Source organism: Prunus avium, chromosome 6 (genome assembly GCF_965620075.1).
Source record: "Prunus avium chromosome 6, drPruAviu1.hap1.1, whole genome shotgun sequence".
Classification (NCBI taxonomy): Eukaryota; Viridiplantae; Streptophyta; class Magnoliopsida; order Rosales; family Rosaceae; genus Prunus; species Prunus avium.
This window is the reverse complement of record NC_142289.1, coordinates 6,730,396-7,227,703: the sequence shown is the minus strand read 5'-3', so window position 1 is coordinate 7,227,703 and position 497,308 is coordinate 6,730,396. Positions and strand designations below refer to the sequence as shown.

Here is a 497,308-nt window from a genome sequence, read left to right as displayed (position 1 = left end):
ATTCTAGTTTTAAGACTGAGTGGGTGGTGGTGAGGTGAGATGACAACATAACTTACTCTGTAAGATGTTATAAGTCATAGATAGCTCATAATCCACAATCATGGCAATGACATCTATCTAACTCTTAACACATGTTCTGCTACAATACAAGGCTTTCAAGTCTTCATCACCCCGCATTAAACAAACAATGGAAAGAAAGAAAAAAAATACACTACTTGCACAAATAAATACTTGAAAATAATTCTTTGACAAAAGTGACAACTAAAGTAACATAGTTTTAATACATTGTTGACTGTACCATCCTTTGTGTATTTGTTTCTTGCTGCTCAACTAGTCGATTTTTTATTTATTTTTAAGTATAAGCGATAGTCTAAATTAGAAGGGATGAGGGATTTCGCATTCACACACAACTAAGATACCATAGGGGTTCGAACCTGATACCTCTGATCTGCAAGTCAAAGCCTTTTTCCACTGGGCTAGACCCCGTTGACAACTGATGGATTCTTATTACTTAATATGATGATAAACAAATTCCTTCAAGGGTACAAGCTCGTTTGGGACTGCTTCTCTAGGAAGCACTTCTACTTATAAGCACTTTTATCAAAAGCGCTTTTATTATAAAGACGTTGAAATTTTCATAAGAAATTGAAGTGCTTCTTGGAAAAGCACTTGGGAGTGCTTCTTGAAGAACCCATGGCAGGTGCTTTTCTAGAAAGCATTTTTATGACCCAAAAACGTTTCTAAACTTTTCTGCCAAACGCTATCAGAAGCGTTTTTGATTGTAAGAAAGGGCTTTTAATTGTTCCAGAAGCACTCTCAAACGGGCCCTTAAGTTGACTCTAGGTACTGCCTGGCTGAGGTTTTCAACTTGGATTATGGATTTACAAATTAATTTCTGCTATGGAAGTGAGAAAGAAGCAAACAAAGTTCAGTTTCTGGAACCAAACATAAATCAAGAATGGTTTAGCATGTATATTTAAATCAAGAATAGTGAGAGTCAAAGCTAACCAGATGCATAGATTAGTAGCAAAAACTGCAAAGACAAATGTGAGAAGCACATTCTTTTTCCTTCATAAAATACACAGAACGGTACAAAGTTAGTAGAACAATGAAGCAGCAACCATGACAATAACCCTTACATAAACTCTATAAAATGCCTATCTCAAGTCAACATAAGATCATTGCCTCCAAGGTGAGGGCGGAGGCAAACACGAACCTCATGTTCTTCTGGTCCAACGCGGAGTTTTGGAACCATAATCTCTAGCACAGAACCTGGCCCGTCGTAATAAGCTTCTATGTTAGCGTCTTCAGGAATGCGGGTGGACAGTGGGATTTCTCTGACAAACTCTCCTGGAGGACAATGCTCAGAGGATGGATCTGTAAGCCTGAAAGTCCGATCATGTCTCTTAATGAATGGCATTCGAGATGTGCTCATACAAGACACCTTAATGATACCATGAGTAAGAGTATTCCTCCAAGAGACTTTCACCCTTTGGAGATCCACAAAGGGTAAGCTGATAATGATCAAATAACCTGCATCATCCTCGTAGATTGTTTTTGCAGCAGTAACAGGTCCATGAACATTCTTCATTACACCACTAAAGTGATTTAGCCATTGCGACCCATTTGCGTGGATTTCCATATCTGGGATTCGATCAGATGGAGGATTAACAGCCAGGAAGCAATCGTCATCGTTCCCATGGGGAAAAAATTCCTTCCTCCGCTTGCTGACAGGAGACAGGTCCATTCCATCAGAATTGTTGTTGTTAGATGGTTGCGTAGACAAATTCAGCCCGGATCCATTCAGAAGTTTCTTTGAGTGGGAATTTGGCACATTCTTTAGTGGAGCCGGTGGCCTCTCAAGCTCAAAATCTGTATTTGGAAGGTTCCTCCATGAACTAAAGTCACCTGCTTCCATAGGGATTGTGAAGTTCACATCCCGCCCAGTCAGTTCCATCCACCTCTTACGCTCGTCCTCATCAAGGCCAATGAGATTAGGTGCCCGAACAAGTTCAATCCCGTGCACACACTGGGGGTTTGAAAGACCCCTATAATGCTTCCGCTGCATCCTGTGAGATCGAACAAAACCCTTGTCAACACTAAATGGAAATGGACGCTCCCCTTGGCGGGAATGTCCATTCATGTAACTCCTTAGCTGCATCTTACCCAATGCATTCTCAGGCCTCTCTTTGAAAACCCACATGTACATATTCTCCATGTCATGCTGAACCATGAAAACATCAAGCTTGAGATCAGACTTCTCAAACCCATTAACCCCATTGCTGTCCCTGATAATTTTGGCCTTTGATTTCTCACTCAATGCAGGCTTGAAGTAGAAACTGAAGAAAAACCAAGCACCCCATATGCTGTCTACCCGCTTGGCGCATTTCCGTCCAACCACCTTGGGGATGGTAAGTAAACTCTCGGTCTCGTAAACCTGTGGACCAAGCCCAACATCTAGAATATCACAAGGGTCCGAATTCCATGACGGTGGAGGTGGGCTGCGCTCAGCTGACAGGGGTAAATTGATATCAGGAGGACGGGAAAGTATGATTTGCCGATTCATCTCCAAATCCAATTCGTCGTGAGAGGAAGCACTGGAATCCATGGACAAAAGCGTGGAAGGATGATGATTCTCCATTGACAAGGCTGTGAGCAGAGAATCTCCCATTTCAGCTGAACAACTCCTGGGTGGGTATTGTTGCTGGTGGATTGAATATTGCCATTTCCCAAAAACAATTCAAAGAAATAACCTTATAAAGACCTTCATCATATCAATCCCCACTATATCTCCCCTCCATCAAAACCCTAGATTTATCAAATCAAATAACAAATTCCTCACACACCCAAATCAAGAATTCAACAAAATAAAACAAGATTCAATAACCCAATAAACAAAACATAAAAAGAAATAAACTTTCTATGTAAAAAGAAAGAGAGAGTGAGACCGTGAGAGAAAGATCTATAAGAAAAAAAATGATGGTATATGGTTTATAAAATCTGTGTAAAAATCTCTTCAATCTCAACCAATGGAGAGAGAGAGAGATTTCTAAAACGCTATAGAAAAACTATATCCAACCCTAGCCCAAGAATCTCCTGAATTCCTCCAAACCCAGGTGGGAGACACTGAATCAGAACCATCAAATCCATAAAATAAAATTTTAAAAAATATCTAAAAAAGCAAACCCCAACCAAAAAAGAACAAAATTTTATCCAAAAAGACCCAGAAGAAGAAAATCGAAGGGGATCTTCAAAGAGAGTACCTTTTGGGATAAGCATCGGGGAACCGGAAGCAAGAGGGACCTCCAGAGGCGACCATGATGCTCATCTCCAGCGTATCATCAACTACCATATTCGCTTTTCCCTATTCCAGTTTTTATTTTCTATTTTTATTTCTAATTTTAATCTTAAGTTTAATTAATTTTTTGGCCTATTTTGCCGTCCAAAAATACAGAGGCATCGGAGAGAGAGAGAGTGAAAGAGGGCTAAATTGGATTTAGGTTTTTTGGGGTGAGAAATGAGATTGAGAGTAGGAAGAGAAAACAGAGTCGTGTCGTGTGGGAGCATCTGGTTATAAAGAGAGAGGTGGTGGGTTAAAGCCCGCACTAGATGTCACCCATTTGGCCTACCGTTACCCGTCGGGACGGTGTTTGAAGTTGTTTATAAAAATATATATATATATATTTTCTTCTTATTATGTAAATAGGAGCTCTTACATTCCTGCCAATAACAATATTATATGTATGTAAAGGTTTTTCTTTTTGTGTTTTGATCTTTTTTGCCTATGCATCAAATTGTTCTTCGCATGAAAGAGGAGTATCTCCTTACAAAGAAAGAGGCAAGTAATATCCTCTTTTTTGTCACATACGATATTGAGAGAGTAGCAAATCGAACCTCGAGATTTCACGTGCAGAATAAATGCTTTTAAGTACTATAGTGATAAGCCTCTTGTTCTAAGAGTTATTCTTTTTATTTATCACGTATATAAGCAGTGTGTCTATAAATTAGAATAATTTAAAATATCGTTTTGTCAAAAGAAAAGACGGACAAAACAAACTAAAAATGATAAGTTCTCTGGGACGGAAAATTCCAATTAGGTCATCCAATACGACATAAATAATTGAAAATGAAACCAAATGCAGCCAAACTCCGAGGTGAGACTTGAATTTGCTATTTTGCCCTACAAGTTTTTTAGATAACAAGTAATTGTTTGTAAACACGCATGTTGACTTCCTATTCTCCCTCAACTTATCATTCAACCCTTATCTCTCCCTTTGTCATTTCAGTTTGGCAGTTTGTTCTATTTACAATAACAATAGTCACCCATTTTGTTTTTGACACTTATTTTCATTTTGTTCTGGTAATAATTCTGCATCCCTTTTGACCACTTTGTCACGCACATATTTTCGTATTTTTGACACTTTGTTCTAAAGTTTAAATATGCTCTTTCGTCAGTCAATTCTCATTCACCACATCATCAAGATCTTTTTACAACAAATCTAAATCCGTTACTAAAACCATTTTCCGCTGCGAAAGACCTTCGGCACAAAAACTTTCACCGTCGAAAAAACCATGTTCAAATTCATTACACATTACTGAAGCACCATCCGTATCAACTTTGATAATTTTGAATGCAATGAAGGAAACATAAAAGAAACTTTCTAATTGATTGAATGAACTTTAAAGATTCTCGATGCAGTTTTTTTTTCCTTCCATTTCAACTTTACCTGTTTCTGAAGAGATGGAAATGATGTAGAAGATGAGGAAAACTGTAGCTATAGCTCCTTGTAAGTTGTATTATTAAAGCTCAAAGAAGAAAGTGTGTCGTCCACTCTTGATTTTTACTCTTTTAATGGTGGGTGTGGCTATCAATCCTCTCATCTCAGAGGGTCCTCCCCGCACTCTCTGAACACCCAAAGATTCATCCATCCCACCAATCAGAAAGTGTGACTTCTTTTTTATTTTCATCCTTTTTGATACATATATATCATAATGTTGTGGTTTGTGTCGCCTATCAATTGGTTTCTCAGATATCTCTCTCTCTCTCTTGCAGTTTTGGGATCAATGGCTAAGTTAATTGTTTATCCTTAATCTTGTTATAATAACAATGTCCCGATGAACCTTTCCTAGTTAGCCTTAATCCCACCTTATTTTATAAAACTAATCATATTATTACATAATTGCCTTTGTCTTTCTTGTCCCACATGTGCAATAATGGCTTCATGGCCCATTAAGTGTGTAAAGCCATATATAATTATAGTTTAATTACACCCTATCCTACATTTTTTTCATGTGTGCAAAGTTATGATAGTTGCACCCAATTATCATACAACAACCCATCATCTTTTTGTTTCTCTTCTTTTGGGGGCTTCTGTGTTGAGTCCAAAACAGAGACGCAAGCCAATACATCAGTGCAATATTGGAAATTGGAAATAAATGCATCGTATGTAGTCACCCCCTACCTATATTAACTAGTAATATAGAACTGAATTATCGTACATGCGTTATTCATGCGCTTACGAGACTTCTTATTTATACGTAGAAATGTTCTCTTGCTACGCGATATAACATGTGAAATGAGCATAGTACTAGCAAGGGAGGAAAATGAAGTGCACTCTCATTAGGATAAACACTTTCCAGGCACTTAGTCAAATTTTAAATGGGAAAACAGAGCATAATTCAGTAGAAATTGTTTTAATATGAACAAGGGGAATCTTCAGTTTTTTTTTTTCTTCCACTTATACAAAAAAAAGGTTAAAAAAATGAGTTTCTTTAATCATTAAAGTGTAGATTAAATGAACTCACATATAGATATATAGATATGCCTCAGATATCACCGTATATATGCAGAGGCCATCCATGGTCATTGGTCAGGTCTGTTCTGTTTCTGAAACAGAGGAACTTTGCCTTTACTAGGACTAGTTCCTTCCTTCAGGTCACGTACGAGTAAAATGTGGGAGCTGGGCCCACGTGGCACTTTAATTAATTAATTACTTATTTTACAATTTACAGGCAGGCCTCTTGCTTATTATAATTGAAAAAAATTGTGTTTCAGAGATTTACCTGAACCGGTGTTTACTGCTGCAACTACCCCAACTCTGCCCTGGAAACATCATCCTATTCCTATGACTAAACCTAGGTAGGTTTGGCCCATAAGAATGGTTGGGCTGAATGGGCCTTAGTTTTGATTGACCTATGGGCCTAGTAATCTTCATTCTTCGGGCCCATATAATCGGTTGTATACAACCAGTGATACGAAAGAAGATAAAAACTAATATGTGGGAAAACGAGCGAAAAATATTGGATAGATCATATCATGTAAATTTCGTGTGAATTTACAGGATAACGACTTATCCACACAAAGTTAAAAAGGAAAACGAAAGTTCAAATGGATTATGATGATGTTTGTTGGTAGAAAAGTTTTTATTTATGGAGCAATTAAGTTGCAACATCAGCTATGTCGGCAGCCAGCCTATTGTATGATTTCGTAATCGGTGGCAATCACAAATTCACTGAAAGAAGCACATCCAGTATCCAGATCAAGGCCATTGACATGGCAATTGGACACGTGTTGCAAGATCCAAATGAGAAATTTTTAAATTTAAAACAAATGAAGAAGAAAATCAATACTTGATATCTAGTAGCATCTTTGAAAAAGCAAATTTAAATAAATAAATAAAATTTGTGTAATGATTAAAATATCTCAATAATTGAGGCAACTCGGACAGACGATGGAGATGTTGAAAACGAGATGGTTGAGATATTGGGAGAGGGGATTGGTGGAATTTGGGATCCTAGTCGACTCACAGATACAAAAGTGCAAACATTTTTTTTTAAAAACTTTTTGTTTTATTTATTTTTACATGGAAAAGCAACATCTTGTTGCTAAATAAGTTGAACCATCAAAGTTCTTGAGTTGGTTGGAATCAAATCTCATCAGCATCATGCATGATGCATTTGATTAGAAAGTTATTTGGGAGTTTACAAAAAGAGATTAGTTGGACTAACAATAATTTGCCATGTTGTCACTTAATTTTGATGCTCAAAGTGGCAAACACTTTTTTTTTTTTTCTTTCTCTTTTTCAATGTGCTTCCAAAAGATTCACATGTGAGGGAATAGTAGGTGCTCGCTTAGCTAACAATGCATAAGCAATAGAAGTTTGTAATTATGTTCATAATACTGTTAATCGATTCGATGTATTTAAGTCAAACTAAGAATACGTGGATACTCGACTTGGATCCACTCAGCTTTCATCCTTAGAAAGCTAGATAGGTGAGATTGTTAAAGAGCAACATTAGCAGTTCCTTTGAGTATATGTCTAGAATTGCTTCCATTTTGCACCATATGTTTTACCCTTCGCATATTCCACTCTCCAACATAGTAGCATATAGTAGCAACTCATGAACATGCATCTAGTGTGGACCCGAGCGAATATTTAAGAGAGCTAGGGAGTGCCCCAAAATCAAAAGGAATCTCCATGGGTCCACATAGATAATATTTTATTTAAAATCAATTTTTGCAAGCCTTGCAATTTCTTATATTTGCTACACAATATATATTTTTTATTTTAATAAAAGTTCATCACTCTTTTTAGAGCACTTCCACCCATTTGCCATGACAAAGGGCTGGGGCAAGATAAGGGCTGTTACTATTCACATGAATAGTGTCAACCCTTGCAAAAGGCTTGTGGTGTTTCCACCCATTGCCATGGCAACCACTATTCACATGAGATATGAGGAGAAGAATTTGTATAGATTTTTGGTGTGGGAAGTAAAGAATATGACTAAGTATTTATTTAAAAAAATTCTAAAATTTGTAGTATTTTTTTTTATAAAAATTTCATTGTTGATGTTATTGCTGACGTCAGCAAACCCAGTCAACATCCCAGACTATTCTTGCCTTCGAGCCTGCCCAGGCTTGTGGAGCTCACCAACTGCCCAAGCTGCAGAAGCCCGCTGGAACATCAAACTGGGGCTTGGGCCCCCTGTTGCCCGGTCTGGGAGGCACCGTTGGAAGTGCTCTTACAACCCTAGGTTACTAAATGAATTGGGATTGGATTGGCCGGATTAGTGTAATTTGTCAATCTAGATTCAACTAATACTTCTTTTAACGAGAGAATCTTAAGTATAACTAGTTGTATAGAATTATATACTTATCTCTTTCTCACAGCGTGATAAGAAATATGAAAACATGATCGTATACAACCGATAATAAGAAAGTTTTTCTCCTTTCTAACCTATCCATACATGCATAATTTCAATGTCAAAGTTTGGGTAATCCTTTCCATGTTGCACTCCTATTTCTAAATTCAAATATTACACTTTGATAAAAAATTTGGGCTGGATCAACTAACTTATTTGGTTTGAATTGGACTAAGTTAATATGATTGGGCTTCTTCACTAGAATACCCATATGATCATGTTGAGACCAACGTTGACTTTAATTTCCACTCTGTTGACTACTACCTTGGTGATATTCATTTGATCAAATCAAATTTGAGCATAAACACCAGTTCATGTGGATACGCAACCTGACCTCTAACAAAGTCATTTTCATCTGCTCCGTGCAGCTACGTCTAAAAATCCTAGTCATCAAGAAGCCTTTGTTTTGTCACCATTGCACAAGACAGCATACCTCAACCTCATAAGTCTCCTAGTAATGAACCCCAATTTAGCATGCCCAAAATACCTCTCCTTCATCTCCCAACATCACCTCCCCCCATTATGGACGGCGGAGGACCACCACACCGGAGATTCGAGTTCGGGCCGGAAATCATCGGTCTAATGGGTGTTTTCGCTGGAGTCATAATTGTTGCCACATACCAATGCCTTGTCAACAACTGTTGTTGCAGCCAAAGGCGCATACAAAACGCCAGCACACAACAACAACAACAACAACAAAATGAACAACACAGGCAAGGGATTCAAATCAACCCAAATATTCATAGGCCTCCTACAAGCAATAATCCTCCACCTGCCCATTTGATCCCAATTTTCAAATACACCAAAGAATGCAAGGAGGGAATTTGTGCTGTGTGCTTGTGTGAGTTCAGAGATGGTGAGACAATTCGTGTGCTGCCTGAATGCATGCACTTGTTTCATGCGGGTTGTATTGACCTGTGGTTGAACTCCCACTCTAATTGCCCACTTTGTCGTACGGATATTGTGCCTCCGCGACATGTCGTTTTGTCGATGCCGCCCCCTCAACATGTCGTTTTGTCGATGCCACATTTTAGTGGGGGAGACATTTAGGAGGAGCACTTGTATTGCGAGTCATGGATGGATGGCCTCACTTTTGAGTTAATTAATCAACTTTTGCTTAAAAGAATGTACATTACTCAAGTTAGTGGGTTTTGTTTTGTGAGTTAAAAAAAGAAAACTGTAACTATCTTATGAATTATTTACTTTTTAAAAATTTATATAAACGAGATATCTATAAAAAGGAGAATTTGAATTTTAATGCAAAGGAGCGGGCTCATTATCCTAACCAACTAGCTTTTTGGGTTGAGACAGTTGCTTGCACCAAATCCGGTTAGGGTTTTTTAAGGGGTCATATTTTAACATAATAAATAACAGTTGCTGTCATAGGCAAGCTTACCTCTAGCTGTACCAAAGTTCTAGTTATATGTAACTAAGTAATTTTCTTTTTCTTTTTCTCCGTAACCCCTTACGTCTAAAACAACATAATGAAGTCCTTGTTTTGTCACAATTTGCTCAAGACAGCATCTCAAACCTCCAACTCACCTAGCAACCAACGCCAATTTAACCCGTGCCCAAGACACCTCCTCCTTCATCTGCTACATTATCTCTAACCCCTTCTCATCTCTCTCCATCATGAATTCAGGGACGGAGGAGAGCCATGCCAGCAACGATAGGGGATTCGATTCATTTCTCATAGACCTCTTGTTTTGCCTTGCAATCGGAACCATCGTCGCTGTAACATATCAGTGCCTTGCCTACCAAAGGCGCATGCGAAGCAACAACAACACACAGCAACAACAAAATGAACAACAACCTCAGGGGCTTCAAATCAACCGATGTTGTCAGTTGATCCCAGTTGTCGAATACAGCAAAGAAAGCAAAGATGGGATTTGTGCTGTGTGCTTGTGTGAGTTGAAAGATGGCGAGGCAATTCGTGTGTTGCCTGAATGCATGCACTTGTTTCATGCTAGCTGCATTGACATGTGGTTGAGCTCTCACTCTAATTGCCCACTTTGTCGTACTGATATTGAGCCTCTGTGACATGTCGTTTTATCGATGCCACATTTCAGTGGCGGAAACCTTAGCATTTGAGCTTGCAACACGTGAATGGATGGATGGTAGTTAGTGGGTTTTGTTGCAAGGGGTTTGTAGATTACACATGCACTCGAAGTTGTGTCTACGCCTCTCCAGCTTTTATATATATATATATATATATATATAAAAGTGGGTTTTGTTTGGTGAGTTAAAAAAAAATTACTCTTGCTTATGAATTCTTTGCTAGCATTTTTTCACACCTCTAGGTCCTTATTATTGCTGTTGGCATCAGCTCAATTTTTTAGAATTGAATTAGGCTTCTTGAGGGATCAGACCCATCTGGTCACGTTGACCAACGTTGACTGCTACTTGGATGAAATATTATATATATATCTAACCTGCATCATATATTTTAAAATGATAAATAACAGTTGCTGTCATAGGCAAGCTGAGCTCTAGCTGTATCAAAGTTCTAATTATATGTAACTTATAACAAGGTGATGTTATTTTTCTCCGTAACCCCCTACATGTAAAACAGCATAGTGAAAGTCTTTGTTTTGTCACAAATGCTCAAGACACAGCATCTCGAACCTCCAAGCCACCTAGCAATCAACGCCATTTTAACTTGTGCACCAAGACGCCTCCTCCTTCATCTAAAAACCCCTGATCATCTCTCTCTCTCCATCATGGACGGATGGGGAGACCCGCCCTGCGATAAGATGATATTTTATTTCAAGATAGTTCTCATCTGCATTTTGGCCCTTGCAGTTGGAATGATCGTTGTTGTAACACATGAATGCCTTGCCGATGATGAACACGAGGTTCAAAACAACCGATATCGCAACAGGCCCCGGAGAACAAGAACAACAACAGAAACTAGAGCAACCACAACTACAAGAAATAGTTCTTCATCATCTGCACATCATCAGTTGATCCCAATTGTCAAAGAAAGCAAAGATGGGATTTGTGCTGTGTGCTTGTGCGAGTTCAAAGATGGTGAGGCAATTCGTGTGCTGCCCGCATGCATGCACTTGTTTCATGCCGAGTGCATCGACATGTGGTTGAGCTCTCACTCTAATTGCCCACTTTGTCGCACAGATATTGAGCCTCCTCCTCAACATGTCGTTCTGTCGATGCCAAGTTTCAGTGAGGGAGGCCTTGGGAGCACCTGATATTATAGCTAAACTTGCTTATGAATGATTTGGGTTGCATTTTTCCTTGTCACAATTTTTCATATTTTTATTTCAATCCAACCCAAATAAAGTCAATAAAAATGTCATAATATTCCAAATTCTAAGAAGAGGATGATATGTGTAGTAAAAAATATATATATATTACTCCCTAAGATTATTATATTTTACATAGAAGTAATTGCCAATCGCCCAATTGCACATAATGTTTTGTTCCTTGTTCATTTATATTGCAAGATGGGTCGGTGAGGGTCCAGACAGAAATTCATGTTCTAGGGCCTGTACAAAATCTGTACTACAACTTGGGCATGGTTAGTGGAGCTCTGGCCCGGCTTGAGCCTGGGCTGGTTTAATCCAGTCTGGCCTATACCCATCACTGAGGACCCAAAACCACAGACAAGATCCCTCATGGGTAGGACCTAAACAAACCTTCAGTAAAATATGTACATAATCCTATACCTATAGTCAGTCTCTCACATGCCAGAATCTATTCGAGTCATGAGCACCACATGTTTTAGTTGTTCAAAATTGTAGCCAACAAGGTTTAGCATAATAGAAAAGAGCATTGATTTGCCGACTAGTAGTCTTAAGTTTGAACCTCTGTAACATCGTATCAGTATACTAGTTTGTGCGAAAAATCTCTCTACTTGTAATTTAAACTGTCATTTATATTAAATGAAAAATTGCAAAATTGTAAACGCACGACTGACATTAACACAAGTTGTTCACTTGTTATAATATAATTGAATATTTATTAATATTATACTCTGAAAGTGGAAAAGTGGAAAAATGAATTATATCGTCTATCCATGTTATACCAAGGAAACGAATTGTACTAGGTGATTCTATTTAAGTCCATAAAATATTTGTTCGTAAAAGTATACAAGTGATGTATCATGTACTTGATACTAACTGCAGTAAAATATGTAGCTGTCATGATATTACTTGAGAGTTTCCCTGAAAACCCCACATATTCCCATCAATAATTGCTCTTCACAAACCCAAAGAAAACTCCACCACAACACACACAAACACAAAAACACATTGTTTTTTTTCCAACCTCACCAAACTCAAAAAGAAAAACTCCAAAACCCCACCCACTGTCTCTCTCTCTCTCTCTCTCTCACTTATCATGGAGAGCGCACCCACCGTCCTAAACAAGCCACCCCCACCTTTCCCAGCACCGCCCAGAAGCGTAGACTTCTCTGCCCTCGGATTCATCCTCGGCCTCGTCGCCGTCATCACCATCCCTGCTCTCGTCTACGCTTTCTTCTTCTCCATCAAGTGCCCTCCCAACCCTTTCCGCCGCCGGCATCACCGGAGCTCCACCACCGCATCGGGACCCATCCGACCCGAACCCAACACCCTCAACCGGAACGACGTCATTTCGGACGTCAAGTACCAGAAACAGACCCATGTGAAGGAAATTGGAACAGAGTGCCCTGTTTGCTTGTCTGTGTTTGCTGATGGCGAAGAGGTCAGGCAGCTGAGCGTCTGCAAGCACTCTTTTCACGCTCTCTGTATAAACATGTGGCTTAAAGACCACTCCAATTGCCCCATTTGTCGAGCTTATATTGCCGTCGATCGTAGTAGTGGTAACAATCGAACGGCGTCTGGTGCAGCTAGAGATAGAGATGATCAGCAACAAGGTTTGCCAGATGCTTCGTCTATGGTTTGACACTAAATTAATTTTGGTTTTTTCCTTTTGTTCTTGGAGAGGGTCTTGTGGTGATGGGTTTTGGTGGAAGATTATGATGACAACATGTGGCAGCTGGGATATTGGGTTAATTCTTTTGCTTTCTTTTGAAGTTTTCGGAAACTCACCGACAAAGTTGTAAACTTGCAGCTATAGTTCAATTTCTTTAGCTTTTTACTGGAGAGAGAGAGAGAGAGAGAGAGAGAGAGAGAGAGAAATGCTAGAAAGTAGTTGATTTAATCAGGGCTTCTTCTATAATTTGAAGGTTGAAAGTTGAAAGTTGAAACTTTGAGCTGAATTTCAAACCAGATGATGTTTGTTTTAATCACCTTTACCATATGGCATGCCTAATCATTTCTCAACTGTAGCCATGTGAGAATTAGGAGAAGAAATCCTAGCAGGGTTGAGTGAAAGGGATATTGTATTATAATTAAGTGTATATGCAGGTAGCAGATTGATTTGTAAGAACTTTCATTTCAGCATGAAAAAATGGAAAGAAAACAAATTAAATAGGGTTTTTGCTTCTTCATGAAAAAAAAAAAAGAAAAAAAAAAAGAAGAAGATGAGAGAGGAAATAAGTGAATGTGCTTGTTATTTTTAAGGTTCTTTTTATATTTTTGCTCAGTGAGTCTCTAATGAACACTACAGAAGTGGAGTGGGTGGGTGAGTCATGAAAGTTTCTTTACAAACAGTCTGAGTTCATACGACACGTAAATTGTAATGATGTTTGTTGTTTGCAGACTTAATTAAAAAGGAAACAAATAAGAAGTACCTAAACATTTGCTTGTCAACAACCCCATTTGGTGTTTGATCATTTATAAGATGACACGTCCCTTCAATGGGTTATGTAATAAGCACTTGATCCATCAGTCCAACTAATAATATGATTAAAATGGGCAGAGCACCAACTTGTATGATTAAGGGCTTATTTGGACCACTCCATGCCTAATTAACCTACTTTAAATTTTGTTTTTATACATACGATATCACACTACAGAGGAGGATTCGAGTTCGGGTGCATTGAACTATTTGAAAATTATTACATAAAAAGAAAAGAGTTCGTATGCAATTTGGGAGGAAATTTCGTTCGTCAACAATCACCGTGAGTCGTTAGTTCTGGCCCATTTGGTGCCAAAAGTTTTTTTGTTTTATTTTCCTTTTCCATTGTCTTATTTGTGTCCCCAAGCAAAAAAGGGACTTGGCCCTAGATGGCTCATAAGGCCACCTCTTATATATTTTTTACTTCTTTCCATCGACTCATAACCCTTTTCAAATTGAAATGTTGGCAATGTTTAGTATTCAATGCTCCTGCTCAATCACGTTTTCTTCTTCTTAGATTCAAAGGAGAAAATGATAAAGAGAATGGAGCTCTGGTCCTCAGTCTAGAGAGTTCTATGTGCTGTTGCTGTTCAAGTTAAAATTGGAAATTTGGACAAAAGGCATTCCTACAATATACGTTACAGAATAACTGCTCTTAACCGGTTGAGATAGATCCCTAGCAACGTCGATTCGATTGTATTAAACAAAAGGAAGTTAAGGTGTACCACAAACACAAACGATCAAGCGGTAGCAGATCACAACAGACATTTCAAATTAAATACTAACGGGTATGCTTTCCCTCTCCCACTGAACCCATTTTCCCACCCGTAAATTATAAACAAAAGAGAAGAAAAAGCTTCACGCCGACACCACCTCCTACCTTCTCACTCCCTCCAAACCCAACCCACATCACCAAATCTCTCATCTTTTTTGTCATTTTCCAATTTCCTCTTGATCCCCAAAAGTAAAGAACTTTTTTTTTTTTACCTCCATGAAAAGAGCTCACGCTCAATGGCTGATGATTTTAACCGCCACTTCCCTCCTCTTCCTCATCGTTCTCCTTACCGTAACCCTAACCGGCCACGGTAAATACTCCTCCGGCGCCTCCGATTTTTACTACGAGCAGCGCCAGTTCACCACTCTGGACCGAAATTTTGGAGACACTGCCGAAAACAACGACGGCGACAGCAACCGGTTAGGGCTTCCGAAACTCCCGAGATTCGCTTACCTCATATCGGGCTCCAGGGGCGATGGCCCGCAGCTGCGGCGGTTGCTTCAGGCGCTTTATCACCCGAGAAATTACTATTTGCTGCACCTCGATCTCGAAGCTTCGGACGCCGAGAGGCTCGAGCTGGCGAAATTCGTGAAATCGGAGGCTGTGATTCGGGAGTTTCGGAATGCCATGGTGATCGGAAACGCCGATTTGGTCACCGCCAAGGGCCCCACTATGATTGCCTCCACGCTTCACGCCATTGCGATTTTGCTCAAGCGGGCTAAGGATTGGGATTGGTTTATTAATCTCAGCGCCTCAGATTATCCTCTTATGTCCCAAGATGGTAACTTTACTAATTTTAGTTCTATTTTGTTAATTCCAGATTCATTAAAGTTTCTAAATTGTTGCTGTTATAGAGCTTTTGCATATTTTTTCTTTCTTGCCGAGGGAGCTCAACTTCTTGGAGCACACTAGCAATATTGGGTGGAAAGAGTAAGCATCCAATTTTTTTATAACGCAATTCAACAACTGGTTTCTTTCTAGTGTTGGGCTTGATATTCATAATTTGCATATGTGTTTGTGGGAATGTTACAGAAATCAAAGGGCAAGGCCTATTATTGTTGATCCGGGCTTGTACCACTCTAAGAAATCCGGTGTGTTTTGGGCTAAAGAGAGAAGGTCAATGCCTGCTTCCTTCAAGTTATTCATGGGTACTTCTCCTTCTCTACATTTAAGCATATTTTGTTTATTTTGTCATGGCGAACAGGTATAGTAGTCTTTCTATGTGGTTTTCAGTTGAGATTATGAAATGGAGGATAAATTGAATTAGAACGAATTTAGAAATGGCTTCAAAATCCAAAACGAATTTGGTATTTCTTCATTTTTTAGCTTTCTATACAACCTCCTGATTCTGATTTGCAATTACACATTTACCATGAGAAGAAAACTATAATAAGCTGGGATTTCCTAGAACTTTGTTTAGATTTAGTTTCTTGACATAATCAATGCAACTGCCTTCAGCACAGTGTGGTTTCTCAGTTCCTTAAAGCCGGAGAATTATAATATCATTATCTAATCTTTCATAATGATAAGCTCATAATCAATGATACTATAATGATAAGCTGATAACCAGTGTGATGCTGCAATAGTCTGGTGGAAGACTTCAATCTTGCCATTTTGATCATAGCCTACAGTTTTTACATCCACAAGAGTGGAACCCATGAATTTTCATATGTATTCTGTGGTTCCTCAACCTTGATTTGGAACCTGAAAATGCCATTTAACATGATGCAAATTGAGAGTATTTATTGTACTTGTTGAATGGTTTATCTTGCTTACTATATGTGGCTGATGGATTGTAGAAGCATTTTATTTTGCATATCTCAAACATAAATCTGTCTACTTTCAGGGTCCACATGGGTGGTGCTGACCAAATCGTTTCTTGAGTTCTGTGTTTTGGGGTGGGACAATCTTCCCCGCACTCTTCTCATGTATTACACCAATTTCTTGTCATCCCCAGAGGGCTACTTCCACACCCTTGCGTGCAACCACAAGGACTACCAGAACACGACCGTGAATCATAACTTGCATTACATAAGGTGGGATAGCCCTCCAAAGGCAAATCCAATTAACCTAACGCTGGAACATTACAACGACATGGTCCAAAGTGGAGCTCCTTTTGCTGGTTCATTTGCCAGGGACGATCTGGTTCTCGACATAATTGACAAGGAGCTCTTGAAGAGACCAAGAGGCCAGTTTACACCGGGTGGTTGGTGTTTAGGGAAGTTAGGTAAAGATCCGTGTTTAGCTTATGGCAACCCAAATGCTGTAAAACCAACTGTAGTTTCAAAGAGGCTAGAGAAACTCATTGTGAAACTTCTTGATTCTGAAAATTTCCGGCCTAAGCAATGTAAATAGTCTTGTCTATGCTTGATTTTCCCTCCCTCCCACATTTACATTTTTTCTTTTCAGTCTAATAAAAAAGAAGATAAAACGAACTTGGGAGAGAAACCCTTTAAGAAAACCAAAACTGGTTAAGTGATTAAGCAGCTAACCGTGCATTATATGCTTCTTGAGAATAATAAAAAGAAACATTGGCGTCGCACGGACTCGAACCGCAGACCTTCAGTGTGTTAGACTGACGTGATAACCAGCTACACCACGACACCTTTGTGCCCTGAGTTTCCCTTTAGGAGCAATAAGTACAAAGACATGGAAATAAAATATGAATTTGGGTTTGGGCTACTCCAATCCAATGTGGGCAAAACCGCGGGCCTGGTGGCACAAAAATCAAACTTCAGGGGTGGGCCCATTATGTGGCAGTTTAATTTTAGCACGCTCTGCCTTTTATTTCATCTGTTCCTACTTCGTCGTCTTCATATTCGAGAAAAGCGGGAACTGCAAATTTATATATACATATTTTCAATCTTATAATAATATGCTGGAAAAATCCCCCTATTTTTAGGGTTTGCGCTTCTCCTTCAAGAGACACCTAGATCTTCAGGTTCGCGCTCCTCTTTCATTTGAATGCCTCCATTTTTCTTAAACGCAAAAATTTACATCTCTCTATTTCTTTTTCTTTAATTTTATTTAATTTACTGTATTTTTGTTTTCTTTACTTTTGTGATGGATGAGCAGTATAGTGATTCTCGTTGTTCTAGTAATTCTTGTAAATTCTGTAGCGTCATTTGTATGTGTTTGGAAGCTCATCAATTTGATCATTCTGTGGTGTTTGTCGATTCAATTGCTTTCGGTTTGAGAAAGCTTGAGCCAGTAATTTGGAAAATTGGCAATGACTCATTTAAGAAAATGTTATGGTGGAGATGGCTGATTTCATTGGATCCTCCTGACACTAAAATCACTTGATTAATTGAATTTAAATGGTGCTATGTTTCTTTTATGAATTGAATTGTAGTTTCTTTCCTTTTAAGATACAGGAGAAATTACAAAGAAGTGTGTTTTTATTACTCACCGGAAACGCCTAGAATTATCTTTGTTTGATTTGCAGAGTGTAGCTAGTTGAACGTTATGGATGATAACTACTCGGGGGATTCATTTGGTGGATTCTTTCAGAATGGGAGTGCACGGAGATCTATCACTTTCGATCATGACAATACTAGTACTGCCGATGTTGAGATGTGAGTAAAGTGGTTTATGCATCATATCATATTATTCCTTTTTCATCTACATATGTTATCAGTTCAACCAGAACCACTGAAGCACTATGTTTGCGATAGAATCATTTTAAGAACTTGTTTGATGGCCACTTTAAGTGGTATCTAAGGGTATTCCTTCTGAAATATATATATTTTTTCTTTTTGTTCCTGCTAAAAGAAATGCTCCAAAGAAGAAAAGGGTTTCAAGAACGACGGGTGGAGGGCTGCGCCAGTTCAGTGCCATAGGTCAGTAATTGATATACACAAGTCAAAATTTTGTTCAGTGATAATATAGTTTGTGCATGTGTTTGTGAAATTAAACCTGTTGTTAATGAATATCATCTCTCAAGGTGGGGTTAGTGAACATATAGATCTCGTTTTCTTTTTCAGTTTGTGACTTGTTGGAGAGCAAGGGAAGAACAACCTATGCTGAGGTATATTTTTCTAAAGTAACTATGAAGTTTATTTGGTGAAGAATCATTATGGAAAAGAATTAATTAAGAGATCCTTTATGTAGTAATTTTTTCTAGGATAGTGTTACATATGGTTTTTCTTTGCGGATAATGGATAGCTTCAATTTCCAGTGTCACATAATCTTCAGATTTTTGTAATATATTTTTCCTTCTTTGATCAGTGAATGTTTAAGTGCGAGTAATTATAGTGATGGTGTTCAGCTTGCAGATTACATAATGTCAGAGTTAGCTGGAAATGACAGTGAAAAAGCAACATCTTTGAGCGAGGTTCAATTCAGACCGATAAATATAACTATCTACATTATGCTTCTTTTAATGACTATCATTATTGTCACAGTTGTTTTGCCATTATGGAAATTACTGAAGTATGTTGTGAAAATGATTTATCAACTTCTCAGTTTAATGACAAAAATATACCACGGCGGGTATATGATGCATTAAATGTTCTTGAGGCATTGGATATCATCACAAGAGTTAAAAAAGAAATCAAGTGGAATGGGATTCCAGACAGAAAGATGGATTTGGAAGGAATGAAGGTTAGTGAATGTCATTATTTTGATCGTGTGATACATAACACGTGCTATAAAATTTGGGGATTGAATAATTTGACAATGTTGATTTTGTCTTTGATTCTTTCAGGCAGAGTGTGTCAAAATGATGAATAGGATTGGAAGGAAAACGGCTTACTTGAAAGACTTAGAAGAGCAAGTAATGATATCTGACATACTTGTAGTCTGATAAGTTTTGTAAATCCCTGTAGTATATCTTGTGGTTTTAGTCTTATTCAGTCCCTGTGGGAATGGTTTGCTAGTAGGACTTGTATTGGAACACTAATTGTTAAATCGCAATAACCTATGACAGTTGGCGTGATTGGTAGTAGATTTTTATTTTATAAAGAACAGAAAATATAGGCTTTAACATTTTTCAGTTTGCTCTACCAAATGGAATTACTCTACCAGCTTATGTTCTAATAGTCTTTGTTATTTCTCTGGAAAAATATGATATAGTTTGCAGATCTCCAAAATTTGATGTATTGCAATAAAGAGTTGCTTAAGAGTGGAAACTCTCGTCCTGGGGGATTTTCTTTGCCATTTATACTGGTCCAGGTATATTACTTTGTTATCTTTTGTTTGTTTGCATGACTAGGACTTGTTTACAGTTGAAAAAATTCTAATTTGAATTGTAACAATCTTACAGTTGAAGCCTGTAGTTAGCATTTCTTCGAGTTATGACATAAATTTATCTTCTAATTATTAGGACAGAATGGGCACTAGTTTGGTTGACATTTCAGTTGATGCAGACTTGGTACTTTGTCATCATTGATATGTTGATCAGCTAGTGCACACTGGTGTGAACTTAATTCCTGCATGAAAATGAAATTGTTGAAAATTTATCTGCAGTACTCACTTGCCAGCTAGGCATCTGTTGATTGTTAATTTCAGCCAAATCTTTAGGCTTTTTTCTTAGGTGGAATGTGTAGGGAAGTATGCTTGAAACAAAGGCATACCCTGTTCCTAAATGGCAGAATCATCAATCTACCATCTATACGAAGAGTTTAGTTTCCTGCAAGATTTAGAGATTATAAATACATAGCGGATGCATATATGTGTATATGTGTGACAGTGCATAATCTTATTTTCCAATCTTTTTACTTCTCTAGACAAGCCGTGATGCTACCGTCGAGATTGAGATTTCTGAAGACAAGCACATGGTGCACTTCGATTTCAATAGGTATCAGTACTTTGTGTCGCTACCGGGACTTTGGTGTAGTTGTGACTTGTATCATTTTCTAACTAACTTGTCTCTCTGGCAGTGCGCCCTTCTTCTTGCACGATGATACTTACATTCTGAAGCTATTGCGGCGTCACCAACCGCCGGAAAGAACAAATCTATCCCAAAATTCTTCACCTTCTCCATGTCCCAGCATTGTATCTGGAGGCGCCAGACCCTTTTATTGGAGCTCTGGCACAGAAACTCCGAACTCCAAACTGAACAAATGTTGAGATGCTTTTACTAGGTTTATGAAACTTTGTATAAAAATCGTTATAGGCTTTTCCCTTATTCTTCTAAATGGCTTTAAGGTAATTTTGTTTCAGTTTTATTGTTTAAGGATTTAGATTTATAGCTTAAATCACAATTGTTTTTCTGATTATCTCGTTTTTCTATAATTCTGTTTTTGCTGATACATATTTAATTACAAGAAAGAAATTAAACCAAAAAAGTGCAGTCAAGGAGATTGCATTCAACTTTATTATCTGGTTCCCGAAAAAAAATAATAAGCAAGTATGAGAACGGCTGTAAAGGGCGCGTGGGTAGAAGTGAGGAATGATGGTGTGATTTAATAATATAATATTCCCATGCAAAAAAAAAAGCAAAGTGGGGAAGGGAAGGGAACAGAGCGGACCGGGGTAAAGGGGTTCACTGGGGCGGACACTTCTTCGACTGTGAGGCCACACCCACCAAAGCACAAGAACTACCTTTTCTTTTTTATTATAATAATTCCTTTAACAATTTCTTTTCCTTAATTTATCATGCACTATTTCATTATTTTAATCCATATAAATATCAAAATTGGGAGTTGCCCATGTACAGGATCTGCACCACATTAAACTAACATATAAATAATATAATAATTAAGTTGCTCTCCACATACACATAAACGACATCAACTTTTTCCATGCAAGATGAGAACCACTAATCTTTTAATATTTCCCAAGTAAGAGAGAGGCATCAGAAAAAACCTTATGGATTAAGAAACTGAGAGGGAAAACATAGTTCTCAAAACCCTAAAAAGTAATAAAACAAAAAGAGTAGTCTTAGCCTAGTGAGAAGGAACAACTACAAACAAGTAACAACAAGAAGTAAATTATTAGTATATAAATACACAAAAGGCCCCTCCTTTATTTTTGCTCCTCATCACTCCCTCCCACCCCTCTCCCTTGTTTTCCTTTCTTTCTTTCTGTCTTCCTTTCTCTTTTCTCTCTCTCTCTCTCTCTGCAACTCTCTCTCCCTCTCTCTCTAGCTTCTCTCTTTGTTGTTGATGTGATTCTCCACTATTATCTCCAAAAACCCATCAACCTTTACAAAAGATAGAAAGAAAGGCCACCACAAGAGAGAGCCATGGTTTTTTCCTCCATTCCAGCTTATCTTGATCCATCCAACTGGCAACAGGTAACCTCTAGCCCCTCCTTCAATTTTGTTCTCATGAGGAATTTCTCTCCCCCAAAAGAAAGTGAAAACATTTCAAAAGCCAAATATTCTATTTACTTTTGTTTTTCATGATCTTCTTGAATATACCAGATATTTGATTTCTGCTTTTTAATCTGATTTTTCTCCTTTCATTTTGCAGCAACCAAATCATCATCACTTAACAGGAAGCACCAGCAACAACAGCAACATAAACAACAGCAACAACAATTCTCACCTCCTTCCACCTCCGCCACCACCTTCAAACCCTCATGGTGGCGGCAGTGGCCCAGGTGGTGTGGGCTCGATCAGGCCAGGCTCCATGGCAGATCGAGCCCGCATGGCCAACATACCGCTCCCGGAACCGGCACTAAAATGCCCCAGGTGCGATTCCACCAACACCAAATTCTGCTACTTCAACAACTACAGTCTCTCCCAGCCCCGCCACTTCTGCAAGACCTGCCGAAGGTACTGGACACGCGGCGGCGCGCTGAGAAACGTTCCCGTGGGAGGCGGCTGCAGGAGGAACAAAAGAAGCAAAGGAAGCAGCAGCAGCGCCTCCAAGTCCCCGGTCAGCAGCTCGGACCGGCCAACCGGTTCCCCCGGTTCATCAGGTCAAGCAAATATTGGCTTAAACAACACCGCAAGCACAGCAGATAATAATACTATGATGAGCCCACAAATCCCACCGCTGCGTTTCATGTCGCCTTTTGCCACCGACATGGCCTTAAATTATGGCATGAACGTTAACAATTATGGTGGCGGCGGGGGAGTAGGAGACTTGACCAGTTTTCATCAGATGGGGAGCGGCCTAGGGAGTATCGGTGGGTCGCTCTTTAATTTCCAGCAGCAAACGCCGTCGTTTCCCTTCTTGACAGCTGGCGGCGGGCTGGACCCTTCGCCGGCAGGTGCGGGGATGATGTTCGAGAGCAGTGGAGTTGAGGTGACGGGTTACAATCAGGTGAGGCACAGAGCACCGTCTGGTCACGGTGTTGCGGGGATGAACTCTCAGATGGCTGCGGTCAAGATGGAACTAGAAAGTCAACAACATCATCAAAATCAAAATCAAAGTCAAAATCCGGAGTTAAATTTGTCTAGGCAGTTGATGGGGATGAGCTCGGGAAATGATCAGTATTGGGGTAATGGAGGTGGAGGCGGTGGCGGCACTAGTAATACTGCATGGACTGATCTTTCTGGTTTTAGCTCTACAACTTCCACACCTAGCAACAATATTAATAATCCCCTATAACAATTCAATTTCTATTATCTTATGATCTTTTGTGGTATATTGGTCTCATCAGATCTAATATACTTAGCTGTGAAGCTGGCTTTGGGTTTTAATTTCTTAGTGTAGCTTCAATTAATTCTATTCTATAGAAAGTTAACTTGGAAAAGATACCGATCCATTGGATGAAGCTATAGATCTGCCCCGTGAATGAGATGAAGGAAGATTGGGAGAGGTGGCTGATGGGCTTTGTTCGTCGTGAATCGTGATGAAGTAGTGGAAACCCTAGAAATGGTAGGTTTTTCATTTTTAGTTTACGTTTTCTTTTTGTTTTTCCAGCTTCATCTGGGAGCTGAGGGTTTTTTTCTTTTTCTTTTTTGAATTTAGTTTTAGGATGGCAATATTGTATGAGCTAGATAGGATGTTTGCAATACTAGTAGTGAGTGTATGAGTAGTTCATGGAGTTTTGAAATCCGAATTGAACATGTACTTCATGGATTTTCTTTCATGGAATTTGATGTTCTTCTATATATGCTAGCTGCTGCTGTCATGAACTTTTTTGTGCTGTGTATGTAGCAATTGTTACATATATAATTAACTATGATATTTATCCAATTCTCAGTTGAACTTTCCGCCATTTTGATATTTGCCCGCAGCAATGATTCCGTCTCATTTGTTCCACTAATCTCTGAAATGGTATAACGTTGTTAGAGATGGACCTTTTAATTGTTAAAAGCTTCTTTTCGTTTTAATCTTTTGAAATCAACTTTCATTTATGCTGAAGAGTGGCGGAGGATATGTCAGAATGTTCACCGGTTTGAACAACGTCGCTTGCCAGTAGGCAAATTGTGCAACTTTGATGCAGTACTTCCAAAATGATTTTTTTATTTTTGGGTTACATTGGGAGGAAAGAAATCCTGGGGTTTTGATCGTGGGTGCCAAGCATGGGGGAAGGGGGAGGGCCACAACCATTGTGTTTGTGGTAACCGACTAAAAAATGAAATTTGAAGATTAGGGCAAAGGTTCAAAATACTTCAATGGAGTCTTTCTTTTCTTGACTTTAATTGATTCCCGGCCCCCATTTAATACATGAAAAGTTGATAATTTGTTATGGATTTAGGTTGCACAAGCATGTTATTATATTGACAAATTTTATAATAAAAGTCTAAAGTCCACATTTGTTCTACAGATATTACTAAAAGGACTAAGCTTCCAGTCTAAGCAAGCTTATGACTGTATGCGTTTCAAGTGTCGGCCCTCTGACTAACAAGGTCGTCGTCCATGATCATTTATCAAATCAGAAAGACTGTTAATTAGTACAATTTCAAATGGCTTTTCTAATCAATTTATTTCATAGTCTTTTCTCAAGAATATGCTGATCCTATTTCAACAACCAACACGGTTACGTATTTGCTCTAGATTATTACTTCACTAATTAATTTACCAGGTCAGGCAAAATACGCTAATTAAGGTTGATTACTTCAATTAACATCCCATAGTTGCTAAATAATTATTTCGTGGTTGGGCTTGGGGGACAAAAAAAGAATAAACCTAGCTTAGCTGGAGAGTGATCTTTAAAAAGCCATAGATTTTGGCAAAATCAGCGTCTCCATCTCCATCCATTGATTTGTGGGGACAAAGCGCCATAAATTTCAGTTCTAAAATATTTATTCTATCTATTGGTTCCATTACATTTGCTGCATGGAAGATACAGAGAAATCAGCTGCCCACTTTCTCCTTGATCTAACCAATAACATATATGTATGTATACATCCACATTCCACATTCCACCCTGAGAGAGAGAGAGAGAGAGAGAGAGAGAGAGAGAGAGAGAGAGAGAGAGAGAGAGAGAGAGAGAGAGAGAGAGAGAGTTGAGTGACATCCAACTCTCCAACAAAACCAATTGTTTACTTAACATGCATGGCTAAGTTCTGTTTTATTATAGATTAATACTATTGTTATGCGCATGATTTTAAATGATTGATATATATATATTCCAATAATTGGAATGACACATAGCAGTGATTGGTTTGGAGAGAGAGAGAGAGAGAGAGAGAGAGAGAGAGAGAGAGTGAGATTTTGGACCGACAGAGAGCAAAAAAATGATTTTGTAATAATTTTATGTGTCCTTGTAAGGAGATGATGATGATGATGATGATGATGAGGCTGCGTTAATTTCGTGAAATTGGTTTTTGGTATGTAGGACAAGTCTCTCAAAAGACGCCAAAATCACCCCTCAATTCCACACAACCAAAATTCCACATTCCAAAATCTTAGACAACGAGAGACATAGATTTTTGGTCTTCTACTTTCATACCCACCCACCACCACAACATAAGACTTTGTGTTTTTGTTTTTGTTTTCATTTTTGTTTGTGTTTGTTTTTATTCTCGAACTTTGTGTGCTGCTGAAAGAATATAACGTAAGTGAAAGATTTTCAAGTTTTGATCTCATGCTCATTGGAACACGGAAGAGAGAATGTCTGACCAGGTCTCGCCCGCTACCAGACAAACTACTGATTTGTCAAGTTTCGTGGACCTGACAGTCTGACATGGCAGGGGTCCCAGTGATTCGATAGAACGTTGGCACTCGCTTCAGAGCTGCGTGCTAGCTAGCTAACTTTGCTCTCTCATTTGCCACCATTTCTGATCTGACTGACTGACACACACACTCTGACTGTGCGCGGTCCAACTTGTCATTTTTATTTCAAACTAAACTATTCATCTCTCATTTTTATGCTTGAAGAAAGTGAGAGAGATCCCATTGATCGATCCTTCCAATCCATTTCTTTATCTGTGAACAACCGATAATTAAGTTTCTAATCCCACTCAATCATTTAAAGGAATGCAATGATAATAATCCACTTTTAATTCTACAAACTTGTCTTTAATCAATTTAATTATAGTAATCTAATCTATAATTAAAGTTGTGAGTGAAATTTCACGTTAACTTTATAAGGAGTCATCGATTGGTATATAAAGAACCAGACGAGACACATAATTTCAAAACATATATTTTTGGCTAGTTAGTGGCTAAATTGAAAAGAATATTGTATAATTGTGTGTGAGTTCGTGAAAATTCGTGGTCAGACTATCTTTTATTTATTTATAAAGAATGGATAATATATCAAATGTTGTTTGAAGTGTGGAATACATGTGTTCAATCTTTCAATTATTAAGTCATCCTTGGTCACGAAGACATAAACAAAAAAAGAAAAGAAAAAAAGAGGGCTAAGTAAAGTGACTCTTGTGGGAAGATGGATATTGGATAACGAGATTTATTGTCCACCTACTTGTTTGGCCTTTGTTAGGAAATGATTTCCAACTTGGTTCCTATAGGTTTTTTGTTGTTGCAATAATTGGAAACCAATCAAAGCTCTAGATTTAGCTCTTTGGTTTCTCATCTCTCTCTTAATTACTACCATTGAAAACCAAGCACTAAACCTCTATCAATCTGAAAACTCGATCTAGATTAGGTTGGTTCGATCAACATTATTGTTTTGTTGTCCCCTTTAACTTAAATTAAAGGTCATTCAATTGACTTAAATTGGTAGTTTGATTGGTATGAAGTAATCAACTGGGATCTCGAGTTTCTGCAATATAACTAAACTGTAGTATAGTACTAGTATGCCACCACAATTGAACTAAAAACGAATCCTTTCTAGTACAAATAGAAAGCATATTTGGCAAAGCTAGTTTGGGACGAATTTTGATCAAACAACAAAACAGCGCCTTGCAGCCTTGCAGCCTTGCAGCCTTGCAGGTTAAGTATTCAAGGCGCCAGCCTAGACATATAATTGTAGTTGTCTTTCTAATAATTGTTTCTCCTAAAGATTTCTCAAGAGATCTGCTGCTGCTATATAATATTATAATGTTTTGGTATAAATCGGGTACCAAGAAAGACTGCAGGTACGTACAATATTATAGTTGGACCAGACGTCAAATTGATAACAAATCTCGCTTTCAGTATAGTTGAGAAACTTCCCCCTACATGTTCCTAGGCCTAGCTGTTACTAACCAATATATTAATTCCAAGTTGGAATGGTCGTGTTGAAAGAAAGGAATCTATGTAGGGTGTTTGGATTTGCTTTTTGCAAGAACCAAGGCTGGCCGGCCTTGCCAAGAAGGAATAAAGCATATTCAAAATCAAAACCCTCAAATATATGGTCATGGGTTTTGGTCAGCTTAATTGGAATTTGGGTTGTGTGTGTGGAAATCAGAGGAATTTGAAGGATCCCAAAAGTATTGGCATCTTCTTCTGATCATAATCTGCAGTACTTGTAAATTAAAAGTCACAACCCCCAACCAATTAAAGAAGATGAAGCTGTTAGTGTTTTTCTACTTGTACGAACAAGATAGAGGGCAGGAGAAGGAATTTTGGAGGCTCGGAAATCCAAGCCAGTATATATTCTAACTTCATATAACATCGATCCTCATCATGTTGATGATGGCCACATGGGTTTGTGTGAATAGTAGTGACATGCGCTCTTCTCTCTTCCGCACACACACACACACAGACCATATAGCAGCAGCAGCTTTCACTTTTAACATGTTGTCCTTGTTATATATGACGCATAATCTCTCTCTCTCTCTCTCTCTCTCTCTCTCTCTCTGTGTATGGATATATATAATACTCATCATCATCAACAGGTGGAGACACATAGAAAGAGATTGAGATTCTAAGCTCTTCTGAGATATAGACCTCACGTTCTCCCACATGTTTTGATCTCAAGTATACATGCATATACAAAAATATACCCCTCTTTTAGATTCTTTGTGGTATTCTACCTAGAGGAATGTGTGACTTGTTGATGCATGTATATTCTACATAAATTAATAGGTCACAATCATTTATATATATATATATATAACAGGTAAGCTGGAAATAAAATCCAAGTAGTTTTGAGGAGCTTCCCTTTACAACATTAAAGATTACATTTGGCAGTAAATGAGTGTAGCTCACAGACAGTAGTCAAATATAGGATATAAATTATAATTCCCAAGGTCCCCTACATACCATATCTGTTTAGGTGAGAATAGCATCCTATGAAGTCACTTTCCCAACATTTCAAAATAGCCATGCATTTCCTAATTGACTTTATACATGTTGATTTCAGATTAGCAAAACCACTTGGTAAAGTTAATTATTCCCAACTTGGTCCAGCAGCAGCTAATTAACAAAGCTATACAAAACGTGTGTAGAGGAGATCATGATCTAATGCAAATTCATGGTTTTTTTTTTTAGTACAAGCGATAGTCTAAACTACAAGAGGAGAGGATTTCTCACACACATGCACACAACTAAGATGTCATGGAGTTCGAACTTGAAACCTCTTGTTTGTAAGTCAATGCCCTTTTCCACTGGGCTAGATCTGTTGGCACAAATTCATAGTTATTAAGTAAGTCCTTTGGAATTTTTTAGTTGGAAAGTTCAAATCAAGTGTACAATTCATTTGGGTTTTTATATATGAAACGCGTGAATTAATATTCTTGCTTTACCAAGTATAGAATATAAGAATCAGATTGGATCAAGACCTTAATAATAATAATGTAACATGGCATATATATTTGGTCAGATCATCTTTGTTCTACAGCATATGGACTAATTTTTTGATTATATTCTTATTCTTATTAAAAGATAATGGGAATAAACTAGGTATAATTGAATTTTGTATAGGCTTTTTCCCTTTTGCAAAGTGCGTTGTCGTACATGCCTAACAATTTTGTCCTTGGATAAGTATATAATATTATATATAATGGGGTACGTGGGAAGGTTCAAGGTTGCTAGCAATTTATAATTTACGTTGCCATTGCATACAATACATTTTGTTGTTGACATGACTAAATACACATTCATAATTTATAATTCATAATTAATTATATTTTATATACATATATGCATGGAATGGATGCTTACGAGAGAAAGCACTCAGATATTGATTGTGAATTTTAAATATATGAAGAAGAAATAATGTAAATTTAATTGAGCAAGTGATTGTGTTATTTTATTTGATTGGAACGCAACATATATAATACAAAGCTAAAAGCAAAAGGAAAAATTCTTTGTATCAATGTTGGTCCAAGCAGGGCGCGGAGAAAACGCTCTGTCATGTCACGAAGTGGACCCCAATATCCATATTCTTGCTTGCTTTGCTATGACCTCACTCATCTCACCGCACATGATATGGAATAGTAGATCATCACAAATCAAACGAAATCAAACACTACTCTACACACTTTTTGTTTGGATTGAATGTTAGGTTGACAGTGTGCTCGTTCCCTTGCATTCGAGCTCGACCCTCTTTCCCAAACCGCACATTAGAATAGCTTTGGCTATGGCCTTGTCTCACTCACACACAAAAAAGGAAGCTTAGATGTTTTTCTTGACAACAAAAATTACTTGGTGATCATAAACTTGTGTTTTAGATTAGATGGGTTGTTTTGTTCCTTTCCGCTAGGGCTGTTGCTTTTTCTCATAGTTTCTTTGGGCCCAACCCAAAAGGACAGAGGACGGAAAGATAGTTGTAAAAAGAAAAAAGTTGTATCGGCCACATCATTTTTTAGCCCATAGTGGCATATAACCATCCCATGGACTTGTCGATCTTCTCCTCCAATCCCCAACTCTTGAAAAAAGTAGAGAGATATCTTTACAAATCACAATCGCCAAACGGATCCTGGAGGCACCTCTGATTTTGGATCAAGCATTTCAATTATTTTTCATGCAAAGAAAAGCAAGCACGTAACTCTCAGAAGACAGAAGAAAAGAACATTTAGTTTGATAGATGATGGTGGCTACTGGAGGACGGCTTCAAGCTTGCAATTACGTCCGAGAGATGAGCACTTAAATGGAGTTGGATTGATCTGATGATGATTGAGACAGACCCACAGATTCCTCAGTCGCTTTTGTGCCTAACTGCCAATATTGAATATCTCTTTCTATTCCATTCGATGTTCAGCATTGCCTATGTTGATTGGTGGATGTCATCGTGCTGTCTTTATATATGCTTTCGAATTCTCAAGATGGCTTCATGTTCATGAGATTGTAAGTAAAGAAATGTAATGTGTTTCTTTCACCTTTCAATTATAAAGTTGTGTTTCGTTTCGCCTGCCTATTAGATTTGAAAAGCGTGTAGATTAAAGTCCAATAAAATTAGATACTAAAAAGATTATGTAACTTTCTACTTAGAAGCCAAACTAAACGAATTAAGCCGCCGCGCCGCCTAAAAGTCATTTGATTTGGCTTCTCCCCCTAATTTAAGTTCGAACTTTAAACTGAATCAAATGGAATTTCCCACGCATAATTGATTTGCTCGCTAAATTGCATTTTGGGTCATAAGTAGACTATCACACTTTCACTTCCATCATAGTGTATAGTAACACAATTATAAATAAATCTAAAGAAATCAATAACCTGAAAGAGAAATAGCTGAATAACACAAATTGAAGAATATCTGCTGCATAGAAGATATCACAAAATGGTCTGAAAACATTCAAAATTAGAGAGTTTGTAAAATTCTCATAAGAAAACGCATAACCAAAACTATTAGAGTAACTGAACTACAACCATTAACACAACACTTCAAGTTCTCACTTCTTCTTCTCAGTAACACCACCAGACCTGCACATGAACAATTCCACAATCAACATACAAAGAATATAAATCGTGTAACATAATCAAACCACCAAAGACAATGTGAAAATGAAAGGTTGAGCTCCCCAAAAACTATCTACTCTCATCATTACAATATGTTAGTCCAATTAAATAGCTGAAAAAAGAATCAGAAACAGATTTCCATTCACCGAACGAGCAAACTAACTCAAATGTTACAAACATGGCACACAAAAACAGAGTTGACACCAAAAACCACACTCTATTACAAACAAATTTTGATATTGATTGCAAAGGTACCAAAACTAATTCGTAACATTGAGTTTGATAATATTCAAGCGCACTTACGCAATCCAAATTGGAACACGAAGTTCTTTAACTCAAGCTGGTTTAACTCCATTTTCACACATTTGTCTTAACATATTCAAAAAAATACTTCAATCCAGTCCTCCACCACTTATGAAATAAAGGGCAAAGAAAATAACAACCAAATAAATTGACTATACACAAACAATCTCATAAATTGACTATAACACAAAAATGAAAAAGCCATATGAAAACATATCAAACACACAGCAAGGGCAAAGAGAAAAATCTCACCTCATCTTGCGGAGGACGTTGGACATCTCCTCTCTCTTCTTCTTAGCTCTCTTGTGGGTACCCAACTTCCTCTTGGCCACCTTAAGAGCACGCTTGTCCTTACCAACCTTCAAAAGCTCAGTGATCCTCTTCTCATATGGAGCAAAACCAGCAACTTCCCTGATCAGGTTCCTCACGAAATGCACCCTCTTGCTTGTTTTCTTCAATATCAAAACCAAAAAAGCATAGAAATTTTAGTATTTTTCACACTATTTCATCACAAAATCAAGACACAAACAACAAAAGAATTAAAGACAATCCCAGAAATCAAATAAACTTGTATGAACAATCAGTGACCAAACAAAAACGTACCCCTTTGCGGTCAGATGGGCGAGGAGCCAATTCACGCTTGGTGACGATGTGGCCTTTGTTCAGACCAACGAAGATCCCGCTCTTGGGCGCAGCAGGAGCCATTTCCTGTACGAAAAAGCTTCAGTATTCAACAGAACCATCTAACACACACAATAAAAGGATGCTTAGTAAGTGATACTGGGAAATTTGAGCGAGATTGGTACCTCCGATTCAGCTCGAAACAAACCCTAGATCTTGGCGGTTGAGAGAGGCGCGGCCACCTAGTGTGTGAGAAACTAAAACCCTAATGCCCCTGCCTCTTAAATACTGCGTGGGTATCGCAATTTTTTATTCAGGACGACGACGTGGGTTCCAAAACCTTCTCGGCCCATATCCGTCAGGCTTTGCTTTATGGGTTCAACCAATCATTTGGGCTTTTTTGTATTTTGAATTTTTATTTCTCTGAGCTATTCATCAGCCCAATAGCTATGGATCAATTGGTCAAGATAATTGATGGTTGCAAGTTTTGGGTTTTTTGACGTTTTTGGAGCTTTAAACTGCACCCAGAAAAAGAAAAAAACTTTCAAATGTTTGACTGCTCCATTGAATGAGTAGCTTGCCTCTAGCTTGTTTGAGATTTTTTAGATAAAAGCGATAGTCTAAACACCTTTAAATTAATCTAATCTACAAAGAGGAGGACTCGAACTTGGATGCAAAGAGACCGTCTTACTGCTCTGACCAACTAACCTAACATGTTAAACATTTAAACCTTCACATTTGAGACTTTTTAACATCTCATATTTATTTAATTTCTTTGGGCCAAATTCGACAGAATGATCAGGGTTATTTTGCCGGCTCATGCAAGAGCTGAGTGATCACTTGGCCAATTTTAGGCCCAAAAGGCCTGTTATTTGCCAACCTTTTAAGGAAAAGACACAAAGCAAATTGGCGGGACATTGACAAAACAGGAGTGCAAATATTTGAGCATCTAGCCGTACAAATTAAGCCAACACAATATTCGAGTAAATATCGAATCTTTGGTGGAATTATAGCAAACAAATTCTCATGTCCCAAAATCCTCCTCCACAGTAAGCAACTTTTAGGCTTTCGGCTAAAAGCAAATCCCCCAATTACTTGGTTTAGACTGTAGAGAGAGAGCTCTCTGTCTATACATAATATATTCATAAATTATGAAACTTTTTTCAAAGGGAAAATTTTCCCTCCCTCCCTCCCTCCCTCCTTTTCTTTTTTCTTTTCTGGGTTTTTGTTAAAAGTTTTAAAAATGTATATACATGTCCTCATTTCATTGTTGGTCTTTTCAGAGCTGTATATAATTGACCAAAGCAGGGAAAGATAAAAAGCAAACAAGCAAAGCAGAGGGTTGGCGACCAGAATGGACACGACAAGTACGAAGAGGTCCAAAAGAAGAAAAGCTGTTGTCATCCAACACCAATACAAAAGCAAACAACCAAAACAATAACAACAACAACAAAAACAAAGTTGATCATTCAACTTCTATTGTATATATAATTTCCAACTACTTATGTGTAAAATTCTTCTGTATTTATTTTGTGTCTGCTTTCTTTCTGGTTTCTCATTTTCCTGCTCTCATTCATTTTTGTACCAAACTTTCTTTTCCAAAACGCAACGCGGCTGCAGAAGAGAATAATATATTACCATAAAAATACTAAAGAAACACACATGTAGAACAGTTTTAATATAAAGTATTGAAGAAAATAAATTGATCGGACGGATAAGATAAAGAAGGGTTGATATTCAACGGTGCTGATTCAGAAACCGCGTTGAAAAATGCATGTTAAAGTCAAATAAATTAATGTAGGTGATTAATTTAATTATATAAAAAAAATCATGTGTGAAACAAAGACTTATTTAGGACGAAGCCTACAAATACATGTCAAAGCAATTGATAGATAAGAAAACATATAAAATCTAAAATTACCCCGTAAATTTCTGACAGCTGCCCGAACTCTAGAAATTATTCATAAGAAAGGAGCAAGGGGCTGCGCGGTGAAGCTGCCCGAAATCTCCGCGGGCAGGTCCGAAGTCCGAGGCCCATTAGTCCCAGTGCCTGCCTCTACTTAGATTGCCAATGCACATCAACACATTCATTGTAGCCTAAGCCACTGCTGGTTCTCTGCTCACCACCACCATAGCCATCGCCATTGGAAGGTGGCGCTGGAGGAAGTGATCTCATGCCACCTTTCAATGCGATAAGTATAGAGTGAGTTTGGGAGATGGGTCAGGGACTGAGTTGCAGAGAGACCCCTCAAAGTGGACTCTTTGGACCTCTCAAGGATGGGGAATTGGAGCTCGTTGAGGCTATGCTGGAAGCAGACCCAAGTGTTTTTCAGCAGAGGAAAGGTCGTGCGAGGTTGTCTGCGCTGCATGTAGCTGCTGTCGAGGGTCAGATCGAGGTGGGTTTTGTTTCTTATTGATTGGTTTTTGGTGGATTCTTTCTGGGATTTAGTTTTTTTTTTCTTTCTCTTAATTAATGGTGTTGATGGGTTTAGATTATGAGATTTGTTTGTGGTGCTTGGTCTGATGATAAGTTCAGGTTCTTTCTCTGCTTTTGGATCGGTCTGTTATCAATCCGGATGTGGTAGATCGACATAAACTGGTAATGGGATTTTGTTTTTTATGCTTTTTGTCAATCAAGATCAGTTCTTTTGCATGCTTTTGAATTTCCATTTTTTTTTCTTATGTGGTTTTGAACTGTTTGTCTATGTGATCGGTTTTAGACCCCGTTGATGTTGGCTGCAATAAACGGGAGGATCGCTTGCGTCCAAAAGCTTATCCAAGCAGGAGCAAATGTATGTTCTTTTCTTTTTGTGTACAGTTTCTACTTGAACTACTAATTAGATATGCTGATCATGGGGTTTGTGTGTGTGTAATTGTTAGATATTAATGTTTGATTCCCTGAATGGAAGAACCTGCCTGCATTATGCTGCCTACTATGGTCATGCAGACTGCCTCCAAGCCATTCTTTCTGCTGCCCATTCCTCCCCTGTAGCAAGTTCTTGGTTGCTCTCTCTCTCTCTCTCTCTCTCTCTCTCTCTCTCTCTCTCATGATTGGTGTTTTTTTTTTGGGGTCAAAATCTCATGATTGGTGTTTAATTTACGTTGGATGGCATTGACAGGGGATTTTCAAGATTTGTGAACATAAGAGATGCAGGTGGTGCAACCCCATTGCATTTAGCAGCCCGCCAAAGTCGGCCAGAGTGCGTTCATGCTCTTTTAGACAATGGGGCTCTTGTTTGTGCTTCAACTGGTGGATATGGGTAATTATCTATAGTCGTGACCTGGTATGATAGCTCAATAGTAGTAATTTGCCAATGTGATTGATGCAACTACCATCTATATGCAGCTACCCTGGAAGCACACCGCTTCACTTAGCTGCACGTGGTGGATCTTTAGATTGTGTCCGAGAGTTACTTGCTTGGGGAGCAGATCGGCTTCAATTAGATGCATCTGGGTAACCTTCCTTAAATGGATAGTGTGAATATTTGATTCTACAATAAATTATGCATATTGACATGTTTGAAATACTATGCAGTCCATATTAGTCAAAAAAGATGAGTATCATTTGCTTGTCATGAAGTTTAACGAACCGTTGCATTTTAAAGAACAAGTAGATACCTAATTAGGAATGGCTCATTTCTTTTATTCCTAAGTCCTTATCGCTGCTAGCTATGTGCACACCAGTAAAAATGTGAGTTTACTATTAGTGTTTAGAGTTGATCCTATTTTGTAGGTTGAAATACTGCAAAATCATTGGCATCACAAAACGAATGGAGCCTCTAATTCCACAAGTCTTCCATCCTTAAGTTATAAATGCTCCGCTTTAGGTAAAAGTAGGACTCAATAGTTTGTTGGTATGTTGTCATGATATTATAAAATTGTTCTCTGCAGGAGAATACCGTACACAGTTGCTCTGAGGCGCAAGCATCGAGCTTGCGCAGCTGTGCTGAACCCTTCATCAGCGGAGCCTCTTGTTTGGCCATCACCTTTGAAGTTCATCAGTGAGCTTAATCCAGAGGCTAAAGCTTTGTTAGAAAGGGCGTTAACAGAAGCAAACATGGAGAGAGAGAAAGCTATCTTGAAGGAGGCAGTAAACTCACATCCATCTCCTTTGCATTCAGATGCTGAGACTGATGATAATGTCTCTGAGGTAAATGTGCCTTCTCTTCTTGTTTAGTTTTTCATATTTGTTGTGATTGGTCAATAGAAAGGATTTAAAATCTATTTGTTTATCTTGGAATTATTGCCAGAATTTCAGGATTGCATGTATATGACTCTTCAAAAGAACTTATGAAATTTTCCATTTTATGCCAAACACATTCGTGTGACGAATTTGTTGGTTGTGATGATCTTATGTCTTTTTCTAGTATAATATGTCTTGGGCAATGCATGTAGCTTTCTTATTCACTGGTGAATTCAATTCAAACAGGCTAGCGATGTGGATCTATGCTGCATATGCTTTGACCAGTTATGCACAATTGAGGTTGGACCGTGCGGTCATCAAATGTGCGCACATTGTACCCTTGCCCTATGCTGCCACAAGAAGCCCGATCCTTCAACTACTTGTCCTACAGTCCCAGTTTGCCCCTTTTGCCGAACCACCATTACCCAACTGGTTGTGGCCAATATTAAGGCCAATAATGATGTGGAGCTGGAAATGAGTCCATCAAAGCCGAGGAGATCAAGAAAGTCTAATGTCAGTGAAGGTAGCAGTAGCTTCAAGGGGTTGTCTCCTATGAGCTCATTTGGAAGGATGGGCGGTCGTAGCTCAGGAAAGATAGCTGCTGAAACCAATGAGGAGATCCATAAGCCTTGACAAATGAATTTGTGGACTTGTTCTCTTTGAACCAGTTGGTAGTCCAGCAGATGGAGGAGCTAAGCTGTCTAGAGTGATCCTCACTGGTATGTTTTCCGATTCATCTGGAGGGTCTTAAATGCCTAATCACGCATGAGAATATAGATGTCCTTCAGTACCCTGGATCTGAAGGTTTTGTTTCTTTGAGTCATGTTGAGTCTGTTTTTCTTTCAATTAAAGAAGCAGCAAAACATTCAAGGGTTTCTCCCCAATTATAAATATAATTATATTTTAAATAAATAAAACTTCATTTACCATCCCTTCCCCTGTCATGGAAGGAGATAGTGGGTTCTTTTGTTCTCTCACCTACCATGGTACTGTGTTTTTGGTTCTAAGCCATCTGTGCCGATGAATCAACAGAGCCCTTTTGACATCTCTCTGCATCTGCAAAGAGTTCTTATGTGAAAATAGGCGTTTCCATGGGTTTAAGCTGCAATTTCCAGGTTGCATATAGAACTTAGTTACCCCTTGGATCTCTCCTTAACCTAAGAGCATGTGAAAGTTTGAAACTGGCGGACGATTACCACAAATGTGGAATTGTGCAGCATTTAGTAATTAAGAATGATTTGGTCGACAACCCTTTGTTAAAGAATAATTTGAGATTTTAATAATATAGTTGACCTCAAAAGACTATATTAACTGACATGACTTAAAACTCCAAAGGCAAAGTTGTATAAAAAACCTCCTTCCCTTAGGCTCCATTAATGAGTTACATACCACTAGCCTGACACTCTTCTCTTGAAACAATTTGCAAGCTGAATTTTTAATATTATGAACAATAAATCCAGAGCTCACTAAATATAAATTCCAATGAGGGGTCAATCATTTCACGAGTTGTCCACACAAACATGAAGACACTAATGGAGTTCCAAATCCATTGCCATATTCTAATAGCTCCCTGTTGGATCTTGCTCCACCATCTGCTCTCTCTGAAGAACTTGGCTGTCCAGCTGCTACTAGGCTGTCTACGAATAGCCTGTTGGGGTCCGAAACCGGCACAGCCGGTGAGAAATTGTCAGTCCCGTATTCATTTGGTCCACCGTGATTTCTTCTGTTAATGTTGTTATTACTTGCTCTCCTTTCTGCTTCAAGAAAGTGACCTAAGGATGGAGTGTTATTACTCTCATTCACAGAGTCGCTGGTTAGCTTGGAGCAGAGTGAAAACAACCAAGTTTTGGATTTGTGGTTCTTTTTGCCTTTGAAGGTTTCAACTGCCCCTCTCCTTGTTGATCTTCGTGAGAGGCCTATAATGCCAGAAACACCAATGAGGCGCCCTAGAGTGATGCTCTTGTCATGGAAGAAAGACCCAGTTGACTGAAACAAGTTTCATGAAAGAATCACTAAGATCAGAACTTTCTTGATTTACATGAAAGACTAGATTTGAACACAAAATCTATGATGATATATGCGGATTACCAAGGGGTTTAAGGGCAAAATATATATATATATATATATCAATGGAAGGTAGGCTGGTGTGATTCCATTTCTAAAATTAACAGATTGAAAACAAAGACATCTTTCATGAAAAAGAAGAAACAGAGACGTCAGAGAAATCATGGAGGATGATGATGACCCAACAAGCATGGTGGTGTATGGAATGGAAGTAGAATATAGAGTGGCATGATGATGATGGGTTTCTTTTTATATATGAAAATATATTTGGCAATGCCATTCCAATGTTTTTAATACAGAAAAATACTGACCTCTGTATCAAGATCTGAGGAAGAAGAAGAAGAAGAAGCGGCAATGGAAAAGGTGGGAGAGCCACTGACCAAAGTGCTGAATGAAACCGACCCAGCAGAGAAATCCCGGCTTCTGATCAACCCAACTCTTGCATTCAGTGGTCGCAATCCCAAAGGCCACCCTTCATCCTACATTCAAAACCACACAAATGGGCATTTTCCACTTCACTCAAAACAGAGCTTCACACTTTATTCTCCATCCAAATGAATGGCTTTCTGAGATTAAAAGCCAAAAACAGAATAAGAAAAGAGAGAAGAGAAGGGTACCTGATGAACCATTATTGTCTTCCACCCTAGTATCTGGGAAGCTGGGTGGTTGTCACTTCACAGAAACAAAACAACTGTCATTTCCATTCCATCAACATGCTCTGTTCTAACTTCTAATTTCTGAAAATAAAGAGACGATGAATTGATTGAGAATTTAATTAAACAAGACAAGAAAACAAATCACAACGTGACAGTTTGACACACATATTGAGAATCTGAGACGGAGATGGAGACGGAGTGTGAAAGTGACGTCTTACCGTTTGGTGAAAGCATACACTGGTTTTTGGCAGACACAAAAGAAGAAGTGGGGGAGAGAGAGAACAATTTTTGTACGAGAGTCACAGAAAAGGGAACAAAACCACAACACCAAGGGACAGATTAAAAAGAAGACCTCTTTTTTTCTTTTTTTTTTTCTTTTTCCAAATGACCATTTTAGCCTCCATCTTTAAGTGTTTCGTTGCTTCCCATTTCATGGCTCTCTTGTTAAGACAGTCTGCTAAAAAATTGTCTTCTTTTCATATAGATATTTCTGTTACACATGCATCACAAGCATCATGTTGATTTATAAGATAATTTAGGAGCGTAAAGCTTTTTGCACATCTAAACCATAAAGGTAACGTTTGGAATTGATTCATATTAAAGAATTTACATTGATCATAAGTATTTTTTTATTTAAAAAAAACAAAACAAAATACAATGTATTTGAAATGGCTATATGCAATGTAGTATTATGTATTTATTTTTCTATTGAGTAAATCAACGGATTTGGATTGTTAGCAAGTTTAGCTAAATAGGAGATTTCAAATCCAAAAGATTTTGGGTAATGTGTATAGTTTTTGCTTTTTATGGGAGCCAATGTTTTGTAGATTAAAATGCTTTAACCTAATCCTTAACTCTGCAGTGCTCAAGAATTAGGAAGTAATAGAAGAAATATATGCATTGTATTTAGTGTTTTTATAAGTCTTTTACCAATTTAAATTAATTTTTAAAACCAAAATCCACTCGAAATTTCTCTATCCAAATTAATGAATTTATATGTTATTATATGATCATGCTTTTTGTCACAAAAGGTAAAATCAATTTAAATGGTTTACTATTTTGAAATAAATAGATTCACTTCCTACAGATTTGAAGAAAACAAAGAAAGAAAAAAGAAAAGAAAAAGGGAGTTAAGGGCGGTGGATAGATTGGCCTCACAGATTGAGTTGTTATATTATTATTAATCATGAGGAGAGAAGAAGATATCAGTGATCGACTCTTTTTTGGTGCAGCATATCAACTGTTTCATCCTATCTTTCGAGGACGCTTTTGCTTTTTGGTCCACACAAATCAGTCACAAGCTCTGTTCAGTTCAGTCCAGTCCAAGATGCTTTTTTAAAATTATTTTACGCTTCTTTTTCTCATGAAAATTATTTTAAAAAAATATAGTACGAACAGAACAACTTTTATAATTTTACAACAGCACCTTACATTCATCCTTTCGTCTGTTTTATGAATATCACAAACATCAGTATGCAGTAAAATCTAACTACAGTTGCATGATTTGCATCGGTGCCCGCCGTGGCGGAAGATAGGACCTGAACACTGTTCTCATCCCTGGATGAGTTTCTAGTTTGAAGGACATTGTAGCCACAACAAATCTCTTAAGAAAATGCATGAACCACTTGGATTCTACTGCCTCTCTAAAGCTTAGGTTAATTGGTAAAAGACAACAAGAGCATTTTTCGATATGTAATTCCGAGAATATACCATAAAAGCACTCCATGAATAAATTGTTGATGATGGTTAATGGTGGAATTGGCTTGCACCTGGTCGGTACTCTCCAATTCCTAGCAGGTCCTGCAAATGTGAAGGTACATTTTATTGGGAAAAAAGTAATAATGGACCATTTCTCTGATTGTTGATTAGCGTAAGGAGCAAAAAGAAAAGAACATGGGTTTAAATCTATTCGGCAAGAGACCATAACCTTCCCCTATGATAATTTATTCAAATTATCAAGCTTTTTTATGTATGGGTTAGCAAACAAAGCCTGTAATGTAAGCACGTAAACAGATAGCACATGCATGATTCTGACACTTTAAACTAGATTATCTAATCCTGATGGTATGTGTCTTGAACTTTACTCCAAACCCGACAAGAAATCTGTGTGTTTGGTGATCTTCCCAATGGAAGCTCTCGTTTTTCCCTCACCATTTATCAATTCAAAACAAAAAGAACTTCATATCCTCACTCTGTGTACAATTACAACATTTGCCCTCCATGGAAAGCAAGCTTCAAGAGAATATGAGAACCAATTCTATAAAAGCACAAATTAAGTCGCATACTTTAGCAAGGTTGTCAAACTCATAAAGTATACACTTGGAGACCAACCTTATGGGGTTTAGAAAAACTATTAGTTCTGTGTTCTAGACTATAAATCATGGAACTCGGGGATAAAACCAATGACAATCAACAAATTTGGGCAGTAGTTAGGTACACTTTAAAGTGATTGGGGTTGATAGCTTTTTCCATCTTGTCCTAAAGTTCACAGTGAGATCAACAAGAAAAGACAAAGAATGGAACTGGAGCTGCTAACATAATCATTTCAATACGATAAGGATCTAAATGTGGTAAGGTGATAGAAGCTACTTCCTAGATGAGATGACCATCAAGTTAGGCTAAGCTCTACTTGAACAAAGCATACAATGTATAGCAGGGACATGTAAATGAAGCAGCCAAAATGTGACAAAGGAATATAGAGAAGAAGGAAGAGACAGTTTTACCTGGGATGCTTTGCTTTTGGCCCTGGTCTCTGCTGTGCTCGGAATATCATGATTTGGCTTATTGAATTTCTTCTCACGCCGGTCACACGCGCCCCATCCATCTGAGAACCTCCCGCCCCTAGCGACAAGGGGAAGGGGGCAAAACAGCAAAAACAGCAACCATATTCATAAGAGTGTGACATATGATTAGAAATTACATTACTATTTTCATGCTTAAGTTCCCAAAATCCAAAATTCATACTGCATATGTGCCCGAACCACAAATTCAGCGCGCAGAACATTCCGGTTCTCATCAAACTCAATGGTCTTGTCTTTGATCTCAAAGGAGAGATTGAAGTAAAATGATATCTTTCTCCAACCTATACAACACAGCACATACATGATACACACCACATGTTACTCACTCCCAGCATTCTACCTTGAAACAAAGAACATCCCCACAACCTTCTTTACCTGACTTTTTGATGAAAGGATGCCCAGAAATCATAGTGTAATCTGTTTTCTCCAAAATCTATCAATTGAGATCACACAAACATAGCAACTAATTAGGTCAACGGAACTGACTACTGATTTAATATTTCCTAAATTTCTTGACTTAATAATCATATAACAAATTAACAAACTTTAAGAAAGTAAATTCAATTGAATTGAAAACTCAATCATATAAGAACGCTTACCGCCATTGCCGCATTCTGATACTCCTTGAACAAAGAAACTGAAGGAAACCTCCCGGTCAAGCTATGCACAGAGCCAGAGCTATTATCCCTCTCATCTCTCTGGGCATAGCTCACAGGGCTAGCAAAATTCCCGATGCCAGGCGACACGTGCGTCTCCGGGGACGAGTAAAACGGCGTCGTAGGAGTGGTCGGTGTCGTTCGCTGCACATTTCGGACTACGACAAGAGGACTGGTGTCGTTTACTCCAGAAGAAGAGGTTCTGGCGATTTTCCTCGGTGGATGGAAAGCCGAGGAGTCCTCGACGACCTCGCCCTCCGTCGACGACGACTTTGGGCCTGAGTCGTCGGAGAAGGGGAGCCGCGGGGTCTTGAAGAGCTTCGGTGGAGGCGAAGGGTAATTTGGATATTTGATTGCGAGGGGCTTGCGGGATTGGGGCTTGTACTTGGAGGAGGAGTGTGAGGCGGCGGCGGAGTCGATGACGGCCCACAAAGCGGCGTCGTCTAGGTCCTTGTCGTCGACGATGGGGTAGAGGTTGGGCGAGGCCATGGGAGAGTGGAGGACCTTGGATTTTTGATCTGGCGCGCGAGTACCGAGAATTCAATTTTGGGGAGGAAGACAAAGGCTGGGTTAAGGCCCAACTGCATGGGCCAATTAATACCACGGTCCACTGCTTTATAGGACAACAACTTTGTGGACGGGCCCGCCTCTCATAGAGAAATGTGTGGGACCATTGTTGTTTTTGGACCCCACACCACAATTTTCTTTTTCTTCTAGTGATGGACCTTATAAACCCACAACCCAAAAAAAAATAAAAAATAAAAATCAGATCATGGTCTCTCCCACTAATAGAATTTGGATGATTTTATTCATACTTATAAAACTATTCCCACAGTCTAGGGGTGCTTGGAGTAAATTTATTTTATGAGTCTTTTAGTGAACAATTCACATAGCTCATATGCTTCTATATATGCTTTCTATTTAGTGGTGTTCAAAGTATTTTGCATTCGAGTTTGAATCTCTATGTCTGCAAACTCATTTCTCTTTCATTTCATCTCATATACCTATCATAATTCTAACTCATTATCTCATTCTCCCTCGCCACTTGAACTAATCTAAAGACTTAATTTATCATGCTTTCTTTAACTTGACATCTTCATAAAAATATAGAATTAAAAATATGGAGGTGGATAAAAAAAGTAATTAATTCCCTTAAACAATAAAATTTTAGAGGACTAAAGGAGTACAATTTTGAATTATCATAGCCTTTCCTAATCTTCACTCAAAATATTCATTTTTAAAACGAAAGAGAGAAACAGAGTAGCCGTTTCCATTCTCTACACAAAGTACGCGTGTCATCACCTTGCATGCGATTCTCTAACAAACTATTTGAAATTTCGAACACTCCATCGTTTGCGATCCTCACCCTTTGAAACGCCGCGCGGTAATTTGCTCGAAACGGCGAAACGGAGTGCAAGATTCAACATCGCGGTCTCCAAATTCCTCAATCAGATCCAAATCTTCCTTGAGATTCACATGATCCTTGTCCGAATCGGCCAACACCTTCAATTCGTCGATCGGCCACTCAAAATCCTTCACCTCTCTCTTCTGCAACTTCGTCTCTGGAACCTTCTTCGCGCGACTCAGCTTGGACGAGATCTGAGAGAGCAGGACCGAATCCAAGTAATCTTCGAGCTTCTTCGTCGTCGTTCTCAACTTGAATTGCGAAGAGTCAGGGGCCTTGTGGCAGCTTTGAACATAGTCCCTGCAAGAAACTCTGGAGTCAACGATTGAAATAGAAATTACTGAAGAATTTCGAAGCGGTGTGTGCGTACGTCGATGAGAATGTTGAGGTCGGTGGAGGAGAGATGGAGGTGGAGGAAGGTCGAACGAGGCGTCTCTGAATCTCTTCAACGGTGGCCAGAGGGCTGCAAGTTGAAGTAGTTTTGGCTCTCTTCCTCTCTGCCATGTTTCGCGCGCGATTTGGAGTTCAAAGCAAGTCGAACCACCCTCGTCTTATATAACCTCCAGCTCAACCGAGAGTCCCACATGCATGCTTGAACCCACTTTCTGGTTTAATAGAGCAGAATTGGGGCTTGACAGTTGATTAACCAAAATAATAATTAAGGGTGCCATTTGAAAATCACAGCCATTTACAAGCATTCATTATGTGGAAAAATAATAATTAAGGGTGCATATCGAACACAATTAAATGAATTGTGATTAATCTATACTTAAAGAATAATGAATTCACGGATCGAACTCGGAATGAATTTCCCACTGTAGAAAATTTAGAATAGGTAGTAATTTACAAAAAATCTGAATTTACAACGAAAATAGCATTCTCTTCTTCTCTTTTGCCTGATACAACAAAAATAATAGGCTTTTACAAGCATCCATTACATGGAAATGGATGGGGGTGTAATTTACAAAAATTTCTGATGATGAGCAGCTTTGACATTTACAACCAAAAAAAAAAACCCAGGGCTCTGACTCCTTGTAGTGTACAATCTATGTATGTATATATCCATGACAGGTGATGTTTGATTCTAAGATAAAATTTGTCTCCATGTAAAAGAGAGAATTGTGACCAACATAAAAACCAATTATTACTATTATGTCGGGCCTCCAAAGATATTGTTCTGCATCTTCCTAGGTAGCCCAAAATTTTGATATGCTCTGATCTCACCTTCTAGAGTGGCGGTGACAATGACCAAGCCCCAAGCTGTTGCTTGCGTTGTTTGGTTCGCATTGCTGTTGTTGCCAATATTGTCAAGCCATGACCAAGAGGAAGACCAAGAGGACGTGGATGCACTGCCAGCAGACATAGAAGAATCACCACCACCATACCTAATAGAGGAAGGGTCTGAATTGAATGACTCTCCGATCCCTGATTCTGTCCGGGAAATTTGAGCAGGATCTTGATCTTCGAGGGGCGGTGTTGAAGGTCTTTGATCCAATGCATCTCCCTTGTTGTTGGTGTTGTTTTTCTTAGGAAGAGGCGGCAAAAGTCTCTTGCTCAAGCCTGCTGCGTCTTCTTGAGTAGGAGATGCATTTCCTGAAGGGGGCTGTTGTTGTTGTTGTTGTTGTGTGGAGCGTTTTGACTGCCTCTTAGAATGCTGCACAGGAACTGGGGGAGGGTCGCCTTTTATGGTGCCGGGCCATGGGATTGCTACTGAGACATCTTTACACTGGAAATGTTCATGAGAATTTGAACTGATGATACTTTTTTTTCCGGCCCCCGAGGTTCGGGGCTCTTCTCGCTTCCAAACATATACCTGAGAATCTTCACTGGCGCATATGACATACTTCCCATTTGGACTGAATGAAGCTCCAATTTGGCTGCTGGTATTTCGAAAACCTGTTTGTAGTCAAATTGCATAAGCATTATTGACCAGAAGATATGTAAACAGGAAGTGAATGGTTCTGACGATTGGAGGAGATGCATACCTCTAAACTTGTGAGTCATATTTGTACCATCCACAATTCGAATCCGGGAATCGGCAGAGGTGACAAGCATTTCAGATGGATTCATTGGCGAAAACTGTTTGAATGAAAAGAAGGGCCGAGTAAGAAGCAGTTCAGATGGATTTATCATTTATGGGTCGGTGGGGGGAGCTGTTCGATTAGAGAGTGGAATGTTACATTACCTGGAAACCTGTAATTTTCTTTGCTTGATTCTTCTTCTTGTTTTGAATATCAATCTGGCTATGCTGACTTAATTTACAATCTGGAATACCAAACAAGATGAGCTTTATCATAGACTGTTTGTATGAATAATTTTAAAACTAGAGTAAGGTTTTGTGCAGGGGTTTATGACCAAAATTTTGCAATGTGTATGAAAAATAAACCAGAAGACCAAACTCACACCTTCTGTGCTGTACATGCGACAGTTTCCTTTGTGGGAACCAATGAGGCAAGCCTACATTTATGAAAAGGTAAAAGCAAGATCAGTCCAAATCATTATGAATTTTTCTAAGTTGATTCAACTTGACAAGTGAAAGTTTTTTCTTTTCTTCTGAAAACCATAAGCATGTTCAAGAGTTCATAAAACCATAACATTCTGATAAAAGCAATATACAAGGGAGCTGTACCAGGCCATCTGGAGTGAAGGAAGAAGCAGTGACCATTTCATGAAGATCAGTCCAGTCCACAACTTGCCGAACCGGTATATTCCACAATCGAATCTTTGCATCAAGTGAGCCGCTAATAAAATAATTGTCATCCAAAGGATTGAACTGTATGCAAGTCACTGCCGGACCAGAAACCAAGTCAAAACTCAAGAACCTAATATGCACAACAGCTAAACAAACATTGGCCATTTATGCATGGATATCTTACCATAATCATTGTGGGCAAACAACTTTAAACAAGTCTTGGTCTCCAAATCCCATAACCTAACAGTTTTGTCCATTGAAGATGAAAGCAGTAGCTGCAAATTGATCAAATTATATCAGCGTGGCTCCTAGTCATACCAAATTAAATTAGCCTTAACTCCTACTTCTATCAAAACTGAATTTATCATAAGGCCAAACTAACAGACAGCTGAACTTGAGCTATAATTTAAGAAACAGAACAATTAACAGAGAACTTACCTGATTTCTGGACCATGACAAGTCCAGAACAGCATCCAAATGACCTTCAAAAGAGCAAAAAGGTTTCTCCGAAAATGAGAACACAGTTTCGGGCACATGTACATACTCCGGGATGGGATTGGTTTTTCTAGCAGAGCTTCCCTTTCCCTTCTTCTTCTTCTCATATGGCACAAGTGCAGCCTGATCAGAAATCGACGGAGATCGATCAGGAGTGGAGGAGCCAAACGAGTGATGAAGTGGGGTTGAATTTCCATCCAACGACATAATCTCACACTCCTGAACTTCCCACACATGAATAATCCGATCCTCTCCCGCGCTCGCAAGAAACCTCGCGTCCAAACTAAACTTAATAGTCCAAATTGAGCCCTCATGAGCCTGAATTTCTTGACACAAATGCAATGCCGATAGCTCCTTGTAATGCTTCCCGGTCTGCCTAACTTTTATCCACTCCGACGAAGACGACGTCGTGTTCTTCCCGGACTTGGGGTCCGGCGGTGTCAGTGGCGGCGTTGGCGTTGGCGTAGCCGCTTCCCTGTCTTTCTCCCCAATTAACACACTCACGGCGGATCCCATCCCTTTTATGCTGTTCTTCAACATCGCAACCCCTCTTCTCTTGCTCATTCTCAGGCTCTTTGAAACAAACGAATTGGCGTTACCTACCTTCCTATCTCCCCCGCCTTCGCTCGAAACGTTTTGTCTTCTCATCACCTCTTTCACCACAGGCGAGTATCCAACGCATTTCTCAAACTCGTCCATGTTCAATTGCTTCCCTGTCTGGAGATCACTGAACCGGTTCCAGCACCCGTCTTGGTCGGACTCGTTGACAATGAACTCAGTTCCTGTATCCAGATTCTTGATCAAGAAGAAAGCCCCTATCCTATTGTTCGAAAACAACGACGACAATCCGCCGCTTGTTCGAACCGGGCGGCTGGAAGCGGGGGTGGCCCCGCCGACTTCGCTCGGCGAAGCTCTCACCGATTCGGTGTACGGACATATTGTCGAGCGAGCCCCGGCTATGGTGGAGCAAGTCCTTGTGAGCCGTTGCTTCGAGATTGTTCCGATTATCTCCTCTTTCCTCTGTTTGTCCACAGAGAAAGCTTCGATGTCGCCCTCGGACCTCGATCGGACAAGCACCAGCGGCAACGTTTCAGTCTCCGGCTCCGGCTCCTGCTCCGACTCCGGCTCAGGCTCCGGCTCCGGCTGTGCTGTCGATTTTTCTACGTGTTCTTTAGAGCGAGTAAAGGACCGGGGGACGGAAACGGCGCCGTTTGGGATTTTGCTCGAAATGAGGCGCTTAATGCTGGTCAGCTGTTTGAAGCTGGTGAGGTCTTTGCCGAGTCCGTTGGCCAACCCCATGCCCTGTAACAACCGTTTCCGTCGTTCGGTGATGGAGCCCGGCGCCGCCATCCAGATATTGTAATCCGGGGACATCGGAGCCACGGACGCCGGAGTCATCTCGTCGGGCGTCTGGTATGGAGGCGTGGTGGAGGGCGGCGTGGTTTGGGGAGTGGCGAAGGGGCGAAAATCGAAGTCCCTTCGGACGGAGGAGACGCAGGAGGCGAAGGACATACGACTGTCGTCGAAGTCCTCATCTTCGGAGGAGGAAGCCTCGAGGTCGAGAGGAAAGGCGGAGGAGACGCGGTCGTTTGACTCGAAGAAGCGGTCGTCGTCTTCGTCATCCCGGAGGCCGTCCCAGTTCATCGTGAGCGTTTTCTTCCGCTCCATGGTCATGGTGCATCAGGCAAGACGAGCGAGCTTAGCTTAGCTGTTGCGTGCGTTTCAATGGAGGAAAAATGACAATGGTGGTGGCGATCGTAGAGAGAGAAGAGTTTTGGTATGTTTTGATTGTGTTTGTGTTTTTGCGCGAGAGAACGAAAGGGAGAAAGCGGAAGAGAGAAAAAGGAGGGAGAGTGTTTGGTGGTTAATTACCGTTATTGAGGAAACTAGAAATAGTCAAGAGGAAAGGAACGCTTTATTTTTATAATTAATAATTAATTAGTGGGATGCGTTATTAGTAGTAGTGCATTACATTCCTTCACGTCTTTTGATTCGTTATTAGTTTAGTATCATGATGATAATAATAATTAATAATTGGATATTATTACAATTTTCCAAATTTCCATTCCATGCATGTCGTGCGGCATCTATAGCCTCGAAGGATTTGCGTTTGCCACTCACAGACTTCTTGCCACGTCACTACTGATTTAGTTATACGGCGTCGCTTCTGAACCGCAGCTTAAGAAGCCCAAACAGACCGGGCTCCCTTGAAAATGAAGATGTAATAAGGTCCAATCTTTCCTTTTTTGGGTATCAAGGTCCTATATGTGTTGAAAAATCATCACTTTTGAATTTTCCCACCACCTATGACTCCTACTATCTTTATGTTATATGTGGTGTTTAACCTACTTGTTAATTAACATGTCACAACTTATCATCATTTGGTTAAGTGGCACGGTCGGGGTTTCATTTGAGGAGTTCCTCCGATGAACGAAAGTTGTTGAGTAAAACAAATTAGTATGTCACGTATGTAAGTGAATTACAAAGATAAATTTAAGCACTTTTGTACTAAGATGAAACCGAATTACAAGATTCATTTTAGCATTAAAAAATAATCAAAAATTTCATTTGAAGCGTAATTCCAACAATTGAGTACTTATTTCACACTTCTTTTTATCAACGTTGAAGAGAGAGTATTCGAATTTAGGACATCTTCTATCATCGAAAAGAAAAATATTATTAAACTAATAAGAGCCAGCTAGTTACTTACATACTCCATTCTTAAGAGCTGGACTATCTTGTATTTGCTCATAATCTTTATCAGTGGCGGAGCCACCTAAGGACCAGTGTGGGCCCATGCCCTCTCTCATATTTTTTATTTTATCATATTTTTACTTATATGTGTTGCTATATAATATATATGTTGGCTTCCTGGAGTAAAAACTGTAAAAATTCATGTTTTTTCTCTTTCTCTTCCTCTTTTGATTAACTTAAGCTTTGTGAATTCCCCTTTCCCCCATTTTACATGTCTAAGTAGGGCATTTTAATATTGGGATTTATAAACATTTTGTATATTTCTTATCTATGTTGAAGTATAAATTATTAAATTTTGAGTCTTTAATAGTGTAGATGATGAGATTAATATTCAACCATGTTAAAATATGAAATTCATGACAATTATGATTGTAATAAATGGATAAATTATTAATCAGTATGAAATGATATTATTAACTTATTAACTCGGATAACGCTTGAGGGCTCCTATTCGAATTATTTGAATTTTTTTTTTTAAGGGCCCCCTCTAATGTGAAATCCTGGCTCCGCCGCTGATCTTTATATATTATACCTTAAAGATTGGTTTGAATGTTGATAATTTGATATAATTCATGTGAGTTGGGACTGATCAGGGTACGATGATTGGTGAGGATGATTAATTAGTTTCCAACGTCAAGAGATATACTTAATCACAAGATTAACAACTAATAAGGCAAGTGGTGGTGCAAACTGAGAGAAATCAAATCTATATATCCCGCGTGCCTTCACGGATTTAAAGTTCCCATAATTGTAGAGACTGAAGTTCAGGTTGATTGGTGCGCTACAAATCAACCAATGCTTTAAAAATGAGATTGGCAAATCGAGAGGAGTAAAAATTTCGAGGACCATACATATATACGAGAATGTTCTCTTTTTAATCTTATATTATATCCCTCTGTCTTCTTCGATTCATCCGTATCAATAATAAAATAAACCAATATATATAATGCTCGATAAATTATGAGAAGATATAAAAAGTATATTCCTTTTGAAAAAAGAGTACATATATATTTATCAACGACTCATGGCTTTTCATGAGAAAACAATAGAGTAGTAGATCCCACGTTCTTTTTTGTATTTTTTACCAAAGTTATAGGAATGGCATGGAGTTTTTTTCGACACACACTGCTAAGGTGTCATGAAGGTTTGAACATAATATATGCAAATCAATACCGTTTTTCACTGAGCTAGATCCAATTGGCCTATTTGCTTTAGATTCATCAACTATTCATTTTGCTATTATAGTTTTTTTTTCCTTGTTTTATTTTGTATGTGAGGAAGCTCATCATGGAAATGGAGCATGTTTGCCTTTCTTGGAAAGCTAATTAGCCTGAAAATATTATACATATTTAGTTTAAGAGAGATTCTATCAACAGATGGGCAAGCAAGCTAGGGATTTGAGGCCTCCCACATATCCCTAGTCCACTTCCCCTTCTCTAAATGAAGGCATCTTTATAATTAATTAACCCTTAAGAATGTCAAAGTGAGCTTTATGCCATAAACAACTTATAACTCATCACATTGTAAAATGATAATTTAAACCAATTAAAATACTATACCATATATTATGATAATAATAAAAAAGCGTAAGTTTATATAGTATTTTTGTTTTTTAAACAAAAAGGAAAGAGAAGAGAGATGTGAGAAAAAAAAGTATATGTAGAAATTTCTACCTAATTAAAAGATGAATATATATATGCCATATAGTCCACTCTTGGAAACTTTCTCATACTGATATCTCCCATTTTCCTCATCAAGTAATAATAAGAACCAGAAATATCTCTCCAATTAGTCCATGGTTGGCAAGTGTCACTTATTCTTTTTTTTAGTTGAAGGAAGTTTTGAATTCAAATTCTATTAACAGTTATTAACAAAAAAAAAAGGTTATAAATAATGACAATAATAATATTAACAAATAAAGAGAGATTTGTCAATATAATGGTGTTAAATATAAGACCACATTGGTGAACACATCACAATATATTGCTGTCTACATATAATCACCTAGCTAACAATTAAGAAAAAACCTTGTTTTATTGGGACTTTATGTCTCATAATAAATATAATATTTCTTAAAATAACCCATAAGGAAGAAAAAAAAAACATTTAAAAAATAAACCAAAATATATTAATTTATTGAAATATAATGTGGTTAACTACAGTGCAGATTGCTCCCATAAAAAAATGAAAAAGAATTATAGTGAATTTGTATTAGAACAATGAATAATAAGTGCATCCAGGTTTGATTCACGTAGGAGACAATTTTGAGAGACAATTTTGAGGAAACCCAATATAATTAAATTTTCATACCAAAAAGATATATATATAATATTGATATTGTCCTTTTTTCCCGACTCGAGCAACCACCCAAACAGTGCCATCGGAAAATCTTACAACTAGTGAAAGAAGAAAGAAAGAATCTCTTAAAAAAGAAAAGAAAATTAAAAGAATATTAAACTTTAATTTTTATTAAACGAGAATAACACCTCGAGCACAAAAGAGCATATCTATCTATCTTTCAATGCGTCTCTTTTCTTGGTCGTCTGTACTTCTTCTTTCATCTTTTTCCAACTTTACAACGTCATCTGAGCTTTAACCAAGATCTCACCCAACAACAAAATTAAAATCTTAATTATGAATTATGGATTAACTTTGTTACCATGAACATGATGATGAACAAAATTAACAATAATGATACAATTAATCGACTAATTAATCACCGGGTTTCGTCGCGATGAGCTTGTTTGGCTTTCTTGATCTTGGCGCGCAAATCCTGGAGAAGAAAATTTGACGCAAAGAATGCCTCCAGTTCTTTTGTGTCCAGATGCTCGAATTGGAATTGGATCCTTCTGCGACTGGGAGACGATGACGTCACCACCTTTCTCTTCCGCAGCGGTTTTCTTGGCGCAGGCGGGCATTTTGTCATCGGCGGGATTCTGTGCTCCAGCGACGTCGGCGTTTTGAACCCGTCGTCATCGTCGTCTACGCCAACCGACTCCGTCGTTCGGCTTTCTTTCTTTGCGGAAGTGTTAATGTGATCCGCACCGTTCTTGGGTTGTTCTTGTTGTGGGTGATCATGGAGCGCATGATCGTGATCCGAAGGCTGTTTGGGATTTTCCAACGTGGGTTTCTGGGTTTGATCATCGTGATCATGATGGAAACAAGGATCTGAATTGGAGACTTTTAAACCGGAGATCCGGTTGACCAGTTTTGACTCCATGAAAGATGATTGAGATGATGAGGATATGGAAATCAATGATGGGAAGAGATGGCTGATGATTTAGAGTGGGAATTATAGAGAATTAAAACACATATATATATATATATATATATATATGTATATATAATGATCAAATTCACCTTCTTTTCCTAATCCTAATATGTTTGGGATTTCTTTGAGCTTATTTGGAGAGAAACAAAGGAAAAAGAGAGAGAGAGAGGCATTGGATCCTACACCAAGAGGGTTTCAAAGAAAGAAAGGGAAGCCTCCACTAAAACCGATAGAAACTCTCTCTCTCTCTCTCTCTAGCTGATTTGGTACAACATAACGTGTTTGTTTGAGCACACTACGCTCTTCTTTTTTCTGATCTCTTACGAACTTTTTATGCATCTACCCACGTGGCTTGTTACATGGGGACCACATATATGTAACGTCATCTATCTTCTCGTGATATTATCAAGGTGCTTTGTTTATCTAGCAAGCAAAGCACCCAAAACAAATCGTCTTTCTTGGTTTCTAAAGTTTGTTCTAGTTTTGATGTGATTTTAATAGCACGAGGCCAGCTATGAACTTCAAAGTCCTAAGTCTAAAACATTCTAAGTTTAAGTTATACAAGATTTCAAGTCTAATAAATTTCGAGTTTAAGTTATACAAAGTCTAAAATATTCGAATTTAAGTTATAAAGGGTTTTCAATTTGTAAACTTAAACCTGATAGAAGCTCTATGTAGGTTTCCATCTTGATGTTCATATATCACCTTCAATGTGTGACCCCCAAAAATATGAGTTTTTCTTTTTTTTGCAAATTAATGCATATATTGAGCCCTTGAAGCGGCTTGCATTTTTCTCCCACATAATTTGAGGTAGTTGGAACCACCCACTTACAAAGTGGGTAAGAATTAATAAACTTTACCAAATCGACTCTACCCCTATCCTACATACTATATAGTTCTACACTATTTCTACCACCTTCATTTATAATGCGACCACCCACATGATGAAATTTCTACTCAATATCACCATTATGTTTATTTATATATATATGTATGGGCACTAGGTCACATTTACCAGTATGGTCTGCATCATGATCAAGTTTGGAAATTTATAAGTATATATTGACTCTTGATTCTTAATTAACATAGTTGAGTAAAATTTTCAGTGTGATGGTGATACAATTATGTAATATTATTAATCTACTCGTATTATGACACGTGTATTAAGTCCATGACATATTCATTATATAATTCGAAAACCTAATATAGTGTGTGATGATGTTACCTTAGAATTTCTCCATGCTATGGTTCTATGCTCAAATTTACCAATTTTGCATGCAACACCAGAAACTACAACCAACCTATCTGGTGAATGACTTGTGTGGAAGATTCACTGGCTGAATAAATAAATAGGGGAGTGGGTCACCTCCAAATCAACCTAACCGAATAAATCTCAACTAATTAAGTCCTTTGACTTAATGACCAATATTTAATTACTTTAATAAAAAGCTAAGAATTGGTTATTCTTATTAATCACCCCTCAGCTAAAAGGATGCTGTTTGTCAATACGCCTGGTGCTTTGTAGCTTAGGATTCTCCCAACTCATGAAAATAGAGGGGGTTAGGATTTGGTAACCTTCCAAATCCAGAGCCGTTCGTTCTGTTGACGATAAGTTACAATGAAGATTTCGTCCACGATATGATGAATGAACGAGAAAAACGAGAATCGCGGGTTGAGTGTATAAAGCGGGGACCGGGTCCGTTGGTGGAGTGCATGGTTTTCATCATCAAATAGTTTTGAAGCTTTTGGAATTGAAATTCCACTCCATGTTCTTTTGGTAACGTGAAGATAACAGTCCAATGATTTGGCCTCAAATTAAAATTTTAGTTAAAATATTATTCCCACTTGTCAATGGGATCTAGCTCTGTGAAAAAATGCATTCATTTGTAGTTAGTGATCTTTAGTAGGTCCGAGCACTTTGATAATGTATGTATGAGAAACTCTATTCTCCTTATAATTTAGAGTATCATTTTGTAGTAATATATACATATTATTATTTCCGCCCTCCTTTATTATTTGAGAGCATATATAGACGTTTGAGATCATTATAATACAATGAATGACTTTTACGTCATGTGGTAAAGCACTTTACGTCTACACCTATGATAAAAATTGGGTTGAAAAAATAAGAAGCAAGGTGAAATGCTTCCATCGAAAGTGTAGCAAACTCCAGTATTTGATCAACTAATTATCTTGAGGCACGAGAATCATAAGTGTCATTAGCACTTTTGGATTTAATTAAGTAAATGTTAGAGAACATGTAAGAATAAAGATCATTTTGCTTAGCAATTAATAATAGAGTAAGGTACAAAACAAAAATATAAAGAAATAGTGTTACACAGGACACAAAACTCGCATGGGGAATATTGTAAAGGCTTTTGCATCTGCTTCATGATTTTGCCCCCATTGCCAACCATCATGTCTCATGTCACACAATCCATCTCTCCTCCTCCAAATTCAACACCAACCTTCTCTCAACCACACGAATCTTCATTGGACTTCGCTTAATTATTAATACAAATAAATATCCCCTATTAACAAGGCTGCCAATCAGAACCATACCCAGAATATTCCTCCCTAGCTATAACACCCAATTTTTCATGTTTCTATTGTTTGTTCTATACTCTATTTTTCCCTTCTCGGATTAGCTAATTAAAGAGTTGTGTTCGCTACGACCGCTTGCACTCGAAAAGCTATTATATCGCTAACATCCATTTACATCAACTTAAATCGACCATAATGTAGTATTGTTAACAACGCTACAATTTCGAAGTCATCAAACAATTCTCTAGATTAGCCAGCTCTAAATTGACCCTCTTTATTATATGTAATTAATCAATTAATCATGATCCTCACTACTTATCAACAACTCCATGAAAATCTTGTAGCCAGCTCTCCTTGCAATTTGCCTATTTTGTCAACCATATGAATATGAGGCATGCACGTGCCTATGTGTCCTATGGAGATTTGGGACCATAGCTACACACTACACCCCGAATCGATACATGATTCGCCAACTTTTGGAAGGTGCCTTGTTCTGCTGCGTGCAAAAGAAAACTTTATATTTTTAGAGTGAAAAGGCCGTTGCCCATTGCCCACTACTATTATGTTTTGTGTCGCTTGTTCAGTGAAGTCTACTGTCTATGTCAGGGATGGGATCTAAGCCAGCCCAACACAACTTTCGTAATGATGATTTTATGTACCTGGAATAAATAGCTAGAGCAAAACCTTCTCTGCTAGATGTAGTTTTCTTCAAGAATTTTGAATTAGTAGTACTTATAAGTTATATGAACAAAATGAGGTTCAACAAGGAGCTTCTTAATTAATTTTATTTGAGGGATATCGTTGTGGATTTATTGTTTGTATTTCAATATAACAAAACTAATAACAAGCAAACTATTCTAAAAATTATTGAATTTGATTTATGTACTGTGTTGAAGAATGAAGAACATCGCGTTGAATTTGATTTATAACTTCGCCCAAACCTCGAATCCAACAACTCAGCTAAAGTCTCTGGCCCAAATCTCCTCCCCAAATTGTCTATTTTGCCATTTTAGCTTTGATACAATGTTATTGTATGTGATTGTAACATCATGTGACACATTGAATTGTTAATATAACTTCGCTAGACATTGATAAATTACTCCTTTAATTATATACTAGTCCCTTGGCACATGCTCATGTGTGCACCAATTAGTTTTTAAATTTTTTTTTATTTTATTTTAGAATTAAAAAAACTAATGGGTAGTTGTGTACCATAACAAAATGACCTATTATCTGATTTTGTTTTTAATATGAAAAAGTATGAATTCATCATATTATCCTCATTTAATTAATAATTTTAATTCTTAATGTTTGTATTAACCAATGACATTTTCTGGTATTTTGAATGTGTTACCATTCTCTGTATTTTGCTATATATAAAGATATAGATCGTGAGAGCGCATATATATATATATATATGGGTACTTCTGCATAAAGATTAGGGGTAAAATAGTCACTTTAGGCGGGAAGAATAGAGGCCGAAGGACACCAACGGATTTGCTAAAGGACAACTGGATCCACTAGAGAGTAGAGGCCCAGATAAAAGTGACGCGTCGCGTAGACCGTAGATCCAGTACTCATGCAAAGGACGAATGGTGGGGATTAGAGCGAGACCGAATTGCACTGCATTTAAGGCGCATTTCATTTCGGGCCGAGTTCCATTTTCATTTCATCCGCAATTTGGCATCCCATTTTTTTGGCTCGCTTGGTTTTTCGTGTCCGTTTTTGTTTTTGTTTCCATTTTGAACCAACACCAAGGTCCTCAAGGCGGGCAGCTCATCCGAACCTCAAAGGGAAACGAATATTCTAGGGTTTCACAAAGGTGAATCTCTCTCCGTTTCGATCCGATTATAATCGCATAATGTGCTCAGAATTTCCATGGTTTTGTTAGATTTTGGGTTTTCTCTGTTCGGATTTTGTTGTGTGGTGGATGATTTTTGCTACATTTGGTTTGCATTGTAATATTTGATCGGACTGTGAGACTGTTGTTCGTTGTTACAAAATTCAGTGTAATTTTTTTCGTTTTATTTATGGTAGATTTGTCCCTTGATCTGTTTGTTTGTAGGCGATGATGGATTTGCATTGCTGATTAATTTTTTTTCTTTTACAGAAAAAAAAAATCCATTTTCTTGTTTATGTCCTTTTTCTTTTTGATTTCTCTTTGGGAATTCAATTTTCTTGTATGGGCACCAATGCTGATCGATGTTGATTAATGTGCATGAGACAAGTGATCATTCCATTCATTCCATTGATATGTGATGCATGATTGTTTAAACCTGTGTAACTTGGCTAATTTTTAATTTTTGGGTTGTTTCATACAATGCTGGTTATTTGCTTGCAGGAAATAGAAGATGGCGGACGCCGAGGACATTCAGCCTCTTGTCTGTGATAATGGGACAGGAATGGTGAAGGTATGCAAAACAGAATTCAGTCACTGTCTGTGACGATGTGTGATAGATTATTAATCTATCTTTCTGAATGTTTTAGCTGGTATAGCTCTTAGATGCTAAAAAGTGGACATAGTCTGATAAAAAATGTTGTGTAGGCTGGATTTGCTGGAGATGATGCTCCAAGAGCTGTTTTTCCTAGCATTGTTGGCCGCCCACGTCACACTGGCGTTATGGTTGGCATGGGCCAGAAAGATGCGTACGTTGGGGATGAGGCTCAGTCCAAGCGTGGTATCTTAACTCTGAAATACCCCATTGAGCATGGAATTGTGAGCAACTGGGACGACATGGAGAAGATTTGGCATCATACCTTCTACAATGAACTTCGTGTTGCTCCTGAAGAGCACCCAATTCTTCTCACTGAAGCACCTCTCAACCCTAAGGCAAACCGTGAGAAAATGACCCAGATCATGTTTGAGACCTTCAATGCTCCAGCTATGTATGTAGCCATCCAGGCTGTTCTTTCTCTCTATGCCAGCGGTCGTACTACGGGTAAGCTATTCAATCAGCTTATATAGTGACCACTCTTCCTTTCCGTTAAAAGAAATTTGGTAACTAAATTAAGACTAGAACTACTGGTATACTTGTAATAGCCACCAACTATCACAGGCACCGTTTCTGGTTGAGATGGTTATTGAAATTGTTTTACTTGGCATAAATTGGGTTGACAAACAAGCATTGTGAAGGTTCAGCCTAAAATTCTCAAAAAGGTTTGGTGGTAGGTAAAACATCCCTCTGAATGGGGTCACCAGTAGATAAGATGGGCATATGCAGTTTATTTGGAAGATATTATAAATGAATATGGAAACTCAGGATAAAATTATCTATGAGAATGTTATTGGGTAAAAAGTCACTTTGGATTTGCTTAGATCAGCAAGTAAATTTCCACAGGTAAAATTATGAATGATGTAGGTTTGACATTTTGAATAAAATTCAAACTTGCTAATGCTGAAGCTATATCTATGATGATTTTTAAACAAGGATTCATGTTTTTCTATGTGCTTGTGTGCAGGTATTGTTCTCGACTCTGGAGATGGTGTCAGCCACACAGTCCCCATTTATGAGGGTTATGCTCTTCCACACGCCATCTTGCGGCTTGACCTTGCAGGTCGTGACCTGACTGATGCCCTGATGAAAATCTTGACTGAGCGTGGCTATTCATTCACCACCACAGCCGAACGGGAAATTGTGAGGGACATGAAGGAAAAGTTGTCTTACATTGCTCTTGACTATGAACAAGAATTGGAAACTGCTAAAACCAGCTCTTCTGTTGAGAAGAGCTATGAGCTACCTGATGGTCAGGTGATCACCATTGGGGCTGAGCGTTTCCGATGCCCAGAGGTCCTCTTCCAACCATCCATGATTGGAATGGAGGCTGCTGGTATTCACGAGACCACATACAATTCCATAATGAAATGCGATGTTGATATTAGGAAGGATTTGTACGGGAACATCGTTCTTAGTGGTGGTTCCACCATGTTCCCTGGAATTGCTGATAGAATGAGCAAGGAAATTACTGCATTAGCACCCAGCAGCATGAAGATCAAGGTTGTTGCCCCACCAGAAAGAAAGTACAGTGTCTGGATCGGAGGCTCCATCCTAGCTTCCCTCAGTACCTTCCAGCAGGTTGGTTTCGTAATATAAATACTTAGTTTCCTTCAACAAATTGCCCCTAAAGAGATTGTTGTTAATAATCCGATTTCATTTGAGTGCAGATGTGGATTGCCAAAGCCGAGTATGATGAATCTGGCCCGTCAATTGTGCACAGGAAATGCTTCTGATTACAATCAAGGATAGGGAGACTCAAGTATCACTACTTGGAAAGAAAATGCTACTTGCATTCTTGTTATCTGGTTTTGTTGTCCAATTTTTATTTGCTTTCTATTATTTTACTGGCCTGAACTATAACGTTGTAGGTTTATCGCTGGATAATTTGTAATTTTTCCTAAGATGTTTTTTATATTCTCAGTGGTCATTGACTAATCCCTCTGCAAGCCTCGTGGTAGCATGTTTAATCTGTTTCGTGTAACTTTTTGTTCTGTAATTTTTTTTTGGGTTACTTATATGCTTTGGCATTTGAATCAATTGGTGGTTTCTTTGACATGAAATTGTGCAGTTTAATATCTAAAAACAGTCCCGTTCTCTTGGACTCCTGTAGTCCAAGGTGTTTGTGGTCACCTACCATTGGATCTAATCTAAGGGTGGAGAAAAAACTTATTTTAAAATTCATATTTATTACTCTATTAGTTAAAAAACACATTTTCTGGAAATAAATAAATAAAGAAAGAAAAGAAACACGTTCTGAAAACTTGGAGTGCCACCGCTGTAGAATTCGACCCCTTTATCACCTTCTGATTCTTCTGACATTGGGGCAGCGGATTCCTCTGATTTTTTTGCTCTGTTTTTTTGGTTTAGTTTTTTCAGCTTTTGTGGATGTATTGTAAAAGAAAGAAGAGCCAATTTGGTTGTTATCACTTTTCTCGTTCTTCTTCGCCACTTTGATTCAATTTTTCTGATTTGAAATCCTAGATCTGAATGATTGAGGAACCCAGATTTGAAATCATAACTTTTCTTGCTCTTCTTCACCTATGATTCAACACATCATTGATTTATCAACCAACCAATATCAATTTCTCAACAAAAAATATTTTTCGTTTTTATATAAAGATTACTCTCTTCTTAATTAGAAAACAGAAGAAAAAGCAATAGGAGAAACCCAAAAAAGTAAAAGAGCCCATAATTTAAAAAACAGTTTTCCCAATATCTTGTTTCATTGAGAGTCCATATGAGATTAAAAAACTAATTAGTAAAAATAGAGCAAGTTTCCAGACTAAGCTAAAGAGTCGACCTCTACCATGGGGTCGGAGGAGGCTGGGCAGCGACTCTGCAAGTTCCCAGAAACGTGTTTTGTTTTTGGTTTTTTAATTAATATATTGTTCAGTAAAAGAAAATAAAATAACCTTTTATGTGTATTAAAATAAATGTTTTCTCCACCTTTAAATTAGATCCAAGGTGGGCGACCACAAACTCCTTGGACTACAAGGGTCCAGGAGAACGGGACTGTATCTAAAAAATAGGCAAAAATGATAATTATGCCAAATTTGGACTATCAAGTCTCAACCCTAAACGTGTACTTTGATTTTCATCGTTTTTGTATATTGATATCAACAATATTTTCGTAGATTTTTTTAAATATACCACCATGTTTCTAAAAACTAAAATGCAATCCAATAATAATATACTGAAAATACAATATTCATTTCCCAATTGCATTTTAGTTTGAGTGCTGCTATTTCCACCCCCAGTCCTATTTCCTCACCCACCTTATCTTCCCACCCACTATGTAAATTTGAAAAAACATAATCCTATTGTTACACCCACCATTATTCCTAAAATACCCTTTAATTATTAATTCAAGTAAATTCTCCTTACTTTCATTCTAGGCATGCTTCAAACCTTCAACCCCTGTCAATCAACACATGGGATCCTCTGTAAAAGTATTATTAAAAATTAAAAAAAATAAAGAAAATCGCTCTCAATGTTCATCGTCTCTCCACCGAACGAAAACAATAACGGAGAGAAATGCCAGAATTAGAAAGAAGACGAAGAGCAAACTGAGCAAATGGAATAGAAAGCGGGTGCCCTTGGGTTCAGAAACTAAGGAGAAATATGATGGAATTGGATTGGACCCAGCTGGAAATTTTGAAGCTTTATTGGAATTTTGATTTGGGTTCGGGATGAGGGAGGGAGGGTTTGGGGTTTGACAAGGATAAAGGAGAATATAGGTGTTTTTTTTTAATCTAAAGTCCTTAAAAGTCATTTTACAAATGGATAATTTTGTTTTTAAATTTTGAAGATAAGGTGAGTTGGAAAATAAGACAGGTAGGTGGAAATAGCAGCACTCTCTAGTTTTTGTTACAAGCGTTTGCTACACAAAATGGGAAATCTAAAAATTTATCAAATAATGTAACAGTATGTGATTTATTAACTTATTTCTAATAAGAAAAGCAAATCAACCAAAATGGGATATCTAAAAATTTTCATGACAACCAACCAAAATTTTTTTTTTTTTTTTTTCTTTTCAAGAAAAAATAAGCCCAAAATTTAGGGATTTTGCAGGGGGGAAATTGGAATTGGACTATCAGGAGTCATAACCGGATTTGGAGGGACGACTCTCGCCCAACAAGATTTGGTTCAGACAATCAGCTAAAAGAAATTCGGAGTTCAAAATCCCTAGTCTCAGCTGAAACCTCAGCTCGTGATGTTGGCGCGCATTTTCCATTGCCGAATCCGTAGAAGCAAACAGAGCCTTGGGATTTGACTCTGCAATTACAGAGAAAAATGGGTAGGATAGCTGTGGCAGCGATTGTGAGCTTGTGGGTAGTTCCCGTTTCCATCCTTGTGAATCACATTGTTCCCGAGCCTTACATGGTAAGCCCAACCCACCAAAGATCGCAACTTTCATTGGTTCGATGTGACTGCTATCTATTTTAGATTCTTGGGTTTGTGTAAATTTTTGTTTTTGACAAGTTCATGCACTTATGATCTGTAGGATGAGATTTTCCATGTGCCTCAGGCTCAACAGTACTGCAAAGGCAATTTCAGGAGCTGGGATCCCATGATCACCACTCCTCCTGGCCTGTATGTTCTCTACGAGTTCTTAATTCTACTTTTGTTGTTACTTTGTATTGAATTTTGTATGCAACCAGCTGATTTCTGTTTGGGAAGTAAAGGGTCTTACTAACTTTTAGCAAATTTGTTGGCTTTGCTATGTTTTGATGGAGAAACTTAAGGATCATGTTGTATTAGCAAAGAACTTAGTATATGCTATTTAAAACTTTTGCAGGTACTATCTTTCACTAGCCCATGTTGCTTATTTGTTTCCAGGCATGTCCTTCATAAAAGCAGCCACATCATTTTCTGAAGTCTGCTCCACATCGATTCTTCGCTCCTTCAATGGTGTTTTGGCCGTACTTTGCAGTGTTCTAGTATATGAGATAATCACCCACTTGAGACCAGCTCTTGATGAAAGAAAAGCAACACTTTATGCAGTGGTCCTGGCCCTGTACCCTCTCCATTGGTTCTTCACTTTTCTCTATTATACGGATGTTGCATCACTTGGTGCGGTGCTTGCTATGTATCTTGCGTGTTTGAAGAAGAAGTACTGGTTTAGTGCATTGGTAAAGGCTCAAGTCTCTTCCATAAGTCATTTTATAAGTTTTGAACATAAGGATGTGATTCTGATGCAAATACACACTTGTACAGACATGTTGTACCTATATGTTTGTCCATTCAAGTGGTAACTTAGTTTGATCTTGTTAATGCAGCTTGGCGTCTTGGCAGTTGTTATTCGGCAAACAAATATTGTATGGATGCTTTCTGTTTGCTGCTGCGAGGTTATAAATATTACTTTGGGTGGTCAAAGAGATAAAATGGATGTAGACGACACTGATTTCTCAATTAGGAAAAATGTTGAACTAACTCCTGCAAACAGTATTACATTAGGCTCAAACCTGAGAAAGCGGAAGCTTAGAAGTTCAGTGGATAACAGAATACATTTCATGTCAACTAGAAGTGTTTCTTCGCAAAAGTTAACGCCAGGTTTGTCTTCATGTAGCTTTCCAAGTTGATTGGTCATGTCCTGCGGGGGATATTTATTGTTCTCAAGGCATATAAACACATCTTGGTGGCATTGTTTTGCAGGTTTTCTTGATGAAATTAAGGCCATCTATTTAAGATTATGGCAAATGAAGTTGGAAGCTTTGGTTTCTTTTAGCCCTTTTATTCTAGTATTAGTAGCCTTTATTGCTTTTGTTTGTTGGAATGGGAGTATAGTTCTAGGTATGACTCATCGTTTTCTTTTCTCGTTTTTCTTTTTGCTTTTACATGTTGCGGCATATAAAAAGCGGCCTTTATTACTGTTATCTCTTACTATGTCCAAATGTTGTAGGTGCGAAAGAAGCTCATGCAGTTTCTCCACATTTTGCACAGATCATGTATTTTGGTCTGTTTTCTGCTCTTATGGCTCCTATGCATTGTAGTTTGAGTCCAGCTGTAGATTTATTCCGGTCAGTGTGGAGGAATAAGTTTCTTACTTTGTTTCAACTGTCTGTAGCACTGGGTGCTGGCTTCATCTCTATTCATTTTTTCAGGTTAGGCCTATTTAACTTTTTTAGCTTAATGTTTTTAGAAGAATAGTTGCACTGAATTTGTTGAAGAGGAAATTTTTTTCACAGATTTTGTTACTACTAGCCATTCATTTGGCCTGCTGGCATGCCCTTGTATGAAGCTCTACTTCTTAAATAATGTTTGAGAAAGCAATTTTCGTCTGTTTCTTTTCTGGCTTTTTTCGGCTATGAAATTGTACATTTTCTCCAATTTCAAGAATGATGAAAGTTTCCTTTGCTGTTTTCACATCCAATGCATTATGAATACTCATTTAAAAGTTTTATGTCACAATTTTATAACGTAGTTCGTTGACTCTTGCAGCTTAGCGCATCCCTATCTTCTTGCTGATAATCGGCATTATCCCTTTTATCTTTGGCGGAAGGTCATCAAAGCTCACTGGTCAATGAAGTACCTACTAATCCCACTATATGTTTATTCATGGCTTTCCATCATCACTAGATTGGGTTGGTAATCAGATCTCTTAGCCATTCTATCTGATCAGGCTTCCTTATCTCTCTTCACTAAATACTTGTTTTTATTTCACATGGCAGGGAAGTTTCAGAGGAAGATCTGGGTGCTGGCATTCTTCTTGGCAACTGCTGCAGTTTTGGTTCCAGCGCCACTAATCGAGTTCAGATATTATACCATTCCCTTCTTTTTCTTGATGCTACATTCGCATACCGACGATTATCGAAGTTTGCTCTTCACAGGATTTCTATATATAACCATCAACGTACTCACCATGATGATGTTCTTGTATCGACCATTCCATTGGTCCCATGAGCCAGGGACCCAGAGGTTTATATGGTAGCTTGATTCACAAGAGATGCTAAAAGCTTCTCCAACAATTAGCCGTATGAATTTTTGTTTTCTTGGTGTTCATTGTAATGAATATTTGTTGTAGCTTTGTACAAGTTGAATTCATTTATAAAGAAAAGAATGATAAAGTTTTGGTTTTCTTTACCTGCATGAATTTCTGAATTTTATTTTATCATTGTGCCATCTCTAAATAATCCGAAAAATCTGGGTTTTATGCTCAATGGTTTTAAATATTCCGAAACCCAATTTGATAGTAAATTTGATATTGATTTTCGATTCAAGGGGCTTGTACGTGCAATCGAGGTGTTAGGTTCGATTCAAGGGGCTTTGGTCCTTGTATGAAATTCGATTGAAAATGAGGGTGTTATGTGTTTGGTTGACAGTGGTCAACAGTGATCCTCCGTAGTTTACGAGGCACATGAGTTGCATGGTCACAAGTTATAAGCCATAGAAGTCGGAGGTTGCTTGAATTACAAGCCATGGAACTCGGCCCTGTCTCGCACCTCGAACCTCAAACACTCATGAGCCATGGCGGTGGAGAATTTGGCTTCAAATTCAATGGCGAATATTTCTTGGCTTCACGGCCTGCTATGGTGGAGAAACTGGGGCAAAAGAGACTGGGCAATATCAGCCATCGGATTTGCCGTCTTTGTCTTCGCTCTCGCTTTCGTCTCCTACTCTTGGAACTCTGATCCAGACTCCAACCTCAGCTCCACATTCCATCGAATCACCGCCACCGATTTGGTCGACTTGACCTTGTTGCACAACGCCACACGTAGAGGCGCAGGTACTCAATCTTAACCCTGCTAGCCAAATTTCAAAATTTCTTGTGTCTTCATTTCCTAATTCAATTCTCTTCTTGTTTACATTTAAATTTATGGTTTTGCAGTTTGCTTAGATGGGAGTTTGCCTGGCTACCATTTTCAAAGGGGCTTTGGTTCTGGCGCCAATAGTTGGGTGCTTTACATTGAGGTCCTAATAACTCAAATCTTATGTTTTTCTTTTTCTTTCATTCCATTTACTTTTTCTATTAGAGATTTTGATTAAGAAAGCAAAAATGGGTAATGGGTTTGGGTTGAAAATTGAAATGCAGGGTGGAGGTTGGTGCAATACAATAGAATCGTGTTTTTGGCGTAAAGAGATCCATTTAGGGTCTTCCAAACATATGGGACATCGAGTTCACTTTACTGGGATTTTAAGCCCTCACCAAACACAAAATCCTGGTACTCCAATTTGACTCACCTGCTTTGTTGTTGTACCATCACCATAACGCATAAGTTTGTAGCTTTTAACCAGCTAATTGATGTGATTCAATTCCATTTTTGGAGCATGCTCTAGAATTCTTTAACTGGAACAGAGTCAAAGTGCAGTATTGTGATGGTGCATCTCTAGCCGGCCACCCGGATAATGAGTTGAGGGTAAGTTTTTATTTGGATATTTTAACCAGTTGTAATTTTAATAATGGAAGTTTTTGTTTTTGTTTTTGTTTTTCGAGTGATTAACATTGTGTGTTCTTCAATGGCATAGAATGGAGCACGCCTTTTCTTTAGGGGCCAGCTCATCTGGGAAGCACTTATGGATAAGTTCTTCTCACTTGGCCTGTCGGAAGCGAAACAGGTATCTCTGTGGTTACTTGGATTAAGCTCTAATTGTTCTATACATGTACAGTACATGGTTAGATGATTACGATTCTCACTCTTATTCAGAGAGCTAATTTCATTGATGTTTTAATGATATAATTTGTTGATTCTCACTCGCATAAATTCACTTTCCTGTCCAAAATAGGTCTGTTTCTGCTAATATGTATAAGTGACAATCTTACAGGCCCTTCTTGCGGGATGCTCCGCTGGTGGATTGGCGGCTCTTATACATTGTGATGAATTTCGTGGTCTTCTGCCTAAGAATGTAACTGTCAAATGTCTTGCTGATGCAGGTTTTTTTCTTGATGAGTATGTTTTATGTGTACCAGTGCGTTCTGCACCAACATCTTTAAGCTAATCTGTTCAGTATGAAGTCTTTCTAGAATCATGTTTTCTTATATGAACTCTTCTTAGGATCATACTTTCTCGCTTCACTTATATCTCCTAAATATAAAATTTCATGTGATAACGTGCAGTTTTGTGATCCTACTATTTCTAGTTCATACATCAGGAATTGAAAGCCTATCATAATTAAACACCTACATACCAATCTATTTTCTAGAAACTTTGAAATTCTTCGTATCAAGCTACACCAGGAATGTTGAATTTCTTGCATGCTTTTACTAACTGCTTGTATGTGCATAATGCTTTATTATTATTATTATTATTTTTAATGCATCCTCTGTGCTCCGAATAGTAATCACACAGAGAAAAGAAAGATGTTTTTATAGCAACTTTCTGTTTCCTGCATTTCAGGAAAGATGTTATCGAAAATCCCACCATGAGATATTTCTTTCACGATGTTTTCATCCTTCACGTAATGCTCTGATCTTTACTGATACTATCTTATGTAATCTTTAGCTTGGTGATACTTACCCTTGTTTTCTCTGTACAAATTTGATTACTAACAATGGTGATACTGTTGGGTTCTTGAGATCTCGGGTTTGACAGATGGTGTGAATATGGGGTGTACACACTAGTCAATATAAAATTGAATCTTTAATATGGTGCATCTGCTAATGCTTATTTTAGTATCTTAGACTTCATACATGAGACAGGGTTACATCCATTTTGATTTTATAACCATTATACAGTACTTTCATTGACACTAAGGTCTAGCTGAAAGCTACGGGTTTAACACAAGAGTCATTATTGATATCTCTTGCTAATTTTTCTGATCAGGGTTTAAGAAAAAGTTTACACAAGGATTGTATTGCAAGAAAGGAACCAGCTGAGGTAGGTTTTCTTTAACTCTTACACAGTATCTCTATCAAATTTGAGATGTTCTTAATTCTTCTGCTCAGTTGTTGATTCATAACACAAAGCCCCTATTATCTGTTGTGATTTTTCGCAGTGTCTCTTTCCTAAAGAAATTATTAAAAACATTGCCACCCCAGTGTTCCTCCTCCACTCAGCTTATGATTTTTGGCAGGTAAGTTTCCTCAGAACCCAAGTTTCATTTGCACGTCACCAGAATTTGATTTCACATTCATTGTTTTTATTTTCGTAATTGGATGATCATTAGATACAAAATATCTTGATACCTGAAGGATCAGATCCGTATCACTACTGGCAAAAGTGCAGACTGGACATTCATAATTGCAATGCTACCCAGGTTGAAATACTGCAAGGTAATTGGGTATGATTCTCATGACACAATACGTATTGCCTGACAGTTCAGTAAATGACTTACAGCTAAAATTGGCCTGAGTCTATGTAGCAAGGGATTATATGGCCCACTCTTCAAGGAATACCATCTCAATGGTCTTATAATTGTTACCTAAAGTACATTGCTGATTGCCACCAGCCATTTGTAGACTTATGTGGACTATAAACCAGCATATTTCCATCCAGCCCGCCAGAGGAAGTTTACGGTATTATGTTACATTTAAACTAGAATTCTTAGGGTCACTGAACCAGAGAAAATTTCGGTGAAGATAACCCAGTTATAGAGTTTTTGGACCATAAACCAGCATTTTAAACAGCTTCCAGTTGCATTCAGGGGGCACTACTGGGGTCCTCTTTTTAGTTTTTTTTTTTTTTTTTTAGCAAGGAAATATATCGGGGAACTGATTGCTATTCCCAAACCCATGTAGCACGCATGTGTTTTGCACATACAATGATCCACCATTGGTTCATCTTATGTGTACTTGTATTAACTGGTTTGAGACCTCGTCATTTGGAAAATAAGATTCATGCATTGGATCCTAAGTTTACTTCTAAACATAATATTGTGGCAAATTACCTTGGCAACTTTTTTTCGTACAGGTTACCGCAGATCTCTTTTGAAGGCGCTAAAAGAATTCCAGAAAAATAAGGAAGGAGGAATGTTTATAAGTTCATGCTTTATTCATTGCCAGGCATGGATGACTGAGACATGGCATGCTCCTACTTCTCCACGAATAAACAATAAGGTGAGGAGTTTCTTATCATCGTATTTGAATGCTGAGATAAGATAAGGGTTTCTTGTTAACTAGAATATTATTTCAGAAAGTATTTCATCCCTGCAGTACGTTTCTATGTGATTTCTAGAGGGAGAGAGCCTCAGTCATCTCTCTCCCCTCTCCCCAACCCCTGCCCCCTACGTGGGCGTCCTTGTGCTAAATCATGTTATACAATCTACGTGTTTGTCATGTGATTTTACCTACTAAAGCTGAGTGCCGTAAGCCCAGCATCATGGCATCAAATGTGTGTAATTAATTTATTTATCGGGTTTCTGTAATTTTCGTAACTAGACTCGATATCTAACTGTTTGTCTTTGTTGTTCCTGATAGACAATTGCAGAGTCCGTTGGCGATTGGTACTTTAATCGAAATGCATCAAAGAAAATTGACTGCCCGTTTCTATGCAATCCTACCTGCTATCATGTAAATTTCACACACGGTTGATTGAACTCAAGAACACAAGTTTTTAGCGGGTTATTCCCAACTGTAGATCCTTACTTCCTCAGTATCCCCTGGTGGAAATACTCTCCTTGTCCAGTGCATGATCCTATTTTTGTAGATATCGAGAATGAAGGTGTTTTTAGAAGAAAACAGTTTATATTGTTGTCACTTCTTTACATATAGGAGACAGTCATTGTTAAATTTTGTATATTACATTGCAGAGTACAAATTAACCAAATGAAAGGCCTTTGCTTGCAATGTAGCGATCATTTTGAAACAGCTCAATGCTCAAGGATGTGTGTGTATGCTAATTGCTATGATTATCTTCTGTACACCGTACCAGAAACCAATTATAAATACTGCACCCCCCAATTATAAACCCAATTTAGTGCTTGAAACTTGCAAATCATGAGATAATTATAGATACGTGATTTCAAGATCTCCTCTCACCACTCTACAAATCTCATGTCACTTGAGTTAAGGCTTATGAGCCATATATTTTCGATCACAGTATATCATACATGTTACATGTAGATGGTTGTAGATACCAAGCCATAACATTTCTTCTGTAAAAATAATGCTAACTTGTGAAACATGAAGCATGCAATGACTTTCATATAGATCTTTTTTTTTTTGGGTCAAGACTTTCATAGAGATCAATGGTTAAAAGTTATCTCGTGTGGTACACTTCAATTATGTTTGATGACTCTGATTAAATTGGATTATGAAGTAGAATTTCATTGCATTGGATTGGAAATGATTACACTAATACAATGATGTGTTTGGAAATGTGTTATTGCATGGCTTAGTAGGATTAGACATAATCCAATCCAACTTAACCCGACTTTTTAGTAGGATTAATCCTACTACATTTGGCCTTTGTAGAATTAAACATAATCCAATTCATGTTGTTTACGAGTGGAAGTCAACTTGCCAAGTGGGTCATTTTTCTTTTATTGCATAAAACAAATTTTTTTAATCAAAATAATGCTACCCTTTTTTGTTTTTGTTTTCTTAATAGCAATGCTACCTTATTCTATAAACAATGCGGCTGATTTTTTCCGGGAAAAAAAAAAAAGAAAAAAAAAAATTGTTGTCTTGTTGAAGATTGGGAATTGGTGTTTTTAAGTGTCTCCAGTAGACTGCGTGAGCACTGAGCCTATGAGCCAATTGATGTTGGGGTCAATGGCAAATCCTAGGCTTCGCAGCCTGCTATGGTGGAGACGGTGGGCCAGAAAGGACGGGGCAATCGCGGCCGTCGGATTTACCGTTATTGCCTTCGCTCTCACTCTCCTCTCCAACTCTTGGCGCGATGAACCAGACTCCGAAATCACCCGCCCATTTAATCCCATCACCGCCTCCGATTTGGTCAATTAATCCTGTTGCAAAACGCTAAAGCTAGAGGCGCCCGTACTCAATCTCATCCCCTCAACTTGCCACCTAAATTTCGATTCATTTCTGGTTTAAATTCATTGGTTTGCAGTATGTTTTGATGGAAGTGCGCCTGGCTACCATTTCAATAAGGGCTTTGGATCTGGAGCTAACAATTGGCTGCTTCACATTGATGTCTTATAGTTTCATTCAATTTCAGTGCATTTACATGTTCTAGTTGATATGTTTGCTAAGAAAGCAAAAATAGGTAATGAGTTTTGGGTTTTGGGTTGAAAATTGAAATGCAGGGTGGAGGTTGGTGCAATACAATAGAATCTTGTTCATGGCGTAAAGGGACCCCATTAGGGCTTCCAAATACATGGACCGTCGAGTTCCCTTTTCTGGGTACTTCAATTTGCCTCAGCTAATATGTCAAAATCCAATTTTTAACCAGCTGATTGATGAATTTCAAATCAATTTTTGGAGCATTATCTAGGATTCTTTAACTGGAACAAAGTCAAAATCCGGTACTGTGATGGCGCGTCCTTAGCTGGCCAACCAGAAATGAGTTGAAGGTAAATTTATGTTTGGAGATTTTCTGCCTTGTTTCGGAACCGGTTATAATAATTTTACAAATGGAAGAATATTATTGTTGAGGAATTATATGGAAGAAAGTTGCGTGTTATTCACATTGTCTGTTCCTCCATTTCCTAGAATGGATCAGCAATTTTCTTTATTGGCCAGCTCATTTGGAAGCAGTTATGGATGAACTCTTGTCAGCTGGCTTGTGAACAGCGAAACAGGTATCTCTGTGGTTACTCCAATTAAGCTCTGCTGTTTATAATCATGATCTGTAAGTTTACAGATGTTAAACATCAAGAAAATTTTATGCATGTACGTGGTTTGATGGTTATGATTTATGACTACACAAGTTGTGGTTTCGTTAATTCTATAAGGATATGATTTGTCCAATATTCGTAATAAACTTCTGCAGAGCAAGACTTTGTTTCCTGCATGCACATCTTTTTAATGCTCTCTCATAAATCTATTTTCCTGCATCCAGATTTTATCAAAGAGTGGTCCATTTCTGCTAATATGTATGAGTGACAATCTTACAGGCCCTTCTTTCGGGGTGCTTTGCTGGTGGGTTAGCGACTCTTATACATTGTGATGACTTTCGAGGCCTTTTGCCTGAGGATGCAACTGTCAAATGTCTTGCTGATGCAGGTTTTTTTCTTGATGAGTATGTTTTATGTGTACTAGTGCCTTCTGTACCAACATTTGTTTTAGCTAATCTATTCAGTGTGGAGTCTTTGATCATATTTCTCAGGTGTACTCTTCAAGGACAATGTTTTCTATTTTTATCTAATATCTCGTAAATCTTAAATTTCATGAATGATACTGAAGTTTCCTGATTCTACTATCTCAAATTCTTACATCAGGAAATAAGACCTGTCAAAATGGAATACCTATCATACTGTTCCCTTTTCAAGCTACAGTAGGAACGTTGAAAAGTCTGGCATGCGTTTAGTAACTAGTTTCTGTACATGTATGATGTTTTTCCATTTGTTTTCACATAAGGCATCCTATGTGCTCTAGATAGTGCATAAACAAGGAGGAAAAGAAATTTTTGAGCCACTTCTTGTTTCCTACTTTTCAGGAAAGATGTTCTCCAACAACGGACCATGAGATCTTTCTATCATGATGTTGTCATCCTTCAGGTTATACTATGATCTTACCGGTACTAGTTTATGTAATCTTTAGCTAGGTTATATTCATCCTTTTTTTTTTCTGTATAAAATAATTCTACCAAATAGTGATACTGTAAAGTCCAGCATATGATTATGGGATTTAGAAAACTAGTGCATGTGTATTTATATTTTTGATAGGTGCATCTGCTAGTTCTTATTTGAGGGTCTGATACATCATATTTGAGACATGATATTATCCATCTTCAGTTTATCTATATCACCTATATGAAAACAATATGTTTGGCATGCAAGGCTATATGAATCGTTAAACAGTACCTTTATTGACACTAAGGTCTAGCTGAAAGCTGTACGTTTAGCCCAATAACCATTATTGATATCTCTTGCTTATTTTTGGATCATGCTGCCAGGGTTTAGCAAAGAGTTTGCACAAGGATTGTGCTACAAGAATGGAACCCTCTAAGGTAGGTGCTCTTTTCCTATTCTGTATAGGGTACCACTGAGCAAATTTGATAGGTTTCTTCGTATTTCCTATTGTTTGTTGTGAACTTCTACGACAGTGTCTCTTTCCTGAGGAAATCATTAAAAACATTAACACCCCAGTGTTCCTAGTCAACCCCGCCTACGATTTTTGGCATGTAATTTTCCTCAGAGCTTCATTTGCTTAATTGATTGCACATTCCTTTTCTCATTTTCTAATTGGATATTATTAGATACAATTGATACCTGAATCATCAGATCCACATGGCTATTGGAAAAGGTGCAAATTGAACATTTTCAATTGCAATCCTAGCCAGGTTGAAATACTACAAGGTAATTGGATATGCATCTTGTGACCCAATATGTATTGCCTGACAGTCTAGGAAAATCACATACACCTAATGCTGGTTTGAGTCTATATATATTTTTTAAGACTATAAACCAGCGTTTTTGCAGCCTGCAAGTCAGCAGGAAGTTTGGGTCTTCTCATCATGTCACATTTAAACTACTCTATAAAATTCTCACTTAAAATAGGATTCTCAAGGAAATTGTTTTATGAAACAGCTCACTGGAACAATCTGGTCATAGATTTTGTGGACCATTACAGTTGCAAGTTGGAAACAGTGGGCATTGGTAATGTAATCTTATTAGGTCATCTTTTAGCAAGGAAATATCTTGTGGGGCTTACAGGCATTTCCGAACCCATGTAGCACACACATGTATTTCGACAGACAAAAATGATATCTTACATGTAGTTTTAGCTTCACTAGCTTGAGGCTTCTTGGGAAATGAAAAACAGGATTCAATGTATTGGTCCCTGTAATTGACTGTATAATAAATTGTAATTGTAAAAAGAATATTGTGGTAATTAACTTACCAACTTATTTCATACAGGTTTCTGAGGTTCGATGTTGAAGGCGCTGAATGAATTCCAAAAAAATAAGGAGGGAGGAATGTTTATAAATTCATGTTTTATTTTTTGCCAGACATGGATAACTGAGACATGGCATTCACCCAATTCTCCACGAATAAACAATAAGGTGAGGAAAGTTTCATGATCTTATTTGAATGTGGAGAGACCCTCAGTGATCTCTAAATCCCTCTCCCTCCCCCTGTGGGTAGTGTTCAGTGTTTAGCTCTGTTCATAAGCTTAATGCTCATGCTTCATACTTGCATATGATTACGATATACATATCGGAGTTCTAGTCAGCGACTTTAGCGCCAGCATTGAAACTCTTCAATGGTGCACGCAAAAAATTGGATGTTTAGGGAAGCAATATTTTATTTCATCCTGTAAGATAAATAATGTTATACATCTTTCTGTCATGTAATGTTGCTGTTCATGTATTTTAGGCGTTCACAGTAGCAACTGAAAGCCTAAGACTGTTATCTGACTAATTTGAACTTTGATAGAAAATCGCAGATTCTGTGGGGGATTGGTACTTTAGTCGGAATGTCGTAAAGCAAATTGACTGCCCATTTCCATGCAATCCCACTATCATATGAATTTCACTGTTTTCTCAGGAGGCTGATTGAACTCAAGGAGGCATCCAACTTTTTAGTGGGTTATTCATTGTAGACATTGAGAATGAAACAGGGGAAACACATTGCAACAAATTGGAAAGATCGGGGTATCTAATTGTAAAAATTGAGAGGATATGGGCAAACACGCCTTACGAGTGAAACCACATAATACCAAACTGGAATTGACCCTATATTATATAACATGATCCCATCTTTACCTAGAGGAGTAACACTATTAACCAGATGAAGGGTCTCTTCCTTTCAATGTAGGGATAGATTTTTATTTATTTTCGGGTCAATACTGTACTTTTTTAATTGTATGATTTTTTTTCCTTTTTATTTATTTTGTCTTAGTTTTTGGTTTTTATATTTCATTGTGGGTAGGGTACAAAAGGTTTAATTCTTTTAAGACATTGACATTACAAAGATTATGGGGGAAAAAATTGTATAAATGAAAGAACGAATGGCAAAATCAGCCAACCCTTGTGTGAATGTATTTTCTATTTGCAGTTTTTTAATTTATTTTTCCCCAAATGAAGTTGTTTGAGACAAAAAACAAAGAGGTCTGATTGACTTGCAAATGCGTCAACATTATGAAGCTATATTCAGATGTCAATTTGCATGCATGTTACACATGTTTTGCAACACGACAAAACTTTTAAGATTTTGATTTTTCTTCTCATATATATTGCAAAACATGTGGTTTACATAGACGCGCTTGGACAACGAAATTTAATAACGGGGTCCCCGTATGCCCCAATTATTGGAAGGACCAATTGATGTATTGGCTTGGCTGGTTGCTCAATTTCCATGTTGTAGAAAGAAAGAAGCTCCAACACAAAGATAACCTTCTCGTGATATATACAGAGGAACTTTCTTGCCTGCCAACTAACACATTAAAGAACTCTACACTTTCCAAGGTTACAACAACATTGCAACAAATTGGAAAGATCGGGGTATTTAATTGTAAAAATTGAGAGGATATGAGCAAACATGTCTTACGAGTGAAACCACAGGATACCAAACTAGAATTCACCCTATATTATATAACACGATCACTTCTTTACCTAGAGGAGAAACACTATTAACCAGATGAAGGGTCTCTTCCTTTCAATGTAGGGATGGATTTTTATTTATTTTTGGGTCAATACTGTACTTTTTTAATTCTATGATTCTTTTTCCTTTTTATTTATTTTGTCTTAGTTTTTTGTTTTTATATTTCATTGTGGGTAGGGTACAAAAGGTTTAAACCTGCATTGTCTTCACAGTTTCCTTTAATTCTTTTAAGACATTGACATTACAAATCAGCTGTCTCCAGTGGAGCCTAATGGGTATGTTTACAAAAATTATGGGGGAAATTTTTTGTAGAAATGAAAGAATGAATGGCAAAATCAGCCAACCCTTGTGTGAATGTATTTTCTAATGAAGGTTTTTAATTTATTTTTCCCCTAATGAAGTTATTTCAGACCAAACACAAAGAGGTCTGATTGACTTGCTAATGAACACGACAAAACTTTTAAGATTTTGATTTTTCTTTTACAAAGAGCGCACTTTTTTTTTGTCAATGTAATTCTATTCAAATAAATTGAAAATGATTACAAAAGGTGGAGAACCACGAGCTAAAGAAAAACAGAACACTAGCAAAACAAACAAACAAAGAGCCAAAACAGTAAAGTACATAACAGACAAAGTGAAGGCCCAAAAACAAAAGCCCAAACTGAAAAAAAACAGAAAACCCTAGATCTGAGCATAAACCACAGCCGCGCCACCCAAAGACCACCTACCAAAGTTAATCACGTGGGTCCCCATATGCCCAATTATTGGACCAATTGATTTATTGGCGGATTGCCCCATTTCCATGCTGTAGAGAGAAAGCAGCTCCAACTCCTTGTTGAGCAATAATCTCAGAGGATAAACAAGTAACCTAAACAAGCTTCAGTTATGGAGAGCTCTGATCAAAAGCCATCTGACTCTCAAAAGTAAGTTGTTTTAACTCTAAAATAATCAAATGCAATTGAGCATCTATCTCTGTTTGTCTCGCAATGAACATTAATTAATTACCATATATTAATATATATCTGCATGAATAATTATTGTTCAGAACGCCAGAAAAACAGATCGCAGAGATTGCATCTTGGAAACCTGCCATGAAATGGGATACGAAATTTGTAATATGCTATATTTTATCAGTGTCACTGGATCCTTTGTTACTCTACAGTCTTATCCTCAACGACGATAGGAAGTGTGTCGTAGTGGACACAAAATTGAAAATAATAGCTATTGTTTTGCGATCATTGGCAGATCTCTCCTACATAGGGCCCATTATTTGTGAGATTCCTGATATAACAAAACGACTGAGACTGAGACTGAGTTTTATGAGATTGAGACTAGCATTCAGACGTCTTAATGGGGAGGAAGTTGACAATTGTTATGCCTGGAAGGTAGAGACGTTTGAGATTGTGAAAATTCTGACGATAGCTTTCTGGAGGCGGTTAAGCATCCCAATGGCCATTTTAGCTGCTCTTCCTGTTCCGCAAGTAAGAAACCATTTCCTAATTATGTATAATTTAATCAATGCTTTCCTCTCCTCCTAATAATAATATCTATAAGTTGAGCTTGAGACTAGAAACTTATGAATACTATATATGTATATGTGGCTGTGTGAGGGTGGAATGATTTTTTCTTGTCAAATACGACCCTTTTAGATATATACATCAGTCTTTCCAATAAATTGTCCAAGAATTTCCACTCCTATACCAACATACCACTCCCCATCCTATAATCCTATTCCATTACAATTCCAGAGCAACCTTTGTCCAAAAAATAAAATAAATTAATCCAGAGCAATACCGCACCCCACCCAAACCGATTGCACAACCCCTTCCTTACTCCTCATGATTTATTCACATAATAATAAATAAAACACACAATATAAAACATAAATTGATCTCATTTCCCCAATGAACTCTTCTGCGCCTCAAGCTCGAGAGCAGACTGAGCCAAGCACCAAACTCTTCGTCTCTGGTATATCCCCTTTTTTCCATTTTTTACCTTTTATTTTCTTTCATAGTTCCTCCATTTCTTTAGTGGGTCATTGTCAGGGCCAGCTTTGAGAATTTGAGAGCCTTGTGTGAAACTTAAACTCAGGGCCCTCACATTATTTAACACGAAAATACTATAAAAAATCGACATTTTGGTTTATTTTGCTATATGTTGTAAAAAGCTGGTACTTTGTGAGGTAATTCAATGATTTTGGAATTTTCGAGTTTGTGGTTGCCGAGAAGATGAAGAAATTGGGATATGAAATCATACTTCTTTTTCTTTTTTAATGACTTGGGCAAACTAGAAACCGAAGAACCGCTCAATTGATTGGTTTTGTTACTCCTGTTATAATTATTTTTCCTTTTTAATGACTTAGGTTCTCACATTGCAATGTACATGTGTGCAGATAGCAATTTTAGTTTTCTTTCCAAAGCTGAGGGCCTCGAGAGCTTTGAACAGAATGAGGATTATGAATTCACTTATTCTGTTGCAATATGTGCCACGAATTTATCCAATATACAGAGACTGCATAAATCTTAACAAGAAGAAACTCGACAATTATATTTCTGACATAAAGCGTAAAGCATGGGTCCCATGGCTTCTCAATTTCATCCTATATATCCTTGCTAGTCATGTAAGTTTCTATTTGATGTCAATTTAAAATTTAATTGTCATCTTTAAATAAAATAATTTTTTTTTCTTCATTATTGTCCGGGTTAGATTGAATTTTGATTTTAGTTCTCTAATTAGATACATTTTTTTTTTATAAATATAGACGCGAATACAAAAGTGTAAGTACATTAATATACCTATAAATATGAATTTAAATTTACTTATAATTTTGTACCTATATAAAATATATATTATATATACCTAATTAAATTACTAAAATAAAAATTCAAAGTGAAAGGGAAAATGAAATCTAAAGTGGACGGAGGGTTTCATTTTTCCCTTATTTTTCCATGAGCCATAAAATATTTTCACTAGCATGAACATAACAAACATGGAAGAAATAAAAAAGATTTTTCATTCCCAAATCAATTTTCATGCGAACACCCAATCTTAGTGCATATGCATATTTCTTTGATATATTTGCTTGAAATATCTCTAAGTAGACTAAAGTGCTTCTTGATCTTTTAGGTATTCGGAGCATTTTGGTATTTCTTTTCTATTCAACGACAGATAGAATGTTGGGGATATGGTTGCCAAAGTGGAAATGGATGTGAGTTCCGTATTTTTGATTGTGATGATGGTACACTCAGAAATGTCACGCTTCTAAATGATTTATGCCCCGTAAATCCATCAAATGCAAAAGTATTCGATTTTGGTATATATCTTGATGCTCTCCAGTCTGGCATGTTGGGGTCAACAGATTTTTCGCGAAAGGGTCTTGCAGTGTTTCTCCTGGGGCATACGAAATCTAAGGTTTGGCCAACGATAAGTTCTGCTTGCATATTGCACATTTTACAATAAAAAATACACTGGTTGAAAGTAAACATGTAAGTAATAGCAAAAATGATGTGAGATTTCAATTTAGAATAGTTTCCAATAACCTGCCTGGCTTGGGGTAGTCCTAAGGTCGAGCATGTGTATTTAAGCAACCTTTATGTGTTGCCATTTTATTACTTTTGTTTTAATATAATTAAAAAAAAAACTACTTTTCCGATTTCTCTCATTTTCCTAGTGGATTCCAGTCCCTTGTTCCTTCTAGGCTTACACTTGTAAGCTTTGTTTGCTTGTGCTGCGTCAGATACTGTTGTATTTATATATAGCTTGCTCCTCTAATTGATTTTGCAGTTCTTTTGGTTCGAACCTCAAGACCAGTATGAATGCATGGGAAACCCTCTTTGTGGTTTTTATTTCTATAAGTGGCCTGCTACTGTTTATATATCTCCTTGGACATTTGCAGGTTGGTGATGATGCACTACTCTTTATGTAAAAATATATTCTTCTTGATCTAATAAAGGCTCTTCCTTATATCACTTTTCTTGTTTTGAGTAGTTTCTATATATGTAAAGGGGTCATGTTGAAAACCTATATATATCTATTATATAACGCCCATGTACATAATACATAGAAACTTGAGGACTGAACTAGCTTTTGTTGAATAAACATTTATGCAGGCGACTAACAAGGAATATTGGATTTTGCTGAAGATGTGGAAGATGCGTTCAGAAATAGAACTAATGTCAAATGCATATGGCCTCTCTAACGCAGACTGGGCGATCTGGTATATAGTACGAAGACAATTTCGACGAGATGAAGATCTTGCTGTGGAGAATATATTCTCTATTCTACCCATCACAGTTCAGGATATTATCAAGCGCCATAAGGAAGTATGTTCCCAACTTCCCATGTCTACCAAAAAAAGTAATGAAAAATCAACGCCACCTTTCTCAGTAGACTAAAAGATGGACTATATTAACTGATTTGAGAGTTTCGAGTTGAGGACTTAATAATCAAAATTTTAAAAAAGTTTTAAAACGCCTTGTAATATATAAACTTGTGGTTACAAGCAACAGATTCACACTAGTGTGAGAATGGAAAAGTATAAGTTATCATTAGCTCAAATACAAAAGAGAAGAAGGGCGTACAAGTTTTTCTCACACATCTTGTTTGCTAGCTCTGTATCGATCTCTTAATGTTTCTCAATTACATGTATGTACTTAATCTCAGGTGCCAAGGCTTCAACGTATGGACCAAAAGGTGTTGGATGCAATCTTGAAGGACATTGAGCAAGTAATCTATGATGGAGGCAACTATATTATTCGAGAGGGGGAGCCGCTTGATATGATGATCTTCATCTCACGGGGCAGTGTTCTTACCTACAACACTACTAGTACTGGCCATGGTGGAGGAGGATGTTGACTATTGTCTCAAAAGCAATGTTGCTTTCGGTGACTTTGTTTATTTGAAAACCTGTTGCTGCCTTATTGTATTGTTAATATTGGAGCACTAATGTTAGACAAAGTGAATTGGCAGAAGGAGGAAAGCAAAGTGCAAATATAGTATTTGGCATTGGCAGACAAAGTGAAATGGGAAGGATTTGCATGTGGGAGACAATCGTTCATGGTTGGACTTTGGCCTTTGGCCTTTGGTTTGTTTGAAGAGCCAACTTCCTTGGCTATAAATGAGAAGCATGCAGCCAGCATTTGATATAGAGAAGAGCAGAGCTGCAAAGAGAGAAGTTAGCAGAGAAAAGGAAAAATAACCAATGACAACAACAAATGTTTGCTGCCCAAATCTTTTATTTTTCTTTCTCTCTGCTAACTTCTCTCTCTGCAGCTCTGCTCTTCTCTATATCAAATGCTGGCTGCATGCTTCTCATTTATAGCCAAGGAAGTTGGCTCTTCAAACAAACCAAAGGCCAAAGGCCAAAGTCCAACCATGAACGATTGTCTCCCACATGCAAATCCTTCCCATTTCACTTTGTCTGCCAATGCCAAATACTATATTTGCACTTTGCTTTCCTCCTTCTGCCAATTCACTTTGTCTAACATTAGTGCTCCAATATTAACAATACAATAAGGCAGCAACAGGTTTTCAAATAAACAAAGTCACCGAAAGCAACATTGCTTTTGAGACAATAGTCAACAATCTCCACCTTGGCTCAAAACCATCGAAGTAGAACTCCCAATAGTCGTCTCCCAATCCCTCACGGGGCAATCAACAAATTTTACAAATGCCAATCAAGTCTAAGCAGTGCTTAAACTTGAATAACGAAACTGGCTTCGTCAACATATCTGCAGGATTATTGGTGGTTCCAATCTTCTCAAGAAGAATATCTCCCTCTTCAATAATCTCACGAACAAAATGGAACCTCACGTCAATGTGTTTTGTACGTGCATGATGAACTTGATTCTTTGCTAAATAAATAGCACTCTGACTGTCGCAATAAACATCCACATGGTCCTGTTGAACCCCTAAGTCATCAAGCAACCCTTGAAGCCAGATAGCTTCCTTTATAGCTTCTGTTATCGCCATGTATTCAGCCTCAGTTGTCGACAAAGCAACTGTAGATTGCAAAATCGACCTCCAACTCACTGGGCCTCCAGCGATAGTGAACACAAAACCTGTAGTGGACCTAAGCTTGTCCAAATCACCTGCGTAATCAGAATCTACGTATCCAACAACACATTGACCATTAACTTTATCCTGCTGAAACAATAAACCAACATCCACAGTACCCAGAATATACCGTAGAATCCATTTCACAGCTTGCCAATGCCCTTTTCCTGGATTATGCATATATCTACTGACAATACTAACAGCTTGTGAAATATCAGGCCTAGTACACACCATAGCATACATCAAACTACCAACAGCACTTGCATATGGAATTTGAGCCATGTAATGACTCTCCTCATCAGTATTAGGAGACATAGAAGCACTAAGTTTGAAATGAGGGGCAAGAGGTGTACTAACCGGTTTTGAATTTTCATTCATCCCGAAACGTTGTAGTACCTTCTTCAAATACTGCTTCTGACACAGACTAATCTTGCCCTTCGCTCTATCTCTTTCAATTTCCATACCTAGTATCTTCCGAGCTTCTCCCAAGTCCTTCATCTCAAATTCATTACTGAGTTGAGTCTTCAACCTTTCAATCTCCACTTTGCTTTTACATGCTATAAGCATATCATCAACATATAAAAGCAGATAAATGAAGGTTCCATCTTGTAGTTTGCGAAAGTATACACAATGGTCATAATGACTTCTTGTGTACTCATGCCCGATCATAAACCTATCAAATCGCTTGTACCATTGTCTTGGAGACTGCTTCAAGCCATACAATGATTTTTGCAATTTGCAAACCCAATTTTCCTTGCCAGCAAACTTAAAACCTTCCGGCTGAGACATATAAATTTCTTCCTCCAAATCACCGTGTAAGAACGCCGTCTTGACATCAAGTTGAGCTAACTCGAGGTCAAACTGCACAACCAAAGCCAACAAAATACGAATAGAAGAATGTTTTACTACAGGAGAAAATACCTCGTTGTAGTCAATGCCTTCCTTTTGAGCATAGCCTTTAGCTACCAATCTGGCTTTGAATCTTACATTGTCTTTTCCCAAAGATTCCATCTTCTTGGCATAAACCCATTTGCAACCAATTGCTTTCTTCCCGTTTGGTAACTGAACCAGCTTCCAAGTCTCATTTTTATGAAGAGATTTCATCTCCTCATCCATAGATTTCTTCCACTCCACGCTCTCTGAACTTCTGACAGCTTCTTTGAAGGCGGATGAAATATCATCTTCAATAACGGGAAGTGCATATGCCACAATATCAGTAAACCGAGCAGGCTTCTGAATTTCCCTTCTCTGTCTTCTGATTGCAATAAAATCCTGTTGCTGTGGAGGCTCTTGGGTTGGTGCCTCCTCTTCATCGTCCTCATTATCAGAATCAACTGTAGGACTAGTGTCTGTAACATCAGACCTTACTGGAACAACTGGAGTCTTCAGTAACTCCACCTGCTTTGAACTACTCATAGTCTTAGTCGCTTCAATTTCACCTTCATGCTTATTCTGATTAACCATAGCAGCCTCATCAAAGGTCACATCTCTGCTTACAACAAATTTCTTCTCATTTGGACACCAGAGTCGGTATCCCTTCACGCCAGTGCTAAAGCCCATAAATAGAGCTTTCTTTGCTCTCGGATCCAACTTGCTTTCCCTGACATGATAGTAAGCAGGACAACCAAATATGTGTAAATGCTTGTAATCAGTACAAGGTTTACCAGACCATACCTCCATGGGCGTTTTGCCCTCGTTCGCAGCAGCCGGCAACCGATTAATAAGGTGGCCTGCATAAGCAATCGCCTCAGCCCAAAACGCCTTGCCTAAACCAGCATTAGACAACATACACCGGACTTTCTCAAGCAAAGTACGGTTCATGCGCTCTGTCACCCCATTATGTTGCGGTGTCTCCCTAACCGTGAAGTGCCTCACAATACCCTCATCTTGACAAACTTTCAAGAAAGGATCAGACTTATATTCACCTCCATTGTCTGATCTGAGAGTCTTGATCTTTCGACCGCTTTGCGTTTCAATCATCTTTTTCCACTTCAGGAATATCTTCAAGACTTCATCTTTACGCTTCATGGTGTACACCCATATTCTTCTAGAGAAGTCATCAACAAAGGAGACAAAATAATGGCTACCTCCCCAAGATGCATTCTTGGAAGGTCCCCAAACATCAGTGTGAACATAATCAAGAATGCCTTTAGTGTTGTGAATAGCAGTGCCAAATTTTACTCTAGTTTGCTTACCCAACACACAATGCTCACAGAATTCCAATTTGCATGCCTTTGCACCTTTCAATAAGCCTTGCTTCACCAATCCTTGCAACGCTTTTTCACCAGCATGCCCAAGACGCATATGCCATAACCTCGTAGTGTCTGTGCTATCTGCGTCAGCAGCTTCGGTGACAGCTGCTCCACCAATAACTGTACTCCCCTGCAAGAAATACAAGTTATTTCGTCTTGTACCTTTCATCACCACCAGTGCCCCATGCACAGCTTTAAGAACTCCACCCTCCATGGTGATCTTAAGACCCTTGGATTCCAAAGCGCCCAACGAGATAAGATTCTTTTTCATATCTGGTACATACCGAACATCACTCAATTCTCTGACTGTTCCATCATGCATCTTCAAACAGATTTTGCCTATCCCTTGTGTTTTGCAAGCATTATTATTGCCCATCAAAAAAACTCCACCATCCAGCTCCTCGAAGCTAGAAACCCATTCCCGAATGGGACACATATGATAGGTGCAACCTGAATCCAAAATCCACTCCTTGGAGTGACCATCAGCAGATGAACTAGTCAAAGCAAATTCAAAATCATCATCTCCTGATTTTGCAACATTTGCTTCAGAACCCGCTTTCTCCTTCTCTTTGTTCTTCAATTTGGGGCAGTCTTTCTTCCAATGACCCTTTTGGCGACAAAAGGCACATTCGTCTTTAGCAGGAAACTTCCCTCGCGACTTTGAACGAGATTTTCCCCGCTTCCTAGATTTTCTTTCCTCTGTTCGACCCCTTGCAACAAGTGCCTCAGTTTGTGAATTTTGAGTCTTCAATTCCTTCTTACGACACTCATGATTCACCAACGTCGCAGACACCTCCTCAAGTTTCACCTCGGATTTTCCATACAACAAAGTAGTTGTCAAATGATCATAATCATCAGGCAATGAATTTAACAAACATAGTGCCTTATCCTCGTCAGGAATTTTCACATTAAGGTTTGCTAAATCAGCAAGTATTTTATTATAATCATTGAGGTGTTCGTGCATAGAAATACCTGAACGATATTGAAATCGGAAGAGTCGCTTCTTCAAGAAGAGCCGATTTTCTGCACTCTTGGTCATATACTTCTCCTCCAATTTCGTCCAAAACTCCTTAGCAGAAGTTTCCTTCATATATGGGTATTTCAACTCCTTATCAAGGAACGATCGAATAGTGGCACAAGCATGAAGATTAATTCGCGTCCACTGCTTGTTATCAATATCTTCTGGTTTATCCTCCAGAACCATATCCAACTCTTGTTGATACAACACATCCATAACTTCACATTGCCACATACCAAAACTATTAGAGCCATTGAATTTATCAACCTCTAACCTTGTAGTAGCGATCGGATGTCTATTGGATGTAGGTGCCGACGAAGATGATGCCGACTCCTTCTCCTTCCCAGATTCATGTTTTTCTCCAACCATCTACTCGGCACTATTCACAAATACGGACTGTTCACAGGTACAATACTGTTCATAGGAACTGTAGCACCAGCACTATTCACCACTGTAGCACATCACTATTCACGCCACTGTAGCTCCAGCAAATTTTTCACTCCTACGAACCCCAGTCGAAAACTGGAGCTCTGATACCACTTGTTGTGCGGAAGCGTCAACCAATTTCGAGTGAAAAATTAACAACTGGCAGGAGATAAAATATTGAACACAAAAACAACACCAACAAGAACACCAAGATTTATACTGGTTCGGCAATGCCTACATCCAGTTTGGAGACGACGGAGTATTCCACTATAATCAATGAGAGAATACAATAGTGTTTAACACTCAGAAACCCAAGCCCCAAATATACCCAAGCTCACACACTCAAGAATATAAGGAGAATACAAATTGAGTACAATTTTAGAGAAAAGGAAAAATAACCAATGACAACAACAAATGTTTGCTGCCCAAATCTTTTGTTGTTGTCATTGATTATAGTGGAATACTCCGTCGTCTCCAAACTGGATGTAGGCATTGCCGAACCAGTATAAATCTTGGTGTTCTTGTTGGTGTTGTTTTTGTGTTCATTATTTTATCTCCTGCCAGTTGTTAATTTTTCACTCGAAATTGGTTGACGCTTCCGCACAACAGAGGAAGTGGCTTGTCAAACACTATAGGTCGGCTTACTGGGGGTGATTTCTATGGACAAGAACTTATAAGTTGGGCAGCGACATCAACCTCCTTTTCCGACTTGCCCATCTCCAACAAAACTCTCAAGTCTCATAATAAAAAAGTTGAAGTCTTTGCCATACGAGCTTCTGATTTACTGCTTATTGTCTCTGAACACAAGGAGTATTTCAAGACAGAGACACAGCTCCCCCACCCAACGGATAACACTCGTATTGAGATAACTGAACATGGCAATTCTTAAGTTATTACATGCAATATTGTGCAAAGCCAGGTACCCACTTGTTAGCTAGCTAGCTATAAGGCCTTTGTTAATTATCTATAACCAAATTTTTGTGAAACCAGTTATATAAAGTTTGCATAATTATGAGTATCCTTAAGCTTAGATTTTAGAGGCTATTAGGACGGACACGGCCCTCCGATTGTATAATTCTTACATGTAGCTAGCACACATGTATTTTCGAAAGAAAATAATTATAGCGTCGGTTCATCTTACGTGTAGCTTCACTAGCTTGAGGCTTGCATATGAAAAATTCGATTCAATGTATCGGTCCCTTTAATTGGTTGTATAACGAATAGTAGTTGTAAACAGAACAATGCGGCAAGCTTACCAACTTATTTCATATGAATTTAACTGTTTTTTTTCCTTTCTGTCATGTCCAAAAACAAGTTCGTAACAGCCTTGCGTATCCTAAGATAGGGGTGGCTTTGAGGATGTGCAAGTGGTGTCACCGCACAGGGCCCCCGATTTTTAAGTGTCCCGAATTTTTTTTTAAGTGTATATATTATATATATACACACACTTAATCGTGCAGGATAATAATAGAAGCGTGTATTTGGTTGAGTTGGAATTCACCACCTTGATTTCAAGTCAGGTTCGAGTCTGTATTGTTTAGTTCAATTCTTGTATTTTTACATTTCTACTCTTCTTTTAATTGTTAAGAGCAAAAACCAAAAAAAAATAAAGAAGAGGTATTTAGTTATATATTCATTCTTAGCACTAGTGATATAGATAAATTCTACACTATTTAATTTCTATAAAAAAAAACCCCAAAAAAGGACATTTCATATAGAGTTTTTTTTAATATAATTTGGGGCTTATATTGGGCATAATAGTGAAACTCCCAAAAAAAAAAACATAGTATAATCAAATGTTTTATAATTTGAGGCCTTTGCTTGCAATGTAGCGATCATTTTGAAACAGCTCAAGGATGTGTGTGTGTGCTAATTGCTATGATTATCTTCTGTACACCTTACTTAACATATAAACCAATTGTAAATACTGCACCCCCTAATTATATATAAACCCAATTCATGAGATAATTGTAGATACGTGATTTCGAGATCTCCGTTCTCACCACTCTACAAATCTCATATCACTCTAGTTAAGGCTTATGAGCCATATTTTCGATCACAATAAATCATACATGTTACATGTAGATGGTTGTAGATACCAAGCCATAACATTTTCTTCTCTAAACATAATGCTACCTTGTGAAACATGAAGCATGCGATGCGGTGGGTTTTATATACATTAATGGTTAAGAGTAATTACGCGTAGTATACTTCGATTATGTTTGGTGATTGTGATTAAATTGGATTATGAGGTAGAATTGAATTGCATTAGATTGAAAATGATAATACAAATCCAATGGTGTGTTTAGTACTCCGCAATAGGCTCTCTAAACCACCTCCTTAAACAAAGTTTATGGAAGAATTGAAAAAATATAACTTTAACCAGGCTCTCTATCCACCTCATAAAATAGGGAGACTTCTAAGAGTTGCTAAATCTGAGGAGAGAGAAAGGACTCCTAGTAGCTTCATATAATTTAATGATGTTTTGTTTTATGTATATTTTAAACTTTTAATTAATACTAGCTATTATTTAATATTTTTTTTAATAGAGATGAACCAATTATATTGAATTAAAAATAATTATAGTATTTATGACACCCTATTTAGGGAAGTATGATTGGAGTTCAAATTTTTATAGAGCTACTAATAAAACTTTTGAGTGTTTTTAGCTAAATTTTAACAAAAAAATTAAGGAGAATGATTGCTGATGCTCTAAGCATAATTAATAGATTGGATTAATTGAAATGTGCTACCTTATTCTATAAACAATGCGGCTGATTTTTGCCTGGAAAAAAAGAAAATGTTGTTGGCTTGTTGAAGATTGGGAATTGGTGTTCTAAGTGTCCAGTTGACTCCGTGAGCACTGAGCCTGTGAGCCAATTAATGGTGGGGTCAATGGCAAATCCTAGGCTTCGCAGCCTGCTATGGTGGAGACGGTGGGCCAAAAAGGACTGGGCAATCGCAGCCGTCGGATTTACCGCTGTTGCCTTCGCTCTCACTCTCCTCGCCAACTCTTGGCGTGATGAACCAGACTCCGAAATCACCCGCCCATTTCATCCCATCACCGCCTCCGATTTGGTCGAATTAACCTTGTTGCAAAACGCTAAAGCTAGAGGCGCCCGTACTCAATCTCATCTCCTCAACTTGCCACCTAAATTTCGATTCTTTGTCTGTGTTTTCAGCGCCTAATTCATTTCTGGTTTTAATTCATGGGTTTGCAGTATGTTTAGATGGAAGTGCGCCTGGCTACCATTTCAAAAAGGGCTTTGGATCTGGAGCTAACAATTGGCTGCTTCACATTGAGGTCTTAATTCAAATTTTATGCTTTTTGGCATGTCTACAATATGATAGACAGTGCATTTACATATTCTAGTTGATATGTTTGTTAAGAAAGCAAAGCTGGGTAATGGGTTTTGGGTGGAAATTTGAAATGCAGGGTGGAGGTTGGTGCAATACAATAGAATCTTGTTCATGGCGTAAAGGGACCTCATTAGGATCTTCCAAATACATGGACCGTAAAGTTCCCTTTTCTGGGATTTTAAGCTCCCAACCGTCACAAAATCCTGGTACTTCATTTTGCTTCAGCTGCTATCTTATCACCATAATGCTTCATTTTGTAATATTAACTCAGTGTTAGTTGTTAACCAGCTGATTGATGAATTTCAATTCCATTTTTGGAGCATTGTGTAGAGTTCTTTAACTGGAACAAAGTCAAAATCCGGTACTGTGATGGCGCGTCCTTAGCTGGCCACCCAGAAAACGAGCTGAAGGTAAATTTATGTTTGAAGATTTTCTGTCCTGTTTCGGAACCTGTTATAATAATTTTATTAATGGAAGTTTATTGTCTTTAAGGAATTATATGAAGAAAGTTGCTCGTTGGTTCTAATATTGTCTGTTCCTCCATTTCCTAGAATGGATCAGCACTTTTCTTTAGGGGCCAGCTCATCTGGGAAGTAGTTATGGATGAACTCTTGTCAGTTGGCTTGTCAAAAGCCAAACAGGTATAACTGTGGTTACTCCAATTAAGCTCTGCTTTATAATAATGATCTGTAAACTTACAGATCTTAAACATCAATAAAAATTTATGCATGCACATGGTTTGATGGTTATGAGTTACGACTACACAAGTTGTGGTTTGGTTAATTCTACAAGGATATGATTGGTCCACAATTTGTAATAAACTTCTGCAGAAAAACACTTTGTTTCCTGCACTGCATGAACATCTTTTTAATGCCTCACATAAATTCTATTTTCCCGCATCCAAATTTTATCAGATTGGTCCATTTCTGTTAATATGTATGAGTGACAATCTAACAGGCCCTTCTTTCGGGATGCTCTGCTGGTGGGTTGGCGACTCTTATACATTGTGATGACTTTCGACGCCTTTTGCCTACGGATGCAACTGTCAAATGTCTTGCTGATGCAGGTTTTTTTCTTGATGAGTACGTTTTATGTGTACTAGTGCCTTCTGTACCAACATTTTTTAGCTAATCTGTTCAGTATGGAGTCATTTCTAGGATCATATTTCTTACATGTACTCTTCAAGGACAATGTTTCCTATCAAAATGGAATACGTATCATACTGTTCCCTTTTCTAAAAGATTTTAAATTCTTCCTATCAAGATACAGTAGGAATGTTGAAGAGTCTTGCATGCTTTTAGTAACTAGTTTCTGTACATGGATTATGTTTTTCCCATTGTTTTCCCCTAAGGCATCCTATGTGCTCTAGATAGTGCATAAAAAGGAGGGAGAGAGATTTTTGAGCCATTCTTTGTTTCCTACTTTTCAGGAAAGATGTTCTCCAACATTGGACCATGAGAGCTTTCTATCATGATGTTGTCATCCTTCAGGTTATACTATGATCTTTACTGGTACCAGAATGTAATCTTTAGCTAAGTGATATCTTTTTTTTTCCTGTATAAATTTAAGTGCTACCAAATGGTGATAATGTAAAGTTTGCAAGGCCCAGCATATGATTATGGGATGTAAAAACTAGTCAATGTGCATTTGAATGTTTAATAGGTGCATCTGCTAGTTCTTATTTGGGAGTCTGACACATCATATTTGAGACATGATTTCATCCATCTTCAGTTTATCTATATTACCTATATGAAAATAAAATGTTTTGTCATGCAAGGCTATATGAATCATTAAACAGTACCGTTATTGACACTAAGATCTAGCTGAAAGCTGTAGGTTTAGCCCATTAATCATTATTGGTATCTCTGGCTTATTTTTGGGTCATGCTGCCAGGGTTTAGCAAAAAGTTTGCACAAGGATTGTGTTACAAGAATGGGACCCTCTAAGGTAGGTTTTCTTTTCCATTTCTGTTTATGACTGACATTATTTGAGATGTTTCTTCTTATTTCCTGTTATTTGTTGTGAATTTTTATGACAGTGTCTCTTTCCTGAAGAAATTATTAAAAACATTAACACCCCAGTGTTCCTAGTCAACCCAGCTTACGATTTTTGGCAGGTAGTTTTCCTCAGAACCCAAGCTTCATTTTCTTGTCATCAGAATTGATTTCACATTCATTTTCTCATTTCCTAATTGGATATCATTAGATACAACATATCTTGATACCTGAAGCATCAGATCCACATGGCTATTGGCAAAAGTGCAAATTGAACATTCACAATTGCAATCCTAGCCAGCTTGAAATACTACAAGGTAATTGGATATGCATCTTGTGACCCAATATGTATTTCCTGACAGTCTAGGAAAGTCACATACACCTAATGCTTGCAGCCTGCAAGTTGTGATCAACAAGAAGTTTGGTTCTTCTCATCATGCCACATTTAAACTATCCTATAAAATTCTTACACTATGGTAATTGTTCTATTAAAAATCTCACTGGGACAATCTGGTTATATATTTTGTGGACCATAAACCAGCATCTTATACAGTTGCAAGTTGCAAACAGTGGGCATTACTAACGTCATCTTATTTGGTTAATCTTTTACCAAGGAAATATCTTGTGGGACTTACTAGTGTTCCTGAACCCTTTCAACAGACAAAAATTATCACACCTGTTCATCTTATATGCGCTTTAAGCTTCACTAGCTCAAGGCTTCTTGGGAGATGAAAAACATGATTCAATGTATCGGTCCCTGTAATTGGTTGTAGAACGAATACTAATTGTAAACAGAATATTGTGGCAATTAACTTATGAAATTATTTCACAGGGTTCCGCGGTTCGATGCTGAAGGCACTGAATGAATTCCAAAAAAATAAGGAGGGAGGAATGTTTATAAATTCATGTTTTATTCATTGCCAGACGTGGATAACTGAGACTTGGCATTCACCCAGTTCTCCACGAATAAACAAGAAGGTGAGGAAAGTTTTATGATCTTATTTGAATGTGGAGATAAGATGAAGGTTTCTTGTTAACTAGAATAATAATTCAGAAAGTATTAGATAGAGAGAGAAACGCTCAGTGATCGATCTCTCTCTCTCTCTCTCTCTCTCTCTCTCTCCCTCTCCCGCCCTTGCTTGTTTGCTCACTCCCACTGTGGTTAGTGTTCTTCATACTTGAATGTGATTATGATATATCATATGCATATATCTGGGTTCTATTCAGCGACTTTAGCACCAGCAATGTAGCACTAAAAAAATTGGATGTTTACAGGGCAGCTATAGCTTATTCCATCAGTAAGATAAATCACGTTATACATCTCTCTGTCATGTGGTTTTACAAAATGTGTATATGCTGTATACTTGTAAATGTTGCTGTTCATTTATTTTAGGCCTTCACAGTAGCAACTGAAAGCCTAAGATACGACAAATTTGGCATTATGGCATCACATCTGTAAAAATAAAAAAATTCTGTCATTTTTTGGAACTAAACTTGTTATCTGACTGATTTGAACTTTGATAGACAATTGCAGAGTCTGTGGGCGATTGGTACTTTAGTCGGAATGTCGTAAAGCAAATCGACTGCCCATTTCCATGCAATCCCACCTGCTATAATATGAATTTCACTGTTTTCTCACGAGGTTGATTGAACTCAGAAATTCAGAATGCCTCCAACGTTTTAGTGGGTTATTCCTTGTAGACATTGAGAATGAAGATGTGTAGAAGAAGAAGAAGAAGAAGAAAAAAAACTGTTTTATATTATATAGCATGCTCACTTCTTTACCTAGAGGAGAAACACATTCTGTAATTTTCTTTTTTAAAATCTTGGAGTCCATATTAACCAGTTCAAAGGCCTTTTCCTTTCAATGTAGGGATTGATATGAAACAGCTTTGTGATGTAATTAAGTGCGCCGTGGTTATCTTTTGTAACTTAGAGCCTCTGCATTTATCATCGATGCATTTACACGCATTTAAATGAATGTTAACTATTAGATTAATCTAATGAATTTTAACCAGTCCTCGTTGCATAGCGAGATTGGTCGGGGATAACAAACCAGTGTTATCCATGTTGCACACAAGTGTTTCTCCTAAATTACGGGGATTTCTCACACACACACACAACTATGATGTCGTAGGGATTCGAATTTGAGAGATCTAGTTTGTAAGTTAAAGTCATTTTTCATTGGGTTACACCCCGTTGGCGATGCGGACTTATTAAAACTCATTAGATTAATCTAATGATTAACATTTCTTTAAATGCGTATAAATGCACCGATGCTAAATGCAGAGGCTTGGGATCCGGTGTTTTGGTTTCCGTTTTTGTTTTTCTTATTTTAATTCAACGATTTAGCATTTATAATATTTTTGGATAACGTGGCATGATTTAGTCCGCATGGAGCTAATGTGGTCTCCAAGTCTGCAAAAGTGTTGGGTCTGTTTTTGCCATGTCATCAGTTAACGTAATATATATTTGACGCTCTGAACCAGTTTTTTCACATGGAGTGGGCAAGTGAGCAAAAGCAAACATTTTGTTGATTGTTGATTCTACATATTTTAGTTCACTTGTTTTTGTGTGATTTGAGGCCCTGATCAACCACGTGTACGGGCAATAAGTTATAAAGAATTGTTGTGTATATATTCTAATGGCTTTTTATCACAAAACGTCCCTGACGTTTGCGAAACTATCAGATTGCATCCTTAAAGTTTTTTTATATCACTTATGGTCCCTAACGTTAATATAGGTGCTCTTATATAGTCCCTATGTCAAAAAAACTGTTAAATCTAGGGATATAATTGTCATATCAATCCAAAATTATAAAATATTTATATATATTTTTATTTCTTTCCCTTCTCTCTTTCTTTCTTCTTCTTCTTTCTCCCTTTCTTTTCTTCTTCTTCTCTCTTCGCTAGATTCTTCTTCTTTAAGCCTGGTGAGCGCATTGCCCTTGCGCCTTTGGTGGGAATTGGAGAAATGTATGGAGGTGATTGAGGAAGAATCAGCTGCAACAAAAAGTGGGTCGTCGATTGCTGACCCATCAACCGTATTGAACTCAGAGAGCATGCTCTGAACCCAGCCAGAGAGATCAGATGGGTTGTAGTGGACTGCATCAGAAAGCTGAGAAATCCCATCTTCCTGAGCAGAGCCCATGACCATCTCCAGCTGCTCGAGCTATTCCGCCACCTCTGCCATGTCTGAGGCCCGAACCTTGTAACCCAAAACGGCAAGCAACTCATCAATGCCGCCGCCGCCATCTTGGTCTTGTTCCCAAATTTTGGCCTTGCCATTCAGCACTGAGGATGTGGACGACGAGTATTCGCCCTTGGAACTATTTTGATCCGTGCAGGTATCGCGGTGATCTCTCTTCATTTTTATTTTTATTTTAGTTTGATTGTTGTGAGGAAGAAGAAACAAAGAAAGAAGAAGCACTGAGAGATATAAACCAAACCACAACCACTAGGGTCTGAACATGCTATCAGGCAGAGAGCAAGAAGAATATTGAGAGATATAAACCAAACCACAACCACGGATATGTTTTTTCTCATATATATAACCTATCAGGCGGAGAGAAAGAATAAGAAGAAAGAAGAAGAATCTGGCGGTGGCGGAGAGAAAGAAGAAGAAGAAAAGAAAGGGAGAAAGAAGAAGAAGAAGAAAGAAAGAGAGAAGGGAAAGAAATAAAAAAAAAATATTTTTTATAATTTTGGATTGATTTGACGATTATATCCCTAGATTTAACAATTTTTTTGACAGATGGACTATTTAAGAACACCTATATTAACGTTAGGGACCATAAGTGAGACAAAAAAAACTTTAAGGATGCAATCTGATAGTTTCGCAAACGTCAGGGATGTTTTGTGATAAAAAGCCTATTCTAATTGTCAACCATATTTTCAGGAAAAACATTTAAACCTGAACAAGCTTTTAAGTTAAGGACCTTCACCAAAAAATTCCTTAAAATATCATTGCTGTTCTTCCTCTCAACCATTCATTCAAATATTTGTCCTTGCCCGAACAGAAATGAAGATACAGAGAGACAGAGAGGGAAAGAAACATAAGGACGAGAGAGAAATAGAGAAGTTGGGTGGGGTGAGGGGGGGATTCAATTATGTTCAATAAGGGTTGGATTTTCGACTGTAAATAATGGAGGGAGCTTGGGGATTGCAATGGAAAGGGGTCCAAGTGCGTACAAGTACCACACTGTTCTCGAGATAAGAAGGATGTGCCCCTCACGTGACTTTTTTCACGAAACTGCCTCGAATAGGTGCAAGAATGACTATTTATGAGTGCTAAATCAAGATCCTTATTATTAAACATCTAAGAGCATCTACAATGGGCTCCCTAAATCACATTCTTAGACAAATTTTAGGGAGGCATTGTAAAAATACAACTTCAACCATGCTCCCTATCCACTTAAATATGAGGAGAGAGAAAGAACTCCTAGTGGCTCCCTATAATTTAACGCTGTCTTATTTAATGAGTATTTCAAACCTTTATTTAATGCTAACTATTTTTTATTTTATTTATTAATAGAGATGGACCAATCAAAAAAGAGCTATCAAATTTCTTGAAACCCAAATCCCTCGTATCGAATTCCTTGAAACCTGAACCCGTATCCTTGTATCCTGAATCCCGAAACCCTAAACACAACCCCGAAACCCTAAACACAAATCTGAAACCCTAACCATTTTTCCTCGTATTCTTCAATCCTTCCGCTGCCATGGATGTTGTTTCCAAAACCATCGACTCCACTTCCTCATCCCCCCAAATTGTTACTATTCAGAGTGACAATGCTCCGTTTCCTTCTGGCATCACCTTGACAAAGACCAATTATGCCTTATGGTTTCAGGTCATGGAGTTACGTATTGCTAGCCGCGAAAAATTGGGGTACCTCACCGGCGACACTCCCCGGCCCTCTAAGCTCTCCTCCACTTACAGCCAATGGTGTACGGAGAACTTTCGGGTCAAAGGGTGGCTCATCGACTCCATGTCTCCAGACTTGATGGGTCGGTGTATCCGTTTTAGTACCGCTAAAGAAATCTGGGATGCCGTGAAGAAAGCCTACTTTGATTGGGGGGGGGGGGGGGATGAAACTTTCCTATTTGATCTCAACAAACGGGCGTTCACCATTAAATAGAATGGTGCTCCTGTCCACAAATACTACAGCCAGCTGCAGACCATCTTTCAGGAGATTGATCATTGCACTCTGAATCGCATGCACTGTGACGCCGACGTCACTGAGCGCCAGACTGAACTGGATCGTCTTTGTGTTCACCTTTTCCTTTTCCATGTTGACATGAGTCTCCTAATTAATCAAGGAAATTTATTTCCTTGATTAATTAAGGGATTTACTTTCCCATTCCATTTAGTTGACAAATCTGTGTATAATTAGGAGATACTTTCCTAATTTCTTATTGTATCTCATTCCTTGTAAAACACTCTGTAAACTCATATTTATACCTCCTTATGGGGAAGAATAAACAATCTGAACATATTCAAACCCGTATTCATATTTTAGCATGGTATCAGAGCAATCGATCCTAGGTTGTCTCTAAATCCTCGTATCGAATTTCTTGAAACCCAAATCCCTCGTATATAATTCCTTGAAACCCGAACCCATATCCTTGTATCCTGAATCCCGAAACCCTAAACACAACCCCGAAACCCTAAACACAAATTCGAAACCCTAACCATTTTTCCTCGTATTCTTCAATCCTTCTGCTGCCATGGATGTTGTTTCCAAAACCACCGACTCCACTTCCTCATCCCCCCAAATTATTACTATTCGGAGTGACAACGCTCCGTTTCCTACCGGCATCACCTTGACATAGACCAATTATGCCTTATGGTCTCAGGTCATGGAGTTACGTATTGCTAGCCGCGAAAAATTGGGGTACCTCACCGGCGACACTCCCCTGCCCTCTAAGCTCTCCTCCACTTACAGCCAATGGTGTACAGAGAACTTTCGGGTCAAAGGATGGCTCATTGACTCCATGTCTCCAGACTTGATGGATCGGTGTATCCGTTTTAGTACCGCTAAAGAAATCTGGGATGCCGTGAAGAAAACCTACTTTGATGGGGGGGGATGAAACTTTCCTGTTTGATCTCAACAAACGGGCGTTCACCATTAAACAGAATGGTGCTCCTGTCCACAAATACTACAGCCAGCTGCAGACCATCTTTCAAGAGATTGATCATCGCACTCCGAGTCGCATGCACTGTGACGCCGATGTCACTGAGCGCCAGACTGAACTGGATCGTCTTCGTGTTCACCTTTTCCTTTTCCATGTTGACGTGAGTCTCCTAATTAATCTAGGAGATTTATTTCCTTGATTAATTAAGGGATTTACTTTCCCATTCCATTTAGTTGACAAATATGTGTATAATTAGGAGATACTTTCCTAATTTCTTATTGTATCTCATTCCTTGTAAAGCACTCTGTAAACTCATATTTATACCTCCTTATGGAGAAGAATAAACAATCTGAATATATTCAAACCCGTACTCATATTTTAGCATGGTATCAGAGCAATCGATCCTAGGTTGTCTCTAAATCCTCGTATCGAATTTCTTGAAACCCAAATCCCTCGTATCGAATTCCTTGAAACCAAAATCCGTATCCTTGTATCCTGAATCCTGAAACCCTAAACACAACCCCGAAACCCTAACCATTTTTCCTCGTATTCTTCAATCCTTTCGCTGCCATGGATGTTGTTTCCAAAACCACCGACACCACTTCCTCATCCCCTCAAATTGTTACTATTCAGAGTGACAATGCTCCGTTTCCTACCGGCATCACCTTGACAGAGACCAATTATGCCTTATGGTCTCAGGTCATGAAGTTACGTATTGCTAGCCGCGAAAAATTGGGGTACCTCACCGGCGACACTCCCCTCCCTCTAAGCTCTCCTCCACTTACAGCCAATGGTGTACGGAGAACTTTCGGGTCAAAAGGTGGCTCATCGACTCCATGTCTCCAGACTTGATGAGTCGGTTCATCCGTTTTAGTACCGCCAAAGAAATCTTGGATGCCGTGAAGAAAACCTACTTTGATGGGGAGGGGGATGAAACATTCCTGTTTGATCTCAACAAACGGGTGTTCACCATTAAACAGAATGGTGCTCCTGTCCACAAATACTACAGCCAGCTGCAGACCATTTTTCAGGAGATTGATCATCGCACTCCGTATCGCATGCACTGTGATGCCGACGTCATTGAGCGCTAGACTGAACTGGATCATCTTTGTGTTCACCTTTTCCTTGCCGGGCTCAATCCTCAGTGTTATCAAGTCCGGGGGGAGATCCTGCGCAAAGATCCCAAATTAGACCTTGACCAAAGTTTTGCATATGTACGTCGTGAAGCTTAACAACGACTGACCATGACCAGTACTCCAGACATTGCAGTTCTGGCCACTCAACGTCCGAGGGGCCCTCCCCCTTCTACTAGTGGCGCTTCTCAGACTCAGACCACAAGCTCTCGTCCGGAGACCAAATGCACTCATTGTGGTGGAAGCAAACATACTCGTGCTCGCTGTTATGAACTAATTGGGTACCCGGATTGGTGGGACCACTCCAAAGCTCCTCGCAGGAATAAGAGCAATTCCCTCCACACATCTTCCGTCACGGATCCTGTAAGTCCTGCTGCTCCACCTGCACCGGCTCCTGCCTCTGCCTCTGTAGCCACATCAGGTACCCAAGGTTATATTTTGCATAGTTCCTCAAAGAAACACACATGGGTCATTGACACCGGAGCCACTGATCACATGACCTTTGATCAGGGACAAATTATCTCTCATACACCGCCTTCTCAATCGGTGGTGTCTAATGCCAATGGTACCCCCTCCCCAATGATTAGGAAGGGTTCCCTCTCTCTCTCTGACTCCCTCACTTTGGATTCTGTGTTGATTGTTCTATCCTTACATCATAATCTCTTGTCTGTTGCCCAAATTACTACGGCTTTGAATTGCACTGTAACCTTTTGGCCTACTCATTGTGTTTTTCAGGACATTCTCAGCAGGAAGACGATTGGTTGTGGTACTAGGAGGGGCAAACTCTATTATTTGGACCTGGCATCTGACAGTGAAGCCAGCCTCAGTCAAGCTTACAAAATTGGGGGGATGAGTGTTGAGAAGCAAACTTCCGAAGTATGGTTATGGTATCGCCGTCTTGGACATGCTTCGTTTGGATATTTACAGAAGCTATTTCCTTCCTTATTTTCCAATTTAGAGAGTTCTAGTTTTAAGTGTGACATTTGTGAACTGGCCAAGAGCCATCGTGTTCCTTTTCCCTTAAGTTCCAATAAAAGTTTAATTCCTTTTTCCCTTGTTCATTCTGATGTTTGGGGCCCTGCTAAAATTACCACAACTGGGGGAGCTAGATGGTTTTTTCACGTTTAATGATGATTGCACACGCATGACCTGGGTTTCCCTTCTCAAAACAAAAGGGGAAGTCAGTTCCAAGTTTCAACAGTTTTATCACATGGTGGAGACACAATTTCATACCCGAATTCAGGTTTTTCGGTCTGACAATGGCGGGGAATTTCTCAACCATGATCTTAATGAGTTCTTCCAAGATCACGGTATCATCCATCAACGCTCATGCCCTTCCACTCCTCAACAGAATGGTGTGGATGAACGAAAGAATAGACACTTACTGGAAGTAGTTCGTGCCTCCCTCTTTGGTGCAAATATGCCTCGTTCTTTTTGGGGTGAGGCCGTACTCTCTGCAGCATATCTTATCAATCGGATTCCCTCTAGTATCCTCCAATTCCGAGCCCCCCTTCAAACACTCAAACACCATAGCCAAATACCTCCCACCCAAAACCTGGAACACCGCATATTTGGTTGTGTGGTCTTTGTCCACTTACATGATCACCAACGCAGCAAATTAGATCCCCGTGCCGACAAGTGTGTGTTCATTGGTTATGCACCTCATCAAAAAGGTTACCGGTGTTATCATCCTCCAAGTCAGAAAGTCTATACTTCTATGGATGTTGCATTCCGGGAACAAGAGAGCTATTTTTCAGATGCACAGGAGAACCCTTCTCACATTTCCGAATTTTTCCCTTCAGCAGTTTTTCCAGATTCGTTCCAGACTTAGAACGACCGGTCGCAGACCTCTAGCGATCGGTCGCCGGACGAAAACGACTGGTCGCCCGATGCAAACGACCGGTTGCCAACGACTTTGCCTGAAAGCGACCGGTCGCCCCGCACGCCAACGACTCTGCCTGAAAGCGACCGGTCGCCTGACCCTAACGACCGGTCGCTCCCCCTATTTTTTTCTGAAATTGTTCCGCTTCAGTCCGATCCTAGCCATCACACTCAAGAGGAGAGAATTGAAGAGTTTGTGCCTGCTTAGGAGAATTCTTCAGCTCCAGTACCACACTAATCACCTGCTGAGGACGTCATTCAGGTAACTTCTCTACCTGAAACTGATAACATTAATGAAATAACTTATTGCATTTCAGAAGGCGCAGAGCCTACATATCAGATTCCAAAAAGGAAGAATCGTGGTAAACCTCCAGTTCACTACGAAGCAGATCTTAATGCAAAGGGGAAATATCCCATCAACAATTATGTATCCCTCACCAGATTATCTGAGTCACGGGTACACTTTGTGAAGCAGTTAGCCGACATACCTGTTCCCAACAGTGTAACTGAAGCACTAGAAGACCCAAAATGGAAAGAAGCATGAATGAAGAAATGCGAGCTCTCCAGAAGAATGGCACATGGGAACTAGTGCCATTATCTCATGGAAAGAAGACAGTGGGATGCAGGTGGATCTATACTGTGAAACTCAAGGCAGATGGATCCATTGAAAGATATAAAACTAGATTGGTGGCAAAGGGATACACACAAAGATATGGGATAGACTACCAAGAAACCTTTGCCCCAGTAGCCAAGATCAAAACTATCAGAGTCCTCATGTCTCTAGCAGCAAATCTCGATTGGCCATTACATCAGTTTGATGTAAAGAATGCATTCTTACATGGAGATCTGGAAGAAGAAGTATATATGGACTTACCACCAGGATGTAACTTCACTCGTGACAAGGAGAATCAAGTTTGCAAGCTCAAAAAGTCATTGTATGGGTTAAAGCAGTCTCCCAGGGCATGATTTGGTAGATTCACTAAATCCATGAAGAATTTTGGATATACATAGAGTAATTCGGATCACACTTTGTTCTTGAAGCGTGATGGAAAAAAGCTTACCGCACTGATTGTTTATGTTGATGACATAGTTGTGACTGGAAACGACACATGAAAGCAATTGAAACTGCAGAAGTATTTGTCTCAGGAATTTGAGATGAAGGATTTAGGTGATCTGAAGTACTTTCTTGGAATTGAAGTAGCAAGGTCCGCAAATGGTATATTTCTGTCACAGAGGAAGTATGTATTGGATCTACTCGCTGAAATAGGATTGCTTGGATGTAAGCATGCTTACACACCAATCGAGATGAATCACAAGTTGTGTGAAGGTATGGATCAAGAACCAACCAATAAGGAACAGTACCAACGCCTTGTTGGAAGGTTAATATATTTAGCCCACACAAGACCAGATATTGCATATGTTGTGAGTGTGGTTAGTCAGTTTATGCATTCACCCAGTGTGTCTCATAGGAATGCAGTTGATCGAATCTTAAGGTACTTAAAGTTAGCCCCTGGAAAATGATTAATGTTCTCAAAGAATAGAGATCTTGAAGTTGTGGGATATACAGATACTAATTGGGCTGGATCCATTACTAACAGACGCTCTACTTCAGGTTACTTTACCTTCGTGGGAGGTAATCTAGTCACTTGGCGGAGTAAAAAACAAAATGTGGTTTCTCGGTCTAGTGCAGAAGCAGAGTATCGAGGAATGGCTCATGGAGTTTGTGAATTGCTATGGATTAGAAGACTCTTGACAGAATTGGGTTTCAAGCCAGAAAAGCCAATGGAGTTGCATTGTGACAACAAGTCAGCTATTGATATTGCCCATAATCCAGTTCAACATGATCGAACCAAACATGTTGAGATGGATAGACATTTAATCAAAGAAAAAATTGAGAAGAAGATCATCCGCCTACCATTTGTAAAATCAGAAGATCAACTAGCTGATATCTTAACCAAAACTGTTTGTAGCAGAGTGTTTTATGACTCACTTACCAAGTTGGGCATTGGTGACGTATATACACCAACTTGAGGAGGAATGTTGACGTGAGTCTCCTAATTAATCAAGGAGATTTATTTCCTTGATTAATTAAGGGATTTACTTTCCCATTCCATTTAGTTGACAAATCTGTGTATAATTAGGAGATACTTTCCTAATTTCTTATTGTATCTCATTCTTTGTAAAGCACTCTGTAAACTCATATTTATACCTCCTTATGGAGAAGAATAAACAATCTGAACATATTCAAACCCGTATTCATATTTTAGCAGTTTGATCATTTTTATTTTTATAAGTATAGTTATTTATTAGATTTTTGAACAGAACTTAACGGCATGGGGCCTACGACATCTAAGGTTTGGCCTAAGAAATATTTCGCTTGCATATTAGTCATTTTACAATAAGTAACCAAAACAATTTTACAATCAATTACACACTTGGTTGAAAATAAACATATAGGTAATAGGATTATACTAGCCAAAAACATTTGATGGATCGAATCGCAATCCTCTATTAATTAGCTCTTGTGCTAGTGGTAGTTCTCTATCCAATGTTAGAAGAGTTCTCAAGTTCTTCCTTCCCCTCCCTCAATAGTAAATAGAAAATGAAAAAATATTATATAAAAAATCGTCCTCATTCACAACCTAAAAGGAGGACTGAATTATCTTCAATGTTTTCCCTATCATTTAAGTTTTTAAGAGAATCCTTCATTTTCCTCAATCTAATATATTGATAACCTAAGTTATTTATCATCTTCAAATCAAACAAAAGTGGGTTAAGAAAAAAGTATTTTCCAAGTTCATACATCATTTATCGATTATTTATAAATTCATATATAAACACCTAAAAACCCTACATATTACCTTCACCGTTAGCCAAACTTTTATTTATTTTTCTGACATTGACTCCACATAAGCGAAAAATTAATAAAACAAATCAAAGAATAAAATTAATACAAAAATTCAAAAAGCCAAAAGAAAAAAGAAAAAATAACAAAAAACAAAACAAAATAAAAGACTAGTACTTACCGTCCTTTTCTGGATTTTGTTGTTTTTATATAGTGCTCTATTAATTTATTTTGCAGTTCTTATGCTTCGAACCTCAAGCCCACCAGTAGCGCATAGGAAACCCTTTTTGTGGTTTTTATTTCTTTAAGTGGCCTGGTACTGTTTTTATATCTCCTTGGACATTTGCAGGTTGGTGTTTATGTAAAATTATTTCTTAAGCTTAAAGTTCCTCCTTCCATTTCCATATATCATTGTTCATGTTTTGAGTACGTAGTTTCTATGTGAAAAGGCCTTGAGGATTTAATCAAGTACTTCTTGTTGAATAGACATTTATGCAGGAGACTAACAGGGAATATTGGATCTGATGAAGATGTGGAACATACATTTAGAAATAATATTTATGTTAAATGAATATCGCCTCTCTAATGCATACTTGGATATCTCGAAAATAGTACGAAGACAACTTCGACGAGATGAAGATCTTGCTGTGGAGAATATAGTCTCTATTCTTCCCTTAGAAGTTCAAGACATTATCAAGCGCCATCTCTTCTTGGCTAAACTAAAGACAGTACGTTTCTTTGTCTACCAAAAAAAGTACTGAAAAATCAACACCACCTCTCTCTCTCTCTCTCTCTCTCTCTCTCTCTCTCTCTCTCACAATAAATTATCATCCATCTTAGTAAAACGATTTTGTAGCTTATTGGATATTGTATCGATGTCTTTATGTTTCTTACATGTACTTCATCTTAGGTGCCAATGCTTCAAGATGTAGACCAAAAAGTGTTGGATGCAATCTTGCGGCATCTTGGGGCAGCTATATTATTCGAGAGGGGGAGCCACTTGATATGATGATCTTCGTCACACGGGGCAATCTACTTACCTACAACAACACTAATACAGTCCATGGTGGAGGAGGAAGTGGCTTGTCAAACACTATAGGCCGTCTTGCCAGTGGTGATGTCTATGGAGAAGAAGTTATAACTTGGGCGGCCACATCAACCTCCTTTTTCGACCTGCCCATCTCCACCAAAACTCTCAAGTCCCACAATAAAGTCGAAGTCTTCACTATAATGGCCTCCGATTTGCAGCTTATTGTCTCTGAATTCTCTCAGTTTTTTCTGCACAGAACTCCCCTACCCAACTGATAGTACTCTTGCCTGAGATACCCGATGGCAACTTGTAGGTTACATGTGCAATGGGGGACCGCCGTAGGTACCACTTGCTAGGCCTTTGTTAATTATCTTTAACCAGATTTTTAAGTGAAACCGGTTATTATTGTTTGCATAATTAAGTTGAGTAGTCTGATCCTTAATTTTAGGCTATATTTGGTAACTAGGATTTGATTGAATTAGAAAGTAAAATTGGATTGCATTGGACTGGACGATAAGTATCCTTCATTAGCTCTAGTGCTCTGGATTTGTGTCGTGGGCGTGGCTCCCGGGTCTTGAGTCTTGGGTCTAAAATTAAAGGGTTGGAATAGTGGGATTATAAATTCCACCTTTTTGGTAGACTAAATAATCCTACAAAAATGCACATAATGAGATTATAATGGAATTATCTTTTATCATATCTACATTCATTTTTAACACCAAAATGACATTGGATTAAGTTAATCCAATACTACTACATCACCTACTCACCAAACGAGGCCTGAAGGTTTATTAGGACGGACACGGTCCTCCGACGATTGTATGAACTTATCCTTTGTTTATGTCATACACTCAATTTATTTTCATTCTATTTCGTTAGCCTAAGGCCCACAACAGACACAATTAGGCTCGGGACAGCAAATGAAAGCCACATCAAGGCCGACACTTAAAAACAGTAGCCACCATCAAGGCCCAAAAACATAAAACAAAACCCAAAAATTGCCAAGCTTTAAAAAGTTTTTTTTATTTTCTTATTTTTTATAACGACCTTTCCTATTGAGAGGAACTATTATATACTAAACTCACAAACACACACAACACGGAAACTAGGACATGAACCCAAGACCTTATCTGGGGGAGCAATTGCTCTACACTAGTGGGTTCCTTGCAGCTTTACAAAGTTTTAATGGTTAAAAACTGACCTGGTAATTAAGTGATTTAGGAGGGTGTATTCAATTCAGATTTTAAATGATTTTAAAAGAGTTATAAAGTTGATGGAGTTTAATTGAATTTAATTAAGTTTGACTGAATTCTACAAACTCCACATAGATTTTGATTGAAATTGTGTATAGATTTTAACTGAGTTTGTTAGAAATTTATTATTGATTTTAATTGAGTTTATAGCGATGGCGGTGATGATGATGGCAATGGCGGTGGCGATGGTGGTTTGTAAGGGAGGTAGTGGGGGTGGTGGGGGGAGTGAGGTGGTGGAGGAGGTGGGGGTGATAGTGATGGTGGTGGTGGGAGTGAGGTGGTGGAGGTGGAACTGGTTGTGGTGGTGGAACTGGTTGTGGTGGTAGTGACGGTAGGGCTGATAGTGGGGGTGGTAGTGGTGGTGGAGATGGGGGGTAAGGGTGGTGGCGGTGGTGGTGGTGACGGTGGGGGTGATGGTGGGGGCGACGGTGGGTGGTGGTGGTGCTAGGGGTGGCGGAGATGGCGGCAACGACGATGACTACGGTGGTGGTGATGGTGGTGGCAACGACTATGGTGATAGTCATAATAAGATGGTGGTAGTAGAAGTGGTGAAAAATCATATTTTGAGAATAAAAATAATATATCCATCAAAATCTCTAGGGGGAAGCAAAGATTTGTCATGACCTAAAATTAGTCTATTATCAAACGAAATCCACCACTTTTTGTGTTTCCTTTAAAATCAATGAGTTTTTGAATACACCCAAACTTTTATGAAGTCTTTTAAAGTCGTGATTGAATACATCCAAATTTGAATGGAGTTTAAAAAGTTTGAATTGAATACACCCATAATTGAATAGACTTCTATAAAATCGTGATTGAATACACCTAAACTGTTAAACTTCTTTAAAATCTTTTAAAATCTAAATTGAATACACCCCCCTTAGTTGATTTAACACAATAAAGTTTTAAATACATTGCCCACTCCAAAAAGGAATTAATTTAAGTCAATTATGTGATTGTCAACTAGCAATCCGTTTGGATGAGGGAAAACAACTCGGAATTTAGCTCAAAGTCGGGAATTTAAGAGGAGAAATTAACAATTCCCTTGTTTGGCAAGTTAAGCGCGGAATTGATTAAATGACGCACGGAAAAATCGTGAAAATTGGAACATCAGAGTTTAATTTCCATCAAAATAGGCATCATTTCACAATTTTCATAGTGCCATTTACAAAATTCGACATACATAAATCCAAACACAGAAATCTTCAATCGCCAAAAATTGAAATGATGGAAATCAAAATTCCGTCATTTTAAAATTCTATTTAATTTTCAATTTCTTCATCCAAACGGAGAGTGTTTGGAGTGTTTGCTGATTGAAATGAAAGTTTTGAGCTGACTTTCAACTTTCAAGCACTTGTATGTGAAATGTACATATAGTTTGAATTTCTTTGATCACCTGGAGAACTTTGGCACGTCTCATTGTGGAGGCTAGACTGGTGCCCCAACTCGCACGCAGGACCCTAAACTCAAACATTTCATTTTCTTATCTACTCTTCTGTTCCAGCTATTTTATTTGAGCTTGAGAAGGACAACGTTGTTTTTCCATTGAAAGTCAACCCAAAAGTTCAACTTTTCAAGTCCTTTCCCCAAATCATGAGAACTAAGCAGATGTTCAGAGTTTCCACACAAACAATAAGTCACCTGAGTTTACTTGGATATGTCAGATTTGTGAGTAATTTTATTATTATTATTATACAATCAATCTTGACCAAAGGGACAATCGAATACAAAATTTCGAATGTATAAGTAAATACTCTTAACCCCTTGAATTCCATACATACCCCTTACAATTAAAAAGTGCGTGTGTGGTACATTTATCTCTGACTTTTGTTCTCTAACTTCAAATTTCATTTCTCAAAAATTTTGGTCAATTATTGCAATGCCGTAATATGAACGTGACCTCTAGTATTTGAAAAAGGAACAATTTAGAATTTTGAAAATAGGCAAAGTCATGATGCATGAAAACGTGTCAAGGATTAAAACAAAGGATGATATGGATTGACCATCGTAATCATCTCCAACTGCGCTGCCCTTTTCATGCAGTTCATATATACAAAATCGTCAACCCCTCCTTGGAAGAATTTTAATTTTATGACAAGACAAATGTTGAAACTCATAGCTTACATATTTATTTAATATATTGACATTGCCCCACAACGAATTTTCAATTTTGAAATTGTTGATTATAATTTTATTATCAACTGCATCATAAGTGTATCTCTAAATCTAACAAAATTTTGAATCTCATGATGTAACAGCATCTCTAATGGACTCTCAAATGATCTTTTACATTAAAATTTGGAGAGAAGTTGGAAATTCAATCTCAACCATACTTTATATCTGTCTCCAGAAATATTTTGAATTTCAATTTCAACCATGCTTGTTTAATGAGCTCCTAAAAAATTTCTAGTCTTTTTAGCTAAGATTTAACTTGAAAATAAGGAGTATCATTTGAAAGAGTTCAATTTTCATGTGCCAATCCTGTTTGGTAACAGGAACTCCAATTGAAATGCTTTGAGGGAAAAGAAAAAAAACCACTTAAAATAGTAAAAACCTTCTACTTTTACACCTAAGTTCTAACCATAAACGGCGCAATATGGAGGGGAGTCATATTCAGCTAATACCTAAACCAATATGCTTTTCCAGGTCTTTGGAATGGCTCAGAAAAAGGTGTTGATTATGATGTATGTAGAAGTTCAAACCCATGAAATGTAGGGATAGAAAAAGCTAGGCGGTTTCTATTTTCCAGATTTGGTAAAGAGAAGCAGGGCTGAGGGTGACTTCATGCTTCAAATCGAGAACCCTTTAGGTTGAAATTGAACTAAACATTATGTTATGCATCAACAACTCCATTTCCTAAAATACTAAAGATTCTAAGGTTTCATTTTTCTGTCGCAGTGTGACTGTGTATGATGTTGACTTACATCATAAAGCGAAAGTGAAGAAGACAGAACCTGGGGTGGGTTTGGCCCCATGAGGATCAACATATTTATTCAACTTCAGGACAAGAATCACAGACTCTTTGTCCCAACAACTCTGTTTTCTTTCCTTTGTCAGAGAATCATGACAACAGAGGTTGAAGAAATCTAAGTTGCTTTTGTTGGCTACAACAAAGACTTGTGATACATGCAATCACATGAAAATTGCGCGTTTAGGTAAAATCAGGTATTTTTTTGGTCTACGAGGGTTCGAACATAGCAATTGAGTTTGCAGTTCGCTTCATGATGACTCTTTTCATTCGAGTTGAAATCTCAATTCTTAGTTTCACACAATGCTCTTAGAACTTGGAAGAAGCAAAAGGGTTACTATTTTGTAATTACATATGTGCCAAAACAAGAACTCCAAACTTTGACATGGAAATCAGCTGTCTCTGGTGGAGCCTAATGGGTATGCTTACAAAGGTTAAGGGGGAAAATGGTAGAAATGAAACAATGTATGGCAAAGTTATCCAACCCTTCTGTGAATTACTTTTTCTATTTGCAGTTTTAATGTTTATTTACACGGATGATCGCCATATTCTTCCCTCCAACGATATAACAATGATCGAAACGTCATCATGGTACCGCCGGCGTTCCCCTTGCGGAATGTCAAGCAACTCATGGAAGGCCATTCCTGCAAAACCGCAATATACACATTAAGCTTTATAGTTTCATAAAATAGTCACATCTTTAGAACTTGTTCACCGAGACAAAAAGGCTTACCAGCTTTCTTTGCTGCTCGAAACAACACTTCTTCAATGAGATGTTGTGCAGGATCTCCTTCAGGAAACGAAGAGATGAACAACTCAACTTCAGAGACAGCTTCTTCATTGGTGAAGTATTGGTAGAGTCCATCAGAAGACAATATTAAGAGTCTGTCTCTGCGGCTGAGTTTGTGGTGGTAGACTGATGGTATACAAGTGAGGTAGGGAGCAGTTCCAACATAGTTGAGCCTAAACATCTCTAGCAAAGCATCATTCCATTTTGGCTGCAACAAAACCAAACCAGATGTTAATGGTTATTCAAAAATGGGCAACAATATGCACAAACAATTGAAATTATAATATCACAGCTGACAAATATATCACATTTTGTGAACAAGAGCAATTCTCATTCATGTGACATTTATCAAGTAAAGAACTTGTTGAGGTTCCTCATACCTGTTTGAGAAAGCCAGCTCCGAAGGCCCGAGTGACCTTCAAATAACCTTTCACTCTGTCATTCATTATTGCAGAAGCATCATCAGGATGTTCATTCTTTATTCTTTGAACTTCCTGAGATTTGAAGAACTTGGGTTTAGTCTCAAAATAAACCATCAAAACAGAGAATATGAGCACAAAAAAGCACTCTTCTTTACAGAGAGGGGTTTGAGACAAGAAATATTACCTCTTTCACATATGTGCTGTGATCCATTGTGAGCTGAAGTGCAGTCAAATTATTCAAACTGTAACTTTCATCAGCATTTGATGAATCAAGATCATCTGAAGGCTCTTCACTAATCCTTTCCAAGTTCCGCCGCATGTTGGGTTCGGCTTTCCGAGCTAAAACCGCCCTACTATCCCCAACATTCATCAAGTAAACATCATCTCCCTTCATCAACATCACCAAAACACAAGAACCCATCAGAGCCAACTCAGGATTCTCTGTCACCATCTTATCTGCAATATCCAAAAATGCATCCTCTGTTTTTTTAAGGGCCTCTGAAAGAGCTTTAAGAACATCTTTAGGATCAGCAGACGCCACACCATTTGACACTGGACGTTTCAAATTCTCCTTTAGCTTCCTGTCAAGCTCTGGCCTTTCTCTATCCCATTCACACTTCCACCGCCTCTGAGTCTCCTCAAGCTTATTTCCCAACCCATTGCTCTGTTTTCTCTTTGAATTAGCCTCTGCATTAATATCCCCATTTTCTAATGCATAATTCTCCCCATGAACCATCCGGTTACTCATCTGGGGCCGATCAATTTCCTTTAAGGAACCCGAATCCAGGTACGAATTCGATGATTTTGCTGCCGATGATTCGGTTTCCATTTCCATTTCGAACTTGTCATTCCAGAGCAACCCTTTGAGTTCCTTGTGCACAGCAGAGTAAAGATTAGAAAGTAAATAATCAGGGGCATCAGGGCCATTAAACCCATCATAAATTCCCACAAAAACCCAGCCATGCTCCTCTGAAACCACAACATGAACTCGATCCTCACCCGCTTTCCCTTGCGCCCAATGAAGATTTTGGCTCCCCATTGAGTAATCTCCACTGCAATCTTCATTCTCATTGCTCAAACTCACATGGCTGCTCAAATTAGTGCTACTCGGAGTCGCATTCCCACCACCCATCTTCTCCGAATCCGATTCTTTGACCGATACCCCTCCTTTTACCGGCGCAACACTCGATTTCTGCCCACGACTCACAACACTTGAAATCGCTCTTCTTATAATCTTCATCAAGCCCCTTCTTTTGGGTTTGGTTTCAATCCCAAATGAGAGACTTCTCTCTAATCTCTCGCACTCTTTCTCAATCGGACCGGAATACAACCCACGATCAATCGGACCCGATAAGTACCCTCGCTCTATGGGGCCCGATAAGAACCCTCTCTCGATCGGACCCGAACTCGCAACTCCCTGATACGACTTCCGGGGCACCGGCTGCAGAGGTATGGAAGCGAACGAGGTCGAGCTCTCGAACCTCGCCGCTCGGTCGCAGCCGGCGCTGTACGGATAGAGATCGCAGAGAGAAGTGGAGAGAGGGGTGAATGTGTTGGCGCTGACTGAGGCTCCAGAGATTGATCGGAATGTCGTCGTCGGCGGGTTCGGGTCCTCCGACGAAACCTTCGAGGACGACGTTTCGGAGTCCGGCCGGAAGTAGCAAAACGAATGGCCAAAACCCTCGTCGAGTGGGTCCGGTACGCCGACGGAGTTGTCGTGTCGCTGGGATATTTCTCCGGCGGTGCAGAAACAGCGACCAGCTTTTGCGACGCGGTTTCCCATTCGAAATGAGAAAACGAAAAAAAAATAAATGAAGGAAAGAATTGGGTTTTGTTGATTGGAGTGTTTGAAGGTGTTAAATTTGGCTCTCGGCGCAATTAGCAACTCAAACGGAGGAGGGAATGAGGGAAGTCACAAATAAATGGTTTTTGTTCTGTGAAGAGAGAGAGAGGAGGAGGGAGAGAGAGAAAGAGTTGACTTTTTGAATGTGGGATTTCAGTTTCTTTGTTTACTTATTTATTACTTTTCTAAAATGGTGTTTAATTTAATATAAAATGGGTTTGAATTTATTTTAATCATTTTTAGAGGGGGTTGACCTTGAGTTGGGGGTGTGGCTTGAGTAAAAGCGTGTGGGGTTTGAGTAGAAACTTGTGATTAATTAATGGGTTTTTCCAAAAAGTCAACAACCCAAACAATGGTAATTCATGCAGCTGCTTGTGAGCTTCCGTCACTCTGCATCACAATCCGCTAAACATCATGCATTGGCTGGCATGGAGGGAATGACTTTGTGGTTTAATTTTTTTTAAAAAAAATTTATTTGTAATTCTTTTTTCATTTCGCGACTTAACGTGCAATTTCTCACTTATATTTTTATAATGAAAAAGTACATGATGACATTTTTTGAAATACCAATAACATCTGATTTGTTATTTGTGTCATTAATTTTCATCCTTGTTAAAGAAGGATTCGACTCCAAATTTGTAATGGTTATTTGTTGATTTGGTAAGATTCAAACTAAGAAAGGGTAAAAAAGGATCTTTAACAAGATAATATTAGGAAGAAGATTAATATGAACATTAAAAAGATGAATAGAGAATGTGATTCCCTGAAAAAAGTAAGATTTTAAATCAAAAAAAATTCGAAGCAGTCATTCGAATTCTTATGTAGCAAGTACAGCCCCATGTTTCCATTCATCATTCATGCTAAAGTCATACGTTTTTATTTTTGAAGTTCTTATAATGAAGCGATGGAGTTGACTTTGTTGCAAGTGGGAATTTGACATTTGGGTACTTTTTGTTGGAGATGAGATTAATTAGCATGGATCTTGTATCCCAAAATCTGACAACCAAACAAAAAGAATAAAGCAAGTGACAAGCTTTACCACAAGCATATTAGAATTTAGAATATTATTATTTATATAAATGTAAGGATTTTGCCATTTGGTGCTTTTATCCCTGTCCATATGCATCCCATTCCCATGGTTTCCTTGTTCTTATCGAAATTGGTCGTGCATATTTTTTTTTAGTGTTTAAAATTAAATGTCAATCAATTAAATATTCGAATATCCAAATTAACATGCGTGCCATTTTCTTTAGAAATGTATAATCTGAAGCTATTAACAATTAATTTGGAATGGAAAATCTACTCTCTCATTGTTTGTGCAAATAACAAGCATCACATAGGCTTCTGAATAATTATGCATGGTGCCATTTTAGGGAATTAGTTAGTTTTATAAAGTTAAATTACTAACTAGGCTATTCCAAATATGCGTCTTTTATGAGAAGAAAAATCCCAAAACATTAATTTCAAATGATTCATCTTGTTTCTTTTCAAATTCGTTTCGGATATATGATATCTTGTTATTTCAAATGCATTATATCTAAACTTTTTATTGTGGCATTAACGCATATATTAGCTTTTCACTTTATAATTTACCGGTAGGATATAGGCTTTTCACTCTATAACTTATTACCGGTAGGAGTAGATTAGTTAAAGCCACAATTCAGAGTCAAACATTTTTTTGATCATGCAATCTAAATGGATTCTTACAACTTGTTCACTTTGAAATCCAGATATTGCTTATGGGAATCCATTTGTTTTGTTTCTTTTTTATCCTTTGAAAGCCAAAAAGAAGCCTAAATGGGCTGAACTGATCACTGGATCAGAAAACAAATTTATGGGCAGCCCATGATGATCCTGCAACATAAATATCAAAATTTTATATTATTGCTAGAGAGACGAGAAAATTAGCCCAAAAACTTGCATGCAAATAAGACCAATCAAATGCATTCAAGCCCTTTTAAGGGAAGCACACATCAATTAAGAAAACATTACATCACAAAAATTGGGAAGCACATACCACAAACACCTTGGCTGACTATTATTAATTCTTCTTGTTTTCCTATCTTAGCACATTTTGCCTAATCAGTCATAAAAATTGAGGAATGATCCTTCAAATTTTATAACAAGTTACATATCTTTCGGTCATTCTAACAAAAACGCGTTCGTCCTTCACTAGTCACAAAAATAAAAATTTAGGAATGATTTTAGGTATTCGTTTGTAGTAACCAAATCATTAGCTAGAATGGAGCGTCCGCCCCCTTATATCCAAGGTCGAACAACCCCTCTCATAGATTCAAGTAGTTTAGCTTTGTAAAATTAAAAATAAATAATAAATAAAAAATCTTCGAATGCATTTGAAAATGTTAATTGGTACTACTAGAGAAAGAGTTGGCGGGTAAAGTGGGAAGAAGAGTAACTAATTAAGGAATGAACGTTTACCAGACAAGCAAAATGAGACCCCAACCCGAAAACAGAGGTGGGTGGGGGGCTGAGTTTCCCAATACTTTAGGGGGTCTTCAATTTTTACTTGATTCTCTCATCTAATCTGCTTTTCAACCTACGGACAAACAAACACGAAAGCTTCTCCAGTTCTTGTCCTAAACGTTCATATGGGTGGCTGCTGCGATGAGGCTGGGGGACTCTGTTTTAGCTCACGGTTTTGAATTATTCATTCAATGGTATGAAATATGATTAATAATGATAATTACTGCTTACCCTTTTGTTTTTTCTCTTTATTCTATATGATTTTTGTTGTGGGATCAATTTTAAAGGGCTGAGAAGTTGAATATGTATTTTTTCATTCCTGAATTCCATGTATTTCAAACTTAAAATCATCTGGGAAATATTGAATTTTTCTGAAAACTAATTTAGAATCTAGATGCATCTTTAGTTTCCCGTAATCAAGTACCCTCTATGAGCATCAACCAGACCGAGATTAGGGGAATGCCTTATGAAAACAATTGAAAGGAATTTTGCTGCTTTAATTTGTTGTTTGGCGTATAGAATAGATTACATGTTGTTATTTGGGCCCTGACCTCTTTGATGGCTAAATATATGCACCATTGCACTCAGTGTTGAGGAATTGTTAATACATTGAACTGAAACTCTCTCTCTCTCTCTCTCTCTCTCTCTCTCTCTCTAGATGCCAAGCATTTTGTATTTGATACATAGTGTTCACTATTATTGTGTCCAATTCAAAATATACAATGGAATTCCTTCTGCTTGTAACTTGGATCAGGTTTGAAGCTTGAAGCTGAAGCTATTGGTCTCAGTCCGAGAGTAGGTTTGGGAGGTGAATTTAATCGACCATGGGGAAGAATTTGCGAGACAAAAACTCTAACAATCCATCAGGGAATGAGCATTCAGCAGGTTGCGTGTGGGGCCTACTTCATATCATGAAGTATCACCACTGGCATTATGTCAAGAAAAGACTTGTGCACAAGAGGCATCGCTGGAACAAGCATGCTGCGGGTAAGTAAAGTGGTTCTGTATGCATATTTAGCGTGTGAAAACTTGGTGCTGGAAGTTATGACCGTGCCATGGGAGGTGAAAACTTTGGTCTGCTTTACTGCAGGAGTTGGAGATCCCGGAAACGATGCAACTGCCTCTACGCAAGATGCCTCTATGGAAGAAGAAAATGATGCTAAGATTGACAAATCTACTGTAAGTTTGAGCAAAATCACTTTTGGTAGCATGCATTTAGTTGCATTTGAATAAGTGAATAAACGAAAGCATCCTTTGCTTCGAAATTTATCAGGATGAAGGAAAGATGAGGCAGTCCATTCCTACAGTCAAGAATGTCAAGGCCCGAATAAAAGCACGGATTGCTGGAGAGATATCGAAGAAGAAGGGACGACATAACCGGAGTTCAAGCTGTCCTGCAAGATCACAATTGAAGCGAACTGAATCGATGCATCATTTGGAACCACCGTCTCACCTGGATCCAATTGCTGACATGATATTGAATGAGGGTAGTCCTAGAATTGTTCACCAAAACAATAAAAACTCTGCTGCTGCAAGCAAACCAGAATCACTGCCCACGACATCCTACGAAGAACCAACTAGTGGCAACAACAATTGTGGAGAGAGTTGCCCAATAGTTCTTGGAGATCACGAAGTGCATGACCAGGTTGATGAGAATCAACAGGATCACACACTTATTCAAGATAAGCTAGACGATAACACGATGCAAGATATGCTAGAGCAGAAGTTGATACATGTAAAAGAACTCGACGCAGATGCTTCCCTACACCATCTAAAGGAGTATCTGGAGGCTTTGGATATAATCAATGTAAACAAGGAGTTATTAGTAAAAATCTTACATGATCCAGGCTCTCCTTTGGCCCAGCACTTCCATAATCAGCAAGCAGCAGTCAGTGCAAAAACGAGTTTAAGTAAGTCAGAGTCATTCCCTGTACCTGGCCCTTCAGACAGAAGAGGTTCTGAGCCTATCAAGCTCAAGCACAAGCATGAGTTGATAAGGTCTCCTGCAAAAGAAGAAAGTAAGTCGAAAATTGGTAGTCAAGCACAAAAGTTAGCAGGGTCTACTTCTTTGAAATATGTTGGTGAACGGTCAATGCCATTGATCAATGAGTACAGTGAAGATGGAATTCTAAAGCTAAACCAAGCAATTGCTGATAATTCTTATTCTGGTTCTGCCGTTAATGAAATGGCAATTAAGCGTTTTAAGGATCTTAGACATAAAATAAAGCATGTAATCAAGGAGAGCAGAAAAGAGAGACATATGATTACTATGGATGCCCTCCTTCACAAGATTCCTCATGGCCAAAAGCTTACTAAAGAATTGGAGCAGGAGATCGATGACCATTCGAAGGACCTTGCAATGAGTGTAGAAGGTAAAGACAGTCCAGGAAGCAGTTATGAAAGCGATCATTCGGTTTCTTCCCTCAAGAAAAAGAAACAGCGCCACATGAGAAGAGCATCTTCCCTCAATACATCACTTGACAGGTACTGTCAGTTGTATGAGACTAGTTGCAGCAGAGAAGCCAAAGGCCATACATCTGAGAGATTGAAATTAAGAAAAGAAAGGGTAGACTCACCTTTGCAGCCTGTTCCGAAAACGCTCGGGAGGATTTTTTCCTTACCTGAAATTAAATCATACAAGTATCAGAGTGAGGAATCTTCTGATGTTTTTTCTTCTGGAGCTCCAACCAGGTTTGCTGTGGATGGCAGGGCAAGCAGAAGAAGTAGCTTTGATGAACAAAATAGTCTAGACATCCCTATAGGTTCAGAAAATCATTTGCAGCTAGATGCTCCTGTAGAAAGTAAGACAGAAAACTTGGCCGAAGTTGGTGAGTTAAAGGTGCCATCAACATCAGTTGCAAACAATGAGGCAAGTGCTCCGGTGGATTCGATTTTTGATGATATTGGAAACCTAACAGCAGGGAACAGTGTTTCTTATGAGGAACAAAATATTGGGCCTAGAAGTGAGTCCATTATTAATCATGCAGATCCCTTTCCAATCTCTGTGCCTGACTTCACTGTTTCCCTATCTGAAGGTTTGTGTTTTCAATTTTCATCAATAGCTTTTACTTCAATGTTTACATCATCTCAAACCAAGTGCATGCATTCTTCAAAACTTTAAATTTTTGTTTGCTCTAACAACCAGTATGTTTTAAGAATCTGTAAGCGTCTGTTTGGATTGAAGGATTTGGATTTGACAACAAGGCTGAATTTGCTACAAAAACAAGAACTGGATTAGATTGAATGTATTTTGAAAGAAGTAGACGTAGTACATTTGAAATGGATTTGAAATGACTGCATATAAGGAATCATTTGAAATCTATTCGCTTTTTTTCCTTTCTTTCTTGTCCAAATCTTGGCATACATGGATTGTAATAGTCTATGCAAACAATTTTACCTTATAATGTCATCTAAATCCATAGATTTGGAATCCCTCAATCCAAATGGGGGAATTATCAGATTATTAGTCTTTAAATCTTGGCACTTAATGATCAAACAAGCATTTTGCAGTGTAGAAATGTTATTTGCATTTAATTATATTTCCCATTTAAACTATTCTCATATTTTCTTGCATCGATCAAAAACTTGTGACCTTTGGGGCTGAAATGGATCATGCTTTGGATATTGGTTTTATAGGAGCAGAAATGAAATTAAAGCTTAGAGATGGACTAGAGAACTTGGCCAAGCAAAGGGAAGAGCCTGTTCTTGATACCCCTAAGGTGGTTCACAGTGGACTGGATACAGAGAAAACACAGAGTCACAGCAGGCATTTGAGTTATGACATGTCTCATCTTCAAGTTGATGCAAGAGACATGGCTGAATTTAACTATGTGAGAGATGTGTTGGAGCAATCAGGGTTCAATGGGAATGAGTCCCTCGGGACTTGGCATTCAGATGACCAGCCGGTCGATCCTTTAGCGTATGAAGGCGTAGAAGGCTGCTTGGTCCATGATCCTGATTGTTCAGGAAATGAAGAAGGTGGCAAATGTGATCACTTTCTGTTGTTTGATCTGATCAATGAGGTACTGATGGAGATATATGGGAGGTCATATACTTACTGTCCCATGACCTTGTCTTCTCTATGTAACATCCCTCTAATGCCAGCAGGGCACCACGTTCTCAAGCAAGTATGGGCCCTTGTAAGTTGGTACTTGAGCTTGAGTCCAGAGTTTGATCAATCATTGGATTATGTTGTGAGCAGAGATTTGGCAAAGAACGATGGGTGGATGAACCTCCAATTTGATTCTGAGTGCATAGGAATTGAGCTTGAGGACCTGATTTTTGATGATCTTTTAGAGGAAGTTAGCTTGAGCTTGTGGATGGATCAGGTTCCTTCCTAAGGTGCCCTCACCTTGCTTTGCATATTATAGTTCATGAGAAGAGTATAGGGACAAAGATTAGCAAGAAAATTAATTCTTTTTGTTTATATTCATACATTCTGTACATTTAGTAAAATAGTAAATTGTTGTGTATATTTGCTGCTTAACTAATCAATCAAAATAAACTTCAATCACTTGGGCAAATTTGTTGATCAGCCTTCATTCAAACTCCTAAGGTGATATATCTATCTGATGTTGGTATCTTCTATCTTCTTGGCTAGCTTTTGTTCTTAGGAATTTGGTTTCAGTGCAATTACCCACCATCATTTTGGTGGAAGGTGAAAGCTTAATTACTAGTAAAATCATACAAAGTAATATTGGGAAACACAATTTATTCTTAATTACTTAAGTTACAAATTTTTGGGACCGAGACTGCAATCTTACGAGAATGCCATATATATAATCATAGAAGCAAAGGGTTACTTGAGCTATAAATTCTTGAGACTTGAGACTGCACTCTTACGAGAGTGCCATATATGTAATCATAGAAGCAAAGACTACCGCCCTTTATTATATCAAACTGATTGATGGAATCCTTGAATTGGTTCTTTTCCCGGTCTCTTAGACAAACTTATAGTAATGGTGATTTTACACAAGATACTTGTTCCTCTAATTGTTTAATTGTTTAATATGCAATGTTTCAAAAGTGATGATGAATAAAAGTCCAAAGAAAACAAAACTAAAACGAATAAAAGGTGCTCAAACAACTTCAAATCCCGAATCATTAACATTAATTATCACCTCCAGTCAATATAATTCCTTTTTTCTCCTTTTGGTATTATAGAGGCCAAAGCTCAAACCCCAATTCAATTCCTCGATTGGACATGACCAACAGTAAACGGGATAAACCTCTCATTCAAACGACTGGATTCGGATCGTTCCTTGCTCGGTTTTTGACTGCCTTCAATACAACTTATAGTAAATTACCTTCAATACCATAATCCTAGAAGCAAGTGCAAAGAGCACTTTTGAAGCATCCTCATCCATGGAGCCAAGGAGCAGTGGCTGGTTATGGGTATCTAGGAAATAGAAATTGTAGGGACCCATATTGTATCCTATATCCAATAGCACGGATCAGCCTCCCATATACCACCATCCAATATATCAGCATACTGTATATCAGCATCCCATATATGTTCTGCAAGTATACAAGCAAAACCAAATGACCAAAAATTATCAAAGAGAGAGCCCTTTCGTTTTTCTTTTCTTTTTTTTACCAGAAGAGATGTAAATACATGGTTGCTATAATTTAGAGAGAGTAGGCATGCCTGGCTCCAAGATTGTTTCATCAGGTGCATTACCTTCGACATGGTATGGGCCAGGGTTTGGAACTTGGTCCGCAGAAAGGTTGGGAACTTGGTGCGCAGCAGGGTCCGGCACTTCAACTTGATAAGGAAGTTGATCGTGACCTCCATCTTGTTGCTGCACACATTGTGTTGTTATACATATCTGGTTGGTACTAGAAATGTCCTACCAGAACTGTCCTACCAGAAATAGCCCACCAAGAATGGCTTACCAGATATTGCCTAGCCAATATGGCCTACCTGAAATGTCTTACCCATTTCAATATTGCCTAGCCAATATGGCTTACCCGAAATGTCCTACCCGTTTCAATATTGCCTAAACCAAGATGGCCTAGCCGAAATGTCATACCCGAACAATATGTCATACCCGAGCAATATGTGCTAGCCAACTCCTACTGCCTCAGCCATGTGCAGACCACCACGCACACCTTTGATAACAGATCACCACGTGCGTCCTGACATTTCACCAGGCCACTATCCCCTGTCTCCTGACAGCCCATGCCTTCCCCACGTGCTCAGCCCATACTCCACTTAGGATGACCCATACCTTCCCCACGTGCCCAGCTCATTCTCCATTGAGGCTGACCTATGCCTTTGCCACTTGCCCATTAAACAACGGCAAGTGGCCCTCCTCTCCTGCCTATATAAAGGAAGAGACCCCTCTCCAGCAAGGGCTCCAATTCTCCTCTCCATGCGCATATCCGGAGACACCCAAGCTCTCCATCTTCCTCTTGTATTCAGGCTCTCAAGCCTCTCTCTATGTATAATGTAATACTCATTTATAATAAATACCAAGCTCTATAGTGGACGTAGCCCTATTCATGGGTGAACCACTCTAAATCTGTGTAATGTGTGTGATTGACCATATACCCTCTAGGGCCGTGCTAAATCACCCGTTAACACATTGAAATAAACAATTTTTTGGGGAAAAAGAGACAGAGAAAGAGCTGAAATAATATATATTAGCAAGAATGAAAGAAAATCATAAATTTCTGGTTTATATGTACCTGAGAAGGAGGTTGATAGTTATCCTGCTCATACGGGAAAAAATCATCGGGCATCATGAAGATATCAGGGTCCCTGGCCGATTCTTGTTCATGAGAAATATTGTTGTTGTTGATCAAGGTAGGAGTAGCAACTACAGTACTAGTATTATCCATGAAACCTCTATTGGAATTTTCAACATTTCCTCCTCCAACATTGATATTTGGCAGACGACACTGGTCATTAAAATTCCCTTCTTGGGGTGGCAACACTGGAACATTTTGTTGCTGATCAAGATCACCATTTTTGTCAGGCAAATTTGGAGGGAATTGGTATGCAGAACTAGCACCAGTCTCAATACCAGCAGAACACGACAACAGCCAATAAACTCGGAATTGATTCACATCGTTAAAATGAGACCCCAAGTTATCAAAGCTCGAAGACATTGGAGTAAAATTCGAACCGTTCTGATTTACTGATGTAGCAATGTTGTAGCTGAATGGGTTATTGGTCCTTGGCTGGCTTTGTGGTGGGTATATTTGCATCAGATTATTTGTCCCAATATTATTGTAGGTAAGTCCAAGATTATTCATTGGGCCACATGACATACCTCCCTTTTCAAAATTGTTACTCAGTTGTTGCATTCCAAAAGGTGCCAGGCTGCGGTTTTGTTGACAAAACAGCTGATCCCCATTACCATTACCAAGCATTGGCTGCTGGCGCAGAAAGTTAGCTGGATTATTGTTCAATAGGCTCGACTGCCCCGAACCAATAAGTTGAGGGATGGATCTGCTGCTGTTGCTAGTTGAAGATTGCTGATAATTAGGGAATTGGATGGAGCTGTGGTTGTTGGAAGCAGCAGCAGTAAGGGGTAGGGTGCATCCAATTCCAGCTGACGGTTGAAATGTAGAGCCAATTGATGTTCCCATTTGCTGTTGCTTCAGGAGCTGTGAGTGATGTTGGTCTCGTTCGTTATTGTTGAAGAATAGTTCTGGGTGGCCAAGTGCAAAGCTTGACCTGCGCAACCTCTCACGCATGTCTTCGTCCCCCGCAACCGCAACGTTCAATTGTTTCATCAAGAAGATACGATATTTCTGGAAATCCATATATATGCGCAAACCATCATTAACTAACAAACATCCATACACGATGTATTTTTCAATAAACACTAAAATGATCATTAATAAACCTATATATTTCGTGTCCCATATTATCTAATTCCGTCAATTTTCTCAATAAAACCGTTATCTAGCTAATATGACATGGACATTTTAGTAATTAAAATACTTAAAATATAATAAAATCCAGTTATAAATAATTTTTATTTTTAAAAAATCCAAACAATTCTTAGTTTTATAAATTAGTTAAAAATCAATAAATAAAATATATGTGTATATGTATATCCTTGCTGGTTTCTTTTTCTTTTTGTAAGTTTTTATTTTTATATAAGTTTTTAAACAATTGCACCTTGCAAAATTACGAAATCTTTTTACTCCTAATATATGAAAGGAAATAACATAAAATTAGGTAGTAATTCCATTAGTCTAATTGAATATTAACGAACCTGCAAATGACTAGCCACATTTTTTATAGTTAAGTCTGGCTCATTCATGAACTCGAGAATTCTCTTTGGCGTAGCGTCTGCAAGAACCCAAAAGGAAAAGAAAAACAAGAGGATGCAAATATTATTTAGATTGAAACACATATGATTAGAAAGGAAAAGAGATTTGAGATGATTGGAAATAGGAAATTTCACGTACTGTCCAACCCAATGTGTGTGATTGCCAGCATAAACTTTTCTCCAAGTGATTTTTTCCACTCGCATCTCTTCTTCCTTGGGGCAGCCGTACTTTCTTCATCATCGCCTTCCCTGGACCTCTTGCGTCCCCTTTTGGCCCGTTTCTCCTGTTTTTCTACGTCACCAGTGAGGCACCATTTGGGGCAACTAGCACATTTCAACCCATAACAAGACCCATTGCTAAAGCCATACCCTTGGCTGTCCCAATTTCCATTTCCGAAGCCACCTCCTGCAATAATGGAAGAAAGTAGTAAGAGACTCACAAGTGAAGAAAAACAGAGAGAAAAAAGAAAAAACAAATGTGGCTTGGAAATTTACCAATTGCGTCAGAGGCAGGGGCATCACCCCCACCATAAAATCTGGCATGGCCACCTTCCCATCCTTCTATACGGTCAGCATAAGTGCCTTGAAGGCAGAGAATGAGAACAGAGAACAGAAGAGCAACGATTAAGACTGACTTGGAAGCCATTGTTGTTGTGTATACTATTACTGTTATGTTTGAGTTTTCTGAGGAAGGTCTTGATTATTTGCCCATAGGGGTGGAAGTGCTCTAAGTGAAGCTGATATCTTAAAACCTGACCAAAGAAAAGCGCGTCTTAAATAGTAGTAACTTTCCTTTTCAAAAATCTCCATAGATTATATATCCTACCACAACAGCATCACATGTACTTGATATTTTTCAAGAAGGAGGAAGCTTCCAAGTTCCAAGTTGACTAACCGCTGGTTTGAAATCAATGTGCTTTTGAAGAAACTGATTCTGGTGTGCTACGACATTGCCACATGGTGAAATAAGTACTGTAGGGCTGATATTTTAAGGAGGAAGCTTCCAACAGATCAGGTACTGTAGGTCTGATTCCCGAATTTGCGGGCTGGGAATTATTGGTTACAAAACAATGCCACGGGGTGAAATAAGTGAGCTAGTGTTGACCAATAAAAAAAACAAAAAAAACAACTAAAGATCTAATGTATAAGAGCATTTCCAAGAGAGTCTTCAAATTTTAGCCACATTCTAACTAAAATAGCTAGAAAGTCATTTTAGCAAACTACTTAAAATGTGCAATGTTCTCTATTTTGACTAATCTCAAATATTTTATTATTTTGTTCTCTTTCTCTTTCTCTTTCTCTTTCTCTTTCTCTTTCTCTCTCTTGCAAATGAAATATATTAAAAGGAAAAGGTTGGTTTACCAACCTTCCAAATGTCTCTATCTCTCTCCCCCTGTTTCTCTCTCTCTTTCTCCCCCCCTCTCTCTTGCACGGCTTCTGCTTGGCGAGGCTCACTTTCTCTCTTCTCCTTGCTAGATGTAGTGAGCCAAAAGTTGGTTCTCCAGAATAGAGAGCCAAGAAGGGAGTTTGCTACAGCTAAGATTTTCCTTCTTTTTAGCCAAAAATAGCTATGGATGAGAGGATAGCAACTCTCTTGGAGATGCTCTAACTACGATTCGAGCAAAGTAAATTTGGTGAGTGCAATGCAGTGTGTATAAAAAATTATTAACTACTTAAATTTTTTTTCTTATTAAAATAAACAAAACATATACCTTACTATATATTTTCTCTAGGGAACTTTGGTTTAAACTTAATAGATACTTCAAAATTTACAAGTCTCTTTGCACAAGCGCCAATTGACCTTTTCTTTTCTTATATTATCTTTTATATTTTATTTTATTTAAAAAAAATGAATTTTTACAAGCCTAAAATTACACATTGTATTGCAGTGTCTATTCTATAAGCCTAAAATATACCAATAGGAGAGTAAAAAAAAATATACAGATTGTGTTGTAGTTTCTATACTATAAGCCTAAAACTACAAATATAAGAATAACATAAACATACACACTGCTTTGCAGTTGAGTCTGTATTCAAGAAATATGGATGATAGTGTCTGTTTTTGGAGTTCTGCTTTAAGATTGTAATCCTTTGGGTCTTACTCTCAGGGCATGTTTGGTGGGCTGGATTGAACCAAACTTCTCCAATTAAAAGGGACTAAAATCCTATCCGTCGTTTAGTGGGCCTAAATGCACTTTGGGACCGGTTGGGCCTGATATTTCGCTTGGGATACCAATCCAGCAAATGGGGGTATAAGCAAAGGCAAGGTAAGGTTTGTCACTATTCATGTGAATAGTTGCAGCCCTTACCTTTTTTGTTTCCACCCCAAAAGGTAAGGGCAATTACTATTCACTTTAATTTATTTTCTATTTTTTTTTATACTTAAACCATTAATTTTGGTGTGGGAAGTGAAGAATATGACTAGGTTTTTTTTTAAAAAATTTAAAAATTCTGAAAATTTTGGTTTTTTTGTTTTTTTTAAGATTTTTTTTCAATTTTTTCAATTTTTTTTTCGTTGCTGACGTCAGCAAGTCCAGGCAAGATTTGCCTTTGGGCTTGCCCACGCTTGTGGATGCCACAAGCTGCCCAATCTTCCGTTGCGCACTAGAGACCAAGCCATGGCACTAGGCCCCCTCCTGCCCGGGCAAAATGGGAGCGCTAGAGGTGCTCTTAGAGCAGCTTTTGCTCTTCTCTTCTTCCCATAGCTCTTTTTCAGTTTTTCATTCTCCCCTGTGACCTCAACACTGTCATTTTGAACGTAGATTTCTTTAATCTATGCATCTTCTTTCTTCTATGAAGCTATGATTCTCTCTTCTATCATCTCTTCTCTCTCCTCTCCTCTCAACTCTCATCTATGATTTCAGATTTCTCTCTTAATTTTATTAATTTAATTGTTAAATATTGAGATGACTGCCATCTTTTTTTCTTTTTTCTTTATTTTTTTTGGATTAGAGCTCGAGTGCTATGGTTTTTTTTTTGGGTTGGGGGGGGGCTTTGATTGTTTGTTGATGGTTCATTTAAAAATAAAAATAAAAAAATCTTTCTTTTCGTTCCTTGGGTAGATGCTTGTTTTAACTTTCATTTTTACTTTTCGGACTGCAATTTTGTTTTTCTCTCATAATTATCTTAAAAGAATTTTTTTGTTTATTATTAATTGTGAATTTTTGGACTATTTTTATGGTATCTTCATGTGATTTCTTATTTTTAATTTTTTTTTTAAATTCTTATTTTTAATTATGTGTACATTTTTTTTAAATACAAATTTAATTATTTCTGATATTAAATGATCTAATAAACATTGAAATTAATTTTAAAATAAAAAATTTTGAGGTCCAATTCCATCCAGTCCATACTTGTACCAAACAACGAACTGGACTTAAGTCTAGTGCAGTCTAGCCCAACTTAATGTAGTAAATAATTTATTAAAATCCAACCTAATCCAAGTTAAACCAGTCCAACACTCCAAACTCAATCCTAACCAATCCAAAGCCCACCAAACAGGGCCTCATGTTGATGTTGCGTGGAGGACAGAGCCTCTTGAATACTAATATTATTTTGGGGGATCTATGGGTAACGGGTTCAGGACAGAGCCTCCAGTAATCCTTATTGATGCTTTAATATTTTTTTTAAAATTTATCTGGTTGGCTGTATTCAAAAAGTCAAATACTCTAAGTAGGACGGTCTGTGCAATAAGAAAACGAGGATCACATAATAAAAACCTTTAACCCTAGTTGGTGGGCTCATAACGGGTTTGGTGAAGGAAGCGCATTCTGAAAATTTCTCATTGTGTTCTAATTATGTACATTCTAAGAAGAACAAATGAAAATTAGAACAAAATAAAATTGATGTAGTAATAAACTTGTTTGAAAAATATCAAATTTTCTATACAATTAAAAGCTTTCCAAAAACCAATCTGACTATCTTGCAGAATTGGAACATTACTGTTGCTGGTTTTCGTGGGAGACGGTATTGTTTTCTCGAAAATTCTGTGGTAGATTGGTGGTACCGGTGCAGCCATTCTCGATATTGCATTTTAAAAATTAAGGGCTGAGATTGAATAACCTGAAGACCTGGCTCAACCCTTTCTTATTAAACCTCACGTGACTGAGAAAGGAACAAAAAATTTCGACGGAAGCGACGCGTGCACTGGGCAAGTCGGCAGACGAAGGGTTGCGGCAAGGCAGAAGACGGGTCAGACTTGTTCAGCCCACCACTCTTGACTGTCTTCATCTCTTCTTCTTTCTTCAAACTCCTTCTCCTCCCTCCTTTTGCATTCTATATCTTATTCTGAACCAGTTTTTCCAATACCATGTAAGTTGTCATCAGTGCAAATTGTTTCGTGTATCTGATGACAACTTGCATTTGAATTTGAAAAACGCTTTTTAAGTTTTCATGTTGGCTTTGAGGATTAATCTTCCTCTTAAATCTGAAAAATGATGTCTGCCATATTTAATTTTAGCTTAAATTTAGTTTATCAATCATGAATAGTGTCATGTGCCCATTGCCGTAGTCCATAGCTTTTCCTAATTGTGAAATATTTTAGAAATTTTCATCAAAGCACCAGACACCCCACTGTGATCCTTTTCTCCCTCAAGTGAATTTAATCTCAATCTGTATGTGCCCATCTACTTAATTACTTGATCTATTGACCCAAACAAATATGTGTTTGCAGATAAAATTGGAGTATCCTCACGAAGTGCTGACTTGTATATCTGGGTGTTATGGTTGCATTTCTAGAGATGAGCGGCCTCGAGTTATAAAGTCTTTGACATTTTATTTGTTGAAGTTCCTTTGTGAAATAGTATATGCAATTGTACATAGGCTATGCAAGAATTCACTCGTATACAATCACATGAAGGTTCACAATATGATACTTCAGTTTATGCTCAATTGCATATATACAATTTATGCAATTTTTTGACACCATATACGAAATTGCATATTGTAAACTAGAATTGTACATAAATTAATGCTACGAAATTACATACAAGTATATTCAATTGCATATTGTAAAGTGAGAATTGCATACATGCGCTATCAAATTACATAAGTATACGCACTTGCATGACACTGCAAAAAATAACTACAACTGCAAGTTCAGCAATGTTTTAGGCTTTCGTCCATGCTACAAAAGATGAAATACGTGATATATGCCCATAAACACCATTCAACATGAGATTATCAATTGGATTGGATATAAAGAGACCTTTCATATTTCCACATGATTTCCTAAACGTTCTTAATCATAAGATTATCAATTGGGCATTGATCATCTGCAAAAACTGGTACACACTATATTTACATGATTGTGAGGATAATTAGTCTCAAGTCATTGAGTGTAGAGACACTAAGATTAGTGTGTAGATGCTTAAAGAGATAAATACACTGACCAAGAAACTTTATTTACTAATCAAACGATGCCTTTTACACTACGAACGACAAAGAGTCGTTCGTGATGTAAATTGACTTGTTCGTTAGGTTAATTACTCGACGAACGCGGTAGTTTACTTCGAGAATGTAAGGTGTTCGTTTGTTGAGTAAAAGTTGTCGTTCCTCGTGTAAATTGACCAAAAGACCTTATTTACCAATCCAACAATACATTTTACACTACGAACGACAACAAGTCGTTCGTGAGGTAAATAGCCTTGTTCGTTAGGTAAATTACTCAACGAATTTACCTCAGGAACGTAACGTGTTCGTTTGTTGAGTAAAATTAGTCGTTCCTCGTGTAAATTGATCAAAAGACCTCATTTACCAATCCAACAACACCTTCTTTACTAGCTTTTGTTCATGTTGCAGGCTTTTGTTCTTGGTTCATTGCAATTCCCCACCATCATTTCGGTGGAAGGCAGGGCAGACCCTGGCCCAAGGCGACAACCCAGGGCCCAATTATATAAGAGCAGTTCCAGTCATGAGCCTAGCCCAAGGCTGGGGGAGAAAACCAAAAAAAGGAGTTTCCAGCGGTGAGCCCAAGCCCGGGCAAGGTGCAGGTCCCAGCAAGTCGGGCTGGCCCGAAGGCCAGTTCAGCCCGAGGTCCAACTCGCGGGTTGGATGACGTCATACGCGATGTTAGCGCTATAGTACGCGCTACAGTGCTCCACGTGCTACAATGCTGCTAAAGTCCACATGTCGCGCTCTGGGCTCTCCGATCAAATTTTTTTCTCCAATCCAACGGCAGCCAATTTTTGTGCAATAAAAAAATGAAAAAAAATCGAATTTTTTTTAAAAAAAAATTACTGATTTTTTTTCTTCTATAAATACCAAAATTTTATCCGATTGAGATAACAAAAAAAATTGAAAATAATCTACAAAAAAAATGTGAAAAAAATTCGAATAATTATTTAAAAATTCACCAAAAAGTTATGAACTGTTTTTCTATAAATACCTACCATTCTTCTTCATTTTCAACACAAAATCCTCTTATAATTTCTTTTCCTTCTATTATTTTTCATTTTCTACACAAAATTTTCAACACATTCAATACATCAAACAAAATATAATTAAAAGAAATCTTATCCGAAATATTCTCAAAATTAATTCTTTAGGTTTTAAAAATAAAATATTACCCGAAAATATTATCCGAATTAATTATTGAGATAAAAAAATTTGTGAAAAAAACAAAAAAATGAATAGTAATTGCCCTTAGCCATGGCAACGGGTGGAAACACAAAATATACTATTTGCAAGGGCAACCACTATTCACGTGAATAGTTGCTGCCCTAGCTCCCCCCTTGCCATGGCTAAGGGCAAATGGGTGGAGTTGCTCTAAGGGACACAACATTTTCTCCTTAGACCATATGTATTTGCGTTTGAATTTGATTTTAATGTTTTCACCAAAAGCAAGATCAGATTTGCTTTGCATCAAAAATATTGCTCAGCCAAATACCAAACTCTCATAAGTCGCAGCCGTCATGTCCTTGGCCTTTCTGTATCAAAAGTTATAGGTAACTAAAGAATAGTTTTTAAATAATTTATTCAGATGAACAAGATATATCATTCTTATTATCTCTCTTTTTCTTTCTTCATCCATCATCATCTATTCTTCTCCCAATTTTCTCTCTTCTTCTTGCCCAAATCATCATCTAATCAATCGTTTTTATTTGATTGTGTTGATATAAATTAATAATTAGTTACATTAATTATATAGGGACACTAACTTAAATTTTCGCCTGGGGCCTTTTAAAACTCACGACCGGCTCTGGTTGAAGGTGAAAGCTGCAGAACAAAGCCATGCTTGTATTGGAGAAGCATCAAGCAATCATCATGCATGTGCCTGAAAAAGCGATAAAGAAAAACTGATGGACTTTATGAGGCGCACCTACATCGAAAGTGATATTCCACAACCCACGGCAAACGGACGAACGGGCTTTGGGGCCCACCACAGTAAACTTAGCATCACTGAGAAAGGACGTGGGCCCAACTGTTGCATAATCCTGTTTGAAGGAGCTTCCCAATGTTACAAAAAGAGAAGAGTATGGGAGAGAAACTCTCATGTAACACGGGAATAACATTTTTTGCTATCTCTAGTCAATAATGCCGTCGCATATAGGATAAGTTTTCCATGTATCATTGTGTTATAGGTCGGGTATAGGAAAACAGTTTTATCCCCGTTATAGGTAAGTTTTTCTCGAAGTTATGGAGCTCTAACACTGATTGGTGTTTTAGCCCATGTGCTGTACCCTCTAGGTTGTAAATAAATACCATGACTGGATACAAGTAATATTGGGAAAACACGATTTATTCTTAATTACTTAAGTTATAAATTTTTTGGACCCAGACAGTCATAGAAGCAAGAGGTTACTTGAGCTACAAATTCTTTGGACTGAGACCGCAATCTCACGAGAGTAGCATATATTTAATCATAGAAGCAAAGACTACCACCCTTTATTATATCATAGTGATTGATGGAATCCTTGAGTTGGTTCTTTTCCTGGTCTCTTAGATAAACTTAAAGTAATACACAAGATACTTGTTCCACTAATTGTTTAATTGTTTAACATGCAATTTTTCAAAAGTGATAATGTGAGCGGCTAATAATCGAGCCTTGTACAATAATTTCAAATGTCCCATTTGATAAAGTACAAAAATCATCAATACCCACTTCCAAATTAGATGCTGTGTTGAAGAACCCACCACAACATATCATTGTTATAATTTATAATATCAGACAATAAGGGACTGTTCATTTAAATTGAAGAGCCGTGTTATCATCAAACATCTATGCGCACGTGAACAATTTCTCCGGTTAACTTACAAAATGATTATGATCAAATCACAACCTCTAGTGACGAGCATAATTGCAACTGAATCCTACCACATCATAACTTATAAGGTGGTAACAAAAATTGGTTACAATGTGTGGTTTCAAGGACTGAGACTTGAGTTTAGGGTTAGGTAGCAAGTCATTCTCAGTGAACATATTGAGGGGGCCTAAAGAGTCAACACACAATGTCACACGTAGGCTTCAATTAAGTTGACTACTATTGCTTCTTTAACATCATAATCCAAATGCAACAGATTGGCATCGCCCAGCGTGTGCCTTTCGATGCGTTTCTTTATCATCTTTAACCCTCTCTTTTTTCACCTTTCTTCACATGGAGCTCGTCTTAATGAAAAACATAATCCTACTAATTAGGCATGCCTAAAATCCAAGCAAACCCTTCATGGAAGTCAAGCCAAGCTTGGCCATTAGTTCTTGACGTCAATTATTGCTAGCATCAAAGCATAAATGATATAGTTTGGGTTGGCACAAACCTAAACTACCAAGGATTTTTTACCAAAATAATCTACCAAGTGATTTGGGATCATTTGGTATTGCTTCTCCAAGAAACACTTATGCTTATAAGCGTTTTTATTAGAATAACGTAGAGATTTTCATAAGAAATCCAAATGCTTCTCCAAAAAATGCTTCTATGACCCATAAGAACTTCTAAAATTTTTTACCAAGCGCTGTCAAAAGCGCTTTTGGTTATCAGAGAACACTTTTAATCCTTGTAGAAGTACTCCCAAATGTGCCATTTTCTTCACCTTGTTGTGTAATTTTCGAAACTTCAATTCATACTACTTAAGTAATAAGTTATGCTACGTGCATCAACTATTAACTCAATGGTTCACTGAAAATAGAGATAAAAGTTAGTGCTTAGAGTTATTGGTACTGAATATGTGACGATGATTTTATTTCGTTCATCATCGTAATTTTATTTTGGGAGTTTCACTAAAACACCCAAAATAGGGGCTGAAATTATAAAAAAACCAAACACCCAAAACACTTTATAAACACACCCAAAACCCATCATTATACACACTCAAAACCCATTTATAAACACACCCAAAAAATATACAATTGTTGATTTTGGGGTTGATTTTGGGTGTGTTTCTATGTTTAAATAGTGTGTGAATTTTTTTATAAATACATGTCTAGGATTGAGTTTATTTATAATAATCTATTTTATTTTTTCTGTGCTACAATATCTGTGATATTTTACCGCCACATTAGCTATTTTATTTTCTATAATCATGCTGGACAATATAGAATTCCAGCCGTTGTTATAGGTTAAAAAAAGCAAAGATATTTTCAAAGATTTATAATTTACTATATTTTCCATATACTCAAATACTAATGGGCAGATAGGATCACACGTATATGATTGATCATTGAGGAGGTAAGCCATGATGGCACGTAACAGGCGTGCACATCATCTCCATCAGAACCGTTGATCACAATTTGATCTTACCCATCAGCAATCTGACGGTGGAGAGACTTAAAGGAAGAGGTTACAGTTCCAGAAGACACCAGAAACACCCACCCTAATATATGTAGGCCATAAAGACAAGTGGGAAAACCGACACATACGTGGAAGAAAATAGGCATAAAGGGATTGGACCTATATGCATGGATAGACATGACGTATGATCATGCCACGTGTACGGTGCACATAACCCCATCTCTCTCCTCCCTGCATTATAAATTGAGGGTCGTGGTCTTCTATAAAACTCGTTCAACACAGAGTTAGTGTTTATCTGGTTTATATCAACTTGATCATAAATTTCAGTTGTGATTTTTTATCTCATTCCAAAAATGTCGTCGTGCTGTGGAGGCAAATGTGGTTGTGGGGCCGGCTGCAAGTGCGGCAGCGGCTGTGGAGGGTAAGTTTCTGTTTGTTTTCCTGGAAACAAGAAAACTTTTCCAGAAATTTTTTGTGCTCTGTTTTCCTCTTTCTTTTTTCGTTGTCTTTAAATCAGGCCCTGATCAAATTGTTATCATTTTTCATTATGTGGGTGTTTATGAATCTTCATGCAGGTGCGGGATGTACCCAGATATTTCCATGGAACAGAGCACCACAACTGAGACCCTTATAATGGGGGTTGCACCTCAAACCTCGTATGTATTTCGTCACATCCATGAAATCCCATATGATATTTTTTTACACTTTCCTCATTTGAAGATTTCGTGGTAATTTTTTTGCTAATTAATTTGTAATTGGGTTTTGAATCTGCAGTCATTTTGAGGCTTCTGAGATGGGTGTTGTTGCTGAGAATGGATGCAAGTGTGGAGACAACTGCACCTGCAACCCCTGCAAGTGTGGAAAGTGAAAGAAAAATGACAGCGTTTGAAGCAGAGGATGATGGACTTGTAATATTGTAGCAAATAATCTATGCGTGTGTGGTTTTTATGATCCGAAATACCAAGTTTGTGTGTTTTAGGAACCGAGTTAGGAACTGGGTTTTAGAATAAAGTGGTCATGGCCCGTCTCTTTGCAGATCCTTCTAGGCTAGGATCTGATAAGGGTGATCCCAGGCATGCCTGCTTGTGTCTGTTTTCATTGTACAATTGTAGTAATCTATATATGTATGTGGGCTTGTGAGGTGTTTGTTGACTTGGTGGATCATATTTTATGTAATTGTGAGAGGAAAGAGAGAGAGTATTAGATGTTTTGAATGATAACTAGCTCCTTTCTTTTACTTTAATTTGTGGGATTAATTATGGTTTTGGTGATAATGGTGACATCTTTGTGCATTATTTAAGGATTTGCAAAAACAACACGGCAGGTCTACAAGATATTATACTTAATCTGGAAGAGATTTCAATGTACATGCGCTAACAAGACCTTAAACTTATCTAGAAGAAATTTCAATTAAGCTTTAAGTATGTCATTAATCAAAAAAATTATTTAAGGATTTGTAACCCAACAAAATAATGTGAAAGTAGTGGAGAACCATCAACTTTTTCTTGAGAAAGTGGAATGCTACTCTCATGTTTTTTTTTTTTTCTGTAATCGATAGATTATTGAGAATAGCCTCAATGGTATAAGAGCACTTTCACCTGTTTGTAATGGCAAAATCAAATAAGATTTCAACATCAAATAAGATTTCAACATGGCAAAACCATGGCAAAACCAAATAAGATTGCAACATGGCAAAACAAGATAAGATTGCAAGCAAGATGTAGACTTGGGCCTAACTAAGTTGGTTAGAGCGGATAGGTGTAGTAACCAACTTAGGCCTAACTAAGTTGGTTAGAGCGGATAGGGGTAGTTGGCAAGAGCGGATGTGTTCTAAAAATATCGCTTGTCTATAAAAAATAAAAATAAAAGATTGCATGGCTGAAATTAATCTGTAGTACATTGCAAGGCTACACAAATCCAACAGAGAGGGTTAGTCTTACAAGGACACATGTGATTCACATCAGTATGGAATCTGATGAGCTAATTGTACAGACTCTGCTTCATAATGCTTACTACTTGACCTGTGAAATCTCTGAGCAACTGGGAGTTGCTTTTGTTTGCTTATCAAATACTCCTACCGCAGCTTTATTAAACAGGTTAACAATCTGTTAAACAAAATTTAAAAGTAGATTAGCATCTAATACATCATTTAATGGAAAAAGTTCTGACTCGAATGTAAAACTATCTTTTGGGTTCACCTGCTTAGATGAGAGGCCTATTTTCTCCAAATCGCTCAGCTGAAACATGACATATTCAACTTCAGAATTACTCTGTTAAATGTAATTCGAAGTTCATTTCATTGAGTTTTGCTTACCGATTTTAAAGGGCTTGTTTCTCCGAGCTCAACTATGTATTCAGCCATTTTGACACCTATTCCCTGAATGATGCACAAAAGAGAGAGAATTTCAGAAGGCAGCAAATCAGTTTTAAGAACACAAATATGTGCTGTTTGTTTGACATGAACCTTCAACTCCAGTAGCTCCTCCCTGCAATTAACAAAAAAAAAAAACAGTTAAATTTCATTTGTACAATTGAGTGTTAAAAAAAATGAAAGAAATGAAAATGAGGATATTTTGAAAAGACTATGAACCGTTACCTGTTGGCTGTATTCAAGAAGTCAATATACTCTTTAAGCAGGACGTTCTGTGAAATAAGAAACAGAGAGATGAGGATCGCATATTCAACAGCTTAAACTTATGGAGTTACAAGTAACAATTGTACCTTTAAGTTTGACCCACAAGCAGTGAATTTATGAAGTGGGGTGCGTGTTTTTTGACTTCTATTGTTCCTCTCCGGAGGAGGAGTTTTTGGAGTCTCTGGCTCAAAGAGGAGGGTGCAATCTCCATTTGTGAATAAGGGTTCATTGAGGGGCTTTTGCTTTATATTGGTGTTGAGAGGAGAGAGAGCTTTTCTTAAGGAACTTCGTAGTGTGCTTTTCCTCTCACACTGACAGGTGATGAGTCGAAATTTCTGGCAGAGCTTTCCTCCTGGTTTGATGCCTCACCTATGCAGATATCAATATAGAAGCTATTAATATTTCAAATAACTAAACATGCAAAAATAAGACAGTCATTCAATTTGTTCAGGGTGTTTGAAGCAGCATAGCAAGTAAACAATTCATGCATAGCAGAAAAATACCAGGTAAACTTGTATTTGATTCCAATACAGATTCACCAGCTCCAGCATTGCCCTCTTCTTTATCACCAGCTAATTGCAGACTCTGAAAAGCAATTCGGACTCATAAATACACAATGACATATAATATGATAACTAACTTGGAATGCATTTAGTAGCATTTCATTCCCATGTGGAGCTACTAAACTTGTTGACGCCAAAAAGTGGTTCTCTGACTTTGAGGGTCAACTTAGTAATTTAATGCCTTCGGAATCCTTAAGGCCTCGGTAGGGAGTGTGATCTGCAAAAATGAGAGAACGCTCGGTAAGACCCAAGGCACTGGTGTGGTACCGGCCGAAGGCTCTCCGATGCTTAAGTAAGTTCGGGAATAGAAAGTTCAACTGACAGATCAATAGGCTTATATGCCGTTAGTTCTTATTACCTCTATTTTGGGATAGTTGGCCTCTTTTATAGGTCTTGGGAGGTGTGCATTTTGTTGATAATTTCGATGTGGGACTGTGGACGTCGCTTGGGAGCATGCCACGTGTCCCAGGGGGGGTTGCCCTAAACGGAGCGATCGGTAGGTAGGATGCCTAGGGCTTTCCTGACCATGCTTGATTTCCTCCACGTGTCTTGTTCTCATTGGCTGTTTATTTTGGGTGTAAACAAAACTAGAACTTTGTTCTAAAGTTGTTAACCAATTATCATTCCCAATAATGTGAAAACCAGAGTTACACAATGCACGATAGAATGAGAATGTTAATCAATGGGAGTTTCATTATTAAATAGTAATTACCTCAAAATTAGAATCAACGGTGCTTTTATTATAGAAAATGTTCCTGAAAGGCACAGTGATTGTCCTGCAAAAAATGTTAACCAATCAGGCTACATAGCATAAGGATGTACCATTCAACTAGTCACTCGTACCTTTCTTTGGCATTACAGGCGCTTCTGTTAGTCATAACCTTGGCTTTCACAGAGCTGAGGTTGATGGTGGGTTTCTTGACATTGGCAAAAGAACTTGGAGTTTTCTGCAACAAGGGAGAATTGAATGCTTGAATTCTTTGTGCACTCTTTGTCTTTCCTCTTGATTCAAGCCAAGCACGAAGTTTGGCTTCCATGTCAACTTTAACCTTTGGAGTCTCTTGCTTCTGAGCTGAAGGAACAAAATTGGTGCTTGGAGTTATGCTACGTGCAACTATTAACTCAATGGTTCACTGAAAATAGTGATAAAAGTTAGTGCTTGGAGTTATTGTTACTGAATATGTGACGATGATTTTGTTTCATTTATCATCGTAATTTTCTTTTCTGTGCTATATTATCTGTGATTACTATTTTATTTTCTATAATCATGCTGGATAATATAGAATTCCAGCTGTTATGGGTAAAAAAAGGCAAAGATATTTTCATAATTTACTATGTTTTCCATATACTCAAATACTAATTGGCAGATAGGATCACACGAATATGATTGATCATTGAGGAGGTAAGCCATGCACATCATCTCCATCAGATCCATTGATCACAATTTGATCTTACGCATCAGTAATCCAACGGTGGAGAAACTTAAAGGAAGAGGTACAGTTTCAGAAGACACCAGAAACACCCACCCTAACAATGTAGGCCATAAAGACGCGAGGGAAAACGGACAGATACGTGGAAGAAAATAGGCAAAAAGGGATTGGACCGATATGCATGGATGGACATGAAGTATGATCATGACTCGTGTACGGTGCACATAACCCCACTCCCTCCTCCCCTGCACTACAAATTGAGGGTCATGGCCTTCCGTAAAACTCGTTCGTATGAGAGTTAGTGTTTATCTGGTTTATATCAATTTGATCATAAATTTCCGTTGTGATTTTTTATCTCATTCCAAAAATGTCGTCGTGCTGTGAAGGCAAATGTGGTTGTGGGCCTGGATGCAAGTGCGGCAGCGGATGTGGAGGGTAAGTTTCTGTTTGTTTTCCTGGAAACCAGAAAAGAAAACTTCCCCAGAAAAATTTTCTGCTCTGTTTTTTCTCTTTCTTTTTTTGTTGTCTTTAAATCAAGCCCTGGTCAAATTGATATCATTTTTCATTATGTGGGTGTTTATGAATCTTCATGCAGGTCCGAGATGTGCCCAGATATTTCCATGGAACAGAGCACCACAACTGAGACCCTTAAAATGGGGGTTGCACCTCAAACCTCGTATGTATTTGGTCACATCCACGAAATCCCATATGATATTTTTTTACACTTTTCTTATTTGAAGATTTTGTGCTAATTTTTTTGCTAATTAATTTGTAATTGGGTTTTTTATTTGCAGTCATTTTGAGGCTTCTGAGATGGGTGTTGCTGCTGCGAGTGGATGCAAGTGTGGAGACAACTGCACCTGCAACCCCTGTAAGTGTGGAAAGTGAAAGAAAGATGACAGCTTTTGAAGCAGAGGATGATGGACTTGTAATATTGTAGCAAGTAATCTATGCGTCGTGTGTGGTTTTTATGATCCAAAATACCAAGTTTGTGTGTTTTAGGAACCGAGTTAGGAACTGAGTTTTAGAATAAAGTGGTCATGGGCGTCTCTTTGCAGATCCTTCTAGGCTAAGATTTGATAAGGGTGATCCCAGGCATGCCTGCTTGTGTCTGTTTTCATTGTACAAAAGTAGTATCTATATATGTATGTGGGCTTCTGAGGTGTTTGTTTGACTTGGTGGATCATATTTTATGTAATTGTGAGGAGAAAGAGAGGGAGTTTTTGATGTTATGAATGAAAACTAGCTCCTTTCTTTTACTTTAATTTGTGGGATTAATTACGGTTTTGGAGATAATGGTGACGTCTTTGTGCATTATTTAAGGATTGGCGAAAAAGAACACAACAGGTCAACAAGATTTATACTTATCTGGAAGAGATTTTAATGTACATGTGTTAACAAGACTTTAAACTTATCTAAAAGAAATTTCAATTAAGTTTTAAATATGCCATTAACCAAACAAATTATTTAAGGATTTGTAACCCAACAAAATAATGTGAAAGTAGTGGAGAAAAGTGGAATTCTACTCTCTTGTCTTTTTCTGTAATTGAAAGATTATTGAAAACAGCCTCAATGCCATAACCAGATAAGATTGCAAATAAAGATTGCATGTTGTAGACTTGGGCCTGGGGAAGTTGGCTAGAGTGGATGGGTCTAGTTGGCTAGAGCGAATGTGTAGTTGGTTAGAGTGGATGGGTCTAATTGGCTAGGGAAGTTGGCCAGAGAAGATGTGTAACTTATATATAAAAAAGGACAATGCTTAGCTCGTGATATAGCCATTTCTTCTCCATACAAAATGTGGCCTCTTACAAAATGACACCTGTTTTTTTCTTTCTTATCTTTTTTTTCTTTCACAACTCTCTCTCTCCCTCACCCACTCGCCTCTCCTCGCCTCCCGTGCTCTCTCTTCCACCATTCCCAAAATTTCCAAAACTCCCCAATAAATAACTCAATAAAATTAAAAATTATAAAGGAGAGAAATCAATACGTAGTGTTTGGGTGATGATGATGGAGTAGTGATGGGAAGAGAAAGGGGCTGAAAATTTCTTCTAAATAGTTGCAGGGGAAGAGACAGATGGGGAGAAGAGAGAAGAGAGAGCTGGGGGAGGAGAGGAGAGTGGGTGAGAAGAGAGAGAGGGAGAGTCGGTGAAAAAAAAAACAAGGGAAGAGACAGAGATGGGGAGATGAGAGAAGAGAGAGCTGGGGAGAGTGGGTGAGAAGAGAGAGAGGGAGAGTCAGTGAAACAAAAAAAAAAAGGAAACAAAAAAAGAAATATGGGAAGAGACAGAGATGGGGAGATGAGAGAAGAGAGAGCTGGGGGAGGAGAGGAGAGTGGGTGAGAAGAGAGAGGGAGAGTCAGTGAAACCAAAAAAAAACAAAACAAAACAAAACAACATGTGGCGAGCCAAGCATTGTCCTGTAAAAAATAAATAAAAAAGATTGCAAGAAAAAATAAATAAAAAAGATTGCAAGGCTAAAATTAATCTGTAGTACATTGCAAGGCTACACAAATCCAACAGAGAAGGTCTTTTTTAGTTTTACAAGGACACATGTAATTCACATCAGCATGGAATCTGATGAGCTAATTGTACAGACTCTGCTTCATAATGCTTACTACTCGACCTGTGAAATCTCTGAGCAACTGGGAGTTGCTTTTGTTTGCTTGTCAAATACTCCCACCGCAGCTTTATTAAACAGGTTAACAATCTGTTAAACAAAATTTAGAAGTAGATTAGCATCTAATACATCATCTAATGGAAAAAGTTTTGACTCGAATGTAAAACTATCTTTTAAGTTCACCTGCTTAGATGAGAGGCCTATTTTCTCCAAATCACTCAGCTGAAACATGACATATTCAACTTCAGAATTATCTGTTAAATGTAATTCAAAGTTCATTTCATTGAGTTTTGCTTACCGATTTTAAAGGGCTTGTTTCTCTGAGCTCAACTATGTATTCAGCCATTTTGACACCTATTCCCTGAATGATACACAAAAGAGGGAGAAATTCAGAAGGCAGCAAATCAGTTTTAAGAACACAAATATGTGCTGTTTGTTTGACATGAACCTTCAACTCCAGTAGCTCCTCCCTGCAATTAACAAAGAACAGTTAAATTTCATTTGTACAATTGAGTGTAAAAAAATGAAAGAAAAGAAAATGAGGATGTTTTGAAAAGACAATGAACCGTTACCTGTTGGCTGTATTCAAGAAGTCAATATACTCTTTAAGCAGGACGTTCTGTGAAATAAGAAACAGAGAGATGAGGATCGCATATTCAACAGCTTAAACTTATGGAGTTACAAGTAACAATTGTACCTTTAAGTTTGACCCACAAGCAGTGAATTTATGAAGTGGGGTGCGTGTTTTTTGACTTCTATTGTTCCTCTCCGGAGGAGGAGTTTTTGGAGTCTCTGGCTCAAAGAGGAGGGTGCAATCTCCATTTGTGAATAAGGGTTCATTGAGGGGCTTTTGCTTTATATTGGTGTTGAGAGGAGAGAGAGCTTTTCTTAAGGAACGTCGTAGTGTGCTTTTCCTCTCACTGACAGGTGATGAGTCGAAATTTCTGGCAGAGCTTTCCTCCTGGTTTGATGCCTCACCTATGCAGATATCAATATAGAAGCTATTAATATTTCAAATAACTAAACATGCAAAAATAAGACAGTCATTCAATTTGTTCAGGGTGTTTGAAGCAGCATAGCAAGTAAACAATTCATGCATAGCAGAAAAATACCAGGTAAACTTGTATTTGATTCCAATACAGATTCACCAGCTCCAGCATTGCCCTCTTCTTTATCACCAGCTAATTGCAGACTCTGAAAAGCAATTCAGACTCATAAATACACAATGACATATAATATGATAACTAACTTGGAATGCATTTAGTAGCGTTTCATTCCCATGTGGAGCTACTAAACTAGAACTTTTTTCTAAAGTTGTTAGCCAATAATCATTCCCAATAATGTGAAAACCAGAGTTACACAATACACGATAGAATGATAATGTTAATCAATGGGAGTTTCATTATTAAATAGTAATTACCTCAAAATTAGAATCAACGGTGCTTTTATTATAGAAAATGTTCCTGAAAGGCACAGTGATTGTCCTGCAAAAAATGTTAACAAATCAGGCAAGAGTGAGTAGTACATAGCATAAGGATGTACCATTCAACTAGTTACTTGTACCTTTCTTTGGCATTACAGGCGCTTCTGTTAGTCATAACCTTGGCTTTCACAGAGCTGAGGTTGATGGTGGGTTTCTTGACATTGGCAAAAGAACTTGGAGTTTTCCCCAACAAGGGAGAATTGAATGCTTGAATTCTTTGTGCACTCTTTGTCTTTCCTCTTGATTCAAGCCAAGCACGAAGTTTGGCTTCCATGTCAACTTTAACCTTTGGAGTCTCTTGCTTCTGAGCTGAAGGAACAAAATTGGTGATGTGGCGTGACCGAGCTGCCAAGCTGACAGTATGAACAGACTCCGGGTACCCTCCTGGATTCTATTATCAAAGAAAAATGGATTACAAAATAAATCACCGAAAAAAAATACAAGTGACAGGCCAGACCAAAGCATTGCTAACTCAAACTCCATACCAAGCAAGCAACCATCAAAGCCTGACTCATCCCACCTAGCGAGTCTTGCAATATACGAGTCAATTTACTCTCCCTGTAGGGAACTCGGGATAAGTTGTTGTTCAATGCATAAATGACATTAGACAAGGCAAACAAGGACTGGTTGATCTTTGCACTCTCTTGTAGACGAATCCCTTCGTTGCAAGTTCTTCTATTATCTTCATTGCCTGTTTGAAGTACACATGTAGATTAAATATGAGAAGACAAAAACCATAAACTCAATTCCCTAGTGAATTTCACCTTACTTAAGCTACTGGAAAAAGGTTAGGAATACGAAAAAGACCTGCTAAGTCTATGAGATTCAACTTCCCAGTAACAACAGCCGCAGAACCATCATCACAAGGAGTGGAAACGGCAATCACAAGGACCCCATGGCTCCTACTAGAAACATCATTCAGACCTGTATGTGCGACTTTCCGCCTCTGAATCCCACAAGAAAAAGCCTCATAAAACTCAGGCATGGACTTTACAGGGACCCGAGAGAGTCCCCTAAGATGAATCTGCCCATCTTTGTCATCCAAAACCGCAATTTCCTTGGCTTTGATCTCTAACAGGTCATAACACCTCTCCATATAGACCTCGTAGTATGAAATTTCAACTGTGCTTCCTGTGCACTGGCACATAGACATGATTGTGGACATGGCCAGCGGCATTAGACCCGGCATCTCATCTGTGCCCTGGCACATCAATCACATGCTGAATTAAATACTGCAGAAGAAAATTCTTCAAAGCGAACACTTGAAGCTGCATTTAGTTACTTGGGCAACACAAAATTTTTTGTAGACAACACTACCATATAATTCAGAATTTTCATTTTCTTAAGGGAAAAGTAGAGATGAAGTTCAGTACTTCATTGATCCTAATACAAAGTTTTTTGGGGCCAATCAATGCATTGAACTTTCCACATTCATAGAAATGTCCATGATTAACCAAATTAATGCCTTCATCAAACTTAAATGCCTTACTAATGAGGGAAAAAACACTGAACCCAACAAAACTTTCATCTTTTTGGATAAATCAAATTCAAACCTGCATAGTGTAAGTCTTTCCACTTCCGGTAGCTCCATAGGCAAACACCGTAGCATTGCAGCCATGAAAGAGTCCTGGAATCAAAGGGCTCACTTCTCTGTAGAAGATCCGACCAACATTGTTGTCCTCTTGGGCAAAGAAAGAGTCTAACCGGTAACACTCGTTTCGGCTACATCCAGAAAACCAAAAATCATCCATAATTCAAAACCCAGCTTCCAAAAAAGATAAAACCCAATAAATTTCTTCGAATTATCTGACAGAAAACTAAGAAAATCCCTCACCTTGATTCTTTATCTTTGAGATAAACAGCCACTTCCTCAGTAGAAGACTCACATTCTTGTTCAATTACTGAAACACACGGCATCTGATCTCCGTTATTGTCAGCGATCTCGTGGGAAAGAAAAGGACGAACCCTCACAATGACCCTGACCTTAGAACTTGAATTGGGGTTGGCTTTTGCTGGAGTTGCAGAACTATCTAGAACTAGACCACCCTCCATTAGAGAAGAAAAATCTAGCTTGCGCTTGAAGAGAAAGAGAGAGGTTGGGGAGTTGAATTTGCAGAGAGAGAGATAGAGAGGAGGGAATTGTAACTGAAAGCAGTAGATTAGAGGGAAGAAGAAGGTGGTTTTGAAACTAATTGACAATACCGTTGGTAGATACAGAACACAAAAGTTTGGGCCTCGCTTTTCTAGTTTGAATTTGGATTTGGGGAGCAAACTTGCCGTTGGGCCTGTGGGGCCCCACTATTTTCTATATTATTAAGTGGGCCCCTATGGTCAAAATTTGAATTACCAAAAACTTGGAGGATCTGCCAGCAGCCGGCCTAAATGCGTTAAAGGGTTTAAGACAGAGGCTCTAAACCCTAAAACCCTAAAATTGTTGGAATCAAAGACGAAGATGGACAAGGGCATGCTGGCAGCGGACTTGGAGGGTCTTCCTGAAGAAGATAAGCATAGAATGGCCACCTTGATCGACCAGCTTCAGATTCGTGACAGGTTTGTGTGTCTTTTTATGTATAAAATATTTGTAAATATATGTTTGTGCTGTGTGAAAATGGAGTGTCTGTGTCTATTTCTTGTTCTTGAAATATATATCTAGTGAGACATTTTCTGATATGGTGCATGGTAGATTGAAATCTTAGAGAAATACAAATCATGAAGAACCCACAAGACGATTTTTGTGTGTGCATAATTGTGTATTGAAAATACGGAATTAGGATGTAATTTCAGTGTAAAAAAGTACAGGTTTGTATACGCAGATGATGATTATCATGAGTTATAATTATTAAGTCTCCGATTTCTGATATGTTTGTCCAAAATTGCAGCCTGAGGATGTATAATTCATTGGTGGAGAGATGCTTTACTGACTGTGTAGACACCTTTCAGCGCAAAGCCCTGACCAAGCAGGAGGATTCTTGTGTTCGTAGGTGCGCAGAAAAGTTCCTTAAGCATTCAATGCGCGTTGGCATGAGATTTGCAGAGCTTAACCAAGGAGCAGCAACTCAAGATTAAGCTAAGCTCCATATGAATCATCTTTGGCATGGAAATCTTATAAACCTTTTGAATTGGTTTATGACAGGTGCAATTGGTTTACCCTTGGTTTTAGAATTATGCTTCTTACATTGTTTGGATTTGTACCTTTAGAAAGAAGAAACTTGTTGTCAGGTTTTACATTTTAGCTGGATATGAATCAGTTGCTAACTTATTATATATAAATTTTGTTCCATTTCCATATGTTCTTGGAAAGGCATGAACAAAAACTTTTGCCCCTTTCTAATCTGTATCAGATTGTGTGACTTTACAATAAGAGAAGCTGGTTTCTAAGGTCTGTGTTATTAGCTTGATTAGCTTTCTCTTTTGTTTCCCTTAAATTATACTTTATTTGGGACAGTGATCTTGACAGTGAACCAACCAAGTGCTGCTTATTGTTCACATTAGTTTAGAGTACGTACAATTGGTTGGTAAAAAGATTTGACTTCTGAGCTTTGGCCCTTCGTGCCAAAGATGACAAAGGCCAAAATATGATTGAGAATTGTCCTGAGGTGCAGAGCTTGAATTGAATATGCTATGATATATAGTCAATTCTGTGCTTGCATATGGTTGTTGCTGTGATACATTGTCAATTCTGTGCTTGCATACTTTTACTTAGTTTTTCAACCATGTAAGATTGTTCCAAATCAGATTTTTCATCCATTTTTATTCATGGAACACGTTACATAAGGCATCAATTTTAACCGTCCAAATTATATCTTTCATTCAATGTGGTTCATGAGGTTTAAACTTATGATATTTTTTCAACAAAATGAAAAATGAGTGTCTCAAATGATGGTTGGCAATCTTGCCGTCAGTTTAGTTCCTATTATTTGATTATATTCTCTCTCTTTTTTTCAAGTATTATTTGATTATATTCACCAAGCTCAAAAGTGCAGCGAAACTAACGAGCCCAAGAAAACAAAACTAAAACGAACAAAAGTCGCTCAACCATTTTACAATCAAACTCCTGAAAACAATTCATAAGCTTAAATGAGCACTACTACCATCACTTGAAGCAACACTACCATCAAAGATGGTCTCAAGCAGGTTGCAGCAAACTCTGTCAAATGTAGTATATAACTAGACTAAATGTTTGAATTAGAGCATTTTGATATGGTTAGGAAATTAAAATGCAGGTCTGGTAGTATTATATTATGGGAATCAAACTACAATTTAGACAAAAAATACTATACAGTTCGGATTTGATTGTCGATGAAGTATGAAAAAGAAGAAAAAACAAGGTCAAGTTGAGGGTTTTCCCGCCAACCAACGGTCCAGATCAATGAGAATAGATACATTCACAGCACAGAAAGACCAAGACCATCAGACACCGTACACTCAGCCATGATCTGACGTTCCAGCGAACTTTAATACCCTAAACCGCGATTCATTATAGTTAAACGTTTCTTTCCAAACAAAACCCACTTAAACCACGAGCTAGTTATGTCCAATCCAAAGGTCCGAAAATGCCCGCGAAGCAAGCCGCCCATCTAACGGCTCCAAACACGTTCGATATTTAACAAAGAGCCTAGAGTGCCGTTTGAGGTTCAAACTTTTGGTTTTGGTCCCCTAACGTTCTGGATGAACCGTCAATCGCCGTTTAGGGTTTTCTAAAGCTCATAAAAACTCAAAGCCCTTTCGATAACGGTAATTAACGGAGACGTCGGTGCATATATATTCGTTATAAATTTATAATAGTTTTTTTATTATTTCCTTTTAACCTCTGTTTCTTTCTTTCTCTCTCTTCGTTTCAACGGGCGAGGATTTTTCGAAACCAAAAAAGCTCCCTTTCATGTTTCAGAGAAGAGGCTTCTGAAATCTGTCCGCCCAATCGATGAGCTCGAATTCGATTCCCGCCACTTCTTCACAAGCAGAGGTACTCTTACTTTCAGAAAATGGTTTTTGTTTCTTGAAAGAAAAAACTTTTCTTCTTCCTATTTTGTTGATTTGCTTTCATGTTTTTTCACTAGTCTCGATCAAGTTTCCACGTTTTCTTGGACTTCAAGTTGCTCCGATTTGTGCTGGATTTATTGGGTTTTGGATATAAGTCTTGTAATTCTCTTTAATTTGCGTTTTGGTAACAGTTTTTGATCTGGAAACTCTTTTTAAGATCTGGGTCTTGCTTGTCTGGGTTATGGCGGTGAGGTTTTGAAGATTTTGGAGTAAATTTAGGGTCTGTTTTAGGGTTTTTAGTGTTTATGATTCGTTTGAGGGGTTATTTTTGAAGGGTTTTGTTTTATATTTGTGTGTTATGTATCTATTTATTGATTAGGATTTTGAATTTTGGAGATTATTTATAGGAGGAGATGGAGGAGGTAAAATTAGAAGAGTGTTGCCTTGAGAATAAGCAATCAACGGCTGCTTCCAGCTCGTCTGTGTCCGAAGGCAGTGGCAGTGCTATTCTCAAGTCCCCAGGGGTTTGCAGCCCAGCATCAACTTCTCCGACTCACCGGTACTCTCCCTTACTTCCTAACAGCTTTAATTTAGTTACAACTATAGTGATGTTCTCTGTTTAAAAATCATTCTCTTCATAACCGGGATTAAATTATGAATGTGATGTTTATTTTAGGTTTCAGGCATTTGCTTTTAGACCTTTTATGATTCTCAATGAGTGTTTGGATCCTCACCTACTGGAAAATGGATATGCTGATCGATTTTTGTTGTGATCATTTTCCATTGTTTATAATTATCATCAACAGTGTTGTGGTTAGTGAACTGAAATATGTGAATTTGATCTTTCAGGAGAACTAGTGGTCCTATTAGGCGAGCCAAAGGCGGTTGGACTCCACAGGAGGTCAGCATTTCATTCTGTACTTGTGTTCACGTCTTTGTAATATCAGCTAGAAGCATGAACATTTTTGTGTTTGTTACTAGCATATTGAAGGGAGAGGTTCATCATTGTCAATCATCAAATCATCTAATTTGGAAGGGCTTGAAACTGTCATTTCTTTTAGACTTTCTGGTTTTATTACTTCTGTTTTCAATAATGTACACCGTCTCTATCTCACCCATTTTCACCCATTTTCACATGATGTTGCTCAGATACATGCTCGTATGTTTTCTTAGCCATAACTCTTTTTGGTGCATGATTTTAATTTGCAATAACATGTTGATTGGTCACAGGATGAGACATTAAGGAACGCGGTTGCAGCTTTTAAGGGGAAGAGTTGGAAGAAAATAGGTTTGTCTCTGTCCTGATTTATGTTTTGTAGTTGCAAAATTTCAGTTGTTATGGTGCTTTTAGGTAGCAGTGAGTCTGCTCAAGCAATGTGCTCCCATAACTTAATGAGTTCTTTTAAATGGTAGAGATTTTGATAAACTAAAAGAAATCTTATTTTGGCTGAACAATAAGAATATATTCAGAGCTCTAAAAATTCAAAGCAAACCAATCATATGACATAGATGTCCCAGTAGACTGGGTGTGTTACTGTTCGTTCAATCCACTAATTCTGTTCTACCTATGTTGTAAATTACCAAAAGGGGGTAGAACAGTATATAAATTACACACACGACTAGAAACCTAGTCTTGGCTGTATTACCGAGTATTTTATTTGTTGTCATATTATGCTTAAATTCAGGCAACTAATCTAATATTTGGAACAATGTGTATGCAGCTGAATTTTTTCCTGATAGATCGGAAGTGCAATGTCTGCATCGGTGGCAGAAGGTTCTTAATCCAGATCTTGTTAAAGGACCGTGGACTCAAGAGGTTGGAACCTGATACCATCCTTACTTTTTGTGATCCTTTCTTGTAGCTTTACATTGAACTTTCTTTAACTTGTTTGTTTTGTAGGAGGATGATAAAATCATTGAACTGGTAGCAAAGTATGGACCTACAAAATGGTCATTAATAGCGAAGTCTTTGCCTGGCCGTATAGGGAAACAATGCCGGGAGAGGTAACCTTCATAAGTTTAAGTCCTTATGTTGTTGTCATATGTGACCCTGGAACTCTTGAGCACTATAATGCTGACCTGATCTGTTTCATGTTCCTCTTAAAATGATCTTTTTCTTTCTTTCTGGTATTAAGATGTATTCTTTTTATTACCTTTAGTTTTGTATGACTCTGATGCTTTATGCATCAATGTATTCCTTCCATTGGCTTGGATCTTCCAATTGATTTCTTCATGAAAAGCAAATAAATGGTTTGGGCAGTGTATACACGTGTAAAAACAATGGAACAAATTTTTTTATTTTTTTTATACAGGTGGCACAATCATTTGAATCCAGACATAAAGAAGGATGCTTGGACGTTGGAGGAGGAATTAGCACTTATGAAAGCCCATCGGATACATGGGAACAAATGGGCTGAAATAGCTAAGGTTTTACCTGGAAGGTATCTTTCTTGATTGATTTTTTATTTATGAATGGCATTGAGGTGCTAAATTAGGGCAACATTGGGGTACATGTATTTTGAAAATCAAGTTCTTTGGTATTATTGTGCGTATGTACTGTTTACTAAGTCAAATTTTGTATAACTTTGTGTTTGTAGGACTGATAATGCAATAAAGAATCATTGGAATAGTTCCTTGAAGAAAAAATTAGATTTCTATTTGGCTACTGGGAAACTTCCACCAGCTGCAAAGAATAGTTCCCAGAATGGTGCCAAAGAGACAAGTAAATCCACTGCAACTAAAAGATTACTTGTTTGTTCAACTAAAGGATCAGATTCAACTGCTCAGACATCATCTGGAAATGCAGATGTATGTAAGCTAGATGAAGATGGCAAGGATCAGCTTGAGTCCTCCGCCCCACATCAGGATTTGGGTGCTTCATCAAGTGTTCTTCCAAATGAGCCTGCTGATTCTGAAGGTGTAGAATGTCAGCTGAGATCATCCTTTAGAGATCTTAGTTGCTGCAACTCAGAGTCAGGGTCAAAGTTTGAGAATTTTGCAGTAAACAGCGAGCCCCAGATTGAGAGTATCATTAACAGCCAGGCAGAGTCTGAGAATTGTGGATTTAACAACCTAATAGATGAAGACAGAGTTAAGAGAACACCTGTGCCAGTTGAAACTCCAGGCTACGGCCCTTTGTACTACGAACCACCGTTAGAAAGTTGTGGTCGATTTGATTCAGGTTTTTCAAGCATGCGTTGCTTTCAACATGATTATGCTTCTAGTCCAAATGTATCACCTGTAAGTTTCTACACTCCGCCTTGTGTGAAGGGCAGTGGTTTATGCAATCGAAGTCCTGAATCAATTTTGAAAATGGCTGCCAAGACCTTCCCCAATACTCCTTCCATCTTGCGAAAGAGAAAGAATACTTCCCAAGGACATTTGCCTCCTAATAAAATTGGGTTGGTGGATTGTGAATCAGTCAGGGAAGTGCTTAATGTTTCTGATGAACAGGAAAGACACAAAAACAGTGCGGAAATGTCTGGGTCTCAAGAAGAAAGTTTGAGTGAGAGTCCAACCAGTCAAGGTATCAACACTATTGGGCCTAATGGTAAGGCTTTTAATGCATCTCCTCCATACCGGTTAAGAGCCAGGAGGAATGCCGTTTTCAAGTCTGTGGAGAAACAACTTGAGTTTACATGTGACAAAGAGTATGATGGTAATTCTAAATCTGTGGAGTTGTCTGCAAATGGAGGCTCTGGTGTTATCAAAGATTGTTCACATGCAACAAAGATGGAAGTGACCTAGGGCATGCACTGTAAGTTACAGTTTTGCTTATCATTGTTCTTGAAATCTTTTTCTAGAACTGATATAGGTTCATGCTTGGTAAAGCTGTCTTTTATATTTTACTTGAGGATGGAAACTGGATCTGATCATGTTTCTGCATGGATGATCTATGTATGACATATAATTGTTTGGTCAAGTGGTGAATTAGTTATGATTATAGCTTATCCAGTTGTTGAATTTTGTCCTACCATTAGATTTTTAATAACACACCTGACATGATACTTAAGTAGGTGCATGCACAGATGACAAGCTTGCTGAGGATAGTGCATAGATGTTTAAGTTTTCTGATAAAGGAATCAAAGTTGTCATTCTTTGCATCATGGATATTAAGAGTTGGATCTATTTCCTTCCTCATTCTTTTCATTTTGTAGCCTTTGTTGCCAAAGTTAGAAAAGAGCCAAACAATCTTGCCGCCTTTGTTAGAGTAAATTTACCATTAGAAAAGATTTGTGAAGATCCTAAGTCTCTTCAATATTGGTGGTACAGAATCCGAAGTGATAGAGAAGTCAATTACAACTGCCTTTTAGGAAAGATATGTGGAAATGTGAAACTTTCTTTTGTTTATATGAACTGATGAAGTAAACTGTCTCCTAGAGTCCTAGTGGTGAAGGAATTTGTGTACTTGAATTCGTTTTTATTTTCCTGGTTAGTGATGAAAGAAATAGTGTTTGCATATTTTCTCACTGTATCTGCTCGAAATATTCACTTTCTTTAAGCCTTTTTATTTCGGCATGCTATTGGGTCATCATTGAAATAGCGATGGAATGAAGCAAGAGGCAATGTTAAATAAGTTTCTGATTTGGTTTCCTCTGTTATTATTCAGGTACAAAGGAGGGTGATTCTATTGAAGTTGGCTGACACTTTTGAATTGGTGATATTTCCAAGTCTACAGAGCTCTTTTGAAAAGCGATTTATCGATTTATCAGACCACTCTCTGGTCTTACATCTTGGATGCCTTACAATTCATTAACTTGCAAATACACCACCTGTTCGTTACATTGGACGGTTTTTCAACACAGCAACTTGACAAAATACAGTGGCAGTGGGCTTCTGTTTTGTGTAGAATAAAAATGATAGGCCCCATTACTTGTGAAAATATATTGATTGTACAGAAAACCCATCAGCAAAGGAGCAATGATGCTTTATGCTTGAAAATTCCCTTAATGAAAGCGTAGCTCCAGTCATCTATTCGGTTCTTTACCCATTTTAACTTTACTACCTGACCTTCACACACACATGTACTCTTTTAGAAATCTAGGTATTGTTCTTTATGGCGCCAACTCTTCTTGTCTCCCATTTTCCTTGGGCAGTGGATGCGAGAATTTTCATTCATCTGATAAGTGTGTTTTGTGCATAGAAGGAAAGCCAAATTGTTAATGTCCAATTTTTATTTTTTTATACAAGCAATATTTTACTTAATCTAATCTAAATTATGGGAAAGGGAATTCGAACTCAGTTGCAGTGTGGGGAGCACATTCGTTCTAACCAACTTGACTTAGTCCATGTCTGCTGTCAATGAACATTTAATCCAATGGCACTGAGTCCCCCCTCTATTGAAGGACAGCATTTAATCCAATGGCACTGAGTCTCCCCTCTATTGAAGGATCTCTCATGCACAATTATGTTAGATTTTTTATATATAAAAAAGCCCTGAAAAAGAAGGAAATTGGGTTGTGAAATTAGCTTAATAGGATGTACAAAATATTTCAAAAGAAGCGACTTTCTGCGTCCGATGAAAAGCCCAAAATCGAAGCTGAATCGCGCAACAGTTCTCAGGCTAGAAGACGCACAGGACATGATTGTGCCAAAGAAAGTATGCAATTAAAGGTGCAAAGTTTTCTTTTTAGTCTTTATTTATTTATTTATTTTTGTAATATTTATATTACCAGATAGGTGTCAGATGCTTATATTATTGGTAGACTGAATTTGTCTATCATCAGAACGACAATATTTGTCCATCAGACTGAAAAGTCACTAGTTACTGATTATGTTGTATAAGCACTCAAAAAAATATAAAAATGAAAATAAACTTTGAACATGAACATTGAAGAAAAGTTGACTACCAGTTTTTAGGCCTTTTTAAGGGACATTTGTAATGCAATTACTAGCCTAAACTTGAAGGCAATTCTTTTTCTTTTCAAACTATTAGCTTTGGCAACTTCAAGGGACATCAAAGGATTTATCACCAAGCCCAGCCAAAACAGTATGAAATCTCTCGTAACAGCTCCAGAAGTCACACCCCCTCTTTCCCCTCCCCCCCTCAGCTCACTGATAATTAAAAAGAATGTAATAACAAAACAATAAATAACTCCACAAAGTGAAGGAGAGAGCAAGAGGGATAGACTGAGTTCCTCTCCATGCAAGTGCCACTCTAACCTTAACCAGTGGCTCGTGACTGATGTTATAAAATATCTATGTACAACTGTTTCGCAATGACTCCACAACCCTGTATGCTGCCAGGCTTCAGCCTGAGGCATCATATTGAACTGTACAACCATAAAAAAAACAAACGGAACAACCTGCCGACAGATGGTCTTCCCTTGGAACCAAATTTTCAACATGCGGAGAGGAAAATCCAACCATCTGCCATTGTAGGTGACAAGATATTTAGAAACAGTAGGAAAATAATCTATAACAAGCAAACCAAAAAAGTAAGGTCACAGGCAAAGAGGAAAAAAGTTGTCGGAAATTTTATGGCGTTCCATATTGTTCAGAACTTACGTTAGTTTAAAACATAGCCACTAACCTCAATGTGCGGTAAACTGAACCATTAATGCAAGGTGCAGATTTATTGTCAGAACTGGATATTCTCTGTTACTATCAAGAATCCTTTGTCATCCCCCGGCATAAATCTGTCACGAAATATACCGCCTGAGATGCCAAACTAGAATATTCAGCAACTTGAATAAAATGAACTAACACTCATGACTTTCATGATTGCCTTTACCTTCAAATCCAAACTAAACAATGAACAAAGAACCAATAGTAGTTTGCCCAAGAACCTTGGAACTTCGATCAAGACCATGAGAAGCAACCTGCCACGCAAAACAACATAAACTATTTACCATAAAACTAAACACTACAAGAATATTTTTCAATTGGAACGTATAAATTAGGTATGCTTCTTTATGAAAACACAGAACAGAACTGCTCAACACGTCGCCTTCACTCAAAAAGTTTCAACATAACACCATTGTCAGGTTTGGCCACGACAATGTCATGGATGGTGGGGGTGGGCAAAGGGCTGCAGGTGGAAGGGAGTGGGCGTGAGAGGGAGGGCCAAAGTTTTTATTCAACTTTTAAATGAGTGATAAGTAAGTTGTTTGGAAGAAAGAATTTACCTATAAATTACCATAAGCAACTGTTAAGTGGCAACGAATTTCAACATTTATTGCATTAGGTAAAATATGATGCAGACTTAAAATGTAGCAAAAGATTCTCACCAAATAAGTTAAAGCTGCATAGCGTTCGTCGTTCAAGTACAGCGGCTTTCCTCTTTGCATTTCAACATCCTGCAATCATTTTTTTTACAATAATACAGAAACATAAAGACCCCTATAAATCAATTAATGCAAATAGGAACAAAAACAAGAACAGGAGCATCCACAGTTACTTCTTCCAACTTCTTCATTTTTTCGTAGGCCTTTTTGCATTTTATTCAGAGAAAGAAAAACATAATAACCGTATGCAATAAAGAAAGGGGGAAATGTCTAAACATCCAGAAAGGAGCTCAATTAACAAAGGAATTATGTCCTCTTAAATGCGTAATCAATTTAACCTTCTTTTGCTTCTTTCTATCCATGCGAAACTCTAAAGTTCTGACCATAAATTACACCATCCATATTATTTTGTCATTGCAAATCGTTTACGAGGGAAGATGATGAAAGAAACAGAGGAACAGAATTTCTGTGTGATTTACTGTAGTATGAACTAGTTACCTCTTCCCCAAAAGCATCCAAGTACGGTGATGGCCAGGGAGCTTGCCGCGCACATCTTTGCAGCAGAATTGTTGTCCTCTAATAGAAAAGAAAATTAACCATCTCCATAAACAAGAAAAGAGGTAAAAAACTTACAAGATTTAAGAGACAGCTGTGAAACATAACTTTAAAAAATAAAAATAAAAAACGAACTGCAATGCATACCCTGATCAACAGAAATACCCCAGTACCAGAACCACAGGCCAATGCATGAGTTTGGCATCCACTTTCCCTAAAGATACAATGTCAAATTTAGCAATAATGGGCAGAGCAATGGCCCAACAGGGCATAAACATGTATGCACCTAGAGGGACACTTTTCTTAAAAATAATGACAAACATTGGTGAAAATATATATACCGGCAGCACGACTTCCAGCTTGGAGAGCATAATCTCCCACAAAGCAGGCACAATGCGGGATCCTCAAGGATGGATTTGCAATCAGGACAACGCTGTTTAATATACCTGAAAAAACACAATCTTTCTGAATGAGTTTAAATTCTCGAACGATTTTTTTAAATTTTTTTCAAAGAACAAGTACTCCAGCAACAAAATGAGAAGCAATTTAACCAACCTCTGCAATAGGTCCTGGTAAACTCGGGGCAGACGCATCAACTGGAAGGGAACTGCAGGATTACAGTGTATGCTTCCTCTAAATCTTTGGACTTCAAACTCCTTGTAAAAATGACGGAACCATTTCTGAACCATTGAACGCACGACTTTATCCTTAAGAATAACATCAAGTGTAGGAATCTTGAACATTCTTTCTATCTCCTGAACTTCATTGAGCTCTACCAGCGCCACATAAGTGGTATCCATCATGTCACCAATGGCATGAGATCTATCTAACACATTATACCTTTCAAAGAATGGTGCTTGGGCATTATAGTTTAGTAAATTCAACAACAATGCACACCTCCGCAAATAAGGGAAACTCAAGCTACGAACTATGTTCTTAATATTACTGTTACAAGAAGAGCCAATATAGTTTGAAACAAAATATTGCTGCGGGCATCCAGATTCTCCCATGAGTTTAGAGACATCAGTAACCAGACAATCATCAACACCTAATTTACTCATATCGCATTGATTTTTCCCAAGATAAGCAATTATACCCTGCATTCGCCATAATGGATTAGGCCACTAGATGATTATAATGGAACTCAAGCATCAACCAAATAATAAAAGTAGATAATTACAGATAACGTACCTGAACTACAGACACAACATAGAATAAGTGCACCAGGGATAACAAGGAATCTTCACATGATAAAAACCGGTATGGAAGACAAAAAAGAACCCACATCAATGATGAAAAAGGATCATGAGCAAGGACAGGATCAGATGCTCTATTCCAGAACTGAATATCAGGATATGATACAGCCATATCAACATGTTCCAAGATACGCAACATAGCCCCTGTAAAACATAGCATGGATGAGGATTTAATGACTGGTAAGAGTGGAATAAATCAGGAACCAAGATGACTTGTGATATACAAATGCCTGAACTTATATTGTTTTTGGCAAGCATAACACGTAAAATTTTGCACACATGAAACTGTAACAAGTATTAGTCCCTTCGGTAGCTTTGAATATGATCCAAGATATCAATTAGCCACAACATTATAATAAGAAAGGATGGTGCTACTTATCCCAAATTTTCACAACTTCTTTCCAACCTATGTAGCACTTGATATATACATGGCATCAGTGCATTAATAAAACAACAATGTTGTAGAACCCAACGTGAGAATGCCATGTAGGTTGGATAGAAAGAGTTCGGTTCCATAGCATTACCGATCATCTCAAACTATTATGTTTTAAATTCATGTTTTAATAAATAAATAAATAAGGAAGTAGACAATAACTCATTAAATTTAACTCTAACTGCATGCGATTAGTGAATCAGAAAGCAAGAAAGAAAAAAACTCCACAGAAAGCCACAAGCAAATAGCCACAAGAAACACATGAAATAAATGGCACTCACTGGTAGCAATAACATTACCTTGTCCACATGTTTCGCTACCATGGTCTATGGAAACTCCAAAGCAAATAGATTCTGCAAAGCTCTGAATTCCTATAAATCTCTGAAGCATATGAAGAGAATTCTTACTTTTGCTTTGGACTACTTTCAGCAACAAAGACAATACAAATCTACTCGAGGATTCAAGTTCCTTATACAATGCATTAAGGTCATAGCTTGGTGTTGCATATTTCCCGCCAGAACGTGCAGCAATTTCAATTGATAATAGGGAGTACTTAATTGTGTCCCACATGAGCATTGGGTGGCTGACCCTGGCAGATCCTGATAACTTATCCTGTTTAGTCGGAAAATACATCTTACAGAGCAAACGAGAAATTTCAAGGTTTGAGGTCATTCTTCCACATCTCTGCAGGGGAAAACCTTTAAGATTTCCAACCTTCCCAGATGCCTTTGCTGCAGATTGCACAAGAGCCAAGCCTTGCTGAAGCTGAAGAGAATTAATTTCTCCACCTGATTTGACCAATGGACCAGTAGCATGTGATGAACTAACACCTGAATGACGAGACTCCTTCGAGACCTTCTCGAACAACCCTGGCAATGCAGGCAACACAGAATTTGCAAGTCGACGGCATACAGGGCAGAGAAACTCCCCCTAAGGAGAAAAAGAACAAACATGCAAAAGATCAGTAACAGAACCCTCCTCCCTTCACAAGCAAGAATGAAAAATGGAAAAATATGTAGGCCTTGTACCTTATCTGGATCTACAATATGTCCTCCTTCAAAAACAATTCTTCTGAGATACCTGCACGAACAGATACGAAGATGGGGGAAGTTAAGCCCTTTTCACTAGCACGTCAACATTCTTCCAGAGCGACATATATGATATATGTATATCTGACTTTTTTTCTCTTTGGTTGTTGCATCATAAGTACATAACCATTTAAGCATGAAATTCAATTTTACTAGCAACAATTTGATCTGGCAAACTATAACATAGCCCTTTCGCTAGAACTTGTCAAATAAAGAAATTAAAAATAAAAAAAATAAACAGAATCATCAGAAAGGCAAACTTGATAGTTCACAGACTCTTCCCAAAGAACAAGGCAATTGCAAATTGTCAACACTGTTTCCTTGATATTCAATTGCAATGGAAGTCCAACTTAATCAGCCTTTTTTCTCCAATTCGTTTACATCTAAATGTGATTGTCTCTTAACAAAATATCTTAATACAGTTGTTTCATTTTTTAAAATTAAAACTTCTACCTTTCTTGCAAAATAAATCAAAAATTAGATAAAAGAGTGATAAAGAAATCCTAAATTACTAAGTAAGGATTGAAAACTTCTGCTCTTGATAGGCTTACCTTTCCTTCAGTGAAGATAAATAGCGATCAAGGCATCCCTGATGCACAGCATGCCCACAGGAAGAAAGATAAATTCCATCACAATCTATCGGGCCAAATCCATCATATGCTGAAAACCGAGAAGAATCTATTGGCACCTTCTCATTGGGACTTTCAGAGGATGAAGAATTTTCTGTCGTCTCTCTAGAAAGAGCAGCTGTATATTTGCCAAGCAACATAAATTCAGCATGCTCAGTTTTTTCTTGATCCCCTTCAGGAGTTGAAAATCCCTTATCCTCTGTAAGCTTAGAATGCAGCATCTTATCATGCAATTCTTTTTGGATGGAGAGGTACATAGTGTCTTCCATTGTCTCAAATGTACATAAAGTCTTTTCACTTTCATCATTTGATTCACGTGGCACTTGGATATTCTTTAATTCATGGAACCGGCCCTTGAAAAAATCTAGAAGAGCCTCAACATCCCTAGGTTGCCCATGACAGGCAAATTCAGTGACTGCATCCTGAACCAACTGTTTTAAAGGGTAAGATGGTACCACCCCTGAACCACCTGACGAAGAGCTTGTTTCAGATTGATCAGTCACCACACCTTTGATAGTAGAGATGTGCTCCTTGTCTATCCAGCGAGGTTGTTCCCATGAAAGGGGACCTCTGTCCATGAAATTCAAAAGCCTAGATTTCTGAAGAAGAACTAAGTAGGATATGGGATTTCTGGAATTGGGATCATGGCAAAGTGAGCAAACAACTTCTGCAGACTCTTCTGAATCATCTTCAATGTCAGGGTTACAAACCTCTTGCTCAGATTTTGAGCCATCATCCACAGTGGAATTAACGCTTGCCATAAATTTTGATTGCTCGGCTCTCATTTTTTCCAAAATGGCAGCCTGTCTCTCTCTGGCTTTTGCCTTGCGCTTCTCAGAGTCAGAAATTGAACCTGAGGTATATGTGTCACCATTTGGAGAAGATTGTAATACATGACCAATTACTTCAGGTGCAAGTAGTTGCAGTTTGGTCATACATCCTGAATCGATCTCTGCAAACTTCTTCAATAAGCTTCCAATTAAAGAAGAGAGGTCACTCCCAGCTTCCAAACAATTGTCTAAATTCTCTTTCTTATGCATCCTCATCAAGATCACAAGAAGTGACAACAAGCTTTGTTGGCCAGCGCCTAAATGTGGTCCTTCATAAATTTCTTCACCAGCAAAAGCTAGTATGGGAATTGCATCTCCGTCATAACAAGACTGATCACCAGATTCCTTATGTTGAAAACAAATGTCTAATGCTAATGAGAGTAAGTGCAATGCAGTTAAAAGAACACCATCAGGAGCTCGGGAATCAATTGATTTATCAGAAAAAATAGCATAAAACAGCACTGCACGGATAATTTGAAGGACTGCTTTAGAAGTGGCTATTCTAGCAACCCCCTTGAAAGGAGGATAAATCTCAGTCCACCTCGGTAGCTGAGTGGTCAACGCAGAAACGCTACGGAAACGCAAGTATCTTTCTTCTGCAGCTTGCAGATCCCTTGAGTTCCAACGAGGGTAGAACAAATCCATGTCTTTCCAAAATGTCCATCGTAGTGAATATGTCCCCTGATTAAAGCCAGAGGGATTGGAATATGCTGCAACAGTATCCAAAATTTCAGGAAGCTGATCAAACTTAGATAGATCACGAGGAAGAGATTTAACCAGTTGACTATGAGTGGCATCTGCAATGGCTAATTTATGAATCAACTCTCTTTTCAAACTTTCAGCTTTAGTTAGCCCACAAAATCTCCTTTCTTTGACTATTTGTATAATAAGAGTTAGCATTTCCTGCACTAGAACTGCTTCATATTCACTCGAGCGCTCAAGGTTCAAAGAAAGGTAGCTTGACAGACCAAAGCGTTTTACAATTCTATTAACATAAAGATCAGCTGGAGCCAAGGCAGCACAGCACTGAAGCAGAAACAGGTCAAGCTCCAAACCCTGTTCAGACCTGCAAATAAAAAATAAAAAATCATAATAAAGGGCCAAACATGAAGACAAAGAAAAAAAAAATAGAGTGAATAAAAAAACCAATCATTACAAGAGGTACTTTTTCCCCCACAATGCATGTGTCAGATAAGAATAAATCACTTACCAGCGAACTGAACGATACCACTCACATGATAATAGGGCAGCATCCCCATTTTTCCGCCATATTCCAGCATGAACCTCAGCACAAAATACTCTGATCCTAAGGGGATGCTCCATAACAAAGGCAGAAAATCCATATGGGTGGCAGCCCCCTAGAAAATTTCCAAAGAAGTCAGTCAAAATAGCTGAAGATGAATTTGCAGAAGTAGCACTAGCCAAATCTGGCACTTCACCAAAACATCTTCTCAATGCTTTCTGTAAAAGCAAGGAAAGTAACCGATGTAAAGGAATGTGAACAGATATATCCTGCAAACTAATGTCATATGTAATGTCTGGCCAATCCGACGAACTCAGAACACGTAAAGCATCTAAGTCCATGGCACCATCTACTTCCATGGCACTATCATCCAATCCTGCAGGACTACATGCATTAACTGAATCAATTTCGTCGGGAACCATTAATTTAGTTTCCTGGCCTGCAACTTTACCATTCTGGAAGTCAACACTCATATTGCAATCACTATATAAAAGCGATGAACATTGCTTGCCATGATCTTCACTTGAAGTGACAATTCTACCAAATATATTGCCTCTCCTGATCTTGGATAATGTTTTCTTCAGTGCTGAAAAATTGCTACCTGAGAAATTGCTAGTACTTGGAGAAGATGCATCAAGAAGAGCCCTGGAGGTATTATCAACTCCCAACCAATTCTCAATGGCCCTCAAGCACTCATAGGTTAGCCACATTACAGATGGTGGAATCAACAAATCAGAAAGAGCATCTGATTTATCTTCAGAAACCTTCGATGCACATGCAAATGAACTACTCCTCCCCACTGCACTGCATACGGAACTTTCCGGGGACAACCGTCCTACTTTTGCATGTCTTAGGCTATCCCTGTCATCCATATCCTGAAAGTCTTCATCCATCTTGTCGCTAGCCACAAAAAATGCCCCATCCACCAATAGAGAATGAATGTTGGCAATTGAATGGCCTAGAACAAATGGCAGATGCATACTCTCATTTTCTTCTTCAATGCGGATGCCTGTTTCCCTTTTTTGTGGATTCATCCCTTGCACGAAAGTCAACAGTCTCATCCAAGATCTTGAAATATCTTGCTTGTCATGAGTTACATATTTGGGCACTACAGCATGGCTCATAACAAATCGAATATCTTCAATGACACGAATGGTGATGTCATATAAATTTGACCACTTGGTAACCTGTAAGGAGTGCAAAAAAAAAAAAAAAAAAGGAGCCACAACAGAAATTTGAAGAAACAAAATAAAAGTATCAGATTCCCAATCACAATGCACCATAAAAACCAAAATAGGAACAAAAGAACCAGAAAAAAACGAACTGAAATAACTCCAAAAGCAAGGCATAAAAAAAACTCTAGTTAGAATACATAAAAATATACAGCACGCCTTCAAATTGAAGCAAAGTAAGTACACAATCTAAGTGGCAAAGTCATCAGTTTTATCATGAAGTAACGTCAGAAAAAAGGAGGTGAACGTGCAGAGGTATGATCATATTGTACCCTAGCACTTAAGGAAAGACAAAAATAAATGCATTACCTGTAAACGACCGTCATCACCAGCACAGGAAACGAAAATATCTTGCAAGCATCCCATCAGCATAGGCAGTAGGTTCATTTCTTTCACAAGACGAGGTGTTAAAGTTGGCACTGTGAAGATTTGTACTGAGAATACAGAGAGCAGCGGATACTTTTTTACAGAAACGTCACTGAATTCCATTCTGGCTTCACTTACAACAGCTGGGTAATAACACAAAAATGCTTTTGCGAACTCATACTTGAAAATAGGTTCCCCCAGCAATTTCAGGAGCAACTCATGGAGCTTTTTCACAACAGCTTCGGTCAGAAACCTCTCTGCCCTCACAAGAATCCCCAATAAATCCCCTGATGATAAAATCATCTTAGATACAAAACTCAGCAAACTTTCACTGTGTTTGCAGAAGTCTAGAAGCATCTCAACCACAACAAAAGTTAACTCATTTGCAACCTTCTTACACTCTGTAACAATATCGCTTGCTCTAGGGGTTTCCCGGTAGGTAGTTTCAGCAAGAAGTAGCTTATTTTTCCAAGAAACAAAGACGCAATCAAGAACGGGCCCCACAATGTTTGCAAACTCCTCTGGAAGGGGTTGTATCTGTTCTGCACCTTTATGCTTTGAGCAAAAGCCTTCACGCTTCCATGCTGTAACATCACCACAATCACAACAACCACCGCCAGTATAAATAACAGAATAATCATGATCCTTGTGATTCCCATTCTGAAAACACGGAACGCAAATTGCACACGTTGGGTCATGTTCACATGTTCGGCACCTGTATGCTATATCATTCTGCCCCCAAACAGCTCCGCAAACACCACGCTGCCCAACACTCATTTTGGAGAGATTCCTCAGGGCTGAAGAAGGTTCACCCTCAAACATCAACCACTGTAACCACGCCATGCTTTCACGGAATCGATTTTTCATGGTTACTGCTGCTGATTGTCTTTTAGACCCCGGTTTAGCTTCATTTAGAACTTCAGCTACTTCCTCATCAGCAGGTAATATAGCAGAAACTAGCTCTGGTATCCGTTGCTTGTTCTTTTTGACAAAAGCAACTAACCCACGATGGAACTGATCAAGAAACTCCTCAGGCACTCCCAATAGAGCAAGCCTCTGGTATAAATTAAAAAAACAAATGTGAACCCACTTGTAACCCATATATCTTTACACTACAATAGGAATATGAAAGTCAAAAGTATATATGACTATACTTAAAAAGGTAATATTTTCCCAGCAAATGCATTCACTTACCCAAACAAGTAATACAATATAAATCAGCCCAAACAGTTTAAAAGAAAACGAGAGACAAAAGAAAGGGACAAGCTTTCAACTACAAATGACCAATTAATTGTATCGCAAATGCCTCAACGATAGAAAATCAATTAGAGCTCCAGTTGCTCGATAATTCAAGAAATTAACTACTGGAAAATAAAATCAAAATCAAAATTCGGATAATCAAAGAAGAAAAATCACAAGGCCTACCCGTATGATTCGATCACGAGGCCGGAGGGGTGTAATTTCCGGAGGCGAATCGACTTCCATGGTAGCGGAACCGCCAGAACGCCAGTACCGCACCAGCCAATCAACGCAACACAAACACCGCTTAAACCGAGAGCCTTCACTCCCCAGGATTACTTCACAATAAAATAATCTGGTGCATTTAAACCCTAACAACAATTCATCCTAATTCGTCGGTCTCGTCCAATTTTTTGAACCCCTAATTCACCAACTTAGCTTGAATTTAAGTTCCAGTCTCCCTTCCAAATTGTCGTATGAGCGTAGCTGTTTATGAAGGTCTCGAAGAATCTATCTCAAGAGAGAAAGAGAGAGAAGAACTGCGAATATAATATAAGAGTAGGATTGGGATATTTGTCGAAGATTGCGTGTAAAATTATGTTCTTCGCAGTTAATTGTTGTGTGTTGTTGGCTTGAATTAATTAAATTTTTTTTTGTTTTTTGTTTACATTTTTTTTATTATCTGCTGCAGTTGCTCTGATCACAGACTCACAGTTTCATTCCATTTGTGTTTGGATGGTTTCACACTTTTTACTTGTCCACATTGGGTAAGTGGGAAAGGGACTGCTATGTGGGCTATGGAATTGTGTGGACATCGCAACCCGACTTGAGAAAATAAGAGGTCAGCCCAATTTGAGAAAATAATTGCTACATGGGAAGATGCTCAGGTAAATTGAACAAGAGTCTTGATTAGTATTTGGTGAGCGGGAGCTTTTATAACGAGGGGTTATGCTGAGAGGTTACAATAAAGAAGGTTCAATCTAGCACAAGATCGAACGGCTATTAGGACCTCCTTATAACTTCATGTTAGTGAGCCTAAATGCATTTTGTACTAGGACACGAATCTTGGACAAAAGTTTGAAATATGAGGGACTCTGTGACCCAAGCTCAAACATGGGTCACAACTAGAGATGACTTAAAGCCTAATATAATAGTGGTGTTTAGGCTCGTCCACCGAACGAGGCCTATGAACTATAGAATTATGCGGGGAAGGAGAGAAATAGAGAATGAGAAAAGAGTTGACAACGAAGTCGGTGGTGTGATTTAGGGCAGATGGGAGTTGGGTGGAGGTGGAATTTCCATACCCGACCCATGCCCAATTGTTGTTACCCATACTTGATCCTAATTGAGTAGGAGCCAAGGTCTAAAATATCGATGGTTTTGGAAATATTGGTGGTCCAAAAACACAGAAAATTCGATGTAAATTATCGATATAAATAAAAACCACAAAAATTGTAAGAAAAACTTGGAAATTTTTCTTGAAACTTTGAAGGATGTTTATTTAGTCAATTATCTATTACTTTATCACCAAAAAAAGAAAAAGAAAAAAAAAGAAATGCATTGCATGATGGACCTATAAGGTTTAAATTTGAGTTATTTACACCAACACCCCCTTTAGTTTTCGGTTTTTTCACAAAACTCCTTGTGGTTTTAGAAATTACAAAAACACCCCCTGAGGTTTTAAATTGTTTTCACAAAACTCTTCTTCATTGATTTTTCATCCAAAGATTGATGATTTTATAAAAACAAAATTTCTTCAAAGGGTTAATTACAATTTAGTACCCTGTAGTTACACCCTTAAGACATGTTAGTCCCTATCTTTTCAATTTTTACAATCACATACTCAATCTTTTAAATTTGTTACAATGTGGTTCCGCCGTTAAGACTTCCGTCAGATCTCTCCATTAATTGCCTACGTGGCATTTATGGGTCCCATTTTTTTTTTAAAAAAAAATTTAATTGATTAATGTATGAATACAAAAATAAAAATTTTGGAAAAATTGAAGAAAAAGAGAAGAAAAACAAATCTTAGTTTATGCTACTAGGGTTTGTACGAAAGACCAAAAGACGATTTCTTGCAATTTTTTCTCTCCCATCACAAACCAAGACCCATCCCTCTGCCCTCCTCCTCCACCCCCCCAACCTTCAAATTTCTTCTCCGCAAAAATCAATCTCCACCTAGCCCTACGAACCCAACCACCAACTGCATCTCTCTCTCTCTCTCTCTCAATCACCTCCCAGATCTAGGCACCATCTCACTCATCGGATATTGCCGAAGTCGTTTTGAGTTATTGGGTCGGGTATGGGTGCACTAGGGACCATGGGATCTGGAGTTTGAGTTCGCAAGGGAGGATGAAGAGTTTGACCTCTCTCTCTGAAATTTTTTGCATTCAACTTCCAAGTTCTGAAACTTTTCAAGTTTTGATTTTGTGTCACAAATGAAGAGCTTTTCATTAAGTATCTATGTCGCAAGTTTTTGGTTCCCTTTCCCAAATTCTCTGATTTCTGGGTTTAGTTTTTGCTTCTCCATTGCTTGAAAATAGGGGAAATAAAAAAGAGTCTCTGGAAAATTAGGGCTTGATAAAAAGGTTGCAACTGACAAAGAAGAAGAAGAGGGTTCAGATCTGAGGAGAAAATGGGTGGTGTGGTGTTGGCGATGAACCTATTTCTTTCTTTTTCCATTGGACGATGAAGAAAATGGGTGGTGAGGGTTTTTTGCCTTTTTTTAAAATTGATTTTTAAAAATTATATAAATATTTTATTACACTTAAATATAAAAAAATATAAAATATGGGACTCATAAATGCCACGCAGGCAACTAAGGGAGAGATCTTACAGAAACCCTAACGGTGGAACCGCATTATAACAAATTTAAAAGATCGGGGTATGTGATTGTAAAAATTTAAAAGATATGGACTAACATGTCTTAAGGGTGTAACTACAGGGTACTAAACTGTAATTAACCTTTCTTCAAATGACAAAGTTGGCCTTTGAGATTAGATTGCTATACTTCATTGAGGTTAATTTTGTCATTTGCATAAGTATTTTTTTCGATGAAATAATAAATTTTTGGACAAATAATCAATGAAAGGGGTTTTGTGAAAACAAACTGAAACCCCAGGGGGTGTTCATGTAATTTTTTAGACTTGAGGGGGTTTTGTGAAAACACAAGAAATCTCATGGGATGTTAGTGTAAATAACTCTTCAAATTTTTTAATGTCTTCATCATCTTGATATTATCGATATTATAGCGATATTTTGGCCAAATGTTGCTGAAGTATGAGAGAAATTATCTACATCGATATTTTCCGATATTATCGATACTTATACGATATATGTATGAATATGATCCAAAATATCTTAAATCCGAAAGGGTGCAGGTGAGTTCATTGGGGTTGGCATTTAAGCTTCAACCTTTATTTTTAATATTTTTTTACTCTTTCCGTTACATTGGCAAAACTGAAAGTTTAGGACTCATCGTATCAAAAAAAGAAGAAGAAAGTTTATGACTAAAATAAAATAAAAAATAAAAACAAAGAGGTCCACGTATCATGCATGCACAATATACATGTCTGAAACAAGTCAACAAAAAAAGCAACTAGACGTTGGACCTGTGGCGTGGGCCAATGGCAGGGAGAAAAAACTCAGATGTAAAGCTAGCAAGAGCAAGTAGGGTGTAGGCAAGTGTTTCTCCAATGGCATGACCTGTAACTTCAATTGCAAATTCAGGAGACTCTGAGTGGTTTTAATTACACAATCTGATGAGGATTTTAATTGCCTAAGGTTTAAAACTATGGAAGAAGGTGTGGCAAAACTTGGCCATAAGAAAAACCATCGCAGGATACCACTAGAAAGTTGTAATCTACAATATGAGTGGGGGGGTTTTGAATTTCAAATGACACATAGCCTGTGAAGACAAGGCCATGCACTAACTCTTCATACGTGTCAATTTTGATAATCCCGATGTGGTTTTGTAGGTTTGGTGCCATCTAGGTTATTGGTAGAGGCAGTGTTCAGATGATGAATGGTTTAGATTATTTCTGGGTTGTTGGTTGACGTCATTAGGAAAGTTTCAGTGATGGTAATACAGTAAATATGGTAAGCTTATCATATTTGGGTTTGGGACAATGAATTTAAATGTCTAGTGTGAGAATCTGGCCTAGATATTGTCAAGCAATTTCCCTGGATTTTTGTCAATACCACCACCTTTCACAATTGGTAACAAAATGAAAGCTGTATCATTTCACGTTTTTTTGCAGACACTGCTTGGTGAATGTACATGACCTTCTCTGATCCCTATAAACCTAGAGCACTTTCCCTTCACCATCTCATTCCTTGCTTTGCTGCTCCGAACTCTCTCGCTCTCTCTCTCACTTTCTCTTTCACTCTCTCTCTCTCGTTGATCAAGATGTCTGATTCATCAACACCCTCCTCCCTGGATGTATTGGTGTCAGCTGCTTGTGCCTCGGAGGAAAATGACTTCTCTAACTTCCCTCAGGCAGTTCTCGTGGATCCCCATGAGATACAGTCCAATGTGAATCAAAAAAGTACTAGGCAAATGGAGGGATCTAGCACTACCCCTAACAAAGAGTTGGAGAAATCGCAACTCTTCAAAACACTTAAAAAAGTGGTCGCCGTAAGTCACTGCCTCTCAATTCCTCCTGTCCTCGGTCTTTAATTAAAACTGCTAGGGTTTAATTACAGGTTAAATTTGCTCTGAACATTTTCATTTTTACACAGAAACAAATAGCAGAGTTGAAAGGCATGTCTACATCGAAGACAGATGAAACCACCACAAACCTGCAGATCGTAACCAGTACTGTATGTGGTTTCACCATTTGCTCAATTAATCTGTAATTTGCTTTGGGGTTGGGGTTTCTAGATATGATTGTTATTCTCACATAATTTGCTTTGCATTTTCAGTCACAGGAAACACCCCAAGCAAAGCAGACAAGATCGAGGACCACGCTGACCGGAGAATTCTCAGTCTCATTTGAACTGCCTGATGATTTTCCTGAGGATGCAAATGTTGATACGGTATATATAATTGAAGTAATATATATCATGTTGAAATCATATGAGGGCCTCATATTAATATAATTAGATTTTTTTTGTGGATGGCTACAGTTAGTGCCTGAGGGGAGTGAAACTGATCCTCCCACTTCGCGTCAGTTGTCTTTCTCTGAAAGACTAGATGGCTGGAGGATTACCCAAAGAAAACGGGTTAAGGGAATATGTGACATGGTAATTTGATTAATTAATTGGTTATGTGATTTTGTAACCCTAATTCTTTATCTTTTTTCCCTAAAAATAATTTCATATAATTATGTATAATATCGAGAGATGAATGTTTGATGCAGTACTACCGACACGAAAGGTCGAACGCCAGTTTGAGATCTGTTGTCGAGGTGGTGAGATTTATTCTGTATGAAGAATTACCAAAACAGCAATCGGCGAATAAAGGAAAGTTGAAAGGATCGGTGAGTTGGACTGATCAATTTATGGCATGTAAAATTTTGAAATATCATGAACATAGTTATAGTTTGATCAATATATTAAATTTTGGTTTGTATGCTTAGGGTGAGAAGATGACAAGATCGGCATCGGTGAAGAGAAAGTCTTCAGATGCTGGCTGTGGCAAAAACCCTCCAAAGGAGAACAGGGAGGGCCTTGATGGTCCACCAAAGGAGAAGTTGGTAAAATTGTCACCAGAAGCCATGGAAGCAAGGGTAAAAGCATTTCTAAAGGCAGCCTATGAGAACTTGAAGAACTTCAAATATTTTGTTAGCAAAGAGGAAAAGGTGTCAGATGGTAAACATTCATTCTTTCTCTGCTCAATCCACTTAGAAGTTTATCTCTTGTTCCCTTTAGTTTAACTACTGTTTTAATCCTTTGATTTTTCTCAGGGGCTAAAACAGAAGAAGTAAAGGTCTCAAAGGAAGAGGGGGAAAGCATTGTAGCCCCATCTTCTCCAAAGGTTGCTTCACCTAATGTTCCTTGCAAAGAAGAAGAAGCTCCCATTAATCCTCCTACGGAATTGGACCAACCAAATCCTCCTATGGAAATGGATCAACCCAATCCTGCGGTGAACCATGAGGAAGTTGGCCATGGAAACGCTTCCCAAAATGATGGCAATGGAGGTGACCTAATTTATGGCCTTCCGGTGAGCCCCTACCTTGATGACCATATGGCCATGTTGAAGCATGATGGCGGTTCACCTAAATGAACTGTCAATATATGAGATGGAAATTTTGGTGCATGTCTTCTTTAATGATTTATGCATGAATTATGGACTCTCTCATTTTATCCCATTTTTAATTGTTCAAATTTATATGGATGGAAGTGTTTGAACATGAGTCTTAAAGGTGATTTAAAAGGTTGATATCCCATCAAATCATGTCCATCTATCAGTTTACTTGCTCAATTGTACTTCAAATTTAAATGAGTTTTGTCTAGAAATTCATTTTAACTTGGTTCAATAACTAAAACTTAAGTAGTTACATTTTCTATACTTCTCAGAAGTGACTTCTGTGTCACTTACACCTGAACTGCATGCAAATTTATATATGACAACTGAAAAGACTACCAATCTCTGCTAGTTCTCACAGAGATATCCAGCTCAGTTTTTTCAGTACTGACTCTTAATTCTGTGTGTGCGGGGGTAGTAGGTGCAAGCAAACACACCAAAGCTAGCAATGGAGGATGAGGGCAATTTCTCACTACTGCCACCAAGTGACATTGAGATTAAGAAAGAACAGTTGGAAATGTTAGGTGAATTTGATCACAGAGTTGTACAGCCCCAAGAGGCTAAGGGGGAGTTTGAAGATGAAATGTGGAGCGGAGATTCTAGAGCAATAAGGGCCGTCCCTATTCAAGCTATACCAGCTCAAGCGGCGAAGGTGACTATTGTGGATGGAAGAGATTATGAACTGCCCATGGGATGGTTGGTGGAACAAAGGCCACGGACCTCTCTCAAATACTTGGGCAAAGTAGACCTGGTTAGTTCTTCTCTTTTTTTCTTTTTTTGGATTGATTACAACTATTTTTCAAATCTGAATAATTCATCAAATCAATCGAAATTGTTGTTGTCAAATTTTTAGCTAATTATAAAAGTTCGTAAATTTTTAGCTATTATAAAAGTTCATACACGACCTATATATGTGTGTGTGCATTTATCTCAAGTACTGAAGTTGGTGTATACTATTTAATACTTACATTTAAAGCATAACATATATATATTTCAAGCATTTGCATGTATCGCGTGCATTTCACGCGTGCACACACATGCACGGTATATATAATTACCAAATTATACATGATTCAAATTACCAAAATATATACATACGTGGTGAATCCACACGAGAATACACCAATTACGCTAGCACATTGTAACAATGCTATAGTACCATACCAGTTGAGGTTTCAATGGATCTTTCATTGAGGTTTATCACCTTATGCCTTCATTTTAAGTTAGTGTTCCTTATTGATCTCTGTTAAGCTTCTGTGCTTTAATCAGCAGTGTAATTCATATTGAAGTTGCATATATATATCTCTTGAATTTGGTGCCTGTGGTATTAAGCTATCTCCATTTTTATTTTGTCAACATGCCTACTTTGCCTAGTAAAATTACACTTGAGCTATATAGACACTACGGGATCAATTCGTATCCAACTTTATGAATATCTACTCATGCGTACATTTCTTTTTCTTTTTTATGGACTGTCGAAAGCGCAGTATTTTCATGAAATTAAAACCAGAAAGCGATTCCGATCACTGAAAGCTGCTAAAAATTGGATTATGGAAGCAAATCAAGGAGAGCAAGCACATGAGCCACTCGAAGCTGGTGATGGTTCTAATTAAGGTGAGCTCAAGAATTTTTGTATTGGAAGAAGTAAGAGGATACACAAACTATTGTATGGTAAATTAATTTTAAAAAAAGGTTTGCTTTATGTGATCGTTATGTTTGCAAAGGAGGTTTTCAACTATTGATGTAAAATTTATATTAAATCTATATACATAAATACATGGGTGACAGTTCTTAGCATTAAGCACCAGGTGATCAACATGGTTGATGTTATTGTATATTTGCTTATGTAGGCTTCACAGAATTAGCACTTCGACGTTGCAAACCCACCTGAAAACATAACATGGGTCCTCACTGATGCTGAGATGGAGCCTGTACGTATGTCGAAGATAATTAACATGGTTCCGGATCAGGCGAAGAATTCAATCCGTCTACGTGTGGAAATGTGTGAAAGGAAATCAACGAAATAAACATGTTTATTTGGTTTTTGAGGGAGAAGATGAGGGGACTCAAGTTGCTTCCAAACTTTGGTTTTTCTTTTCTTATTGAACAAATTCCCTTTCCTTATGTTCCGGTTGAAGTGCTTTCTGTCACCTTTGGAAATTAATGTATGGTGCATCTGGCTATTATTGGGCTGGTGAATGAGAAACATTAACCTAACTTATATACAAACTCTTGCATTAACAATTGACCCGTGGAAGCACTGGTGGACCCAGAATTTTTTTTAGCGAAGGTGCAATATTGACTAAGTATGAAAAATGATTTTTCGGAATAATCATTTTCTCAAGATAATTTTTGGCGGCTTTTATTTCTTACACATCAAATAAGAAAACTTGATTTTATGGGATTTTAGTATGAAGTATATATTGACTTAATGAGCCATCATTTTTAACCTAAATCGTATTTTGCACTAAAACCGATTTTTCATATTTTGATTTGGTGGGAATTTAATTTTCTAGTATTTTTATTTGAATCCAAATGGGGGGGGGGTACTTATTTACATTGTAAACTTAAGTAAATGGAGTAATATAAAAATAAATGAAAGTAAAAGGACAAAGACATTTACTTAAACGTTGAAAATGGAAATAAGGTAATCTGTACACCAGTTGAGCAAAAAGGCAATTTGAAGCACCTACAATGGTTTTTCCGGCGAAGGAAGGTGCAGCTGCACCTCCTTGCCTTAATAGGCCCGCCACTGCGTGGAAGCATAATCGCTTGAACAGGAAAAAGAAAATCAACCAAAGCGATAGCCTCATCCCAGATGATGAACGGTTTAGATTATTACTAGGTTGTTTGTTTACCTCATTAGGAAATTAGTCAAGAACGAGTAATAATACAGTAAATATGGTAAACATTGCAACATTATCATATCTGGATTTGGTACAATGAATGTAAATGTGTAATGTGAGAATCTGGCTCATATATTGTCAAGCACTTTCCCCTGTATTTGTCAATACCACCTTTCATACATGGTAACAACATGAAAGAAAGCACTCGTTTTACGATTTTGGCAGCAATTGTTTGGTTAATATACATGACCTTCTCTCTGATCCCTATCAAACCTAGAACACTTTCTCCTTCACCATCCCATCCCTTGCTTTTGCTGCCTTCAAACCTCTCTCTGCTCTCCTGTACTTCAAATTCAAAATAATATTATCCAGAATCCTGTGGAAATTTCAGTCAACATATTTGTTAATTAATTACCTCTTTATTTGTTGCATCGAGAAACAAACAAAAAAAATATTGTTTTTTTCAGCATAAATTCTTTTCAATAATAAAAAGTGGGTTAAATGGTCCAAAACTAAATCGTTACACTTTCCACACTTATCAGAAGTGACTTAATTATGTGCCACATACACTTGGACTGCATGCAAATTTATATATGACAACTGGAAAGAGCACCAATCTTTATTGGCTTTTGTAGAGCTATACCAGAAAAACACACAAAATTAAAGCTAGCAAAGATGGAGGATGGGGGAAATCCATCCATGTTGCCACCAAGTTACACTAAGATTAAGAAAGAACAGCCGGAAATGTTAAGTGAATTTGATCAGAAAATAGTCCAGCTCCAAGACGCTAAGTTGAAGTTCCAAGATGAAAATGAAACTGGACTGCTGCCACAGAGTGACATAGAGACCAATGCAGCAAAATCAGAAATGTTGAGCGGAGATGATAGAGCAATAAAGGCCATCCCTCTTCAAATGATACCAGCACCTACTGCGACTTATTTTGATGGAAGACCTTATGGACTGCCCGAAGGATGGATTGTGGAACAAAGGCCACGGACATCTCTCAAATACTTTGGCAAAATAGATCAGGTTTATTCCGTCACTAATTTTTTTGGGGGGTTAATATAACTATCTTTTTTCAAATACGAGGATCTGAAGAATTCAATTGAAAATATTTAGCTAATTATAAAAGTTTTTTAATTAGATCTAATGCCTCCATTCTCAGATCTATTATGTAATTTTTTTGAAAACTAGCAAGGGTTGTTGTAATCTGATGATTTTATGTTTTGTATTTACTCGTGGAGTGTGGAATTAGTCTTTATTTTTTTCGTTTTTTTTTTCTTGTCTTTGTGGTGGTGTCAATTTTTTGACTAATTATATAAGTTCGCACATTAATACATTTAGTGCATCCACCTCAGATCTATTAATTTTAGGCTTACTACATGTAATTTTAAATATAAAAAACTAGCTAGGGTTATTGTGATCTGATTCTGTGTCTATCAATTTAAGGGCGGAATTGGGGGAATTTTTGTTCTCCTTGTGGTGACGGTACCATGTACCTGTTATAAACTTGCAATTCAATTTTGATGTGTGTTCTTCGCTTTTGCTTATGAATTAATAAAGTATATAGGTATATATGATTCATATACATGGCCTGATATTATATATCTGGATCGGGATGATATTGAAGTGTTTTGTACTCTATTTAATTAGTATTGATATTAAAAGCACGTAACATATATACTTCAAATCTGTGCATGTATAGCGTGCATTTCACGCGCTCGAGCACACATATATATATATAGTTACCAAATTATACATGCCTCAACTTACCAAAATATCTGCATAGGTAGAGTATACAGACGAGAACATACCAATTAAGCTTGCACTTGGGTTGGGATGCCACCGTTTTAGGTTGAATGGAGGCGGCACATCTTTCATTCATTTTTATCCCCTTTTATTCCTTGAGTTTTCCTAGTCTCTTATGCATTTTTTCCATCAACAGTTATATTCCTAGTGATTCAAGTTAGTGTTCCTTATTGACCCATGTTATAATTTTAATCTTCTGTTTAATCAGCAGTAGTTTTAATTCATATTGAAATTTATCTGCATTGAGCTTTCCTAGATTGTTCAAGGGCTTCAATAAAGGAAAATAATCATGCTTTGCGGCCGGTTGGGTTATTATACTATAGTTTTGCCTCTCATGACATAAAATGACATTTTCTAATAGTCCCCCTTTGTAATTAATTAACATCGATTATCAAAAGTGCAGTTTGTTCATGAAGTCAAAACAAGAAAGCGATTCCGATCCATAAAGGCTGCAAAAAAATGGATCGAGGAAGCAACTCAAGGTGGGCAGGCACAGGAGGCATTACCAGCTTGTAATGGTTCTGAGGTGAGCTCATGAATTTACTTTGTATATTGGAGGTAAGATGATACACAAACTATTGTGTGGTAATTTTAAACGATGTTTGCAAAGGTGATTGTCAACCATTGATGTAGAATTGATTAAATTTAGATACGTAAATGTACAACATGCCTAAAATTATGATCAATATATGGTTGATGTTATTGTACACTTGCTCATGTAGGCTTCACAGAGTGCCAAACCCCCTCGAACAAGTACTAAAAGGAGAAAAGCAACTCGAGACTTCGACTTTGCAAACCCACCTGACAAGCTAATATGAGTCCTCACTGATGCTGTGAATGGTGAATGGAACCCGTATGTCGAAGCTACCATGGTTCCGGAACAGGTGAATAATGAATGGGCCAAGGCATTTCAATCTGTCTGTGGAAATGAGTGAAGCATCTGGCTATTATTGAGTTGGTGTTAATGTATAATTATAGCCAAAGACCATGAAAAACTGCTTTTACTCTTCGAGCAGTTGCGCCAAAAAATAAAATGTCGTTGTCATTTGAACATTCCGTGACTTTTATTGTCAAACCCTAAACTTTCGTTTTACTTAGATTGGTTGTAGTGAGGTTTTTTTTTTCTTATTTAATAAATTCCCTTCTCTTTCTAACAAATTTAAAATGCACTTGCAATGTTTTTTTTCGGGGGGTCGTATTTCATAATTAGAATGTGAGCATCAAAGTCAAAATTAATTGAAAATGCAGCTCTGGTGCCATCGAGGTTTTTGGTAACGGTATCGATATGATGAGTAGTTTAGATTACTATAAGGTTGACCTTAGGAAAGTCTAGTGAGAGTAATTAAACACTAAATATGGTAACAGGGCAACCTTTTCATATCTGGAAAGGGACAATATGAATGTAAATGTGTAATGTGAGAATCTGGCTCATATATTGTCAAGCACCTATAACCTGCATTTGTCAATACCACCTTTCATAATTGGAAACAACATGAAACTCTCGTTTTAAGTTTTTTGGAGACATTGTTTGGTGAATATACATGACCTTTTCTGATCCCTATCAAACATAGAACACTTTCTCCTTCATCTATCGCTCCCTCTGCTCTCATGTACTTCAATTTTAAAAGAATTTTATCTTGACCCTGTGGAAATTTCTGTCAACATATTTTTTAATTAATTTCCTCTTTATTTATGTTGCATCGAGAAACTCAAAAAAGAAACAAGCAAAAACTTTTTCTTCTTTTTTATCGTCATAAATTACTCTTTACTAATAAAATTTGGAACCAAAACTAAGCAGTTACACCTTCCCCTATTATCAGAAGTGACTTATGCGCTACATACACTTGGACTACATGCAAATTTATACATGGCAATTGAAAAGAGTACCAATCTTTATTGGCTCTTGCACAGATATCCAACTCAGTTGTTTCTATACTGACTTAGATCTGTATGTGTGGGGGTCTCATTAGGTGCAAGAAAACACACCAAAGCTAGCAACAATGGAAGATGAGGGAAATTCAACCCTGCTGCCACCAAGAGTAAGAAAGAACAGCCAGAAATGTTAAGTGAATTTGATCGGAGATTTGGTCTGCTGCCACATTTTGACATAGAGACCATCCCTCTTCGAATGCTACCACCCCAAGAGGCTGAGACTTTTTGTGTAAGAAAGGCCACGGACATCTCTCAAATACTATGGCGGAATAGATCAGGTTAATTGCGTCATTATCTTTTTTTTGGGGGGGTTATTATATAACTATGTTGTTTCAAATCTGAGGATCTGAAGAATTCATCAATAATGCAATTGAAAGTTTTTAGCTAATTATAAAAGTTCGTAAATTAGATCTAGTGCCTCCATTCTCAGATCTATTAATTTTAGAACCACCTGTAAATTTTTTGAAAACTATCAAGGGGTTAATCTGATGATTTTGTGTCTATTAGTTTAGTCGTGGAGTCTGGAATTAGTTTTTTTGTTGTTGTTGTTGTTGTCTTTGTAGTGTTGTCAGATCTATTAATTTCAGGCTTACTAGCTAGGGATATTGTGATCTGATTTTGTGTCTATCAGTTGAAGTGTGGGTGGGATTTTTTTTTTTTTCTCTTTGTGGTGACAGTTCTATGTAACTATTATATACTTGCAGTTGCAATTCAGTTTTGAACTGTGTTCTTCGTATTTACCTTTGAATTAATAAAATATAGAGGTATAAATCATTCATAAATGGCCTTTTTATATCTGGATAGCTGATCATATTGAAGTGTTTGTGGGCACTATTTAGTATTCATATTGAAAGCACGTCACATATATACTTCAAGTATGTGCATGTATAGCGTGTATTTCACGCGCACACGCACACGTATATAGTTACCAAATTATTCATGCCTCAAATTACCAAAATACCTGCATAGTGTATAAACACGAGAACATACCAATTAAGCTTGGGAAGCCGCAGTTTTAGGTTGAAGGGATAATCAAATATGGTGAAGGTTTCAGGAATTTTCTTGTTATTTTACATGTTTGTACAATTTTATAGTACCATATTCCATGCCTAGAGTATTAACATTCAAGCATATTATCATGAAATTCACAATATTGAATATTTTGCTCAAGGCTTCATAGAGTGCCAAAACCCCTCAAACAAGTACTAAAAGGGGAAAAGCAACTATCGAGACTTCGACTTTGCAAACCCACCTGAAAAGCTAACATGGGTCCTCACTGATGCTGACAATGGTGAATGGAACCCGTATTTCGAAGGTATCATGGTTCCGGAAAAGTTGAAGAATGAATGGGCCAAGGAATTTCATTCTGTCTGTGGAAATATGTGAAGCAGACCCAAACATTGCTTTTCAGCTTACTCTTCGAACAGTAGCCAAAAATAAAAAGTCTTTCTCTTTTGAACATTCCATCATGACTAGTTTATTACTAACTTTGTTTAGCCAAAGCATTAGCTGCCTGGTTTCCCTGCATTTGCCAATACAACCTTAATTTCATACTTGGTGACAACATGAAAGCTCTCTATTTCACGTTTCTTTGCAGGCCTTGTTTGGTGAACGTATGTACATGACCTTCTCTGATCCCTAAAAACCTAGAACATTTTCTCCTTCACCTTCCCATCGCTTGCTTTTGCATTCAAACTCTCTTGCTCCCTCTACGCTCCGTTATACTTCAAATTTAAAATAGTTTTATCCAAAATCCTGTGAAAACTTCAGCCATAATATTTATAAATTAATTTCCCCTTTACTTAGGTAGCATTGAGAAACTCACAAAGCAAACACACACAAAAAAATTTCTTTTATTTTTTCAGCATAAATTCTTTCTAATGATAAAAATTGAGGTCAAATAGTCCAAAACTAAGCAGTTACACTTTCCTCACTTATAAGAAGTGACTTATGTGCCACATACACATGGACTGCATGCAAATGGTTATTACAGAGATGACCAACTCAGTATTTTATGTACTGATTCAAATCTCTGTGTGTGGGGGCAGAGATATCCCTCGCTTTTAAAAGAGTTTAATCCAAAACCCTGTGGAAACTTCAATCAACATCTTTCTTAATTAATTTCCTTTTTATTTAGGTTTCATTGAGAAACTCACAAAACAAACACACACACACACACAAATTCAGCATAAATATTCTTTTTAATAATAAAACTAAGCAATTACACTTTCCCCACTTATTAGAAGTGACTTATGCATACACATGGACTGCATGCAAATGGTTATTGCAAAGATATCTAACTCAATTTTTTTTATACTTACTTAAATCTGTGTGTGGGCGTCAGTAGGTGCAAGAAAATACCCCAAACCTAGCAATGGTGGAGGATTCATCCACGTTGCCACCAAGTGACACTAAGATTAACAAAGAACAACTGGAAATGTTAAGTGCATTTGGTTTTTGAAGCACACAATGAGGGGACTGATATTGGAGAACCAAAGTGGAGTCAGAGTTAAGATGCTTCCAAACTTTCGTTTTTCTTAGATTAGTTGTAGTGAGGTTTTTCTTTTCTTATTGATTAAATTCCGTTCCCTTGTAACAAATTTAAAATTGCACTTGCAATGTTTTTAGGTTTTGTCTTATCCAGTGATGAGAATCATTGTTAACCTTTACCATTTGCTATTTGTGGACTCAAATTTGTGGTGTTGGTTATTGAGACTAGAGTATTAGAATGTGAGCATCAAACTCAAAACTAATTGAAAATGCAGGTTTGGTGCCATCTAGGTTTTTGGTAGACGTATCGAGATGATGAATTGTTTAGGATTACTACTAAAGTTTACCTTAGGAAAGTCCAGTGAGAGTAACACAGTAAATATGGTATACATGGCAACCTTATTAAATTTGGATTTAGGACAAAGAATGTAAATGTGTAATTGAGAATCTGGCTCAAAAATTGTCAAGCACTTTCTGGATTTGTCAATACCGCCTTTCACAATTGGTAACAACATGAAAGCTCTCATTTCAAGGTTTTTGCAGGCACTGCTTGGTGAATGTACATGACCTTCTCTGATCCCTATAAAACCTAGAACACTTTATCCGTCACCATCCCATCCCTTGCTTTTGCTGCCTTCAAACTCTCTAGATCTCTCTGCCTCTCTCGCTCTCTCGCTCATCAAGATGTCTCTGTCGACATTTGATGTTTTGGTGTCAGCCGCTGTAGCCTGCCAGGAAAATGAGTTCTCCAATTTTCCTCAGGCAGTTCTCGTGGATCCCCATGAGATACAGTCCAATGTGAATCCAAAAAGTACTAGGCAAATAGAGGGTTCTAGTAGTACCCCAAACAAAGAGTTGCAGAAATCGCAACACTTCAAAGCACTTCAAAAAATGGTTACCGTAAGTCACTACCTCTTAATTTCTCCCGTTAATTAATCTCTAGTTAAAATTGTCTCTAATATTCTTTTTACACAGAAAAAAGTGAAAGAGTTGAAACCCCTGTCTTCAGCGGACACAGATGAAACCACCAGAAACCTGCAAATCATACAACCTCATGCAAACATTGTATCGTTTCATTTGCTCAATTAATCTCTAGATCTACATATATATAATCGGTTTTGAGCTTTCTAGCAATATTATTGTATGATTGCCATTCTCACATAATTTTCTTTGCATTTTCAGTCACAAGTATCACCCGAAGCAAAGCCAGCAAGATCTCGGACCACTCTGACTGGAGATTTTTCGGTGTCATTTGAACTGCCGGAAGATTTTCCTCAGGATGCAAATGCTGAGACGGTATATTTATAATAGCGTCACTATTAGCTATAAAGTGATATAATATACATATCATGTTGAAATTATTTATGCATATATATATATATACATATTCATATAATAATATGTACTTGTGGATCTACAGTTAGTGCAGGAAGGGAGTGGAACTCCTCACACTTTAACTCAATTATCATTCTCTGAAAGACTTCAGGGCTGGAGGATTACTCGAAGAAAACGAGTCAAGGGAATATATGACATGGTAATTGTTTGATTTATTAGTTATGTAATTTTGAAGACCTAATTTTATTTTTCCCAAAAACCCTAAATTTTATAAAATATAATAAAAAGGGTTTCAAATCTTTAAGATCTGGAAGAGTAAAATATAATTTCATATAACTATATGTATATTTTCTAAACAAGAAATGTTTGATGCAGTACTATCGACATGAGAAGTCGAATGCCAGTTTGAGATCAATTGTGGAGGTGGTCAGATTTATTCTTTATGAGGAATATCCCAAACAACAAGCGGCAGGAAAGGCAGAAGGAGATCAATCAGTGAGTTAGACCAATCAATCAAATTATATATATATAATATATTTTTGGCCTAAAAAACTTTGAAATATCATACATAGTTAAGTTTGCTCACTATGCAATTAATCTTGTTTATGTTTAGGCTGAGAGGAGAATGGCGAGATCAGCAACGTGGAAGAGAAAGTCTTCAGATGTTGATTGTGGCAACAATGTCTCAGAGGAGGATATGCAGCGTTTCGATTGTGGACCGAAGGAGGATTTTGTAAGGTTGTCACCTGAAGCTATGGAAGAAAGGGTGAGAAAGTTTCTCAAGGAAGCCTATGAGAACCTGAGGAACTTGAAATTTGTTGTTATAGAGGAGGAAAGTGAATCAGAAGGTAAACTTCGTTCTTTCTCTACTCAATGCACTTACAAGTATATATTGATCTTTTTATTTAGTTTAATCTTTCTCTTTTAATCCTTAATTTCTCAGGGACCAAACGTCTAAGGGTTACAATAGCGAAAACCAGTGTAGCCCCATGTCCTCCAAATGTTGTATCATCCAATACTCCTTCTAGAGAAGATGAAGTTTCCAACCCTTCAACGGAATTTCATCAAGCCGATCCGGTGAACCATACGGAGGTTAGCAATGGCAACCACGTGCAAATTGATGGCATCGTAAGGGCCAGTCCTTTGGAAACAACAAGGGTGATGAGAGCAAGAGCTGATCAGAGTGCACACGACTTACAGGCCTATATGGAGGAAAGAGAATCAGAAGGTAAACTTTATTCTTTCTCTTCTCAATGCCCTTAGAAGTTTATATATTAATCTTTTTAATTAGTTTAATCATTCTCTTTTTAATCCTTTGAATTTTCTCAGGGACCAAAATAAAACATGTAAATGTCCCAAGTGTAGCCCTATCTCCTCCAAATGCTCTACCCAAGATTTCTTCTAGAGAAGGTGAACCCTCCAACTCTTCCATCGAATTTGATCAAGCATATCTGTTGAACCATGTGGAGCTTAGCAATGGCAGCCCTGTACTAATGGATGGCGTCCACGGTGCCAATCCTTTGGCGGCAACAATGGTGAGAGAAAGAGAAGCTTATCAGAGTGCACACGAAGCCTATATGGAGGAATGTGACCTGATTAATGAAATTCCGGAGTGCTCTAACTACGAGGACCTTGTGACAAGCCTCGCATTAATGAGAGCCAGGTTATTCCTTAACGATTTCGATGACTATTAGGTTATGTTTAGTTAAGAGTTTTAGCTTTTCTTGACAATTTTGTAATTGCACATGTAAGTCATCAAGCTCTAGGTTAATTAGACTAGGATAGTCTAGTTGAAGATGATTATTGTGGCTGAGATCAAACAGTGGCACGATGCAATCAAAATCTTTGAAGGTAAATCATGCATTGCATATATATTAGAACATATTGAGTCAACGTGATGATGACGATGCCTTAGATCGAAATGGGAATGTATAGATTCCCAATTATAATATACAATTCCTTTCATTTTCGTTTGTTGTTAATTATAAGTTCACTATACCAATTTTGGCGCCTATCTTCTATTATGAACTTTACACATTTGGTCCATTTCTCAACTTGTTTGTTCATTCAAGCATATGATTAATTCCTCTCCACCTTGCTTTCACAAGTAACTCACAAACGAAAATGAAAAAAGAGTTATACACCTATTGATGATTAGGAGATAAATTTATAAAAAAAAACATATACACGGGGTATATTAATGAACCTTGCCCTCAAAGGATGTTGCAAGTTTTGTGTTTATATTCAATAATGAACTGTTCGTCTCGTTAACCTTAAGTTAATTATTATTAGGAAACTCGTCCATCGATCTTTTTCCTTTTTACTTTAATTTTTCTTTTTGTTACTAATTATTAAAAGGTACAGTGATATATCACCACCAGAGATTTAAGTTGGTCCGAAGAACCACCCCAGGATACCACTTGAACCCGATGAAAAATTATAAGCTATAACTTGTAACTTGGTTTTACTTGCCATAAATATATAATTAAGGAAAAGTAATTATGTAGTGAGTTGGGCAGTTTTAAGTTCCTAATTAGATAAAACCTGTAAAGATAAGAGCCACTATTTCTTGTTTTCACATTGGAGTCGTGAGGAGATTGTTGGAATGGTTAAAATGGCAGGGAGGAACTGATATGGAAGTTAAGAAACTAATTAAGGTATACAAGGGTAAGCTAATCATAATTGGATTTGGGACGTTGAATGTGGTTACACACCATGTACATATGCAAATTCAAAATTCAATAAAAACATTCTGAGTCAGATTTTATCAAAACACTTTCCTTTAATTTGATATACCATCTTTCATAATTGGCAACCCAATGAATGTTCACATTTAATTAGTTTTCTTCACACCTAATTTGCTCAGTGTACATGGCTTTCTGTGCCGTTGTGTCTTTTTTATAAAATCTAGTGTCGTTTCTCTTTTCAGTATCTTTCTGCAATTTCTCGTTTCTTTCGTACTCTCGTTGCCATTCTTTACATAAAATACTCTCTTTCTCTCTACCTCTAGATCTTCTGTCCAGAATGTCTTCCTTTGACAAAATTGTGTCATCAACACCGTCCTCATCTCAGATGGTGCCCTTTGAAGCTAGAGTGGACAGAGAGTTGCATGAGCAACTCTATAAAAAGCTCAAAGCAATTGTTTCAGTAAGTCACTGGCTCTTAATTCCTTCCACCGATCTATGAACATGTACCTGCTTGATGAGCTTGGTATCTATAAATTATATGTGGTTAGTTAGTTAACTTTCGTTTTATGCAGAAATCTACCGAAGAGTTGAGATCCAGAGAGTTAAATCAACCCATAGAGGAAGGGACTATCTCTACTACAAACGGAATCATAGGAGCAGCACCTATGAATTCGTATGTGGCTAAGGACTCTCTTCACAATCCAATGAAAATGGTGATTTCACTTTAGTGTTGCTTAAATCATTTCTTGATCTCCTACATATGATGTTTTTTTTTGTTGCTGTTGGTAAAATATATGTTGGGTTTTAGAGGATCTAATGATACTCGCATGCGCGTAAATTTATAGTCTCATAATTAAACCAATGTGCAAACTGACTTGTCTACTCAGATGCCGTAAATATGTATATGAGAATTTTCAAGTAAGGATATTTGCATATATAAAATATCTTTTTTTTTTTTTTTGGTATGCTCCAATTAACTGTTCATTATTTAGATTTTCTTCTAAGGCATCATCCTTGCAAAAATTCAGCCAATTGAGAAATGTTTTAGCTGGCCGTTTGATTACCATTAAAATATTATTTCACTTTTACCTAAACAATATGTATTTGTCTACATAGTTTCGTTACAATTACTAATTTAGCTAAATTTTCACAAGAATGACACTTAAATAGCAACTTAAAAATAGATGATTTCGATCATAGAATTGCACTGCATAGTGGTCCTACTGAAAGGTGATTGTGTATAACATATTGAGAGTATCATACACTAATTGGAGAATGAATACTTTGCATTAGTGCTTAAAAGATCTTGGGTCTGCATCCATTGCTAATTGATTTTAGACTGAATGCTCGCATTCTAACACACACACACACATATATAGCTTCAGTTGAAGGATATCTCAAGTAAGCTTAGTTGAGGGACATCCTTGTAGGGCTCACCACATATTGTATTTCAATTATCCAAACTGTCTAGTTTTTAAATTTCCCTCAAAGATCATTTGTGCAAAAAAATCACTTGAACCCAAAACCATTTGATCACTCAATTAGATAGTTGTTATTATAGTCTTTTCTTGAAGCACCGTGTTCTTCTATTTTGTTGGTCCCAATTAGATGCCTCAATGATCTTCAATTTGCATGATTTTTTGCAAAGATGATCTTTGAATAAAGACTTAAAAAATAGATTGTTTGGATTGTTGCGAAAAAAAAATTATAGAGGACCCTACCTCAAATAAAATTATAGTTTCAATAGAAATGTTGATTACATTGTGGTTATCAAATAATTTGCTTTACATTTTCTACCCCGTTACAGGAGGAGTTTAAAAAACGACGAGTACCCGCCACTCCGGCTGGTGTTATTTTTGTGGACTACAACCTTCCAGGAGATCTCACCCTGGATGGCTTACCCCTTGAGGAGGTAACTTCACTACACAAACAGTAATATGATGACATGCATTAATTCTCTTCCAGTTAATTATTTGTGAATTTAAAACTTTATAATATACTATTTGTATTAGTGTGAATTAAGGAACTCATGTATATAGTGGGTTTGGGGATGGCTACAGTTGGTACCCAGGGTGGAGACGTTTGCTGCCAGTTCTAGTCAAAGGCCACCACGCCAATTCTCTTTGGCGCAGAGGCTCAAGGGCTGGAAGATCGAGCGTAAACAAAGACGCACAGGAAGATGTGATCTGGTAATACTTTTTTTTTTTTTCTATGAAGAAAAGTTTAGGAGGAGATTAGCTACTCTCACCATCAGTAATACTTTGATTAATTGGTTTCTTGTTTGGATCTGATTCAACTCTCTCCTATGGAAAATATGTTGAAGATTTAGTGAACATATCCTGATAATTAAAATTTCTTGTTATTATTATACATGCAATATATAGAATACATTTACAAAGTGCTCAAATCTTTGAAATCAAGACAAGTACTACTTGTAAAAGAAAAAGAAAAAGAAAAAGAAAGATATGATGACAAGATATATTTTCTAAAAATGAATTGATATGTTTCCTGCAGTACTTCATACACCAGGGATCTAATACGCTTCTGAGATCATATGTTGAAATGGTAAACTTCATACTTTATGAAGTACATCCCAGGAAGCCGACACCGAAAAGAAAGTTATTACTAGAGAGTTATGAACCAGTGAGTTATATATCACACAAATCTTTTACATATAAAGATTAAAACTCATATATATTTTTAGTTCATTTTTGTTCACTATATATATGCAATGTTTGTTCTGATCCGTTTCAGGCTTACAAGTCCTGTCAAATCATCAGGAAGTCTTATCAAATCAGTGAAGAAGAAGTGCGGGAATTTTTGAGGTCGTCCTATGAGAACCTACTGAATTATAAAGAGGGTAATTAATTGAACTTTCATTCTGGGGTGCTACAAGTTTATAATAATTAATTTACTAATATTTAATCAAATATCTTGTTGTGGTTTACTCTCTTTTAATTCTATTGTAGACCCATCTCCTTCAACTGATGCCAACACTCCTGTGGACAATGAACGTATTGCGCCTGGTCTGCAAATTGACTTGAATCTGCCGGCAGGAGAAGCTGAGGGTGGGGAGGAGCCACCGGTAGAAGAAGCCGAGGGTGGAGAGAAGGAGGCTCCGGCAGAAGAAGCCGTGGGTGGAGAGGAGGCAGAGTACTAATCAAGCATAGAGTTAACCAAGAGGACGTCTAGAAGGACTTGGGCTGTTGCCAAATGGAAATGGGCAATTTGTAAATTAATTACTATGATTATTGCTGTAAATTTAGATACAGTTCTTTTCTGTTTTCCCTTTCTTTTTTCTTGGGTTTTAAATTTGGACACCAATTTTATCTATAACCTTGTTGCATGCATCGATCCCATTTGGTGTGCCTAGACGGCTAGACAACACCAATTAAACAGCTTCCTATGCAAACTCAACAATTTTGTCTTCTCTTTTATTTAAATTTTAATGATTTTTATATGCACTCCAACATTTATTTGCAATTTTAGGTAGTTCGACCAATGCCTATGTAGATGTATTAATCCCTTGTTATGATGATATGGGAAATTCTCCCATAAATGTTTTATGTTCAAGCGTGAAATTGAAAGTTTTAATTGTTTAAAACTTCAGGAGATGCAGACATAGGGTGTTTAAAAATTGAAAGTTATATATATATATATATATATATATATATATATATATAGCTCATATGTTTATCTTTAACCATCACACATTACTGTTTGTTGACTCGAACTTGGGGTGTTAATAGAGCAACTTAATAGCACACATATAGATTTAATTTGGCCCCAGAACCAAACTTAAGGCTACAAATGATATTAAGTTTATTGGATTCTCATGCCATAAATACATAAAAGGGAAAATAATTATGGTTTGAGGTATGTAGAATTTTAAATTTCAAATCACACATCACATGTGAATATAAGGTAAGGGCCACTAACCCTATATGCATAATGCATGCCATTTTTGATAATTTCAAGGTTTCCTGGTTTGGAAACATCCAAAGGTTGTTGTGGAAGTCCAGTAAGAATAAGACAGTGTATATAAGTTGTGGAGCAAAACTTATCATACTTGGATTTTGGGACATTGAACATAAACATGGAATTTGAAAATCTAAAAATCAGATATTGTCTGGCACTCTCCTTTAATTTTTTGCACATCAACTTTCCTAATAGGCATTTTCACACAAGAACATTTTTGCTCATCACTTTAACTCAAGGTAATATGCTCATCACCTTTTTCAACACTTGATATGTATCCATAAGCATAATCATGGTTACATAAATCAAAATAAAAAGTTAATCATGGTTATACCTATTGACACGTGTTAAGTATTAAGAAGGATGGTGAGCATACAGCCAAGGTTAAAGTGGTGAGTAAAAATATTTCTTTTTTCACACAACAACTTTCCTAATAGGCAAAAAAATTCTTCAAATGAAGGCTCTCATTTAATGATTTTCCCAAGACACATTCTTGCTCAAATCTATATGACTTTCAAGCAGGTTCTGTCTTTTTCATTAAATCTAGAGGGCCTCCTTTTTCTCAACCCACAATTGTGTGCTTGTCTCCTTTAAATTTGTGTTCTTGCTGCCTCTATTATCTGCATATACTGCATATGCTACTCTCTCTGTCTCTCTCTCAAAATGTCTTTCCCATCTGAGAACAGGAGGTCATCAGCCACCACACCAGAAATGGGGAAGTCAGAAGAAACATATGACCCTCAGTCTCTGGAAACCGTCCCCCATAATTCACAGTCACCCACATTTGATGGTGACCAGAGGAATTTACAACTAAAAAATGATCTAGCTCTAGTTTGCATTCCACAAGCTAGAGCAGATGAGGGCTCTAGTTTTTCTCATCACCCAAATGAATACAACGTGCATCTCCGACTCAAGCAAACCTTGAGCTATATTATCTCAGTAAGTCACTGTGGCTCTTAATTCGTCTCCCATTGATCTATAAACCTGCTTGAGTTTTGCATTTATAAATTATATATGTGAATAACTTGAGAATTAATTTGACAGTCTGAAATTTTTCATTCTACACAGACATATACTACAGAGATGAGATCCACGCAAGCTGCAGGGCAAATGGTCATAAAAGCAGAGCCCATATCTTCCGTTCGGAGTGTTCAAGAGGTCACTTGCTTAATTCATCTCTAAAGATCTATCTATACATGATGGGTTTTAACTTTTACACTATCTGATTAATGTAAATAAAAATAGTCTCAAAATTAAACCAGAAATACTTGTACTTTGCAAATTAAGTGGCTTGTCTACTGATCAGATGTTCATAATCAATTAGTGATCTCGCTTAATTTGCTTTGCATTTCATGTTACAGGAAAATTTGAAAAGAAAACGAGTAGCCACCACTCCGGTTGGTGAGATTGTTGTCGAATCATTCATACTTCCCCAATATTTAAGCCTCGATTGTCTGGACCTGGAGAATGTAAAACACTTCACTATATAAACAGTGCATGATATCCTCACATGCAATTTTTTTTTTTTTTTTTCCATTTAACTATTAATTGTGTGTACTGTCATGAAGGGACTCATTATTTGTTTGTGGAATATGGCTACAGTTACTTCCGTTCGATGAGGAGCTCTATGCAAGTATCGTGCATAGAACACGAAAATATTCTTTCGCTCAAAGGCTCCGTGGTTGGAAACTTGAGCGCAGACAAAGATCCACATTAATGTGTGACATGGTAGTGTGCTCAATTTGGTTTCTTGTTTAGATGACATCTCGAACTCTCTTATATGGAAAGGTTGAAGATCCAATGACACTACACCAGATAATTAAAGCTGTGTGATTGTAAAAACCCTAATTTTTTCTATAAACCCCCTAAATGTATAAGTATTTCGGTACATCAAGAAACCCTAAAGTTATTAAATGGGACTGTGGAAACCTGAATTCTTTGGTTTTTCGTTTAAAAACTCTAGATTTATCACTTGTTCAAACCTTTAAAATCTAGACAAGTAAAAAGAAAAAGAGTTATATAACTAGATATACATTTTCTAACAATTAATGTTTCTTGCAGTACTACAGGCACCAGGAATCCAATATGTTCTTCAGATCAAATACTGAAGTTGTAAACTTCATACTTTATGAAGCAAAACCACAAGATAAGCGAACAACAAAACGAAAGGCGCGAAGGATTGCTGATTCAGTGAGTTAGATCATTCAGATCTTTTATATTTTTAAATGAAATTCATTTGCTCACTATATATGTGCAATCTTTTTGTTCCCTTTCAGGCTGAGACGTCTGAGCGGGGGAGGAGGCAAAGATTAACGACGCCAAGAACGCGGAGGGGGCAACGAGAGGCTGATCATTGTGAAAGCAGCCATGGTGGGGATGAATATACCATTGGATCTGTAGTACAAGCAGCGGTGGCATTGCTTCAGTTGTCCTTGTATGAACAAATCCATACCGGTAATTAAACTTCATTCTTGATCCTCTAATCATTGCGCTATGTATACAAGTTTATGTTATTACAAAAATTTTATCCATTTTTTCACTAATTAGATATCTTCTTGGTTAATTTGCTCTCTTTGAATTCTATTGTAGGCCCATCTGCTCTCCCAACTGCTGTTTCACATGAACCGGAAAGAGAATGGAACCAAGCAATTCTCATCCCTCTGAATGGCCATACCAACAACAACCCTGATGTGAGCCATCCGGTGGATGCCGAGCCGAACCCTAGCCCTGATCAGCAGGAAGACCAGCCCGAAAACTGGGACGTCAACCCTCCTGTGGAAAGTACTGAACCAAACCCTAAGGCGCCTGTTGATGGCCTGAATGCTAGTGATCAAGCAGAACCCAATGGTGGAGATGAGGAAGGAGTTAGGAAGGTCAAGGCAAACGACACTACAACCGTTGATGAGGATGAGAACCTGTTCGAGGGACTAGAACAGGATTGGAAAATAATCCCGGATCTCAACTCCCCTGTCGACAGTACTGAACCAAACCCTAGGGCGCCTGTTGATGGACTGAATGCTGGTGATCAAGCAGAACCCAATGGTGGAGATGAGGAAGGATTTAAGACGGCCGAGGCAAACGACCCTACAACCGTTGATGAGGATGAGAACTTGTTCGAGGAACTAGGACCGTTAGATGGCCGACTTTTTTATTTACCTGAACTTTAGCAGACAGTTTTTTTTTTTTTTTTTTTTTTTTTCTTTTTTCTGGTTGTTGTTGTTGTCTGTTTTTGGATTTGGAGACTTTTTTTATGGGTCTGGACAATACCTAACAGCATTTTGTGCAATTTAATAAATGATTTAGTAGTTCACTTCAAGCCTTAAATTGTCAAATTAGTACAAATAATTAAAGCTTTCCTCTTCCGGTTGGAGTGGAAGGAAAAAAAATGTTATTACGGTTCATTTTAAACTTAACATCCATGGATGTCACTCTTGAATAGTAACCTATTGAATGTCACTGTGAGGCAGGTTGTTCGTGGCACAAAAGTGAATAAAAAAACTCGATTAGAGATCAATCATTTTAACAAAAAAAATGCACCCATTGTCACTGTTGGAGAATGACATGGTCATAATAACTAGACTGGCTTGTTTTTCTTTTAAAATGCTTGACTATTTTATCTTTGTGCCCTCTTATTTGCCCTTATATAGTAAAGCCTTTTTTTTATTTGAAGTTTAAATTTTAACGGTTTATATATATGCTCTCCAACATCGATTTTCACTAGTTATAGATGTATTTCTTTGTTATATTATATTGATCAGTCGACTTGCCGATATGGGCCTCCAAGCGACTCATGCACAAGATGATGATAAGAACCCAAAGGCAATTTTTTTTTCTTATTTTTTATTTTGTAAGGGATAAATTTGATTTTGATTTTGTTATTTTTCATGAAATGTGACTGCTGAAAGGAGATTCAAATGGTTGGCATCATCTTGTGAGAGTCCAATATTTCTCTTCTCGGTTTGTTCACATACATCGGCGTGGTTCAGAACATGGATGCTGCCAAAGGGATGGAAGTTCCACTGTGGAACAAAGCCCACGAACCTCTCTCGGACCAGGTTAATTCTGTCATTATTAATTTGATTGTTTTGAGTTGCAATTATTTTTGTAATTATATTTGGTTTTAAGGCTTAAGGATTCATCAAGGCAATTGGATTCATCAAGGCAATTGATCCACATATTAAGTCTAGCTATGCTAGGTTATAACCTAAACGATTGACGGTGGTTGATTTGGAAAAGATGGACTGCGTCTCTTCTTTTGTAATCTCTCACATTCTAAAGTTCAAACACACATCACAGCCAAAATTAGTTTCTTGTTTGAACAATAATGCCCGTTTGTGTGCGTTATACATACGCGAGAACATGCTAATTAAGGTAAGAGTGAGATCTCTATAATTCCATTTTCTCATACAAAATTACGTATCACAGAACGTTGAATTCCTATTTTTCATGCAGAATTACGTCCATAACACGCAAAGTTTGATCCTCATTGCCCAAAGCAGCGCGACTATCGTACCATATGTGTGATTAATTTCACCTATAATTAGGAGCACAAGTACTTAACCTAATGGATACCATATTGATCATCCAGGTCCAGCCTTTGGTTACTTGCAGTACATACATCTTTTTATTAAGTTAAGTGTTTCACAATAAAAATACGAGTACTGTTCTTACATCCTGTTTGAAGTTTAATAATAAAACTCAAAAATAGGGACGGCATAATCATTGATCGTCTAACCCACACGCAACTTAAATTAGAAACCAAGGATTGGGATTTGAAATTCATTTCTGTGACCCTTGCAAGAAAGCGACTCCAATCACTCAAGGCGACCGAGAGGTGCATTAAAATTGAAGTAACTGAAATCAGGCAGGAACTGAGGCATTACAAGGTAGTGGGGATTCTTCTTTCTATGGTCAATTTATGAAGAGTACTAGTCATTTATGGTGTTGATTGCCATATGTTAATGTATGTGAAACTTGTTACGGGATCGCGTGAACAACTGTCGTTAACATTCCTCAAGCGATGAACGACTGTCGTTAACAATCCTCAAGTTATGTGTCATTTGGTGCTATTGTCTGTTCATGCAGGGAACAAGAAAACTCCAGGCTTGGCGACAGTTCCAAACCACCTAGACATAATATGGGTCCTCACAGATGCTGAGGCCTGAGGGCGATGAGTGGAGGATGATGATATCTTCGAGTCCTAATAAGGTGAAGAATTATTGGGCCCAAACCTTTGCATCTCTAATGGATTGGACTTGTGTATTTGTTCTCCAGAAACCAATTTTAAAACAATGAATTGCATCATATCTCTCGTCTATTTGAAATGTGGAAACATAAGTTTTGTGAAAACAGTTAAAATACAATTGTAATATAGCTGCTGAAATTATAATGCAATGCAACCTTAGAGTCATTCGGTCCAGGCCAATAGGCAGACAGTATAAGATTAGACATCCTATAACAGCATTTCATCAGAGGATGCACACAAGACCGAAAGAGAAATGATAAACAAAACAGAAAACCGAAATTTGGACATCATACGATCTAAACTGACCATGTATAACAGATATCTCTCACCGGCCATTAGGCTCAGCCAGCCTTGGCCTGCCACCCATCTGGTCAAGAAACTTAGAGAGACGCAAATGCTTTGCAACCCATTGCTCAGTCAACTTCTGTTCCTTTGCTTCGGCATCTCTCCTTAGCCCTGCTAATTGTTCCCTGTATTCTGCTTCAATCCTATCCAGAGCAGCCTTCTGCTCTTCCCTTAGAGCTTTCACCTTCGCCTCAATCTCTTCCATCTTCTCCCTCCTCCGACAAGCCTTCTCCGATTCCAGTTGCAATTCTACTCTCCTTAACCTCCAGGATGCTTCCTTTTTATGCGCTGCCCAAGCACGGTGCACTTCCTCCAACTCTCTAGAGCACTCTACCAACTCAGATATTACAAGGTTCTCTCCACAAACAGGAACTGAGCCATGATGTGGCATATTGCCCAAAACTAGACTATTATCTGATCCTCTATCAGGCTGCAGCCAAGGAATTGGAGGAGAGGGTGCAACTGTTGGAGACAGACTCAGGGTAACAGACGGAGATGGTGGCCTGACATTGGAGGTCACATTGGAATTAGAAAGCCAAGGAGGAAGCATCGTAGGTGCAGGAGAAGATGTTTCAGTATGAAGATAGGACCCATTTGAAGTAGCCATGAGATATGATGGGGCAGCACGCTCCTGCACTAGCTTCTCAGCAAAAGTTTCAAGAATTCTATCGTATTTACCCTCGTCAACAGGGTCAACTGTCTTATTGTTTTTCTGTTCTCTCTGCTGCTTCTCTTTGAACACTTCCCACCACTTACCCAATCTCTTGGCAGTACGTCCAGGGACTTCAGCAGCAATTTTCTTCCATTTATTACCGTGTTTGGCTTGAAGGCAAATGACAAGGCGCTGCTCCTCTTCAGTAAGTGATCCTTTCTTGATGCCGGGCTTGAGATAATTCTTCCACCTTTCTAAGCAAGATTTGGCATCCCTGTTTAGGGGCGTATTCATGCGCTGTGATACAAGGTTCCACTCCCTTGGTCCATATTGCTGCACATACGCACGTAACAAAGCGTCCTCTTCAGCTCTCCAACGTTGTCTCTCCTTCATTTCCATGACCAAATACAACTGCCCATTGCTTCAAACCGAAACGCTTCATAATGTATCTGGAATCCAGAAATCACCATGTTAGTCCATCTTCTACTGTGATATGAATCATGATGATGTGTTACCAATGTCAAAAATGAACTGAATAGCGAGATAGAAAGGGACTAAACTCTGGGCTATGAAGAAAAGCTGATAAGGCAACAAGCTGATAGAATTAATAAAGGATGGACCAACTAGTTGAATGCTCTGTTTGAAACCACGATAGCAATTTCATCATCCATTTATTCGTTTAATACAAGAAAACAAAGGAAATACTGTAATGCTCAATGCCTTCCTCTTTTCACTTCAATTGCTAACAGCCAAATACAGAAAGCAGAACAGAACAACTCCTAGTAAGAAACCCTTTCCTTATTAACTTAGTAAATTGTAGACAGGAACAGGACACTAACAAACTATAAGAACAAGATATATTTCATATTTGTAAAATGATGGATAATTAAAAAATTTGCATATTCATTATTTATTGTCTTTTGGTAATTAGTAATTAATAATTAATAGGTATTACTATTTATCGAAACCTACACTTATATACTCCTTATTCATAGTATATATACTCAGTATAACATACTGATGTTAATTATATAGTGAATTATAAGATATCTTTATGACAATTAAGGTTCAAAATTTTAACTTTAAACAATAAACAACTGGTAAAGAAATTAGATAAAGGTACCCAAATTTGATTACAAAATAAGGTGACAAATGAACACACTAACACTAACAATGAACAATAACAAAACCTGACAAATTACTAAAATTTCGAAAATATGCTCCAATATTCAACTAAATATTCCAACACTATATTAGATGCAAAACCCAAAAAGCCAAAATTGAGAACCAAAATAATCAACCACTGAAGAAAAACAAAACTGAGTGAAAACCCCCACTGATTTTATCCCAGTACATGGCGCAGGAAATTGTCCTGCTGACTGGGTTGGGGACTGGGGATGTGATGAGATTTTTTCCACAGGAGAGAAATTTGTTTTCTTCTCTGTGTTTCTTCAAAAATTATCTGTGAGAACTACCCCACACCTACTTCATCCAGACCATCAAATTCATTCACCAAACAAAAGTACAACAATTACTTTGAGAAATGAGACAATAAAGAAATAGCCATCACCAACTATGCAAAGCATTGTTGCTAAATCACTCTATCACTAACTTTTCGCATCATTTTAAAAATAAAACAGAGAATGAGGTTGCAGATAAAACTAAGAACAACCCCAAGAAACTTGTTTTGAAAAGAAAAAAAAAACTTTCTTACGAACCCAAAGGACATCCCCATAACCCAACAAAGCAAATTGCAGAGTAAAAGAAAAACTAGAAACTTTTTCAACAATCAATGACAGGAAGCAGGTACTCGTTTACAAGTTGGGAACTTTATCTCTTTTTATCTTTCAATGCTTTGCATAATGAGATGAAATGCGGAAATTAAGAGAGAGAGAGGCTTACATGTCTGCTTAACTGCACCAAAGAACCAAGCTTGGTCTTCGACGCATCTCCTCCAACCAAACTGCTAATAATAATAATAATAATAAGACTGTTGTTGGGATGAGGAAACAGAGAAAGATAAAGTTTTGTTTTTGCTAAAGAGAGAGAGAATGAAAAAGGGTGGAGACTCAAACTCCCAAAACAACCCTAGAGGGAGAAAAAATCCCAGGCTAGAGAGAGAGACAGAAAAAAAAAAAAAAAAAAAAAGGACAGAAGAGACTAGACTTATATGAAGAGAGAGAGAGAGGGAGGAGGGAGATCTGACAGAGAGCGTAAAAGGAGGGCACGCGAATGGAGGGCCAAGGAGGCAAATGCAGACCCCAGCCCAGCCGATGACGTCGTTTTAAGGGGAATTTGCAATATCATCAAACCACAAAACAAATAAAACAAACAAGAAAAGAAAAGCTAAGGTCTACTCTACTGCTCCAGTACTGTGTTGTGTGTCATCTTCACCCACCATGGCCCTGCCTCAACGACTCAACGACAATTCAAAACTCACACACATAAAAACGTAAAAGCATAAAAATCAAAATTATAACTAAAAAAGCTGCAAACTTTTGCTAGAGAGAGAGAGAGAGAGAGAGAGAGACGCGTACGCTCGATTTCAGCGCTTATATCTCCTCCTTTGTGTCATTTGGGGTCGTTGGGTGGCTCATAATAGTTCATCAGTGTTTCGCGGGAGTAAGCAAAGCTACTACGATTACGTGCAATTATTATCATAATATACAGCTAACAAGACGCAGAGAGGTCTTTGGGCACATGGGTCGGGCATTGGGTACGTGGGCCTTACCCGTGTTTTATGATTCGGGTGATTCATTCACCTTTGATGCCACCTGCGTCAGGGAGGGTGGCAAACGTACTATGGAGGATAGGAAACCGCATTTTTCACATTATTGGGTTGCGGGCCATATCATTGCACGTGTCTCGTTTAAGCACCTTTAGGTCACATTTGATGGGTTGGACTATTTTGTTTAAAATTATAAGAGTATTGACTGTTAGTCAACGAGGTCTTGTCCAGCGGTAAATAGTTGTGACTAGCAGATAAGTGATCTTAGATTCAAACTTGGTACTGTCCACGTGAGAAATCCTCATCTCCTTTAATTTAGGCTATCCCTCTATTTGGTGTGTTGAGACGGTACTTCTTCAATTAAACATCCGTCCAACAAAGCATTTAATTGTTTAATGCGTACAAGAATCATGACCATTGTTTAATACGTTGAGACTAAACATGTGAAATTGGATAGCAATCCAATATATTGTGTCTTACAAATCTCACATAAAAAAATGAAACTCATAACAATTGGTTTCGATACAAGTTCAATCCAATATAAGCCCGACCATTAAACAAGACAAGACCTTTCGCAACTTTTCAACAAAATTAAGCGTAAAGTTGTAAATTAGTAACGTAACACACAATAATTTTTAATTATTTGTTATTATTTTGTATGATAGTAAGGGTACAATTATGAGCATGGAACCCCCATGCATGCTGTGAGATCTGACCGTCGGTTGAAGAAAGGGGAAAAGATGAGAATGAATGAATTCCAATTCCATTACGTCAGGATGCTCACAGAAGAGACAAGGGGTTGCTTGGGTTCCTCTAGGCAAGCTCGCACCGTCTTATTCAGCACCCCATTCATATCATCCATCTCCATCGCTCTGCTAAGCAAAGACCTCCTATGATCCTATGGTCAACAGTGTAGATTATAGAGTAGGAGAGCAGGGCAGGGGAGCAGGAGCAGCAGGGGATCAAAAAGGAGACAAGAGAGAAAAAAAGCCATCATTAGGATGGGGTGGGCCCCAGACGAGGTGTGGTGGGGGGGACTGTAGTCCGGGTTTCACGGCACAAGGAGACGAGTCTGATTGGGACGCGACCTTCTGATCATGCTCAGAAGCCCCCCCTCAGTTGTCAGTGATACGTTACGTCCCTTTTATTTTTTTACCCTATTTTCCTTTTTTTTTCTTTTTTCTTTTTTAAAATGCCCCTCTCTCTCTCTCTCTCTCAGTGCAGTGTGTCTGTCTTTTTACTCTTTTCTGGGTCTTTTATTTTGGGGTTGACAGCGCCAGTGAGAAAAAAACCCTACCAGACCACCACTTGCCCATCTCACATTCTTTTTCTTAATCTCCCCCCACTGCCACCACCAACCCACCCTCCATTTACTCAACTTACCCCCCGTCCCCTCTCCTCATCCTCATCACTGATGAGATTCCCCTCTGCCTCCTCCTCATTATTTCTACATTATACAATATATATTTGTGGCAAATGGAAAACCAAGCAAAACAATTGATCATTTCTGTCTTTGCATTGCATTATCTCTGGGCCGTAATTCTTCTCTTGTCTTTATACAAAAATGAGAATTAAATATAGTGCCAAAGTCTTTTTGTTTACTGCTTTGTTGACTTGGATAAATTTTAGCGGCTTCCGTTAATGGGTTATAATATTAATAATACACCAAAAACTATATGCTAAAAACTACAATAAGATTGAAAGTGACACCAAATAATAATAATAATAATAATAAATAGTTGAACTTGGAAAACCAAGAGCTAGGGCTTGAAGGAATTTTAGAAAACAGGACTTGATTAGGTTTTAAAGGTGTGAGAATGTACCTCTGATGATGGTCCCATATCACATGGATCTTCCCGGCAATATTGATCAATGGTCCTACTTTAGGGCAACAATCACTCCCTTACTTTATAAAGTTATTGGAAAATCACGACATGATTTGAAAATCATTCTAATTATAAACTTTCTATAAGTGGCTTGTAACTTAAGTGGTTAAGAACATGTAGTTGTGCACCCGAGATTCTATGTTCGATTCTCTTCTCTCTCATAATCGCTTGTATAAAATATAAAAAAAATCTTCAAACTTTCTAATATTTCAAAATACCGCGGTATAATTTGAGACCGAACAATACTATACCCTTATAGTAATTAAGTTTGTTCTTCACACATCAGAGAATTGAATGGAGTATGTGATTCCTTTCTTGTGTCACTTTCCAAGTAATGATAATTTCAAATGAGAACTTTTTTATCCTGTTGGAGATTGGGTTAATTAATTTTTTTTTACTGTAGAGGTGAGATACGACTTGAAGAATCACTGTTGCAGAAAGTCGCTGATTTCCTTGTCGTTTTTGCTAGAGTAGTAGCAGTTTTGCAGCGCAGAGAGAGCAGAGGGGTGGGTTTTTGATGAGACAAGTACAGCAGCAGCTACAGAAGGGCAACCTTGGAATTTTTATTTTAAAAAATCCTGAAATGACACATCAAAGCATAAAACATAACATATATATATATATATATATATATATATATATATTTGTATAAAATTGAGGGTTGATGATCCTCCCCTATAAAATCTCCCCCTCTGAGCCCCCTGACCCTACGCTCTGCATTTTCTCTGAAAAGCTACAACTTTTTTTTGTGGTAGGAAATGACTCATATATCATTTACCACAGTAAAAAATAAATAAATAAAAACATGAGTAAAGTGTGCAAAGTAAAAGGTGCATTTAGTATAGGGATTGGTGTGAAGGGGAAAGAGAGAGGTTAAAAAAGAAGGGGAATGCTAGCAACCTTCTCTCTAACCTTCTCCTTTGGACCTTTTCTATTTTTTGCTTAACATGTGTCATTCTCTTTACACTTAAAACAATGTCATTAATATATTATACAAGCTAACTTTTGATTTCCAAATTTACCCTTATTAAATGTATTCAATTTATCCCAAAAAAATTCACAACTTTCTTACACCTCATTAATTTTTTTTACGTCAATTATTTTTTATTTAAAGAAAATGTCTACTTTTTAAAAAAATTAAATTAAATTAAAAAAAAGAAAAGAGGAAATGTCCATTTTTTTTAACACAAGGGGTTTAGATAGAAAAAAAAGTTCTAAATTTGACGTTAAAAAAAAGGGACATCCTCTTTTTTAAAAAAGCATACATTTTCTTTATAAAAAAAAAATTTGAAGTTAAAAAAAAATTAATAAGATGATAAGAAAGTTGTGAAATTTTTTTGGATAAATTGAATACATTTAATAAGGGTAAACTTGGAAAGCAAAAGTTAGCTTGTATAATATCTTAATTACATTATTTTAAGTGTAAGGAGAATGACACATGTCAAGCAAAAAATGGAGAAGGTCTAAAGGAGAAGGTTAGAGAGAAGGTTGCTAGCATTCCCCAAAAAGGAAAGGCTGTGTGTGATTGAGTGAGTGAGTCTCCATTTAACCTAAGTTCTTGCTCTGATTCTGGTTTTAGGCTTTTTTCCCGAACTTGGTTGGGTGAAAGGGAAACATCTCAGATCCCTTTCAACAAATTCCATACTTTCTTTATTTAAAACCCAACTTGCTTCACTTGCCCTCACATTCATGTTGATTTTGTTAGTTCTGTTTGCTACCTTCAAAGCCCAAGATAAATAGTTCACATCAATTGGGCCAAGCCCAAACTTTTATCCAGATGAATTAAAAGATTTTTTTTCTTCACTCACTGTTGGATGTAAATTCAACAGTGAGTGAACCGTTGGATGTAAATTCAACGGTGAGTGACCACAAATCTCTTGGACCCCTGTAGTCCAAGAGATCGGGACTATATATATATATATATATAAGAGTATTTCCACTAGGAAGCCCCAGCACGAGCAAGAGGTCACCCATGCCCTCAAATGTATTTCTAGCGCCCAATTCTTACCAGGGCAAAAGATGGGCTCCACCAACTTGGGCAAGTCCAAAGGCAAGACTTGCACTGCTATCTGGGCAAGCTGACCTAATGTTGACATCACTGTAATGTCAGCAACTAATTTAAATAACATAATAATTAAAAGAAAAAAACCAAAAATTTCAAAAAAATTTTTGTTTATAAATACTTAGTCATATTCTTCACTTCTCACACCAAAACTTTATGCAAATTCCTCTCCTCATATCTCATGTGAATAGTGGTTGCCATGATAATTGATGGAAAACCAACAAAAAATTTATTAGGACAGGCACTATTCATATAAATAGTAACAGTCCTTGCTTCCCCCATTCCTTTTGTCATGACAAATGAGAGGAAATGCTTTAAGAGAATTGTGAAGGCAAACTAGCTCCACCAGGGTTTGTCAATGATCATTTTATCTACTGATACACTATTTTTGTTTTATTTCGGAAGCTCTTGAGTTTGAATTTTATAGACGATATTTGTTGTGTCAGACCATAAAAATAAAAAAAAATAAAAAAACCTTAAGAGTGTCGTACGAACGCATTGACACAGTGGTATAATCATATTACGTGTTGAGTACAGGCACGAGCCCAACCCTGTCTAGGTAGGGCTGAAGCCCGACCCAAATTCTTGTAAACCTTCCTTAGCCAATATAGCCCAGCCCAGCTTCTTTAAAAAAATAAATATAAAAATAATAGCCCAGCTTATATTCTATCCCCAATCCGATTTTATCCCACAACAGCCTTCTTCTCTCTCCAACCAAGAGCCAAAACGTGTGACTTTGTCTGCTCATCTTGCGTGCTCACTTTTCTTTCTTTTTTTTTCTTTTTCTTTCTCCTGTGTTTCCTTCTTCTTGTACGCTACTTTTTTCTTGTGATTTAATTATAAGACTATTTCAAAATTTTGATTTAGTGATCTAGAATTAATTAATTAATTTTTTTTTTTTGCAATTGATGTATAATTTATAAAGTTATTCATGTTACTCCCTAGAAAGTTTTTACTTATTTATGAAAGTTGTGCTATTAAGTTATCAACACTTAGGTATGTGTTTTCTTTCTTATCAATGAAATTCACTCGAGTTTTGTTAATGTATAATTTGGGAAGTTTTTGAGAATGTAATTGAAGATGTAAGAGTAAATAATAAAAGTGTTTATTGTGTTATATACAAATTGGAAAATATCATTAAAAAATAAAATAGATTATCGAAATTTCAATAGAAACTTTCCGATTAGAAAACTTGGCCTAAAAATTAGCCCTAGTTATTTTAAAATCCTGAATCCGTGATTGATCGAGTATAGTTGAATATTTACTAATATTATACTCCAAAGTAGAAACTAACATCCATTCATATGATGATGTAACAATACACAAACGTCTTATACCAAGTGATCATGTTTCAATACCACCTTTAAGTCAATAGTTAGGACAACCGTCGTGAATTTTCTCCGACATCATTCAAACATTGATACCTTAGAACATAAAATAAAATAAAAAGCTAACGTGGGGACCTTACTTTGGCATAATTAGAAGGGACAATGAGACGTGATTGCCTTTTATTACTATTTTCATTTATTTATTAGGTGAGAAACAAATAAATAAATTGATTTTCTCGCGTCAGTTGTAAAACCACACCATGTTTTTTTTGTTCAAATTTCTGTGAAATTGGTGCAATAATAAAAGTAAGAAAATAATTTCCAATTAAAAAAAAAAAAAGAGTAAGAAATAAGTTTGGAGAACCCTTCAACTTATTAATTTTAAATTCTTAATAAATTCCAGCAAGGTCACCTTTATTAGTTTAATCTGCATTTGTAGAAGAATATCCAAATTTCCAAAAAAGAAGCTTCCCAGCAACCCCAACACTGACTTATTCCTCAAAACGTCATGTTATGGATAGGCCATCAAACTCAGAATAATCCAAGAAATGGTCAGAATAATGTGTAACATAATCAACTAGGTGTAATTAAATAAGTAAATAAGCACGCAATTTGACTAATTATCATTGAGTGTGTAGATGCCATTACAGAAACAAAGGAATGGTCTGAAAATTGATTAACAATGAATGAGAATCTACAAAAGCACACCGACAACTCCAACCAGCGTATTATTCATGCCTCCGCGTGACAAGTTTAGCAAAAACATGCGGCAAACACAATAAGCATCAGCCCTCCATCACAACCATCCGATCATCATAACTATTATCAAGTAGCTGATTAATTAGAGAAAAATAAAGAGAAACCATTGTGTTGTCGCCACTAACTTATCCATCTCGGATTCATGCGAGTCGGTAATTCTTTTGAATGATTGTTATACTGCCGCGTGTTGTGACAATGTGATGGTCACACATTAGAATTTTTCCATATAAAAAGAGAAATAAAGATAGAATTGCAAGTGAATCCAGGAAAAAAAAGAAGAAGGAGTTTTTATCCAACATTTTAACAAAATCACATCAGAATATCATTTTAAGAAATTTTATATGACTATTGATTCTGATTTCCACCTGTGTAACATAACTGAATCCCTTAAAAGAACATCATTATTAATAAATCTAATCTACTTTAGAAACAAAATGTAAAGAAAATTATATTCCTCATTTAAAATGCCAATAAATGTGTTAGTTGGAGTAGAAGACAGAGAATCTAAAAAGCAAGTCAACCGTCTATTGCTCTGTGCTTCGCGGAAGTCTAAAAAGGCAACACAGAAGCTCCAATGGCAAAGGCTCAAAGGACCCTTCCTATTTTCTTCCTCGGTTTTTGTTAGCTTCTCCTCCGAAAACAAAACCAAAAGAAGCAAAAGGAACCCAATAGCATCAATCACCTATACTAGCAGCTATAGCTAGGATATCTGTAAAAGAAAAAAGTGTGATCTTTTTCGTGTCTGAATTGAACTTGGGTTCAGTATGCATGTCTTTTTCTGGTGAGATGGTTAAAAGCTTGTTGGGAGATTGTACCCAGGAAAGAAAATATCAGTCTGGGACAAAATCTCTGTTTTCTCACGAGCCTTCATATTGAGTTTTGTTGAGGTTCTCTGCATTTCAAGACTTTGTTTTGTTTTGCTTGTTGAATTTGTTTGAAAGCTGGGGAGATAGAGATTTGGGAAACTTTTGTTTGGATGGGGGTTTGCTGGAGCAACAAAATCAAGGCTGAAACTCCTTCTCATACAGGTATTGCTATTCTTTCTTGGAAAATGAACTCTGTTACTACTTTCATCAGAGAATATGAAAATTATGATTACCTGAATGTCTTCTTTTTGTTTGGTTAGATGGGTTTGTTATTTTGAGGTAATTTTATAGAATTTTGATTGACGCTATAAGTTTTTGTTGCTAGGACTTTGTAAGCTTACCTAGGATTTTGATAATGCTTAAGATCATTTTCCTCTATGCTATAAGCTAGAAAGTGCTTTTAGGGAACTATCGAATTGGTAGCAGCACCATGACTGTTTAAGGTTTTGTTTTGGAAAATATTATTCTGGTGATGAAAGTTAGAAGTACAGTATGTTTTCACTTTTCACCTCTGCCTATTGAAGTGAACATTTGGTAACATAGGTCCATTGGATTACTTTCTCTGTAGGATTCAATTCTAAAAATGGGAGTGCTTCAAATAGCAGGGCCTCATCAGGTTCCATGCCTGTCACTCCTCGGAGTGAGGGTGAGATCTTACAATCTACTAAATTGAAGAGTATCGGCTTCAGTGAGCTCAAAAATGCCACAAGAAACTTCCGTCCTGACAGTGTACTAGGAGATGGCGGTTTTGGTTCTGTTTTCAAAGGTTGGATTGATGAAAGTTCTTTCATAGCTACCAAGGCCGGTACTGGCACGGTGATTGCTGTGAAGAGGCTCAACCAAGATGGAATCCAGGGTCACAAGGAATGGTTGGTGAGTGCAGTCATCTCCTTTTCATCTTTATGAGTTTTGATGGTCTGGTTTATTTACTTGTGTGCATTGTATGCTTAAAACTTCATGTCATGGTAGTTTATGGCCCTTTAAATTAGGAGAAACTTGCAATAAGAAGTTCTCCATATCACCTTTCTGTAACTCTTCTATGACTTGCAATTCTTGGCTAGATTATTGATTGTCAATTTGGCATGATTTTTGGAGCATTTCTCAAATAGCAGAGTAATTAATACTACATTTTGGACCTGCAGACAGAAATCAACTATCTTGGGGAGCTGCATCACCCTAATCTTGTGAAATTAATTGGTTATTGCTTAGAGGATGATCACCGGCTCTTAGTTTACGAGTTCATGCCTAAGGGTAGCATGGAAAATCATCTATTCAGGAGTGAGTTTCTTACATCCTCAATAGTGGCATTCATTTTGAACCTTTCTCTCTATCCCCCTCCTTTTTTCTCCTTAGAGATAGCACACTGCAAGTTGCATATAATAACTTGTTACTGAAGCATTAGCTACTGTTGCAACAGGAAGTACTCACTTTCAGCCACTTTCATGGAGCCTTCGAATGAAAATCGCCCTTGGTGCTGCAAGGGGACTTGCTTTTCTCCACAATGCTGAAACACAAGTCATACACCGTGACTTCAAGTCGGCTAACATTTTGCTCGACTCGGTACGTAAATGAATAGCATACTTCAATCAGATTCAGTATGGCTGATTATTTGCCTCCGTACTGACTCATTTTTACAATTTCAGAACTACAATGCAAAGCTGTCTGATTTTGGATTAGCCAGGGATGGCCCAACTGGTGACAAGAGCCATGTCTCTACTAGGGTCATTGGAACTCAAGGATATGCTGCTCCTGAGTATTTAGCCACAGGTACTACTTTCATATTCATTTCTTCTCTAAAATCCTTGACCTGTATGGAACCTCTTTGGCTTCTAGAAACCAAGCACCACTCTTTAGATGACATTTCAATTTTCTGAGATGCACTTTTGCACAGCTAAAACTGTTTGTCCAAAATAATTTAAAATTTGTTATTCATAAAGCATTTGCCAAGTAAGGTTATACCTCATACTGTTGAAAAAGTACGAATTTGTGTAGCTTATCAACCATAGTTGACAATAGTTCTGCATTCATGAAGTTACTCTATTAACATTACCCTCAGAAAATATCTGCCCTGTAAATCTTAAAAGAGGATAGGGGTGGGACAAGTTCCATTAGTTACTTCCATGAAGTACACCAATTCCCAGTAATTTCTCCAACATCAAAAGCCCAAAAATTAATCTGTCAAATAACCTACGCTCAATTGTTGACCACTGATGGAATGTGGGTGCAATTGCCAAAGCTTGGTATTATAGAGTCAAAGTACAGTTAGTGCTTACAATTAATTGCATTTTTCCTTCGGCAGGTCATCTTACTGCCAAGAGTGACATATACAGTTTTGGAGTTGTTCTACTAGAAATGTTATCTGGACGACGAGCTATAGATAAGAACAGACCAACTGGAGAACACAACCTGGTGGAGTGGGCAAAACCATACCTGAGAAACAAACGCCGGGTTTTTCGTGTTATTGATTCTCGACTTGAAGGCCAGTACTCACTCAATCGAGCCCAAAAGGCTGCCAACCTTGCACTTCAATGTCTTTCTATAGATCCTAGGTACAGACCCGACGTGAATGAAGTGGTAACAACACTGGAGGAGCTTCAGGAGACAAAGGACATGCAGAAAAGTACTCAGAAAGAGAACCATGTAACTAGTCAAGGCCATTCTAATGGTGCTCCTAATGCTTCCAGAGTGACTGCTTATCCCAGGCCTTCTGCATCCCCACTTTTTGCTTGATTGAAATTTTTCATGCTGCCCAAGATACAAGGGAAGGTGTTGAGTGAAGTCTTGAGAGTTCAAATTTGTACATACCCAGGATTGTTCTTGTAGAGTATGAAGTGATTGTGTATAAATATGTATTTGAGCCTATACTTTCCACATCTTTTCTGGTTATTTTCTCACAGAACCATTGAAGGTACGTGCATAGTTCTGTTCAGGATTGCGTGTGAAGTCTGATTGAGCTCATTTAGTATTTTTGGTTCCTTTAGAAATTATGTGACCTTGTTAAAATCCTCCATGAAGGCATAGTCTAGATATTGGATTATTTTTTTCTTCACTCTTTTTTTATTGCGGATAGATGGTTGAGGATATTGAAGGTAATTATCTTCTCAAATTCGAATGGATCAAAATTGTAACAACCATTCCTCTTTCCCGCAAATGTACCTCCTAGTTATGCTTTCCTGGGACTCGAACCCAAGCTAATAACCAGAGACTTGAGTCCTAGCCAAAATCGACTGGGCTGTCACTGTTTTTTAGTTATTTGTTGGTTTTATTGTGCTTATACAGTGTACTTAATTGTTAAAATTAAGATCACAGCGGCAAACATGCCTTAAGGGTAAGATGACTTTATAGCTATACCAAGCAAGAAATAAGAATAAGATGACTTTATCACTATGCCAAGCAGGAAATAAATGACTAAAACAAAACATAAACTCACACAAATACACCCAATGGACATGTGAAATCGGTGGTGACATGTGTATGTGTAATACACTAAGCCACTAAGCAAGAAAAGTGGATGGGGAAAGAAATTTGTGATCCCAATATTAGAAAACAAAAAACGACGTCGTTTAAGGGGTGCCAATTTGTGCCCTTAGTTATAAAATATGGGGGGTAAAATAGACATTTTCTTGAATTAAATTTAGGATCTATTGTGAGAAAGATTAATTACGATTTAACACTTAATGCGACACCCATTTATTTGTTCATCATCACACACCCCTCCATTTTGCTCATAATATTTATTTTCCTTTTTTTTATGAGTGCTGCTATTTCCACCCCCTTATCCTATTTTCCCACCAACCTTATTTTCTCACCCCCCATCTAAATTTGAAAAAACACAATCCTATTTTTCCACCCACCATTATCCCTAAAATACCCTTTAATTATTAATTCAAGCAAATTAAATATCATTGTGTATCTATTATGACACTTTTTTAACCATTAGATTAACATTCATTCAATTCAATAACTGAGATTAAAACTTCACTTATAAATTTTTGTTTCTTTAATAATATCATCGTGAACATCAAACTGCTCTAATTTTAATAATAAAGATGAGAGGAAAATAAAAAAGAAAAAGGGGGAACTAATGTCGTTAAAATTCTTTCTTGAGCATGAAATTGAATGTGCTAGGATAAATGGAAAAGCCATACCACCACCAGACTTGGACTAGGATGGTTTAGAGGAGAAGAAAAATGCATACAAGGATGTGCCAGGAGAGAGAAAATTATAAACATGTAACAGAGCATGCACCATTAAAGATGTGTTCAATGTTTGCAGGATAGCCCCAACCAAATGACATATATCATTGGCAGCATGATCCTGATGGAAGAAGTCTTATGTGAATTTTTTACGGCTATTTTTTTTTTCTTTCAAGAAACTAAAGATTAACCATCTCATGGTGATTTTAGTTTAGACATGCTTTGGTGGGTTAGAAAGTTCTTCTCTTTCAGCTTTTGAGTTAGAGAAGTTAACAAGAGAGTGGAGAGAGAAAGTACAATTTTAGGGGAGAGCAATTTATTTTCCAAAAAAAAAAAGTTGAACAAGAGACAAAAATAATATTAATTATTATTTTATAAGTCGATAATCTGAACCGTTGATAGTTGATGAATCTAAAGGTGTTAAAAGTGTGTTTTATTATGTGTGAAAATGTGTGTCCTCCTAAGTCCTTAGAAGTAATTTTACAAAGGAGTAAATTTGTCTTTAAAATTTTGAAAATAAGATGGATGGGAAAATAGGACAGGTGGGTGGAAATAGCAGCACTCTTTTTTATTCATAGAATCAATATTATGAAGATATCGTAATTCATCTAATTTGGATTTAAAATAACCCAAAATTAGCTATAAGTCATTTATTTAATTATATTTTACATGAAATTCTATTTTATTGTAAGCCTTTTGTATGAATTTGATAGACAAAAAGCCCAAATCTGCCAGCTAGGTTAAATTTAGTGGGAAAAGCCCACCAACTGGAGAAAAACTTTCCTGTCACGGGGATGCCAGGTTAGTTTTCCACCTCATTATCCCAAGCCAATAGAATATTGCCACATGCCAATTTTCTTTTAAAACTTGTAATAATATATTTTAATCAATAAAAGCAACCAAAAAGTAAAATTTCTCTCTCATCCAATCTTTACATCCGTGCCAGCCCTTTTACTAACCAATTTTTTTTTTTCTTTTCCAAACTTAGTTAATGTTTTACCTTCTTTTCTTTTTTTGCCATTCCTCTTCCGTTTCTTATGCAAAAGACTTCCATTTGTTCAAAATCGTTCCTGTCTCTGTTCAATCCCTCTCCTTCCTTTCTTCTATCCATCGAATTTTTTTATACTTTATCTTTTTAACAAAGTGATTTATTTTATTGCTACAACTAATGACATTTGTTTTTATTTATTTTAATAATGAAGTAATGCTAATAAAATTTAGTTTGTTGTACAATTTTGTTTCTGATATTAATAACTCAAAGAAGAATATTATAGCTCATGCATGCGTTGGTTATCACATGTACCAAACCATGGGCGGAACCAAGGCAAGGGCTACCCTTGGCTCTAGCCCCGGGACAGTTTGGGAAAAAACAAATTAAATATACATATAGTCTAATATTTTAACTATAAATATATATATATATATATATATATATATATATATATAATCTCAACACCAATATGCATTGTAAGATGTCTTCCACATTTGTATTTGGTGTTAAAGTTTGTCCCAACAACAATTTAAAAAAATTTCTATTAATTTGTCTCCAAAAGTGAAGCATTTTTCTAAATAAAATTCACCTTTTCGTGAATAGTATGGCTCTAATTTTTTTTTTCCTTGTGTTTACAATTAGCATGATTTATATGATTTAATGTATATTTTTATTTCTAGAAAAACTATAGAAAATGTAAGTACAAAAAAATAATTATCATTAGATTTTAAGCTAATAACTTTAGCTAGCCCACCCATTAGAAAAATTTCTGGTTCCGCCCTTGTACCAAACTTATTACAAAAATGCTCATCAATCAATAACAAACAAAAATGAGAGAAAATATATGTCACATGAGCAATAATGTATTTGGTATTTATTAATGCCCGATTCGCACTTGTGCTATTTTCAATTTTTAGATTGATCTCGGATCATTTGTGATATTAGAACACGATCACGTGATATGACACACATATTATAATAACCAGAAAAAGGAAAAAAAAAAACAAAGAAGGAGAAAGCTACTACTTTTCAGTTAAGCTGACGTGCAATATCTAGAAGTAGAAGTCCATCGATGGCAAAAGGAAGGATGTCCAAAACATTTATTCAAATACCAACCGTACACATTTTGAATAAGAACAAGAAATTTGTCACACACATATATAAGGCCCTCACTGTAGAATTCATGTTCGACATTCTATAGTGAGGGCCTTATAAACTTCTTCTTTGAGTTATTAATATCAAAAACAAAATTGTACAACAAACTAAATTTTATTAGCATTACTTCATTATTAAAAAAAAAAAAACAAATGTCATTAGTTGTAGTAATAAAATAAATCACTTTGTTAAAAAGATAAAGTATAAAAAAATTCGATGGATAGAAGAAAGGAAGGAGAGGGATTGAACAGAGACAGGAACGATTTTGAACAAATGGAAGGCTTTTGCATAAGAAACGGAAGAGGAATGACAAAAAAAGAAAAGAAGGTAAAACATTAACTGAGTTTGGGAAAGAAAAAAAATTTAATTGGTTAGTAAAAGGGCTGGCACGGATGTAGAGATGGGATGAGAGAGAAATTTTACTTTTTGGTTGCTTTTATTGATTAAAATATATTATTACAAGTTTGTAAAGAAAATTGGCATGTGGCAGTATCCTATTGGCTTGGGATAATGAGTTGGAAAACTGACCTGGCATCCCCGTGCCAGGAAAGTTTTTCTCCATTTTGAGGTCATGTACGGTCATGGCCCTAGAATTAACACAAAAGAAAAAGAAAATGGGAGCCTGAGTAAATTCCTAATATTCAGAAAACGGTAGCTTGAGAATGGTAAGAGAGATTGGGAGTTTGAAATTTTGGCAATGAATTGTCAAATCTTCTCCGTAATTCTCAATCTCTCTTCAATCTATATCTCTCTCTGGTCTTTACTCTGTAATGTCTCTCCTTTTCTCTCTCTGTCCCTATCAATCTTCTCTGTAATTCGATTGGAACCCTAGGGTTTTGGTTGAGCTTTGTACCTCAAATCTTGAATTTACAGTTTGATCCGTACCCAAAATGTCAACAGTGTAGAGGTATCAAATGGGTCGTGTCGGGCTGGGCCGACTCGTTTAGAGTCAGCCAATTTAATAAACGAGCCGTGTTAGCCGTCTACTTATGAAAATCATCAATTTCGGCCCGAGCCCCGGGCCCTAGCCCATATGGTATAAGGGCGTGCTCGTGACGAGCCACTAAACAGGTCGATATGGGACTACGCTAAATTTGACTTATGTATTGCATATTTTTGTAATTTTTTTACAACTTCATTTATATATATTTTATAATTATGTATATACTAACAAGATTTATTATTTGTTGAAAAAAGAGGCCAATAACTTTATTTAAAGTACATTTAAATAGAAAATGGCTAGAATATTGTCTGGGTTTTAAAAAATTGAAACTTAAAAAACAAAATCATTATGTTATATACAATGAAACCATTAATTTTAATATATATATATATATATAAAGCAAAAGGCGAAGAATGATAAAACATTCAAAACACTAGAAAATGCCCTTGGTTAATGTAAAGATTAAGAATTGAAATTATTAATTAAATGAGGATAAAATGGTAAATTCACACTTTTTTATATTTAAAAATATTAAAATTAAAAGAAAAATCAGATAATGGAACACAACTACTCATTATCTTTTTTAATTCTAAAATAATTTTTTTTTTAAAAAAAGCTTCTCGCAAGCGTAGAAGCGCGTGCGAAGAGGCTAGTATATATTATTAGGGAAAATAAATATACTTGAATTTAAGATATAAATATAATAATATTATGTATTACTTTTTTTCTAAAACAAATATAATTTAATAAATGAGCTTTAAATAGGAACCTTAACCATGACAGTTCAAGCGGGCCGTGCTTGTGTCATTGGTGATCAAAGATTTGAAAATACTTCACTTGATTTAGGTGCTTCTTTTAATCTAATGCCTTATTCCGTTTATTCGTGTCAACTCGTTTTTCTTAACGGGTTGACATGACACGACCCGTTAAGAAACAGGTGAAAAATATCAAACAAAACACGATCCGTTGCAATTCGCAAATCACACAACCCGACCCGTTTCACCCGTTAAGAATAAAAAATTAAACTGAAAAATTGAAAAATTAAAAAAAATCAACAAGTCACAGTGGATTGTCGTCCAAGCCCTCATCACCATTGCCATTGCCATCTCTTCTCTCATGCTCACCAAATTTCTTCATCATCTCAATCACATCATCATTCGGAGCAAAAGTTGTGCCTTCGTTGTAGCCAAGAGCCAATGAGTTGGCGCCGCCAACCACCTAATGAGTTATAATTGTGCTTTTGGAAGGCATTCACCAACCCAACACCAGCAATAGCTCCCAACTAGGCCACGATGTAAGCCATATCTCTAATCATTTGGAGAGAGAGAGAGAGAGAGAAGAAAAAGACAAAAAAAGAAAAATATGAAATTACGAAAATATCCCTACCCTAAACAGGTTGACGGGTGATTCGTGAATGACACTGATATGACCCGTTAACTTAACGGCTGGATAACGGGCAACACGAACCAACAACTCAGACCCAAATACTGAATTTTTCGTGCGAATTCGTGTGGTGTTAATGGGTCGTGTATAATATTGTCATGTCTAGAAATTAGGTGATCTTAGAACAACTTCTGTGAGCATGCAATTGGCAGATCATTCCTTAAGGTATCCAAGAGGAATCCTAGAAGATGTGCTTGTGCAAATGAATGATCTTATCTTACCCGTTGATTTCTTAATTTTAGAAATAGAAGAAACTTTTATTCTGGGTGCAGATCTTCCATTAATTCTTGGTTGTCCTTTCATGGCCACTGAAGGTACCAAGATTGATGTTCAAACAAGAACCTTGACCATGAAAGTTCAAGGGGAACCATAGCCTTCAAGGTTTGATGCTTTGAAACTTCCTAATGATGAGCACGGATATTTTCGTATTGATACATTACATCAAATTGTACAAACTAATTTCAATAAAGCTCATGGTACAGATTCATTAGATAGGATTTTGACACAAAATTATGAAGCCTCTGACATTGATGAAGATGAGATACATGAGGTTGTGCAATTCCTCAACGCATTACCAACCGTGTCACATAAGTATCCTCCTACCTTTGAGCCTTTACCTGTCAATACTGAAAAGCTTGTTCCTTCTCTTGTCAGAGCACCAAAATTAGAGCTCAAACTATTAGCATCACACCTTAAGTATGTTTACTTAGGTGAATCCGAGACATTGCGCATGATTATTGCTTGCAACTTTAGTGAGCAAGATGAGGAGAAATTAATGTATGTGTTGAGAGAACACAAATGAGCAATTGGTTGGAGTATTGAGGCCATCAACGAGATAAGCCCAACAAAACGCATGCACATAATTTTATTGGAAGATGATTCCAAACCCACAATAGATGCTTAATGCAGGTTAAATCCAATCATGATCGAGGCGATGCCCAAGGAAGTTCTTAAACTATTGGATGTGGGTATCATTTTTCCTATTTTCGATAGTAAGTGGGTAAGCCCAGTCCAAGTAGTTTCGAAAAAGTCGAGTGTCACTGTTGTGAAAAATGAGGGAAATGAACTTTTTCCTTCTCGTGTTCAAACATGATGAAGTGTTTGCATTGATTACATGAAGTTAAATACCGCTACCCGTAAGGATCATTTTCCATTGCCATTTATTGATCAAATGCTTGAACGTCTTGCATGTCACAATTACTATTGTTTCTTGGTTGGATATTTAGGATACAACCAAATTGTTATAGCTCCAGAAGACCAAAACAAGACAACATTCACATGTTCTTATGACACCTTCGCTTGCCGGCGTATACCCTTTGGTTTATGCAATGCACTGGCCATATTCAAACGATGCATGATGAGTATTTTCTCTGATATGGTAGTGTTGAGGCCCAAACAATCCAAGGCAGGGCCCAAATATATTTCTAACCCAGTACGACACCTAACTCGGGAAGAAACCCGACTTGGGTACGCAAGAGTTCGTCATATGCTCTTGCACACGTGCCACGCCAAGCAAATATGCAACATGCCACGCAGAAAGGTCTTAATAAGCTCGTAAAATGTACTGGTTCTATGAATCCATGCTCATTATCTTGTCAAGCGCCATTTTGGCCTAGCCATAGCCCTTACAAAACGGCAAAGCTCGAGCACAAGCACGCCAAATAACACGCCACGCCAAGCTGAAAATCCTTATTTTTGCACCAAGCCACGCTACAAGCTTAAGTATGGCCAAGCCACGCGAACGCCTGGGGCTTGCTGAGCGGGTTGTGGTATGGATGGTTACAAGCATTCACGGGGCCCATTGATGGGCCAAGAAGTGGAAATTTTGGGCTACTTGGGAGCCTCAAAACTCGAGTCCATTTCTTGAGCCCAAATATATGGGTAAGCATGAAAGAGAGAAAAATGTAGTCCATTACCTTAGAAAATTCCCCTATCCCCTTAGGGAATGGCCCAAGTGACTTAGAAAATATATGAAAGTCTTCAGCACATGGCTAGAGACAAAACCACGAGAAAAAACCAAGGCATAGAGACTTGCGCAGGTTGCTTGGAATCTCCAACACATGGCCAAAGACAAATCCCAACACAGGCCATCCAAAAAACCAAAGGATACTTGTGCAAAACACCTTTCAGACCAGTGCCATTACCCACTCATTTCTCCTACTAGCTCTTGCTATGAAATAAGGGAGGAAAGAATGAGAGATGGTAGCCAAAGATGGGAGATTGCTACATGGACAGCTGCGGGAAGACTCTAGAGCTCCCAAAAATTTTGTCTCTGTGTATTTGGATTGGGGGAGATTTCATAAAAAGAGGTTGAATTGAAGGAAGAAAAGAGAAATGGAGGAGAAGACTTGGCAAAATTGGAGAGAACCAACTAGGGTTTCTTGGGAAGAAGGAGCTTCCAGTGCCTATAAAAGGGAGGCACCTTCTACCCAACAAAATAACTCATCGAAAGCAAGCAACCACATCCAGATAACAAGCCCTATTTCTCCATCTATTCCCATTTTCTCTTTTGGCAAGCCATTCCAGAGCCTGACGAAACTTTCGTCAAGCTGCTGGAAATCTACTAAAGCCACCCATGCTTTCATCTTATTCCTCTCTTCCCCATAAACACATACAGAGAGAGCAAGCATCACCTCTCACCTATGAAACCCTTTGATTTCAAGCCATGTTATTCCATTGCTTCCCTTTTTCTCTTCTATCAAGCCACTCAAGAGCCTGACGAAGCTTTCGTCAAGGTGCCAGAAACTTGCTCAAGCCACCCATTCCTCTTCCTTCATTCTTTCCTCTCTTTCCTCAACAAATCCTCTCAAAATTCCCTCTCCCCCTTACTTCGAGCCTTTGTTTCTCATAGGAAACCCAAGCCCTCTCTCTCTCTCTCATGCTAAACTCATGAATGCTCAACTCCTATGCCACAAGCTTCTCATGCCAAGCCTAAATATTTATCTGTAAGCAACTGTTGGTTTTGTTGGTGAAGGAAGCCAATGTGTTCCCTAGGACTCCACAAACCTTTCGAAGCACTCTTGGGGCCTGATTCTTGAACTCAAACACATAGGCAATTCTAGCCATTTGCTCTTTATAGCAGCCCAGGCCCATATATAGCTGCCGGAACGAAAAAGCCCCCACATGTAGAAAAGTTCATCGAGGTATTTATGGTTGACTTCATTTGATTCATGCCTTAACAGTTTGTCTCTATTTTTGAAAAGATGCCAGGAATGCAACTAAATCCTTAATTGGGAGAAGTGCCATTTTATGATACAACAAGGAATTGTTTTTGCGCATGTGATTTCAAGTAAGGACATTGAGGTTGACAAGCCTAAAGTTGATGTGATACGTAGCTTGGCACCTCCATCATCAGTGAAAGAGATCCAATCCTTCTTAGGACATGGAAAGTTTTCTAGAAGATTCATCACAGAAGCACTAGCGGAACTACTCCAATGACTTAGGTGAGTTGTAGAACAGTGAAATTTTTGGGGGAAAAAAATCAAGCCTATACTTGAGTTGTTTAAATATAGCCCAATATTTATTAGCCTATTAAAAGTCAAAAAGGTCCAATTCTTTATCAATTTAGTTATAGACCAACAATAAAAATACACATTACAATAAAATAACTTATCAATTTGACAACCTCCTCCCCCTACAGAGACCACGACTTTTTGTTTTCTCAATCCCAACAAACACTTCGACTTCGACTGAAGGGTAAAGTTCTTAACCCTAACTCTCCAACTTGTTAAAACAACTCTTAGCAACAAGATGAAGAACGAGTTTCTATTAGATTATATGATTGTCTACAATTAAAAAATATTTACTTATTGATTCAAATGCAATAACAAAAAATTTCAATTCTCTCAAAGATTGCATGACACAACTTGAATAGGTACACTTTTAATTATGTTGTTAAAATATTTTTTGGTCGCATTTAATATGTATTTGTTTTATGGTAAAGTTTATTGAAAATTAGTTAATGGAGCTAGTAACTAGTGTGATTTATATAATTTAATGTATACTTTTATTTATAAAATGACTATAGAAATGATAAGCACAAAAAAATTGATCATTAGATTTTAAGCTAATTTTAACTAGCCTACCCGTTAAAATATTCTTGTTCGTCCTTATACCAAAGTGCATGCACTGAAGGACGTATTGCGTGAGCATTAACTTTAGGGAAAATGAAAAGGAGAATTGCTCCCACAAAAATAAAAAAGAAATGATGAAGAAAAAAAAGGAAGGTTGACATAGTTTCAGAGGGTTAATCCCAACAATAATATTGGGAGAACAACTCTCTAATAGAGTGTGAGACCCATTGTATTGGTGGGCTCCACCTCTATTAGAGAGTTGGTACTGTTAGAAATGTGCCCTAAGAGCCAATACATTTAATGTGATCTCCTTAGAATACATTTCATATATGATATATAAAGGGCAAACTTAATTTGTTATCTTTTACATCGTGTAAAGAAACAAATGTCCAGGGTATGCTAAATAAGAGATAAAGTAATCTAAAGAAGATTAGATTCATGAGACCTTTAATCTCTAATTGTAGTATCCCAAAATGTTCCTAATCATAGGTTATCAAATAGGCATTGATAAACCGTTAAGATTAGCGCATATTATGTATGCTCAATTGGGAGGATGGTTAGTCTCAAACCATTTGTGTAGTTGACACTAATACAAGTATGTGGGTGCTCATTAGTGAATGAGTACACTGAACGCGATCAACCGTAGTTCTCATAAGGAGTATTTATCTACATGTCAAATGAGAACTCATAGTTGCAATAATGCAAATTAGTCCTTAGACCTGAGGCATCATGGTTGTCTTGTGATGCGTTATTGATCTTTGATAGCTCTTAAAGGCAAGCCGTAAAAGATTTGTCTTAAGTGTTGTTGGGATCTCTTAATTCATCATAGGGGCATGTGAATGTACAATAAGGAATCTCTACTTTCGATAAAGAAGGAGAATGTTTCAAGATGTGATTCAGTAAATCTTTGGCCAAAGTATTTTGAGCTTGATTTAGAAAGTTGTTCTTAATCATGTTCTTTTGAATCACATGAGGTTATAAATCATATTAGGGGTTTGACATAAACAATCCGTACCCTAATAATATGATTTGAAACATTGTATAAGAGAAGGACCGTATTGCATTGCAATTCCAACTGAATAGGTTCTTCATCTATTCTGGTTAGCTTGGGTAGCCTTGATATATTGCTAGATGTCACTCTTGGCTTGTGGAAGTCCTAGGATTGATTGTGATCGATCCAAATAAAGGAAGAATTAAAAAGAGGGTTTTAATTCCAGTTGGTTAGAAAGAGTTCTAATATTTTCCCACTACCTTGCTAATTAGAACCTAATGGATCGCACACCTTAAATGGTTAACTTTGAGTAATACAAATGAGAATGAGGAAATCAATTTGATTGATTTGATGTGGATAATTTACTACGTGTAAAAACGTATTTGGGCTAAGTAATAGTTAACGGAAAGCCCAAATGGTTGGGTATCAAGCCCAAGGGCTTAAGACAACTAAATATTATGGTTTAAGTGTCATAAGGCCCAATTTTGGAAGCCCAATGGGTTTTGGCCGAAAATGCTTAAGTAAATGTGTATGGGAATTGTTTCCATAAGCTCATTAACACACAAACACAATCCAACATCAACCAAATGGGTTTGGGAGATAAAAGAGAGATAAAAGAGAGTTTTCAAGAGTGAAACACTTTCATCTTTCAAAGTGGTTTAGATTGAAACCAATCTTGAGAATCTTGCACTAGCATCCAAGTATTCTCAAGATACTTCTTCTCATCTCAAGGTTCCATTGGTGTGGAGACTTAGAGGCCATATACTTTTGTGGCTCACATGGAGGAGAAAGATCAAGGAGCAAAGATCAAAGATCAAAGATCAAAGAGGAGATCAACAAAGAGGAAATCATCAAGAGAAGACCAACACACAAATTGGTTCATATAATTGCTTCAAGGGTAATTAGATCTTATCCTTTCTCTTGAATTTCCATTTATGAAAAACATATCAATGTTCATGGCTTAAGATACTTGGAAGAAGTTTTGTTTTTGAATTTAAACAACCACCATAGACTTCCGTTGCGATTAATTTGATTAAATGCATGTTTAATATTCAAATGAACTTTGGAAAAATATTTTGAAATTCCTACAGGTACACAAGTTGGTATCCCAAGTTGGTCTCCCTAGCATGACCCATAATATTAAATGGGCTCGTGTTGCATCAATTGTTTGTGGGAAATGAAGAAATCGGAGGAAGAGACCGAAAGTGATGACCACTTCTCTGAGTTCGTTAAAACTCGGCCACCCTAAAAAATAAACAACATTAATAAATGAAATTAAAAGGTTTCCAACGCTTGCTGATGTGGAAAATCTATTATTAATCTAATCAGGAAGCTAGTATACTAGTAGACTAGGGATTCCATTTCCTTTCTAATTCATATTCATATTCCTATGGGGTAAATCATTCTTGTTTGTACCATATATGATCCTCTACTCATACAACGACATGTGGATCATGGGGACTCATCCAAGTACCCAAGGCCTTGAACAATCGGTATCGGCTACCGATGGCATTGTCTCAAAACTACCAACAGCTGCTACAGGCCCATCCCGTCTACAATCGGTGCCCCCTACCGATTCTGCACAATCAACCTCGAAGCACCCGCCCGAAATATCTAAGGACTTGTGTCAACCTCACAGGGCCCTCCCACGAGTCCCACATCGAAAGAAAGTACTAAGAGCATACAAAATGCCATCTATAAATACACCCCTTCACCACAGTACAGGGGTAAGACTTTTCAGCTTGACTTATATACTGATATATTGTCAACAACAAGAGCTCTTAGAAACCAAACTTACTTCGGCATCGGAGGGTCTTAGGCTGGTTCCACACCGGTTCCATAGACCTTACGAGTCTCGACTTCTTTCTATTCAGGATCAGCATCCAAGGACAGGAAGAATCGGCATCCAACACTCAATCGATCTCTCGATCGTCCATCTCGCCTGTAAGTTGCACTCATCTCTATCTGTTCAGTTTTAGTGCCAACAATTCTAAACAAAATTACTATTCTCAGTAGCCAGTAGGGTTTTTATTTATGTTCTTGTTGAAATAGGACTTTGCCTTTATATATCCCCTTGGTTCTCCCTACGGTTTCGCTCGATCGATATGTTACAAATTTGCTGCGTGTTCTGAGTCAGAATGGATGATGAATCGAGTGGTACGGTGGTGAAGCTGCTAGTTCGTGGTAGAAAATGATATCGAATGAAGTTATATACTTCAGAGCCAGAAAAGAAGAAAATTAGGAAGGTATTACATGGAAACGTCCTGGTAGAAATTCTCTCAGAACTGCCTGCCAAGTCTGTACTCAGGTTTAGACGCGTCTTTAAAAAGTGGTATGCTCTCACCAAAACTTCTTATTTCATTGCTAGACATGACCTTCATCGTCGCTCTCGCTCCGCTCAGAATCATGGTCTTCTCCTTGTCTCGACATATCTCACCAATGAAAAATCTGACAGACTTCTAATGATGTCATTGCATCCTGATGATGAAGAATCAAAACTTTTGCCTACTTCTTTCCTCCCCATCCCGAAACAGATAACCTTAAGCCGCGGGAAACTTTTTGGCTGTGTGGGATCTAGTAATGGTTTAGTTCGTTGTCTTCTGCTGCCCATTGAGAATGAGAATGAAAAAGAGAATAGTACAACTGCAGAGGTGGAGGAGGAGGAGGGAGATGTAGAAGAAAAGGATGCTACTCCTGCTCCTGCGCATACTGATATATTAGTAGTATGGAACCCAGCAACAGAAGAATTTAGGTATCTCCCGCAACCACCTATTAATCCTTTTGAGAAGGAGGAGGGCATTGGCATAGACATACAACGGGATCGTCATAGGAATTATGTTTTAGGTTTTGATTTCTTACCAAAGATTAGTCAATACAAAGTGGTGAGAGTTTTCCCGGCACCTCATCCCGGTAATGATCCCGATTCTGACGATGATGCTGATGGAAAAGTTGCCATTTTCCAAGCCCAAGTGTTGCTCCAAAGTACAAATTCATGGAGAGATGTCAAAGACAAATTAGAGTTTCCATCATTTAAGAGTACTTGTCTAACATGTGATGCGATTACCTTGAATGGAGTGATGTATTGGTTGGCAGAGCAATCGTCGAGCGAGTTCTATCTCGTGTCATTCAATTTACGTGATGAGGTTTTTCATTTGATACCACTACCAATAGAATGGCGCCGTCTTAATGTTCAATATTATTTACATCCGTGGAATGGTTCAGCTGCAATTTTGACTAGTTATTCAGAAAATGGCGATTAGGAGCGAGTGCTTTGGGTGTTGGTTCAAGATCAAGAATCTAAGAAGCCAGCTTGGGTTCAACAATTTAGAACCAGATCGAAAATATTTTCTGAATTACGGTGCATAGGAGCTTGGAAGGATTAATATATTGTCTCCAAACGATCACGAAATAGCTTGTTTGCTTATGACCCTAGAAGCGACACAAAGAAAAAGCTTTTTCCCTACAACCAAATCTGTTTTTTTGGAGGACTGGATTATGTGGAGAGCCTACTTCCAGTCTAGACCTAATTAGTTAATTTGTATGTAGTTCTATGTGATATCAAAGTTGTCTCACACGTATACGTAAGTGGACGTACGTACGAGGAGATATATACATACATACATATGTGGATGGATATCAATTAATTCTAGCTATAGGCTGTTGTTTGCATTTCATGTACATGTATGTATGTAGCAACTTACTCTTAATTAATTCTAGCTATAGGCTTTTTGAAGCACCGTGTTAATTGATTTTGTAGGACACAATTAGATGTCTAAACGGTTTCCGATTTGTCTAATTTTTTGCAAGGATGGTCTATGAAGAGACCTAAAAAATAAATTGTTTGTATTGTTGAATTTTTTTTTGTAAAGTACCCTAAAGAGCATTATTTGAGGAATCCCTCAATACATATATATATATATATATATACAGAGAGCATCCAATGAGGGATCTCTCAAATGAGTTTATTTGAGGGACATCCTTGTAGGGCCCACTCCACATTGTATTTCACTAATCCAAATAATTTATTTTTTAGAAAATCATTTAAAGATCATCTCTACAAAAAATCACTTGAATCTGATAACATTTGACCACTCAATTGAGTTATTGAAATTTTAACACTTTCTTAAAGCACCGTGTTCATTGATTTTGTAGGATACAATTGGATGTCGAAACGGTTTCCGATTTGTCTAATTTTTTGTAAGGATGATCTATAAATGAAAACTTAAAAAATAGATGGTTTGGATTGTTGAAAAAATAAAATCTTAGGGGACCCTAAAGGGTGTCCATCAAATTATTTGAGAGATCCCTTAATAGAAAGGGACTGTATATATATTTATATATACTATTTACTCTAAATTGGTATTGGTACGTTTTTTGTGAAATCTGTTCGATTTAATGCATTAGTTGTTGTAAATATATTAGTTTGGGCCCACATGCAAACAAAGGACAATATGGGCCCCAGCTGGACGCATGTGTGGAAGAGACTTTTGGGCCGCATGTAAGGCCTAAATCTTGTGGCAGAGATTTTGAATTTGCAATATTATCTTTTTAAAATTGAAGTGAACATCTACCCTCCCATCGAACGACGAGAATTGTTTTTTGACTAAATCTAAGTTAGTTTCCTTTTCCCCATTGAGGTTGCTCCCTAATCTTGCTTGTGTTCATCAGGGAAAACATTGGAAAAATTGTGTTGGATAAAATTGTTTCCTAAACCTCAACCGGGGGACGAACACTTTACAGCACACACTCCAGAAATTCCAACGCCACATGTGACCAAAACCAAACATTAAGTCTTACGCCCCCAAACAACTTTATCACATGCTGGATAATCCAACACCACGTGTGATAAGCTAACAACATAACCATATATGCCCACATGCCGAATAACCCAACGCCACATGTGGGTACAATAACCAAGGGAGGGAACATAGCATGGTGTAATCCCATATTCACATAACCAAACAATAAAGTACCCAAACTCATATTTATCTCTTGTCCAATCATATATAATCACAAGGTGAATAACAATTTCCCAACTTATATAATCCATAATCCGAAAAATCATAACTTCAAATATCAACATAGTAGAAGAATTCAAAATTCCACGATATATATACATATATCCTTTCGGTAACCATGAAAATTCATATAAGATGCCGAGTAATTTAATCAATAAAAATAATGTTATTTCTAACAATGTCTACTCACAAGTAGTCCCACACTGAGAGGGTTCCACATGCTGAGTATGCGTGGTCGGAGCACCTACTTCAAAATATGAGTACAAAATTAATATAAAATGCTTCGAATGAGAACTTTAAATTAAATTCCTAGTTTCTCGGGTTTCAAGTATGTGTACTAGGAACGAGACCTCCTAAGGTCTAATTACGTGTTTCGAATGTTGGAATAGCCTCGGAAAACGCTCAGTCAACCGAGTGGTCAAACTTTCCATAATGGATCAATCGGGCCCATGACCTCCGATTTCTGATCCGAAAGTTCTTATGGGTTCAACAATGTTTAATAAGCATGTCCAGCAAATTTGGCCCGAAATAAACGGTTGGATCGCTCACGATCGGACGATTATCAATTAACGCAAACTTTAAGTCAGTATTATCAAGAAGACTACCAACACAATTTCTGAAGAAAGAAAATGACATATTTTCAAAGTGTGGAATTCGAGAAAGCATATAGTTGTCAAAGAAACGATAATTACCTAGAAAGATGACATCTCATATCCTCTTTTGACACTGTGGCCACCTCCAAATAAGATACAATTTGAACAAAAAAGGATTTCACGCAACAAACATAAACTTGAATCCAACAAATGCATAGGTTCGGATTCTTTCTATTTTTTTTTCTACTTTCATTAAAGAACATAAAATTAATCAAAGACAAAAAAAAGTAATGATTGTAAGAGTTACCATCACCTGGAGCATAGAATACCACCGCTTGGAAATGAAAAGAAGCTAAACAAAATCAATTTCCTATTTTGCCATACACAATCAATCGTTAGAAATGCAAATTTGTCCTATTTTCCTCCATTTTCTCGGAAACCAGACGGAATAGGAAACGCAATCAATAACACATTTCTAAAGCGGAAAATCAAAGGAAGCTAAAGACAAACCTTGGAGGAAGTGTCGTAGAGAGAGAGATTGTGAAGCACAGAGAGGGTTGCGTGCTGTGTAAGTTGCAAAGAGCTAGAAAGTGTGTAAGAGAAAGAGACCCTAGCAATGTCTTAACTAGCTTGACCTTCGTTGAATAGTTGGACCCCACATCAACACAAATCAAAACCGTTTCGCACGTGCCATGATAGGACCCACCCCGAATTTCTCGAAATCTGGGACGAATCCAGTGAAAGCTCCGACATCATACTGATGACGGTCCCACTTACTAAAGACATGAGACTTTCTGCCGAAGTCTCCCTTGAAAATTGGACACTTCCCAAATTTCTCAACTTGTTAAAAACACATTTAATATCACCAACTGGCAGCATGCACAAAATAAATTCATGCATTTTATATCAATGGCCTTCGGCCTAAAAATCAAACCCTAGTACGAGCAATAACAAAGGAATATAAGAGTTTCGGTTTACAAATAGTAATAAAGTTTAATATGACAAAAATGAACAAAGCTTATCATACTGAAGCTCGAGATTTGAAAGTTCAGGGCTCGGCTATGCTATTCAGCTCGGCCAACTACTGTCTGGGGGGCGCAAAGCAGAAAATATGTGAGTGGACAAAAACAAAGTTTGATTTAGTTTGCAAAACAACATACCAACCCCACCGTTTGGAAAATAATGCCAAAAACATGCAATTGATACCATATCTACATAATAGTTGTGAGATAAAAAATGCTCTCACTTCCCCGAGAACATATAATAACATCCAAACCAAAACTTTTGACTCCAGTCCAAACGTTCCCGAATAATAGACTTATTAACGACATAGGTAAAAATGACTTTAAAAATATTTCATTTATACATTTGTATATATATATATATACTTTTATAAATAGTTATGTAACCATAAGCTACTATAACACATACTATATAAGTATATACCTCAAATACCATAAGTATACGAGGTATACGATATACATATTATATATATATATATAAATATAAAAGAGTATCACACCAATTTGAGTACCAAGGAAAACAATCCAATAGGGGGATTGTTTGACTAGTCCACAAGGTTTCAACTTTCTATCCAGCGTCTAGGGATGAGCAGTCCAACCGGGGGACGAACACTCTACAGCACACACCACGTGTGGCCAAAACCAAACACTAAGTCCTATGCGCCCAAACAACTTTATCACATGCTGGATAATCCAACACCACGTGTGATAAGCTAACAACATAACTATATATGTCCACATGCCGAATAACCCAACACCACGTGTGGGTACAATAACCAAGAGAGGGTACATAGCATGCTGTAATCCCATATTCACATAACCAAACAATAAAGTACCCAAACTCATATTTATCTCTTGTCCAATCATATATAATCACAAGGTGAATAACAATTTCCCAACTTATATAATCCATAATCCGAAAAATCATAACTTCAAATATCAACATAGTATAAGCATTCAAAATTCTACGATATATATACATATATCCTTTCCGTAACCATGAAAATTCACATGAGATGCCGAGTAATTTAATCAATAAAAATAATGCTATTTCAAACAATATCCACTAACAAGTAGTCCCACACTGAGAGGGTCCCACATGCTGAGTACGTGTGGTCGGAGCACCTATTTCAGAATACGAGTACAAAATTAATATAAAATGCTTCGAATGAGAACTTTAAATTAAATTCCTAGTTTCTCGGGTTTCAAGTATGTGTACTAGGAACGAGACCACCTAAGGTCCAATTACGTGTTTCGAATGTTGGAATAGCCTCGAAAAACGCTCGGTTAACCGAGTTGTCAAACTTTATGTAATGGATCAACGGGGCCCACGGCCTCCGATTTCTGATCCAGAAGTTCCTATGGGTTCAACAATGTTTAATAAGCATGTCCATCAAATTTGGCCCGAAACGAAAGGTCGGTTCGCTCACGATCGCACGATCGGTCGATTATCAATTAACGCAAACTTTAAGTTATTGAATCGGAACATTCGGGGCTTTGATTCACGATCCGCGAATTCCTACACAATCATAAGGATGCCTAGATCAACATATATTAAATTGGAGTCGATCCAAGTGGAAAATCTCCAAACCGCTAGTCAAGACTTATACCTACATCATCAGGACATTGAGTGGAGCAACTTTTGTTCTTGGACCAACCCCAAAATGTGGCCAGAAATGGCCGGAATCGTGAGACAAATACCAGCTAAATTTCAAGCGATAAATTGACGACCAAAACGTTGAAATTGATCGTAAACAACCCAACCATCAACTAGAACACATTGAGAGGATGAAAAGGCATACCAAGTTTGAAGAAATTGGTGGTCGGAATCACTCGAACGAGCTCCGGGAAGTTATGGCAAAACCGGTCGATTTTTCACAATTTCCAGTGAGATACGGCGGCGGCTGGGGCGGTGAAGGGTCGGGATGGGAAGGCGACATCACGCTGGTTCTTTTGGTACCAACCTTGTCGAGTTTGGTGGCTGGAGGTGGCGGCGGCGATGAGAAAACCAATAAGATGAACAGTGTCGCAGGGAAGGGGGGGTGGGGCTTTTTGCAAGGGAGAGAGAGAGAGAGAGAGAGAGAGAGAGAGAGAGAGAATTTTCTTATTTTTATTCAATCCTTTTAGAATTATTTATGGTTTTTCCACTACGGTTCTTTTGATCTTAATTTCTTCGTTACAACTTTGATTTGAGCCCACTACATGTCTACGGACTCATCTCGACACGATCTACGTCATGGTACCATTCATTTCCCAAAAATCCTTTTGGATTAAAAAGTGACACAAATACCCCTACTATCGGGGGGCAAAATTGTAATTTCATAACTTATTAAATTAATTAAATTATCGAATAATTTAAAATTTGGGTCGGGATGTTACATGTCATTGGGCACATTTTCCTTTGGAGATATTAAATTACAGAAACGACGTGGTTGCCGAGGCCGTGGTCCTTAACGGAGCAAAGGAACCCGGTCTATCTTCGGTCTGTTGAATAGTTGCTTGTCGTTTACTTCTGTTTGTCCTAGCGCTAATTTGTGCTTTTTTTTTTAAATAGAGAAAATGGTATTTCATTCAACCCAAATAAAACATTACATGGTAAGAACGAGCATGTTAACGGTGGCCTCGTTGAGGAAAACCACAAGGAATAAAACCCCGGGGTAGGAAAGAACACCACCCATGCTAATGACTAAACAGAAGAGTCAACACCCTTATTACAAAGTCAGACAAAACGAAACCTATCCTCCCTAACGCCATCTAGGAGCTAGGGAGGTCCATCACCCAACCAATAACAAAGCTCATCCGCTTGAAGACTATAACGTGCAATACAATGAGCCACAGTGTTGGCAGTACGGGGAACAAAACAAACACAAGAGGATAACGCTAGAAGAAGATGCCGAATTTCAGTCACAAGCACTCCCTCGGGAGCTAAATATTCTTCCTCCTTTGATAGCAACTGCACTGCAGCCAGGGAGTCAAATTCAACTACCAAGGGCAAAAGCGATGCATCTAAGGCAAAAGAGAGACCCACTTTGAGAGCGTAAAGCTCGGTAGCCAACACAAACAGGAGACTAGGTGCCCTCATTGCCACCACCCTTATAAGAACGCTGTGTGAGTCCTGAACAATCAGACCTACCCCCCGAAGACCATCCTTCAAATCCAAAGCACCATCGACATTGAGCTTAAAATAACCAACCTGAGGAGGACGCCAATGTTGGTCCGAAATGGGAAAGAAATACACCTATGAAGTAGTAACTGAGATTGATGATATTCCGCAATATAGTTCTTTGCACAGAAAAGGAGATGCTCCGCAAACATAGGATCAGAACCAAAAAGGACAGCATTATGATATTCCACAATAGCCACAACACAGTAACAAAAGAAGGGTGCTAAGCAATTGGGATTAAATCCCATGCCGCCAACAGCCAAGTAGCAGCATCATCCAGAGTCAAACCAAGAAAAACTGTCGGCAGTTCCAAAGACTCCCATACGGGACGAATAGTTGGGCAATCTCGTAGGGCTTGAACTGCTATTTCGCAGCCAATGGACCAACGAAAACAAGTCACGTCCATGGTGATCTTACGGTGAAAAAGGACAGCTTTTGTCGAGATGCCATTCTGAGCGAAACGCCAAAGAAAGTGCTCTTAGTATAAATATGGTGGTAATTTTTTTTTTTGTTGGGAATTATGGCGGTAATTCAAAATAGACATTTTCATGAATTTAACTTGGGATCTATTGTACGAAAAGATAAATTAGGATTTAACATTTAATGCCACACCCAGTTATTTGCTCATGACACCCTTCCATTTTCCTCATAATATTTATTTCCACTGTCTTTATTTATTCAGTTAAATAATTAAATAATAAAACCTTTTTCTTTCTTTTCACCTTTTTCCTTTCCCATCAAACGTGGTAAATTTATCCAAAATGCTTCAAAGAAATTCACAAACCATCAATATCATAATAAGATTCCAAAATCCAAAATAGTAGGTTTATTGCTAGGTAAGCAGTTTCAAGCCTTGAAGGCTAACCTTAGATTCTGATAGTCTTAGTCTTAACAAAACATACACACACAAAGCATAGCCAGTTTAGGTTTTCTACCCAGCAAAACATAATAAAACCTTCAAAAGGTTCAAAAGTTTTAAGACACAATAATAAGGCATTCATAAGAACTGGAGAACAAGGGACCACTTTTAAAGTGACCAGTGAATCTGCTGACTGCCGGTGTCGTAGCCCCTGGTGTGTCCAAGTTCCATGTGTTGCTGCCTCCTGCTGCTCCGTTGAGACAACTCAAGCACACCAGAGTACTGAGTACGAAGGGGAGGCTGCGACATTTGACCGAGACCAAGATCAGGAAGCATCTCGTGTGAGCTGCTACCGGCTTCATTTCCCTTGAAACCCCACGAAGTGGTCGGAAAGTGGTTGGAGGTCATGAGTGATCGGTTGACCCACAGGTGGCCCTTGAGTGTTTATCAAGGTGTTCATCCCAACACCCGATACTCGGTTTCTAGAGCCCCATTGGTTGATTTGACAGAAAAGAGAGAGAGCACAGCTTGAGTCAGTGACTCCTGTGACGCATTCTCCCGGAGGAATTCCAGGACCAGGATAACTAGTCTCGCCGCTGAACCCTGCAGGTAAAGGCCTGATGGAGTAATCTCAGAGTTGCTCTGCGATGGATGTTGAAGAAATTTCCCCGTGTGATTGGAATTTTGATTTCCAGGTACCCGCTCAGACGTTCTCGTGGGTGCCCATGCATCCCTCCCAGAAAGCCTTGGGTATGCAGTGAAGTCCATGAGAAAGCTTCCAACTCTGCTGCTGGTTTCTATCATTTCAAGTAAAACATTTTATTGCAGTTTTGTAAGTAGGGTAAGAGGAAACTGAAAAATATACACATTTGACAGTTATAGAGTGCAAACAGGTATTTTGAAGGGATATTCAAAGGGAATTCAACTAATGATGAGCTGATGTCTAACCATAGATAGATGAAGAAAGTCGGCCAAAACGGGCAGACAATATGGATCCAGGTTGTGGCTTTCTGCGGCGCTCATCATGACCAGCCAGGAGTATACGGCAACTACGTTTTCCTCGGTCAAATTCAGGAAGCTGATGAAATCTGGGAATTGTGAGGTAAGAAAATTATTCACCATCAAAGTAGGCCCTGAACTAAAGGCATGAAGAAATCTGTGCAGTAACAAAAGCATAGCCAATACAATGTAATAAACTATTATTGATGAACAAAATAAAGCAGAGGGAAGTATCATTAACTTGTGATTGTGAACCTTTTACGCATATGCTGCTAGTTTGAAAGGGTCATCTTAAGATCTTAAAGATCAAACTATTCAAGAGACAATACAATGTACAAGTTTGCTGTCACTCAACAGAGAGAATTCCTGAAGCAATTATCTCTAGAAATTCTGTCTCATACTTGTATAGCTCACACCTCATGCCTCGTTTTATAAGACTGTTTGAAACTTGGTATAGCAGCATAACTAGGCATGTAGTGTTCAATTTTAAAGGCGAACGTACCGTCACATAATAGATTGCCAATGTATCAAAAACATCAAAGAGATTAGATGACCACAGGTAAATACATTTAATGCTAAATTTTAATCTTACACTTGCAAAGCAAATCAGTTAAGAATGACATGGTTCCCATAAAGGTTATCAAATCCAAAGAACCTGTATAACTTTTAAGACATGGGATTTCAATGAAACAGCATTTGTTATTTGTTTCAAGGGTTAACTATTGATTTGCCCCCTAAACTTGTACCTAACTTTCGATTTACTCCCTATCCCTTTTGTTTAGAAAATTAAGGATATGAACTTTTATTTTTCGCCAATTTCCCCCTTGCCGTTTAAATCGTCAACATTTCATCCAATTTGACGTTAAATATGAGGGCAAATTGGTCAATTTGTACATTAAAAATAGAGATATTTAGTCATATACCCATTCTTAGCACTAAAACTATAAATAAACCCTACATCATTTAATTTCTATAAACAAACCCAAAAAATGACAATTTGCCCTATTGAATTTAATTTTGATTATTAAATTACTTTGATATCCTATTGAGTGTTTTGGGCTTTTTTATGAGGTTTTGGGGTTGGGTCTGTTTTAAGAAATCAATGACAATTTTGTAATTTAAAAGAAGTTAAAAGCCTTTTTGTTATAAAGTCCATTTCATATAAGGTCTTTTTATAATTTGAGCTCCTATATTTGGTATAATAGTGAATCTCCCTTAAAAATAACTAAATACTGAAAAATAAAATGACATTAAATATAAAATACAAAAAATAAAAGAATTTTAATAAAAATCAACCCACCACTTCCACAGCCTTATCTCTCTCTCTCTCTCTCTCTCTCTCTCAAATTCCATCCAATTCCACTAGCCACTACCCTAATTCCAACTCATGAGCCATCACCTTTAATTTCAAAAACTCAACATGATTGTTTTGTTTTCACCAATTGAAGTAATACACATTTGTTATTTTAAATACCCATTTGACTTGGCCATTGATTGGCTAAGAGACATAGAGAAAAACATTCTGATAATGTTTATGGGTTCTATATAAGCTTTCCTTTACTCCCATTGACCATTCACAGAGAGAGAGAGAGAGAGAGCGTTGGAGTAGCTGGGAATGGGCTGGAGTCGCTGGGTGTGGGGCTAGTTGGCCTAGGGAGAAGCGTTGGGGAGAGGATGGCTCTGGGTCTGTGGGTGGGGTAGGGTTTTTTTCTTGGTTCTATTTTTTCTATTTTTACAACCAAAAAAAATATATATTTTTAATAATTTAATAAAAAATTGGATGAAATGTTGAGGATTAGACGGCCGCCCGGGGGCATCAAAATGTGAAGCATCAAAATGCAGCATTTCTGACAACTCTAGATCCTTGGTTTTATTCTAGTTTCTCGAATCAATGAGGTTCTTGTGAACTATTGAAAGTTACATTTTATCATATGGTGCAAAAGCATCCAACCATGATGAACTTCCGCATAGAAAATCTTCAAAACAAGACAAATATTATAGTAGGCTCACCTATAAACGCTAGGAAATACTTAGGGAGGGGTTGTGGGGCCATATTTGAAGTCTGGTTTGGGAGGTAGATGTTTAGATAGATTAACTTATTTCCATATTTGTGAAGTCAACAGTCTCATGTTCATTCTTAGGTAGTTTATTGTTGTAAAACTCAAGAAAACACCTTCATTTCTGTTCATTAACTTCCTCAGGGCATGATTGTCATAACAATCAATCAAGAATTACTTTGTCTTGGCTTATCAGTTTTCTAAAATAATGATAAAACTGTAGTAGATTAAATCCTTGAACTAGAAAGAACTCATTCCCTTAGTGCATAAAGTAAAGCACATACATCAAGCTTTTTAATTCATTATACTACATTAAACCCTTTTGGATGAAATGCTCCACAACAACAAAAAGGACCCAACAGTTCCTTGATAGCTTCAAGTTTCAAGTTAATGACTAAAAGCACAAAACATCCAAAATTAGACAAAAATTTAGGCCATACTCATCCCCCAGTATGTACCCAATATATATAAATGATATATTGGAATTAATTTTTGATTGACTTTCCCATTCCATTTTCTCTCTCTGTGTAATTATGTTTTCCACGACTCCCTATATACTTCTCTCTCACTTGGCGTTCTTGTTCCATTATCTTCATCCATCCTCATCGTCTTCTTTTTTGTGTTCTTCTTCCCTTATCGATTTCTCATCTGACTCATACCATACGTAGACTTCCTACTTCTTGAACAATGACAATTTTCGGTACTCAACTCACCTAAACGGACTATAGATGATCCCTTCGTAATCATACAAGTCATTCTGGGTTTAAAGCTTTATCCCCTTTCTGATTCACTTCTTTTTTGTGTCCCTACTCATCCCTCAAATAAAGAAAATACTCAATTCAAATATGTCTCAACCAGATAAAAGAACGGATGTATCAACAAAACTTTGAGATTCTTACAGCAAATATGTCCAAGATTATGTTATCAACAAAGTTTTTTTTTTATCCTTTCCCCTGTCAAACATGTTAAATTTATCCAAAGTGCTTCAAAGAAATTCACAAACCATCAATAATCATAATAAGATTCCAAAATCCAAAATAGTAGCTTCATTGCTAGGTAGGCACTTCAAGCCCTGAATGCTAACCTTAGATTCTGATCTTCTTAGTCTTAACAAAACATACACAACAAAGCATAGCCAGTTCAGGTTTTCTACCCAACAAAACATAATAAAACCTTCAAAAGGTTCCAAAGTTTTAAGACCCAATAATAAAGCATTCATATGAACTGGAGAACCAAGGGACCTATTTGAAAGTGACCAGTGAATATGCTGACTGCTGGTGTCAAAGCCCCTGGTGTGTCCAAGTTCCATTTGTTGCTGCCTCCTGCTGCTCTGTTGAGACAACTCAAGCACACCAGAGTACTGAGTACTAAGAGGAGGCTGCGATATTTGACCGAGACCAAGATCAGGAAGCATCTCGTGTGAGCTGCCGGCATTTCCTTTGAAACCCCACGAAGTGGTCGGAAAGTGGTTGGAGGTCCCAGCATGAGTGATCGGTTGACCCACAGGTGGCCCTTGAGTGTTTACCACGGTGTTCATCCCAACACCCGATACTCGGTTTCTTGAGCCCCATGGTTGACTTGACAGAAGAGAGAGAGCACAGCTTGAGTCAGTGACTCCTGTGACGCATTCTCCCGGAGGAATTCCAGGACCAGGATAACTAGTCCCGCCCGCTGAACCTTGCAGGTAAAGGCCTGATGGAGTAATCTCAGAGTTGCTCTGCCATGGATGTTGAAGAAACTTCCCCATGTCATTGGAATTTTGATTTCCAGGTACCCACTCAGACGTTCTCGTGGTTTCCCATGCATCCCTCCCAGAATGCCTTGGGTATGCAGTGAAGTCCATGAGAAAGCTTCCAACTCTGCTGCTGTTTTCTATCATTTCAAGTAAAACATTTTATTGCAGTTTTACAAGTACGACTGAAAAATATACACATTTGACAGTTATTGAGTGCAAACAGGTATTTTAAAGGGATATTCAAAGGGAAATTCAACTAATGATGAGCTGATGTCTAACCATAGATAGATGAAGAAAGTCGGCCAAAACGCGCAGACAATATGGATCCAGGTTGTGGCTTTCTGCGGCGCTCATTATGACCAGCCAGGCGTCTACGGCAACTACGTTTTCCTTGGTCAAATTCAGGAAGCTGATGAAATCTGGGAATTGTGAGGTAAGTTATTCACCATCAAAGTAGGGCCTGTACTAAAGGCTTGAAGAAATTTGTACAATAACGAAAGCAAAAGCAGACATTTAATGAGGGGAATTGCTTGTTTAGTTTGGCTAACCAGAGGATCCGGATTCTTTTTAAAAAGGGTATACATAGGTTATGCCATAACTGATGAGACCTGAAATTCACTGAATCCAACCACTGAAATGTTCTACTTCAAACCTAATTAGAAGACAAAACCTCAGCAGAAAGAGCAAGACCTCTTTTTTAATATAAAAAACACTCATAAATAAAAATCGAAGAACATCCTAGTTGAAGTACTGAAAGAAACAAAACCATTTTTCAACTACCAAACTCAAATATAATAAACTATTATTGATGAACAAAATAAAGCAAAGGGAAGTATCATTAACTTGTGATTGTGAACCTTTTACGCATACGCTGCTAGTTTGAAAGGGTCATCTTAAGATCTTAAAGAACAAACTATTCAAGAGACAATACAATGTACAAGTTTGCTGTCACTCAACAGAGAGAATTCATGAAGCAAAGTTTACTATCTGTATCTAGAAATTCTGTCTCATACTTGTATAGCTCACACCTCATGCCCAGTTTTATAAGACTGTTTGAAACTTGGTATAGCAGCATAACTAGGCATGTAATATTCAATTTTAAAGGTGAACATACCATCACATAATAGATTGCCACAGGTATATATATATTTAAAGCTAAATTTTATGAGACAATATTTAATGCTAAATTGCCACAGGTACCATCACATAACTAGGCATGTAATGTTCAATTCCAAAGTATCAAAAACATCAAAGAGACTAGATGATCTTTAAAATCATCTACTACCACAGGTATATATATTTAATGCTAAATTTTATCTCACACTTGCAAAGCAAATCAAGTAAGAATGACATGGATTCCATAAAGGTTATCAAATCCAAAAAGACATGGGATTTCAATGAAACAGCATTTGTTATTTGTTTCAACCCAAGTCTCAAGTTTCAACGCTATTGCTGCAAGCTTATTCATTTGGCACACAAGCCTTGAAAGTGAAGCATCAAACTGCAGCATTCTGACAACTTTAGATCCTTGGTTTATTCTAGTTTCTCGAATCAATGACCTTCTAGTGAACTATATTGAAAGTTACATTTTATCATACGGTCTAAAAGCATCCAACCATGATGAACTTCTGCATAGAAAATCTCCAAAACAAGACCAATATTATAGTAGGATCACCTATAAACACTAGGAAATACTAAGTGAGGGATTGTGGAGCCATATTTGAAGTCTGGTTTGGGAGGCAGATGTTTAGATAGATTAGTGGCAACTGCATGATGCATTGATCAAGTTTTATTAAACTTGTGCATATCCACGAAAAATTAAAATGACAGCTTTCGAGACCCCCACGGATAATACTTTAGTTCAATATGCCACACCACAAGTTAATTGGTTTTGAGAATCTCAAAAATAGAAATTTGAGGATATGCAATTAACACTTATTTTCATTTGTGAAGTCAACAGTCTCATGTTCATTCTGATTTCTGAGGTAGTTTATTGTTGTAAAACTCAAGAAAACACCTTCATCTGTGTTCATTAAACCCCTTGAAAAGGGGGTAGATAAACCTAGTTCTCAGGGCATGATTGTCATAACAATCAATCATGAATGACTTTGTCTTGGTTAATCAGTTTTCTAAAATAATGATAAAACTGTAGTAGATCAAATCCTTGAACTAGAAAGAACTCATTCCCTTAGTGCATAGCGGAAAGCACATACATCAAGCTTTTCAATTCATTATACTACATTAAACCCTTTTGGATGAAATGCTCCACAACAACAAAAAGGACCCAACAGTTCCTTAATAGCTTCAAGTTTCAAGTTAATGACTAAAAGCACAAAACATCTAAAATTAGAGAAAAATTTAGGTCAAACTCATCCCCCAGTATGTACCCAAAAGATAAGTAAAACACAGCACACATACACAAGCCCCCTACCCATTCATTCTATTAAGGTAACCAACAAACCAGAACACAATTCAATAACAGGAACAATTTCACAGAGGACAAGCATTAACCACCAAAGGATTATGCAACCCAAAGAAAGAAAAAAAAAAAACAAGAAACTACACCGCCATGCACAGCGAAAATGTCCAGACTCATTACCAGAAACAGCAAAGAAGTGAACATTAAAATTCAAAACGACAGATACCCAAGACAACACCATATGGCATATACCAACTTTCCATGTAAACTAAACAAAAACAGCATTAAAGTAGATAACCAGTTAAGACCAAACGGCTACATCAAAGTTCAAAGATAGAAACTTGAAACAAATAGAAAATTGACAAATTGGAAAGCATAGCTAAATTACAACAAAAATCATCAACAACTAGAAACAAAAGCTAGAACCCCACCAAGCACCACCAAGAATGCAATTCATCACCGAATTGATAAATTTTAAAAGTTGAAACTGCCAATGGGCAAATGTTTCTCTGTGCAAATAATAAAGAAAGAAAACCCCAACCAACATCAAATTTAATAACTTCTTTTTTTTTGTTTGTAAAGGGCACAAGTGCTTGCTGACCTGCTACACTGTTGGCAAAACCTCTGTTCAAGACCAGCAACAATGACCATGGGGGTCTTAGAGTGCAAGCCACAGACTTTGTGCCTGGAATAGTAAGCTTTGGCATCACTCAGATCTACCTGGCAGCCCTCAACCTGACACCGAAGGATGTATTGCGTGAGCATTAACTTTAGGGAAAATGAAAGAAGAATTGCTCCAACAACAAAAAAAAAACAAGAAACGAAGAAGAAAAAAAGAAGGTTGACATAGTTTCAGAGGGTTAATCCCAATAATAATACAAAATGGGCTCGTGTTGCATCAATTGTTTGTGGGAAAGGAAGAAATTGGAGGAAGAGATCGAAAGTGACGACCACTTCTCTGGGTTTGTTAAAACTCGGCCGCCCTAAAAAATAAACCATATTAATAAATTAAATTAAAAGGTTTCCAACGCTTGCTGATGTGGAAAATCTATTATTAATCTAATCAGGAAGTTAGTATACTAGTAGATTAGGGATTCCATTTCCTTTTCTAATTCATATTCATATTCCTATAGGGTAAATAATTCTAAACAAAATTACTGGTCCCAGTAGCTGGTAGGGTTTTTATTCATGTTCTTGTTGAAATAGGACTTTGCCTTTATATATCCCCTTGGTTCTCCCTACGGTTTCGCTCGATCGATCTGTTACAAATCTGCTGCGTGTTCTGAGTCAGAATGGATGATGAATCGAGTGGTACGGTGGTGAAGCTGCTAATTCGTGGTCGAAAACGATATCGAATAAAGTTATATACTTCAGAGCCAGAAAAGAAGAAAATTAGGAAGGTATTACATGAAGGCGTCCTGGTAGAAATTCTCTCAAAACTGCCTGCCAAGTCTGTACTCAGGTTTAGACGCGTCTCAAAAGAGTGGTATGCTCTCACCAAAACTTCTTATTTCATTGCTAGACATGACCTTCATCGTCGCTCTCGCTCCGCTCAGAATCATGGTCTTCTCCTTGTCTCGACATATCTCACCAATGAAAAATCTGACAGACTTCTAATGATGTCATTGCATCCTGATGATAAAGAATCAAAAATTTTGCCTACTTCTTTCCTCCCCATCCCGAAACAGATAACCTTAAGCCGCTCTAAACATTTACATTTTGGCTGTGTGGGATCTAGTAATGGTTTAGTTTGTTGTCTTTTGCTGCCCATTGAGAATGAGAATGAAAAAGAGAATAGAAAAACTGCAGAGGTGGAGGAGGAGGAGGAGGGAGATGTAGAAGAAAAGGATGCTGCTCCTGCGTATACTGATATATTAGTAGTATGGAACCCGGCAACAGAAGAATTTAGGTGTCTCCCGCAACCACCTATTAATCCTTTTGAGAAGGAGGAGGGCATAGGCATAGACATACAACGGGATCGTCATAGGAATTATGTTTTAGGTTTTGATTTCTTACCAGAGATTAGTCAATACAAAGTGGTGAGAGTTTTCCCGGCACCTCATCCCGGTAATGATCCCGATTCTGACTATGATGCTGATGGAAAAGTTTCCATTTTCCAAGCCCAAGTGTTGCTCCAAAGTACAAATTCATGGAGAGATGTCAAAGACAAATTAGAGTTTCCATCATTTAAAAGTACTTGTCGAACATGTGATGCGATTACCCTGAATGAAGTGATGTATTGGTTGGTAGAGCAAACGTCGAGCGAGTTCTATCTTGTGTCATTCAATTTACGTGACGAGGTTTTTCATTTGATACCACTACCAATAGAATGGCGTCGTCTTAATGATGATCAATATTGTTTACATCCATGGAATGGTTCAGCTGCAATTTTGACTAGTTATTCAGAAAATGGCGATTGGGAGCGAGTGCTTTGGGTGTTGGTTCAAGATAAAAAATCTAAGAAGCCAGCTTGGGTTCAACAATTTAGAACCAGATCGAAAGTATTTTCGGAATTACGGTGCGTAGGAGCATGGAAGGATCAATATATTGTCTCCAAACGATCACGAAATAGCTTGTTTGCTTATGACCCTAGAAGCGACACAAAGATAAAGCTTTTTCCCCACCGCGACAAAATCTGTTTTTCTGAAGGACTGGATTATGTGGAGAGCCTACTTCCAGTCTAGAACTAATTAGTTAATTTGTATGTAGTTCTATGTGATCAAAGTTGACATACATACTAGGAGATATATACATACATACATACATATGTGGATCGATATCAATTAATTCTAGCTATAGGCTGTTGTTTGCATTTCATGTACATGTATGTATGTAGTCATATACATATATACTATTTACTCTAAATTGGTATTGGTACATTTTTGTGACATCTGTTACATTTAATGCATTAGTTGTTGTAAATATATTAATGTGCATGAGAGATCTTTGTTGAGGTACATCCACTCCAGGCTCCCTTTAAGCTTTAATTAGGGCATCCTCAGGGGAATTTTTGGGTCTCTATCCTATATATTTATTTCAAAAAAGAACAAGACACTAACGGAACAAGAGGTGGTCAAGAAGGCCACCACACAAAACAGAAAGGCTAAAAAAACTCTACATTACAAAACTACGGCTTTCCAATCTAGATGGATGAGCTGAAAGCTAATCTACCTAAATTCTTCTGAAGCAGACGCCCAAAGCGATGCCCAGAATCGGATACAGTCCCAAAGCTGCTCTACCTCATCCCCTACCACATCCTCAAAAATTCTTCTCTTCATTTCTCCCCAAATTACCCCCAAAAATGCCATCATGGCACAGTTTCCCAACACTGAACCCTTCCTCTGAAGGTTTCGAAGAGTTTCGATCTGAAGGGTAAGAAGCTTTTTCCTTTTCTCCCTTGAAGTCAATTAAATCACCAGCCAAATCAAGGATGACCCAGTGCTTCATTATCTGCAGCCTGAGTGAAAAACATATGGTCCGTATCAATGCAAGATACAATTCCAACAACCAACTACATATTGAAAAACTATGAGTATGCGCAAAATATAACAGAAGGTAATCTCCACACAAGAATCTAACCTCTAACAACCTGCAAAAGAAATCAGAATTATGCAGGGAGAAACCATTATTAGTTAAGAGTTACACGATTACACCAGTGAGACAACTAACAACTTACAATAAAAATTTCAATAATGGGAAATACCAAAAACTAGCCAGGCCCCTGCAAAGTCACATGGCTGAGAAAAGTATCGCCAAAGAGTGAAAAATCTTCATCGGCGCTAAAAGAAATGCATAATCAGGATTGTTATACCTTCATATTTATCGTCTCGATCACTTGAGATGCTGGAAGTTCCTTATTCAATGACAGTTTGGCATTTGAAACCCTTTCTTCAGTAGAATCTTGTGTTGACGGAGATCCAATTATGTTTCCATCAATAAGATTATCAGTTTGGAGTCCAACAAAATTTCCTTCATCTTTTGGAGATGTCATCTGCTCCACAGGCCTTACATCTTTCCTTAATTGAGTTCGACACATAGAACTTTCTGCTTCACCATGCACTTTGATAAGTTTGTTATTAAATTCTGACTACCTGTCAGTTTTCAAAGTATCTTCTGGAAGTGGTTTGGCAGGATCAGTAGGTATTGCTGCCTCATGTATCCCCGTCCTTTCATACTCCTAAGGACCAAAAAACATAAAACAACAAATGTAAGACACATAACAATACATAGAAAAACAGCAAATGAATAGGATGAAACAAAACCTCCCAAATTGGTATAAGTGACTGAACCATTTTCACATCTGAAAGAGTTTGTGAGAGGGATTTATACATCTTACGCTACTGATTAACAATCTCTGTGAAACCATGAATGAGTAACAATTTGATCTGCAAAAGAACAGTAGTAAGAAAAGATAACGCAATAGCTGTGGCATAACTGAGCATCGAAATAAACCATCTACAGTAGCATCCCCCTCAAGTTCACAAATACTGACGTTTAATGCAGTTCATATCTGGATTTGAGGAAGCATCAAATTCACCAGGAGAATTCCACGTCCAGTCAACTAGAATTGTGTCCAAACAGGTGAACCCAAAGACAGATGGCCATGTATATCTGCCTAATGCAAAAGTCCCAAAACATCATACAAGAACATTATTCAACCAAAGTTACATTCATGTGCATCGGAATCCTAGCCAAAAGCATAAATACCAATAATGCCTATCCAAAATTATCACGTGCAAAGAAGATACAAAGTTGACCTGGAAATCAGCAGGCATGCAAGTTGACTTATCTATGTCCTGACTAGGCTGTCCATTGTGAACAGACTTCCTAGGGCAGAAGGCATCTGGTATTGGATGACGGAACTTAATCTTCGATACATGTAGATGACCCATCCCATACAAGTTGTAGTCAACCTACCAAAAAGGGAAGCTCTGATCATAACAACAAACGTTGACATAAATGCAGCTAGAACATTACAAGAATCGGGTATTTGCAGATCCAACATATCAATGTGCACAATCATGCTTTAGAATGGACCCTCTACGCTACTTTGGGGCAATTTCCACAAGAGATAGTCTTAAATTGTATGAATCCTGCATAGTTCTTTCTAAACATGTATGAGTTAAAAATCAATGCAATAATTAATATGCAGGGAATCATTTACCATAAACTGGAGAATGAAGGGAATGTGAGATTCATGAGGCTGTAAGCATTTATCGAGAACCCAACTTCCCTGAAAAGCAAGAATAACAATGATAAATCATCATTCACCCAGTCAGCTTTAAAATACAAGCTAAATCAAGACCATAAAAGAATTTGATTCACAAAAATACATCCATATAATGATCAGTGATCACCAAATTCCAAGTAAACCACAGGAGGTCAAATTGAAAGCTCAACGAAAAACTGATAAGAAATCTGTGCAAAGGGTATGATCAGAAGTAAGAGGCTCACTTCCATACAAATTGTGTAACCATATTAAAAATCTGTTTTAAGACCTACCAAGAAATCTAGTTTTGGTTGACAAAATAATTTTAAAGAAGTAGACCATGCTACGAAAGAAGAAATATATTCAACAAGTTTAACACATGAAACAATAAAACAAATAAAAAGAAAGAATCAGAAGCATCTCGTCAATGATAACTACAATAAGAACTTATGACCTCCAATGAAATACTTCCACAGAAAAAATGTCCTAAATAAAAACCAGAGTGTTCACTACTTTACAAACTAAAAAAATAGCATTGATAGCATATAAAGAGAACTTCACATCAGAGAAACCAATAGCCACGGCAAAGGAGGAAAAGAGCTCCAATATGCCAGCAGTCAAAACCCTACAGGAACAATAAGAAATCTCAAAGAGCCGCCAATTATAAGTAAGATGTTGAAGAAGAGCACCAGAAGAAGATTGGCAGCACGAGAGACATCATGTGGATAGTAGCTTAGTTTCTAGTCAAGGTGTTCAATAACATACTCCTGGCTGCTAAGAAAGTAAATTCATAAAAACAAGATTAGGATACAGGTATATCTTCACAAATACACCTCCTCTGATGAGTGGTAACCATAAAGCTTCCTTGACTGGACAAGGCTGCAACTATGCACATGTTGCCAATTTGAACCAGCATTGCCTTTGAGGTGTAACTTGTAAGTGTTACCAAATACATTGATCCGTGGATTCAGTACCAGACATGTGAAGCAGAGAACCATACCATACAAAATGCATTGCAGACTAGCACTCAATCAATTTAACGAGGCATACCTTCAAAGCTTTCTCTATAGCAAGAGATATATCATGTGTGTAAGAATCAACTGTGCAATCAAAACAACGGGGAAACTAATATCTAATTATATTCATGTATCAAATGTGACTATAAAAAATAAAAGCATAACTACAGAGGAAAATCAAACCTAGAAAACCCCGAACTTTGTAGAAAAACGTAGGCAGAAATATATACTAAGTTAAACGAAAACCAGCTTTCTCAAAAACAAAATGCCAACAGGGCATAACAGAAACGCAATGTGTCTAAACATAATATTATCAACCCAATAAAGCCTTCTTCATTCCTTCCAACTGGGATTGTATATCAATCAATTTTTTGGTAGCATATTAAGTACCTTTCTCGTGCAGGTGCAGCTGAATGCATGGCACATATAAATATGGTAACGCCTGCATATAACAAATTAGCCCAAAAAACACAATAAGAAACCCAACACAAAGGTCAATTAGAAGGAAAAAAAAAAAAAAGGAATTAATAAGCAACCATCTAAATCTTATTCGATGAATGTGCAAACAAGTTTTCTGGCCAGCCGGAGTAGAGCCGAATATTCGTATAACGGGCACCTTCAGAAACATTTAACAAAAATAATTTATGTTAATATCAAAACCATAGCACCGTGTTTGGTGACGCAGAAAATTAACCAGAACATCCACTCACTCAGTCAAACCCACACCTCTCACGTCTCACAGTGAACTATCAAATTCCATAAGTTGAAGAGTAAATCCTAAGCCTGAGTTTGGTTGCAGAAATTATGAATGAATTTTTTTGAAATCTAAGTTCAATCAAACACATAGTAGCCAAGTGAAGGAAACAGTGGCTATGAATTTAAGCAAATTGACCGTACGGCGTCGTTTCACGGAGGGGTTGGGAGAATGGTACCTTGGAAGCTACTGTAAGAGACATCGAGGCCTGGGATCGGCGGCGCCATGTAGTAATCGACGGAGATTCAATAAAGTTGATAGGAAATGATACCTATGTCAGTTCTGAGAGCACGGTTACGCTAATTGAATATGGTAACGCCTGCACATAACAAATTAGCCCAAAAAACACAATAAGAAACCCAACATAAAGGTCAATTAGAAGGAAAAAAAAAAAAAAAGGAATCAATAAGCAACCATACAAATTCATGGAGAGATGTCAAAGACAAACTAGAGTTTCCATCATTTAAAAGTACTTGTCTAACATGTGATGCGATTACCTTGAATGGAGTGATGTATTGGTTGGTAGAGCAAACGTCGAGCGAGTTCTATCTTGTGTCATTCAATTTATGTGATGAGGTTTTTCATTTGATACCACTACCAATAGAATGGCGTCGTCTTAATAATCAATATTATTTACATCCATGGAATGGTTCAGCTGCAATTTTGACTAGTTATTCAGAAAATGGCGATTCGGAGCGAGTGCTTTGGGTGTTGGTTCAAGATCAAAAATCTAAGAAGCCAGCTTGGAAGGATCAATATATTGTCTCCAAACGATCACGAAATAGCTTGTTTGCTTATGACCCTAGAAGCGACACAAAGAAAAAGCTTTTTCCCCACCACGACCAAATCTGTTTTTTTGGAGGACTGGATTATGTGGAGAGCCTACTTCCAGTCTAGACCTAATTAGTTAATTTGTATGTAGTTCTATGTGATAGCAAAATTGTCTCACAAGTATACATAAGTGGACATACGTACGAGGAGATATATACATACATACATATGTGGATGGATATCAATTAATTCTAGCTATAGGCTGTTGTTTGCATTTCATGTACATGTATGTATGTTGTAACTTACTCTCAATTAATTCTAGCTATAGGCTTTTTGAATCACCATGTTCATTGATTTTATAGGACACAATTAGATGTCTAAATTGTTTCCGATTTGTCTAATTTTTTTTGGAAGGATGGTCTATATGAAGAGACCTAAAAAATAAATTGTTTGGATTGTTGAAAAAAAAAATTGCAAGGCACCCTAAAGGGCGTCCCTTAAATAAAATTATTTGAAGAATCCCTCAATACAATATATATATATATAGGGGGCTTCTCCAATGCGAACTCTAAGATGCGAACTCGTTGCGAACTTTTGTTTTTAACCGTTGGAAGAAGAGCGAAAAGAAAGAAAATAAAGCCACACAAGCCATCCAACGGTTAAAAACAAAAGTTCGCAACGAGTTCGCATCTTAGAGTTCGCATTGGAGAAGGCCCCATATATATATATATATATATATACAATGAGGGATCTCTCAAATGAGTTTATTTGAGGGACATCTTTGTAGGGCTCACTCCACATTGTCTTTCACTAATCCAAACCATTTATTTTTTAGATAATCATTTAAAGATCATCTTTACAAAAAATCACTTGAATCCGATATCATTTGACCACTCAATTGAGTTATTGAAATTTTGGTACTTTCTTGAAGCACCGTATTCATTGATTTTATATGATACAATTGGATGTCGAAACGGTTTCTGATTTGTCTAATTTTTTGCAAGGATGATCTATAAATGTAAACTTAAAAATAGATGGTTTGGATTGTTGAAGAAGAAAAAATCTTAGGGGACCCTAAAGGGTGTCCCTCAAATTTATTTGAGAGATCCCTTAATAAAAAAGGACTATATATATATTTGAGGGATCTCTTAATAGAAGGAAATATATATATATATATATATATATATATATACTATTTACTCTAAATTGGTACTGGTACGTTTTTGTGAAATCTGTTAGATTTAATGCATTAGTTTGGGCCCACATGCAAACAAAGGACAATATGGGCCCCAGCTGGACGCATGTGTGGAAGGGACTTTTGGGCCGCATGTAAGGCCTAAATCTTGTGGCAGAAATTTTGAATTTGCAATATTATCTTTTAAAAATTGAAGTGAACATCTACCCTCCCATCGAACGGCGAGAATTGGTTTTTTGACTAAATCTAAGTCAGTTTCCTTTTCTCCATTGAGGTTACTCCCCAATCTTGCTTGTGTTCATCAGGGAAAACATTGGAAAAATTGTGCTGCATAAAAACCTCATCAAAATCTTTGTTTTTGATGTTCCTGTAAGAAGCAATAAGAAAACCAGAATTTTTTTTTTTAATAAAAAAAAAAGGAAAACTAATGCTGGAAAAGGGCAGGTAGAGTAGACACCTACAGATTAGTTAGTGGAACCTCAGCTAGATAAGCAACTGATCTAGTAATTTTATTATTCTGCAATAACCTGTAGGCAGATGCATCCATTGGACATGTGAAATCACTGACACATAACTGTAGAATACAGATGACAAGCAAGAAAATACCTAACTAAAACAAAACACAAGCTCACAATCCAGTGAGGTTTGCCAAGGATTTGAATGAATTGGGATCTCCAGTAAAGTTATTGTATGACAAATCCCTGCAGAAATCAATTTTCTCTGCCTTTATTCAAATCCAATTCATATTGTTCTTTACTTTTATGGCCGTTCTCTCTGTCATGACATCTTGCCTTGCGGAATAATTGCATATTTTAAGTACAACTTCAGTTTTGGATCAAAGCATGTTTAGCATGATTGTAATAACATTTTGGATCAAAGTCCTATTTGTATGGTTGTCTGTTTTTAAATTTCAAGTTATGAACACTACAAACCTAAACAACATCGAAACCCTGACTGGTTCCAACTACAAGAAATGGAAAAGGGGTCTTGAGATAGCTCCTGGACTTCTGGATATTGATATGGCAATAAGAGAGCAAGCTCCAGAAAAACCAGAAGAGTATGCAATTGCTGAGGAAAAAGCCTATTTTGCCAAATGTGAAAGGGCAAACAGGATAGTTACTCTGATCTTGCTCAAGTCAATGTTACCTGCTGTGAAAGGTGGAATACCACTTTCCAACAATGCTAAAGTTTTCCTCGAATCTATTAGCCTAAAATTCAAGGAATCTGAAAAAGCTGAGATGGGATTTCTAATCTACAAGCTGACAGGTATGAAGTATGAAGGAGATGAATGTGTAAGAATGCACTTTCTAAATATGATTGGTATTGAGATGAATCTGAGAAACTATGGGGCATATATAGACGATGGCATGCTAGTTTATCTAGCGCTTAGCTCACGACCTAATGACTTTAAGCAGATCAAGAGCAGTTATGAAGGAATTATGGCCATTGGATGAGTTGATTGAAATCTCTGCGCAAGAGGAACAAAACAATAACAAAGAGAAATCTATCAATCTGATTCAAGTCACTGAGAAGGAAGGAAGAGCAATTGGGATTGCTAAAACCAAGCGTTTCTCTTCTGCAGAAAGCTTGGTTAATTGAAGGATCTTATGTAATGTTAAGCAGCAATTCAGTTTTATATGATACCAAGAAAGGTTGCTTAAATCTTTAGTCATGACAGTTGTGGGAGGCTTCTAATGTGTTGAACAATGATATTATCAAAGACAGAGAAAGAGAATTGCTTGTTTTATATTGAAAAGGGGTACTTGAGAAATTTAAAATGGGAGGTTGCACCGATTATGATGTACCAATATCAGATTGAGACAAATTCAGTGATGAACATGCACTAGAGAGATTGCATATGCAAGATAAGCCTTAGGCCTCAATTGTAGGCCGCTTTATGTGTGTACAGGCCAAGCTTATTGGGCAGCAGAAAAGAAAATGTTGAGATATTTGCACATGACTAAGGAGTACAAATTTTGTTTACAAAAGAGGTGATATAAAACTTCTCAGAAGTTGACATCTGTTTTTATGTCTTGCCTGATGGTGGTGCAATAACCAGAGAAGATGAGCTGAATCATACTATAGTAACGATATTGCAGACTGAGTTCATAGTATACTATGAGGTATGAGATTTTCACAACAAAAGTTGAGGATATTGAACTTAGTTTAAAGCCCTGTATATTTATGGATGAGAACAGTGCTATAGTTTAAGGCAACAAGAGGTTGATTGGTTCAGAGTTACAGTAAAGTGTTCAAAGAAAAGATTGAATAAAGACATATATGATTGGAGCAAGTCCTAAGACAGCAGAGCTATTGTCCAAGGAATTGTCAAGTAATATTTACATAGACGTACTTGTTACTAGCATAATTTAGCTAGACAGTTTGGATGCCCAGGACCAGTGGGAGCATTTTGATGTTCTTTGTTTCGATTGGTTGCTTGCAAGAAGGTTGCCTAGAGGGGTCATTTGGAAATAAAATTGTAAGTTATTTTCTCAGTAGATTTTTCTTTCTTTGCTAGAGGTTTGGTAAGCACATAAAAAAAAATTAAGAGATATTTAGTCATATACCCATTCTTAGCACTAAATAAATCCTACATCATTTAATTTCTATAAACAAATCCAAAAAAAAACCCAAAAAATGATAGCTGACCCTATTGAATTTAATTTTGATTATTAAATTACTTTGATGCCCTATTGAGTGTTTTGGGCTTTTTTATGAAGTTTTGGGGTTGAGTTTGTTTTAAGAAATCAATGACAGTTTTGTAATTTAAAAGAAATTAAAAGCCTTTTTGTTATGTTGTAAATGGGCTTTGTGTCTGTTTCTAAAGTCTATTTCATGTAGGGTTTTTTTTTTTATATAATTTGGGCTCCTATATTGGGTATAATAATGAATCTCCCAAAAATTAAAAGGACTATGAAAGGAAGCATACAATTCTCTTAAATTTTGCAAGCCTAAAAATACATTGCCTACAGGTCCAAATAACAAATTGTGGCTTAGATTCCTACAAGAAAGGAAAAGTGTGAAGACCCATATTTTAAACGGATAATAGAAGATATTTATATTTTGGATAAACTTGGACGATATTATCTTTTAAAGATATTTATCTTTTAGATAAACTTGGATGATCTTATCTTCTTAGGATATTTATCTTTTGGATAAACTTGAATGTTCTTATCATTTTAATATTGAAGTTTATCATATCCCTATAAACACTATAAATAGGAGCATAACCTTATAGTTTCAAAACATGAGAAATTAGAAAGAGAGAGAGAGTGGTGATGAAACTCTTGGAGCTTGGTTTGGGTGATGGTATATGAAGATAGGTAGATGGGTTGTCTTACCAATTTATTTTAAGGGCTCTCATTATCGAGGTGAGTGGTTTATGTAATGTGTTCTAAAAGTTCTTATTTTATGATAAAATATGAAAACCATGAATTATCGTGGATTTGTTCTATTTACAAACATTTCTCTATTTCAAGTCAACCATGTCTAATTTGGTGCAATCTTTCACACTCTATATATATATATATATTGATTGGAATATTTATGAAGTACGTATTATTCATGGAACATGAGAACTTCAATGTTGGAGTATCTGAGGGATAGATGTATCATAAGGGGACATAGGGCAGTGAGGGCAATAGGGGTCACGTGGTTGGTTACATGTGATGAAGGATAACCGAGATATGAATGGATGATGTGATATTTTCTAGAGTGTGTAAAACGGCATTGCTTGACTGACATATTACATAATCTACTCACTGAGCGGTTGCTCATTCCTCACCCTATTTAATTTTTCAGATGAATTAGTGGGCAAGACAAAAACTAAATCGATTGAGGCTGAATTGGATGCGAGTGATGGAGCTTTATTTATTTATTATAAAGTTGTAAGATTTTGGATATATTTTTATAAGAGAAGTTTATTTTAAACCCATGTTTCGGCTTCTTTTTATTTTATTTTACTTTCTCACGCACTGGGCGTGGGGTTTCACCGACCCCCGGGTCCGGGGTGTGACAAAAAGATATAGCTTATGTTGAATAATCATGAACCATAACCAGTAAATAAGCAGTATGCAACTCACAAATGTCGGAGACTTTTCATGGTAGGTAAAAAATGAGGAATAGAGGTCAAAGAGTTGCATGCCAGATTGCTGCACATGTCATTGAGCAACGAGCATAAATATCAAAATTGTAGAACATGTCAAATAAAACCAATTGTATGAACGAGGAATCGTACTTACATATGAGTGGCATTTGGGGGTAAGACATAAGGAATTTCATCCACAATGTTATTGGAACTAACATCCCTATAAGAATAAACCAGATGAAAAGGTTTGCACAAACCATATGTGAAGTAATTTAATTTATAATTTTAAAATTTAAAAAAAGACTTACAGTGTCTTCAGGTTGAACATATTATAGAGTAGTGCACTAAGATACCCTGAGAGGTTTAGCCCTTGAATTTTATTGCATAAGGTGAGAACAGAATTAAGTTTAGTACATAATCCAAGTATAGTTAACATTGCCAACAACAAAAGAATTATTGTACTAGGAGCATTACAGGTGTATTACAGATGACCTAGAACATGACACTCCAATTGTTGAAGAATATAAGTCCCACATCGGAAACTTGATTAAATAAAATACAATATATAATGAATGGTTCCACTACTAATATGACCGAGGCCTTTTGTGATAAAACCTCACACCTACTGGGCTTTTGTGACAAAACCTCACACCTACTGGGCTCTATAGGTGGTTAAGTTAGTGACAATATCGGTGTTGTTAGTAGTAGGTCGTTGGCCCGTCTCTCTGATACCATTTGTCATGGGATGAGTGAGCGGCGCAGCGTGGTGAAAGCGAAACACACATTTCGCTCACTCAGAGCACGACTCGTGCGGCCCAGGATCCCTTCGGATCCCAGTCAACCTTTTACCATCTTCATGATATACATAACTCTCACAACTCCGCGAGATGTTCACCATCAAGTGTCGCCTTCCAAGGCTAGACAACGAGTCACACTACCTTGTAATAGTACAATCACCCCGCATCCGGCAACGAACCATCAACGCCAATACATCAAGCGTTTCATAAGACACGTCAACTGCATCGACCACGTCGCATGCCTAACTCGTGGCTTGCTCATGTCCAATTCAAGACATAGCGATCTAACACATCATCGATTTACCCACACGTTTGTTGGTCATTCCGTTAGCAACCAAGATAGCTTACATCCTCAAACGGTACACGCAAGCTGTCACACTCGCATGTTGCCTAAGCCTTAGCGACATATGTATTCCGAATGTCCATCATAATCATCTATGCATTGCACGGGGTCGCAACCCATGTGTACCGGCATCCAAATATCTTCCTTCTACATTGGACAAGGCCGACCCCAAGCCAAATCCATCGAGTATTGTCAAATTCTTCGCTTGCCGACGGCATAGCAAATGTCATACGTTGACCTCACTCTTCACAACAATGCACAATACGAACGACCTCGCGTGTTTGTAATGTTCTCGGGAATTCCTTTCCCTCGGAGACATAGATTTTCCTTCAACAATCTTATGCCCGCCCTTATGACTACCTCCAATGTCATAAGGATACTCACTTAGTGTCATAAGGGTATAAGCACCAGGGGCGGTGGAGAGCATAACACCATGTCACTCCCAATACAACATTTTATACATTTAGCCTTCTGTCAGGAGGAAACATCACCTATGCACAAGGAGTCATAATTGGGCATAACTAATTCATACGAACTTTGAATGGCGAACCATCAGTTGCGTTGGATGCGTCTCAACATCACGAACGTCCCAGTATTATTAGCTTCCTCAGATTCCCCCCGTAACCTTCGAAAATACCCAAAATACCTTTCACGTGTGCAACCCGACCAACACAAACCATCCTAGCTCTTAAGCCCTCGCCCTTCCACACTTATACTACCTCGTAAGTGCATAGATGTCCCAATTGAGTCACGATAGCACTCGTTGATGTGCGATCCGTGACATTGTTCCAATGGAGTCACGATAGCACTAGCTTATGTGTGATCCGTGACATTCTTCCCCAATAATAGTGTCAACATGCCCACCACATTGTCACATAACAACACCATATAGGAATATTCTCTTTTCCTCGATCAATGGACCACAATGCACCACTGTATTCACCATTTTCAACTTCTTTTCGAAGTTCCACGTCTTGTCCCTCTTTGGGCCGAGACCTCCATCTCTTGTCGCAATCAACCATAGAACAAACACATAGCTCGCTGGTCAGGTACTTCTACATTTTCTACATTTGAAAAGATACACCCCGCATGGGTGTGACTCATAAGCTAATCGTGTGTCTTCCACGGCACCTCAATTTGTTTGTGCATCTGCACTGCCATACCTCTATGGCATTCGTGGGTCTCCCCTACTTATCTCGTCGACACACCCTCACGTTCGCGTGCATCCAAAGCAAAGTTCCAAAACACTTAGGCCATCACAGTTCACCAAGGTTAAACATCATCCCTATGACGAGTAGAACCACCTAACTACCAACACCCAAACTCGAACTCGGCAAAATCACTTTCATAGCATCCACATGGGAACAAGTAAGATGTCAACACTCAAGTTGCTCCAACTTTGTCTGCCATTAAGTGCGGACATACTCTATGTCCTTAGCAATCATACTCACAAGTAAGACTCCGGGATCCACCTTTGGAACACTCTATCTTTCCGAATATTAGTAAGCAACCTTATGTCAAACATTGTGCATGACTCACACGTTCTCCACAGTTGCAAGAGCAACCACTTAAGTGACTCCTTCATTAAAGTCTAGCCCATCAGTAACATACTCCCTCAATGGAGCCTAGCCCACCGGGGACTTATTCCCTTCGAAGATTGCACCATTATGATTTTGAGCTCCCATAACTCTTCCCTGAACAAAGGTCTTGCATCATCCGTTCAACACTCGTCACCAACGGAATTCAACACAACCATCAGTGGCATGCTATGGTTCGAGTATAGCCAACCTTCAACACTCTCACCAAACTTGCGATGCCATCTTTCTCACATCTTGTCCTTGAACAAGCAACATCACTTTGTCAACCGTGTGTCCTCCAAGGTACCTCCATTCGTTTGCACATATGTGAGAATGTGAAGGTAAAGAGTCTCATATTGGAGAGTTGAGAAACCTAACAAGGGTTTATAAGGAGTTGGGTTACTCCCCCTATTGCCAATTGGTTTTGGGGTGGAACCTCAACTTCCTTCATGGTATCAGAGCAAGGTTAGCCCACGTGTGAAAGCCCAACGGCCACATGTGAAGCAGAGAGAGGGTTGTGTGCTGTGTAAGTTGCAGAGAGTTAGAGAGAGTGTGAGAGAGAGAGAGACTGTAGCAATGTTTTAACCAGCTTGACCTTCGTTGAATAGCTGGACCCCACGTCAACGCAAATCAAAACCGCTTCGCACGTGCCACTGGCACATTTTCTTTTGGAGATATTAAATTGCAGAAACAACATCGTTGTTGAGGCCATAGTCTTTAACGGAGCGAAGGAACACGGTCTATCTCATGTCCGTTGAATAGCTAATTGTTGTTTACTTATGTTTGTCCTAGCGCTAATTTGTGCTCTCTTTTTTCTTTTCTTTTTGAGAGAAAATGGTATTACATTCAACCCAAAGAGAACATTACATGGAAAGAACGAGCATGTTAACAGTGGACTCATTAAAAACTTCAAAGGGAAAACCACAAGGGATAAAACCTCGGGGTAGAGAATAGCACCACCAATGCTAATGACTAAAAAGAAGAGTAAACACCCCTATTACAAAGTCAAACAAAACTAGACCAATCCTCCCTAACGCCATCTAGGAGCCGAGGAGGTCCATCACCCAACCAATCACAAAGCTCCTCCACTCGAAGACTATAACGTGCAGTACGATGAGCCATAGTGTTGGCATTACGGGGGACAAAATGAACATAGGAGGATAACACTAGCCGAATTTCAGTCACAAGCACTTCCTCAAGAGCTAAATATTCTCTCCTTTGATAGCAACTGCACTGCTGCTGCATCATTGGCAGATGCTGATGATGGTGCAACATCTGAATCGTTTGTGAAATATAATTCAATCTGATCCAAGGCTGGAAGAATTTATTTTGCTATTAAGCACTAGCCGACGTCGGCATTTTGGTTGATCTCATCTGCGCTTACGATGGTTCCCTCCTCTATGATCATATCCACCAGATATTCGCTCTAATTTAAGTTCAAGAATGGATAAGAGTTCTGCTCGAATCCCTTTCCGTTAAACAGTACTGTCATCTACTGCGAATTTGGTATTGCCAACAATGCTATGAAATCCTGTATAAGTATAGACACGTTGTCCATTATCCTAACCACTCGAGTTTGTTGATTCAAATAAAGATCAATCAACCACCAAGCCGTAAAATTCACTTCAACTGTTTGAAGTCTAGAAGCATCACTAAAAAAATGAATTAAGACTAATAGTCAATTTCAGCTGCAATAATCAAGGTTTTCAAAGACAAATATTTTGTAATAAATAAAATAAACATTTCAAGACCTGAAAGAATCATACCCAAAATTAAGGTAGTGTGCAATTTCTTCGTCTGTCATTGTAACCTCAGTATTATCAAGAAGACTACCAACACAATTTCTAAAGAAAGAAAATGGCATATTTTCAAAGTGTGAAATTCAGGAGAGCAGATAGTTATCAACAGAAATGATGATTACATAGAAAGATGACATCCCATATCCTCATTTGGCACTGTGGCTACCTCCGAACAAGATACAACTTGAACCAAAAAGATTTCACGCAACACATACAGAAAATTGAATCCAACAAATGCATAAAATCCATCAAAAACAAAAAAAAAATGATTGTAAGAGTTACAATCACCTAGAGCAGAGAATACCACCACTTGGAAAGCCATAATAGCCGAGATGAAAGTTAATGTGAAGCACATTCATTCACTCTGTTTTGCCATACTCACGAAAATCAAATTCAGACTGCGGAAATCAACAGAAAGAAAAATCGTTAGAAATGAAAAGAAGCTAAACAAAATCAATTTCCTATTTTGCCATACACAATCAATCGTTAGAAATGCAAATTTTTTCTACTTTCCTCCATTTTCTCGGAAACCAAACGGAATAGGAAACGCAATCAATAACACATTTCTAAAGCGGAAAATCAAAAGAAGCTAAAGAAGCGTTGTAGGGAGAGGGATTGTGAAGCAGAGAGAGGGTTGCGTGTTGTGTAAGATGCAGAGAGCTAGAAAAAGAGTAAGAGTAAGAGAATCTAGCAATGTCTCAACTAGCTTGACCTTCGTTGAATAGTTGGACCCCACGTCAACACAAATCAAAACCGCTTCGCACATGCCATGATAGGACCCACCCCGAATTCCTCGAAATTCGGGATAAATCCCGTGAAAGTTCCGACATAATACTGATGACGGGCCCACTTACTAAAGACATGAGACTTTATGCCGAAGTCTTCCTTGAAAATTGGACACTTTCCAAATTTCTCAACTTGTTAAGAACATATTTAATATCACCAACTGGCAGCATGCAAAAGATAAATTTATGCAGTTTATATCAATGTTCGGGCTAAAAATCAAACCATAGTACAGGCAATAATAGAAGAATATAAGAGTTTCGGTTTACAAACATTAATAAAGTTTAACATGACATAAATGAACAAAGCTTATCCTACTGAAGCTCGAGATTCGAAAGTTCAGGGCTCGGCTCTGCTACTCAGCTCGGTCAACTACTGTCTAGAGGGCACAAAACATAAAATATGTGAGTGGACAAAAACAAAGTTTGATTTAGTTTGCAAAACAACATATTAACCCCACCGTTTGGAAAATAATGCCAAAAATATGCAATTGATACCATATCTACGTAATAGTTGTGAGATAAAAAATGTTCTCACTTCCCCAAGAACATATAATAACATCCAAACCAAAACCTTTGACTCCAGTCCAAACGTTCCCGAATAATATACTTCTTAACGACATAAGTAAGAATGACTTTAAAAATATTTCATTTATACATTTGTATATATATATATATATATATATAAAAGAGTATCACACCAATTTGAGTACCAAGGAAAATAATCCCCTTGGATTGTTTGACTAGTTCGCAAGGTTTCAACTTTCTATCCTGCGTCTAGGGATGAGCGGTCCAACCGGGGGACAAACACTCTATAGCACGCACTCCAGAAATTCCAACGCCACGTGTGGCCAAAACCAAACACTAAGTCCTACGCGCCCAAACAACTTTATCACATGCTGGATAATCCAACACCACGTGTGATAAGCTAACAACATAACCATATATGCCCACATGCCGAATAACCCAACGCCATGTGTGGGTACAATAACCAAGGGAGGGTACTTAGCATGATGTAATTCCATATTCACATAACCAAACAATAAAGCACCCAAACTCATATTTATCTCTTGCCCAATCATATATAATCACAAGGTGAATAACAATTTCTCAACTTATATAATCCATAATCCGAAAAATCATAACTTCAAATATCAACATAGTAGAAGCATTCAAAATTCCACGATATATATACATATATCTTTTCCGTAATCATGAAAATTTATATGAGATGCCGAGTAATTTGATCAATAAAAATAATGATATTTCTAATAATGTCCACTCACAAGTAGTCTCACACTGAGAGGGTTCGACATGCTGAGTACTCGTTGTCGGAGCACCTATTTCAGAATATGAGTACAAAATTAATATAAAATGCTTCGAATGAAAACTTTAAATTAAATTCCTAGTTTCCCGGGTTTCAAATATGTGTACTAGGAACAAGACCTCCTAAGGTCCAATTACGTGTTTCGAATGTTGGAATAGCCTCGGAAAACGCTCAATCAACCTAGTGGTCAAACTTTCCATAATGGATCAATCGGGCCCATGACCTCCAATTTTTTATCCGAAAGTTCTTATGGGTTCAACAATGTTTAATAAGCATGTCCAGCAAATTTGGCCCGAAACGAACGGTTGGATCCCTCATGATCGGATAGTTATCAATTAACGCAAACTTTAAGTCAGTATTATCAAGAAGAATACCAACACAATTTCTGAAGAAAGAAAATGACATATTTTCAAAGTGTGGAATTTAGGAGAGCAGATAGTTATCAAAAGAAACGATAATTACCTAGGAAGATGACATCCCATATCCTCTTTTGGCACTGTGGCCACCTCCAAATAAGATACAACTTGAACTAAAAAGATTTCATGCAACACAGACATAAACTTGAATCCAACAAATGCTTAGGTTCGGATTCTTTCTATTTTTTTCTACTTTCATCAAAGAAAATAAAATCCATGAAAGACAAAAAAAAAAATTGTAAGAGTTACAAACACCTGGAGCAGAGAATACCACAGGGAAAATAAAAGACGCACAGAAACTCACAAAAACCATAGAATAAACCAATAAAGCATAAGAGAAGTTTTAAACCAGTATACCATTGCACCATACATCTGTTCCATGAAACCAATGCCAAGTAAATCCCTACTTTATACCGACCTGAAAATGTGTTATTGCATGCTAGACCTCGGCAACGTGATCCCTGAAATCTTCGTCAGGTTGGTCACAGGGAAGTTGGATTTGTTTCTTCGGTGGTGAGGGTGGTTTCTTCCTCCTCTCCAACTTTTTCACGTTCTTAGCCAACTCTCTCTTATTTCGCCCCTCCACTGTCACGTCGTCCATCTTCTGTATATATCCACCAACTTCAAACTTCTCAGCTAGTTCTTTGTCTGAATCTGGAAGCTTCCCATTTTTCGGGATGTTGCTAGCTAACACTATACCGACCCCAATGGATAGACACAAATAGGAGATGCATGATCTTGCTCTTTTCTTCCTTCTGTAAAATAGTGGACAAGGAGACAACGCCTGGGACAACCAGATCAAAATAGTTGTCATTGTCTTGTATCTTCCTTTTAAAAAAACATATCAAAGAAGAGTTCTAAAAAGATGAACAAGATGTTGCAAAGTGCAGGTGGGTGGAATAGAAACCTACAAATCTGTCTTCCATTCATGAATGTAATATGTCTTCCACTTGCCATCAAACCAATTGCCAATTTGCTTCCTTTACTTATTCCATAGTGTTGGTGACTCCATTCTCCAAATTCTTCATCTTTTTGTTTCATTGGTTGTTGCATCCATATGGTATTTATTTTCTTCTTTAATTTCTTGCACTTGAACACTTTATCATGCACTTACATGCATTTCTCATCTCTTTGGCCGGGTGGTGCATCTTGCAATCTTTTTAATAAATCTTGTCACCATTTGCCTACTAGCATCCAATGATCTTCTTCAACCTTAAGATAAAATAATGAAATCATCATCAATTATGTAATGGGTATGTAAGCAAGTGAATAAGTGAAAAACATTCCTAATTAACTAAAATTGTAAGAAAATCAATTACTAACAAATATATTTAGGGATAATAAACATGATAATTTATGTGCTCATCACATACAGTTCTCTTAAATTCTGCAGGCTGGTAAATACAATGCCAACAGGTCCAGATAACAAATTGTGGCTTAGATTCCTGCAAGAAAGGAAAAATTACAGCTTAATTATGCTGAATAATCATGAACCAAAACCAGTAATTAATCAGTATGCAACTCACAAATATCGGAGACTTTTCATGGTAGGTAAAGAATGGAGAAAATATCAAAATTGTACTAATGCTGGGAAAGGGCAGGTAAAGTAGACACCTACAAATTAGTTAGTGGAAATTCATCTAGAAAAGCAACTAATCCAGTAAAGTTGTTATTCTGCAAGAACCTGCAGACAGATGCACCCATTAGACATGTGAAATCGCTGACATGCAACTGTAGAATACACTATGACAAGCAAGAAAAATTAACTCAAACAAAAACTCACAATCCAGTGAGATTTGCCAAGGATTTGAAGGAACTACGAAGATCTCCAGAAAAGTTATTGTATGACAAATCCCTACAGAAATCAAAATTTCAACCAGACACAAAAGGAAATGAGCAAAACATATCACAATTTCATCAATCCCACCTCAACTTAGAACTTCAAAGTCAAAACCCTTATTTCTATTCCACTTCAGATAAAACATAAAAAGAACTATGCAAAAAGAAGCATACAATTCTCTTAAATTCTGCTGGCCAGTAAATACATTGCCAACCACAGGTCCAGACAAGAAGTTGTGGCTTAGATTCCTACAAGAAAGGAAAGACTACAGTTTATGCTGAATAATCATATACCAAGTTGTTATTATGCAAGAACCTGCAGGTAGATGCAGCCATTGGACATTTGAAATCACTGACACAAGGGTTCCAGTTGTAGAATACACTATGACAAGAAATTAAAAACTAACTAAAACAATTACAAACTCACAATCCAGTGAGGTTTGACAAGGATTTGAATGAAATGGGAAGATCTCCAGTAAAGTTATTGCATGACAAATCCCTGCAGAAATTAAATTTTCAACCAGACACAAAAGGAAATGAGCAAAACATATCACAATTTCATCAACTGGAACTTTATCCCACCTCAACTTAGAACTTCAAAGTTAAAACCCTTATTTCTATTCCACTTCAAATAAAACATAAAAAGAACTATGTAAAAAGAAGCATATAATTCTCTTAAATTTTGCAGGCCAGTAAATACATTGCCAACCACAGGTCCAGACAAGAAGTTGTGGCTTAGATTCCTGCAAGAAAGGAAAAACTACAATTTATGTTGAATAATCATAAACCAAGTTGTTATTATGCAAGAACCTGCAGGCATATGCAACCATTAGACATTTGAAATCACTAACACAAAAGGGTTCCAGTTGTAGAATACACTATGACAAGAAATTAAAAACTAACTAAAACAAATACAAACTCACAATCCAGTGAGGTTTGACAAGGATTTGAATGAACTGGGAAGATCTCCAGTTAAGTTATTGTATGACAAATCCCTGTAGTAATCAAATTTTCAACCAGACACAAAAGGAAATGAGCAAAACATATCACAATTTCATCAACTGGAACTTTATCCCACCTCAACTTAGAACTTCAAAGTCAAAACCCTTATTTCTATTCCACTTCAAATAAAACATAAAAAGAACTATGTAAAAAGAAGCATACAATTCTCTTAAATTCTGCAGGCCAGTAAATACATTGCCAACCACAGGTCCAGACAAGAAGTTGTGGCTTAGATTCCTGCAAGAAAGGAAAGACTACAGTTTATGCTGAATAATCATAAACCAAGTTGTTATTATGCAAGAACCTGCAGGCAGATGTAGCCATTGGACATTTGAAATCACTAACACATAAGGGTTCCAGTTGTAGAATACACTATGACAAGCAATTAAAAACTAACTAAAACAAATACGAACTCACAATCCAGTGAGGTTTGACAAGGATTTGAATGAACTGGGAAGATCTCCAGTAAAGTTATTGTTTACCCGTTTTGATTTGTTTCCGGTAATAATAGGGTAAAGTTCCCCATTAATTCAAAGACCATTGTTTGGTCAATAAATTAACTTTCTTTATGTGTTGAGCGTGCCACTGTTAGCAACTTTTTCAATTCTAACAAACTCGAGAGTAAAAATAACTTGCGCCCCAAGCTATTGACTTTGAACAAACGATTGTGAATTTGGGTGAGGAATATCTCCCAAGTAAGTTCTTTTCTATGCCTTAGACTGGTAAGGACTTTATAATTTTCCTCAATATAAAACCGGTAGTTCTGGCCAGAATAACTAATAACAGACTGAACTAATTCCAGGCAGAACTCCCCTTTTCAAGACTCAAAAAGGGAAAACTGACTATACAAAGACAAAAAGAGGGCTGTACTTCCATTTCTGGCTGGGTAGTTGCCTCTGTTCTGGACTGGACTGGATGTTAAACAACTTCAAGTGCTGGACTCCGGCTGCAAATTGATACCAAAGCTTGATTTTGGTAGAGCTTTAATTCATTTCAAACCCTGGAAGGCTTTTGGATGGGCAGAACTGGGACTTCTCCAGTCTGAAAGGGACAGAAGTGGCTGGACTTGAGCTGGAGGCGTACTGTGGTACCTGTGCTGCTTAGTCAGGGCTCTCCATAAATTTGTTGAGTTTTTCGTTTTGAGAAAACTCAAATTCTGCTTGTCTTGGCTTTTGCTGAACCAAATTTGTAACGAGAGAAATCTCGTTATTGTTGACTTGTGAACTGAGATTCAAATCCGAAACAGTATTCTAACTGTCTTTGCTGGGAGAAAAAAGGATGATTCTGCAAGCTTGTTGAGAAGCTTTGGAATTGAAGTGCTTCAGACTCTAAGTCTGCTGGACTTAGTTTGAAGTTTTTGTGATTAAGTGATCATTTGAATGTTTGTCCTTTGACTGAGTTTTTTGGTTGTGTTGATTGATTGTCCTTTGTCTCTGTTCACCCTCTCTTGTATATATAAGAAATGTTCTTTGAGGGTGGGCGGCAAGTAAAAAGATCTTTTTTTTAATTTTTAATTGAAATAAACAGGGGTTCCATCCATTTTCTGGCAAGTAAACATTCAACGATTAGTTCCTGAAATGACTACTTCTCTGTTTTCTTTTGATGGGGTGCCATGCCCCTCTTTCATTTCAACTGCTTTCTGAGAGTCTGAGAGTCTTTTGAGATAGTAAGTTCTCAATTTTTTGATCCCTGTTTCCCGCTTATCCCCTTTTCACAGAGGCAGAGTCTGCTTATTCCTTGAAAATGGTGTTTTCTCCGGAACAGAAAATATCTTTTGAATAATTAAAACGGGATTTGATCTCCAGGCAACTGAGTTTTTTCAGAGACGTTCTTCTTTTACACCTGCCCCTGTTCAATCTTTTATTTCAGCCGATTTTGTTGACTTCTCTAAGTCAAGGATCACGTGGGACTGTTTTTAAAAGACCAGTTGGGTTTAGTTTGCTCTGAGCCCAATTCTAGTTCTTCCGAGGCCCAAGTCTCTTTTCTGATTTCCACTGTTTCTGGGCCTTCGACGTTTTGGGCCGAGTTCTTTGTTTTGGCATGTTTATTCGTTTAACGGGCTGGGCGCTTTTGATGGATTGAGGGTGCCAATTTTGGGCCAAAATAGGCGACTTTAGAAGAAATGATGTGGGCCTTTGCTTTTGAACTGGGCGTGCCAAATTTAAGCCCAAACAGTTATTGCATGACAAATTTAAGCCCATACAGTTCTCCTAAATTCTGCAGGCCAGTAAATACATTGCCAATAGGTCCAGACAAGAAGTTGTGGCTTAGATTCCTGCAAGAAAGGAAAGACAACAGTTTATGTTGAATAATCATAAACCAAAACCAATAAATAAATTTAATGCATAGTCGTAGTTAATCTGGCCAACAAAAAAAAAAAATTAAGTTTCTCCATGTGCTTCACAGTAATTGCCATCTCGGCAATTTTGGCTTCCCAAGCGGTCGCCTTCACTGATCCACCTCACGGTAACTCTTACTATAATTACCTTTTGGTCTTTATAGATTTTATGTTCCATGCTAAAGATTGTTCTTTTTACAGTACTTAATGCTTGTTTGGTCATCGAGAAATTAACGGAAAGTAGAAAAGGATATAAGAACCCGAACCTTTTTTTTTTCTTTTTTTTTTTTCATACTTTGAGAAGTTTTCATTAATTGAACTTGCATTTCTTGGATTCAAGTTTATGTTTGGGTTGCGTGAAATATTTTCATTTTATAAATTCTCCATCATATTTATTCTTCCCGTGTAATGATAGCTCTTCAAGATTTTTACAAGGCGCTTAACGGCCCTACGCAGCTGAAGGGATGGACATTGGATGGTGGGGATCCTTGTCATGAATCATGGGTTGGAGTTTCATGTTCTGGGTCATATGTAATGACAAGGATCCCCACCATACAATGTCCATCTCTTCAGCTGCATAGGACCGTTAAGCGCCTTGTAAAAATCTTGAAGAGCTATCACTGCACGGGAAGAATAAATACGATGGAGAATTTATAAAATGAAAATATTTCACGCAACCCAAACATAAACTTGAATCCAAGAAATGCAAGTTCAATTAATGAAAACTTCTCAAAGTATGAAAAAGAAAAGAAGAAAAAAAGGTTTGGGTTCTTATATCCTTTTCTACTTTCCGTTACTTTCTTGGTGACCAAACAGGCATTAAAGACCGTAAAAAGAACAATCTTCAGCATGGAACATAAAATCTATAAAGACCAAAAGGTAATTATAGTAAGAGTTACCGTGAGGTGGATCAGTGAAGGCAACCGCTTGGGAAGTCAAAATTGCCGAGATGGCAATTACTGTGAAGCACATGGAAAATCTCTGTTTTGCCATAGTTGCGAAAATCAAATTGAGACTGCGGAAAACGGAAAGAAAAAACGTAAGTATGAAAATGCACATTTTATCAAGTTTCCTCCATTTTCTTGGAAACCAAACGGAAAAGGAAGTGTTCAATAAACGCTCTGTAAACTGACTGAAACGTAGTAATACCACATTTCTAAAGTAGAAAGTATCAAAAGAAGCTAACGAACCTTTGGAGGAAGCGTCGTGTAGAGAGAGAGAGAGAGAGATTGTGAAGCAGAGAGGGTTTGGAATGTGTGCTGTGGAAATTGCAGACAGCCAGAGAGAGAGAGAGAGTGAGCGAATGAGAGAATGAGAGAATGAGAGAGACATATATATAGCATTGGTCTTAAGCAGCTTGATCATCGTGGAATAGCATGACCCATAACCGTTTCTAGCATTGGTCTTAAGCAGCTTGATCATCGTGGAATAGCATGACCCATAACCGTTTCTCACGTGCCACTTCTCCGGGGTTTGTTAGAACGAAAAACCGACGTCATTGCCGAGGCGCCAATTTGCGCCTTTAGTTATAAAATATGGTGGTAAAATAGACATTTTATTGAATTTAATTTAGGATCTGTTGTAAGAAAAGATAAATTATAATTTAACATTTAATGGCACACCCAGTTATTTGCTCATCACACCCCTCCATTTTCATCATAATATTTATTTTTACTTTCTTTATTTATTTAGTTAAATAATTAAATAATAAGGGCAGATCCGTAGCACCACAAAAATGATTGAGATTAAACTTTTTTATTTTTTTATTCTTTTTATAAATGATATATTGGAATTAATTTTTGATTGACTTTCCCATTCCATTTTCTCTCTCAGTGTAATTATGTTTTCCACGACTCCCTATATACTTCTCTCTCACTTGGCGTTCTTGTTCCATTATCTTCATCCATCCTTATCGTCTTCTTTTTTGTGTTCTTCTTCCCTTATCGATTTCTCATCTGACTCATACCACACGTAGACTTCCTACTTCTTGAACAATGACAATTTTCGGTACTCAACTCACCTAAACGGACTATAGATGATCCCTTCGTAATCATACAAGTCATTCTGGGTTTAAAGCTTTATCCCCTTTCTGATTCACTTCTTTTTTGTGTCCCTACTCATCCCTCAAATAAAGAAAATACTCAATTCAAATATGTCTCAACCAGATAAAAGAACGGATGTATCAACAAAACTTTGAGATTCTTACAGCAAATATGTCCAAGATTATGTTATCAACAAAGCTTTTTTTTTAATCCTTTCCCCTGTCAAACATGTTAAATTTATCCAAAGTGCTTCAAAGAAATTCACAAACCATCAATAATCATAATAAGATTCCAAAATCCAAAATAGTAGCTTCATTGCTAGGTAGGCACTTCAAGCCTTGAATGCTAACCTTAGATTCTGATCTTCTTAGTCTTAACAAAACATACACACAAAGCATAGCCAGTTTAGGTTTTCTACCCAACAAAACATAATAAAACCTTCAAAAGGTTACAAAGTTTTAAGGCACAATAATAAGGCATTCATATGAACTGGAGAACCAAGGGACCTATTTTAAAGTGACCAGTGAATATGCTGACTGCTGGTGTCAAAGCCCCTGCTGTGTCCAAGTTCCATTTGTTGCTGCCTCCTGCTGCTCTGTTGAGACAACTCAAGCACACCAGAGTACTGAGTACTAAGAGGAGGCTGTGATATTTGACCGAGACCAAGATCAGGAAGCATCTCGTGTGAGCTGCTACCGGCATTTCCCTTGAAACCCCACAAAGTGGTCGGAAAGTGGTTGGAGGTCCCAGCATGAGTGATCGGTTGACCCACAGGTGGCCCTTGAGTGTTTATCACGGTGTTCATCCCAACACCCGATACTCGGTTTCTAGAGCCCCATGGTTGACTTGACAGAAGAGAGAGAGCACAGCTTGAGTCAGTGACTCCTGTGACGCATTCTCCCGGAGGAATTCCAGGACCAGGATAACTAGTCCCGCCCGCTGAACCTTGCAGGTAAAGGCCTGATGGAGAAATCTCAGAGTTGCTCTGCCATGGATGTTGAAGAAACTTCCCCGTGTCATTGGAATTTTGATTTCCAGGTACCCGCTCAGACGTTCTCGTGGTTGCCCATGCATCCCTCCCAGAAAGCCTTGGGTATGCAGTGAAGTCCATGAGAAAGCTTCCAACTCTGCTGCTGTTTTCTATCATTTCAAGTAAAACATTTTATTGCTGTTTTATAAGTACGGTAAGAGGAAACTGAAAAATATACACATTTGACAGTTATAGAGTGCAAACAGGTATTTTAAAGTGATATTCAAAGGGAAATTCAACTAATGATGAGCGGATGTCTAACCATAGATAGATGAAGAAAGTCGGCCAAAACGGGCAGACAACATGGATCCAGGTGGTGGCTTTCTGCGGCGCTCATTATGACCAGCCAGGCGTCTACGGCAACTACGTTTTCCTTGGTCAAATTCAGGAAGCTGATGAAATCTGGGAATTGTGAGGTAAGTTATTCACCATCAAAGTAGGGCCTGAACTAAAAGCTTGAAGAAATTTGTACAGTAACAAAAGCAAAAGCAGACATTTAATTAGGGGAATTGCTTGTTTAGTTTGGCTAACCAGAGGATCTGGATTCTTTTTAAAAAGAGTACACATAGGTTATGCCATAACTGATGAGACCTGAAATTCACTGAATGCTACCACTGAAATGTTCTACTTCAAACCTAATTAGAAGACAAAACCTCAGCAGAAAGAGCAAGACCTATTTTTTAATAAAAAATACTCATAAATATAAATCGAAGAACATCCTAGTTGAAGTACTGAAAGAAACAAAACCATTTTTCAACTACCAAACTCAAATATAATAAACTATTATTGATGAACAAAATAAAGCAAAGGGAAGTATCATTAACTTGTGATTGTGAACCTTTTACGCATGCGCTGCTAGTTTTAAAGGGTCATCTTAAGATCTTAAAGAACAAACTATTCAAGAGACAATACAATGTACTAGTTTGCTGTCACTCAAAAGAGAGAATTCCTGAAGCAAAGTTTACTATTTATATCTAGAAATTCTGTCTCATACTTGTATAGCTCACACCTCATGCCTAGTTTTATAAGACTGTTTGAAACTTGGTATAGCAGCATAACTAGGCATGTAATGTTCAATTTTAAAGGTGAACGTACCATCACATAATAGATTGCCACAGGTATATATATTTAATGCTAAATTTTATGAGACTATATTTAATGCTAAATTGCCACAGGTACCATCACATAACTAGGCATGTAATGTTCAATTCCAAAGTATCAAAAACTTCAACGAGACTAGATGATCTTTAAAATCATCTACTACCACAGGTATATATATTCAATGCTAAATTTTATCTTACACTTGCAAAGCAAATCAGTTAAGAATGACATGGTTTCCATAAAGGTTATCAAATCCAAAAAGACATGGGATTTCAATGAAACAGCATTGTTATTTGTTTCAACCCAAGTCTCAAGTCTCATCACTATTGCTGCAAGCTTATTCATTTGGCACACAAGGATTGAAAGTGAAGCATCAAACTGCAGCATTTCTGACAACTTTAGATCCTTGGTTTATTCTAGTTTCTCGAATCAATGACCTTCTAGTGAACTATTGAAAGTTACATTTTATCATATGGTCTAAAACCATCCAACCATGATGAACTTCCGCATAGAAAATCTCCAAAACAAGACAAATATTATAGTAGGATCACCTATAAACACTAGGAAATACTTAGTGAGGGATTGTGGAGCCATATTTGAAGTCTGGTTTGAGAGGCAGATGTTTAGATAGATTAGTGGCAACTGAATGATGCAGTGATCAAGTTTTATTAAACTTGTGCATATCCACGGAAAATTCAAATGACAGCTTTCGAGACCCCCACGGGTAATACTTTAGTTCAATATGCCACACCACAAGTTAATTGGTTCTGAGAATCAAAAAAATAGAAATTTGAGGATATGCAATTAACTTATTTCCATTTGTGAAGTCAACAGTCTCATGTTCAGTCTGATTTCTACGGTAGTTTATTGTTGTAAAACTCAAGAAAACACCTTCATATGTGTTCATCAAACCCCTTAAAAAGGGGGTACATAAACCTAGTTCTCAGGGCATGATTGTCATAACAATCAATAATGAATGACTTTGTCTTGGTTACTCAGTTTTCTAAAATAATGATAAAACTGTTGTAGATCAAATCCTTGAACTAGAAAGAACTCATTCCCTTAGTGCATAAGGGAAAGCACATACATCAAGCTTTTTAATTCATTATACTACATTAAACCCTTTTGGATGAAATGCTCCACAACAACAAAAAGGACCCAACAGTTCCTTAATAGCTTCAAGTTTCAAGTTAATGACTAAAAGCACAAAACATCTAAAATTAGAGAAAAATTTGGGCCATACTCATCCCCCAGTATGTACCCAAAAGATATGTAAAACACAGTACACACACACAAGCCCCCTACCCATTCATTCTATTAAGGCAACAAGCCCTGCACCAACAAACCAGAACACAATTCAGTAACAGGAACAATTTCACAGTGGACAAGCATTAACCACCAAAGGACTATGCAACTCAAAGAAAGAAAAAAAACAAGAAACTATACCGCCATGCACAGCGAAAATGTCCAGACTCATTACCAGAAACAGCAAAGAAGTAAGCATTAAAATTCAAAACAACAGATACCCAAGACAACCCCATATGGCACATACCAACTTTCCATGTAAACTAAACAAAAACAGCATTAAAGTAGATAACCAGTTAAGACCAAAGGGCTAAATCAAAGTCCAAAGATAGAAACTTGAAACAAATAGAAAATTGACAAATTGGAAAGCATAGCTAAATTACAACAAAATCATCAACAACTAGAAACAAAAGCTAGAACCCCACCAAGCACCACCAAGAATGCAATTCATCACCGAATTGATAAACTTTAAAAGTTGAAACTGCAAATGGGCAAATGTTTCTCTGTGCAAATAATAAAGAAAGAAAACCCCAACCATCATCAAATTTAATAACTTTTTTTTTTTAAAGGGCACAAGTGCTTGCCGACCTGCTACACTGTTGGCAAAACCTCTGTTCAAGACCAGCAACAATGACCATGGGGGTCTTAGAGTGCAAGCCACAGACCTTGTGCCTGGAATAGTAAGCTTTTGCATCACTCAGATCTACCTGGCAGCCCTCAACCTGACACCTCGGTGGCTGACCCGGCTGAGCCAAATTCACACCCCTTTGCTTCTTGGGCGGTGTAGCCCCAGAGGAAGAAGACCCAGCAGACCCGGATTTATGTGGAGCTCCGAGAACCGCATCCTCAAAGTAGATTTTCCGGCCAAATTTCAAGCCGTTGAGAGACTCGGTGGAGGAGTTAGGTGGGGAAGAGGAGGAGGAGCTCCCTGAATCGGTCATAGAGCTAGAGCCCATTTCCATGAGTGTCATTTACAGCCCATTCATGAATGCGATTGATGAATGCATAGATTGACAGAGAGGGAGAGAGAGAAGGGTAGTTTCTAAAGTAGTGGTAGTGAGAGAGTGATAAAGGTGGTGAATGTGGAGGGGTAGTGAAAAGCAGACACCTGACAATGGCCCATGCCAGCTCTGAGCCTCTTAGAGAGAGAAAGAGAGAGGCTTTGTTGGTGCAAAATGTGTGTGTGAGTGAGAGAGTGAGGTACACTGAAAGACTCTGACTGTACAAAAATAATGGAGCAAAACAGCAGAATAGAGAGAGAGAGAGAGAGAGAGAGAGAGAGAGAGAGAATGGATGGGTGCTTTATGGAGCTCTCTCTCTCTCTCTGAGCCACTCAGCTTTACAAGAAGCTCCTTTCACTGTAGCTCTCTCTCACCTGTTTGTTTTTTTTATACACAACTTTCTTCTCTTTTGAAAGATTTTATAAGCTTTTCCCTTTGCTGGTTATGGTATGGATATGGGTGCCCATATGCATGATGCATGGTGCCCATCATTTTGCATTAGCTGGTGCCAAATGTCTAATTTGCCCCTGCTTTCTAGATTATTGTGTTTGCATTATGATTTACCCCAGATATAAGAAGGATAATACATAATAATAACTAAAAGATCTCAAATTTGGTTGATTGTTTTTAGAGAGGATCTTTTAAATGATTATTTAAAAAATAAACAGTTCCAACTATACTATGTTGTATATGGAAAATTAGATAATTCCAATGTGGGGTACAAGGAGGTACCCAAGTGACAAAAGCATTATCCGTATAAGAAAATCTCTATTGCCTCTCGTATCAATTACAGACTAGTCATTCTCATAATTGATGCAGTAATAAACTTCACAAACCGCATAATCAAATTCATTAAAATAATCTAAAAATGTAATTTCTCTAGCATTACTCTTAATTGAGTCACAAGACAAAAGAATTATTATTTTTTTAATTTAGGTAGAAGTACAACCATATCGGGTAGTTGGCTAGTACGAGTTAGTTGGTTAATTAAAAGAAAATAAAAGATGATGGATCTACTGGTCTATATATAGTGATGTTAATGCTGTCCGTACATTAATAAGCTGTATATCTATGCTTCTAGTGTTAGAGTCTTGTTTTGGTCAATGATTTTTGGTTGTTACTAACCCTGTTTTGGGTGGCACACACTGGTGTCTCTTAAAAGGGTCACAAATTTATTAGATAAAGCTTTCATGTACTTGAGTAGGACCTTCACTCATATGACGGCAACTATTCAAATAGGTAAAAAAACAAAATCATGTACTGCGATTGGTTTATTTGAACATTTGAATTTCTAATTAGGGAAGGTGGTCACCAAGGTGGATAAAGGCATCTGAGGTGAATGTCCTCACCTTCAATTCACATGCCACCTTTCTTAATCGTATAATTTGGTCAGAAAGTGTCTAGTTATGAACACTTTCTTTTCTGCCTTCAAATAACATCATATCCGTGATTCGCGAAGGAGAATAACTATGTGAGTCCCTCAAACATACACATACAAAATATGTCTCTACTTTTATTGTATTGTGAATCCTGCGTGCATCAACGATAAGAATTAGTCCACTCGTACGTTGTGACTAGTTCTATAACACTATGTCTTACTGTTTCAATTCATATATGTGGGACCGTCTTGTAGATAATCCACCACTTTTCTAAGATCATGGGGCTTGGATTTCATGTTTGGTTATTTGTCGGGAACATTTCAATAGTGCACTAACAAGATAAAAGATCTTCTTGAATTAAGGACATTCTTTTTGGTCGAATTCTTGGATTAAGGACATGGTTTGAACTAGAAACTCAAATCAATGAAGTCATGTGTCTAAGCCTCCTCTTTTATTGCCGCCAAAAGCCAAAAACTCGGCCGCCTCCTGCAGAATCTGAATAGCTTGTCGGGACTCGCACTTAATCCAATCTCATACAGCTAACTCCTACCCTAGCCTACTCTGTTGGCCGTCAACTCACAACTTTTAGGGAGAAAGCATGACACTCTTGCCAAGGTCACATATCAATTTAGGGTGTGTCTTTGGTTAAAATTCTCATCTACTCTATGCTTTTGTCTTGTAGAAACGTCAACTTGTTAATCTAACGATTACAATTCATTTTAATCAAATACGAAGTGTCGTACGAAAATCTACTATTCCTACGTCATCCTTCTTCTTCTTCTTTAAATATGTTATTTTTCTGCTATTATACATACATGCAGAGGCGGACCTATTAAGTAAATGTCTTTGTCATTTTACTTTGATTTATTTTTATATTACTCTATTTACTTAAGTTTACAATGTAAATAAGGAAATGCCCCTCATTTGGATTCAAATAAAAATATTAGAAAATCAAATTCCCACCAAATCAAAATATGAAAATTTGGTTTTAGTGCAAAATACGAGTTAGGCTAAAAATGATGGCTCATTAAGTCAATATATACTTTATACTAAAATCCTATAAAATCAAGTCTTCTTATTTGATGTGTAAGGAACAAAAGCCGCCAAAAATTATCTTGAGAAAATGAGTATTCCGAAAAACCATTTTTCATACTTAGTCAATATTGTACCTCCACTAAAAAATTTCTGGGTTTGCTAGTGGCTACACCCACATAGAGCAAACATAAAAAAATTTCTTCTAGCCACCCAAAACGCCATATTTGAATCTTGAGAGCCAAGAGGAAATAGCTCTCCTCCTCTAAAAAATTTACCAAACTATCTTCAGTAGGTTCTTCAATCTTGGTAAGTTTTTTTTATTTTATATATATTCAATTTCCAATTTTAATTGTTGTTGTTAAGTTTTTATGATTTAGGATTAGGGTGAAAACTTTTGGAGACTGTTGATATATATTTTATTTTGGCAACTTGAATTATTAATTAGCATATATGATTTTTTTTAAGTTGGACAATGTATTTGATTTGGTATTTATTTATATTTTGTACTTCTTTACGTTATATTTGCTTGTAATGTGGCCATGTTTAATTTATAAAATTTTATTTACATTTTTGTTTCAAGAGAAAAAAAAAGGGCTTATAATATATCTCCTCTATAAAAAATATATATATATATTTAGCCTACCCCTATAAAAATTCATGAGTCCGCCATTGGCTCTAACCAAACCATGCCCAGCCCTACTAATTATGTTATCCCTTCATGTATTGTACCACTAAACTTGGAGTTCAAAAAAGGGTTAACTTTACTTTTTCTTTTCTAAAGATAATAAAGTACAGCAAAGAAGTTGATTGAGCTTGAGTTAAGTAAAGTCATAACCACTAATTACAGCCATCCTCTTTAGTCTTGGTCATCATGCACTCCTTGGTGCATGGAATGCATGTTCTTCAAATTGCAATCCAAGTCCATGTCACAATGCATGGTTGGTTCCAATTACACGTCACCACCTTGGAGCCTCAGCTCCTCTCTCTCTCTCTCTCAACATTAAAATCAACAATATGACAAAATTTATTTTAATTTAGTAACAAATTTAAACTAAATCAACTGCAATTTGCATGAAGCAAAACCGTGTTTGGAAAAAAAAAAAGAAAAAAAAAAGGGATTTTATATATTTTCCAATTGGGTTGTCCAAATCATCGGTTAGGTGGGAGTTTTCAAATTACAAAGCTTGGAAAGAACTTGGGATATACAATTAGGCAGAGATGGTGGCAATTAATTAATTAAAGGCAGAGAAGGTATTTGTGTTTGCGTCTAAATTCTAAAAAGATTAATTAATGAAATAATGAATATACATTTACCTTACCTGCTTTCAAATTCTTCTGGTTGGTTGACCACAATATTTAAAAATAATAATAATCATAAACAAACAGCAGCAAATCCCAAAATCCAGAAGGAATAATCCCATTCCATTAAGTCTTCTGACGTACTTAACGCAGCTGGAAAAGAAACCCTAAAAATGTACACGCAGAAGAAGACGTAGCTTCTAATTAATTAGATATATATTAACACCAATTTGCATGAGACGACCAAAGACTTGTAAGTTTAAAAAGAGGCATCCATTTGAACCAGCTTTGTGTTTGAAGTTGAACTTCTCTCCCTCAAGTCTTTATAATATCTGCAATATCTGCTCATCTCAGAGAGAGAGAGAGAGAGAGAGAGAGAGAGAGAGAGAGAGAGAGAGAGATGGTAGGTGGTACATTGGAGGTCACGTTGGTTGAAGCGCGAAGCCTCAAGAACATGGATTTTATTGGTATCCTTTAACTCCTTCATATTTCAGTATTGTTTTAATTACAGGAAATCTTTTTTTATCATTATTTTGTTCATATGTACTTGAAATTTGCAGTGAAGATGAACCCCTACGTTGTAATTCAATATGGAAATCAAAAGCATACAAGCACCACAGCCAAAGGTCAGCATCAGGCGTCAGGGCCTATATCTAATTATTCAAATGATCGCAAATGAAATTAATGGGGGCTAATATGTAATTGAAACGTATGCAGGACAAGGGACGAAGCCAGTTTGGAATGAAAAATTCAGATTCGATGCAGAGTATCATGATGGTGAAGATCACAAATACATGGACACTCGGAAGCTCTTGGACCACGATGTATTTGTTGGCGAATCAAAGTACGTGCATGATTTGCTCGCATATTTTTATCAGTAATTAGGGTTTGTACTTTCTGAATAAAATGGCAATTTTTCGTACCGTATGATATATATGGTGGATGAATTCTCACTTCTAGGAAAGTGATTTATATACGTGTAATATATTCTATTTGTTGTGTAACTGTGTTGCAGGATGTGATAGCGTCGGGCACAGAGAAAGGAAAGGCTGAACTTGGAGTTGCCAAGTATAGACTTGTCCTTCAAGACAAGACTTATGCTGGAGAGATCTCTGTTGCATTAGAGCATCCACAGTGGGGGGTGTAAATTCGGGGGTGTAAAGCCACTTTTACATCCCCTTTACACCTCCGGGGGTGTAAATATATTTTTTGCTCCAATGGGGGGTGTAAATTCGGGGGTGTAGCCGTGGCTCCCAGCCTTTTATGTTGACTTTTCTTCATTTTTCTTCTCTTTTCTCGGGTGGGTCCAGCCTGCAAGAGATGTAAAAATGGATGTAAATATACATTTTATTTTACATCCTCATGGTGGTGATGAATATTTACATCCATTTACATCTCACCATTGGAGACCATTCCGGTGACTCGGGGTGTATATTTAACATAGGCAAATTATTCCTCCAAATGTAAACACTAGAATCACGTGTGTATATGAATGAGCCAGCTGTTGTTGTTAGTTGTTATTCATTAATTATCAAATCAATATATAAATAATATTACTTGCTTTAAGTAAACATCGAGCCGTCTTAGCTCAGCTGGTAGAGCGCGTGGCTTTTAACCACGTGGTCGTGGGTTCGATTCCCACAGACGGCGTTTCAGTTTATTTTTTATTTTTTGGCTTTTCAGTAATTTGTTCTGAAGCCTAAGCCCATCATATACTGAGTTTCTTTTTTGGGTCTGAGCCCATATATTGAGTTTGGACCTATATACCCTTTAAAAGGTCCATTTAAAAAATAAATTATAGAATCAGGCTCAGCCCTTTGGTGCCTTTAGCAGGTTGGGCTCTCTATGCTTTATTTATCCTGTTTGTTGCATGTAGGGCTTCTCCACCAACAAACTCCCTCATTTTCTTTGAAAATGACAAGCCACGTATTCAAAAACCTACTATTCATTAGCCCGGCCCTTTGCACCAGAGTTTGAACCCCTCGTCCTTATACATTAGAATAATTTAGAATATCGCCATTGTAATAAAATAAAATAAAAAGGGTGCGAATGGGTCCTATGCAATTCTCGTCCAAAGATTTGAAATGTTTGGACACAAAGTTAACAGAATGAAGAGGTTGTCACCAATTTGTGGCCTCTAAGCATTGGCATAAGTTGGCCTGAAGATTAAAAAACACAAGTCTTGGATATGATGCCCAAAGTATATATTCAAATTCGATCAATCATCATCCACATTTTTGTCCCCATAACCTCAGAAATCCCATTTGTATAAGATTCCTTGAAAAAGTTCTGTATAATCAGCAGCAGTAGTTTGCAGAATAATCTTTGAACATTTCACGTCCAAAACTGCAAAGACTTTGCCTTTCTCCTTTTGGCTCCAATGGGTGACTTTTTTTTGTTTTTGTTTCACCGAAAGTTTGTGATAATGTTATGTGGTGGATTGGATAAGGTATAAATTCCACAAGCACTTTTTTTGGGGCTTCAACAGTTTCTTCTCTACTATCTAAAATAGAACCTAAGCAGTAAGCACCGCCCATCTAGGGTTTGGTTTTTGAGGCTTCCATTTGAGCTTAGTTTGGAAGCAGAATCAAAAGCTCCTATTTTCTTGGTTTTATTTTGGATGGAATCTGGACCGTCCATTCATACAAGATCACACGCGCACATCAACAAGGACACTCCCACAGAAATTGATTGCAAGAAAAAAAAGAAAATTTGATTTGCCCTCAAGGAAGGAAAGGAGTGGTACTATGAAGTTGAAGGACATTTATGATATTTGCCAAGTTGTGTTTGTTGTGTGACCATCGGATAGGAACATTTGGCAGCATGTTTTTGTGCTCAAAGTGGTATGTTTAAAAATAAATAAATATTTAATTCTTGAGGCAGCTTTAGCTGAAAGCAGGACTACGAGGAGGAAGGAATTTTCAAAGGATAAAGGATTTGGCATCAAATTAAAGAGGGACGGTAAAAAAAAAAAAAAGAGTAAAAATATTGACAGTTGTTACTGCCTTTGGCAGATGCCTACCCCTCACATCTATCTACCTCAGACTGGTCGGTGTGCCAAACTACCATGAATTTTTATTTTCTTTAATTTATAAAAATAAAAAAAATAAAAAGAATTTATTATTTTGTAGGACCTGCTTCACTTGAGAAAGTTGAAAATTATTGGAGTTATACAGTTGGGTTTTAAAATTATTATTTTTTGATGGCCTAGTTTCTGTAATGAATGTTTTTGATACAACCAAAAAGAATGAAGGCACAGACATCTCCCTTATCTTATTCAGTATGAAATATATAAATAAATTAAATGTTACCAATTAATTGGGTTAGGGCTTTCAGAGGGAGTAATTCTGTCTATATTTATTTAGCAGATGGGGGTCCAACACTACCTCGAGAGGCACCCCATACTCATTTCATTTTTTTTATACAAGCGATATTGGGAAAAAACTACATACCCCTTGCACGCTTGCACCGCACATTCTTTTCAATTCAATATTGTCAACATCTTTTTTCATGAATTATATGGACAATTTCCAAATAATTAAAGAAATGTAACATGAAAGCCACATCACATAATAACATAATATAGTAAAAGATATATATATATATTATAAAAGATATAGAAAGAGCTGCGGGCTGCATGTTTGTTCTTGCAGCCGCTTCAGCTCCAACATCACCGCCACATATACCATCTTTGCTGGATTACATAAATTTTCCCAGCCCCCCCACCCCGACTTATAACAAGAAAAGCATAAAAAAGGCACACACTTAAAAACAGTCACTTTTCTACCTATCTTACCACCATTTTCAAACCCACTTTTACTTTCCATCTTCATCCCTACCCATTACACACTCAAATCTACTTTTACTTTTACTCCCTCCACTTCAACTTTTTTCCGGGAAAATAAAGGAAAAACCGAAGGCGGGAAATTCAACTGATAATAAAAGTTATAAAGCAAAATAAAAGAAATTAAAAAAAAGATAGAGGCAGTAGATGAACTTTTTTTTAAACCCGGAAATTCTTCCCGGAAAAAGTTTGTCCGAACTGCCAATGACCGGGTGCCACGTTCCATGAGGTGGAGGTACGCCTGTCACTGCCCGTGACTCTAAAGGACAGAGTCTGGCCCACGAGGTCTGCATTGGATTGCCAGTTTTGTCCCCAGTTGCGGCTCATCGGCATCCACTCAGTGTTCGCGCCTTTAACGCTCACCCGCACGATATCTCCTGCGCCCGCGACGTTGGTGATTAGAACCAAGTTGAAGTAACGGAAGCCGTTAATTGTGAATCTCACTCCGCCTTCCTTTTTACATGGGACTCTGTAAAAAACAAACAGTCAAACTTATTACTGTGGCGACTCAGTTAATTACTGCAGTTAAAATCACTATATTAATGTTTGACTGGTAATTTCCGATGCGGGAGTGGCGCAAAGTCCCCATAAAGTTAGCGCCTTTCCATACACGCGTCGAACGGCGTCAAATATCTGTAACAACCCTAGACCCTGATGAAATCACTCATATGCCCTTCAGGACTTCACTAATTTACATGCTTTACTAAAGCAAACAACAAGGGTTTTCTAGGGTGAGGCTACTTTAGTCATTTTGTGCAAGCGTGGAGGAGGAAACGGATGTGCTTTTCGTTAATTCTGGATAAACGACGTAAAACGTGACGGAGGCTCAACTAACACACGAAAGGTTCTGACAATTCGGGCTGTTTGGTTCGCGAGAAAATTAAAAAATTTCTGCTGTTTGGTTCTAAAGAAAACGAGAATGTTCCTAACGACTACTCGGATGAGGGGCTCAAAAGGCTTTATTCTTGCCTGGTTTCTCGGCAACCAAACAGAATTTAGAAAGCGAAAAAGGAATACAAAACCGAGGGTATTTCGGTCATTTCAAAAACAAAAAAAGAGAAAAACAAAGCTGAAGAAACAGAGACTGTGACTGTGAAAGTGAGAGCGAGAGTGGGTTTTGATGTACTCACCGCCGGAAGGAGACGGGGACGATACCAGCTTTGTACTCAGCGATCTGGAGAAACATGGGCATGGCAAGGTCGAAGTGGGTGCGAGGAGGGTTGCACCAGCCGCCATCGTCGTTGGGCAGAGCGTAGTTTGGAGGACAGAAGTTGGTGGCAGTGATGAAGATGGAGGGGTTGCCTGGGTGGCACCATTTGGGGTCATCTCCACACTTAATCTCAAAGCAGGCTCCGCAGCTGAGGCCATTGTTGAACAGAGCTGTGCTCAGGGCTGCCGTGTTGACGCCGTAGCCCTCGCTGTAGAGGTTTCCGTACCCACAAGCACCGCCTGCAAAACAGAGACAAATGGGGTTGTTAAGAGCCTAAGAGCCTGAGATTCTGAAAAGAAAACGAGAAAGTAAGATATGGGTTTTGTGGTGGAAGAAAAGTTACGTACCCATGGTTCCAGAGGCGTCGCTGCCGCCATAGAAGGTGGCGTGTGCGCCCTCCCATGGCCCGCCGGTGTAAACGCCTGGGATTCTCGCGTTGGCCGCCATGAAAAGTGAGAGTAGTGAAGCAATGCAGAGCATGTGAACGAAAGCCATTGCCGCAGACAGAGTCAGAGAAAGAGAGAAAGAGCGAGAGAGAGAGTGTGATGTATAGGATTGGGTTGGGGGCGAATAGAAAGCGGGAAGAGGGTGGGGGTACTTATGGAGTTGTGAGCAAGGCATCAGGGGGTCTCTGGATATAATTAATGCCCTTTCTCAAGATCTATTTTTTTATTTTTTTTATTTTGTGTTTTTTCTTATTTTTCTTATTTTCCAAGTAATGTTTATTTTGGGTCACCATTCATTGGGGAAACATGAATTGATGTGCATGTGCACCACACATGGGCTCTCTTCGTGTGCATTTTGTTTGGTCAAGTTGGGGGCAAGTTGAGGACCAATAGGAAGGGAGAGCCACACGATGCATCTTAATTAGTCCCTGATTAACTAAAACAGGGTTTAATTAGCAAGAAAACAGTGAAGTTAAGGCCCAACCCTTTTGGTTTTCACATTGTTGATGTGAACCTTAAGCATCCCTAATCCAATGGGTCGACATAATTTCTTAGTTAATGTTGTGTTAAGGCACACACCCCTTCAAGTTGGGCAAGAGGAAGATATCTCACGTTACAAGCAATTTTCCAGTGCCCACTTTTAATAATTTAATGGAAAGAAAAAGAACGGTGCAATAATTCTTTGGTCTATGTAGTATAGGAATGAAGATTATAGAATGTGCATATATAAAATCCTTGTTTGAGCCATAATTTGCACCTCCTATGCCCCTATTGTTTTGCCCCCTCATTATTTTAGGTTGTTAGGCGAAGACGTCGTGAAGAAATCGGGAATAGTCAATATAAATTGCGATGTTTAAAATTTTGCCGAATGTTTAATTATAACATCTTGCATGTTTAAGAATTACAATAATAACTTAAAAAAGATGCAATGCGGAATTGATTAATCCTCTTTATTCAGTTATTCTCTTTTAACTTTCGTTATTCTAAGTTGTGTAGTGGCACTTTCTGCATCACACCAGAAGCATGAAAGTCTCAATTTGATCCACAATTTTCCTAATGCAAGCCTTGCCATCAGTTAAAAATACCAAAAAGTAATGAAGCTATTAATTGGTTCTTTTAGCTCAAAGAAGGCTTGAGAATATATAATCTCTCTCTTATCTTTTTAGTATATGAACTATTCCTCAACTTGGAATTGGGAAAACTCAGTACAACACAAGATGAATTTGGAGTATCATAAAATTCAAAAATATCCATAGAACTTGTTCAAAAATTAATGAAGAAGAAAACAGAAAAAAAGCACTAAGTTGAAGTTCATTTTGCTTGGATCACAAGCTGAGCCATCAGCACCTGCAATTTGTTTGCAAATTTGGCATCTTTCACCCTTTTTGTAATTATCTAAGTGAAAAAATAATTTGAAAATTTTGTAAAATAGAAAAACGATAAAAATATGAAATTGCGGGAATCCAAAGACCCGAAAACCACCACCACCTCAATAAAGCAGGACAGAAAGGTGAGCTCTCTCCAAAAACAAGACAAAATACCAAAGCGCGTAAAACGTGGGACCTACGGTCCGTACACGTCAGCAGGCGCGGGGGGGAGGGGGAGGAGGACGAGGGGCCCATTGTGTGGCTCGTTTGGCCATGGGCCTTAACCGTAAGCGGGACCCACGTGAGGGGTGGCTCGTGCATGCTACGAACGGGGTCAGGGTTTTCCGGGTGCTGCAGATGGAGTTGTTTGGCCATGATTGGGCTACACACATGGCACATCCACCAATACCAACTGCCTGCTCTCCTCTTTTGTGAAAAACCACCGTTTTAATTGCTTTGGATTTTGATATTTTCTCCATTTATAACATCATGGATTTAATTCCCAATAAAAGGGAATTAAATGTCTACTGCTTATGAATATACTCTCCTGAAAATAAATAAAATATTCAAATCGGAGAAAACCGACTCAAAAGGCTTATATTATCTCAAACTGACGGGCTAGTGTGACCTAATCTATTTTGCTTACGCATTTTTGATATACATTTTGACATCCATTTTTTGGTACGACTTACGTTGTGTTGAAGAGATATTTTCGCATGACAGTTGATTACATGCTATATCATCGGACTATCAAAATACAAATTTTTTTAAATTTAAATGTGCGAGGCTCGGTGCTATTATAATAATATAACATGTTAGATACTTTTTTGTATGTGATCCCTAAAGTAAAGACTTATTGGATATTGATGCGGCAACTTGAATTCAGACCAAGGAAGAAGAAGTTGCTTGTGTCATGTTGGTGTTGTGTGCCATTAAAGATGAAGATAAGCCGTGAGTCAGAGGGCGGAGAAATGTGATGATTCAAAGTTCATAGCTGCGAGTTTTTGAAAACCCCAATTGGCAAATTGCTCATACCAAAAAGGTTAAATTTGCATGTGAATGGAATTATTATTGTTTAGGGTTTTTGCTTCTTTCTTCCTCAAGAAGACTCATCTCTATCTCAATCCACACACCATGTGCCTTTACTAATGGCATCCTTTCCCTTTTCTTCTTCCCTCCCAAATATACCAAACCCTTCTCTTCTTTTTTCCCTATTTAATTTCCTATTCCATATATATATATATATATATATATATATAAATTTGTTTGTACTCCAAGTATCTTATAAACTTGTCTTATCATGTCATGTGACATCCACGTGCATTTGGCATTGCAATATTTCCATTCAGCCCAATTATGGGGTTTGCTATCCATCGCTATATTTTATACATTGGCTAAATAAATTGGATATGTATAGGCATGCCAGCATCGTGAGATAAATGGCCAAACAGAGTAAATTTGACAAATTAAATTATGTATAGGTTTAACTGTAGCAATAGTCTCTCGTTGCATTTTCATTCATGACTCAATGCTCCGTCAAATTTTATGTTAAATACAAAACAGAAGTAGATGCGAAATTCCGATGCTCGTCTTTACATTTAGAGTTTAATTACATCGTATTAATTCTCACAAAGATACACATGGAAAATGTGTCATGCAAAGGGGCACGCATGTTTCTTTCATATATTTGCATTAATATTGTGGTAATTAACAAATCTTGTTGATCTCGATCAGTCTCATTCTCACCACTACCAGTCTACCGGCAGTCCTTGCTTTGTGTGTTCCATTAAAACCAAAGGCGCGAGGTGAGGGGCTGGTGGGTGCAGCTAGTACTTTTTTACACGTAAGGTGTTAAATTTCAAAGGGCGGTCCCACTCATGCACCGACCAACCAGATCTAGCAAATCTTCCAGGTCATCACCAAATCTGGCAATGAAGTTATGAAGTTCAACCAAACAGCACCAACCCCATGCCATGCATGACAAGACATGTGAACGTGCCACCGAGATCGTCTCGTTCCCTACCCCATTTATATAAACAAATATATATGTATTTATATACACGTTGTTGAAGGTGAATATGTGACGGGGATTAATGAGGCATGTGAATGTGTATGGTGTTGATTTAGCTTATTACGTACTCAGCTAGGGTACAATTTTGGGGCCCCACCCCATATGCCCTTAATTTTGTGTGTACGGTGTTCTAAACATTCAAATGTACGTCTCATTGATCGGCTTTGCTTAATTTGTAAAACCCCATTTCAAATGATTACCGTCATTAATTAAGTTTTCCTTAATTTATACAGACTAATTGGATGTGTTCATAGTCATTCCGTATCATTTTTCGTTGATTTTGCATCCAAATTATTGACAGATGAACAAAATCAGAACACGTGTGACGTGCGAGAATTGAATGACCAAAATGAAACTCGAGTATAAGCTCAAACACCATTACAGTTAAAAACTATCACCATGCATATTGAAAAGACCATTGATGAATGAATCAAAGCACAGTTTAGGGTTCTCAAAACTTCTTCCTTTTTTTTAGTAGATGGTGGGTAGTTCCTAAAAGGGTTGACTGTGCTTACTTTGCAATTGAATTATTATATCTTTTCACATAAGATTAAGAAAATATTATTTGATCTTGGGGCAATTGTATATTTTTATGGGTTTGAGAATAATTGCACTCCACTATAAAAAAAAAAAAAACCCTAATCATGAGATTTCTCTTCGTACTCTAACATTTTACCCACTTGCATATATATATATATATATATATATAAGTGATTTTATTATTTATCTGCCTAAGACTCCAATCATGTCTATCGAATATTGATTCATGGGGCTTTGCATTTACTTTGCTTCAAAACTTGGTTTTCAAATTAATTATCTTTGTATAATCCCATCATATCAAAGTCAAACAAAAGATTAAACTAATGAATACGTTCCTACAATTAATTTAACTTATAATCTATCTTTTTATTTTGTTTTTGGGTTTAATGGGCTTTGTTCTTAGTACAAGGATCTAATAATTTAATAACATTAATGGGCTGTTTATGGATAAGTAAGCAGGCACCGAACAATCTTATTTTATTTATATTTATTTCTACTTTTAGGCCTTTTTTATAATTAAAAATCTTGAGATCCACTAACGGGGTTTGGTTTAATGGAAAAAAGCTTAACTTGCAGACGTTTGAACCCTCATGACATCTTAACAGTGTATGTGTGTGTGAGAAATATTCATTCCCTTCCGATAATAGTTTATATTATAACTTGTATTTTAAAAAACATCGAGGTCCCGTACCTCTTCCTCTATGATATACATAAGCTCATGAAAAAAATGATTAAAATATACAAAGAGGAATTCTAAATGCATGCACCCAACAATATAATCCGTACCCAGAGCGATGACTGGCAGAGAAATACGGGGGCCCCTCATCCCAAGTTCCCAACCATGGCTGGAATTCAATTATTATAGGAGGAGATGGGTTGGCCAATGGCCGTATAAAAGATGAAGTCCTCACGTAGATTATTGGAGCAGACAGAGTGAGCATGTTCGAATTAATTCTGCTGTTTTTTAAGCAAAGGACAGTCCTCTAATTTAGTCCGTACCCTTTGATAAGCAAAGGGTCGATCGACTCCCATGTTACCTATCACCTTATCATTAAACGACATTAATTAAACAACATTTTAGTATTTTCCTAATCGGTACGTATATAGAACATAGTAACATGCATTTGGCTTCATCTGTTGACTTTCTCGAATTTTTGACTTCGTGATCGTATGAGTTTTTAAAAATACTAATTCTATATTGTGAGTTGTATTAATGTATAAAAATAACTCAAGAATTTCTTATTGACCACTCTTTCTCACTTGCAAGTTGTATTGCATGTTGTTGGAACATCATTTGACATTTTTAATCGAGAATATCGAACTAGCTAGTTGATGGAATGGAAGAATTTCTCATGATGTGTCGGCTCATATTATGGTAGATTTTCTCTGTCCCTTTTTTTATGTTTTTCAGATGAACATGAACCCCATGAACTTGTGGACAGAAGGGTTCGAAGATTCTATAGAATTCTTCTCCTCATGTGTTTACTATATCTATATGACGTATGTGATTACTTACATGAAATGTCATGTGTTTTCTTCACGATCATCTCATGCATGCATATGCCGCCCATATTATGACGATGCTTGAGTATTAAGATTAATTTTTCAATTATGCAAGTGCACTATATATGGCAAGTTAACACTCTCCCTCATGTACAGTTCTTATAATCGAAGTTATGATATCATGTTAGATAAACACAAATTGGACTCCAGAAGCTTATTAAGTTGTTAAAAGATGAGCGAGTATTGTATATGAAGGTAACATATGATTGCTTCCTAGCTTTGCCATACTCAAGTTTAGCTGGACTACTCTCATATATGATGTATCATGGGACAATCGAAACTTGCAATTAAAGCATATATAAATGCTTGAGTTTCTAATTAATTTAATGGTTAAGAACCAATTACAATGTCGCCAAAAGAATTATCACTGAGGTCTAAACTTGTATCATTAAAATCTTGGAAGGAATTGATCAAATAATTGCATATATCTCATATGAGAGAGTGTGAAGTGAAACCAAGAACAAAAGAGTGGGCGGGGTGTGACAAGAAAGATCGATAGGAGCAAGTCATGTGGGTGCATAGTTCATGACCCGAGGAAGGGGACAATAGGCACCAATGGAGAGTGTGCAAGGGGTCCTCTGCAACCTACCTTTCCCCTGACCTATCATCCATCACAATTCTGCAGATTTCTGCATCCCCATGTGATCTCTCACTTCTCTGCATCACTCAATTCGTCCAATCTCACAACCACTGCCAATTGCACCTTTTTATATTTATTATTTCCTTTTTGAAATGCATGCATATGAAGTTCGTTTTGATAAAATTGTGTTGCAATTTGCAAATAAGGTGTGCCACGACAAGTGTTTCTGGCTTGGCCTGTACCAGTCAGACAATTATTGAAATTATAATGGCGAAATAAATCAACAATATTCACACCAATATGAGTTTAATTTCAAGGATTTACTACATTAATTATGTGCATGTCACCTTCTGATGTGATTTTACAAACAAATTAATTAAAAATAAAAGGATGTCAATTTTATGTTGGGCCTTTAATTATCTTCCCCAGTAGATTAGTGATCTAAAGATGTGCTTAATTCTAGGAACTTTAATTTTGTGGACCAGTGTTTCTGGCCCCTTAGCCCCCCCTACCACTATTATCAAGTCCCATCAAACATCTTGCCAGCCCTTTGTTTTCTTTTGAATTTGATTCTTGCACCCATCCATCGGTGCACTCTGATATTTAAGCCATGTGTTGTAGTTGTTTTACTTTCTGTCTAACTATTGGCTGCAGAGAAAGACCCAGTTATTAGTGCTGAAAAAGCCATGACATCCCCTATAGTTAATGGACACCTTGAGAAATGAGAGGGTCCTCCTCTTAACTGCATTGGTACCTTGCTATCTAGCTTAACTCATCGTGCCCTAGTTTGGGGACCAAAGACGCATCAACCAACCCGGCTAACAACCCTTCACTATGCCCAAAAGGGGTCAAAGCAGGAAAGTTATAGCCTCACAAAACGGGGGAACAACACAACTACTACAACGAGTGGGGTTTATATTTGGTGGGCATTGGGATCATGTGTTAATGTTAGTGCACTAATATTTCATGCCAAGTATTATTGTTGGGTTAGATTAGTTGGCCAAGATAGTGTGTTTGTCACTTTGCACTCGAGCTCAATTCCCTTCCATGTATATTAAAGTAGTTTAGAATGTCGCATTTTCAAGAAGAAAAAGGTATTATTGCAAGCAAACTCTCCGCATGAACTGGGCATGTTGAGCACAAAACAAAAAAAACCCTGGTTCAATCACCATCTTGCACCTTTCAGTGCCGATCAAGTGCAGCCTCTAAAACATGTGAAACCCAGAGACAAACTATTAACAAGGATCCTGTGGAGTGAGTCTCGTGAAAATAATGGGAAATTCAATGCATTTTTTGCAATTTCCCAATATAAAGTAATTCAGTGTTCGACTGAACATTGCGCAACACAGAAGTTTAAGAGCATGTCTCCCATGCCGTACGCAGTTAGAAGGTAAATTTCCTTTTGTCTTATCACGTGACTGACTGTAAAACTAACCAGCTATTGTTTCCACGACAAGTAAAATTGATATAAAAAATGAAAAGAAAAAAAGATAGATAGCAAAATCATGGCACTTTGCAAATTGACAGTTCATCACCATTCCACAAACAATACAATGCACCACTTTTTCGCCATTCAATATTACAAGGATCCGAAAGTATATCAAAATTTCTAAACATTTCATCTATTCAAATTTACATAATTGTGTCTGCCCTGCTCATCTTCAAAACTTCTGATTCATATTCCACAAACTGAAAATTCCCTTGTTTACTACTCATTTTCCATGTTAACATGTCACGAGATTCGGTACCTGATTTAGTCCGCGAGATAGTTTCTGATTGAACACATGATATACAAATGCTAACTTCTAAAATTAACCAAAATTTGCCACTGGAAATACACAAACCCCCTTGAAATGGTAAACCCTGGTATAATGGTGACCTACCATTTCAGCACCATATTGAGCAATATAGACGAACCTGTTGGATGCCCATAGTCCACAGAAAAACAAGTGGAGTGAAGACAACAACTGGAGCCAAGGTCTTGAAGCAATTCCTATTCCTCGTATTTGAAATTCTCCTGGAGAAAGGTTTGACATGCAATACAGCTCGGGCATCAACTGCTGCAGGTGACAATGCTTACAATAATTCCTCACTGATATTTGATCTAATTTGAATTATGACTCTGTGAGCTTAGGGGTAGCTTTCGGGTTCCTGAAGGTTGCAGACAATATGACGTGGTGGTAAATGTTCTGTCACACAATAGGGGAATGCTAGTAAGAGCCCAGTCATCTATACAGAGCAGGTGTAACAAGAGAGCATTGCTTACCCATAGAGATCATTGTCATACCAGCGACACAATGTCTCTTAGTGACAAGATCCAGTTAAACAAATCTATCTTTATCTCTCAATGACAATCTCTTTAAGGAAAAGCACATCATCACGTGGATGAGCTTCTTCTACCCGAACTAGAACTTCATCTCCAACATTTGCTCCCACAGATACCCACACGGAAGATTGAAGTCCCACCTGAAAAATTCATGTTTGACATAATCGATGTAAGTGCAAGCCATAAAGCTTAATAATGGCATACACATCCCAAATAAAAGAAGGGTTCAGAGCAGGAGAGAAGGGAAAACATAAAAGAAAATGACAATACAGATCCAGCTAGACTTACTATAGCTACCACACATCTTAGAATTGGTAGAGAATCAAAAGACAGAGGCTCATCAATTGACATGTACCATATACGTTCAAAATAGATCTGCATAGACTATATGGGATGCTTATTTTAATATCTCATTAATAGCAAGTGTGGTTGACATTGTCTACATTTTTTACAGTTTGTTTTGTCTTACAATCCTAAAAGTTCTGTGCTACAAATAATGCATGACATGACTAGCAGCATTTACAATTAAAAGGATATAATTACATGTTTACCTCAACTAACAATATGGCTGCGATCCGATCCTTAATGAATCTAAGAATCAATGCACGATATCTTTTTTCTTTTGACTGCCTTCTCAGAAATTCTAATATCCAATACCGAAGACTGCTGCTAAAGAGCCTCTTTGCTACTCTAGCATTCATATTCACTATAGATGCCATCCCCTCCAACTGACCAGCTGAGAAAGGAGGAGATTTCCCGATGAGAAATGCTTTAACCTGCATAACAGATACCTTCATCAACACTTAGCAACATTAGCTCAACAATTTGGCTGAATACCACATTAAAACACAATTCTCAGCAACGTATTAGTAGTAATATAACATACTGAAGTCATTGCACTTGAGCCTGCCAGCTTAGCTTAACTTTCTGACCTTGGTATTTTGGAATTCATAAGATTTAACTATTAAAGTTAATTAACCATGTGCTCAATTAAGCAAGACCCTAATTTATATAAAGCTGTTCATAAGATATGGTGAAGCACCAATTGTCCCTCCAGATGAAACTCCACATGGGCAACATAGACATAAATATGATTTGATAACACATCTGTTTTTCTAATTTTTTTTTTCTTTCAAAAGTTCCCGTTCATCATTTTTGAACAAAAGACTCCACATAGCAGTGATACCTTAACTAATTACCCTTCATTCATGAAGCACGTAGCTTTGTCTGCTTGCAAACCGCAGACAACAGATCAAGATCATTATATGATTTTGTTGACAGCAGAAGGACAAGGTCAACATTTGAGATTGTAGTTTATTAAGAACTATACTTGCATGGAAGAAACTCACCTGATAGTGAGCTAGTAAATCCATATATCTACGGATGGGAGATGTAAACTGAACATAACCCGGAAGTCCTAAAATTCCATGGCGTATAGGTTTCCTGAAATCAATTTCAGCAGCACGCATTAGTTTAACAAGAGCAGAGCTTCTAACAGGTCCTTCTGGAAGATGTGAAAATGCAGATGTGTCGATGTTGGATTGGGGCTGTCCTCTGTAGGGTAAAGGAATGTTATTGCTAGAACCAAATGTGGCCACAACTTCTCCACAGAGTATCATCATCTCAGTGACAAGTCGCATTGCAGGGTCTGCCTGGTTTTCAACATACAGATTAATAATAGGCTCTGGATCCTCTGGATTAACCACTTTGATACGTGCTTCCAATGTGGCTGTGTCAATTGCACCCTGAAAAACGAGCATAAGTTATAGTCACAGAAGAATTTTGGAGGGTTACTGATTAATCATGCCTACAAACCCCCTTTTTTTTTTTTGAAACCTTAGATCAACATTTCCTATTAAAAAATGTAAATACTTGCTTGTTTTATGAATGAAATTGTTATGACAAGGGTTTGGATTTTTTCGATCTTTCATGATCTTAAGGATTTTGCACACAGCAGGATCCATATCAATAGTAGAATATAGGGTCCAGGTTATGGATAGTACAACCACGAAAATAATTGTCGACTAACAGGATCACGAGGCACCAAAGAAAGCTACTGGAACTTTGAATCATACAACCATGAACGTTTCAGAATTAATTTTGGTCTAATTAATTAACTCCAACCTGTTGGTGACGCCATATTGAACGAAGAGTTGCAGCCTCAGACAGGATTTTCAGTTCAGTCTCTTCTTCCAGGTTTAAATGAAGAAGCTCCGATGCACTCTCATACGTCAACATGTAAGTTGGTCTAATGATTGAGTTCTCCACCGAATATTCTGCAATACTATTGAACCACACAGAGAGTAAAATAGAGTTCATTAGTAAAATTTGGTTGGAAAGGAGAAAACTAACCTTTGAGTTAGCAAAAGCTAAAATGCTTCAAAGAAATATCCACCCCACTTGTTCTAGATGATTATATAATCTTTGAATCATAGTCTGTAGAATTATCTTATTTGGAGAAAATTAACCTTTAAGTTAGCAAAAGCTAAAATGCTTCAAAGAAATGCCCACAACATTCTGTTGTGATGCCCCCTCTTTCAGTTAGAATGATCTTGTTTTAAGCCACAATGATTTAATTATTTCAGTCTGTAGAATAGAATAATATGGAATCATTTTAATTCAAAAATCTATCTAACCCCACCACCTTCAAAACCAAGATAATTCTGAATTCATAATATAAAAATCTAGGAGGGAAGTAATGGTCTACAAGCCCTAAAAAAGGGTATTACAGCTCTGTGTAACTCCATTAAACTATAAAACAGCACCGATTCAGATGAGATCTCAAAGGGGGGACCAAACATAAAAAGAAAAAAATTGTTTTACCTGCCATCAGAATGCAGCACAACAGATACTGTAACCGCATTGCAATTCTCTCCTTGTTGCAAACTCATTCCCTCCATGGCAAGTTTCTCTGGGAACATAGGATAAGTGGCAGTGGGCAAGAAAACAGAAGTTCCTCTTCTCATTGCTTCCCTATACATCATGAATTTATCAGAAAAGAGTGAAACATAAACACGTATCAATATGGCTTGTAGTGTTCCACAAGCTACCTGTCTACTATGCTCCCGGGTTGAACAAACCTAGTTGCATCTGCAACATGAATCCATATTTTAATGCGTCCATCTTGCAGCCTCGTTGCACTCAGAGCATCATCAAGCTAACATGTTACAATTAAAAATTTCATATGAAGAGCTATCAAATTTTGATGAAGCAAAAATTTACAGTTTTGAGAGCAGAAGATAACATCACTAGGCATGTGTAAAACATACCTCATCAGCCTCGTCCACATCAATAGCATAGACCTTCAAGTGAGTGAGATCTTTCCTTTCAATCTAAAACAAGAACATTTGCAGAATTTTTGTAAGGTTTTTTAACTAAATTTTGCCCTGTATGTACTATAAATACAGGAAGCAGGCTAACCTTATACTTTCATTTTTATAGACGTGTGTCTCTCTAATTTTTCATATAAAACCTTAAAAGTTTCATTACAACAATAATACAAGGTTTCCTATAAAATAAAGGATGCAAGCCGAAATCTTAATACTGCATCACATCTTGCCCCATGAGTATAACTATATTCATAATAGAGCAGGCTAACCTCATCTGGATCATATGAATCTGACAGAAGACTTTCTGCAGCTGATATAACTTCATCTGAGTGATCAGTACGGATATTGAACTTCAACAGGTCAAGATTCACATGTACAGGAAAATACCCAATATTTATGAGGAGATTTAGAGCTGATGATGCTGTTTTCACCATCCCCATTGCCCTTAGGATCTGACAAGAAGGTATGTACAAAAGGATAAAACAAATTAGGAACAAAGCTGATATGCATGTATGAATATGATGTATCACACAAAGAGAAATAGGGCATAACATCATCAATAATATCTTCTCTTACGATGAGCCATACATTTTTGGAGCTTAGAAGTACCAATTATCACAGTAAACTTAAACACTATCATTTAAGTCAGACTTGGTTACCATTCCAGCCGTTTTCCTTTGGTCATCATTTGTGCATGCATCAATAGCATAAGATTCAAGAGACTTAATTTTCTGTCTGATTTTCTCTTCAACCATCCAAGAAGATTTGGGAGGTTTAGCATCTAAAGGCATTGCCTTAGCAGATTTCAGTAATTGTACAAACTCCTGCAGTTCTTTCTCAGCAGCCTCCTTTGCGAGCTTCCTACGGAGAAGTTCCTCAACCTAGTTTCTCAAACAAAAAAATTTCACGTCAAAATTATTGGAAAAGCAAGGAGGCAATCAAGATGAAGGCTATCATGGATTACTCAACTTACTAATCAAACTTGCATTAACTTCTAATACATGTCAAGAATATCTTTTCTTTCTTTTTCTTATATATATATATGTGTGAAGATGCCTAAACAGTAAAACAATTTTTAAAAAAAAATTTAGAGTGGTAAGTCCTATTAGTATCTGCCAACATACAACCCAAACCATCTTACGCCGATCAACTTCAATGTACCAACAGACTACAAAAATTTCAATTATCATAAATTTTCTTCACCATCTAATACAAAACTATCAATATAGAGTGGAATTAACATCATCTGAGGAGAATCACTCTTCCTTCAAACATAATATCCTTTCTTGAAACACATCTCCACATTAGGAGCCATAAAGATAAGCAATTTCAAACAAGGCAAGCCAACTGTAAGAAGAGAAGATGTTAAACCAAAGCATTGCTGTACCTGCACAGCAGGTCGAGGTCCATATATAGAGCGAGAACCTTTTGTCTCTAGCACAGTGAAGTATACTTCATCTTCTGAAAGCATCACATGAGCACAGTAGCATTCAAGAGGCTCCACACTACCAAAGATCATCTGTGGAATGAGCTAGGATCATTGAAGAAACAGCCATACATATATATTTAACTAGAAAAGTAAAGTACCTCAGCTAATTCTTCTGCCGTCACACGCTTATTCTTTTCGAGGAGTTCAACCCAAGCAAATTCTAGAAGTGCTGAGTCCTGCACCAGATTAAAAAAAATATTCTTTACCAAAAAACACAAACCACCAGAATAGAAAAAGAAAATTCATATCTGCGACTATTTTTGGGCAAGAACCAACCGAGTTTTCCTGAGCTCTCTGAACAAACTTTGAAATCTCTGCGTGGTCGAAATTTTCAACACCAGGAACAATATATGTGATTTGTTGTGGTTTAATGGATGATGTAACACCATTCTGACATAGCATAAGAACAACCACCATAAAAATAAAAATGTTAGACTAGCAGGAAAACAATAACATCCCGTGCATAGTTTTTATTATTATTTTATAAGCCGCATTAGTTGTTTTTCTAGTAGAACCTGATCAGAAACCATCCAATTCTTCTTGCCATCGGGTCTCTGGGCAACAGCAAGCAATACTCTCTCTGAATCCTTCTTGAACTCGAGCAGCAACCCTTGCTGTAGCGTTCGGTTCACAAGCTTATCTTCTGCAATCCCTCCACTGCTTGTCAACTCCACCCTGCAAAATAGTTACTAAATAATCTCATTATACTTGCATTATATATATGCCTTTTTTCTTTCTCAGCAACCAAACAGCGCATAAATTACATTAATTTAAGTCTCTAAATTCGTAATTAAGGATAATTAAATTTTTTTTCGAAGAAATGTCATTCCGAGAGGGGAGTGAGAGGGAAGCTACTTGGCGGCAGAGCGAACTCGTCTCCGTCGGCGCAAGGCACCGAGCTCTTCCATGACGCTGTCGACGAGGCTGTGAACGGAGCTGCTTTGAAGGCCGCCATGGCCAGGAACTAACTTATCGGATCGAAATATTGGGAAGCGAATGCTAAATTGGGAGAAGCGGCGACTGAAGTGGCATGGGCAGCAGCGGAAGGCGAAGAGAGTAGGGGACGAAGAGGAAGTGGAAGCGGAGCGAAAGATTGAGCAGCCGCTGACGGCTCGAACCGCCATCACCGTCCAGCGAACGAAATGAAAGGTTTAGGGAAATGGGAGGGAGAGTTTTTGTTACTCTGCTTGTTTGTTGATAATGGCTATCCTGTGACTGCGAAAGCTTGTTTTCTAACACCCGCCCTTTTCTTTTTTGTCACGCACAATATGTAACGAAATTTTTATTTATTTTTTGTCATTAATTTAGAGATTTTCTATTTAAACCCCACACTTCTCTTAGTTCACCCCATGTTCTAAGTTCACCCCATTTTTTAATTTAAATTTTCATAATTTCTAAGAAAACCCCACTGTCTTCCCAAACTACCCTTAAATACACCCCAAACTGAAAAAATGAGAAATAAAAGAGATTTTCTATTTAAACCCCACAATTTTCTTTGTTCCCAGTAGAAAAAAAACACAAACATATGGAACCCCAAACCCTTAGGTATTGTTGAGAGAGAGAGAGAGAGAGAGAGAGAGAGAGAGAGAGAGTGAGTTTGTAAACAGGAAGTTGGGGTGTGTGTATAGATATACTAGAGTTAATTATTAAGTTGGATGACCTTTTTTTGTCTTTTTACACAATAATAAAACTTACAGCTTAATGATTTAAGTATTGGGATGAACAAAGAGAAGTGCGGGGTTTAAATAGAAAATCTCTTAATTTAATAGAAAAAGTCATAAACTCACATTAAACAAGCAAATCATATTTTTTTGGAGGATTTTTACTAGTGAAAAATGTGTTTTTATCTAAATGTTGTAGTTGATTTTGGTGTTAACTTTTAGGTTGGTATATAATCAACCAAAAGTCGAGCAAGCAAGTTACACTGATATGTGGTGTTATTAATTCAAATGTTATAATATGAGTGAACCACATAATTGATATGTTACGAAACTATAATACAATAATAAATAAATGATAAATAAATATAAATAAATTGGTAACACCACGTGATTTCTCAATAATTCAGATAACATAACTGCAAAGCTGATAACATAAGAGCCTGGATGTCTGAGAACTGCTTGCGTCTTGGAACGTATACGTGTGGCCATTCTTACCATTGCTAGAGCATGTTACATACTGGTTTACCTATCTGTTTGACTACAAATTTGCAATGACTTACCATGTCACACACAAGTCATGATGATATTGATGCAGTTGGATCATGGTTGTCTTAATTATTTTTTTTTACAAAATTATTAATTAACTTATGTCATCTCATCAAGCCTTTTTTCCCAGTCAAAAAGTGATACAACTTCAGAAAAATGGTATGCCTGGTAAAATCTGAGATGAAACACATACATATTTTGGCAAATCTGCAGTTTCACACGTACGGCTACATATTTTCACATGCACTTAGTACTTCCTACATCTATATGTTGTAAAGAAAAACAGAGCAATCAATCGAATATTCATGGTAAAGATCAAGAATCAAAGATTACAGAATGAAATGAATAAATGTATAACAAGGGTATAACAGCAAAACAAATCCGTAAATAGTATCTTTATACATGCGAGCAGCTCGTGCCGCCTTAAGCCCCCTCATCTCTACCGCAAAAATCAACTGCAAAGCTGAGAACACAGCCCCTGGATCTGAGAACTGCTTGCATTTGCAAATGTATACGTGCCGTTCTTACCATTGCTTGAGCATGTTAAAAAGAGCTGATTGCCCGTCTGGCTTGACTGCAATGAGGTCATGGTACACAGGAGAGTCAGATTCATGCGATTATCACAAGAAAATATCAGACATACTGTTCTTAATCACAAGTACAAATGACTCTTGGCTAATAAAAACCAGTTCCCCTAGACACACAGAAACTTGCCGTCACGTATTCTTTCTAAAAATTTTAACAACTAGTTAGATGATGATTCAGGTGATTCAACACATGAAGCCCTTTTACCCAGTCATAAAGTGATGCAATATGAGAAGAGTGATCTGTCTTGTAAAATTGAATGCAAATCCTAAACAGTATGAAAGGGGGAAATGGAGGGAGTTTTCGGAATTAGTTACCGTGCAGTATGCAGGCTCTGTCTTGCAACTCCATCTTGAAGTAGGGACACATGACAAATAATGACACCAAGAGCAATGTTTATTTGCATCAACTCCCCGAAGAAGCATAACCAGGCCAACAGTAAACCTGTCATATCAGCAAAAGAGTATTTGGTTTATTCATTTAATAAATTTCCAAGTTAACAGAAACTTTCTCTGGCAGGCCTAAATCCAATTTACTCATGTTTGCATGACATCCCTGGTTGCGCCATTTATAACACGAACTAACAGAAGGAGAACATATAACCAGGAGGAAAAACAAGGATAAAAATTAGGGTCCTAGATAAGTACTTCTAGATAAATTTTAGGGAAATAGCCACATTTTGGAAAGTTTCTATATCTTTCTCTGTGTAGGCATCTTCAACATTGACCAAGTTTCTTTGTTACTTTTGGTTGCTTTAGGGTTCATTCCTAGGTAGAAGAAACTAAGAGAGAGCTTCTGCCATAAATGGGAATCTCTACATCGAATCTGATATTTGAAGTAGATAAAACATTGTTTCACGATTACGTTGAGCACCTACATCCTAGGTTTCAACAATGTAGATGGACATGTAGGAACTCATTTTCAATACAAGCACAACAAAAGTTTGGGCTGTAGCTGGTGAGTTTGAAAAATTGATGTTCTATAGGAGCTCTATCTCGCCTAAAAAGAACTTAAATTGGGTAGACGAGTGTGATATGTCACTGTTGAGCTAGTTCATCTGAGGACCAAATTATGTTTAATGAAAAAGGTCAGCATGTTATATACTCTTTGTAAGCAGATTTCCTTTCGTATATACTTTTGCAAGTACTGATATGTCTTGAACTTCGATTTAACTTCAGATGAAACAGCTTGACTTACCCAACAATTAAAATGATCACAGAAAGGACCCACAAAATGCACTGATAGGTCTTGAACTTTGATTTAGCCTGAGATGATGCGTATCCTGGAGGACCATATCTTTGGTTAACCCACCCGAACTGGGGGCGGATAAGAAACACAAACCCGAGAAAAAAACCCGAAAGAAATCCTCCAATGTGAGCAAAGTTGTCAACGTGTGGGAGAATTCCCACTGCCAAATTGATTGCTATGACGATCAGGAGGGTGAAAAGTGCTCCAAACTGAACAATAATAAGGGAATTAGATATTGGATCCTGAATGTGACCGATTTAAATTTTTGAAGTATGATGAAGCTCCTTTAACAAGCAGTTTGACAATTACCTTACTAGCATATATTGTCCAATTAGTGATAAGTTCAGAAAGCATGGCTCCCAGCAACCCAAAAAGAGCACCAGAAGCACCAACAGAGATGTTTGTTTGGATGAAAAGCGAAGACAACAAACTCCCACCAAGTCCAGAGATGACATATAGCAACCCGATCCGGACTGCAAGAGAAACACACAAGAGTTGGACAAAGGGCATGAGCTAAAGTTTTGTATACTGACATGAACAAGGAAATAAGAAGAGCTATATCATCAAATAGATTTGGCTCAATCACAATGAAAAAGCCTAACTTGTCTCATATACCCAAAGTTGCATTGTGAAAGAAGAACCATTTGCCTTTGAATGATGACAATGCTTTTAATCATCAGAAAGTTCTCTGAATTTGCAGACAAAATTTCATCACAACAATCAGACAGAAAACTGATTTTCAAAATACATACCGAAGCCAAATTCTTGCTCTAGCCGATACCCAATAACCAAAAGGCTCAACATATTTGCCAATAAATGGAAAACACCACCATGTAACCAATTGCAAGTGATGAGAAGCCACCCCTGGTGTCTGTGAACCACCTTATTTACATCTAAAGCCCCCATCTTCTGTAGCCTATAGCAATCAACATTCAGCAAAATACCCAATTATAAACCCATCAAATCACCAATTCATAAATAAAAAACACAAAACCAGCTAAGGGGTCAGCTGCAGCATTTGAGATCAAAATTTACAGAACCAAATGAAAATCTGAAAACCAACAGGATCACCAAAAACTAAGAACTCACGTGGAAGATGATGGTCCAAGAAGAGGGTTCTCCTTAAACGGCTGAAAGGAGAACCTACCCAAGAACGTGGCAATGCAATTGATCGAGTTCTTGGGGCAGTTGTTGACATACATGGTGATGATGAACATAATAACATTGGCAACAACAAAAACAGGTATCAGCCAAACAACCCACTTCTTGAAATGCTTGACCTCTCGATACACATCAGGGGATGAAGCTGGAGCTGGAGAAGCTAGTGGAGGTGTCTCTATGTCCACTGGGTGCACCACGTTGTAGCTCCGCCTGGAGTTCACTCTCGTTTGGGTTCCTGAAGACGCAGGCTCTGCCGCCATTGAAGTGGGCAAAGAATCAAAGAATTGGGTTGAAAGCTAAAATTGATGAAGGTTTTTGATGCAGAGGATATGAATGTGAAGAAGGAGACGATGAAAAAGGTGAGAGCTTTAGGAGCACAAAGTCAGGAAATGGGGCTGCCTTTAGTCAACTTTCATCAGTTGAGAAGCTGTTGGCCTGAATTGAACTGCTCTACATCATTTTGCCGACACATACGTGGCGCCTACCCAATTCTTTAGCTTTAAGGCACTGTTCGTTTGGACTTTTGACGTCGCGTTGCAAAAATGGAAAAAATAAAATAAGAACAGATTAAACATTTTTTGAATGAGAAAATTGGATTTTGATTTCTGAATTTTTTTTTTAAAAAAAATAGCTTTTTTTTTGGGGTAAATATCACGAGATGTCCTCACATCCGAATAGTGAGATTAATCCCCGCTCAAAATTTAACTTGCCCCTAATCATAAAGTACTTCCAAAGAATTTCTTCCCGCTCAAAATTTAACTTGCCCCTAATCATAAAGTACTTCCAAAGAATTTCGAACTCCTGCAATTGAAGAATAAAATTGCATTTTGATCAAAAGCAAACATAGCCTTCTTCTTACTTTCATTTCGCTGTCGTATATGAAAATTATTGTTGCAGCTGTCCAGGTCAAAGTGATTGAATAATTCCATGCAAAAAAGTAATGATTGAATATTTAATCAATGCGTTGTATATGGAGAGCATGATTTTAATACGATTCTTTACTTTTGCTGTATCTAGTGTGAAAGTGTGACAGACGGTGATTAGAAAATTGAGTTTTTTTTTTCCCTCTCTATACTTTGTAATTGATTAGATAGAAAATCTTTATAATTAAACATTTTTTAGGATAAAAAAAATCATATCTCTCTATGTGTAACTGTTCTTTTGCCGCAAATGGGTTCCCACCACAATTACGGTGGCTTCCCCCTCCCCCGTGGCACTTAGGATCGAAACCTCAGGGTTGGGGTTTCGATCCTAAAACTTGTTGATTGTTTTTTATATCCATCCATTTTTTTGTCCCGTAACCTGCACATGTATGGACAATCAAAAAATTGACTTTGCTAAATTAATTTTTTCGATGTCCATCTATTTTATGCAATTGCTTGATGCCACAACGTAATTATAAAGTATGCAGGCATGTGAAGAACCCAATCGTGCTGCTACAAACATGTAAATTAAAATAACAATACACCTCTTTATTTATTTCAAGCAAATTCTTCATACATGTCAATTAAATCCACCGCTAATTATTACTTGATATTTTACTAATTTAATAGCATAATGGTTCAATTGCAAAATTACTAAATATACTAAATGTCTCAATCGGTCATTTGCTGCTCACCAACCGTTTGGAGAAAATACAATTAAAAGCAATAGGGAAGAAGAGGACATACATGTATTGCTTCAAATTGAGGTTTGAGTTTTGAGAAAGCATAAACCCAAGCAGAAGGAAGTGTGTGTTTTATATGAGCCACCAAACCAAAGCAACCCTAACAAATATTACAGGTGTTAGATGATGTCAGTGTTTCAGTTTAACCCAAAATTATACTAAGTGGGCCAACTTTGGGTCAACATTCAACATTAATCAATTTGAAGCCCGGCCCAATAAAGTTTTATATGTTTGCTCATCAATCCTAGCCCAAATTCAATCCAACTCTCCAGCCCAGCCCAATGCCGATGAATTAAATACAACTTGGAGATATTTAGTCATATACCAATTCTTAGCACTAATGATATAGATAAACCCTACACCATTTAATTTCTATAAACAAACCCAAAAAAAATCCAAAAAATGACAGCTGGTCCTATTCAATTTAATTTTTATTATTAAATTACTTTGATGCTGAATGTTTTGTGTTTTTTTTAATGAGGTTTTATGGTTTGGCTTGTTTAAAGAAATCGATGGAAGTTTTGTAATTTATAAGAAGTTAGAAGCCTCTTTATTATGTTGTAAATGAGTTTTGGGTGTGTTTCTAAAGTCCATTTAATATAGAGAGCTCCTATATTAGGTATAATAGTGAGTCTCCCTAAAACTTGATCATCCAAATGGTACGACAACAAAAATGGAGAACAACTAGAGAAGAGAGACAATCAAGAAAAATGGTACGAGAAAACAAACAATGCCTACTTGTGGAGAGGAAATTTCCTATCAATAAATATATGATTGTATATAAGTTTATTCATACCTAGTATTTTCTTATAGTTGTGAGATAGTACGATTTGTTTTTTTTTTTTTTTTGTTGATACGTTCTTTCTCTCTTTCTTTCTTTCTTATAGCGTAAGCCTTTTGATTCAAATGGAATATTGACATGTGAAAACCTAGGTGGCTTTGTACCACATAACAAGCTGTTAGAACCCAACGTCACATATCAGAAGAATAGCTTATGATGGGAATAGGGATGGTATATGAGTTCTTTATCGCATTTTCTTTATAAATCATATTTTAAAGGAAAGTTTCAGGTATGAACTCGAATTACAAACAAATAAATTTATTTCCAAAGTGTCACAGGTGCCCAGTATGTAACACTATTGGACAACAACGGTAAGGAATAAATTCCAAATTTTTTAAAAAATTCATGAGGCAAATTGACATTAACCATGTTAAGAAATCAAATTGGCAGATCACGAAGTTAAAAAAAATAGTTTTTAGTGATGATGAATCTGATGATGATCAAAACTCTCTCTTTTTGCCAAGTTTTTTAAAAAAAATTGAAGAACCAAGTGGTAGTGGCCCCCACGTGGCCAAATAACACGTTACCATTGATAATAATGGACAACGAGGCCAGCGATTATAGCGATTCTTCTCAAACGCGTTACGCGTCCAAGAAACGCATTTGCGCCTTCCCTCGTCTCTCTCTTTGCTCTTTTGCTTGCATTGCCGGCGTTGGATTCGATGCCTTCCTTCGCCGCCTTTATGGATTTTTCCCACTCCCCACTCTCTCTCCCAAACGCGTTTCCTCCACAACATTCAAAATAATTCAAAACAGAAATTTAAAAAAAATAAAAAAGAGAAAATATCCTTCCGTTGTTGACTTCAAACAGAACTAGCGCCAACGACTCCTTCGCTGTTAATCGCTTTGGTCTTATTTAAAATAAACATTTAAATCCAAATTTTCCACCTCACCCTCTTCAAGTCCCTCTCTAAATTAACCTCTCTGCCTCTTTCTCTCTCCCTCTCTCTCTCTCTCTTGCTCGATCGCTCGCCTTGTTATTGTTCTTCAGAAGCTGCTGTGCGAGCAAAATCAGAAACTAGGGTTAGGTTACATCGGAGATGGCTCCCAAGGATCCGAAGCAGAGTGGAGGTTTCTTCGCCTCGATGGCTTCCACTTTGACCAATCTTGGCAGCGCCATGACCAAATCCGTCAACGGGTATCAGTCAAATCCTTCTTTAATTTCATCTTTTGAGCTGGTTCTGTAATTCGTTTACAGTTTTTGGTTTCATGGATATCGGATTTTGATTTGTGTCTGTTCGATTCTCTTGCTCTTTGTGTCAATTGAAGCACTCCTGGTGCTAGCTGTTACTATGAAAGCTTTGAATCTGGCTTCTATGTTCTATTGGGTTTGAAATGAATCGCTTACTAATTTGGAATTTCTGTTGATCTGGATTAATTTAAGTGGTTTTTTGATGGTTGTGGCATTTACTTGGTGTTTAATTACTTAGAAGTACTGCCAAGTTCTGAATCTAATGTCTGCATGCTGAGAAGCTAGTTTTCTATGTTTTGAAGAATCCGATTGAGACAATTCTTGGTATTTTCACTGTACAGCGTAGTGGGTTATGAGGGGCTGGAGGTTATCAACCCAGATGGAAGCTCAGAAGATCTTGAAGACGAAGCAAGGAAAGGAAGGTGGAAGCAGGAGGTACACTACTTTTCTGCCATGGAAATACCCAACTCCCCTATATGACAATAGAGAAAACGTTTCCATATTGGTTTTGTTCCCAATATAGTTGTTAGGGTTGCAAAACATATGTCAAGATTCCATTTCTCGCATGGTGATCAGCCCTTATATTAGCTCGTGTCTGATGGCCTTTGAAGGCATTCATCATAGAGTACCATATGGTGCACTGTAATTATCACGATCACCTAGAATCAGGCATCGTGTCATTTCTAATTTTTCTTTGGACAAGCTGGATCAGTTCATTCTTAGTTGACTAAAATGAAACCTTTTCTTCCTTAATTCCTTGTATGGCAGCTTCTGTGCATGGCTTGTGTTGATCTATTAAGCAGAAACTGATGCTTTTCCTGTAGGGATAATAAGACAATCTATTTTTGTATTGATAAAAACTACTTTTTTTTTCTTTTCAAAACTCTCTAATGCTTTCATGCATACTCAATTCAGAAGTTCTTCCTCTTTCTTTTTTAGGATCGGGATGGTTACTGGAAGGTGATGCAGAAGTATATAGGCTCTGACGTCACATCATTGGTGACCCTTCCAGTGCTTATTTTTGAGCCAATGACTATGCTACAGAAAATGGCAGAGGTTTGTGTTATTTGTAATTGAATGGCATTATAAGAAGCTTTGTTCAATCCGATCCTGTTCTCCTCAGTGAATCTTACAATTGCCCAAATATGTCACAGCTGATGGAATACTCCCATCTGTTAGATCTGGCAGATGAATGTGAGGATCCATACATGAGATTGGTGTATGCTTGTAAGTATTTTCTGCATCTCTGCTCTGTATAGGCATTGCTGTTTCCACTTCACTTCCCTCTCCTTCTCTGTTTGTGCATGCACTGTATGATGACTAACTTACAGTTGCTGGTTGCAGCCTCATTTTTTATATCTGTTTACTTTGCCTTTCAACGAACCTGGAAGCCATTCAATCCAATACTTGGTGAGACTTATGAGATGGTTAACCATGGTGGCGTTACGTTTATATCAGAACAGGTGAGTACTAAGCACCAAAACTAGCAATTCTCTGTTTAGTTTTAATTTATGGTGCTTTGGGATGAAAATAAAAGCACTTTTTATTTATTTGCATGAATCTCAAGTTGTTTGGTATATACTGGGATGCTTATCATTATCATATTTAAATGAGTTGTATTCCTTCCAGGTCAGTCATCACCCTCCTATGAGTGCTGGTCATGCTGAAAATGAGCATTTCATTTACGACATAACTTCGAAGGTGAAAACCAAATTTCTGGGGAACTCAATTGATATCTATCCAGTTGGAAGGTAATATTATTTGATCTTTCTCTTTGGCTATAATTTTGTTACTAAGTGATTTTGTATCTTCTTAACTCCTTTGAAATTGTAATGGTAACCTTTTATCATGAGATTTGAAAATGAAAACATTTTCCTCATCTAATGATTTGTGTTTAAGCAAGAGATGAAATTGCATAGTACTCTTTAGTAATAACTTGTGTAACCTTTAATTGTTTTTTATGCAGAACGCGTTTGACCCTAAAAAAAGATGGTGTAGTCCTTGATTTGGCACCCCCTCCAACAAAAGTTAACAACTTAATTTTTGGACGAACATGGGTTGATTCACCAGGAGATATGGTTCTGACCAATTTGACCACGGGGGACAAAGTTGTGCTATATTTTCAACCATGCGGCTGGTTTGGGTATGATTACCTTTCTATTGTAGTGTTCACTGCTCATCACTTGTAGCATTGTTTGCATCACGTGACTGCTTATTGAGTAACATCTTGTGGGAAGGTATTTTGGTCATACAATCGAAGTTTCAGGTCTAAAACTATCTTCTAGGCTTCTATTAAAAAAAAAATAACTGTAACATTGTGAACCTACCTTCCTTTTATTTTATCAGTTACCTACTCCTGATTGGGCACAATATACTCACAGGATGCAGTGATCCGAAACAAAAATTGATAACACCAAAATTTTAGACCAGACTGAGTGGCATGGGAAAAACCCCAAATTGAGGGCCAAAACTAATGTGGAAAGAGATATATGTAGTCAACTCCAGTCTTTTGGGATAATGACTTGGTTTGGGTTCAAGGCTTTTTAATCTTTAGTTATCCTAGTGTATGCTCTATGTTGATTTCACACTTGATCTTGTAAAATATTGTGCTTGCAGATCTGGTCGCTATGAAGTAGATGGGTATGTTTATAATTCTGCCGAGGAACCTAAAATATTGATGACTGGAAAATGGAACGAGTCAATGAGTTATCAACCCTGTGACTCAGAAGGGGAACCACTTCCTGGCACTGAACTGAAAGAGGTTAGGTTTTACCAGCTACACCTTGTAACTTGTAGAATCTTATTTAGGAAAACCTGGAGTGGACTTCTGTATGGTTCTTGCAAAGTGGAATTGCAGGTTCAGACCTGAGGTCATTGATAGCTATATTTGTCCTTTACATATCTGGTGTCCAGTTGGTGTATGAAGTTGTAGAAACCAACTAATCTTTATAGTTCATAGGCACTCCTATTTTTTTTGTGGCCAGTTTTGAATTTTGTATTGAGTGCATTCTCATGATCATGATGCCATGTTATTTATCTCCCCAAAGACTGAGAAGATTGGTAACTATTTTATTTTGTTCCTTCCTTTTTGTCATATCAGAGGACTAGCGTACTAGTTGAAAACTTTTTTTTTGTCCATTTCTGGTGACCTAGCAAACAAACTTTTTTCTTTGTTTGTTCCTTTCAGTAAACTCATAGGAAATTATTCATTGTTTCATTGCAGGCGTGGAGAGTTGCTGATGTTCCAGAAAATGATAAATTCCAGTACACACATTTTGCGCATAAGATAAATAGCTTTGACACTGCTCCTAAGAAGTTATTGGCATCAGACTCTCGCTTGCGTCCTGATAGATACGCACTGGAGCAGGGTGACCTATCCAAAGCTGGTTTTGAAAAGAGCAGGTCTCTCTCTCTCTCTCTCACACACACACACACACACACACAATACAGTAAGAAGATTGAATATCATTGGTAAAAACTGACGTCTTAAATATGTCTACCTACTTTCTTGTCAGTCTGGAGGAGAGACAGAGAGCTGAGAAGAAAAATCGAGTGGCAAAGGAACAGGAATTTACTCCAAGATGGTTTGACAAAACAGATGAAATCTGTCCTACTACGTGGGATGACTTGGAAGTGTACCGCTACAATGGAAAATACACTGAACATCGGGCTGCAGTAGATAACTCAGACAGCGTTGAAGCGATTGACATCAAATCAATAGAGTTCAACCCCTGGCAATATGAGAATTTGGCTGCTGCTTGAGGTGTATCATGTGATTGTTTTGCTTGTATAATAGTTTTGCTTATTTATTTGTTATTCTTACCTTTGCTCGCTCCCCTTGGGAGTCAGTATCATGATGGAATTATAAGACGGATAGGCTTTCCTAGCTATGACATTGATGTTTTGTGGTGGTAGATCTTTTGCAATCTTTTATTATGAAAAGCAATTCAAGGTTGGAAATCTGACTCGTTCTTGTGTGATGATTTCTACGAATATCGTACTGGATAGCTCTGTTAATGAGGTGTCTGTGAGTTAGGGTTTAGAATACAATGAAAGAGATGCAAGTAGTGATGGTGGTCCTGAGACAGGCACGCATGATTATGTGCTGTTGTGATGATGGTGGTGGCTCGCACGTGTAAAGACTGTGAGCTGCTTTCAAAGTTCTTGGCGAGCCTCATTTTCAGAGAAACATGGGTTTGTCTTTCAGCTGGCTGATGTAAACCGATGCGAAAAAGAGGTCACATTGTGGCCTGCGTTCTCTCTCAAATTCCTTCCTGTCCGTACTCTGAAGACCCTTTCAGACCTTTTTCACTTGGTCCTCCCTTATCCACTCTCCCTCTCACCACAAAAAATATGCCACCCTTATCCCCTAACTTATCGTTCTTTGCCTCTCTTAGCATGTTAGAATGCTAGCTTTACCTCTTCCAATGAAATCCCATCTCATGAATTTATGGACCTCATGCCATTGTAATGTGGGTTTGGTTTTTGGGTTTATACGAAGTGATTGGATATTTGTCTTCAGTCCAAAATTGGATGCTACTTTAGCTTTCATGTCATAAATTTTGTCCAACTACCCCGACGAGAGAGAGATGTCTGCAACTTTTTCATCCTAGAGAGACAAACATAGTGTCCATATAATTCGTTTGAGTTTTTATAATTTTGGCAAGCTCTCATTGCCCCTTTAATTGGACTCCACACTTCACGAACTTACACACCCATGCGTGTATGCGTGGGGTAGTCTGAGTTCAAATCGAATGTTGAAACGCGTTAATTTTATTTTATTGAAACGCGTTAATTTAATTTAATTTTATTGAAACGAGTTAATTTTATTTTATTGAAGAAAATTCTGAGTTCAAATCGAAAGTGGTCAACGACGTTGTCGACTATTAACATCAATAATAAGAACATATTGACTCATAATTCAAGAGAGGACACATTAGTTGAGGAATCGACAAGTTATAAGTTGGAGTTGTGCAGATTTTTATTAGTTTGGGACAAGTTCTTACATGAGCAAATAATTAAGGTATTTTTATGCACACAAAAGCCTTGGTATAAGTTGGTCAAAAAAAGAAGACAAGGAACGTGGAACACGGTGGAAAAGCCTAGCAAGATCAGCAAAGATGATCAAACCTCTCCCGTACGCACAGTGAATTGCATAACCCCCCTAAACGTGTTTTTATGTGAACGAGATAAGATTCAACCCAGAATTATGGAGAGACTTACACGTGTCAAGAACAGAACTGATGTGGCTCAAACGTAGGAACTGGTCCAAGAGGTTTTTGTTAACTGCTGTAGCCGGTAAACTCCCACCAGTTACCGGTTAGCTCAATCATGGGGATGAAGTTCAAACTTTATAAACAGTTGGGGGGGTTTAAGAAACAAGTTGGGTGGTTTTCAGGGGGTTTTTGGTGATCAGACAGAACCCACTTTCATAGGGGAGGTGAGAATATTATGTGTATTTTAGACACTGCTTTCTGTGTCCCTTAAAAGAAAAAACAAGAGTAATTCTCTCTTTTCAGGCAGGGATTTATATTTTCATCCATGAAAATGAGAACCCAGATCAAATTTTGCATGTATTTTTCTAAAATCTCATATTTTTCTGTTTAATATGCTTGCCCTGATGTGTTTTTGTGTGTTTGCACATTTGAATTTCTTCGAATTTTTGTCTTCCACATTCCCCTGTCATTCTCATGTAAACTCACTTTCTAGTGGAATTGTAATTCCTTCATTTCTTCTCTCTCTCTCTCTCTCTCAAATATATATATGATGTTTGAACCAATTAACTATATGATGATCTGCCGTTTTACTTTCTGTCAGGGTTTAACGTTGGCTTCCTGTTCTTTTATATACTAATACATATGTTAAGTTATGCCTTCGTGACATAAAAAAGGTGTTAACTTTGTTATGATTTGTAGAAACTGAGGGGTCTTGTTTAGGAACAAGTTGACATATATTGTATTCTGCAATGGGATGATTTCAAGGTTTTCTAACTACCCTTTTGCCTGTAAGCCTTCTTTACCCTTTTAACTGTAAGCTTTCTTGTCTGCATTGCCTCACACATATACTATTCTAGTCATTTCTGCATTTGATTTTCCTTTGTTTTAAATTTTGGCGATCTGGAAGTAGTCATGAAGATGTTTTGTCAGAAATGAAACTGAAAAATGAATTTCCCAGGGGAAAGGGAAGGAAAGCAGGAAAGCTACATTTGGTTGCACAGAGTTTTTGGAATTTATTTTGATTATGATCTTCTGTTGTTCCGTTTTTTGAGTTGTACTTCACTGAATTAAATTTGGTCCCAAAGTTGGTCTTCTCTTAGTGCGGATCTCATTTTGACTTTAGAACTTTGGGTTTTGTAGCAATTGGTACAAGACCACTTAAAAGCATATAAGATCTTATCTGCATTATGTACCCGTTGTTAAAGAAAGAGTACGATTTGTTTGATGTTTTTGTGTCCTAGTGTTCTTGGTCGGTGTTCTTTTATTCATGGGATTAGGACACATAAATTCTTTTTTGTATTAAGTTATCAACCACCCAACAATTTGTTTCATATATGTTCCTTTTTTGTTGATCCGGCCTCTTAACCTTGATGCGATATTTATTCGGTTGAAGTACAAGTTCTGTTCTAGTTTCATCAGTATTAGTCTACTATCTACATCATACAGCCCAGCTTCACCCCATTCAGTGGTCTTTTACCTTTTTTCTTTCTTCACATGCATTCGATGCAAGAATTTCCTGGCTGCCTATTCTGCTACTTGTTTTTCACAAATTTCTATATTTTCCATTCCTCAACGCATAAGTGAATTTCATGTCATTGTTTTTTATCTTGTGATGTTGAACTGATTGCATTAATTTTGGTTAGCTAACAGGGTCTTGTTCTGTAGGCCTTGAGATTAAAGAAGCTTGTTACTTTTAGCAGATGACTTTTTCTACTTGCGATGAAAGTCTGAGATATGGTATTGCAGCGGAGGTTGGACTATGGCTTCAATGGCTACCAGGTGCCTGAGGTTCCTCGAGCTTCTAGATCAGCCAGGGTAAAGGCTCCCATGACCAATCTTATGGGTTGCCTGTTGACATTCTATTTTGTGTGTACAAGGAGTCCTGATCTTGTGATCTATTAATATTTTTGGTTCAGGGAAGGGGACCTATCAGGAAGAAACTTGAGGCCAATCAGATTCGTGCTTTTGAGATTTTGGCCAGTGTAGCTGGTAAGTTATTGCAGGAGAGCGAACATCCTCTGCCAAATGATTCTTGTGGAAAGGATACGCATTTCATTTTTGATGATACCACTAAGAGCAAACAGGAGAAAGGCAACTCGTCAAAGGAAGACCCGTGTGAGCACGGAAGCTGTGATGAGCAAACCCTTTTATGTGTGGGCAGGATGCAAGAGTGCCAACAAAGTTATACATTGAATGGGGTTTCACATTCTCAGGAAAATTTTAGTTATGAGATCAACCGAGCATCAAAAAGTTTTGATCATTCAGAGAGTATATATTCTAACAAAGTATTCAGTGACTCTCCCTTATCTGGAGATTCTGTTGAAGAGAAGCCATGGGGTGTACTCAAGAGGAAGCTAGAGACTGGACCATCAAAGGATACGAGCATAAACGATGAAAGAACCCAGATTTTAGGCAATTCTGAGGATATAATGAAAGTGGAAGGGATGCCTCCTGAACTGGTCAGTTGTGGGCATGATGTAAAGACTTACTTTTCAGGGGACTGCAAAAATCATGATCCTTTACTCTGCCATTGTGCTAATATTAAAGTAGATAGTAGAGATGATGACGAAAACTGTGTTAGGTATGCCCAACCCCTCAGCGTGGTAAAAGAATTTGAGCACCCACCAGATGCCGGTGATGAGAAAATAAATAATATGGCTGCGTCCAGGCACTGGAGAGAAGCTCCTGAGAGGAGGATTGGGGGTTATTCTAGAAATGGTAATTGGCTTTGTAATGCACTCTTGTTTTGAATGTAAAGTAAGTTGTAGGTGTTATGATTAGTCTGTTGGATTTCATGAACCGTGCAATTGATATTAGTTTCCTATCAATATCCTTGGCTTAGGATAGAAACATTTTTTCTTGTGCCCTTTTTGGTGTATTGACTAAACCTTTCTGGATTTTATGTTCGTTATGATAAATAAGCTTTGATGGTGGTTTGATGCTTTCAGAGGGGAAGATCAGGCAAGTTTACCGCCACGGGAGAACTTGTTATACACATCAAGGATCACAGAAGATTTATCCTTTCAAAAAGAGAAAGTTCTTTAATCGGATGCCACTCACTACACCTGATAGAGAGTTTAACTGTCAAAGCATATTTAATTCTCCTGATAAGAGAGTAAATAGTGACAACTACTGCGCAGGTTCAATGATGCATACTGTCCGCTTTCCATTTTCTACACATGTGCACAGTGCACATTATACTCTCCATTTACATTGAAGGTTTAGGTTTTAGGGATGTATCAAGTTTGGCTTAACAATCCTAGCTCCTAAATGCAGAAATTGGACCATCATCCTCAACAACAGGTGGGCAAGTACCACTCAAGTCCAGTGATTGCAATGGTAAGAATATCTATTGACGTTGTCTGCAATTCTACTACATTTGCCATTTTACTTTATAATTTTCTTACATGCTCTTCCTTTTGCTAATCAGTGAAGCTTAGTATTAAATCCTTCAAGGTTCCTGATCTCTTTATTGAAATTCCTGCAACCGCAACTGTTGGTTCATTGAAGGTTTGTGTTTTACCTTTTTCCGAGCTGTTGATATGTTAACTTTGCTTCCATATTGTTTCCCTAGGTTTCAAGAAACAATTAACATTTAAGCCTAACTCTATTTTTTGAAGTGGTGGGGGATAAAGATATGGTGTGGATTTTAGAATGTCATATGAAACATTTAGTCAAATCAAATGTGTTTCACCAAAGCCATTGCAGGTTACTTCAACTTATCAAAAAAGTAGTTCTTGACATTATTTCGATACTTTTTAAGCTGGAAAACTTAGCGTGGCTGACATAGATGATTGGGTGATTGCAATTCCTTAGACCAATCAAGGTTGGTTGGGTGGAATGTTAAGTTTCATCCTAGCGTTTGTACTTTTGGGGCGTCAGGAATAAGGAGGCATTTTGCTTTCTAGGTAGTTCATAGCTGGAAATTAGACTATCAATTACGATTAAGAATATGCTGAAGGTATGCAATCTTTCTCTATCATACAGTCTTTTTCCATTTTTGCGTATTTCATTTGACCTCTTAATTATGTTGGGAAGAAAAATGGATCCAAATACGGTTCAAGAAATCTCACGCTATTATTTTGTTTAGATTTAATTGGTAATATCCGATATTTTTTCTGTAGAGGACAGTAATGGAGGCAGTAACATCTATACTTGGAGATGGATTACATGTTGGCATCCTGGTCCAGGGAAAAAAGGTCAGAGATGACAACAAAACTCTACTTCAGACTGGAATTTCTCAGGATGGGAAGAGTCATAATTTGGGCTTTATGTTGGAGCCAAAACGTGCAAAGCTTAAATATTCTCCACGCAGCAAAGATCCTTCTTTGCCATCTGACAGATCTCGGGAGTTAACCAGGTAACGGTTTAGTAAGTGTTAGCTTATGAATTGGAACATCTTGTAGTGGTTCTTTCCCCACTCTTGCAGATCATACTCTCATTATTCCTAGTTTCGGCATCTAAGAGTTAATATGGTTGCCTTATATTCATGAGGGTATATTTTGTTGTCAGGCATTCTGCATCTTTGGTGTCACAACCGGGGACTTCTAGTGTCTCCCCAAATCCTCCAGTAATTAATTTTGGTGGTTGTGTTAAAAGAGACCTCAACACAGTTCCCTCTCTTCTTAGTACCTCTACCGAAAAAACCCCACAAGCATCCCAAGCTCTGGTTGCAGTTCCACCAATTAGCATGAATGCATTGGCTGTGGTTCCTTTTCATCGGAAATCTGGGCATCCAGAGTATGTACAGCGCCGGATCAGGAGACCTTTCTCTGTTCCAGAAGTAGAAGCATTGGTTCAAGCTGTTGAGAAACTCGGAACAGGAAGGTTGGTTTGATCATTATCGCTTCGCTATGGTCGAGGAATATTAGTACCATGATGCAGACTATGTGACAGTTTTCTTGGGTTGCAGGTGGCGTGACGTTAAGTTGCGTGCTTTTGATGGTGCAAAGCATCGAACTTATGTGGATTTGAAGGTGAGTTATTAATTTGAGTATAAGGTAAAATGGATTTTTTGGGTTAGTATTTTTTCCCTGAATTCATCTATAGTTCGTTTTTCAACCTCATGTAGTTTGCGTAGTGTTAAACACCCTTTTACACTTTGAATAGTCAGTTTTGAGGTTTAAAGCAGTTAAGCCGCTGCCTTCTATCAGCGTCGTCTTTATGATAGCCCATGGCCTTAGAAAATGTACTACATTGTTGCCCTCCTAACAAAATGTGGAAAATTGGGAGTGGTGCAGGACAAGTGGAAAACATTGGTACACACAGCAGGAATCTCCCCCCAGCAAAGGAGGGGAGAGCCCGTTCCACAGGAGCTTCTGGACAGGGTCCTAGCTGCCCATGCCTGTTGGTCTCAGCGGCACGCCAAGCAACAGGTCAAAGCAGCAGTCTGAGGCCTAGGCTTTGTAAAAAAAGAACTGGGAAGAAGAGGGTATCTGTATGTAAATGTTACAGCTAGAAAAATGTCATGTAAATGAGACTTTATGTAATATGGTATTTCTCTCACTTGATCCACAAGACACCAATCTTTCCTTTCCCGGTTAAGAAGAGTCTTGTGATATGTAAATGATTGTTTATGCAGCAACCGGACTATGCTCTGGGACTTCATTAAATCCACCAGACATCACATGGAATATATATAATATGACAAATTGTTTGATTCTCTGCCAATATTTTATGCCAGTGCATGAAGATACTTATATTTCCTATACTCTCTCTCTCTCTCTCTCTCTCTCTCTCTCTCTCTCCTTGAAATCAATTTTGTCAATCTTGTTTCTGAGTTTTTATGTCATTCAAATAGTATTTTGTTTTTTTTCTGGGTCGGTTAAGTTTTTTATTTTGGGTTTATGTATCTTATACTAATCGGTTTGCAGTTGCCGTCATTGATGATGCAGACTGCACTATAAGTCTAAGCATGATTTATCTTAATCAATGATCTTAATTGCAATCCGACAACATAAAAGAGTAATAGTATGCCCTGATCAACAACAGAATCACTTACCCACTATATCATATACATAAACTAAGATTTATCAACTTGAAGCCTCACTGCACTCAACACATGGTTTACTAATTTCTATAAAGACAATGGAGCATGTGAAGGAATTCCAATTGGTTTGTTTCTAATTGGTGGTCCTTGGTGGCATGTGCTTAACTTGGGTTGATCAATTTTTTTAAGCTTTAATCTTAATTTATAATTAAAATTGTTTAAGCCAACCCCTGAAAAGGATCTTGTTTTGCAAATCAGTGGCCTCAAGTTCGAACCCCCTCTCTCCCCTAAAATATCTCTAGTATAAAAAACTAACTATAATTGTTTAAAAGTACCTTAAACATGCCCACCATAGTTAAAAGGGTAATTTGCTTTTCCATTCAAACACAGTGGTGAGGACTCGTTTTCTGCTTAAAAAACTGAGTCCTATGTCCTTGCAACTTATGAATAATTCATCGAATAGCAGAAACAGGGCTAAAATTATGTTTTTTGACCAATGACCATCGAACATTAGTCTTCAACTTGGGTTACTATTTAATTGTTAATTGTTAATTGTTGTTAGTGGTATGACAAAAATCAAAGACAGCACAAAGCCACACAAATCACAACATAGCAAATGGGATGGCAACCAATTGAAGGAGTCAACCTACGATGGAAGCACTTTTTTTAATGAGCAAAAGCACTTTCTGTCCCTCTCAATAAGAATTGAAATTTCGTCCTTGCTTTAGTGGCTACCAGAAATATGCCTCCCCATTACCATGCTCATGTGTCACACTCCTTTCTCTTGCTATTCTTGTCAAACTTTTTTTATATTGGAATAATTATGTCAAACATTTTAAATGTTTTTAAATCACTATCTTTACCAAAAGAAAATCACTATCAGTGACAGTTATTTCTACATAAATCCTTTATGACTTGACAAAAAAAAAAGTCAGTTAGAAAATATTTCTCTTAACATCTAGAGCCCTTTAGTAAACTCATTTTCCAAAATTTGACAACGGACTCGAGGATGAGAGCGGGATTTATTTCCATATTTGGCAAATGAACTCACAAATCAAAATAAACGTTTTGCATTCCTATAACACAAGAGGAATTGTTCTTAAGCGATTGTTTATAGCATGACTCAAATAAGAGACGATTCATCCTCATTTTCGGAACTCATATAGGAAGATTAAATGAAAAATTATGTTTTGGGTGGTGTCATGATTACATCAGCTTCATTGTAAAAAATTTATAGCTCAAATGATTAAAAAAAACTACCTAAACCCCCGAGGTTTTTTGTTTTATTTTTTTGAGTCGGAAGAGGTTTTCTGTTAGAACTTCCCTTTTTCAGTATCACTTATATAAAACAACAAAAAATTTGGATCATTCAAATAGAAACGTTGCATTCATTATGAGGTTCTAACATCTTGACAATACATGCGCATGTCTGTAAATATCAACAAAGTGAAAGTGGGGTGAAGTGACTAGGCTTGTTCTGCAAAAGTGCAAAGGGAAATGAGCCACGTGGGACAACATTTCGTTTTCTGATGGACATGGTCGTCCAGAGGGTCATGATACGCGGGTTTATTTTTGCTCCCCACTTCCACCTAAAGTGTATCCTTATTGTTGGAACTCATTGTTGTCCCACATCGACCAGAGAGCCAAAGAGAAAGTAGTGTAAATAGAAATACCCCTCTCTAAGAGCACCTCCAGCCTTTACCCAAGACTGGGCAAAAGGCCCCCCAAGGCAGCCCAAGACAGCTCCAGCGGAAGAAAAATGGCCCAGGCAAATGGTGGGTCCCATCGAACTGGGCAAGCCCACGGGCAGATCTTACCTGGGCTGCAGCCCGAAGGCGCTTACGTCAGCGAGTAAAAAAAAATCCAAAAAATCCAAAAAAATTTCAAAATTTTTTTTAAATACAAAAAAATTATAGATATTTTCCCTATAAATACATAACAATTTTATTCACTTTCTAAATTGTTTATATTTTGTTGCATAATCTTTTTTTTTTCTTGCCCTTGCCCTAGCCTTCCAAGGGTGGAACCAACTAAGGCAAGGCTAGCACTATTCATGTGAATAGTGGCAGCCCTTGCCTTGCCTTAGCCTTGCCTTAGCCTACATGGGTGGAGGTGCTCTAACTAACACCGATGCCTTTTGTGATAAAATTCCACACATGAGGATTGTGCAGGTGGTAAAGTGGGGACAATATCGGTGTTGTTGGAGTGAGCCTTCGGCCCGTCGACCTGGAAAATTTAACATGGTATCAAAGCCAGGTTGCGGGCCCGTACTGCCACGTGATGAGCGGGTCCCCGTTTGGCCCCGCGCGATGGGTGAGTCCCTACATGGCTCCACGTGGTTACCGATGTGGATTTCCACGTGTGACCCATAAAAATAGGGTCTCACGTGCGGGGGAGTGTTGGAACTCAAGACATTTTGTGATAAAACTCCACACCTAAGGATTGTGCAGGTGGGAAGACAAGATGAAACCGGTTCGTCTGATAATATGGACAGGCCATACCCGGTGAAAACTTGAAATCAACGGCTGGTGTTCGTCTAATAACCCAAAAAGACAACCTTAAAAACTTGAAAGAACTGAGCTCTCCTCTGAGTGTTCCATCTCTCTGCTCGCTCTGCTTCTCTCTTCTGCAATCTCTCTGTGAGCTTCAGGCTTAGCTCTACTCAGAGGTAAGCTTTTGATATTTTGTGGTTTGACATAACCCAAGTAGATTAGAGGTTTTGTTTGTTGTAGCATTCTATTTCTGTTCATAGTTGACCTTCATATTGAATTAACTAATTATATTTTTATAATTGAGAAAAGCTACCTGTTTCAAATGATTTTTCTCTGATTATGCTGTGAAATTTTGGTGTTTCTTGTTGTTTAAGATGCTTTAGTTTGTGAATTTTTGAAGTTTGAAGGTTTGTAGATGTACTTGTGGAGGTTTCCATTTTCATTTTGGTATTTTAATGGTTTTTTAGGTTGAAGAAGGAAACTAATTTGGAAGGAAATTCTGCAGCTTTTTTGGATTTGGGTTCTCTCTCCTAGTTGGGTTTCTATAGAGACTGTAGAGTAATTACAAAGTTCATGACAATGGATCGTCGTCTTAGGGCCTTCTCTGATTCTTTCAATGGAGTCCAATTAGGTAACCGAGTTTTACCCATTCTTTCACATCCGAACATCGTGGCCCGATCCCAATTCGATAGTAATACCTTCTTAGATAATAATTATAGGGAATTTAATTACCCTCAACCCGTTCTTACCCCGAATAATGTATCTTCAAACGCAAGTGTGAGCCCCGAGGAAGATTCTCAGGAAGATTGTGACTTTTCGGATGTAGTCTTGAAATACATAAACCAGATGCTTATGGAAGAAGACTTGGAGGACAAGACTTGCATGCTTCAAGAGTCTTTGGAACTTCAAGCGGCTGAGAAGTCATTCTATGAGGTCCTTGGAAAGAAATATCCCCCTTCTCCAGAGCTACACCGGGATTATGCCTTTCAATATGGTGAGAGCCCAGGGGATAGTTTTTCTGGAACTGGGAGCAACTATATCACGAGTACTTGTAACAGTGGTGGCTATTTCGTCGACAATACCTTGATTCAAAGTCCAGTTGGAAATTTGTCTCAGTTAAAGGGTCTTCCAGCTTATAGCATTTCTCAATCACCTTATGGCTCTTCAACTAGGGTCAGTAGCCTGAATGGGCAGGTGGACTCTCCTAGTAGTCTTCATATGCCAGATTTGAATACCGAGAGCCAATCTGTTTGGCAGTTCAAGAAGGGGGTTGAGGAGGCTAGTAGATTTCTTCCTGGTGAGACTAAGTTGGTTGTTAACCTGGAGGCAAATGGGCTGTCAGCTCAAGCGCCAAAGGTCGGGACCAATGGTGAAGTTGTCAAGGTGGAGAAAAAGGATGAAGGAGAATATTCTCCTTGTGGATCAAGGGGAAGGAAGAATCTGTATAGGGAGGATGACGATGTAGAGGAATCAAGGAGTAGCAAGCAAGCAGCTGTTTCTACTGAATCTACTCTGCGGTCGGAGATGTTTGATACTGTATTGCTTTGTAGCACAGGGGAGGGTCTGGAGCGCTTGGAATCTCTTCGCGAGGCCTTGCAGAATGGAATGAGCAAAAGCGTGCCACAGAATGGGCAATCCAAAGGATCAAATGGAGGGAAAGGTCGTGGTAAGAAACAAACTGGTAAAAAGGAGGTGGTGGATTTGAGAACCCTCCTAATCAGTTGTGCACAAGCAGTTGCAGCTGATGATCATAGGAGCGCAAATGAACTGCTAAAGAAGGTGAGACAGCATTCTTCTCCTTTTGGAGATGGGACTCAGAGACTTGCTCATTGCCTTGCTGATGGCCTTGAGGCACGCTTGGCTGGTACTGGTAGCCAGATTTATAAAGCCCTTGTTAGCAAAAGAACCTCTGCTGCTGATGTCTTGAAAGCTTACCATCTATTACTTGCTGCATCCCCATTTAAGAAGATATCTAATTTTGTTTCAAACAAGACAATAATGAATCTAGCACAAAATGCGACAAGGGTCCATGTCATAGATTTCGGTATCCTTTATGGTTTCCAATGGCCCACCCTTATTCAACGTATCTCCTGGAGGGATGGTGGACCTCCAAGGCTTCGGATTACTGGAATCGAATTTCCCCAACCAGGATTTCGGCCAGCTGAGCGAGTTGAGGAAACAGGACGTCGTTTGGCAGCTTATGCTGAGAAGTTCAACGTGCCATTTGAGTACAATGCAATTGCAAAGAACTGGGATACCATTAAACTTGAGGAACTCAAGATTGACAGGGATGAGGTTCTTGTTGTGAACTTTTTATATCGGGGCAAGAACTTGCTTGATGAAAGTGTGGTTGTGGACAGTCCAAGAAACAGGGTTCTTGATTTGATAAGGAGAATTAATCCAGACCTTTTCATCCATGGAATTGTTAACGGGGCGTTCAATGCCCCCTTCTTCGTTACCAGGTTCCGGGAGGCATTGTTTCATTTTTCTTCACTGTTTGATATGCTTGAAACTGTTGTACCCCGTGAGGACCGGGAGAGGATGTTAATTGAGGCAGAAATCTTTGGCAGGGAGGCATTAAATGTTATAGCTTGTGAAGGATGGGAGCGGGTGGAAAGGCCAGAAACATACAAACAATGGCAAGTCCGTAACTTGAGGGCTGGGTTTGTGCAACTACCTTTAGACCGATGGCTTGTGAAGAGGGCAGGTGAGAAAGTGAGATCTGGTTACCACAAGGATTTTGTCATTGATGAAGATAGCCGCTGGCTGTTGCAGGGATGGAAGGGACGAACTGTCTATGCCCTTTCTACTTGGAAACCTGCTTAAGAAACTTCAAAAGGCACAGTTATTAGTGCTTGTATTCTGCTTCTTAGCCCTTCGGCATTCAACAAAGATACTGGAGCAATTCAAGGTAATTGTGTTGCTTGATTTAAGTTTTTGTTATCTTTTATTCTCTCTCTCTCTCTCTCTCTCTCTCTCTCTCTCTTCTTGTTATTGCCCTCCTCACATTTGTTGATAATCTGGCAGGTAAAAAGGGTAGCTGACTTTCACTGTTGATGGTTAATTATGGATCATGCATTATAAGAGATGGTCATTGGTGTTGTGCTTTGTCCCCCTGTAGAGAGTCTTGAAGTCTTGAAGAATTTTGTAACACTTCCCTTCAGCAAGGTAAAACTTTGTCACCATGTTCACAATCTTTGTTCAATTTAAGAAGCAGAACAGAAAACTGTGCAGTTTCATACCAGTTGTGTTTTTATGGAAGAAATTCTCTCTCTCTCTCTCTAACACAATTATACTATTCGTTGTAATTGGGATTTCCCTTCTTTTTTAGCTTAAGTGGCTTTTTAAAAACAATCTTACCCACTTCCTTAAAAGATTTAAACTTTTCTGAAATACCATATTCTTTTTGGCTCAAGTCATACTCCGCCGGAGGCATCTGGAGTTGGCCTGCTTATAGAATTTGGTATCTGAGTCTGACTACCACCATAGAAATGGAATTTGATTCGCCAGGCAAGGCAATACAAGACAAAGCACAAAAGAAACAGGTCTTTGGGATCAAATGCAAAACTGCTTCTTCATTGGATTGGAAGGACCAGTACATGAGTCCCACTATCTATTAATTTATGCCCATTTAAAACATACTTCAACCTGGTACTAAATTGTCGGAGCAAATCATATTTTATGGATGATAAACAGGTACTTAACGACTTTAATCATGTTGTGGGGGCAGCAGGACCATAAAATAATGTAATGTAGGCTCAACGTCTCATAAGGCTTTTAACGGTTAAGAGCATTCATTCATGTACCGACCAAAGATTTTAATCTTATACAGGGAATATGGCATAATTCATCTATTCTTCTTCAGGCAAACTTGTCTCGTCGAACCATTGAGGAGGATCATATCCAGTGCCACCTAAAAATGAGAAACGAACAATTCACATAAATTTAAAAACCCAAAAGAATTTAAAGGAAAAAAAAAAAAAAAAAAACCCAGCAAAATTAAGAATGTGTTTAATTACCAAGGGGATTACAACGACAGATTCGCCAAGCTGTCAAGACAGAACCTTTTGCAAATCCATATTTCTTGTAAGCTTGCATTGAGTACTCACTGCAGGTTGGGACATACCGGCAACTATTCAGCAACAGAGGTGAGATTTCCCCTGCACTTTCACAAATTTGCTTAATTTAGTCATAACCCACCGTTATTATTACTAATTAACAGTCAATGACTTTCTTAATCACGTTTAAATTAACGATAAGTAATAATTAAAAGCAACTCCCAGAGAAAGAAGAAGAAAAAAAAAGGATGCTTACTTTTGTAGAATTTGAGCACACATAATGCAGCTTTAACTCCCAAATTGTCCACTTCCTTATCTGCTTACAAGCGAACTGCTTGGTGAGCATTTTCAGTATGTACGGAAATTGAGAGAGAGAGAGAGAGAGAGAGAGAGAGAGAGAGAACCTTGTGGATTGTTCGGGTCGGATTCTGTGTCTCCATTCAGTCCATTGATTATGGGGCGACGGCGAGCCCTCCAGGCATGGGATTGATTGGGGTTAATTTTGCGGGAATTGAAGCTAGGGTTTTGCGATTGGGATTGGACAGTTATAGCCAGAGGTTTATGGTAGTTAACCAACATAACAACAACCGCCATCTTCAGCTGCGCTTCGACTCGAGCGCGCCTTATGATATTTTCTCACCCTTTTTGTTCCGGCTACGGCGTCGTTTTGCATGTTTATTAAATTATTATTTGCACCACGTTTCCTTTTTGCACCACTTTATCATATCACTAGCGCCTAGCGCCTAGGCGGCGCCTAAGCCGATTTTCCGAACCATCGCCACTTATTAGAGCTGCTCAAGTCAGGCATCGACCCAGAGCCCACATAACTGCCCCAAAAAGCAATTTATCCATTTACTAGCGCCTAGCGTGCCTAGGCGCCGCCTAGCCGATGCAGAGTAAACTTCCAATCCATCCATTACTGAAAAACTAAAGAGAAAAAAGAAACAATAATAAAGGAAAATACAATGGGTTTTATCCTCTACTTTTTTTTTTCCTTTCTTTGAATATAAATTTTTTATCAGCTGTTTTTTATTTTTCTTTCAGGGGTATTTGTGACCAATGTTTATTTATAAAGCCTTTTCGCCTCGCTTTACAATAGTAGAGATACATAAAATAAAACTGCACTTCAGGGTTTTCATCACACTTGATTTTTATCCCATATAGAAAATCAATGTCTCACAATCACCGTGGATAGAACAGTGCTTGGTTTGGTTGATTATGAGTAATTTCCGGGTGAGACCATAACACCGCCACTTGATGTTACACTCCATTCACGATAATGAGCATTTGAATTATTATTAGGGCACTTCCAGTAGTCAAACCCTTGCCATGGCAATGGGGGGCTAGGGTTGATACTATTCACATGAATAGTATCTGCCCTTGCAAAAAGTAAGTTGCACTTCCAGCAGTTGCCATGGCAAAAGGCAAGTACTATTCAATTTTTTGTTTTTTTTCACAAATTTGTTTACCTAAACAATTAATTTGGACAATATTTTCATATGAGATTTTGTGATAAAATATTCTGATAAGATTTTTAGATAAGATTGTCAGTTTCAAATTTCAGATAAATTTTTGTTTCAAATTTCATCTCATTACCCAGTATGGGATTATGACTAATTTGGACTCAACACTCACACAACAAGACATCTTCCATAATACTCCATGCCCCTCCGGTTTCTTGAGAAAAATCCATAATGCTAGAGACAAATTAAACTTGAAAGTGAAAAAAATTTATAGTAGAAAGTGAAAAAATTATTGAGTAGAAAGTGAATAATAATTGGAGAAGGAAAAGATGTATGAGGATTTGTTGTTAAAAGTGAAGAGTAGGGATTGGTATTTATAGAAAAAAAAATCAAGTATTTTTTGGGGTTTTTAAAATAAATTTTTACGAATTTTTTTCATAATTTTTTGCCTTGAAAAATTCCAGACCATTGGATTGGATGACAAAACGAATCGGAAGGACCAGAACACGCCACGTGGCATAGAGCGGTTGGCGGAAAGCTGACGCGCGCATCAAATTTTTTTTAACGTTGGCGCGTGCTTCAAACCCACCTGCTGACATCACACTGGCGTCAGCAATGACATCAACTGCGCCTTCAGGCTCGCGCTCGGGCTCCCCTTGCCTTCGGGCCAGCCCAAGCTCGTGGACCCCACGAATTGCCCAGGCCAGCCTGTTGCTGGAACTTGATTTTGGGCTCTTCCCCCCAGCCCGAGCCCTAGGGGGCTGCTGGAAGTGGCCTTAGACAAGCTCAGGCAACCCAAATAAGATGCTAGACGACCATATAAAACTAGGGGATGCATACTCTTTAACATTGTTTCACTGATAAACATCTTAATATGCTAGTTTATTTTCTGCCATTCTTTCCCAGGAAAAAAAATACACCCATAAAGGGAAATCTTCTCTTTGGCATTACAATCCAAAACTGAAAGTAGATGTTCTAAAATAAAACTTGATAGGATATAATATTATTCCCAGACCAACAAGGTATCTGAGAAAATCAGAACCGAGTAGTGATCTGCGAAAATAGCGCCTTGAAATCCTTGGTTGGTGTCCCAGTTCCCTCGGGCTTTGAGGCCAAATCAAATGCTTTAAACTTGGCCTCCTCAAACTGTAGTGCCTGATCAAATTAAAGAGGCATACAAAAAGCAAGGAAATTAGTAGAATGTACCACCATTGACCAAAAAACAGATACTGCACAACCCGAAGACCCATGCAAGCTTCGAGGTAAGAAGAGAAAAATGAAACTGGGAAACTGTTTATTTGCACAGCCCCTACACACAATACCTGAATGCAGACTTCTGCAACATCAGCTCTGGCAATGGTTCTTGTTTCTGTCTTCAGAAGCTCATCATCCTTTCCAATCAGTAGTTCACGGATACCGCCTTCTTTATCTTGCAGGCCTCCAGCCCTAATTCATTAATAGTGGTCTAGATTAATTGGATAGTTAAAGAGAATAACAAGAAGTATCAGTTGTATGATGACTAGTTTCCAGCATTGCTAGTTTCAACAATTTAGTGATTTGAATTTCTATTGTACACTTGACTGATGCACATACCACACAACTAGTTCTATAAGTTTTAGCATCTGCAGCTATAAGGGGTCACAGAAAGAAAGGATTGTGTAGGTTTTTAAAAGTTAGAGTGCCATTTTGTTGAAGAATAAAAACCCAATGCTAAGTAGCATAAACAACACTTAGGCTTCCTAATTTTTCATTTGTGAGGTTTAAGTTCATATTAATACTACAAATTTTCTGTAACAGTAGTAAGGAAACCAGCCAATGATGTTACAAAGTCCATTAATTACGAATATATTGCTTGAATAAGTATGAATATAAGTAGACCAACCTTATGATTGTGTATGGAACACCAGAGTCAGCCAAATACTGCTCAGCCTTCCTCTTCCAAACCTGTATAGCGAACATATTGCACATCACTTTTATAATTAACTTATAAGAAGGAAGGAATAAATCAAAGTGAAATTCCATTTCTACAAACAGAACGCTGAAAAGGAGGTAACTCAAATGTAGAAAGGAATTACTGACCAATATATTCCCATTACCCAAGCTATTGAGGGGATTATTAATATCTGTTCCACCCATAGAACCAACTAACACAATTTGCTTCACTCCCGCAGCCTTAGCTGTTAACATTCATCATATAAATCAAAATGGGATTTACCATACAATTCACAAAGTACAAGCCAAATAGACCATGTTTTGAATAAATGGAAAGAAGGATAAAAATTCTCACCAGCATCTATTTGGTTTTTCTGTCCAATCCAATCAACCTAAGATTGAAAACCATATATTAAAACAAGGAGGAAAAACTACAACTAAAAAAATAAATATTTTTCTACAACCACATAATACTGTGATTCTAAAAATCATAAAAATGAAGGCACATACCTGTTCAGGATATGACCCATCTTCAAAATAGAATTCAGGCCTCCCACCTTTGGTTGGATCAAATCCAGGTTTCATCTTTGGCACAGCACTTGTAAGGATAACGAGAGCATCAATGCCTTGAATTGCAGGTAGAATGCTGTTGGCATCCCTTATATCTCCAGTAAAAATATCATCTGCTCCACCAATGCTCTCTTTGCTCTCTTCTGTCCTAACCAGACCCCTAGCAACATACTGGTCTGCCTCCTTTAACTTCTGATAAACTATTTTACCTGCCAAGAATCCCCCAATAATGCATTTCAATTACAAACTCTTACTTTAACATAAGGGCATGAAAAGTCCTCTCCGACATTCATTGCCATAGATGTTGAGTAACAACTCAAAATAAACGCAGCCACAATCACAAAACACACTTTCATCACTATAGATGCTGAGTTTTTTTTTTTTTGGTCAACGCCATAGATGCTGTGCTGAGTAACAACTTAAAATAAACACATTCACAACAATAAAACACACGGGCATCACCCCATTCAATCACACATGCTTCTCCACGCAAACACCCCCAATTATCTATTACACTTACATTTCTGCCCACTCTCATTGACCCACCACAAATCTCACACCCTAAATACTAAATACACATCTTCTAATGCTTTTTACCAAAAAGCTTTCTAATTTATCGAGTCTATGACTCACTGAGCCCAACAATAAACCATCCAAAATTCAGACCAAATCCATATAAACAAGTGAACCCAACCCCCAACAAAACTTACTTTCAACAATTAACAAAAAATAGGGAGGGAGAGAGAGAGGGAGTACCAGTTCTACCACCAGCTCCAGTGACAAGGACTGTGCTTGGACCCAAATCCGCCATCGCCTTTGTGACCACTCCTACACTCCTAAAACCCTTTCTCACCCTTCTCTCGACAAACAAGGATGAAGCAGAAAATGAAGTCGAATAATGAAAAGAAAGGCTCGAACTTTCTGGATGTGCCACCCAACTACATTTATGACATTGACGGACGCTGCGACTGTTGCTAAATCTACAATTATTATTTGAGATCGCCAAGGGGACACGTGGTGCCACTGCCACCGTTGCCATTTCTGATGAGACCAAAACTTAGTTTTACGGACCAGTTTCCATACACCCACTCAGTCACAATTGCAATTTTGCAACCAGCTCAGCGAGACTGACAGAGAGAGAAGGCTTCGTTCTTCGCTGGTGGCCGTTAATGCACCGACTTAGTTGGTTGGTTGGTTTTCTCTTCTACAGTTCTACCTAATGCCTTATCTCTTTGCCACTGGATATGAGTCATGACAGGGCCATAGCCCATTATCCATAATTTAAGTTGTGTTTAGAGAAATAATGATCAAATGATCAAATGGGTTTTATTTACTTTCTTAGCAGAAGATAAAAGTTACAAACTTTACCGAAAACAACCATGTCCACAGCTCATAGCTCTGTCTGTATGGCCATAGCCCATAACCCATATCGCATAATTTCCTTTAACTTATGTTAGAGAAAAATTATCAAATGATCAAATGGGGTTTATTTACTTTCTTAGCAGAATTTGAAAGTTACAAACTTTCCCAAAAAAAACCATGTCCACAGGTCACAGTTCTGTCCGTTTGTATGGCTCGTGTTTCACACAGCTCTAACTATCACAATCTAATTTTCTGCAGTAAATTATAGCCACACAATCTAATTGCCACTGTTATGCTTGGATCTGAAGGGATCTGTTTATTTCTCTCCCAAAAAAACAAAAAAATACAAGAACTGGGTTGCTTTCCAACCTAGCAAGTAATCAAGGCTAGCTGATGAAAAAAGGATGCTTTTTTCAAACTGTTCACAGCTATACATGACAAAAGGGCAGCCAATCGCCTTTTCTTCCTACTTGGGTTAATTGGGATTCATGTGATTTGCAGTCAATGATGCCAAAGCAAGTGTCCTGCTACTGTCTCGAGACTCTTCTAGACTATGATATCACTAGGCCTAAAACAGTAAAGGGCATATTATAATCACCTATGATCTTGGACATATCATTTTCCCACTGTTTCTTGCGCATCAATCATGCTACGCATTTGAATTCTTAATTTTATGTGTTCCAGCCAGTATGTCCCTTTCATTACAAATGTCGACATAATTACGTACACACACCACACACCTTAATAATATTATTATTATTATATATCTCGCGTGATTAGCATGAAGCTCCCTATTAATAATTGCAATCGCAATCATATTCTGACTCCCTTGACAAAGGCAGAGGAGTAAGAGGTACGTGATTAGAAAAATCACGATGGTGTGGTATACGTTAATGTTATGTTATTAAATTGATTGATTATGTCAATTGTTATTTGAATGTTTCTAATCATGACAGTGCGATATAAGTTAATGTTATTTTATTAAATTTATTAATTAGGAGGATTGTTACATGAATATTCGTTCAGATTTACAATGTGAAAACATAAATTATATATTTTATTATGAATAAGAGGGAATCACAATGAGACAAGGAAAATGGGATATTTTTTTTTTTTTTAAATGATGAGGAAAATGGGATTGTAAGATCCCACAAACATGATTTCTTTCCTCATACAAACTTAGTGCTTGCTGGCACAAAACCTAAGCTGTGACTGATGTCTCCACTGCAACCTTCCCAGAGTAACGAACTTCAGATTTCATTTCAACCTCCCAAAGCTCTGGCAGTGCTTCCCTGAGGTTGTGAATGCTTTCTAGTGCATAATCTGCGCCTTTAACTCTCTGGGATGTCCCAATCTGTACATATTCAATAGTGACAAAATGAATGGCATTATTAGTAATTTAGATTGTCTGTTGGTCTTTGCTGGCAATGAATAAGGGCCAGTATTTGTGGTATAAAAAAGTTTCCAATATCTTACCAGCACAGTTTGAAGTCCCACTCTTTTGCCAGCTTGTATGTTGCGGACACTATCTTCAAAGAACAGCTGCCAGAGCCAAAAATAAACTAAGTAACTAAATCTAAAACCCCTGCAGATTTTCAAAACCTTAGAGAGAGTTTGTTATCTTACTGTTCTCTGAGGATCAATGTTGGCTATCTTGAGAGCCCGTTCTATGGCGGCTTCTGATGGTTTGCACACAATTGGTGTTTTGGGTAATTTGGAAGTGGGGTTTTGTTGAGCAAAATGGCCAATGATGTCAAATATTTGAGAGCTGCTGGTTGTTGTTGCAGGAACTTCAGCTGCAGGTCCCACAAACTCAATGTCATCTTCATCATCAGAGACAATGCTTTTGTGAGTAGGATTGAGGGTCTCAAAGCAAATAATCCCTTCAAAACAGTCCTCCAATCCAAGCCTGCTCAGTGCTTTAGCAGCATGGACCTTGTCCGCATTTGTGAATATCTATTTCACATAAACAAAAATAAACAAAAAGAGTTAGCACAAAGAAGAAAGTTTATAACCTTTGGCCTTTACTAGGCTTTCATATGGTAACAAGATGCTTACGATTTTCCGATAAGGCAGGTTCAGCAGAAGGTTCCTCAAAACCGGGTCGGGTTTTATGTTCTCATAAGGTAATCTTCCATGGACAAAACTGTTACATAGGAAAGCAAGACGTTAATAATCCTTCAAGACCAATAATACAACAAAATATAAAAGAATGAAGAGATCGAAGTGTTTCCCAGTACCTGTGATATTCATCATAGTCAAAGTCATAGCCAATTGCCTGAAAAGGAGAAACCCCAAAGTTATACATAATTCAACAAGAAGTTCAGCAGTAAATAAAAATGCAAAAAACATGGGGAAGTATATAAAAAGTACCCTGAGACCAGCCATTGTAGTTCCATAATTCTTGTACAGCAGGTTACCCAATTCAGGGATTATGCTCCTCTCAATGCCAAGCTTTTCAACCATATAATCTGAAAAGAAACAGGGCACCAAAAATATAAATTTACTGATATGATAAATGCAAAATGAGAAAAATAAATGTGAATTTCAGGGCCTAACAAGAACACAAATTTACCTTCTATATTGTTTCTGCATGCTGTAGCAATCCCAGTACTGTAGGGATACAGTGTGTCATCTAGATCTGCAAAAGTTCAAACAAGTGGTCAAGATGATTGCTTTACAAGGCAACTCAGATTGACACAAAAATTTCCAAAAGCAAAAGGCTTACCAAACAGAAGGCAATCGTATTTGGTTCTCTGAGCTGGCCTGTATCGGTCGTCGAATTCCATTTCGATCAAGAAACCTTCAGCAGACGACAAAAAGAAGTGAACACTAAGTTCCATGATAGCTTAAACCCACACAAGCTTATATCAAATTTCATTTTGATTCTCAAACTGAACTTTTTCATGGCTGATATAAAATAATAATAAAAAATAGTGGCCCCTATTGACTCAGATTACCACCAAAAGAAGAAAAGGGTCTTCAGAAGGGGAACCATCTGAGGCCAAAACCAAGAATCTTGGTTGGATAAGGCTCTTAGTTTTCTGAATGGACAATCCACAAACCCTACTATAAATTGAATGATGAAGAGGGGGACCAATGGCTTTATGGGGTTTTAAATTTAGATAATAAACCTAGTAAAAGGTGTATTTACTTTATAAGATCAGCTGTCCACATATGATGCATAGATTAATGCATAAAGCTACAATCAAAGTTAAGTTAAGCAAAGTTTCATGTGATATATGAAGCAGTTTCCACACTGTATCTTAACTTTAGGGAACAAGAACAACTCATTGGAAAAGCTTTCCAAGTAGAACTATAAAGAATCATATGTTTAATTTGGATCAAGAAACAAAAGTATTTGTGTCCATTGGATGAGCCTCAAAGTACTCAATTTGATATGATCATCACAGAACCAAAACTTTTGTGCAAAGTGGATATATATTCATATGAAATGAACCACTTTGCTGATATTAAGATGATGATTGATGAAAACCCAAATCTTCATAACAAAGATTGGAAATGCTAGAGAAAGCCAGAAGCAATAACATTTGAAGATACCATTGGATCAAAAGATTAACATTTGACTTACCAGAATAAAATGCCAAAACCAAATTGACTGACTAAGAGAGAGAAGCAGAAGGGAGGAAAGAAAGAAAGAAAGAAAGAGAGTTTCTTTCTTGCAAGGAGAGAACTCTGGGAGAGAAAGCAATGCTAAAGGTGTTGAACAATGAAGGAGTGGGAGGAGGAATGAGAGAAGCAGAGGTGGGTTTAAATAGGCAAACCGTTGTTTAATTTCCCACGAGTTTCAATATTTTAAAATGATTTTAAACCATATTTTTTATCTCAATCACGTTCAGTTAATTTTAAAACTCATAGAAAAATAACAGGAAATGAGAGAAGAAGGTAACAGGAAAATGCCAACCTGGTTTCCAAGGTTGAAAAGGTTGAACCAAGTGTTGTATTGTGTGGAATCTCTTTGTCCACAAATTTCCAGTTTTGCCACCACCTCTCCACCCCTTTCTCTCATGGTCCAAGTTTACCCTCATAGTCTTTTCAAAATTCCACAAATACCCCTGAATTTGAAATCCAGTGTTAAGTTGTTTGTTTTGAAAACAAGTGGATGCCAGAAATTGGTGCCAGCCATTATGACAAGGTACATAATATGGTAATATGCTAAGACGCTATGCTTATGCTTGTCGAGGAGGAGAGTTAGCTAAATGCCTAATTTGGGAAAAATATTATAGTTGCTTACAACTTACAACTCTACTCAATAGGATCATAATTATTGTTATCTGATGTTTTTTTTTCCTTCTATAAGGTAATATATATATACAGAGTTGTAACTAATAGTTGTGTAATATCTGTAACAAATTATTGGTATTACAAGGGGTTCGTAGATCAGTTGATTAAGAGTATTTATCCCTGTATCCGACTTCGAGGTCCTTGATTTAGGGTATGTTTGGTCTGGTTTAAATCCTGAACCAATTAATCTATGAGAAAAACTTGGTTGCAATTGGAATATCGTTATTTTGCTATTTTCGGTCAATAACGATATGTCATGTAAAAAAGTTATCACGCATATCATAATATTATTAGTCAAAAATAGCAAAATAGTGTTATTTCCGTTTCATGCAAGTGTTTTAAAAATCTAGACGCTTCTGGACGCACACAAGTTGCATCTAGGTGGAAGGATATATATATATTCTTATAACTGAGACCAGCTAAAATGAGCTTTATTAAGTAAGTAAGGACAAAAATCAGCATATGGGATGGTCTCTTTCATTCTCCACTTAAACTCATCACAGCAAAGCTTTTACCTAATCAAACTGGCCTTACAATAATGAGCCTGGACACATGTCATGGCAGATGTGAATTTAATCTTACTTTTCTTACTTTCCTTTTCCCTGGAAAACAGAAAGTAAAGTTCCAGAAGGCAAATCAAAGCACCAAGGAAGTGTAAAGATAAGTTTAGGTCAATCATAAAACTGATATTTTATGCATGTCAACAATGATTGAGGGTGTGTTCTTATTGTCAGATTCTTGTATTTTATCTCTGTTATTAATGAATTTCTAATTTATTTTTTAAAAAACAATGATTGAGGGTGTTAATTCACTGCTAATAAGTTACTTTAAAAAAAAAAAATTAATACATGGGGTTTGTTTGTTGATTGATTGATTTATTTATGTTGAAAATTGAAGTTAGCTGAACTTTCACCGTTGTCATTGTGGGAATACATATAGCAATGACAGTTATAAAGTAACACATTTTCCATGCCCCAGAAATATTAATATTTTGAACCTCCTCTCCTCCCTAGGCCTAGCTAACTTTAAAGTTTAAAGCAAACCCATTATTAATTATGTCATTCAGATGATGAACACCCACCTGGTCTTGCACTGCATATAAATATAAACAACTCAATAGCAGCTAAATTCAGTGGACTTTGGAAGAGAAGCCTGTCTCTTTTATTGATTGTATATGAATTGTAAACAAAAGCTTTTGAGGGCCTAACCTCCATAATTGGAGGGATCCCGTCAAATAACTTCATTGATTTTGTTGGTCTTAATTAGATGCCTTAATGATTTTTAATTTGTCTAATTTTTTGCAAGAATGATATATGAATGAAGACTTGAAAAATAGACTGTTTGGATCGTTGAAAACAAATTTATAAAGTACCCTAAATATGTTCATTTGAGGAGTCAATATATATATATATATATATATATCATTACTATCCATAATATACATAATTGCATGAATAATTGTTGAGAACCCTTTAAATAATACAGGTGTCACTAGAATATAGAAGATATACATGATCAATTTAGAATACTTTACATGCACCTTGCTTACTTGCCAACGCAAGATATATTGGTGATCTAGCTAATCTTTTGCTTCCATCAAATTCATCAAAATTAGTATATAAAAAAATCTACGATGCATGACATCAATAAAACGTTTTCTAAATTGGCCTTATCGGAATATTTTTTTATGTGGTGTGTGTGTGTAGACAGATATCTCAGATTATAATAGAAGGGCTTATAATTGAAGCCTGTGCCGCCACTATACAAATAAAGTGCAAATGACACATGAGCCTCGTTTTATTTATTGCAGAGAGGAAATGATTGGAGGCCAAATATTACAGATTTAGGGAAAAGTACAAGAGAATTAGATGAAAATGGCTGGAAGTTGGAACAGGAAAATGGGTAGACGCTTGTTTAGTCATCCTTTCCCATTCACCATATCCTTAAAATAAAGGGTAAGATAGCTACTTATATGAAGAAAAAATAAAAATTATGCTAGCATTGGTCGTTTAGGGCGTACAATTTTAAATAGGTGTGTTAACGACAGATATGCTAGGCAGTGCTAAAATAACAATGGCGGTGGCTAGCCCTAGATGGGTCTTATGAAAGAACCATTTCTGACTCCTTCCCCTCAATTATTTGAACTACCTGGGCTGGCCGTGACCATGACCATGACCCTCCCTCTTGTATTGTTGTTATTACTGCTAATATACTATGATTTATAATAGTATTATGTTTTGGACTCCTTGCCTCCAGTTGGTGAAGTTGTTTAGGGGAAAGCAACAGCAACGGAGAGTTGTAAGAATCATGATCTGGCGGTCAATATTTTACTGTTACATTGGTTTTTATTTATGCAGTCGATCTAGGAGTTGTTGGGATTTTCAGATTTTTTTTTAGCTTAAAGTCAAACACGGTTCAGATCAGAGGGTGTTTTGTTCCTTAACATATAATTAGAGTTCAGATATTTTAATTTAGCCTCTTCTCTTCTATCTCGTGACAAGCGTGGCAATGGCAATGTTGAAGGGCACAATACATTGAGATTAGTACAGTGCATGAACGTACAAACCCAATAATGGTAGCATCTGCAAAATATCTTGGTCTAGCTCTTGGATTAATTGGCCTTATACATCCATCATAGATTCACATGCAAAGTTTTGTACGGCAAGGCCTCCCATTTCCAAACTAGTTTATTGTTTTGTTCAAAGTAAAAATAAAACAAAATAAACAAAGAGTTTAATATTTGATTGAACAAGAGAATTTCTTTTGCAGAATTGAGAAGTGACATCGGGGTCAAATTTTTACCAAATATATTTAGGCAATTGGAAGAGCTGCTTAGCATAATCACAACCAATCTGGATGGAGTGTTTTTGTTGTATTTTGCTCTTGAATAGCCTAATTATTGTCTCTTTCTCCATTAGATGAACGGAGCTAGACGTAGACAACTAGCCTACTTAATTTCAAAGCGGTAGTTTTCTCTTATATCATACAGAGTCGTATTATTATCTTAATAAAAAAATTCAAAATTTTGGGTTTTTATTAAATATTGTGAGAGAAATTATATATATAACCAGACGCATCATAAGAATTTCTGATGATATAGAGATCCGAATGTGAAAACAAACTCAAACTTGTGATTGCTTTTGTATGACCAATTCACCATATAATAACAAAATAAATTCAGTTGAGGTAGGATTGGTTCCATTAAAAAATTATTAATAAGAAGAAACTTTCTACTCTAATAAACAATGAAAGTTTTAAACATTAAAAAAAACACACTATCAAATAAGAAGAAAAACCCATTTATTTAATCCTCCAATAATTGTTGGGAATTTGAGAGGAAGTGCCCAACTTTTATAGTTGGGGTTTGGTAGATCACATAATCAAATATATGTTGGGCAATTTCGAGCATAATGTTGTGCACGTCGCAAACCATAGGATGTGCTTCAACATGATAATGACTATAAGGATTTTGAACCATTCAATTTCCCTCAACATAACCATCATTTAGTCCTAGATGTGATTATCTTTCCTATAGGTGCTCTCTAATAAGGTTAAGGGTGTGATTCTACGTCACAAATTCGACCAGCTAAATCAGCTATAATAATTGATGTAACAAGTGCACGATAAATTATATATGTATTGATGCATCGCATATTACTCATTCAAATTGGTTACAATAATTGATGTAATAAATACGCGATGAGTTAGGTATACTTTGATGCATAAAGTACCATGTGATGTCAAATTGTGAGATAAGACATTACTAGCCCCTCAAATTATTGGTGATGAATTATCTAAGCAGCCTTGTTTGCTTTCCAACAAGGAGGCCATTAGTGTTTGGATTTCGACGAAGCCTTTCTTAGGCACAAAGGGAAACTAGTCTTGTCTATTATGATTCTCTAGGTAGCCAATCAACGGCCTACTATCTATCTTCAAAATCCCAAGAAAATGGAAAGCCCCACACAACAGCTATCATGCATATGTACTAGTTCTACTTGGGTGGTTCTCACAAAACACATATGCAGAATTTTATATATTTTTATTGAGGTCAAATGTGCCTGCCTACTGCTAATGCTCCTTATTAGGAATGCAATTAGCCTCTCAGCGTCCCAGTCCCAACAATGCGTATGCTAGTTGTTGCATGATCCAAATCATAATCACATTTAGGAAACTAATTAATCAATTCATTTGAATTGAAACTTGGGTTAATCATTTTATTAGTCCCTAAACTTAGACCCGATGTGCATTTGAGTCCCTCAATTTCCAAAATCTTTCACGTGGTCTTTCAACTTCAGTTTCGTTAGGGCAAATGGTATTGCCGTTAATTTTGTTAACTTTTCTGTTAAATGCAGGGGTAAAATGGTATATTTGTATTAAATTGATTAAAATATGAATAAAAAATTAAAATTAAACTCTCTCTCCCTCTATCTTGATTTCTACTCCATCCAAACTTGATTTTACTTATTTATTTATTTTTTGATTTTCTTTTATTGTTATTTTAAAGATTTGATTTTTTAATCATTTTATTTTATTGTTTTAAAATAAAAATATCATTTTGTCCTTGCATTTAATTGACGGTAGGACCATTTGTCCTAGGAAAGTGAAGTTGAAGGACCACGAGAACGATTTTGGAAACTGAGTGACTCAAATGCACATCGAATCTAAGTTCAGGGACTAATAAAACGATTAACTCTAGTTTTTTTTTTTTATACTGTTGAGAGGTCCAAAGTAGAAGGGTAAAACAGCTGTATGAGGCAGTTGGCTTTGTATGTGAGCTCAACATCACAATCTAGATGTAAAGTCGGTTCCCCCAACCCAAGTAATTTAGAAAAGAGCATTCGTTCATTTCCCACTAAATAAAGGAGAAAGCAACAAAGTCCTATATGGTCAGAATCATCATGTATTCACAATGAAAGATGCTTCGAAAATGACTGTCCTTTCATTCCAAAGAAAAGAACAAAGCTAAACCGAACAAAATGCACTACCGCCTATCGCTCCTCCTCCATGAAACATTACACCAATTTCTTCCATGACCAAAGGCCATGCCTAGATTCTATGTCTCAAGTCTTAAACCTTAAGTCTTAAGCCACTAACCAAGCTATATTAGTCACAAATCTCACGTCATAAGCTTTAAACTATGAGCTTCGAGGCCCAAGGTTTTAAGCCAAGGACTATAGGTCGATTTTCAGGCCTTCCACGAACCATGAGTATAAGGCATTGGGTCATGGTGATTAAGGTTGAGTCATCGAGACTTGATCTGAAGCTTAGGGTTGAAGAAACTTTTCTTTTGATTTTAATTATTCTCAGGATTGCCAGAGTTTGAATGCCTTCTTTAGATTTATAATTTTATTGTTGTACAAACGAGACCCAAAAAAAAGAGACAGGGAGTATTGAGTGTGGGATTAAAACTCTGCATCTCTAGAGCTATACTGTACGGCTTTATAAAAATTAAAAAAAACAAGAAATCGTATGCGGGAAAGCAGATGATATACCTAATATGTTATTTGGATATACAAGACTTTTACAATCAGTTCTAACAAAGGAGCCAGTCTTTCAACAAATATCATTTTATATGAGCAAAAATCCCCATTGAATCAATCAACTATGCAGGCACAACATCCGGTTGAATGGGTGGCGACCGACCATCATCCACATTCCCACCCTCAGTGGTCTCTTTAGGCTCCTTATCTTCTTCTTGGAACCCTTCCTTGAATCTGTCATAGTTTGTGGGCTCATTTGACTTAAATGGGCGCTCTCCCAATACTCGAACCAAGTCATCTTGGTGAAGGACCTCCTTTTCCAGCAACAGCTCTGCGATCTGTCCTACTTGCTCTTTGTGCTCCTCTATCAGCTCAATGGTGCGGACATATGCTTTGGCCACCCATTCTCTAACTTCACTGTCAATTATTGCACCGGTCTTGCTGCTGTAGGGCTTGGCCATCTCAAATGCATCATCCCTTTGAGGAAAAGAAAGAAGACCCACCTTGTCGCTGAAGCCATACACTGCAACTTGGGCATAAGTCATTTTGGTCACTTTCTCCAAGTCATTCTGTGCTCCAGTAGAAATCTTCCCCAACAATACCTACTCCAAGAGTATCGCAGCAGTTGGTGACTCAATAAAAGTCAGCTGATAAATTCTCAAACATTGCAAAGATGCCTTTCGTTTTAGAATTAAAATGTCGTGCCATCATAGCAATGCCACGACTTCAACTTTCTAGGTACAGAAGCCTCATCATGCGAAACCAGCCACAATTTTTTGTCTCTATCAAATAGCAGACTAAGATGTATAGTCAAAGATTTTAGACACGTTTTCTATATTCTGTTCAATCCAAGGATTGCATTAACAAATCTTACTCAATAACCGATGGGCATCCACAAACAGATTATTGCACCACATACACATACATGCACACTAATGGAAGAGTTGTTGACGATTCGAGAATGTGAACACCTTTCTATGTAAAGATTCAAAAGGAAATAAATTCAAGAACAGAGAAGCTTTGAACCCTCGGTTTTGAGAGCTACAAATGGTCCCTCAATGTGATTTTGTAAATGTCACCCTTTGAGTCTACAGCATTGTGCTTGATCATTTTATGATAATTATTGTTAAATAAAACAAGGCTACAGTCACAAACTACTTGAACATTACAGCACAACTGGAGTCATTACTTATCAATCATTTCATGGAAAAGATTTAAAGAACAAAATACATCATATACTTTCGGCATTCACTATTAAAAGTTTATGGTTGTTTGGTTGCCAAGATGGCTTTCTCAGAAATTTAAACAACTTCATGTTTCAGTTGCATTCGCCATATTTGAATTGAACGAGTGATATACCATGCTAAAGTGCCTTTCTAACTTTCTAGAGTTGAAGCTAAACCCTAAATAAGTAAGTCTCAATGAGGAAGGAGGGATGGTGGGAGCATATAAGCTTCATTCTTTAATAAATCTAATCATATGATTCATATCACGACTTACTCATTCAGAAACTTTGGGAAAGAAAGAGAGCTTTACCTGCTCAGCAGCTCGACCACCAAGGGTCATGCATGTCATGTCAAAAAGCTGCTCTTTGGTCATAAGAAGATTTTCATTGGGAACATACTGAGCAAACCCCAATGCTGCAGTACCACGAGGAACAATAGTTACTTTAAGCAAAGGCTCTGCATGTTCCAGGAACCAACCAGCAACAGCATGACCAGATTCATGGTAAGCAACAGTCCGTCTTTCCAGCTTGCTTACTACCTGCATAAAGAAACCAGTAAAGCTTTAAATATCTCGGTAGCTCCATACAAAACCTTTATAAAACTCAGTAATCTTTGAGTCATAAAGAAGTCAACAGCTACGCAGAATGTCATGCAGTGGCAACAGATACCTTGTTCTTCTTCTCTAGACCACCTATCACCCTGTCTATAGCTGCCTCAAAATGTTTCATGGTGATCTTTGGGCTCTCATTCCTTGCAGCAATCAAGGCAGCTTCGTTGCAGACATTTGCTATGTCTGCTCCAGCAAATCCAGGAGTGAGAGCAGCAAGTCTCTCTGAGTAATATGATGGTTCCAAATCCAACTTGAGCCTGTTCAGATATATTTGAAAAATCTGGTTACGACCTTTGATGTCTGGTTTATCAATAGTAATTTGACGGTCAAACCGACCAGGCCTCAAGAGCGCTTTATCTAGAATATCTGGCCTATTGGTGCCAGCAAGTACAACAACTCCAGCAGTGGTTCCAAATCCATCCATTTCCACAAGTAATTGATTGAGAGTACTTTCACGCTCGTCGTGGCCACCTGAAAAGCCTCCACGCCCTCTAGCTCGGCCAATTGCATCAATCTCATCAATAAATACTATACTGGGTGCGCATTGTCTTGCCTCTTGAAATAAGCTTCGAACCCTTGATGGCCCAACACCAACAAACATTTCCATAAAATCTGAACCAGATATAGATAGAAAAGGCACCCCAGATTCACCTGCAGTTGCCTTTGCAAGAAGCGTCTTTCCTGTTCCAGGAGGGCCAACAAGAAGAGCACCTTTTGGAATTTTTGCTCCCAACTCCTCGTATTTCTTAGGGTTCTTTAGAAAGTGCACAAACTCCATTATTTCTTGCTTAGCCTCATCACAGCCAGCTACATCTTTAAAAAAAACCTGAAACATAATGTGGACATGAATGTAATTGTTGTAAATAATTCAGTTTAGGTTTCACTTTATTACTAAGACAAGAAATATGATGAAGGCAAACACAAGTAAATGAAATGCAGACTTAACCTTGTTTTTGGCATTCTTATCCAATTTCGTGATCTGCGCTTTCCCTATATTGAATATTCCTCGGCCACCTTTTCCACCTGGACCACCAATGCTAGGCATTTTTCGGCTCATAAACCAAAGGGCTCCCAGAAGCAACGCCGTTGGCCCATACCTCATCAACTCTTGGAACCAATTTATTTGGGATACATAAATTACAGGAACAAAATCATGACGGTCAAACCCTAAAGCTTCTTGGGCTTCCTCCAACTTTTCCTCAAAAGATTCAACACTCCCTATGTTAAAATAATATTTATACTGGGTTGTATTTCCTCCTGAGGAAGAACCATCAGCAGGGCCCTTTACAGCATCATCGCCACTCTGATTCTTATCATGTGGGGAGCTCCTTACATACACTTTTGCAAGTGATTTGTTTGCAACTTCAATGTGATCCACCAACCCAGGTTCAAGTAGCTTGTTTTTAAATTCTTGGAAACTTATCTGGGAAATATACCAATCAGCTTAAACAGAAATAATTAAAGAAAATCAGATAAAATTTCTCCACAGTTGTAGGGGGAAATGCAAAACCACTAGTATTAATATCATAAATCCTTAATCTTTAACAAACTATAGCATCAAATGATCCTCTAAGCAGTTTTTCAGATAACATAACAGCATGAAATGGCTAGGTTACTAGAACTTGTTTGGCATCGCCTACAAGATGCTAGTTCATACTCACTGTGTTGAAGAAATACTATATGCATAATACTTATGCTTTCTGACATGAATGCAACAGAATAGAATTTATCTAAAATGCACGGAAGCCTGCAAACCATATGAATCTTTCTAAGTCCCAAGTGCAGAAATCCTCAGCAGTATATAAAGGTGAACATAATGCAACAACATTTCGTTAGCACCAACAAGAAGAATGCATGAAGATGCCAACAAAACAAATGTTATCTAGCATAAGAAAATATACTGTAATTCACATACACAGCGACCTTAACCAACCTATCCATCTATTCAACAACTAGTTGCTGTAATCATATTGATTACCTCCTTCGCTTGTTGAGGATTAAGTAATAATGATGTGAAAACGAAGCCAAGGAACATAATAGGACCGATAATCTGATGCCAAGGAATAAAAAGTTCCCGGGTATTCCCCTGATCACCTGCATTTGAGCCCTCTGAAGAAAACTGAAACTAATGAGTACAGTAAAATAATGTTGCACTCACTCAAAACACATTAATGGAAAAAAAAAACTACAAATACTAAATATGTGAAACACCTTTGGACCCGGATTTCTGCCCATCCCCTTTTGGAATTTCCTTCTTATTTTTTGGATAATAATTTTCATAATCTGAAAGAATAAACAATTGTAAAATCCATACATAAATACATTAAGCTAAGCATCAAATGTATAAAATCAAACATTTTTCTTTAACGTTTGGGCAGAGAACCTTACTTTTCTTCTCGTGCCCTTGGCTGGAGAAGAAGCGACGAATTCTAGGGTTTGTGAGAAAAGACTTAAAATTCGACAAGTACGTATTAGAGACGAGCTGCTTCCCAGCTCCATTATAAGTCAAATATCCCCTCAGAAGCCCTAGCTCGCCATCAACGCCTGAAATGCACGCATTTCCGAGTGGCACCGTTTCGTGCAGAAATGTAGTCCTTCCGTTGTAAGTACCCGAAATCACGTTCTACACAGCGAAATATCAAACTTCATCAACCAACAAGAAATAAATTTAGCAATGATAGTTATAAAAATAAGGGTTTTTGTGATATTATCACTCTTTTGAATTTGGAACGAGCCGAGTGGGAAAGCGAGCGTCCGATGCTTGAGAAAACCATTGTATCAAGCCTTGACGATCGTATCGGGTAGAAAACGGTGCTTTTGAAACCCTAGAGAGAGCTTTGCGGGTCTGTTTGGTTTCCGAGAAAAATTCAGGTGCGAAAATTTGATAGGGCTGGAAAGAAAGAGAGAGCGAACGAGGGGTTACCGGAATTAGGATGGTGTGGGACTGAAGGAGCAGAGGCGGAGAAAGGGAACGAATTCGTGCCCAGAATCAGAAACCGCCTTCTTTATTATTGAATTACCAATTCACCCTTGGTTACGGGACATGGGGTATGAAATTAGTGAGGTTACTTTTGTCAATATGTAATGCTTCATCGAGTTTTGGAGCCTGAAGATGGTACCAAATTACCAATATGCACCCGGTTAGTTTGGTCACCTTGCTCCCGTGTTAACAGAATTATAATTTTAAAAAATAGAAAAATATACTGAGATTTTGCCACTCCTAAAAAAACTCTCTCCACTCCTTCACTTCCCCATCTCACAATACATGAAAGAGTGCCAAAATAAAAAATGTGGATATATAGAAAATGCACTTCAAAACTAGCTTCTCATACTTTAAACATGAATAGACAAATTTGGTGTGGTTACTAAGAATTTTTATATTTTTTGGTTTCAAATAGCATAAGTTACATAACATAATCAATACTTATATACTACTTTGTAGTTTGAAACATTCTTTATTGTCTTCTGATATCGATAATAGAATCTACATCAAGCTTTTAACATACATATCATTATATGTTTCACATATATAATAATCAACTACGATCATTAAACTTTAACAATATGAATATATGAATTCATTCATCCAAAGCTATGACTAAGACCAACATCGAAATACGAAGTAGCCCATGATAGAGAAGAAGGAGATGTTGGAGACGACCGGTAGGAGGAACAAGAAGAATTTGAAGAAGCACTTGATGGATTAGGGTTCCTAATCATAAATGGCACCACATCTTGAAGCAACCCTTGTGAGCTTGCCTCTTTTTCACCAAATTCTTCATGTGGGTCGGGGAATGGGCTGGGCTGCAGATCCGGGTCCGGGTCAGGGGTAATGCTTCGCGGGCTTTCTTGGGCTTCATGTTCACGATCTTCGGCATGTGGCTGTGAGGTTTTGTTTCTGGGCTTCTTCATAGGTGGGCTGATGTTCTGGGCCTGGTTGTTGAGTGGGAAAAATGGGTAGGCAAAGTGTAAGTGGAGCCCTTCATAGGTGATGACAAGTGTGTCTGGGTCCTCACTGGACCTCTCAACTTGCTTCTTAGCACTGCACCTTGGGTTTGTGCACCTGTAGTAGCTCCTATTTTTCATTTTTCAAAAAAAAAATAAAAAATCAACACAACCCAAAAAAAGCTTGGTAAGAAAATGGAAATAAATAATTCTATAAAAAATTTAATTTGAGATATACTTTAATTGCATGATTGTAGCAATGTGTCAAACTTTGTTTTAATTTATTGTCAGGGTTGATAGTGTGGCCTAGACCTAGGCCCGGGCTTGGACCTCATTTAGGTTAAGCTACTTGCATAGGTAGGCTTATTTAAGGATAATCTACCTGCTTAAGGTGTTGATTAGGGCGGTTGGATTCATGGGGCAGTACTAATTAGAGAGCAATTTGTGAACTAGTCTGCTTAATTAGTATTAAAGTTGCCTAAATCATGCAGATTCGGACTCATACGTATACGATAATGAAGTAGGTTTAGGACCCTAATTAAGGCTTCAATGCAAAGTTGAATGGTTTAGGTTTGAAATAAACAAATGATGCGACTTCTATGCATCACTTGTCATTTCTTCAAGTTTGAAATAACTAGCATTCCAATCTATGAATACAGATCTATAGATTTGATCTCTTTTTTCTTATTTTTCCCCTTTCTAACAGGCATACATTATCTTGTTACGAAAGAAATATATCGTTGTTCGCACTTCTCTTGAAGCTTCTTGCATTATCCCTTCACGACAAGTTACTCGACGTTTTAATAATAAGTATTTTGAAATTAAAATTCATATAGTTTCAGCGACAAAGTACACCTAATAAAGAGAAACTATGGCTCTCATTTTAAAAAAACATTCATATGATATTTACTATGGCTGCAATAATACCAAACCTTACAGCTTTTAAAATACTTAATTCCATAGAGGGGAAGAAGAAAACGAAGAAGAAAGAATGAGATATACTAAAATAGTTACCTAGGATTTGGGCTATTCTTAATGGATTTCTGCCCATACTTCCTCCATTTATAGCCATCATCAGCCATTGCTCCATTGTCACAGCTTTTAATCTTCAGGGTGTACTTATGCTCAACCTTGCTCAAACCCCTTTCCAGTATTGAGAGCCTGGAAAATAACACCGAAAAACAAAAACCCAATTAAAATTAAAATTAAATGAAAATAATAATTATTATTGTAACATATACAAACCTAGCCGGTGAAAGTTCTTGGGGTTGAATTGTTCCAGCGGTGACAGACAAAGCAGTCTCGATATCTCTGATTGTTGGACCAGAATAGACGGTCGGGATGAACCGATTAACAACACTATCTTCACTGGAAACACTCATCTGGGATTGTAGAGCCTCCTCTGGTAGCACAAAGAATGGTGTCTCATTGTCCAGAAGCTCTCTCACAAGCTCTTCCTCCAACCCGTCGGACCACGTGGCACCCATTGCGTCCTCCATTGTTAACAGAAGAAGAAGAAGAAGGCTGAAAGAAAATGAGTTGATAAGATGAGAAATGAAAAGCTCATGAAGAAATAAAAGAAGTGAAAGGGTGGAGCAGATGGAGAGGGGAAGGTGTCACGTCTACGTGTTTGCCGCTTGACTTTAAAAGCAAGCGAGAGGGTTTTGGTTTTTTGTACGGATTCTACTTTGACTTAACTAAGAATTCTCTTCCCGTTCAAACACTAACATATTTGGTAAACTGAACATTTGGCACCACCTCATTATATTATTATTGATATTTTTTGTGCGAAAAATGCGAGTGATTATTATAGAATACTACGATAATACGGTCACGTCGTATATTTTGTATACGTGTTATAATATGAGTGAATATTTATTGATATTATTCCTTTAAAAGAAGAAAATAAATCATATCATTCATCCATATTATAACACGTATACAAAATATACCATGTGGCCATACTATCGTAGTATTCTATAATTTCTCCAAAATACATGCCGAGGTAAGTTTGATTTTGGAAAATTTTACGCAACGCCAATTATGGAGGAGACATTAATTTACTTTTGTTGGTTTGCTGCATTTCTCTGTGTTTTCATTTAAGTGTGTTCTTTGTCTGTCTTGTTATATTGTGTTTTTGATGGGATAGATGCATTAAGGTGGACCAAGCTACCTGACCCATGACCCAATCTCAATCTCAACCAAAGCAAGAGTCAACCACTAAAGAATCAATAGAAATATACCTTTTCATTATTTTTCGAAGAGTTGTTCTCTCTTTCTTTGAATAAACAAATTAAAACATTGATCTTCATTATCACTCTTTCTGAATTCTTTAAGGAAGCATATAATTGGCTACCTGGATATAGTTTAAAGAGTAGATGAAGTATGATGACTTTTGAACTATAAAAAAAACAGTTCAATTAGAGGGATCAAGCTATAAAACCCAACTTTTTTCTCAACTCTCTTTTTGTCGAACTCGTCTCGATCGTGCGGGATGAGTTGCATAGATTCCCAATCCATATGATACCTTTGAGAGAAAAGGAAAAAGGGATATGGTTCAAATGTATCTTCCTTAATAAAACTTATAACATAAAGTTGCTCAAATGTCATGAAAACCATAATAGACTAAATTTGTTTTTTTGTTTTTTTTTGCAGCTGATCTGATTGATCTTCTCTCCTTGCTCCATGAGTCAATGTAATGAATGGTTATAAATGATTACCGATGAGATTAGATGCTTTACTATACAAACATAGAATATTTGCTAAAAGAAGATAAAAATTAAAGCCTTCCCGTAGGTTTATACTCATAGAAGACTAAGCATGCATGTTTAGTGCATAATTCCCAAGATTTTTATTTATTTATTGATAATTCCAAGCAATCACTAGCTTATTATATAACTTGAACCATGTCTAATTTCCAAATCTCTACGCTTCACTATTTTAGATCTTTAGATACATTTTTGCAGTCGATGGGCTGGCGGTGCAAACAGTCAGTGCCTATGCCTAAATACCAACATAGTGGTCCACACACATACAATTGCCTCCATCGTTCTCACAAGAGAAAACAAAATTAATTCTTGCAACTAAACTAAATTATGCCCATCCAAATTCATTAATTAAGAGATTATTAGTACTTTGCATTACGAGGAATGACCTATCGTTACGTTATGTTGCAAGATTGTTAATCAAAACTAGAAAATGACGTGTTGAAAAAAAAATAAAAAAAATTATAGGGTGTGTGTGGTATTATTCAACTACCATCACCATAACTTATTTAGAAAGTTTATCTTGAAACACAAGGGGAACCGAGTGGTTGCTTCAGAGTGAGGGCAGGTTTGGCGGCTTGTGGCTTTGACTTTTTTGAATCCTAGAAAACCTCTAGAGGGTGCTCTGTTTCTCTGTGACCCTACCCGCATAAAAACACAAACTCGGGTTGACCGTCAGACAATCGGAAAGAGAGAGGCGTCGGCTTGCGAAGGTAGAAGTGGAGTGGGCACAGTTAAGAACAAAAAGAAATTAGAAAAAAACACACAATCACAGAAATCTTTGGTTGGAAGTGTTTGCAAAAGTCAACCCTTTTTTACGTGGGGCCATGTGGGGACACGTGTGATGGGAAGACCCCACTCGTGTCGAGGTTCACGAGGGAAATGGAGGGGGCGGCTCTCGAGCTGTCGACGTCCTGGTGTTGGAGGAGGGCTTGATCCGAGAAGTGACGGTGCAAGTAATCTCTTTGGGGTGAAAACAAGAAAGAGAAGGAGGGGTGGGTCCTAAGGAAACTGGATCTGCTTAAGGGCACTTGAATAGTCTGTCGTCCTTGGAAATGCAAGGGCGGCAGGCAGATGCATCTTCCCGTAGTAGTCAATAACAGTTATTCTACCTTGGAAAAACACCACCCCTTGTTTTTGTATCTATGTGATTTAGAGGTATGCTCCTCACACTTGTGAGATTGCGCGATGTGTAACCGTTGGTACATTTGACCTTCACAATGCATAAACGGTTAGAATTCATTTAAAGTTAATAAGATAACGAGTTTGGGTTTTGTTTGGATACGTTTGGTGTCATTTTCTCTTCTTCTTTGATGAGTTGGGTCTATGCTTTTGTGAGGATATGATTTGGAAAATTTGTGAGGATATCATTCGAGGCGGTCTTGAGCAATGCTCGAGCTCTCTTGAAACACCTTCAGTAATGCTCGAACCCCCCTCAAGACCTTTCAAGCAGTGCTCGAACCTCCCTTCAGTTAATGAAATTCTAAAAATTTAAAAAATGGGCTAAACATCTTTAAGGCTATCTCTAGTCATAGGTCATATGTAGCTCTCAAAATATGCAAAACTCATCTCCAATCATGGGCTAAAAAAAATTTGGCCAAATTTTAAGGGCAACATTTGGCCCTTTAGCTCTCTAACCAGGTCACGTGTAGACCATGATAAATTTTTTTGTGGGCCTAGTGCATGTGCTGCCCAAGAAGAGAAAGTATCACGTATAGGCATGAGTATGAGAGCATCTCGTGCAACTACGATCCAAAGGTTGATATTAAAGGCGTGCTATTATTATTTTTTTCTTTTAATCTTTTTGTTGAGGCCCAAAAAGTCATGATAAACCCAAAGACATTTAAAGCCCAATATGGCGTACGAAGAATAAATTGGTCATGTATTAATTCGAATTATATTTTAGGATTTAATACAGGAAAATAAATATATATGCATGCTTTTATACATATTCTAACACAAAACCAAGCACATGCATTCTCATTTGCTAAACTTGTGGGTCTTTATCTCCCACACTCCAAGCTCATACAATTTGTATTCAACATCAGCAAATCATCTCACCTATTTTCAGAGTTGCCGAAAATGTCAACACAAAATACCCAGCCGCTGGAAGAACAACATAGTACTCCCCTAGGACTTGCCTTTCCTTTGGAATGTTTTGGGCCTAGTTCTCGCTAATTCATAAAAAGGGACAATGAATGCTTGATTCACCACTCTATGTCGGTCCAAGAATCAATAAGCTCAGACAAGCCTTTCAACTAAAAACATCCCAACACTTTTAAATGTATTTAAATTAGTTTTTTTTAAAATAAATTTTTTTTTTAAACGTATTTTGTTTTTCTTTTTACGTTTTAAATATAAAAAAATTATAAACAATTGGTTATGATCGTTGGGACGTCATAACCTTTTGAAATGCAACATTTTTTTTCAAAATTGCCATTGTTTAAATAGTAGTTTAATTAATTTAAACAATACATAGTATTGGAATGTATGAGTGTTGTATCATAGTTTTCTTAAAATAATAAAATATGGAGGATCCTAAAATATAGCCCTGCATATAGTTGGAGATGAAAAAAATTAGACCTACACTATTCTTTAAAAAATTAATATTTTGGAGGACTAAAATTATAATCTTGGACTACATATAGCCCAAGATGGCCTAAAATATCCAAAATTTGACAATTTTTTTAAAATTTCCCAATGATGACGTTGTTAGGAGGACTACGAGCGTGCTCTAGTCGTTTTGCTTGCTGCGAACTTTCCTAACAAAATGGAGAAATATAATATAGTATAGTTGAAAAAAAAAAGGAAAAGAAAAAACTATGAGTCTTGATAACATGATACATAGTTGTAATCTGAATGCTCAATGTGGTGGTTTTGGGCCTTCTAAAGTATAACCAATTTTATCCTCTCATTGGGCCTTGTAATCGAATGAAGGTGTCAGTTAACCAACTCCAATCCTCCACGCCCATCTTCTTATCATTTAATTTATTTTAATCAAAAGGTGGGCCCAGAGACTGAAAGAAAACGACACGTTTTAAGCGTGACATGGCCCATCCGCCGTATATGCCACGGCCTTCCCTTTAAAATTCAATCTGGACCACACACACACTTCGAAAAATGGCCCAACATTCAAACGGGTTTAATTTCCCGCGCAAACCACCGACTCATAGTTGGCGCCGACAATAAAATTCTTTAAAAAAATACAAACGCCACTGGATGAGCCCATGTGGAAAGACACGTGGATATAAAACTCCATTAAGAATCTGACACGTCGTCCCTCTCCCACTCACCGCTTAGCTGTCTCACACCCCCACCCCACCACACGATCGCGTATTCCCATTTTTCGGTTTTCAAATTCGAAAAACGTTTATATAAAGCGCGCGCTCCTCTGCTACTGTGAGAGTTTTGTGATCGACCGAGTGACGGAGCTGTTGTGTTGATCGGACGGCGGAGAATGGACGAGGATTGTGCGACTCCGAAGCGGCGGGAGTGCCAGATACCGGAGATGCTTCTGTGTCCGCCGCCTCCGAAGAAGAAGGCGGCTGGGGAAACGCAGCGGGACCCACCGAAGAATGGTTACTTCCAGCCCCCTGATCTCGATGCTCTGTTTGCTCTGCCTCCTCGAACTCAAGCCTGTGCCTGAAAAGTTCAAAACCATTTTGTTTCTACACGGAGATTTTATTTGTTGGTTTTTCTTTGTGCATATTATTATTATTATTATTATTTCTTTGTAATTTTCTTCTATTTTCGTATATTGGGTGATGATATCGGAGTGGGTGTGGACTCTGGAGGGAGAATTGTAGGCCTCAAGTGGGTAAAATGCCCAGATGGGGAACTAAAAATAAAAGTTAAAAAATTAATTGCAAAGATGTCATTGTTTTTACAAGTGATGAAGAAGATGAAGCAAAAAATCCAGCTCAATTTGACTTGTGTGTGACTAGGCTGGAATTTATACCGCGGAACCAACCGAACCAAACCGAATGGGAAATTATGTGACAGTCAACAATATTGGGAGAATTAATAATGGTCCTACACTATTATGGGCAATGAGTTTGATGCACTTCCTTCCCAAGCAATTGCTGCACTTGATCTTGTTTTGAATTTGACCAAACAGATTGTTACAAAATCATCAAAGAAGCTTGTGTTGGGTGTTGACCGCATGCAAATTCCAATTTCTAGAAACCACAAATATGAAATATATTTCTGTTATTTTCACACGTGGTGTAGATCGGACATCACTTTCATCGAACGACTTGGAAATTAGGACATGTAGCTGCTATATAAATAAAATTAACGGATGTTTTTCAGAAGAAATGTATGTGGAAGTGGATGATTTGGAGTGAATTTTGTGGACGTGAAGCTCTTCATTTTTATTATTTTGTAAAATGGTCACAACACTTTATTCCTTAGTTCCCAAGACAGAACAGTTGGGGCCAGGCCCACGGGGAGGCCCAAATGAAGATTGCAAACAAAGGGACCCAGCCCAGTCTCCCATTTTACTTATGTGCGTGTTAATATGAACCCTTGATGATATTATTACGTAGGTTCGGGTTTAAACGTGCGACAACATAACATGTCAGATTATTAGAGAGCGTTTCGAGCATAAGTTGAAAACAATCTAAGGAACAAGAGTTATTTTGTTGGGTTGTTTAGATTTGAGGACCAAAGGATAAAAGAAAGATGCCCGCTTCCTAATGTAACATCTAGAGTACTAATTGCCACCAGCTTTTCTACGCTAAGCTAGTACAGCATGAATTAATTGACTGTTTAACTACATAATCAGGACAATTTTAACTTTGATTTTGCGCTTAAATTTCCCCCAATCAGCAAAAGGTCATTGTGGTAATCAAAATTAGTGTAGATGGAACAGGTAAGGTATTACTTTATCAGCACTCTAAAATTCAGCTCGACCAACAGCAAAGCGGAGGACACAAGTACATTCCATCTCAATAGTAAATTCAGTGAATAGCTTCATGAAAGCTCCTGCTTCCAACTTAAAACAATTATATAATTGTCTTGCCAACTTTTTCCAACTCCCTATATTAAGGTCAAGCCACCTTGACTCTCTACACATTATCACACCAGAAAGAAAGAGAAAGAGCAATGGGTTCTCCTCATTTTCCTTGTTTCACTTCAATGGCAGCTTTGCTGTTTGGTTTTTTTGTTGCAGCGTCGTGGATGCCGGAGTTTGCTGCAGGCAAAACAAGACACTACACTTTCAATGTACATTCTTTTCCATCACCTTCAGCCTCAACAATTTTACTTTGCTATACATGAATTATAATTCTTTTATAAGTTTCTCAAATTTGTAACCTTGCTGTATAGATTAAGTACCACAATGTGACAAGATTGTGCAACACAAGGAGCATTCTAAGTGTGAATGGAAAGTTCCCAGGGCCTAGGTTGGTGGCAAGAGAAGGTGACCAAGTCCTCATAAAAGTGGTCAACCATGTCTCCAACAACATCACAATTCACTGGTATATATGAAATATATTTACATAATTAGCAAATGTGCATAGTTAAAAATAAAAAATTGCTAATTCAAATTTGTGTTTGTTTTGTGGGAGAGAGCAGGCATGGGATTAGGCAACTTCAAACTGGATGGGCAGATGGTCCAGCTTACATCACACAATGTCCTATACAGACAGGTCAGGCATACACATACAACTTCACCATCACAGGCCAGAGAGGAACTCTGTTATGGCATGCTCACATCTCATGGCTGAGATCTACCCTTTATGGACCGATCATCATTCTCCCGAAGCGCAACGAGTCTTACCCTTTTGTGAAACCCTACAAGGAGGTCCCCATTATTCTTGGTAATCAACTAGCTAGATAGAATTTAGGCTTTGGACCATTTGAAAATTTTGACATTCATGTTGTGGAAATTGTTTTAACTCTTTCCATGGATTTGGGTTTACAGGAGAGTGGTTTAATGTAGACCCTGAGGCTGTGATTAGCCAGGCTCTTCAGACAGGAGGGGGGCCTAATGTTTCAGATGCATACACCATTAATGGTCTTCCAGGCCCCTTGTACAACTGTTCATCTAAAGGTAAAAAGTGTATAAGACATATTGTTATGTCGATCGTGATTAATGATCTAACAACATAACATGAAAAAATAGGACAGGTTTTTATGTGAGCGGGTGGTGTTTGCAGATGTATTCAAGCTAAAGGTGAAACCAGGGAAGACATACCTCCTCAGATTAATCAATGCTGCACTCAACGATGAGCTATTCTTCAGCATAGCCAACCACTCTCTAACAGTGGTTGAAGCTGATGCTGTCTACACCAAACCTTTCGAAACCGACACCCTTCTCATTGCCCCAGGCCAAACCACAAACCTCCTCCTCAAAACCAAGCCCACTTCTCCCAATGCCACCTTCCTCATCCTCGCACGGCCTTACTTCACTGGTGCAGGCACCTTAGACAACACCACCACCGCTGGAATCCTCGAATACAAGCTCCCAAACACCACTCATCACACTTCCATCAAAGCCCTTCCCCTCTTCAGACCAAGTCTTCCACCCATCAATGCCACCAAGTTTGTCAACGTCACCCAATTTGTCGAAAACTTAGCCAAAAAATTCCGTAGCTTGGCCACTAAGCAATTCCCAGCCAACGTCCCGCAAACTGTGGACAGAAGATTTTTCTTCACTATAGGACTTGGAACATCCCCATGTCCCCAAAACTCAACATGCCAAGGACCTAATGGCCTGAAATTTGCAGCCTCAGTCAACAATTTCTCTTTTGCTCTGCCATCAACAGCAATGCTTCAAGCACATTTTTCGGGACAGTCCAATGGAGTTTACACCACAGATTTTCCCACCAAGCCACTTGTGGCATTTAATTATACAGGAACACCACCAAATATCACTAATGTGAGCAATGCCACAAGGGCTGTGGTGTTGCCTTTCAACACAAGTGTGGAGCTGGTGCTTCAGGACACTAGCATTGTGGGTGCTGAGAGCCACCCTCTCCATCTACATGGGTTTAATTTCTTTATTGTTGGACTTGGGTTTGGTAACTATGATCCAACTAAGGACCCTGCTAATTTTAATGTGGTGGATCCTGCTGAGAGGAACACTGCTGGTGTTCCAGCTGGCGGTTGGCTTGCGATTCGTTTCTTCGCAGACAATCCAGGTATAACATGATCAACAGTCTAACAACATAACATAGAAAACTATGCGAGACGAATTATATTAAAATAGTAACAAAATGAGTGAACTATCAATCAAAACTGCTAAACATTTTGTTTAAACAAAAAAAAATTGACATTATCATTAAAGATTTGCTTTTGTTGATATGTTTTCAGGGGTGTGGTTTATGCACTGTCACTTGGACATTCACACAAGCTGGGGGCTAAGGATGGCGTGGATCGTTCAGGATGGGCCCCAACCGAATCAGAAGTTACCACCACCACCGTCCGATCTTCCAAAGTGTTGAGTTTGATTGACCATGTGTCCGGATTTCCCTCTTCTTCTTTTTTTTTTCCCTCTTCTTCAATTTTTTTTTTCCCTCATGTTGAGTGATCTTGTATTGAATTTTCCTCTTTTAAGGCCTTTAACTTATAATTACGTATGATGATTAATGATCATATTCTTTTGCTACATCCATGATCGAGTCATCAAAATAATAACCACGGATTTTCTCTCTCTCTCTCTCTCTGTTTATATATCTCATGGTGTAATATTCAATATTTAATGACTTTTTTTTTTCCTTGTTTGTACTTTTTTGATATTTTAAGTCTGCATATTTCTTATAAAGATAGGGAATTGGGTTAGGCTTGTGTTTGTTTGTTCTTGTCGGAGGTGCTGTGATACTCTTTTTTCTTAAACAAATTTTTTCTTCTTTGAGGTTGTTTTATGGCAAGGTTATAATGAGGCCACTCTATTGTATTCATGTTTTTTTATTTGTATTCAATGGTTGTTACTTTATTTTAAAGGTTAATGAAGTTCTACTTTTGCTGAAAAACAAAGTCTGCATAATTTTGCAGAAACATACGAGTTGACTGGCATAGGCATGGTTGATAAATAAATAAAAAATTGGATAGGCATGGAATTTGGCAGGCTCATGATGGTAGAATTTGAATAACAAAATTGATTAAAGAAAGGTCCTGTCGAATTTATTTCATTTAAAGGTCATTTAGTACAAGTATAGAAACCATGGGCCTGTCACATTGCTTGCTAGTAAGTAGTAACATCAGCCACCAGAAAATGGTTTGCTCTCAAACACGCCAAACTTTTAATCTTTCTTCTCAGAAGCATCAATTTGCTCCCACACCAATAGAAGAAGATAATTTGATGTAAATTTAAGATGCAAGGAAGCTAAAATGAGAAAAGGAGAAGCTTTGCAAAACCCATTTCAGATTAAACAGAATATATAACAAAATGCTGGTCAGAACATGAACTGGTTACATGATTCACATACAAAAGTTAAAGAAAAACTATACATGTGCTGCTCACATCCAAGCAATGAGTTCTACAGCATTAGCGTGGAAAAATACTGCTCGAATTCTTGATCAATGGTTGGCTTCCTGTTGCTAGCTGATTGAACGTCTGCATACACAACAATGAAAATGTTATGCCACTCAGTAAATGATAAAACAAAGATACCACATGTAAAGACACATAGCAATAATCATTTTATTCTCAACTCGTCAAATAGAAACTTTGAATAGGACACCTGAATTATCTTGATTCACACTCCATCTTCCAGATGAAAGTATGTATTTATTTGGGTTCGAACAAATGGGGTATATAACATCTTCAAATTCCTTGTCTTTACACTGCTCAATGCAGTCATCTCCATATTCTGAGAAAATGTAATCCACCTGGTTTCCAAATTCTTGGAGGTGCTCGTCATAATTCTCAAATGCTTGTATTTCGCCATCAGGATATGTAGGTTGATGCACTTCATTCGCATATGAAGTGGAAGGCCTGTCATTTAGGCATGCCCTTGCATACACCTGTTCTAGTTTAGCTTCAACATAAATCGATGTTGCAGAATCAGAATCTCCAGCAAAACTGTTGCTACCTTTTCCTGATTCAGATTCAGACCTACCATCCAGGATCACTCCCTCTACTTTTCCCTTTGTTGTGCGTGTCTGCATGTTCTTTACTTCCGGATTTTCATCAAACATGGAGACAGGTTCATCAGAAGGAAAAATTCGTTCCCAGCATTTATGCTTTGGTATTGGCAAGCCCAATTGCTCAGCCTGGAATTTTCTTTTCTTGATCCTCTTCAGAACACTCGTGACATGGGAGCTGTTTAAGATAGTAATAGCAGAACAAGGATGAGAAAAACCAGAAATTACCAATGACTTAGGCAAACAAGAACTGTAAAAAATTTCAGGTTTCCTAGCTTTTTAACCCAAAAAACACCCCAAGATAGCTATAGTCACAGAACTGAAAGGCATAAAAGCAATCAGAAGTAAACTCAATTCATGTAAATCAGGGCATGAAATATGCATCAAGCTTCAAACTGTATGGTCAATGGTCATCCAATCCAAACACCACCCAGCAAGCAAGCAATCAAGTAAAATTACACTGTCTGATGACAATTTCCACACTAGCAATGAGTAAAAAAAAAATCGATCTTGTGTTTGGATCAGTGACCAAGTGAGGCCAAGGATAGGACAGTAGGAGATCCAATTTCTCTCTATCTCAAAATTGCCTCTTTTAAAATCCAAATAACTAAATACTTATATTTGGGGAAAAAACATTTTGCATTAAATTCTATCCTAGATGATAATAACAACTCCAAATTTAGCTACTTTGCAGCTGCAACTCAACAAAACAACTCATTTAAACGCTATGGGATCAAATTCAGCTACTCCATCAAATCAGATAACAGTAACCATTAACAGTTAACAACAAAGAGATGATCTTTAAAATGAGTAAAAAGGCATTAAATTCAGCAGAAAATAGAAACTCAGAAATCAAAACCTGTCGATTTGAGATGGGTTTCCCTTGTAGGTCTCCATCTCGAACCAGAGAGACAAACTCGGTGAGTTCCAGAGAGAACTGAAAAATAATACAAAATGTTTGCTCAGTTGGTGGTGTATACGAACAAATCACGGAAGAAATATAGATATCCTCCTCCCTCTCTTTCTCTCTCATCTCTCTTTAGTTTTTAAGTGGAAACTTTATCTACGGTTTAAAAGTGGCACGTGCATTGCACGATAGATATTTTACCGCATGTCTACTGATGGTCCACCCCTTGGTTTTGGCGCGTTTTAACGTTTGCATGGACGTCTCGCGTGGGTAATGCTTGAGTCGGATAGAGCCATTTTGACACCACGTGGTTTGGCGCGAATTCCCTCCCTTGCTTTTTATTATGGACATTACCACATTAAACTCCTCTTAAGGACTGCGCGAGGAATACAACTTTTTGAAAAGATCTAAATTACTCTATTGTACGAGGATGATCAAAATCTGGTGCAAAAAACACTTACACTGCATTGACTAACTGACCTAACCAACGTAATACGGGCTAGATTTTGGTAAAATAAAGGAGACAGGGTTTATGGAAAATAAATAAAATATATGAAGGAAGAAGAATGGCGTGTCGATAGACTTGGGTTGGGAAGAGTATTTATTCAGAAATAATTGGGGTGGGAAAATATGACATGGGTGGGGAAACAACATCACTTTTCGGAAAAACAAAAAGTAAAGCACCATTTCTCTTATTATTTTCACGTTACAAAAGGATTACAACTCTTCCAAGTTACACAGGCACCCCGCGCTGTGTCCTCTACAAAAGGTGCCTTGGTTGGTAAGCTGGGATGCTGATTCCCTCTCTGTACAAAACCTATCAGTGGAGACCATGCTGTAAGTAAAACTGTAAACTGTAGTTCAAGGTACCTACCACAAGACAAGGAAAAAAAGTAACCCGCATATGCTGCATCTAGCTACTCAAACACCGATTAGTTTTGGCTATTGACAAGGACCCTATACTCAACTGCTTCCTCAAAATCGTGTAACAGAAGTGAACAGTTTCAGGAACTCCTAGACCATAATTCCATTAGTAGGAGACAGAGGAAAGGCCTTTTTCTTCTTTTGGAGCGACTCCTAGGAGGACAACGGAAAAGGACTGCTGGACATCATCACAAGATCGGACCATCCAACCCATCACATTGGTAAGTCTTGTTCTCAAACCAATGCAAACTAAGATTATGAACCGAGAAAGCTTCATTCTGACATTGATGCAGCAGAAGCATAATCATAGGCTGTACGAAAGCGGAGTCCAGATCCAATATGTCCCGATGCGGGGAGTGCCCAACTGCAGGGATTTGGACCAAGTACCTACAGCAGTCAAACATTGTTTGAATGTAATGGATGTGTAAAATAGAGTAGAAAAATAACAAATAATACCATAACAGATACATTCCAACCAAAGAGAAACAAGAAATATATAAATGAATGTAAAAGAGTTTGGACTGGAAGGTAACCCTCTCTAAGTGTCCCAAAGCCTTTAAGAGGGTACATACATTTTTCACGGACGAAAGGAGAACAGAAAGGAAAAATACCATTGTCAAATTTTCATAGGCACCAAGATCGTATGGATGGGAATAGATTTGCCCTCCTTTCTCTGCAAGCCACATAGCTCTCACTCCTTCATGGTACTGCCAGAAAGAAGGAAAAAGAAATGGCTATGAAATAGCGGTCCAGATATCAAAATCAGGTTTGCTACCAAAGAGCAGAACAATGATATACAATTTGTTAATTCCTAATAACCTCAATTGTGGTCTTGTTTTGCAAAATGAGGTAGACATGCCAACCTAAAAGAACACTCAGTGCCACACACAATGGAACTAGCAACAGCCCAGAAATGACCTGAAAATGAAAAGAAAAAAAAAAGGTTAAGCATACTGTCTCGCATGCAAGGCTCAAATACAAACCCAGCACATAAGCTTACATATGCAGTTCTAAAAGAGTCTCCAGTTTGTTCCTCATCTTTTTCAGGATCATAAGTTAGGCTACCAATGAGTAAGACCTGAAAATTTTAAGTGTCAATTCAGAATTGAAAATAATGAAACAAATAAAACAAAGGAAAGAAAATTATGTCTTAAACATTCACCATCTTTTCACTCAAATGGATTGCCTTCTAGCGCTCCAAAAATAACATATGGTACTCAAAAGGAAAAAGGCATAGTTCCCCATGTAATAATGGAAAAGAACATCCACGCCAGTCAATGCATGCAATTACAGCACAGTCAGAAAGAAAAAAAAAGAAAATTCAAAGTCCAATAGGATTTAATAAAATAATAACTTACCAGGGAATACACGCACGCCATTACAGCATACACAACGAAGATGAAGAAGACCTTATAGTTTGCATGGCCGACGCAATTATTAATCCATATGCAATGATGGTCCTTTACAACCAAGAGGCAGCACTTTAACACATTATCCAGGACATACAAGGCATCAAAGGTTAACATAGATAAAGCATACCATTCGCAAAACACATCTTTTGCACACACGACAATGATGTGCTCGAGCTGGCTTATAATGAGAACACTTTTGGCAATATCTTAAATCCCCTCCCTGCAAAACCATTCCACCCAACAGTCATCTTGGACGCAGAGACTCACAGTTTTCTACAAACTATCTTGCTGCTAATAAAGATTATACATTCCTAAGAATTGTTCCAAACTACGTTGTTTTTTTAAAGAAAACAACAAAAGTAATAATAACGTTGAAGCAAAGGCTAACACTTCTCTATAATCTGCTGCAAGCAAATATTACATGTTCCTAGGAATGATTCCAATTTCCAGTAATTTTATTTATTTATTTTATTTAAATAACAACACTAATTATGATGGATAAACACTTCACATGAAACCTTTATTGAAAGAAATAAAAAGAAGGTGATATGAGCTACAAACATTATCAGTCTCTTTCCACATGCTACAGAACATAATTTAAAAATCTAAAAGAACGGACACAAGAACGGTAAATTCTTAATACAAGAAAGGCGGTATTATCTTCTTCAAAACAAAAGTATTAACCCAGGGGGTCTATCTCCAGCTCAAACCATCCCATCTGTTCCCACAAGAGCTCAAGTACATGTGGCAACATAACAGAAATCTCGCTTGAGAACAGTATACTATCAAGAACAAAATAACATTTAAGTTTTGATGTTTTCGTTCACTCAGCTGGGGGATCACACAAACCCCCAGATGTTCACTAATGCTATTGCCACCAAAGGAAAAGTTGGCATTTTACGTAACAAGTGACTAGATGCAACAAATTCTGAATGACAAAATGTGAGACTAAAAATTAGAAGTGAACGTTGGAGGATAGAGTTAGTTAGTTTTCCAAATATATATTTTCCATTAATGTACCCTGTGAATATCAGCGCTGGAGCATACTGGCAGACATATGAGCAAAGAAAAGTTGGCATTTTATGCAAAAACTGATTGATTAGGTGGTGCAGCTAAGTCTGAATGAAAAAATCTGAGAGGTTTAAAAATAGAAGTGAATATTTGAGAATAGAGTCGGTTAGTTTTCCCGATATAGATTTGCCATTGATTTCTGTGCATATGTACAAAGATCATACCCCATGAGTATCAGCATTCGAGCATTCCGACAGACACATGAGTTGGCCCCATTCAATTTAAGTGAGGACATTGTTCAGTTGTCAGGGAAACTGGAACATGGGTAAGCCAAGAGGAATGACAGGGGATTCAAGGGTAAGCCAACCATATTGAATTGGTTTTGGTTCCTGTTTAACATTTCAAGACTTGTATAGGAGATTAAAGATCCCGACAAACAACGGTAATCATGTTTCTGAACTTTCCTTTTGAAAATAGAAGCCGACGTAAGACAATGCCATCCAAAGACCGCAAAATATCAAGTATTGGAATTTGGAACCACATGTCCACCATGGCTTAGCAATTATTAAAAACAAAGCCTTCGCAGATATATAGAAAGGAAATATAGTTAATGACACTTAATTATATTTGTAATGAACATTGAAAACCATGAGATGGATGTACTGAAATATTGACACTATCTGACTTCCAAAGGTCTGAAATGCAAAATTCACGCATTCCACCCTCGAGAACAAAGGTTGACTTTTAGAGTGGAGCATGCATCCCAAGTTATCTACTTGCTCATCATCTACAAGTTCCTTGGCAACATTAGGCAGCTTCATTACAAGTTTAAAAGTTCAAATGTTTTTACTGTCTCGGGAAAAACGTTTCACTCATTGTCTATCAAAATTACATCTTTCCTTTTAATTCCATCATAATTGTTGTGATTTTTCAAATATATGTATGTGTGTGTATATATATATATATACATTGTCCATCAAAATTACATCTTTCCTTTTAATTCCATCATAATTGTAGTGATTTTTCAAATATATGTATGTGTGTGTATATATATATATATATATATATATATGTAACCAATGGCTATAAAATTTTACTAAACCAGGATCCAAAGTGACTCAATCACTTACGTGAATTGCCTACTAACACAAACGCAAAAATGTTATTTTGCTGATTCCCCTCGATTCCAAATTAGCTCAGCTAAAGTAATCATCAAAGAACAACATCCCATAAACTCATATAACATATCTAACAAGTCAATCCAAACTAAAGCACCCTGCCTTTATGCATTGGCTATAGAAATAAAACACCCCAATTCACCAAAACACATTATGATTAGTTAAAATTCCAGCCACAATTTTGAAACATATTCAGAAACTGGCCGTGACGAAAAATAAAAAACAATCCAATCGTATAGAAGTGAAAAAAGAAATTAGTTCCCCATAAACACGACACAACGTTAAGAGAGAAACGGCATGAATTTGATACCTTTCGCTTGATCTCGTGGATAGGGTTACCCGAATCTTCGACGTCAGGCATGTACGTGGAGGGGACCCAACCCGGATCCCTGAAGACGGAGACGGTGTAGTTGAAGACGCACATGAGGGCCACGACGGTGAAAACGGCAGCGTTCAATAAGCCCGGCGACGACATGAGACCGAACCAACGGTCTATGAATATGAAGACTGTGGAGAAGTAAATGTAGGCGATGGCTAAAACGACGACGGTTACTGGTAGAGAGAAGCTGAGGCTTCGCGTCATTGTGTCTGGAATGTTCTCTGGGGTTTGAGGACGTGACGGAGGCACCGGCGTCAAAACGACGGCGTCTCCCGGGAGGGGGGGGTGTGTCGTTTTCAGCTGGCAAAATGCGAGTTTTTGGAGGTTGGTGACTCGGTGACGGGTTTGTAAATCTAGGAAGGTGCCGGTTGTTTCTGGTTTACGAAATTACCCTTTTTCATTTTGTTTTTTTTAATAAAAAATATTATAGGTGATTAATGATTTATTTATTATGGTCCTTTTTTGTTTTTGTTTTTATTTTTGGTGAATGAACCCTTATTAAACAAACAAATTCCAAGGGAACAACACTAACAAACCCATTACCAATACCAAACCCCAAATTGGGTAACTAAGCAACAAATAGAAAATTACATCACTAATAATGATCATTGCCATATTGTGGGCTTTACATGGTAGCTAGTCTCAATCACATAGTATCACGTTACACAACTCGTTCAAATAATTAATAGTATTTATATTTACATCCAAGGTTTTGAATTTGATTATACCATCTCTGGTATCGTTTATTTAAAAACTCAAAATTACAATAGATCAAACTAAGATATGCCAATTGCACAAATATTTGCAGGAGATGTTTGACATTCAAAGAAGTAGGTTTGTATGTAATGGTATGAATTATAAACTTGAGCACAGCAGCATTCCAGAGAGAGCAAAATTAGCAAAATTATAAGAGTTCATAAGAGGACAATATTATTTGGGGAAAAAAAAAAGAAAAAAGAGAGGACAATATTACTTAAAAGAAAAAAGATTTTCTATTGCATTTCAATTCAATAATTGAATGGCATTACAAGTCAAAACCCTAACCCAATTCTTTCACGGGGTAGGAAACTTTAGTTGGAACATTCCTGAATCATCACACTAACATAACCTAAATGCCTTATGACCCTTTTTAAGGGGAGCAACAGGGCAAAAAGAATGAAAGCAAAACAAAACAACTCTATGACCAAAATTTGAAATTAACATTTGGGAAGATCGGATGGTGGAGGAAGCAGCTTTTGATTGCGTCTCTTTCCATCCAAAACGACCCATGCCATCTTCAAGCCCCAGCTGGTGTGCACTTCTAGATGGCAATGCATGAACCAAACACCTATTGCATCACCGAGAAAAGATATCAGATTGCATAACCATAATTGACACCCAAAAAAGAGGTAATGAGAATAAGACTTTTAACAGCAAATATTCAACTTTTTATCAATCAGGTGACCAACTTAGTGATGTTTGTTAGAAAAAATAAACCATAGATTATGTTGTCAGACCGTGAATATATATATTATTAAATATATGTTTAGATTCATAGCCTAACAACATAACATGTGAGTTTATCGACACGAGAAAGTTACCTGGATTATCAGCAAGGAAGCGTATAGCAACCCACCCACCAGAGGGCACACCAACGGTGTTCCTCTCAGCAGGGTCAACAAGATTGTACTTTTTGGGGTCATTCTTAGGATCAAAGTTTCCAGAACCGAAGCCCACCACAAAGAAATTAAAGCCATGGAGGTGAAGTGGGTGGCTCTCTGCCCCAATGATGCTAGTGTCTTGCAGAACCAACTCCACACTAGTATTGAAAGGCAGCACCACCACCTTAGTGCCACTGCTCACAGCAATATTGCTTGGTGGAGTGCCTGTGTAATTGAATTTGAATGGTGGGTTGGCTGGGAAATCTGTGGTGTACACACCCCTTGATTGGTTGAAGAAGTGGGCTTGGAGAAGAGCTGTATTTGGTTGCACAAATGTCACATTGTTAATGGCTGCTACTACTCTAGTGTTGTTTGGGCCTTGGCATGTTTGGTTCTTTGAGCATGTGCTTACTCCCAGGCCAACAGTGAAGAAGAAGTTCTTGTTCACAGCTTTTGGGACATTTGCTGGGAATTTGGCATTGGCCAAGCTACGGATTTTCTTGTTGTAGTTCATGGAAAACAATGTGTCATTGAGCTTTGGAAGCACTGGTTTGAGAAGAGGGAGCTTTTTCTTGTTCTTGTTCTTGTTGGCTTTGACAGAAGATGTTTCATATTCTAGTAGGCCTGTGGTTGTTGAGTTGTCGAAAGCCGCCGGGCCGGTGACATAAGGCCTAGCTGCCATGACAAAGGGGGCCTTTGGGGACTTAGATTTGGTCTTCAGAAGAACATTTGTAGTCTGTCCTGGTGTGATGAGAACAATCTGGGTTTTAAAAGGCTTTATATAGACTGCATCAGCTTCAACCACAGTGAGTGTGTGATTGGCAATGCTGAAGAAGAGCTCATTATCGAGTGCAGCGTTGATCAACCGCAGCAGATAGGTCCTCCCTGGCTTCACCTTGAGCTTGTATGTATCTGCTTAAAATATTGCAGATTGTTTATCTTATAATCCAAAAAAAAATTCTTTAATTTTGAATTAGGTGATATTAATTAGTAAATACCTTTGGCTGAGCAGTTATACAAAGGCCCAGGAAGACCATTGATGGTGTAAGCATCAGAGACATTTGGTCCCGACCCTGTTTGCAAGGCTTGGCTGATGACTGCTTCTGTGTCTGCTTTCCACCATTCACCTGCAAATCAATAGAAGTTTCATGCTTAATACTATAATTAATGTCTTAATTGTTTGGATTTTGTAGCAATGATTATGATCTTGATCATTTACCAAAAATGATGGGAACTTCTTGGAAGGGTTGGGGGAATGGGTAAGGGACATGTCTTTTAGGGAGAATGACAATTGGTCCATAGACAGTTGCCCTAAGCCAGGAGATGTGTGCATGCCACCACAAGGTGCCTCTTTGGCCAGTAATGGTGAAGTTGTAGACATAACTCTGGCCTGTCTGAATTGGGCACTGAGTGATATATGCAGGCCCATCTGCCCATCCACTTCTCAATTGCCTGATCCCATGCCTGTAAATTCTCCAAATTTTAGTCAGGATTGATGTTCAATTCAAACTTCGAAAAAATCATGCAAAAAACCAAAGCTAAATCACAAGACAAGAATTGGGTACCAATGGAGGGTGAGGTTGTTCTGAACATGATTGACCACCTTGATCACAAGCCTGTCACCTTCCCTTGCTATGATCCGAGGCCCCGGAAACTGCCCGTTGACAGTCACAATGCTCTTTGTTTGACAAAGCCTTTTCACATTCTGTGACTTGATCTGTGCAAAGCAATAAAAAACCAGACAAAGGTCAATCCCTTAATTAACCAATCTGTTTCAATTTCACATTAAACACTGTACATGAAATGCAATACATACATTAAACTTGTAGTGCCGGGTAACCCTTGCATGCTTTGCAAGTGCTGGCTCAGGAAACACACATAAAAAAGCACAAACTGCAAAGAAGATAGCCATGGAAAAGGCTGGTGATGGGAGAAGGCTAGAACCCATCTCTCTGATCTCTCTGCTTAACCTTTTTCAAGTAAATATTATATCAAAGCTGTGACTTGGAGTTCAATGGATGAAGAAACATCAAATTAATGTGGCTTTTTATATGGCGAGGAAGCTGGCATTGTGCAGCAGGGTTTGTTAATTAGGTGATTGATTGAGATAAGTGAGAGTCCATTGCAGTTGCAGAAAACCTCTGCCTTCAGCAACAAACTACATGTTTGAAATTAAGCTAGAAGTTGCTGGTCATGTTTTACTTTAGAGTGCAGGTCAAGACAGATTATATTTATTATTTTTTTGAAAGTTAGCGATAAACAGATTATATTTATTAATTGTTCCTCTTAACGGTATCACTTGGTGTTCCTGGAATGCCCCTTGCAGATTACATTCTGAAATGAACAGTTTCTCGCTGGTTACATGGGTATTTATGTCAAATTACAATGAAAGCAATTGGTGTCGTTTCTTTCGTGGAAGATAAAATAGCGTTAATCTGAATCAAGAAAAGGGATTGATTTGAGAAAGGGGTTTTATGGGCATGGTTGCCTGGTAGCCTTCAACCTCCTACCGTTGATGATACTTGCTAATCAAGGAAAATGAAGGAAAGTCTTACACCATCTTTGCTAGCTGTCGTTTGTTAACCCTACTGTACAACCCTAACAACTTTGATGCTAATGGACTTTAAATTTGTATTATGCTTTTAGTCCTTTGGAGAAAATCCACATCTGATCTGATTTCCCACCAAGCCAACATTTGAAAAGCATCCATGGCAGATCAAATCACTGCCCCAGTTTGAGAATGTTTGTTGTTTTGATTTAAGGACTCTTTGGTGGTGCTACGTTTAGACAAAGAATGAAACATGTCATAGAGAGCGTTTTCAAAATAATTGGTGACCACCGACTAGTGATCGACTACTAAATGATCTAACACCGATAATTTTTAACTTAATCACATACATAGTCTAATACATGTGACGTTTTATCATAAAACTTCAGTGTTATTAGTAGTAGAACACTGGCATATTTTACCAAGTTTCTACTGTGATATTGTTCAATAGCTTGTTTTATGTTTCAGGAAAAAACTAAGTAGAGAATGCTATCAATAAAAAGCAATGTGAAAATGTTGTGGACACATGAACAGACGGCCAAACTATCGAAGTAATGCTTATATGAGATGCTAACAAAGTAATGGTTGACCAAAAAAAAAAAAACAAAGTAATGGGCTCTAATTTGCAATAAAAATAAATAAATGGGCCTTGTAAATAACCTTTACCAAGTTGTAAAGGCTTTCCTCACCTAAAACAAACAAATTACGCACAAATTAGCACTCGGTTTAATGGTTTCTCTCTTCTTGCTATTGAGAGATGTCATCGTAAGTTTGAATCTCCTAAGTATGAAAAAAATTATCGATCGCACATGTTTTACATGAAGGACGACAGTGGTTGCATCGCCTTTAAAAAAGGTCAGATGGTAATGAACCAATCTTGGTCGAAAAACATAGGATGTTATAGGGCAGGGAAAGCAAAGCAAGTACTGTCGTCTTGGATGGTCGTTCACTTCGCATTAAAATGGCGACAAACTTTACACCACAAATTGATTCTTGTTACCAATATGGTCTCTCAAGTAATAACGTTTCTTCAAATATTTGATTTTTTTGGGTATTTTTTAAAAATATTTATTGTAATAACTTTTATATAAAATATAGTTACACATTGCAACAAAAAAAAAACACACACACACATCTATGATCTATTTAATCTACTCTCCTCGCCCAATCAAAATGGTCCGCACATCTGACGGTAGGCCAAAGAGGACGATGATATTGTCGACAGGACCACACCACTGTAAATACCATGGTCCTCAGCTACACACAGTAATCTAACCGTGCAATTAAAAGGCTCTGATGTGTGGGACCCAGACCATCAAGAGCGGGGAACTATACACTGAGACCGAATCTCTGACCCGCCAAATCACACTGCACCTGAGCCAAACCGATCCTAGAGTTTTGGAGATCAAATTCCATCCACACGTTTTGCTGATGGTGATGACCAATCACGTACGCCTCCACGCCCAAAAGGTCAGAGTTCCCAAATGTGAAGCAATGCAGCGTATCATTTCCCCTCACTTGACCCGGTACCCGATACAGCAACTGGCCACCCGATACCTTCATTTCGGCCCCCCGAAACATTAAGCTCACAGAAGGCAATGGCGGCAGTCTCGGTTGACCCGGCGGAACCCAGTAGCACAAATCCATGGCGCCTTGGAAAACAAAGTTTGGATCATCCAAAACGCTGAGAATCTTTGAGGTCTGGTTCAAGAACTCGTCTCTCAAAGCGGTGTAAACCGGGCCGAGAAGGAAAGTGAACTGAGTTCCCGAGTCAACCATGGTTTGACCCGCCCCGGTATGGTCCGGTACGAAAACCGATTTCGGTATCGGAAGCAATTTGTCCGAAACTTTGATGCCTTCAAGCTGGACAGTGTAAGCGACGCGGTCAAAGTACGGCAATGGGGTCGAGATTTGAACCAATGGGGTGTAATTTAACGGTGCGATCCAAGAGAAGTTAGAGTCTCCGAGCAATAACAGGCCCGAAAAATCGGAACCCGAAATGCAGTATGAAAATTTCGGAAATCCCATTTGGGAAACGAACGAGAGAGACCCGCGGTTCATACCCATTAACCCGGTGGTCTTCGCGTCTTCGTCCGTGTTGGAGCTGAAGGTTGTGTCCATGCACCCGAAAACCAAACCCGAAATTCCGGAGCTTCCGATATAAAACGTATCGGAGGCGAGATTTCCTTCGTTGGACGAGGCGTCAGCGTAGGAAAGAATGGCGTGGCAGAGCTGGTTGGAGTCGCAGGAAGCGGGTATGGTGAGGTCTTGGGTCCGGGTCGTACAGGTGGATGACGAGCACGGGACGGGCGAGTAGGAGGAGGACCGGGTCGGGTCGAAAGTGTTGTTAAAGTTTCGGGTTTTGTTGCAGTGAAGCCAAGAGAGCTCGCTTCCAGTGTCGATGACCATCGAAACGTTCTGTGGAGGCGTTCCCACTGTGATAGAGACTGTGAGGGTGACATTGTGATGAAAGGGAAGCCTGTTTGGGGACTTTGGGAGGGACCCAGATGGAATTTGTTGAGTTTTGAGGGGTAAAACAAGTGTTTGGGTTTGAGGGGAGCAGAGTTTCGGTTCAGTGAAGCAAATGAGGACAGTGACAGAGCAGAAGAAGATGAAAGATTGAAACTTTAGACATGGGTTTTGTAGACGGTTCCAGAAAATGCAGGCTTTCATGGTGATTTAATATAAAGGGAGCTTAAAATGGAATAGTTTAAGAGAGAGAGAGGCAAACTGTGGAAGATGGTGTTTTGGGTTAAGAGAGTGAAGGGTATGTATTAATGAGCAGAATGTGGTTGAATGTGGAGTGTTCTGTGTTTTGGGGACAGAGAGAGAAAAAAAAAAGTCTGAATATGATTCTTCTGATGCAGAACAAAACAAGCTTCACTTTCGCAGTTTTTTCTTGCTGCTTAAAAGATCTTGCTTGCTTGCACACATGGTGAGATCTATAAGGTAGACGAGGATCAAACGACAGTGTCCAACGATGTCGTTCGGTGTGGTTACGTACAATTACACTTACACCGGACCAAGTCACCAAACAGCCTTATTTTGTCAAGTTTGGTGCATGCCAGTCAAGCTTGCACACTTTTTTTTTTCTTCTCTTTTACATTGGTAGATCTTTATGTAGTTTCGAAGAAGCCTTCCATTTGTATAGCTCATTGGCTTCTGCAACAAAATTTTCTGTCCATTTGTCAGTGACTTCCTAAGGCTCTGTTTGATCAAAAAGGGTCTCATGATTCACATTTTTTACTGGAAGTTGACTTGACTATAGGTCCTTGTAGAGTGATTAAGAGCAATTACTCATACACTCGAAGTTCTGTGTTCGGTGACAGTTTCAGGATTCAAAAATCGGCTATGCAAAACTTACATACTAAACTCAATGGTACAAGTGACTTTCATTAATACACTTACAATATAATTTACTCCTAATTAAACCTTAAAATACTCTATTTAAAAAAATTCCAAATCAAAACCCTAGAATAATTCATCCCGAATCACCATTTCTTCATATCTCTGAGTTGTGTTGTGTGCTTCACCATAAGGTTTACTAGGTTTTAATTGTACATAGAGCAAGAATAATTGAATGATATCGATGATGGCATCCTCGTGCTAAAAGCATGGAGCTACCTTTTTCTTGTTGTTGGTTGGAACTTGGAGGACTCTTGAATTTTGAAGTTATTTTAAAGGGCTGCTGCACATGACTGAACTGATGGCTCTCCTCTCCTTTGGCCGGGGATAGGCTCTGTGAGGCTGTGAGTTGGACAGCTAGCACCTGACATCTGCCCTTAAGGCCCCTCCCAATTAAAGAAGAAAAACTTATTTGCAATGGGATTATACTATTTCACCATCTTCAACCAATAATGTCATGCTACCTGAAAGTATTATCATATATGTCATAGTATTATTGACAAGTTATAATGTCTTCCATTAAAGGGTCCTCTCTTTCATTGGTCCTACAAATATAGGCCTCATTTGGTTCATGAGAAAGGAGATTTGGGGATGGGAAATCAATTGCTTTCCCACGTTTGGTAGTCCATGCATAGGAAATCGTTGCTTGGCCCATGGAAAAGTAGGGGGGAAAGTGAAGCCATCCTCCCAACTTGAGTTTTGTTTTCCCTCATCATGGGAAAGTTTGGGAAAATTAGCCAACATTAAATACACATTTTACATGACCATTTTGTCCCCATTAACAATTTAGAATTACAATATATCATTAAATGCATTCTTTTTTTATTTGATTTAATATATGTATAATTGAAAATTTATACAAATTTTGTTTTCCATTACTATTCAAAACAAACATAGGAAAGGAAATAAAGTGGTATCTCCCGGTTACTTTCCCAGCATTATCAAACGTAAGAAAGGAATCTTTCATTTCCCATCCATTGGAAAATGATATGGGAAATGATTTCCCCTCAAATTTGTTCCGTGAACCAAACGGAGCCATAGGGTACTACGCTACTTCATACAACACTGAGCATCGATACAAGATATCTGGGTGAATTCGACAAATACCCTTCACTAATTGAGCGAAATATCTTCCGTATCTTTTGCCAAAACAAATAAATATATCAACTACATTAAGTGTTCATGTACTGCTACTAAAATAGTTAATTGTCAAAACCAAAATCGGTGGTGAGGCAACCAATGCAAATTGTGAATACTATAAACAAAAAGCCTCCGGTCGGTTGCACATGTAATGCTGAATTGTTTGAGGGCAGGAACAGTACTGCTGTTGCTTGCATGATTGAAACATTGCTTGGGCACTAGTTTCCATTTCTCCACAAATGGATTGATGCATGCTAAGTCCTGTTGGGCTCGTGAATTACAAAACTTTGTTGGAACCAAATGAACCCCCTTTATTGAACATATAAAGGACCAAGTTCATTTAATTTTGTGTAATAAGAAAGCTAGCTGAATGTCACATATTGGGTTGTTTGTTCCTATGTGTTGAAAGTCTACAGTACAATGGTTGTATTACATGGTGCAACAAACCAATAACGAAACGACGCGTGATCATTCTCCCTCCTTTACCTTTAGGCTAGAATATCATGTGTTAAATTACATTTGGTCAGCTATTCTTGAAATTGCTGAGTATGTTCCAATAGTAGAACACACCACCCCCACAATTATGATCAGAATGCATGTTGCAATCTGAAAATTAGAGCAGGAAATATTGTGAAAGAGGCATTATTAATATTGCAGAAACTTTCTGATAAATTAATTGCATTGAGTAATAATGACAATAATGGGTTGTGATTCTTACCTGCAGTTTAGTTAATCTACCTCTGTGTAGGACGAGATAGCACACACATGGAAAAACAACAGCCTGTCAAGCAATAATAGAAAAAAATAAATAAATAAAACAAGAAAAAGATTTCAATTCATTAATGAACTGCGTGCAATCTTGTGTATATATATCCTAAGAGCTTTAGTTGCAGAATAGAGCGAGCCGGTAGCTCGATCATGCATGCCGATCGACCGGCTCCCTCTATCCTGGAATTGAATGGGTTGATGAAGAAATTACTCACCACTAGCATTGCTACTAAGGATCCCATCAATGCCATCACAGAGCCTGCAGTCCAGTTGACAAAATGAACAGCTTAGTAGACGCCACACTTTATATCCAAAGAACTTTGCCTTGTCTTTTTATTTTAAGCAAATATGTTCTTTTATCATATGATGTGATATGTTATGTTGTTCGATTGTGAATCAAAAATTGTTCATTAGCTGAATTTTGTTAGTAGTTGATAGCCAGCAGAGTGAAAAACACGTCTTTTATTTTAAGAGTTTGAACTTCTCACACACATATGCTTACCAAAGAATGGAAAACTCATCGCCACGGCCAAAGTTGATGAAACTAGAAGTGTTCTAACGAAAATCGAAACACAGTGAGATCCCGTCCAAGCTTCGGGAAAGAGTTCCTCTACACTCAAAGCCACTGGTGTCATTGTCAAGGCATACTTTGTCATTGGGTTCACAATCTGCATAATCAAGAGACAAAAAAAAGAAAAAGAAGAGATAATCAATATATATATATGCCAATAAAAAAAGAAACTCTGGAAAAAAACAGAACCAATTTTCTTAAATCATACTGTTGTCCAGACTGCAATTTTGGAAGCAACAAACTGTGTGGGCATGTTTAGAGTGAACTGAGAATGGATGGAGTCTCCAAACATTAGAAAGCCGCATACTGCTACCCCAGTGTATATGAAAAAGCAAAATGTAACACTGCAGCAGAGGAACATGTCAAATACTTTGTCACATTTTTAAAACCAGGATTTTTATTTTATTTTAAATAAAGCCAATGTTGGTCACCTCACCTGGTTATTAGAACTGCTGAAAATTGTGATGGTTCTTTCATGGAGGTATAGATATTTGGGAAGACCGAATGGCCGGCGAAGCCAAAGCCATAGATACCAATTGTGACCGATATATCTGAAAGGTTTAAGGCTGTTCCTCTGTGATGAAATCCAACTTGGTTCACCACCCCAACCCACAGCAAGCAAAGGGCCACCAGGATTGATGCAACCACTCCTCCAACTGAAAACATTGGTTCAATTGTACAACTTTTCTAGAGCTTAGATGTTCAACATTGTGAAATTGAAAGCATAAAGATTTACATAGATTAAGATAAGTGATCAGAATATGAAACCTGAGAGGTAAGAGAGCAAACTAAGGTTTTGAAGCCATACAGTTGGAAGAATTACAAGAGTTGCTGTGATGCCAAAGATATGATGGCTATCAAGATGGATTCCACCAAGTGTCATTTGGGTGTTTGGGAACACTGATGCCAAGTTATCACTCATCATGGTCAAAAACTCCACACAAGCACCCTACATCACACAGGCATTGAACTTTTAATGTATATTGGAAAGAGGGAGGCATAGAGGAAACTAAGAGTTCTGTGCACTTACATATAGTTCTAGATACAATATTATCTGCATGACCCAAAACCCAAGTGTCAGTGTTGCTTCAAACATAGAAACATGCATGGCTGATATAATAATTTTGTGATGTGAATCCAAAAATTACAAGACTATGAATCTTGGACCATTGAATTCACAGACAACATAAGCATATATCAAAGTAAGTTAGCCTTACAGATAAGAAAAAACGACCGGTGGAGCCAAAAGCAGCCTGGCCAATATCCGGGTATGTTCGGAGCCCGGGACAGCTTTCTAAGCATCTCTTCAACAAAATTCCAGTATAGCAACAGATAACACCATATAAAGCAAGTAGTATGAGGCTCAACCACCCTCCTTCTTTTATTGCATATGGGGTTGTAAGAAGTCCTATCCCACATAGAACATTGGTTCCTGCATAATAAAATGATTAAATTCTCTGTTAGAAACTGCAGTGTGGAAGCTCATTCTCTGCCAGAAATCTACCATGAAAATTGATTGTTATTACCATTAAGTACAGCTTGGGGAAATGAACAGCAGCGTTCCTTGGGTGGGGGCAATTCCGGGAGGGAGCCTTTTGAGGCGTAGGAAGAGTAGATGGAGAATTTGGCAGCTTGGGAAGGTGAGGGAGGCACTTCTTTGTCCAAACTGGTTTGAGAATTGAGTAGCCTTGTGGTGCTTGAACCAGAATCAGATATTGAGTGCCGCTTGTCAAGTGTAGACAAAGAATTCAAACTCGCCGCCCCTAGGAACCCAAGGGAAGGAGGCGTCACACTTGTGTACATGTCAATCGATTGCCTGCATGCACATATTCAAGAGGAAATAGTCGACATATTAGGATACATTACAAGACATTTGATGTTGGCAACTTATTAATGTTGTTTCTTAGTTGCAAACACCCACTAGTGTAGTGGTTTTGAGCATTTGTTCCCTTCAGAAAAGGTCATGGGTTCGAGCCCTAACATCCGTGTAATGTGTATGAGTTTAGTATACTATCGTCCCTCTCCATAGAAAAGGTCCTCCGAAAAAAAAAAAAAGACGAAGTTGTTTCTTAGTCTTTTCAGTTACCAAATGATACACTGTATAAAGTAAATAGTGGTTCAATCACTAAGAATATATAATATCACATTTAGGCGTAAAAATTATCATGAAACCCCAATGAAGGAAAAACATGTTAGGGTATGGTGAATCTGGACAATTGTTTAGGTTAATTCTTGTTGAGGTATGTGGATTTTGAACTTAGAACTTCTTTTAATATTGCACCCAAAAAAAAAAAAAAAACCACTATACAAAAAGCTAGCTAATATATGTTAATTCTTGTTTGAATGCGTGATACATATTCACAGTTTAGCAATATAAAAATCTTATCTGCATCGACAAACCATGTTACAAGAAGAAAACAAATACTATACACACATATTTATATACGTATAATCTTGTAGCCTGTGAAGAATTTACCGATAGCTTTGAGGCCATGCATTAATATTAACATCAATGGAGTTTTGGGATAGATTTCTTGAGGGAGCTCTAACGATATCGGATTCGGTATCGGCTTCATATTGCTCACAAGACCTGTGTGCTTGGTTTTCTTCATCATCTGTGTGAAAGTTGTCGTCCCCACGATCGGGACCAAGATCCTCGTCGAACCTCATCCCACTCATCATCACTTTCGATCGTCCTTGATTAATACTAATCAAACCCAATTAGGCACGCATGCAAACACTTAATCTTGAGCTCCTAGCATTAAGCGAAAAAACAACCTAGGGCAAATGCAAAACAAAGACAGAGACAACAAGAAGATAGGCACTAACTGGTTCTGTCAGATTTGTATTTGGTTTCACCATCTGCTTGTGCATCCGAGGTTTTTGGAGATGACAGCGTGCATATTGCTGTACGTATGTGGCTGTGAGACCCTTCAAGGATCAAGACGTACACGTGTCAGTTGATTAGCAGGGCTGGTTCTTGCTGCTGGAAGATTTTGGGTGATGCGATCCGAACTTGAGGCTGTGTGTATACTATTACTAATGAAATTTGGTTTCTCATAGACTCCATATGGTTATATGACGACGAAATTGATTTGCTTGTGTAAAGAAAATAATTGATTGATAATTCTGGAAAGGAAATTGAAACAATTTTTGCAACATATTTATTATGGTCAAGGTCGTCCCTTTCCCTTACCAATTTAGCAACTTTCCTTAGACGAAGAAACATTCTACTTTGCAATTGCAGTTGACCTCTTTTATTCTATATAATATTCATTCACGCAATCGAAGTCCTCTGTTGAATTCTTCTACTTTTCAGTATCGTTTCTATAAGAAAAAAAAACTATATTCTAAGAAGAAATAGGTCTCAAAAAGAGAAAAGAAAATAGACAACGTATATGGCAAGTTGCTTTCATCATATGTCAATATTATCGATTCACTTATATTATAATACGTGTATATATTTTTAATGCTATACTCTAGGTCCATGACATATAAACATATTGTTCACCCATATTTAACATGTGAATTGGTAACCCTACGTGACGGTCCGACTGCCAAACCAAAAAATTTCCCAGATGAAGTAGATCCAGTTCAGTTGGTATGGGATCACATGGATGACAGTCGCAGCAATATTGACAAGCCAACTTTAAGTTAAAAGTCTTTAACAACAGTAGTGATAACTAAAGAAAAGGTTTATTCTTTTATGTGACAATGTTAAAAGGGAAACGCTGTTTATAAGCTTTGACAGCACCAGAGCGAGATCAAAGTTACAAAACAGAGAAAGAAAACGAGGGATCTATCTTTTGTCGATTTGGTTGAGCTTGCCAAGGCCATTGCACCGAGCACAGACAATCTGAGCCTCGTCCTTCCGTGCTGCATTAGCCCTCAAGGTCACCCCTGCCTTCCGAACGAAACCCGCTCCATCGCATTCGGGACACCTAAAACGAGCACAGCAAACACAACTCAAAAAATTTTTATGAAAAGAGAAGTCAATGAAATGAGAGAGCAGGGTAGTTAGTTAATTACAGGTCCTTGCGGGAGAAGATAATTGGGAAGGCAGTTCCAAGCAGAGCCACTGCAGCAGCTCCAGCTATCAGGTAGGGGGTGCCATCAGCTGATACATCTCCAATGGCAGCAACCACAGTCAATGCTCTCTTCTTCTCAATCCTAGACTTCCACAACAGAGATTTTGACCCTGCCTGTGTCGTCAAGAGAGAGGGGCTGCTGCGGCCGACCGCAACCGGTTGCATCAGTGGCTCTGCAGAAATGATAGTCAGAGGAGAAGACATTGATCCCATCTCTGTAGAAATCTAGTAATTTCAATTTTCTCAGCTTGGATGTGAAAAAGGGGGTTTTGGTTTGTGTTTTCTTCATTCTAAATGGATAGGTAGGGCCAATAAGAACCCAAGATTTTTGTGGGTTTAAAGATAAGGCTGGGTCCACGCCGACTTCACTTGTTTAATAGAGTGGGGGCAAGAAGGAGCTGGCTGAGACTAACTGGTGGCTTGAAGCAAACGAACGGTGGGGAACGGGTTGTGGGTAATGAGCGAGCTAAGCATGAAGTACCATATTCCAACAGGTTGGGCCGCGTGAAAAGTCCTAACCATGACTCAGAGAGCGAAAGACTTGCATTGCTGTGAATGAGCAACGAGGAGCGCGATGGCACAAGACTTCCATTGCGATGGCTCATCAACAGTTCACATGCAACAAAGGGTAGAATTTACTAGGAATAAAAGGACTTAATTGGCAATGAAGAAATATATACCATCACACAATGATCAAAGACCAGAACTTTTTGCAGTTTCTGAAGCATTTGGTCAGCTGCTTGAGCAGGCCGAAATTCGTTTTAAAAGAGATGATGCGTGTGCTTCCAGCAAATTCCTTTTTATTTCATGAAAATGTGCTTGGAATTATCAAATTAACAACCGCAAATTCATTGGTTAGCAGAAAAAGAAAATCAAACACCCCCATCTATGGCATTAAAACTCAATTCGCGTATGCAGAGTGGGAAGAGAACCTGTGGCAACATCAAAGAAGCAATAAAACAGAAATACCAAAGCAACATTGCATAAATTGACAGGAGCAAACTTAAACAAAATCATCCTTCCTGGCTTTTCATGAAATCATAGTGGTAAATAATGGTTTACTTTAGAAGAAACTGCAAATTCTGAGTGATGAAGATGGCCTAATTCCCAACTGGAACTTACTTCACAAGTTAGGAAATTAATCCCATGATCCAACTGAAATTGAGAGATTGGCATCCCAAATCAAATTTTGCTGAGAATAAATGCAGAACAACAACATCAAAGAAGAGAGCCAGTAATCACTTTGGATTAAAATGAGAACAATCAAAACAATCCTAAGTAAAACAATAGACAACCAAAAAGAACAAAAAACAGCCACCGGCTTCTAGGTCAATTCACTGTAACCCTGCAATTCTGCAACAAGCGAGGCCTTTTAAGTCCTAGCAGTAATACAAACAACAACAGAAAGCCTTGTACCACCTCTCCATTGCTAACTTTCCAATGCTGCCAAGCCACCACTTTAATCCCTTGGCTTTACTTCTCCTCCTCCTCCTCCTTCCAAATGTGCGAAAACTAATTCCCTAGTCTCTCTACCAAATTCAAAATTTCCATCTCTTCCACAGAGCCCCAATTGAGAGACTCTTCAATTCTCTGTCATGTATTGCTATTTACACCAAACAAACGATAAATGTACAAACTTTCCCTTCCTCAACAACAACATCAGCACAACGTAATCAAAATATCAGAACCCAATAACTATAAAACACTAAACCTCAATCAGTTATCTTCCAAAGGCCAACGCTGGCTTCTCCTCCTTGATGATCTACTAAACACATTACCAGACCCGCTTCTCGAGCTTCTGAGCCTCCCGAAAAAGGAGAAGAAATTGCGAAAAGCCTGAGCAAACCCACCAGTCTCCCTCGCTCTTCTTCGAGAAGCCCATGAAATCCTCCTAGGAGCACCAGCCGTATTGAACCCACCATCCATCTCAGTGTAAACAACTGGAAGCTCACGCTCAGCAGCTCTCCTGCCTCCGGTGAACCTGCCCACAGCGAATCCGCCCCCGGGCAATCTCCAGATAGTCAACCCCACCGTCTCTTCTTCTCCAACCATACCATTATTCTCCGGCGACGCTCTGCCACTGCCACGCGGCCCGCGCACGTCAGTAGGGAGTTGGTGGCGGCAAACCGGGCACGAGTTTCGAATCGAAAGCCATGGGAATATACAGTCGGAGTGGTAGATGTGCTTACAGGGCATCTCGCGAGCTTCCGAGTCGAGCTCGAACGCCTCTTTGCAAACAGCGCAGTGCGACTCGGTGGAGACGTGGTCGTCGGCGATTTTGATGACGGGCATGGACTCGATGGCGGCTTTCGACGCCGGAGGGTGGTCGAGCCGTGCGACGCCGTTTTCCAATTGGGTCAATTGGTGGAGCAGCCGGTCGAAACCCGATCCCATTAAGAAGTCCGACATGGACGACGGCAGAGGGCGGAGGCCCAAACCGGCTCCGTCATCGTAGTAAAGCTCGAAGCTGCCCGGGTCGGATTCGGTGTCAGGTGGGCCTCGGAGGACAATAACCGGGTTGAACGGTGAGCGATCGCGGCTGCTTCTCTGGCTCCGGCGGAGATTAGGCGGGCTCGGGCTTTGCGAAATTGGAGTGTTATCGAGGAACATCGCGGCGGTGGGGAATGGGTGGTGGAGCGGAGATCGGGTCGGGGTCTGGATCTCTTCGATGAATCCGGCGCCGCAATCGGGGCAGAGGATCGAGTCTTGGGCCCGGATCCGAACCCGAATCGATCGGCTACATGTGTAGCACCAGTATGAGGCGGAGCCCAGGGAAGCCATCAGAAGCTATCAGAAACCCTAAACAGTGAAGACCAGAGAAAGAGGCAAAGGCCCTTTCTTTATCTTCCGAAATTGGAAAAAGACTGAATCTTTGTTGAAGTAAAAATGAAGCCCAGAAATCAAGAACGAATGCAATCCAATTTCCAGAAGCTCAGATCGTTCAGTGAATTCGAAGGCGAAGTGAAGCAGAGAGCAATAGGAGAGGGAGAGAGGGAGAGAGAGAGAGAGAGAGAGAGAGACGAAGGTAAAAATGGGAAATACAAAGCTTTTAAAAGGAGGTGCAGGTAGCGCGTCGTTCGTTATTAAAGCGTGGCATTTAAGCTGTACACAGTACATGTATTTTAACCTCAAAAAGCGAAAACCAAATCAATAAATGAAAAATGGAAAATGCGAAAAGACTTAAAATAGTTTTAGTCACTCAATTTTATACGAAATTTTAATTTGATCACTAAGAAATAAATTTAGGCAAATTATAACTCAAAGTTTTTGGTTAAGTAAATACGAAGAGTGGCGGCATTAAAGTATAGGTCACGGTATTCTCAAAATTTCTATTACAAGTGAACTACTCAATGAAAAAATAACGACCGACTATTTGCGGTATGGTGATTTTTGAAACCGCGAACCGACCGCGTTTTGCGGTTTACCGCATTGCGGTAAACTGCAAAAAGCGGTCGGTTACCGTGAATTAGCGGTTTAAAACCGCAAGTTTTTTTTGTGTCATAAAAATCCAACTTCTCAAGCATCACAACCTAAAGAAAATTAAAGTTCAATTCCAAGCATTCCAATTAAAGTTAAACTTCTCAAGCATTCCAATTCCAAATTCTTTAAAGTTACAAACGAAAAGGAAAATACAATGCAAAATGAATTAAAGTTTACAACCCAAAAGAAAATCCAATTTAAAGTTAATTAAAGTTACAAACTAAAAGGAAAATGCAATGCACCAATATTACAAACTAAAGTTACCAACTCAAGTGTTGGTGGTGGTAAGTGGATTTGAAGAACCCCATTGTGTTGATTGAGCACCAATGCTATCTACAAATAAAACAACATAAGTTTAGTACATTTTATTATAAGAAGAAGCATAAATAACATGAGCAAAAATAAACTAATTACTTACAAGTTGTCATATATTCCATTTCCTTGTAGAATTCAACCTCATCATCCGTTGGTTCCTTGTAAAAGGAAAATTCGTCCGCTCTAAGCCAATCACTAGTACACACTAATGCCTCTACCATTTTAGGATGCAAAGAACTTCTAAAAGGATCCACAATCCTCTTGCCTAAGCTAAAAGCATTTTCACTAGCAACCGTAGAACTTGGAATTGCAAAGATATCCTTGGCAACTTGTGAAAGAATAGGATATCTTGTTTGATTCCCTTTCCACCAATTCAGGAGATTGAATTGTTTGCTCAATGGGCTCTCAAAAGGATCCGTCAAGTATTTATCCACTTCATTGGATATCTCAACGGATTGCTCATCCTTCCTCTTTTGCATTGATGTGAGAGAGAAGCCGATTTTGAGAGTTGAGAGAGAGAGAGAGAGAGAGAGACGAATGAGAATCAGAGAGTTGAGATGAGAGAGTGAGATCGCATAAGGAGAGAAGAGAGGCTTAGGTCTGATCGCATCTAACGGCTACGATTAATGGGTGTGAATACAAAATAAATATTGTATGAAATATACTTGTTTACGTACAATATATTGAATATAACTTATATTAGTCACAGAGCCAAAAGCCAAAATCCTTCATTATATAAGTATATTTATATTATATTCAATATAATATATTTTAGATAATATTATTTAAAATATATTTGCGGTTTGCGGTAACCGCAAGTTTTGAAAATCAAATACCGCAACCGCAACTGCAAATGCGGTTCGGTTTTAAATACCGCAAATGCGGTTCGGTTTACCGCGATTGCGGTTTCATTGCGGTAAATTATCGGTCGGTTTTTGCGGTTTTTCGGTAAAAAATGCCACCCCTATATTTTAACCTCAAAAAGCGAAAACCAAATCAATAAATGAAAAATGGAAAATGCGGAAAGACTTAAAATAGTTTTAGTCACTCAATTTTATACGAAATTTTAATTTGATCACTAAGAAATAAATTTAGGCAAATTATAACTCAAAGTTTTTGGTTAAGTAAATACGAAGAGTGGCGGCATTAAAGTATAGGTCACGGTATTCTCAAAATTTCTATCACAAGTGAACTACTCAATGAAAAAATAACGAAATTTCTATAAACCGTAAACGTTGAGTTGTATGCGTATTAATTAACTAAATTATATTCTCATTAATTAAATTACAATTTCGTATAAAATCTAATGACGAAAAAGAAATTTAGTCTTACAAAAATAATTGATACGCGGTATTCAACTGCACACGTACGAGTCACGACGGGCGGACAGACATAAACGCAATGTCGCCGTGGCCCATATTGACGTCTGGGTCTCCGCGAACGTTTTGAAAAGGCGTTTGACTGGCGTGGCAATTGGGCGACCAAAACGACATGTCGTGTCAGTTTTGTTTACATGTTACAGGCTACAGCTCACTGATGAAGGCTTTATGGAGTGAGGGGATGGACCCTACCTAGTGGCTAGTAGGACTAGCAACCACACACGAAAAGACAACATTTGATTATGGAAGACAGAATATTCCACGTTTGCACCACTATTGTATTATTTAATGGTTTCAATTTGCGGAGCCAAATCATTGGTCTAGTGAAGTGGCCATTGCCAAGTTGCCAACGCCATGCGAGGGAGCACGTTGTATTGTATTTACCAACTTCAACTCCGTCCATAAACGCAAAATTAGCAAACAGCGATGAATTTATTAAGCCTGAGGCAAATCTTGCTGACAGCCAACCAGTGAATTAGGTTTTAGAGGTCACTCTCCGCCACTAATTATCCTCCATCACCGATTGCTTTAGTGTACATTAAGTTTGATATACTTTGTTAGTTCATATTCTAACCACTTAGTGTTCAGACCTAAATTTCGCTGTCCTGTCTATACATGATTTATATCTGGATCAAATGTGAATCCAAGATTGATTTACATTCATAAATTATTCATGCATGCGTAAACAACTAACCGTAGTATAATTCGTGTTATTATAATTTCATTTGTTTGCCTCTCCAGCAACACGTTAGGCAAAGCGGAAACTTGATATGCATTACTAGCACCCCCACTGGTATGTAATGCAACATCTTAATAGTGCATTTGGATGAGGAAAATAAACTTGGGAGTTCAACAAAAGTTAGAATTTTTAAATTGACATGAATCAATTCCCGTGTTTGAACAAAAAAATATAGAAATATAGAAATTCTGCGTGGGAAAAAACATGGAATTTGGAGGTCATAAATCCCAACTTTAAATTCTACCTAAAAATTGTCATTTCTAAAATTTCAAGAGAGATTGAGTTTTTAAAAAAGATAACTTTACAAATAAAGCTCAAATTTCGTATTTTAAATCTGTTACCCAAACAAGAAACTTTACAAATTCTAGAACATTAATTTCCGTCATTTATGAATTCCTTTGTACTTTTAAATTTTCTCATCCAAACGCACTGTAAGTCTAAGGCTAGCAGTTGTTTAATATACACAATTGGTGACAAAAAAAAAGGAAAAAAAAAATAAAAAATCCCATGATTCAACAGAATTGGGCCTTCCACCGAAGACTGAAAGACTAGTACACAAAATTTATTGGGCCTCTAAAAACCTCAGCCCAACCTAATCTAACTTGCTGGCCCATAGGCCGGGCAGCTCGGCGCCCTGCCGCCTGCGTGTCTTCCTTTTAGTTCTAGTGCATAAACTAGAGTTCCAGAACTATCAAGAGGTTTCGAGAACTTGAAGTCTGAGCGGTGTTGTATGTCGACTTATATTCCTATATAACTTTGCTGGTGCTTTAAACCGTTTCCTTTGTAATTTATTGTTTCTTCATCAATTAGCAGAGCAGAGAAAAAGGCAGAGTTTTTAGGGTTTTGGTTTTGTTTAAGACGAAGCAACAATGGCAAAAGACGGACCCAACTGGGATGGATTGCTCAAATGGAGCCTCGCTCACTCTGATGGCACTGGCCCCAATCGCAATTTGAGGTACTTTTCTCTCTGCGCCCCAAAAATCATACTAATTACGCAATTATTTGTAATCAATGTATAGAAATACTCAAAAGCATGTGTGTGAATGTTAGAGACCAAATTGATTGGTTTTTGGTTGTGTTTTTATAGCGAAGAGGATAGGAGATGGTTTATGGAAGCGATGCAATCGCAGAGTATTGACGTTGTGAAGCGCATGAAAGAGATAACACTTGTAATGCAAACTCCTGAGCAGGTTTTGGAAGCTCAAGGAGTTACTCCTGCTGATATTGAAGGTTTGTCTCCTTCTTTTATTTAATAAAATATGAAATTCAGCTCCAAGTCTTGTTTTTTTGTTTTGAATTTATAACATATAATTAATTTTGTCGGTACTTCTTTTGCGTCTGTGGCAGATTTGTTGGATGAGTTGCAAGAGCATGTTGAGTCTATTGACATGGCCAATGGTAAAATTTCTGACCCTTTTCTTTGAACTGGACTTTTGCTATCATCTTATTTGGTGTGTGTTCTTTTGCATATTGATATTTGGGTCTTGTGCAGAGTAACATTGGCTGTTAATTTGTCACAGATCTTCATTCCATTGGCGGTTTGGTCCCTCTTCTTGGTTACCTGAAGAATTCCCATTCTAATATCCGAGCAAAGGCTGCAGAAGTTGTGACCACTATTGTCCAGAACAACCCCAAGAGCCAACAATTGGTCATGGAAGCAAATGGCTTAGAATATCTGTTTTCTAATCTCACATCCGACCCTGATGTGACTGTTCGAACCAAAGCTCTCGGTGCAATTTCCTGTAAGTGCTGGTTTTAGTATTATGATGAACTATGTTTGCTGTTTAGTCATGTAAGTAAATGTGTTTTTCTAGTTATGCCCTGTCGTGAAAGGATATTGATGTAGCTTTTGCTTTCCAAATGAATGACCTTTTCAGCTTTAATCCGGCACAACAAACCTGGTAGCGTTGCATTTCGTCTAGCAAATGGTTATGCAGCCTTGAGAGATGCTTTATCTTCTGACAATGTGAGATTCCAGAGGTAATTGTGTGTTACAAGGATTTTGTTATATCTTCAGTTCACGGTTTGCTTTGGGCCATTTTGTTTATATGTTTTTTTGGGGAATTAAAACATATTAATGAAATTGAATAATTCATATATTTGGAAATCTTCACATGTTTATATGCCTTCATTTTTGCCTCATTTAGTGTCCCAATAATGAATTTCTTCTGAAAATTAACCATTTTTCAGGAAAGCCCTGAACTTGATTCAGTTCCTACTGCACGAGAATAGCTCTGATTGCAATGTAGTAAGTGAGCTAGGATTTCCACGCATAATGTTGCACCTTGCCTCTAGCGAAGATCTAGAAGTACGAGAAGCTGCACTCCGGGGCCTTCTTGAGCTTGCTCGAGACAAAGCTGATGGGTCCACTAGTGGTTTAGCTGATGAAGATGAGAAATTGAAGCAACTTCTTCAAGAGCGAATTAAAGGTATTAGTTCAATGTCTCCTGAAGATCTTGGGGCAGCTAAAGAGGAGAGGCAGCTGGTAGACTCCCTCTGGAATGCCTGCTACAATGAGCCATCTTCTCTTCGTGAGAATGGGCTTCTTGTGCTTCCAGGGGAAGATGCACCACCACCTGATGTTGCAAGCAAGGTTTTTGAACCTCGTCTTAGAGCTTTTGCTCCAAATCCTGCAGATAAAAACCCTGGTACCGAGAAGAAAGAAACTCCTCCTCCTCTGCTGCTAGGTGCAGGCCCTCCACCGGAAGCTGCAAATGTTCAAGGTAGTTCTACTACCAGAGATGATGCCAATGGGAGCTCTCAGACAAATTAGTAATGCAGCTGTGGCTGTTTTTGTTGCCTCTATTTAATCAGCTAATGGAACCAGTTTACTGTATCATACACTCGGTTGTAATTTCGTTCATTCCATTCCCCCATACCCCACCCCTTGTATTTCTCTGTAGATTCAAGAGTTTTTTGCTTTGCATAGTATCACATTTTGTTAGCTGTTGAGCCTGGTATTAATGAAAACAAGGTTTTTGTTGTTTCTTAGCTGAGCAGAACATAATCTGGGTTTGGCAACTTGAACTTGGAAGTGCGGCACAAAGTGCATAAGATTTATTTTATTTATCAAACAAAAGAGATAAGTGCATGGTCTTACAGGTACGGAGAAATGAAATTCAACAAGCTTGATGTTATTTTATTAACAGGCCCACTCAAAGTCATCAAGGAAGACTTGATCTGGCTTTTGGAAATGGAAACAGTTGCTCAATTTCCAGCCTTAGCCGTTTCAATATGCGCCTTCCCCTTAAGTTTACCCTTCAAGGAAGAACTCAGATAATCTCCATATCTAACTTTCTTATACATTCTTGATGTCTCCACCGTATTATCAAATGGTTCGACTTCAGCATCAACATGCGGACAAAGAAATGAAGCATAAGATATCCTCCTTTTGCTTTTGTTTGCGACAGCTCTGTATTCAATACTCTAGTACTTCCCATTGCTCCATATCTGTCATAGCTATAAGAACATGAAGCTTAGAAAAAAAATATTGTACTTCTTTAATAAAGTTCAAGTACCATTTTTACCTCAATACCATCTCCCACATTCACAACGAGAGCGTTCGGAATTGGCTTCACTGGCACCCATTCCCCTTCTTTTTGAATCTGTAATCCGGTTACATCGTCTTCTTGCATGAGTATGGTTATGGTGGTTGTGTCCGAGTGTGGACTTAGACCTAGTACTTTATCAGGCATGGAGCATGGACGAATGTAGTTCATCCGCAAAGCTTCGAGCAACTCTTTGTGTAGGCTAAGAAGAGTATGCTTCTCCAACCCCATAATTATAGATAGAGACCTTAGGAGCTCCTTGTTATAAAAAAAATGTAGTTTTCCTTTTCCGTAAAGCCAAATACAAAAACATTTATATTATAAATAACTTATAAATAAATTGGAAAGCTTTTAAGGTACAATGAAATTTAAGAAAATAAAATAATAGATAAGTAAAAGCAAAATAAATAATAAATAAGAAGGTGAGTTTGGTACGGTGAAGCACGTCAAAGACACTGTTCTAAAGCCTTTGTAGCCTCCCTACGTGCAGGTACTGACGGTCTACAAGACTCCAAGATACGACCCCTAGTACACAAACTCAAGTCACAGAACCATTGCCAAAATAATAATATAAAGTAGAGAATATATATAAAAGTAGAAAATGAGAGAATTAGTTTGTGGTGGTGATTGTGGTATGTGATATTCTGATGGTGTACTGTGTGTGTTTCACATGTGAAGGAGAAGTGACCTTTTATAGGCATCCAGTAACATGTAACCTTCACCAACCAAAAAAGTTCACTAACCAGAAAATTAAGGCATTCAATATAGAAATAAAACCTGAATATTAGATATTTATAACCCCACAATAAATTAAATAAAATAGCCAAAATAATTAAATAAATAAAATGGTTAAAATTTTAAAACCTTTTTAAAATTCCAACACTCCTCTCCAACTCTTTTGACTTCACTTGAATATGCCTCAATACCTCCCTTCATCATGATCAACACAACACTTATCAAGAAATTGCAAGTCAATTAGAGTTTAGCTAGCTTCATTTGCATATGTGAGTGACTTTGACCCGTTGATGGAAGTGATTGATGCTCCTAAGTATTAGAGGTTCACACTCTTAAAGGGTAATTAAAAATACTCTCTATTTTTCCCTGAGTGAAGCTTGTATCCCTCTGGTTCTGTTGGCCAAAACTTAAGATTCCTATTTTCTGGGTAAAGACTGAGAAGCAGTGGGTCAAACCAGTCCATTTTCTGCACTTGGGAAGCACCAAAGAGTTGCCCGTAGCCTTGAAACTCACCCAGTGGCGGATCCAGGATTATATGGCCAAGGGGGCTTAGTGTAAAAGTTCCAAAAATTTTCTACAATGAAAATTTTTCTATAAGATGGTGGTGATCGGCACTGGGCCACCGGCGAAGAGTTGATGGAGGTTGATGGCAGTGGCGAAGCCAGGATTTTATGTGTGTGGGGGCCTCTTACAAATTATAAAGAATCAAAAATTCGAACTCACAATACATACGAAAAATAGTATATATATCACATATGTCAAGAATTATATTGCTTATTGATTGCAATCATAATTGTCCTCAACAAAGGGATGGAAAAATACATTCTGAGCAAGAAAAATTGCAAGAATAGACAAATAGTAGCGATTTAGCAAATATCTTTAAAGCTTTTCTCCCCCCATTAAACCCAATAGAAAGAAAAAAATAAAAATTTCACAAACTAAAAAAACCTTACGTCCCTTCATGCATTCATATCATATATGAAAAAATGTTTTATGTAAAAATATTGACTAAGTATGAAAAATAGTTTTTTGGAATAATCATTTTATCAATATAATTTTTGGCGGATTTTATTCCTTACACATCAAATAAGAAAACTTGATTTTATGGGATTTTAGTATGAATGATATATTGACTTAATGAGCCATCATTTTTAGCCTAAATCGTATTTTGCACTAAAACCGATTTTTCATATTTTGATTTGGTGGGAATTTGATTTTCTAGTATTTTTATTTGAATCCAAATAGGGGGTACTTCCTTATTTACATTGTAAACTTAAGTAAATGGAGTAATATAAAAATAAATGAAAGTAAAAGGACAAATGGAGTAATATAAAAATAAATGAAAGTAAAAGGATTGAAAATGAAAATAAGGGGAGTCTCCACTTTGGCAAACACTTTACCCTTTATGGGCCGACCCGGTGTGAGTGGGGATTAGTCTGGGTTGTGGTTAAGGCTTAAAGGTGCCACTCATAGTTGGGGCCATCCAGGACCACCTCATGGTTCAGACAAAAAAAAAAAAAAAAAAGAAAATAAGGTAAGTGATGGAGATTGGGAGGTTAGAGTTTGAGAGGGGGTAAGTGATGCTGTTTGTTTTGTTTTGTTTTTTTTTTTAAAAAACCTGGCCCAAAACGACGTCGTTTTGAGGCCAGGTCAATTAAAAAAAATTTGACTGAGCCTTGGACCAAATGACGTCGTTTGGCAAGGCTCGTTTTGAAAAAAAATTAGCGCGCAGCAGCAGAGGAGACTTCACCTGGGACTTCCATCGAGCACTTGGTGTGCATACAAGGGGGCTTCTAGCAGCAGTCCAAGGGGGCTCTCATGGAGTCCCTTGCCAAATTTCCAGCCTTCCAAGGGGGCGTCCGACCCCTCTTGTTCCAACGTCGGTTCACCCCTGAACTCACCCGATGCCATACGAATCTTATTCTTCTCTTCTAATGGAAGTTCAAAGAACTTGGCCGTCCCATCCTTCATCTCCTGCAACACTTCTGCTGCCACTCCATGATTCACCACCTGTGCATCATTGCATGCACAGTTTGACTTTATATGTAACTTGAAAAGTGTTCATTTTTTGACCCAAAAAATAAGAAAAAGAAAAGTGTTCATTGATTCAAAGACTATCATCAAACAATCATCATGAAAAATGCCTGAATTTGTGCAGTCAACATTCACAGTTTGACAATATAAACAAAATAATGTAAGTCTAATAAAAAATAATACACCAATTATCTTAATTATTATAGGCCTTGGGCTATTTCAGTATCATTTTTTAGTCACTCCTACGAGGTGAGCATAAATTATAAAATATTCAATTTCTAGTACATGTTAGGATGATCACATGAAAGAATCCCCATTCTTTGCAAGCCTGGTCCAGTTTGTCAAGCTCCTCCTTGTGGCCTCGAGAGAGCAAAGAAAGATCAATGATAGGAATCCTGGAAGAAAGATCATTCTTTGGCTCGTCTTCTTCATTCCTAATGTTGGTAAAATTAAAGATAATTGCTATATTTATAGAATTTTGAAAATAAAACTTCACTATAAATTCGAAATAAGTACAGGAAAATAATGACAAGGAAAATTAAGAATACTTTACAGATGATCGAGTCTAGAACTTGGTTCTATCTCCTTAAGACGAAATTGCCTCCTCACAGGTGCTTTTAGGATTTGCTTGGCAAACGTCTCCCAGGATACAACGATCGGCTTCTTGTTGAAGTAGCACTACAATCCCCAAGAAAAGCGAACTCAAACTTGTGTATGAACTCTCTCTTACTAACTCACTATATTTCTAAAAATATAATGCTATGAATGCTCTAAATAATACTATTGTTGGATGACAATTGGATGAATCAAATGTTGTAGGATCTTCTCTATTTATAGGCAACAAGGCCTCTATTCAGAAAAGATGTGACTGAAGAATATTAACAAATGTGTCTTTTCATGTTGCAACCATAAGCCAAGAAGTGCAATGTTTCAATTTCTATGAAACAATGCAACTTAAGCCAAGAAGTGCAATGTTTCAATTTCTATGAAATAATGCAACCTTTCATATATGAAACAATGCAACTTAACACAAAAAGAATTATTATTTTACAAACAAAATAAATAATATTTTAGGCTTTTTATCACAAATGGTCCTTGACGTTTACGAAATTATCACGAATGGTCCTTGAGGTTTTTTTGTGACACTAATAGTCCTTAACGTTTGGACTTTTTATCACAAATGGTCTTTGCCGTCAAAAATTCTGTTAAGTGTATGATGTGGAAAATAAGTGGAGCCCACATGTACAATCACATCGTGACATGTGGATTAAATAAATAAATAAATATTTTTTTTTTATGAAAATCCATTAAAAAACCATTTAGCCTCTCTCTCTCTCTCTCTCTCTACTCTCTAAATGGTTTTTTTAATGGATTTTCATAAAAAAAATAATATTTATTTATTTATTTAATCCACATGTCACGATGTGATTGTACATGTGGGCTCCACTTATCTTCCACATCATACACTTAACAGAATTTTTGACGGCAAAGACCATTTGTGATAAAAAGTCCAAACGTTGAGGACTATTAGTGTCACAAAAAAACCTCAAGGACCATTCGTGATAATTTCGTAAACGTCAAGGACCATTTGTGATAAAAAGCCAATATTTTATTTTTCCTTGATTAAGAATATGACTATTCCCAATGAATACATACCATTTCATAAAAGTCATGTATTTAAAGTCACAAGTCCCACAATTTAATTTCCATTCAATTATTAAAAAATTAAATATATAATTTTCTAACACCTAATTATGAGGAATTTTTCAGGGACCTGCGAAGGGTCACTCTTTACCAGTTCTTGAACATTTGGTACATATGCCATATCAGGGTTTGAACTCATGTTTCTTTCTTGTTCTAAATGCTTCAGGTCAATTGTTGCAGATTGGTTACCTTTATTGGAGGAGGAGAATATGATTTGTTTTTTTGCGGGTGCAGATCATGTGCGAGATAAACTATATGTATACATATTGTTATATGTTCTATAATTGCGATAGTGTTAGGTAGAAATATTTGTTTAAACGTTTTATAAGAAAACATTTGATCACCTGCTCTTGTCGGTGTGCATGGCCAATAATATTAAACTCCATAAAGCATAGAGTATAGTGCAAATTTCTTTTTGTGTTGTTATAATTTTTAAATTGTATGTATATTTACATACGAGTTATTAATTTAGTGATACTTTTCTTTCTCGTGAAGATGCTCCAAATTTGAATTTCATATTCCTCATTGATGAAAAAAACTGCATCCATCATATATATATTGGACTAAAAAAAAGCACGAATACAACCAGGTCACGTGAAGGAACGCTTTTATGTGCCTGTGAGCTCCAAATTCATGACAGCCATTGGATTAATCCAACGGTTGATAGTGTTAACACCTAAAAAAATCTAAAGGACCCACAAATGCTTGATGCAATTTCGTATTTGAATAACAAGCCCCACTCAAAGTCATCATGAAAAACTTTATTTAATTTTCTTTTTCTGGCTTTCCCTTTCAAATAGATGCGGATCCTTTGCTTCGTTAACTTCAAATCTTTGTAGTTTCAATGTGTGCCTTCCCCCATAAGTTTCCCCTCAATGAACTCACCAGATAATCTCCATATATTTGACCTTCTTGTACATCCGAGACCTTGGGCACTTTCTACAGTGCACCAGGTGCACCCATGCACCATTTGTCCGAGACGGCACCTTCTACAGTGCACCAGGTGCACCCATGCACCATTTGTCCTTTATGATGCTCCCAGATTTTAAAAAAAATTGGTTACCGGTTATACAAGTTATCAAGTTTCCACTTTTTTAACATGCAATTATGCCCTTCCTGTTTGGCAATTGACATATGATTGGATAGTGATTTACAGTAGTTTGGATATGAGAATACCATAACATTGTAAGAGGATCTTAAAACTTATAAGTTACAAGATTTGGGTAGCAGTTTACAAATTTTTGAACCATGATTACAACATTAGGGTTCACCTAATCCATAATGTTGTAAATACTCATTTACAAGGATATGGATCCACATTACAAGGAATTGATAACTCCGGACCATGAGGATGTAACTTGGGTCCTTATTCTAGTAAAATGAGGGTTTACAAGATTAAGGGCTGATTTTACAATTTTGGGATACGAGGGTACCAAAACATTGTAAAAAGAATCCCTAAACTCGTAACTTATAAGTTTTTGGTAACAATTTACAAGGTTTTGCTCATGGATTACAACGTTAGGGTTCTCCAAATCCATATTGTTGTAAATCATATATTTACAAGAATATGGATCCATATTACAAAGGATTGGTAATAGTGGACATTAGGGATGTAAATTGGGTCCTTATTCTAGTAAACAATGGTTAAGGATGGATTTTACAATCTTATGGAACATAAATGTCCAAAATAGAGTAATACGAGACCTTAATATTGTAAATATTTGTGTTTACAAGTATAATGACCTAATTTACTTTCCTAAGGTCCCTAGTTACCTTAATATTGTACTAGATGTCTTTATCCTTGTAAATTATGATATTACAAGATTATGGATGAGTTTTACAATCTTCAAGAACATAACTATCCATAAAAGAGTAATACAAGACCTTAGTATTGTAAACATCCGAGTTTACAAGTATAAGGACCCAATTTACCTTCCGAATGTTCCCATTTACCTTAATATTGTACTACATGTCTTCATCTTTGTAAATTACGATATTACAAGATTAAGGATGCATTTTACAATCATATGGAACATAACTGTCCAAAACCAAGTAAAACAAGACCTTAATATAGTAAACGTTTGTGTTTACACATATAAGGACTCAATTTACTTTCCTAATGTCCCTAGTTACCTTAATATTGTACTAGACATCCTTCTCTTTGTAAATTACGATATTACAACATTAAGGATGAGTTTTACAATCTCCTGGAACATAACTATCCAAAATAGAGTAATACGAGACCTTAATATTGTAAAATCCATGTTTACAATACTAAGGACCCAATTTACCTTTCGAATGTTCCCATTTACCATAATATTGTACTACATGTCTTTATCTTTGTAAATTACGATATTACAAGATTAAGGATGCATTTTACAATCATATGGAACATAACTTTCCAAAACCGAGTAAAACAAGACCTTAATATAGTAAACGTTTGTGTTTACACGTATAAGGACTCGATTTACTTTCCTAATGTCCCTAGTTACCTTAATATTGTACTAGACGTCCTTCTCTTTGTAAATTACGATATTACAGTATTAAGGATGAGTTTTACAATCTTCTGGAACATAACTATCCAAAATAGAGTAATACGAGACCTTAATATTGTAAACATCCATGTTTACAAGTATAAGGACCCAATTTACCTTCTAAATTTTCCATTTTACCTTAATATTATACTACATATCTTTATAATTATAAATTACGATATTACAAGATTAAGGGTGAATTTTACAATCTTGTGGAACATGACTGTCCTAAACAGAGTAATACGATACCTTAATAATGTAATCATTTGTGTTTACACGTATAAGGACCCAATTTACTTTCCTAATGTCCCTAGTTACCTTAATATTGTACTAGATGTCTATATGCTTGTAAATTACGATATTACAAGATTACGGATGGGTTTTACAATTCTATGGAACAATTTACAACGAATTGTTTGTCAATTGCATTATTCCTTTGCAATTTCCAACTAACTGTTTGTCAATTACATTATTACCTTTTCATCTTAGGTGAGCCAATCTATCAGTGCCCTTTCCATCTTATGGTCACTTCCTTTGGAATTAACTCATTGAACCCATTGAGATAGAACAATACACGATCATATTTGACATCATTATATAATAAGTCTATAGCATCAAACAAATTACATAAGCTAACACTTAACATCTACCACAAAGAAAGACAACAATAGTGAAGTGGTTAGAAATTCAGAAAAGCTAGTCAACAATAGTGCTTAATCAGTAAGCAAAAGCTAAGAATATATAAGCTTACAATTGTACTGCTCAGATGATTGAGAAATATACAGAAGCTTTGATTTCTTTCTTCTATTGCTCTCTTTGTTCTCTCTCTCTCTCTTCCCTTCCTTTCTTCTATTCTTGAATAATCAAACCTTCATTTTAACAAGCCCAACTAAAGAAGAGAGAGAAGAAGAGACACGAGTCGTGCGAAGAAAAAAAGATAGAAGTGCCAAGAAGAGGAAGAGATAGAAGTCGCAGGAAAGCCTTCTTTCTTTTCAGATTTCTCTTTTTTTTTCTTCCTTTTTTTAACTTGGAGCAACCCATTTAACCGGTCACTCACTATTAAGCAATGTTTTTATGCATTCTACTAAGTTTTTTTGCACATGGATTACAACCTTTTGAACATACAATTAATTATGAAGGATTTATCATTAGTGAGAGATTCTATGTTTCATAATTGTGCAAAGATAACAATTATTGCAAGACTGAAATGCAAATAGGACTACTTTGATTGTCAATTGCACTACTGGAATGCAAATTACACTACCTGTTTGTCAATTACATTGACAAATCACATATTATATTTACATTTTCAATTAATTGTGCATAGATAATGGCAATTGCTCGACTTGAATGCAAATAGTACTACTTTGTTTGTCAATTGCACGACTGGAATGCAAATGGCACTGGCTGTTTGTCAATTACATTGACAAATCACATATTGTATATACTTTCTCAAAATTGAAAAGACTATCAATAACATGGCAATATACATACACTAATATGAAAATACAACTTTATGGTACAATGCCCATTCACAATGCTAATGGGATGATTGTTTCAATTGGCACATAAACTATGATATAACAGTCAAATTTACTTTAAAAGCTTATTCTCAATGGTACTATATCCTCATCAAAGCCAACATAAACTTCATTCATGTAATTGAAAGTATTGTTCAATACATTCACTCTACAATCTATCCTCTGTTGTTGAGCATCTCTAAAACTACATAAGCAGCTTTCTCAACTTGTTCTTTGGCTTCCTCTAAGCCTCTCTTCTTCTCAAGACTCTGCTCTTTGCACTTCTCTATCTCTTCGGTTATTCGGCCAGAGTTCTCATCAATTTCGCTAAAAAAAAAAAACAGATTGCCATCAGAACTTTATAATATGCAGAACGATCAAACAGCTCCTTGAAATTAAAATCAAAATTGAAAACTAACTCTCAACCACCTTGATGGCCTTAATTTAACAGAAAAAATCATCTACCTCAACCCCCAATTCAATTTAGAAACCCTAATTCGACAAGCCTAATTTAATAGAAAAAATCCTAAATTTTGAGCAATAAAAATTATATATCCTTGCATTTAGCTCCTAAAACTATAATTGCAGGGTCATGAATCACTTATCCCTCAAATTAAATGGAAATCTCATCATTCACAATTCGAACTTTAACTGGTTTCGAGCTTATAAATACTTGACCAACTAAAAACAGACCAAATTTATATTCAAAAGAGAAAAAGATGTAATTTCACGCTAAAAACATACCAAAACAGAGAGAGAGAGAGAGAGAGAGAGAGAGAGAGAGAGAGAGAGAGAGAGAGAGAGAGAAAATGCAACCAGATTATCATAAATTTATATATTGCAGACCCGAAAAAGGGCCACACCATAGAAAACCAATCATCTCAAAAGAAAGCAATTATAATGAATGTATTGCCTATTTCATCAGAATTTATTACAAAAAAATTACATCAACAGCAACCAAACCACTTTTAACATTGTTGAAATAAGCTAATTGGTAGTTTATTACAAGAAGTAACATCACCAATGAAAAACAGAGGAACTAATTTACCCCATCCTTCCTAAGGAAAAAAATAATCTGACCCCCATCAACCAAGATTTCATTTCATCATCACAAGTACGCCCAAAAATGATTCTGAGCCAAGGAGAATGTTAAAAGACCAAGCAGCTGAGATATTTTATAACACAAGGCAAAATAATATCTGCAACATCATGCATCCCCTTAAAATCCTCTATCAAGCATTTCAATTTACCCCACAAACCTCCTACAGCTCAATGAGAACAAAAGCCCCAAATTTACAGCAAACAAAACCTAATTCTATAAATTCAAGTTGAAATACAGAGGAATTGGAGGAAGCAACCACATTCGTACCTGATATTGATATGAGAAAGGGAGCTAGCTGAGATGGAGGAGCGCCTGTTGATCGGTGCATATTTACATATCATTTTGTACCCTTCTAGCTTATGATTTGGTTATGTTTTTGAGTTAAACTTGTGCTTTTAATCCTTTTTGTGTTTATCTTTCAGTTCATTGAGCTTTAGGTAATAATGAGGGCTTTGGATAGTAAATGATGCAATCCATGCATGTTAGGGCCTAATTTGGATGAATGGATGAAGAGCTTAAAGACAAACTCAATTTTGGCTACAGTCCCCTGCCAGCCCAGTTTCGTAGGTCATATTGCAAGTTTTGTTTCAGCAACCTACATAGCTCGGATGAGGCCACATTCTTCATGAAAGTTGTTCCAATGGGTGTGTAATATAACATATCCAAAATTCAGCCCCATTGGATAAATATGGAGTCTGTTACCTAGCAAACACAGAGCCATGCTCAGGATGGATTTTATCAGCGCGTAAAATGAGTTAGCAATTTGTTTTGGCCTTAACTTCCTCCTCCGACCTTGGATTGGCCCAAATGATATATGGCTGGAAAGAAGACATTCTGAACTTCAAGTTTGAGTGCTTAAAGTCTTAATTTGCTTAAGGGAAGCCCAATTCGTAAGCCCTTGAAGTTGCTGGTCATGCTGACCTCAGGATGAGCTATTATTTCTGGTTGGAAGCTTGGTCATGGTGACATGAAGATGAGCTAGGGCTGCTGGTGGGATTTATTAGTGAAGTGCATCAACCATTTCAGATTTTATAATGGAAGTGTTGTATGCATTAGTGAAGTGCATCAACCATTTCAGATTTTATAAAACAAGTGTTGTATGCATTAGCCATACTTAATTCAGATTTTCAGCTTCCTTAGGCCTATATATAGTGAGGTTTCCCAAGCTTGTAAACACACCCCAAGGGGGGGAGCTCTCAAACACTTCTCTAGAGCTCCCTTCCCTTCTCTCCCTCAAATTCTCTTAGTTTTGCTTTCTAGTTCTCAATTCTAGCTTTCTTTAATGTTTTCTTAGTTGTAATTTATTTTTCTTGTAATGTACATTCTTTCTTAAGTATTCAAGTTTGATTAGTTTCCAAGTTTCAATTATGGTTTTTGTTCTTATTCATTATGCTTATAAGTTAATATGCTAGTTTGAATGATTGATCACCATTTAGGCTTGCATGTTAGCTATCTTGGTTTGAATTAAGAGTAGACACCATGCTTTAATTCGAATTGAACTATGAATAGGAAGAGTATGTATGGACATTCGACAACAGGGATTAGATACATGCTTGGTTGTTTAAATTGTTCTTCTATGCTTAATGGGTTCCTAATGCTTAATTTTAGGTTAGACAACAAATGATCAAATTAGGGAATTAGGAACACAAGGTTATGACCACACACCATGGCTTAATCATACATTAGCTAGAATCAATCCGTTAATCTAATTGAACTTGGGAACTTATCTGCTTGAGTTAGTTATTTTCTTTCTTCCTTGTTTTATTTATTTCCCTTCTTTTTCATTTCTGTTTTGTGTAGGGAAAATGAATTGAATCATTCAATCACCAATCCTCGTGGGATCGACCTCGCACTTACATACGCTATACTACCGAACGGCTCGTGCACTTGCGAGTATCACAAGTTGAGGATGCAGCTGAATCCATTTTGGTGCAGCTGAAATCTACACAACAAGTTTTTGGCGCCGTTGCCGGGGATTGGCAACATAGTTTGGTTCTATTTCTTTTCCCTACTTGTTTTATTTTTATTTTTCATTTTCATGTTTTTCTAGACAATTTCAAGTTTTAAAGTTAATGACGTTAATGGACAAGTTGTGTTTGTAGTCCAACAGAAAAGGACAATTGCCCAACAAGCAAGAGAACTGGGTTTAAGTCCCAGCTTACACAACCCATTGGTGCTTGTTGCTTTGAAGCATGGAATTGGATGTGTGTTGATTTTCCTTTTCATTTTAGTTTTTATTTCATAATCCTTTTAATTCCATTTCAAGTTTGTGTGTTTGTTTTAGCAATTTATGACAGCTTAATAAAAATGGAGAGAGATGGCAACCTCAATCATAAGAATGGGAAGTGTGGAGCAATGGGAGAAGTCGCGACCTCCAAGTGCATCACATTCGACCTAATCGCTTCAAGGGGGAGCATTTCAATCCTTTCTCTTCTTTGAATTCTGTTTATTTCCGTAGTTGTTTTTGCCTTTTGGTCCGCGCTGAGTTCTTTGTTTTTCTATGCTGAATCCAACCATATAAAGAACGTAAAATTTGGACTTACGGTTGGAAAGTTATAGCCTAAAAACTGAACAGAGGTCGAAGCTGAAAAACATAGAAACGAATCTGTCCAAATGGTGATAAACGGGTGATAGAAAGTGCTGTTTGTTTTTTTTTTTTCTTTGGTTTCTTGGTTTGTTTCTTTTAGTACAACAATTTATGTTGTTTGTTTGAATTTGTTTAGAGTACTTAGTTCATTTTCGTTTATGGTTTGTTGTTCCATTTTATCTTAATTTGTTTTTGTTTCTTATCTTAAAAATTTTAAAAATATTTTTCATATGAGCTGACTTATGGTAACTCCAGTGAGCACTTCCGTCAATACAGTGTCTAGGAGTTCTATAGGCGACACCTTCGGTGTCTAAGAAGTTTGGGTTTTAAGCGGGACCATTGTGACCCCTCCAACCTTCCCGGATCCCCTGGCTGTGTTTTCTGAGGCCCTTAACTGGTCATCCGTGAGTTGCTTGTATATTTGTGTGTTTTAAAAACAATAATAATAAATATAAAAAAAAAAAAAAAATTGAAAATTGAAAATTGGGTTTTTATTTTTCCTTGTAAATTGCAATTTGGAACTTCTTTGTTTTCTTTTATGTTTTTTTTGTTGTTTTATTAGGTTAGTTTATTTATTTACGTGGTGTGGTTAATTAGTTTATTTCTGAGTGTTAAAAACACATTTTTATTCAAACATTGCATTCAAAAAGATAAAAAGTTTAAAAAAAAAAAAAAACAAAACAAAAAAAAACAACAACAAAAAAAAAAAAAAAAAAAAAAAAACATTCAAGTAAATTAAAAATAAAAACAACTTCTTCATCTTCATCTTCATCTTCATGGCATGCCTCTGTTTTCTCTTACTTGCAGAATCTGCAGCAACTCCACATGGTCCTCATTTTTTCTCTGCAGTGCTTCCACGTGCTGATTGGCACAATAGAGCCGCTTCTGCAAGTCCGCCACCATAGCCTTCAAGGAAGTTATTTCCTCGCTCATCGCGGCACACTCCCGTGTTCTCGCCAGCAATCGCATGCCCAAATTGGTAGCCGAGACCGCGTGGAGTACAGTTAAATTGTGGGACTCCTCCACCGCTGCCTTGTCAGACCTCTGTGCCACATGCAGATGATCTGTCGGTGTGAGCTTGTTACCAATCATGCCTCCCAGCAGCGCTGCTCTGTTCGGCATTGCCTCAGAAAAGTTCGGTATTATCTCAGCAAAGTTTGAGGCCGTACCGTGATGATATGTGGAGTTTGGGAAGACAGGAGTTGGAGGAGCCCTTGTCTGGGCATTTGGTGGTGCAAGTGAGAGCTCAAGGTTGAGATCATCAAGGTGAGTGCATGAGGATGCCATTTGTTTTGCTTCTAAATTTTTTGATGTTTTTCCTTGAGTTTGCAGGAAGAAATGCTGGGTATCATCCGCTTGCAGAGGTGTGGTTTAAATAGACATATGCTGATGAGAGAGAGCCAACACCATTTCGGATTTCCCGGGCATGCTCGACCTAATCGCTTCAAGGGGGAGCACCTTTACTTTTACTTTACTTTTCTTTTTTCCGTGTTTTCTGGTGTTTAATGTTTTTGCCCGTTACTTTCATTTTCTAGAGCTTTGTGTTTTTGCTTTTCCCTTTCGGCTATCATCTTTATCTTATTTTAGTTAGGGAAATGTGTTTTCTTTTCCGTTTGTCGTTTTTTTTTCTTTTTCTTTTTCTTTCTGCAACCTTACTCTTTTATTTCCGAAACAAAATAACGAAAATACAAAAACAACAAAATAAAATAAAAACAACAATAATGCAGTAGGAAATCATTTCTTCTCGATGCTTGGTGTCTCGACCATTGGAGCTTTGAGTTTGGCCCTCTGGCTGTCCTCTTCCGGGGCTTCACGCACAGCTTCTTGGGGCTCATCACTTGAGCTCCCAAAGATCGCAATCTTAGCTTGAGCGTAACTACTCTCGCGATCTGCTTGTTTGCGTTTACCCGGTCGGTCTAGGTCCTCCAGCTGCTTTCGCATGTCGCGAGAATACAACTCTACCATCTTTGATAGGTTTTTATTCTCGTCCCGCAATACTTCTAGCTGGTGTCGATTCACCTCCACTATCCTTGACCTTTCCCTTTTCAAGCTTTTTATAGCACTATGACAATCTTCAACCATACTTCGCTCCGCCGCCAACTGAGCTTTGAGCACCTCTACCTCATGGGACTTCGCAAGTAGGCGATGACCCAAACTTGCGACTGTTGCTGTACTCTGCACGCTCAGTGCCAGGGCATCGCTCACGACCCGGTTGTCATCCCTTGTCCCCAGAACACGTATATCTTTAGGAGTCACTAAATTTCTAGCCACTCCAATGGCAACATCGTTGTCCAGGAGTATTGAGTCAGTTACTGTCACAGGCCCCCGTGCGGAAGCAAAGTAGGGCATCCATACTGGTGCCGCTGCTTGGCCTCGTGTCTGAGTCGGTGGAGCTAGGTTGAGATCCAACGAAAATGGGTAGTTAGAGGCCATTTGATTTCTCACTCTCTTTTCTTCTTTCTTTCTTTTCTCTTTTGTGTGTTTCTGAGTTTGCGTTTTTTTTTCACCCTTTCTTATAGACTTAGTCTTTGACAAACCCTAGCCATTACAGCATCTGAGCATTTTCTGAATCTCCAGCATTCCTTGAGTCCCACAACCTTCTCGCCTTCCAACCATACCCAACTCATTTATCACGACGTGTCTTTTCTGAACGAACGCGTTCAGTAAAGTCTTCGCGCCTTTCCATGAGCCCGTAATTTTTGCTTGTGGAGTCTGCGGCGCCTCTACGCGTCAACACGTGTCTCGCCCTGTCAGTTGGTCCCTTACACTGAACCGAGACATCATGACCCATGTTCTCTTAAAAATAAAAAATAATAAAAAAAAAAACGTGTGGGCTTCGGATTTCATTGTGGGTCGGGTTTTCACCGTTGTTTAGGTTTCAAGGTGGGTTAACTTTCTTTTGGGTTGGGCTTTCAATTGTTTGGGTTTTGGTTTGCGTAAGACTGTCTGTTTAGGGCTTACTGTTTTGTCTGTTTAGGGCTTTCTGTTTCGAGTGTTTTACTGTTTCATTTTTTTTCTTTTTTGTTTATTTGTTTGTTTGTTTTGTAATTTTTATTTTTGTAATTATTTTATTTGTGTTTTTTATTTTTTTTTTGTGTGGTTTATATTTACTTTAGTACCTTTCATTTCTTATTATGACATTGCTTGTTCCTAATTTTTAAACATTGAGGACAATGTTCATTTCTAGGTTTGGGGGTATTGGAGTTTAGCATGTAAAATTGGTTTTTCCTTAATTTTATTTATTTTTTTTTTTATTTGCTTGTTTTTATTTTTATTTTATTTTGTTAAGTCTTGCTTTTATTTTGATTTTGATTTTATTCACTTTCCGAACACATTTGATGAGATTGTGATAAATGTTTGCATGACTTAAATGAAAATTGAATTTTATTTATTATTTATTTTTTTTTCCTTGTAAATTTTTATTGTAAAAAAAAAAATTTTAATTAATTGATTAATTTGGCATCATTCTAGCATGATATGTTCGAAACCTTCTTCGCACTTGCCATTTGTTTCATAATTCTCCAATTAAAGGATTTGCATGACCCAAAGAATTGTATCAAGCATAAATTAGACTTATATAACCATAAATGTGAGCTTTTGAGCCTTGTGCTTCATTTCATGAGTGTTATACACATACTCTTATTTTCTTGTCATCAAAGTTGTTGTTTGATCTCATTATTCATTGATTTGGTTGAATACTTAAAAGTCATTCATTCTTTTGCAATTCGATTTCATGACATTTAAGAAATGATATTAGGCCCTCTTTGGATCGTTTGTACCTTTCAAGCTAACCTTATGCATGCTTAAGCATGATTTTCCATTGTTAACCATTTTGAGCCTACATGTAAACCTTTTCTTTCATTTACCAATTATATTTCCTCGCCTTAGCCTGAAAAACAAATATTTACCTTTCTAAGGAACTCATGAGCTTTAATTGGGATGTGTTTTTCATACTAAGTTTAGGAATTGGTGTTACATTTTGAAGAAAAAAAAAAAAAAAATCACACAATTGGTGAAAGAAAAGAGAAAAGTTGTGATTAAGTGGTGGTTGAATGAAATTTCATTTTTGGGTTTCATTTTTGGGCCTTCAAAATAAATTGGTGTTTAAGGAAAGGAGTGAATCAATGTAAATGAAGGTATAAGGAGTTTTGATCATGTAAAAGAAAAATAAATTCTCATTGTGATGATTCGAAGTCTTGTAAACAATTGTTTTATGCTCTTATATTTTGAGTTCCTTGGACTTTGTTTTATCCATACCTTTCATTTCTTACTCACCTTACACCCTTGGCCCCATTACAACCTATGTTAAAGACCTAAATTGATCTTAAATGTCATGTGGTTGAATTGCATTCATTTTTCTACTTTTAAGTGTTTGGCATCCTTCTTGAGATCATATTAATGCAAGTTCTTCATCTTTCTATTTCGAGTTAAGTCTTTATGGTTTAACTCTAATCTCATGTTTATAACTGAGTGTTGCATTATAGCCCTCTTCCGAGTGATTCCTTTGTGAGAGGACAACTTTGGTGAGATTTGAAGTTGAACTTGTGCTTTGTATGATTTTTGAAATTGTGTGAAAACTAAGATTGGGGAATTTGTTGCATTTGGCTATCACACTACCACACTTTGAGCATATTATGTTTTGAACTTTGCCGCTTTGTGAATAATGTTTAAAATTGAGCTTTTATTGTTAAAACTTTTGAGTCATGTGCATGAGTCATTTCTCTTCAGAAAATGTTCGGAAAGATTGTTTTGAGTTCTTTTTATTTTTGTAATTTTTTTTGTTTTGTTTTGTTTTGTTTTGTTTTTTTTGTTTTGTTTTTGTTAATGTAATTATTTTTTTTTGTTTTTGTTTTTTATTTTGCTTAAGGACTAACAATCTTTTAAGTTTTCTAATTACCTTGTTTTACAGAGTCAGTAAAACGTTTGTGGGTATCGTATCTGTTAAACCCTCAGGAGACACAACTCCTCCTACTAGGGATGCCTAGAGGTTTAAAGGCTTGTTGCATATGCTCAATGCAATCGAGTTACCTACGAAAGTGGTCTAGTTAACTTCTTGTTTGTTTTTATCTTTGTTTTCCTTTTGTTTTGCTCGAGGACTAGCAAAATCTAGGTTTGGGGGTATTTGATCGGTGCATATTTACATATCATTTTGTACCCTTCTAGCTTATGATTTGGTTATGTTTTTGAGTTAAACTTGTGCTTTTAATCCTTTTTGTGTTTATCTTTCAGTTCATTGAGCTTTAGGTAATAATGAGGGCTTTGGATAGTAAATGATGCAATCCATGCATGTTAGGGCCTAATTTGGATGAATGGATGAAGAGCTTAAAGACAAACTCAATTTTGGCTACAGTCCCCTGCCAGCCCAGTTTCGTAGGTCATATTGCAAGTTTTGTTTCAGCAACCTACATAGCTCGGATGAGGCCACATTCTTCATGAAAGTTGTTCCAATGGGTGTGTAATATAACATATCCAAAATTCAGCCCCATTGGATAAATATGGAGTCTGTTACCTAGCAAACACAGAGCCATGCTCAGGATGGATTTTATCAGCGCGTAAAATGAGTTAGCAATTTGTTTTGGCCTTAACTTCCTCCTCCGACCTTGGATTGGCCCAAATGATATATGGCTGGAAAGAAGACATTCTGAACTTCAAGTTTGAGTGCTTAAAGTCTTAATTTGCTTAAGGGAAGCCCAATTCGTAAGCCCTTGAAGTTGCTGGTCATGCTGACCTCAGGATGAGCTATTATTTCTGGTTGGAAGCTTGGTCATGGTGACATGAAGATGAGCTAGGGCTGCTGGTGGGATTTATTAGTGAAGTGCATCAACCATTTCAGATTTTATAATGGAAGTGTTGTATGCATTAGTGAAGTGCATCAACCATTTCAGATTTTATAAAACAAGTGTTGTATGCATTAGCCATACTTAATTCAGATTTTCAGCTTCCTTAGGCCTATATATAGTGAGGTTTCCCAAGCTTGTAAACACACCCCAAGGGGGGGAGCTCTCAAACACTTCTCTAGAGCTCCCTTCCCTTCTCTCCCTCAAATTCTCTTAGTTTTGCTTTCTAGTTCTCAATTCTAGCTTTCTTTAATGTTTTCTTAGTTGTAATTTATTTTTCTTGTAATGTACATTCTTTCTTAAGTATTCAAGTTTGATTAGTTTCCAAGTTTCAATTATGGTTTTTGTTCTTATTCATTATGCTTATAAGTTAATATGCTAGTTTGAATGATTGATCACCATTTAGGCTTGCATGTTAGCTATCTTGGTTTGAATTAAGAGTAGACACCATGCTTTAATTCGAATTGAACTATGAATAGGAAGAGTATGTATGGACATTCGACAACAGGGATTAGATACATGCTTGGTTGTTTAAATTGTTCTTCTATGCTTAATGGGTTCCTAATGCTTAATTTTAGGTTAGACAACAAATGATCAAATTAGGGAATTAGGAACACAAGGTTATGACCACACACCATGGCTTAATCATACATTAGCTAGAATCAATCCGTTAATCTAATTGAACTTGGGAACTTATCTGCTTGAGTTAGTTATTTTCTTTCTTCCTTGTTTTATTTATTTCCCTTCTTTTTCATTTCTGTTTTGTGTAGGGAAAATGAATTGAATCATTCAATCACCAATCCTCGTGGGATCGACCTCGCACTTACATACGCTATACTACCGAACGGCTCGTGCACTTGCGAGTATCACAAGTTGAGGATGCAGCTGAATCCATTTTGGTGCAGCTGAAATCTACACAACACCTGTGAAGTGAAGTTTTGGATCAGAGAGAGTTAGCAGAGCAAGAGAAGCTGACATTACTAAATCTGCATCTAGTTCAACACTAATATGAAATCCTCACCTTGTCTCCAAATTAATGGTCCAAATACAAATTAAAAAGATCAAAACCTGCACAGACCATAGCCCAAAATTAAAACCTAAAACTTACAATATAAATTAGAAAACTCAAACCTTGAATAATTAAAATTATCTTTTGGCATAGGGAGAGTGATGCCCATAAGAATGCCCATCACTAAACTTTCTGGCTAAGATGGTTTCAATTTAACAAAATTGAAACCCCAAACTTTCTATTTCAAAGGATTCCCATCACGCTCAGATTTGTGCCCACCCATGTTTGGTGCTCAAATCTAAGAGAGAGAGAGAGAGAGAGAGAGAGAGAGAGAGAGAGAGAGCACGCCAGAGCTATAGAGAAAGAGAATCGAGTGAGACGGAGAGTGAAGGCTGAAACGATTGAGAGAGAGAGAGAGATAGACGGCAGGGATCGAGAAAAATGGGGGTTTAGATTGGGGCTGAGATTTTTGGTATGGGTTTGGTTTAGAAACGAAGCCTGGGAAGGAAATTGAGAGACCATGAGATATAGAGATGAGAGAGACAATTATGGAGAAGAAAGAGAGAGATACCTGAGAGGAGAGGAGTCGCTGTCTCGTCGTCACAGGAGAAGGAGAGGAAAGAGAGAGAAGAGAAACCTTACCCTAACTCGACTTGAAAAGGAGAGTTTTTGCTTTTTTTATTCTTTTTACCTACAACAACCAATTTATCCGGTAATTAACTCAACGGTGTGGATAACTCCACATCACCAACTATTCATCCAATGGCTTATAACAGTGGGCGCATCCATGCGCCACGCCCACCGTAGAATTTTCCGAGACGTTGATGTGGCAAAATAAATGATGCATATTTAAGATATCCCTCGCTTTGTTCAGTTGTGACAGCTCTATGTTCAATGCTCTCTTGTACTTCCTCCATATCTGTCTTAGCATAGAGCTTTTGCTCCAAATCCTGCTGATATAGAAACCCCCATACCGCGAGATGAAAGAAACTCCTCCTTTGCTGCTAGGTGCTGTGCAGGTCCTCCACCAGAAGCTGCAAATGTTCAAGGTAGTTCTAGTGCCATAATGATGCCAATGGGAGCTTGTCTCTTAAATTAGCTCATGGAACCTGTTTACTGCATCGCATATTTTGTTGTCATTTCGTTCATTCCATTCCCCCTTAACCCACCAATTTGTACTTCTCTTTAGGTTCAAGCGTTTTGTTTTGCTTTGCATATTATCACATTATTGTTTCATAGCTGAGCAGAAAACAATTTGGGGTTTGGCAGCTTGAACTTGGAATGGCACAAAGTGCATAAGATTCATTTCATTTAAAAAAAAAAAAAAGAAGAAGGGAGAAGTGCATATTGTAACAGCTACAGAAAAATCAAAATCAACATGCTTGATGACGTTTTATTAACAAGCCACTCAAAGTCATCAATGAAGACTTGATTTAACTTTTGTCTGGCTTTTGAAAATTGAAACATTTGCTCATCTTCCAGTCTTCGCCATTTCAGTGTGTGCCTTTCCCTTAAGTTTATTCTTCAAGGCAGTCGTCAGATAATCTCCATATTTGACTTTCTTGTACATTCTTGACGACTCCACCATATGATCAAATGGTCCAACTTCCACGTCAACATGCGGGAAAAGAAATGAAGCATAAGATATCCTGAGTTTGCCTTCGTTTGCCACAGCTCTATGTTCAATGCTCTTGTACTTCCCATTGCTCCATATCTGTCATAACAATAAGAACAATGAAGCTTAAACAAATTAATGCACTTCTTTTATATAGTTCAATTAGCATTCGTACCTCAATAGCATCTCCCACATTCACAACGAGAGTGTTTGGAATTGGCTTCACCGGCACCCATTCACCTTCTTTTCGAATCTGTAACCCAGTTACATTGTCTTCTTGCATCAGTATGGTTATGGTGCTTGTGTCCGAGTGTGGACTTAGACCTAGTACTTTATCAGGCATGGAGCATGGAGGAATGTAGTTCACACGCAGAGTTTGGAGCAACTCTTTATGTAGTTCAAGAAGAGTATGCTTCTCCATCCCCATAATTAAAGATAGAGACCTTAGGAGCTCCTCTCCAACTCTTTTAACTTCACTTGAATATGCCTCAATAGCCTCCCTTCATCATGATCCACACAACACAACATTTATCAAAGAATTGCAAGTTAATTAGAGTTTATCACTAGCACGTGTGCGGGTGACTTTGAATTGTTGATTGATGTGATGCTCACAAGTATTTGAGTTTCACACCCATATAAACTGTGATTAGTCAACCATATCTTCAAAAAATATTTTCCAAAAATAATCAAGTAGAATGTAGTACATGAACATACATGCCACTAGCTACTGTTTTCAAATTTCAAGAAATTAACAAAACTTTCCACTTTTTTCTGAGTTAAGTTTAGAAACATTACTTGTATCCCTCTGGCTCTGTTGGCCAAGAGTTAAGCATCCTGAATTGGGCTGGATAAAGAGTGAGAACCAGTTGGTCAGACCAGTCCATTGTCTCCCCTCGGGCAACACCATCGACTTGCCCGTAGCCTTCAAACCCACCGGATGCCATACGAATCTTGTTCTTCTCTTCCAACGGAAGTTGAAAGAACTTGGCCGTCGCATCCTTCATCTCCTGCAACACTTCTGCTGCCACTCCATGATTCACCACCTGTGCATGCAAAGTTTGACTTATATGTAACTTGAAAAATGCCCATTGACTCAAAGACTAACACACAAAGCATCAAGAGAAATGCCTGAATTTGTGTGGTCATAATTTGACAAATATAAACATTTCTCTAGCAACATAAGTTTGATGAATACTAATATGATAGAGTTATTTTAGTTCAGATATACACCGCACTTCTTCTATGCGGTCATAAAAATTATAAAATATTCAGTTTGCAGTACATAACGCTACCAATTAGGATATGATCACCTGAAAGAATCCCCATTCTTTGCAAGCCTGGTCCAGTTTGTCAAGCTCCTCTTTCTGCTCTCTAGAGAGCAGAGAAAGATCAATGATAGGGATCTTCGAAGAAAGATCACTCTTTGGCTCGTCTTCTTCATTCCTATTTACGAGGAATTTTTCAGGGACCTGCGAAGGTTCACTCTTGACCAGTTCTTGAACACTTGCCATATCAGGGTTTGAACTCATATGTTTCTTTCTTGCTCAAAATGCTCCAGGTCAATTGGTTGCAGATGGGTTACCTTTAATGGAGGAGGAGAAAGTGAGGGTTGAGCTACGTTACTTTATTTAGTATATTTTTGTTAGGGTGCAGATCATGTGGGAGATAAACTGTACATAATGTTCTCTATATAATTGTGAGTGTTAGGTAGAAATGTTCGTTTAAAGGTGTGTTTTTTTGTTATAAGAAAACATTGCTTTATACCTGCTCTGTTGGGTGATGCATACTGGCAATAAATTCTACTGGCAATAAGTACAAGTGAAGCGATTAGGGGAGAGGGTTTATAAACAAATATTCATTGGGCCTACATGGGTAGAGGTGGAAGAATTCAAGGTGTCTGTGAGCACGAAATTCATGACAGCCATTGAATTTAATCCAACCATTGCTAGTGTACCCGTTTGGTATTGCTTATTTGAGGCCAAAATCACTTATCAATTTAAACAAATTACATCAAATATCCTTCATCTTCTTTCTCACATACGTGCACGATTTACCTCTCCCAGCAAGCTCTTTGTAAGAATTTCAAGGAGAAAACTATCCAATTTGATTACTTATTAAATTTTCTCAAACCCTCGAATAATAATTTGGTAAAGAGATTCTATTTAAACTCCTACATCTTTCCATTTGCAAAATAGACTGCCCACAAAAACAAAAACAAAAACAAAAACAAAAACAAAAACAAAAACAGAAAAATATGATTCGGATGATGAGAGGAACTCAACTGTTTTTGGCAAACTCAGAAAAAGCTCTGTATAGTAGAGGAACCTGGACGAAGAATGATATGTCATCTGGAAGAATAACAAAGCTGAGGATTGTTCAGCCCAATCTTGATCCAAAGAATTTTAGGCATTTTCTGTTCTTTATTTATTTATTTATTAAGGGAGAGAGGAAGGAAGATCAGAGACGTTGCCAATGATGAATACATTTGAGAAACAGAAACTTAAAGACATTTGAGGCTGGACAACAGATAATAGAAGCTTCAAGAATATTTGAGGTGGCAAACATGCAGTACACAAGTTCACAACTTGTTATTTGTTTACCTTTATTATTTTATAGTTGAAATATTTTTGGGGTGTGTAATCTTTTGGTACAAGCTTTGCATAAATGAAAGTGAAAATCTCTTCTTTACTAAATAGTTAAATAAAAAGTTATTTTCAGTATCATGTCTATTTTAGTTATTATACATAACTATAATGTTTTTACATCATAGTTTATCAAACACTCAGAAAACTGATTTTTGTACCCACATCACTTTTAGCATATAGTTTACCAAATGCTTAATTGCTTTCGTTCACAGCTGATTTCTATCACAACAAATTTGAAAGTGATTATTTTTACAGCAGTACAACTATGTCAAACTTGCTCTTAAAAACAAAAACAACAAGAAGAGGGAGTATATATATATTGTTGATATATCATATGGGATGCTCGATGCAATTTCTTATTTTAATATAACAAGCCCACTCAAAGTCATCATGAAGAACCTTACTTAATTTCTTTTTTCTGGCTTTTGAAAATCAAAGCATCTGCTTAATTAACTTCGATCTTGGCAGTTTCAATGTGTGCCTTCCCCTTAAGTTTCCCCTTCAAGGAACTCCCCAGATAATCTCCATATTTGACCTTCTTGTACCTCCGAGACCCCAATGCCTCCACAATATGATCAAATGGCTCAACTTCCACATCTAGATGTGGCAAAAGAAAAGATGCATAAGATAACCTCGCTTTGGTTTCAGTTGTGACGGCTCTATGTTCAATGCTCTTGTACTTCCCATTACTCAAAATCTGTCATAAAGCTTAAATTATAGTACAGGGAGAAACTTTTGGTTGGGTTCATAACACCGCGATCAGAATATTAATAAATATATAAATATTATAACATGAATAAGTTGATAATTCCATGCCACGGTGTTATGATCACATTGAGAAAAAAATAAATTGGAAGTTATATATTGAGTTTAGCATCCCTTCATCAACACAACATGTATCAATAAATTGGAAGTTATATATTGAGTTTAGCTAGCTTCACTTGCACCCGCGTGTGGGTAATTTTCAATTCTTGAAAGTTAGTAAACATTAATTTCAAAGAAATTAAACTCAATTCCATTAAGATTCGAAGCATCATTAGATCTCATTTCTATTACAAATACATCATCAACATGGACTAGTGTTTTCAAATTAGAAGAAATTGACAATGTGCCTACTTTTTCCTAAGTTGAGTTTAGAAACATCACTTGAATCCCTCTGGTGAGGTGGGCCAAAACTTGAGCTTTCTATGGTGGGATGGATAAACATTGAGAAACAGTGCGTCAGACCAGTCCAGTGTCTGCCCTTGGGAAGCTGCATAGGCTTGGCCATAGCCTTGAAAGTCATCCGACGGCATACGAATTTTGTTCTTTTCTTCTAACGGAAGTTCAAAGAACTTGGCCGTAGCATCCTTCATTTCCTGCAACACTTCGGTTGCCACTCCATGATTTACCACCTACAATTAATATATAATATTCTAATATTATAACTTGAAAAAAAAGAAATCCAATAGTTCGGAAAGTTGGGACTCCGATATCATACAATAAATGTTCTCTTACCAAACTGTTTGACAATATAAATTGTCTATATTGCGAGACTTTAAATTTGGGTTACAGATAATATGACTACATAGATCTATTTGTCTGACAAAAAAAAAATGGCGCAGTTATTTTTAGGATACGATCACCTGAAAGAATCCCCATTCTTTGCAAGCCTGGTCTAGTTTGTTAAGCTCTTCCTTGTGTCCTCTTGAGAGCAAAGAAAGATCAACAATAGGATAGGAATCTCAGAAGAAAGATGACATGTATCCGCAGTATTATTTGACTTGCCTTCTTCTTCATTCCTAATTATGAGGAAATTTTCAGGGATCTGCGAAGGGTCACTCCTCACAATTTCTTGAACATTTGGTGCAAATGCCATATAAGGGGTTGAACTCATGTTTCTCTCGGTTCTAAAAAAAATTAGTGCTCCAACTAGGGTTTCAGATGAGTTGTCTTCAATGGAGGAGGAGTGTTGGCCTTCTAGTAATGTAGCATTTCTATTGATTTAGGTAGGCTAATTGGTCTTCTATTTTTCATCTCTTGGTAGGTTAGCTATTTGCTACCCACTCTTTGGTTAATTGTTACAAAGCCAAAGTCAGTGGACTTGGCTGTGCATTTCCAGTCACTAATCTCATGGACTTTTCTAGATTACACTGTAACCTTCATTCATATTTGTGGCCATGGAAAAACAAACATTGCATCTTCTACCAAGTTCAATCGACATCTTGGTGAGTATTAGGTAGAAATTTTATTATGCTTTATCACTGTGTTAGTGTTAGGTAAAAATCTTTGAATGATCTTGCTTTTTTCTTACTTTTGTTGGCCATGAAATATATTAATTAAGTCCACAAATTTCCAAATTTCTTCCAATGATTTCATGATTTTGAGCTGCAAATTATCAATGCTAATAGGACCCTTAGCTAGAAAAAGTAAAGAAGGAATTTCAGGAATTAAAAGAAGGACATTTTCATTCATAAGAAAACCTCTGTACTCGACTACTGAGTACTTATACAAATCCACTAGCCTAGACACGTGGCTAGCCAGCTGGAAGGAGGATAATGGCCTTCCTAACTTTACGAAAAGGGAATCTAAGCTATTACAAGGAAATGGGATAGTATTCTGTGATCTTGAGGGGTGAAGGTCCTCTCAAATGCATATGCATGTATAGTTACATAAACGTTTTTAGTGTACAAAATATAAGAAACTTATAACTCAATTATGATGGAAGGCTTGGTTTTAATTTTTCTTTCTCCTTTTCTCTCTGGCTTTTGAAAATTAAAACTTCTGCTAATCAACTTTCAATCTTCACCGTCTGAATGTGTGCCTTCCCATCGATTTTCTTCTTAAACGCTTGCCTCAGATAATCTCCAAATCTGACTTTCTTGTACATCCGAACGGACCCTGTCGACTCCACCATGTAATCAAATGGTTCAACTTTCACATCGTCATTTGGCAAAAGAAATGACGCATATGACAATCTCGCCTTACTTTCGGTTGTCACAACTTTGTGTTCGATGCTCTTGTACTTCCCATTACTCCATATCTGTCATCAAAAGAATAAATGTGAAGCTTAGAAAACCTTGTTCTCTTTTGTAGTGTTTTTTTTTTCTGCCCAATAAAACTTTTTGTAACCTCTTTCTTTACCTCAATAGCATCTCCAACATTCACAACGAGAGCGTTTGGAATTGGCTTCACCGGAACCCATTCTCCAGCTTGTCGAATCTGTAACCCGGCCGCATTGTCTTCTTGCATAAGTATTGTTATTGAGCTTTTGTCCGAGTGAGGACTTAGACCTAGTACTTTATCAGGCATGCAACATTGAGGATAGTAGTTCACCCGCAAAGCTTGGAGCAACTCTTTATGAAGTCCAAGAAGAGTGTCCCTCTCCATCCCCATAATTATAGATAGAGACCTTAGGAGCTCCTCTCCTACTTTTTTAACTTCACTAGAATACACCTCAATAACCTCCCTTCACAAATACAATTATTGAAAACATAGACATTAGAATTCAGTTCAGTCTTTCATGCAAGTAAGTGACTATAAACCGTGGATCATGTGTGAATCCCATGCCGGGGAATTAAAGTCTTGCATAATAGTTTAAAGAAACTTGTGCCTCTTCACCTATGCCCAATGGATTTTGGGTTGAATGCTCACATTCTAATATATTTCATTGGAGTCAATTAGTATTAACAAATTTGAAGAAACAATACCCTGTTTTTCCCCTGATTTTTAGAAACTTACTTGAATTCCTTTGGTGTGGTTGGCCAAAACTTGAGCTTTCTATACCGGGACGGGTAAACAAAGAGACTCAGTGAGTCAGACCAGTCCAGTATTTGCTCTTCTGAGACCACATGGGTATGCCCGTAGCCTTGTATGTCATCTGGTGGCATAGCAATCTTATTCTTCTCTTCCAACTCAAGCTCAAAGAACTCTGCCGCAGCATCCTTCATGGCCTGCAACACTTCTGTTGCCACTCCATGATTTACCATCTGAAGAAAAGTTTATTTAACTTAGATATGATATAATATTATATATATATATATATATATATATATATGTATGTATTCAATATGATAAATTACCTGAAAAAATCCCCATTCTTTGCAAGCCAGGTCAAGTTTCTTAAGCTCCTCCTTGTGCCCTTTTGAGAGCAGAGAGAAATCAATGATAGGAACCTCAGAAGAAAGATGACTTTGACTCATATGATCTCCACACTTTGGCAAGTCTTCTTCATTCCTAATAAGGTATCTTTCAGGGACCAGCAAAGGGTCACTCCTTACTATTTCTTGAACATTTGGTGCTGGAAGAGATGAGCCATAAGTCCGTGCATCGGGGTTTGAACCCATCTCCGTAAATCTAACTCTTAATTGCTAAACACCCAGGATCTGATAGAACAGATATGCAAGCTCTAAATGGTCTCTGATTAGTTTTTGTTTGTAAGCTAAAGGGATCTTCATCTACCCTGATTTTAATATTTCTACATATTTTGACTTTAGTTAGAAACTTGGATTTCTTTTTTATTATTTATTTTTGGAGGTTTATGTGTTTATGTGTACACATTTCACTGGAAATTGAATATTAATATTCATCTCATGATTTTGAAGGTTTAATTAATGTTCACATGAGTTTGTGCAGCATTAATTAAGGCTAAAAATATGCTTTAATTAAGATGATGAACACTTGATTCTTTTGCCTTAGAGACCTCTCTTGGGCTTTTGGAAATTGAAATAGCACTTTTCTTTTAACTCTCAGTCTTGGCCATTTGAATGAATTGCTTCCCCTCGATTTTCTTCTCAAAGGGTTGCCTCCGGTAATCTCCATATCTGACTTTCTTGTAAGCCTGAAGAGATCGTGCTGCTGCCTCCACCAGAATGTGATCAAACACGGTTCTACTTCCACATCCTCATGTGGAGAAAGACTTGTTACATAAGATAACCTTGCCTTACTTTGGGATGTCACAGCTCTGTGTTCAACGCTCTTGTACATCCCATTACTCCATATCTGTCACAAAAATAACTACTAATATGAAGCTTAATAAGAAACTATTATTCTCTTCTACATTTCAATTAACATTATTACTGTTTTCTACTTCAACCAAATTTACTGTACCTCAATAACATCTCCAACATTCACGACGAGAGCGTTTGGAATTGGATTCACAGGCACCCATTCTCTTCCTTGTCAAACCTGTAATCCGGGAATGTTGTCTTCTTGCATGAGTATGGTTATGGTGGTTGGGTCCGAGGAGTCATACCTAGTACTTTATCAGGCATGGAGCATGGAGGTAGTAGTTCACACGCAAAGTTTGGAGCAGCTCTTGATGCAGTCCAAGATGAGCATCCTTCTCCATCTCTTAACTTCACTAGAATATGCCTCAATCACCTCCCTTCACCAATGTAAGATTAATTTATCAACAAATTGCAAGTTAGAATTTGGCTAGCTTTACTCGCCCACAAGACAAATCATAGTTTGACATGTGTATAAAAACTGTAATCTTAACGAGTTTTACTATATGTGTCAGACTACAGGTAATTAAGAAAGAATTAATGACTCCTTGCCAGGAAACGAGTCAAGCAAATGTTCTTAAACTTTTGACGGGTGCAAGGTTCATTTAAAAGTCCGCACCCATCAACCAATCGCCCATCCACATGTGAACGATTGGCACTAACATTTCTTTGGATAGTCAACTATTAATGTTTTTCATGAATATTAGAAGCATACTTAAATCCCTTTGGTGTGGTTGGCCAACACTTAAGCTTTCTATACCTGGATGGGTAAACCATGAGAACCAATGCATCAGACCATTCCAGTATCTCCTCTTCTGAGAGCGCATCGGATTGCCCGTAGCCCTGTGCATCATCTGGCGGCCTAGAAATTTTGTCCTTCTCTTCTAAAGAAATTTCAAAGAACTTTGCCGCAACATGCCCTGCTACACTTCTGTTGCTACTCCATCATTTACAATCTGCATTATTTATTTGACTCGATAAGTGCTTTAAAAACCTCGACGGTACGTACAAGGGAAACTTACTAAGAATGTATATGAATAAAGTAAAGAAAGAAAAGTTCCATTAAGTATGATGGAGTTGTAGTATGATGAATTACCTGAATTACTCCCCATTGTTTGCAAGCTAGGTGCAGTTTGTTAAGCTCTTCCTTGTGCCTTCTTCTGAGCAGAGAAAAATCAATGGTAGGTATCTGATGATCAGTGTTTGGTTCATTTTTACACATGATTTATCATATTATTCACCCATTATTTTGAGTTAGTTCTTGACATTTTATAACTTTTTACTTCCTTTTTGTGTTTTCATAGGTTTTACCTTAGTTAGAAGGAAAATGAGCTAAAAGTGCATCATTGGTTATAAATTCTGTTTTTGTTCATTTTCGTAGGTCAACTTCTTGGTCTTGGATCAGCATGCTCTAGTGCTCGGATGAGGTGAAATATTCATGAAACTTGTTCCAATGGATGTTGACTATAACATATCCGAATTTGAGCTCAATTGGACAAGTGTAGCCTATCCAACTGATCCAACAATTGATGCTAGCTATGGAAATCTGTTTTGGGCAAGTTTTACTTTCACTTGGTGTTACCTCATTTCTACTTGTTACCATGCCATTTGGTAACAATAAATTACCTTATTGAAGTGGAATTTTCTAAGGCAATTAGCATCTTTGTCAAGACAAAACACATCATGGCAAGGGGACAAGGAAGAGACAAATGTTAGAGTGCCATGATGGAAAGGAGGAGAGAGAGGGATGAAGAACGATGAGAGGAATCTTGGATCAGCCTTTGAACATGGGAATTGAATTGGCAGATCACTTTGGAGCTGGAGATCAGGTTTTGAGTTAGAGGAGGAGACAAGGCAAAATGATTTGGCAAAAGAATGAGTTTTATATTAAAGGATAAGCTGGAAAGTAAGGGAAATGATGGGCAAAGGAGCAAAGGGAGTGCAATCTATATTCTATTCTATCATTCTACAATTTGCAGAGATTTTTGGGGGAGCTAGAGAGTAAGAAGGAGGAGAGCAAGGAGCAACCAAGGGGAGGGGAGAATGACATAACAATTGGAGAGAACCTTGGGGAGCCTTGAGGCAAGGATCCAAGGGGTTGAAGATGCCATTCTCTTTCTCCTCTTTGTTCTTAGTTTCTTTCATTTTATTTGTTTCTTGTAATTTCTTAGTTTCAATGTAACTTCTTATTTTTCTAGGGCTTTGGTTGAAGCCCTAAACATGAATACTCCATTGTTTTAATGCTTTGAGTTTATGAAATTTTAGATGTTGTTGATGGATCCATTTCACTAATTGAATCCTATGATATGTGTTGCTTCCTTTGATTGATCACCTTAGGTTGTATGCATGTAGCTAAAGTTGAGAAGTTGTGTAAGATCAAGAACATAATTTTTAATTAGCAACAAATGATAGAACTTGTAGGAAAAGTGAACATCATGTGAATTGGTTTCTTGACAACAATTGATGAATTCCTATTCACCAAAATAATCTATTCTTTATGTGTGTTTTTCCTTGGTTGGCCATCTTTGAAAGCATGCTTCTTGAGATTGTTGGGATTATGTGTATCCTCATGTTTTCCTAAGCAATAAATGGATGAAGTAAGAATCATCCATGTGAATTGGTTTCTTGAATACCTAATGTAAATATCATGCTTTAGGGTTTTTGTGATGTTCATATTCTCTTTGAACTTAATGGGTTTTCCTTGTAATTGAATCGAAGTACGAACCATACCTAGGTTCGGTTATGGGGAGGGCACGAGTATTGTAGCACGAACCCTGCACTCTACGTATATTAGAGAGAATCAATGCGTCTTGAGCCACTAATCTCGGTCTTGATTGCGAACATCTTCATCAATATGTTTAGAGTTCATTACTTGAGTATCCATGAACATTGGTAGAATTGTTTAGGGTGGATTCCGAAACCCTAGTGTTTGTTACATTTTACTTTCACATTTTGATTTTCATTCTTGTCATTCTTGTTAAATTTAAAGTTCATTTACATTCAAGCATTAGAATTAGGTCACTCAAATCAAACCAAACCCCCCCCGCCCCCCCCCCCCCCCCCCCCAAAAATGTGTGTGTGTGTGTGTGTTTGAAACATTGTGTGTCTTCTTCACTGAATTTTGTTTGTTTCTGTAATTGTTTTTGACTTTTGGTCCGCGATGTGTTCTTCCATTTTCTGTGCTGAATCCAGCCGTATAAAGAACTTGAAATTTAGACAAATGGTTGGAAAGTTATAGGTCAAAAACTGAACAAAAGTCGAAATTGAAAAACAGAAAAACCAAATCTGCCAAAAAACGACCGGTCGTTACTGTTCCTGTGACCAGTTGCCAGCCAATCTGCCAGAAAACGACCGGTCGTCACTGTTCACGGCCCGTCGCCAGCACTATTCACAGGTGATAAACAGGTGATACAGTGGTGAGAAAAGGGTGATAGAAAGTGATGTTTGTGTTTTTCTTTGGTTTCTTTGGTTTCTTTTCTTTTACCTTTCTTTACTCATTTTTAGTTTCCAATTTGTTTTGTGCATGTGTGGTGTGTTAAATAAGTGTTCTTTATGTACTCAAATTAGAACTTGTAGGAAGCCGACAGTTCTTCGTGGGATCGACCCCGTACTTACATAATCTATACCTCAATAGATTCGTGCACTTGCGGGTATTTTTAATTGGTTGTTTGCACATTAATTTGTGTCAATTAACAAATACAACAATCTTGCTATTGCCTTACCTACTCCCGTGCTCACAGGATTTCTGTGTTCTGCCTTATCTACTGCCGTGCTCGCAGGGTTTCTGTGTTCTTCCTTATCTATTGTTTTGCTCACAGGGTTTCTGTGTTCTGCCTTATCTACTGCCGTGTTCACAGGGTTTCTGTGTTCTAACTTATCTACTGTCGTGCTCACAAGGTTTCTATATTTTGTTTTTATGTGTTCTTCTATGTGCCTTATTTGTTAGGGTTTGTCAGTCACTTGTGGTTTATGACAGGGTCTTCTCTACAGTTGTTCGATTGGTCAATGTCGAGTATGGTGTTCTATGACTCACTTGTCAAGTTGGGCGTGCGAAATATCTTTGCCCCATGAGGGGGAGTGTTGGCGAGTCCTTACTTAGTTAGGATTTTGGTTCCCTATTTAGTTAGAATTTTGGTTACTTACCAGTTATTATTTAGTCCTATTGTAATAGAGATTTATTTCCTATTGTAATTTAGATATATTTCCTATTTTATTTAGGGTTCACACATCTTTGTACTTGTATAAATACCTCCATATTGGAGAAGAATGAGCATATATGAAGATTTGCCATACTTTGTTTGACTGTGAATAGTATAATAGTTGTTCATACCACTTACTAGAAGTTAACAACTATTCATACCACTTACAAATAACAAATTGTATACTACAAATCAACTTACCAGCTTGTTGCAATTTACAAGAGTCATATATTAGACCCACAACCACCCAAAAAGCCAAAATTGGCTTGTAGCAAATGCCACATCGAAGCATAGAGAAATGAATAAATTCAGTTACACAGCACACTTAGAATGAGTTCAAAATGATAATTTCTCTTTTCACCAAAATGAAATCAAAGCCTGGCCATTAAACACTTTTTCAATCAAATTAATTCAAATTCCCCATTTGCAATGAGTCATTTATTCATCGCAAATCTTTGAACTACGAGTGGCTTGATTCCCATGAGGGATACGTAGGCACTCTGAGGTTGGACTTGGGAGCAGTTACAAAACCAAACACACACGTTCTGTTTCTTTATGATGGAATCAAAGGGTGTTCCCTTGAATCAAGGAATTGTAATTAAGAGACTTGCGTCTCGAATGGGTTGAACCTAAAATAATAAAACCCCATTATTTAATTAGTGGTGTTGAAATTATGTTGGAAGGTTCACATTTTTCTTCAACAGAAATTAAACTCAATTCCATTAAGATTCGAAGCATCATTAGATCTCATTTCTATTACAAATACATCATCAACATGGACTAGTGTTTTCAAATTATAAGAAATTGACAATGTGCCTACTTTGTACTTCCTAAGTTGAGTTTAGAAACATCACTTGAGTCCCTCTGGTGAGGTTGGCCAAAACTTGAGCTTTCTATGGTGGGATGGATAAACATTGAGAAACAGTGCGTCAGACCAGTCCAGTGTCTGCCCTTGGGAAGCTGCATAGGCTTGGCCGTAGCCTTGAAAGTCACCCGACGGCATACGAATTTTGTTCTTTTCTTCTAACGGAAGTTCAAAGAACTTGGCCATAGCATCCTTCATTTCCTGCAACACTTCGGTTGCCAATCCATGATTTACCACCTACAATTAATATATAATATTCTAATATCATAACTTGAAAAAAAGAAATCCAATAATTTAGAAAGTTGGGACTCCGATATCATACAATAAATGTTCTCTTACCAGACTGTCTGACAATATAAAGTGTTTATATTGCGAGACTTTAAATTTGGGTTACAGATAATATGACTACATAGATCTATTTATCTGACCCAAAAAAAAGAAAAATGTCCATTGACTCAAACACTATCACACACAAAGCATCATGAGAAATGCCTGAATTTGTGCGGTCATAATTTGACAAATATAAACATTTCTCCAGCAACATATATAAGTTTGATGAATACTAATATGATAGAAGTTATTTTAGTTCAGATATACACCGCATTTCTTCTACGCGGTCATAAAAAATTATAAAATATTCAGTTTGGAGTACATAACGCTACCAATTAGGATATGATCACCTGAAAGAATCCCCATTCTTCAAGCCTGGTCTAGTTTGTCAAGCTCCTCTTTATGCCCTCTAGAGAGCAGAGAAAGATCAATGATAGGGATCTTCGAAGAAATATCACTCTTTGGCTCGTCTTCTTCATTAATTCCTATTTACAAGGAATTTTTCAGGGACCTGCAAAGGGTCACTCTTGACCAGTTCTTGAACACTTGCCATATTAGGGTTTGAACTCATATGTTTCTTTCTTGTTCTAAATGCTCCGGGTCAATTGGTTGCAGATGGGTTACCTTTAATGGAGGAGGAGAAAGAGAGGGTTGAGCTACGTTACTTTATTTAGTATATTTTTGTCAAGGTGCAGATCACGTGGGAGATATATAATTGTGAGTGTTAGGTAGAAATGTTTGTTTAAATGTGTGTTTTATTATTATAAGAAAACATTGCTTTATACCTGCTCTGTTCGGTGATGCATACTGGCAATAATATTCTACTCCAATATAAAGTATAGAGTTTAGTGTTCAAGTTTGTTTTGGTACGTGGTGTCCTTTTTTTAAATCTGCATACTAACGAGCTATTAGTTTGGTGACATTTTTAATCTTAATACTGGAACAAATTCCAAATTTAAATCTCTCATTCCTCATTAATTAGAAAAAACTGCACCCATATCAAAATAGATCCATATATACTATGTTCAATCAAACCACTTTTTTAAAAAAATAAAAAATAAAAAATAAAGTACAAGTGAATTGATTCGGGGAGAGGTTTACAAATGAATACTCATTGAGTTTATGGGTTTCGAACATCTACCCACATAAGTAAAGGTGGAAGAACAGGTGTCAGTGAGCACGAAATTCATGACAGTCATTGAATTTAATCCAATGGTTGCTAGTGTACACTTAAAAACAAAGAGATTTTCTATTTAAACCCCACAAATCTCTTAGTTCACCCCAACTTTTAATTTAAATTTTCACAATTTCTAAGAAAACCCCACTATCTTCCCAAACTACCCTTAAATACACCCCAAGCTGAAAAAAAAAAATAAAAAAAATTTCTATTTAAACCCCACAAGCTACCCTCAGAGGAGGAAGTACGTTCTGTGCATGAGAACTTTTGTAATGCCTTCAAGAATGTGTATTAACCTAATACACAATAATAAAGAAATCCTTCATCACTCACATAATGCAATTTCAGAAGAAAGGTAAGTTTGTACTTCTTAATTGGGTTTCAAGAAAATGCTTTTTGGCTGTGGGATAGCTTTACTGCTACGTGTTAGCAAAACTATGCCAACTTCCCTACTTTATATCCTATTTGTATATACATTTTTGTTGATCAGAATGTGCATGGTATACAATCAGAATGGACTTCCTTTCGTTTGTTAGGTGGACAGCAAACTCATGTTCCATCGACTCTTTGTATGATATAGACCTCATATCAGGCACTGTACCAGTAATTTTGGACAATTCAAAAATGTGGTATCGAGTGGTGGCAACAAGTATGAAGTTGGGAGGTAGAGGAGCTGCCCATGTGGAAGGAGGAAATCGTGTTGATCTTAGGGAGAACAGTAATCTGGCAATACGATGTAGAGAAGTTTGTATTTTTCTAAAACTTAATATAAGAGTAGTGGTGGGGTGTGTGTATAGATGTACTAGGATTAAGTATTAAGTTGGATGACCTTTTTTGTCTTTTTACACAATAATAAAACTTACAGCTTAATGATTTAAATATTGGGGTGAACAAAGAGAAGTGCGGGGTTTAAATAGAAAATCTCAAAACAAAAAGAACAATATATATATGCTATTTCTTATTTTTAATATAACAAGCCCACTCAAAGTCATCATGAAAAACCTTAATTTATTTTTTCTGGCTTTTGAAAATCAAAGCATCTGCTTACTTAACTTCCGATCTTGGCTGTTTCAATGTGCTCCTTCCCCTTAAGTTTCCCCTTAAAGGAACTCCCCAAATAATCTCCATATTTGACCTTCTTGTACCTCCGAGACCCCAATGCCTCCACAATATGATCAAACGGCTCAACTTCCACATCTAGATGTGGCAAAAGAAATGACGCATAAGATATCCTCGCCTTGGTTTCAGTTGTGACAGCTCTATGTTCAATGCTCTTGTACTTCCCATTACTCAAAATCTGCCATAGCCACATAATAAATATCAAGCTTAAAGTATACTATAGTGAGAAACTTTTGGTTGGGTTCGTAACACCGCGATCATAGTATTAATAAATCTATAAATATTATAACATGAACAAGCTAATAATTCCATGCCACGGTGTTACGATCACATTGAGAAAAAAGTACTGTAATTACCTCAATAACATCTCCAACATTGACAACGAGAGCGTTTGGAATTGGCTTCACCGGAACCCATTCTCCTCCTTTTCTAATCTGCAATCCGGTTACGTTGTCTTCTTGCATGAGTATGGTTATGGTGCCTGTGTCCGAGTGTGGACTTAGACCTAGCACGTTATCAGGCATATGGCATGTAGGATAGTAGTTCACGCGCAAAACTTGGACCACTTCTTGATGTAGTTTAAGAAGAGCATCCTTCTCCATCCCCAAAGTTAAAGATAGAGACCTTAGGAGCTCATCTCCAACTCTTTTTACTCCACTTGAATATGCCCCAATAGCATCCCTTCATCAACACAACAGCTTCAATTGCATGCGTGTGTGGGTAATTTTCAACTCTTGAAAGTTAGTAAACATTAATTTCAATGAAATTAAACTCAATTCCATTAAGATTCGAAGCATCATTAGATCTCATTTCTATTACAAATACATCATCAACATGGACTAGTGTTTTCAAATTAGAAGAAATTGACAATGTGCCTACTTTGTATTCCCTAAGTTGAGTTTAGAAACATTACGTGAATCCCTCTGGTGAGGTTGGCCAAAACTTGAGCTTTCTATGGTGGGATGGATAAACATTGAGAAACAGTGCGTCAGACCAGTCCAGTGTCTGCCCTTGGGAAGCTGCATAGGCTTGGCCGTAGCCTTGAAAGTCATCCGACAGCATACGAATTTTGTTCTTTTCTTCTAACGGAAGTTCAAAGAACTTGGCCGTAGCATCCTTCATTTCCTGCAACACTTCGGTTGCCACTCCATGATTTACCACCTACAATTAATATATAATATTATAATATTATAACTTGAAAAATAGAAATCCAATAATTTAGAAAGTTGGGACTCCGATATCGTACAATAATGTGTTCTTACCAGACTGTCTGACAATATAAAATGTCTATATTGCGAGACTTTAAATTTGGGTTACGGATAATATGACTACATAGATCTATTTGTTTGATCCCCAGAAAAAAAAATGGCGCAGTTTTTTTTAGGATACAATCACCTGAAAGAATCCCCATTCTTTGCAAGCCTGGTCTAGTTTGTTAAGCTCCTCCTTGTGTCCTCTTGAGAGCAGAGAAAGATCAACAATAGGAATCTCTGAAGAAAGATGACATGTATCCGCAGTATTATTTGACTTGCCTTTTTCTTCATTCCTAATTACGAGGAAATTTTCAGGGATCTGCGAAGGGTCACTCCTCACAAGTTCTTGAACATTTGGTGCAAATGCCATATCAGGGGTTGAACTCATGTTTCTCTCGGTTCTAAAAAAAAAAATTAGTGCTCCAACTAGGGTTTCAGATGAGTTGTCTTCATTGGAGGAGGAGTACGCCTTCTAGTAATGTAGCATTTCTATTGATTTAGGTAGGCTAATTGGTCTTCTATTTTTCATCGCTTGGTAGGTTAGCTATTTGCTACCCACTCTTTGGTTAATTGTTACATAGCCAAAGTCAGTGGACTTGGCTGTGCATTTCCAGTCACTAATCTCATGGACTTTTCTAGATTACACTGTAACCTTCATTCATATTTGTGGCCATGGAAAATCAAACATTGCCTCTTCTACCAAGTTCAATCGACATCTTGGTGAGTATTAGGTAGAAACAGGGGGATTGGGTTGCTTTATTATGCTTTATCACTGTGTTAGTGTTAGGTAAAAATCTTTGAATGATCTTGCCTTTTTCTTACTTTTGTTGGCCATGAAATATATTAAGTCCACAAAGTTCCAAATTTCTTCCAATGATTTCATGATTTTGAGCTGCAATTATCAATGCTAATAGGACCCTTAGATAGAAAAAGTAAAGAAGGAATTTCAGGAATTAAAAGAAGGACATTTTCATTCATAAGAAAACCTCTGTACTCGACTACTGAGTACTTATACAATTCCACTAGCCTAGACATGTGGCTAGCCAGCTGGAAGGAGGATAACGGCCTTCCTAACTTTACGGAAAATGAATCTAAGCTATTACAAGGAAATGGGATAGTATTCTGTGATCTTGAGGGGTGAAGGTCCTATCAAATGCATATGCATGTATAGTTACATAAACGTTTTTAGTGTAGAAAATATAAGAAACTTATAACTCAATTATGATGGAAGGCTTGGTTTTAATTTTTCAATCTTTACCATCTGAATGTGTGCCTTCCCATCGTTTTTCTTCTTAAACGCTTGCCTCAGATAATCTCCAAATCTGACTTTCTTGTACATCCGAACGGACCCTGTCGACTCCACCATGTAATCAAATGGTTCAACTTCCACATCGTCATTTGGCAAAAAAAATGACGCATATGACAATCTCGCCTTACTTTCGGTTGTCACAACTCTGTGTTCAATGCTCTTGTACTTCCCATTACTCCATATCTGTCATCAAAAGAATAAATGTGAAGCTTAGAAAACCTTGTTCTCTTTTGTAGTTTTCTTTTTCTGCCCAATAAAACTTTTTGTAACCTCTTTCTTTACCTCAATAGCATCTCCAACATTCACAACGAGAGCGTTTGGAATTGGTTTCACCGGAACCCATTCTCCCGCTTGTCGAATCTGTAACCCGGTCGCATTGTCTTCTTGCATAAGTATTGTTATTGAGCTTTTGTCCGAGTGAGGACTTAGACCTAGTACTTTATCAGGCATGCAACATTGAGGATAGTAGTTCACCCGCAATGCTTGGAGCAACTCTTTATGAAGTCCAAGAAGAGTGTCCCTCTCCATCCCCATAATTATAGATAGAGACCTTAGGAGCTCCTCTCCAACTTTTTTAACTTCGCTAGAATACACCTCAATTAACCTCCCTTCACAAATACAACAATTGAAAACATAGACATTAGAATTTAGTTCAGCCTTTCATGCAAGTAAGTGACTATAAACCATGGATCGTGTGTGAATTCCATGTCGGGGAATTAAAGTCTTGCATAATAGTTTAAAGGAACTTGCTCCTCTTCACTTACGCCGAATTGATTTTGGGTTGAATACTCACATTCTAATATATTTCATTAGAGTGAATTAGTATTAACAAATTTGAAGAAACAATACCCTGTTTTTCCCCTGATTTTTAGAAACTTACTTGAATTCCTTTGGTGTGGTTGGCCAAAACTTGAGCATTCTATACCGGGACGGGTAAACAAAGAGACTCAGTGAGTCAGACCAGTCCAGTATTTGCTCTTCTGAGACCACATGGGTATGCCCGTAGCCTTGTATGTCCTCTGGTGCCGTAGCAATCTTATTCTTCTCTTCCAACTCAAGCTCAAAGAACTCAGCCGCAGCATCCTTCATGGCCTGCAACACTTCTGTTGCCACTCCATGATTTACCATCTGCAGAAAAGTTTATTTAACTTAGATATGATATAATATATTTTATATATATGTATATGTATATGTATGTATTCAATATGATAAATTACCTGAAAAAATCCCCATTCTTTGCAAGCCAGGTCAAGTTTCTTAAGCTCCTCCTTGTGCCCTTTTGGGAGCAGAAAGAAATCAATGATAGGAACCTCAGAAGAAAGATGACTTTGACTCATATGATCTCCACACTTTGGCAAGTCTTCTTCATTCCTAATAAGGTATCTTTCAGGGACCAGCAAAGGGTCACTCCTTACTATTTCTTGAACATTTGGTGCTGGAAGAGATGAGCCATAAGTCCGTGCATCGGGGTTTGAACCCATCTCCGTAAATCTAACTCTTAATTGCTAAGCACCCAAGATCTGAAAGAACAGATGTGCAAGCTCTAAATGGTCTCTGATTAGTTTTTGTTTGTAAGCTAAAGGGATCTTCATCTACCCTGATTTTAATATTTCTACATATTTTGACTTTAGTTAGAAACTTGGATTTCTTTTTTATTATTTATTTTTGGAGGTTTATGTGTTTATGTGTACACATTTCACTGGAAATTGAATATTAATATTCATCTCATGATTTTGAAGGTTTAATTAATGTTCACATGAGTTTGTGCAGCATTAATTGAGGCTAAAAATATGCTTTAATTAATATGATGAACACTTTATTTTTTTGCCTTAGAGACCTCTCTTGGGCTTTTGGAAATTGAAATAGCACTTTTCTTTCAACTCTCAATCTTGGCCATTTGAATGAATTGCTTCCCCTCGATTTTCTTCTCCAAGGGTTGCCTCCGGTAATCTCCATATCTGACTTTCTTGTAAGCCTGAAGAGATCCTGCTGCTGCCTCCACCAGAATGTGATCAAACGGTTCTACTTCCACATCCTCATGTGGAGAAAGACCTGTTACATAAGATAACCTTGCCTTACTGTGGGATGTCACAGCTCTGTGTTCAACGCTCTTGTACATCCCAGTACTCCATGTCTGTCACAAAAATAACTACTAATATGAAGCTTAATAAGAAACTATTATTCTCTTCTACATTTCAATTAACATTATTACTGTTTTCTACTTCAACCAAATTTACTGTACCTAAATAACATCTCCAACATTCACAACGAGAGTGTTTGGAATTGGATTCACAGGCACCCATTCTCTTCCTTGTCGAACCTGTAATCCGGGAATGTTGTCTTCTTGCATGAGTATGGTTATGGTGGTTGGGTCCTTGTGTGGAGTCATACCTAGTACTTTATCAGGCATGGACTAAGGAATGATTGGGCCTTAGGTATGGGCACGTTCTTCCTTGAGATGCCAAATCTGAATCATGGAGAGAGAGATGACAGGTGAGGTCTAGAGCACCGGTTGTTAGGAAAAAAATCAATAAATGACTTATAAGATGACAACGATAATATATTATTTAAAATTGTAGACAACAACCAACTACAAAAAATCAATATAAGCGTATAAACAAAGTAAATACAGGAAACTGACTTTTATTGTAGATAGAGGCTTGCGTATTTCGCAATGTCCTAAAGACAGAATTTCGCCTCCTCTCAGTGCTTGAAGTTCAACAGGCGTCTATCTCCCAGGATTCAACTATCTATAATCAAGCGAACGGTGGTGTGTTTCTCTCCAATACAATTTGTAAGTTTAATGCAGTAAGAGATGGATTAAAAAGATGTGTGTATTATACCAACAGGAGTTGGTCCAAGTGGAAGGGGCTTGGATCCTTTAAACAAGAGGTCCTGGGTTCGATCCCAGGCGCTTGCGAATAGAGCAGACTTTGTTGGGAGAGGTCCCCGCTTTGCGCCCGACAGTACCTCGAGGGTTAGTCCCTGCAATCGCGGGGGGATACCTTGATTTTCACCACAAAAAAAAAGATGTGTGTATTATGGCATGGGACTTCTGCTTTTATAACAGACTCACACCCCTTCAAAATAGCAGTTAACAACAGTTATTCGTGTTCAAAATTCAAACAAAAAGATAAGTCTTTTGGTTTGAATCTAACCTCTGCTAAAAGAAATCCGAAAATAAAAAAAAAAATCTTTTGGTACCAGCCCAAGGCCCAAGTCTTGATTAATTAAATATTATTATTAATCAAGCCCATCATGCAAGCCAACCATTCAAGCCCATCATACCACCAATTTCTTATTTAATTGATGTAAAGGTTTCATGCTTATAAAGCATGAGAAACCTTTTGGTTTCTCCAATGTGGGACTCCATTTGCTTTCAAACTTCCAACACCGGTCTGGTACCAGCCGAAGACCCTCTAATGCCGAAGTAAGTTCTAGAGCTTTGCTATTGGCAATGTGCAAGTCTAAAAGTCAAGTTGAAAGTCTTACCTTTGTCTAGGGTTAGGGAGGCCCTATTTATAGAGAGTGTATGGTATGCTCTTAGTACTTAATTTCGATGTGGGACTCGTGGGAGTGCCTTCTGAGATTGACACGAGTCTGCAAATATCTAAGCGGGGTACTTGTGGGAAAGATGGATATGCCGCTATAACAATAATAGGGGCGCACAATAAATGTCTCTATTAGTTTTATTTTCTTTAGGGGCGGTAAACACTGTCCCTATAAAGTTCAATTATTAGAGGCAAATAAGATTGGCCCCTAATGACTTCTATTATGGGCGGATGTTTGCGCCTGTAATAAAGACCTATAATGTAATCTGCCAACGTGGCAACACAAATAGTAAGGGCGGATCCTTGAGATTTTCTGCCCCTAATAACAATAGAGGCGCGTGTAATAAGGACCCATTCTCTTTCCACCCCTCCTTCATATTAGGGGCGGTTTTGCAAGATATCTGCCTCTACAAGTGCTTTTAGAGGCGAATATTAAATGCCCCAAATATCTTTTTTTTTTTGTAGTGACTTTTATAGAAAAATGCAATGTCTCTGATTAGCATGCTCATCATTTTGCCTTAATTAGTATTATATTAATGCAATAATTGGTGCTTCCTTGTGTTTTTAGTTTTGGCACTAAATTAATGCACCAAACAGACCAGCTTGCTTTTGTATTTGTTATTTGATGTTTTGTGACTTTGATGGAAATCATAATTTTTAGACAACGTCAATTGATGCTGTCGTTTCTAGTTTCTCGTTTTCATATTATTAGATTGAGAAGTTTTTGTTTGCTTTGTAAAGTTGTTTAGCTTGGTGTTATAAAAAACGCTTAATTACGTAATTTGTCAAACTCTAGGCTCTTCCATCCTTTATTATATGAGTTTTTCTATTTAAACTCCACACTTTTCTTTGTTACTCAAATACTTAAATCATTAAGCTCTTAAGTTTTATTATTGTGTAAAATGACAAAAAAGGTCATCCAACTTAATACTTGACTCTAGTACACATACCCCACCCACCCAACCCACCCCACCCACTCTTCATATTAAGTTTTAGAAAAACACAAACTCTTCTACACGCTATTGCCAGATTACTCTTCTCTTTCAATCCAAGAAACTTACTACACTCTCATCTCCTCTTCACAAACCCTAAATACGGTATGCAAATAGTGGCTTGTGGGTCGTCAATTGAGGTATGTAATGTGAGATTATTTCTTGGTTTGGGACTCCTCCCAGAATTATTGAGGATATTGTGATCAAAGACTGTTGACGTGAGTCTCCTAATTAATCAAGGAGATTTATTTCCTTGATTAATTAAGGGATTTACTTTCCCATTCTATTTAGTTGACGAATCTTTGTATAAGTAGGAGATACTTTCCTAATTCTTTACTGTATCTCATTCCTTGTAAAGCACTCTGTAAACTCATATATATACCTCCTTATGGAGAAGAATAAAGTTAACCTAATACATTCAAACCTATATTCATATTTTAGCATGATATCAGAGCAATCGATCCTCGGTTGTCTCTCAATCTTCATATCAAAGTTCTTCAAACACAAACCCTAAATCCTCATATCAAATTTCTTCAAACACAAACCCTAAATCAAATTCCTCATATTTACATATTCAGATTCAGATCTTCGTACCCAAATCCTCATATACTCTTATCACAAGACCCTAAACATTTTTTTTTTTGTCTCTTATTCTTAAATCCTTCCGCTGCCATGGATATCGTCTCATCCTCCAAACTTGCCACCACTGGTTCCCCAGGTTATGTTTTGCATAGTTCTTCAAAGACACACACATGGGTCATTAACACCGGAGCCACTGATCACATGACCTTTGATCCTGGACAAATTTACTCTCATACACCGTCTTCTCAATTGGTGGTGTCTAATGCCAATGGTACCCCCTCCCCCGTAATTGGGAAGGGTTCCCTCTCTCTCTCTCTGACTCCCTCACTTTGGATTCTGTGTTGATTGTTCCATCCTTAGATCATAATCTCTTGTATGTTGCCCAAATTACTACGGCTTTGAATTGTACTGTAACCTTTTGGCCTACTCATTGTGTTTTTCAGGACATTCTCAGCAGCAAGATGATTGGTTGTGGTACTAGGAGGGGCAAACTCTACTATTTGGACTTGGCATCTGACAGTGAAGCTAGCCTCAGTCAAGCTTACAAAATTGGGGGTGCGAGTGTTGAGAAGCACACTTCCGAAGTATGGTTATGGCATCACCCTCTTGGGCATGCTTCGTTTGGATACTTACAGAAGCTATTTCCTTCCTTATTTTCCAAGTTAGATATTTCCAATTTTCAATGCGACATCTGTGAACTGGCCAAGAGCCATCGTGTTCCTTTTCCCTTCAGCTCAGCTAAAAGTCTGGTTTCCTTTTCTCTTGTTCATTCTGATGTTTGGGGCCCGGCTAGAATTCCCACTCCAGGGGGCGCTTGATGGTTTGTCACGTTTATCGATGATTACACATGTATGACCTGGGTTTCCCTTCTCCAAACCAAAGGGGAAGTGTTGCATTCCTAAGAGGACACAAATTAATGTGCAAACAACCAATTAAAAATACCCGCAAGTGCACGAATCTAACGAAGTATAGATTATGTAAGTACGGGGTCGATCCCACGAAGAACTTGTCGGTTTCCTATAAGTTCTAGTTTGAGTACGTAAAGAACACTTAATTGACACACCACAAATGCACAAATGCAAAATGGAAACTAAAAATAAGTAAAGAAATGTAAAAGAAATGAAACAACACAAGAAAACTAAAGAAAAACACAAACAACATTTTCTATCACCATTTATCACCTATTTATCACCTGTGAACAGTGCTGTGAATAGTATCGTGAACAGTGAAAAATGAACAGTGACGACCGGTCGCATGAACAGTGATGACCGGTCGTTTTTGGCAGAGTCGAAACTCAAATTTGGACGTGATGAGCGACCAGTCGTTAGGTGAAAGCGACCGGTCGTTTTGCACAGAGTCGAAATTCTCTGCTTTTCAGTTTCGACCTCTGTCCAGTGTTTTGCCTATAACTTTCCAACTGTTGGTCCAGAATTCACGTTCTTTATACGGTTGGATTCAGCACAGAAAATGCAAGAACACAACGCGGAGAAAAAGTCCAAAACAATTACAGAAAGAAATAAAATTCAGTAACAAAGACACGTAACGTGTCAAACACGCAACTCACACACACATTGGGGGGGGGGGGTTTGATTTGTTTGAAGTGACCTATTTCTATTGCATGAAAGTAAATGGACTTTAAAATTGAATAAGAAAGGCAGAGATGAATTATCAAAGAGTGGAATCAAGATGTAACAAACACTAGGGTTTCGGAATCCACCCTAAACAATTCTACCAATGTTCATGGATACTCAAGTGATGAACTCTAAACGTGTTGTTGAAGATGTTCGCAATCAAGACCAGTACGAGTGGCTCAAGACGCATTGATTCTCTCTAATGTACGTAAAGTGCAGTACGAGTGCTACAATACTTGTGTCTTCCCTATAATCGAATCTAGGTGTGCTTAGTACTTTGATTCAATTACAAGAAAAACCCATTAAGTTCAAAGAATATGAACATCACAAGAACCCTAATAGCATGGTGTTTACATTAGGTATTCAAGAAACCAATTCACATGGATGATTCTTACTTCATCCATTTATTGCTTAGGATAACATGAAGATACACATAATCCCAACAATCTCAAGAAGCATGCTTTCAAAGGTGATCAATCAAAGAAGAACATACATCAAGGATAGATTAATTTGGTGAATTGGAATTCATCAACAATATCTAGAAATTCATACACTCAAGCATCAAAACAATAAGGTAATCATGTTTAGGGCTTCAACCTAAGCCCTAGCTATGGAGTTTAGTTCCTCATAATCATTTCAAACACAAATTCGAAATATAACTAGAAAGAGTTTACAGATTTGGAAATGATGAAAGCTTGAAGTCTTCAATGGTGGAAGTCTTCCCTCTTCTTCCTGCGGCTGCACCTCCTTCTCCTTCCTTAGCTTTTAGCTCTCCAATCTGCTCCTCTATTGTGGAATGATGTAATGGATCCATTTCCCACGTTGAAAAGCCTCTCCAATATCAGATTGCACTTCCTTTTGCTTCCCTTTCTCCTCCTTTCCAGCTTTTACTTTTAGTATTCTAATGCAAAGTCTTCACCCATTGTCTTCTTGTCCCCTTGCAAATGATGAAGCCTTGTCCTCACAAAGATGCCAAAAGCTTCAGAAAATATCTCATCTACTAAGGTAAATTCTTGTTACCAAGTGTTATGGTAACAAGAATAATCAAGATGACACAATGGAGGTAAAAGCTGGCCAATTCCGGATTTCCAGAGCTGTGGTAACATGCTGGATTGGTTGGATAGGCAATACTTGTCCAATGGAGCTCAAATTTGGATATGTTGTAGTTAACATCCATTGGAACAAGTCTCATGAAGATCATGACCTCATCCGAGCACCAGAGCATGTTGATCCCAGGCCAAGAAGTTGACCTACGAAAATGAACAAAAACAAAGTTTATAACCAATAATGCACTTTTAGCTCATTTTCATTCCAACCAAGGTAAAATCTAAGAAAACACAAAAAGGAAGTAAAAAGCTATAAAATGTCAAGAACTAACTCAAAATAGTGGGTGAATAACATGAAAAATCATGTGTAAAAATGAACCGAACAGGAAGTCAGTTCCAAATATCAACAGTTCTATCACATGGTAGAGACTCAATTTCATACTCGAATTCAGATTCTTCGTTCTGATAATGGCGGAGAATTTCTCAACCATGATCTGAATCAGTTCTTTCAAGATCATGGCATCATACATCAACGCTCATGTCCTTACACTCCCCAACAGAATGGTGTGGCTGAACGAAAGAATAGACACTTATTGGAAGTAGTTCGTGCCTCTCTATTTGGTGCCAATATGCCTTGATCCTTTTGGGGGGAAGCCGTTCTCTCTGTAGTGTACCTTATTAATCGGATCCCCTCCAGTATCCTCAATTTCCAAACCCCTCTTCAAACACTATACCACCATCTCCAAATACCTCATACCTCAAACCTGGAACCCTGGATTTTTGGCTGTGTGGTCTTTATCCACTTACATGATCACCAACGCAGCAAATTGGATCCCCGCGCTGAAAAGTGTGTTTTCATTGGTTATGCGCCTCATCAGAAAGGTTACCGATGTTATCATTCTCCTAGTTAGAAGGTCTATACTTCGATGGATGTTGTGTTCCGGGAACACGAGATCTATTTTTCAGATGCACAGGAGGGCACTTCTCAAAATTCAGAATTTTTTCCAGATTTGTTCCAGACTCAAAACGACTGGTCGCCGGCCTCTAGAGACCGGTCGCCCGACGCAAACGACCGGTCGCCAAAGACTCTGCCTAAAAGTGATCGGTCGCCAACGACTCTGCCTGAAAGCAACCGGTCGCCTGCACCCTACACCTGAAACTGATATCAGTAATGAAATATCTCTTGATGATTGCATTTCAGAAGGCACAGAGCCTGAATATCAGATTCCAAAAAGGAAGAATAGTGGTAAACCTCCAGTTCACTACGAAGCAGATCTTAATGCAAAGGGAAATATCCCATCAACAATTATGTATCCCTCAATAGATTATCAGAGTCACGGGTACACTTTGTGAAGCAGTTAGCCGACATACCTGTTCCCAACAGTGTAACTGAGGCACTAGAAAACCAAAAATGGAGAGAAGTCATGAATGAAGAAATGCGAGCTCTCCAGAAGAATGGCACATGGGAAGTCGTGCCATTACCTCATGGAAAGAAGACAATGGGATGCAGGTGGATTTATACTGTGAAACTCAAAGCAGATGGATCCATTGAAAGATATAAAGCTAGATTGGTGGCGAAGGGATACACACAAAGATATGGGATAGACTACCAAGAGACCTTTGCCCCAGTAGCCAAGATCAAAACTATCAGAGTCCTTCTGTCTCTAGCAGCAAATCTCGATTGGCCATTACATCAGTTTGATGTAAAGAATGCATTCTTACATAGAGACCAGGATGTAACTTCGCTCGTGACAAGGAGAATCAAGTTTGCAAGCTCAAAAAGTCATTATATGGGTTAAAGTAGTCTCCTAGGGCATGGTTTGGTAGATTCACTAAATCCATGAAGAATTTTGGATATACACAGAGTAATTCGGATCACACTTTGTTCTTGAAGCGTGATGGAAAGAAGCTTACTGCACTGATCGTTTATGTGGATGACATAATTGTGACTGGAAACGACACAGGAGAACAACTGAAACTGCAAAAGTATTTGTCTCAGGAATTTGAGATGAAGGATTTAGGTGATATGAAGTACTTTCTCGGAATTGAAGTAGCAAGGTCCGCAAATGGTATATTTCTGTCACAAAGGAAGTATGTATTGGATCTGCTCGCTGAAACAAGATTGCTTGGATGTAAGTCTGCTGACACACCCATCGAGATGAATCACAAGTTGTGTGAAGACATGGATCAAGAACCAACCAATAAGGAATAGTACCAACGCCTTGTTGGAAGGTTAATATATTTAGCCCACACAAGACCGGATATTGCATATGCTATGAGTGTTGTTAGTCAGTTTATGCATTCACCCAGTGTGTCTCATAGGAATGTAGTTGATCGAATCTTAAGGTACTTAAAGTTAGCCCCTGGAAAAGGATTAATGTTCTCAAAAAATAGAGATCTTAAAGTTGTGGGATATACAGATGCTAATTGGGCTGGCTCCATTACTGATAGACGCTCTACTTCAGGTTACTTTACCTTCGTGGGAGGTAATCTAGTCACTTGGCGGAGTAAAAAACAAAATGTGGTTTCTCGGTCTAGTGCAGAAGCAGAGTATCGAGGAATGGCCCATGGAGTTTGTGAATTGCTATGGATTAGAAAACTATTGACAGAATTGGGTTTCAAGCCAAGAAAGCCAATGGAGTTACATTGTGATAACAAGTCAGCCATTGACATTGCACATAATCCGGTCCAGCTTGATCGCACCAAACATGTTGAAGTGGATAGACATTTTATCAAAGAGAAAATTGAGAAGAAGATCATCCGCCTACCATTCATAAAATCAGAAGATCAACTTGTCGATATGTTAACAAAAGCTGTTTGTAGCAGAGTGTTTCATGACTCACTTACCAAGTTGGGCATTGGTGACGTATATGCACCAACTTGAGGAGGAGTGTTGACGTGAGTCTCCTAATTAATCAAGGAGATTTATTTCCTTGATTAATTAAGGGATTTACTTTCCCATTCTATTTAGTTGACGAATCTTTGTATAATTAGGAGATACTTTCCTAATTCTTTACTGTATCTCATTCCTTGTGAAGCACTCTGTAAACTCATATATATACCTCCTTATGGAGAAGAATAAAGTTAACCTAATACATTCAAACCCATATTCATATTTTAGCAAAGACTTGTTGTAATTTTGTTTGTTATCAATACATCGTTTCTCTTCAACAAAAAAAAAAACAAAACAAAAAAACTGAAGAACATTGCATATGACACCATTGACTAATATTATATTGTTTGATCATTCTCAAATATTTTTAATAATAATAATAATAAAATAATGCTGCTACACATTTGACAACAGTGTTTTTATCTCTTTAAGTAATGTGAGGTTGAGGTGAACTTAGAGTGGTGAGGGGCAAGATAGCTGGGTGTGGGGTGTGGGGTGTGAGATTGATGAGTTTTTTTTTTTCTTTGTTGCTCGGTGTGTATTTAGGGGTAGTTTGGGAAAATAGTGGGGTTTTCTTAGAAATTGTGAAAATTTGAATTAGAAGTTGAGGTGAACTTAGAATATGGGATGAGCAAATAGAAGTGCAGGGTTTAAATAGAAAAACTCTTATTATAATTCCTTGTAATTTGGCTTTGGCGACTTGAATTAGAAAGTTTTCTATTAAAATTTTATAGGGTTTCTTTCTTGCATATACAAGAAACCAAAAACTGCATCCTTGATGCTATATGCTATTTTTGTATTACAAAAGCCACATAAACTGATTTGATCATTAGAGACTTGACTTAAGTCTTCTTATTTTTCTCTGGTTTTCTAAAATAGAAACACCATCTTTCTTAACTTGCAGTCTTTGCCGCGTTAGTGTGTGTCTTCCCCTCCATTTTCCTCTTCAAGGATTGCCTCAGATAATCTCCATATCTAACTTTCTTGTACATCCGAAGGGACCCTGGAGACTCCACCATATGATCAAATGGTTCCACTTCAACATCATCATGTGGAAAAAGAAATGTTGCATAAGATAGCCTCGCCTTGCTTTCGGTTGTCACAGCTCTGTGCTCAATGCTCTTGTACTTTCCATTGCTCCATATCTGTCACAGCAAGAACAAGTATGAAGCCCAAAGGAGAAAAATATTATTCTTCTCTTTTATAGTTCAATTAGGATCACTTTTCTGTTTAAACTAAATGCAAAGTTTTACCTCAACAACATCTCCCACATTCACAATGAGAGCGTTTGGAATTGGCTTCACCGGCACCCATTCTCCTTCTTTTCGAATCTGTAATCCGGTTACATTGTCTTCTTGCATGAGTATGGTTATGGTGCTTGTGTCAGAGTGTGGACTTTTGCCTAGTACTTTATCAGGCATGCAGCATGGTGGATAGTAGTTCACAAGCACACCTTGGACCAACTCTTGATGTAGTGCAAGAAGAGCATCCTTTTCCATCCCCATAATTAGAGATATATGCCTTATGAGCTCCTCTCCAACTCCTTTGACTTCAATAGAATATGCCTCAATAGCCTCCCTTCACCAATACAATATTTATTAACAAAATTGGAAGTTAGATTTTATGGGCTCAGTCATCCACGTGTGTGTAAATGATTCTAGAACGTCGACAGTTATAAAACCCCACGCTTATTAACGGCTTTCAATCAGCTACTTATGAGTGGACTACTGAGACTACCATTTCTCTTCAAATTCATCTAATGTTTTCAAATTAAACATTACTCTATTTTTCCCCTGAGTTTTAGAAACATACTTGTATTCCTCTGGTGTGGTTGGCCAAAACTTAAGCTTTCTGTACTGAGATGGGTAAACGATAAGAAAAAGTAAATCAGACCAGTCCAGTATCTGCTCTTCTGAAACCACATACGCATGCCCATAGCCTTGTATGTCGTCTGATGTCATAGCAACTTTATTCTTCTCTTCTACAGGAAGTTCAAAGAACTTTGCTGCAGCATCCTTCATGCCCTGCAACACTTCTGTTGCCACTCCATGATTTACCATCTGCAGGAAAGCTGATTTAACTTGAAATGTTGCATTGAGAGAGTTTCTACTTGTAGGCCACTCTTTTGTGTGGAACTGTTATGATTTGGATTATAAATTATAATATCAATTTGTTCACCAAATTTTCTTCCAAAATAATGTGTCATTAGTATCATACTGGACTCAGATATGAAGAAATGAAACATTGTCGCATAACAAAATATGATAGATGATTTCAATATTTATTACCTGGAAAAAGCCCCATTCTTTGCAAGCCAGATCAAGTTTGGTTAGCTCCTCCTTATGTCCTCTTGAGAGCAGAGAGAAATCAATTGTAGGAATTTCAGAAGAAAGCTTACATGTATTATCTGCACCCTTTGGCATGTCCTCTTGATTTTTTATAAGGTATCTTTCAGGGACATGCAAAGAGTCACACTTTACTATTTCTTGAACATTTGGTACCGGCAGAGACGATCCAAAAGCCGGTGCAACTGCAACCTCCTCATGAATCAATGCTACATCTGTGTATGAACCCATGTTCTCTTTCTTGGATGGTTCAGTTTAGAAGTTCATCTCTAACTCTTAGAGCCCAGAGTTTTATAGAGCAGTGCTCCTAATGGTGTCTGATTAGTTTTGTTTGTAAGCTGAAGTGCATCTTCATCTTGCCTGATTTTAAGATTCCTTTGTTGTGTAACTTGTACAATTTGGAGCTTTCCTTCTGTTTTGTTTGAACATCAAATGCAGCTTAGTTGTGTTTATCTTATCGTACTGGATGTTATGCAAATCGGCTTTGAACACTCGGTAAATGTAGTCTGATTAGGTACAAACAATTATCCTTAAAATTCTAACAGCTACAAGACAGACTTTCTCAAAGTTAATGGATTTAAACTAGGACACCAAATTGGCATTAAGGCCCCTCACCAACAGGAAACTGCCATTTAATTTCTGTAGAGTAATTTCTAATGGATCACATCATTTGGTCATATTATGTGATAGTTGATGTGTGACTTAAGAGTTGGCTTCTAACAGATCATAAAAAGAAAGTAGATCCAATCTTCTAATGAATAAAAAAAAACAGAAGAACCATACTTTTAAGTATAGAATAGTGCTAAAAAAAGCCACTGGCTTCGTTGCACAGACCAATATATTTGACAATGTCTAAAATCTCCTTCAGCCATTGCTCATTGGGCAGGGCAGAAAGTGATGACGTACCGCGAAGCCCTGCATTTGTTGAGGCTGGAAGAGTCATCAAAAGCATAGCTATAGGCCTTGGGGCATATGGCCTTAAACAGATGCGCAAAAAGGGTTGGCTTGCAAGTGTTTGGATTTGCATAGCTTCCTGTGCAGCAATACTTAGCAGATTGCATAGCCAAGCAGGCACTCTTACACCCCACAACCCTGCCTCCTCTCCTCACTTCCAATGCTGATGGGCAGCAAACGTTCAAATCAACCTCACATGAGGCAACACCACAGCCTATTCCACCCCCAACCGGTTTCATTGACACGGGCAGATTAAATCCATCAACCAAGCTCACATCATAGAAATGCAGGGGTGAAGTTGATGATCCGAGTGTCATTTCAACCACGGTTGCTGGAGGCACACCCCCTTTCCCCTGGCAATGCAATTGGCCAAAACAATCGCCAGTCTCACAATTGCCTTTTCCATCATTGTCAAATTGACAGCCCTGCCTGCCCCATATCCTTCCTGACCACTTCTCAGGCACATCAAGAACTAGTTCTTGGCCACTGCCGAGGTGGAAACCTCCACTTTGAGGAGTGGCTAGGCCTGCAGTGCCAAGTATACCAGGCCATATACTTTCATTGCAGTTGTTTACTAGAATGAGTTGAGCTCCATCTGCAACAAGAAAAACCAAATTAGAAACACAAAAAAGAAAACACAGTGCATGAATCAATAGAGTACAAGAAGTACATAGAAGAAGAAGATGAAGAATTACTTGTAATTGAGATTGAGGCTAAAAGGAAGAGTAGGGGGAAGAGAAAAGAGGAAGTTGGCATTGATGTCTATATGGTGAGAAGGGGACTGAGAATTGGAGAACTACTTAATCTGAAAACACTTCACCACCACAACCATATATATATATAAATTGAGACAACATCAAGCTTTTTAACATCCTCTCTTAACGGCTGTATAAGTCTCTTTTGCTTTCTTTTTCAACCCTCTTTCCACTTTTACTTTCATGATGATAAAAGGGCATATATTCATTGCTTCCCATTGAGGGCTTTCTTTTCTCCACTACTATCTATAAACAAATTTAAACTAAAATTTCTAAATTAAAAAGAATTAACAAAAATACAGGACCTCTTTTCTGGTATTGGTGAAGTTGAATGATGAAACTTTTATTTGGATTACTTGATCCTCAATTTATTCCTGTGAATCAAATGCTTATGAAAGCAGAAAAATTTATGAACTATTTTAAATTACAAGTAGCAGCAGCTATATTGCAAAAGTAATATCATGTTAAGATACTACAAGTAATCTTCATCATTGTTTAAGATAAAGTGATTTCTAAAACACAATTATGCTTCTTCCTTTACCAAATCACATCAAAGGATCTTTCTTTTGTGTCTCGGAAGCAGGTTTCAACAGAAATTGGCATGCATGCTTCTGATTGAAAAAGTTTGATTTGGGAATATAGAAGAAGATAGAAGATTATGGACTGGCTAGGAAAAGATAGCCTCCTGATGCCCTGCATCTTAATACATGCAAAAAAACAGTCCTTTCCAATTGATAAGAACAAAAACAAGGATTTGGAAAAGTGCAGGACACATGATAATGCAGGTAAAACAATTGTACTTAGAGGCCTCAAAACTTTTTCCAAAATTTAGTTACCAAGAGAGTTAATTAATCTTGACAAAAAAAAAGTGAGTTAATTAATTATATGAGTGTATAAACATGTACTAAGATATCAATGAAGTGTACATATACACATGTTAAATTTAAAATAACCCAAAATTACCCTCGTTCACGAAAAAAATTCAATACACAAATACTTCATTTTAAAGGGACAAATACGCAAAACAATAGTCTATGAAAATCCAAGTAATTGAAAAACTAAAATGAAATAAGAGTTCATGCCCAACAACAAAAAATTCTTTATAGATAAGCTTGTCAATTTATGAAAAAGGGTGACTTGATTTATTTATTTTTTGTGGGTGAAAGGGTAAATTGAATTTGATTGAGTTTTTTCCTTACAAATATAATTAAATTCGAAAATAAAATATTAAGAAATATCAAAATTTTGATTTTCCAATTTCCCCTTCTTCTTTTTTGGACAACAAACAAAAACCGCTCGCATTCCAATTTAGGGTTTTGGATATTCCTATTCAGGAAGAGAAACCAGCAACCGCGATGATTCACACCGCAGTTAAGCTATCACGAGCTGGGGCTACCGTTACTCGAACCGCAAAGCTCGGGCCCTCCCTCCTTCAACGATCACCACCGTCCAGACTAGTTCACGATGGGATCAACGGCTCAAACGCCAACCCTGTTGCTCTTCAGATGATCAACTACGCTCTCTCTCATGCCAGGTCCCAGAAATCAGGTACCTTTTACTCTCGTATTCTCAATTTCCCATTTTTTTTCAACTTTGAAATTGAATTCTGGAATTGAAGTGTTGTTTTAATTTTGGATATTTGGGCAATGTAGATGAATCGTATGCACAAGGTCTGCTTGTATTGGAACAGTGCCTTTCGACTCAGCCAAGTGAAGGGCAGGACCCTGCTGGTGATAATTCAAGGGGAATGGTTTTATTGGCCATGTCCACTTTATCATCTGAAAGGTTTTTTCTTTTTTCTTTTCTTTTGGGTCGTTGCAAAACCCAATTAAGTTCTATGCTTGATGGATTAAGAAACTCATATTTAATTTTTCAGAGGAAATTTTGATGAAGCAATGGATAAACTGCAAAAAGTTCAAGACTTGACCAGCTCTTCAATTGGTGTCAGGGGTAAGATTTTTTTATATTTTTATATTTTAAATTTCCTTAATAGAATGACCTATTGACTAATAAATCATTCTGGCTTTTGTTAAAGTTGCCGCCTTGGAGGCTCTTGTTGGACTTCACTTAGAGTTGGAGCAGGTAATCACCATGAGAACGATTAGAAATGTTTTCTTGTATTTTTGTATGCTTTAAGTATATGTAAATGGTTCTCCCTATATAGGATGATACCTCATCAGTGCTCGCAGATAAATGCTTAGAACTGTTGGTGAAGAACAAGCCTGGATCAAATGGTGGAGATTCTGAGGTTATACATGCTCGTGCTAGAGCAGTAAAAGGGCTTGTTGAGCTTGTCCATGGTAATACTGTGTCAGGTACAGCTAAAGGCTAACTTAGCATTTGTCTAAATTTACACTCACATTTGCCCCAGCTAGTACATTTCTGAGTATCAGGAAAAGCAAATTCTGAATTTGGGTTCTTTGCAGCTGAGTCTTTCTTTCGAGGACTTGAGGACAACCTGGAAATCACCGGTGAGGTTCATTTTATATGTCATCGTGGCTTAGACAAGACATTGGTCGACATGAGATGATAAATTTAAAGTTATGCAGGTAGTACTGCTTTATCCTATGGAGAATTCTTGCATGCGTCACAGAAATTTTCGTTGGCGAAGGATGTCTACCAGAATGTTATTCAAGGGGGATCCAAGAATAAAGAGTTCAGTAACTCAAATGCATTGGCAGCCTGTAATATGTCACCAGAGGAAGTTTCCCTTGCTGCCACATGTGCTTTGGGACAGCTTGAGGCTCACTTGGGGTAAGTTCTTGACTACTGTTGAGCCTTTCTTTTTTCATTTTTTAGCTAGATTGACCATGAGATTAACCTGTGTTCTTTTAGGAACTTTGCTGATGCCGAGGAGATATTGACTAGGGCTTTAACCATAGCAGAGGAACATTTTGGTGTGTTGCTTTGTTATTACTTTTGTTATGAGTGGTGCAAAAGTTCTCAGAATTTTTATTAAACGATGAGTTGATATCCTTGTGGTTTCCTTGATTTTTGTGTAGGCTCTCACCATCCCAAGGTTGGTGTTGTTTTAACCTGCATAGCTCTCATGTTTCGGCGTAAAGCAATGCTAGAGCATTCTAGTGCTCTTTTGATTCAAGAGGTTAGAACTTGTATATTATCCTCTCTACTTCTTTTTATCAACTTTAGAATCTCGTGTTTTCTTGCTATACTTTATTTCTATGGCCTTATTCTTCCCCCTCCCCCTACAATTGACAGGGCCTTTATAGAAGGGCAATAGAGTTGCTGAAAGCTCCACCATTTGAGACCGAAGGTATGTGTTAAGTGTGCCATAATTTTCTTCACATTTGAGAGTAGGTAATAATTGTTCATTGCTCTTTATTGGGTTGTGTAGGTGCTGAAGCAAAGGTAGATAGAAGTGATATAGTGGCCCTTGCAAGAGGTAATGGCTAAGCATCCAAATGGTTTCTCAGCATGCACTTTGAGTATAATCTTAACTAGATATTATAACTGAACAATGACCATTTTTGCAAAATCAGCTTTGTATATTCTCACAAGAGATTTGGTCTTATTGCATACATGTTAAACCAGTTTTAAGAAAAGAACAAATGCACCTAAGGAGTTGTGATAAACTTCCAGGGCTCCAATTCAAGTAGAATAGGTCTCTGTCTGGATGGAAACCTGCTATGACCTTTATCATTGCAGCTATTTGACATGATGACTTTTCAATTTAAAGATTCTAAACAGGTTGTCTGGACTGATATAGTTAATTGATTGTGTAGGCGGGTATGCAGAAGTACTTTGTGTCCAAAAGAACCGAAAGGATCAAGGAGAAAAAGTGAAGAGTTGGGCAGAGGCTATATGGAGAAACCGCCGGCTGTCATTGGCCCAAGCACTGGATGTATCTAATACCAATTCAGAAGTTCCAATTATAGATGCTCGAATCGGCAGGGTCCTGTAATGTCTTCATTCCCAGTATCTGCAGTGGCAGTTAGAGGTTCTTTTCTTTGGTGATATATATCACAAGGAATGTGTAGATTTGCTCCAATCCCTCATATGCCCTTTGCACTCTATAATGATATACAACTAGATGAGAAGATGCACCAAACACCTTCATGCGGTATCTTTACGCCATGTGACATCATGACATGTATGTGTACCTATATCCAGATAATGTTGAGGAATCTTTGGTGGCAGCTACATATAAGTTTGATGTACAATCCCTTGGAAAGAAATTTTGTTATCGGAGTGGTTAGTGGTCATCCGAGACTTCGTGGGACTAGGGTCTGAATTGTTGAACTAAATTTTGATTATTAATAGATCAACCCTGGTGATTTTGTTGCGTATAGACTGTAATTATCAAGCTCCATTTTAATGTGCATCAAATCTGAGTTCCGATTGACCTTAAACCAGGAGCATTGAAGATTGTACGGCATGTGAATTGGCCGAGCTCATGAAGAAAACAGAATCAAGGGTCGTCATGGACATAAGAAGATAGGAAAGATCAGAAGAGCTCATTTTAGATGCTATACCGTTTAGCCTACAAAAGAATGACAGCAATCGAAAACGAAGCATGGGGTTCCTTGCAGCATAAGTTCTATATATTACAAAGTCTGATCTGCACACAAATTAATGAGGTGCAAAACAGAGCAACCCACTTAAGATGAATTACAAAATGCAGTTTTGAACCAGTGCTTGTTACAAATAAAGTTCCCCCTTTATACAATGGTCACAGAGGAATATCAAGACCTTTTCCAATTTCCACTCCAATCAACTGTAATATTCCTTTGTTCAATATCTGAAAATCATGAAACCAATATAAAACAGGTCAGCCAGAAAAACCTCAGAAACTTCCTCAGTTTTCAAAAACCAGACCATAAAAACCAAGAAGAAGAATAAGAATTTTACCAATTCTACAATGAAAGTTCCAATAAGTCCAATCATGCAAGCTCTAGAGTTCCATATTTCTGCAGTCCTGGTGAACCCAAGGAAGGGGGGCTCAAATTTTGGCTCTACTTTTGGCACCACCACCTGAAATTTTAGATGCACATTTTATGTTTTCAAAACACAAAATTATATTTCTCTCATAAGGGTAAAATATGCATACAAATACAATATAATTGAAGAAAGAAGTAAACTTTTATGACAGAATAACAGAGAGACGGAAGGAACAAATTAAAAACACACCCCAGCAGGAAGCTTGGCAGCTTGAACTCTGAAGGCAGCACTTCTTTTGGAGGCTGTGCCAGGCAGAGTCCCATTACGTAAAAGGCAGAGTTTCTGGTTTTGAGAATTTGCTGTTAAAACTCTGGTGGGAAGGAGAGAAGACGATATTATGGTAGATGAAGTTGCCATGGTTTCTTCTTTTTTCTGGTTTTTTGGGTTTTGTTCTATGCTATGCTATGTTTTCTTTACCTTCCTTATCCGCACTCAACACACACAACACTTGGCAAAGAACTTTCCACGTCATATGCTGTAATATTGTGGTGGGACCCTCTTCCTTATGGACGGAGATTATGGATATCGTTTACCTTGTGTCTTGTGGGGTCTATTTTTTTTTTTTTTAATTTATAAATTTATTAACAAAAAAATTTCTTATGATTAATTAGTTTGTGTTGTGAACTTTAATTCTTATGTGTCACATTTCATGAACTAGAAGTTCTTTTAAGATAATAAATTTTTCTTTTTTATACCAATGATATTGAAAGAAAGGATAATTAACTTAGACATCGGGTGCATAAGTAAATATTCTTAATTACTTAAACTATAAGTCTTATATCAACAACAAACTTGAGAAAAGAAAAAAATACACCAGAAATGTATAGTCCCATTTACCATTAACGTTTATAATTTCGTGATCCCAACTCTCCCAGTCTCATCAAAATAAATTGGCAAGCTTGATGTAGGTAGCAGTCCAGCAATAGCATATATAAGAAAAGGCAACCACAATTAATGTGTAGACGTGTGGAAATAATATGCATGCAGGAGAGAGCTATATATGTAGAAGAAAGAACATAGCTTTGCTCATTTCTTGTCTCATAGAATCTGTTAAATTCTGTGTCAAGATTTTCTTGAGAATCTTAATGTTTTGGTACAGTTGAGGGAAATTTATTAAATAAAAAAACATGTTTTTACTGATCATCTTCTTCTCTCTTTCTCTTGTTGATCCTCCTCCCTGGTTCCGCATTGATCATGTTTCGGCCTCTCATATTAAAGAGAGAGAAATCAACATGGTTATCATAAGAGTTAATACGCTCCTTCAACAACACTGTTGTGGGACTTGAAGGGCAGAAATGGAAAATCCCGTGACCTATTAAGTTGTACAAGCCATCAACCGATTGCTCTTCCATGATCTTATGGCATTTCACCAACTCAGCCTACATTATATGTTCATCACAAACCAATCAATAAAACAGTAAAATATCACATATTAATTACGAAAAACCAAAGGAAAAAAAAAAACAAAAAAGGGATTTTGATGCTTAACCTTTCGATCATGATCCAAGAGACTTGTAAGACAAGTGTGGCAGGCATCAGATGTTGCTGTTGAAGTTTGTAACTTGTCCAGACTGCACCTTAGGGCAGACATGGCAATCACACTTGGCCTAAAACCCAGCAGCTTCGAATCTGGACCGTTCACATACATTGGTTGGTTTCATTTTTTTTCTATATCAGTATAATTGATATAATTAGTATATCTGTACCTGAAATAGCTCCAAGAAGCAACTTGTTGACTCGGGCAATGAACTCTTGATGAAGTTGAGGTTTCAATGAGTCCATAATCCGTGTCAACAATTCTAGGTAAGAATAAGATGTTGTAGAAGCAAGGCGCCATCCTAATGCCTTTAGCAGCATCATTTCCATTCGTTGGATTGTGCTTGGCTCAAATAGATGGTCAACATCTTCCATCTTCAACATATATATAGGACACCACAGTCAACAATGATAGAAGATGATGGCATTTCCTAGAAGTTAAACAAATTACATCAACTGTAGTAACCTGAATTTCGAGCAGCGTCGGAGTGCAGGTATCGTTGAATTTGGTGGCAACGGATAAGCAGGCAACAGATAACAATTCCACCATCCAATATTCCCATCCCTTAAAATACATAGATAATGCACATTTGCATTCAACTTTTTATCCCCAAAAAAAAAAACTAAAGAAATTGGAAAATTAGAAAAGTTAAAGAAAATGATGCATCGTGTTATATTTCTTACATTACAATGGTTCATAGATATGAATCGATCAAGGTAATTTGCAGCATAGAAAACAGTTCCAAGGGAGAGGTTCAACCGACTTCTACACTGGAAACACAAATAAACAAATAAACAAACTAATGTACATATATATATATATATATATATATATATATATATATAGAGAGAGAGAGAGAGAGAGAGAGAGAGAGAGAGAGAGAGAGAGAGAGAGACATTATTTCCATGATTATTCAAGAAGAAATAACTTTGAACATAAGATATATGGTAGTTCTTGCTCTGCTAGGAAAGGGGTAGTCTCTCACAGTTCAACTTTATATATATACTGACCTTGATAAACCAGTGAATGCTTTTAAACCTAGCAATGATCAAATTATTTGAACACAATTTCTCTGCATAGTTAGGTCCAGGCATGTAACTCATCTCCTTCCCCAAGCATATGGCAAGAGCCTGCTCAAAGTCTTCCTTAGTTGTGTACATTGATGATCCACAATGATCCATTTGACTCATAGGATCATTCACAGCAGGACTTGAAGGCCACACCTCATCACAAAGCAAGCTTTCCATATATATCACCAAGTTCTGAAAAACTAGAAGCTACCCCACTCTAGAAATTGTACAATTGTTTCAAACTTTGCTACTTGTACCATCAAATTGTGAATTCAATAATAAGGGGAGGTATCTTTTTTGTACTTTGAGTGATGAGGAAGAGAAAACGAAAGCAAACATGGTTGGAGGGTGAAATGAGGGAAGTTATATAAGAGCTGGTGGGTGGTTAGAGAGAGAGAGAGAGAAATAAAAAGAGGGCCACGTCCCTCATGAAATGGGGTAAATGCAGTGCGAGTGGGTATAGATTTTGGCTGTATTTTATTATTATTATTATTATTTTTCAAATATATATATTTTTTACTGTGGTTACGAATTGCGTGAGCTCATGCACGAGGATGTCTCTGTGGACTGCATTGAGGAATAAATGTCCTCATCATCATCGCATCAATGTAGTAAAAGGAGGTAAAAAGCTAAGGTTGTGTTATGTGGGGTTTGGTTGGCACTGGAACTTGAAAATGATAGACTCTCAAAGTGGGCCCTGCTTTTGGCTGATAAAGCTGTACAAGTTGAGTGTTGTGGGTCCCACGGCCGTGATCGTCTTCAACGCCTGATCATGAGGGCTTGGTGATTGCCCAATTTTCATCAGTTCTGTTGGGACAAATTGTTCTAGTTTGTGTTGAATCTCCACCAAGAAAAACTGTCATTGAATGGCTTGGATGTTCATCCTTGAAGCTTGGACAGTTGGATTGGGGACCACAACTTCTATTTCATGGGTTTGGTTGGTATTTACCCAATTGGGCCTTCGTTGAAATTATGAAACTACAGGCATGTTTACGTATCAGTAATGGGTATGGGAGGAAAGGGAATGATTTCCATTCCTAACTTCCCCTGCGTTTACTTGCAATCAAAAATGAAAAAATAAGTGGGCTCCACCTCAAAATCCGTAATCACATCCCCTCAAAACTAGGTATCAGATCAACTAGGGGGTAGTAGTCGATACAATTCTCATTCCTGTTTTCTCTTAGTAACTTCCAAAAATACCCTTACCACTTTACCATAATTCCAAAACACCCACAAAAAAAAAAAAAAAAAAAACTCACGGCAAGAAGTTCCAACTTCTTTTTCACGTTAGCGTCACAAACACAACCTCCCAGAAGCTCCAACAACGCCTTGTGCTATGTAAGTCATTCTATCTATCTATCTTCTTCTATCTTCTGTCTTCACATTCATCACAAAACAAAGTACAGTCTTGGATAAAGACTTTTGTGGAGATTAAATATGTTTTTTTTTTGGTAGTATGAAGATTATGCAGGGTATTATTATTTTATTGTTTACTAGTTACGTAGGTGAAAGATATATATTTATTGAAGTTTATTTTTTTCGTTTGAAATTGGCTCTGGACAAAGGTGTTATTAACATTATCATTGAATTGGGCTCTTGTTGTTTATCCTGTTTAGCATATTAATTCCTCATGTTATACACCGCCTTACTGGTTTGCTGCAAGATTAGTTTGGTCTCCTTTGCCAATTTGAGAATTATATATGTGCTATGGTGAAAATATACAGGGCATTTTAGTAATCAAATTAATTTGGATTCTGATTTATGAAAATTAGTAAACAATAACAATGGGAATCATATAGAACCAAAGTTTGGATCTTTTTGCTAGTGATCACAATAATAAATTCAACTTCTGAATTGAAAGTTTGGCTAAACATGCGTTGATTTCATATCACCCCCAAGTCAATAAGAAACGGTAATTACCAGATAAAAGTAGCTAAGGGATATTCTACAATGCTTGTACAACAAATTTCCCAAGTTGTCCAATTTCTGGTAGTATACATAGGTACATTCAACTCTATCGCAGCTCGTATGATGAAAAGCTGAAACCTTGTCTTCCCTCGTTAGTGGATTTCAGCTCAAGCTTCTGAAATGGGCTGCAGGTTGGTTCAAGTAATCTTTTATCAATCACTTTGTTGCAATGTAAGTGAAAAAAATAAAACACAAGACAATGCATGATAAGGAAGTAAGTATACGATGGAAAAAATAAGGGAAACAGCGAGTATACCTGCTGTTAGGATCATAATAGAAACCATTGATGGAGCCATCACTACAAGAGAAACAGACATAGTAAAAGCCAGCTATAGTCAGCCCACAGTCTGTGCCAACATTCACAAAGTATTGCTCTTTCCATCTCTGCACCAGGAAGTCAAAAAACTTATCAACGTTTCATTTGACATTTAAGAAGTAATTTTACCAATGAATAATAAAGCAATTAGGTCAGTTACCATGAATATGTATTGACAGTTACTCAGATCTAATGATTTTCCGCCATCAACTTCCACATGGCTCTGTAAATAATGGAATTAAATAGGATATAATACAAGTCTCCCATATGACAGAAGATTAAGACTCATTACCTGTAGAGCCGAAAAAGAAGGAAACTTGGTCCAGTGCCTTATATCATCCTCTGGTCTGTAAAGAGTCACACACATTAGCATTAACTAATTAGGCTCCATGCTTAAGTATAGGTTAAAAGAACAAAAGAAACATACGTTGCTTCCCATTTTCCAGTGAAGAAAGTATAATTCTTGGTGTCAACGATCTCTCCTTCCCAAAAGGTAACTACCTAACATACATTTAAGAAAAACAAAGTAAATACTCAGTGAAGGTTACCAAAATATCCAAATAAGGGGGTGTCAGCTGTCTGCAATGAAATACGATCAATATGCAAGGGTAATCTTTTTGCATCCTAATCATGCTATTAAACCCCTAATTCGTGTATCGTATGAGAGACATGATAATCCGTGAATATCACACTGATATTGACTACGGACTATAGACTATCACAGCAGTATGAAAATCGGAAATGCCGAAATGTGATATGAAAATGGTTAAAATAAATGCCTTTCCAGACCACTATGTCAATAAATGTTGTAAAAGAACAGTTCCGAAAAGACTCAGTTGTTCCTTCACTCTTTTATTTGTTAATACATTTAAGAGAAATTCTTAACCTTAATGCCAATCCTCACATGGTGACAGATGACCAACCGAAGAAAAGCAGAAACTTCTTACCGGTGTGTCTGCCATAGGAACATTAAGGGCTTCCATGGTTCCACATAGATAACCATGTTCAAGATCACAGCCCTGTATACGAACATTAACTCTCCAAGCTTCGTCCTTTTGCATGCTAGACACATTCTGAGTGCCGGAGAAGGCCTGCCACAGAATTATGACCTTAATGCGACAATGTCATACCAGTGGTACACATTTATACTTCCAAATGTCATTTCTTATGCTCAATAAGTCAATACAGATAGGCAATTCTTAAATTTCAATTCCAGAAATATATTAACCAGCAAAACAATCACAAAAGGGACAGGGGCAAAGAGAAACCTGTCCAACGCTTAAAAGTGAGCAAGCTGAGGGAGAGGTCTGTCCACAATTTGAACCTTCACAGTAATATGTAAAATAGAATTCAAAAATCATATTTTTATGATAAAAATGGTGAGTCAAAATAATTGGAAGCAAAAAAACACAGAAAAGCTAGCGTCTTTGAGAGAATTCAATCCTACAACATATACCAAACAATCCAGATTTCGGCCAAAACCCTAACCCTAGGAAATGGGCAAAGCGATGTTCAGAAAGATAGAAGGAGCGATAGAGAAGTACCTGAAGGTTGAGAAGGGGCGGAGCTCTCTGCCACTCTCACCGGCATTTCCAAATTTCACTCAATCGAAAACGGAGTAAGCGACTCAGATCAGATGCTACGCCAAATCCAAGACACAATCCAGAGTCCGAACCAGTCTGAATGAACCCGACCCGTTACCGCCTCTTAAAATGGTTCCTTTCTTTTCTCTTTTCTTTTTTTCCTCCAGAATCTTTTCAACTAAAATTCATTTCTCTACTTACTAATGCATATTAGAAGTCAACGTACTTTAACTTTGGTTTTTTTTTTTTTTGGGTTGAGAAATACTTAACTTTGGTTTTTGAGGTTCCATCAAAATTTGTTTATATAAAAACTTAACATATAAATATTAAGTTATTTGTAAACATGGATTAGGGGAGTTTGCTAGAGCAGATATATTCCCTACTCTACACTCGAGTTCGAATTCCCCTCCCGTAGTTTAGATTAGTTTAAAATAGAATATAACTTGTATAAAAAAAAAATTTAATTAATGTCAAAAGCAAAGATAATAAAAACACATTTCATACAAATTTTGAACATGGTCACTACTTGAACCAAAATTCAATAATTGTAAACATTTCATTGAAAAGGACTTACTTTTTACCTTTGGTTACCACTTGAAAAGTTTTATTGGTTATTTCCTTTCTAGATTCAAATACAAGTTGTTGACATGTGCACTGGACTGTGGTGGCTTGCAGCTTTCTCGCTCAAGAATGTGATGGACGCACAAACATAGACAGCTCTAAGTATACGGAAAAAAAAAAAGTATACTTATAAGCTGACACTTTCTCCATTTTTTGTTTTCCTGATTCTGTTGTGAAAAGGTTTCACTCGTTTGGCAGTGGCACAACGATTTTGAGTACAATATAATGATTTTTGTCATAATTTCATTTTTGACAGAGACCTTACATACAAACTGTTTTCCACTTCACATCGCTTTTCTATGGGAAAAGAAAACTACAAAGAGGTGACATTCAAAGCTGCATATGCATGCGTTGCGTTTGAATCCCAGTTTTCCAAAGAATCCTACTTGCTTGGTGTCAGCGACCACCGGAGAGGAGCGTCGGCTCTGGAACATATAATGACTGTGTGTATCCCCCGCCATTTGCAAAATCATCAAAACCTTCTTTGTGAGAAAATGCTAAGCCAGTGGCAGAAGCACCAAGTGACAACTCTGGCAAAAGAGTATGATCACCCTCCAAATACTGCACAACTTGGCGCATCCTTGGCCTAGCTGTTGGCTCTGTATGGGAGCACAACAGCCCAAGCTTCAACACCAACTCCACCTCCTCAGCTATAAATTCTTTGCCCAACTTTCGATCTGTTGCCACAAGAATATTACCTCTATTCCAACAAGAAAAAACCCAATCAACCAAAATTGAAACGTCTGAACCCTGTGCCTCTATTGGCCTTCTTCCACAAGCAACTTCAAGCAGAAATACCCCAAAAGCAAACACATCAGTGCTCGTTGTGGCGCGGCCTGATCTTGTATGCTCAGGAGCTAGATACCCAAGTGTTCCTGCTATATGAGTAGTTTGAGGGTCTCCGCCGTGGTCATAAAGTCTTGCAAGCCCAAAATCCCCCAGTCTTCTATTCCATTCCCCATCTAGTAATACATTACTGGCCTTCACATCTCTGTGAACCACAACTTGATCCCATTCTTCATGCAGATAAAGCAATCCTGAAGCAACACCTTTGATGACTCTGAACCTCTGGCTCCAATCAAGAGTAATAGCCGGCTGGCCATATAGGTACTTGTCCAGGCTTCCGTTAGGCATGTACTCATAGACCAAAAGTAGCTCCCCCTTTCTTCTGCAGTAGCCCAAGAGTGGGACTAAATTTCTGTGACGAAGCCGGCCATTGCTGACAATTTCTGCAACAAACTCCTTCATCCCTTGTCTTGAGTCATGTGAGATCCTCTTCACGGCAATTTCAATTTTTGAGGAGGGTAATATACCTCTGTAAACCTTACCAAATCCACCCTTTCCCAAAAGCTCTTTTTCCCTAAACCCTTTTGTGGCAATATACAACTCTTTGTATTTAAACCTTTGAGGCCCATACTCTAGCTCCCAGTCTTCAAGGAGTTCTGCAAACTTCTTTTTTCTGATGGCATAGTTTACACCGGTAAGAAATAATACCAGAACAATACTCACAAATATCACAGGCAGGGCAATGGTCAAAAGTTTATATATTTTGTCAGCTCCTATTCGAGGCAGCTTGGGAAGTTGTGAGAGCTCTTGAGCCTTGCCATTCATCTTAAAGCTCCAGCCCAAAACATAATGAGATGTTAAGATTGAGCCGGTGGACGAGGAGAAGCCCACATACATGGCTTCGTTAAGGATCGGAGAAAGGTCTCGCATATAAGAAATAAGTGGAATATTGGGTTTACCTTCACTAATTGGAGCCAAACTGACCTTGATTTGCTTCTCGGTACCATTATAGTCCACCCAAACTTTCATTGCCTGACCGTTGACAAGCATTGTCTTGTTCGAAGCAAAATATCCTGCTGGAGCAGATATCTCAGAGTTCAAACCATTAATATCGATTCCGACATGGTCGTCATTCATGTCATGGAACTCTCTGCTCTGGACGGTGTCGATCTCTACAGCAAAAACATGATTGGTGGCATTGCCGTTGTTGGTCTCATTGAAAAGGCCAAGGTACTGACTTGAAAGAGCTCCGGGAAGGCCTCTTGTTGGAGCAACAACAAAAGCCATGCCATGGGCACTCAGAACTGCATATTCTGATCTAATAGCGCAGACAAAAGTGGTAGAGAAGGAGAAAACTGTGCCATTAGATGAGTTCTTGAAGGTTACTGGGTGGGGATAGAAGGCATGACCCTGGTTCTGTTTAGTGTCGTTTGTAAGCCTCAAAAGACCATTGGGTGTGACTCCTGCTATGCCGTCTAGGCTAAGATCATCAGAGCGGAAACCATTGTAGGTGAAACTGAGATCTTCTGCTGCTGCTAAGCTTACCAGTATGAATATTACAAGCTTGGAAAACATGGCTAATCTTGATTCTCAGCCAAGGCCTTTCCGAACTTTTAACATATCCTTCATTGCAAGTCTTTGCATCAATTCAACAAATAATAGTCACCAAAGAAAAGTCAATGTAGCGGACATTGTCACAAATTTACAATAAAAAAATAGAGAGTAACAGAATCATATGGGTGGAAAATTCTTCCATACTAGTCCAAAATCTGCATTCAATTTCCCTTCTAGAAATACATTACTGACCTTTGACATCTCTGTGAACCACATCTTTGTCAATTTCCCTTTTTCATGCATAATGCAGATAAAACAACCCTGAAGCCACCCCTCTGCGGCTTGGTGATTGTCAACATCTCAACTGATACATCTATTACAATTTTATACCTACAAAATGTCAAACAAAGTAGGGTAAATATTTAGTTATGCTCAGATACCCTCATATTATTATTCTTCTCCAATATGGAGGTATTTATACAAGTACAAAAAGATGTGTTAACCCTAAATAAAATAGGAAATATATCTAAATTACAATAGGAAGTAAATCTCTATTACAATAGGACTAAATAATAATTGGTAAGTAACCAAAATTATAATGAAATAAGGAACCAAAATCCTAACTAAGTAAGGACTCGCCAACACTCCCCCTCAAGTTGGGCAAAGACATTTCGCACGCCCAACTTGATAAGCGAGTCATAGAACACCATACTTGAGAAGCACCAATTGTAGAGAAGGTCTTTTCGTCAACCACGAGTGAAACAAGTGACAAATTAAAGCAAAGTTCGCAGCGGAAACACAAGAGCAAACCCTAAAAAATAGGGCACATAGCAGAACATAGAAACCCTGTGAGAACGGCAGCAAATAAGGCAGAACACAGAAGCCCTGTGAACACGGCAAAAGCAAAGGCAACCAAACCCTAAAAATAGGGTAAGGAAAATAAAGGCCAAGCAAAGGCAAGGTGGCAAGGCATGGCAAAGAAAGCCCAGATAGGGCAACAAAACCCTAAAAATAGGGTAAGGCACAACAAAGGTAAAGCCTTACCCTAAAAATAGGGTAAGGCAAGGCATAGAAAGTCAAGAGCAAAGGCAAGGTCAACGGGCATGACCACAACAGAAACACACCAGTAAAGGCATGAGCAACAATACTAGCACCAACAAGAGCAACAAGGCAGAGACATAACAAGCATCATCAACAGCAATACAAGGCATTGGCACCAGCAACAGCAGAGACAACTTCTCTTCACTCCCCTTCTCCCTCTGAAGAGAAGGGGTCGATGGAGCCATATGATCAATGGTACTTGAGAAACATGCACTGACTAACACTAAGATGTAGCAGAATCAGCCATGGCAGATAAGTGGTTAAATTGCAGCGGAATAGATGAGCAGCGGTGTCACTCCCCCACAAATCCGCCGATGTATAAAAGTCAAGATTTGGAGAAAGTAACACTCAAATAAAGTTGCAACACTCCCCCTCAAATCCGACACTGGTAAAGGGTCGAGATTTGGAAGAAGAGAAATTGAATAATAGTAAAGAGACTCAAACATGCCAGTCTCGTGGTAGAAACAAATGCAAGATGGGAAGGTGGTAGGGAGGTGGATGAATTTGTATAGATAGGGTAGGTGATGTTGACAAATGCGAGAGGTGTTGATAAAGGAAGAGACATATGGTGCAAAACAAGTCAATAAAATAAAGGATAAAAAAAAAAGAGGCAAGACATCCAGCATGTGGGCAAGAGAAGAAAAGACAAAGAGAGCTCAAGAGATAGAGCTAATCACAAAGGGTGTTGGCGGGCAGAGAGAGAACATAGAATATGGAATATAAAAAGTGAAACAAGTGGAAGACAGAGTGCATGTGGGATATGGGCAAGACAAGAAGCCAGGACAATGCCGGCAACACAGAGAGAGTAAGTAGCTGTGCAAAGGGAACAACGGCAGTGTGGATTGGCCGGGATAACTTTGAATGAATTGGTTTTAGGCTGGTATGGTATGGGATTGCAGATGCCAGACGAGCCTGGAAACTTAATTGGAAGCTTGACTTGGGATGTGATACCAAGTCTGTAAAACATAGGAAGAAATCACGGCAGATATGGCTCGGCGAGCGTTGACGAGGCTCGCGGAGGAAAGCAATGGCTCGGTGAGCGGTGATGAGGCTCACGGAGTAAAGAGACCTATTATGAAGTTTCAAAGATAGAGAAGCTGGGACATCAAGAAAGACCATTTTTTGGGACAGTAGCAAAGAAGCATGTGAAGGCTAGGTGCGGTGAAAACACATATGAGAGGATGAACAAAAAAGATGACTATACAAGATGAAGACCCATGATGGGTTAGGAATGAGGAGTGCCAACGACTCTCAATTTGGCAGAGAGATAAAGTATAGGAAAGAGAAGCAAATCCCTTTTCACTCCCCCTCTACATAAATTTCAAGGAGAACGCAAGCACATGTCACAAGAAAACCTAGGCTCTTATACCATGTCAAACAAAGTAGGGTAAATATTTAGTTATGCTCAGATACCCTCATATTATTATTCTTCTCCAATATGGAGGTATTTATACAAGTACAAAAAGATGTGTTAACCCTAAATAAAATAGGAAATATATCTAAATTACAATAGGAAGTAAATCTCTATTACAATAGGACTAAATAATAATTGGTAAGTAACCAAAATTATAATGAAATAAGGAACCAAAATCCTAACTAAGTAAGGACTCGCCAACACAAAATATTCTTATTTAAAGATAAGATAACCTCGAAGATTCTTTTTCATGGCCTTGGTTGGTGCTTACCCAATTGGGCCTTTGTTGAAATTATGAAACTACATGTATATGTAATTGAAAATCTAGGGAAAAAGTTGGAATCCAAGAATCATATAGAACTAAAGTTTGGATCTTTTTGCTAGTGATCACAATAATAAATTCAACTTCTGAACGGAAAGTTTAGCTAAACATCCCCCAAGTCAATAAGAAATGGTAATTACCAGATAAAAGTAGCTAAGGGATATTCTACAATCCTTGTACAGCAAATTGACCCAAGTTGTCCAAATTCCTAGTCGGATACAGAGGCATAATCTATTCTATCACAGCTCGTATGATGAAAAGCTGAAACCTTGTCCTCCCTCATTAGTGGATTTCAACTCAAGCTTCTGAAATGGGCTGCAGAACCTTTTTTTTTTAAGATAACCTTGACGGTACGAGCGAGAGGGGACATAACAAAGACAAACAGTAAAAAATGGAGATCCCGGAAGACGAAGGAAATCCCAACAAAAAGGCTGGTGATCCACATCAATATTTATCTAAACTCTTCTTTTCTTATAAAAATGATTGGCCACTCATCAGATGAGGGTAAATAGGAAATTACAGCGGTTTACTTGGCTAATGGTACTTTATTAATGTACTTGTTACATATACCAATCAGTAGACAAACCACAAACATATATTACATGAACAACCTTATAAGCACTGCAGTACAGATTCTTTTGCCCCCTTAATTCATATCAAAGTTAACAACAATAATAAATACTAGAGTGCATTGGCTATGAGTTCTAAGATAATCCTAATTCTTGGAGTCAACGACCACCTGAGAGAACTGCCGACTTAACATATGAAAGCCCCTTGACTGAAGATGAGGGATATGATTGCCCAAAATCATCAAAACCTTCTTGGGGCGCAAAAGTCAAGCCACTGTAAGAGAGCCCAAGAAGTGAGAGCTCTGGCAAGGCAATGTCACTCTCCAAATACTGAACAACTTGGCGCATGCTTGGCCTAGCTGAAGGCTCTGAATGAGAGCACAACAGCCCAAGCTTCAACACCAATTCCACTTCCTCAGATATAATTTCTGGGCCCAACTTTCGATCTCTTGCCTCAAGAATATTACCTTTCTTCCAACAAGAAAACACCCAATCAACCAATATCACACCCTGAAGTGGACCTTGTGTCTCTATTGGCCTTCTTCCACAGACAACTTCAAGCAAAAATGCCCCAAAAGAAAACACATCAGTGTTCGTTGTGGCCTTGCCGGATCTTGCCAGCTCGGGATCAAGGTACCCGAGTGTTCCAACTATATGAGTAGTTTGAGGGTCTGTGCCATGGTCGTATAATCTTGCAAGGCCAAAGTCTCCTAGTCTTCCATTCAACTCCCTATCTAGTAATACATTACTTGCCTTGACATCCCTGTGAACCACAACTTGTTCCCATTCTTCATGAAGATAAAACAACCCTGAAGCGACACCTCTAATGACTTTAAACCTCTGGCCCCAATTGAGAGTGGCTGTTGGTTGGTTATAGAGGTACTTATCCAGGCTTCCATTAGGCATGTAGTCATAGACCAAGAGCAGCTCTCCTTTTCTTCTGCAATAGCCCAAGAGTGGTACTAAATTCCTATGACGAAGCCTGCCGATGCTGACAATTTCTGCCACAAATTCCTTCATCCCCTGTCTTGATTCATGTGAGATCCTCTTCACAGCAATCTCAGTTTTAGAGGTGGGTAATATGCCTTTATAGACCTTACCAAATCCCCCTCTTCCCAGAAGTTCCTTTTCCCTAAACCCTATGGTGGCAATATATAATTCTTTGTACCTAAACCTCTGAGGCCCATACTCAAGCTCCCAATCTTCAAGCAGCTCTGCAAACTTCCTCTTCCTTCTTATGGCATAAATTACACCAGAAATTGCTAGCAAAACCAAACTCACAAATATCACAGGAACACCAATGGTTAAGAGTTTAGATATTTTTTTACCTCCTACCCGGGGCAGCTTGGGAAGTTGTGAGAGAACAAGTTCTTGAGCCTGGCCATTCATCTTAAAGCTCCAGCCCAAAATATAATGAGATGTGGGAACTGTGGCAGTGGAGGAGGAGAAGCCAACGTACATGGTTTTGTTAAGGATTGGGGCAAGGTCATAGTTTAAAGAAATAAGTGGAGCAAGAGGTTTATCAACATTGATTGGAGCCAAAGTGACATTGATTTGTTTATTGGTACCATCATATTCCACCCAAAGTTGCATTGGTTTACCACTGTTGAGGGTCAAGTTCCGTAACCCGCCATTCTTTTTAGCATAGTATGCTGCACTAGCAGAGTCCGTCGAGTTCAAACTATTAATATCAATCCCAACATGGTTGTTATCGATGTCATTGAACGCGGTGGACTGTGCAGTGTCAAGCTCTACAGCAAAAACATGATTGGTGGGATTGCCATTGTTGGTCAAGTTGAAAAGGCCTAGGAAAGGGCTGTGAAAACCTCCAGGAAGCCCTCTTTTCGGAGCAATGACAAAGGCGATTCCATGGCCACCCTGAGTTGCAGATACTGACCTGATAGCAAATACAAAAGTGGTAGAAAAGGAGATAACATTGGAATTGGAATATGAGTTCTTGAAGGTAACTGGGTTGGGGTAGAAGGCATGGCCCATTTGCTCTTCAGTGTCATTCGTCACCCTCAAAAGACCATTCGGTGTGAATTGGGCACCGCCGTCAAGGCTAAGATTAGCAGACTGGAAACCATTGTAGGTGAAGTTAACATCTTCAGCTGCTGCAAGGCTTGCAAGTGCGAGTATTAGAAGCTTGAAAAACATGGCTATCATTCTTAACTCTCTCCAACGCCTCTGGAGACTTTCTTTCACATACTTAGTTTCAATCTTATAACCACAACCATATGCATCAAGTCATCGACTATAACCACCAAAGTCAAGCCAAAACCAATGCAGCTGAGTTGTCCTTGTGTACCAGAAAAAACAATAATCCAGACTATTATGTGCCTGCCTCCATACGGAACTCTTCAACTCATATTGATTCAGACTGTATAGTGATTGGTTAGTCCAGCCTCCAGCGCTGAGAAAATTAGTTCTTCCATGCAGTGTACGCAAAAGACAAGACCCTATTTTTACAATCACTCCAATCGTTACTATCCTATCTTAATTACTATATCTGTCATTATCAAACAGGTACAAGACTCCGACCCCATATCTTAATTACTATCTCTGTCATTATCAAACAGGTACAAGACTCCGACCCCATATCTTAATTACTATCTCTGTCATTATCAAACAGGTAGTATGCAAGTGCCCCAAGATGAATTCCATGCCAGTTACGGTGGGACAACCATGGCACGTCTGCTTCACGAATTAAAGTTTAAAAAACAAAGACATAAAACAAAAACCCTTCTCTGAATTTCTTCATGCTGCAAAATGCCAAAACTCATTTTTATAAAAATGATTATATATCGAAACATAAGCAAACAAGTTTGAAATCTCCATGCAGATTGCGGAAAACGTCAACTAGTGCCTACAATATTGGCATACCAGCAGGACACATACATATTTGTGAGTCGATATATATTACGTACATTCATATTTCACAAAGAAATTAAGAAAACTTCACAATTGCAAACGCACACAGGTTACAGGGACAGAGAGAAACTGTGGCCAGTCCAATGCTTATATATCTATGACAATTTTATACCTACAATATTGAACGTTTTTATGAAAGAAAATATGGAAATTTATTCAATATTGAAAAAAGAGGTATACCAAGCCAGAGGGACATAAAAAAGACAGACATTAAGAAACCAAAAGCCGGGAAGACCAGAAAAATACAGTGAAAAGGCTGGTGATCCACATGAATAACTGTTGTTTTCATATAAAATTGATAAACCAATCATCAGATGAGGGTAAATAGGATATTACAGTGTTGGCAAATGGCACTTTATTAATGCACCATAAACATAAATTACAAGCTAACAAGTAACAAGCACTGCGGTACAGATTGTTTTGCCCCCTTAATTTATATTAAAGTAAACAAAAATAAAAAAGTACTAGAGCTAACAATCAAAGCGCATTAGCTATGAATTCCAGTTTGCAAGAGAATCCTAATTCTTGTAGTCAACGACCACCTGAGAGAACTGCCGACTCAACATTTGAAACCCCCTTGACTGAAGAAGAGGGATATGACTGCCCAAAATCATCAAAACCTTCATGGGGCGCAAAAGTCAAGCCACTGGAAGAGAGCCCAAGAAGTGAGAGCTCTGGCAAAGCAATGTCACTCTCCAAATACTGAACAATTTGGCGCATGCTTGGCCTACCTGAAGGCTCTGAATGAGAGCACAACAGCCCAAGCTTCAACACCAATTCCACTTCCTCAGATATAATTTCTGTGCCCAACTTTCGATCTCTTGCCTCAAGAATATTACCTCTCTTCCAACAAGAAAACACCCAATCAACCAATACAACATCCTGAAGTGGACCTTTTATCTCTATTGGCCTTCTTCCACAGGCAACTTCAAGCACAAATGCCCCGAAAGAAAACACATCAGTGCTCGTTGTGGCCCTGCCGAATCTTGTATGCTCCGGAGCAAGGTACCCGAGTGTTCCAACTATATGAGTAGTTTGAGGGTCTGTGCCATGGTCGTATAATCTTGCAAGGCCAAAGTCTCCTAGTCTTCCATTCAACTCCCTATCTAGTAATACATTACTTGCCTTGACATCCCTGTGAACCACAACTTGTTCCCATTCTTCATGAAGATAAAACAACCCTGAAGCTACACCTCTAATGACTTTAAACCTCTGGCTCCAATTGAGAGTGGCCATTGGTTGGTCATAGAGGTACTTGTCTAGGCTTCCATTAGGCATGTAGTCATAGACCAAGAATAGCTCCCTTTTTCTTCTGCAATAGCCCAAGAGTGGTACCAAATTCCGGTGACGAAGCCTGCCAATGCTGACAATTTCTGCCACAAATTCCCTCATCCCCTGTCTTGATTCATGTGAGATCCTCTTCACAGCAATCTCAGTTTTAGAGGTGGGCAATATGCCCTTATAGACCTTACCAAATCCCCCACGTCCCAGAAGTTCTTTTTCCCTAAACCCTTTGGTGGCAATATATAATTCTTTGTATTTAAATCTCTGAGGCCCATACTCAAGCTCCCAATCTTCAAGCAGCTCTGCAAACTTCTTCTTTCTTATGGCATAGATAGCACCCAAAATTGCTAGAAAAACCAAACTCACAAATATCACAGGCACACCAATGGTTAAGAGTTTAGATATTTTTTTACCTCCTATCCGAGGCAGCTTGGGAAGTTGTGAGAGAGCAAGTTCTTGAGCCTGGCCATTCATCTTAAAACTCCAGCCCAAAACATAATGAGACGTGGGAAGTGAGCCAGTGGAGGAGGAGAAGCCAACGTACATGGTTTTGTTAAGGATTGAGGAAAGGTCATAGTTTAAAGAAATAAGCGGAGCATGGGGTTTATCAACATTGATTGGAGCCAAAGTGACATTGATTTGCTTCTTGGTACCATCATAGTCTACCCAAACTTGCATTGGTTGACCACTGACGAGGGTCAAGTTCCGTAACCCGCCATTCTTTTTAGCATAGTATGCTGCACTAGCAGAGTCCTCCGAGTTCAAACCATTAATATCAATCCCAACATGGTTGTTATCGATGTCATTGAACCCTTCGGTCCATACAGTGTCAAGCTCTACAGCAAAAACATGATTGGTGGTATTCCCATTGTTAGCCAGGTTGAAAAGGCCTAGGAAACGGCCGTTTAGAGCTCCAGGAAGCCCTCTTTGCGGAGCAATGACAAAGGCGAGTCCATGGCCACCCCGAGCTCCAAGTGGGGACCTAATAGCAAAGACAAAAGTGGTAGAAAATGAGAAAGCATTGGAATTGGAATATGAGTTCTTGAAGGTTACCGGGTTGGGGTAGAAGGCATGGCCAATTTGCCATTCAGTATCATTCGTTAGCACTAAAATACCATTGGGTGTGAATTGGGCAATGCCGTCTACGCTAAGATCAGCAGATCGGAAACCATTGTAGGTGAAACTGACATCTTCAGCTGCTGCTAGGCTTACAAGTGTGAGTATCATCAGAAGCTTGAAAAACAAGGCTATCATTCTTAATTCTCTCTAACGCCTCTGGAAACTTTATTTTCACATACTTCAGTTGAAGTCTTATAACGAATACCATATGCATCAAGTCATCACCTGTAACCACCAAATTAAAGCCAAAACCAATGCAAGTGAGGTGACCCTTCATTGTCACACTAATTAAATATGTTGTCACCGTGTACCAATAAAAAACAGCAATCCAGACTGTCAAGTGCCTGCCGCCATACGCAACTTTTCAGCCCATACTGATTCAGACTGTATAGTGCTTGGATGGTCCAACCTCCAGCCCTGAGAAAATTTATTCTTCCATGCAATGAACGCACAAGACAAGACCCTACTTTTACAATCACTCACACTCGTCTCCCACTAGTGTTATGATCAATTCTATAGATACAATGGTACAAGACTCTCCGACCCCATATCTTAATCACTCACTGTTATGACCAAAAAGGAGTAAACAAGTGTCCCGAGATCAATTCCATGCCAGCTAAATGTGGGGTTACCATGGCACGTTTGCTTCACTTATTAAAGTAAAAAGAACAAAAAAAACAAAAACCCTTCTCTCAAATTCTTCATGCCGCAAAATGCCAAATTTATTTTTATAAAGTGATTATATACCGAAACAAAAGCAAACAAGTTTGCAATTTCCATGCAGATTGCCACAATCATCAACTAGTGCTACAATATTGGCAGTCGATATATATAATGTAAATTCAAATTTCAAAAAGACAATAAAGAAAACTTGACAATTACAAACGCACAAAGGGCACAGGGACAGAGAGAAACCTCTGGCCAGTCCAATGCTTCAAAGTGTACTTAGCTTGGGGAGAGATCTGTCGTTTCCACGACTAAATTTTGAACCTTCGCAGTGATGTACATGTACTTGGTTTAAGGCGACGGAGCCAAAATAGTTGGAGGCAAAAACACAGAAAAGCTAGCGTCTAGAAGGTTCAAGAATTCAATCCTGCTCCTACAACAACGTCATGTACCAAATAGAAATGGAGGTTTCTGCCAAAACCCATTCTCTAGAAAATGGCCAGAGATCTGTTTTGACATCAGACGACGGTGAAGGACCTGAAAGTTGAGAACTTGAGGAGGTCTGCGGAGCTCTCCGCCACACTCATCCAGTAATTACTAGTCCAAGATTCGGCCCGCATTCTGGACCCAACCGACTGCGGCCTCTTAAAATTGCTCCTTTTTCCCGTTCTAATTTTTTACTATTTATTAAGATTAAAATTTCCATGTCTGTTTTCTTATATAAAAAATAGTATATTATCAACAACAACAAAAAAAGATATAAAAAATAGAATAATACAAAACATCTATTTTATATGCAGCATTGATTTAATGTAACAAGTACCTAGTTACAAACTAATAAACTAGAGGAAACATTCAAAGCTGCATGTATATGTTCTATGCCTCGTGCATGGCAGCTTGGGTGAGAATCTTAATTGATTGGCCTCAGCGACCACCTGAGAGAAGTGTCGACTCTGGAACATATGACATCTCCTTGCCCATGGAAGACGGATATGACATTGCCGAATCATCAAAACCTTCGCGGTGTGCGAACTTCAAGCCACCAGAAGAAAGACCAAGAGATGACAACTCCGGCAGTGGAATGTCACCCTCTAAATAATGCACTACTTGACGCATGCTTGGCCTAGCAGAAGGCTCTGATTGAGAGCACAACAGCCCAAGCTTCAACACCAATTCCACCTCCTCAGCTACGAATTCTGAACCCAAGTTTAGATCTATTGCCTCAAGAATATTACTTCTCTTCCAACAAGAAAACACCAAATCAACCAGAACCACATCCAGATGATCTTGAACTTGTGTCTCCATTGGCCTTCTTCCACAGGCAACTTCAAGCAAAAATGCCCCAAAAGAAAACACATCGGTGTGCGTTGTGGCCCTGCCTAATCTTGCAAGCTCCGGAGCTAGATACCCAAGTGTTCCAACTATACGAGTAGTCTTAGGGTCCTTTCCGTGGTCATATAATCTTGCAAGGCCAAAATCTCCTAGTCTTGCATTAAATTCCGAATCTAGTAATATGTTACTGGCCTTCACATCTCTGTGAACCACAACTTGTTCCCATTCTTCATGAAGATAGAACAACCCTGAAGCCGCACCTTTGATCACTCTGAACCTCTGCCTCCAATTGAGAGTGACCGCTGGTTGGTCGTATAGGTATTTGTCCAGGCTTCCATTAGGCATGTAGTCATAGACCAAGAGCAGCTCCCCTTTTCTTCTGCAATATCCCAACAGTGGTACTAAATTTCGGTGACGAAGTCTGCCAATGCTAATAATTTCTGCAACAAACTCCTTCATCCCCTGTCTTGATTCATGTGAGACCCTCTTCACTGCAATCTCAGTTTTGGAGGAAGGTAATATGCCTTTATAGACCTTACCAAATCCCCCACTTCCCAAAAGCTCCTTCTCCCTAAACCCTTTTGTTGCCATATATAACTCTTTGTATTTAAACCTTTGAGGCCCATACTCAAGCTCCCAATCTTCAAGCAGCTCTGCAAACTTCTTCTTCCTTCTTATGGCATAAATTAAACTTGAAATTGCTAGCAAAACCAAACTCACAGACATCACAGGCACACCAACGGTCAAAAAATTAGATATTTTTTTACGTCCTATCCGGGGCAGCTTAGGAAGTTGTGAGAGAACAAGTTCTAGAGCCTGGCCATTCATCTCAAAGCTCCATCCTAGAACATAATGAGATGTGACGAGTGCACCAGCAGTAGAGGAGAAGCCAACATACATGGTCGTGTTAAGGACCGTGGACAGGTCATACTTCAAAGACAAGAGTGGAATATGGGGTTTATCAACATTGATTGGACCCAAAGTGACATTGATTTGCTTCTGGATACCATCATACTCCACCCAAACTTGCATTGGTTGACCACTGTTGAGGGTCAAGTTTCGGAAACCGCCATTGTATAGAGCATGATATCCCGCTGGAGTTGAGTTCACTGAGTCCAAATCATTGATATCGATCCCAACATGGTTGTCGTTGATGTCGCCAAACTCGGGGTTCTGTACGGCATCAAGCTCTACAGCAAAAATATGGTTGGTGGGTTTGCCGTTGTTGGTTTCATTGAAAACGCCCAGGTACTGGTTTATAAAACCTCCGGGGAGTCCTCTTGTCGGAGCAATGACAAAGGCAATTCCATGGCCACCCAAAAATGGTCCCAATCTGGATCTGATTGCGAACACAAAAGTGGTAGAGAAGGAGAAAGCGGTAGCATTGGATGAGTTCTTGAAGGTTACTGGGTTGGGGTAGAAGGCATGGCCGAGTCCAGTCTCATTTGTAAGCTTCAGAAGGCCATTGGATGTGAATTGGGCTACGCCATCTAGGCTAAGATTAGCTGACAGGAAACCATTGTAGGTGAAATTGAGATCTTCAGCTGCTGCTAGGCTTACTAGTATGACTATAACAAGCTTGAAAAACATGGCTATTAATTTCAATTCTCTACCAAAGACTCTGTGAACTTTCAATACATAATTCAGTTTAAGTCTTACCGCAGATATAAATGCATTAAGTCATGGACTATACACACAAAAAACAAAGCAGAAAAATCAATGCAACTGAGATGACATTAGATGCAAAGCACTTCATTGTCGCTCTAACTAAACATGTTGTCTGTTTGTACAAACAACAGCAATCCAGACTGTACATGTCTTCTGCCATAGGTAACTGGTTCAGCTCATATCTATATAGTGACTGGCATGTCCAGCTCGAGGAAAATTAATTGTTCCGTAGAACATACGCACAAGAGACAAGACACTCCTTTTTGCAGTGACTCCATCATCTCTTACTAGTAGTAGGACCAATTCCATGGCTCGGATAAGGCCAGACTACCACACGTTTGCTTCATTTTCAGTGCTAAAAATCCTACTGGTTCGTTGCCTAATTTACCAACTTCTTGTAATGCCTTTATATATTTATTATTAAATTAAACTAAAAGTCTGTCTATGTAAAATTCCCTTCTCTGAATTTCTTCATATAGCAAAATTGAGAATTCAAATTTGTTTTAATGATTATCCACCAAACAAAAGCAAACAAGTTTGAAATTTCCAAGCAGATTGAAAATTCATCAACTTGATGGTACGATGTTGGCATACCAGTGGTACACATATATACTTGTAACTTTGTAAGTCAATATAAATCACATAGATTCCAATTTCACAAATATATGAACAAAATATAACAATTACGGAGAGACAAAGAGCATAGGGACAGAGAGAAACCTGAGTAGCCTGCGTAAAGCTTTAAAGTTTGCAAGCTGGAGGAGAGCTGTGTCGTTTCCGCCAATGATTTGGACCTTCACAATTCATAATGATGCATATTTTTAGTAGGAATTTAAGGCAATGGAGGCAGAAAGAAACACAGAAAAGTTAGCGTCTTGAAGACTGAAGAATTCAATCCTAGTCTTACAATAACATGATGTACCGAATAGAAGTGGAGGCTTCGGCCAAAACCCTAATTCTAGAAAATAGCCAAATCGGTGTTCCTGTGACATTGGCGATGCTGAAGTATCTGAAAGTCGAGAAAGAAAGACAGATCTCCCTGCCACACTCACCCCAAATGGATTCAAATGCTACGCCAAATTGTCAATTCAAGATTCGATTCGATCAAGAGTCCGGACCCGTCTAAATTAATCCGACCCGTTCTCACTTTGTATATTTTTTACTTTTTATTTTGGCTTTTTATCACAAATGGTCCTTGACGTTTACAAAATTATCGCGAATGGTCCTTGAGGTGACACTAATAGTCCTTAACGTTAGGGTTTTTTTTATCACAAATGGTCCATGCCGTTAGAAATTCTGTTAAGTTTATGATGTGGAAGATAAATGGAGACCTCATGTCCAATCACATCGTGACATGTGGATTGAATAAATAATGAAATATTTTTTTGATGAAAATCCATTAAAAATCCATTTAGCCTCTCTCTCTCCCTTTCCCTCTGCCCTCTCTCCTCCCTGTGCTCTCCCTCTCCCTTTGTTATTTGCTTGCCTCTACAACCCGACCACCCCAAGCCCACTCGCAACCCACCCCTCTCCCTCTGTATATTTTGCAAAATAATCACTTGCACAAGGCAGTTTCACATTTCCTTTTACACAAACATTTATTCAAACAACTTAAAATAATTAAAAACAGAGGGGGAGAGTAGAGGAGGAGAGAAAATACAGAGGGAGAGGGTAGGGGAGTTGGGTGTGAGTTGCGGCTTGCGGGTGGCAGTGTTAAAAAAAAGAAGACCATTAAAAGATCCCAGAGACCATTTTTTCTTGCGGGTGACAGTGGGCAAGAAAAAAACAAAAGGGAATTCCCAGGTTGTGGGTTATGACATATATACAACTATACAAAGATGGAGAAAGATATATGAGTTATATTATTATTTTTACAGAGGGAGAAGTAGAGGACAGGGAGGAGAGAGGGGGCAGAGCGGGAGAGAGATGGAGTAGAGGAAGGGGATGAAAAGTTGCATAAAAAAAAATGGAATTTTCAGTAAAAAAAAATTATTTAATTATTTTTTTTCATCCACATGTCACAATGTGATTGGATATGTGGGCTCTACTTATCTTTCACGTCACACTTAACAGAATTTCTAACGGCATGGACTATTTGTGATAAAAAAATCCTAATGTTAAGGACTATTAGTGTCACAAAAAAACCTCGAGGACCATTCACGATAATTTCGTAAAAGTCAAGGACCATTTGTGATAAAAAGCCTTTTATTTTTTTGGTGATTAAGGTTAAACGAAGAGTGGAGAAATAACCACAAGGTGTGGTGCAATTGGCAAACTGTCACCTCCTCCAGCTGGCAAGCTACCTAGTGCCTCAATGGCAAGGCTTCAAAACTCGTTAGAAGCACTTTGTAGCCATGAGCAAGCTGAATGAATTAATCCCACCTTAAAGTTTGGGGAAACCTCATGCTATTTATCAAAAAAAAGGAAAAAAACATTTCAATTTATTGAATATGTTTTACTTAAAATCATTAATTCTTTTGATTCTTTTATTTTTCTCTCATTTTCTCCAAGTCTTTGGAACATATGGACCTCATATTTTGGGACATAATTGTTTTAATCAGACAGAATTTCTATCCAAAGGGTATTGTGAGAATAATTTGAATACGTTACTATCACGAGTATTACCTAACAAAGTTTCAGCTTCTGGGTACCGAAGTGAAGTCATCAGTGCTACATCAAAGTCTAAAGTAGAAAAAGAAAATACTACTATATATGGGTTAGGGCAATGTTGGAATTCCCTTATGAGGAGCGTGTGCTATGCATCATGCAAAACATGTATCACCACAGCAAGCTTCGAAATTCGCAGTCTTTGTCCTTTCGGTCGAGGAGCTATTACATGGATCAAGGTTGCCTTGTAAAATACTCCGATACAAGTTTTCTGGTGTGAGTGACACAAATAACTCGTTTCATGAGATAAATTCTAAATTTGTTGATGATCCCATGTTGATTCAACATAAAGTTCATAATTTGTTAACCTATTTATGTTCTAAAGTTCAACATGAAATGCTTTATATTAATAAGAAGCTACAGATATAACAAAAGATTTCACTTTATGGTGCAATAAATGAACTTTTAAATTATAGTTATAGAAGGAGAGATGAGCGAGTTATTTATGAGAGTTGTTATGTCCGATTTGAATTTCATCACTTTTTCAATGATGTAGTTGTTCCATAAAATGGACTCTTTGAGAATGTTATTTTAAGGGAATGAGTATAAATGACTCGTGTTATGGTATTTGTGGAGTGAGCCAGCAAAAGAGGAGAAGCCAACATACAAGAGTGACATTGATTTGCTTCTGGATACCATCATACTCCACCCAAACTTGCCATTAGAATAGTAATTCAATCATCACAAAGTTAGAATATGAGTCAAGTTGGTATAGTTGTAATGTATTCAAAGACCAATGTATTCATTTTGTTAATTAATGAAATATCTGAGATCAGTAGTTCTAGAACTTTCTTTCTCAGTTGTTTCGACTTTCATCATTTCCAATACCCTATGCATCAAATCATCGAGTATACCCACAAAAAATAAAGCAAAACCCAATGAAGCTGAGCTGACCCTGCATTCTCACACTAATTAAATATGTTGTCTTTGTGTAGAACAAAGAGCGATCCAGACTCTGCGGTGCCTGCTACCTTACGCAACAAGTTCGAAATTTCTATGCAAATTGCATATTAAATTCATGAAATTTCTAAAACAAGCAAGTTTTTCCCTTTCTTTTTCATGATATTGTTGTGCACTTCAATATTCACTCCCTTGGCACGAGTTTGTGTGTATGGAATTAGTACTTTTTGCAGAATTTCTTACATAAAGATTGTTACAGTATTGATTTTTATATAACAAGTTACAAAACTAATAAGCAGAGTCAACATTCTAGTGTTCTAGACAATCGTAATTGCTTCGAATCAGCGACCACCCGAGAGGAGTGTGGACTCTGCAGCATATGATGAATGTGAAAACCCCTTGCCCAGAGAAGATGAATATGACATTGCAAAATCATCAAAACCTTCATGGTGAGCAAAAGTCAAGCCATTTGAAGAGAGCCCAAGAAGAGAGAGCTCTGGCAAAGCAATGTCACCTTCCAAATACTGCACAACCTGGCGCATGCTTGGCCTGGCTGTAGGCTCTGAATGAGAGCACAACAGCCCAAGCTTCAACACCAACTCCACCTCTTCGGCTACAAATTCGGAACTCAAGTTTTGATCTCTTGCCTCAAGAATGGCACCTCTGTTCCAAAAAGAAAACACCCAATCAACCAAAATCAAATCCTGGTCTGGACCATGTGCCTCTATTGGCCTTCTTCCACAAGCTACTTCAAGCACAAATGCCCCGAAAGCAAACACATCGGTGCTCGTTGTGGCCCGGCCTGATCTTGTATGCTCTGGAGCTAGATACCCAAGTGTTCCGACTATATGAGTAGTTTGAGGGTCTGTTCCATGGTCATATAATCTGGCAAGGCCAAAATCTCCTAGTCTTGCGTTCAATTCAGCATCGAGTAAAACATTGCTGGCCTTCACATCTCTATGAATCACAACTTGTTCCCATCCTTCATGAAGATAGAACAACCCTGAAGCCACACCTCTGATCACTCTAAACCTCTGGCTCCAGTTGAGAGTGACCACAGGCTGGTCATACAGGTACTTGTCCAAGCTTCCATTAGACATGTAGTCATAGACCAAGAGCAGCTCCCCTTTTCTTCTGCAATAGCCCAAGAGTGGGACTAAATTTCGATGGCGAAGCCTGCCAATACTCACAACTTCTGCAATAAATTCCTTCATCCCCTGTCGCGATTCGTGCGATACTCTCTTCACAGCAATCTCAATTTTTGAGGACGGTAATATGCCTCTATAGACTTTACCAAAACCCCCAGCGCCCAAAAGCTCCTTCTCCTTGAACCCTTTTGTGGCAATATATAACTCTTTGTATTTAAACCTTTGAGGCCCATACTCAAGCTCCCAATCTTCAAGTAATTCTGCAAACTTCCTCTTCCTTCTTATGAAATAAATTAAACCTGAAACTACTAGCAAAACCAAACTCACAGATAAAATAGGCACACCAATTGTTAAAAGTTTAGACCTTTTTTTACCTCCCATCCGAGGCAATTTGGGAAGTTTTGACATAACAATTTCTTGAGCCTGCCCGTTCATCTTAAAGCTCCAACCCAAAACATAATGAGATGTGAAGATTGAGCCAGTGGACGAGGAGAAGCCCACATACATGGTTTCGTTAAGGATCGGGGAAAGGTCAAGATTCAAGGATAAAAGTGGAGCTTGGGGTTTTTCAACTTTGATTGGAGCCAAAGTGACACTGATTTGCTTGTTGGTACCATCATAGTCCACCCAAACTTGCATTGGTTGGCCGCTGCTAAGTTTCAAGTTCTGAAACCCGCCATTGTTTTGAGCATAGTATCCAGCTGTAGTAGAGTTTGCAGAGTGCAAACCATTAATATCGATCCCAACATGGTTGTCATTGATGTCATTGAACTCCTTGCTCTGAATGGTATCAAGCTCCACAGCAAAAACATGGTTGGTGGCATTTCCGTTGTTGCCCTCATTGAAAAGGCCAAGGTACTGGCTCGGAAGAGCCCCGGGAAGCCCTCTCGTTGGAGCAACGACGAAAACGATCCCATGGCCACTGAGGTCTGCATATTCTGATCTAATGGCAAAGACAAAAGTGGAAGAGAAGGAGAAAACTGTGCCATTAGGTGAGCTCTTGAAGTTTACTGGGTTGGGATAGAAGGCATGACCCTGGTCCTGTCTTGTGTCGTTTGTAAGCCTCAAAAGACCATTTGGTGTCACTCCTGCGACGCCGTCTAGGCTAAGATTAACAGACTGAAAACCATTGTAGGTGAAACTGAGATCTTCAGCTGCTGCTAGGCTTACTAGCAAGAATGCTACAAGCTTGAAAAACATGTCTATTGCCTCTCTGATTTTTTATGAACTTTCACATAAATTTCATCGACTATAGATAGCCACCAGGAATTACTATAGCAAACTCAATATATTCCAAGCTGACATTCGAGAAGAAATATAGATAAAATCATTACAACTTGGACCGGCATTATCACACAGATTAAAACAAGTCGTTTTCATGTAGAAAAAAAATACAGTAATTGACAGAGTCTATGGCCTACCCCAGAACGCGACTGGTTCATCTTCTATGGCAATTGCTTTGTCCATAGAAAACACATGGTTGTTATGGACTTATGGTCAAATCCTAGATAGGCCTACCATGGCTCACATTGGCTTCATGTTTGAAATTCTTTTTTTTTTCTTTTTCTTTTTGGGTTTTTCAATGATTATCTAGAGCATGTTTGAAGTTTTTCATGCATGATTGGGAACGCTACTGCTTTGTTTTTTGATTTCTTTTGTTTTTGTCCAACTAGGTAGAGTTGAATTTATAAACACGTCACTTGATTTATGGCCACTTGGGTGCATTTGATTGAATAGACAAGAATCTTTGAACAAATACAAATATGAGATACCCGTGACTTACACCAGAAACATGGCCTGGCCTCTGAGTTTTGTAGGGCGAAATTGCATTTAATTTCCAAATCCAAAATGTCTGCTCTAATTTCATTTTCGATTTCGACAGATTGCATTGCTTGCCTTGCACCACTTCATCACTATCTCCTTTTGAAGGAAGGATGGCTTATTGAAATTTCTTCCTAGATTCTTATTTATCAGCCACTTTATTAGAAACCTGTTTTGTCAGTTGAAGTTGAAGTCTAAGTGTCACATCCCAAGGTTCTTTATATTAATAAAAAAAATCGAATGCTAGCTTCCTTTAGAGCTTCTCCTTCTTTCTTATGACATGTTGCACTTTACTTACACTTAAAACAATTTCCTTAATGCATTAGAAATACTAGCTTTTGTTTTCCCAATTTACCCTTATTAAATGTATCCTTTAATTAATTCATTCTTATTTTACTAATAGAAAAATAAGACTAGACATTAATAATTATAGAATAATTTTTTTCTTTTGACCCACCAGCCCCATATGCCCTCGCTTATAGCCAGCCACCACACCATTCTCTCTCGTGTATATTTTTGCTTACCACTTTAACCCAATGTGTATCATCACCACTCATATCAACACTTGACACGTGTCCCTTAGCATAACCATAATTAACTCTTTACTTTGTATTTATGCAACTATGGTTATGTCAATAAACATGTGTTAAATATTGAGAAGGATGGTGACGGTACACTTTGGGTTAAAGTGGTAAGCAAAAATGCTCACACACACACATTCTCTCTCTCTCTCTCTCTCTCTCTCTCTCTCTCTCTCTCTCGCCAACAGCCCTCCCCTCCCCCCTACGTTGATTTCGTTGGCAGCATAACAAGCCGTCACCACCTCACCTCGATTTTCGCCCTTCCCTCCACACATCGCGTCGATCTCCAACAACAACCCCATCGATCTTCATCACGACGACGACTCCCACTCACGTCGATCTTCTCCCACCCACCACCACAGCATTGATCCCTGCCACCCACGTCTTCCTCCCATCCCCTGTGGTTGGGTTGTGGGTTGTTTTTTCCATTTTTTCATGTTTCCTTCTTAGTGTTTTAATTATTTAATTTTAATTATTTAATTTCTTAAAACTGATCTTTAAAAAATGAAATTCTGTGTTTGTTAAATGATTGGATATTTTTATTAATGTAAATAACATTTGTTAATTTTTTTTAACGATAATTTAATAGAAGGGACAAAAATGGCTAACAAACAGAACAAGTTTTTGAAATAAAAAAACACAACACAGGTTTTTGAAATATATATATATATATATAAAATAAACCAAGGTGGTTGGTGTGAGTGGTTCGGCACTCTCATTTCTTAAGAGAGGTCAGGGGTTCGATCCCCGCTCTCGTATGGAGTCACCACTTTGGCCAACACTTTACCTCTTACGGGCCGACCCGGTGTGAGCGGGGATTAGTTTGGGTTGTGGTTAAGGCTTAAAGGTGCCACCCATAGTTGGGACCCATCCAGGACCACCTCGTGGTTCAGACCAATATATATATATATATATATATATATATATATATATATATATATATAATAAAACAATACATAAGGATGATACAATTAATAAGGTTAAATTTGGAAAATAAACAATATCTTATGTGATGTATTAATGACATTATTTTGAAAGAAAGTAAAGTGCCACATGTCATGAGAAAAAAGGAGAAGATCCAAAGAAGAAGATTGCTAGCATTCCCTATAAAGAAAGATAGAGCATGGAGGAGGAAAGTGGCAAATAACTAAGGATACTGCATGCTTTCTTCCTCGAAAAGAGGTACTCCTCTTTCCTGTGAATTATAATTTGGCACATATGCAAAAATAATTCATAAAAACCACAAAAAGAAAAACTTATGCACATATATGTCACACTATAAGAACTCCTAAGTATTATTCAATAATTAATGTAAAACAACTTTTAACATCTGGATTGATCGTTTGATGGTTTTTAAGAAGGGAACCTCATTGCCAATGGGTTTTACCACAGTGGTGACTTCCCCCTTACTCCATGGCACCCCTGTTCGAAACCCCATGTGTGCACATTGGTGCTTGAGCCCCCCTCCCCTTAGAATAGCCTATCGTTGTATGAAAAAATATATATAAATAAATAGAATGGAACCTCATTCATCACTAATATTTAATAATAAGGAGAAACTTAACAGAGAGATTCCTCACGTGTGAAAGGTATTCGAATATTTGAATTTTGATATTGTATTGAAATTATAAGGAACTTTTAATTCTAATAATATAGTACTTATTCTTTCACACACACGACAAAAAGTTCAACTCTATACGAATTCACTTTGGAAATTTGAGTTTTATCGGATATCATTTTGCTTTAAAGATCAAGAAAGAATTTAAATTCTTCTGAGTTTCACTAAAACACCCAAAATGGGGGTTGAAATTATAAAAAAACCCAACACCCAAAACACTTTATAAACACACCCAAAACCCATCATTACACACACACAAGACCCATTTATAAACACACCCAAAAAATATACAATTGTTGATTTTGAGGTTGCTTTTGGGTGTGTTTCTATGTTTAAATAGTGCATTGGTTTTTTTATAAATACATGTCTAGGATTGGGTTTATTTATAATAATCTATTAATTCAATGGACGTTTTCATGATAAAAGAAGAAACTGAAAAATACTATTTCTTAATCTTTTATTTGAGTGGTCTTTCTTTTGTTTTTGTTTTTTTCCCACTTCTGTTGTTGTCAATTTATCGGACACGATGGCTATCACATGAAGATAACCGGGTCACACAGTGCCAGGCCCATTGGAAGAAAGGACCTTGATTGTGGCTATAAACATCATGGTTGGGTTGGTGGTCCAATATAGTGCTTCTTCAAAGTCCAAAGATTTCTAACTTCACCATGAATTTTATAGATTATTAAGATTTGCTTTACAATCATAATTGTTCTTGATGAGGTTTCATATTTTGAAATCGTTGCATAATAACCTCGTCATTTATACAATTTCTCAATATATGCAACCAAACAATCATTCGTCCACTAACTCAATCTTTGATTTTCTTTTAAAAAATCTTTTGATAACTTATGGACTAAATTTATAGCGATATAATACTTAGATTAAAGACACATCAATTTCAGTGCAGCACCATGGTGGACAAATAATTAAGATGCATAATAATCTAGTTTTGTCCATAATTAATAAACAAGACAGAGGCTTTGGCAATTGGCCATTTTGGAAAAGGAGGGAATATTTCCACACACACAGCGACCTCAACAACAACAACTCCCACTCTCCACCATCTTTCCCAACTTGCAACTTTCTTTTAGACCTTCCCACTCCAACACTCCCCCCACTCTCTGTATAAAAATTGAATGTATGACTAAGCCACTAAGCTATGAGATTAAGAGCATCTCCAAAAGAATCTCCAAATTTTAGTTAAATTCTAACTAAAATAGCTAGAAATGTATTATAGTAAACCACTTAACAAGTGTTTCCTCCAGCAATGTTCTCTATTTTGGCTAATCTGAAATATTTTATTATTGTTTTCTCTTTCTCTTTCTCCCTCTTTTTCTTGCGAATCCAATATATTAAAACAAAAGGTAGAAATCCAACCCCACCAACCTCCCAAATATCTCTATCTCTCTCTCCCTTTTTCTCTCTCCTCCTAGCTAAATTCTCTCTACTCCTTGCTAGATGTAGAGAGCCCAAAGTTGGCTCTTCAAAATAGAGAGCCAAGTAGGGAGTCGGCTGGAGGAGGATTTTCCTTCTTTTTATCCAAAATAATTAGGGATGAGAGGATAAAGAGTATGTTGGAGATGCTCTAATGGTTATGTTAAAATGATTATTATATTCATAATAATAAAATAAAAACCCAACATTCTTCTTTGAGTGTTTTTCGTATGCAGATGACCCATGAGCGGCGCCGCACTTCTTTGATGGACTCAACATTCTTCCAATTGGAATGAAAAGGATGATATAAAAATCGTTGAACTCCTTTTTCTTAAGTTCTTTGTCTTATGACATGAATTAAAGACTAAATGCATTGTGTTGTGGAGCATCTCATACTAGTCAAGCAACATGTGTTCAAATGTACATTTTGAATTTTTTTTTCCCTTAAATGAGACAAAGGACGAGACAAATTGATGCAATCCCTTATTGCTTTGTTGAATTTTCTGCTCAAACAATAATTAAAGGCATCATTTTTAAGGTTTTTTTTTTTTTCTTCTTTTCAATATAAAAAAAATTTAAGCTAAATGTTTGAGAATGCGAGAATCGAACTTCAAGATATAATGGTTATTAATTGAAAGATAAAGTAGTAATGTTTGGGTAATAATTTGCATGTCCTTTGTTTTTCTTTTGGTCTCAAACAGTATTTCTTCATCAAGGTTTCATATACGAAATTTGATCAGAAAAAGAAAAAAAAAGGAAAAAAAATAAATTATCAAGACTGCCTAGTTTGGCCGTGGAGAAGACTGAGAGGAGAAGTAGAAAGGGAAGCAAAACTAGCATCCATATCTCTATTAGAGGACAAGCTCATCTTATCAAACGAAGATGATGAAGCATACGACTTCATGAGATCATTGAAGGCAGCCTCAGGATCATGATCACCCTTCCTCAACATACGTGGGCCCCTCAAGTCCCCTGGAACTTCAATCTCACCGTCCAAGTACCTCACCACCATCCTCATGCTGGGCCGTTCTATCGGCCCATGGTTGGAACACATCAGCCCTAATTTCAACACCATCACCACCTCACCCTGGTCAAACTCCCCATTCAGCCTTCTGTCCACAACATCAAGCAGCCTGCCTTCTCTGTACATCTCCCAAACCCAGTCCACCAAAACCAGCTCCTCGGCCACTGCCTTGGGCTCAATGGGCCTTCTTCCACAGGCCACCTCAAGCAAAAGCGCGCCAAATGCATACACATCAGAGCCAGTGCTGGCCTTACCAGTCCTCGGCAGCTCTGGTGCTAAATAACCGAGAGTGCCCACAACCCTTGTTGTGGTGCTTGAAATTGAGCCATGTTCATGAAGCCTTGCAAGCCCAAAATCCCCAAGCCTTCCGTTTAGCTCATTGTCAAGCAACACATTGCTTGCCTTCACGTCTCTGTGAATCACAACTTGTTCATAGCCTTCGTGTAAATAATGCAGAGCTGAAGCAACGCCCTTTATGATCTTAAACCTCTGTTCCCAGCTCAGTAGGGTTTTGGGCTCATCAAACAGGGCATTGTCCAAGCTCCCATTTTCCATGTAATCATAGACAAGAAGAAGATCGCCTCTTCGTCGACACCAACCCAATAATTGAACCAAGTTTCTGTGCCGAAGACGACCTATGCTGGCGATTTCCGCTACGAATTCACGCAGGCCCTGTTTTGAATCGTTCGAAATTCGCTTAACCGCGACTTGGGTTTTCGATTCTGGGAGTGTTCCTTTGTATACTTGACCGAACCCGCCTTGCCCAAGTAGCTCCTTGTCTCTAAATCCTTTTGTGGCTTTCTTCAATTCTTGATAGGAGTATCTATGGGGGCCCAGCTCCAGCTCCCAGGACTCTACTGGGTCGGAGTTCTTGATTTTCTTCACGAAGAGGTAAATGGCTACCGAGGTTGCAGTCAGAGCAAGAGCAATGGCTGAAACTGATAGCCCAATTGTTAAAGATGGGTGCTTTTTCTTGGGTTGTGGAAGTGAAGGAAGAGAACCCAAGTCAAGAGCTCGAGACTCTCCGTTGATCTTGAAGCTCCAGCCCGATATGTAGTGGGAGCTAGCAAGCAGACCCGTTGAAGCTGAAAACCCAACATACATAAACTCTTCAAGAATTGGCGAGAGATCTACGTGAAAGGAAAGAAGTGGGATTTTGGGTTTTGAAGAAGAAAGTGAAATTGTTACTTTCACAAAATTTTGAGCCGAATCGTAGTCGATCCACGCTTGAATTGGTTTCCCACACTTGAGGTTGATGCTCTGTGTCGTAGCAGAGTCTTTGTAATAGGCAGCAGCAGCAGAGTCGTTTGAGCTTAAGCTGTTGATGTCGATGCCTACATGGTTATCGTTGATGTCTCCAAACTCGAAGTCTTGAACTGTGTCAAACTCAACTGCAAATATGTGGGTTGATAAGTTGCCAATCTCACTGCCATTGAGAAGACCAAGATATTGACTAGGCAGAGCTTTGAGATCTTTGGAGGGCGCTATCGTGAAGGCCAGGCCATGGCCTCCAAGTTTCGGGTACTCGGGGACTATGGTGAAGGCAAAGGACGTAGAGAAAGAGAAGGCTTTGCCATTGGTTTTGTTCTTGAACTGAATTGGTGAAGTGTAAAAGGCATGACCCATTAGCCTACTGGTGTCGTTGGTCAATTTCAAGATGCCAATTTTTTCAATCTCTGCAACTCCTGTTAAGGTTAGGTTGGCAGCCACATCTTTGAAACCAGGATAGAAGAGCTCACTGACCTGAGATGAAGCTGGGAAACAGAGAACAAGTAGAAGAAGAGAAACAGAGAACAATCTGAGAAGATTTCCCATGTGATGATGAGGTGACAAAATTGAAAGTTGGATCAAGAGGCTATGGAAGGAAGATTTTTCAGTAGGGTTTGGTGGGATTGGTGTGTACAGATGAGATTTGGTGAAGATCTGAGAGAGAAAGGTGGTTTCTTAGAGCAGTGAAGGATCGTTGGGAGACTAATTAATTGGTCACATGGGCCATTGGTTAGACGTGACAAAAGTGAGAGAGACAGAAAGCAGCCTATGGATCAATGGAACAGTTCTGTACAGGTAGATAGCTACAGAAGATGGGCAGAAAGGAGACATGCTCTCTCAGTCTGGAAGAGTATAGGATGCTCACAAGTATTGGAGAACAGAGAGGCTCTCAGCCTCCTCTTTATCTGGTGAACCGATCGGATAGGACATATTTTGTGACGTTTGTCTGTTTATATCTTGTTCTTCACTCACAAAAACAAAAATAAAAAGGTGAATTTCAGTGATTGGTTTTGGCTTTTCCACTCTTTTTCGCTTCAAATTTGGCCGACAATCAATGCTGAGTTGGGAACAAGAAGTTATCCATAATTGTAGGTATAGGGTGGATCTTGGGTGGGTTGGAAAAGTTGGAGGGTTTAAACCAAAATTTAAACCGAAACTCTTCACTCGAATCTTAAATTCGAAAAATTATTGAGTACATCTGATACACCGATGAGCTGAACTTTCATTGATTATTAACATTCTTTTAGAGAATATATACCACAGTATCATTAATGCTTGCCTTAAATGAGAAAATCTGAGATTAACAGCAAGTTGGAAGGAATCTTAACTTTTAAACGTCAAGGGAGCAGGCTTAATGCCATTCTAATGCCAGCCACTATGCAATTTCTTTAGTCATTACGCTTTCAAAGATGATTGAAGGTTAAGGACTACAATTTACAAAAGTTCAAACCCACTATCTCACTTTATATTTAAAAAAGTGGGCTAGGGATGCAACTTAACCTGGGAACACAGCTTTGCATTATTCAAAGTCACAAACAAAAATGTGCTTATTAATTTAGTCATTGTATTGGGAAAATTTCATTCTATGGGCACTAAACAAAAGCAAGAAACTTCATATGAAGGCAATAAACAAATCCTATGCGGCATGATGTGGAATTAAGATAGATTTAGTTTTCAATTCATGGGCACGTTATGATAATGAAGTTGCGTCTAACTTTTAAAATTCTTTATAGTAAAAAATACTTAAAAAGAACTACAAAAACCTAGACCGAATTGTTATTATTGCACTCGACATTTGATATTTTAAGTGAAAACACTTTATCAAACGGGCTCTTAGTTTTCACTTTATGCACATGTCATGATGATGAAGTTGCGTCTCATTTCTGGAGTTTTTCATAAATAGACCTCTCAACACTTCTGTTTATAGTAAAAGATATGGAACGAACCGAGATGTTAAAAAAATTATTGCACTGTAGATGAGGGGCTGTTTTGTTTTCTAGAAATTGATTCTTTATGTGAGTGTCTAAATTAAAAGGCACAATAATTCCATGCGGGCTTTATGGAAAGGTACATGTCCAAGAATTCAAATTGGATTAAAAGAACTTCCACTTGGTCTGTGATGCTGATGAGATATAAATTATAATGCAGCCACACATGCCAAGACGATTGCTGAGTCTGAAAATTCTTGTAGCTTTTGTCTTGTGGGCACAGGGCCCCTGCAGATTTGGTTGTATTGAGACACACATTACGACGCTTCCAACTGCTATAGAAACAGATACAAGTAGGTTTCATTCGGACACAATTACACTTCACCATGTGCTTTTTCTCCTACAATCTGAAGGCATCATTTCATTTGGCTGTTGCAGATGTACTTTTAATTTTGTTTTTGGTTTAAAAATTTTCAGCTTGGCATTATTTTACATTATTTTTGCTCAGATTAATAGCCAAACCACTCAATTGGCTTGAATTCCAATTAGCTGCTCATATTTTCTGTTTTGGCAAGCAGAATTTTTCTATTTTCATAGCATTTGACTCTTTTTCATTAGCTTGCTTGTAAAAACTAACAGATACATAAGGTTGAATTGGGCTGGTATATATTTACCTGGCTAAACTCATGAGAATGGCTGCACAAGCACATTGCAATGACACAATGAAGACCACCACATTCTAATACAGATTCTCAAATTCCTACTAGAAAAGGTCTAAAATTGGTACAGGCAGCTCCCGTTGTCGCTCCTCGCGGTTGGATCATAGTTTGCTGCAGATGGATCAGTGCAACCTTCAGGGACAGGCAGGTTAACCTGTTGGGCTGCTTTCCCTGCATCCAAACAATTATTAAAAGATTTAAGAATTTCTCTTCTAAAGTTGGTTGTTCCATTTACAATCCTAAAGCCAGATGCAACCCTATCATCAAGGCCCTTAGGATCAAGAGTCTAACCATAGAAATTTCCACTCTTGATGGCATCGTCGTTGGCGTCTCCTAGAGCCGCCTCTTTCAAGTACTTTTCAGACAATTGGACTCTCTTCACATTGTCCTGCTCTTGCACAAGCAAGTTTCCATACTCAAGCAGCTTCGCAAGAGTCATCTTCGGTTGATTGAAAGTCGGAGGACCCTCTTTTGAGTTCACAAGCCTCTTACCAATACTTTCTACCCCCACACTGGCGACCCATTTCCTCACTTCATCATCATAAACTCTGGCCCTTATAGCACCAAAGAAGTCTGCACACAAGCACAATTGTATTAGTAAATCTCTTGTTTGTAGTTCAAGTTACAATGCCTCATGTCCCATATTCATGTTAGAGATTAAGGCACAAAAACTTACCAATGGACTGACCAGGGAAAGTGTCAACAAGCTTGACAATGTCATCTCTAGGAACATTGTCAGCCCGGAAAATCCCTGTGCACACGCCAATGCAGTCTTCGCGAGTAGGCGCCCAGTAGAACTTTTCCATACGTCCATCACGGATGAGAGGGGCATACAACGTGGAGAAGTCATTACCGGTGACTATGATGGGAACGCGGGGATTCTCCTGCTTGTTGTACATGCCAGGGAGTTGGACATTGGTTGGGTTGTCAGCAATGTTCATGAGGGTAGCATTCACCATTTGATTGTTGACAGTGTATTGAGTAGTTCCACCAAGTCTTCCAGCTCCTGCATCTAGATCATTGATGAAGAGGCAGCACATTTTGCCCTTGCTGATGATGTCTGCTGCCTCACGGTACCTTTGCCTGATCAGTTTTGCTGGCTCTCCAGCATTTCCACTTTCCAATTCTCCAGCACTCATCATAATAGGGCTGAGAATTCATTGTCATTGTTAGATATTTTACTATAAAAGCATTTGAACTCAACTCTTTTCTAAATTCAGCAATGTTCATGAGGATAACAGATTTTCAATTGGCTGCTAAAGTTCTCAATTTATAACCAAAAAGAAAGAAGGGCACAAAAAATGTATACTCACTTGATTCCCATTTTGGCAAAGACAAGCTCACATTGGAATGACTTTCCTTGACCTTTGCCTCCCCATACACCCAAAATAAGAGGAACCTGTTCCAAATTTTTTAAGCATCCCAATCAATTAACCAATATCTATAACCTACCCAGAAGAATTGGAGTTTTTGATCAAAATTTAACAAACCTTAATGTTTGGCAGGTTCAAAAAGTTCTTAGTAATGTGAACAACAAGTTTGTCCATGAAAGCTGGAGCAATGTAGTAGCCATCCATAATGTTGTCCAATCTGAAAAAAAACATGAAACATTAACCATCCTATGACTTTACATGGGATCAAGTTCATATGAAAATTTGACTTTGAAAACTTGAAGAGTATACTTACTGGCGAAGACCAGTGCTGATGTAATCATAGGAGCTCATGACTGCATAGTGGGTCCCGCTACCCATAGGGGCTTGGAAGAGAGTGTCCACCATGCCCTTTCCTCTGGTGATGTCCTGCTGGTCATCTGAACTGTCAAAGGCAAGCCCTCCCCACCTGTCTTTTGAGGTCTGCTTTTCCTCATCATATTCTGCAGAAACCTTGAAATTCCCAGATGAAATCTTTGGGTGAGTGATCTTGGAGGTGGCCTTCTTCAGGCTGTTGCCTAAGAAGGCAGAGCTTGGATAGGAAGATGCAGCACCTGAGCCATTTAACTTCAACTGCACCAAGAACACTCCATTTTTCAGAGTAAATCAAACAGACCCAGTAAAGGAAAAAAACCTCTTATCACAACTTCAAATCATATCATTCAAACACAAAATTTCAGAAAAAGAAAGAAAGTTTGTTCTACCAAATGAACAGACACAAAATGAAAGAGAGACGAGACGATCGAAACAATGAGAAAGTTTACAATTTAATGATTTAATCGATGAAAACAGAGGAAAACAAGAGTTGGGTTTGTTACAAAAAGGGCGGGAAGTTCATAGTACCGGTGCTCTGTTAACAGCCGCGATGGTTGCTGAGATTGAAGCAGCCATTGATTGCACAAGTCAAAAGCTTGAAGGGTGGAAATGTTTGAAGGAACAAGATGAAGTCTTTAAACAGAAATAAAATAAAACTGAAACTGTTGTCGAGCGTTGTCTCTTGGGAAGGAGAGAAAGGCAAGGGAGAAGAATTTATAGGAGGGAGAGAGGTTTTGGAGTGAAAGTGAAATGGAAATGGAAATCAAGGGAATTGGCTTACGAATTTCCAACGGCCACGGTGATTGGCGGTATTACGTTGCTCACTGTATCCTGGTGAGGTAAAGGACGTTGGTTTTGGACATGTGGGAGTATCTACAATCATACTCTCTATTTTTTAGCTAAAATTTAGCTAAAAACATATAAGAGCTATTTTAGGAACTCTCTATAAAATTTTAACTTCAATCATACTCTCTAGTTTAGGGAGTCAAAAATGCTATAACTCTTTTTTAATTGGTCAATCTCTATATAAAAAAAATTAATTAGCACTAATTAAAGATTTAAAAAGTTCATAAAATAAAGCAGAATTAAATTATAGGGAGCAACTAGGAGTCATTTCTTTCTTTTCAGATCTATGAGCTCCTAGAAGTCTCCCTCCTTTAGGAGATGCATAGGGAGCATGGTTGGAGTTATATTTTTTCAATTCCTCCCTAAAATTTGTCTAAAAAGGTGGTTTAGAGAGCCCACTGTAAATGCTTTTATGGGTTACATGGGTTTGCTTGGAAATAGAATGAAGACTTCTAGGCTTTTTATAATAAATACAAAATAGAGGGTTCTGGGAACTCATTTGGATTTGAGGTTAGGGTTTAACCTTATTTGTTCTCCACATATTAGTTTAGTTTCTTCAATTGTATAGGATTTTTATTCCTTCTTCTGATATACAAACCATATTGGAGGAGAAGGAATTGAAAGCATGACCTTGGGTGAAAAAAAAAAGTTCTTAATTTACTTGAGTTACCAATACTTTTATATATATATATATATATATATAAGCGATATTGGGGGATTGGGTTTTTTCACACACATACACTGTTAAAGGTGTCATGAGAGTTCAAATATGAGATCATTGGTCTACAAGTTAAGGCCATTGGACTAGACCTCGTTGGTTGAGTTACTAGCACCTTGCTTGTACATGATTCTTACTCCTACATGGAGGATTGGCTCATTTTCGGACTAATCACTAGCCACAAAAATGAAAATTCTTTAGTCACAGCCATCAAACTACCATTGTGGCATGGATATGGAAACAATATATAGAAGTCGAGAAACTTCTGGTGTGAAACACCAATAAATCTTTTTGTCCCATTTGGCATGGATAGGACTTGTCATGATCGGGCCCAAGACATCTCATTTTCATCATCCCTATCTTTAATTGGGGATAAAATTGTTGCAGAAATCTCCCCATCTTCAGTTGTTGCTTGATGGATCTTGGTTCACATTGGATGAGGTTTTCTTCTTTGGCACAATGGAGGGCCAATAGGCCGAAGCCTAAAAAAAGCAAATCCAAATTGAACTGGCCAGCTCAAACTTCAAACCATATAATTCTATAATTTATTTAAACACTAGAAAATAATTCTGTGAAGACTGAGTATATATAGCTGTAGCTTTTAACATAGTTTGATCATCCTATCCATATATATTTTGTTAGTATGAAAATTGTATTGTCATTTCTTAGACTCTAGCACAGGTTGTAAATTAGGTTGTGAGAAATTGTTACTGGACGTTTTGGTACAACTCATTCAACCCCATACTTCCGAGGCATGACTTGACCATATGAGAAACTTGACAATAAGTAAATCATGACATAATCATGCATTCAGAATAGGATTTATAATTAAAACTATTTTTTATTTAAGTTTAAATATTGGTCGTTTGGTGTCGTCACTATGAGTCCTTATTGAATCAGATTTTATATCCATAATTGGATAATTGTTTAGTGTCTCATGAAGAGACATGTTTGCATCAGGTTTAGATGTTTGAGTTTGAATAGGTTTTAGAGTTTGTAGGGGTCTTTTTCTTCTGGCAGCTACAAATGGACTGGGCCGCTGTAAGGAGTGATTTGGTGGAATTACCCCCTTGTGTCTGAGTTTGAAGATAAAGCCCCGAGGATGTTTCGAAAGGGTAGTGAAGCCTTAGGAAACTCCTTGGTTACCTTCACCAATGAAAATAACAACAAATTACAGATAAATCTTCTAGCTTTGCATGAGAGGCTTGTGGCATGGGAGCAAAAATTGTCATGAGTTTAGCACTTAAGGAGAAAGAGCTGTGAGTTCCTGTGAGAGACATAGGTTCTAATGGAGAAAGGGGTTCTAAGGAGGTTTGGTGGAGAGGGAGAAGGATGGGGAAGAATGATGGGTGGCCTTAGCAGTTTCCGGCAGCTTGACAGAGACTCAGTCAATGCTATAGCAAACTGCCAGAAAAAGTAGGAGTGAGCATTATAACCAAAAACCCGATCGAACCGCCCGAACCGGACCGCTTTAGGTGGTTTGGTTCAGTTTTTATACTAAAAAATCAAAGAACCAGTACAAAAACCGCCCGAATCGGCTCCAAACCGCTGAAAACCGGACCGGACCGAGTATTTTAATTATATTATTAATTAAACAAAATAATACACATGTCAGCGGATGATTAGTGGATTCATTGGCGTATCGTACTCCTTCCTACACCAGATTATACGAAACCCTAACATTTGAAGGGCTTCGAAATGTTTTCTCATTGCGCCTCTTTCTTCTTCCTCTGTCACCCGACTCTCTCGTCTCTGCCTCTCTCAATCACTCTCGCCTGAGTCGCCTCTGCCTTTTCTTTTTTTTCCAAATTTTCTCAGCCGATCTCTCAGTTTCTCTCTCACCCGCTCTCTCTCATCACTTGACTCTCTCAGTGACTCAAGTTCCTCTTCTTCTTTTTTCCAGATTTTCTCACCCGATCTCTCAGTCACACTCTCTCTCTCACCTGCTCTCTCTCAGTCACTCTCTCTCTCTCACCTGCTCTCTCTCAGTCACTCTCTCTCTCTCTCTCTCACACTTGCTCCGACTCTCGTCTCCCTTAGACAATTTCTACATGGTTCTCTCTCAGCCACTCCTGCTCTCTGTCAGCCGCTCTCTCTCAGTCTCTCTCGCTCTCTATCAGTCATTCTCAGTCTCCCTCTCTCGAGTTTTGTAGGTTTGAGGTATGAATATGTGTAAACCCTAATTAAAATTTTTTAGGGATTTGACAATTTTTGTTAATTCTATTTATCTGATCTGACTCTGTTGTGATTTTTTGTGGACAGAATTGATTTTGGGATCATAGGAAACGATTGGCTTGCTCTAGGTAATTTCTGGTAATTTCTGTTGTTGTTGCTGTTTGATTTATCATTTATTTCTGGTGTTGTAATTTTAAAGTATACTATCTGCATTTGATGAGATCTTGAGGTAGTTTAAGCATTATATATAGATTAGAATGCCGAGCAAGCAGCAATGAATTTTTTATTTAAGTTGCCATATCTGGTAAATGAAATTGTATACAACTCTGGTTAGAGTTTATTTAGTATTGTATTATTTCACCCTTTCAAACTTCGTGTATTATTTAGTATTGTATCATAGTTTATATAATTTTTTTGTAATGCCTTATTTGTAAGTTAATTCTATTTATATATTCTGACTTTTTATATAATTTTTTTTCTGCGCAGAATTGATTTGAAGGCAAATTTTTTTTTTCAGATTGGCTTGCTGGCTGTGCATATTTTCTTGTATGGAATTGTTGCTGTTTTATTTGCTATTTTTGCTGTATTTTTGTTATTTTTGGAAAGAATTGCATAATTCAATAACGTGATTTGGCAGATATTGAGTAATAATTTAATTTGTATGATTGGTTGCTGTTTCGGCTGTTATATTTATTTTTGATTGCTGTACCTCTGGATTTTATTTTCGTAGGGTATTATTAATTTCATGGAAGGAGAATCTGAAACCCCTCTTTCAACTAACCCACCACCACCACCACCACCACAATCAGACCCTCCACAATCAGCCCCTAGCAATTCAAATGTTTACTAACTGTTTTTTCTTTCTTTGTGCAGAGGTGCAAATCTGATTTGAATATGAAACAACTCATGGAATTGTATGTGTATATGTAATGAAAATTTATTAGTTTTTATTTGGATTTTCTTTTGAACTTTGCAAATATGCAAATTGTGATTGAGATTACTCTCACAATTTGCTATGGACTGTAATAATAATTAATTTCTGTATTTGGAGATGTGTGGTGGATGATGATTTGCTATGGTTTTAAGGTTTTTTTAAGTATTTGAATGATGAAAACTTCAGATATGCAGATTTGTCAAAACAGGAAAAACTATGCAGAAACTGTCAAAACTTGAATTGTTGAAATCTGACAAAAACCAACAGAATGGGCCTGGAAAACTGAAAAAAAAAAAAAGCTTTCAATTGTTGCCTTTGTTGGGCATCGGCAAATACCCGAACCGAACCAACCCGGCCCGATCAAATCGGGTTTCGACTTAAGTTGAAAATGGGCCTAAAAACGAGGTCCACGGTTTAGCTTTTGGGCCTGCCAACAAGGTCCGGTTCGGCGTGTGGTTTGGGCCCATAACCGACCCAACCCGACCCGTGCACATCCCTAAGAAAAAGGGAAATAAGGGAAATAATGGGAATAGACAAGTAAAGCACGAAAATTACTGAGTTTGCAGGTAAGAGAGGAAGGTTGCTCTCTGAAGAGTGGATTGATTTGTTGGGGTAGAAGATGCCTTATTTATAGCTGCTGGGATTTGTTCTTCTCCAAGAAACCCTAATAGTTTCTTTCCAATCTAGCCAAGCTTTCCTCTTCCTTTCTTCTCCTCCCTCTTGACTTACCTCATAGTGGTAACAATCAGCTCTACCCAATCCCAAAAAATCAGAGATTTTTGGGAGCTCAATGCTCTTCCCGCGGCTGGTCCAATGGAGGACTTCTATTTTCATCCATCTCCTTTCTCTTCTTTCCTCCTCTTTCCTTCTCTTTCCATGGCCAAATATGATGAAGAAAGGAAACAGGTATGTATGTTGGTTCAAAGGATGGCATCATCCCCTGCGCGCCAATATCCCTTGGTCCCTTGAATGCTTTCTCTTTGAACTTGTTCCTTCCATGTGGAGCCTCCCAGTAGCCCTTCACATATGGATCCCCGGGCTTCTTCGTGGCTTTCTTCTTCAACCAAGTGCTAAGGGCCTTGGATCCCTTTTATTCAAATTGCATGGGCCCTTTAATATAGAAAGTCAAGTCATCCAATAAGTGGGTTAAGTTCACCAAATATTTGGGCTTCATGGGCTATCTAAGGTAATGGGTTATTTTTTTTACTAAGGTGATGGGCTATTTTCTCCTTTGCACTTACCCATATATTTGGGCCTAAGAAATGGGCTTGAGTCCCGAGGCTCCCAAGCAACCCGGACTCCTCATTTCTTGGCCCATCAATGGGCCCCATGATAATTTATTTCCATCCATACCACAACCCACTCAAGCAAGCCCCAGGCATTTGAGTGGCTTGGGCCCACTTAAGCTTGTAGTACGATTGGGTGTGAAATAATAATTTCCCGTTTGGCATGGCATGTCGCTTGGCACGCTTTTAATTATGACGCTCGATAGGATAATTGGCATGAATTTGCAGAGCTAAATGCATTTTTATAATTTTAATCTCAATTTCTAGCATGACAGATTTTTATTTGGCATGGCATGTGGGGTGTGGCTTGTGCATGGCAGACTTTTGTGTACTCCAAATCGGACCTTTTCTCAGTAATATATCGTTTTGTGCTAGGAATTTATTCAGGCCAAACCATGGATTTTTCGGGCCTCAACAGAGTTATTGTTGCATGGTAATTGTGGCAACAAGGTTTTCTCACGAAGGTGAGAAGCCCTCTTTGAATAAAAGCACCGCTGATTAATCTTCTAGTAGGACTTTTCAAGGCAACTATATTTTCAGCATATTGCATCTTTGAGGAAAAGTCTGTTGTGCTTATTTTCTTTGGTAATTCATCAAGTGCTCCTTTGTTGCTTGGTGACTTATCGAATTTATTCATCATTCATAATTGCATACATATGCATGTCGGTGACTCATAATGGTTCAGGGCACCAAGACTGTTGGGGCGTTTATCCTCCGGTGAGCTTGAAGCGATCGTGACCAGTATTGCGTTCAACATAAGGAGTGTCGAAGATCATCCCATGACAGAAGTTGAGTTACGAAGAAGTCGGTAAACATTATCTAGAATGTATCTAGGATAAGTGTGTGAGTACTTCTTGTAATTATCGTTTTATAGTGGATTTGTGTTGAACTGAGGAGTCCCGTGGATTTTCCCCAGATGTGGAGTTTTACCACGTAAAATAATTCTCTGCGTGTTCTTTTATTTTATGCCCAGCACGTTTCAGGATTGATAAACCATATCAATCTTGCTACCAAAGTTTATTTTCTGTTTATTGATTATAATATTAAATCCCTCTAGGCTTTTTTAGTCATCCTACAGGTATTATCATATTTAGCAATTGATACATGCATGCTTCTGTTTTTGTCGTTCGAACCCTCCGAAATTAGTACGTATTGACTCCAATCAGAGCTTGCCACTTTGAAGATCGATTGTTCTTAGATGCTCTATTTTTCTACTGAGGAGAGACACTCTCAAAGCGCTTGCAGCCTCTAATTTGGACATGTACAACGTTGTCAGCTCCATCTGTGCCATTGATGATCTCGCAGCATTGTCTACGTGGTGCCTGCACATTCCACCATCATTTCCCAAAACATATGTTAGGCAACCTTACATAACCAAACATTGCAAGATATTTAGACACCAATAAAATTGTGCCAAAACACGTTCTTATAACTTTATGACCATGAGAAGACTCACTTTGGAAATCAACTACGCCACTTAATTTTCCAAGAAAAAAATTCAAGCTAGTGAAAGAGATATATTTCATTTACCTTATTCCACAAGTCAGGGTTGAATTTGGGAGCGGAGACGTTGAAAAATTTAACTGCCAAAGCACTAGCGTAGTTACATTTAGGACAATCATTTTCCTCTTTTCCCATATTATACCTCTTGTAACCAGTCAAGGTCTTACCCCCACCAACACTCTCAACCCGATCCAACATAAAAACAATGGGTCTCTCACACGTGTCTGAACTGACGGGTTGGGTATTAAATGTGAACGGGCCAGTGTCCCAACTCCTCCACGTCTGAAATGTCTCTACCGCAGTTTCTAACTTCTTAGCAGTCACCAAAAACGGATACAACTGCACAGTGTAACCCCAAGACACCGAAACAGACCAATTACGGTTCAAGTCATAACAAAAACTATGTTGCAGGATCCGACCCGGATCCACTTCATACCCGTTCACCAACGTTTCCACCGAGTCAATCTGAGTTAGGTTTGGACATATTGACTCCATATAGTCCAAATGGTGGAGTGACACTAGTGGGGCCACCGGGTGCGCCGCTAACAAACCGTACGGGCTTCCACGTATATCGAGCTGGTGGAACCCGAGTTCTTTTGTTAAGGGCACTCCGATCTCGCTCAAACAACCCTGAATCTTTTGATCTGAGCCGTAGAATTTATCATACCGATCAATGCACCCATCTAAGATCTCAACAAGCTCAGTAGCCAATGGGTAACTAATAGCAAACCCGCCTCCGCCGTAGGCCATAGTGTACGAGTGTATCACATCTTGTTCCACGCTCTCCGAGTTGCCGCCAATATAATACATCTGATTGTGATCGTATTTCGCTAACACCGAAACTAAGTTGTCAATGAAAAACACCGTATCATCATCTCCCATAACGAACCACCTCACGTTTGGCAACCCCAACTCGAAGCTTTCCTTTACGATTCTGGCTATGCGAACCGCGGACCGGGAACCATACCAGCAGGAGTATTTGAACCGTGACGTGTCCTCGGAGACTTTGTACGGCGGGACCGTCTCTGGCCACGTCATGTTGGGGAATGGTTTTTCGTCAAGCCAGACGAAGCCGCGGGTGACGTTAGGCTTCCACCACAGCTGGCTGTAGTATCGGCGTTTGTTCCATAACTTCACCGAGCCTCCGATGCCAAACAAAATGTGGGATATATTTGTCTGCTCGTGACCTTCGATTGAGACGCTGCCGTTTTGGTTAAACTTGGTGACTCTGTTAATATGGGGTTGGGGGAAATGGGAGTAATTTGAGAAAGCAAAGTAGAGGATGAGAGAGATGGAAGCGACGGAGCAAAGTGCTAGAGTGGATTTAATGGCGAGAGAGAAGAAATCTATGGCTTTGATTGTGGGGGAGACTGGGAACTTCCATAAATTAAAAGGATGGTCGTGAAGGGTTTCTCTTGTACATGACATAATTAATATGGAAAACCTCTATCACAACTTAAAATCATATAATTCAAACACGAAATTGCAGAAAAAGAAAGAAAGTTTGTTCTACCAAATGAACAGACACAAAATGAAAGAGAGACGATAAAAAAAAAGGAGAAAGTTTACAAATTGATGATTTAATCGATGAAAACAGAGGAAAACAAGAGTTGGGTTTGTTAAAAAAAGGGCGGGAAGTTCATAGTACCGGTGCTCTGTTAACAGTCGCGATGGTTGCTGAGATTGAAGCAGCCATTGATTGCACAAGTCAAAAGCTTGCAATCAAATGAAGGGTGGAAATGTTTGAAGGAACAATATGAAGTCTTTGAACAGAAATAAATAAAACTGAAACTGTTGTCGAGCGTTGTCTCTTGGGAAGGAGAGAAAAGCAGGGTACACGAATTTATAGGAGGGAGAGAGGTTCTGGAGTGAAAGTGAAATGGAAACCATGGGAATTGGCTTACGAATTTCCAACGGCCACACAAATGGGGATTGGCGGTATTACGTTTCTCACTGTATCCTGGTGAGGTAGTGGACGTTGGTTTTGGACCTGTGGGTAGTTAGTGTATCTCCCTAAATTATTTTCTTACACAAATTTTAGGAGCTCCTAGAAGTCTCCCTATTTTACGAGGTGGATAGAGAGCATGGTTAAAGTTGTATTTTTCCAATTCTTCCCTAAAATGCGTCTAAGAATGTAGTTTAGAAAGCTCATTATGAATGCTCTTATGGGCTACATGGTTTGCTTGGAAACAGAATGAAGACTTCTAGGCTTTTTATAATAAAGACAAAATGTTCATTTGGATTTGAGGTTAGGATTTAAGCTTATTTGTTCTCCATATAGTAGTTTAGTTTCTTCAATTGTATAGGATTGTTATTCCTTCTTATGATATACAAACGATATTGGGGGAGAAGGAATTGAACGCATGACCTTGGGTAAAAATAAAAGTTTCTTAATTTACTTGAGTTACCAACACATATATATATATATACACACACACACAAGCTATGTTAGGGGATTGAGTTTTTTCACATACACACATTGTATTAAAGGTGCCATGGGAGTTCAATTATGAGATCATTGGTCTGCAAGTTAAGGCCATTAGACTAGACCTTGTTGGCTGAGTTACTAGCACCTTGCTTGTACATAATTCTTATTTCCGACATGGAGGATTGGCTCATTTCCAGACTTATATGTCAATACAAATTGACACGTATGCATTTTTTTATGAGTATCAAATTGTGATTTGCATGAAGTGACAAAATAATATTCTTCCTCAATTATTTTTAAAATAAAAAACAATTTAAATGTGTGGGTCGATTGGTGAAAGATGACCAAAGTTTTTAAGCCCATTACTTTTCTTGCTTTCTACACTAATCACTAGCCACAAAAATGAAAAATCTTTAGTCACAGCTACCATTGTGGTCCAAGAAACTTCTGGTGTGAAACACCAATATTTGTCCCATTTGGCATGGATAGGACTTGTCATGATCGGGCCCAAGACATCTCATTTTCGTCATCCCTATCTTTAATTGAGGATGGATCTTGGTTCACATTTGTTGCAGAAATCTCCTCATCTTCATTTGTTGCTTGATGGATCTTGGTTCACATTTGTTGCAGAAATCTCCTCATCTTCATTTGTTGCTTGATGGATCTTGGTTCACATTGGATGAGGTTTTCTTCTTTGGCACAATGGAGGGCCAATAGGCCGAAGCCCCAAAAAAGCAAATCCAAATTGAACTGGCCAGCTCAAACTTCAAACCATATAATTCTATAATTTATTTAAACACTACAAAATAATTATGTGAGGATTGGGAATACATAGCTATGGCTTTTAACATAGTTTGATCATCTTATCCATATATATTTAGTAATTGATACATGCATGCTTCTGTTTTTGTTGTTGGAACCCTCCAAAATTAGTACGTATTGACTCCAATCAGAGCTTGCCACTTTGAAGATCGATTGTTCTTAGATGCTCTATTTTTCTACTGAGGAGAGACACTCTCAAAGCGCTTGCAGCCTCTAATTTGGACATGTACAACGTTGTCAGCTCCATCTGTGCCATTGATGATCTCGCAGCATTGTCTACGTGGTGCCTGCACATTCCACCATCATTTCCCAAAACATAGGTTAGGCACACACACTAATAGTCAACCTAGTGATAAAAATTCAAGCTCGTGAAAGAGATATATTTCCTTTACCTTATTCCACAAGTCGGGGTTGAATTTGGGAGCTGAGACGTTGAAAAATTGAACTGCCAAAGCACTAGTGTAGTTATATTTAGGACAATCTTTTTCCTCTTTTCCCATATCGTACCTCTTGTAACCAGTCAAGGTCTTACCCCCACCAACACTCTCAACCCGATCCAACATAAAAATAATGGGTCTCTCACACATGTCTGAACTGACGGGTTGGGTATTAAATGTGAACGGGCCAGCGTCCCAACTCCTCCACGTCTGAAACGTCTCTACCGCCGTTTCTAACTTTTTAGCAGTCACTAGAAACGGATACAACCGCATAGTGTAACCCCAAGACACCGAAACAGACCAATTACGATTCAAGTCATAACAAAAACTATGCTGCAGGATCCGACCCGGATCCACTTCATACCCACTGACCAACTTTTTCACCGAGTCAATCCGAGTTAGGTTTGGAAATATTGACTCTAGATAGTCCAAATGGTGGAGTGACACTAGTGGGGCCACCGGGTGCGCGGCTAGCAAACCGTACGCGCTTCTACGTATATCAAGCTGGTGGAACCCAAGTTCTTTTGTTACGGGCACTCCGATCTCACTCAAACAAGCCTGAATCCTTTGATCTGAGCCGTAGAATTTATCATACCGATCGATGCACCCATCTAAGATCTTAACAAGCTCAGCAGCCAATGGGTAACTAATAGCAAACCCGCCACCGCCGTAGGCCATAGTGTACGAGTGTGTCACATCTTGTTCCACGCTCTCCGAGTTTCCGCCAATATAGTACATCTGATTGTGATCGTATTTCACTAACACCGAAACTAAGTTGTCAGTGAAAAACACCGTATCATCATCTCCCATAACGAACCATCTCACGTTTGGCAACCCCAACTCGAAGCTCTCTTGCACGATTCTCGCTATGCGAACCGCGGACCGGGAACCATACCAGCAGGAGTATTTGAACCGTGACGTGTCCTCGGAGACTTTGTACGGCGGGACCGTCTCTGGCCACGTCATGTTGGAAGAGGGTTTTTTGTCCAGCCAGACGAAGCCGCGGGTGACGTTAGGCTTCCACCACAGCTGGCTGTAGTATCGCCGTTTGTTCCATGACTTCACCGAGCCTCCGATGCCAAACAAAATGTGGGATATAGTTGTCTGTTCGCGACCTTCGATTGAGACGCTGCCGTTTTGGTTAAAGTTGGTGACTGTGTTAATATGGGGTTGGGGGAAATGGGAGTAATTTGAGAAAGCAAAGTAGAGGATGAGAGAGATGGAAGCGACGGAGCAAAGAGCCAGAGTGAATTTAATGGTGAGAGAGAAGACATCTATGGCTTTGATTGTGGGAGAGAGTAGGAACTTCCATAAATTAAAAGGATGGTCGTGAAGGGTTTTTCTTGTACATGACATAATTAATATGGAAAACTGAATACTCTGAAAATAATTTTCTGGGAAATCATGAAAAGGAAGAAGAGGACGAGGAGGAGAAGGATATGGGTTTTGAAATATATGAAGGTTGAAGGGAGAACATGGAGGCAGGTCCTACATACTTTGATGCCTAAACGTCTGGTTTCTAAATTGATGCCTTTAATTTAGTCACTCTTGAGACTTGACTCTTTTAATGACTCCCCAAAATATCGATAGAGAAAAAGAAATCTCAAAGAGGTTATGTCGAAGAATGGTACATCTTAAGTTAAAATGACGATCATAAATATTTTTTAATTTTTTTTTATTATAATAGAGAGAATCGAACCTTAACCTAACTTAAACATAACCTATCATATATTAAATTAAGATACGGACCAGTATAAAAAGCAATGTAGAGTCCATATTGAAACGAAGAAATTTGTTAGTTATGGCATGTTTTACCTTGTAATTAAGGAGGAGTTACACTCTCAAACCGATTGCATTCTCTAATCTGAACTTGTACCACACTATCAACAACCCCTCCTTGTGTGCCGTTGATGATCTGACAACATTGTTTACGTGGTGCCTGCCCATTTCTCCAACATGTTAGGCACTCATCAAATATAATGTCAAAGAAATGTACACAACAAAACAAATAATAATTCCATGCATATATGCCACTAATTGCGCTGAACTATTACACAGCAAATTCAGCAGAAGATTTAGGTGCTTTCTGTTTATCGTTTTCTTCCCTCCACAACTTATTTTGACTATCTGGTCAACGAATCTTGATCTTGGGTCAATGTCTCTAAAGCATTTCAGTTTAGTAACTAATCAAAAAAAATTATGACAAAAATATCAATGAAACTAAGGACGTTTTGGAACTATGGACTGTACATAGTCCAAGTGGTGGAGACCAAGCTCCCACGTATGTCAATCTGGTGGAAACCAAGCTCTTTTGTTAAGGGCACCCAATCTCACTCAAACAAGCCTAGATTCTTTGATCTGAGCCGTGTAATTGATCGTACCGATCGATGCACCCATCTAAAATCTTTGACAAGCTCAGCCGCCAATGGGTAGCTTACAGCAAACCCACCTCCACCGTAGGCCATAGTGTACGACTGTATCACAACTTGATCCACACTCTCCAAGGTCCCGCCAATATAGTGCATTTGATTTTGATCGTATTTCGCTAACACCGTAACTAAGTTGTGAGTTAAAAACACCGTAGCATCATCTCCAATAACGAACCACCTCACGTTTTGCAACCCCAACTCGAAGCTCTCTTTTACGATTCTCGCTATACGAACCGTACACGCAGGAGTATTTGAACCGTGACGTGTCCTCGGAGACTTTGTAGGGTGGGACCGTGTCTGGCCACGTCTTGTTGTGGTGGTCTAAATTTGGTACGCAATCTAGTGAATATTTGTCACATAATCGTTCAATAGAGAGATAAGCCCAAACCTACGATATTGGGCCATGTTTTTTTTTTAAATTGAAAAAAAAAAAATCAAAAGCCCAAACCTACGATTCATGGGTTCGTGTACAACAACTGCAATGGATTTGGAATGCATTGGTTCGAAACCAATATAATTTCATCAATCCATATCTGGTCCAATATAGATTGAATTATGATTATTTTTTTCAATCCAATTCGAGTACATTAAAAGTTTGAATCCAATCCAATCCGATCCAATTGATACTGAATTGGATTGGATTGGATGATAGGTTTTCATCATAATAAAAAAAAATAATAATGAAATATGAAAAATTTATCCCCAAGTTTAATATAATCAAACATTTTAATAGACATAAATGTAAAATATAAATGAAATGGTAGAGAAAATTATTTTAATTTTATAATATATTAAACATAACTTCATCAAATTACTTAAAATATTTATAACTTTCTCAATGAAAATTACCTAATGAGCAAAATAAGCATGAACCTAACTATATTAATTGGATTGGATCCTCACAAGCAAATCCGTCATCCGATCAAATCATGTCGGTTTTGGAATTTAGGGATCCAATTCAATCTGCCAAATCATTAAAACTGATTAAAATTAGATTGGATCTTGCACACCCCTAGAAGATACACTAAACTTGGGCATTGTTTGTTTCCACATAGGCTTGTAATGTATTACTAGGGAAAGGCTGGTGGACGACTATTAACCGTAAATTAGCCTCAATTTCACTGTAGAGCCCACACTAATCTATAATACAATTTCGTGAACTATTGTCTCTAGCAAAACTCATATTAGAGTCATAGAATATGCAGTCCATCGTCATTGACATATGTGTGTGCAGTGCATCCATATTTGAATATTGAAATTCATGAACCAAAACAAAAAAGTACATCCTGCACGTAGAGGAATATTAGAATGCAAGAATAGATCATGTTTTTGTAAAAGATAAATATGATGAACGAGAGTACTGTAACATAATCAGAAAGCTATATATATGATATATGTAAATTTCTTTTTTTCGCCCAAAGTTAGGAAGGGAGAGAGAGAAAACTCACACATACGGATACCGTGGGGCTTTCATGTACTTCAATGCATGAGATAGTTTGCAATTTAAGTGAGTTTTTAATACATACGTACCTTGTTTACATTTTGAAAGAGCATGCAGGCCAGGTAGGATACGATTTCTCTAATTAATCCTCTTGTGCTCTCTGTCGTACCAATCACCGATCAAATTAAGGAACAACCCTAATTCTAACTTCAAGAAACTTCTTCTCAACCTGTTTTGTTAAATTTCTGCTTTAAAAAAAAAAAGAAGACCTTTTTGTTAAATAATTCCTGCCAGATGCCATTTCAGAAAGTGGGAGAGAGAAGCTGTAAATCAAACCTACGAATTAGCCGATGATCAATTTCATAATTAATATATAATACATAATACATATCATCCCTTTAGCACACAAAAATTGCTCTAAATATAATCCCTTCAAAAGTGATCATCAAAATCAAAAGAACTCTCTTGTGCTCAAAGTGCTTGGTGTCTCAGTCGGCTCAGGTCCTAACCGGAGCTCCAAGTCCAATTCCTCAGCCCTCTTCATCATCTCTTCATCCCTGCACCCTCCACTTGTACACTCTACAGTAATTTTATTAATGTCGACAGTACAGGCTAATCCGGATGGCTCCTCTACAAACAATGGAAGCTGAAGCTGAACTTGAACTTCTTCAATGCTAACTTTTCCCTTATTCGTGGCGTCGATGATCACAACATCATCATCTTCATCTCTGGTAAAAGGGTATGATAATATTGGGTTTCTGGGGATGTTGGTTTCGTTTAATTCCATTTGTATTGAATTTTTGTCCTCCGAATTAGCACGACTGTGATGAGCACTAGGGTTTTTGGTAATTCCATCAGTGGAAGAAATATTTGCAAGCTGGTTTTGATCTTCGGAGAATTGTCTGATCCGGGCTCTATCTCTTCGATGAATGTTCATGTGACCCCCGAGAGCCTGCGCGTTAGAGAAGCTTCGGTTGCAGAAGGTGCAGGTGTAGGACTTTGCCTGCCCTGAGCCACTGCTATGGTCATCCGATGAGCTCCATTTAATCTGATCAAATTTTTCGATATTATTGCTGGAGTGATTTCTCTCCATAAAGAACACACACTTACACAAACAGACTCACAGAGAGAGAGAAAGATGGAGAGAGAGAGAGAAGATAAGAGAAGACATTAAGGTGGTCAACTGGTCGGTTAGGTAGTGTGAGAAATTTTCACATAGAAACAAATATCCGTAGGGACTACTACTTCTAGACAAAAGTTAGCATGCATGAAAAAATAATAATATTTTTGGTCAGAGGAATTTTGGTTTTTTTTATCAGCAAAGGCAGGGATTATATATTATTAAGAAAATAAAACGGGAGGACGTATATTTAATTCGATTTTTTTTTTTATTGAAATGTGACATCGAGGTTTTTGGAAGTTTTTGAAATTTGTTTTTAAGTTGTGACCAGCTGCCAGCCAGCAGGGTAAACAAAATTAATATGTCCCAAATGCATGCTTGTATACGTATTTTTTGTGGTGGAGATATATGCAAAAAGTTAATCTATTTAATTCTTGATAAGCGTGGAAAGTTACTTTATTTATTATTATAGTGAATGAAAACTTAATCTTGCAACTGAAGTTAAACTCTTCACAGGAACCAGGAGCCTGTAAAATTAAATGCAGTAATTTCTGCTTAATTACTGCTACATGTAGTAAAAGAAACGGCAGATTTCGACTTCCCTACTGAGGTATATGCTATATACAGCGATGTTAACTCAAGTTCTCTCTTCCTTAGTTAACTTGTTAATTACCTCAATTAATTGATTAAAACTTTTAATGAGACCGTTTTGCTATTTACTAGTCGAACTTAATTATATGAAATTAGTGGAGTCAAGTTAAGTTTAAACGGATACTGGGAATTAAACTCGGGTTAACTAGTTTAATAAGATATTTTCGGTTAAATACTTTAATGTTTAACATTTCAATTTAGTTGTCAACGGTTTAGTCAAATAAAAAATGACTTTTTATTACAGACCAAGGTCTCATGTTCGAATTTCCATACTCAATTACACATGAATATACGTTTTTAATCTCCAAAAGAAAATAAAACGCAAAAAACAAAAGAGAGGGGGGGTGTGGGGTGGAGAATATAGAACTTGATATAAGTTGACCTTTTTTTTTCCCATAGATTCCTAGGTTTGTTTATTATTTGCCGAAGACCACAAGGGTATTGTCCTAAAAGGTAAAAAAGACCAGATATGGATAATACTTAGGTGCACTCTTTGGATGCATGATTAAAGAATATTCACCATACACATGTCATAATTGGAATTTTTTATTTCTTAAATCATAATTTAAAGATCATATCTGTTTATATAAAAAAATCAATCAATCAATCAAGTGAAGATCGTTTAGTAATTCATATGTGTCTAAACAAATTTCGATGATTTTGTGAACAATTAACATTCTCATGATGAGCTAGACAATCTCCAATTTGATTGGTTTATTTTCTTTTTAGAAATGATCTTTAAATGGTTATTAGAAAATAAACGGTTTCGATTATGACATGTATATATACGATGAAAATTCAAAAAGAAAATCTAAATAAATTCATACGTACGATACGAGATCAACGTATATAACTATATAGTATTGAAACTACAGAAATTGAGATTTATTTATTTATTTCTTCTTGATAAGTAAGTTTCTGTAAAAGCCTTTGATGACGGATGTGATGAATTGACAAGTAGTGAATTGCAATGGTTAAATTATGCATTGACATCACCATCGGTTGAGACTTGAGAGCTTACGTGCAATTAGGTACCTAACACCTCCAAAATGTTGCTTCGCATGCATGATGATGAATGATGCCAGATGTGACGATAGTTATATAATGACACTTCTTAATTTGTGTTGCTGAGTTGCTTGGGATAATGGATAAATATTCCATAAGTGCCTGTTATTCTCTCTCAACCAACACAATAAAGAAAAACACAACCATGAGACGTGGTGTGGTGGTAGCTCACCTCATTCCTTAACCATGTGGTTGGGGGTTCGATCCCCGCCCATGAGAATGGAACGCATTTCGTGGCCAGCCGTTTACCTTCTTTGGGAGAGCTCCCGCGGCGAAAGGGATTAGTCACTGTTGTCGGCGGTGGACACCCTTGGATCTCATCCAAAAAAGAAAAACACGAAAATTTAAAAAAAATAAAAAAGAAAGAGAGAGAAATTGGCTGTTACTGGCAATAATATTGCATTACAATAGTCATTCACCACCGTCCAAAATCATGATTGGATAGAGATATGGATGTGAGGTTTTGATCATGTATCATAGATGCTGAGAAATGTGGCTAGAGGGGACGTTCATGCAAGTGATCCGGTAACCGACAATTTCATCATAAATTAATATACTATTGATATTAACATATATATATATATATATATATATATATTATATAGTTTCTTCTGTTCTAAATATAATTTAGAATCAAGATTGACAATCGATTGAATTCACAGTTTAACAGCGTAACATTTTTTTTTTTTAAATTAATGTTATTATGTGGATGTCATTTCGATGATTTGTTTATTTGCGAATTTAAAGTATGATTGATCTGATCGACTGTAGATGTACCTTAATTTCTTCCATAATAATCGAGTTGGTTATTCTAAAGCACTTGTTTTCAAAGCCATGGGGGATGTATTTGACTTGAATTTGTATTGTGGAATGCAGGAAGTTAAAAGGTAAAGTTCTTGTACCCTTTCTCAATCAAATGGGCATGATATATTATTATGTTGCTTGTACCAAACATCAATTTAAACACTTCTTTCTCATCCTCTCTGTATTTGTATTTGTATTTTAATCTTAACATGTATGACACAAATGGGCTTCTCAGCATTTCAAGTGTAGAAACATTAGGTGGATTTGGGGCCTCAGAGATGGTGAGTGTTAATCTCGCATTAGGCTGGGCCTGTTCCTCAAGCTTGCTTGCAGATACACTCTTCAGCCCCAAATGGATGAGATTCTATAAATAACATAGGATTAAATATTAATTCATTTGTGATAATACCAAAAACATATCACGGATCCAGTGCACGACAAACATATATCTTGTTGTAATAGACATTTCTTCTATTGAAGTTTTATTTGTATTGTTATGGTTTGTTTTTTTTAAAGCTTTATGTTTTTCGGTTATTTTGAGTTTGCAATCTTAGTTGGAATGCCTATACCAAAGTTTCTTCAATCCTAAGTGATCGTTAGTGAAGGTGCATCAAATTGTGTTAATTTTGATGTTAAATTGTTCTATTATTTTAATGGCCTTTTGTGACTAGTTTGTATTGGTCCTTTAGAGCTAGTGATTTTTCAGCTAAATTTATGAATGCAATTCTAGAATTTCTTAAACAAAAAAGTAAAAAAATAATAGACATTCCTTGCTGATAAACGAAACATCCCAACATAGGGCACCAGTGAGTTAGTCCAAAGACAGTGAATTTGCCCCTTTATACTCAAGTTTGAGTCTCATTTTGCATAAATTAAATATTCCAAATTCGAATCCCTTTTTTTTTAGATATCCCAACATACGATTGGTTGGTTTAGGTTGATCTTTACCTTGGTATGTATGATGTGATAAATATCCAAAGGGGCCTCAGATACAGATAAATTAGTGAGCTTTAGTATTTGGTGAGCTCGTGAGAGCTGGAAGTTGGAACTCCCTCCCATACAAATATACCCTTAGTTGTCAAACAATACATAAACAATTATTCCCAACACAACAACCTAATAACCCCAGAAAATTAATTCTTCAAAATTCTCATTCTTTAAACAATATATAGCTTGGGATTTGTCAAAACGCCCTAAAAGAGATAGCCCCACGCAAGCTGAGATCAGAATAATATCTCATTCTATCACTCAATTCTATAATATACCCCCCCTTATATATAGCAGAGAAAAACGACATCTGAAACCCCATGTGCTCCACTGCCAATTTCCTCCCGAGACCTCCCTCTGTCAAAAAAAACTTCAGACCTATCCAACTCACACCTTAATGAAAAACGACAATCCCTAGCTAACCAGTCACCATTAATGCCGTTTTACATAGATGTAGCTCTTCGTAGAATCCGAAGCAAACAATCTCACTTTCCCTAAACATATGTATATACAAGACCCTCCTTGTATTGTCTTAAATTTTTATTCCATCTTTCCTTTTCACATGCATCGTAGAAAACAAACTCCCACATCGAAAGAGCCTCAAATCATTAAGACAATTTTCATTTCCTAGCCTTTTATGGAATGTAATTGTTGGGTATGACTTAAATTCCTTTTCGAATAATTGCCCTTTCTCAGTTTTGCCTGTGAGCTCATTAAAGTCAAGGGGGGTTACAGTTGAGTTTTAAATATAATGAACCCAGCAGAACGATCTCCTTTGTGTCCTGCAAGAAATTAAGCACTGTACTTACCTAGCTAGCTATGGCTAGGGTTAGGGTTTATATATATAGGGGAATTATATGGACATGCCATATATAATTTATTTGATGTTGTTTATTTATAAAATCCATATAATTAGGGTTCCGTCACTGATCGATGGCTATTATCGCTAAATCATACATACAAGTTATAACACAAGAAGATCCAAAAGATGCTTAGATATATATAGAGCAGCCTAGAGATGGTGGAAGTGATAATATTCGCTTTTGTGATTAAAAAAGTTGGTATTAATTGTATAATGTGATGGTGATGAATAGTTAATTAGATTGATTCCATAGAGTTGGTGGCCATTTTGGACAGATTTGAGAGGAGGAGGAGAGAGAGGGAAAAGTGAGAGAGATAACACAAGCAAATGGATTTTAGCGGAGGAGGTTACAGAAACTGAAAGAAGAGATCTGATGGGTGATGATAATAATACAAGAGAAAAGAGAATCGATGTTGGGAAGTATCTGACTTTATGTGACTTTGAAAACCTCATCTCTCTGGAGTCTGAGTATTTTTGTGTGTGTGTGTGTGGGTAAGTTTAGTTGTCTATGACTCTATCTGATGGAATGTCAGTGAGGTACTGAATGGGAAAATGAGTCACGATATTCCATGCAGTTTTTAGTCAGTTTCTTCACCCTTCAAACCCCACAAGCATACAACACATCTACTCCTAATCTCATCATCGCCTACCTAAACTCTCTCTCTCTCTCTCTCTCTCTCTCGGGACAAGGATATTCGTTCTATAACCTAAACTCTTGACTGCACTCTTCTTTGGCTGTATCACACCAGCATGTGGCTGATATCATTTCTCTTCCATATAAACCATGATCTGTATCAAATTTACTACTTAGTTAACCTATAACTTGCTAATTACCTCAAAGTTAAATTAATTCTAACTATGTGAAGTTGGCCATAAGAGTAGAGAAAGTGTTTGAGCTCCCATTTAGAAAGAAAAAAAAAACTGTATAATTCATAATATGCACATATAGAACTGTTACTCAGAAAACTACAAGAAGAAGATGATGATCTCAAATTGTAGGCTTAGGATCATGATATTACTTTCTTAAGTAATTCCATCAACTTAGATGGTAATGACCCTGCCAAGGAACCAACAATTACACTGTAATCAATGAAATATATAATTAAAATAATAAGCTGAGATGCATTGTGATTATCAACAAAGACGAATCTTAATTTCATCCTTTTCTGTGATTCCCATATGGTTTTTGTTACACCTTACACAAATGCATAAGCACTCCAAGAAAGCCAATAGATCAAATCAATTTAAGCGAAGAGTGAAGCCTTGAGCCTCAAGATGAAAGAGGAAAAAAAAAAAGGTGCAAATAAAGAAGGAACTCATCAAACAGTGAACAAAAGGTCAAAGTAATATGTCTATATATGATCAGCAGTTGATGATGAGCCTCTGCTATTTATCAACTTTAATTACCTTAGGTCGGTCACCGAGCCTGAGCTCAAGATCTAAGTCCTCTATAGAGCTGGTGCAGCTGGTGCAGCTAAGTTCAAACCCTTCTGATTGGAGATGATGTACTTTATCAACAGAACCTGATTTTAGGAAGAAAGGTATCGATGACGGGACGTCTTCCGTTCTTCTTCTCTTGCAACTAATTATAGCTTCATCCTCATCATCTGAGACGGATGGACGAGCACAGCGAACAACCAAATTCAAACTCACAGACAAATTGTGAAGATCAGTAGTACTTGTGACATGGTGATCACCCTTAGCCCTACACCCAGATTCCACAGCTCCTGAAATCTTCTCTGCTTCAATAATATTCCTTGCAACAGATTTATCATAATTATTTCTGTTTGTGCCCAAGATTGACCAAGATTGAGGAAAAGATACAGAAGCAGAAGAAGAAGGTAGGATCTTCAGGGTTTGGTCAGCACAATTTTCTTTACATGGTAATTGAGCTGAAACCCTAGAACCTGAGGATGGTGATGAGGATGCAATAGTAGCACCGGGATCGGAACTAGGGTTATTAGGGTTGTAAGCCAAGGCACAAACTTGATGAGATGGGTATTGAAAACTACCCAAAGATGAAGAGGAGAAGGGATTATGATTTTGGACAGAATGATCATCCGGATGATGATGATTTTGGAGGGCAGTTTCATCATTTGGAGACTGCTTTAGTCTAGCCCTGTCTCTCCTGTGGACATTCATGTGGCCGCCTAGAGCTTGAGCTGAACGGAACTCTCTCCTGCAAAAGCTGCAAGAGTAAGATCTCGGAGGCCATATGCACCCTCCAAGAGGCCCGGCCGCATCTTCCGCGAAAGCTTGTTCTTCCCACGAATCATCGTTTGATGGATTGCTAATTGGCACTTGAAGATGATCATGCTGAGATGAGCTCAAACTGTTGTGCTTGCGCTTTGCCCACATCCAGTACCTTGCTTGTTCCATTACACTACCACCACCACCTCAGATTTACTCTCCAGCCAAGCTTAATTTGAAGGAAAACTTAAATTGCAAAAAAGAGGAAGAATTGAAAGTATATATGGACTTTTGAAACAAAGTAGAACTGATAGCCTATATATATTTAAGTTATAGACACTGAAAAGTACATGGATTGATATGAGGCATAAAGGGGCTGAGGTTGCTTAGGGAGGTGTTTAATTGGAAGGTGTAAAGTGGTGGGTTCTCTTCTACCTTGCTCTGTCATAGAGTTGTAGCTACTTGAATTTTTTTTTTTTTAATAAGTATTTCTGGTTGGCTTTCATCAGTACTCACTGAAATGAGAAGTGTATATATTTTTTCTCTCTGTTTTTTTCTTAGGAGGGGGAAGCAAATGGTTTAATAATAAATCAGTGTTGTGGGTCCTGAAGATGAGCGCATCTTGTAAGGTGTGGGTTTGCTTACAGACAAACTGAAACAATCTGACTGAAATCTCCCTTAAGCAAAATAGTGAATGCCAAGATGCCTCATTTCCTCCTTCATTTGTACTTAATTAGAAGCAACATCTTCAAGAGAGTCAAAGAGTCAGAGTGATCAGGAGGACACATGATATCATGCATCGTCATTATTATATCATTAGGAACAAAGATATTGCTTTATGGCTCTACCTTAGTAAGCATAATATAATGTAAAATTTTCGTATATTATGTCATCAATTTCGTATGTTATGTTATCAAATCGTCAATTAAGACAGTTACAGAGATAGAAACACATTAACAGTTCTACCATGATAGTTGCTCTACATGTATAATTCTGATTTAACAGTAAATCTTTGATTAAGAGGCTAAAAGAGTATTTAGCCGAGTTAGCCGTATATATAGGCCAGGCTGCCTTCACAATTTTAAATTCATTGTTTTCTTGGTCTCATTAATTCCAAAGATATACACGTGTGCCGAATATTATTAGTCTTCAGGGTTGACAGGGCGTCCGTTGTTGAAGTTCTGGCAAAGTACTACGTAACAACCACATCTAGAACACATGGCCCAATCCACATTCAATTAACACTAATCTCTCTTATTAATTCAACCTTAATTTCGCTTTGCATAATGAAATTAACAAGAACGTGAGAAATTAACAAAATGACAGTCAATGCCAATAGGGTCTAATCGAGTGGAAATGGGCTTTAATTGCATATCATAGGTCTTAAGTTCAAACCTCCATGACATCTTAGTTGTGTGTTTGTGTGTTTGTGTGTGAGAAACTCTCTCCCCTCTAATTTAGACTATCGCTTGTACTACAAAACACATTGTCAACCTGCATAAGCTTACTTATAGTCATTTTTTGAGTGGCTCTAACATTTGAATCCACATTTCAACAGAGTGATTATCTCCCTAAAGAAATTATGTTTACAGAATTTCAAAAACATATATATTTTGCTTCTTAATTTGTTGTTGATGGCTATATAAACATAATAAACTCACCAGTTTTAACCTTTTTATTTTGTCCACCTCAAGATGTTTCATATTGTTTCTATATCGAAGTGGGGACGTGTTTGAATCAAATTGTAAGACTTCCATGTCAATAATAAAGTCATCAGTCAACAATAACAAATTTTTTAGATTTCCAGAAATGACTGGGGATATGGTAATGGTATTGGTCAGGTCTTAAAATTTGGCTTAAACGTCTGGCCAGAGGTCCAGTTGACTGAGTGGGATATTGGATTATCCTACCTGCCAATTCAAGATCACACAGTCACACAACCCAAGATTTCAAGAAACGGGATAAGAAGATAATTTTTCTTTTGAGCCATAAATTTTAAGAAGCTTAACTGAACAATCTTCTAGTTTCGAATGAAAGCTAATGTTATTGGATTTAATTTCTATATATAGTCAAATGACTCAAAACCCAACGGATCCATAGCGCTCAAGGGTAAGAGCATTTATCTATAGATAAATAATCAGTGATTTTAAGTTCGAACTACAAGACAATTCCCGGAAATACAACAAATATATATATATATATATATATATATATATATATATTTACTTAAGTAAAACAAAAAGAAAGAGAAAGACCCGAGTCGTTAATTAGATCATGAAAAACACATGACAACGATTAATCAAATATATTGAGATTCTGTTTAGTGAATAATTAAATATATTCAAAAGTAGTTTAGAGTTTCAAAAACTAGCGAGGCCATAGCCAACATCACATAGCTAGATTAAACAACAAGGTCTCGAATTTTCAAAACAAGTTGGCAAGAACAGGGTTGAAGGAATGGTTTCATTATAAAAATGGAACAGGTCACATGCATATGCCTGCTCAAAAATAACCTCTGAATGAATGCATCTTGCTAAGATGGATGCCTTCATTATTAATTCAACTCAAGGACTAAGACTCTTTCTTTTTAGGTTAGAATACACAGTGAGATTGTCCTATCCAGAGAGATTCTACGGAATTAATGTCCTCATTCTC

General features: G+C 37.8%; 73 protein-coding genes, 2 long non-coding RNA genes, 2 other non-coding genes and 11 pseudogenes across 123 annotated transcripts; 30 read left to right on the top strand and 58 right to left on the bottom strand.

The window, feature by feature from the left end:
* Positions 1 to 1,046: 1,046 nt before the first annotated feature.
* LOC110761000 (uncharacterized) lies at positions 1,047 to 3,572 on the bottom strand. Of its 2 annotated transcripts, none has more exons than XM_021963372.2 (2): positions 3,264 to 3,572; positions 1,047 to 2,704 (listed from the first exon to the last, which is right to left on the bottom strand). In XM_021963372.2, exon 2 carries the CDS (start codon positions 2,669 to 2,671, stop codon positions 1,163 to 1,165), a length of 1,509 nt encoding a protein of 502 aa, XP_021819064.1. In that variant the 5' UTR covers positions 2,672 to 2,704; positions 3,264 to 3,572; the 3' UTR covers positions 1,047 to 1,162. The 2 variants fall into 2 exon arrangements, with proteins under 2 accessions (XP_021819064.1, XP_021819063.1); XM_021963371.2 differs by having other exon boundaries at positions 1,047 to 2,808; positions 3,264 to 3,571.
* An 8,816-nt stretch (positions 3,573 to 12,388) lies between these two features.
* Positions 12,389 to 13,459, top strand: LOC110761028 (RING/U-box superfamily protein). Its single transcript, XM_021963405.2, has one exon. It carries the CDS (start codon positions 12,559 to 12,561, stop codon positions 13,102 to 13,104), a length of 546 nt encoding a protein of 181 aa, XP_021819097.1. The 5' UTR covers positions 12,389 to 12,558; the 3' UTR covers positions 13,105 to 13,459.
* A 926-nt stretch (positions 13,460 to 14,385) lies between these two features.
* On the top strand, positions 14,386 to 17,080 carry LOC110761027 (Core-2/I-branching beta-1,6-N-acetylglucosaminyltransferase family protein). The gene is made up of 4 exons (XM_021963404.2): positions 14,386 to 15,497; positions 15,571 to 15,646; positions 15,749 to 15,864; positions 16,563 to 17,080. Exons 1-4 carry the CDS (start codon positions 14,933 to 14,935, stop codon positions 17,069 to 17,071), a joined length of 1,266 nt encoding a protein of 421 aa, XP_021819096.2. The 5' UTR covers positions 14,386 to 14,932; the 3' UTR covers positions 17,072 to 17,080.
* Positions 17,081 to 17,248: 168 nt separating this feature from the next.
* TRNAV-AAC (transfer RNA valine (anticodon AAC)) lies at positions 17,249 to 17,322 on the bottom strand. The gene has a single exon. It is a non-coding gene; the product is annotated as a tRNA-Val (tRNA).
* A 195-nt stretch (positions 17,323 to 17,517) lies between these two features.
* Positions 17,518 to 20,934, top strand: DPA (Transcription factor DP). Its single transcript, XM_021963357.2, has 10 exons — positions 17,518 to 17,657; positions 18,162 to 18,291; positions 18,488 to 18,555; positions 18,700 to 18,743; positions 18,984 to 19,049; positions 19,181 to 19,318; positions 19,422 to 19,490; positions 19,790 to 19,888; positions 20,443 to 20,513; positions 20,596 to 20,934. Exons 2-10 carry the CDS (start codon positions 18,182 to 18,184, stop codon positions 20,783 to 20,785), a joined length of 855 nt encoding a protein of 284 aa, XP_021819049.1. The 5' UTR covers positions 17,518 to 17,657; positions 18,162 to 18,181; the 3' UTR covers positions 20,786 to 20,934.
* A 753-nt stretch (positions 20,935 to 21,687) lies between these two features.
* On the top strand, positions 21,688 to 23,751 carry LOC110760988 (Dof-type zinc finger DNA-binding family protein). The gene is made up of 2 exons (XM_021963356.2): positions 21,688 to 21,953; positions 22,132 to 23,751. The coding sequence occupies exons 1-2, from the start codon at positions 21,903 to 21,905 to the stop codon at positions 23,215 to 23,217; spliced, it is 1,137 nt and encodes a 378-aa protein (XP_021819048.1). The 5' UTR covers positions 21,688 to 21,902; the 3' UTR covers positions 23,218 to 23,751.
* Positions 23,752 to 30,632: 6,881 nt separating this feature from the next.
* Positions 30,633 to 32,106, bottom strand: LOC110761023 (Ribosomal protein L36e family protein). Its single transcript, XM_021963398.2, has 4 exons — positions 31,956 to 32,106; positions 31,753 to 31,857; positions 31,402 to 31,601; positions 30,633 to 30,810 (listed from the first exon to the last, which is right to left on the bottom strand). The coding sequence occupies exons 2-4, from the start codon at positions 31,852 to 31,854 to the stop codon at positions 30,780 to 30,782; spliced, it is 333 nt and encodes a 110-aa protein (XP_021819090.1). The 5' UTR covers positions 31,855 to 31,857; positions 31,956 to 32,106; the 3' UTR covers positions 30,633 to 30,779.
* A 1,453-nt stretch (positions 32,107 to 33,559) lies between these two features.
* LOC110761003 (putative E3 ubiquitin-protein ligase XBAT31) lies at positions 33,560 to 36,925 on the top strand. The gene is made up of 8 exons (XM_021963375.2): positions 33,560 to 34,166; positions 34,307 to 34,369; positions 34,491 to 34,562; positions 34,651 to 34,772; positions 34,890 to 35,030; positions 35,117 to 35,224; positions 35,662 to 35,920; positions 36,200 to 36,925. The coding sequence occupies exons 1-8, from the start codon at positions 33,987 to 33,989 to the stop codon at positions 36,584 to 36,586; spliced, it is 1,332 nt and encodes a 443-aa protein (XP_021819067.1). The 5' UTR covers positions 33,560 to 33,986; the 3' UTR covers positions 36,587 to 36,925.
* A 369-nt stretch (positions 36,926 to 37,294) lies between these two features.
* On the bottom strand, positions 37,295 to 39,195 carry LOC110761004 (60S ribosomal protein L36). Of its 2 annotated transcripts, XM_021963377.2 has the most exons (4): positions 38,892 to 39,195; positions 38,635 to 38,754; positions 38,329 to 38,496; positions 37,295 to 37,939 (listed from the first exon to the last, which is right to left on the bottom strand). In XM_021963377.2, exons 2-4 carry the CDS (start codon positions 38,644 to 38,646, stop codon positions 37,448 to 37,450), a joined length of 672 nt encoding a protein of 223 aa, XP_021819069.2. In that variant the 5' UTR covers positions 38,647 to 38,754; positions 38,892 to 39,195; the 3' UTR covers positions 37,295 to 37,447. The 2 variants fall into 2 exon arrangements, with proteins under 2 accessions (XP_021819069.2, XP_088111005.1); XM_088254879.1 differs by lacking the exon at positions 38,892 to 39,195 and having other exon boundaries at positions 38,398 to 38,496; positions 38,635 to 38,887.
* An 867-nt stretch (positions 39,196 to 40,062) lies between these two features.
* Positions 40,063 to 42,705, bottom strand: LOC110760987 (peptide transporter family protein). The gene is made up of 5 exons (XM_021963355.2): positions 42,074 to 42,705; positions 41,850 to 41,907; positions 41,638 to 41,755; positions 41,397 to 41,514; positions 40,063 to 40,473 (listed from the first exon to the last, which is right to left on the bottom strand). The coding sequence occupies exons 1-5, from the start codon at positions 42,617 to 42,619 to the stop codon at positions 40,420 to 40,422; spliced, it is 894 nt and encodes a 297-aa protein (XP_021819047.1). The 5' UTR covers positions 42,620 to 42,705; the 3' UTR covers positions 40,063 to 40,419.
* A 1,707-nt stretch (positions 42,706 to 44,412) lies between these two features.
* LOC110761021 (uncharacterized) lies at positions 44,413 to 48,590 on the bottom strand. The gene is made up of 7 exons (XM_021963396.2): positions 46,666 to 48,590; positions 46,412 to 46,502; positions 46,165 to 46,322; positions 45,941 to 45,992; positions 45,721 to 45,800; positions 45,521 to 45,614; positions 44,413 to 45,431 (listed from the first exon to the last, which is right to left on the bottom strand). The coding sequence occupies exons 1-7, from the start codon at positions 48,394 to 48,396 to the stop codon at positions 44,686 to 44,688; spliced, it is 2,952 nt and encodes a 983-aa protein (XP_021819088.2). The 5' UTR covers positions 48,397 to 48,590; the 3' UTR covers positions 44,413 to 44,685.
* Positions 48,591 to 51,917: 3,327 nt separating this feature from the next.
* Positions 51,918 to 53,052, bottom strand: LOC110761018 (uncharacterized). Its single transcript, XM_021963393.2, has one exon. The coding sequence runs from the start codon at positions 52,694 to 52,696 to the stop codon at positions 52,193 to 52,195; it is 504 nt and encodes a 167-aa protein (XP_021819085.2). The 5' UTR covers positions 52,697 to 53,052; the 3' UTR covers positions 51,918 to 52,192.
* A 3,901-nt stretch (positions 53,053 to 56,953) lies between these two features.
* LOC110760999 (actin) lies at positions 56,954 to 59,767 on the top strand. Its single transcript, XM_021963369.2, has 5 exons — positions 56,954 to 57,113; positions 57,633 to 57,702; positions 57,837 to 58,230; positions 58,751 to 59,364; positions 59,454 to 59,767. Exons 2-5 carry the CDS (start codon positions 57,643 to 57,645, stop codon positions 59,517 to 59,519), a joined length of 1,134 nt encoding a protein of 377 aa, XP_021819061.1. The 5' UTR covers positions 56,954 to 57,113; positions 57,633 to 57,642; the 3' UTR covers positions 59,520 to 59,767.
* A 2,041-nt stretch (positions 59,768 to 61,808) lies between these two features.
* ALG10 (DIE2/ALG10 family) lies at positions 61,809 to 64,869 on the top strand. 3 transcript variants are annotated; one of them, XM_021963410.2, is made up of 8 exons: positions 61,810 to 62,169; positions 62,291 to 62,379; positions 62,585 to 62,918; positions 63,066 to 63,339; positions 63,442 to 63,579; positions 63,689 to 63,890; positions 64,228 to 64,370; positions 64,458 to 64,869. In XM_021963410.2, exons 1-8 carry the CDS (start codon positions 62,080 to 62,082, stop codon positions 64,715 to 64,717), a joined length of 1,530 nt encoding a protein of 509 aa, XP_021819102.2. In that variant the 5' UTR covers positions 61,810 to 62,079; the 3' UTR covers positions 64,718 to 64,869. The 3 variants fall into 3 exon arrangements, with proteins under 3 accessions (XP_088110234.1, XP_021819102.2, XP_021819105.2); XM_021963413.2 differs by having other exon boundaries at positions 62,143 to 62,169; positions 62,626 to 62,918; XM_088254108.1 differs by lacking the exon at positions 63,442 to 63,579 and having other exon boundaries at positions 61,809 to 62,169.
* Positions 64,870 to 65,200: 331 nt separating this feature from the next.
* LOC110761016 (pectin acetylesterase 5-like) lies at positions 65,201 to 69,529 on the top strand. Its single transcript, XM_088255085.1, has 12 exons — positions 65,201 to 65,512; positions 65,615 to 65,697; positions 65,819 to 65,948; positions 66,064 to 66,143; positions 66,253 to 66,342; positions 66,550 to 66,674; positions 67,122 to 67,182; positions 67,548 to 67,601; positions 67,720 to 67,797; positions 67,891 to 67,996; positions 68,634 to 68,779; positions 69,140 to 69,529. Exons 1-12 carry the CDS (start codon positions 65,254 to 65,256, stop codon positions 69,251 to 69,253), a joined length of 1,326 nt encoding a protein of 441 aa, XP_088111211.1. The 5' UTR covers positions 65,201 to 65,253; the 3' UTR covers positions 69,254 to 69,529.
* A 906-nt stretch (positions 69,530 to 70,435) lies between these two features.
* Positions 70,436 to 74,830, top strand: LOC110747338 (pectin acetylesterase 5-like; annotated as a pseudogene). The gene is made up of 12 exons (XR_015836469.1): positions 70,436 to 70,618; positions 70,734 to 70,816; positions 70,930 to 70,936; positions 71,108 to 71,196; positions 71,336 to 71,424; positions 71,740 to 71,864; positions 72,282 to 72,342; positions 72,741 to 72,794; positions 72,891 to 72,968; positions 73,044 to 73,143; positions 73,705 to 73,850; positions 74,224 to 74,830. The product of XR_015836469.1 is annotated as a pectin acetylesterase 5-like (transcript).
* A 1,342-nt stretch (positions 74,831 to 76,172) lies between these two features.
* On the top strand, positions 76,173 to 86,280 carry LOC110747337 (cyclic nucleotide-gated ion channel 1-like; annotated as a pseudogene). The gene is made up of 8 exons (XR_015836468.1): positions 76,173 to 76,313; positions 76,436 to 76,871; positions 77,783 to 78,010; positions 78,517 to 78,801; positions 79,174 to 79,285; positions 79,500 to 79,712; positions 80,053 to 80,239; positions 85,713 to 86,280. The product of XR_015836468.1 is annotated as a cyclic nucleotide-gated ion channel 1-like (transcript).
* A 1,609-nt stretch (positions 86,281 to 87,889) lies between these two features.
* On the top strand, positions 87,890 to 92,425 carry LOC110773076 (pectin acetylesterase 5-like). 2 transcript variants are annotated; one of them, XM_021977573.2, is made up of 12 exons: positions 87,890 to 88,261; positions 88,362 to 88,444; positions 88,577 to 88,706; positions 88,831 to 88,910; positions 89,052 to 89,141; positions 89,458 to 89,582; positions 89,930 to 89,990; positions 90,394 to 90,447; positions 90,539 to 90,616; positions 90,706 to 90,811; positions 91,327 to 91,472; positions 92,029 to 92,425. In XM_021977573.2, the coding sequence occupies exons 1-12, from the start codon at positions 88,024 to 88,026 to the stop codon at positions 92,065 to 92,067; spliced, it is 1,230 nt and encodes a 409-aa protein (XP_021833265.1). In that variant the 5' UTR covers positions 87,890 to 88,023; the 3' UTR covers positions 92,068 to 92,425. The 2 variants fall into 2 exon arrangements, with proteins under 2 accessions (XP_021833265.1, XP_021833264.1); XM_021977572.2 differs by having other exon boundaries at positions 87,891 to 88,261; positions 92,019 to 92,425.
* Positions 92,426 to 107,976: 15,551 nt separating this feature from the next.
* On the bottom strand, positions 107,977 to 110,952 carry LOC110773075 (putative protein phosphatase 2C 4). The gene is made up of 4 exons (XM_088254177.1): positions 109,135 to 110,952; positions 108,909 to 109,022; positions 108,472 to 108,736; positions 107,977 to 108,382 (listed from the first exon to the last, which is right to left on the bottom strand). The coding sequence occupies exons 1-4, from the start codon at positions 110,731 to 110,733 to the stop codon at positions 108,267 to 108,269; spliced, it is 2,094 nt and encodes a 697-aa protein (XP_088110303.1). The 5' UTR covers positions 110,734 to 110,952; the 3' UTR covers positions 107,977 to 108,266.
* Positions 110,953 to 113,220: 2,268 nt separating this feature from the next.
* DAU1 (TRM32-like protein (DUF3741)) lies at positions 113,221 to 117,749 on the top strand. Its single transcript, XM_088253993.1, has 5 exons — positions 113,221 to 113,471; positions 114,032 to 114,264; positions 114,368 to 114,456; positions 114,551 to 116,312; positions 116,914 to 117,749. Exons 2-5 carry the CDS (start codon positions 114,102 to 114,104, stop codon positions 117,615 to 117,617), a joined length of 2,718 nt encoding a protein of 905 aa, XP_088110119.1. The 5' UTR covers positions 113,221 to 113,471; positions 114,032 to 114,101; the 3' UTR covers positions 117,618 to 117,749.
* A 615-nt stretch (positions 117,750 to 118,364) lies between these two features.
* LOC110744801 (uncharacterized) lies at positions 118,365 to 122,329 on the bottom strand. Of its 2 annotated transcripts, none has more exons than XM_088254231.1 (6): positions 122,061 to 122,329; positions 121,705 to 121,968; positions 121,509 to 121,585; positions 119,968 to 121,038; positions 118,958 to 119,078; positions 118,365 to 118,794 (listed from the first exon to the last, which is right to left on the bottom strand). In XM_088254231.1, exons 1-6 carry the CDS (start codon positions 122,209 to 122,211, stop codon positions 118,712 to 118,714), a joined length of 1,767 nt encoding a protein of 588 aa, XP_088110357.1. In that variant the 5' UTR covers positions 122,212 to 122,329; the 3' UTR covers positions 118,365 to 118,711. The 2 variants fall into 2 exon arrangements, with proteins under 2 accessions (XP_088110357.1, XP_088110356.1); XM_088254230.1 differs by having other exon boundaries at positions 121,705 to 121,971; positions 122,061 to 122,328.
* A 9,221-nt stretch (positions 122,330 to 131,550) lies between these two features.
* LOC110766218 (metallothionein-like protein type 2) lies at positions 131,551 to 132,533 on the top strand. Its single transcript, XM_021969507.2, has 3 exons — positions 131,551 to 131,711; positions 131,866 to 131,946; positions 132,065 to 132,533. The coding sequence occupies exons 1-3, from the start codon at positions 131,644 to 131,646 to the stop codon at positions 132,156 to 132,158; spliced, it is 243 nt and encodes an 80-aa protein (XP_021825199.2). The 5' UTR covers positions 131,551 to 131,643; the 3' UTR covers positions 132,159 to 132,533.
* A 609-nt stretch (positions 132,534 to 133,142) lies between these two features.
* On the bottom strand, positions 133,143 to 142,246 carry LOC110766215 (ATP binding microtubule motor family protein). 3 transcript variants are annotated; one of them, XM_088255359.1, is made up of 13 exons: positions 141,852 to 142,246; positions 141,571 to 141,739; positions 140,825 to 141,218; positions 140,503 to 140,708; positions 140,098 to 140,408; positions 139,955 to 140,018; positions 139,647 to 139,728; positions 139,232 to 139,512; positions 139,107 to 139,153; positions 138,983 to 139,004; positions 138,833 to 138,895; positions 138,718 to 138,756; positions 133,143 to 133,395 (listed from the first exon to the last, which is right to left on the bottom strand). In XM_088255359.1, exons 1-13 carry the CDS (start codon positions 142,067 to 142,069, stop codon positions 133,303 to 133,305), a joined length of 1,989 nt encoding a protein of 662 aa, XP_088111485.1. In that variant the 5' UTR covers positions 142,070 to 142,246; the 3' UTR covers positions 133,143 to 133,302. The 3 variants fall into 3 exon arrangements, with proteins under 3 accessions (XP_088111485.1, XP_021825195.2, XP_088111484.1); XM_021969503.2 differs by lacking the exon at positions 133,143 to 133,395 and adding an exon at positions 138,371 to 138,624; XM_088255358.1 differs by lacking the exons at positions 133,143 to 133,395; positions 138,718 to 138,756 and adding an exon at positions 138,371 to 138,624.
* On the bottom strand, positions 134,105 to 135,573 carry LOC110766212 (kinesin-like protein KIN-10B). Its single transcript, XM_021969497.2, has 4 exons — positions 135,332 to 135,573; positions 135,201 to 135,264; positions 134,429 to 134,510; positions 134,105 to 134,294 (listed from the first exon to the last, which is right to left on the bottom strand). Exons 1-4 carry the CDS (start codon positions 135,523 to 135,525, stop codon positions 134,203 to 134,205), a joined length of 432 nt encoding a protein of 143 aa, XP_021825189.1. The 5' UTR covers positions 135,526 to 135,573; the 3' UTR covers positions 134,105 to 134,202.
* LOC148293560 (metallothionein-like protein type 2) lies at positions 136,180 to 137,183 on the top strand. The gene is made up of 3 exons (XM_088255360.1): positions 136,180 to 136,353; positions 136,514 to 136,594; positions 136,713 to 137,183. Exons 1-3 carry the CDS (start codon positions 136,286 to 136,288, stop codon positions 136,804 to 136,806), a joined length of 243 nt encoding a protein of 80 aa, XP_088111486.1. The 5' UTR covers positions 136,180 to 136,285; the 3' UTR covers positions 136,807 to 137,183.
* A 157-nt stretch (positions 142,247 to 142,403) lies between the features above and the next one.
* Positions 142,404 to 143,395, top strand: LOC110766217 (mitochondrial import inner membrane translocase subunit Tim9). Its single transcript, XM_021969506.2, has 2 exons — positions 142,404 to 142,567; positions 142,897 to 143,395. Exons 1-2 carry the CDS (start codon positions 142,470 to 142,472, stop codon positions 143,081 to 143,083), a joined length of 285 nt encoding a protein of 94 aa, XP_021825198.1. The 5' UTR covers positions 142,404 to 142,469; the 3' UTR covers positions 143,084 to 143,395.
* Positions 143,396 to 144,813: 1,418 nt separating this feature from the next.
* On the top strand, positions 144,814 to 149,998 carry MYB3R-5 (myb domain protein 3r-5). Of its 2 annotated transcripts, none has more exons than XM_021969504.2 (9): positions 144,814 to 144,980; positions 145,405 to 145,556; positions 145,847 to 145,898; positions 146,228 to 146,285; positions 146,719 to 146,813; positions 146,898 to 147,001; positions 147,310 to 147,438; positions 147,595 to 148,754; positions 149,607 to 149,998. In XM_021969504.2, the coding sequence occupies exons 1-8, from the start codon at positions 144,939 to 144,941 to the stop codon at positions 148,742 to 148,744; spliced, it is 1,782 nt and encodes a 593-aa protein (XP_021825196.1). In that variant the 5' UTR covers positions 144,814 to 144,938; the 3' UTR covers positions 148,745 to 148,754; positions 149,607 to 149,998. The 2 variants fall into 2 exon arrangements, with proteins under 2 accessions (XP_021825196.1, XP_021825197.1); XM_021969505.2 differs by having other exon boundaries at positions 144,818 to 144,980; positions 145,394 to 145,556.
* A 1,057-nt stretch (positions 149,999 to 151,055) lies between these two features.
* Positions 151,056 to 161,778, bottom strand: PRT6 (proteolysis 6). 2 transcript variants are annotated; one of them, XR_015836406.1, is made up of 15 exons: positions 161,281 to 161,778; positions 159,799 to 160,911; positions 158,225 to 159,444; positions 156,107 to 158,080; positions 155,496 to 155,547; positions 154,767 to 155,397; positions 153,970 to 154,178; positions 153,334 to 153,875; positions 153,120 to 153,224; positions 152,926 to 152,992; positions 152,722 to 152,799; positions 152,227 to 152,295; positions 151,731 to 151,818; positions 151,530 to 151,635; positions 151,056 to 151,366 (listed from the first exon to the last, which is right to left on the bottom strand). XR_015836406.1 is itself a non-coding variant. In XM_021969500.2 (14 exons), exons 1-13 carry the CDS (start codon positions 161,338 to 161,340, stop codon positions 151,744 to 151,746), a joined length of 6,195 nt encoding a protein of 2,064 aa, XP_021825192.1. In that variant the 5' UTR covers positions 161,341 to 161,778; the 3' UTR covers positions 151,530 to 151,654; positions 151,731 to 151,743. The 2 variants fall into 2 exon arrangements, 1 of the variants encoding a protein (XP_021825192.1); XM_021969500.2 differs by lacking the exon at positions 151,056 to 151,366 and having other exon boundaries at positions 151,530 to 151,654.
* Positions 161,779 to 165,292: 3,514 nt separating this feature from the next.
* Positions 165,293 to 169,509, top strand: LOC148293559 (uncharacterized). 3 transcript variants are annotated; one of them, XM_088255580.1, is made up of 10 exons: positions 165,293 to 165,730; positions 165,835 to 165,915; positions 166,018 to 166,131; positions 166,222 to 166,338; positions 166,455 to 166,574; positions 166,674 to 166,905; positions 167,001 to 167,257; positions 167,763 to 168,092; positions 168,829 to 168,955; positions 169,201 to 169,509. In XM_088255580.1, exons 1-9 carry the CDS (start codon positions 165,368 to 165,370, stop codon positions 168,952 to 168,954), a joined length of 1,740 nt encoding a protein of 579 aa, XP_088111706.1. In that variant the 5' UTR covers positions 165,293 to 165,367; the 3' UTR covers position 168,955; positions 169,201 to 169,509. The 3 variants fall into 3 exon arrangements, with proteins under 3 accessions (XP_088111706.1, XP_088111705.1, XP_088111707.1); XM_088255579.1 differs by having other exon boundaries at positions 169,192 to 169,509; XM_088255581.1 differs by lacking the exons at positions 168,829 to 168,955; positions 169,201 to 169,509 and adding an exon at positions 168,565 to 168,657 and having other exon boundaries at positions 167,763 to 168,083.
* Positions 169,510 to 189,756: 20,247 nt separating this feature from the next.
* On the bottom strand, positions 189,757 to 193,367 carry AS1 (myb-like HTH transcriptional regulator family protein). Of its 3 annotated transcripts, none has more exons than XM_088255342.1 (3): positions 193,198 to 193,367; positions 192,563 to 192,623; positions 189,757 to 191,146 (listed from the first exon to the last, which is right to left on the bottom strand). In XM_088255342.1, the coding sequence occupies exon 3, from the start codon at positions 191,057 to 191,059 to the stop codon at positions 189,989 to 189,991; it is 1,071 nt and encodes a 356-aa protein (XP_088111468.1). In that variant the 5' UTR covers positions 191,060 to 191,146; positions 192,563 to 192,623; positions 193,198 to 193,367; the 3' UTR covers positions 189,757 to 189,988. The 3 variants fall into 3 exon arrangements, with proteins under 3 accessions (XP_088111468.1, XP_021825191.1, XP_088111467.1); XM_021969499.2 differs by having other exon boundaries at positions 189,757 to 191,109; positions 193,198 to 193,362; XM_088255341.1 differs by lacking the exon at positions 193,198 to 193,367 and having other exon boundaries at positions 192,563 to 193,187.
* Positions 193,368 to 199,931: 6,564 nt separating this feature from the next.
* Positions 199,932 to 203,326, top strand: NAK (Protein kinase superfamily protein). 2 transcript variants are annotated; one of them, XM_088255340.1, is made up of 6 exons: positions 199,932 to 200,451; positions 200,895 to 201,162; positions 201,432 to 201,567; positions 201,707 to 201,849; positions 201,933 to 202,056; positions 202,589 to 203,326. In XM_088255340.1, exons 2-6 carry the CDS (start codon positions 200,911 to 200,913, stop codon positions 203,017 to 203,019), a joined length of 1,086 nt encoding a protein of 361 aa, XP_088111466.1. In that variant the 5' UTR covers positions 199,932 to 200,451; positions 200,895 to 200,910; the 3' UTR covers positions 203,020 to 203,326. The 2 variants fall into 2 exon arrangements, with proteins under 2 accessions (XP_088111466.1, XP_021825533.2); XM_021969841.2 differs by having other exon boundaries at positions 199,933 to 200,451; positions 200,858 to 201,162.
* A 12,956-nt stretch (positions 203,327 to 216,282) lies between these two features.
* Positions 216,283 to 217,341, top strand: LOC110766516 (putative F-box protein At3g10430). The gene has a single exon (XM_021969855.2). The coding sequence runs from the start codon at positions 216,283 to 216,285 to the stop codon at positions 217,339 to 217,341; it is 1,059 nt and encodes a 352-aa protein (XP_021825547.2).
* A 7,563-nt stretch (positions 217,342 to 224,904) lies between these two features.
* Positions 224,905 to 226,156, bottom strand: LOC110766515 (squamosa promoter-binding-like protein 14; annotated as a pseudogene).
* Positions 226,157 to 228,776: 2,620 nt separating this feature from the next.
* LOC110747896 (squamosa promoter-binding-like protein 9) lies at positions 228,777 to 232,949 on the bottom strand. Its single transcript, XM_088254139.1, has 3 exons — positions 232,548 to 232,949; positions 229,807 to 229,946; positions 228,777 to 229,664 (listed from the first exon to the last, which is right to left on the bottom strand). The coding sequence occupies exons 1-3, from the start codon at positions 232,709 to 232,711 to the stop codon at positions 228,805 to 228,807; spliced, it is 1,164 nt and encodes a 387-aa protein (XP_088110265.1). The 5' UTR covers positions 232,712 to 232,949; the 3' UTR covers positions 228,777 to 228,804.
* A 289-nt stretch (positions 232,950 to 233,238) lies between these two features.
* Positions 233,239 to 234,630, top strand: LOC110766513 (putative F-box/kelch-repeat protein At1g12870). Its single transcript, XM_021969853.2, has one exon. It carries the CDS (start codon positions 233,239 to 233,241, stop codon positions 234,628 to 234,630), a length of 1,392 nt encoding a protein of 463 aa, XP_021825545.2.
* A 147-nt stretch (positions 234,631 to 234,777) lies between these two features.
* Positions 234,778 to 239,759, bottom strand: LOC110766491 (DNA polymerase zeta catalytic subunit-like). 16 transcript variants are annotated; one of them, XM_088254147.1, is made up of 10 exons: positions 239,423 to 239,757; positions 239,104 to 239,244; positions 238,708 to 238,787; positions 238,562 to 238,613; positions 237,111 to 237,179; positions 236,704 to 236,859; positions 236,439 to 236,561; positions 236,276 to 236,331; positions 235,758 to 236,123; positions 234,778 to 235,403 (listed from the first exon to the last, which is right to left on the bottom strand). In XM_088254147.1, exons 2-7 carry the CDS (start codon positions 239,125 to 239,127, stop codon positions 236,508 to 236,510), a joined length of 435 nt encoding a protein of 144 aa, XP_088110273.1. In that variant the 5' UTR covers positions 239,128 to 239,244; positions 239,423 to 239,757; the 3' UTR covers positions 234,778 to 235,403; positions 235,758 to 236,123; positions 236,276 to 236,331; positions 236,439 to 236,507. The 16 variants fall into 16 exon arrangements, 8 of the variants coding, with proteins under 8 accessions (XP_088110273.1, XP_088110271.1, XP_088110269.1 ...); XM_088254145.1 differs by having other exon boundaries at positions 236,439 to 236,557; positions 239,423 to 239,744; XR_015836305.1 differs by adding an exon at positions 237,845 to 237,887 and having other exon boundaries at positions 235,758 to 236,331; positions 236,439 to 236,859; positions 237,967 to 238,613; positions 239,423 to 239,752.
* A 1,378-nt stretch (positions 239,760 to 241,137) lies between these two features.
* Positions 241,138 to 258,191, bottom strand: LOC148293558 (protein STRUBBELIG-RECEPTOR FAMILY 2-like). Its single transcript, XM_088254520.1, has 10 exons — positions 258,098 to 258,191; positions 257,735 to 257,818; positions 245,453 to 245,501; positions 245,287 to 245,358; positions 245,133 to 245,198; positions 244,974 to 245,042; positions 243,821 to 243,892; positions 241,524 to 241,592; positions 241,353 to 241,418; positions 241,138 to 241,258 (listed from the first exon to the last, which is right to left on the bottom strand). The coding sequence occupies exons 1-10, from the start codon at positions 258,189 to 258,191 to the stop codon at positions 241,138 to 241,140; spliced, it is 762 nt and encodes a 253-aa protein (XP_088110646.1).
* Positions 258,192 to 259,534: 1,343 nt separating this feature from the next.
* LOC110766479 (squamosa promoter-binding-like protein 9) lies at positions 259,535 to 264,060 on the bottom strand. The gene is made up of 3 exons (XM_021969813.2): positions 263,265 to 264,060; positions 260,533 to 260,672; positions 259,535 to 260,380 (listed from the first exon to the last, which is right to left on the bottom strand). Exons 1-3 carry the CDS (start codon positions 263,645 to 263,647, stop codon positions 259,752 to 259,754), a joined length of 1,152 nt encoding a protein of 383 aa, XP_021825505.2. The 5' UTR covers positions 263,648 to 264,060; the 3' UTR covers positions 259,535 to 259,751.
* Positions 264,061 to 267,778: 3,718 nt separating this feature from the next.
* LOC110766480 (elicitor-responsive protein 1-like) lies at positions 267,779 to 268,825 on the top strand. Its single transcript, XM_021969814.2, has 5 exons — positions 267,779 to 267,857; positions 267,951 to 268,016; positions 268,108 to 268,234; positions 268,351 to 268,369; positions 268,406 to 268,825. Exons 1-5 carry the CDS (start codon positions 267,791 to 267,793, stop codon positions 268,535 to 268,537), a joined length of 411 nt encoding a protein of 136 aa, XP_021825506.2. The 5' UTR covers positions 267,779 to 267,790; the 3' UTR covers positions 268,538 to 268,825.
* A 142-nt stretch (positions 268,826 to 268,967) lies between these two features.
* On the top strand, positions 268,968 to 269,040 carry TRNAK-UUU (transfer RNA lysine (anticodon UUU)). The gene has a single exon. It is a non-coding gene; the product is annotated as a tRNA-Lys (tRNA).
* Positions 269,041 to 270,968: 1,928 nt separating this feature from the next.
* On the bottom strand, positions 270,969 to 272,810 carry LOC110766527 (expansin-A6-like). The gene is made up of 3 exons (XM_021969864.2): positions 272,792 to 272,810; positions 272,365 to 272,683; positions 270,969 to 271,703 (listed from the first exon to the last, which is right to left on the bottom strand). The coding sequence occupies exons 1-3, from the start codon at positions 272,793 to 272,795 to the stop codon at positions 271,394 to 271,396; spliced, it is 633 nt and encodes a 210-aa protein (XP_021825556.2). The 5' UTR covers positions 272,796 to 272,810; the 3' UTR covers positions 270,969 to 271,393.
* A 7,738-nt stretch (positions 272,811 to 280,548) lies between these two features.
* Positions 280,549 to 287,397, bottom strand: EMB2730 (Ribonuclease II/R family protein). 4 transcript variants are annotated; one of them, XM_088255584.1, is made up of 15 exons: positions 287,011 to 287,397; positions 286,671 to 286,830; positions 286,432 to 286,545; positions 286,254 to 286,331; positions 286,054 to 286,185; positions 285,326 to 285,547; positions 284,936 to 285,118; positions 284,607 to 284,669; positions 284,388 to 284,494; positions 284,161 to 284,310; positions 283,462 to 283,621; positions 282,687 to 283,082; positions 281,889 to 282,128; positions 281,278 to 281,477; positions 280,549 to 281,162 (listed from the first exon to the last, which is right to left on the bottom strand). In XM_088255584.1, the coding sequence occupies exons 1-14, from the start codon at positions 287,277 to 287,279 to the stop codon at positions 281,349 to 281,351; spliced, it is 2,403 nt and encodes an 800-aa protein (XP_088111710.1). In that variant the 5' UTR covers positions 287,280 to 287,397; the 3' UTR covers positions 280,549 to 281,162; positions 281,278 to 281,348. The 4 variants fall into 4 exon arrangements, with proteins under 4 accessions (XP_088111710.1, XP_088111709.1, XP_021825559.2 ...); XM_088255583.1 differs by having other exon boundaries at positions 280,549 to 281,200; positions 287,011 to 287,396; XM_021969867.2 differs by having other exon boundaries at positions 280,549 to 281,200; positions 281,889 to 282,113; positions 287,011 to 287,396.
* A 1,250-nt stretch (positions 287,398 to 288,647) lies between these two features.
* Positions 288,648 to 291,818, bottom strand: LOC110766535 (RHOMBOID-like protein 1). Its single transcript, XM_088255404.1, has 6 exons — positions 291,285 to 291,818; positions 290,948 to 291,111; positions 290,505 to 290,668; positions 290,145 to 290,404; positions 289,265 to 289,391; positions 288,648 to 288,936 (listed from the first exon to the last, which is right to left on the bottom strand). The coding sequence occupies exons 1-6, from the start codon at positions 291,614 to 291,616 to the stop codon at positions 288,814 to 288,816; spliced, it is 1,170 nt and encodes a 389-aa protein (XP_088111530.1). The 5' UTR covers positions 291,617 to 291,818; the 3' UTR covers positions 288,648 to 288,813.
* Positions 291,819 to 294,745: 2,927 nt separating this feature from the next.
* LOC110766485 (oxysterol-binding protein-related protein 3A) lies at positions 294,746 to 299,017 on the top strand. The gene is made up of 10 exons (XM_021969818.2): positions 294,746 to 295,001; positions 295,397 to 295,490; positions 295,995 to 296,111; positions 296,210 to 296,282; positions 296,400 to 296,518; positions 296,685 to 296,806; positions 297,022 to 297,198; positions 297,672 to 297,816; positions 298,279 to 298,457; positions 298,571 to 299,017. The coding sequence occupies exons 1-10, from the start codon at positions 294,904 to 294,906 to the stop codon at positions 298,815 to 298,817; spliced, it is 1,371 nt and encodes a 456-aa protein (XP_021825510.1). The 5' UTR covers positions 294,746 to 294,903; the 3' UTR covers positions 298,818 to 299,017.
* Positions 299,018 to 300,045: 1,028 nt separating this feature from the next.
* LOC110766495 (telomere repeat-binding protein 5-like) lies at positions 300,046 to 305,941 on the top strand. 6 transcript variants are annotated; one of them, XM_021969837.2, is made up of 11 exons: positions 300,046 to 300,495; positions 300,971 to 301,059; positions 301,937 to 302,086; positions 302,188 to 302,989; positions 303,220 to 303,411; positions 303,548 to 303,610; positions 303,702 to 303,781; positions 304,396 to 304,631; positions 304,784 to 305,098; positions 305,184 to 305,247; positions 305,512 to 305,941. In XM_021969837.2, exons 3-11 carry the CDS (start codon positions 302,006 to 302,008, stop codon positions 305,662 to 305,664), a joined length of 1,986 nt encoding a protein of 661 aa, XP_021825529.1. In that variant the 5' UTR covers positions 300,046 to 300,495; positions 300,971 to 301,059; positions 301,937 to 302,005; the 3' UTR covers positions 305,665 to 305,941. The 6 variants fall into 6 exon arrangements, with proteins under 6 accessions (XP_021825529.1, XP_021825527.1, XP_021825525.1 ...); XM_021969835.2 differs by having other exon boundaries at positions 301,922 to 302,086; XM_021969833.2 differs by having other exon boundaries at positions 301,915 to 302,086.
* Positions 305,942 to 308,775: 2,834 nt separating this feature from the next.
* Positions 308,776 to 312,106, top strand: LOC110766496 (GRAS family transcription factor). Its single transcript, XM_088255274.1, has 3 exons — positions 308,776 to 308,928; positions 309,220 to 311,663; positions 311,780 to 312,106. The coding sequence occupies exon 2, from the start codon at positions 309,326 to 309,328 to the stop codon at positions 311,576 to 311,578; it is 2,253 nt and encodes a 750-aa protein (XP_088111400.1). The 5' UTR covers positions 308,776 to 308,928; positions 309,220 to 309,325; the 3' UTR covers positions 311,579 to 311,663; positions 311,780 to 312,106.
* A 415-nt stretch (positions 312,107 to 312,521) lies between these two features.
* On the bottom strand, positions 312,522 to 313,461 carry LOC110766497 (membrane protein insertion efficiency factor). The gene is made up of 4 exons (XM_021969840.2): positions 313,215 to 313,461; positions 313,067 to 313,126; positions 312,772 to 312,912; positions 312,522 to 312,665 (listed from the first exon to the last, which is right to left on the bottom strand). Exons 1-4 carry the CDS (start codon positions 313,402 to 313,404, stop codon positions 312,604 to 312,606), a joined length of 453 nt encoding a protein of 150 aa, XP_021825532.1. The 5' UTR covers positions 313,405 to 313,461; the 3' UTR covers positions 312,522 to 312,603.
* Positions 313,462 to 315,110: 1,649 nt separating this feature from the next.
* LOC110766540 (NAD(P)-binding Rossmann-fold superfamily protein) lies at positions 315,111 to 318,075 on the bottom strand. Its single transcript, XM_021969877.2, has 7 exons — positions 317,532 to 318,075; positions 316,716 to 316,984; positions 316,561 to 316,597; positions 316,353 to 316,450; positions 316,156 to 316,217; positions 315,596 to 315,719; positions 315,111 to 315,428 (listed from the first exon to the last, which is right to left on the bottom strand). Exons 1-7 carry the CDS (start codon positions 317,812 to 317,814, stop codon positions 315,309 to 315,311), a joined length of 993 nt encoding a protein of 330 aa, XP_021825569.1. The 5' UTR covers positions 317,815 to 318,075; the 3' UTR covers positions 315,111 to 315,308.
* A 1,098-nt stretch (positions 318,076 to 319,173) lies between these two features.
* LOC110766539 (Haloacid dehalogenase-like hydrolase (HAD) superfamily protein) lies at positions 319,174 to 321,891 on the bottom strand. The gene is made up of 9 exons (XM_021969875.2): positions 321,730 to 321,891; positions 320,866 to 320,940; positions 320,713 to 320,778; positions 320,511 to 320,608; positions 320,378 to 320,415; positions 320,196 to 320,283; positions 319,764 to 320,093; positions 319,614 to 319,679; positions 319,174 to 319,491 (listed from the first exon to the last, which is right to left on the bottom strand). Exons 2-9 carry the CDS (start codon positions 320,924 to 320,926, stop codon positions 319,339 to 319,341), a joined length of 900 nt encoding a protein of 299 aa, XP_021825567.1. The 5' UTR covers positions 320,927 to 320,940; positions 321,730 to 321,891; the 3' UTR covers positions 319,174 to 319,338.
* Positions 321,892 to 327,912: 6,021 nt separating this feature from the next.
* On the bottom strand, positions 327,913 to 332,797 carry LOC110766500 (ATP-dependent zinc metalloprotease FTSH 10, mitochondrial-like). Of its 2 annotated transcripts, XM_021969842.2 has the most exons (8): positions 332,473 to 332,796; positions 332,147 to 332,381; positions 331,970 to 332,041; positions 331,737 to 331,867; positions 330,705 to 331,181; positions 329,817 to 330,584; positions 329,459 to 329,686; positions 327,913 to 328,524 (listed from the first exon to the last, which is right to left on the bottom strand). In XM_021969842.2, exons 1-8 carry the CDS (start codon positions 332,530 to 332,532, stop codon positions 328,045 to 328,047), a joined length of 2,451 nt encoding a protein of 816 aa, XP_021825534.2. In that variant the 5' UTR covers positions 332,533 to 332,796; the 3' UTR covers positions 327,913 to 328,044. The 2 variants fall into 2 exon arrangements, with proteins under 2 accessions (XP_021825534.2, XP_088111336.1); XM_088255210.1 differs by lacking the exon at positions 331,970 to 332,041 and having other exon boundaries at positions 332,473 to 332,797.
* A 423-nt stretch (positions 332,798 to 333,220) lies between these two features.
* Positions 333,221 to 335,369, bottom strand: LOC110766525 (putative WRKY transcription factor 49). The gene is made up of 3 exons (XM_021969862.2): positions 334,949 to 335,369; positions 334,718 to 334,864; positions 333,221 to 333,833 (listed from the first exon to the last, which is right to left on the bottom strand). The coding sequence occupies exons 1-3, from the start codon at positions 335,200 to 335,202 to the stop codon at positions 333,341 to 333,343; spliced, it is 894 nt and encodes a 297-aa protein (XP_021825554.1). The 5' UTR covers positions 335,203 to 335,369; the 3' UTR covers positions 333,221 to 333,340.
* Positions 335,370 to 339,837: 4,468 nt separating this feature from the next.
* Positions 339,838 to 340,648, top strand: LOC110766532 (cyclin-dependent kinase inhibitor). The gene has a single exon (XM_021969871.2). It carries the CDS (start codon positions 339,926 to 339,928, stop codon positions 340,112 to 340,114), a length of 189 nt encoding a protein of 62 aa, XP_021825563.1. The 5' UTR covers positions 339,838 to 339,925; the 3' UTR covers positions 340,115 to 340,648.
* Positions 340,649 to 341,530: 882 nt separating this feature from the next.
* On the top strand, positions 341,531 to 344,125 carry LOC110766477 (laccase-17-like). Its single transcript, XM_021969811.2, has 6 exons — positions 341,531 to 341,694; positions 341,797 to 341,948; positions 342,046 to 342,290; positions 342,395 to 342,523; positions 342,630 to 343,613; positions 343,786 to 344,125. The coding sequence occupies exons 1-6, from the start codon at positions 341,575 to 341,577 to the stop codon at positions 343,914 to 343,916; spliced, it is 1,761 nt and encodes a 586-aa protein (XP_021825503.1). The 5' UTR covers positions 341,531 to 341,574; the 3' UTR covers positions 343,917 to 344,125.
* Positions 344,126 to 344,819: 694 nt separating this feature from the next.
* Positions 344,820 to 346,579, bottom strand: LOC110766494 (protein FAR-RED-ELONGATED HYPOCOTYL 1-LIKE-like). Its single transcript, XM_021969830.2, has 3 exons — positions 346,418 to 346,579; positions 345,156 to 345,736; positions 344,820 to 345,028 (listed from the first exon to the last, which is right to left on the bottom strand). The coding sequence occupies exons 1-3, from the start codon at positions 346,453 to 346,455 to the stop codon at positions 344,952 to 344,954; spliced, it is 696 nt and encodes a 231-aa protein (XP_021825522.2). The 5' UTR covers positions 346,456 to 346,579; the 3' UTR covers positions 344,820 to 344,951.
* Positions 346,580 to 347,122: 543 nt separating this feature from the next.
* LOC110766493 (DHHC-type zinc finger family protein) lies at positions 347,123 to 351,665 on the bottom strand. The gene is made up of 7 exons (XM_021969829.2): positions 351,301 to 351,665; positions 348,929 to 349,021; positions 348,748 to 348,849; positions 348,390 to 348,467; positions 348,209 to 348,307; positions 348,001 to 348,096; positions 347,123 to 347,776 (listed from the first exon to the last, which is right to left on the bottom strand). The coding sequence occupies exons 1-7, from the start codon at positions 351,571 to 351,573 to the stop codon at positions 347,663 to 347,665; spliced, it is 855 nt and encodes a 284-aa protein (XP_021825521.1). The 5' UTR covers positions 351,574 to 351,665; the 3' UTR covers positions 347,123 to 347,662.
* A 677-nt stretch (positions 351,666 to 352,342) lies between these two features.
* Positions 352,343 to 355,037, bottom strand: LOC110766481 (laccase-17-like). Its single transcript, XM_021969815.2, has 6 exons — positions 354,826 to 355,037; positions 354,575 to 354,726; positions 354,229 to 354,473; positions 354,008 to 354,136; positions 352,950 to 353,921; positions 352,343 to 352,696 (listed from the first exon to the last, which is right to left on the bottom strand). The coding sequence occupies exons 1-6, from the start codon at positions 354,955 to 354,957 to the stop codon at positions 352,566 to 352,568; spliced, it is 1,761 nt and encodes a 586-aa protein (XP_021825507.1). The 5' UTR covers positions 354,958 to 355,037; the 3' UTR covers positions 352,343 to 352,565.
* Positions 355,038 to 356,554: 1,517 nt separating this feature from the next.
* PCS1 (Eukaryotic aspartyl protease family protein) lies at positions 356,555 to 358,722 on the bottom strand. The gene has a single exon (XM_021969816.2). It carries the CDS (start codon positions 358,228 to 358,230, stop codon positions 356,887 to 356,889), a length of 1,344 nt encoding a protein of 447 aa, XP_021825508.1. The 5' UTR covers positions 358,231 to 358,722; the 3' UTR covers positions 356,555 to 356,886.
* Positions 358,723 to 360,194: 1,472 nt separating this feature from the next.
* Positions 360,195 to 364,272, bottom strand: LOC110766511 (Transmembrane amino acid transporter family protein). The gene is made up of 11 exons (XM_021969851.2): positions 363,918 to 364,272; positions 362,968 to 363,257; positions 362,659 to 362,873; positions 362,472 to 362,495; positions 362,210 to 362,390; positions 361,878 to 362,097; positions 361,650 to 361,785; positions 361,373 to 361,538; positions 361,086 to 361,129; positions 360,821 to 360,883; positions 360,195 to 360,708 (listed from the first exon to the last, which is right to left on the bottom strand). The coding sequence occupies exons 1-11, from the start codon at positions 364,121 to 364,123 to the stop codon at positions 360,616 to 360,618; spliced, it is 1,638 nt and encodes a 545-aa protein (XP_021825543.1). The 5' UTR covers positions 364,124 to 364,272; the 3' UTR covers positions 360,195 to 360,615.
* Positions 364,273 to 365,118: 846 nt separating this feature from the next.
* On the bottom strand, positions 365,119 to 366,610 carry LOC110766483 (uncharacterized). The gene is made up of 2 exons (XM_021969817.2): positions 365,471 to 366,610; positions 365,119 to 365,382 (listed from the first exon to the last, which is right to left on the bottom strand). The coding sequence occupies exons 1-2, from the start codon at positions 365,740 to 365,742 to the stop codon at positions 365,241 to 365,243; spliced, it is 414 nt and encodes a 137-aa protein (XP_021825509.1). The 5' UTR covers positions 365,743 to 366,610; the 3' UTR covers positions 365,119 to 365,240.
* Positions 366,611 to 366,747: 137 nt separating this feature from the next.
* On the bottom strand, positions 366,748 to 368,561 carry LOC110766509 (putative E3 ubiquitin-protein ligase RHC2A). The gene has a single exon (XM_088254829.1). The coding sequence runs from the start codon at positions 368,308 to 368,310 to the stop codon at positions 367,246 to 367,248; it is 1,065 nt and encodes a 354-aa protein (XP_088110955.1). The 5' UTR covers positions 368,311 to 368,561; the 3' UTR covers positions 366,748 to 367,245.
* Positions 368,562 to 372,120: 3,559 nt separating this feature from the next.
* LOC110766523 (uncharacterized) lies at positions 372,121 to 374,433 on the top strand. The gene is made up of 6 exons (XM_021969860.2): positions 372,121 to 372,397; positions 372,530 to 372,672; positions 372,790 to 372,840; positions 372,963 to 373,184; positions 373,320 to 373,422; positions 373,633 to 374,433. The coding sequence occupies exons 1-6, from the start codon at positions 372,312 to 372,314 to the stop codon at positions 374,213 to 374,215; spliced, it is 1,188 nt and encodes a 395-aa protein (XP_021825552.2). The 5' UTR covers positions 372,121 to 372,311; the 3' UTR covers positions 374,216 to 374,433.
* Positions 374,434 to 374,545: 112 nt separating this feature from the next.
* LOC110766524 (protein LATERAL BRANCHING OXIDOREDUCTASE 1-like) lies at positions 374,546 to 379,602 on the bottom strand (annotated as a pseudogene).
* A 4,024-nt stretch (positions 379,603 to 383,626) lies between these two features.
* LOC110766534 (uncharacterized) lies at positions 383,627 to 394,711 on the bottom strand. The gene is made up of 4 exons (XR_015836751.1): positions 394,624 to 394,711; positions 394,065 to 394,111; positions 384,887 to 384,931; positions 383,627 to 383,844 (listed from the first exon to the last, which is right to left on the bottom strand). It is a non-coding gene; the product is annotated as an uncharacterized LOC110766534 (long non-coding RNA).
* A 611-nt stretch (positions 394,712 to 395,322) lies between these two features.
* Positions 395,323 to 398,138, bottom strand: LOC110766474 (protein LATERAL BRANCHING OXIDOREDUCTASE 1-like). Of its 2 annotated transcripts, XM_021969807.2 has the most exons (5): positions 397,950 to 398,138; positions 396,978 to 397,249; positions 396,463 to 396,710; positions 395,843 to 396,167; positions 395,323 to 395,766 (listed from the first exon to the last, which is right to left on the bottom strand). In XM_021969807.2, exons 2-5 carry the CDS (start codon positions 397,194 to 397,196, stop codon positions 395,524 to 395,526), a joined length of 1,035 nt encoding a protein of 344 aa, XP_021825499.2. In that variant the 5' UTR covers positions 397,197 to 397,249; positions 397,950 to 398,138; the 3' UTR covers positions 395,323 to 395,523. The 2 variants fall into 2 exon arrangements, with proteins under 2 accessions (XP_021825499.2, XP_021825500.2); XM_021969808.2 differs by lacking the exon at positions 396,978 to 397,249.
* A 1,249-nt stretch (positions 398,139 to 399,387) lies between these two features.
* LOC110766508 (protein LATERAL BRANCHING OXIDOREDUCTASE 1-like) lies at positions 399,388 to 400,269 on the bottom strand (annotated as a pseudogene). Its single transcript, XR_015836223.1, has 2 exons — positions 399,938 to 400,269; positions 399,388 to 399,706 (listed from the first exon to the last, which is right to left on the bottom strand). The product of XR_015836223.1 is annotated as a protein LATERAL BRANCHING OXIDOREDUCTASE 1-like (transcript).
* Positions 400,270 to 400,741: 472 nt separating this feature from the next.
* On the bottom strand, positions 400,742 to 402,732 carry LOC110766473 (protein LATERAL BRANCHING OXIDOREDUCTASE 1-like). The gene is made up of 4 exons (XM_021969806.2): positions 402,374 to 402,732; positions 402,033 to 402,280; positions 401,436 to 401,760; positions 400,742 to 401,334 (listed from the first exon to the last, which is right to left on the bottom strand). Exons 1-4 carry the CDS (start codon positions 402,635 to 402,637, stop codon positions 401,083 to 401,085), a joined length of 1,089 nt encoding a protein of 362 aa, XP_021825498.1. The 5' UTR covers positions 402,638 to 402,732; the 3' UTR covers positions 400,742 to 401,082.
* A 300-nt stretch (positions 402,733 to 403,032) lies between these two features.
* On the bottom strand, positions 403,033 to 409,262 carry LOC110766475 (protein LATERAL BRANCHING OXIDOREDUCTASE 1-like; annotated as a pseudogene).
* Positions 409,263 to 410,424: 1,162 nt separating this feature from the next.
* Positions 410,425 to 412,714, bottom strand: LOC110766472 (protein LATERAL BRANCHING OXIDOREDUCTASE 1-like). The gene is made up of 4 exons (XM_021969804.2): positions 412,383 to 412,714; positions 411,901 to 412,148; positions 411,344 to 411,668; positions 410,425 to 411,165 (listed from the first exon to the last, which is right to left on the bottom strand). The coding sequence occupies exons 1-4, from the start codon at positions 412,626 to 412,628 to the stop codon at positions 410,917 to 410,919; spliced, it is 1,068 nt and encodes a 355-aa protein (XP_021825496.1). The 5' UTR covers positions 412,629 to 412,714; the 3' UTR covers positions 410,425 to 410,916.
* A 489-nt stretch (positions 412,715 to 413,203) lies between these two features.
* On the bottom strand, positions 413,204 to 415,125 carry LOC110766530 (protein LATERAL BRANCHING OXIDOREDUCTASE 1-like). The gene is made up of 4 exons (XM_021969866.2): positions 414,767 to 415,125; positions 414,430 to 414,677; positions 413,832 to 414,153; positions 413,204 to 413,732 (listed from the first exon to the last, which is right to left on the bottom strand). The coding sequence occupies exons 1-4, from the start codon at positions 415,028 to 415,030 to the stop codon at positions 413,460 to 413,462; spliced, it is 1,107 nt and encodes a 368-aa protein (XP_021825558.2). The 5' UTR covers positions 415,031 to 415,125; the 3' UTR covers positions 413,204 to 413,459.
* A 300-nt stretch (positions 415,126 to 415,425) lies between these two features.
* Positions 415,426 to 415,959, bottom strand: LOC110766507 (protein LATERAL BRANCHING OXIDOREDUCTASE 1 pseudogene; annotated as a pseudogene).
* An 8,978-nt stretch (positions 415,960 to 424,937) lies between these two features.
* Positions 424,938 to 427,171, bottom strand: LOC110766505 (protein LATERAL BRANCHING OXIDOREDUCTASE 1-like). Its single transcript, XM_021969847.2, has 4 exons — positions 426,533 to 427,171; positions 426,057 to 426,304; positions 425,498 to 425,822; positions 424,938 to 425,389 (listed from the first exon to the last, which is right to left on the bottom strand). The coding sequence occupies exons 1-4, from the start codon at positions 426,818 to 426,820 to the stop codon at positions 425,138 to 425,140; spliced, it is 1,113 nt and encodes a 370-aa protein (XP_021825539.1). The 5' UTR covers positions 426,821 to 427,171; the 3' UTR covers positions 424,938 to 425,137.
* A 147-nt stretch (positions 427,172 to 427,318) lies between these two features.
* Positions 427,319 to 428,388, bottom strand: LOC110766526 (Pathogenesis-related thaumatin superfamily protein). Its single transcript, XM_021969863.2, has 2 exons — positions 428,239 to 428,388; positions 427,319 to 428,138 (listed from the first exon to the last, which is right to left on the bottom strand). The coding sequence occupies exons 1-2, from the start codon at positions 428,297 to 428,299 to the stop codon at positions 427,465 to 427,467; spliced, it is 735 nt and encodes a 244-aa protein (XP_021825555.1). The 5' UTR covers positions 428,300 to 428,388; the 3' UTR covers positions 427,319 to 427,464.
* A 1,144-nt stretch (positions 428,389 to 429,532) lies between these two features.
* On the top strand, positions 429,533 to 432,607 carry NDP1 (Tetratricopeptide repeat (TPR)-like superfamily protein). Its single transcript, XM_021969857.2, has 12 exons — positions 429,533 to 429,846; positions 429,951 to 430,083; positions 430,175 to 430,248; positions 430,334 to 430,380; positions 430,463 to 430,613; positions 430,725 to 430,769; positions 430,848 to 431,052; positions 431,134 to 431,195; positions 431,301 to 431,401; positions 431,518 to 431,572; positions 431,654 to 431,701; positions 432,042 to 432,607. Exons 1-12 carry the CDS (start codon positions 429,654 to 429,656, stop codon positions 432,218 to 432,220), a joined length of 1,293 nt encoding a protein of 430 aa, XP_021825549.1. The 5' UTR covers positions 429,533 to 429,653; the 3' UTR covers positions 432,221 to 432,607.
* Positions 432,608 to 432,821: 214 nt separating this feature from the next.
* OHP (one helix protein) lies at positions 432,822 to 433,667 on the bottom strand. The gene is made up of 3 exons (XM_021969859.2): positions 433,447 to 433,667; positions 433,168 to 433,290; positions 432,822 to 433,057 (listed from the first exon to the last, which is right to left on the bottom strand). Exons 1-3 carry the CDS (start codon positions 433,612 to 433,614, stop codon positions 432,989 to 432,991), a joined length of 360 nt encoding a protein of 119 aa, XP_021825551.1. The 5' UTR covers positions 433,615 to 433,667; the 3' UTR covers positions 432,822 to 432,988.
* Positions 433,668 to 434,299: 632 nt separating this feature from the next.
* CYCD7;1 (CYCLIN D7;1) lies at positions 434,300 to 436,316 on the bottom strand. Its single transcript, XM_021969846.2, has 6 exons — positions 435,805 to 436,316; positions 435,478 to 435,564; positions 435,260 to 435,358; positions 434,964 to 435,168; positions 434,747 to 434,886; positions 434,300 to 434,636 (listed from the first exon to the last, which is right to left on the bottom strand). Exons 1-6 carry the CDS (start codon positions 436,039 to 436,041, stop codon positions 434,391 to 434,393), a joined length of 1,014 nt encoding a protein of 337 aa, XP_021825538.1. The 5' UTR covers positions 436,042 to 436,316; the 3' UTR covers positions 434,300 to 434,390.
* A 1,344-nt stretch (positions 436,317 to 437,660) lies between these two features.
* LOC110766466 (glucose-induced degradation-like protein) lies at positions 437,661 to 439,913 on the bottom strand. 2 transcript variants are annotated; one of them, XM_021969794.2, is made up of 8 exons: positions 439,693 to 439,912; positions 439,417 to 439,472; positions 439,096 to 439,239; positions 438,576 to 438,649; positions 438,441 to 438,495; positions 438,309 to 438,371; positions 438,089 to 438,216; positions 437,661 to 437,957 (listed from the first exon to the last, which is right to left on the bottom strand). In XM_021969794.2, exons 1-8 carry the CDS (start codon positions 439,736 to 439,738, stop codon positions 437,879 to 437,881), a joined length of 645 nt encoding a protein of 214 aa, XP_021825486.1. In that variant the 5' UTR covers positions 439,739 to 439,912; the 3' UTR covers positions 437,661 to 437,878. The 2 variants fall into 2 exon arrangements, with proteins under 2 accessions (XP_021825486.1, XP_021825487.1); XM_021969795.2 differs by lacking the exon at positions 438,309 to 438,371 and having other exon boundaries at positions 439,693 to 439,913.
* Positions 439,914 to 440,308: 395 nt separating this feature from the next.
* LOC110766478 (L-type lectin-domain containing receptor kinase IV.1 pseudogene) lies at positions 440,309 to 442,722 on the bottom strand (annotated as a pseudogene).
* Positions 442,723 to 446,054: 3,332 nt separating this feature from the next.
* On the bottom strand, positions 446,055 to 448,531 carry LOC110766536 (L-type lectin-domain containing receptor kinase IV.1 pseudogene; annotated as a pseudogene).
* Positions 448,532 to 449,338: 807 nt separating this feature from the next.
* On the bottom strand, positions 449,339 to 452,181 carry LOC110766464 (L-type lectin-domain containing receptor kinase IV.1 pseudogene; annotated as a pseudogene).
* Positions 452,182 to 452,870: 689 nt separating this feature from the next.
* On the bottom strand, positions 452,871 to 456,190 carry LOC110766503 (L-type lectin-domain containing receptor kinase IV.1-like). Of its 3 annotated transcripts, none has more exons than XM_088254935.1 (3): positions 456,006 to 456,190; positions 455,819 to 455,892; positions 452,871 to 454,998 (listed from the first exon to the last, which is right to left on the bottom strand). In XM_088254935.1, exons 1-3 carry the CDS (start codon positions 456,011 to 456,013, stop codon positions 453,023 to 453,025), a joined length of 2,058 nt encoding a protein of 685 aa, XP_088111061.1. In that variant the 5' UTR covers positions 456,014 to 456,190; the 3' UTR covers positions 452,871 to 453,022. The 3 variants fall into 3 exon arrangements, with proteins under 3 accessions (XP_088111061.1, XP_088111063.1, XP_088111062.1); XM_088254937.1 differs by having other exon boundaries at positions 452,871 to 454,935; positions 456,006 to 456,189; XM_088254936.1 differs by lacking the exons at positions 455,819 to 455,892; positions 456,006 to 456,190 and having other exon boundaries at positions 452,871 to 455,812.
* Positions 456,191 to 458,900: 2,710 nt separating this feature from the next.
* On the bottom strand, positions 458,901 to 461,233 carry LOC110766517 (L-type lectin-domain containing receptor kinase IV.1 pseudogene; annotated as a pseudogene).
* Positions 461,234 to 465,920: 4,687 nt separating this feature from the next.
* Positions 465,921 to 468,557, bottom strand: LOC110766486 (L-type lectin-domain containing receptor kinase S.4). The gene has a single exon (XM_021969819.2). The coding sequence runs from the start codon at positions 468,107 to 468,109 to the stop codon at positions 466,043 to 466,045; it is 2,067 nt and encodes a 688-aa protein (XP_021825511.1). The 5' UTR covers positions 468,110 to 468,557; the 3' UTR covers positions 465,921 to 466,042.
* Positions 468,558 to 470,071: 1,514 nt separating this feature from the next.
* Positions 470,072 to 472,757, bottom strand: LOC110766488 (ribulose bisphosphate carboxylase/oxygenase activase, chloroplastic-like). The gene is made up of 7 exons (XM_021969821.2): positions 472,484 to 472,757; positions 471,897 to 472,213; positions 471,701 to 471,800; positions 471,524 to 471,609; positions 470,887 to 471,359; positions 470,502 to 470,783; positions 470,072 to 470,381 (listed from the first exon to the last, which is right to left on the bottom strand). The coding sequence occupies exons 1-7, from the start codon at positions 472,529 to 472,531 to the stop codon at positions 470,266 to 470,268; spliced, it is 1,422 nt and encodes a 473-aa protein (XP_021825513.1). The 5' UTR covers positions 472,532 to 472,757; the 3' UTR covers positions 470,072 to 470,265.
* Positions 472,758 to 475,249: 2,492 nt separating this feature from the next.
* On the top strand, positions 475,250 to 476,319 carry LOC110766489 (uncharacterized). The gene is made up of 3 exons (XR_015836272.1): positions 475,250 to 475,679; positions 475,782 to 475,832; positions 476,181 to 476,319. It is a non-coding gene; the product is annotated as an uncharacterized LOC110766489 (long non-coding RNA).
* Positions 476,320 to 478,531: 2,212 nt separating this feature from the next.
* Positions 478,532 to 481,331, bottom strand: LOC110766487 (uncharacterized). Its single transcript, XM_088254494.1, has 2 exons — positions 479,445 to 481,331; positions 478,532 to 479,236 (listed from the first exon to the last, which is right to left on the bottom strand). The coding sequence occupies exons 1-2, from the start codon at positions 480,843 to 480,845 to the stop codon at positions 479,126 to 479,128; spliced, it is 1,512 nt and encodes a 503-aa protein (XP_088110620.1). The 5' UTR covers positions 480,846 to 481,331; the 3' UTR covers positions 478,532 to 479,125.
* A 1,279-nt stretch (positions 481,332 to 482,610) lies between these two features.
* LOC110766465 (glycosyltransferase (DUF604)) lies at positions 482,611 to 484,681 on the bottom strand. Its single transcript, XM_021969793.2, has 2 exons — positions 483,060 to 484,681; positions 482,611 to 482,954 (listed from the first exon to the last, which is right to left on the bottom strand). The coding sequence occupies exons 1-2, from the start codon at positions 484,458 to 484,460 to the stop codon at positions 482,844 to 482,846; spliced, it is 1,512 nt and encodes a 503-aa protein (XP_021825485.2). The 5' UTR covers positions 484,461 to 484,681; the 3' UTR covers positions 482,611 to 482,843.
* Positions 484,682 to 487,425: 2,744 nt separating this feature from the next.
* TAC1 (telomerase activator1) lies at positions 487,426 to 488,067 on the bottom strand. The gene has a single exon (XM_021969844.2). It carries the CDS (start codon positions 488,065 to 488,067, stop codon positions 487,426 to 487,428), a length of 642 nt encoding a protein of 213 aa, XP_021825536.1.
* A 5,514-nt stretch (positions 488,068 to 493,581) lies between these two features.
* Positions 493,582 to 495,202, bottom strand: ZFP10 (zinc-finger protein 10). Its single transcript, XM_021969865.2, has one exon. It carries the CDS (start codon positions 494,840 to 494,842, stop codon positions 493,850 to 493,852), a length of 993 nt encoding a protein of 330 aa, XP_021825557.1. The 5' UTR covers positions 494,843 to 495,202; the 3' UTR covers positions 493,582 to 493,849.
* Between the last annotated feature and the right edge of the window lie 2,106 nt (positions 495,203 to 497,308).

What these genes read in the sequence shown, in the direction of transcription:
- LOC110761000 (XM_021963372.2), bottom strand. Translation starts at nt 2,671, where the DNA reads ATGGGAGATTCTCTGCTCACAGCCTTGTCAATGGAGAATCATCATCCT.
- LOC110761028 (XM_021963405.2), top strand. Translation starts at nt 12,559, where the DNA reads ATGGAGAGCGCACCCACCGTCCTAAACAAGCCACCCCCACCTTTCCCA.
- LOC110761027 (XM_021963404.2), top strand. Translation starts at nt 14,933, where the DNA reads ATGAAAAGAGCTCACGCTCAATGGCTGATGATTTTAACCGCCACTTCC. An exon ending in TCCTCTTATGTCCCAAGATG is followed by an intron (nt 15,498 to 15,570) that starts GTAACTTTACTA and finishes TTGCTGTTATAG; the next exon opens with AGCTTTTGCATATTTTTTCT. An exon ending in AGCAATATTGGGTGGAAAGA is followed by an intron (nt 15,647 to 15,748) that starts GTAAGCATCCAA and finishes GGAATGTTACAG; the next exon opens with AAATCAAAGGGCAAGGCCTA.
- DPA (XM_021963357.2), top strand. Translation starts at nt 18,182, where the DNA reads ATGGATGATAACTACTCGGGGGATTCATTTGGTGGATTCTTTCAGAAT. An exon ending in TGGATTTGGAAGGAATGAAG is followed by an intron (nt 19,319 to 19,421) that starts GTTAGTGAATGT and finishes TGATTCTTTCAG; the next exon opens with GCAGAGTGTGTCAAAATGAT. An exon ending in TGAAAGACTTAGAAGAGCAA is followed by an intron (nt 19,491 to 19,789) that starts GTAATGATATCT and finishes AATATGATATAG; the next exon opens with TTTGCAGATCTCCAAAATTT.
- LOC110760988 (XM_021963356.2), top strand. Translation starts at nt 21,903, where the DNA reads ATGGTTTTTTCCTCCATTCCAGCTTATCTTGATCCATCCAACTGGCAA. An exon ending in ATCCATCCAACTGGCAACAG is followed by an intron (nt 21,954 to 22,131) that starts GTAACCTCTAGC and finishes TTCATTTTGCAG; the next exon opens with CAACCAAATCATCATCACTT.
- LOC110761023 (XM_021963398.2), bottom strand. Translation starts at nt 31,854, where the DNA reads ATGGCTCCTGCTGCGCCCAAGAGCGGGATCTTCGTTGGTCTGAACAAA. An exon ending in GCCCATCTGACCGCAAAGGG is followed by an intron (nt 31,602 to 31,752) that starts GTACGTTTTTGT and finishes TTGATATTGAAG; the next exon opens with AAAACAAGCAAGAGGGTGCA. An exon ending in AACGTCCTCCGCAAGATGAG is followed by an intron (nt 30,811 to 31,401) that starts GTGAGATTTTTC and finishes GTTCATGTGCAG; the next exon opens with GTCTGGTGGTGTTACTGAGA.
- LOC110761003 (XM_021963375.2), top strand. Translation starts at nt 33,987, where the DNA reads ATGGGTCAGGGACTGAGTTGCAGAGAGACCCCTCAAAGTGGACTCTTT. An exon ending in CTGTCGAGGGTCAGATCGAG is followed by an intron (nt 34,167 to 34,306) that starts GTGGGTTTTGTT and finishes TGATAAGTTCAG; the next exon opens with GTTCTTTCTCTGCTTTTGGA. An exon ending in GCTTCAACTGGTGGATATGG is followed by an intron (nt 35,031 to 35,116) that starts GTAATTATCTAT and finishes ATCTATATGCAG; the next exon opens with CTACCCTGGAAGCACACCGC.
- LOC110761004 (XM_021963377.2), bottom strand. An exon ending in CCTCAGATCTTGATACAGAG is followed by an intron (nt 37,940 to 38,328) that starts GTCAGTATTTTT and finishes AACTTGTTTCAG; the next exon opens with TCAACTGGGTCTTTCTTCCA.
- LOC110760987 (XM_021963355.2), bottom strand. Translation starts at nt 42,619, where the DNA reads ATGGCCTCGCCCAACCTCTACCCCATCGTCGACGACAAGGACCTAGAC. An exon ending in GTGGTTCGGGCACATATGCA is followed by an intron (nt 41,515 to 41,637) that starts GTATGAATTTTG and finishes CCTTGTCGCTAG; the next exon opens with GGGCGGGAGGTTCTCAGATG. An exon ending in CCAAAAGCAAAGCATCCCAG is followed by an intron (nt 40,474 to 41,396) that starts GTAAAACTGTCT and finishes TCACATTTGCAG; the next exon opens with GACCTGCTAGGAATTGGAGA.
- LOC110761021 (XM_021963396.2), bottom strand. Translation starts at nt 48,396, where the DNA reads ATGACCATGGAGCGGAAGAAAACGCTCACGATGAACTGGGACGGCCTC. An exon ending in TCGCATGTACAGCACAGAAG is followed by an intron (nt 45,801 to 45,940) that starts GTGTGAGTTTGG and finishes TTGGTATTCCAG; the next exon opens with ATTGTAAATTAAGTCAGCAT. An exon ending in AGAAAATTACAGGTTTCCAG is followed by an intron (nt 45,615 to 45,720) that starts GTAATGTAACAT and finishes TCATTCAAACAG; the next exon opens with TTTTCGCCAATGAATCCATC.
- LOC110761018 (XM_021963393.2), bottom strand. Translation starts at nt 52,696, where the DNA reads ATGGAGTCAAAACTGGTCAACCGGATCTCCGGTTTAAAAGTCTCCAAT.
- LOC110760999 (XM_021963369.2), top strand. Translation starts at nt 57,643, where the DNA reads ATGGCGGACGCCGAGGACATTCAGCCTCTTGTCTGTGATAATGGGACA. An exon ending in ATGGGACAGGAATGGTGAAG is followed by an intron (nt 57,703 to 57,836) that starts GTATGCAAAACA and finishes AATGTTGTGTAG; the next exon opens with GCTGGATTTGCTGGAGATGA. An exon ending in TGCCAGCGGTCGTACTACGG is followed by an intron (nt 58,231 to 58,750) that starts GTAAGCTATTCA and finishes GCTTGTGTGCAG; the next exon opens with GTATTGTTCTCGACTCTGGA.
- ALG10 (XM_021963410.2), top strand. Translation starts at nt 62,080, where the DNA reads ATGGGTAGGATAGCTGTGGCAGCGATTGTGAGCTTGTGGGTAGTTCCC. An exon ending in TTGTTCCCGAGCCTTACATG is followed by an intron (nt 62,170 to 62,290) that starts GTAAGCCCAACC and finishes TATGATCTGTAG; the next exon opens with GATGAGATTTTCCATGTGCC. An exon ending in AGTACTGGTTTAGTGCATTG is followed by an intron (nt 62,919 to 63,065) that starts GTAAAGGCTCAA and finishes TTGTTAATGCAG; the next exon opens with CTTGGCGTCTTGGCAGTTGT.
- LOC110761016 (XM_088255085.1), top strand. Translation starts at nt 65,254, where the DNA reads ATGGCGGTGGAGAATTTGGCTTCAAATTCAATGGCGAATATTTCTTGG. An exon ending in GCCTGTCGGAAGCGAAACAG is followed by an intron (nt 66,343 to 66,549) that starts GTATCTCTGTGG and finishes ACAATCTTACAG; the next exon opens with GCCCTTCTTGCGGGATGCTC. An exon ending in CAAGAAAGGAACCAGCTGAG is followed by an intron (nt 67,602 to 67,719) that starts GTAGGTTTTCTT and finishes GATTTTTCGCAG; the next exon opens with TGTCTCTTTCCTAAAGAAAT.
- LOC110773076 (XM_021977572.2), top strand. Translation starts at nt 88,024, where the DNA reads ATGGTGGGGTCAATGGCAAATCCTAGGCTTCGCAGCCTGCTATGGTGG. An exon ending in CGCTAAAGCTAGAGGCGCCC is followed by an intron (nt 88,262 to 88,361) that starts GTACTCAATCTC and finishes ATGGGTTTGCAG; the next exon opens with TATGTTTAGATGGAAGTGCG. An exon ending in CCAGCTTGAAATACTACAAG is followed by an intron (nt 90,812 to 91,326) that starts GTAATTGGATAT and finishes ATTATTTCACAG; the next exon opens with GGTTCCGCGGTTCGATGCTG.
- LOC110773075 (XM_088254177.1), bottom strand. Translation starts at nt 110,733, where the DNA reads ATGGGAAACCGCGTCGCAAAAGCTGGTCGCTGTTTCTGCACCGCCGGA. An exon ending in ACAGCACATATGTGAAAGAG is followed by an intron (nt 109,023 to 109,134) that starts GTAATATTTCTT and finishes TTCAAATCTCAG; the next exon opens with GAAGTTCAAAGAATAAAGAA. An exon ending in TCGAGCAGCAAAGAAAGCTG is followed by an intron (nt 108,383 to 108,471) that starts GTAAGCCTTTTT and finishes GCGGTTTTGCAG; the next exon opens with GAATGGCCTTCCATGAGTTG.
- DAU1 (XM_088253993.1), top strand. Translation starts at nt 114,102, where the DNA reads ATGGGGAAGAATTTGCGAGACAAAAACTCTAACAATCCATCAGGGAAT. An exon ending in CTAAGATTGACAAATCTACT is followed by an intron (nt 114,457 to 114,550) that starts GTAAGTTTGAGC and finishes GAAATTTATCAG; the next exon opens with GATGAAGGAAAGATGAGGCA. An exon ending in CACTGTTTCCCTATCTGAAG is followed by an intron (nt 116,313 to 116,913) that starts GTTTGTGTTTTC and finishes TTGGTTTTATAG; the next exon opens with GAGCAGAAATGAAATTAAAG.
- LOC110744801 (XM_088254230.1), bottom strand. Translation starts at nt 122,211, where the DNA reads ATGGCTTCCAAGTCAGTCTTAATCGTTGCTCTTCTGTTCTCTGTTCTC. An exon ending in ACTATCAACCTCCTTCTCAG is followed by an intron (nt 119,079 to 119,967) that starts GTACATATAAAC and finishes CAATGTGTGCAG; the next exon opens with CAACAAGATGGAGGTCACGA. An exon ending in TGGCCCATACCATGTCGAAG is followed by an intron (nt 118,795 to 118,957) that starts GTAATGCACCTG and finishes GTATACTTGCAG; the next exon opens with AACATATATGGGATGCTGAT.
- LOC110766218 (XM_021969507.2), top strand. Translation starts at nt 131,644, where the DNA reads ATGTCGTCGTGCTGTGGAGGCAAATGTGGTTGTGGGGCCGGCTGCAAG. An exon ending in TGCGGCAGCGGCTGTGGAGG is followed by an intron (nt 131,712 to 131,865) that starts GTAAGTTTCTGT and finishes ATCTTCATGCAG; the next exon opens with GTGCGGGATGTACCCAGATA. An exon ending in GGGGTTGCACCTCAAACCTC is followed by an intron (nt 131,947 to 132,064) that starts GTATGTATTTCG and finishes TTGAATCTGCAG; the next exon opens with TCATTTTGAGGCTTCTGAGA.
- LOC110766212 (XM_021969497.2), bottom strand. Translation starts at nt 135,525, where the DNA reads ATGGAAGCCAAACTTCGTGCTTGGCTTGAATCAAGAGGAAAGACAAAG. An exon ending in GCCTGTAATGCCAAAGAAAG is followed by an intron (nt 135,265 to 135,331) that starts GTACGAGTGACT and finishes CATTTTTTGCAG; the next exon opens with GACAATCACTGTGCCTTTCA. An exon ending in ATCAAATACAAGTTTACCTG is followed by an intron (nt 134,295 to 134,428) that starts GTATTTTTCTGC and finishes ATATCTGCATAG; the next exon opens with GTGAGGCATCAAACCAGGAG.
- LOC148293560 (XM_088255360.1), top strand. Translation starts at nt 136,286, where the DNA reads ATGTCGTCGTGCTGTGAAGGCAAATGTGGTTGTGGGCCTGGATGCAAG. An exon ending in TGCGGCAGCGGATGTGGAGG is followed by an intron (nt 136,354 to 136,513) that starts GTAAGTTTCTGT and finishes ATCTTCATGCAG; the next exon opens with GTCCGAGATGTGCCCAGATA. An exon ending in GGGGTTGCACCTCAAACCTC is followed by an intron (nt 136,595 to 136,712) that starts GTATGTATTTGG and finishes TTTTATTTGCAG; the next exon opens with TCATTTTGAGGCTTCTGAGA.
- LOC110766215 (XM_088255359.1), bottom strand. Translation starts at nt 142,069, where the DNA reads ATGGAGGGTGGTCTAGTTCTAGATAGTTCTGCAACTCCAGCAAAAGCC. An exon ending in CTTTGATGGTTGCTTGCTTG is followed by an intron (nt 140,409 to 140,502) that starts GTATGGAGTTTG and finishes CTTTGATAATAG; the next exon opens with AATCCAGGAGGGTACCCGGA. An exon ending in CCGTTGATTCTAATTTTGAG is followed by an intron (nt 139,729 to 139,954) that starts GTAATTACTATT and finishes ATTGCTTTTCAG; the next exon opens with AGTCTGCAATTAGCTGGTGA.
- LOC110766217 (XM_021969506.2), top strand. Translation starts at nt 142,470, where the DNA reads ATGGACAAGGGCATGCTGGCAGCGGACTTGGAGGGTCTTCCTGAAGAA. An exon ending in CAGCTTCAGATTCGTGACAG is followed by an intron (nt 142,568 to 142,896) that starts GTTTGTGTGTCT and finishes CCAAAATTGCAG; the next exon opens with CCTGAGGATGTATAATTCAT.
- MYB3R-5 (XM_021969504.2), top strand. Translation starts at nt 144,939, where the DNA reads ATGAGCTCGAATTCGATTCCCGCCACTTCTTCACAAGCAGAG. An exon ending in GAAGAGTTGGAAGAAAATAG is followed by an intron (nt 146,286 to 146,718) that starts GTTTGTCTCTGT and finishes ATGTGTATGCAG; the next exon opens with CTGAATTTTTTCCTGATAGA. An exon ending in AAGGACCGTGGACTCAAGAG is followed by an intron (nt 146,814 to 146,897) that starts GTTGGAACCTGA and finishes TTTGTTTTGTAG; the next exon opens with GAGGATGATAAAATCATTGA.
- PRT6 (XM_021969500.2), bottom strand. Translation starts at nt 161,340, where the DNA reads ATGGAAGTCGATTCGCCTCCGGAAATTACACCCCTCCGGCCTCGTGAT. An exon ending in CTCGTGATCGAATCATACGG is followed by an intron (nt 160,912 to 161,280) that starts GTAGGCCTTGTG and finishes AATTTATACCAG; the next exon opens with AGGCTTGCTCTATTGGGAGT. An exon ending in ATGCAGCTTTAACTTATTTG is followed by an intron (nt 151,819 to 152,226) that starts GTGAGAATCTTT and finishes TTTGCGTGGCAG; the next exon opens with GTTGCTTCTCATGGTCTTGA.
- LOC148293559 (XM_088255580.1), top strand. Translation starts at nt 165,368, where the DNA reads ATGTACATGACCTTCTCTGATCCCTATAAACCTAGAGCACTTTCCCTT. An exon ending in TGCAGATCGTAACCAGTACT is followed by an intron (nt 165,916 to 166,017) that starts GTATGTGGTTTC and finishes TTGCATTTTCAG; the next exon opens with TCACAGGAAACACCCCAAGC. An exon ending in AGGATGCAAATGTTGATACG is followed by an intron (nt 166,132 to 166,221) that starts GTATATATAATT and finishes GGATGGCTACAG; the next exon opens with TTAGTGCCTGAGGGGAGTGA.
- AS1 (XM_088255342.1), bottom strand. Translation starts at nt 191,059, where the DNA reads ATGGAAATGAAGGAGAGACAACGTTGGAGAGCTGAAGAGGACGCTTTG.
- NAK (XM_021969841.2), top strand. Translation starts at nt 200,400, where the DNA reads ATGGGGGTTTGCTGGAGCAACAAAATCAAGGCTGAAACTCCTTCTCAT. An exon ending in AGGGTCACAAGGAATGGTTG is followed by an intron (nt 201,163 to 201,431) that starts GTGAGTGCAGTC and finishes TTGGACCTGCAG; the next exon opens with ACAGAAATCAACTATCTTGG. An exon ending in TCCTGAGTATTTAGCCACAG is followed by an intron (nt 202,057 to 202,588) that starts GTACTACTTTCA and finishes TTCCTTCGGCAG; the next exon opens with GTCATCTTACTGCCAAGAGT.
- LOC110766516 (XM_021969855.2), top strand. Translation starts at nt 216,283, where the DNA reads ATGAAGTTATATACTTCAGAGCCAGAAAAGAAGAAAATTAGGAAGGTA.
- LOC110747896 (XM_088254139.1), bottom strand. Translation starts at nt 232,711, where the DNA reads ATGCTCACGCAATACATCCTTCGGTGTCAGGTTGAGGGCTGCCAGGTA. An exon ending in TTTTGCCAACAGTGTAGCAG is followed by an intron (nt 229,947 to 232,547) that starts GTCAGCAAGCAC and finishes CACAATTCCCAG; the next exon opens with ATTTCATCAGCTTCCTGAAT. An exon ending in ACTTTCTTCATCTATCTATG is followed by an intron (nt 229,665 to 229,806) that starts GTTAGACATCAG and finishes TTGAAATGATAG; the next exon opens with AAAACAGCAGCAGAGTTGGA.
- LOC110766513 (XM_021969853.2), top strand. Translation starts at nt 233,239, where the DNA reads ATGGATGATGAATCGAGTGGTACGGTGGTGAAGCTGCTAATTCGTGGT.
- LOC110766491 (XM_088254140.1), bottom strand. Translation starts at nt 239,127, where the DNA reads ATGTCTCTTACAGTAGCTTCCAAG. An exon ending in CATCGAATAAGATTTAGATG is followed by an intron (nt 238,614 to 238,707) that starts GTTGCTTATTAA and finishes TGTTATATGCAG; the next exon opens with GCGTTACCATATTTATATGT. An exon ending in CCTTCATTCTCCAGTTTATG is followed by an intron (nt 236,860 to 237,110) that starts GTAAATGATTCC and finishes CCTTTTTGGTAG; the next exon opens with GTTGACTACAACTTGTATGG.
- LOC148293558 (XM_088254520.1), bottom strand. Translation starts at nt 258,191, where the DNA reads ATGGCAAAACAGAGATTTTCCATGTGCTTCACAGTAATTGCCATCTCG. An exon ending in ATGTTCAACCTGAAGACACT is followed by an intron (nt 245,199 to 245,286) that starts GTAAGTCTTTTT and finishes TTATTCTTATAG; the next exon opens with GGATGTTAGTTCCAATAACA. An exon ending in ATGAAAAGTCTCCGACATTT is followed by an intron (nt 243,893 to 244,973) that starts GTGAGTTGCATA and finishes CCTTTCTTGTAG; the next exon opens with GAATCTAAGCCACAATTTGT.
- LOC110766479 (XM_021969813.2), bottom strand. Translation starts at nt 263,647, where the DNA reads ATGACACTCATGGAAATGGGCTCTAGCTCTATGACCGATTCAGGGAGC. An exon ending in TTTTGCCAACAGTGTAGCAG is followed by an intron (nt 260,673 to 263,264) that starts GTCGGCAAGCAC and finishes CACAATTCCCAG; the next exon opens with ATTTCATCAGCTTCCTGAAT. An exon ending in ACTTTCTTCATCTATCTATG is followed by an intron (nt 260,381 to 260,532) that starts GTTAGACATCCG and finishes TTGAAATGATAG; the next exon opens with AAAACAGCAGCAGAGTTGGA.
- LOC110766480 (XM_021969814.2), top strand. Translation starts at nt 267,791, where the DNA reads ATGGTAGGTGGTACATTGGAGGTCACGTTGGTTGAAGCGCGAAGCCTC. An exon ending in CAAGAACATGGATTTTATTG is followed by an intron (nt 267,858 to 267,950) that starts GTATCCTTTAAC and finishes TGAAATTTGCAG; the next exon opens with TGAAGATGAACCCCTACGTT. An exon ending in TACAAGCACCACAGCCAAAG is followed by an intron (nt 268,017 to 268,107) that starts GTCAGCATCAGG and finishes AAACGTATGCAG; the next exon opens with GACAAGGGACGAAGCCAGTT.
- LOC110766527 (XM_021969864.2), bottom strand. An exon ending in GTCCCCGTCTCCTTCCGGCG is followed by an intron (nt 271,704 to 272,364) that starts GTGAGTACATCA and finishes TGTTTTTTACAG; the next exon opens with AGTCCCATGTAAAAAGGAAG.
- EMB2730 (XM_088255584.1), bottom strand. Translation starts at nt 287,279, where the DNA reads ATGGCGGTTCGAGCCGTCAGCGGCTGCTCAATCTTTCGCTCCGCTTCC. An exon ending in ATTGGATGGTTTCTGATCAG is followed by an intron (nt 286,546 to 286,670) that starts GTTCTACTAGAA and finishes ATGCTATGTCAG; the next exon opens with AATGGTGTTACATCATCCAT. An exon ending in ATTCATATGATCCAGATGAG is followed by an intron (nt 284,670 to 284,935) that starts GTTAGCCTGCTC and finishes TTCTTGTTTTAG; the next exon opens with ATTGAAAGGAAAGATCTCAC.
- LOC110766535 (XM_088255404.1), bottom strand. Translation starts at nt 291,616, where the DNA reads ATGGCGGCAGAGCCTGCGTCTTCAGGAACCCAAACGAGAGTGAACTCC. An exon ending in CTTGGACCATCATCTTCCAC is followed by an intron (nt 291,112 to 291,284) that starts GTGAGTTCTTAG and finishes TGATTGCTATAG; the next exon opens with GCTACAGAAGATGGGGGCTT. An exon ending in GGACAATATATGCTAGTAAG is followed by an intron (nt 290,405 to 290,504) that starts GTAATTGTCAAA and finishes ATTATTGTTCAG; the next exon opens with TTTGGAGCACTTTTCACCCT.
- LOC110766485 (XM_021969818.2), top strand. Translation starts at nt 294,904, where the DNA reads ATGGCTCCCAAGGATCCGAAGCAGAGTGGAGGTTTCTTCGCCTCGATG. An exon ending in AAGGAAGGTGGAAGCAGGAG is followed by an intron (nt 295,491 to 295,994) that starts GTACACTACTTT and finishes TTTCTTTTTTAG; the next exon opens with GATCGGGATGGTTACTGGAA. An exon ending in TTACGTTTATATCAGAACAG is followed by an intron (nt 296,519 to 296,684) that starts GTGAGTACTAAG and finishes TATTCCTTCCAG; the next exon opens with GTCAGTCATCACCCTCCTAT.
- LOC110766495 (XM_021969838.2), top strand. Translation starts at nt 302,006, where the DNA reads ATGGTATTGCAGCGGAGGTTGGACTATGGCTTCAATGGCTACCAGGTG. An exon ending in TGGGGGTTATTCTAGAAATG is followed by an intron (nt 302,990 to 303,219) that starts GTAATTGGCTTT and finishes TGATGCTTTCAG; the next exon opens with AGGGGAAGATCAGGCAAGTT. An exon ending in TAGTGACAACTACTGCGCAG is followed by an intron (nt 303,412 to 303,547) that starts GTTCAATGATGC and finishes TCCTAAATGCAG; the next exon opens with AAATTGGACCATCATCCTCA.
- LOC110766496 (XM_088255274.1), top strand. Translation starts at nt 309,326, where the DNA reads ATGACAATGGATCGTCGTCTTAGGGCCTTCTCTGATTCTTTCAATGGA.
- LOC110766497 (XM_021969840.2), bottom strand. Translation starts at nt 313,404, where the DNA reads ATGGCGGTTGTTGTTATGTTGGTTAACTACCATAAACCTCTGGCTATA. An exon ending in TGTGCTCAAATTCTACAAAA is followed by an intron (nt 312,913 to 313,066) that starts GTAAGCATCCTT and finishes GTGAAAGTGCAG; the next exon opens with GGGAAATCTCACCTCTGTTG. An exon ending in CTGTCGTTGTAATCCCCTTG is followed by an intron (nt 312,666 to 312,771) that starts GTAATTAAACAC and finishes TCTCATTTTTAG; the next exon opens with GTGGCACTGGATATGATCCT.
- LOC110766540 (XM_021969877.2), bottom strand. Translation starts at nt 317,814, where the DNA reads ATGGCAACGGTGGCAGTGGCACCACGTGTCCCCTTGGCGATCTCAAAT. An exon ending in ATGGGTCATATCCTGAACAG is followed by an intron (nt 316,598 to 316,715) that starts GTATGTGCCTTC and finishes TTTCAATCTTAG; the next exon opens with GTTGATTGGATTGGACAGAA. An exon ending in GAAAAACCAAATAGATGCTG is followed by an intron (nt 316,451 to 316,560) that starts GTGAGAATTTTT and finishes GAATGTTAACAG; the next exon opens with CTAAGGCTGCGGGAGTGAAG.
- LOC110766539 (XM_021969875.2), bottom strand. Translation starts at nt 320,926, where the DNA reads ATGGAATTCGACGACCGATACAGGCCAGCTCAGAGAACCAAATACGAT. An exon ending in ATGCAGAAACAATATAGAAG is followed by an intron (nt 320,609 to 320,712) that starts GTAAATTTGTGT and finishes GTTTCTTTTCAG; the next exon opens with ATTATATGGTTGAAAAGCTT. An exon ending in ACCTGCCTTATCGGAAAATC is followed by an intron (nt 320,094 to 320,195) that starts GTAAGCATCTTG and finishes TATGTGAAATAG; the next exon opens with ATATTCACAAATGCGGACAA.
- LOC110766500 (XM_021969842.2), bottom strand. Translation starts at nt 332,532, where the DNA reads ATGGTTTTCTCAAGCATCGGACGCTCGCTTTCCCACTCGGCTCGTTCC. An exon ending in CCAAGGGCACGAGAAGAAAA is followed by an intron (nt 332,042 to 332,146) that starts GTAAGGTTCTCT and finishes TTATTCTTTCAG; the next exon opens with ATTATGAAAATTATTATCCA. An exon ending in GCAGAAATCCGGGTCCAAAG is followed by an intron (nt 331,868 to 331,969) that starts GTGTTTCACATA and finishes AGTTTTCTTCAG; the next exon opens with AGGGCTCAAATGCAGGTGAT.
- LOC110766525 (XM_021969862.2), bottom strand. Translation starts at nt 335,202, where the DNA reads ATGGAGGACGCAATGGGTGCCACGTGGTCCGACGGGTTGGAGGAAGAG. An exon ending in CAAGAACTTTCACCGGCTAG is followed by an intron (nt 334,865 to 334,948) that starts GTTTGTATATGT and finishes GTTATTTTCCAG; the next exon opens with GCTCTCAATACTGGAAAGGG. An exon ending in AAGAATAGCCCAAATCCTAG is followed by an intron (nt 333,834 to 334,717) that starts GTAACTATTTTA and finishes AATGAAAAATAG; the next exon opens with GAGCTACTACAGGTGCACAA.
- LOC110766532 (XM_021969871.2), top strand. Translation starts at nt 339,926, where the DNA reads ATGGACGAGGATTGTGCGACTCCGAAGCGGCGGGAGTGCCAGATACCG.
- LOC110766477 (XM_021969811.2), top strand. Translation starts at nt 341,575, where the DNA reads ATGGGTTCTCCTCATTTTCCTTGTTTCACTTCAATGGCAGCTTTGCTG. An exon ending in CAAGACACTACACTTTCAAT is followed by an intron (nt 341,695 to 341,796) that starts GTACATTCTTTT and finishes CTTGCTGTATAG; the next exon opens with ATTAAGTACCACAATGTGAC. An exon ending in AACAACATCACAATTCACTG is followed by an intron (nt 341,949 to 342,045) that starts GTATATATGAAA and finishes GGGAGAGAGCAG; the next exon opens with GCATGGGATTAGGCAACTTC.
- LOC110766494 (XM_021969830.2), bottom strand. Translation starts at nt 346,455, where the DNA reads ATGGAGACCTACAAGGGAAACCCATCTCAAATCGACAG. An exon ending in AACCCATCTCAAATCGACAG is followed by an intron (nt 345,737 to 346,417) that starts GTTTTGATTTCT and finishes TATCTTAAACAG; the next exon opens with CTCCCATGTCACGAGTGTTC. An exon ending in TGTGAATCAAGATAATTCAG is followed by an intron (nt 345,029 to 345,155) that starts GTGTCCTATTCA and finishes TTGTGTATGCAG; the next exon opens with ACGTTCAATCAGCTAGCAAC.
- LOC110766493 (XM_021969829.2), bottom strand. Translation starts at nt 351,573, where the DNA reads ATGACGCGAAGCCTCAGCTTCTCTCTACCAGTAACCGTCGTCGTTTTA. An exon ending in TCCACGAGATCAAGCGAAAG is followed by an intron (nt 349,022 to 351,300) that starts GTATCAAATTCA and finishes ATGGTTTTGCAG; the next exon opens with GGAGGGGATTTAAGATATTG. An exon ending in AAAGATGTGTTTTGCGAATG is followed by an intron (nt 348,850 to 348,928) that starts GTATGCTTTATC and finishes TTGGTTGTAAAG; the next exon opens with GACCATCATTGCATATGGAT.
- LOC110766481 (XM_021969815.2), bottom strand. Translation starts at nt 354,957, where the DNA reads ATGGGTTCTAGCCTTCTCCCATCACCAGCCTTTTCCATGGCTATCTTC. An exon ending in AGAAGTTCCCATCATTTTTG is followed by an intron (nt 354,137 to 354,228) that starts GTAAATGATCAA and finishes ATTGATTTGCAG; the next exon opens with GTGAATGGTGGAAAGCAGAC. An exon ending in CTTCCTTGCTGATAATCCAG is followed by an intron (nt 352,697 to 352,949) that starts GTAACTTTCTCG and finishes GTGATGCAATAG; the next exon opens with GTGTTTGGTTCATGCATTGC.
- PCS1 (XM_021969816.2), bottom strand. Translation starts at nt 358,230, where the DNA reads ATGAAAGCCTGCATTTTCTGGAACCGTCTACAAAACCCATGTCTAAAG.
- LOC110766511 (XM_021969851.2), bottom strand. Translation starts at nt 364,123, where the DNA reads ATGATGAGTGGGATGAGGTTCGACGAGGATCTTGGTCCCGATCGTGGG. An exon ending in AAATTGCAGTCTGGACAACA is followed by an intron (nt 361,539 to 361,649) that starts GTATGATTTAAG and finishes TTGATTATGCAG; the next exon opens with ATTGTGAACCCAATGACAAA. An exon ending in GTAGATTAACTAAACTGCAG is followed by an intron (nt 360,709 to 360,820) that starts GTAAGAATCACA and finishes TCTAATTTTCAG; the next exon opens with ATTGCAACATGCATTCTGAT.
- LOC110766483 (XM_021969817.2), bottom strand. Translation starts at nt 365,742, where the DNA reads ATGGGATCAATGTCTTCTCCTCTGACTATCATTTCTGCAGAGCCACTG. An exon ending in ATCTTCTCCCGCAAGGACCT is followed by an intron (nt 365,383 to 365,470) that starts GTAATTAACTAA and finishes TGCTCGTTTTAG; the next exon opens with GTGTCCCGAATGCGATGGAG.
- LOC110766509 (XM_088254829.1), bottom strand. Translation starts at nt 368,310, where the DNA reads ATGGCTTCCCTGGGCTCCGCCTCATACTGGTGCTACACATGTAGCCGA.
- LOC110766523 (XM_021969860.2), top strand. Translation starts at nt 372,312, where the DNA reads ATGGCAAAAGACGGACCCAACTGGGATGGATTGCTCAAATGGAGCCTC. An exon ending in GGCCCCAATCGCAATTTGAG is followed by an intron (nt 372,398 to 372,529) that starts GTACTTTTCTCT and finishes GTGTTTTTATAG; the next exon opens with CGAAGAGGATAGGAGATGGT. An exon ending in AGCTCTCGGTGCAATTTCCT is followed by an intron (nt 373,185 to 373,319) that starts GTAAGTGCTGGT and finishes TGACCTTTTCAG; the next exon opens with CTTTAATCCGGCACAACAAA.
- LOC110766474 (XM_021969807.2), bottom strand. Translation starts at nt 397,196, where the DNA reads ATGAGTTCAAACCCTGATATGGCAAGTGTTCAAGAACTGGTCAAGAGT. An exon ending in AAGAATGGGGATTCTTTCAG is followed by an intron (nt 396,711 to 396,977) that starts GTGATCATATCC and finishes TTGCATGCACAG; the next exon opens with GTGGTGAATCATGGAGTGGC. An exon ending in ACAGAGCCAGAGGGATACAA is followed by an intron (nt 396,168 to 396,462) that starts GTAATGTTTCTA and finishes ATCATGATGAAG; the next exon opens with GGAGGCTATTGAGGCATATT.
- LOC110766473 (XM_021969806.2), bottom strand. Translation starts at nt 402,637, where the DNA reads ATGGGTTCAAACCCCGATGCACGGACTTATGGCTCATCTCTTCCAGCA. An exon ending in AAGAATGGGGATTTTTTCAG is followed by an intron (nt 402,281 to 402,373) that starts GTAATTTATCAT and finishes ACTTTTCTTCAG; the next exon opens with ATGGTAAATCATGGAGTGGC. An exon ending in ATGTTGGAGATGCTATTGAG is followed by an intron (nt 401,335 to 401,435) that starts GTAAAGAAAGAG and finishes TTTTGATGACAG; the next exon opens with ATATGGAGTAATGGGAAGTA.
- LOC110766472 (XM_021969804.2), bottom strand. Translation starts at nt 412,628, where the DNA reads ATGAGTTCAACCCCTGATATGGCATTTGCACCAAATGTTCAAGAACTT. An exon ending in AAGAATGGGGATTCTTTCAG is followed by an intron (nt 412,149 to 412,382) that starts GTGATTGTATCC and finishes TATTAATTGTAG; the next exon opens with GTGGTAAATCATGGAGTGGC. An exon ending in ATGTTGGAGATGTTATTGAG is followed by an intron (nt 411,166 to 411,343) that starts GTAATTACAGTA and finishes TGGCTATGGCAG; the next exon opens with ATTTTGAGTAATGGGAAGTA.
- LOC110766530 (XM_021969866.2), bottom strand. Translation starts at nt 415,030, where the DNA reads ATGGGTTCAAACCCCGATGCACGGACTTATGGCTCATCTCTTCCAGCA. An exon ending in AAGAATGGGGATTTTTTCAG is followed by an intron (nt 414,678 to 414,766) that starts GTAATTTATCAT and finishes ACTTTTCTGCAG; the next exon opens with ATGGTAAATCATGGAGTGGC. An exon ending in ATGTTGGAGATGCTATTGAG is followed by an intron (nt 413,733 to 413,831) that starts GTAAAGAAAGAG and finishes TTTTGATGACAG; the next exon opens with ATATGGAGTAATGGGAAGTA.
- LOC110766505 (XM_021969847.2), bottom strand. Translation starts at nt 426,820, where the DNA reads ATGGGTTCATACACAGATGTAGCATTGATTCATGAGGAGGTTGCAGTT. An exon ending in AAGAATGGGGCTTTTTCCAG is followed by an intron (nt 426,305 to 426,532) that starts GTAATAAATATT and finishes GCTTTCCTGCAG; the next exon opens with ATGGTAAATCATGGAGTGGC. An exon ending in ACCACACCAGAGGAATACAA is followed by an intron (nt 425,823 to 426,056) that starts GTATGTTTCTAA and finishes GTATTGGTGAAG; the next exon opens with GGAGGCTATTGAGGCATATT.
- LOC110766526 (XM_021969863.2), bottom strand. Translation starts at nt 428,299, where the DNA reads ATGCCAACTTCCTCTTTTCTCTTCCCCCTACTCTTCCTTTTAGCCTCA. An exon ending in AGCCTCAATCTCAATTACAA is followed by an intron (nt 428,139 to 428,238) that starts GTAATTCTTCAT and finishes TTCTTGTTGCAG; the next exon opens with ATGGAGCTCAACTCATTCTA.
- NDP1 (XM_021969857.2), top strand. Translation starts at nt 429,654, where the DNA reads ATGATTCACACCGCAGTTAAGCTATCACGAGCTGGGGCTACCGTTACT. An exon ending in TCCACTTTATCATCTGAAAG is followed by an intron (nt 430,084 to 430,174) that starts GTTTTTTCTTTT and finishes TTAATTTTTCAG; the next exon opens with AGGAAATTTTGATGAAGCAA. An exon ending in CAGCTTGAGGCTCACTTGGG is followed by an intron (nt 431,053 to 431,133) that starts GTAAGTTCTTGA and finishes GTGTTCTTTTAG; the next exon opens with GAACTTTGCTGATGCCGAGG.
- OHP (XM_021969859.2), bottom strand. Translation starts at nt 433,614, where the DNA reads ATGGCAACTTCATCTACCATAATATCGTCTTCTCTCCTTCCCACCAGA. An exon ending in CTGCCAAGCTTCCTGCTGGG is followed by an intron (nt 433,291 to 433,446) that starts GTGTGTTTTTAA and finishes CTAAAATTTCAG; the next exon opens with GTGGTGGTGCCAAAAGTAGA. An exon ending in GAACTTTCATTGTAGAATTG is followed by an intron (nt 433,058 to 433,167) that starts GTAAAATTCTTA and finishes CATGATTTTCAG; the next exon opens with ATATTGAACAAAGGAATATT.
- LOC110766466 (XM_021969794.2), bottom strand. Translation starts at nt 439,738, where the DNA reads ATGCCGGTGAGAGTGGCAGAGAGCTCCGCCCCTTCTCAACCTTCAG. An exon ending in CGCCCCTTCTCAACCTTCAG is followed by an intron (nt 439,473 to 439,692) that starts GTACTTCTCTAT and finishes ATTACTGTGAAG; the next exon opens with GTTCAAATTGTGGACAGACC. An exon ending in TTCCTATGGCAGACACACCG is followed by an intron (nt 438,650 to 439,095) that starts GTAAGAAGTTTC and finishes AATGTATGTTAG; the next exon opens with GTAGTTACCTTTTGGGAAGG.
- LOC110766503 (XM_088254935.1), bottom strand. An exon ending in GCTTTACGCAGGCTACTCAG is followed by an intron (nt 454,999 to 455,818) that starts GTTTCTCTCTGT and finishes AGCTTGTTATAG; the next exon opens with TCATACTAGTAAGCCTAGCA.
- LOC110766486 (XM_021969819.2), bottom strand. Translation starts at nt 468,109, where the DNA reads ATGGGAAATCTTCTCAGATTGTTCTCTGTTTCTCTTCTTCTACTTGTT.
- LOC110766488 (XM_021969821.2), bottom strand. Translation starts at nt 472,531, where the DNA reads ATGGCTGCTTCAATCTCAGCAACCATCGCGGCTGTTAACAGAGCACCG. An exon ending in TGAACCTGCCAAACATTAAG is followed by an intron (nt 471,610 to 471,700) that starts GTTTGTTAAATT and finishes AATTTGGAACAG; the next exon opens with GTTCCTCTTATTTTGGGTGT. An exon ending in CAAGAGTGGAAATTTCTATG is followed by an intron (nt 470,382 to 470,501) that starts GTTAGACTCTTG and finishes GTTTGGATGCAG; the next exon opens with GGAAAGCAGCCCAACAGGTT.
- LOC110766487 (XM_088254494.1), bottom strand. Translation starts at nt 480,845, where the DNA reads ATGTCATGTACAAGAGAAACCCTTCACGACCATCCTTTTAATTTATGG. An exon ending in ACCCTGACTTGTGGAATAAG is followed by an intron (nt 479,237 to 479,444) that starts GTAAATGAAATA and finishes TGGAATGTGCAG; the next exon opens with GCACCACGTAGACAATGCTG.
- LOC110766465 (XM_021969793.2), bottom strand. Translation starts at nt 484,460, where the DNA reads ATGTCATGTACAAGAAAAACCCTTCACGACCATCCTTTTAATTTATGG. An exon ending in ACCCCGACTTGTGGAATAAG is followed by an intron (nt 482,955 to 483,059) that starts GTAAAGGAAATA and finishes TGGAATGTGCAG; the next exon opens with GCACCACGTAGACAATGCTG.
- TAC1 (XM_021969844.2), bottom strand. Translation starts at nt 488,067, where the DNA reads ATGGAGAGAAATCACTCCAGCAATAATATCGAAAAATTTGATCAGATT.
- ZFP10 (XM_021969865.2), bottom strand. Translation starts at nt 494,842, where the DNA reads ATGGAACAAGCAAGGTACTGGATGTGGGCAAAGCGCAAGCACAACAGT.